Genomic DNA, 500,358 nt, shown 5'->3' on the forward strand with positions numbered 1-500,358 from the left:
CAGATGCGACAATGACTCGCCGACGTGGTGCAATAGAGGACAACCTGGTTCACATAAAAACGGCAATTTCGATTACAAACAGTTCTTGACAGGACATAAGTTCAAAGTTTTCAGGAATTACAGTAACTAAATTATCCCCAAGCTTGAACTGACAAGTTGATATATTGTTTATCACCAAATTGGCAATTTGAGCACAAGAATTTCTTTGCGGTTATTTGGAAAATGAACCTGCAGCAACAATGTGCTCAATTGTGAGAAATTGGCAAAGCGTAAATGATTTCTCTCGAGCATTTTTGTCAGCCTACAGGCCACCCAAGATCGAGCAAAACATAGCATTATAATGTTACGGAACTTTGAACAGACTGACTTCTCTAGTGCAGCAAAATACTTTGAAGACATGGTACGCAGGAATCAGAACTTGTCAAACCCATACCGCCCGTCAGAGTTAATTCGCCTTTCTTTAACAAAGTTACCTACACATTTGAGACATTTCATTTTGGGCGGCAGATGTAGAAATGATTCAGAAGCACTTCAAACATTACTTCAGGAGTTGGAACTGGACACTGACATCGGTGTAACGAAAAAAACACAGTAACAATCATAACAGAAACTATGAGACGCAAGACGCTTTTTTACCACGTGATAACAAAAAACTATAGGAATTCGCATAACAAACACAATCACAGAAACAATTACTCACTGGATAACCGACATCGTCCGTATGACAAACAGTCATCGCAGTTGAATAATGATTATTTTGATAAAAGTAATTTCCGGAGCTCTGACTATGTCATTAACAGGTATCACACGAATTACGTTAATTATAACAGGTGTAACCCTAACATCTTAACAAATTAATCATAGATACTACTCTAACTCTGATGGTAATATGCAAATTCTCATGGGCACAATTCAGGTAGATCAAATTCACAAAACACCTGGCACAGAAACAGTTATGCAAATAGCAGCCAACACCATCAAAACCAACACAGTCACAGTATTCAACATCATAATCACAGTGCCAAAATTCTGGAAGGGCAAGCCTAGCGTGACAGATCACTAAATTCAATAGATAATCAACGACGAGGAAGCAATACAGGGCGAAACTGAAACGATTCGAACACACAGAGCAAGGGACTTTATCACATTTCGCCTATCAAAGCAAGTATAGAATAATTATATTTGCTAAAGATGGCAGAACTACATGTCACCTATTTCGAAAATATTTTGCGTTGTAGCGCACAGCAATAGTTAGCGATTAACAATGCTATTGCACCGCATGCTAGAGCGACTGCCGTCACACCGCAGGCAACTTTTCACAAGAAACGAACTTCATTTATCGAACAACAAATGGTTCAAATGGCTCTGAGCGCTATGGGACTTAACATCTATGGTCATCAGTCCCCTAGAACTTAGAACTACTTAAACCTAACCAACCTAAGGACAGCACACAACACCCAGTCATCACGAGGCAGAGAAAATCCCTGACCCCGCCGGGAATCGAACCCGGGCGCGGGAAGCGAGAACGCTACCACACGACCACGAGCTGCGGACTATCGAACAACAAACTGAGCGATTTATTGCCACGACGCGTACGCTAAACAAATTGCTTCGGCTTCGAAATTTCATCTGGTATCCGAAAAAGGACAATTAATTTCTAATAAAATGAACATTGATAGTATTTTTTTAACCAGTTCTCAGAGGATAAAGGGTATCAGCAATAATTTGTTCACTTGAGAAATATTTTTGGTTGTACGCAGAGATGATAATACAGAGACATGTAACATTTTCTATCACTTTTGATGAGCTATGCAAGCTGCTATGATGGTGACTATTGTCTGGAAAGAAGAGTAACAGCTATTTCGATAACTTTTTCAGGATCTAGTTCATACAGAAACACGTACAGTAGGGTGGTTCCATGGTTTTCAGGCCAAGGGTGGGAGCATTACCGAAAAAGTTAAGTTTGTGAATTGTTCGCGTGCCGCTGTGGTTAAATTACACCATGCATGGAAAAATGGCACTATCCAATACCAGCTCTGAGACCACGGGTCGTAGATGACAGGGGGGAACGACGGCTGCAGAGATGTGTACTGGGGAATGGACTCGGAAATATTGAGGGCCGATCGCTCAGATGAACCAAGGGGGCTACCAGCAGTGTCTCCTCAACGACCGATCAGTGAACGTTGCTGCGTGTGGGCCTCTGCAGCGGACGCCTGGTTCACGTACCCGTGCTGATTGCTGTTAATCGGCGAGGAAGGATGGAATTTGCACACCAATACCAAAACTGCATGTTCACTGAGAGGCGACAGGTGGCCTTTTCAAATGAATCATATTTTTATGCTCCATCGGACAGAAAGAAAACATCCTGCAGCAATCGTGGGAAGGCTTTTGGTCGTAGAAGGGAGCGTTATGCTCTGAGGAACGTTTTCGTGGGATTTCCTGGGTGATCTCGTCATTCTGAAAGGCACAATGGATGGACACGTGTACTCATCTATTCTTAAGAAGCAAGTCCACTTCTGCATGCAGTTTGTTTTTCCTTGGTACGATGGCATCTACCAGCAGGACAATACAATGTGTCACACAGCTCGCAGTTTACATTGATGGTTCGACGAGCACCAGGACGAGTTTTCCGTATTCCCCGGCCACCAAACTCCCTGAATTTCAATCCAATCGACAATCTGTGGCTCCACCTACCTCGATAGGGCCCTTCACCCAGTTGATCCTCAACCGGAAAAGCCAGGGTAGCTTGCCGCAGCACTAGAGTCTGCATGGCTCCACATCTCTGTCGGTACCATCTAGAAACGCATTGACTCTCTTCCTGCACGTCTCACAGAGGTGGTTGTTTAGACTTTTGACAGTTGGCTACACTGATGTGACTGGACAGTATAGTACAATAGGAATAAAATGATTACATTAGGAGTTGAGTGGGAGATAAAACGGATTCGAAATTTAGTGGACAGAGCTGCCACCCGGACTGAATTTCGACGACAGACACAGGTACGTCATTCCATGGTGCCAGAGTTCTTCGTTGAGGTAGGTCAAGACAGCACCTGCAGCATGTGGTCTTGCGTTATGGAAAGATAACTTCACAAAGACTTCGAAGAAACGGCACAGCCACCGGCCTTAACAAATCAGAAATATGATGGCTGCTGTCCAAATTACCGTCTATGCCAATCAGAAGTGATCCTGATTTGGTACTCATGTCAAGAGGGCACTTTCTTGGCCCATATGACGATGACGAATGCGTTCTAGGAATGTTCAGTCACCTCGTGGCCTCTGCACTCAATTACGATCGGGACTACCCTTGGTCACCGTTCTGCACGACAGAAAAGCTATGCTAGATAGTTGGGTGGCACCGAGAGGTGGCGCCAAGTGCCTGTTAGGCGTATTCTGAAGTTGCGGTTTCCAGGAATTAATTGCTGAAGCCGTAATTGGGCCTTACTCCTCAAATGCCAACTTAAGCTGTAGCAACTGCCTAGTCAGCATGGAAGTCAACAAGATCCTGCCGTACCTTTCCCATGAAACGTGAAAAAATTTTCTACACCTCAGCAGTACATCTGATCGCCCAATCCTGAGTATTACCTTCCTTCTGTATGTGTATGCTTCGTCAACCAATAGTAAAATACCGCTCAAACTTGGCGCTAACGAAGTAAATTGTGTATGTAGATTTGACCCCATAAAATGCAAACATTTCCAGCGTTCCCCTCTAATTTCTTTGACGCACATTTACATTCGTCGCATTGGTTACAAGCTTCCTACCGCCCTTCCAAGAGAGTTTGGGTTTAGCATAGAGAACTTGGTATTCTCGTCTTCTCTTTCTTGGGCGTCGTTCTGCGCCGACAGTGGAGTTTACCTAGAGCTTGAGGGGCTACTTTCATATGTCAGATCCTTAATCTAAGCGGCTCACATTTATCTGGTGCTTTGTGCACTTGGCTGAAGACTTCTTTGGCTTTTTCCTCTTGTTTGACAATGCGAGTTGTGTAGATCAAAACTCTGATTTGTTCTTCTTTCGTTCTTCCTAAGACATCATTTAAAATCGCACATTAATAGCCTTAATTTTCCGTGTTTTTGTTTCCCAAGAGTAACATTAGAGAAAGATCCAACGTGGTTTTTAAATCTGTATAAAATGCAGTAATTGTGAAATCGACTTCCATATATGAAACCTGCCCCTTCCTGCAGATTCTCCCATAACTGGGCGAGCTCATTAAAAGATATAATCAAGAACTTACCAAGGTGTTGTTTCAATTTGACGATGTTTCCCTTGTGCACAGCCGCCAAGTTATCAATGGAATGTTGCATAGTATGCAAAGCTGCTTATTCTCGTGACGAATGGGCAGCTTTAGAAAAAATTATTTTAAGGCTCAGTCCGCTAACGATGAGAGTAGTTTCACCTTTCAATTTCAGTCCACAGTGTGTAGTCATTAGACTGTCCATTACATTCAAAACGTTTTGTAATTCTTCCGCTCTTTCAGTGCGAACAGGAATGTCATCAGATTATCTTATCATCATCGTCTTTTCACCCTGAAATGTAATTTCACTTCTCGTCCTTTCTTTTATTTCCGTCACTGCTTCTTCGGTGCAGACATTCAAGAGCTTCTTCGACCTGCAATTTCAACAATAGGGAAGAAAGACTACTTCTCTGTCTTACACCCTTCTTATTCCCAACACTTCTCAGTGTTCCATTCCTTTGCTCTTTCTTGATACTTGTCGTATTATACAGGGTGTTTCACGTAAAGCGTGTGTCTCCGTAACGTACAATATAATAGGTAACAGGAATATTTACTGAGATTGGTCCACTTAAGAAACGTCACTCTTTGTGTACGGTAATGAACACAGTTTACTGAGATATTTTCCAAAGATTTACAGCAACGAGATACAATTTTTGTTTAAATATAACGTTAAGATATTGTATCACGTAGCTGATGTATTCAAACAAGCTGTATACAAATCAATTTAAATCACATTTCTGTCATGTTTAGTTTGGTAGCTACAAACCTTCATACTGTTAGGGGAGGATGCAAGACGCTTACATAATTCTTGGCTGTGTGCAGATCTATGTTCTGGTAATGAAATATTGATTTAAGTGAGGCGTTAAAATGTGTGCACATATTCCTGAACACAAATGGGGTGAGCCTTCTAAATGACTTGCCGATTACCTCGATGCGCCGTATGAAGTGATTTGGGGGTTGTGCGTTCAGTGACGTAAAAACTATTCTTTATATATCATCACCAAAAAAATTCTGGTGTTAAACTGGGTGACTGTATGTCATTCCTGAGGTCCACAGCCGGCCGAAGTGGCCGTGCGGTTAAAGGCGCTGCAGTCTGGTACCGCAAGACCGCTACGGTCGCAGGTTCGAATCCTGCCGCGGGCATGGATGTTTGTGATGTCCTTAGGTTGGTTAGGTTTAACTAGTTCTAAGTTCTAGGGGACTAATAACCTCAGCAGTTAAGTCCCATAGTGCTCAGAGCTATTTTTGAGGTCCACAGCGGCCAACCATATTCTGAACTGCCGAGTATACTGCCTTATAAGACGACGTTCGGCGGTCTAACCGTACATGACATCCAACAGCGAATGGAGAAACTTGTCGCCCCACCACACCGCCGTCGGCACATCCCGTCCGCGGGTCGTTTAGAATCGCACTCCTTTGTGTGTTGAGGAACATGGGCGCACACTTGAGCATCTCACTTACGTCAACATTCCGCCAGCAAAACATCCATCCGCACACAGACAAGTATTATAGACGTGAACATTAATAAAACCGACAAACTGCAGGATCGGATTCCTGACTTGAAAGAAAGGAAAAAAAGGTCCTATGAATACATGACCGGAAATGGACACAACAAATCGTTCGGAACATAGTACAGTGGTGCATCCCATCCACTTCACAACAGATCTCCCTGGGATGCAATGCACGCGCTCGCACGTCGCATCATGGATTGTCGCACTCTGTCGCACGTTCCGGCCTGCGTCCACATAGCGTCACAGGCATAGAACCTGGTCCTTCAAATCTGTTGCAAGCACAGTTCGCCGTATTCTGCACATTCGTCTGTCTGGAAGAACTAATGATCACACATCACACAAACGCTCAAAAGCGCTTGAAATGTTGTGTGATGTGTTGATGTCTGTTTGGGTTCTTGTTTTGTTACAGCCGAGCTGGCTCTCGACCTTTTCCACTTTCTTGTCGGTACACAAACACTATCTTGGCTTATTCCCTAATGAATACCCGACAATCCGCTGCTTACAGTACGCTGCGTCAATCGCACAGCCTGCAACACACCAGGAACACCCTGCACGTGGTAGGGAAACTTTCATTTGCCAGCGCCATCTACCTTGACAACGATGCGATTCCGCACACATGTTCATAGGACCTTTTTCCCTACATTTCCAATCAGGAATCTGTCCTTGCGATTTATTGGTTTTATTAATGTCCACCCTGTAAACGGTGTGTTGCAGCCAGCGTTTATAGTTCTCAAACTAAATGTGACAGAAATGCGACTTAAATTGATTTGTACGCAGCTGCTTTTAAAATTAACTGCTGTTTTCGAAACTATGTCTCATTACTACAACTCTCTGAAGAAAAGCTGAATAAACAGCAGACCTCAACCCAACAACCCACCTTCCGTCGCCTCTTCGTATCGTCTCATCTGCCTCACCTCCGTCTTCAGAAAGGTCTTCGAATCCATCCTCTCCCGTCGTATCCATCAGCATCTTAATCAACACCACCTCCTCCCCCCTTACCAGTGTGGCTTCCAACCCTCCTTCTCCGCCGAAGACCAATCCCTTAACCTCGTCCATCTTCTCCCCCTACAGCTTAACTCCCGTCGCTCCGCATTTTTGTTTCCCTCGACCTCCAAAATGCCTATGACCGCGTGTGGCATCCCAGTCTCCTCTTTAAATTCCAAACCTAGGCCCTGATTATAAAATTTTGTCCGTCTGGTCGCTTCCTGCCTCTCACGCCATCCTTCCTATGTTACACTCCACAAAACCAACTCCCATATCTATCATCCCACTGCTGGCGTCCCCCAGGGCTTAGTCCTCTCCCTTCTACTCTGTCTCGTGTACACCGCCGATATGCCCAAGCTACCCCTCACCTTCTCCAATATGTTGATGACAGCACCTTCCTGGCTCTCTATCCTATCCTCCAACAGTCCCAACGCACCCTCCAAACCCACCATGACCAGCTCACCACTTAGTGTAACCAGTGGTTTCTTTGTCTCAACCCCTCCAAAACCCAGGCAATCATCATAGGCCGCACCACCTGCTCCTTCCGTTTCCATGATTTCTACCTCACCATTTATGGCCATCCCATCCAGCTCACCCCCACCTTGAGGCACCTTGGCCTCACCCTTGACCATCACCTCACCTGGACCCCTCACTTCCTGACCATCAAGCAGAAAGCCCATTCCAGCCTCTGCCTCCTGAAACTAATGTCTGGCTGGACATGGGCATTGCAACGTTCCACCATCCTCCACACTTACAAATCCCTCATCTGTCCTATCCTCTGTTATGCCAGCATTGAATGGCTCTCCACACCCACCAACTTTTACAAGCCCCTCCAATCCTCGAACACCATGCAATCTGCCTTGCCTTCCATATCCACCTTCCTTCCCCCACACGGCTCCTGTATGACCTCATTGCGTTCCCCCAGCTCCTCCTTTTCCTCCAACATCTCTGCATCCTTTACACTGCCCACAGGCTTGATTTTCCCCCCTCCCCACCCCCTGGTTTTCTCCATCCTCTCCACCCCTCGCACACTGCTGTGCCTCTATCGCTGTATCCTTCCCTCTCTCCACCTGCACACCCTCCACCTCCTTCATCAGGGCGATTTTCAGCACCTCCCCCTCCCAGATGTTGAACTTCGCTGTGACATCTACCATTCCTTCCAACTGTAACCAGGCATTGTCCCCACCCCAGGGCCCCTTTTTCCTCTCCCCTCTTTCTCCCAGAGCGTTTCCTCCTTCCCTCTCTGAGTCCCTGCATCCCCTCCTCGACTGCTTCCCTCCCACGTTCTCCCCTTCTGCTAAGGGTAAAAATAACGAAGTAGGGGGAGTAGGTAAAACTACTCAATTTGTTCTTATTCATGGACCTACTTTATTTTGTGGTGCGAAGTTAAATTTTTCTTTAATGAAAGTTTCTTCTTCTTCCAGTTTGGGTAACGGATGGATTACAGTTGCTTTCGTTGCTTGTAACAATGCAGGGAGAGCCGGTTTGGAATCCTTTGAAACTCGGGAAATCTTAGCTTACCGTACTATACCTGTTTCTGAGATTATTATTGCTAGTGAGGGTTCCTACCTTTTACCGCACGGGAGTTTGTCTTTGTCTTGTCGTAGACGTTGTAAGATAAATTCCGATTCTAGTATTCACTTATGGGTGAAGGCCAGTGGTCCTTCTTCTTTGGAAGATTGTCGCATTGTGGGTGATCGTACTTTATATAATCATTGAAAGCAGTTCTCAAAATCGGCCCTTTTAAGGGCCACAAATACTACACATTGATCTTGCCAAAAGCCGAGAAGCGATTCTTCTTGGTGTTTTAGCTCTCTGGGGCACTCTGGGATGCTCTCTGGGGCACTCTGGGATGTTCTCTGGGCTGCTCAATAGATGTCGAGCACAGTCTCTGATTGGTTTTCTTCTTTTTGGCGCGCAGTTCAAACTACGTTGGCGTGCCCCTCACCCATGTCCCCCTCATCTCCTCCCCCCCTACCTTCTTCCCTTTATCCCCCTTCTCCTCCCCTCCCTCCCTTCTTCCCCCCTCCCCCCTCTCCACCCCTCTCTACCTTTTTACCTCCTCCCTATTCTGTATGTCCCTGGTAGATCCTCTCTGTTAGCTCATTGTCATCAATGTATTACATCAGTGTTGTGTATGGTGCTGTTCTCCTGTGGGTCAAGAGCTGTGGTTTTAATTTTGTGCTGGCCTTGTACATAGCGTTATTGTCAGTTATTGCTATGTGCTACGCCGTCCGTCGATAATTTTATGATCCAGTGTGTGGTTTTGTTTTGGGTGCGCTAATTTTTTACGGTTTCTATCTCCATTTTACAGTCGCCCCCCTTTTCGGCCGTTCTCTTCCATGATGTTCCCCATTTTTTATATCGATGTCCGCCATATTCTCTCCTTTAAATGTTTTCCATTGTATGATTAATGTCTTCCGGCTGAAGAGGAGCGCATATGCTGCTGCCCTCCCGCCCCAGATGGGGCATTGAAATACAATAAAGGAAAAAAAACAGCAGAAAGCGTAATGTTTCTTATGCGAACCTGTCTCAGTAACTATTCCTTATTCCTGTCACCTATTATTTTGTAATTTACAGAGGAATGCACTTTATCTGAAACACGCTGCATATTACCCGTCTTTGCATATATCGAGAGCAAAAATAACCACCTGCCCCCATTTCCTGTACGAAGGAATATCGGGAAGCGAAGTACGATAATTCTATTACTAAAGAGATTAATAGGTTTAAATGGTTCAAATGGCTCTAAGCACTATCGGACTTAACATGAGGCCATCAGTCCCCTAGATTTAGAACTACTTAAACCTAACTAACGTAAGGACGTCACACACATCCATGCCCGAGGCAGGACTCGAACCTGCGACCGAACCAGCAGCGCGGTTCCGAACTGAAGTGCCTAGTACCGCTCGGTCACAGTGGCCGGCGATTAATAGGTAACAAAACAAAAAATCTGAAGTGAACTCCAATCTTTTGCCTACTTTCCTGTATAGTCACCTACGTTTCAACAGACTTCTCCTATCGAAGTATCAGTTTCAATATGCCCTGTTTGTAGAAGTCCATTTGGTTGGAGTATAGGCATATGCGGACGGCATAAATTTCTTGATGGGACCAAACATATGAAAATCCGTCGGTGTAAGGTCCAGACTGTACGGTGGATGCTGGAGCATCTTCCACAAAAATCTGGAGATAACCTTACGAACAGGAGCAGCAACATGTGAGCGAGCGTTGTCTTGAAGAAGTTTGATATCGTTAGCATTAACGTTGTGGCATTTGTCACGAAGAACTCGATACAACTTAATCAAAGTTTTAATGTAGGCTGCAGCATTCACAGTGGTCCCGTGTTCAGCAAAGTACACAAATAACACATCATGCATATCCCAGAACACTGCCAAAAGCATTTTACTAGCAGACATAGCCTCTTAGAAGTTTTTTAATCCTGTGGAACCAGAATGTTCCCACACTCCACAGAGGCCTGCTTGGCCTCGGGCGTGTAGCGGTACGCCCACGACTCATCACTAGTGACAGTTTCTTTCACAAATCCTTGATCTTCTGCCGTGTAACGGGTTAATTGAGCCAAGCCTGTCATAATTCGCTGACCCTTGTGGTAGTGTGTCACGTTCTTAGGTACACAGCTAGCACCAACTGTACGAAATTCCAGAGTGTTATGAACAATATTGTACACAGCGCAATAGGAAATGTTGAACTGCTGCGATAAAGTTCGCAGTTGCACACGCCAATCGTTCAAAATTGCTGCCTCAATGGTTCCGCCATTCTGCAGTGTTGTAGCTGTTACCGGCCGGCCGGATTGTAGTGAGTCACTGAGCCCCTCTTGGAAGAATGCACATCACCTGGAGTTGTTGCTACGATGCAAACATTCGTCCACAGACATGGAAGGCATGCCCCTGTGAATTTCCCTCGCTTTATGCCCTTTGGCTAACAAATATCGAACTACACTTCACCGCTCTTCAGAAGTTGGCGACAGTAACATGCGCGCCATTTTTTTTTTTTTTTTTTTTTTTTTTTTTTTTTTGAGGGGTTCAGTCTTCTCTCCCAACAGCTATAATTAAAAAAAGTCCTCTGTACTGTTTATGTTTTCTTTGCTAAATTTCGATTCCCCGCGAAGGGGGCGGGCTGGCAGCAGCGTAGTATGCCGCTCTTCAGCCTATAGACTTTGTTTGAAAAAGGTGAAGATAATATATAATAAAAACAGGCGATAAAATCGGAGACGCAAATGGGAACATGTCGAAAAAAAAATTGTGGAACTTAAAACATAGAACAAAGGGATGATGATGCTAATAAAATACATATGAAGCAGACAGGTAAAATAATAGACAGACAATTCAAAAACACGGCGACAGTTTGGTTTCTGTTCGCAAAAGACACAAAATTCACACCCAGCGACAGCATGGTTCCTGTTCGCAACACTTGGAAAGGCGAAACAACACTGAACAGTCACTGGAACACTGCACTAAAAGGTTGGCAAATACGACATACCACAGCCGAGAGCAGGTGGGGGGAAACTGGACAGATGATGTACTGGAAACGTCGAACTATATCATCGTAAATTTTCAACATTCCAGCTGCGGTACCATAGGAGAAAAAAAATATTGTGCACTACTTTCCGATCCTCCCTTATCATGTTAGTTAGAAATAGTGTCTCAGACTGCAATTAAATAGTGGAAGCCGGGAAAGCATTTCCGAAATTTTCGAATGGTGCGACGAACAAGCAGAGAAGTAAAATTGCGTGTCGTGGCAAACACAGGCGACATCTTTGGCCGTTGCCGCTCCGTGTTATGCGAGAGAGTGCGTCCGCGGCTGCAGCCCGCAGCAGGGGGGCGGTTTGCGCGGAATTCTCGCTGGGTGCGCCGCAGCTGCTAATTAACTAATTGCGTAAGACAAAGTCGGTACGCCGCAAGAACTCCCGCCAGGCCACCGCCCTCCCCCACGGCCGCCGAAGTTGGTCCACTCGCCCCGCCCCGCCTTGCCTTGCCGACTCTTTGCTGAAGCTGCTCCCTGAACTTCGTTTAGTAGGCACTCCCGCAGCGATTCGTAATTTTGCGGGGGACCGGCGTTTTCTCTCCGCTCTCAGCACGAACAAAGGTTAACACAGAACAGACACTCTGCGGCTCCAGAATTCCGTAACACGGCAAACAACCTTTTTGAAGAGCGTTTACATCACCGAGAGATGCCTTACACTCTCGGTGCGTTACCCGAGATATTTTAGCACGATGCGAGGCGAGAGTATCGTTTTGTTTTCCTGAAGCTTTCCTTCACAAACCGTCAGCTACAGGATATTTTACGGCACGGAAATACAAGGCCATACAATACGTTTCTAGAGAATGAAGTCAGTGAAACACAAGATATAAAAGGGCAGTGGATTGGCAGAGCTGTCATTTATACTTATTTGAACCATGTTAAAATGTTTCCGACGTCATTATGGTGGTCACAACTGGAATTAACCCACTTTTAACGCAAAATGGTAGCTGGAGCTAGACCCATGGGACATTTCATTTCGGAGACCGTTGGGGAATTCAATATTCGGAGACCCACAGAGTCAACAGTGTGCCGAAAATACCAAATTTCAGGCATTATCTCTCACCACGGAAAACGCAGTCGCCGACGGTCTCCTAACGACCGTGAGCAGCGACGTTTGCGTAGTGTTGTCAGTGCTAACTGACAAGAAATACTGCCTGAAGTACCTGCATAAATCAATGGGAACACACGACGGTCATATCCGTTCGGACAGTGCGGCAAAATTGGCGTCAGTGGGCTACGGCAGCAACCACTGACCCCAGTGCTTTTGCTAACAGCACGACACCGCCTGCAATGTCTTCCTTGGCTCTTGGCCATATCGGTTGGACCCTAGACCACTAGAAAGCGTTGGTCAGGTCAGTCCCTATTTTAGTTAGTAAGAGCTGATGGTAGGGTTCGAATGTGGTGTAGATCCCACGAAGCCACGGACCGAAGTTGTCAACTATGCAAGCTGGTGCTGGGTCCATAATGGTGTGGGCTTTGTTTACGTGGAATGAACTGTGTTCTCTGATCCAACTGAACCAATTATTGGCTGAAAATGGTCATTTCGGCTACTTGAAGACCATTTGCAGCCATTCATGGACTTCATATTCCCAAAAAAACGATGGAATTTTTATGGATGACATTGCACCAAGTCACCAGGCCACAATTGTTGGCGATTTGTTTCAAGAACATTCTGGACAGTTTGAGCTAATGGTTGGGCGCCTCAGGTAGCCCGACATGAATCCCAATGATCATTTATGGAACATAATAGAGAGTTCAGTTAGCACACAAAATCCTACACCGGCGAGACTTTCTCAATTACGGACGGCTACAGAGGCAGTTTGGTTCAATATTTCTGCATGGGACTTGCAACGACTTGTCGAGTCCATGCCATGTCGCGTTACTCCACTACGCCGGGAAAAAGGAGGTCCAACGCTATATTGTCCCATGACTTTTGTCACCTCATCGTAAGCTGCATTTCTTTACCTATTCTCTTTGAGACCACAGTGGCTGCTGAACACCAAGGTTAGAAAATCTCTCCCCTGTGGATGCGTCATGTGTTGTCATGGTGGTTGGTGTCGTCGTCTCCAGTCCCAAAACTATCCGATACAGCTGTCCGTGCTGTTCTACCATGTCCATGTAGGGGGAGGATGAACAAAAATATGGAAACATAAAAAACGCAGAACATTACCATGCGTAATACTTTCAAAACAGCTTCCAGTCGTCTCTGAATGGAGAAATTCAGGTCCTGTATGGTTTTCAGGGTACTCGTATACCGTTCTTCCTGAGAAATTGTCACACGTTCCAGCAACGATGATGGGTGACCAAACAGTCTTCTCTCCAAATTAGACCACAAACGCTGAATAACACTGAGATGTCGTGAATGTGGTGGCGAGGGAAGGTGCGACAATTCATCCTCGTGCCACAAAATCAGTCCTGGCCGGTGCGTACTCCCGGCCCTGTCGTCTGGGAAAACAGCATCACCACAGGAGAAGAAAGAGTCTATCAAAGGATGGAGATGATTAACCAAAACTGTCAAGTAATCCTTGATAGTAATAGGACCTTGGAGACTGCCCACGGGATCCATAGAATATCCTGATATGGCTGCCCATATCATCACTACCCCCTCCTGGGACATAAACTCTGCCAGAAGCTTATAAATTACTAGTACCAGTAAAAGTTCAAATATACCATTTTATAAGAATTTATGAAGTCTAAAAAGTAATAGATGATATATGTAGCAATCACTAACGAGGCACAAGTGCCGCCCATGAATTGCTATTTCCGCCAACGGAAGCAAATGCAAGTACACAGGAAATTCAGATAATGTGTAAAGCCACAATCTTGGAATTCTATACACCAGTTCCATCAATACTATATGGTAACCATCTCAGATCGCCTTATCGAAATTTCTTAACTCCCAAATATCAGTTTAAGTAAAGCACCATCCTAAACACAGTCATGTAAAAATCAATGCAACATCACTGCTAATGGTGCAATAGCAAATGTGCTGCCTTACATAACTTGTTTTCTTTTATTTTTTTATACGTCACATTTTTTCCTCCAGGAATCCAAGAAATCTCTTACAGAAATAGTTGTAACTATTTAACAAACCACAACTTGTGGTTGTACGTATGACAATTGAAAACATTAATGAAATTTGAAGTCATAGAGATTAGTGAATAGTGGGAAGGGAATAGGTCTAGAAATGACACACTTAAAATAACGTACATAAGATCTTCTATGCTTCCATAACCATAAAACTGTTTTCTATGAATAATAAGCATTGTAAGATTCCATATCGCAATTAATGAAGAGGGGGTGAAGAGGTAAACAAGATAAATCTTGATATATTGAAAAATCCTTTAAAGCTTTAATCTTGTAACTACAAACGTTTTATAAAATGACAACTTTACATAGAACAACGAGAGAGTAATGTGGAACAGCTAAAGTAGTAATGTGGTGGAGAGTTTTCAATATGTACCATACAGCGTCAAGCTCTGAGTAACAGCTCATGAACACACTATCGCCCTGTGACCAATACGAGTGAATGACGCTGCATATATAGTGAACAATTAGACTTTTCTCATCATGTGCAAAAAAACAAAAAGAATACAGCGTAGCGGCGAACTGTAGTGCGTCGTCGTCTGCCGAGCCCCTAGGATGGCGGCAAAACTGTAAGTGCTCCGTAAATAAACTGAAAAACCAGAGCTTGGTGAAATCAATTTGTTCGTTCAGTTTTCTTTTTTTTTTCTTTATTGTTATTTCATTTCCCCCCCTTCCTCACCCCGCCCCATATGGGCAGCGTAGGGGCTGTCAGCGGATACAATTTGCCGCTCTTCAGCCACAAGAGAGGAAAATTAAAAAAAAAAATAATATAAAACCTGGGCATGGCGTTTGACAGAAACAAACGTTTTGTACAATAAAAAGACAGATCGTCAGCTGACTAACGTAAAATATACAGGGATGATTCGGATATTAATTAAAACAAATATAGAAACAGTTAATTTAATATTCCTAAAGAAAATGTAATGGTACCTTTCCGAAACAACCACACTTTAGGCGAAAATCGAATTAATCTCAAAATCCCGCATAACGCCCCTAAGGGGCTGCTACTAAATACGCTTACGGAATGGAGATTTTTCAGAGTAAAACAAAATTTTAGTCAGAAGTAATAAACGAACAAAGAGATTTCATTGATTGGCGATTTCACCAAGAACTACACAAACGTCATTCGTTCGTATTGGTCATAGGCCGACAGAATATTCATAAACTGTTACTAATCGCTTGACGTTCTCTTTGTTACATGGACCACCTTACAGCAGACTGTAAAAATCTACTTACCTGTCAACACTGCAAAGCCTCCCATTTTCTTAAACAGTGCTGTTACCTAGCATCCCCTTCTACCTGCAACACCTGCAACGATTCCCGCCCCACTTACTTCGCGTAATGCAAATCTAAGTCACAACCTACGAAACCTGAGTTTACTGTCCCAATCCGTCCTGCGGATAGCCCCACTCACCCTTACAATTCCCTCTACCCAACTCCCACTGCTGAAGACATTATCAGATTCACTACAAATGTCTTCCAAAACATCCATACATTCCAACGTCCACATACCCTCCAACAAATCTCTCTTGCTGCCCGCTCCATCTTCCATCTCAACACCAAAGCTATCAACTCCCACAACCAGGTCTACTTCGTTTTCACCCGCCTCGACACCCTTGTCTAAACCTCCTCAGATCTCATCCATAAAACTTCTCTTATCACTTACAATGGCATGACAGCACTACAAAATCCTGTACCGAAACATACGCTCTCTCCCAATTAATAAACACATTTTAATCCATACTCCATCCAAAACAGCATCCACACATTTATCCTTAATGAAATGTTCCTCCAACTCTATCGCACCATCTGAATCTCTCCCTGTGGCCTCCACCACACAGATAACTCCTTTCCCCAGGGCCTTATACAGTACTCGCACCGAACACCTTATCTGTACTCTCTTTTTCCAATACCTACCGACTACCTGTGCTACATCCATATCTGACCTAATCACCCCATCCTGTATGACTTCCTCACCCACACAGATCGTGTTTTTCCACCTACATCATTCCCACAGATCTCAACATCCGTAGTAGATCCCCCACAGAACACCAGGAGTAGCATCTGTTTACTGATTCCCTATAAGGTGACATTGTTCCCATCCCACACCACACACCTCCTGAAAGCAACACCATCCTCATGTCATCCTAGCATTTGTCAGTCTCCTTGGACGCCTCATTGCAAAAGTTATCGATCCATTTGGAAGTGATAACCTACCATTGCTCCTCGCCATCTCCTCCACACAACCTTATCTCTGTGAACCGCATATGACTCTCTAACCAAGAGTTATCCAAGACTATTTCCATAGGAACTGGAATGCCTACCGCGAATCTATAGAAACCTAGATTGGGAGCCATCCCCTGTCGTTCCAGCAACCTGGTGATATCCCTCATGCGACATCCTTCCAGCAGCAGACCTTGTCAGATGCTGTATCCTCCACCCACATTTCTACAAATACCATAAATCCTCACCACCTCTCTCAACACCCACAAGCCCTACTACTTCTCTGAGAATCCTGTCGTATGTATCGATCCTTTTTGCAGATTCGCAACTGTGATACACTCACACGCCCCCAGCAAATACAGAGAAATATCAGGAATTTATTAAAAGCAAAAAATGCCGATACTGGCGCCATACATGCAGCAAACTCAATGCTACACTTCCCATTAACTCTTCTAAGTACTGGCAAGCATTCAGTGGATTCACTGACTATAACAGGATACCTCACGACCCACTTCTCCACAATGACCATCTCTTACCTGAAAACTTGAGCAAAGCTAACCACTTCCATCCTAACCACCCTGGTTCCCAGCTTCCAGTACTTGGACAACATACCACACAAATAAACCACAGTAAGTGAAGTAAAACAAGTTCTCCACAAAAAACGCAACACTTCCTCCGCTCACGACTGCATTACTTATGGACACCTTAAAGAATGCCCCCTCTCCTTTCTCCTTACTCTTGCAACCCTCCACAGACTGCTACACTCAACAATGGGAAACATCCAAACTTCTACTTTTCGTCAAACTCGAAAAACCATCTCCTATTACCTCCTCTTCACCTCAGAGTTTAGCAAGGTCTTCGAATTCTTCCTCTCGCAGTACATCCATCAACACTTGAACCAGTACCACCTTCTTCCCATTAACCACAGAGGCTTCCATCCCTATTTCTCCTCTGATGACCAGCTCCTACACCTCGCACTTCTCCTGTCCCACCAACTCAATTCCCATAAATCCGTTATTTTTGTCTTCCTCGACCTAGAAAAAGTCTACAATCATGAATGACATTCTGGTCTCCTTTCGAGACTCCATACACACTTACAGTCAACTATGTCCGCCTTATTGCTTCCTTCCTGTCTAATCACCCATATTTTTTCATTATTAATTATGCTAATGCCTGTACCTTCCACCCCATTGCAGTATGGCTCTGTCCTCTCTCTTGTCCTGCCCAAACCACCCCCTCTAGTCCACCTGCTTTAGTATGCGTTTCTTGCACTCTATACTACACTCCAGAAATCACGACGATCCCTCCAAGTCAACCTCAATCACTTTACCTCCTGGTGGAACCAATGTCTCTTTAAGATTAACCCTTCCAAAGCCCACACAATAATTGCAGGACGCACTACCCCCTTCTTCCGTTTCCATAACTTCTACCTCACCATTTATGACCGTCCCACCCTGATAACTATCACACTAAAATACGTTAGACTAACCTTCGACAGCAATTGATGTAGAAACCCCATCCACTAGCTATCCTACAGAAATTCCAAAATAGACTAAAACTACTAAAACTACTGACCGGCCGAACATGGGGACTACTCCCCACCATTGTCTTCCACACATACACATATTTGATATGCCCTACACTTTGCTATACATATGCTGCATGGGTATCTGTCCCTCTCAAGTTCTTTAAGTCCATCCAGATCCTTGGATGCCACGTTCTCTGCCTTGTTTTCGGCAACCATTTGCCTTCCCCCACAAGGATCCTTTACCAACTCATTACATTCCCATCTCTCTTCACTCACATTGAATACTCTGAACAGTTTACACTGACCGCAAACTCAGCTCCAATAATCCAATCGTTTCCCCTCTACTTTCCAGTCCTCATATGCTGCCGCACCTTTACCAACACGTTCCACCAACCATCCATTTACACAGACTCACGTGCTCTCCCAAAGAAACTTCAGTCATCTCCCCCTCCCATATCATGAACTCTGCCCCGACATTTACCCATCCCACCAGTTCAATGGCCACCCTAACTGATCCATCTCATCAGGGCTTCATCTCCTTTCCAGAGTTTTTCCCTCCTATCTTTCCTTCCACACTACCCTTTTCCCAATAACTCTTGTTGTCACCAATTCCCCCTTCTACTCCATCCTCTCTCCTGTCCTCACACCAACTTTTACACCCTCACTGCTATGCTCCAGTCCTCCATCCTTATACCATCACATTCCTACCCTCTTATCGAGCCAATCATTTCCCCTACTATAAGTGAGTCTCTGTCTCGTGGCAGGTCCTTCCAGTTCCTAGTGACAGGAAAGTGCATCTTTTAAATAACAGTGTTATGGCAACGTGTTTTAAATGTGCGCTTATTGTGTTTCATTTTACCTTTTATTATTGCTGTTGTTGTTGTTGTTGTTGTTGTTGTTGTGGTCTTCAGAACAGAGACTGGTTTGATGCAGCTCTCCATGCTGCTGTATCCTGTGCAAGCTTCTTCATCCCCAAGTAGCTACTGCAACTACACCTTTCTGAATCTGCTTAGTGTATTCGTGTCTTGGACTTCCTCTACGATTTTGACCCCCCACGCTGGCCTCCAATACTAAATTGGTGATCTCTTGAAGCCTACTAACCGATCCCTTCTTCTAGTCCAGTTGTGCCACAAATTCCTCTTCTTTTCAATTCTGCTCAATACCTCCTCATTAGTGACGTGATCTACCCATCTAATCTTCAGCATTCTTCTGTAGCACTACATTTCGAAATCCTCTATTCTCCTCTTGTCTAAACTATTTATCGTCCATGTTTCTCTTCCATACGTGGCTACTCCATACAAATACTTTCATAAAAACTTCCTGACACTTAAATCTATACTCTATGTTACCAAATTTCTCTTCTTTAGAAACGCTTTCCTTGTCATTGCTAATCTACATTATATGTCCTCTCTACTTCGACCATCATCAGTTATTTTGCTTCCCAAATAGCAAAAGACATTTACTACTTTAAGTGTCTCATTTCCTAATCTAATTCACTCAGCATCACCTGATATAATTTGACTACTTTCCATTATCCTCGTTTTGCTTTTGTTGATGTTCATCTTTTATCCTCCTTTCAAGACACCGTCCATTCCGTTCAACTGCTCTTCCAGGTCCTTTGCTGTCTCCAACAGAATTACAATCCCATTGGCAAACCTCGAAGTGTTTATTTCTTCTCCATGGATTTTAATTCCTACTCCAAATTTTTCTTTCGTTTCCTTTACTGTTTACTCAATATATAGATTGAATAACATCAGGGATAGGCTACAACCTTGTCTCACTTGCTTCCCAACCATTGTTTCCCTTTCATGCCCCTCTACTCTTATAACTGCCATATGGTTTCTGTACAAATTGTGTTCAGTAAAGAACTGAGCGACTGCTACGGTCGCAGATTCAAATCCTGCCTCGGGCATGAATGTGCGTGATGTCCTTAGGTTAGATATCCTGCCTCGGGCATGGATGTGTGTGATGTCCTTAGGTTAGCTAGGTTTAAGAAGTTCTAAGTTCTAGGTGACTGATGACCTTAGATGTTAAGTCCCATAGTGCTCAGAGCCATTTGAACCATTTGTACAAATTGTAAATAGATCTTCGCTCCCTGTATTTTACCTTCAGAATTTGAAAGCTTTCTCTATGTCTACAAATGCTAGGAACGTAGTTTTGCCTTTCCTTAATCTATCTATTACGAGAATCCGTAGGGTCAGTATTGCCTCACATGTTGCAACATTTCTATGGAATCCAAACTGATCTTCCTCGATGTCGGCATCTACCAGTTTTTCCCTTTCGTCTATATAGAATTCGAGTTAGTATTTTGCAGCCGTGACTTATTAAACTGATAGTTCGGTAACTTTTACACCTGTCAACACCTGCTTCCTTTGGGATTGGAATTATTATATTCTTCTTGAAGTCTGAGTGTATTTCACCTGTCTCATACATCTTGCTCACCAGACAGTAGAGTTTTGTCAGGGCTGACTTTCCCAAGGCTATCAGTAGTTCAACTGGAATGTTGTCTCCTCCCGTGGCCTTGTTTCGACTTGGTTCTTTCAGTGCCCTGTCAAACTCTTCAGACAGTATCATATCTCCATCTTCATCTATGTCCTCTTCCATTTCCATGATATTGCCCTCAAGTACATCGCCCTTATGTAGACTTCATCTACGTCCTCTTCCATTTCCATAATATTTCCCTCAAGTACATCGTCCTTATATAGACCCTCCATGTACCCCTTCCATCTTTCTGCTTTCCCCTCTTTGCTTAGAACTGGCTTCCATCCGAGTTCTTGGTGTTCATTCAAGTGGTTCTGTTTTTTTCTAAAGGTCTCTTTAATTTTCCTTTTTATTACTGTTTTTTAAGTGCCAGTGCAGGAAGACATCGATCGCATATTTTTTTTATTTTTCCCCTAAAATAGTTTTAAATTCAACATAACTATCCCTGCTGTTTCTTTCTTGTTCAGTATCTCTTTTAACTTCTCATTGTCAACTGGCTGAGGAGCGGGTTGCCTGTACCGCTGGTAGCCCACCCCCGGCCCATATGGGGCATGGGGAGATGAAATAACAACAAAGAAAACGCTAGACGCTACGTGGCACAGATGGAAAACTCTACACGACAGTGCTACCATAGCTCTTACACAACGCTTTCGAGTTGTTTTTTACAATGTTGTTATAAAACGTTTGCAGTTACAGAATTACAAACAGTTTTAAAGGATTTTTCGATAGGTCAGGAATAATCTTGTTTGCTCCTTCACCTTCGTCCCCTATCCCCTCGCTCCGCCCCCCCCCCCCCCTCCTTCTTTAAGGGCATCATGACATTTTACAATGCTTGTTGTCCACAGAAAACAGTCATATGGTCATAGAAGTACAGAAAATATTACGTACGTTATTTTAAGTGTGCAATTTATAAACTTACTCCATTCCCACCCTCTACTGGTATCTATAATTTTTAATTTTTATTGTTTTTTCAATTTTCATATGTGAAATTTCAGCTTATAGTTTGTTATATACACCGGTGTCCAAAATTAAGGCAGCAAACGTCTCTTCACCCGTCCTGTGTCCAACTGGTGATATAATCGTACACCCTGTCAACAGATGTCCATACGATCGTGCTCTGCACGGAAGGTAGTATTCCGGTCAATGTGAGAGCACCTATCAAACAGAGTAGTGCTTGCCTTGTAGTCCCACATCCACAGTCGCTGTGCACACTGTCACAGGCGGTGGAGTATGACACAAGAAGATGTCTACCAGGCTCTCTGTGGTGGAGGGCCGTAGGAAGAACGGAAGCAGTACAGTCGCAAACTGATGTGGCAGTGACTTCAAGTGAATTGTTCTGTTGTTCGACGGATGTGGCGATAATTTATAGAGAACGAAACTGTATCCCCAAGACTAGGGCAGGGCCGACCACATGGGACCCCTATTTGGCTATTTGGCTGTAAGTGCACGACGGTAGCACCTTGGTACTGCATCCAAAGGACGTGTTGTTTCGAGGTAAATGATGTACACAAGGTTTCGGCAGACTGGCCTTTATTGTCGGAGATGTACTGTATATGTATCTCTGAAACATCTTCATGAACGGGAACCTATAGAATGGAGTCGTCAACATGCCATCTGAATGGTCAAAAAGTGGGCCAGTGTTCTTTCCACAAATGTGTCCCGATTTGGTCTAGAGAGTGATTCTGGACCGATTCGCATCTGGAGGAAACACGGAAAACGATTTCGGGACCAAAATATTTTGGGAACAAACCAATATTCAGGAGGATCCCTAACGGTGTAGGCAGGGACTGTATTGATCACTCGAACACCTCATGAAATTGCGTGGGTGAATCGGCAAGGTTCAACTGCTGTCAGGTATCGTGACGAAATTTTGGGATCTCATGTGCGGTTGTTGCGAGGCGCTGTGGGCCCAGACTTCGCATCGATGGACGATGAGGCTCGACCTCATAAGACACGGGTGGTTGATGTTCTCTTGAAAACAGAAGATATTGCACTCATGACGTGGCCTGCTCGTTCTCCCGATTTGAATCTCACAGAGCGCGAATAGGATGCACTATGGAGACGGGTTGCGTCATGCAAACATCCACCAACCACTCTGCAAGAGTTGTGAACAGCTCTACAGGAAGAATCGGCGCTATTGCCTCAGCATAAGATTGATTACATCATTCGTAGCATACACCGTCGTTGTCAGGCCTGTACAGGTGGTCACACATCATACTGAGCACATTAACCAGTTGTCAGAACGTGTGTGTAAATCCTTTAAATTGGAAATAACAAAGAATGTTTTCGTTTACCATTATGCATGTTGCAGTTGATTACGTTCCATATTCTTAACATTGTTATTGCTTCACTATCATCTGTTTATGTTGATTTCTGGCAAAATAAACGCAACCTAGCAAAATTTCCCTTTGTTGCTTTAATTGTCGACAACAGTGTAATTATACCTATTCTGCAAAAGTTTTGTTTCGTTCCGGGAGAAAAAAAATTTGATTTGGGACGTAAGTAAATGAGAACAAGTCTTGTAAGGCAGCACAAGTGCCAACGTACCATTAGCAGTAATATTGCGCTGGTTTTAACATCATTATGGTTTGCGTGGTGCTTTAGTGAAATTGATGTTTGGGGGTTAAGAAGTGTCGATAAGGCGAACTGGGATTGTGGCCATATACTATTGACGATACTTGTGTATGGGGTTCCAGTATTGTGGCTTCTCAAGTTGTCTGAATTTCCCGTATACATGCATTTGCTCCCATTGGTCGAACACATGGGCGCCACCTGTGCCTCTTAAGTGAATTCTATATATCTCCGTAAATTCTTATAAAATGGTATCTATGAATTTTTTACTGATGCTAGTGAGTTATACGCTGTAAGCTGTAAAAAAATAAAAATAAAAAACAATACATTGTTTGTAGACTGGTTCTAGGTTATTGTTTTCGATCATTCAAAAGCCTTGCTACACGCTGCAACGAAACACCTTTTGTAAAGCACTGTAAAGTGTTTCTGATGAAATTATTTTATACCATGTAACGATGGAAGCTGAGTTGTAAGCAAATGTAGCGTGTACTACGTATACAGAGCCGTCAAGAGGTTTAGTCCATTTGTCTTATAACTTTTTCCTTGGTATCAGTTTGCACTTGTCCCGTGACTGAGAATGTTGACGAGGTACAACGTATCTAACAAAAAATTTTATCTGATTTTCATACCACTGGTAAGCTAGAAAGATATATTCTACTCATTATACTATGTCTCCAATGAATGGTGAAATGTAACATATTTTTATATCATCTAATACGAGTTTTGTGTTGTATTTTACGGCATTTGAAAATGATGGAAGGTCGAAACGCGTAAAGCGATTTTGGGAATAATAAAAATTATGTACGGCACGTAACAAGGGACAAATAATGCACAGGAAACATGTCGGACTTACAATTAAGAGCAATTTAAATTGGGAAGAACCCATAAAAAATTTTCTGGGGAAGGGGAACCGAAGACTGCGTCTTATTGGCAGAAGGCTTAGAAGATGCAAAGATTTACTAAAAACACTGCCTAAACTACCCGTGTCCGTCCTCTTGTGGAGTACTGCTGCCCAGTGTGGGATCCTTACCAGATATGATTAATGGAGTACATAGAGAAATCCCAGAGAAGATCGGCACGTTTTATATCACCGAGAGATAGGGGGAAAGTGTCACGGACATGATACAGGATTTGAGGTGGAAATCATTCAAACAGAGGCGTTTATCGTTGCGGCCGGAGCTTCACACGATTTTTCAATCACCAATTTTCTCCTCCAAATGCGAAAATACTTTATTGAAACCGAGGTATATAGGGAGAAACTATCGTCACAATAAAATAAGAGAAATCAGAGCTCGCTCGGAAAGATATAGGTGTTCGTTTTTTTCGCACGCTGTTCGAGAGTGTAGCCACAGAGAACTTGTGTGAAGATGATTCCACGAACCCTCTGCCAGGCACTTAAGTGTGATTTACGGAGTAGCCATGTAGATATAGATATAGGTGTAGATGTAAATTTAACTGTAGAGAAAGGTTTGTACAACATGTTTACCTTATTTGTTGAATGATTCAGTGAATACTATCAGCCGATTTGTTGCTATGGCCAAGGCGTGGGCCACATTTAAACATCAGTAATGTACCAAACAAACCAGCGAGTGGCAGACTGTGACCCGCATCAAGAAAGACGTCGTCGATTTGATATGCCGAAAAGATTATGGTTAATATTTTGTGGGATTCGAATAGCCTTCTTATCGATATTTTCTTTTCAAAGGTAATAAAATTATCTAAAGAACTCTATGCAATTCTTCTCGAGTAGCTGAATTGAATGAAAGTAACAACTCCTCCACGCGTAAAAATATTATACACTAACGGAAATAAATCGCAACATCAAGAAGGAGTTGTACGACATAAACGAAAGTTGCTAGACGTGTTTCTACATCTGTTCGAATTTCGCACCATTCGCATAAGTATGCAAATCCGGTTTCCTTTAAGTACACACTGATGTGAGCGTTAGTTGCCTTAGACACTGGACGTGGTGAGTTGGCGTTAGTCAAGAATGCCTTTAAGGTGACAAAAAAGCCATTATCAAGACCTCATTGGGTTAGTACTTCCAGCTGCGATTCTGCACCCAACCTGTCTGCTGCTAGACACACTGGACCTACACCTGGAGTTATGGTCTGGGGTGCCACTTCGTATGACGGCAGGTGCACTCTCGTGGTTATCCCACGCACAGCGTACGTCAGTCTGGTGATTCGATCAGTTGTGCTGCCATTAATGAACAGCATTCCCCAGAGTTTTTCCCAACAGAATAACGCCCGCCCACATGTCGCTATTGTAACCCAACATGCTCTACGGAGTGTCGACATATTGCCTTGACCTGATACATCACCAAATCTGCCTCCAATCGAACACATATTGGACATCACCGGAAGACAACTCCACCGTCAACCACAAACAGTATTTCCCGTCCCTGTATTGACCGACAAAGTGCAACAGGCATGGAACTCCATCCAACAAACTGACATCTGATCCCTGAACAGCACAATGCATGCACGTCTACATGCTTGCATTCGACATTCTGGCTGTTACACCGGTTATGAATGTACGAGTATTTACCATTTTCAGTGGCTTATCTGAAGTTTATCTCTTGGCAATGTAAACCATTTAAATATGCTAGCTAGACAAATGTATTTGAACAACTTCATTACTCTGCATTAATTATTTTTCCGGTAGTGTATCAGTGGGAAAACTGAGAGTATTTGTAGATAAATCCTTCTACATTGCTTGCTAGATTTCTTCACTTATTACACCAGTTTTGGCTGCTGCAATCATGAGGTATCAAAAACCTTAGAAATAGCAAAACGGAGTTCAGCGTCAGTATTAAAAGTTGTGCCTAAATCCCCAAGCTTCACGACCGGCTGCGACTTAAAGCATGCTTCATAGAACCAGGTGACATGAATCCATTAATCCATCATCCAGTTTTGATAATTTTGTGCCCAATGCAAGCGTAATTAACGTTGTTGTCAGGACTACATGGGAACATACAGTGGCCTTTCATTGCGGATCCCTGTGTTCACCAACGTATGACGAATGCTGTGCTCCGACAACGGTGTGCCTGCAAGAGCGTTGTACTCTGTCATCATATCTGCCAAAGGTGCCTACCCGATTTTACAGAATAGGTAAGCCTCCGACTCCCACTTCCTACGATAATGCGTGAATGTCCAAAACCTTGTCTCCTGTTCGTGGTTACACCGTCCTTTAACAATATTTCATATATGAATCAGGCGCTGGATCATAATAATCTGCACTTTTTCAATGCTTGCATCAGTGGGTTTCCTCATTTGCTGCCCGTATCGTCTCTAGAATGATTCCCCATTCGTCCACACTCGCCTTACATCCTTTTCTTATTGCTTAACGTGCCTGTGTAGCCACCAAGTGGTATTCACATTCTCGCTGGACAGTGGTCATAATGTGTAAGTTAGTTTTCGCCCTTGATCAGGTTTTCGGCCAGCATTGAACATTTTTTGAGCAGGCTGTGCGACGTTGTACAGGGGGTGCATGTGGGAGAACAGTGTCCACTAAAGCCAGAGAGATATGTGGTCGGCCCGACTCGGTTAATGCCAGGAATCAATTCCGATTAAGAACAAGAATAAGTTGTCTCAGTTAATATAGATGCTTTAGCTATTTGTCGTAAGAATGAACTGTGCTGGGAAAATGAACCAGTAATGGCAATGAACTGTTACGTGAAGATAGATACGATATTCAGCGTTAACTCAGTGTCAAGAATAATATTTAAAAACAATGGTAATATCACTAATTTAGCAGTAACACTCACAACAGAATACATGCAGAGAAACTGAGACGGCATAGAATTTCTGTTTTAAGCTTGGCCTATACTAACACTATCAATGCTTACTGTTGGTATAAATGCCAGAGTCGTAGTGGAATTAAGCTGACATAAGCTTCAAACGATATTGTCGTTTTTGTGGTCTTCAGTTCGAAGATTGATTCGGTGCAGCTCTCCATCCTAGTTTCTCCTGTGCAAGACGCTTCATTACTATATTACTATTGCAACCAACATACACTTGAACCTTCTTACAGTATTCATTTCTTGGTCACCAAGAACATTTTTTACATCCTATACTTGCTTTCATTTCCAAAATAGCGATTCCTTAACACTTCAATTTAGTTGTGTCCTATCATCCGGTTCATTCTTTTACTTAGTTAACCCATAAATTCCTGTCCTCCCTAATTACTTTTTGTCGTATCTCCTTTAGCTGTCCCATCTATCCATGTAATCTTCATCATTCTGTTGTAACACGACATTTCAAAATGTTCTACTCTCTTTCTGTCTGAAGTCCTTATCGTCCACGATTCACTTCCGTACGAAGCTACACTCCAGACAAACGCTTCCAGAAATGACTTCCTAGAAGTCAAATTTGTTTCGGAGGTTAAGAAATTTCTCTTGTTCAGAAATGCTACATCTGTAGATCCAAGACTACTCTTCAATTTTACAATTAAGTGCCTGACAGGGAGTTCATCGAACAACCGTCAACCTATTTCTCTACGCTTCCACTCTCATACGACGGGAGGAAAAAACGAACACTTAAATTTTATTATGATGACCACTTTTTGCTATGTAGATGGCCCTCAAAAAATATTTTCGCATTCGGAGGAAGAGTTTGGTAACTCAAATCACTTCTGTTTTACATGATGATTTTCCGTCAGTTACTGCAGACTGTGACGTTACTGACAGGAAATCGCGAATCCAGCCGTCCAACTGAGGCAATACTCCACACCCATGCAATTTGTTTACAAGTCATTTGTGAGGAACGGTGTGGAAAGCCTTCTGGAAAACTACAAATATGGAATCAGATTTAGATCTCATATCTATAGCACTAATCACTTCGTCTGAGTAAACAAATGGTTCAAATGGCTCTGAGCACTATGGGACTTGACAGCTGAGGTCATCAGTCCCCCAGAACTTAGAACTACTTAAACCTAACTAACCTAAGGACATCACACACATCCATGCCCCAGGCAGGATTCGAACCTGCGACGTAGCGGTCGCGCGGTTCCAGACTGTAGCGCCTAGAACCGCTTTCCACTCCGGCCGGCTATGGGGTAACTACTTCCAGTCACGCGAAGAATGTTGGACCATCAATACACAAAAAATTATGATAATCTTTTTTTCGTTCAATCTCAATTCTCTCAACAACTTTCCGTGGGCGATATAAGAAAGCATTCATTACAATGTCGGACGAAGTTTTATGCCTACTACCGACTTTAAATATGTATTGTCACCAACATATCGAGGGTAGATAAAAATCACCGCCAACTATAATTGTGTGAGTGGGGTCCTATTACAAATGAGACTAGTTTTCTTTGAAGCGTTCAGCAACTGCGTCATGTGAATCCGAGGTCAGTAAAAGGAACCAGTTATTAATGTATTCACAGAAACTGTCTTCTTCAGTTTCACTAGAAGGTAAATTACTTGCAACAGTAGTGATAGAATCGCTATCAATTGCATTTACAGTCCAAATACCAATAAGCATTTACTACTGTTAGTGAGTCATTTGCTAAACTAAATCTTCAGCACAACATGACTTGATTGGACTACACTCCATTACCTTTGTTTCACTTTTCTTACTGTTTATTCATCTTATAACTTCTTTTCAAGAAACTGTACCTCCCATACTAATTATCTTCGACGTCTTTTATGGAATTACAGAGTCTTCCGGAAAACTAAAACTTTTTATTTTTCTACCTTAACTTAATTCGCTACACAGATTTCTTCTTGATTTCCTTTACTGCCAGCTCACTGTACTGGTTGCCTAACGTCAGGGACAGGTTACAGCTCTCTCTCACTGACTTCTCAACTTGAATAAGTGGCGGTTATTCAAAAGATTCAGCCGTTGGTGGAGTGGTAACGTCGGTGCATTTTTGTAATCATCAAGTAAACACCGAAGGCTGCACCTCGAGTCTGTCAGCCAGCCAGGGTGGGTTGGCTGTAGGGTAGAGCGCCGCAGGACCCTGCCGGACAGCAGGCATGCCGCCGCTAATCGACTACCTGTGTCCGTGTCACTCAGCGTGCGCTGCGGGCTGGCCCAACACGCAGGCGCTCTGCTATCGACACGGCCTCCCGAGTGCTTGGCGGACAGGCACTTTTCATAATGTCCCCCCTTTCCCTCGTGTCCTGCAACCTGTCACAGTGCACTACTTCAATATATGTCAACATCAGTAGACGCCGCAAACGTACGACAAAATGCAATCCTTTCCTGTTTTCCAAAACATTAGTATCAGTGGCCGAAAAGACATAATTGGTATAAATCGAAGGAGACCCATTGCTGCACAACACTGAAAAAGAAAACGGCGCGAAATCATTGACTCTGCGCTAAACCATCCTTCAGCACCAACATGTAAACGTTGATTGTCTAACAACACTCTTCACTTTGGATTTTCGCGCTACTAATAATACCCCTCAGCTATTCGATCTCATGTCAGAAGGACAACACATATTTTAAGGAAGATATCGTGCAAAGAGAAAACTCAATTCGTAGGAAGGTAATATGTTCGTAAGCAAGGTGAACTCTAACTCCACCGACAAAACTTCGAAGTTTTCTCAGAGGTATTTACGAAGTAATCTGGTAAGAGGGATCCGTGGTCCTCGGTGGCAGATTACTGACTAATAATGAAATAGTGATTTATTTGGTTTGTTAACGCATTTACCTTTGCTCCTGTGAAAACAGCGAAAAATACTGTAGTATGCAACCGTGAAAAAGTACGACGTAAAATACGGTATATGAAACACGTACCCTTTTATCAGAGTTTGTTCAGTCTGTTCTTCCAGTGGACATTACAGTAACAATAAATATTGAATTATTCCCCTATAAGCAGTGTTCCTAAATTTGATTATCACGCTCACAGAGACGTATCATCGGCTGTTTTATAGATTCATCAACATCTGGAGTGTGGCGCAAGTTTTTGTGTGTGGGACGATCCTAGAAACCAGGTCTATGTATTCAAATGGTTCAAATGGCTCTGAGCACTATGGGACTTAACTTCTGAGGTCATCAGTCCCCTAGAACTCAGAACTACTTAAACGTAACTAAACTAAGGACATCACACACATCCATGCCCGAGGCAGGATTCGAACCTGCGACCGTAGCGGGCGTGCGGTTCCAGACTGGAGCGCCTAGAACCGCTCGGCCTCCCCGGCCGGTGATCTATGTGTGTATCGACTCCAGTTTCGAACAATAGGCTCTTTATGTGCCATCAGAAGCCCAAGTCCCCAGCTGTCATATCTGGCCTCGACCAAGCCACTACACGTCAATGTAGTTCCTAAAATTGACTCCAAAGTGCCCTGGCACCCTGCCATGTTGAAACCACATAATTTGACAAATTCTCAGCGGCAGATCTTCTAGGAATTGCGGGAGGACGTCTTGAACGAATGTTTTGTACAGAACTTCTTCCAGTATTTACATATAACACATGCACAGCAAAGTTGTATCTGTAGAGTCAGCGGCTGTAAAGCCCATTCCTTATCAACAACGTTTGTTGTTTTAACTGGTACTGTGCATAGTGTGTGTACATATGGAAAAAATACAAAACAGTGATTCACGTAGAATCTTTTTGAAACATATACATACGAGTCAAATAAAAACCTTAAATATTTTTTAAATATTATTTATTGTGCAGAAGTGTTACAAAGCTGTATCACTTTTCAACATAATCTCCCTCACGCTCAGTGCAAGTCCTCCACTGCTTACAAAGTGCATAAATTCCTTTAGAAAAAAATTCTTTTGGTAGTCCTCGCAATCACTCATGCACCACGTGGGGTACCTCTTCATCAGAACGGTACTTCTTTCCTCCCATTGCGTCTTTGAGGGATCCAAACATATTGAAATCACTTGGGGCAAGGTCTGGTGAGTATGGTGGATGAGGAATACTCTCAAAATACAGGTGTGTGATTGTTGCAACTGCTGTACGGGCAGTGTGGGCCTCGCATTGTCATGTTGTAAAAGGACACCTGCTGACTGCAATCCACGTCGCTTTGATTTGTTTGCAGGCCGCAGAGGATTTTTTAGGAGATCTGTGTATGATGCACTGGTGACAGTGGTCCCTCTAGGCATGTAATGCTCCAAAATGACGCCTTTTTCGTCCCAAAAGAGAGTCAGCATAACCTTCCCTGCTGATGGTTCTGTTCGAAACTTCTTTGGTCTTGGTAATAAGGAATGGCGCCACTCTTTGCTCGCTCTCTTCGTTTCCGGTTGGTGGAAGTGAACTCAGGGTTCGTCCCCAGTAACGATTCTTGCAAGGAAGCCATCACCTTCTCCTTCAAAGCACCGAATAAGTTCTTCACAAGCATCAACACGTCGTTCCCTCATTTCAGGAGTCAGCTGCTGTGGCACACATCATGCAGACACTTTGTGAAACTGGAGCACATCATGCACAGTGTAGTGTGATGACCCATGACTAACCTGTAAACATGTTGCAATGTCATTCAGTGTCACTCGGCGATTTTCCCTCACTATGGCTTCAACAGCTGCAATGTTCTTTGGAGTCACAACTCGTTGTGCCTGACCTGGACGAGGAGCATCTTCCACTGAAGTCACACCATTTGCAAACTTCCTACTCCATTCGTAGACTTGCTGCTGTGACAAACATACATCACCGCACTGAACCTTCATTCGCCGATGAATTTCAATAGGTTTCACACCTTCACTACGCAAAAACTGAATAACAGAACGATGTTCTTCCCTGGTGCAAGTCGTAAGTGGGGCGGTCATCTTTATACTAATACTACGACGGTATGTGTGCATATGCACTATGCTGCCACCTACAGGCCATTCTGCACGCTGTTTGTAGCACGCTTACCAACTTACAGTATAACAGAGCAAAATTTCGATTTGTTATTACAAATTTAAGGTTTTTATTTGACTCACCCTCGTGTTTATTCATAATAATCACTGTGAAATTATAAAAAAAAAGATTTTTTTTTTTTTTGCTAAAAGAAGTTCTTCTTCACTTCCCTGTTATTTATTCCTTGCCGTCCGATGTGGCCGAGCGGTTCTAGGCACTTTAGTTTGGAACCGCGCGGCTGCTACAGCCGCAGGTTCGAATCCTGCCTCGGGCAAGGACGTGTGTGATGTCCTTAGGTTAGTTAGATTTAAGTAGTTCTAAGTTCTAGGGGACTCAGGACCTCAGATGTTAAGTCCCTTAGTGCTCAGAGCCATATTTATTCCTTTCTACATCGTTATTTCGTTTATGGTCGTTAAAAAGGTTCTCTGTGGATTCTCTCGCATGTTGGACCACTCAAGTCACAAAGGGGAATTATGGACGTTCAGTCGCCGTATTTTTTTGTTGTATCAATATCCAGAACATACACATGAATAAAAAATACACTATTATTAGTTAGACTACTTGCTATGCGAATCGGTCGCTGGGGACAGTGTGTAAGCAGGCTTGGTCACGTTGGCACTGAGTGTTGCTGGAATGTTAATTACGTTGCACTTTCATTATCAGTAGGTATTGGGTTCAGGTCTTGCTGCGGCACACAGCTTTAATCTTACAGAAAGATCCATAACAGCTCACTCTACCCTACAGACTACAAAGATACAATATGGAAGATTATCCTATCGAATATTTTGCGCTGAATATGTTAGAAACGTTTTTGCTCGATATCGGTAACAGGAAGTTCTGCCGTCTGCAGATGCCTCTTGAGGTCACTTAACTGATAAGTTTAGTTCATTTTTCGCCGCTGAATATGGTGTCAATAAATCATGCTCATAGTCTGCATTTGCATAGGTTATCTAGTTTGATTGATTTCATGGAAGCTAGCGTCAACTTCTCAGGCTTATAGAAATCACGAACTGATTGACTATTGTAGCACCACCGTTACGCTTATTTTCGATTAGCTACTAATACACCAGTAATTTAGCAAAAGCCAATCTTGCACAATAATCACTGAATCAATATTTACTCCATAACTGAACACCTTATAAACTGTGAACAAGTATAATATAAAGACAAACAGGAAGAAAAGATGAACACACATTGAGTTAAGATCAATGTGGCCTCAGTAAAACTGAAGACAACTGTGAAGAATTTTGAATCAGATTTTAAACAAAGAAGTAAAATCATTTTACCTCCATCGCATTTCTAGTAATTGCGGAAGCCTTCCAAAAAAAGAGAAGTAATACATGCAAAATAGTGAGAAGCTTATATTTACTATAAGCAAGTGGAAATAATAAAAGTTCAAGTTGGTTTTAAGACTTATTTTAGCTTACCACCGTTGTTCATGACGAAGAAAGCTACAAACTAAGAGAAATGATCCACAAAGGGAACAGATGACAACTCTAAGACACGCAGGTGATACACCCCTCCTCGTCGAAGGTAAGGAAGGCTTGGAAAACCTTCGTTATAATTAGCATCTCTGATGTTCATATTTACTTCCGTGAGAAGTAAATTTCAGTGAATTTCAGTTCACTTTATATTAGTGTTCTGTAGCTTTCCCTCGGTCCCCTTTCAATAAATTATTTATATTATTATATATTACATTTATTTTGTATCATTAATGTAATATATATACTCATGATAAACACACACAAAGCCCGCCAGGTTAGCCGAGGGCGCTAATGCGCTGCTTCCTGGACTCGGGAAGGAGCGCCCACCCCGGATCGAATCCACCTGGTGGATTAACGACGAGAGCCGGTGTGACAGCGAGCCTGGATGTGGTTTTTAGGCGGTTTTCCACATCCCACTAGGTGAATACTGGGCAGGTTCCCATGTATCGCCTCAGTTACACGATTTGCAGACATTCGAAAACGTTCACACTCTTTCATGGTTTACACTAGACGCATACAACTTGGGTACACTTATTCCAATCCCGGGGGGGGGGGGGGGGGGGCACACCACTTTCATTTAAAAACAGCTGAAAGCCAATAACTCAAAGCTCAACCAAAATCAGAAATTTAAAAGGCAAAGCCTTATCTGACACTAACATCGCCAAATCCATAGTAACAGGGCTGAACCCGAGTTCGAGTGGGACAAATGCCCAAGGAAATGATGATGATGAAACACACACAAATCCGAGGAAGTCTTGTCACAAAAAATGGAATTATAATCACAAAAAAAGAGTAACTGGCCTTGAGGGGTCGTTTAACACTAATAAATAGGCAGTGTCATTGCAACAATGCTTACTCCAATAGCATCGATGGAATCGTAATGGCATTTGCTCGTGGTGCAAATAGCGCATCTGCATCTTAATCACGGTCGAAGTTTCCACGGGCATTCTATCATGAAATCTCTTGGGTAAGGTCGATTGAGTGTAAGTACGGTTGCTTACAAAGTGATGGAAGCCAACTAATGTTCATTAGGATAGAGGAAATTTCCGCAGTACTGCCAATAACAAAGTGAACCCGTCCGAGAGCTGCAAGGAAGAGGCTGGAACAGCGTCTTTACATAGATTTGTAAAATCAGAAGCACCACAGTAGTGTGTCTCCTCCAACTGAGAAAAGTTCCTACAGCCAACTTGACTGAGCATAGTAATACAGACGGTTCTGAGACGCCCTGCTAAAACCACAGGACAGGACAGGTAGTTTAAATTGTGGAAAGGGGCCAAAATAAGCGGCTGTCAGTTACACTCAAACATACAACCTTTTATTTGATCGAACATTACAACAGCCAAGAAAGATTTAAAAAAACACACACACAGGTTTAGTTTAGGAACTTAATAAGCGGCAGAATGTGCCATACAATGTCATGCCTTAAGGGCAACACCACTTTCATTTAAAAACAGCTGAAAGCCAATAACTCAAAGCTCAACCAAAATCAGAAATTTAAAAGGCAAAGCCTTATCTTAAAACAGTTCCCTAATTAGGCTGAAGGCCCAAAGAATCTGACAATTTAAGAGCAAAACAACTTAAATTCAAAATCGACTGAAGGCCCAACACTTAATTCTCAATAACATTAATTTGAAAAAATGCCAAAGGCCTTACGTAAAACAGTTCTTAAATTAGGCTGAAGGCCCAAACCATCTGACGCCTTAAGGGCAAAACAACCTTACTCTAAAAATCGGCTAGAAGCCATATAAGTACAAACAACAAGAACAAACAAGAAAAGGCAGTACACCCAAGAGCGCTCAGAAGTTCCGAGGGTCGGCCTTGAATTCAAGCCCTAACGCTCGCTTAGGTGAGACAGGCAGTCGGGCCAACCATTGTCGATCCGACGATAACCCAACCGACAGACAGACAACGTACCCACCGACAAGATAACCTCCGCTTCACCCGACCAGCACACAACACGGAGTTCAATGGGACGACATAGAAGGTATTGGCGCTCACAACCAATTATACATTGAGCTGTCAAACTACACACCATGCTGGACAGCAACAACACGATGAGGAAAATACACTGCCTGAATTTACCTCAACGGCCAGGGCAGGTGACTGGAACGTTAAAGGCCACAAGGCACAAGATTCCGCTGGTGTACTTCAGTTCAAATAACCAAGTATAGTTCAACCCCGCCATAGGATGGCTAAAATTTGCCAACTTGAAAACACACGTTGTTGCTTACTGGAATATCCCAACAGCCGACAACGAACACAGTCGTGACTTGCTGGTAGATTAAGTCAAAACTCAACTTTCATGTCCAGGATCCGTGAGCCACGAACCTCGTAGCAATGGGAACAGCACCACACACTCCAACTCCACATAGAGGCTGCCAGCGGATCCGGCCAAACCACGCAGCACGGAGATTTCCTCGCTACTCCACGTCAACTGACCAACTTCCCAGACCCGGAAACCGTGAAAGGACCAAATATACGTCGGACGATGAGACGACCAACCGAATGACCAACCAACGGTCGGACAGTTCATGTGTGTCGCCAATGGTCGGCGAGCACTGACTACCGGCTCCTCATCAGCGCTCCGTTCCCGACTTCACTGCTGCTGCGTCCCGGCTGCACTCCTGACTGCGTCCCGAACTGACTACCAGATACACGACGACCTGGAAATACTATCGGTCGCTCCAGAGATAGTACGACAGTGTACTTATCGATACACGCTGTTGCTACCACACATGGGCAAGTAAAGCAGGAAGTTAGTGACGCCAGTAAATGGAATCAGAAAACGAGACGGCAGTACTGTAATAGAAGATAGCAAACAATAAATGGCATGAACACGAACCACGCACGGCTCAGATTCCTCGTGGCACTCAGGCTGGTGACCTTGTTGTGACGCCAGTTCTCCGAACTAGGGTGGAATAGCGCCCTTAGCTGCAGTTTAATGTTGTAAGTAATGGACCCGTTCTTCTACAGATTTTCGCCATTTTGTAAATTTTCTGATTTAAGTGACCGGTGAACATGAAAGTTGTTCTGTCCCCACTATTCGCTAGACCTTTACTTAAGCGAGTTTCATTTGGTCAAGAGAAAATAAATTTTAATGCATAAATTGACAGATTAATTTCATTGACTTCTTAATTAATCGATTTATAGGCTCACGGCTACTGTTACTGATTTTGTAATTATGTGAGCAATTCTAATTTGCCACTGTAAACATGATTTGATTTAATTCGACGCTCTTTCTTTGTAACAAGGCTGGACTATACCGCTGCTGAGGCTTCCAGCATATTAGCTTGTTTGTCCGCTTTTTGAACGAAACACATCACTCATTGCGCATATCAGGGATCCGACAGTTTGTTGGTAGGTTCTTGGAGGTACGTGGCGTTAGATGTCTATCTATAGGTCATGACATCATTGTCGTGGAAGAAATCAAGCATGAAGGGTTGCAGGTGGTTCGCAGCTGTCAGTGTGTCTTCGTTTGCTACTACAAGTCTCATGCAAGCACAGGAGAATGTCTCCCGTAGCATAATACTGCTCCCAACAGCCTGCGTCCGTGACGTGCAGCACGTTTCGATCCGCCGTGCACCTCGATTACGGCGTTTGTGGAGACGAACATTGACGTAGTGCAGCAAAAATGTGATTCGCCAGAAAAGCCCACACGTTCCCATTGACCGACGGTCGAATCCTGATGGTGAGTGGCCACTCCAGTCTTAACTGACAATACCATTGGGTCAACATATGAACATGTAGGGGTGACTTGCTGCGGAGCTCTATGTCCAACCATGTACGATGAACAGTGTGCTCCGCAACACCTGTGTGTGTACCAGCATTGTGGTCTTTCGGCAGAGATGCCACAGATTCTACTTTATAGAGCTTACTTACTTACTCATGCAGAGATAAAAGATGCCATCAGGCAATCGAACGTCTAGTGGCATAAAAAGAAAAGTGAGGAAGGTGGTTGGGTGCGGTTGCTAAATTCACTAAAGATGTATAGCGTCGAGTTTATGGCGAATTGCTTGCAAACAAGTAGAGAATGGAATATTTATTATGCATCAGGATCACAAGTACAGCTTCCTAACTCCACGTTCTGTGAAGACACGTGGACGTCCAGCCACTTAGCGCCTAGTGGTAGTTTCACTGTTCTACTTATTAGTGTAGATGCTCACGACCGTAGCACTTGAACTTTCGACCAGCTTCGCCGTTTTCGAGATACTCGTTCACGAGGTCTGCGTAACAACAATTTGCCCTTTGAGAAAGTCGCTTATCTCACTGGATTTTCCCATTTGCAACCCATGCCATCACCAGGATCATCCCCCTTCCCTCTCTGCTACGCTTACACACATTTCATAGCGCATCACTCGCCAGCAACGTCACCAGGAGGCAATTTAACCTCGCGATGAGCAGTGGTGATTACGTTTTGCCTTATCATTGTATAACTGACTAGATAAATCAGTTGAAGGATCGGAGGAAGCAAGAGCAAACCAGCTCCAATAGGACCATTCTCAACATAGCACTGCAGCGTTAAAATCAACCTTCGAGTTGAGAAAAACATACTTACTTGCTTATACAGAGGTAAAAGATGCCATCAGGCAATCGAACGTCTAGTGGCGTAAAAAGAAATGTGAGGAAGGTGCTAGGGTGCGGTTGCTAAATTCAATAAAGACGTATAGGTCGAGTTTATGGCGAATTGCTTGCAAACAAGTAGAGAATGGAATATTTATTATGCATCAGGTTATTAAGTACAGACTTTTATAGTGATTACCGACTTTAATCTTGAGATCCTCAACGACAGCAGTAGTACTTTTGGGTAGTGCTGTTATTGTACAGTTTGCTCTGTCAAACACATAGTGAGCCAGACACTTTGCTTATCCATCAGACGTTCTACTGTTGTAGAGAAAGATGTGCAAATGTTTTTCAAATGCGCCTAAACAGTAAATAAACAAAATATCTGTACTCGAGATCGTCGAGGATAATACACTCTCTTCCGTCCGATTAGGCCTCGAAAGGTTCAACGGTACCTAAGGATCGCCGTACCATTCTCGGCCCACAGGCGTCACTGGATGCTGATAACGAGGGGTATGTATTCAACACAGTGCTCTCCCAGTAGCTGTCAGTTTTAGTGACCGTAGCCGCTGCTTTTCGTTCAAGCAGCTCCTCGATTGGCCTCAGAAGGGCTGAGTGCAAAGGGTAATACACTGGCACTTAAAACTACAATACCAGGAAGGATAGCAAATAACGAACTTCTAATTCTGGTGTGTGTACAGCGTAAGTTGACTGAGTTGCCTGCGTAAAGGATAGTAAACGTTTATCACTTTGAAATCAATCACGCTGCTAGTATTACTTCAGCTTCCAATAGACGAAATATTTGTTGAAGCAGAGATGCCCTGGCAGTGTCGAGATATCTGAATCAGGAAAGTCTGTGAGAATCAGATCGAGCGTTTGATACATCCGTTTCTCCAGTGAGGTTAGTTAGGGAATGTGACGTCAAATTCCGTTACTAGAAAAGCAGGTAGACGTCTGCGTGTGAGTGGTCACTTCCCTGCTGAGCGTGCGACGCAGAAGACTTGTTACGAGTGTGGCTGATGGACGACGCTGCTGGTTGTGGAATTGGCAACAAATGCCATCACTGTTATTTAACATGGTTTGAAGGGCCTTCGATCTACTTCTCATTTAATATAAGTAAGTGATTGCCGAGATTTTTGAAAATAAAACACTTACTGTCTGTTGTGTTGCCAGAAGAGCCAACACCGTGTTACGAGAGGAGGCCGAAATGCACGCGTTTTAGCTCACGCAGCCTGGCGTGAGGAAGGAAGAACTATACTGACGTGAGGTCTGGAACATGACAAGGAATTAGAATTCAGAAAGCAAACGTAACTAGTTAGATACTTAACTTTAATGCATTAATGCTGAACGTCGCTCTTGACGGAATATGATTCACAATATTGTCTGTTCAGAATACATTCTTGAAGTTATTACTTATAGGAACTGAATATGGCGCCTTTCTAGGTCGTAGCAAATGACGTAGCTGAAGGCTATGCTAAACTGTCGTCTCTGCAAATGAGAGTGTATGTAGACAGTGAACCATCGCTAGAAAAGTCGGCTGTACAACTGGGGCGAGTGCTAGGGAGTCACTCTAGACTAGACCTGCCATGTGGCGGCGCTCGGTCTGCTATCACTGATAGTGGCGACACGCGGGTCCGACGTATACTAACGGACCGCGGCCGATTTAAAGGCTACCACCTAGCAAGTGTGGTGTCTGGCGGTGACACCACACTGTCACTATAGACTCGGATAAACCACTTTATAAAAAATGCGTGTATCTGTGTTGCACATATGTATAAGAACTGGCGAAACGCCGCGAGTCCACATGCAGTGGCGCTACATTAGTAGCGTGTGGCTCAATTGAGAATTTGTGTCTGACGGGAAGTATACTAGAGTAGCCTGTGTAGCTAGGATAACCACTATACCTGAATGGCGCACTGGTCAGAGCATCTACCTAGTAAGCAGGAGAGCTGAATTCGAATCCCCGTGTGGCGCAAATTTTCAATTTTCCCTATTAATTTAAATCAATGCCCCCTCGCAGCCAATGCCTGTAATTCCAAAAAGGTTCAAATGTGTGTGAAATCTTATGGGACTTAACTTCAAAATGGTTCAAATGGCTCTGAGCACTATGGGACTCAACTGCCGAGGTCATTAGTCCCCTAGAACTTAGAACTAGTTAAACCTAACTAACCTAAGGACATCACAAACATCCATGCCCGAGGCAGGATTCGAACCTGCGACCGTAGCGGTCTTGCGGTTCCAGACTGCAGCGCCTTTAACCGCACGGCCACTTCGGCCGGCATGGGACTTAACTGCTAGGGTCATCAGTCCCTAAGCTTACACACTACTTAACCTAAATTATCCTAAGGACAAACACACACACCCATGCCCGAGGGAGGACTCGAACCTCCGCCGGGACCAGCCGCAGAGTCCATGACTGCAGCGCCCTTGACCGCTCGGCTGTCTGTAATTCCTTTGTGTCTAAATACTGTACGTTTCATGCCCTTAGTATCTTCTTTAATCATCTGTGTTAATTGTGCTCAGTATCAGTCAAAATGAAAGCTCTACTTTGAACGTATTATGGTCGCAGAATATCGATTAGTTGGGTTTCGTGGGTCCTAAAGTTCAATATTATCATGTATAATGGCCAGTTGGTAATTTTACTTGAGTTTTAGCCTATGTGAACGTCATTGCCTCACATATTCCTTCGTTAAAGATTATTACGTTCTCTCCCGAGGTGTTTTCTCAGTCCATTTTGCAATCGTAATTAATGTATTAGTTCGAGACACTTGAACTTACTGTAATAAGCGGTCATGCATTGCACACCCTTAGTATTTACTTTCATTGTCTGAAATTGAAACTCTCCAGTGCTTTTCATAATGTGACTTAACACACTGATATGTACCAGACGTTTAGTGGTTTCTGTAGCACAGGACAATAACTGTTTTTCGTGTCCTTTATCCCACTGCTCCCGAAGCTTGTAAATACTCGCATTTGCGATAGCTAATTTTATGCATGCTGCGAGTGGAAGTATTGTTGTGGACCAAGTGGACCAAACAAGAGGCACACAACAAACAAGGTGAGGGCTTGCCACCACACGGACGCGGACACTCGCCTGACGTGTCTCTGTGCCGTGCGGCAGCCTCCAGCTGGTCCTCACAAACCTGGACCTTTCCCTGCTGCTGCGACACTTCCTTCAACACGTCATGTGCGTCAGCTGATTGTATGAATAGCAGCCAACAAGGAGTGCTGTCAAACGACGACTACCTTGCTACCGCCTTGCGCTGATGGGCTCAGAAATCCTTCCGCCAAAACGTGCCAAAAAACGATACACTGCGGACGCTGAACGGTTACGAACAAGCAGTAAGACAGTTCAGTTCACTTCCTGCGGCCCAATCAGTATAGCACTCCAAAGACTACCTTCCAACTTAGCAGTCACTATTTCTGAAGAACTAGGATCATTAACAGAGTATCTGCCCACAGCTATCAGTTAGAGCGACAATGTCATAGACTGCCAAGAGACAGCAATGTTATTTAGATTTCATTTTGTTGGGTTTAGGACATCAGATGCCATGCATCAAACTGTATGAAAGTTAAGTACAATTTTTAATATACTCCTAATTAATGTGATTTATTATTTCGTATTGTATTGCCACATTTCTGTTGTAGTGCCACCTTATGAAAAAAGTGTAAATTTGCAATCGTACAGTCGGCCATCTGTAAGTAACTAAAGAAGGGAAACTCTTTTCTACTATCATTGATGTTTGCACTGAATTAATAGTATCATTTAGTTACTTCATTCACAACAAATACGAATGTGTTTGGTTTTCATAGTACAAGCTAAATTGGCGGCTGTAACACTACACGAGATGCAGGGCAGATAAAGAATATCTGCGGAGCATAATAACAGGCCAACAAGAAAAGTTTTCAGTTTGAGGGCATAATTCTCTCAGTGTATTTTCGTTAAAGCTCTTTTTCAAGGAATAATTTCAGCGTAATCGGATAACGCCGAGTTTAAATCAGATTTAGCATCTAAATTATATGAATTTAAATTATTTTCCTGCGAGATTCAAATTTAATTTCAGTATATTTCAGAGCAATAACTTAGAAGCATTATCCTAGATACAAGTTTCAGCTGGCCACATGCGTTTATTTAAATTCAATATGCGAGCAGAGCAAAGCTATGTCGCTGTAACTTTCAACAGTATATAGCAGGAAGCAGGATGATTTAATTTATATGCGGTTTGGGAACATACAGTGTGCCAAATTTCAGAATTGCTACCTATGGGAGAAACAATGGCCATAAGCCAGCCGGGCATCAAGTAGAACTACGCTCGCATGACAAACACTGCTTCAGCGCTGCGCTGGAGTTTCAGTTGTAGAAACCGGCCAAACGAGAGCGTGCCAGTCTTTCAGCTACCTAGGAACAGTTTTTCAGTGGGCGAGAACGTTTTGGTTAGAGTGTAACTTTTTCCCTTTTTTTCATTTTCTCTGACTATAAAATGTAACAAGTGTAAAGACTGAGGCACTCGAATAATAACGGAAAATGCATTATCAGACAGACACTACATTAATAGTTCATAGAACTCATGATCAGCACGATTGCATAGGTAAACAGTTGTCTGTGGTGTGCAAAATGTTCTACAACGCAAAGACTTTCAGGCTGTCAAGAGTGAGCTAATGTGCAAGTACCTTTGCCTGACAAACATCCATCAAAAAACCATCACAACGATCAGTATACTAATAGTCGAAGAATAATAAATAGCCTCTAAAGTAACATAGATACTGAGTAACATAAAGACTCTAGACAAAATATGTAATCACCCAGTAATCACTGAAATTCTGTTATCACATGAGTCACAGACAATAATTAATTTACTGTTCATTCAATTTCTAGTCCATTACATACATTCTACCAATAACAACACACCACTGCAATGTGGCTTTTCTAATTTTCTATACAATGAACGTTAACTGTGCCATTGGAATTTGCAGTACCGATCTCCATCTTACTCACACTTGACTTTTGCGCTGTAATAACACATCAAGAAAATGTTGCAAGGGTAAGTCAGGAAATCGGTTGTTAACTTTGTCGTTCTACTAAGCAGCACTAATATTAGTTTTGTGCACGCTTGTGTATTGTCACAATGCCAATCTAGTCCACTAATTGCATCATGAAAGCATCGTAGCGACAGAACATGTCTCCCTGAGCACATTGATTTACTGTTATATGCACTTACTTTCAGTCCACATTTCATACACTATGTGATCAAAAATACCCCGACAGCACTAAAAACAACGTTTTTCATATTAGGTGCATTGTGCTGCTAGCTACTGCCAGGTACTCCATATCAGCGACCTCAGTAGTCATTAGACATCGTGAGAAAGCAGAATGGGGCACTCCGTGGAACTCACGGACTTCGAACGTGGTCAGGTGATTGGAGTCGCTTGTCTCATACGTCTGTACGTGTGATTTCCACATTCCTAAACACCCTAGGTTCACTGTTTCCGATGTGATAGTGAAGTGGAAACGTGAAGGGATACGAACAGCACAAAAGCGTACAGGCCGACCTCGTCTGTTGATTGAGAGAGACCGCCGACATTTGAAGAGGGTCGTAATTTGTAAGAGGCAGACATCTATCCACACCATTACACAGGAATTCCAAACTACATCAGGATCCACTGCAAGTAGTATGGCAGTTAGACGGGATGTGAGAAAACTTGGATTTCATGGTCGAGCGGCTGCTCATAAGCCACATATTTTTATTTATTTATTTATTGTTCCGTGGGACCAAATTAAGGAGAAGTCTCCATGGTCATGGAACGAGTCAATACATGAAATTATAACACGATATTAGAAACAGATAAAATTAAATATGAAAAAACATATTCAGGTGACAAGTAGTAAGTTTAAATAAAGAAAATCAACAATGTAACACTGGAATTTGCTTAATTTTTTAGCTCTTCCAGGAGCTCCTCGACAGAATAGAAGGAGTGAGCCATGAGGAAAATCTTCAGTTTAGACTTGAGGAGTTTGGGCTACTGCTAAGATTTTTGAGTTCTTGTGGTAGCTTATTGAAAATGGATGCATCAGAATACTGCACTCCTTTCTGTGCAAGAGTCAAGGAAGTGCATTCCATATGCAGATTGGATTTCTGCCTAGTATTAACTGAGTGAAAGCTGCTAACTCTTGGGAATAGGCTAATATTGCTAACAGCAAACGACATTAAAGAAAATATATACTGTGAGGGCAATGTCAGAATTACCAGACTACTGAATAGGGGTCGACAAGAGGTTCTCGAACTTACACCGCATATAGCACGAACAGCCCGTTTTTGAGCCAAAAATACCCTTTTTGAATCAGAATAATTACCCCAAAAAATAATACCATATGACATAAGCGTATGAAAATATGCGAAGTAGACTACTTTTGGTGTTGAAGTGTCACTTATTTCAGAGACTGTTCTAATTGTAAATAAAGCAGCATTTAGTTTCTGAACAAGATCTTGGACATGGGCTTTTCACAACAGCTTACTATCTATCCGAACGCCTAGGAACTTGAACTGTTTCGTCTCGCTTATAATACGCCCGTTCTGTCTGATCAAAATATCGGTTCTTGTTGAATTGTGAGTTAGAAACTGTAAAAACTGAGTCTTACTGTGATTTAGCATCAAATTATTTTCCACAAGCCACGAACTTATTTCATGAACTACATTATTTGAAACTGTTTCAATATTACACACAAGATCCTTCACTACCAAGCTGGTGTCATCAGCAAACAGAAATATTTTTGAATCACCTGTAATACTAGAAGGCATATCATTTATATAAATAAGAAACAGCAGTGGCCCCAGCACCAACCCTTGGGGAACCCCCCACTTAACAGTGCCCCATTGGGACTGAACATCACTACCACTCTCAATATTGCGGAGAATTACCTTCTGCTTTCTGTTCTTAAAGTAAGAGGCGAACCAATTGTAAGCTACTCCCCTTACTCCATAATGGTCCAACTTCTGCAGTAATATTTTGTGGTCAACACAGTCACAAGCCTTCGTTAAATCAAAGAAAACACCTAGCTTTCGCAACCTTTTTTTTTAATCCGTCCAGAACCTCACAGATAGAAGAGAATATAGCATTTTCAGTTGTTAAACCATTTCTAAAACCAAACTGAACATTTGACAGCAAATTATGTGAATTTAAATGCTCCAGTAACCTTGTATATACAACCTTCTCGATAACTTTAGCAAACACCGATGGCACAGAAATAGGTCTAAAATTGTCAGCATCATCAATGTCTCCATTTTTATAAAGTGGCTTCACTACCGAGTACTTTAATCAGTCAGGAAACCGACCACTCCTAAGTGAAAAGTTACAGATATGGCTAAGTACTGGGCTAACATACATAGAACAATACTTCAGTATTCTGCTAGATACCCCGTCATATCCATGAGAGTTCTTGGTCTTTAGTGATTTAATTATTAACTCATTCTCCCTCTTGTCAGTATCATGGAGGAGCATTTCAGATAACAGTCTCTAAGAGCGCTATATGATTCCCTGTTGGGACTAGGTTTCTATTTAGCTCACCTGCTGTATTCAGAAAGTGATTATTAAATACTGTACATATATGCGACTTATCAGTAACACGGACATTCCCACTAAACACTGATTCTATATCCTCGACCTGTCTCTGCAGACCAGCCACTTCCTTTACGACTGACCATATGGTTTTAATTTTATCCTGAGACTTAGCTATTCTATCTGCATACCACATACTTTTTGCCTTCCTAATAACATTTTTAAGCACCTTACAATACTGTTTGTAATGGGCTACTGCATTCAGATTTTGACTGTTTCTAACGTTTTGATATAATTGCCACTTTGTTCTACAAGATATTCTTATCCCTCTAGTCAGCCATCTAGGCTGCCTGTTTGTGCCAGTGCCCTGTTTTGAACGTTCTAACGGAAAGCAACTTTCAAAGAGCACGAGAAAAGTCTTGAGAAAAGCATTATATTTATCGTCTACTGTATCAGCGCTATAAACATCTTGCCACTCTTGTTCCTTGATAAGGTTTACAAAGGTCTCTACAGCAACTGGAGCAGCTTTCCTAAACAACTGATGACTATATTTAACACGTGTTGCAGCACAAAAATCTTTTAGAGTTAAAATTTGTGCACCATGATCTGAAAGGCCATTCACCTTTTTGCCAACAGAATGCCCTTCTAGTAATGGGGAATGAACAAAAATGTTGTCTGTGGTTGTTCTACCGTTCCCTTGCACTCTCATTGGAAAGAATACGGTTTGCATAAGATTATATGAATTAAGGAGGTCTACCAGCATCATCTTCCTTGCACAATCACTTATACAATTAATATTGAAGTCACCACATATAACAAACTTTTTGTATTTCCTATAAAGTAAACCAAGAACCTCCTCTAGCTTTCCCAAAAATGTTGTGAAATCGGAGTCTGGGGATCTATAAATAACAACAGTTAGAAGCTTAGCTCCATTAAATTTAACCACACCTGCACAACATTCAAACACCTTTTCTGTGCAGTACTTTGAAACATCAATTGACCCAAATGGGATGCCGTTTTTCACATACATGGCTACTCCCCCACACCACAAAGAGCTCCTCGAAAAGCTGTCAGCCAACCTGTATCCTGGTAAAGGAAGCCTCTGAATTATCTCCTTATTTAAGAAGTGTTCAGATATACCAATAATTTCAGAGTCTCGGAACTAACTTTATATCTAATACCTTGTATATTTTGATGAAATATACTAATTCCCTCATTACTCGGATACCTAAGCTTTAAGCCATTAAATGCCAAACGATGCCTCGCTTGGTGTAAGGAGCGTAAACATTAGACGATTGAACAGTGGAGAAACGTCCTGTGGAGTGACGAATCACGGTACACAATGTGGCGATCCGATGGCAGGGTGTGGGTATGGCGAATGCCTGGTGAACGTCATCTGCCAGCGGTGTAGTGCTAACAGTAAAATTCGGAGGCGGTGGTGTTAAGGTGTTGTCGTGTTTTCCATAGAGAGGGCTTGCACCCCTTATTGTTTTGCGTGGCACTATCACAATACAGGCCTACATTGATGTTTTAATCACATTCTTTCTTTGCCACTGTTGAAGAGCAATTCGAGGATGGAAATTGCATTTTTCAAAACGATCCAGCACCTGTTCCTAATGCACGGTCTGTGGCGGAGTGGTTACACGACAATAACATCCCTGCAATGGCCAGGCCTGCACAGAGTCCTGACCTGAATCCTGTAAGACAGCTTTGGGTTGTATTGGAACGCCGACTTCATGCCAGGTCTTACCGACCGACATCGATACCTCTCCTCAGTGCAGCACTTCGTGAAGAATGGGCTGCCATTCCCCAAGAAACCTACAAGCACCTAATTGAACGTGTGCCTGCGAGAGTGGAAGCTGTCATGAAGGCTAAGAGTGGGCCGACACCATATTGAATTCCAGCATTACCGATGGAGGGTGTCACAAACTTGTAAGTCATTTTCAGCCAGGTGACCGGATACTTTGGATCACATAGCTTCTGTTTCGTGTCTGGTCGTGAATTTGTTAAGTAATCGGAAACTTTGCTTTGAACTATCCAATGGTTTTACCTTCCTATATATGTAACAGTAACTGCTCTTTTTTATGGCACAGGAAAGCTGAAACACGCCTGTATTCGTGCATATTTTCTAAAATGACTGATATCCACGTTCCGTTAACGCACGGTTTTTTAATCAAGCTTTGAGTGAGCAAGGCTGTTGATATAAAATCATTTAAATGTTTTTGCAATCGTCTCAGATTGTTCAACTAAAGCATAACTGGCCAATATTTAACTTCTGCCGAAGTGTAATATACATCATATACATCTCCTTCCGCAGAAATTAAATACTTCCTTCCTGTAAGGTTTTATTTCTGATATCTACCCGCCTAGCCTTCATTTTCTTCAAGAACTTCTGACAACTTCTATTCGATCACAATACATATTTAGAAGCCCACATCAATTGATAGTCACACCCTTAGTACGACTCCGTAACAAGATGTACAGTGCAGTCTCTTTCCTTGACACGTTGTCTTCGCAAAGTCCTATTAAGCATTAAAATGTGCGTTTCACTCTGTAAGTCTCCTATAACCTGAACTGAAGTGTCCGCCATGTTTTTCCCAAAGTTTAGGATGTTCATACTTGTTTACATACGAGTCACGATGAGAGTGAAGATGTCTAATTAAATATACTGAAGAATTCGTCGTAAATGTCTGTGGCTGTTCACCTGTGAACTGCAATAACTATTGGAAAAATGGTTTTCGCATGTTTACATTTCCTAGCGACCCTGAATGAAGAAAAAGATGGGCCATAGACTGCCGGAGAGACAACTGGAAACCTCCCGTCGCTCAGTTGTGCACTTTAAATATATGTTAATAAAAGTAGTTACAAACATGAAACCAGTCGTATGCAATTGCGTTTCTTCCCAGTCCAAAACTATAATGAAGCAGTTCGTCTCAAAATTTTTCGTTTCCTGAAATATTTCAGCTGTTGTAAAAGTGGAAAGGAATATTTTTGCTGTATTTATACGTCTCATCATAAACTTACATACACGAACTGCATAACACTTAACCCAATGTCTTATTTAGGCACAGTAGAACGAATGATAATTCAGATATTATTGTAGCGGATTGGTCACTGTGAGGGAACCTAAACTTCAAAGAATAAAGTTCTCACCACAACTCAACAAGCAACAAACCTATCATGAAGTAAATAAAATGAATATTGGTTAAATGATAGATGAAAGTATTAGTAAAAATTCGTTCCACTGTAAGATGAAACTATACTTTCCCCCCACCTCTGTACAATAAAATTGCGATATTTCTTAAAGTACTTCTGTCTGAATAAAAAATAAACACCCTATTTACACATGGCTATATACAGGCAAAACTAATAAACAGCCACAGGTTTTTACTGCATAAGACGCCTATTTGAAGACAGTGTTACCAAGTTTTTAACTTATTACATTTAATATTTACAAACTATCACGCAAATTCCGGGCCTACGTTTCTATAGCCGTGTAAATTACATTTCAATTTTTCTATTATATGAAAAGGGCATTCTAAATATCTGTATAAACATTAATTCCTGTTTGGTTCACTTCATACATGCAATATCAAATATTTTAAAAGAAATAATATAAAAAGTTGCTTGAATAGGTTAACCACCCAAAAGGTAAGCACTACTGAACCAACCGAGCGAGGTGGCGCAGTGGTTAGACACTGGACTCGCATTCGGGAGGACGACAGTTCAATCCCGCGTCCGGCCATCCTGATTTAGGTTTTCCGTGATTTCCCTAAATCACTCCAGGCAAGTGCCGGGATGGTTCCTCTGAAAGGGCACGGCCGACGTCCTTCCCATCCTTCCCTAATCCGATGAGACCGATGACCACGCTGTCTGGTCTCCTCCCCCAAAAACAACCAACCAACTACTGAACCCTCCGAGATGGGGAAAAATGGTGGACGATTCAGCCTGTTATATAGAAGATCTAGCACCCTCATTTTACGCCACGTTGCCTTCGCACAGAACAGTACTGTATCCTGCCAAAAAAGTTTCAGTCTTTATTTAGCGAATTATACTTCAGCTGCCTTGACAACTGCATCTATGAACAAATCACTAGTAAATTTAGATAAATTAAACGCTCCACAAAAGCCACCTCTCTCAACTTATAATTAAATTTAAATAATTCTTGGTTAATTAATGAGATTTCAGAAACTAATTTACAGCATGAATTTACAAAACACATTACATAAAATCAGCGTAACTAAATATCGTACACATCTCTTTGGAAGGAATAAATATAATTCGTTGCGAGTAATGACGCACACTGGCTCCTGGCGGAGGCTAGATCTAAACAGATTCGCAGATGCACTGTTCTGCTTGTGGGTATGGCATGCGTGTGCCACTTTTTCATTCATGCAGCTCACATTCGCATACATACACGACTGAGGATGACATTGCCCTAGATATAGAAGGCGCGGTTATTTCTTTACATTCGCAAGTCCCACACCATTCTTTGACACGTAGCGAGGGCAACAGTCCAATAGACTCGGCATCGATGTAGGTCAGGAAAGTAGCACAACATGCGGCCTTGCATTATCTTGTTGGAATAAAAGCTTATGGAGGCTCCGACGGTATGACACAGCCACTGGTCTCGACATATCAGAAATGCAAAGGCTGTTGTCAAAATTTCCCTCTAAGCGAACCAGAAATTAAGCTGTGTACCCAATGACACCTCAGACCATCACACCAAGTGCTGGTCCAATATGATGACGTCGCATGCAATCTAGCAACGTTGGTTCAATTCGGATCCTAAACACATGGATATGTCCGTCGTGATGCCGTACTCACAGCCAGGCCTCGTGTGAAAAGACACCTTTATGTCACACGTGTGCACAGTGTTGTCATTGGACGCCCCATTGTTGGCGCGCCTCCCTCTCCTGCTACGGAAAACAAAAGCCGCTAAAACGGTTGTCGTGCCGACAGTCCGTGACGCTCCAGAAGTCGACACACGGTTCATGTTATAATCTGTATTCGTGAAATAACCCCAAGAAATGTGAGTTGGGGCTACGATTGAGCACTGCTGAGCGAACAATATGTCTCTCCTCTCGGGCACTAGTATGGGGTCGTAAGGATCCTGTATTGTGTTGAAGATTCCACTCCTCAACAGTCGTGGTATCCCCATCATCGTGAGCAGCAACATCACAGTGCAGCAGCCCACAATCTCGATGGGCCACGGTCCTGTTACTGTCGAATTCCGATACGTCCGGATAGAAGTTATTTCTTACAAATAATCAACATTCAAAAGCGATTCCTGAATGAGAAATGCGATGCTTAATCTTTTATGATAAATCAAATGTAGATTTACTGCGTGCGGTTTCGCTAAAATGCTGGCCACCTGCATATCCAAGCACTCTGTACAGATCTTCGTATTTGTTGCGTGCCATCTTGATACGTGTCGCAGTTTTAAGAGCCAGCAGTGTACAATTATTTATTTTTTAAAGAGGAAACCGGAAAGCTCTTTTCTGTAACCAAGAACAAGTTACGGTATTTACTAGCCACTGATACAACAACTTCACTGCATCCAAATATCAGAGGAAAAATTAAAAACAACAAGGAAATAAACGACGTAGTAGGAACTGTGCACGAAGTTAAAGGTATCCACATGGCACAGATGACTTTAAACTTTCAGTTTTGGTGAACCTGTGGCACTCTGCAATATGGATCGCCATGAGAAGACTACCTACGGTGGACATATCCTAACTGTCTTCGGTTATGTTGTCATATGAACTATTATAGCACATTTACCTGTACAGTTACTGTATTGAAGAACTTGGAATTTGGCCTCAAAGAACCTGTCCCAGCATCTCAAGTCTGGGGCAGTAGGCCAGAATTCTACACTGTTATGAATAGCCCGACAGGTCTGAGCTGGATCGTGACGTCATAGAGCCAGTGACGTTGTCAATATTCCAAGTCGAGGACTTTAGCTGCTAGTCGACCCCTTCTGCTATTCCTTCTGTATATGTAGTAGTTTAAGAATAAATATGCGCCTCTACCATGTAACAGTAAGCGTACAGTTGTGATGAACCGGAGCGACTTGTAATCTGCAATACGGATCCCTATGGAAAGGCTCACTCTATGACGGTCAAATCTAATTGCTCGGCGATGATTTATGTCTGTGGGAAAACAAAGATAGCATTCCTGGCTTATGGGCAGTGTTAAAGACGTAGTCTCCTGTGGTATGATGTTTGTTTTTCGTTTTGAACGTGCTGGGATCTAGCACTGGTGACTGTTTTCGTGTTGAAATGTCATGGATAAGAAGGCAACAGACTAATACCCACGCAAGACGTTACTGTTTCGTCACATACGAGTACGTTTCCCATCGCTGACGGTCATTTCTAGGGGATGATGTGAACATAGCACAATTTCGAGCTGTAATTGGATATGAATTTCGTAAACAGTTGCTGCTACCACATTCGGGAACCTGTAAATGGGTTGTGTTACACAGAATCAGTGTTGTTTTTGGTGTTCAAGATATTACATCTATATCTACATCTACATTTATACTCCGCAAGCCACCCAACGGTGTGTGGCGGAGGGCACTTTACGTGCCACTGTCATTACCACCCTTTCCTGTTCCAGTCGCGTATGGTTCGCGGGAAGAACGACTGCCGGTAAGCCTCCGTGCGCGCTCGAATCTCTCTAATTTTACATTCGTGATCTCCTCGGGAGGTATAGATAGGGGGAAGCAATATATTCGATACCTCATCCAGAAACGCACCCTCTCGACACCTGGACAGCAAGCTACACCGCGATGCAGAGCGCCTCTCTTGCAGAGTCTGCCACTTGAGTTTACTAAACATCTCCGCAACGCTATCACGCTTTCCAAATATCCAAATAACCCTGTGACGAATCGCGCCGCTCTTCTTTGGATCTTCTCTATCTCCTCTGTCAACCCGGTCTGGTACGGATACCACACTGATGAGCAATACTCAAGTATAGGTCGAACGAGTTTTTTGTAAGCCACCTCCTTTTTTGATGCACTACAATTTCTACGGACTCTCCCAATGAATCTCAACCTGGTACCCGCCTTACCAACAATTAATTTTATATGATCATTCCACTTCAAATCGTTCCGCACGCATACTCCCAGATATTTTATAGAAGTAACTGCTACCAGTGTTTGTTCCGCTATCAGATAATCATACAATAAAGGATCCTTATTTCTATGCATTCCCAATACATTACATTTGTGTATGTTAAGGGTCAGTTGCCACTTGCTGCACCAAGTGCCTATCCGCTGCAGATCTTCCTGCATTTCGCTGCAATTTTCTAATGCTGCAACTTCTCTGTATCCTACAGCATCATTCGAGAAAAGCCGCATGGAACTGCCGATACTATCTACTAGGTCATTTACATATATTGTAAAAAGCAATGGCCCCATAACACTCCCTTGTGGCACGCCAGAAGTTACTTTAACGTCTGTAGACGTCTCTCCATTGCGAACAACATGTTGTATTCTGTTTGCTAAAAACTCTTCAATCTAGCCACACAGCTGGTCTGATATTCCGTAGGCTCTTACTTTGTTTATCAGGCGACAGTGCGGAACTGTATCGAATGCCTTCCAGAAGTCAAGGAAAATGGTATCTACCTGGGAGCCTGTATCTAATATTTTCTGGGTCTCATGAACAAATAAAGCGAGTTGGGTCTCACACGATCACTGTTTCCGGAATCCATGTTGATTCCTACAGAGTAGATTCTGGGTTTCCAGAAATTACATGACACGCGAGCAAAAAACATGTTCTAAAATTCTACAACAGATCGATGTCAGAGATATAGGTCTATAGTTTTGCGCATCTGCTCGACGACCCTTCTTGAAGACTGGGACTACCTATGCTCTTTTCCAATCATTTAGAACCTTCCGTTCCTATAATGATTTGCTGTACACGGCTGTTAGAAGGGGGGCAAGTTCTTTCGCGTACTCTGTGTAGAATCTAGTTGGTATCCCGTCAGGTCCAGTGGACTTCCCTCTGTTGAGTGAAATCAGTTGCTTTTCTATTCCTTGGACATTTATTTCGATGTCAGCCATTTTTTCGTTTGTGCGAGGATTGAGAGAAGGAACTGCAGTGCGGTCTTCCTCTGTGAAACAGCTTTGGAAGAACGTGTTTAGTATTTCAGCTTTACGCGTGTCATCCTCTGTTTCGATGCCATTGTCATCCCAGAGTGTCTGGATATGCTGTTTCGAGCCACTTACAGATTTAACGTAAGACCAGAACTTCCTAGGATTTTCTGTCAAGTCGGTACATAGAATTTTACTTTCGAATTCACTGAACTCTTCACGCATAGCCCTCCTTACGCTTTGACATCGTTTAGCTTCTGTTTGTCTGAGAGGTTTTGGCTGCCTTTAAACTTGCAGTGAAGCTCTCTTTGCTTTCGCAGTAGCCGGCCGGAGTGGCCGTGCGGTTCTAGGCGCTGCAGTCCGGAACCGCGGGACTGCTACGGTCGTAGGTTCGAATCCTGCCTCGGGCATGAATGTGTGTGATGTCCTTAGGTTAGTTAGGTTTAATTAGTTCTAAGTTCGAGGCGACTGATGACCTCAGAAGTTAAGTCGCATAGTGCTCAGAGCCATTTGAACCTTTCGCAGTAGTTTCCTAACTTTGTTGTTGAACCATGGTGGGTTTTTCCCGTCCGTCACAGTTTCACTCGGCACGTACCTGTCTAAAACGCATTTTACGAATGTCTTGAACTTTTTCCATAAACGCTTAACATTGTCAGTGCCGGAACAGAAATTTTCATTTTGATCTCTTAGGTAGTCTGAAATCTGCCTTCTGTTACTCTTGCTAAAGAGATAAACCTTCCTCCTTTCTTTATATTCCTATTTACTTCCATATTCAGGGATGCTGCAACAGCCTTATGATCACTGATTCCCTGTTCTGCGCTTAGAGAGTCGAAAAGTTCGGGTCTGTTTGTTATCAGTAGATCCAAGATGTTATCTCCACGAGTCGGTTCTCTGTTTAATTGCTCGAGGTAATTTTCGGATAGTGCACTCAGTATAATATCACTCGATGCTCTGTCCCTACTACCCGTCCTAAACTTCTGAGTGTCCCAGTCTATATCTGGTAAATTGAAATCTCCACCTAAGACTATAACATGCTGACAAAATTTATGTGAAATGTATTCCAGATTTTCTCTCAGTTGTTCTGCCACTAACGCTGCTGAGTCGGGAGGTCAGTAAAAGGAGCCAATTATTAACCTAGCTCGGTTGTTGAGTGTAACCTTCACCCATAATAATTCACAGGAACTATCCACTTCTACTTCACTACAGGATAAACTACTACTAACTACGACAATCACGCCACCACCGGTTTCATGCAATCTATTCTTTCTGAACACCGCCTGTGCCTTTGTAAACATTTCGGCAGAATTTATCTCTGGCTTCAGCCAGCTTTCAGTGCGTATAACGATTTCAGCTTCGGTGCTTTCTATCAGCGCTTGAAGTTCCGGTATTTTACCAACGCAGCTTCGACAGTTTACAATTACAATACCGATTGCTGCTTGGTCCCCGCATGTCCTGACTTTGCTCCGCACCCTTTGAGGCTGTTGCCCTTTCTGTACTTGCCCGAGGCTGTCTAACCTAAAAAACCGCCCAGTCCACGCCACACAACCCCTGCTACCCGTGTAGCCGCCTGCTGCGTGTAGTGGACTCCTGACCTATCCAGCGGAACCCGAAACCCCACGACCCTATGGCGCAAGTCGAGGAATCTGCAGCCCACACGGTCGCAGAACCGTCTCAGCCTCTGATTCAGACCCTCCACTCGGGTCTGTACCAAAGATCCGCAGTCAGTCCTGTCGACGATGCTGCAGATGGTGAGCTCTGCTTTCATCCCGCTAGCGAGACTGGCAGTCTTCACCAAATCAGATAGCCGCCGGAAGCCAGAGAGGATTTCCTCCGATCCATAGCGACACACATCATTGGTGCCGACATGACCGACCACCTGCAGATGGGTGCACCCTGTACCCTTCATGGCATCCGGAAAGACCCTTTCCACATCTGGAATGACTCCCCCCGGTATGCACACGGAGTGCACATTGGTTTTCTTCCCCGAAATGAAAGACTACCGTAATACGGATGGCTGAAAGAGTAGTTTAAAAGCAGTGATAGAAATATGGTCAGACAGCACATTTTAAAAAACACGTGAAGAACACTAGAAACACTGGAACAACTCCAAAACAGACAAAGACCATTACAAACGGAGCACTGCACACTTTCACTAAACTTGAAACGACCTCACTGGTATAGTATACGAGAGGAAAGGTAGGTACAGACAGAGAGAGAAGAGGGATGGGGAAGGGAACACAGGGCAAGTAAGAGGTGTGAATCACAATGAGATAGGGATGGCTGTTGGGGGAGAGGGAGAGACGGATAGGTGGAAATCGGATCTGTGAATTTGAAAGGGAAAAGGGGGTGAGGAGTGACTGGGATGGAGAAAAGTAGGTGTGGGAGTGGAGAGAGGAAGGGGAGGTAGCCTCTGGAGGGGGGTGGAGAGGGTATGGTTGTTTCAGAGTTGGGAGGAAGGGTATATTTCTGGGCAGAGTTCATGGTATGCGAGAGGGAGAAGAAATTTCTTTGTGAGAGGATGTGGATGGTATGCTGGTGGAGCATTGGTAGGATGTGTAGCTAGACGTGTGACAGCACCCTAGGATTAGAGAGGAGAGGGGACACAATAAGATTGATGGAGTGCAGCCATTGTGCATTAATCATATTGCACACTATGGGGTAGATAAATCTTCCTCACTTCATTCCCGTTAGCTGCTCGCATTCTAAAGGCATAGCATTCATACTCCTTTCACCAGATGGAGCTAGAAACCTGTGCTGTGTCACTAGGCGATGCTACAGTCATCTACTGCCAATTGGTGCTGCACATTGTTTGAGTTGGCAATTCAGTTTTTCATCCTGAAATGTGATGCATGAGTATGGTGTAGATCATTACTCTCATAGAAAATATCATACTTTCCTGTCATATGTATTTGTCACATTTTTATGGGTGCAGTTCGAGTTGTGAATAAGTATAAGCGTTTTCACACCCAAATGTTGTTGCTACAGACCTGCTACAGATACGTTCACATGACTGATGGCTCTCTGATGTTGGTTACGTTAATGTCAGTAAATAGCCGCAATCCCTCCCACCCAAAATTACTTTGTGGTGGATTTTTTTCCACTACAGAGTCTGCACACAAGTGTCTGCAGTGCTTCTCATCCTACCACACTCGCTGTTGAGTAGACTTAGCTGGAGCAATGCTCTAGTGCTTCTCAACCCCATCATTCCTCTCATTCCTGTTGCTGCTACCCGTTACCTGTCACCTGGGTTAAAGTACAAGTGTTTCCATGTTTTCTATCATTTCCACTAGAGACTCCCCATGTCTTATGCAGCACAGCGAACCCTGCTACCCAACCTTCTGGCGTCGGTAGTGATGAACGGTGACATAGTTCTTAGCAGCTGTGGGTGGACTTCTTGATCACAGATACATGCAGTAAGAGGACTTCTACCAGGCCCAGTATTTGCTTGTTGTACAAAGATGAATTCTTACTATCCTACACCCTGCAGCTGCTTTAAACATAGCACATGCAGCGTTAAAACTAGGACAACGGTTTTTGTTGTAGCGAGAACCTCCATTTCACTTGAGATAGTTGAAACATCAGTATGCGTCTGAAGTGTCTGTGCACGGAACTGTCACCAGTGCGACTCCAGGGCGAGTTAGAAGAAATGGAGTTAGGAGGAGCATTTGCAGGAACTTTGTAAGGAACCATACCACATCTGAGCGACGGCTTTTCGCTCCTGGTGTGGTGCGAAAGATACAAAGTGGGAAGAACCAAATTTAAAATTAGGATAAGCATTAACCACACACTTCTGAGGGAAAACATGTCAGCAGACGAGCTTGAATCTGCACACAAAATTCTGGAATCATAGAGCCTGTCCCACATCCTAAGTCCTGGATTTCCTCCCCCAGTATTCCAAGTTGGTCATCTTGCACTGGCGTAATGTATTCTGACTCATAGCAAGGCTGCAACAGTATTCTAAATCTTGGGTTGTGATATACTTAGAATGCACTGGAATTCCAGATCGGCCATCTTGTGTCGGCCATATTTTATCCAGGTCAGCAATCTTGCACCACCATCTCATATTCTAAGATCATAGCAAGACTGCATCAGTAATCCAAGTCTCAGATTCCCTGACCCAGTATTCCTAGTCAACCAGCATGACAATGCACCATTTTTAATTTCCCACCTTTTTACACTTATGAGAAGAGCCCTACCTTCACATTAACGCAATTGGGCAATTTTTTTAAATTTCTCATCAAAATTTTGAATTTCTAGCCAAAAGCCAAAATATTAATTCCCGCCTTTTTGTACACTGTAAAAGACGCCTTTGTGAGATAGGGGTGGAGGTGGGGACATCCCATAACACCATTGATGACGTCAGCATGCCAAAAAATCATGCCAGAACTTTCCTTACATATCTATTCAGATGAGATACGACTCCTGCGGTTTGCACCAACTCAAGCATTGAAAACACTTCTGAGCACTTTCAAACCTGGTACTCTGCAGTTGGGAAATCCTCTGCTGTACTCTCTACAAGCAGACGCGTTTGGATCACAAAACATGTACATAAACACCAGATCATCTCACTCATCATTTGAAAATACATGCAGCATACTTAAACGATACAGTGGAACTAGCCAATAACACACATTCACAATCATGTCTGAAAAATTCTGTTATGTAAATTCATATACATCTTTGCAACTTGACCATCATAACAGTGACAATGGATAAGTGAATCTGTTGGAGCTGGAGTAAAAACACGTGACACCAAGAGGGAATTATCCAAATGGGAAAAATATAGGTAGATGTGATGTATATGTACAGACAACAAATGATTATGATGTCAGAAAAATTGGATGATTTACTCAGTAAAAAGATTTTCACTAGTTGGGCAAGTCAGTAACGCATTGGTCCACTTCTGACCATTATGCAAGCAGTTTTTCGCCTTGGCATTCGTTGACACAATTGTCAGATGTTCTGCTCAGAGATGTTGTGCCAGATTTTGTCATACTGGTGCGTTAGATCATCAAACTCCAGAGATGGTTGGAGGTCCTTAACCAAAATGCTTCAAATGTTTTCAGTTGGGCAGATATCCGGCTACTTTGCCGGCCAATGTAGGATTTGGCAAGCAAGGAGATAAGCAGCAGAAACTCTCGCAGTGTGTAGAAGGGCATTATATTGGTCAAATGTGAGCCCAGGATAGCTTCCCATTGTAAGTAGGCTGTTTAAGTTTTCTTATTGGTAACGCCAACTAGCGCTCTGTATGAAAATCACTGGCTGTGCTGTGTGCAGTCTGTGGCTAGTTTGCATTGTTGTCTGCCATTGTAGTGTTGGGCTTTTGGCTGTTAACAGCACGTAGCGTTGGGCAGTTGGAGGTGAGCCACCAGCAGTGGTGGATGTGAGGAAGTGAGATGGCGGATTTTTGAGAGCGGATGATCTGGACATGTGTCCATCAGAAACAGTATATTTGTAAGAATGGATATCATGAACTGCTATATATATTATGACTTTTGAACACTATTAAGGTAAATACATTGTTTGTTCTCTATCAAAATCTTTCATTTGCTAACTATGCCTATCAGTTGTTAGTGCCTTCAGTAGTTTGAATCTTTTATTTTGCTGGCAGTAATGGCGCTCGCTGTATTGCAGTAGTTCGAGTAACGAAGATTTTTGTGAGGTAAGTGATTTGTGAAACGTATAGGGTAATGTTAGTCAGGGCCATTGTTTTGTAGGGATTATTGAAAGTCAGATTGCGTTGCGCTAAAAATATTGTGTGTCAGTTTAGTGTTGATCAGAATAAGTAAAGAGAGTAATGTCTGAGTACGTTCAGTTTTGCTCACCTGTTTGAAAATCAAATAATGTAAGAGGTTTATCAGCACAGTAATTTATTAATTTTTCTAAGGGGTCGTTTCATATGTCGACCCTTAGCCGAGGATGCCTCACTGCAATCTTCTGATTTTTTCTTGTAGTTTGTGTAATTGGTGTAGCTTTTGTTTATTGCTAGCGCGTAATTGTAGAGAGAATCTCCTTTGTAGATGCAGTCATTCATTGTCGTACAGTAAAACAGTTGTGGCATGCATGTATATTTGCACCAAGTATTTTGCAGCTGCGCTTGCACTTAACTAGATATTATTTTCAGTGCTATGTTAATGTGTTCTCTTATTTTTGCTCTTCAAATTGTGCTTTTCTGTGTTATCGTGTGAAATATTGTGACAATAATGGCGTGTGCATAACGTAACACTAGGCTCCAAAGTAAACTGAGAAATAATAGTGACGACGAGCCTAGCTTATCAGCACCGCTGTGTAATGAATTAACAGACATTCAAAGTAGTAATTTGGTAATTGTGCATAGGGAAATGGAGTGGGCGGCAAATAATGGTGTAGACAGTGAAACAAGTAGTGAACAGGGAAGCATTATCGATCGATCGGTCGGCAACAGCTCGCCTCAGGAATCCGAAATGACAGAAAACAATATTGCAAATACTGTAGACTCAGGTTTTGGGTCCTCACCGTTTTCTCAAATGAGTCAAGACACATTTTCTGCTTGTCAAAATGTGAATGTTGCCGGTGAAAATGCACTGCCAAAAAGAGTAGAGAAACAGATTCCAGACACTAATACATTATTATTGCAATTAATGCAACAAATGGAACAAAATCAGAGACAAACACAGCAAAAGCTTCAAAAGTTAGATACAATGGAACAAAATCAGAGACAAATACAGCAAAAGCTTCAAAAGTTAGACACAATGGAACAAAATCAGAGACAAACACAGCAAAAGCTTCGAAAGTTAGACACAATGGAACAAAATCTTCGGAAGTTAGACACCACACTTGAACAAACACGTGAAGATTTAACTACGGAGTTACATAACATTGAATCGAAATGTCAAAAAGTCTGTAATGACGTAAAAACACAAATTTGTGAGCATTTTCAACCTATTTTTTCGCGCCATGAAAATGCGTTACAGAATCACGAAGCAGCCATTAAAGAACTGTAAACTATTGTTCATGAAAATCATGAGACCTTGCAAGCTAAAACTGACTCAGTTGCATCTACCGATTCAGTTACGCAACTTGCAAAAACCCAGGAAAACTTAAAGGATACAGTAGATACTCTGAAAATTGGTTCAGAAAGACACATGGAGGAAATTAGTTCATTATCAGAGAAAGTAGTTGAACTTTCGGATCAGCTAAATAATTTATCTACGAAGGTAGATGATAACCTGAATGACACAAAACCGGTAGTCTTTAATGACACAGAAGAGTGTGAACAAATTAGGAAATTCAAACAAAATCAGAATCAAATTAATACGCAACACCAAAGAGAAATCCGGGAAGTACAAGATCAGCTGACACAGGTAATACAAGAATTATGTATTTCAGAGGACACTCGCGCTCCAATACGGGAAGAGGGACATAGAAATACAGAACAGCCACAAAATAATAACACAGCGAATTTCGGAAATTATGAAAGAAATTGGCAAGGTGCACCGAATTTTGAAATGGAACTGCCGAAACGACATAACAATGACCGACATGCGACTCGCCGACACGATGATTTTGACTCTAAGCTGTTCATTACTATACGTAAATTCAAAACATTTAAGAATTCTGGCAACGACATTCATCGACAGGCGTGGCTCCATCAATTCTCTCATTGTTTTCGTCCCAACTGGTCATTGGAGCACAGGTTAGAATTTATGTGTGGCTATTTAGAGAATGGGACAACTGCCTTGCCGCAGTGGATACACCGGTTCCCGTCACATCACCGAAGTTAAGCGCTGTCGGGCGTGGCCGGCGCTTGGATGGGTGACCATCCAGTCGCCATGCACTGTTGCCATTTTTCGGGGTGCACTTTGCCTCGTGATGCCAATTGAGGAGCTACTCGACTGAATAGTAGCGGCTCCGGTCAAAGAAAACCATCACAACGACCGGGAGAGCAGTGTGCTGGCCACACGCCCCTCCTATCCGCATCCTCATCTGAGGATGACACGGCGGTCGGATGGTCCCGATGGGCCACTTGTGGCCTGAAGATGGAGTGGTGGATTTAGAGAATGAACCAGCTGTAAGAATGCGATCGCTCATTCACGATTGACACAGTGAAGGAGGATTTTATCATGCCTTCTTCTCAGCATATTGGTCTCAAGCTACACAAGACCGAGTAAAACATAGCATCATAATGATGAAATATTTCGAACAATCTGAATTTTCCAGTCTTGTGAAATATTTTGAAGACATGTTGCACAAGAATCAGTACCTGTCAAACCCATACAGCCCCTCAGAACTCATCCGCATTTGCTTAATCAAATTGCCTGAACATTTGCGACACATTATTTTGGCAGGTCGTTGCAAAGACGACATTGAAGCTTTTCAGGGACTCTTACAAGTATTGGAAATCGACACTGACAATCGCGGGATGCGAAAACAGAAACACAACAATTGCAGGTCACGTCCGTCACAATTCTGCGATGAAAGAAATAATAACTGGACACGACAAGGCTATTCTCACAACACAAATCATGACCAAAACAGACACCACCCACATGACAACCGTTGGCAGAATAATAGTTACAGAGAAAGATCGCACTTCCATATTAGTGAAAGTGACGGAGACAACCATAGAAACAGACAATATGGGACCAAAACAGTTATTATCAAGGGAGACAGCATAACTTCAGACGCAATAGTTCAGCGCGGAGTTACGATTCAGGGAGAAATTCTCCACCCCGTGACTGACAAGAACTGAACTACCGAATCTACCGACATGACGACAGATGATATAATCGTAACGACAGACCTGAATTTCATCAGAACTGGCGGGATTCAAACAGGGCAGGGCCCTCTCCACAAGGTGAATTTGTAGAAGTTAGATCTCCAAATCCCAATAACGACGCACTCCAACAAAGAGACAGACAATGACTCGCACCGCAGGCAGCCGCGTGCGCCGGCTAACTCAGAGAAAAATAACATAGACGCTAACCTTGAGAAAAATTCCAGTATTCTTCACCGACGTATACCACATGGTAATTGCGTTCAAGTTGAAACTCTGAGTACTATGAAGAGTAAAAGATTGCACCACATTTCACATGTAAAACCGTTTATTGAGAGATAATCTGCTTTTTAACTTAGTCTTTGCTATAAAATTTTTCACTTTACATTACTAGTATGCTTTGTCAGACTTAGAATCTGTTAACACGCAACAATGTTTGAAGTTAAATATCCAGTCAAGAACCAAGAGAACTTATTTAAACAGAAATTACGAATGCATTGTTATAGTGAACAGAGGACACGGTGTTATTGTGTGTGTACATTCTTGATTGTTAGTTGCACGATTACGTAACGACTATCAGGCTTACATACTTATAACATATACTGTTAATGAGATTTTAATGCAACATTTTGGTTCACTTGAAAAGACATTCTTTATTTGAAGTACTTTCTGTGAGATTAAAGATGACTTAGTATTTGGTTTCTTTGACAGCTACACGATTATATCACGACGCTACTAATGTGTGACACAATTTACATTGTTGCTTTTGCGGTGTATCTGTTTTATATCTGCACAGTTTTTCTGTATTATTCTGGAAAGTAAAACATGTTTTAGTAGTAACTTTTGTGGTATAGCTACAATGAGACAGCCTTTTCCGTAGCACAACAATACGTTACATTATAGTACTTTCTTGATAACAGTAATGTACATAATAACTACGATATCTATACACAAAGCATTCCACTTTCATTTATGATGAGGTAAGTACATTGACTTCAGAGAACTTTGCTTACAGAGGACGCTAACTATGACACTTCCACAGAATTATCTTACAGCAAGACGCACATTTAGCGCTACAGGACACGCATTTGAGTGATTAATTTTGTACTTGAACCATTTATTTTTCAAGTTTTTTGAGTTACAAAGAAAGTTTTCCGTGATACATTTCATTCCATTGCTGTAATCTGTAACACCTGAGGGTATAATTACATTAATCCTCAGGGAGGTACACGCTTACTTTGTGTACCATGTGTCTGGCAAGCACAAGGAGCCCTAGCTAATATGGTATTAGCTTATACAACTTTACATATCGGTACCATATTTCTCTAACACATAAGTTACACAGCTATCTGATCATTTAACTGAGAGATAAACTTTTTTTTACTACGTCAGTGACAGATGTTTACGTAATTACATAGTTGAATAACTTCACACTTATGACTTAGTGAACTGTTCATACTTTTTCTGAACCATTGTGATATTATGAGAGCTTTGAATGATGTATTTGGTATGGGATCATAATTTTTAAAGTACGTTTGGGGTAGATGACACTACTGAAATGAGCAGAGAATTTTCTTTAAGTTTTGAAATTATTGGAGGAAGCTACGACGTTTTTGAGATTTGACTGAGGTGTCATGATGTTATTATTACGACGACGATGTGTGTTTTGCTGTTGAGGTATGTTTATGATCAATAAGCTGATGCTATATGAGGAATTTGATTGTGCTGTATATTTATTATGATGAAATATTGAAGAAGTGTCGACGAATATGTATATGAATAATGAGTAGTGGTTAGGGACTCTGATTTGTGAAAAAGGATATTGGAAACCAAGAATTGTACTTTAAGAGTTATGAAATGTGTGTATATGCGTGAATGTATCACAATGCCGGTGAAAATTTTTTGGACACTGTTATATTTATAGGATTTTGTTTCTACACATTTGTAACGCAAATTCTCGACCTGTGAAATTTTTATATGTGACTGTCACTGTAGCGGAAACTGCTGTCGTAAATATTTCGGTAAGAAAGGTAAGTGACAGTGACGTAATGCATTGCGAGCGGCTAGGTGTGCCAGCCGCCTTGAGAAAAAGCCATTAGGTGGAGAAGAAAGAGGCCATTAACATCGCTATTGACATTCCTCCGTAGAAAGCATCGCAAATATGACACACTATTACTTGGAAACATATGATTATACTGTGGAGCACGTACTTTGTGCTACTTACTGAAATGCTTATGAATTGATGGGAAATATTCTTACATCTGCACACCTGATTATGACAAGTGTCTTTCTACGAGAATTGAGAGAATTTCTACTAACTTATGAAATGCCACATGACTATTGAATGATATTTTTATGCTTTGTACACAGTTGGTTATTTCATTTGCTATCTGTTTTCCAGCTGTGTTTCAGCATTGGTTTTATAAAATAAAATTAAATGCATTTGCTAATGTGAACACTTTCTGTCAACAGATCTATTAAATAATAATTTTATGATCCACATTCTTCGAAAAAGGAGCACTTGGAAAGGAAAGAACAATAAGAAGGGACTAATAACAGTAAATGCATACATAATTTTCTTTTCAAGTACTTGGTAATTTTTTGGTAGAATAACTCGTTGTGGTGCACCACTTTAGTTACAAAAACATTAAAATGTGCATAGACATTTCCCTTATATGCATTTTTGTCTTTAGTGTTCTATTTTTTCTGCTTCGGCTTTGTCGTATTTAGGGATAAGTTATTGCATTTGCTGCTGCTGTTTGCCAGGCATAGTGCTACTGAATTTCACTTTGTATTACTCTGTTAAGCCAGTTTTACTACTGATTTATTTTTCTTATTTGGTGCACATTGCCTTATATTAGTTGTAATGTTGCATTTGCTCTACGAATTTAGATTTACTGCTGCTAGCTTTGCCAATTTGCATTTTGTGTCATTGCTGTTTGTGTTAATTGTTTTGTGCTGCTGCAGTGCCTCGTCCGTTAGTATATATATCCGAGCTCAGTAGATTTAAGTTAGCTTAAGATGGGGCAGGCTATATAAGAGAACGAGTTGTGATGAATTGGAACAAATGCATTGAGATGCTATAAGAAAATGGTTTGGCCAAAAAAGTAGTGTACAGTGGAGAAAAACTATTTTTGAAAGAGTATGTGAACAGAATACAGGAAACATGCTTGGATAGGATATTTTTGGTGGAAACAAATCCTGAAATAAGACGAAAGATCTATGGAATGAAGTTTTGGGTTGGACTGCAGTACCAAATGTTACACTGAAAACAAACCCTGTCCTTTCCTCCCGTGTTATTCTGCTATGTGTTTGTGTACTCTTGTGTATTTGTGTTTTTCCTGTCTTTATGTCTTTAGTTAATAAGATTTATGTTGTAGAATTTTTCTAGTACTAAGCTAGATTCACTATGATGAGGAATACTGTTATCCTCAAATATAATTTGCATTAATAATATGTTATTTTCTTTGTAAAGATGTTTATAGACATTATTAATTCTGTTCTGTTTCAATGCTCATGTGTGAAATTAATGTTTCGAAAACTATTCTCTTTATTTTATATATTTACTTATGCCATAATTCTTGTAACTGATGTATATGTTTATTTCTATTCTTTTGTAAAGCCTGTATTACTACAAATGTTATCTGTATTATTATGTTTTTTATGATGTTTTCTGTATCTTTGTTATTGTATTCTCATGTTATAAAATTGTACTGGACACCAGTTCATCAAATCAAGTAACTTGTACACATACATTTCACTGCACACATTTCTGTTGGTCGTAGTATATGCACAATATGTGAAAGAAAGGGACTGTTAGTGTTTGCACGTGTGTTGATAATTCAGCAAGGGACTGATTAACAGCATTGCTGGTTCTAAGGATAATTCCAAAAACTTTGTGAGTGCAGAAGTGGTGGTTTATGGACCTGCTATATTGTCCCCTAAACTCCTCGATGGTGATTGTGCACCGGCACAGTCGCAACAGATGGCTGCTGGCCGTCTCTACAAGGACTACAGTGGGTCTGTATCTTTGATGGCCCACCAATACCATTATTTTTACAAGGACTGCAGTGGGTCTGCACCTCTGGTGGCCAACCAATACCGTAATCTTTACCAGGACTACAGTGGGTCTACTCTGTGATAACCTACCTTCCAATGTTCTTCAAAACTTCGACTGACTCTGCTGTGGGTTTGCTTTGTTGTCGCCCATTACCTGTCTGCATGTCAAGAGTCAGCACTGTCTTTCCGTTGGAAGGACAACACTACTTCTTCAACACTGCATGGAAATCCACTACTTCCGTGTGCATTTTCTTTTACTGCTCAGACTTTGAGAAAAACACTGCTATTTTACTGTGATGAACGACCAGGACTGTCTTTATGGACTGTGAGAAAATTGTAGCTTTTGACCAACATTGTACCAATAAGTGTGTGCATTTGATTTCTTTGTTATTGTAATTATGAAAATTTTTTTCAAATCTGTATTGGCCACTGCCCAAAACAATTTGTAAAATTTTTTGTGGGAGCGTGGAGGCTATGTAAGTAGGCTGTTTAGGTTTTCTTATTGGTAACGCCAACTAGCGCTCTGTATGAAAATCACTGGCTGTGCTGTGTGCAGTCTGTGGCTAGTTTGCATTGTTGTCTGCCATTGTAGTGTTGGGCAGCTGGATGTTAACAGCGCGTAGCATTGGGCAGTTGGAGGTGAGCCGCCAGCAGTGGTGGATGTGGGGAAGTGAGATGGCGGATTTTTGAGAGCCGATGATCTGGACGTGTGTCCATCAGAAACAGTACATTTGTAAGAATGGATGTCATGAACTGCTATATATATTATGACTTTTGAACACTATTAAGGTAAATACATTGTTTGTTCTCTATCAAAATCTTTCATTTGCTAACTATGCCTATCAGTTGTTAGTGCCTTCAGTAGTTTGAATCTTTTATTTTGCTGGCAGTAATGGCGCTCGCTGTATTGCAGTAGTTCGAGTAACGAAGATTTTTGTGAGGTAAGTGATTTGTGAAACGTATAGGTTAATGTTAGTCAGGGCCATTATTTTGTAGGGATTTTTGAAAGTCAGATTGCGTTGCCCTAAAAAAATTGTGTATCAGTTTAGTGTTGATCGGCAACGGCCTGCCGCAGTGGTAACACCGGTTCCCGTGAGATCGCCGAAGTTAAGCGCTGTCGGGCGTGGTCGGCACTTGGATGGGTGACCATCCAGCCGCCATGCGCTGTTGTCATTTTTCGGGGTGCACTCAGCCTCGTGATGCCAAGTGAGGAGCTACTCGACCGAATAGTAGCGGCTCCAATCAAAGAAAACCATTATAACGACCGGGAGAGCGGTGTGCTGACCACACGCCCCTCCTATCCGTATCCTCGTCTGAGGATGACACGGCGGTCGGATGGTCCCGATGGGCCACTTGTGGCCTGAAGACGGAGTGCTTAGTGTTGATCAGAATAAGTAAAGAGAGTAATGTCTGAGTACGTTCAGCTTTGCTCAGCTGTTTGAAAATCAAATAATGTAAGAGGTTTATCAGCACAGTAATTTATTAATTTTTCTAAGGGGACGTTTCACCATGAAGGGCAAGAAAACGGGAAATAGAATATCGTCGACGTACTATTATGCTGTAAGGGTGCCGTGGATGACAGCCAAAGGGATCCTCCTATCAAAAGAAATGGCACTCAGTACCATCACTTGTGGTTCTCGGGCAAAAGTCAGGTGTCCGGGGGGTCCCGAGACATGTCTTCAATAGTTATCGAGGCTCAATTGGAAGTGGGACTTATCACTGAACACAATTCGACAATCATTGAAATTCCATGCAGAAGACGTGTCTGGAGACGCCCTGCACAGTGGTAGGATACCAACTGGACGGTCGCCTACAATATGGCCAGACAACCAGAAGTGACCTCATGGGTGCCGTTTCTTTGCAGATCAAGACCCCTTTGGTTGTCATCTGCAGCAGTCTCACTGCACAGTGGAACGTCGACAATATTCTACGTCGCACTTTGTTGTCTTTCATGGCAAACCTCCTAGGCTTACATTTCAGCAGGATAATGTCCATCTGCATGCGACAAGAGTTTCTGCCCTTGCCTTCGTGCTTGCTAAACCTACCTTGCCCAGAAAGGTAGATGGACCTATCCCAAACTGAGAACATTTGAAGCAATATGGACAGGGCCAAACAACAGGCTCATGATTTTTGAAGATGCAGGGCACCAATTGGACAGAATTTGGTACAGTATCTTTGAGAAGAACGTCCAGGAACTGTGCTAGTCAGTACCAAGGCCAACAACTGCTTGCATAAGGGCGAGAGGTGGACCAACGTGTTACTGACATATTCTATTCGTGAAGTTCTTTCTCTTGAATAAATCATCCAATTTTTCTGAACTTGCAATCATTCGTTTATCTGTACATGGATACCTGTGCATCAAATTGACCTGTTTCTGTCCGATTCGGATAATTCCGTGGTGGTGCCTGGTTCTCTCTCTCTCTCTCTCTCTCTCTCTCTCTCTCTCTCTCTCTCTCTTTTCTCAGCGTATGACGACGATCTTAGCCTCGAGGCGTTTTCGTCCATCGGTGGCAAAAATGTTATACTGTAAAGTCAGAAACATGGCTATTCCGTGAACGTGACATAAGCGGTGCTATTGTCAGCGAAGCGTTATTCTCGGCGGGCGATAAAAGGGGCGGGACTGGTAAGGACGCTGCAGACGGTGCACGCACGGCTGAGGGAGGCCGTCCTGCGATAAAGCGGCTGAGTTTCAGGCCGGGCTATCAGGGCGTGGCTGTGCCGTGGACTTGGCAGCGGGCGCCATTAGCCGGGATGAGGCGGTGGCCGCACTTCAAAGCGGGCCGCTGCTGCTGCTGCTGCTGCTGCTGCCTTCTGCGCCGCTCAGACCCGCTCCTGCTTCTGGTCGCTCCTATGTCTTGCGTTTTTCATCACATCAATCTTCGTGACCACAGCGCTAGTGAAAAACGACTAATTGCCTCTCTCTTAAAATTCGTACATGTTACTTACACCCATATTTGGCGCAATAGGAATCGCAGCTTGCATACATTCGCTGTTATTGTTGTGTTCTTCGATGAGGAGACTGGTTTGATACAGCTCTCTGCGTTGTCCTATCCTGTACCAACAACTCCATCCCTTCGTAACAACTGAACTACTTAAACCTACACCCAGTTGAAATTTCTTTTTTTATGTTCATGCTCTTGTCTGACTATTCATTGATGCCACGGGATGTATTCTATCAGTTGCTCCCATTTTTTAGCCAACTTGTGCATTCTCATCAGTTATTTGACTGACCCATCTAAGCTTTAGCTTTCCTCTATAGTACCACATTTCTAAATCTTACATTCGCTTACCTCAACTATTTAGCGTGAAATTTAAGTTCTCAGCACAAAGTTCCTGTTGTCCAGTCGGCTGTAGCAGTGCTCCTCTGGCGCATGCCTTTGGCCAGAGAGTGTGCTCAGTGGCTTTTATGTTGCAGCTAGCGCTCCGCCGAGGTGAGCTAGAGCGGCTTGAGACCATGGCTGTCAGGCAGCTGCTGTACTCGTGTAACAAGTATCGTCTCCTAGATGCCAGCACTTCGATCGCGGTGAAGTGCTCGGGAAGCCTGCATCGCGAGTGGTGTGGCTGAGCAGGGGCGGCGGCCGAAGCTGCGGAAGCGGGCTGAAAGTACGGGTGAGGGCAGCGGAGCGGGAGGTGTGACGACGTCTACGACAGCCTCCGCTGCAAGCCATGTTGCTAGCAGCTGAGAACTCAGGGGCTGGCGCCACTCCTCATATAGGACGTTGAGCCCACTCGTTTTAAATGGCGTCACAGACCGAGGCGCGGCCACAGTTGGAACTACAGGGATTTGCTCGCTGTAACGCCACGTAGCGCTCTGTATGAAAATCACTGGCTGTGCTGTGTGCAGTCTGTGGCTAGTTTGCATTGTTGTCTGCCATTGTAGTGTTGGGCAGCTGGATGTTAACAGGGCGTAGCGTTGCGCAGTTGGAGGTGAGCCGCCAGCAGTGGTGGATATGGGGAGAGAGATGGCAGAATTTTGAGAGCGGATGATCTGGACGTGTGTCCATCAGAAACAGTATATTTGTAAGAATGGATGTCATGAACTGCTATATATATTATGACTTTTGAACACTTTTAAGGTAAATACATTGTTTGTTCTCTATCAAAATCTTTCATTTGCTAACTATGCCTATCAGTAGTTAGTGCCTTCAGTAATTTGAATCTTTTATTTAGCTGGCACTGTTGGTGCTCGCTGTATTGCAGTAGTTTGAGTAACGAAGATTTTTGTGAGGTAAGCGATTTGTGAAACGTTTAGGTTAATTTAGTCAGGGCCATTCTCTTGTAGGGATTATTGAAAGTTAGATTGCGTTGCGCTAAAAAAAAATTGTGTGTCAGTTTAAGTACAGTCATGTATAATTTTTCTAAGGGGACGTTTCACACTCTGCAGCGGAGTGTGCGCTGATATGAAACTTCCTGGCAGATTAAAACTGTGTGCCGGACCGAGACTCGAACTCGGGACCTCTGCCTTTCGCGGGCAAGTGCTCTAACAACTGAGAAACCCAATCACGACTCACTCCCCGTCCTCACAGCATTAATTCCGCCACTACCTCGTCTCATACCTTCCAAACTTCACAGAACCCCTCCTGCTAAACTTGCAGAAGTAGCACTCCTGGAAGAAAGGATATAGGGGAGACATGGCTTTGCCACAGCCTGGGGGATGTTTCCACACATTCCAAGTAAAGGTGTGAGGACGGTGCGTCTGTCGTGCTTGGGTAGCTCAGTTGGTAGAACACTTGCTAACGAGAGGCAAAGGTCCCGAGTTCGAGTCTCGGTCTGGCGCACAGTTTTAATCTGCCAGTAAGTTTCAATGCGAGGACGGGTTGAGCAGTGTTGACACAACAGGCCTCGAGGACGGTCGGTACCTTTCTAGGTACCTGCGACCTTAGCAGCCGCGCAGTTCCGGTCTGAAGCACCGAGAACCACTCGGCCACAGCGGCCGGCCACAGTACAGTGAACAGTGTGATATCACAGATGGATAGTACTTGATGGCGTATCAAGGTTTGTAATGGAATGGCAAGTTTCTGTTAGACGCCGATAGTAGTCGCGTGCGATCTGGTGGATCCAATGCTGTGTGTCCACTGAGCCACACCTCCAGCAGCTCTGCACTAGTAGCGGCCTCTGCCGCTGCAATGTAGGACGGCCGGCAGCAGTCGCTGAGCACTCATGCACTTGGAGGTACTGCGCTACGACACCTTCATTCGTGCTTCGCTCTTGTTGACTCTGACACAGCTGGATTCTGTGTCTTTTATTTTGAGTCTTCATTCGCTTGGAGAAATGCAAGTTAAGCAATTTTCTGTTTACTTTATTAATTTGTTCACTGGTCATTTCTGTTGCTGCCCAGCTGCCCTATGATCACAGCTGCACCACTCTGTAGACCACCTCTCCTTACCAGAGTAAGCATTGTGCTTCGAGTACTTTCATTACGCATGCAACGCCATTGCAAAACGCCACTGCCATCTCGCTTGCAAAGTAGCACATTCAAAATACGTTATCTGCGTCTTAATTTGCTAATGTTGTTAGTTTTGGTGGCGACTATAATATTCCTGTAATCTCGAGCCAACCCGTTCTGCCTTTTGTATTGTATTGTATTGTATGTTAACTGGGGACCTGAAAAAGGCGGAGAGACTCCGTCCCAGCCTCAGCCGCAGTGGTTCACAACCCCACGACGATTACCGCAGTCCACTTCACCCCTCCGCCGGCCCACACCGAACTACTCTTTCGGAGTTATTGTGCGTTTCGGCCCCCTGTGGCCCCCTGTGCCCCCCCCCCCCCAAGGAACGTGTCACACCAGACGAATGTAACGGGCGCTGATGACCTCGATGTTGAGCGCCCATAAACCCCAATACACACACACACACACACGAATGTAACCCCTATGTTTGCGTGGTAGAGTAACGGTGGTGTACGCGTACGTGGAGAACTTGTTTGCGCAGCAATCGCCAATATAGTGTAGCTGAGGCGGAATAAGGGGAACCAGCCCACATTCGCCGAGGCAGATGGAAAACCGCCTAAAAGCCATCCACAGACTGGCCGGCTCACCGGACCTCTACAGCGCTTCCACCTTTCTGCTTTCCCTTCTTTGATTAGAACTGGTCTTCCATCTGAGCCCTTGATATTCATACAAGTGGCTCTCTTTTCTCCAAAGGTCTCTTTAATTTTCCTGTAGGCAGTATCTATCTTACCCCTAGTGAGATAAGCCTCCACATCTTTACATTTGTCCTCTGGCCATGCCTGCTTAGCCATTTTGCACTTCCTGTCGATCTCATTTTTGAGACGTTTGTCTTCCTTTTTGCCTGCTTCATTTACTGCATTTTTATATTTTCTCCTTTCATCAAGTAAATTCAATATCTCTTCTGTTACCCAAGGTTTTCTACTAGCCCTCGTCTTTTTACCTATTTGATCCTCTGCTGCCTTCACTATTTCATCCCTCAAAGCTACCCATTCTTCTTCTACTGTATTTCCTTCCCCCATTCCTCTGAATTGTTCCCTTATGGTCTCCCTGAAACTCTGTACAACCTCTGGTTCTTTCAAAAATGGTTCAAATGGCTCTGAGCAGTATAGGACTTAACATCTGTGGTCATCAGTCTCCTAGAACTCAGAACTACTTTAACCTAACTAACCCAAGGACATCACACACATCCATGCCCGAGGCAGGATTCTAACCTGCGACTGTAGCAGTCGCGCGGTTCCCGACTGAGCGCCTAGAACCGCTATACCACAGCGGCCGGCTCTGGTTCTTTCAGTGTATCCAGGTCCCATATCCTTAAATGCACACCTTTTTGCAGTTTCTTCAGTTTTAATCTACAGTTCATAACCAATAGATTGTGGTCAGAGTCCACATCTGCACCTGGAAATGTCTTACAATTTAAAACCTGGTTCCTAAATCTCTGTCTTACCATTATATAACCTATCTGATACCTTTTAGTATCTCCAGGGTTATTCCATGTATACAACCTTCTCTCATGATTCTTGAACCAAGTGTTAGCTATGATTAAGTTACGCTATGCACAAAATTCTACCAGGCGGCCTCCTCTTTCATTTCTTACCCCCAATCCATATTCACCTACTATGTTTCCTTCTCTCCCTTTTCCTACTTTCGAATTCCAGTCACCCATGACTATTAAATTTTCGTCTCCCTTCACTACCTGAATAATTTCTTTTATCTCGTCATACATTTCATCAATTTCTTCATCATCTGCAGAGCTAGTTGGCATATAAACTTGTACTACTGTAGTAGGCGTGGGCTTCGTGTCTATCTTGGCCACTATAATGCGTTCACTATGCTATTTGTAGTAGCGTACCCGTACGGAACTTCACTAATTCCCACTATATCTAACTTTAACCTATCCATTTCCCGTTTTAAATTTTCCAACCTACCTGCCCGATTAAGGGATCTGACATTCCACGCTCCGATCCGTACAACGCCAGTTTTCTTTCTCCTGATAACGACGTCCTCTTGAGTAGTCCCCGCCCGGAGATCCGAATGGGGGACTATTTTACCTCCAGAATATTTTACCCAAGAGGACACCATCATTATTTCACCATACAGTAAAGCTGCATGCCCTCGGGAAAAATTACGGCTGTAGTTTCCCCTTGTTTTCAGCCGTTCGCAGTACCAGAACAGCAAGGCCATTTTGGTTAGTATTACAAGGCCAGATCAGTCATTCATCTAGACTGTTGCCCCTGCAACTACTGAAAAGGCTGCTGCCCCTCTTCAGGAACCACATGTTTGTCTGGCCTTTCAACAGATACCCCTCCGTTGTGGTTGCACCTACGGTACGACTATCTGTAGCGCCGAGGCACGCAAGCCTCCCCATCAGCGGCAAGGTCCATGGTTCCGTATGACTAGTAAAATGCTAAAATGAATCGGCTAAATTTTGGTTTACAGCATAAAACACACAAATCTAAAGGTTGAAAATTCAATTAAATGCTTAGGGATTACAATTACGAATAATTTAAACTGCAACGATCACATGGATAATATTGTGTGGAAAGCAAACCAAAGACTGCGATTTGTTGGTAGAACATTTAGAAAATGCAACAGGTCTACTAAAGAGACTATTTACACCATGCTTTTCCGCCCTCTTCTGGAGTATTATTGTCGAGTGTGAGATCCACAGTAAATAGGATTGCTCGAAAAAGTTCAAAGAAGGGCAGCTTTTTTGTATTATCGCGAAACTTGGAAGAGACTGCCTCGGATCTGATACGCGAATTGAAGCGGCAATCATCAAGACAAAGGCGTTTTTCATTCGCCAACTTTCCCCTCAGAGTGTGAAAATACTTTGTTGGCGTCCAGCTACATAGGGAGGAATGATCATCATAATAAAATAAGAGAAATTAGATATCGTACAAAAAGGTTAAAGTGTTCGTGTTTACCGCGGCTGTTCGAGAGTGGAAAGGTAGAGAAATAGCTTGAAGGCGGTTCCATGAACCCTCTGTCAGGCACATAATTGTGAATTGCAGAGGAATCACGTAGATGTGGATGCTTCACAAGCAGTGGAGGTGGTTTATGTTCCGCATTTATAACTTTTTCATAAGTGAATGTGTAAGCCAGACTTCTATTTTTGACTTTTCGAAGACTAAAGAACGAACTGCAGAAGCACATACCGGCAAGACAACTGTACAGAGAATTGCAAACAAAAGTGTCGGAGCTATAGAAAGCTCAGGAACATTTGTTTTCGTGTAATCTGGAAAGCACTGAAATCGCAAGAAACCTGTAACACAAACAGATAGTTCTGACAATGATACTTTAAAGAGCGGCGTGTTTGAAATGTATATAAGAACGGAATACCTGACATCGCAAAAACTCGTTACAATTATGCCTGGGCAAATTGACTTCGAAGGTTGGCGTCTTCAATGAAAAGAATTTTAAAACACATTGGTTTCACATATGTTAAGAAGAGAGATTTTTAATTAAAAAAAAAACGACACAGACGCAGCACGAGCCACGTTCCTTGTAAAGACCCGCGATACGAGTGGAGAAGGTGGTTTAGAGGGTATTGCCTTGATGAAACATGGGTGAATTAGAATCATTCCACGAAAACCTGCTGGGAAATGAGTGATAGTACTGGCAGTTATAAATTTCCCACAGGAAAAGGTCCTCGGATATTTATTCTGCATGCTGGCTCTTCTTCTGATTTGGTTCCTGAGAGTAAACTTATTTTTAGGTACAAGGAAAATAGTAGTGAGTACCATTCGGAAATGAACGTTGTTACTTTCAAGTAGTGCTTCACTGAATAGTTCTTGCCATACCTTGCTTTGAAGTCGGTTATTGTAATTATTCAGCTGTTACAGAGAAAAGACGAAGTATGAGCATTAGGAAAAGGAATATTGCTCTCTGGCTGAAAAATAAAAATATCCCGGACAAAATAACTAGACTATGCTGAACTCCTACAGCTTGTTAATTTACAAAAGTCACGCGACAGAATATACAATTTTGACTTTCTTCAGTGTTTATCCACATACCATTGTCAGTATAATCCAATAGAGTTAATTTTGGCAGAGGTTAAAAGCTACATCTACATATATACTCCGCTAGTCACCAAGCGGTGTGTGGCGGAGGGCACAATTCGCTCCAAAGTCATATCCCCCCCCCCTCCCCCCCATCCCTCTGTTCCACTCGCGGACCGCACGAGAGAAAAACGACCTCAGTACGAGCTCTTATTTCCCTTATCTTTGAATGGTGATCATTGCGTGATTTGAAAGTTGTTGGTAATAATATATGCTCTACATCCTCGGCGAAGATCGGATTTCCGAATTTAGCGAGCAGCCCCTTCCGTTTAGTGCGTCGTCTATCTGCAAGTGTGTCCCACTTCAAACTTTCTATGAGATTTGTAACGCTCTCGCGATGGCTAAATGTACCAGTCACGAATCTCGCCGCTCTTCTTTGGACGGTCTCAATCTCTTGAATCAGATCCAACTGCTAAGGGTCCCATACAGACGAACAATACTCTAAGACTCGACGAACTAACGTATTGTAAGCAATTTCCTTCCTTGAAGGACTGCATCGCCTCAGGATTCTAGCAATAAATCGCAATCTAGAGTTCGCCTTGCCCGTTATTTGTGTAATATGATCATTCCATTTGAGATACTTGACTGATGTTACCGCTTCCGAAGACTGGGCATTTATTTTGTACTCGTACATTAATGGGGATTTTCGCCTTGTTATACGCAGTAGGTTACAATTACTAATATTGAGAGATAGCTGCCAGTAATGAGACCACGCATTTATTTTCTGCAAATCTTCATTGATATGTTCACAACTTTCATGTGATACTACTTTCCTGTAGACTACAGCATCATCAGCAAACAGTCTAATGGAAACAAATTAAACCGTGTGCACCTAATGGAAATTTGGGAAAAGCAATTGTCACCAAAGTTGATTTGTCGGTAAAGAGGGAGGAAAGGGTTACACCTAAATGAAAGGAAAAATGCAAATGAAATTAGAGGAAATTAATTTTGAAAAAGGGTAAAATTAATAAAGAAAGTCGTTACGTTAACGATTAACTGGCGTTAATTAGATATTTGAGATTTGGGGAAAATTACGGTCGCCAGTCCTATGGACAATTACTATATAAACAGAAAATGAAAGATTAATGCACATATAATTAGCACTAAAAGCGTGGCAACTGAAGGTTGACACGTGTTGTGTGAAAACTGAATGTTTGTCAGAAGTAATGAATTTCGCTACACTCTGACTTAATTTAGCAAAAGAATTAATAAAACCGGAAAATTGAAAGTTAATTTAGTGACTGAAACTAATAATGAACTTTGTTTCTGAAGCACTACGAAATTCAATAAAATAAGGTTAGTCTTGGGCTACCTCAACAATCATTTCAAAAGCTACTTTAATCTACGCAATTTAGAAATAAGAGATTTAACTTTGAACTTGAATTAAATGATTCTGAACAATTAACAATAGCAAAATTTAGTACGTACCAAGCTGAGCTGCAGTCACAGGTAAGCTAAAATATGGTAACAAAACTCGCACTCTTAATTTGTGCTTGTATAAACTAAATATTGTAGCCGGCTATGAATGCCTTAACTGAACTTTGAAATTAAAGCAGTGAAATCGAATGATGCTGGCGTTTGAAATTCAACGACACTCGGGTTCATTCCGGAAAAGGGAGGGACCCTGCTTGGTAATGCAATTGGGACAATGAGCAACAAAGGTTCATGCTACGTTGCTGTAATTTAGTGAGAAAAATTTAACAGTTTGAAAAGCTGAGGTCTGCCATACAGTTCTAAAACTTTACGTGCTTATAGTCTTCCTTGTTGGCTGATTGAAGGTTTGAAGTCGTCGATCGAGTAGGTGGCGACAGTCACTCATTGTCGGCCGTCGCTGTTGCAGAAGCTGGATGTTGGCGCGCCTTCTTCTCGACACGGTCACCAGGCGAAACAGGCTCTTGATGTGCGCCAGCTAATGCTTCCCGTTCGCGCCACCGTGTCAGAAACTATCATAGCAAGCCGAGCGCAATTACATGCTGCCAAACCCCGAAAGCGCGGCAACTCGCGGGAGCGTCACACAACACACCTGCTCCACCGCCCTACTCCAGCCAGACTCCCTCTGCCCCCACTCCATGCGGCAGACTTAACACCATCAAAGATCCTAAACACCTTGGTTCTCCACACGACCTATCGATGTATTCCTTCGACAGCATAGTTTTCCCTAGGGAAGACCCAGCGTAAAAATACAAATAGTATTTACAAAACAGACCAATTATACATCGATATAAATGCATAAATATATATATACAAATAGTAAAACAATTATAATACATAAAGACACAGAAATGTCATATCTTCAGGGAACAAAATAAGGAAAAAAAGTTATAGTACAATAGATGGAAATAGGAGGATATGCATTTCCGGCGTTACAACCTCACATCCTAAAGTTACAATCTGTTGGTTCGGACATAGACTCCGATAGCAGCTGGAAGTACCACGTCGTCTTTGAATGAAACAAAGTAAAGTAATAATCTTTTTTGGTTTTAAACACTCAAGGTTTAAACATGTTTTTGTCAACACATCAATTGCATACATTGTACTCGAGAACTTCCTAGCTTTTATTGATTAGGAATATACAGCCTATGAAGTGTTCAAACAATAATGTTCAACACATTGGACAAGGAGAAGCAAGCTTTTTTCAGCGTGTTGTATGCACTAATTCCTCGCGAGAATACAGCCGGATAAATTCGCCAAAAACTCCAATTTTTCGAAAAGGCATGAATTGGAAAATGCCTTAAAATGAAAGGGAGGTTCACCTGTCAAGGCATAGGTGGTTTCCGACGTTATCGATCAGCATTCCGTCAATTTATTCACCGAAAATGGTTAATCGTTTGCTTGTTCAATGGATCATAAATGCGCTCTACCACAGTAATGTCTAACGAATTATTTTAAACTCATAACGCCTGTTGACAACGAAAAATATGATAACATACTGACAATTTTTACGATAGCCTTTTGCATTAGTTTTTTTCTACCAGTAATTATTTTTTACACATAGTGATTTACATTGAGCTGCAGTGAAATACATCCAGATATGCGCATTACATACGTATAAAAAGTTATATGGTATAGAAGCAGTTGTCAAACAAATATAATGATTTCGGTTTGGGTTTGAAATTTATTTTATTGTGTATAATATTTTTAATCATAGTAAAGTTCAAATCGCAATAAATGTCAATTATTACAACCATTTTCGATGGTCTTGTCGTTAGACAATCGTCGTTTTGAGAAAAATTTTACCTGACGTCTTTACAACGCTGCGCTAGCTTTTCTCGCCTTCTGAAGTCACACAGACAATTGCCGTGGAGCAGCGGACGCGACCTTAAGACTCACAAGTAAGATTTCTCTCATGTAGACGAATGATCGAAATCGGTTTTACAATGTATTATACTCACTCATAAATTTGGGCGTATAATACGATGTACCGAAGGCAAATGAACCTGATTGTTGTCCGTAGCGACACAGTTCGGCAACACGAACTTTGTTCGCCCGCTCTCTACCGCCACGCATGCGCAGACCTTACCCCTTCCACGCTTCCCTACTGTCCCGCCTCTTTGCTCAGAAGCGCCGTCCTACGTGACGCGGGCTGTAGCAAGAGTGGCGTTCAACTATAATATGTGTTCTGGTACAGAGGACAGTATCTTTCAGGAGATGTTATCATTTCTTCATTGCCATCCAAATCACTGTCAAACTCCAATTCTTCATGTATAAACTTTTTGTAGCTGGGATTCACAGTCATAAAAAATTTATTGAAGGACATCATCTTCACGCCAGTGACTGTTAAAGTTTTTATTACACCATATCAATTTCGGCCTTAGTGTAATAAAAACTTATAACAGTCACTGGCGTGAAGATGATGTCCATTTCTTCATGTGTTTGCCTCGAAGAAACTAGAAGTGCTTCAGAGTGTGGCAACATCCTTCGTGCTGAAGGCAAGGCCAGATCAATTCGTTTCTTTGATTTCTTGTTTGTAAATCCCAGAACACATGTAACCCAAAACTAATAAACTAAAATGTGGTATTTTGGTTCTCTCCTTAGCCAAGATATGGCAAATAACACAGCGTTTTCTTTTCATTTCCACCAGTTATTTAAATTACAACAATAAGTTGCACAACACACATGTGGCGCCCTTTCTTTATCCTGATCTCCAATGGCTATTCCAAAATAATGTTTGAAAGACTTCTTTTGTAAAGGGTGAAATCCTCTTTCTATTCTCCACAAATGTGAATTACCCACAATTTTCCAGGAGTACACTGACAGCAGCACCGATAAAGTATTTTCAAGAAATTTCAAAAATTATTCGGTATACTCTTTTATTGACATTACGTAAACAAATTCGTCTTTACTTCCTTCCTCCTTACTAACCTACTTACTTACTTGTTATTTTTTGTGTTCAAACAAAATCAAAGGTAATCACGTCAAATGCAGTGACACTTGAGGGTTCCCGACATGGTCTATGAGATTAGGTCTGATGAAATTCGTGTTTATGGCGCTACACAATCGAGATGGGAGTACCAACATATGAATGCTAAAATAGTTGTTATAAACAAAGAAGTTAATATTGCCAACTATTATTTACAAAATTTTACTTTATTTACCGGAAATAATGGCTTCCTTATTACATACGTGTTAAACTACTGGAAAATTATGCCCTATAGCGTAATTCTGATTTCAGATCGCATTTCATTAAGAATTCTTATAGAGTCACGCAATTTTATTCAAGAAATAGAAGCCTTATAGAACAGTGTAATCGCTGAGAGTTAAATTGAATGTATCCCCTGCTATATTTGGTGAAGAGGGAGTTAAATTGAATTTATCCCCTGCTATATTTGGTGAAGAGGGAGTTAAATTGAATTTATCCCCTGCTATATTTGGTGAAGAGCGGAGAGCACTGCGTTCTCTTATTAACAGATGTAATCAAAACTGTGCTATTACAACTTAATTACATATATAAAGTAACGAGTCTTATAATAGATTTATATTTCAGTCTGAGTGAAGACTGATTTTGTTTTAGAGCTTGAAAATTCTTAAAGTCCAGCTAGCTGCTGACGAGGTGAAAGAAGAGGTCCATAACGTTCTAAACACAACGGGGGCGCGCTGGTATGACACGGGCATACAAAAACTGCCACAGTGTCTACAAAAATGCATCGACAGAAATTGTGATTATGTCGAAAAATAACTAAATGTTCAAGCTGTAAACTTATGTGAACCATTGTAGAAATAAATAGGTCTACGTACTTATAAAAAAATAGGAGACCTTACTTTTGGTATTACCCTCGTAATTGCATCCTGCATCGCAGGATTAGAATGTGAAACTCATTTTCGGCTCATGATGGAGTGCTAAGACTGTATTCTGTCTCTGTCACATGATGCCTCCTCACTTTCGGCTCTGTTAAGGTAGTCAAATGCCTCGTCACTTACGAAGCATCTTAAGATAGCCAAATAGCAGCACAGAGGAACTGTAAATATCAGGTTAATACCACGTATCACCTGATAAGTTCGGCACTATAGGTGATTTTATTACGATGGCCAACTTTCCCTGTGTAGGTGGGAGATTGAAATTTCGTTAAGAAATCTCGCCACAACGAAAAAATGCCTGATTACCGCTCCAACTTGAGAATCATATCCGAGACACTCTCTCCCTCACTTCCACCTGCCCGGTGGCACGTCATTGACACCAAATTGATTGACCAATTAATTAAATTGATAAAGAGAGGCCCTTTGCATGGTGAATAAGCGTTTTTCTTCCTGCAGCCAGATTACATTCGCCACGTTACTCAAATTAGAATCTATGAAGGAAAGGCGATGTTCTTTTCGAGGAACACTGTTGAGAAAATATGGAGAACCGACATTTGGATCTGACTGCAAAAGGAATCTACTGCCACCAAAAAATACTTTGCGTAAGGGCCACGAAGATAAGATACGAGGAATTAGCGCTCTTATGTAGGCGTATAGGTAATCTTTCTCCCTCGCTTTATTTGCCATTAGAACAGGAAACTAAATTACTAGTAGCGATACGGAGTACCATCCGCCGCGCAACGACGGTGATTTGCGAAGTATGCTTGTAAATTTAGATGTAAATTTAGTCTACCTATTCACTTGTCAGTCCATCATATAAAGATACACAAAACTCATGGGAGAACGTTGTCTCTTATTTATGGACAGAACAAAGGATAGAATTTCTGCTGCTGATTATCTCTCAGTAAAAACCTTCGTATTAGCCTCTAGTTTTCTCATTACCGTCACTTCGCGAGACGTATGTGAGAGCCTGTAATACGTTTGGCCACAACACTTAGAAGAAGCGATATAGAGTGAAGCTCTGAATTCCCCTTTTGTCAGAGTATTGCTTACCCGGCGTATTCTCATGAATCTTCCAGTCTTTGATATACAGCTTCTGAATCCAACTGGTTCTGGCGAATAAGAGATGTGCCCCGCCAAGTCACAGTCCCCTGCTAATTCTCGCGAAATCCCATCACCATCTGACAGCTGCGTACCGTTCAAATGGTTCAAATGGCTCTGAGCACTATGGGACTCAACTTCTGAGGTCAGTAGTCCCCTAGAACTTAGAACTAATTAAACCTAACTAACCTAAGGACATCACACACATCCATGCCCGAGGCAGGATTCGAACCTGCGACCGTAGCGGTCTCGCGGTACCAAGCTGCAGCGCCTAGAACCGCACGGCCACTTCGGCCAGCTGCGTTCCGTTAGTTAGAAGGCTATCTAGTCCCCAGCTCATCACTGACTAGGTAGACAGCTATCATAACGAGAAAAATAGCACAACACATTATTCTCCCTGCAGTCATACTGACGTGGCTGCCCTGAACTTCCTATTTATGTCGTTCGTATGGTAGTTATATAGCCGTGTTACCATCTTTCCGTGAATATTTTTATACTTCCTTGAAAAGATTGTCTTTCAGTTCAGCATAGCCCCTAATTTTCTCAATGCAATCACTTCACGAGACGTATGTGAGAAGAAGCTCACAACGATTAGTGGAAGCAATAAAGAGATCACCTCTCACCTTCCGTTTTGTGAGAGTGTTGTTTACCTCCATACTCGCGCGAATCTCTGTCTTCGATGTATAGTGGTATACACCCCAGTCAATTCAACGATCTCTGCTAATTTTCTCGAAATCCTATCACGCAACGACAGTACTGTTCCGCCAGTTAGAAGGCTGTGTAGCAGTCTACCCGTCACTCGCTCTGTAGAGAGTTGTCACAACGAGAAAAAATAACACAGTAATGTTCAGGGAGAAATTCGCCACAGTGCGGATGCTCGTGTCCAGATAGTTTTTACGACTGGTAGTGCTTATAGTGATTTGTAGTCAGTGACGCAACAGAACAGTAGCAGGTCTCGTCGGCTATTTTAGATTCAATAGTTACATTTATCTACAATCAGTTCCAACGCCCACCCAACCTCAGCCTTCAGCAAATCGCTGTAGCTTACGAGACAGGAGCGTACATCTAAATATGTATTCAGCAAAACATTGCAGGGTGTGCATTATTTGGTGGCAGTATTATCGACTTCTTCGTTCCTTTTTCCAGTCACATGCGAAATGATCGTAAACATGAATCTCGTCTATGATCACTACGAAAGATGTAGATTTTTTAATGACCAAGGAAGGCTTACTGCTGCGCCTGCACTATACTAGGGCTGCACAAAGAAAATTGGATACATCTGAAAATCGTTGATATCGAATGGCTGTCAACTGATATGTCCCTGTACGTCTCCTAATCTCCTTTATCGAGAATCATTTACACTGCTGCAACAGCCTCGCACCTCCATGCACAACTCAGAGCTACAGCAAGAGTAGGGAAAAGAGTCGAGTTTTAATCGTAGCATTGTTCATTTTTCCCCCATGCACTCCTAGAAAGCGGACCGACCAAGACACCGTATTCCGACTAGAACAGAATATATTCACATGGTAGTACGCATATGCGTAGTGTACTTATATGTTTAGATGCAAACCCAATTCCTACACGCTTATCTGACCATCGTACGTAAAGAGCCTGTTAACCAAGTATGTGCCAGACCAAATAAGTGTCGAAGTTTCCCCCAGCAATAGCAGTCATATTAGTTCCGCTTGTGTTGCTTTTAATATATATGTTGTTGCGTTCTGTTCTGTACGTCAAGTGGTGTGCTTTAGTTGTGTGTACGTGTGCACTTCATTAAACTGTATGACTTGTAGGCTCATATACGTACAGCTACACATCAAATGACGCCACTCACGCTAAAGTGACTATACGACTTGTCACAGGCGAATTACCCAGTCTTTTTTTACGGAAATATTATCTCAAGCTTTAATGCCCGCAATATGAAACAAGTAAAGAGCGATGTGAAGCATAGTACTAGCTCGTCTGTTAACAAAACATCTCATGTTCTTTTTGCACTGCAATTTCATTGAAATTAATACTGCTTTAATGTCATGGGTTCACGCAGAGAAATATTATTGTGTGGCGTATTTATCACTGATCATTTCGGTGTAAGTTCATTTCTGAGAATTTACGTAGCTGAGATATAAAATAGCGGCTACGTGGCAACCACAGGAATTTAATAAGTACTATTAATCTTGTAAAATAAATGAAATGGCACTAAAGTTAAATAATATGATTAAAATGCAAACTCTGTAAGTTATTTCCTCGGCTCTGTGTCGTTTACCGTTTAATATTGACAATATTAAAACAAGATGTTGCGGTCGTGCAAATGGCCGACAACAATCATTCACAGGCTCACGCTGCATTGCACGTTCTGTTATTCTGAAAACATTAGTCATTAGTTTTCTGACTTGTAGGAATGCTCAAGATACTTAAATAGAGGTTTTAAGAGCAAGTAAAAACATATATTTAACCAAAATGCAACGTAAGTACACTTAGCCCTACATCTAAATCTACATACCTACTCCGAAATCCACCATACGGTGCGTGGCGGAGGGTATCTCGTACCACAACTAGCATCTTCTCTCCCTGTTCCACTCCCAAACAGAACGAGGGAAAAATGACTGCCTACATGCCTCTGTATGAGCCCTAAAATGTCTCTTATGTGTGTTCTCATCCAACATCAAGGCCAGGATAGGTAATTACATATAGTCATTGGACTGTTCCACAGATATTAATATTTTTAACATAGAACAAAGAATAATATGCATAATAAATCGCTATTGCTTTTAAATACAATTACTTTAAATGATAAACGTTTTTCGTGTACATTTTTACGTTCGTCCTTCAAGAATGATAAAAGCTTTCATTCACTGCACTGTTCGTAATTCTTTATGAATAAATATCTTTCTCCTTAGGGCAACCAGTACACTCTTACACATCGATCCGAATCGTTGTGTCAGTCTTCAGGTGACATGTCGACAGGAACTGCGGCCACCCGTCTCCCACACTGCCACTTCCCAGTGGGTGGATTACACTACCTTAAAAATCCATGCAAATGAATTTCAGCCCGACACTTTTCCGCTTTAGCTCACCGAACTGTCAGTCCTCAGTGTTTGGTTTGCTTCCCTTAAGATTCCAAAATATCCATTCTTCTTCAGCTCTCTCCACATGCTTACCGCTAGGCATTTTACTGCAGTTAACGCTTCCGATCACAGTGTATATGGGATTTCTAGTCCTATTAACGTGAAATAGATTTTGTTACGTTCAGGTCAACTACCAAGTACGCTACAGGTCTTCCCGCCCACTTGCAGAAAACTCCATCTCCTAAGAACGTCCCATATCTTAAACAAATACACTGCAAAAGGGTGTACAGTGCATGGTGCACGGTGCATCGCACCAGTGTTATCGATTACCCTCCTATTCTGATCTACATGCTGATCGAGTAAAACATTGCCTATATACTTCCATAGATAACGTAATCCACCCCTATGTTGCAAGGAGAAATACACCGTCTTTCCTAGTCACTTTTTCTCCCGTCACTTACTCGAATGGAATATACCAACCTATACGATCCTAGCAGCATCCAAACGATGCTTTTGCTTCGAAGATCAGTCACGTAACACGAACAGATGTGGCCTCACGGGATTGGTAGATAGTAAGTATGCAGTGTTGAGCTGTCAAATCGATATTACTGTTCACCAGTATGTACCATTTACCACAAACAGGTCTATGCGTGTTAATATCAGGATATCAGCTGACAGTGACCACACACCCTCCCTGTAGAAGAATGTATTAACAGCAGTTGTGTTACATGTTCGCTTCAGTTATGAGATAGTAACACACCAGTTTTATTTCTTTATTTATTTACTTATTTCATATTCTACGCTTTCCTGTAGAACATTATACTAAAAGTGAAAGTATTGTTGTCGCCTAAAAGCGCAGCTCCATTATTCCACCGCAAAACTAGTTCATTTCCCTAAGGTTCATTTCGAAGGAGCGCAGTTACATCGCTCGTGAGTTGTTCGAAACAAACAATAGCAGAACATGTCAAAAGTTCGCAGTGCGCTCGGCTGAAACGGCAATTGCAAAGTAACAGGTTATACATAAATGAGAGAATATATTCGTTATTATAGATAACGTCGTTGACAAAATAATATTGGTAACATTTTTTCCTGAAATCAGGAAGCACAGAGCAATGTATTGCGAATACATAGAAAGAAGGATCCTTTATTGTATGATTATATGATAGCGGAACAAACACTGGTAGCAGTTACTTCTGTAAAATATCTGGGAGTATGCGTGCGGAACCATTTGAAGTGGAATGATCATATAAAATTAATTGTTGGTAAGGCGGGTACCAGGTTGAGATTCATTGGGAGAGTGCTTAGAAAATGTAGTCCATCAACAAAGGAGGTGGCTTACAAAACACTCGTTCGACCTATACTTGAGTATTGCTCATCAGTGTGGGATCCGTACCAGATCGGTCTGACGGAGGAGATAGAGAAGATCCAAAGAAGAGCGGCGCGTTTCGTCACAGGGTTATTTGGTAACCGTGATAGCGTTACGGAGATGTTTAATAAACTCAAGTGGCAGACTCTGCAAGAGAGGCGCTCTGCATCGCGGTGTAGCTTGCTCGCCAGGTTTCGAGAGGGTGCGTTTCTGGATGAGATATCGAATATATTGCTTCCCCCTACTTATACCTCCCGAGGAGATCACGAATATAAAATTAGAGAGATTAGAGCGCGCACGGAGGCTTTCAGACAGTCGTTCTTCCCGCGAACCATACGCGACTGGAACAGGATAGGCAGGTAATGACAGTGGCACGTAAAGTGCCCTCCGCCACACACCGTTGGGTGGCTTGCGGAGTATCAATGTAGATGTAGATGTAGATGTAGGTGTAGAAAAAAAAAACATATAGTCGCCGTCTTTTCATTTAATTTTTTCTTTCATTTTCAGTTTCGGTTTGTATCCGCAGCAACAAAGAAGAGAAACACAAGATACCTCCGCACTCCACATAGTAGGTGGCAACAGTTGCACACTATGTGATCAAAAGTATCCGGACACCGCAAAAAAACATGCGTTTTTCATTTTAGGTCCATTGTGCTGCCACCTGATGACAGGTACTTCACATCAGCGACATTGACTTTTTAAGCACCTTCTTGCTTCCCACTGTTTAAGGGCATTTGGGGGATGGCGATTGCTTCTTTCAACACGATCGAGCACCTGTTCACAATGCACGGGCTGTGGCGGAATGGTTACATGACAACAACATTCCTGTAATGGACTGGCCTGACACAGTTCTGACCTGATTCCTATAGAACACCTTTGGGATGTTTTGGAACGCCGACTTGGTGCCAAGCCTCACCGACCGACATCGATACCTCTCCTCACTTCAGCACTCCGTGAAGAATGGGCTGCCGTTACCCAAGAAACCTTCCAGCACCTGATTGAACGTATGCCTGCGAGAGTGGAAGCTGTCATCAAGGCTAAGGGTGCGTCAACACCGTATTAAATTCCAGCATTACTGATGGAGGGGGCCAAGAACTTGTAAGTCATTTTCAGCCAGGTGTCCGGATACTTCTGATCGCATAGTAATTTCTCGAGAATGGAAAGAGTTATGGCTCTTCTTCCAACGATGAAAGCAATGTCGATATGTTAGATACATTTCGTATGCAGTAATTATTTGAGTAAAACGCACCAGACGGAAATTGGGCAGCGACTACATTTTCCATTGCAAACTTTTCAAAACCGGCGCGACGTTGCACTTTACTTTGAAGTATCACAAAAACTGTGGGACATTACGAAAAAAAGACACGTTCACGATCAAGCTGCAACTTGTGGCAATACGATGTGGAAGAATAACATTTTTCTACCGAATAGTTTACTTAGAATCGAATGAGAAAGACTGACTAGCAGAGAACACACGAATCCTGACCACCAGAAGAACGGCTTGCCACCCCTTTGTAGTAGTAGGATCATGCTCGATAGCTACTCAGCAAATGATTTGAGAGAGCAATTGAGCGAAATGGATAGTACCTTGAAGAGAGGTTAAGTGATGAATAACAACTAAAATAAAACTGGAGTACAGTAATATGTGGAATTAAATCAGGCAATGCTGAGGGGATTGGATTAGTAAATGAGATATTTAAAGCAGGAAATGAGTTTTGCTATAAGTGAGGAAAAATAACTGATGATGGCCGAACTAGAGGGGACGTAAAATAAGGACTAGCTTGAAAGCATACCACGTCTTGTAAAGCTTTAACTGAAACTTCAAATGAAGTTTTTAACAAGTTTCAGCCTGATTTATATTCCAATTTTTCAAATATACGACCCTAGATAATGCAGCCTGACTAAGGAAATTACTTTCTGACATGCTAGAAACTTTGCAAGCACTGCTCGGATCTTTTGTAAAGTATTTCTAACGAGCACAGATTGAATACGCACAAGTTACATAAACAAAGACCAAACGTCTAATAAACTTTGCTTTAGAGGCTCAGTTCGTGCAGGGAAAATGTACTTGCCATCCTCTTGTAGTTTAAAAATTACTAAACGGTGTGCTTTGGTGTATCTGTAAACTATCAAACTACTGCTCAAACCGCATCTCGGGAACAGCAGCATGGCGCTCTTGCCTCTTCGCTGAGTTTTGTATATTGCCATAATAATGTCGGTATTACATTATCAAATTTCTTTGACAAAGTTCGTTTATCAAATATATTTGACGTAGTACAATAGGGAACTGTCGTCAAATGTTGCATTTCGTCAAATTTATTTGATCAAATCTAGCGCCTCGCCTTCGATTGGACCAAAGAAAGCGATCTTGTTCCGTTTACTGCAAGTGGCTGGCATGTATGAACACAATGAGAAATGGTTGTGTATATAGAGTCGAGAAGCACTTTCAAAACGAAAAGGAGGTCTATTTCGTAGCTTATTGTGGCTCCACAAATACGGAGAGGCATTTTGTAATCTGGTATTAATTTTTTTTTCCCTTGTTTAGGTATGGAGGTGGAAACCCAGTCTTTCCCTTCACAGATAATTAGAATAGTATGCACTGACAGATTTGTATTACAAGTCAAACCAGGAAAGATGTGAGGAACGTTCATTGCAGCCACTGGTGCTTATTTGTTCATCGGATAGGGAATTAAAGAACTTTTATTGTTGGTCAAGGACAGAAAATGAGGACAATACGATTCACTGATGATGCAGCAGTGGTGGCTGAAAATGAATAGAAATGGAGTTTTGTGCTAAGTAAATTGGAAAATGTGGAAGCTGTAGGTTAAGATATGCACATAAAGAGGACTAAATGTTGCAGCCGGAAAAGAGAAATTTGACAGCTGCACGCAAAGCACAGAAGCAAGGACAAAGCCAGAAGATCTTTTACAAGAATAAATAGCAGCCAATGTCCAAGAACGTCGTGTCTAGCTTTGAATGTACTGAAATGAGTTTGAAATCGTAAAGAAATTCGCGAAACGTACTGCAATCCTTGTAAAACATCACAAAGCATTTGGCAAGCGCGCGGATATACTCATAATCAATTCCTTTTGAACTTAAATACATTAGGTAATAATTCATCTCTCATGTTAAAGAATTTTCTATGATACGATTACGAATCAACTACAGTAAACTTTATATAGTACGCTGCACTCAGACTTTATTATTATACAGGTATGTAATCTAACATGAAGAAGTATATTAGTTTAATTGCATTTCGTATTCTTATTGAAAAACCACTGCCTCATTTAATTAATAGAAACAATGAAACTGACAGCACTAAAAATAACAATTTGTCAATTTATTTCATGCGATTCTTCTGTTACTACATGCCAGCCACCCTGAAGCAACTATGACGAAATATTGCAAGACACTGTATCATCCCTTTTTGTGCCGCGTCACGAATATTTGTCAAAGAAATATGATGAATATTTGATCAAATTTCTTTGTCGAAGGAATTCGATAGTAGAATACAAGCCTAAGGCATGCACACAAATGTTAGATGATTTCCGGTTAGGGCAACACTTAACGAGCAATGTACAGCACAATGAAGACTCTGATAGACACAAACTACCGGATCCTTCTTTATCTGACACAAACTACAGGATCCTTCTTTATCGGCTAGAAATGTGAAGAAATCAAATTACATTGTGACGTAAATCATGAAGGGACTACTAGGCATAAGCTCACTGTCTAGGTTCCACAGCAGATTACCAGTTCAGGAACAATGAGTCTTGAGAAGACCAGCATTCAGAAGTGGGGCCTTTGGCAGATGGAAGACAAAGGAATAGGTTCCCTTTAGCTGCTGTTGAGTATCTTCCATAATAGCCTTTTGGAGTTGCATTTCTGCGTCATGTAGATCCAGAGGCCGGACTCCACTTGATGGAGCCGCTAGGCTCCGACAAGAAATGGAGCCGTTGGGCATGACTGGCACGAACTGCCTGCTAGTCGTCTAGCAGCACCTCAAATATACTGTTGGCAGAAGGACATCCGTGCAGTGATCAGTGAGAATGTGATTTGTGGAGGCAACATAGTCCCTGCTATTAAAGCGCACTGTCAACGATACGTGTGTTGCTGGCGGCGCGTCTGGTACCTCTGATAGCGCCTGATACGGGTTGGCTTGTCAACAAGCAGGCTTATGTTGATGGTTATAAAGCTTAGCACATGGTGTGCGCGCTGGCCAGTGTTTGAAAGACTTAGCACATATAGTTAGTGTCTCTGGTAACCGACGTCTGTGGTAGTGGAGTATGACTGCCTGCTGGTCATGGATGTTGTGCCAGTAGTTGTAATAGCAGGCATCAAGCCAGTAGTATATTCCTCCCCTCTTAAGGAGAGTATGGCGAAGCCATCTTGGTATTAGCCATAGAGGCACAGTCCGACATGGGCCAGCTGGTGTTGTGGTGAATTTCCCAACATAGAGACCATCTGTACGCAGGGAGTCCAGCTGATGGTCCATAGAGGCAGTCCAGGTAACCAGTTGCAGCTGTTTGTAGAGGTGTGAGAGTACCCATCGCTAATGGTGCCGCCATCAGATAGAAGAATCAGAAGAGGCCGGCCCTGAACATGCTGTGTTATCTTACAAATGCCTCTCACAATGAGGAGCGAGGGCCAGCATCTGCTGGAAAAGGCGAGTGGGTCTACACATTCTAGCAGTTTGATAACGCTGTTAGCCCAGTGGGCAGTCAGCAGGGCATCAGTGGCTGATGGGAAGCAGGCTCAACCAACGACTGTAAACCAAGACATGACGATGCCGATGGGATGCAGAAGTGTTGGCAGGGCCCTGACAGCCGAAGGCTGACAAGACTCATCCAACAGGAGCCAAAGGCTATGCATCGAGACCAACAGGCCATCAGCCAGGGGAGGACACTGGCCAGATTGGCCACAGGGGCAGAAGAGCCTTCCATTGTGTGCCTAGGACGCTGGAGGAGAGAGTAGAAGGCAAAGCACTGGAGAGAGTGATGAAACTAACACAGTGTTGCATAGAACCGAGACATGAGGAGGACACAAAATGCTGTGCCGCACTCGCGAGGAAGTCTGACCATGGCTGCATCTTCTTGACAACATTGTGATACTGCGGGCAGTATTACAGTGGGCGTCGGGAGCAGATGGGAGACAGTGTCCAGATGGGACATGGTACCAATCCAGTCTGGCTGCTTTGTAGCCAGATGAGTGCAATGGGAAAGCCTGTCTCATTCTCGTCGCTAAAGGTGCGAATAAGACATTACTAGCACAATAAGTAAAGAGTGAAGTTCTACATAATGCAGATTATGACTGACACAAACCAAAGGAACCTTCTGATCTGCTAGAAATATGAAGAAGTCAAAGAACAATAAGACTTAAGTCATGACGATACTGCTAAGAATAGTTTCACCAGCTAAGTTTCACAGAAGAATACCTGTGCTGTGACACTGAATTTTGAGAAGAAGATGTGCATGTAGCTAATGGGAGACAGGGCTTGACCAACACAGCCAGCTGTGTTAAAGGCTCCAAGGGTGATGACTCGTGGCTCGGTGTGACTGTTGTTGAGCATCTTCCACAGTGGCTGATGAAGCGACATTGTGGCACATTATAGAACGAAGACTGAGCTTGACTGGACAGAATTGGTGAACATGGACAAGAGACGGAGCATCTTAAATATACACTCCTGGAAATGGAAAAAAGAACACATTGACACCGGTGTGTCAGACCCACCATACTTGCTCCGGACACTGCGAGAGGGCTGTACAAGCAATGATCACACGCACGGCACAGCGGACACACCAGGAACCGCGGTGTTGGCCGTCGAATGGCGCTAGCTGCGCAGCATTTGTGCACCGCCGCCGTCAGTGTCAGCCAGTTTGCCGTGGCTTACGGAGCTCCATCGCAGTCTTTAACACTGGTAGCATGCCGCGACAGCGTGGACGTGAACCGTATGTGCAGTTGACGGACTTTGAGCGAGGGCGTATAGTGGGCATGCGGGAGGCCGGGTGGACGTACCGCCGAATTGCTCAACACGTGGGGCGTGAGGTCTCCACAGTACATCGATGTTGTCGCCAGCGGTCGGCGGAAGGTGCACGTGCCCGTCGACCTGGGACCGGACCGCAGCGACGCATGGATGCACGCCAAGACCGTAGGATCCTACGCAGTGCCGTAGGGGACCGCACCGCCACTTCCCAGCAAATTAGGGACACTGTTGCTCCTGGGGTATCGGCGAGGACCATTCGCAACCGTCTCCATGAAGCTGGGCTACGGTCCCACACACCGTTAGGCCGTCTTCCGCTCACGCCCCAACATCGTGCAGCCCGCCTCCAGTGGTGTCGCGACAGGCGTGAATGGAGGGACGAATGGAGATGTGTCGTCTTCAGCGATGAGAGTCGCTTCTGCCTTGGTGCCAATGATGGTCGTATGCGTGTTTGGCGCCGTGCAGGTGAGCGCCACAATCAGGACTGCATACGACCGAGGCACACAGGGCCAACACCCGGCATCATGGTGTGGGGAGCGATCTCCTACACTGGCCGTACACCACTGGTGATCGTCGAGGGGACACTGAATAGTGCACGGTACATCCAAACCGTCATCGAACCCATCGTTCTACCATTCCTAGACCGGCAAGGGAACTTGCTGTTCCAACAGGACAATGCACGTCCGCATGTATCCCGTGCCACCCAACGTGCTCTAGAAGGTGTAAGTCAACTACCCTGGCCAGCAAGATCTCCGGATCTGTCCCCCATTGAGCATGTTTGGGACTGGATGAAGCGTCGTCTCACGCGGTCTGCACGTCCAGCACGAACGCTGGTCCAACTGAGGCGCCAGGTGGAAATGGCATGGCAAGCCGTTCCACAGGACTACATCCAGCATCTCTACGATCGTCTCCATGGGAGAATAGCAGCCTGCATTGCTGCGAAAGGTGGATATACACTGTACTAGCGCCGACATTGTGCATGCTCTGTTGCCTGTGTCTATGTGCCTGTGGCTCTGTCAGTGTGATCATGTGATGTATCTGACCCCAGGAATGTGTCAATAAAGTTTCCCCTTCCTGGGACAATGAATTCACGGTGTTCTTATTTCAATTTCCAGGAGTGTACTCCAGGAGAAATATATCTGCGTGGCGATCAGTGAGCATGTGACTCGGAAATACAACATAGTTCCCACAACTGCAGCATTGCTGTCTTCGATGTGCACCGTGCTGGTGTTGAAGCTGGTGCCTCTGGGGGTACCTACTACAGGATGGTTTGTCAACGGGTGTGCTTATGTTGACGAACTCAAAGTACAGTGTGACGTCGGTCATGACGGTACTGCTAAACATAGGTTCACCAGCTAAGTTCCAGAGAACAACACCAAAATTGGCAGTAACACGGTGCGTGCGTTGGCCAGTGTTTGAATGGCCAAGTGTTTATACTGCCTCCAGTAACAAATACTGGAGCACTGAAGCATAACTACGCACTGGTCATGGCTGTTGTACCCACTGTTATGATAGCAGGTGAATGGTGGTATCCTATACTGAGAAATGATACGAAAGATAGGTGGCACGCAAAAAAACGAGACTATGTTCCATAAGGTTACCTTGTTTCAACGTGGAACACAGGAGTTTCTCTACTGCAATAAGCATGAGTACGAAAATGTGAAAAGGAAATGTTACGATGTTCGAATTAATTTCACAAAAACGATAGTCCAACGTGCGCAATATAAATCACCAGTGCAAGTACCACCCAGTTCTGATATCGTCTCCAGCTGGAGCTCTCGGGCCCAGGCTCCCGGTCGGCGCCGGCCAGTCGCTTAAATAGGTTTCTGAATACACTGGTGTCCAAAATTAAAACGACAAACCGCTGTTTCCCCATCCTGTGTCTAATTCGCGATATGATTATATAAACTGTCAAGAGATGTCCGTACGATCATTTTCTGCACGGAAAATGGCATTTCGGTCAACGAAAAACCACTCCAACGATGAGGTCAGGGCACCTATCAAACTGATATCGTTTGCCGGGTACCCCCACATCCACAGTCGCTGTATACAGAGTCACAGAATGTGCAGTATGATACGAGAAGACGTCTACCAGACTCTCTCTGATGGAGGGCCATAAGAAGATTGGAAGCAGGACAGTCACAAAGTCATGTGGTTCAAATGGCTCTGAGCACTATGGGACTTAACATCTGTGGTCTTCAGTCCCCTAGAATTTAGAACTACTTAAACCTAACTGACCTAAGGACATCACACACATCCATGCCCGAGGCAGGATTCGAACCTGCGACCGCAGCAGTCGCGCGGTTCCGGACTGAGCGCCTAGAACCGCTAGACCACCGCGGCCGGCCAAAGTCATGTGGTTCGATGGCTTAACGTATATCGTTCTGTTGTTTCTCGTGTGTGGCGACAGTTTATAGAGACCGAAACTGTATCCGGAAGACAAGGGCAGGGCCAACCACGAGTGACATCACAAAGAGGGGACCGTTATTTGGCTGTGAGGGAACAATGGTACCGCCTTAGTACTGCGCAGCAACTGGCATCTGACCTCGCAACATCCACTGGAAGTGTTGAATCGAGGCAAACTGTTTAGAGAGGCCTTTATTGTCGGAGACCTCCTGTATGTGTGCCTCTGACGCGTCTCCAAAGAAGGGGACGTCTAGAGGATAGTCGCCAACATGCCACCTGGACAGTCTAACAGTAGGCCAATGTTGTCTTCACAGATGAGTCGCGATTTGGTCTGGAGAATGATTCTCCACGGAATCTAAAGGGAATGTGGAAAATTATTTCGGGACCCGAACGTTGTGGAAAGAGACCGATACCGAGGAGGATCTCTAATGGCGTGGGCATGGATTATGTTGACCACTCGAACATCTCTTCATGATATTGTTCAGGTGAATCGGAAAGGTATAATTTCTGTCAGGTAGCGTTGCGAAGCCTTGGGACCTCATGTATGGATTTTGCGAGTGCTGACTTCATATTGATGGACAGTAATGTCCGACCTCAGAGAGCACGAGTGCTTGATGTATTTTTGGAAAATGAGGATATTGCATGCATGAGGTGCCTTGCTCGCTCTCCCGATTTGAATCCCATTCAGCTTATCTGGGATGCACTAGGGAGACGGGTTGCATCACGTCAACATCCAACAACACTTGCGAGCAGCTCCGCAGTAAGAATAGGAGTTATTGCCTCAGCATGACATTGATGATGTTATTCACAGTATGCTCCGTCGTTGTCAGGCCTGTACTGCTGCCAGATGTGGACACACCCCATCAACCAGTTCCCAGAAGGTGTGTGCAAATCTGTTGAGTTGAAAAAGCGACGAACATCTTCGTCTACTGTTATGCATGTTGCAGTTGTTTACGTACTGTGTTCTTTACGTTGTTTATACTTTGCAATGACCTTTTTGTACCGTTTTGTGGCAAAATAAACGCAACCTTGGCAAATTTCCGTTTGTTCCTTTAATTCTGGATACCAATGTATATCAGAATAACTGTTATGATTTAATTTGTTTTCTTTCTCAAGCAGTAAATGTGACCGTTTGGCGGCGAACATGAGCCTAGCGCCGTAGCGCGGCATTGGAACAGACACAGGTAAACGTCACTGCAAAATAAACTATCCCTACATACACATCTTTCCTGTCTCTGTCACAAACAAGCCCATCCATTCTACCCTTCTGCTCGTGACAGCTCCCCCATCCGAAATCATATTCCTTCTTACTTCCCTTCTTATAACGATGGTTTTCGGTCAATGAAAGTTATATCATTCTAAAATCCCTTGTTTTCCTAACATCAGCTCTTATACATACTTTGTGCTAGGCCTACATGCCAGCAATCCGTTCAAACCGTATTTAGCTTCCACTCTCACAACTAAACCACTTCCAGTGAAGAAGTTTTATGGTAAGCAGATTTATATACTTCATTTATTTATCCCTTTTTTCCTCAGCACTTTGATAAGAGCCAGAAAGTTTCTTTCCCTCTTGTTTCATAACATCTAAGTGTAAGCTTAATTTCAATGATATTCAAAACATGTTAATATATATATTTTTTCTTCTGTAATGTTAAAAACTATTACTGTTGTAATACGTGGTTAATTGTACCGCAGTCAGCCGGCTATTACTTATTAAATTACAACAAAGAAAATTGGGAACGCAGCACTTGCTTCGGTTGGAGGAAAATGAGATAGGGACCGATGACCGTAGCAGTCTGGTCCCTTTAATCCCAGAAACCAACCAAAAATGAGAATGAAAACCAGTCTTGTTGTCCAGGGAGCCATCCTAACCATCCAGTGAATTGTTATGGAGAAACTACGAGAAAACAAGTCAGAATTACCGAAGATGAGCTGAACCGTGATTCCCCCAACGCCAACACACGCAATGTGATCTTACGATTTTATCTTGACACAGTGGAGCACGTACGAGAAAAGAAATCATATCAGCTGCCTACAGAATTGAAAGGATGCTATGAGCAGCCACTTGCGACCAATTTTTTGAAAAGTACTGGTTCGAAAACTTGAAGAAATACCTATGTCATGTAACTGAATTAAGAAATATAATAGCAATAAACTTTTAAAACTTCGACAACTCCTAACTGGTTGTTGTTGTGGCCTTCAGTCGGAAGACTAGTTTGATTCGAGGTGCATTCAAGTTCTAAGGCCTCCGATTTTTTTTCTAATTAACTACTCACCCGAAATCGATGAAACTGGCGTTACTTCTCGACGTAATCGCCCTGCAGACGTACACATTTTTCACAACGCTGACGCCATGATTCCATGGCAGCGGCGAAGGCTTCTTTAGGAGTCTGTTTTGACCACTGGAAAATCGCTGAGGCAATAGCAGCACGGCTGGTGAATGTACGGCCACGGAGAGTGTCTTTCATTGTTGGAAAAAGCCAAAAGTCACTAGGAGTCAGGTCAGGTGAGTAGGGAGCATGAGGAATCACTTCAAAGTTGTTATCACGAAGAAACTGTTGCGTAACGTTAGCACGCTGTGCGGGTGCGTTGTCTTGGTGAAACAGCACACGCTCAGTCCTTCCCGGACGTTTTTGTTGCAGTGCAGGAAGGAATTTGTTCTTCAAAACATTTTCGTAGGATGCACCTGTTACCGTAGTGTCCTTTGGAACGCAATGGGTAAGGATTACGCCCTCGCTGTCCCAGAACATGGACACCATCATTTTTTCAGCACTGGTGGTTACCCGAAATTTTTTTGGTGGCGGTGAATGTGTGTGCTTCCATTGAGCTGCCTGGCGCTTTGTTTCTGGATTGAAAAATGGCATCCACGTCCCATCCATTGTCACAACCGACGAAAAGAAAGTCCCATTCATGCTGTCGTTGCGCGTCAACATTGCTTGGCAACATGCCACACGGGCAGCCATGTGGTCGTCCGTCAGCATTCGTGGCACCCACCTGGATGACACTTTTCGCATTTTCAGGTCGTCATGCAGGATTGTGTGCACAGAACCCACAGAAATGCCAACTCTGGAGGCGATCTGTTCAACAGTCATTCGGCGATCCCCTAAAATAATTCTCTCCACTTTCTCGATCATGTCGTCAGACCGGCTTGTGTGAGCCCGAGGTTGTTTCGGTTTGTTGTCACACGATGTTCTGCCTTCATTAAACTGTCGCACCCACGAACGCACTTTCGACACATCCATAACTCCATCACCACATGTCTCCTTCAACTGTCGATGAATTTCAATTGGTTTCACACCACGCAAATTCAGGAAACGAATGATTGCACGCTGTTCAAGTAAGGAAAACGTCGCCATTTTAAGTATTTAAAACAGTTCTCATTCTCGCCGCTGGCGGTAAAATTCCATCTGCCGTACAGTGCTGCCATTCTGCGACGTATGGACAATGAACGCGGCCTCATTTTGAAACAACGCGCATGTTTCTATCTCTTTCCACTCCGGAGAAAAAAAATCGGAGGCCTTAGAACTTGAATGCACCTGGTACAACTCTCAGTGCTGCTCTGTCCTCTCTTCATCTCCGAATAATTACCGCAACCTACAGTCTTCTGAATCTGTTTACTGCATTCATCTCTTGGTCTTCCTCTACGATTTTTACTCCCCTCCCCCCTCCCCCCAGACGTTCCTCCAATACTAAATTTGTAATCCCTTGATGTCTCAGAATGAGTCCTATCAGCCGATTTCTTCATTTAATCAAGTTATTCCACAAGTTTCTTGTCTCCCCATTTCTACTCAGTAGTTCTTCATTAGTTACATGATCTACCAACCTAATTTTCAGCAGTCTTCTGTAGCACCACATTTAAAAAGCCTCTATTCTCTTCTTGTCTAAACTGCTCATCGTCCATATTTCACTTCCATGCATGGCTACATTCCAGACAAACACCTTCAGGAAAGACTTTCTAACACTTAACTGTATATTCGATGTTAAGAAATTTCTCTTCTTCAGAAATGCTTTTCTCCCTATTGCCAATCTACATTTTATATTATCTACACTACGGCCATTATCAGTTATTTTGCTGCCCAAACAGTAAAACTCATCAACTACTTTCAGAATCTCGCTTGCTAATCTGATTCCCTCAGCAACACCTGATTTAATTAGCCTACATTCAATTATCCTTGTCGAATTCCTTTGCTGTGTCTCAATGAGCTACAAGGTCACTGGCAAATCTCGAAGTTTTTCTCTCTTCTTCCAGGACTACGAAAAATTTATCTTTTTTTTCCTTTACTGCTTGTTCAATATACAGGTTGATATCATCGGGGATAGGCTACAACCTTCCCTCCCTTCCTTCTCAACCACTGCTCCCCTTCATGCCACTCGACCCTTACAAATGCTGTCTGGTTTCTGTGCAAGTTGTAAATAGCCTTTCGCTCCCTGTATTTTACGCTTGCTAACTACAGAATTATACAGAGATTATTCCAGTCAACACTGTCAAAAGCTTTCTCAAAGTCTACAAATGCTATACATGTAGGTTTGTCTTATCTTAACCTGTCTGAGCTGTGGCGCTCGTTAATGGTGCGCCAGTCTCTTGGATGTCCATTATCGATCCTTCGATGTTTCTTATCTTTGCTTGCCATGTTGTTTTCCGCTTTCGCGGGGCGAGTGGCAGTTGACGCTTGCTCGGGCGACCTGTTGAGACGCTGCGAGGTACGAGGTGAGAAGAAACAACGTCTATGTGGAGTTGGTTGTGCGTGGTCTGCCGGTTCAGCATGGAGGATATGTGTTAGCTGCCTGTCTGTCTGCTCTCCTGATTTTGCTCGCCGTGCCTTGCGACCGCCTAGCTTGGGTTGCTACCTGGTGTATCCTACACGAGACATACCGGACGCCCACCAGAAGTTAACCAGCCTTGTGTTTCTTTTAAAGAAAAGGAGCAAATGTATAAGACTTTTGTAACCAATTTTCGTGGCCTCTTAAGTGTGGCCTTAGCGTTTACACTGCCTTAGGGGAGAGCTAATTCTTTTAAATTTAAATAGTTGGGGTTCCCTGTCCTTTATAATCTTTTGGGGGTTTTGTTTGAATTTTCTCTTTGGGGTTCCTTCCTTGTGCTTGGTTAAATGATTACTTGTATAGCGGGATGTGACTCCTGGTTAAAACTCGGAGAAGGTGTTTGATGTTACTGCCGCCTCCGGCATTTGTCTTTTCAATTAAGTGTTGCCATCCCTTCGAGCGACCTGGTATCACTCCTCGTTAATTAATGCTGGTTTATGTGTACTTAATTTTGAATGGGCCATTTGAATTAATATTTTGAAGCGCAGTGTAGCACTAAGGCAACCTCATTGTATACCACCTTGTGCCCCAGTCTAGTACCTTAATTTTCAGTGGCACGAGTTAGCTCCACTACCGGTTTTACTGATGTGCTCCCTTCAAAATCTTGTATAAGTTTGTCCCGTGTGTGTCTGGGAACACAGAGATGAACTTTAGTGTGAATTCAGTGCTAGTCAGTTAATGGAATCTTCGTTTTGGCTTGGCTTCCACTGAAGAGTTTGAGTGGAGCGTAGTGTGTTTGATTTGTTATTCATTTAATTACTGTAAGTTTGTTTATTTAATGGGGAGCAAGACATTTAAAGACTGTTGGTATTAACTCCCCTAGTTGCTGGGTGTTGCTAATTCGTTCCAAATGGCCTACTACTTATTCAATGGCAAGGCTGTTGAATAGTTGGTTACTGTGAGTACAAATTCACGCTATTTATTTGTTGCCGAAATTGTTAAAGTGTCTGTTCGTGATTCAGTCACTAGCTACGTGTTTGAGCTAAATTGATATAAACCTTACAGTGCCTCCTTAAAATTTGTTGCCAGCAGAAACCCTTAAGAGAACTAAGTTTTGTCACTGCTTATGTTAACCTTTACTGGGAGCAATATTTCATGTAGTTAAATTTTATCTTAAAATGTGTATTTCTCTGGTGTAATAAACGAGTGATAAAAGAAAAAAGCAAAGGGGCCTGGTCCTTCCTATTGTGTCTGGTTTGTAACACGTATCACTATCTTCTAAGATAATTTATTGGGTTTGTATTGCCTCACGTGTTCCTACATTTCTCCGGAATACAGAATGATCTTCCCCGAGGTAGGCTTCTACCAATTTTTCCATTCTTCTGCAAAGAATTTGTGTTAGAATTTTGTGACCATGACTAATTAAATTTTTAGACCTGTCAGCAACTACTTTCTATGTAACTGAAATTACAAGGCATAAAATATAAGTGTCGAGAAATCTGTGGCTATGCGAGTGTATAGATGGACGGATTGCTGTTCATTTCAGTCTAACTTTTGAACTTAAGTTCAAGAAAGTCAATCTTCCTGGGTCGTTTACCCCTTAGTGGATGTTCTTTCGCTCTGTGGTTTGCCGGTTGTACCTGTGGATTCAAGAGCCATGTCGGAAGTGTTATTGACAGTAGGTACAGTCAGCCTGTCCGTGTGTGGTTTTTCCTGGCTGGAGTGCGTTTTGTAGTCAGTCAGGCTGCAAGCCAGTCCACGTGGGTTCTCCCTCAGGAGAACAACGAAACAATAATAAACACAGAGTGTCAACGTACGCAAAAATTCGGCACTACAATACAGTCATAAAATCAACAATCTTTACGCAAGCGAAATATTGATACTTAACAGAAAACACGAACTTAAAGGAATCAAAAAAAAGAAAATTCGTTATGAAAATTTTAAGAGCAAGGCATACCCAAGATGGTTACAGGCTACAATAAATCAAAACAACAAAAGTTTTCAAACATCGAAATCGACATTAAGAAAAGGCGAATGAAATTCTTTGGTCATCTCAACAGACTAACAGAAAAGCCATTGACAAAACGAATAATAGAAAATCTAACATCACTTAAGAACTTAATAACTGGCTGAACGAAATTCGAAAAGATCTCAAAAAAGCAAACATAAGACAATGTAGAGAAATGGTAAGTTACGTAAGAGCACCCAAAACAAAAACAGTACAGTCTACGGCAATTACAAGTCGAATCTAGAGAAAAGTTGATTGAGTTGTTTGCTTAATATCTTCCAAAAATTAGGAGAATTCGATGGTAATAAAATATCCTGATAAATCCTGGAATGACACAGTAATTTTAAGACTCTTCCTTTCCTTGCTGTCTTACCCTCCGAACGTTAGTTGAAAAATTCAGAATTCAATTGTATACGAGGACTATTCGGAAAATAAGTTGTGACCGTCGCGAAATGGAAACCACTCTGAAAATCAAAACTGTTTTATCTGCAGTAGTTAGCTACACCCTCCACCTACTTCTCTACTTAGTCGCCACTCCTACTTAGACATTTTTCGTAGGGTTGTACCAACTTTCCAACACCCTCGTCACAGAAGGCACCCGCCTGTGCTTTCCGCCAATACTCTACGCTGGTCTACAGCTCGTAGTCCGTGCCAAACTGTTGTCTTCAAAGGCAGTGGTTCATGCGAACGGGGATGAAACTCAGGTGCAACCTGTTACTAGCTGTAGTTGGTGATCACACGCTTCCCATCGGAAATGCTGCAAAAGCGCCTTCTTTCCCCCTGCAGAGTGCGGACGAGAAACGTCGTGAAGAAGGAACCGCGTAGCAGTTGTGTTATGTGGGCTGCATGACATCAGGTGAAATCTCTCACCAGGCCCTCGTACTTGGCGGGAGACGCTATTTCCTATGCATCTTTACGTCCTCACTGTGCACTCAGAGCCGGCCGGAGTGGCCGTGCGGTTCTAGGCGCTACAGTCTGGAACCGAGCGACCGCTACGGTCACAGGTTAGAATCCTGCCTCGGGCTTGGATGTGTGTGATGTCCTTAGGTTAGTTAGGTTTAAGGAGTTCTAAGTTCTAGGCGACTAATGACCTCAGAAGTTAAGTCGCATAGTGCTCAGAGCCATTTGAACCATTTTTTTGTGCACTCAGAAAAGGAAAGATCGACGTAATACGATCAACGGGTATACTAGAGACACTGCCCAACACACATGCGCAGAACTTCATTGGATTTTCACAGTGGTTTCCATTTCGCGAGCGATCGCAACTTCCTTTCCGAATAGCCCTCGTATTATTATGCTCCAGCCAACTTAGGCAGACAAAATTTTTGTATCATGGGAATTTGAAATAAGTGATAATGGAAGCAAGACTAAAGAAAAATCAAGACACGTTCGTAGGATTTTTGGACCTGAAAAAGGCGTTCGACAATGTAAAATGGTGCAAGATTTTCGAAATTCTGAGAAAAATAGGGGTAGGCTATGGGGAGATACGGGTAATATGCAGTATATAGGTACAAGATCCAAGAGAGAATAATAATAGAGGACGACCAAGAACGAAGCACTCGGATCAAAAAGGGTGTGAGACAGGGATGTGGGTAGTCTTTCGTCCATACTGTTCAATCTATATGTCGAAGAAGCAATGTTGGAAATAAAAGAGTGAGTCAGGAATGGGATTAAAATTCCAGGTGAAAGGATATCAATGATAGGATTCGCTGGTGACATTGTTATCCTGAGTGAAAGTGATGAAGAATTACATGATCTCCTGAATGAAATTAACAGTCTAATGAGGACAGAATATGGACTGAATGTAAATAAAAGAAAGACGAAAGTCATGAGAAGTAGCAGATATGAGAACAGAGAGAAAACATCAGGATCGATGATCACGAAGTAGATGAAGTTAAGGAACTCTGCTACCTAGACAACAGAATAACCAAAGACGGACAGAGCAAGGATGACATCGAAAGCCGACTTCCACTGGCAAAAAGGGCATTCCTGACCAAGAGAAGTCTACTAGTATCAAACATAGGCCGTCATTTGAGGAAAATATTTCAGAGAACGTTCGTTTGGAGCACAGAATTATTTGGTAGTGAAACGTGGAGTGTGGGAAGACCGGAACTGAAGAGAATAGAAGGATTTGAGATGTGGTGCTACAGACGAATGTTGAAAATTAGGTGGACTGATAAGGTAAGTAATGAGCAGGTTCCACGCACAATCGGGGTGGAAAGGAATATGTGGAAAACACTGAAAAGGAGAAGAGACAGGATGATAGGGCATCTGTTACGACATCAGGGAATGACTTACACGGTACTAGAAGGAGCTGTAGGGGACAAAGACTGTAGAGGAAGATAGAGATTGGAATATATCTAGCAAATAACTGACGACGTAGGTTGCAATTGCTCCTCTGAGATGAAGAGCTGGACAAGGGAGAGTAATTCGTAGCGGGCTGAATCAAAACAGTCAGAAGACTAATGACAAGATTAGCACCACGGACGCAGTGTCTCCTATCCTCGGCAGTAAGTATTCTTCATGGTGACGGTCCTGTACTCTGAACAGTAGGTCAGGCACGCTGTCCGTCCGTGTCTCTGACCACTGGCATGTGCCATATGTGATGTGAGGATGAATACTTAACAACAATTACGCTGTGAGACTGGGTTGGGTGCCAACCGACAGTGGTGGGTCGTGACGCAACAGCGATGGGCCTTTCTCCGCGGAATACCCGAGCCTGCGTTGGCGTGCCGCAACTTCAGGCATGCGGCGAAAGCGAAACAGTTGCATTAAAACCGGACATAAATTTTTACTCGGAGGAAATGAGGGGAGCGATAGGGATCGATGTGGGTTGGGGTGGCAGGTGGGGGCCGCACCTGCAGCGCAGAAAAACGGGTCCCCGATACGGCGTACGGCGCCCAGCTCTGAGCTACGGGCGGCCGCTTCTCCCGTAATGAGGCTGCCCTGCTCGCCAAAACACGCTCACTGCATTAAGATTGCCCAGTATCAGGTCACCGACCACGACGATGGTCCATTACAAAATACATTGTATGTTGTAACTGTTAGACTAATCAACAACTCATATATGATAATAAACGCTTTGGATAGTGCTACTGCCACATTAGTTCAAATAGAACCAATGTGCTACTGCAGCTGGTACAGAAGTATTATAACGTTTTACAAAATTTGTGTCTAAACAACTTCCTTTTACAAGTGTAGACGGAAAAACCAGTAACAATCCTTTCCTAATATTAAACAACCATTCAGTGTAATGCCGTATGTTATCCAGGTACTTTTACGGTAACGACGTCAAGTTTGTATGATGAGGAAACTGTATTTGTCAAAGATGCTCGAGATGACAAAAGGCATGGAATAGTGATATCCAGATATACAGATGGCGGCAGCATCGCGTACAGAAGGTATAAAAGAGCAGTGCATCGGTGGAATTGTCATTTGTACTTAGGTAATTAATGTGAAAAACACGATGCCACAATACCACCATGGCTCCAGTATATTACGAAATTTTTTTATAAAACTGATCTAAAGATAGTCATTATAGACCGAATCCGGTAGTCTGATGACAAAAATTTGTGACGATAGAAGTAAAGGAAATGTATTTATGTGAAAAAGTTTCCGACTTGGTTATGGCCGCACGACGGTAACAAACTTTGAACGCGGAATGGCTGTTGCAGCTAGGCACATGGGACATTCCGTTGCGGAAATCGTTATGGAATTCAATATTCCGAGATCCACAGTGCGAAAGCGTGTCGAGAATATCAAATTTCAGGCGTTACCTTTCACCGCGGACAATGCAGTGACCAATGGCCTTCACTTAACGACCGAAAGCAGCGGCGTTTGCATAACGTTGTCAGTGGTCAGTGCTAACAGACAAAAAGACTGCACGAAATAACCGCAGAAATCAATGTGGGACGTACGACGAACTTATCCTTTAGGACGGTGTAGCGACATTGGGCTATGGCAGCAGACGATCGACCCGATGGCCTTTGCTAATAGCACGACATTGTCTGCAGCGCCATTCCTGGGCTCGTGACCATATCGCTTGGATGATAGACGACTGGGAAACAGTGACCTGATCAGATGAGTCGCGATTTCAGTTGGTAAGAGCTGATGGTAGGGTACGAGTCTGGAGCAGAAAACAAGAAACCATGGAACCAAGCTGTCAACAAGGCACTGTGGAAGCTATAATGACTCATAATGTTGTTGGCTGTGTTTAAATGCTGTGGACTGGGTCCTCTGATCCAACAAAACAGATCATTGACTGAAAATGGTTATGTTCGGCCGCTTGGAGACCACTGCTAGTCGTTCATGGACATCATGTTCCCAAACAATGATGGAATTCTTATGGATGACACGGATGACAAGGCGACGTGCCACCGGGCCACAATTGTTCGAAATTGGTTGGAAGAACATTCTGGACAACTGGTTTCGCCCCCTAGATCGCCGGTCATGAATCCTATCACATATTTGTACGACACGGTAAAGAGGTCATTTCGCGCACAAAATCCTGCATTGGCAACATCTTCGCAGTTATGTACGGCTATAGAGGCAGAATGGCTCAGTATTTCTGCAGGGACTGCCACCGATTTGTTGAGTCCATGACACGTAGAGGTGCCGCTTTACAGCGGGCAAAAGGAGGTCCGATATGATAACAGGAGGTATCCCATGACTTTTGTCACCTCGGCGTATGTTGTAATAGTTACAGTAATGAACAACACACATATGGTAACTAAAGGCTTCGGATAGTGTTACTGGTACATTAGTTCAAATCGAAACAGTATGCCAAGCAGAAGAGTTATAACGCTTTCGAAACTTGTGACGAAACAACTTCCCTTACAAGTGTAGTAACTGTGTTACGGAATAATCAGTAACATTCCTTTCCTAATATCAAACTACCATCCCGTGTAATTCTATACGTTATCCAAGTATTTTTATAGCAACCAGGTCAAATTTGTATGGTAAGGAAACTTTATTTGTCGAAGATATAAACTACAAAAATATCATAGGCCAAAAGATTGTAAGTACTCGAGCCGTAAGATAGAATATTTCACAAATGAACTGTTTGAGATTTATATCCACAGGAATTTTATTACGTGTACCCTAATTATAATCCGCTTGTAAAGCTTCAAAAAAATAACGCAAAACCTTTTTAAATGAATTAAACTTTCTTTGAATATATATTGACTGTTTAAAAATGTTAATAGTTACCTTTTCTAAAGGGAGCTCCCTCCTCAAAAAGGTCTTATGCTGGATTTTAAAAGTTTCTCCGAAATATTTCTTCTGTGGATGCCAATAATTAATGTACGGTAAATATAGAGATAAAGAAATGTAACTAACTGGGGGCAGTCGGTGCAAAGGATTTTTTTAATCTACAGCTCGTGCTTGTGCTGTTGAGTACTATAGTTTGGCCTGAGCCATCGTTAACAGAAAACTCGAATAGTGATCGACAGTGTACGACAGCATTTCACAAATCACTTGTATACCACATTATCGATATGAATATTTGTGATGGCTAGCCACTGTCATGTAAATCAGATGGTTCCTTCCGTGGTGCCGACATCAGTATGTATGCTGCATTGATTGATTTGACGTGTTCTTTATGAGATTTAGAATTAACCGTTTGCTAATGTGCAACGTTATGTCCATCACAAAAGAAATTAGAAGTCATAATTTTTCAGCTATTTCAGACACTTGATAACGCGTCTGATGTTATTCCACCGCGGGCTAACATTTCCATGTGACTCTAACTGAGTGAACAATTGTTTCAGCTTCTATACTTCTTGAGAATTCGTTTGCCTTCTTTTAATAAATCTTGGTGTGCAGCTAACATAGAGCACACGGAAATTATTGATAATATTCGCGTGGTCATTTCAATGAGAAGCCATTGCGAAGTACATGAAGAAACATTCTAAGTTCGGTTATTTAATTTGATTTCCTCTTGTACTTGTCTGCATTTTATATGTTCATTCAGGATTCATTAATTGGCTGACAACGGCAGAGGGAACACGCAGTTAACAGTTTTCGGAGCTCCAGCAAATTCTAGCACGGTCTACAATTACGAGAAAGGGTATCAACTTTCAAAAATGACGCATTAACAACTCTATGCCCAAAAATATTACACAAACATAATTACAGCTGTAACATAATGTTCACTGTGACCACATAGAACAGAAACTGTTTCTGAAACGCCGTATTTTCTTTGGAACTCAGTTGTAGAACATATCCTTAGTTACCAAACTAAAACTTCCATTCGTCGTGAGACAATCTTTCCTCTCTCTCACAGCTGTGTGCTGTGCGATGGTGCTTTCTGACCACAGCTGGTCAACTTGCGACACACCATCTCTTTATTGAAAGCATCAGACACCTTAACCACACTGAGTTTCACCTGCAGTGACTCATGTTCGAGTAACTATCCCTCACACAGTTTCAAAATGTTCACTAATCAAATTATGGTTGTTACTTTTCCAAATAATCACTATCCGATTTCCAGGCAGATTGAGAGTCAACAACGAACATTTTTTTATTCAAACGTAATACAAGTCTTCTGTTAGCTTTCTCAAAAACATTCTCACTGCTTCTGCGACCAGTTCGTTCAGCCTAGAAATTTCTTTTACTTTGATAACAAATGAAATACAGCTCTGTACAAGAATTTGGACAGTGTTGTGCACTAGCCAATGCTTTCAACCAGAAAGCCTGTGAAAATTCTCGAGTACAGTAAATAAAAATTCATTGTATTATATCTTGACTTTTGTTTTAATGGCATAACGGCGACTGTTTGACAGCTCAGAATAGACACCAGCACTGACAGTGTCTCCTGAGAGCAAAATCGGACGATAAATGAGTCGGTCCCAGAAATGTTTCTTTGAAGCGTAATGTTTCCTTTGATGGTGAACATGTGTGTCTAAAACCAATCATCAGTTCTCGTATGCCTCGTGAACTACCCCAGTTTAAGTGCTGATCACGGTGTAGTTCAGAGAAGAGTTGGCTGTTTTGCTGACCGCAGTGCACTCATTACTGTGAAATCCCATGGTGATTGCAGTAAACTGTGCCGCCACGTGCTTATAGGCTCAAAGAAAAACAGTCAAGTTCTTACGATACTGAAGCTTCGAATATTCATTAAATAAAAAAAAAAAAAAAAAAACAGAAAAATCACTTCCAGACATGCTATAGGAAACCTAAAGACAGCGTTGAACAGGCAATCAAGAGATAAATTCACTAAAACTGTTATTAACGAAGTTATTAACATTTATACTGAAAACTGTTTATAAAATTAATAACTGAAGATTTAGTCACAGAACCTATGCTTAACATGGGACAGAGATTGTTGATGTTTGCTAAAGAGTGAACATGGTTTTATTGTTGTTGAACAATACACAAATTGTTATAAATAATTTGCTGATTAATTCCTTAAATTATACGAAAGCTAACATTTCTGTACATACACACACAAGATTAGCTTCGGCATGAGCGATTTGTCGCGCTATCCAAATTTGTTTATTTTACTAAGAATTTACTTATTTTACTAAGAATTTACTAAGTTAATGTTTGTGTCATGATCATACGAGTAACGTAGTACTGGAGCAGCAAGCCGGATATTAACTTAATTAGTTTTCCACATTTCCGTTCATGGTGCACAAAGTTTAAATAAAAGTTGATCATTCAGCAGCAATATTTACCATTCAGTAATGCAATATCAGACCGAAAACTAACTAAAAATATATCTAATGTATGTCTGAAAAATGTAGGAGTTGCAAAATGTATAATCGTAATAATGGTGGTCTAGTTGCTCTATTTAAACTAGTACTGGGTTACAGGAGCAAATTGTTAAAGGAGCAGCAGGTGGTGGGCGGTGCAGAGGAGGGGGTCGTGGTTTTTTTGTGTTTGTGGCTTGGTTTGTATCTTTTTTTGGGTAATGTTTGTGCAGCCAATGAGCCACATGGGCTTACATTTTGTTTGAGACCTTCAGTTACTGCATTTTACACCAACTCACAAGTTAGGAACATACCGATGAGTGACAGTATAGCTACCAGTGACTGAACTTTTGCCAAGATGAATTTGTTGTTGAATAAAGCCTTGAGTAAGCTACTGAACTTAAGGAATTTAATTCAGTTTAAGTGATTTGGTGCAAAGCTCATAGCCTTTGGTACACATTTCGTTATTGCCTGTGAACTCCCTTTTGCTCTGCTAAGTCAAACATGATTTCTTACTGGGTTACTATCTTGAAATAAATGTAACGTTTCCTGCCCTTATTACGAACCTTCAGCTTGCAATTTTTTTTAATAATTCAAATGGTCAGGATGAAAAGAGTACTGAAATTAAATATTGCTCTTTACAGGCTTAGTTCATTACAAACCCAACACGTGAATTCCCAGAATCAGTATACACATCAAATTCCAAAAAACAAACACAAAACAAAATACATTGTGACAGATCTTGTTGGTGGCTGACAAAGTTATTAAAGGGAAAGGGGTCAAACTAAAACGATGTTTCCCTCAAGGTAATAGTAACAACGGTTTCTGACTATATGCGAGATACTGACCGAGAACGTGAACCGTTAGCTGAACGTTAATACGACGTAGGTTGATTGAAATACTGCAGGTCAGATGGACACGTTGGACACGTTGCAGTGAAGACTAAGTCCTCAGACAACGATAGCTAATAAACCTGGGCTGCAGATATGCTCGCCACTGAACTGCCGAACGGGTGATGTGGAGACTGCTCGTAGGTGCACAACTGCAAACGCCATGGCCGCCATACCCTCGCGCCGAGATGTGCAGAGAATTAAGGCAGGAGCGCCGGAAAAGCCAAGACTGTCCTCCGTGGCGGCTCTTCGCCAGTATGCTGAGCACACAGCGTACCTCAGACAAACTGCCCAGACCGTCCTCTATGGTGGACATCCACAGAATGCCACGAAAATCTCTCATCTCTTCCCTCCTCAACACCAAATCCTAGTGGAGTCGCCAAAAATTGTCCACTCCAATGGGCAAGCAGCTCGAGCAAATTGTGCCAATGGCACACTTACAATACCGCGCCAGAACTCCCACCTAGACACAGTATAGCAGTACTCTTACAATGAGAAGGTTTGTCGCCAAAATCTATGCTCTCCCTCGCTAAACTCTGCGCCAGAGGGACGCATGTGCATCCCACGCCTGCGATGGACAATGCTCTCCTTCGCAGAGCAATCATAAAGCTCGGCGCCTGTCTGTCGGTCACAGGCGCGAGGTGCACAATATGCCTCCAGAAAGCAGGCCACTGCCCGTTGTCCTGCTGAAGACTGGGCCGCCCTTGTGGGCAGACTTTATGGCGGGAGACACTCACAAGCAAAGTGATCATACTTTTGTAGAAGCCTAGATGCTTACCTGGTAGAGGCTACAGGTTTCTTTGGCTTCTACCTGCCTGGCCACGTCTGCATGCCGCTCTCGTTGACACAGAAAAAATGTTGTGCCATAACTGTTATTGCTAGCGGCAAACAAACTCTGTCATTCCCTGTCATATCTACAATTATTCGTCCTGATGACTCACTATGTAGCTGAGATGGTTAAAGTGCGTCTGCAGGACTACATAATTAGAAAAGTGGCGAAAGATGGTGTGTGAGGTTATCATTCGGAGTAGTTTTGTGTCTCATGTCGACAGATTGATAGCGAACATTAATTCGATGGTTCAACACTACATCATTTTCCTAACGAATCATACCTTTGATATCTAGTTTACTTTATTAATTCATTCATTAACTTGTAGTGTTAAAAAATTTCGGTAATTTCTTTTTGTTGAGGCTCATGTTAGATCAATGCTCCTACAAGGGCCTAAATCAACAATGCATGACCAAACCCTCATTTTACAGATCAGCCATATGCAAATTAAAAGTGGTGTATCCTCACTCTGGTGGTTAGGTAGTAACAAATTGATATTGACTGGTGATTAATTTCTCATCGTTTGATGTTACCGAGACCCCAGTAGCATTGCAACAATTCCCCTGGTTCACGACATCCTCCATTGTTTCGTGGAGTATTTCCTCTGTATTTCTTCTGTACTATCCACTGTAGTTCAATCCTCTTTGGCAGTAATTCGTTCGGAATCTGCTGTTTTCACCTACAGGCTCATCTCCTTGTCAAGCGTTTTTCTTGAGACTCTTTTCTTGTCTATTGGCTCTAACATAAGTTAACTTTAGACAGATTTTTGATTTCACTAGGATCATATTTTAAGAGATGCAATTTATTTGTTCTGGTATCCAGATGGCCTGTAACAGTGGTAAGTAACTGTTGTGAAAGTGGAAACGCCCACAAATGATGGACCAAATGAATTCCGACTGAAAGGAAGTGTAAAACAGGTTACCAAAAATGTCTAATAAGGATTGTGTAAGATTCTGGGCGTATAGCTGCTCTCAGCCTGCCAAACAAAGTGGAAATGTGAAATCAAGCGCCAGGACGTCACATCGACGTCAAAGGGAAAAATACTAGCCCGTGGATCATGACAGTACATGTCTGTATGACTTGTTCATGAATTAAATGATTTTAAAGTAAAGTTGTTCTGTGACTGATATTTGCACTGAGGTGTCAGAAGTCATGTGATTGGGGGTGCGCAGATGGGGTGTATTTTTCCTTCTTTTCCTGCTGTTGTTTATTTTGTAAGATTTGTGGTGGCTCGTATACCAGCACTAGCGGGAAGTTGCGTCCCTGGCCGATATACCGGGGCAATATTTTGCCGACCCCAGTACGCCGCCAGATGAAAGTAGTATTATCTTTATCCTCTCTTCTCAGAGTAGTATTTTGGTGGTCCGGATCATTTCGTGCCACCTCCCTGTCGATCCAACTGCGGTGAAGATTCCTGGAATGCTTCGGCAAGTTCTCTCTACTACGCTACTAAATAAATAGCCACACTTCTCACAAACAGGGATATATTTTGCCCAACATTTTCACTATTACCTTTTACAACACAACTAACAATTGCTATGGTAATACCACCCTCCTGAGTACATTCAAACGTCCGTACATGCTTAGTGTAGAACCTGAGAGAAAAATCCAGAAAAACAACTACCGCTCTTCAGTTGTTCATTACGCCCTTGTTGGTGTGTTATTTACCCCATGGTTCTCGGATTCAGGCACTTCCTGCACCATGGCACAAATGACTTCCGGACGACCAGTGGCTGTGATACCATTCTTACTGGTCCCTTTCTCGCCGGCTCCACCACTGGTCCACATTCACTGCATACAAAAAAGGCAAACACACAGTTTCCCTTTCCCACTACATTTATCCTTATTCAATTTACTCACGAGCATCTCTTGTCGACAGCTTTCCAATAGTAAAATGGTTCAAATGGCTCTGATTACTATGGGACTTAACTTCTGAGGTCATCAGTCCCCTAGAACTTAGAACTACTTAAACCTAACTAACCTAAGGACATCACACACATCCATGCCCGAGGCAGGATTCGAACCTGCGATCGTAGCGGTCGCGCGGTTCCAGACTGTAGCGCCGAGAACCGCTCAGCCACACCGGCCGGCTTTCCAATAGTATCTTGGGATGTTTACAAATAACCCGAAACACCAAAGGCAGTAACGCGTACACAAGGAATAAAACGGCAGTGCATTGGTGGAGCTGTCATTTGTACTCATCTACTTTATGTGAAAGAGGAAACGACTGGATTTCAGTTGATAAGAGCTGATGGTAGGGTGTAGTAGTGTGGCTCAGACGCGAGAAAGCCATTGATCCATGTCGTCAACAAGGCACTGTGCTAGCTGATGGTGGCTCCATAATGATTTGGGCTGTGTCTACATGCATTCAATCCTGGTTACGTTCGGCTACTTAAAGGCCGTTTTCAGCCATTCATAGGCTTCATGTTCCCAAACAAGGACGGAATTTTGTGGGTGACTATGCGCCATGTCACCGGGCTGCAATTGTTCGCGAGTGGTTTGAAGAACGTGCTGGGAAATTCGAGCGAATGATTTAGCCACGCAGATCGTCCGACATGAAACACATCGAAAATTTATGGGACATAATCGAAAGGGCAGTTCGTGTTCAAAATCCTGCACCGACAATACCTTCGCAATTATGGACGCCTATCAAGGCAGCATTGCTCAGTATTTTTGCAGGGGACTTCCAACGACTCGTTAGTCCATGACTTGACGAGTTGCTGCACTACACCGAGTTTACTTACATAACATCTATCGCTTTCCTTCGTGGTGAATTTTGCTTTTTTTATCTTAGACCGTAAAATAATAAACAGAAGAGTGTAGAGGCCGTGAGGGTTGGACAGAGTGCGTAGCTCTGCGTGCTGAATTTCTGGAGGATAGAACTTGCTCCTCGCACGTGGAAGACTCAGTCGATTGCCTTTGGGTTCCGACGCCAACGACCGGATGCAGAGGCAGGTGTGGCGCCCTATTTGCAGCGGCCAGCCGACCGCGTCGTACACCTGCCGCCAGGGAATTTCCAGTCAGGATCTGGTTGGATTCTTACCTCCGCAAACAGTGCTCATTATTTTTAGAGTTCGTTAAGTTAACTGAAGCAATTTACGATACAATTCCTTAACTCTAACGTAGACATTTCGTTCTGACTTGATTAGAAAGTGTCATTGTACGTTTCGTCGACCATTCAGGTAGCAGTAATAAATGGAATGAAGGAAAGGCGATAGACACATGTGATTGTTAAAAGTTGGTTATCTCAGAATGCAAACAATAATACAGACATGTGTGTTACTATTACTGCTACGCTATTCTCTCCGCCACTGACGAAATAAAGTGTCGGTACGTAAGCAATATATTAAATTCCGACTTCTTCGATCCGATCATTTGAATAAAAGTTTACTCTCTAAGAAAAGGCTTGGAACTACAATGAAGCTCTTGAAGGCACATTTGCAGGATGGGCGTGGATATATAGCAAAAACGTAAATATAAATTCAGAATATAAATAAAGAATAACACAAGATATTAATTTGTGTATGCGGTTGTATCGATTGTGGCATGCAACCGCTGAAACATTAGAATAATTACGCAGTTCGGTTGTCTTGCCGAGAAGACGGCACTTTTTTCTTCTGGAAGCCGTCCTGACCGGACGCATATCTGCCATCGCAACAGATAATTATTTGGAACACCGCCATTATTACATATATTGAGACGCAATCTCACTAGACATACTCATAGTTGCACACAGCGACAGAATTAATGTAATTGTCTAAGTTGTTTAATTTAGTATAATATTTTGTGAATACACTGCTATTATTTAATCTTGTGTTTCATTTATGTTGCAAGCTATTGTTCCAATTAAATGGCGCCTTGGCAAAGCTAAAAGTTCCCTGTTACAAATCATATCAATGGCCCAGTACGAACCAAAGCTCTGAAATTATTCAAACTACGAGGTCTGATATTTTCAGAAAAATCACGGTCAATTTACAATGAACGGACCTTACGCAAAAAGCCATTGTCAGACGTTCAAAGTTTGTATAAAATCATCACATAGTATTATCATTAATTATTATTAGACTAATGACCTCAGCAGTTGAGTCCCATAGTGCTCAGAGCCATTTGAACCATTTGAATTATTATTATTTGCTTGTTATTCGATATACTGAAACTAGACAGGAAAAGCCACGATAAAATCAAAAGCTGTTCTTCGCCGGCTGCTGGTATTTCATTCAACAGAGGTCAACTGTAAACTCGGAAGCCGAGCTTTATTTAATAGTGTGACATATCGAGAGAGAGAGAGAGAGAGAGAGAGAGAGAGAGAGAGAGAGACATAAGTATTTATAAGAGCTACATCGATGCGAACCATGGTGTTGTTGAGAGAATGCAGGTTGCCAGAAAAGACGGTAGGGAGGAAGATTAGTGTTTAATGTCCCGTCGGCAACGAGGTCATTAGGGACAGAGCACAAATTTGGAGGAAGGATAGCGAAGGAAACTGTCAGTGACCTTTCAAAGGAATCATCCAGGCATTTGCTTTAAGCTATTTAAGGCACTGAGAGAAAAACTCAATCAGGATGGTCGAACGTGGATTTGAACCGTCATCCTTCCGCATGCGAGTCCAGTGTGCTAACCATTGATCTACGTAACTCGGTTCCAGAAAAGATGTGATGTTCGAGAAGGACTACGAAAAAATATTTGGGCAAGTCAGATTATATATTTTCAGAACGTACCGAAGAGTCTATTCACATTTGGATTGTTCGCATAAGGGGGAAAAATTTATATTTTCTCATCTATACAAGACGGAAAAACAGCATGAGAAAATCAGTATTGCACGAAGGTCTACAACTTGACTGAGGAGAAGTATTTATACAAACCGTGTAACTAATTTCCCGTAACAGACTTTGCGAACAGGTTCGTTACATCAAAACAAGAAACAAAATGTCTAGTAACCATAGGCTGTAAAACGCATACCTGAAGAGCTATGAACACTTGTCGTCTTCTACTGCAACTTCTTTGCTTTCCATATTTTGGGAGGAGAGAGTATGGACCAAAATAAAAAAAAGTCTTGTAAACAAGGGCTCTAAAGAGCATGCCTTAAGAGCTATGAGCACTTATTCAATACAAGAGAGGTGTCTCACCGTATCAAGGATGAACAAGTATTTTAACTCTTAAAGTATACATTTTACACCCCATGTGTACTAGAAGTTGTGGCTTCGTTGGCTTTCCCGGCGTAATAAGTCTAGAAAGTCTCTTCGGGTTTGCTAACGGATCCTAAAATCAACTCGATTCGATATTTTGGTGATCCAACTGGTTGCCATCTTCAGGAGAACGCTGCTTCTGCCGATGAATACCGCTGAGAACTGACGCCAGGCTGCAAATCGACGTCCTATATAGGCCACCGTACCGTACACGGCGCATACGCAGCCCATCACGGTTGCTGCCCTCCAAGGCTGGGCAGGAGGCGCCGCGCCTTACAAGAAGTTCTTTTCTTGTTTTGGTGTAGCGAACCTGTTTCCGAAGTCTGTAAAGGAAATTTAGTTACTTCCTGTACAGGCATTGACGTTCGTCAATATTATACCCTAGAACGAACATTATATCGATCTTGTGGGTTATAACTGGATTGAGGGTCTCTTCGTAGGAAGTATGTATATGTAGTTTAAGTGTGCCCCAGGGAAGTATGTTGGACGCTTCTTCTTTACATTGTTTTATTGATGAGCTGACTGATAATATTAATAACCTCAGACCATAGCAGATAATGCAGTTATCTGTTAGGAAATACATATTAGCGAAAAGCTGCATAAACCTTCAGACAGAACTCGATAAAACATAAAATTATGCGAAGATTGACAATTTGTTGTAAACGTTCAGAAATGCAAAATCACGCATATCAAATAACTGCATTATCACTGAACCAGAGTTGGAATCAGTCAATTCGTACAAATACTTTGGCGTTGTATTTTGTGGGGATATGAAATGGCAGTATCACATAAGCTCAATTGTAGATGAAACAGGTAGCTTATCGGTTCACATGTAGCATACTGGAGAAATGTAATTTGTCTAGAAAGCAGATAGCTTACGAAACACTCTTGCATCTCTTCATGGAACATTGCTCACATGTGTAGGACTCATATCAAATAGGACCAACAAGGAATATTGAACGTATAAGGACTGCGTGAATGCTCACAGGTTAGTTTGAGTTATGGGTCTGCGCTATGGAAAAGCTAAGAAGCTAACTGGCTGAAACGTGAAAATAGAAATATCTGCAAAAGCCAACGTACACAGCTTCAGTGTCCAGTATTAAATGGGGAATTTAGGAGTATACTACTGACCAAGAAGTTGAGTTTAAATTAATTACAGGGTGTTGCACAACGGTTTGAATAACGAGCGCTAAAATAGGATACAGTGATGGCGGCGCCATCTATAATAGTGAGAAATGTGAAGTTTTATCCCATATATCATGTCGTACTGGTCGAAGCAACACAGTGCGTTCGCGGTGAAGTGCTGTTTTCTTTACGGTGAATCTGAAGCGCGCCTGTGACGTGCCTTTCGAAACTATCTCGAGATTCAGCGGCGATATCCAGTTCCTTCCCCTGAAATAATGTTAAATTAGGTAAGAAACTTCAGCGTAACTGCCAGTGCATCGAACCGAAAGTCAACCGGCCCAGGGAAAACCGTTCGAAATCCCGAGAACGAATATGTGGGCTCCCCTGATTTAACCGTGTCAGACTTTTACCTATGAGGCTATTTGAAGGCGAGAATCTACACCGACCGTCCGAAAAACTTGCAACAGTTAACAGGTCGAATTCACGATGACATTTCGAGAATTCGTCCAGCAGTTACGAAAGATGTGTTCAAAATCTGGATGAAACGCCTCCAGTATTGTGTAGCCGCGAATGGTCTTCATTTGTCCGATGTAGTATTTCAAAGCAAATTTGAATAAATGTTGTACCTTATATAAAATGTTCAACTTTGTTTCACGATTAGTTTGGGTGTCGTTGAAATCTGAAGTCGTCAAAACACTGTGATACACCCTGAACAACGAGCACAAAGGCTTTTAAGGAACGGGAAGAAATCCTTATAGTGGCTCAGTAGGCAGTACCTGCGCCCTGACACGCACTTCACAGTCGTTTGCGGAGTGTGAATACAGATGTAGACGTACGTGAGATAGATGACAAGATGTCAGTGATAAGGATAAAATTTTTTTATATAGCTATGGCTGAGAATTCGGTATGGTATGTAGCTGTGTGTGCTGCAACCAGTGCCTTTATTTTGTGTTCATCATAAAAATAAACGTGATGTAAACATTACACTATGTATTCTTCCACGTTTGCTGGAATCTCATTGGATTTAGTTTCACGTGGAGCGGAAGCCAAGCTCTCTCGAGTACAGTAAAGTACGAAAAAACGTTAAATGCTGTGCGTTGAGCGCACATCGACTTAGCGATAACACGGAACAACAGCTTTACCGCCGCATTTAACTTGGACAGCACTGGGCAACGAGTTGGTTCCAACTAGCCTAAAGTGATGTGCGCTGTTGCAGTTAAGATGTGAAAAGAGACGAGCATAGAATGTTATTTAATTTGTAAACAGAATGAAATAATACACGACAAAACTCCGGCAATATCCTTCTTAGGGGACCAGACCGAGAACAGAACCTGCTCTTGTTTCTAACACAGCACTGTAATTAAAAAACAAGAATAATACAGACATTTTCTGCATGAGTTATGTGTGACGTAAAATCATATTGCAGGGATTTCACCGTGTAGTGAAATATTGAAGCAACTAAAAGTATTAGTTGCAGTCAGTCATCTGGTAATGTCTGGACTACTTCCATATCCGAATCGGAGGAATAAATTTCGGTAGTGGACTGATACCTGTTACGTTGATAAGGAGGCGACCAACAACAGAATACACGAAGCCACCCAAGCACCACATTTTCCCCTCTTCTTTTATGACAAGATGTTCTGCATTCCGCAAGCGTTCGGCTGTGACGTGTAACGAAGCGTCGTGTATCAATTCCAGTGCGTCTGGAAGCTGAAATGTGTTGTTATTTCCGGCGACCAATCCCTTAACTTGGATCCAGATCAATTCTACTGGGTACAGATTGCAATGGCGTGCTCGATGCTATGAAAATTGTTTACCATGTTTCTAAGACGCTTGCTACTTTGGCTCGTATGAGACCACATCTCTGCTGCAATACAGTGGACAGTTCAAACAAAGAGTATTTCGATTTTCAGTTTGCTCCTTTGATATTAGTGGAACTATGCAGGTCATCTCACCTGAACTTTTACTCTGCCAATATCTATGGAACCACAATAGATACTGAAAAATGGCTTTCAAGGGTATGAATTTATGGCGGTGGCTCATCAGAGTAAATATTATGAGACATTCTAAACAGTGTGCAAGTATTGGTTTCAACACGAACTTAAATGGACACCCTATATTATTCCATATGAAATCAATAACATGAGAAATCACAATAATATTGGCGTGGGTTGCATCGCAATACGTCAACTACATCCCGAGGAACTGGAACGCAAGGTTGACGCGTGAAATAAAAGAAACGCGCCGCTGGTGCACTTCCCGCGATGCAAACGTGACCTGCACGTTACTCGTAATCGCGATGTGATTGACGTACGTATTCTTACTTTCACTGTTATAACGAGGGCCGAAAGTCATAAGAGAGATTCCGGCCACAAACATTGATAAGTACATAGCGGAGGCCCTCGTGCGCACAGAGTACGGGACAGTACCAGCCGGTGTGCCGGCCGTTGTGACCGAGCGGTTCTAGGCGCTTCAGTTCGGAGCCGCACTGCCGCTACGGTCTCAGGTTCGAGTCCTGCCTCGGGCATGGATGTGTGTGCAGTCCTTAGGTTAGTTAGGTTTTTAAGTAGTTCTGAGACTAGGGGACTGATGACCTCAGATGTTAAGTCCCGTAATGCTCGGATCCATTTGAACCATTTTTGACCCAGTCGATGTACGCCACCCCGTTACACCACCCAGGTCAACCATTCGCCTCTGCAGTTGCTCATTACGAAGCAGGTTGTTCTTTGTGGAAGTACGTTGATACTAACAGACCTGTCCATCCGTTCTAAGCATTTGACTTGGAATTCGCAACTGAGCGAATGGTTGACGTGATATTACTGTACGAAGAATTTCACCAAAATGGGACACGTACGGCACAAGTGCACGCCCTGCGGTACCCTAGTAGAGGTCATAGGACGCGCCTATGTTCATGAATATTGCTAGAAGGTTTCGCGCGAAAGGGCGATTGTCTCGACGAATGCGAATCCGCAGCAGAGGTGTAACGTAACACATTAAGCGGCAGACGTACCTGTTCTGGCGGCCGTTGCATTAAACCCTCACCCAAGTATTCGCGAAATGGAGAGACAGATGGGAATCCCTCGAACAACTGTGATGCGTCTTCTGAACAGGCATGGATACTACCCACATCACGTGGCGATACATCAAGGCCTCCATGGCAAAGACGTTGAAAATCGCCTGGAATACTGTCAGTGGATTTTGCGGCAAGGCTATCACTTATGCATGGGGTACTGTTTACTAATGAGGCCACGTTTACAAACCAGGGGAACGTCAACTTACTCAATATGCACTACTGGTCACCACGAAATCCACACTGGATTCGACGGGTTGAACATCAGTGTCAGTGGAGTATCAGCGTGTGGTGCGCTTTTGTAAGACACCACATCATTGCTGGCACTCTTAATAGGCAACAGATAGTACGAGCGCTTCCTGATACGTACCTTATCTGGACTGATGGAAGACCTACCCCTTCATTTGCGTCAAATAATGTGGCATCAGCATGATTGATGCCCTGCGCATAGTGCCATGGGGGCACAACAGGCACCAAACCAACAATTCTCTCATCGATAGATTGGACGGGACAGTTCCATTGGTTCAAATGGCTCAAATGGCTCTGAGCATTATGGGACTTAACATCTGAGGTCATCAGTCCCCTAGAACTTGGAACTACTTAAACCTAACTAACCTAAGGACATCACACACATCCATGCCCGAGGCAGGATTCGAATCTGCGACCGTAGCGGTCGCGCGGTTCCAGACTGAAGCGCCTTTAACCGCGTGGCCACACAGGCCGGCGACAGTTCCATTCAGAGATTTCCAGCATAGTAGCCGGTCCTCAACCCATGGACTTTTTTCTCTGTGGAAATGTGAAAGATGTGGTGTATCAGCAGGCCCCAACAACAATGCCCAACATGAAAGCGCGTATTACCGCTGCATGCGCTGAAAATAATACCACAAACACTAACAGCCGTGAGTGGATTTGTGATGGAGGGAACGCCCCGTAAATTATTTGAACATTCAGTTCGCCGGGAAAAGCGCTCTCTTCGAACATAAGTTGTAGCGTTTCCGCTGTGAGATACGTGACTGCAGACCGGCGTACATTTTGTGTATTGCGGAGAAGACAGTTGTTTGTTTTGTTGGTACTACTGTACGTTTATGTATGCATTGCACCATCTGCTACGGTTCAGTTGTGTCGCAGTAATTAAAAATGTTTAGTGACATGTCCCGTACGTGGCACCTACCGTCTTGTAGTTGATGTACAACTACGTACAAATATCATGCATCCCTCTCTACAACCCTTTGAAAGACATTAATTTTGTTTACTCCGGCCGGCGGTTGTCGGTATTTCGTTACTGCTATGTCCATTGTAGTACTGCCGAAAAGTTCAATAAAGCACCTACGAGTACACCGTGTCCTTGATTTCCTAGTGGGTGACTGGCCATCCGTATGTTTTCCAGGCCACGTACTAACAGTGTACATAGCAGTATGTAAGTACAGCTTTTGTCACATCATAGTACGTCAATCACATCGCGATTACGAGCAACGTGCGGGTTACGTTTGCATCGCGGGAAGTGCAATAGCGGCGCGTTTCGTTCATTTCACGCGTCAACTTCGCGTTCCAATTTCTCGGAATGTAATAGACGTATTACGATGCAACCAACGCCATTAATATTGTGATTCGTCATGTTTTTGACTGCGTATGGAATAATATGGAGTGTTCATTAAAAAAACACAATTTGTGTTGATAATAATATTTGTATTCAGTTCAGAATGTCTCATACTTTCGTGAGCCCCAGCAGTACATTCATACCCGTGAAAGCCGTTTGTCAATATATATCGTTGGTCCAGACATATTGGCGGTGAAAAGTTTAGGTCGGATACTCTGTAAATAGTAGGTGTTAAACTTTAGCTGGAGAAGTTATTTCTGAAGTTCTCCAATTGTGAAACTTTATTTTATAATGACGTTACTTGACAGCTCTCAATAGAAATGTCAAGTAACGTAGTTACGGCGTCATTATTCGACAACTTCAGAAACAGCTGCTCCACCTAACTTTAACACCTACTATATATAGCTGCTCTAACATCAAAGAAGCAAACTTATACAGTAGTGACAGCAACTAAGACAGCGATATCATGTGGATGTAGCCTGAAGAGGCAATAACGACGAAATAGGCCTGTTGTAATAAAAATATAATAGAACACAGCAGCGTCGTGGTCTCATAGTATAATATACAATAACCTTATACGAAATGTAGGACGCAGCGGGCCCAGATGAGTACAGTTTAGCTGTATGTCAATTGGCATATATTTGATGGATTCCTATATTCAAATTATGGAGGTATTCGAATTAAAGGAAAAAAATGGCTACTTGTTGGTTCGAACCAGTGACGCACAGAACTTCCGATTAGCATTCCCTGTCGCTGCCAGAGCCACACATTTAATTAACGAAAATTCGTTCAGATTATAAAAATACTAAAGTTCCTCGGTAAACTTAAAGCTGATTTTTCTATAAATTTATGAAAAACATTGAAAACAACGTGTTTACCGCCATTTTGAACCGTATTTCAGGTGCTTGTTTTACTAAAAACAAGAAGCAGCGTAAAGCATTTTCACATACGTATTAACAGCGTGTCAATGAGACCACAACTACTCAGCGTTTACAGAAACTGCGACAGTACGAAATTTTTGAAATAAAAACTACGCAACTGTAGTATGACCAAGAAAAACGTTTATGGCTGTTAACACACTATAATATCGTAGAGTTTCATTTACATAGAAGCAAGATATCTAATACATAAGTAGGACCTACTTCCAAGAGCGTAACACCAGTGTACGTGTGCTACGGCTGCTGACCAATCATCGCGTTTATGTTTGTTAACGTGAGGTTTATTCTTATGACGAGAGAAGTATAAATGTCATTGCATGGGATCAAAGCGCTTCTGGTTGCCGAGAAACTACATACCAATCGTGCCCCGGTGGACGATGTATCTTGCGAGGCCGAGAAGCAGCAATACTCATTGTTCTTCGATGAAGACATGTACATTCCTCGCTACTTGCAGTTAAGGATTCTCCTACTGATATTGAGCATGTAGTTAGTTGTACCTGGAACACAGCAGTACCTTGTATTCCACAACCACTCCTGCTGCAGCGCATGTTGATCAGATTTCCTCAGGTACGTAGAATATGAGAGCGCATGTATCGAATAGCATCCCAGGTCATACTTTACATTCACCTACGAATTTAGCTCAACAACAGTAACATTACGATTACAGTCAGCGCAGGAACACCTGCAGCCTTTTCTATAGGGCAGGCTGAAACTAGACTCGTCCATAAACACTTTTACAACTACTCAGAGCATTAGTGGAGGCGCTCAATGTGCGCGTTATTGTCTTGAGGTGTTTGTAGATTTGGACAGAGGAGAAGATGTGATGGCCTGTGTGAAATACCAAGACAGCCAGACACCCTTGTCGTTGACGACACGATAGCTGTTTTCTGTCGAGGTCACTTTTTGGAAATTTGTGGTAACGATTATGGGACCAAACTGCTGAGGTCATCGGTCCCTAGGCTTACGCACTACTTAACCTAACTTAAACTAACTTACGCTAGGGACAACACACACACACATGCGCGAGGGAGGACTGGAACCTCCGACGGAGGCTGTCGAGGTCACTATGTGTTATTTCGAACCTCCATGGGGTCCCCTTCTATAGACTAGTGCATTATTATGACGGCATTCCTGTAGGTCAAAAACATCACGGTGTGGCCATTTCCAGTACGTAACACTGGACGGTGAATATTCGACACAAACGAAAGTAAAATTGGGAGTGCTCTAAGGAAATCTAACAGAACGTCTAACTTTGTAAATATACATCAGCGACTCTTCAGATAGGATTAGCAGCACTGTCTTGTCAATATGAACAGTTGTAATACAGAGGCATTAGCGGAGTGTGCTCTTGCGTTTTGCTGCACAAAATGACCATAGATCTTCCCGCATGCAACTACGCACATTTTTGGTAAGCCGCCAAAGATGCATGATGATGGGTACTTTGCACCATTGATGGTCATATCCCTTCTCGTTCCACTCATAAATGGAACAAGGGAAAAATGGCGGTGTATATAATTCCGTACGAGCCCAGATTTTTCTAAATTTCACGATCATTACGCGAGAAGAATGTTGCCGGCAACAGAGTCGTTCTGTATTCTGTCTCAAATTCCGGTTCTCAAAACTTTCTCGAAATTACTTCCATGTCTCGTTTAATGCGAACTGATTGGGACCCAAAATACTCGGGCAGTACTGAGGAATGGATCATACAAGTGTAAACCACGCTGTCTCCTTTATAGACGAGCTACACTTTCCTAAATTTGTCCCAGTTATCCAAAATCGACCGTTCACTTTCCCCACAAGCAGCACTGCGTGCTCCTTTCGTTTCACGTCATTTCGTAACGCAGGTATTTAACCAACGTGACTGTTCCAAGCAGCACAGCACTAATAATACTGTATCGGAGCATAACATGATTGCTATAGTTAGTTAATAGTTCTCTGAGGACAACAGATTGCTTTATATTGTTCACATACCTATCAGAAATGTAGCTCACAGGATCTGTGGTGAAGGGCCAAAGTAGAGTTAGTCCTAGAATTTTTGTCTGTGACTTCTTTACCTCTTGCCAGGTGTGTTAAATTGTAAATCCCCCTATAACTTGAAGTAACTCAGTTCGAAGGTCGAAGGAAAACAATAGCCTACCACCTTCAAGGCCAGTAAAACACTTCCATGATCAAACCAACCTTCAGGTTGATGACAGCTTTACTTCACAACCCGTCAGAAGTTCTGGTTTGGCTTGGAAAGATCGGTCCAGTAATTCATGTTGTGTTGATTGCAATCCATATTTGTAGTTTCATACCTTATAGAGAATGTTTATGTGACTGATGAGGATTTTCAGAACTCCAGCGTCGATCTTCGTGCTAGTTCACGCACTCCGATAAATGTAGCCTTGCTGCCTCAAAAACAAATAGGGTTTCAAGAACCACATCTCCACCATGCACACTGCACTAGCTTGTTTGAATGCGGATGTCGAGCAACCATATCTGAAATAGTCAATCGATGCAGTGCCGTTGGCTCAAGTGGCTCTGAGCACTATGCGACTTAACTTCTGAGGTCATCAGTCGCCGAGAACTTAGAACTAATTAAACCTAACTAACCTAAGGACATCACACACATCCATGCCCAAGGCAGGATTCGAACCTGCGTCCGTAGCGGTCGCTCGGTTCCAGAAAGTAACGTCTAGAACCGCACAGCCACTCCGGCCGCAGTGCCGTTACTTTGTAAGCTTTCAATATGAATTTGGCCCAGTTCTGTGAGTAGTCTTGGCAAAAACTGATGCGCCACACTGTCTAAACAACGGGCTAGAGCAGCTTGCATGCGGAGGTATACTGTGTCTACAAAGAGATTCCCTACTCTTTCTACACAACTACTTCACAAGGAGCAACCAATACAGTTTCACAAGCTATATCAGCCATTCAGCGGGGCGCGTTTAAACCAGTAGCAGTGCAGCTCTCATCCACGCCCACAAAGCGCGTTAACTCTGTGTGAATTAAAAAAATTAGTAACTAATATACCTATCGCAACAAAGTACACTAACACACTCTGTGTGCACTCCTTCGGTACAAGGGAAACGCATTTTGGGGGTACCTGTACGGTAGCTGTAGCGTTCTTCGGAGAAAAGCCAATTCCCCAAATGGTTCAAATGGCTCTGAGCACTATGGGACTTAACATCTGAGGTCATCAGTCCCCTAGAACATAGAACTACTTAAACCTAACTAACCTAAGGACATCACACACATCCATGCCCGAGGCAGGATTCGAACCTGCGACAGTAGCGGTCACACGGTTCCAGACTGAAGCGCCTAGAACCGCACGGCCACACCGGCCGGCGCCAATTCCCCCACCACGGACACTGCTTGCTCTTCGATTTACTGGCAGACTGTACTGGTCCCAGCATAACGCTGGAGGTAGCGCCTACGCTGCATTATGCTGTGAACAGCGTAAGCACCCACTGTTTTATGCGTAGTCCCCTAGCCATTCTTGCTATCGATTTCAGCCTCTCATCACACACATCACATTTGTCAGAGAAATTATTGCTTTCTTACGGAAAAAGGAAATGAGCGTATGGCATTGTTGGCCGGGAGGCCCCTGTTCGGGGAAGTTCGGCCACCAAGCGAAAGTCTTACTTCATTCGACGCCACATTGGGCGACGTAAGCGCCGGAGATGAGAATGAAATGATGTTGAGGACAACACAGCACCCAGTCCATGAGCAGAGAAAATCTCGAACCCGGCCGGGAATCGAAACCGGGCCCGCTTGCATGGGAGGAGAGCCCGTTACCAACCAGCTAAGCAGACGGGCACCTTATTACGTAAAAATGAGGGAAAACGATCAGTACAGTCTGTTCTATAGTATTAGGCCAATGCATAAGTTCGTAGTCTTTTTCCGTAAGTATAATAAACACAACAGACAGCAATAATGTATTCTCTTTCACTATTTACAAGTCTGCCAACTCCGGGGGAAGTTTTCGATTCCGCGAATGTAAAAGTCAAGTGGTTCTGAGGCGAAGAACTCTTCAAACCACGTTCGGAGCGCCTTTTTATCCAGAAAGGAAATTACTTGGTGGTTGCTCGATAGAGAGCGGAAAAGATGAAAAGCTGACGTCGCAATATCAAGTGAATAGTGTGGGTGCGGAATGAGTTCTTAACTTAACTCCTGTGTAGTGTTTTTTGTCAATCTAGCAGAATGAAGGCCGGCGTTATCGAGGAGTAACATCGTTGCATGCAGTCTTGTTGGTCGTTGCTCTTGGAGTGCGTCTGCATGACGTATCAGTTGTTGATAGCCGCGCGGGGTAGCCTGCGGTTTGAGGCGTGTTACCACGGTTCGTGCGGCTCCCCACGTCGGAGGTTCGAGTCCTCCCTCGGGCATGGGTGAGTTTCTTGTCTTTAGCGTAAGTTAGTTTAATTAGTGCTTAAGCTTAGGGACCGATGACCTCAGCAGTTTGGTCCCATAGTCCTTCCCACAAACTTCTAATTTTTCTGCCGGCCGAAGTGGCCGTGCGGTTAAAGGCGCTGCAGTCTGGAACCGCAAGACCGCTACGGTCGCAGGTTCGAATCCTGCCTCGGGCATGGATGTTTGTGATGTCCTTAGGTTAGTTAGGTTTAACTAGTTCTAAGTTCTAGGGGACTAATGACCTCAGCAGTTGAGTCCCATAGTGCTCAGAGCCATTTAAACCATTTTTCTAATTTTTCTAAACAATAAATTTCAGCAGTGATGGATACACCTCTGGGAAGCAATTCCTAGTACGCCACACCGACGCTGTTCCACCAGATGAGCGCAGGTCTTTGCACGGGGAGTTGTTGCTTTGTTTGGGCTCAAAAATGGTTCAAATGGCTCTGAGCACTATGGGACTTAACTTCTGAGGTCATCAGTCCCCTAGAACTTAGAACTACTTAAACCTAACTAACCTAAGGACAGCACACACATCCATGCCTGAGGCAGGACTCGAACCTGCGACCGTAGCGGTCGCGCGGTTCCAGACTGTAGCGCCTAGAACCGCTCGGCCACTTCGGCCGGCGTTTGGGCTCAACCATTCCTTTCTTGTTCTTAAGTTAGCATAAAGACACCATTTTTGTCACCAATAACGACCCAGGACAGGAATGGTCGGTGTTGCTCACGAGCAAGCAGAGATGCACATATGGCCACCCACTCGTTTTTGTGATTCTGACTTAGAGCATGTGGTACCCATACATCCAATCCTTGAACATTCCCCATTGCATGCATATGTCACAAGATGTTGGAATGATCACATTTCATCACATGAGCCAGTTTTCCAGTACACTGAAGTGGATCATTGTGGAGTAATGCGTTTAAACGATCTTCATCAAACTGCGAAGGTCTTCCTGAACGTGAACAGTCACTAATTTTCGAAATGAGCCTCATTACACGAGAAAATCATTTCTTGGCGTCCTTTATCCAGTGGTATTATCCCCACACATGACGAAAATGTTTCTGCCTCCCCTACTGTCACCTTTTTATCGAGCTTAACCAGAAGAATATGTCGGAAATGTTCCGATTTCTCCACTAGGCATTCCATTTTCTAACTTCCACAGCTCCACTCACTATTTCCAAATGAAATAAACGACAACACATAAACTCAAATAGTATCAGTCAACTACAAAATAATGACAGTCGACAAATAAACTCATAGCAAGAGGAATACCAACATGCAAAACGAGAGCACTACGAACTTCTACACCAGCCTAATACACTGTGGCGAGAAAAGTCATGGGGTACCTACAGACATCGTATCGGACCTCCTTTTGCTTGGGGTAGTGCAGCAACTCGTCAAGTCATGGGCTAACGAGTCGTTGGACGTCCCCTGCAAAAGTACTGAGCAATGCTGCCTCGATAGGCGTCCATAATGGCGAAGGTATTGTCGGTGCAGGATTTTGAACACGCAGACAAATTAACAGTATCAGAATGATATTTAACCGTCGAGAAAGATTCAGAACAGATTCTCAGGTCCACAGCACGCCGACAGCAGCTACTGTAGCCGCCAACAAAAGGTAACAACGTGCGCCACACCAGAATGTGATATTCAATTACCACTCACAACTTCGGTCGTCTCGTCTCTCCTATATTTCCCGTACACTCGACCATGCCCTGTAGTTAAACATATTCACGACTGTCGAGCTTAATTGAAGCAGAAATGCGAGAGATCCGATTTAAGGATAAGAACTCCACAACAGGCTACAGCAGTCCACTCATCCCACCGCCGCCCCACACCGAACCCAGGGTTATTGTGTGGTGTGCGGTTCGGTGGACCCTCCCCCCCCCCCCCCCCCTCCCCTCCTGATGAACACTTCACAGCAGACGAGTGTAACCCCAATGTTTGCGTGGTAAATTATGGTGAAGGTGTACGCGTACGTGGAGAAATTGTTTGCGGAGCAATCACCGAATAATGTAACTGAGGCAAAATAAGGGGAACCAGCCCGCATTCGCCGAGGCAGAAGGAAAATCGCCTTAAAAACCATCCGCAGACTGTCCGGTTCACTGGACCTCGACACTAACCCGGAAAACAGTGCGTTAGATCGCACGGCTAACCGGGCGGGACTAACGATCAGTTTATTATTAAAGAATTCTTGAGTTAGGAACAGATATTAATAGTTTGGGAACACCCAGCACATAAATGTTTTATCATCCTGTATGTACTGCATTGAGTAAGCAGTAGTGGAACCAAATAGACAATAGAAAAAGGAATTAAACTTCACGCTGAAGAAACAAAAAATTAAGCGTTTCAGTGTAAGGGAAAATAGGTTGTAAGATGAAAATTAACAGAAGTAAAATAAGAGTAACGCAGTGCGGTTGAATTTCATCAGGCGAAGCTGAGGGAATTACATTCGGAAACGTAAGAGTTTTGGTGTTTGGACAGGAAAATAATCGACGATAGAAGTGTAGACGATATACGAAGGGCGTTTAGTAAATAATCCAGCATTTTTTTTAAAGGAGTTTTGTTTCAATCAGGATTCCAATACACCATATTATTCTGACTACAAACCCCTATTTTTCAAAATAATCTCCGTTCAAAGTGACTGACTTACGCAATCTCACTGATATGCCCTCACTGTCCACTCCACTGATCGACGTCGGAGCCAACGTCTTACTGCATCAATAGCCCTTCCATAATCGACGTACTGCTTCCCGCAGGGTGCGTACTTCATTGGGCCAGACAGATGGAAGCAAGGTGCGAGGTCCAGGCTGTAGGGTGGATGACGAAGAACAGTCGACTGAAACTTTGGGAGCTCCTCTCGGTTGAGCAGACTTGTGTGAGGCCTTCCGTTGTCATGGAGAAGGAGAAGTTCACTTGCATTTTAGTGGCAACGAACATTCTGAAGTCGTTTCTTTAATTTCCTGAGGGTAGCACAGTACACTTCAGAGTTGATCGTTGCACCACGAGAGAGGACATCAAACAGAACAACCCCTTTAGAGTCCCAGAAGACCGCTACCATGACTTTACCGGTTGAGGATCCTGCTTTGAATTTTTGCTTAGGAGGAGAGGTGGTGTGGCGCCACTCCATAAATTGCCGTTTTGTTTCCGGTTCGAAGTGATGAACCCGTGTTTCATCGCCTGTGACGACGTTCGACAAAAAATTATCAGGATCAGCCTCGTAACACGTAAGCATTCCCGCACAGATGGTTGTTCGTTGCTCTTTATGGTCCGATGTTAGGTGGCGAGGAACCCAGCAGTCCCACACCTTTGAGTACCACAACTGGTGGCACTACCGACAGTGACGTCCAGTTGAACAGTAGGGTGTTTGTCATCCGTCGAACATCACGAATGAAGAGTCTCCTGAAAGTCACAGCTGTATGCGGCGGGGCCGGCACGCGGAACATCGGACAGCTTTGCGCGACCTTGTTTCGATAATGACAGACGCCTTGCCCAACGACTAAACGCGATTATAGTAGACCGAGGTGCTCTGGTTTTCCGTCAAAAGAAACTCAATGACAGCTCTCTGTTTTGAACGTACCTCCATTACAGTCACTACACCCTCCAGCCATTTTAAGGCTACGTATAGCGCCGCCACCTATCGCTGCGTTATGAAACTACAGGGGCTGAAGCGGGGACATTCCACGATGTCCCACAACAAATCCCGCATTCTTAAACTTAAATTGGCGGAGAGAGAAAGTGTATTGCATTACTTGTTGAACGCCCCTCGCGAAACGCCGGCTGTCAACTACCATAATTTTTTTTTTTTAAAGGGGAATTTCTTATCGAATTTAAATATGTTAGTCGGACTTCTCTGAAAGTATTTATCTGAGTCACAGCGTACATGGAAGTGAAACCTGGAGGACAAACAGCACTGACAGCAAGAGAGTAGACATATGGTGTTACAAGAGAACAGCAATGATTTGATGGTCGAGTTTGCTTACCAATAGTCAAAGTTGGTGGTGGATCAGTGATGATTTGTGCAACCATATCGTTGTATTCCTTGAGCACCATGGCTACCTTGAAAGATAGCATTACTGCCATGGATCATGTGGTCTTTTTGGCTGATCAGGTCCATCCCACGGTACAATGTTTGTTCCCCAGTTGTGATGCTGTGTTCCAAAACGAACGGACCTGTTCACACGCCTCGCATCGTCCAGGACTGGTTTTCCGACCACGAGTAAAGTGCCGCATCACCCTTGGTAACAATATCTCAATATTATTGAGCCTCTGTGATCTACTTCGCACAGAACAATTTGCGGTCGTGATCCACCTCCGCCGGTCGCGGTGGCCGAGCGGTTCTAGGCGCTTCAGTCCGGAACCGTGCGACTGCTACGGTCGCAGGTTTGAATCCTGCCTCGGGCATGGATATGTGTGATGTCCTTAGGTTAGTTAGGGTTAAGTAGTTCTAAGTTTTAGGGGACTGATGACCTTAGATGTTAAGTCCTATAGTGCGCAGAGCCATTTGAACCATTTGATCCACCTCCCTCATCGTTACCTGGACTTGGCAAAATTTTTCAGGAGGAATGGTATAAGGTTCTCTCGAAAGCCATGCAGGACCTTTGTTTATTCATTGCGAAACGACAGGAAGCTGTTTTGTATGCCGAAGGTTTTGCCGTACTGGGTATGCTAAAGTGTTGAAGTTTTGGCGTTTCCATATATTTGCCCATCTCCTGTATGTGACAAGAGCATGTGCCGGTAAACTTAACATTGTATCTAAAGTGAGCGCCTGTAAATCATGACTACAGAGAAAAAAAGTGCGTCTCATAAAAACAGCTTAAAACCCTTCAGATTCCTTTACGTTCCGGCGGCTTGTTTCAAGTATGGACAAATGCGAGCTAATACCTGTGACTGGGACAAATAATCCGGTAATTTTGCGTTACATCATTAGTGGTATGCTGTTGACTCGTAGAAGCTAGAATAAACAGAAACTGGTGGATTACCGTGTGTATACTGCGAACTTAAATGTTGGTGAATTTAGAGGAATGCTGCTAGTTGTCTGACAGGCCTCTCCGGTTAATATGAGAATGTTGCAGATAAGCTAAGGAAATCACATGGACAATTTCGAAGGAAAATGATTACGTTTTCGGGAAACGCAATTGGGCAAGTTAAAAAGGAGAAGAAACATTCCAGACATTAAAACGTTTCTACTGCCTCCATCACATAACTCACAGTACGACCAAAGTAACAAGATAAGGCGAATTCGATCGAATATGAAGACATTAAGACAGTCTTTCATTCCGCGCTCCACGTTCGAGTGGAAGCCCAAGTGGACGGTAAAAAGTATGGTACGAAATATCGACTGCAGTGCTTTATACAGTGGCGTTGATACTGGACTGAAATGAACTTCTTTCCGATAGCGCAGTTCGTTCGCGCCCTACGTTAGGCAAACCGATGCAATCTCGTTGGCTGAATCATGATTTTGGAGTGAAAGCAGAGGCATCGCAACAAAACAGCCTCATCATCGTGCTTACTTATCTGCAGGGGACGACCACCACGCCCCTGAGGCACGTCGGCCACACACAAAAGGCAGTAGGGTGGGGCGTTCAAAGCTCGGCCAGCCACTATGGCCATGTGCTTGACACAATGAGATTTACCGATGGCCTCCTCAAGCGTTACAAAACTATCCTCTCCCCAGTGCGAAGCTTTTCTCTTACACACACACACACACACACACACACACACACACACACACACACACAGCCCAACAGGCCGCCAACGCAAAAATGGAAAAATATGATGGCCCTGAAATGAACGGACATCGCATAGCGATACGTGACGGTCGTGTCTCCACGCACTTATATTTCAACATCATCGTTTTCCTCAGAGCAGTACTGCTGAGCTATAAACCAAAACCGTCATTCCGTGAGCCGGCCGAAGTGGCCGTGCGGTTAAAGGCGCTGCAGTCTGGAACCGCAAGACCGCTACGGTCGCAGGTTCGAATCCTGCCTAGGGCATGGATGTTTGTGATGTCCTTAGGTTAGTTAGGTTCAACTAGTTCTAAGTTCTAGGGGACTAATGACCTCAACAGTTGAGTCCCATAGTGCTCAGAGCCATTTTTGAACGTCATTCCGTGATGGGGCAAAGCATCTGATAGCTGTCGTAACTGACAATTTAATTTTAGTGACTAATTATGTAATGTTTCATTCTATATTGTTTCTGATGACGCATTCACAGTGCTGCAGTTTCTCTTCTCCAACAGCAAATAGCCTGCCTGACAAAAAAAGTGATGCTCCCAGAAGACGTGGTCGAATTCCAATTTTAAACACGTACACACAATTTGCAGGTGTGTAAATGATTATAGAGTTGCAATTCTCTGTGACAGGTAAGACGGCCACTAGGGTTCATTAATGTTGTTTGTGTTTAGTGTTGTTATCAGCCCTGGAAGGCTACATAAGGGGCATGAACAGTGTCAGATGTTGAGTGATCCCATCGAAGAAAACACACACTCGTGTGAGGAAGTGTTAACAGCACAGCCCGTGGCAAACGCTGACTACGCTACTGGTTGTAGCGTCAGCAGATTCAAGACTAGAATTAGAAACAAAGGCCACAAACTCCTTGAAAGTATTAACAACTGTTGTATAAATAATATACTGTCTATAGCTGAAACTTCCCCTTTGAACAATTATACATGACTGTACTTAAACTGACACACAATATTTTGTTAGCGCAACGCAATCTGACTTTCAAAATTCCCTACAAAAGAATGGCCCTGACTAACATTAAACTATACCTTTCACAAATCACTTACCTCACAAAAATCTTCGCTGTTCAAGCTACTGCAATACAGCAAGCGCCACTACTGCCAGCTAAATAAAAGATTCAAACTATGGAAGGCACTAACTACTGATAGGGATAGTTAGCAAATGAAAGATATTAATAGAGAACAAACAATGTATTTACCTTGATATCATCATATATAAATATAGCAGTTCATGACAAATTTCAAAACTCCGCCATCTCTCTCCCCACATCCACCACTGCTGGCGGCTCACCTCCAACTGCTCAACGCTACGCGCTGTTCACATCCAGCTGCCGCTGCCCAACACTACAATGGCAGACAACAATTCAAACTAGACACCGACTGCACACAGCACAGCCAGTGATTTTCATACAGAGGTGGCGTTACCAATAAAAAAACCTAAACAGCCTACTTACATAGCAACTAGCAAAAATGTGTTCTTGTGATTAAAGGGGACTCTTAAAAGGAAGCGTATAATAAAACTAAACAGTATCTCAGTTAAGAACAGGGAAGTAACTAGATATATTGGAATACGCCTGGAGAATAAATTAAACTTCATTGAACACGAAAGAGTAATAATCGACAAAGCGATGCCAATAATGCAAAAATTAGCTAGACTAAGTACGACGCAATTTAGGCTCTCACTACAGACTATGCGGATCTATCACATGGCACTCTTTGAGTCAACAGTTTGTCCTGCTGCGAGCACCTGGGCTCACCACCGCAGACTGACCACATATAAAAACATTGTAAGACGCGGCCAAAGGAGTGTGCCCATCAGAATATCCGGAGCTTTTAGAACAACATCCATAGAGGCACTGTGTGTGGTCATTGGTGTGTGCCTCGTTGATATCAATGTCCGTCGCCGAGCAGCGACGTACTGGTTAAAGAAAGGTAGACCAGACAAAATGCAAGACATAATTGAATGCAACATAACAGACCAAAAACAGCTTAATACTTAATATATGGCGGTCTGAGACACGGCAGGAGGAATGGAACCAGACAGACAAGGGACGACGTGTCCGCTCCCTTGTCCCTAAATACAAGTATGCATAAGACTAAAACACAGGGTGTTTATAAATTATTATCGGGGTTTTAACGCTTTATAATATTTATTAAATTAAACTTACAGTTATAAATGATATGTCAAATGAAAGCAACTCAAACAATTGTGTTTGGCACCAGTGCGCATGCGCAGCGTGCAGTGTTTCCGCCGCAATTCGCTAGACAGCGGTAGTAGCGAAGCCTGTGACTAGTGAACAGAAAGCGTTCTGTGTTTTGCAGTTTGCAAAGACCGAATATGTAGTTACTGTGCAACGTGCATTCCGGCTGAAGTTCGGTTGTGATCCTCCAAGTGATAATAACATTCGTAGATGGTATCATCAATTTGAAGATACCGGCTGCCTTTGTAAAGAGAAGAGCACAGGACGACCAAGAGTTAAGGCCGGTTCCCACTAGAGCGCGGCAGCGCGGCGTGCGGCAACGGCAGCGGCAAGCGTTTTCCGCGTTGACGCGGCGGCTCGCGGAATTGGCGTTCCCACCTGGAAGCGGCAGACGCTAGCGGTAGCCAATGACGGACAGCCACTGAGGTACGGGCTGGGACCCACCGAAACGACCGGTGTGTTTGAATAACGATATCTTACACCTACATGAAGGAAAGACGAAGTTGGGTGAAGACATACCAATTTTTCATTTTCTGTACAATGTACTCTTTCACATATTTCATTATTCATGTTTTCTCATCTCAACATAAACAGATGTCATGACTACCGTTCATGATTGTTCACTATCCCCTAACACATTGAAACAATGTACGATAAAAGAGATTATTCAGATAGTTAAGCGAGACAAAAATTTAAAATGTGATACGGTAGCAGGTACACGAAAACAGTAAGAACACAAAGGCTAGGTGGAAGGGATGAAAGTGGAAGCCACCTGATAGAATTTTCCACAGAGCATAATGTAATCATCGCCAGCACCTTGCTTAAGAATCACGAAAGAATAATATAAATTTGGAACAGAGTTTTCGAAACCAGATTTTAAATTGTAAGGTATTTCCTGGTGCAGACGCAAACCTGACTGAAGACTGTCAATAGCAAAAAAAGCGTTCTGAAAAAGAAAATTTGTTCACATCGAATATAAATTCTAATGGTTGGATACTATTTTACAAAGGTATTTGTGTGGAGTGCAGCCTTGTTTGTAAGTGAAATGTGGACGATAAACAGTTCTGTCAAGAAGACAATGGACGCTTTCAAAACGTGGTGATCAATAAGAATGCTGAAGATTAGATACGAGGATCGTGTGACTAAAGAAGAAGTACGGAATTAAATAGAGGAGGAAGAGGAAATTACGGCACAACCTTGACAACAATAGGGGTTAGTTGGCAGGACGTACTATGGGGCGTCAAAGAGTGAGGACAAAGGGGTTGGGTGATAGTATTCTGATAATAATCATCTGTTGAAATGCTATTGTACTATTTTATCTATTACTGTAAGCAGTGAATTTACTCTTCCGTGCACTCCTCCACAAAACATTTAAACCAAAACTGAAATCAGCTGAACACCAAATCTTTCAACCACTGTCTGACAACTACTGGATTTACTTTCAACTTTCTATAATTATCACTGGCTAGCCACACATACATACAGATATAAAGAGAACAAAAATAAACAAACATTAGTTTTCAGCATATAATTCTGCAGATTGGCAACATGTACATAAACAAACCAGACAGGAAGGGACATGAGGTGAACACACTGTAGTTACGACTTCAAATCAGAGTTTTCGGTAAAACGTCTATAGCTAGTGACAGAAGAAAAAAGAGCGAACATGAAAATGTGCTTATGTTCCATAATCTAAGTTTTAGTTCAACCTCCAGCATGTGACCAGGTGAGGCGAAACGTATATGTCCGCCAAAAACTCGATTCACTGTAAGTAATCACTCATTCACGTAAAAAAAGATGTGAACTGTTTTATAATCTGCAAGTATCACATATCAAAACAAAACTGAATCATTCTAGATTCCACCGAAGATGCCTTAAAGTAAAAGGCGAAACGCGCTTGAATCAATAAAGTTCACTGGATAAAGAAAAAAAAGTTTGTTACTTACCAAAGGAAATAATCAATAGCTGTAGATATTTAGTAAATTACATTTTATGACATACCAGCAAATTATTTTCGGTTTAACTTCTCATTCCACATGCTACTAAATGCTGTTTAAAACAATTCATCTATCCCTTCTGAAAAACTGTAGTTACTTTCATATCTCGGTAGATAAACAGATTTAGGATATTTATCATGCGACGAAATACATGACTTTTCACAAGTTATCGTTTGCAAAAAAACACGTTTCGATTTCTTGAACCGTTTACGAAATTTGCGGTTGATACAACCACACGGTTTACGACGAGCAGGACGAAGTACCGGTCGCGCCGCGAGCAACCCGCTCGCGGTCACGGCACAGCCCGTCCGCCGACATATCATTCAATATCTCGAGAACGGTGATAGCTATCGATCTGATCTCACCTTTAAAAACAATTTCGATATGTTGACTAAATTTCATACGCAATAATGTATTACCTAAAATGAACTGTACGCAAAGTCCACGCAATGCGTTTTTACCTCTGCACACTCATTCAAATTTCGTGTAAAGGTTTACGTAAATGCGATACAGCAAGTAACCACGACGAATAACGAAAAGAAATTCGATCCTTTATCGAGAGAAGATATCAGGCTGTAACATGACCAAGAATCAAATTTTTCTACCGAATAGTTTCCTTGGAATCGGATGATAAGTATTTCATAGCTGCCGCCGCGGCCGCGCCAGCGGTTCGGCGAAAGTTCGTGTGGCCCGGGGTTCCGTACCTGACGTCACGCTCAGCGCGTTCTGTGATTGGCGGCGCGCACCTGGAGCGCGTCACGCGGCAGCGGAAGCGGTTCGACATGGTCAAACCGCGACGCAGAGCCCGCCGCGCCTTGCCGCTGACGCCATTTCCATGGCAACCACGCCGCTGACGCGCGGTTTTGACGCGCGGCAGCCCTAGTGGGAACCGGCCTTTAGTGAAGAGACTGTTGAGCGAGTGAGAGAGTCGTTCACTCGTAGCCAAAGAAATCAGTCCAGAAGGCTAGACGTGAATTACGAGTTCCCGTGTCGACTGTTTGACAAGTTTTAAGAAAACGCATCCAACTACATCCTTACCGTTTACAGTTATTACATGCGCTAAAGCTGGCAAACCATGGATTACGTACCAACCATGGATTACGTACCAACTTCGCCAACGAAATGTTGTTTCATGACGATGAAGATTTTCTGGATAATGTTGTCTTCAGTGATGAATCGACCTTTCACTTTAGTGGACATGTTAACACTCACAATGTGCGCACCTGGGGCTCACAAAATCCTCATGAGGTGGTACAAATGCAACGAGACACACTTATCAACGTTTGGGAAGAACTCGGCTATAGACTTGATGTGTGTCATGTGGCAAATGGTGCTCACATCGAACTTTTATAAGGTTCTTGGTAAAACTGAGTTGCTCTTTCATTTTATATATCATTTATAACTGAAAGTTTAATATAATAAATATTATAAAGCATTAAAACCCCAATATTCATTTATAAACACCCTGTTCATTGATCCCACAAGACGAGTAGCCTATTTCCGGACGTGACATGGTCCAAATGCTGCTCATCTCCAACGTGTAGGTCTGAAACAAACTGACACTTGTGAATATGGCACCGCTTAACATGTAGTTCTCCACAGCAACACATCTAAGACCGAATGTAGAATTGCAAGACCTAGGATAATCCATACAAGGCAAAAAAATGTGTTATAACAGAACCTAACAATAGAACAAACAAAATAGTAGAAAAACTGTGTAATAACATTAGATTAGGATCCATTCTTAACACAATTAATGATGCAAAACTTTTATGTAAAGCGAAATATATCAACTGTAAAAGCAAATACTTGTAAATCTTTTCCATCGACGACAGGCTCGAAGTTTTCCCGAGCCTTCTCACTGAAACAGCTACGATTTCTCTTTAATCGTTACTTATTTATATTTCCCAATCTTTGTATTTTATTTTATAGCCTGTATTTATATTAACAATGAACTAAAAAGAGATTATAATTGTTAGCACACTGTCACGTCGCAAATGTACTAGTAGAATGGTATTAGTAATTATACTGTCCACAAACTGTTATGTATATAGTAGGCTAACTGTAGCAAATAAATAAATAAATATCAGCACCTGATAGAGTTTGAAACAACCGTCACTGTGGACCTCCATTTGGCCGGCTGATCCAGTTGTGCATTATCAAGTTTTGTGGGGCACCCGAATGTGACAATGAACTAATGTTGTATTACTTGGGAACGTGATAGAATACATACTCGTCATCAAGGTTCCAGTCGACGATGTCTAACCAGCACAAAGGAGAATCGCCGCATTGTGCACCGTACACATGGTAAGCACTTCACACCAGGTAATGGGCATTCTGTGTCACCCTACAGTGTTGGTCGCATAGTACGAACAGCTGGAGCAGGCGAACTTGATACTTACTGCCCACGTGTATGCTGCCATTGAAGTGGTGTCCGGACTGGGAGTCATAAACTGCTGATGAAAGACGTGGCATTGTGTTCAGTCACGAATTTCGGTGTAGTGATACTCTGGATTATAATCAATAGCAGGTGTCAGCGGTCTGGGGAGGAGTGTCATTCTTCCAATGTTTTGAAGAGGCACACCAGTGCTATTTTTGGAAAGAAGGGGGGGGGGGGATCTGATATAACTTCGTGTCATAGCTGGTAGTGGGCAGTGATTGAGTGAACTCTGGCTGCCGACCGGTGTCACAGACGTCTTGCATCCTCATATGTTACCTCTCACGCGATCATTTTTCAACAGGATAACGCTCGTCCACACATAACACCTGTCTCTATGAACTGGCTGTGTGAAGTGGAGGTACATCACTGACCAGTAAGATCTCCGATCTATCTCCGATAGAGCGTTTGTTCAAATGTTCAAACGTGTGTGAAATCTTATGGGACTTAACTGCTACGGTCAGCAGTCCCTAAGCTTACACACTGCTTAACATAAATTATGCTAAGGACAAACACACACACCCATGCCCAAGGGAGGACTCGAACCTCCGCCGGGACCAGCCGCACAGGCCATGACTGCTGCGCCGTAGACCGCTCTGCTAATCCCGCGCGGCAGAGCATTTGTCACCAGATCGGACGTCAGCTTTATCCCAGTGCCAACACTCAGTATAGCAAAGACTAGTTAAACAGTTGTGGTCCACTTTGCCTCAGGATAAGATACAACGGCTTTATGCCACCCTTCCCAGGCGAATGAGAGCATGCATTCGAAACAGAGGGGGTGCAATGTCATATTGGTATGTGGCCTCGTACTGCCTCATATTTATAAATTTGACTCGATTTTGTAATGATTCAAATAACGTCAAATACCCTCACAAGCCGTAAAGTTTCATTCGTTTCCTCTGATACAGTCCCGGAAGTGCTCCAACAAAAACCTAGCAAACTCTCACCGTCGGCCCCTTCGCTAAGCAGCCGTGCTTTACTGTGGAGTTGGTGTTGGGTGGTGCTGTGTTATAAGCCCCCTGCCGAAATATTCCGCGCCGCAGCACACGGCGCATTTGGCGGGACCTGGGGCGGGCCACGTGCCGCGGCAGGGTGCGTGCTGGTGGCGGAATGAGCCCGCCGGGTTTAGCGCGCTCCTCCCCCCGCCCCCGCCCACGCCCCCGCCCACGCCTGCTCGCGCAGTCACGCACGTGCGGCGCGCCCCGCGCTCGGCGCCCAGCTTCCGGCCGCGGCCAGAATAGCCGCCGACTCACAAATTGTGGCCGCACCCCCCAGCCATTCACCACCTGAACCCCTCGCCGCCGTGCGGGGGATAAAGTGGCCACGTGCGCGCCCTGTTTGCTTTGGGAATGGCTGTCCCTCAGCGGAGAGCCGCTTTATTTGCACTTCCTCCCCATTCACCAGCGCGGCTGGCGACATATTCAGCTAGGTAAGCGAACAAGTGACCTCTGACAAGGTTGCACAGGTTCTTCGAGACATTAGTCTTAATGCTTCGCAATGAATGCGAATTACCGATATGTGCTCGCTAATGACGAAGCAGATTTCATGTGGAGGTGCCTGTGTCAACACACTCTGTTCCTTGCACATTAAGACAACATACACTTGACATACAGATGAAAGTATACTGACGTTTGTAATCGCATAGCAGGTATGTCAAAAATGGCTCTGAGCACTATGCGACTTAACTTCTCAGGTCATCAGTCGCCTAGAACTTAGAACGAATTAAACCTAACTAACCTAAGGACATCACACACATCCATGCCCGAGGCAGGATTCGAACCTGCGACCGTAGCAGTCGCTCGGTTCGAGACTGTAGCGCCTAGAACCACACGACCACTCCGGTCGGCTAGCAGGTATGTCGTCGACAGAATATGCAAATGTGTCCATCCATAATAGGCATGGTAAAGACCGACAGATTAAAACCAGCAGCGGTATTTTAGTTCAGGGTAAACGGTATTTTTGGTATTTGTTTGCTCTCCATTATAACAGGGTCATATTATTTTACTAATAAGCAAGTGAAAAAGAGGGAAACAACAATTAGCCATAGCAAGAGTGCCAAAATTTTTCGTTTTTAAATAAACCATTTTTAAAAAGGAATAATTTTTATTCGTAAAATTTGCATTGGTTGAAAGTACTGCGTTATTATGGAAAACGAGAAAAGCGGTCAGTGCTATTTTTTAACATTGCCGATACAGACGAGCAACAAAGACGTGGCATAATAACTGATACAGCATTGCTGAGACAGTGACGTTCCTGCAGCCGTGCGTCGTGGTTTAAAGTACGAGTGTACGTGCAGTGGACGAGAGTTGTCCCCGTTTGGTTCAAATGGCTCTGAGCACTATGGGACTTAACATCTTAGGTCATCAGTCCCCTAGACTTAGAACTGCTTAAACCTAACTAACCAAAGGACATCACACACATCCATGCCCGAGGCAGGATTCGAACCTGCGACCGTAGCAGCAGCGCGGTTCTGGACTGACGCGACTAGAACCGCTCGGTCACAGGGGCCGGCTTCAGTTTTCATCCTTTAGCACCGACCAATCGTAATTTTCAAATAGTGGTATGATTCCCGATTACTACTGAGCAAACTTTCAAAATTTGAAATCAGCAGAAGAATCAGAAATTAATGTTTTTTTCTGAATTTTCAGATACTGAAGTCTTAGGACACACTCTTTCCCCAAACTTCTCACAGCTTGTAGTGTTTACGATAATCGTGTGAAACATTGATCTTTTTCGGTGAGCTACGCCAGGCAAGTATTAGTATGCGTAGCATTAAACAGCGGGAAATCTTGAGTGGAATAATGGTCAATATTATGAGAAGAATAGACTGCTACTCGCCGTATAGCGGAGATGTCGAGTGGCAGAGAAGTACAATAAAAACACTACCAAACACGTAAGCTTTCGGCCAGAAGGCCTTCTTCTGAAATAGATAACATGCTCGCACACATTCAAGCAAACTCAGGTGGCACACACACGAGCATTGTCTCTGGCTTTTAGTGCCAGTGATAGTAACCGTGGGTAGCGGTGGCGTTCACCATCGGGGCCGGCCGGAGTGGCCGAGCGGTTCTAGGCGCTACAGTCTGGAACCGCGCGACCGCTACGGTCGCAGGTTCGAATCCTGCCTCGGGCATGCATGTGTGTGATGTGATGTTCTTAGCTTAGTTAGGTTTAAGTAGTTCTAAGTTCTAGGGGACTGATGACCTCAGAAGTTAAGTCCCATTTTGCTCAGAGCCATTTTTTTTATTTTTTTTTTTTTTTCACCGTCCGGCCTGGTATGTTGAGCCGGCAACCTTGTTTATGTCCCACTGTGGATGGCCCATGCAGTGTCCAGGACAATGGCCCCATCTGTAGGGAGAAGGGGGCAGCTACTGTCTTCATGGTAGGACAGCCTCAGTGGCGATGCGGCAGTATCAAGATGGCCATCTAGGAGGCAGCACAACTGGTAGCACCTGGCGAGAGCAGAGGACTGGGCGAGGTGGAGCAGCAAATCTTGGAGCAAGGAAGTGAGGCAGTCTAGTGAATTTGCAGTCGGGGCTGCCGGTGGCTTGCTATCAACACGGGACATCGTTCTGGTATGGAGCAATGGACAGTGCTTGGCTTCATAAATCCCGGAAATTCAGCACGGTCTGTAGTCTTGTATTCTTAGCTGTTGTGTGGTTTCAGATACAACAATTAAAGGAAAGTGTTACAGTACTGATCAGTGCTGTGTTGTACTACAGACTAGTGTGTCTCGGTTGACCAAATAGAATGGCCAAGAGTTCACAATTTTTTTTATTACAGGAAGGCCGCTAGAGGGGCTAGTGTATTAAAGTGAAGAATATTTTACCTCGTTGTTGCTATGTTCAGTGAACTTTTTATCTCTCCTTGTTGCTAACATTAATTGTTCTGTTGTTCTCATTTATTGTGCCCGACAGAGGGTAATTTCGAGCAGCGCGGGATTAGCCGAGCGGTCTTGGGCGCTGCAGTCATGGACTGTGCGGCTGGTCCCGGCGGAGGTTCGAGTCCTCCCTCGGGCCTGGGTGTGTGTGTGTGTGTGTGTGTGTGTTTGTCCTTAGGATAATTTAGGTTAAGTAGTGTGTAAGCCCGGGGACTGATGACCTTAGCAGTTAAGTCTCATAAGATTTCACACACATTTGAACATTTGGTAATTTCGACTGGTACTTTCTATTGATGATTCTCGCTTTCTTGTTAGTTGCTTGTTAATATTAGGGCTTCGGCTTTTAGTTGGATATATTTTAGGTTTTTGTCTTATAGACTAACATTGACTATCGTGTGTTTCCTTGTTCTCCTTCTACTGTTGCGTTATTAAATGGTTCAAATGGTTCTGAGCACTATGGGACTCAACATCTGAGGTCATCAGTCTCATAGACTTAGAACTTCTTAAACCTAAGGACATCACACACATCCATGCCGGAGGCAGGATTCGAACCTGCGACCGTAGCAGCAGCGCGGTTCCGGACTGGAGCGCCTAGAACCGCTCGGCTACCGCGGCCGGCTGTTGCGTTATTATTTTTGGTGTAATTGGTATACTGTGCACTGAATATCTTGCCTGTGTCATCTTGCATATGCGCTGTTAGTGGTTGAAATAACATTAAGAATTTACATTCACACAACCCACAGACACTGTCCACTAACACTGTTTCCTGCTTCACGACTCATTTCTGCAGGGAATGGAAACAATCTGGGGAGGGAGGGTAGCCTTAGAAAAACCGTCAAAAAGTTTGAAAAGCCCCAAGTAAGAGCCATTCTGCCCACCACTCTTCTCGAAGTAATTGTAATCACACTTGTTTGTTTCACTTCTCTGGGAGGTTTGCATGAACGAGTTTCAATCGGTGATGAAATAGTAAGACTCTCACACTTAGCATATAAAACACAAAGTTAATGCCTTAAAGGACGCATCTTAATGGCGTTAGCCTCCAACTGAAATGCCTCATGGTCAGCAAAACGAACGGCTGGAGCGATAAAATTTAGTTCCATAGGGGCGCGGGGAGAGGTGCGTTCTCTCTGTCGCACCATATCCTCCAAGGTCGCTCTCTGTCGCCAACGTTCATGTTCAGCTAGTGTAAAAAGCGTGCACCCCTGCAGGTGGTAGCCGATGTGAACCACAAAACTCGTATGAAAATCACACGTAATGAATTTTGCTGACCAAATCCAGGACAAGATAGTGTGACGCATCACAAAAACGCCGCTCTAGACTCAGATTGTAACAGTTGCCTAACGTGATAAAGTCTACCAGATCAATCACACATTACTGTGGCCAATAACAGCATTCCAATAGTTGCATCATCAACGACTATCCCTTTATTGTACGACACAGATGCCATTGTTGCGAACATATACATTTGCTGTCAATGAGTCACAGGACAAAGAGATTACCAGGCCGTAGGAGCGGTGTTACTGGAAGATCGGTTCATGCAAAAGACTCGTCTGGATGTCTTTTTCTTCTACTTCATGAATTCGAAACAAAGTCCGTTTCTATCGCCCACATACTCCGGGCAATGCGTGAGGCATGGCGAAGGGATCATTTTATCTATAGGCCCAAATCCGTCACCTATGCTCCTATACTTGTGAAACTGTTTTGATAAGAGTCACTTTCATCCGCGAGGTAAGCCTGCAGGCATCTGATTACACGCAGGCTTCCGATCCTGCAACCGAATCATAGAAAATATAAAGCAACAGTTCCCGCTTAAGTTATTAACTAGTTCATAGCGATGTCCTCAGCATTTGGGAAAAGGAGAGCCTCAGACAGTAGTTCAGAAGAACTAAATCCAGACGATGGTCCACAAAAAAAACTTCGTTTTCCTTTCACAAACCTCGCCAAGTCTGTTCTTTCAGCTGGCTACTTATTAGCTGTATAGCCTTACATCAAATCACAACACTCGCATAGGAAAAGGTGATTACCATTTCAATCTAACTCTCCGAACTTTGACAATGTCGTTATGGATCATAACTTTTTTGTTCCTTTTTTCTCGTTTTGGTTTATCAGTTATCAAACTGAATTGAGGCAACACGCGACTTTTTCCCCTCCTGCATCAACCACTTCATCTCAGAGTAGCACTTGCAACAATGAATGAAACAATAAGAACATATTTTTCAAGGTGGTGTGCAACACTAGTAAGGATTTCAAAATAAGTCATAGTTCACCAAATGCGCTTCGAGTATTCTCTCCTTGGTATACAGGATAACTCAGCCTTCAGTCCTTAGGCTGGTTGCAAAAAGAATTATTTATTATCAGTTATTATCAGCTCTTGGTGGTGAGCTACACTTTTTTTTTCATTTTTCTGAAAGATTAAGACTCACGAAACTAAGAACATAACTATGAAACCAAAAGTATAAGCATAATTAAAGCAGTCTGCTCGAAAATTCACCTCTTTGCACAGCAACGAAATCAAAACTTGCTGTTACGATAACTTTCAGTACCGTATTGCTCCACCCCATGCGCTCTTAAATCTCTGGATTCTTCTTGACACGTAGTCCACAAGGTTCAAATGGCTCTGAGCACTATGGGACTCAACTGCTGAGGTCATTAGTCCCCTAGAACTTAGAACTAGTTAAACCTAACTAACCTAAGGACATCACAAACATCCATGCCCGAGGCAGGGTTCGAACCTGCGACCGTAGCGGTCTTGCGGTTCCAGACTGCAGCGAGTCCGCAAGGTAGTTGGAAAGTTGCGGATGAAAGATGTCTCTGTACTGGATACCATTCCCACTACGTCCATCCACACTGTGATGAAGTTTCCCGCGGCGACAAAGCCGCAAGTTGCAGCTGGTCTCAAGCGTGCTAACTGAGGCCCACGTCAACAGATTCCTCCCTCCAGGAGGAAGCTGTTCACGAAGTGAATGTGGTGTGCTCTTTTGTTATTGTCTTGAGAGACAAGTCCGTCTGCGAAGGAAAATTTTCTCTCGATACTACATTTACCCTCAAACGATCCCTGATAGCTACAAGAGACGTCCTTCATCCCTATGTAATACCACGGAAAACTTGCATAACCCTCGTCCCTCCTGAACCCGTCTGATTGGATGCATGTAATCTGCATCTGTACCTAACGGCCTCCAAACTCTTCCACGACCATCACTATGGGTCAAAAAAATCTGTCCTTGTCGAGGAAGAAGACGTCACAATTTTGCATACACAGGATAGAATGGAAAATTGGATCTAATTCAACAGTTAGCCATCACGATGCATAGCGGAAAGAAAAAAAATACATTAAATGAACACATTAGAGGAGATTCAAACAATATTTTTAAAAAAGATTTGCAGATCTGTTAAGATATCAAGTTTTAATTAGCTACTTTAATTATACTACTAATGTTGGTACTCTGTGCATAGAAGGATTCGAACTACATGGCGTCTTCGTGGGGACGTGGATTATTTTTGAATGGTGGTCGGAGTGTTCATGGTTTCTTCATTGGCTCAGTCGTGCTACATATGTTTTTGTGACCGTAAGTTCCTTTTCCTGGAGGTATATGGATCGTACATGCGAACAGCTGTTTCTGTGACACTGCCTATATAGACAGACAGCAAGCACCGGTTCCATTCATTCGAGTTTCCTTTACCGTCTGGATGAATGATGTGAAGCACATTTTAGGAGCCCACGAATAGAAGGGAAGCGACCGCGAATTGTTAATATTTTTATCTTTGACTCTTTTATTAGATTCTTGTAGAACAATTAGTCGGTGAGGACTTGCGCCTTTGGAACGCAGTAATTTTATTGTTTTTTCAATGTGCAAAGTTGTTGAGCATACATTTGAACAGTGATTTTATCAACCACGACCTCATACCCAACACCGATAAAATCCAAAACTGAACGATATTCCCCGAACTGTCAGTGTGGTTCGGGTACAACGTATACTCAGAAATTTTAGTATGGATTGGAGTGCTCAGGCAGATATCATTTTAGGTTCTGACTGAAGTTACTTTTATTAGCTACTATGTGAGAAACCCGGCATTTTTCGGGTATTCATTCTGCCAGTTTTGTATTATAAGCGGAAAAAAATTACTTGTGTTTGTGGTGTAATATCGAAAAAGAAATTCATTGCTAAGTGTTCGCGGAACACCTTGGAAATTATGAAATAGTTGTACAAAGAAATAAGTATAAGTGCAGCTGCTTCGCGTGTCTATAACGCGATTTTGTAAACGTTTCTCTGGCAACCCGTCTTCATAGCTCTACAGACAATTACTGTTTTCGCCTGCAGCCGTTGGCGCTTCGCATCTGAAAGCTGTATAAAGCGCTGCGAGATATCAGGGATTTTATTTAAGTTAACTCGACTATAGGATTGTCATAATAGTAAAGAATAAATGAATTAGAACTTAGTGCGGGATGCGATAGTTTTTCACCTATCTGAGTATTTATCACGCCATATCTCCTAATGTATGTGCCATACAACGATATAATTTTGTAAAATTGGTTCAAATGGCTCTAAGCACTTTGGGACTTAACAGCTGAGGTCATCAGTCCCCTAAACCTAGAACTACTTAAACCTAACGAAGCTAAGGACATCACATACATCCATGCCCGAGGCAGGATTCGAACCTGTGACCGCAGCAGCTGCGTGGTTCCGGACTGAAGTGCCTAGAAACGCTCGGCCACCGCGGCCGCCTATAATTTTGTAAACACATTCAGTGGCATATGTGGATACAGTCTGCAAAATGTTTTGAGAATAGAGTTAGTAGCACAGAAGTTCTATGTACTGACTTGGCAGAAAATCCAAAGAAATTTTGCTCTTATGTCAAAGCGGTAGGTGGATCAAAACAAAACGTCCAGACACTCTGTGACCAAAATGGTACTGAAACAGAAGATGACAGACTAAAGGCCGAAATACTAAATGTCTTTTTCCAACGCTGTTTCACATAGGAAGACTGCACTGTAGTTCCTTCTCTAGATTGTCGCACAGATGACAGAATGGTAGATATCGAAATAGAAGACAGAGGGATAGAGATACAATTAAAATCGCACAAAAGAGGAAAGGCCGCTGGACCTGATGGGATACCAGTTCGATTTTACACAGAGTACGTGAAGGAACTTGCCCCTCCCCCCCCCCCCCCCTTCTTGCAACGGTGTACCGTAGGTCTCTGGAAGAGCGTAGCGTTCCAAAGGATTGGAAAAGGGCACAGGTCATCCCCGTTTTCAAGAAGGGACGTCGAACAGAAGAGCAGAACTATAGACCTATATCTCTAACGTCGATCAGTTGTAGAATTTTGGAACACGTATTATGTTCGAGTATAATGACTTTTCTGGAAACTAGAAATCTACTCTGTAGGAATCAACATGGGTTTCGGAAATAGACGATCGAGTGAAACCCAGCTCGCGCTATTCGTCCACGGGACTCAGAGGGCCATAGACACGGGTTCCCAGGTAGATGCCGTGTTTCTCGACTTCTGCAAGGCGTTCGATACAGTTCCCCACAGTCGTTTAATGAACAAAGTAAGAGCATATGGACTATCAGATCAATTTTGTGACTGGATTGAAGAGTTCCTAGATAACAGAACGCAGCATGTCATTCTCAATGGAGAGAAGTCTTCCGAAGTAAGAGTGATTTCAGGTGTGCCGCAGGGGAGTGTCGTAGGACCGTTGCTATTCACAATATACATAAATGACCTTGTGGATGACATCGGAAGTTCACTGAGGCTTTTTGCGGATGATGCTGTGGTATATCGAGAGGATGTAACAATGGAAAATTGTACTGAAATGCAGGTGGATCTGCAGCGAATTGACGCATGGTGCAGGAAATGTCAATTGAATCTCAATGTAGACAAGTGTAATGTGCTGCGAATACATAGAAAGAAAGATCCCACATCATTTGGCTACAATATAGCAGGTCAGCAACTGGAAGCAGTTGATTCCATAAATTATCTGGGAATACGGATTAGGAGAATTTAAAATGGAATGATCATATAAAGTTGATCGTCGGTACAGCAGATGCCAGATTGAGATTCATTGGAAGAATCCTAAGGAAATGTAATCCGAAAACAAAGGAAGTAGGTTACAGTACGCTACCTTCAACTTTTGTAGTCCTGTCTTCCTCAGTTGCGTGTAATATTACGGTATATTGATAAATTTTACTTATGGACCGTCTGACAGCAACTGAATAAAACACAATTTTAGTGCCATACGCGTTTCGCCTTTATTTTCTGCAAGGCATCATCAGTGGCAGGTTGCGTGGACAATTTCTTACATATTACGCTCCTGTTACATTTTTGGTGTTGTTCAGTGCATAGTGCTGTGGAATGTGGAAAAAACCGCAAATTGGCGTTCATAAGAAGAAGAACAATACCAAAAATTTAACAGGAGCGTAATATGTAAGAAATTGTCCACGCAACCTGCCACTGATGATGCCTTGCAGAAAATAAAGGCGAAACGCGTATGGCACTAAAATTGTGTTTTATTCAGTTGCTGTCAGACGGTCCATAAGTAAAAATTATCAATATACCGTAATACAGTACGCTAATTCGCACACTGCTTGAATACCGCTCAGCAGTGTGGGATCCGTACCAGATTGGGTTGATAGAGGAGATAGAGAAGATCCAACGGAGAGCAGCGCACTTCGTTACAGGATCATTTAGCAATTACGAAAGCGTTACGGAGATGATAGATAAACTCCAGTGGAAGACTCTGCAGGAGCGACGCTCTGTAGCTCGGTACGGGCTTTTGTTGAAGTTTCGAGAACATACCTTCACCGAGGAGTCAAGCAGTATATTGCTCCCTTCTACGTATATCTCGCGAAGAGACCATGGGGATAAAATCAGAGAGATTAGAGCTTACACAGAGGCATACCGACAATCCTTCTTTCCACGAACAATACGAGACTGGAATAGAAGGGAGAACCGATAGAGGTACTCAAGGTACCCTCCGCCACACACCGTCAGGTGGCTTGAGGAGTATGGATGTAGATGTAGATGTAGAAGTAATAAATTTAATGATGCGATCATTTTTCACGCATGTTAGTGTCTATGAAGTCATATCTGCTAAACTGTGATAGGTGGTTCGTTCCACAACAGCGATCGTTGCCTCGGTCCAGTGGTTTAGGAGGACGTGTGGAACACACAAGCGCGCGAGCACACACACACACACACACACACACACACACACACACACACACATACACACACAAGCGTGCGCGTGCGCAGGCGTGCTTGCGTGCACGCGAGCAGAATCAATAGATTCTCCATCCTATTAGGCATTAAGTTAAAGATTTTTATGAACATCTGCACTCTAAGGCTGAATAGGTGGATAGTCTAGTACATTGCTCCATCTGGTATTATCTTTAAGAACGTTATTGTTTCGAACTGTGATTCGTTGTTGACAACGAATTTGAAAAGGAAATACCAGTACTTAAGAAACACTAAACAGCATTTCAGGAGGTACGTGACTGCCAGGCGCCACATGTTTTATCAACTTACAAGGAAGTAGCGCGACGAGAAGAATAGTACGGTCCAGGCTGCACGGAAGGAAGAACTGAATGAAAGCAGAAAGTTGGAGCGAGATGAAAGACTGGTTTTGTCTTTGTGTCTCTCGGTATCCGTTTCTTCAGAGAGGTAGAATCATTTGCTCGCCGAAGGAAATGCGACGCGATTGTCTTAGGTTGTGGAGACAAGAGGATTCAGACGCTCCAGGATCCCCTGGCGCCGCGTGTGGACGGGAGGCCTTTGATCCCGTATCGCCTCACCGGATCCGAGCACTTAGCGGGAGAGCATCTCGCGGGCAGCCATTGTCAGCCGTGCGCCATTCTTCGGGCGGCCGGATCCTCCCGAGGCTGCAGCGCCAGAGCCGGAGCCGATCCCTGGAAGCCGGAAGAGGGCAGCCGACAAAAGCAGCTGGCCGCCGCGCCGGAAATTGGTATCCAGGAGGGCAGCTGCGGACGTCTTGGTGGCCGGAAGCGGAAGGCTCGCTCTGAGCACCTGCGCGCCACCGCTGCCGATACCGAACTCCTCCCCCCCCCCCCCCCCCACCACCACCGCCTCAAGACGGCGCGTCTGCGTAACAGCGACAGCTAGCTCAGCTCTCTTGATTCGTTTGCGGACGCGGCTGAAAGTCTTGCTCGACGTAAGGCTTACGGCATGGTGTCTTTTATTTCTACACTGCCTGTGAAGAAAAAGGTGAAGCACCGAAGACATGAGCCCATGTCAGCGTAACTTCGTGCATTCACACCAGTATGTACACAATTGGATTTGCAATTCTCTGTGACAGAGCGGCGACCAGACCTATATGGTATTTCTCACGTTTAGTGTTGTTACTAACCCTGATAGAGTATAAAACGACGTAAGAAGCACCAGATGTAGAGTAACCACTGTGAAAGACGTGGAGATGCCGCTTCCTTATGTGAGACAGCGTTATTAGCGCTTGACGGAGTTTGAAGGGGCCTCATTTCGGGTCTCCATTTGGGCGACTGGTCGAATTATGCAGTGCTCAGTTTTCTGGGGCTTTCAGATGTGACAGTGGCCCGATGTTGGAGTGTAGACGTACCCGTCGTCAAAGTTTCGGTCGACTACTTCTAGTCACCGCAAGGGAAGATCGCCAAAATGTTCACTATGCACATCGTAACCCCTTTACATCTGCACTCATGACTGTGGAACAGTAACTGACTTTTTTTTACATCTGCAATTACCTACTGGTCTATTGACTAGGTAACAGAAACAGACCACTAGGGTTCACTTAAAACAATCTTTATTAAAGACTATAATTTAATGATTAGCATTTCTTCTACGTTTCCCTTTACATGTACGAACCCGCCACTTAACAAGCTGAGGCGTAGCGCCGTATACCGATCCTGCTTTGGAGGCGGTTAAGTGGAAGATGTGTCTCAGAGCTGTATAGTGACAGATAACAGATCGTGACGCGAGACTGGACGCGCACGTAGTTTATGTATCAGCCGATAGAGGACAGTATTGGATAGGGGACTGTGATTTAGTTTCGATTGTGCCCATTAGAGTGCACTAAAGTAATAGAATGTTTTTCACAAACTGTTCTAGTATTTTCATAAGTGTTATTATGTCTTTTTGTGTATGTAAAATGTTATAAATGTGGTTTAGGAGTATGATTGATGCGTGAGTGTAGTTTAAGGTTAATATGAAGATAAATGTTTAACGAATTATGTAGTGGGATTTAGTGTGGGAACATTTCGCAGAAGTACGGATGTGGACAAAGGGGATTTTTGTAGAATAGATTTGTAAAGTAAGTTTATGGCAAAGGGAAAGTTAATTCAGGTATAAAAAACAATAGTAAATAAATTTATGCATAAACAAAACTTCAGCATATTAGATAACTAGGTCGGTAAAAAGTGCGGTCGTTAGGTTTATTATTTTGCGATTGGTTATTGATGAAAAGCGCGGACTGACGCGGGAGAATGTTGTTTTGCTGTTGAGTAAATTGACCAATGGTAAGGTAATATTCTTCGAGCGCCTTTCTCTGCTGGTAGAGAAGACTTGGAGTATTCTAGAGAGGAGTCGGAGCCTAGCCATGAGACAGTTCGGACGTGTGTAGTAGTAGTTCCGATGGAAATGATAAGTTGCCGGATCTAGCAGTGTTTCATACATCGTAAGTGTTGTAAAGTGACGGCATAATTATTCCGATGGGTGTGTAGAAATTTCGGAATTTCTAAGTGAATTTTGTGACAAGAAAAGACATAAATTCCGCGTGGAGTATTGAGCAGGTCGGTGGCTAAAAACCGTGACAGTGTTAGGTACCGACAGACTTAATATTTTGCGAGCAAAAACAATCAGTATTTTTGTAGCTATTGCGTTTTCGGGAACTGCAACACCATAAACTTGCTAACCTGAGTGAAAGGGATTGTGAGTGACTGTGTTAAGACTAGCACGGGCTTGGCAGTGATACTTGTTCGCCTAAGTTTCAGAATATATTAATTACGGACAAAATTTCCAACCTTTCATTTCTTATGAAAACTTTCTCCCAAAAATTAGATTAGTGACTTTAATTGCAGCCTGGTTCACGTCGAAGTACAGTAGGTTTCGCTCGGCTTCCCTGCTGATGATCTGCTGAGACAATGGTCGCAGGTAGGTGCAGGTTCGTCGTAAAGGTTCGGAAGGGTGCCAGTACACGTCCCCACCGCGAGGAAGTGGGCAGCACTCCACTATCCGCTCAACCACTGCTTACTACACATCAACAAATGTTTACCAATATATAATTACCAGCTGCTGGTGTTCACCAGTCTGAATACCAACACCTGAGCACCATTACCAATCTGATGGAAGACTGGGAGGTAAGCCATCATCATGAACCTTTTCAGTCGACTCCCCTAAACCTTTGATTGCACTGGGTAGGGAAGTCTTCAAGCTCTTTCAGTCCTGTCCTCCTCCATCTTCCCTATCACAATAGGTTTTTTACCAAACCTATGAGTGACCGGCTAGGCCATAAGCCGACCTGATCATGGGAGGCAGATTCACAATTTGTTTGATTTTGTGTTACTGCAGTGGTTACTTCACATGCCTACTAAACAGGAGATCCCGCATTCTAATCCCGGGCCGCTTATAACATTATTTGTTATGGTTTATTGAAATTTTTATAATGTTTTTGCATTAAACTTTTGCCTATTGTTACTATTTTTCTGTGTGTGTAAATTGTGCTATCCTGGAGTTTGAAGTTCTTTGTACTGTATGTGAGTAATGTATGTAAAATACTATGTAAATTGTTTATTACGTTAAATAACTTCCTGGTGACATTTTGTATTTAAAAATATTTGTGTGTATAAATTGTTCATGTTGTTGTAAATGTGACAATTTAAGAAATGGTCACGCTTAGGAATAATGTAAGAAATACTTGTCATGTAAAAGCAAGTGTGCTTTGTTTGAAACGAAAGTGGCTCTGGGGAGTGGAAAAGGTGGCAAGGGTGAACTGGCGCGATACCTAGAGCAAGCGCGGGAAGTAAGTCACACGATCTGTAGGCAGCAGCGATTGAGGCAACACCTTTGTCGTGCAGGAGGACCTTTGCCTGCAAATTTGCACAAAAATGACTCGAATGAAGACTGCAAACTTCTTACGGCATAGCTGCGAGTTCTTGGGCTACTGTATGTAAAACTGAACGACGCCAAGAAGAGAAATTGAGCCCATACAGCAAGATATTAGAGGTTGTTCTGTGTATAGTGTAGCCGTCATAATTGTTCACCACACCCAGGTCTACAGCCAACAGATAAGTTTTTTTTTAATTTTTGCTTTTCTACAGCGTGAACCATTAATTTAAACTGTGTTTTAATAACCATTTTTGAACTTTAAAGAAACTGGTTCACCCTGTTATTTCATCCCTATCATACACCTATATAGGGTTCCTTCCTGGTGTTTGATTAATCTAAGTATTCCGTTTTACAGACTAATGAAGTGCCAAGTTAATATAAAGAGGCACCATCTAAATTGTTTTTGTGTTTTCTGAACTATTGCTAAGTGTTATAGTAAAAGTTCGCTTATGTAAAATTCAATCAGAGTATAGAGTTACGAGAATCTATGAAATGACTATACAGAGTTAGTTCAAAGAATAATAGCTTCTGAAAGTAAATTCCAGTAAGAAAGAGGTTTTCTTGAAGTGAAATGTTCAGTATACAAAGTGTGCGCTTTAGTATGTAAGTATTTTAGTATTTAAGTTTGTTGATTATGGAAAGTGCTTTTCTAAAGGTCCCCCCTGGCCAAATTTTTTTAGCTTCCTTGAAGTTATCTACTGGGCTTTTTCTCTTTTAAAAACATAATTTATAAGGGCGTAGTCCAACATTGTTTAAGTGAAGTAATATTTATTTGAGGAACCAAATTAAACAGTATCAAGAAAGTAGGCAAAATTCATACTTCTGCTTTTCCAATACTTCATTGTTTCATTGTCTGGGTAGGCTGTCGACCATTAGTACATGTTTTAAACCACTAAATGAACCTGGAGTTGAGTTGTCTTAGCTACGGTATAATATTATTCATACTGCGTTTCTATCTAACCGCCGGATAAGATCATAGGAAAGTAAGTGAATAACCTGACTTTCTTGTCCGAAAGAATAAACGCAACACATTCATACTATCAAGAAGTATTTAGTAAACTTCTTGAGTGGCTACGACTTGCTTTGATGTTGAGGAATCCCTGCAAAACTTTGTATCACCCCACACCATTTGTCGAAGGCTAGCAGCAGTAGGGTAGGAGAATGCCGTCATATCCATAAGCTCTCTTTAACACCACAACCGGTTGCGTTTGGAGTGGTGCCATGTCTGGGAACTGGGAAGTATGAACGGCTGATCAATGGTGCCGCATTGCTATACTACGCCGGATGACCATCGTCGGCAGTAAGGCGGCGACTTGGGGTGAGGTCCCATTCTTCAAATATTTTGGCGCGGTGCAGTTGTGTTACCCCTGCCGCCATTGTGTAAGGAGCCTTCCGATATTTACGTCATGCCTGGTAATGTTTCAGGGAACTGTGACGGCACAATAACTTTCGGACATCCTGCGTCCTCAAGTATTAACTCTCGTGTGACAGTATCGTTGTACCATTTTTGAACAGGGCAGCGCTTTTCCAGTTATGGCACAAGTGTCTGTCAACTTTCTGCATGATATTGAGATACTCTCACAGCCAGAGAGATCCCTAGATCTGTCAGCGACAGCGCATATGTAGAACCAGTTCAGGTGTCGAGTCCATTTCTGTTTCGGTAGCCAGGACACCAAGAACTAGCTATACTAGTTAGGGGCGAGCTAGCCTCAGGAGTGGGTAGAACGGCTTCAGAACGCCCTTCCCGCCTGCATGCATGCAGGCATCAGTACATGCAACCAAGTCAGAGGGGGTGCAACATCACACTGATAAGTGAGTTCGTACTGCCACACTGTTTGTAAATGTGACTAGATTCCGTAGTCACCAAAGTAACACCACATCCTCTCTCAAACCGTAAAGTTTCATTTCGTTTCCTCCGCCTTTTCTGGATGCTTCATTTTTTTGTCAGTATATAGCGTTATTCACACGTCCACTTCCAGGAAATTAAACCATGGTGATTCATTAACACGACTGACGTTATCGTGATGAAAACTTAAGACAAATGCTGGTCTGAAAATCTGGGTCTAGTGAAGCAGGGGATACAACCCGTCGGCTTTGAACAATGACGTCACAAGTCGCCAGAGAGCATGTATTACAAAGATGAAAGAGCTGAGGAGAATGTTGAGAAACAAAGGAATGCGAGAGAGATAAACTTTATTTCACATATGTAAGGGCCAGTAGTATTTTCACGTTAACGATATCGCGTGTTTGTATCTTAGTATTTCTCCGCAAAATACAATGGAAAGAAATGAATGAAATTACTAGCAAAGAATACATCACGTTACATGTATGTCAGTTGTATCTCGAAAGTCTTTCGAACTGTATTGCTTAAGTGCAGTACGGGATACAAGTTCAGCGTAGTCGATTTCTTAGTTTCAACTAGCATTGCTGTCCTGTTGTTCACTTGAACTATGTATCCTCTGCTTCACTAAACCGCAAATGAAACACCCGATGCAAATTAAAAGCTCATTCGAAGTGTGTTGCTTAAGTACAGTCCGGTATACGAGTTTGTCGTAAGGCGATTTCTTCGTTTTCACTAGCATTACTGTCCTGTTCTTCACCTGAACGATGTATCCACCGCTTCAGTAAACCCTAAGTGGAACACGGGATACAAATTGTAGATGTGCTGTTTATTTCGTCTCCGCTATTACTAGCATAAAGTAGTATCAGTTTATTCTATCTCGTGAGATTTTTTTTTTTAAAAAAAGCCAAAAAACACTTATCAGCTACTGAAGCATCTGTATCTTCTAATGGTTGCGGGAGTTCCGACTCTATCACGAGATAGAATAAACTGATCCTACTTACAAATAGGTGGAAATACACGTATGTTACATTTGCAACCTGTTTCATTTTATATGTTATGATTGTTTATTTAACCTTTGTGTTTCACTTGTCTTTTGCTGATATGTTTTAGTTTAGTTTTTTTATTGATTGCTTAATAAAGTAGGATCAGTTTATTCTATCTCGTGAGATTTTTTTTAAAAAAGCCAAAAAACACTTATCAGCTACTGAAGCATCTGTATCTTAGGATCAGTTTATTCTATCTCGTGAGATTTTTTCTTTAAAAAGCCAAAAAAACACTTATCAGCTACTGAAGCATCTGTATCTAACATCAAGCGATCGCTTTTAGATTCACATTCAATTATTTTAATGATAGCGCTTATTAGAACACAGAACTGCTTTATTATCTATGCCTCGAAGTGAAGACATTACTATCTATGACTAAGGAATGACGTCATTGTTCAAAGCCGACGGGTTGTATCCCCTGTTACTTTAGACCCCAAATGCTGGTCTGAAAATCTTACCTCTACAGCATCTCTATACCATTTCCACGACACTGCCTGCAGCTGTAAGAAGTTCTAGACACTGGATGTTCAATCAACGTAGCTGAGAAATTCTTGACGTAGAAACTCGTTGCCTCAGCTGTCACGCACATCGACAGTCGGCGCCATAGAAACTGTGTAACAACTGCTAGTCATTCATCTCTGCCATAATTGTAGAATAAGAATATTTACAAACTGAGTATTCGTAGTCTTTAGCATATATGACTCCACACTCGCTGCAAATGTCTTGAGGGTAGTCGTTGTCCTGCGTAGGCTGATTTTATTTTTGAAATAGACATTTTATTTCACGGTTTTGCGCTATTATCTAATTTCACCTCCATGGACATGCTCAGGCTATCCCCATCACAGTAGAAACCTGTAGTCACGTACCTTAAACACATTAGTGTGGAGGAAGCTTCCTCCAATGGTATACCTAATAAAGCTTACTTATGAAGGTGATGGTAATGGACACAGCTTTCACAGATGTGAATTCCATATGTAAAATGATAAAACGCAACCTTATGCATGCCTTCGTCGCTGTGCAAACGTAAATTAAATTAAAACCCGCAATTCACATTTGAACAAAATTTCACATGACATGCTATGTTGCATCCAAAGCTACGTGACTCATTACGACGTATGGTTTGTCCGTAAGTGCCTTACATATTTTTAAATTCGTTACATCGTTAGTACAGACAGATTTCGTTCAAAAGCGTCATGGGTTTTGTGCACGATATTCAAAGTCTTCTTAATTATTTGCCATCCACATCAGAAATGAATTTGGTATAAACTTTGAAGGTATAAACGCAAAGATGTTTTGCTCGCTTGTGACAAGTTCCACTGCACAGATATCGATTTTTTTTTTAAACAAAGATAATCACCGTTGTATACTGCACAGTACCCTATTGTTGAGTGTCTGTTTTAATAAAGTATCCTGCTGCGTCAGCGAAAAGTCTTGCTACTAAGTCAGAAAGAAAGTAAACCGATAAAAACATTGAATTTTGACCTATACTTTTTCATGAAAGAAATTCTTCCGTTTCTTTGTAGCAGTCTTTTTAAACTCCATTCACCCCTATGGAAAGTAAAATGTTCATCACGCATAATCATTCATTACATCATTGACACTAATTCTGTAGTTTAATATTGTGACTACTTTAAAATAAGCCCAATGGTATGGAAATTTGTACAATCCGAATGTCATGGCTTAAACTAACGATAAAAATCTTAATAGCAAGTGAACATTTGTATACACTCAACGGATCAATTGGCAACACACTACCATATTACCGAATTTATCCAGCATTTGTCTCGAAAACATATGAACATGCCGTCACATAAATTGGCCCTGCGATATTGCATCTTAATTGTACTGTGTCATACGTAGTGCCTCTTACTATGAGATAACCATTAATAGACTTTTATGGTACTTACCCGTACAACGCAATTTTTCCTCCGCCGTTATATTTTTATCTGGATGCGAAGCAGCAGCAATAACTCACGGATGTCGTTACTGGCCGATACATGTGTAAAACTAAGCAAGTACGTGTAATATTGAAATTACGCTCTTAGCACAAAATGTAAACAAACTGCGTTTTGGGTAATTCACGTAATCGTAGTTTGATGTTGGCGATAAGCATTCCATAGATATTTCTGTTCTATGCTCCTAACAACAAAATAGAAATATCTCTGAAGTGAACCACAGTCTAACAGCAGTCTCTGGTGGGAAAGGTGTTACCGTTTGACAGCTGGAGAGACAATAGCGCTCCAAACGGTGAGAAAGAAGAATGTCACAGGCGTCATAAGGAAAATGTTTGTTGTCTGCTTAATTAACGGAATAGTTGTTATATTTTGCATTCCTTGCGTTAATAAGTTACCAAGACATATGAATTATAGTGAAATCACACAGATTCAATGACATAAGCTACAACCCATTCATGCAGAAATACTTTCGAATACCTCACTATTTGCAGCTTATTCCGCTGAAAGTAAGAGAATATATATATATATACTCCTGGAAATGGAAAAAAGAACACATTGACACCGGTGTGTCAGACCCACCATACTTGCTCCGGACACTGCGAGAGGGCTGTACAAGCAATGATCACACGCACGGCACAGCGGACACACCAGGAACCGCGGTGTTGGCTGTCGAATGGCGCTAGCTGCGCAGCATTTGTGCACCGCCGCCGTCAGTGTCAGCCAGTTTGCCGTGGCATACGGAGCTCCATCGCAGTCTTTAACACTGGTAGCATGCCGCGACAGCGTGGACGTGAACCGTATGTGCAGTTGACGGACTTTGAGCGAGGGCGTATAGTGGGCACCCGGGAGGCCGGGTGGACGTACCGCCGAATTGCTCAACACGTGGGGCGTGAGGTCTCCACAGTACATCGATGTTGTCGCCAGTGGTCGGCGGAAGGTGCACGTGCCCGTCGACCTGGGACCGGACCGCAGCGACGCACGGATGCACGCCAAGACCGTAGGATCCTACGCAGTGCCGTAGGGGACCGCACCGCCACTTCCCAGCAAATTAGGGACACTGTTGCTCCTGGGGTATCGGCGAGGACAATTCGCAACCGTCTCCATGAAGCTGGGCTACGGTCCCGCACACCGTTAGGCCGTCTTCCGCTCACGCCCCAACATCGTGCAGCCCGCCTCCAGTGGTGTCGCGACAGGCGTGAATGGAGGGACGAATGGAGACGTGTCGTCTTCAGCGATGAGAGTCGCTTCTGCCTTGGTGCCAATGATGGTCGTATGCGTGTTTGGCGCCGTGCAGGTGAGCGGCACAATCAGGACTGCATACGACCGAGGCACACAGGGCCAACACCCGGCATCATGGTGTGGGGAGCGATCTCCTACACTGGCCGTACACCACTGGTGATCGTCGAGGGGACACTGAATAGTCCACGGTACATCCAAACCGTCATCGAACCCATCGTTCTACCATTCCTAGACCGGCAAGGGAACTTGCTGTTCCAACAGGACAATGCACGTTCGCATGTATCCCGTGCCACCCAACGTGCTCTAGAAGGTGTAAGTCAACTACCCTGGCCAGCAAGATCTCCGGATCTGTCCCCCATTGAGCATGTTTGGGACTGGATGAAGCGTCGTCACACGCAGTCTGCACGTCCAGCACGAACGCTGGTCCAACTGAGGCGCCAGGTGGAAATGGCATGGCAAGCCGTTCCACGGGACTACATCCAGCATCTCTACGATCGTCTCCATGGGAGAATAGCAGCCTGCATTGCTGCGAAAGGTGTATATACAATGTACTAGTGCCGACATTGTGCATGCTCTGTTGCCTGTGTCTATGTGCCTGTGGTTCTGTCAGTGTGATCATGTGATGTATCTGACCCCAGGAATGTGTCAATAAAGTTTCCCCTTCCTGGGACAATGAATTCAAGGTGTTCTTATTTCAATTTCCAGGAGTGTATATATATATATATATATATGTGTGTGTGTGTGTGTGTGTGTGTGTGTGTGTGTGTGTGTTCTGCTCGTTGCTCTCTGTTGTCATTATAAATGTAATTACCTTTACTTCAAAAGCGAATTTGCTGAGGATTCTTGCCGTCTGTGGGTCTGATTTAGCACAGCGCTGGGAAACGGTTTTATTGCTTTTGACTGTTTTTTCTCATGTCTGTGTGATTTACCCTTAAGCTAAAGTTGTGGTGGCTTATTTGATATGTTAAATAAGGTAGCTGTTACACTCCATATAGGTTTTCTATGTCCCACATTTACTGATTTGGCTGGAAGTGTAGTCAACAAAGCTCTGCTTTGTTGGATAGATGTACGACGTCGTTATGTAAAAGGCGAGGTATTATTGTGCTTACAATCAATTTTTTGTTATGAAAGGAAATCGACATTATTAGCGAAACGTCTGAACGTTACAAGTGAATCGTAAATATCCTGTCCTGTAATGCACCGTTTCGAATCTCCCAGGGTCCTTAAGAAACTAAATAGTCACAAATGAGGTGTAATTTTTTAGTTACTGTGGATTTTTTGGCACTACATATACTCCCTATTGTAAAAAAACATGTTAAAAATTAATATGAACTTTAGTACTCGTACTCATCCGATGTTGTACTCAGAAGTATCGCTTGCTGGCCGCTTGGAGCGCTGCTATCGCTGGGGTTAACAAAAACGAGACAGAGTGTCGCGACTGTTATGTTGCAGGGTGAGTGAACATTGCGTTTTGTGCATGTTGTTAACATTAAGCTGAATCTGTCACGTGCTCTCGGGAAGATGCTGTTTGTAGGCGGCCAATGCACATTGACCGTCATGTCACGTCAAAACATTTCACAAGGCATAGCAGCATTCACACGGGTCGTAAACAGACCATCACGTCATGTCACGGCAACGTCAAGGTTTCGCGGGGAGAAAGTTCTGACGGTATCGTCGTCTGCTAACACTGAAACTTAACCTGTATTCGCCGCACTCACTCGTGTTGGAGCACTAAGTTCTGTGCCTTTGTAATCTTTATTTTGTTATTATGCTTTGTTTTCGTGTCAAACTGCAAATGTCTCATGACAGCCTGGATATTTTTCCGTTGAGTGTTTTTATACAAGTTAGATTACCTATCTGAAAGCGAAAAATTATTTAGGTTTCAAATAACAGACAGAGTTGACACCCACAATGTATATAAATAAGAACAAAAGTTGACTAAGCAATTTCCATTAAATATCGTTTTAAGTGAAAAGGTCAGCTTTAATGAAGGAGAAAAATGCAGTTGTTTATGAGATTATTACTTATTTAAGAAAAAATGTATATATATATTTATTTCCCCTCGCAAATGTCGATGTTTTGAAATGTTGTTTCACTTCTCTGCATTTTACTAAACAAAACTGATCAAGAGCACACGTTACGAAGTTTGCTTCGACCATTAATAACTGTTGCCGTTCTTAGTTCCTCAATTCTCATACTATACTCCGATATTTTGTATCACAGATGGTGACTCATAACCACATTTTCGTCGTTCGGTACCGGGCTAAGCGGATTGACGGACAGTGTTAATAACACACTTCGATATAACGGTGCCGTGACGTGATACGCGTTCATTTTGGTCACCAAAGATAAAAGCATAGTTTACTCCAGGTATCAAATGCAAATTGTTATGGTGTCTACGAAACGCCTATATCAAATCCAGAGATCCTACGAAGAGAATCTGTCTGTACTAGCGATACGGCGACATGCATAGAATGCTTTACGGACAAACGTACGTCTTCCTGAAACCACATGACGAGAGTAGTATTGCATACATGGAAGTAAAAAAAGAAGGGAGGTGGAATTACGTTACAAAGTTGAAGCCGATGTCTCCATCTTAACTGGACCAAAATATTAGGTTGACACTTCCCCGTGACGTCACTCTATGTCGTATTACTAAAGCAAGCACGCATTCAGTAACAGAAAAACGTTCGAAACTACCTCCCTAACACTATGTTGTTCGTGTACGTACTATCGCTTTTAGTATTTAAAACAGTCGCTGTGCGCCAACGATGCAAATAATAAACATAAAGCACTCGTAAACAGCAGTCTGCTATTGTTTTGGACTACTTAAAATGGCGGCAGGCCCCGCCCACTCTGGCTTCAATAAAACGTACAGCGTGCCTACGGTGAGACCGTCTTTTTTTACCTCCATGATTGTATGTAGACAACAGAAAATCAGTTCTGCACATCTGAATGCTCTCTGGAATCAACATTACAATCTGTACAAGTTTTCAACATTAAGTTTAAATGCGAACATTTTAGGTTAGCCTCCATCGTGACTGTTGTTGACATTGAATGAAATAGCAAGTTTACTGTTACCAGTCACTGTTTATTTATCTCACGACGCGTTTCGAAGGATTAAACCTTCATCATCAGGTGGATTTACATTTCTTAGTATGACATATGTGTGTGTTGTGTTACGATTTTTGGAGGAACTTGTGGCACTCTGTTGTGGAGAAACAAAACACTATTTCAGAACATGGTTTTGGTTTCTTTCCTACTAAAATCTAAACGTATATCTAACCGTAAAAATAAAATAAGTAAGATAGAATACCTCCAGTGGTCACAAGTTCCTTTCCCTGTCGTAACACATCACATGTATACTGTCATATTTTGTAAACGAAGATGGCGTCTGGAAACTATTAGGTGCAATGAGCCTATAGAAAAAGAGAACCGTTATCACAAAGGACAAGGAATATGCTTTATAACAGTATTACGAAATAAGTTTTAAAGAATTTCGGAGATTTTTTTTTTTTTTTTTTTTTTGAGGTGTTGAATACATGCGTTGGAATAAATATTTGAGATGGTATATAAAAACTCACACACACACCTTAATATTTACCACCACTGGTGCAAGCGGTATTCGTAAATTGAAAGGCGCACACACACCGCTTTGTAAGGACCCGAGCTTATTCGTCCTGTGTTGATTGATTGCCCTTGCTACAGGGGTGATTGTGAATTGTAACTTCTTGTGAAACCTGTCCATCAGTCTTGCTACTAACCAAGCGTTTAAAGCTGTAATTGAACAGTATTGCATTATTCTTTCATAGCTTTTAAATTACTTAAATAATTCTAATTGCTTGTAACCATAAGTCAAGATTTTTGAAATAATTTCTTTAATTTCAATTAATGGTTGGTTCAGAGTGCTTTGTTCAAGCCATGTTTTCAGAAACATAGTGCCCGATTTCCTTTGTGGAGACCTCTGGAAAATAAAATTTATTTTTCACAGTTACCCGTTCCACAATGAAATTAAGAGTGAGACAAAAGAATTGATATTCGCTTAGGAGCTGAATTTGCATTTCATTTTTGTAGATTTAATACACCACGTTTTATTTTTCTAGTCGGTTGCTAATGGTTCTAATGGCTCTCAGCGCTATGGGACCTAGCATCTGAGGTCATCAGTCCACTAAGCTTAGAACTACTTACACCTAACTAACTTAAGGACGACACACACATCCATGCCCGAGGCAGGATTCGAACCTGCGACCGTAGCGAACACGCGGTTCCAGACTAAAGCGCCTAGAACCGCTCGGCCACTCCGGCCGGCAGTCACACATCGGTTGCTCTACGTTTCGCCACATCCTCTGAAGCTTACACTGGTAATGTCATATACACCACCTGTCAGTGAATCTTGTAACCTTTTTGTTTAAATTTTGTGTTTTTTAATTTATTTGTGACGTATTTTTCAGGTTAAGATGAATAACAAGTCATGAATTTAGTCAAATAAATGTTGCGAACGTGCTACATCTGCTTTACGTCAGTGTCATGTAATACTGATTTTCTTTTACACTTGGGCTATAGCCGCATATATGTTGGTGAATTTATAACAAATCTCAAATTGCGGACATTAGAACTGATACTCGTATATTCACCTTCCTAAAAACAATGGGAAATAATGCGTCATACTACGCTTATTATATAGCAAAGGTCATATAATTGTAGACGCTTACTGCTTAGTTAAGATACTTTATACGTCTTGGTTTTACAATTTTTGTCAATCTTTAAACTGCTTTGTGTGGTACATTTATCTTCGTGCCCTAGGTATCGATATAATGTAACAGTAGCTGCATCAATTGGATCACATTGGATGGTTAGGAGATGCGATATATCATGATCGCAGACAATAAGAATATAATGTGCGTATCATTGTTATTACCATTGTAGCGACTGTAAGACACAACTAATGCCAACGGAATCACTTTTCAATACAATATGTTTCTGCATCACGACACTACCCTATAACAGGCTTTGGCCAATGACTGTTCAAGGACTTTGGAATTTATTGACATCCATAGTACAGCAGAGTAATTTATGCCGAACGTCAAAGTTCCATCAAATACTCTTGCACGTAGCATTAGCGCTTGCAGTGTTTAATAACTATGGGCTTTTCCATGCCTACAGTAATTCTCGTAGAATCAGGAGAAACCGAAGTGTAAAAGTCCGACACAGCGGCTTTACAGGCTGTGTCCAGTATAAATTACACACTTTTGCTGACTATCACAGCTAGTTTAAATGCTCGGTACATTTAATTCAAACTTGCTGCTGGAAGTCTTTGTTGGTTTTGTTCACCATTTACCCCACATGCATTATCAGTACTGTACTGGCCCATTCCATTCTCAACAAAAATCTTGGTATTCGTTGTCATACGTTTATGCATCCAGTACACTGTTTCGGGACGTATCGTTATTTTCTTTCTTCAGTTAGTTGATTTACATATATTATTTGTGTTTTACAACGTCACTGTATTCCCAGTTAAAGAGTGAAAGCTTTTTCTTCATTACAAAATGGAAAAAAGAACGTCAACAACAGAAAGCCTGCAGCAAAATGATCGTCTTTCAAAACTGCCTTTGATAAATTTTGGTGAATAAACAGTTACAGTTTGTCTGAAGCTTTCAGTAACTACTCGGCAATAGCGCGCTGAAGGACGCTGTTAATCAATTGTCCCGAAAAAAACCTGAGGGGTAACATTTTATGAGATCAGAAACGCAGAAATTGCAAATTAACTGCTGATACTTCCTATTTTATTTATTCGAGTCAGAAACAAATTCAGTACTTAGTGATTACTATTAAAGACAAAAGAGAGAAAGGATTATTAAGCTACACTAATGTTGCCCAAAATCTGCAACTTTAATTGCTCTCGGAGCTGCGAACAGATCTTTGCAAGACGTATAGCACAGTTTATAGACCAGGAGGTGTTCAATGGTGTGTTCTTGTCCGCAGTCACAGTTGACGGTATCCACAGAGAAGGATTGTTTCTAGACTGCATCTTCCAACTCCAGATCGAAGGCGTTTGATTGACTTCCACACAATGTAAGTAGGCTGTTTCGGTTTTCTTATTGGCAACGTTACGTAGCGCTCAATATGAAAATCACTGGCTGTGCTGTGTGCAGTCTGTGGCTGCTTTGCATTGTTGTAATACTCGCCATTGTAGTGTTAGGCAGCTGGCTGTGAACAGCGCGTAGCGTTGCGCAGTTGGAGGTGAGACGCCAGCAGTGGTGGATGTGGGGAGAGAGATGGCGGAGTTTTGAAATTTGTCATGAACTGCTATATTTATATATGATGACATCAAGGTAAATACATTGTTTGTTCTCTATTAATATCTTTCATTTGCTAACAATCCCTATCAGTAGTTAGTGCCTTCAGTAGTTTGAATCTTTTACTTAGCTGGCAGTAGTGGCGCTCGCTGTATTGCAGTAGCTTGAGCAGCGAAGATTTTTGTGAGGTAAGTGATTTGTGAAAGGTATAGTTTAATGTTAGTCAGGGCCATTCTTTTGTAGGGAATTTTGAAAGTCAGATTGCGTTGCGCTAACAAAATATTGTGTGTCAGGTTAAGCACAGTCATGTATAATTGATCAAAGGGGACGTTTCAACAATTCAGAAAGAAGTGGCCAGTCCGGGCTATTCTCAAGTCAAGAAATCAGTTGTTTTCTTGCTGTAGCTGCTGTTCTTCGCACCACTGAAGTGGTCTTGATAAAGCTGTTCTTGCATCTCAACCTTGGGGCCGCTGGAAAGTGCCTAAGTAATGGGGGTTTTTCGGATAGACCTATTAGTTCTCTCCTCATTGGCAGCTATTTCATGGAGGATGTCTGGTGGCGCTATACCTATGATCTAGTAGAGTTTTATGGGGGCGTAGTTTTTGAGATCCTGTATTAACTCTACACGTTTCGTTTAGTGCCTTGTCAACTTTGTTTTCGTGGGTAGATTTGTACTGGGCACGCATACCACAGATTCAAGTGAAAGGAGCTAGACAGAAGCTATTTATGTAATCCAAAAAGAACGTGATTCAGTGAATGCAAGAACTGTAAAACAAACATTAGGACAGTATCTATAAACGACGAGAATTGTTAAAAAACGATGGCTACTCTAAAAGTGAAAGGAAATTCATTATAGCACTTTAAGAGTGCACCATCTTATTCACAATTTAATTGACTGCTGAGTGTATTCTAACGACAGCGCTGAAGCATACGATATTAAATGTATGTAAGAAGTAGCAAATACTTACCGAAAAACACCTGCACTGCACCAAGATAAACGGTCAACAAGAAATGAAAAATACCGCCTGCACATCTGCCACAAAAAAGTTGTCGAGGTGCAGTAATTATGGATTCTCGTTTGCTTTATGAAGAGCATAAACCCTGTTCAGTGTGAAGTAACGTCTTCCATCTTCTACATATTTATTCGCGTACATTTTTAGTTGCAGAGAAAGTAAAGCCTTTTTCTTTGAGGAACGAAATTTAAAAATAATTGCTACTAGTTGTCAACAATATTAGTGTCACCTTACATTCAAAATACAAAAAAGAATCCGTTTTTCTCGAAGTGACGTAGACCCATGTGATGCAGCGCGCCTAATGCAACACAGTCCACAACCCCGCACTGCACCCAGGTATTGGGGTTTTCATATAGGCCAGGCTGAAATTCCCAACGCTACGCAACCAATCCACATAAAGTCCTCTTTAATACTGCAGTCATCCGATTAAATGTGCACGGTGGGCTATAATTGATTGGTGTTACGTTTATCGCCTTTGTTTCTAAATTCTACTTTTGAAAATGTATTAAACAGGCAACATTGTTAAACTTCAATAGGTAACGCACTTATGTAACTGCTTTATGCAGGTAGTTAGTGTTTTCTCTGCTTTTCAGACAGTTCTTTTCGTATGATGAAATTGAAGCAGGAGGAATACAGTTTCTCGGGGTTTATTCTTCGATAAAATTTTCTCGCATTATTGTTGCATCAGGTATGAGTGAAAGCTCATGCCTTTGGCGTTTCCGTCCGTAGTCGTCTTCACAGGATGACTATGGTAACAGATTCCAAGAAAGGCGAGAAGTTTGAATAACGGTCTGCATGAAGATCGCGGGCTGATGACGTAGATAGTGAAGACTCATATTTTCTGAGCTAAAAGTACTCTTTGGCAATTTTCATAACTGCCGCAAAACATGGAACTATTAAGGATAACGGATTGAAGGTAATCAAATTAAAGAATCTCTCACGACACAAGTAAGACGCCTTTAATATTTAAAAATATTATTTTTAGAGTAAGGCATAGCGCTGTTCCCAAACAACTGAGAGACAACAGTAGTTAAGGAGCGAGGAATAGGGCTATTGAGCTAAGATTTACTTGGAAAGGTAACAGACTTACGGAACTGGGCTCAGAGAGGTTTTCTAACTAAGGTATTTTGTGAATTAAGGAACCCTAGCATCTCGTTTATTTTTAAGAATGGAATGTAAAGCAAAAGAGCACAGTTGAACAATTGCAAAGCATTTTAGAGAAGGGAGGAATCACATATAGCCATACTTATTTGTCCCCCTGTGAAGTAATCCATATATTTGTGTGTGTGTGTGTGTGTGTGTGTATGTGTGTGTGTGTGTGTGTGTGTGTGTGTGTGTGTGTTCCACATCTCCTCCTAAACCAAACTTGGCACGTCAGGCCGTAATAAATAATGAGATGCACAAAAAACTGCCGTATCATGCGCGACGTTTAAATTTATTACTTTTTTGTTGCTAACTGTATTCGCAACACATTTTGCAGCCAGTACCTACGTACGCCGCTGAATGTACCCACATAAATATATCATTGTCCGACACATGGTTCAAGAGATATGACTTCACAAACACGGAGATGCGTGTAAAAATGCCGAGTTACGTATGAAGTTTCAGTACATTCTTTATTAATTGCCAAGACCTCCTACAAGCGATTCAACCGACACCTGGCAGCGTTTTTGGCAGCTTTCAACTACGATCCGCGAATGACTGTAGGAGAGAGCGGTAGCCGTCTATGGAGCTATGAAGAACCGTTGCCGCACAGATGTTTACAAAATCGCGTTGTAGACACGCAAAGCAGCTACACCCAGCGTACAGAAACTGTCCGCGATACGCAACATTACGCTAGAACCACAGTTCACTGTACTTTTTTTTTTTTTTGTTTCTAACATAAAACTGACAAAATGAATACCTGGGCGATGCCGGGTTTGTGAGCAATTATTGTAATAAATGTTGTTGGACAGTGACAAAGTCGACACACTCTCGATGGTCATAAGTGCAAAGTCACCACTGGAAATAACATAAATTATTAGTCGAGTTCTTGCAGGAATATCGATGAAAAATAACTTTGATTATAAATGAACAGTTAGTAGGAAAAGCAATTTTGGAAAGTAACACCGAATTATCATTTCCGGTAACTAACATTATGAACCGAGTATTAATCATATAAGTCACTGAAGGCGAAAGGTAACGGGCATACTTTATTCAGGCTGATTTAGAATAGAAATTGATCTGTTATAATGTTGAACGATTATATAGCTAAATAACAATCAATAATTACACAATTAAAGTAAGACTAGTTTGAAGTTCATACATTAGTCAGCTGACGGTAAGGATATGTCGCGTCAGGAAATTTCCAATTGCACTCATTACCTGTAATCTGCTACACAATGTATGTCCAGTACGTTTGACAAGTTGTATTATACATTGCGAAACGTGCTTGTTATGCGACTACATTACGCGGCTACAAAAACTGTATTTTTCTCTTTCCATGTAATGGCTGATCGCTTGAAGGACGTGTGACACCTTTGAAGACGGTCTGTGCCCACGAATATCTTGTCACAAGTTGTAACCAGCGAAAATCCATCATCTCTCAGAGCAATCATCACTACTTTCCTGTGAGATTTTTTATCGTAATTTTTGTAACTAGAGATTAAATGGAATTGTTTTGAATGGTGTTCAAATGGTTCAAATGGCTCTGAGCACTATAGGACTTAACTTCTGAGGTCATCAGTCCCCTAGAACTTAGAACTACTTAAACCTAACTAACCTAAGGACATCACACACATCCACGCCCGAGGCAGGATTCTAACCTGCGACCGTAGCGGTCGCGCGGTTCCAGACTGTAGCGCCTAGAACCGCTCGGCCACTCAGGCCGCCTTGAATGGTGTCAAGTTTATCAGATTTCCTTGTTCATTCTAACGTACAAAGCTCATAATACAAATAAATGCTTATGAAGACAGTGAGAGTACCCAGTTTTGCCCAGGTACATGTTTACTCCAGTCTTCTACTAGCCCATGTCCTCCTCTCCCCTCTCTGTCCATCACTTCCTCCCTCCTCTCTCTGTCCTCCTCTTTCTGCCTATTCCTGTCCATCACCTCCTTCTCCTTTCTCTGCCCATCCCCTCCTCCCCTTCTCTGTCTATTTCCTCCCCGCCTCCTCAGTCCATTTGCTCCTCCGCTTATCTCTGTCCATCTCATACCGCCCTCTATCTATCCCCATCCTCCCCACATCACTGTCCACCTCCTCACCCCCCCCCCCTCCACAAATCTCTGTCTATCTTTTCCTGCCCTTTTCTCCGTCCATCCCCTTCTCTCCCTCTCTCTGTCTTTATCCTCCTCCTCCTCTCTCTGACCATCTTCCCCTCTCACTCCCTGTCTATCTCCTCATCCGTCGATCTCCTCCTCTCATGTGTCAATCTCTACCTCTCCCCTCTCTTATCTTCTCCTCATCCTCGTTTCTCTGTCCACCTCTTTCAACCTCCTCTTTCTGCATATCTCCTCCCCATCTGCCTGTCCATCTTCTCCTCCATCTCCTCCTCTGCCTTTCTCTGTCCATATCCCCCTGCCCATCGTCTTCTCCTCATCTCTCTGTCCTTCTCCTCCTCCCCCTCTCTCTGATCATCTCCTCCCTTCTCTTCCTGTCCATCTCCTCCGTCTCCCCTCTCTGTTCATCTCCATCTCCCCCACTCTTCACTGTCCATTGCCATTGTCCATCAGTACCAGCCAAATAGTATGTAACATATGCACCATGTTCGACTGAAACCGATCCAGGAGTTTAGTAGCTTTTACCTGCGGCTTCCCCATGCGCCCACATGACACAAATATTTTACAAATATTTAACATATGTCACATATATTTGCATACATATTTCACCTGTAGCTCTAGTGAATTTCGCTCTGCAGTTTCGTTTTCGCAGAGCTCAGCGTTGACGACGCCTTGTCTGCTGAACTATGTGTCATACAATGATATAATTTTGCAGGCACAGTCAGTGGTACATGTGAATACGGTCTGCAGAATTTGTCAGCAATAGAGTTAGAAGTAAACAACTAATAAATTAAAGTGTCATGCCTAATGCGGTAGTTTACTGAATAAGTGTAGTAAGCGATAATCTTTTTTTCCTTTCATCATTTTGTGAGTATGTCAGTGAGAAAAAGTTTCGTAAAGGTTTGAAATTGTGTATAAAGCTTGTTGCAAGTTACCAGATGCTCTCATTCTGAAATACTTGATAGATGGAGCCTGAGCAGTTGGACGTCGAGGGCTTCACTTCTTTTTCTCCCAATACGTTAGATAGGTAGGGGATTCTTACCCCAAACAGCGCTTCTTTCCTGGCAGTAAGTGATATCCGTGGCAAGTTAGTTTCAAATGGATACATTAGTTTAGGTGGGGATGTGTAACATAAATACATACATTTTTATAATATGTACGGATGTAAAGGAAATAGAAAGTAGTTGTTCTCTATTTGCATAATTATATTACGTCTCGTGGAGGAGATGGAAATTAATTTTTATTGGAAGAGTACAACATAATTTTTATTATAGGATGGAACCTGAAGAGATCTTATTATGAGTCGTACGACAAAAGATAGGTACTAAGCTTACCACGAGTGTCACCCTGCTTTTCAGATCCTGCTATCTCTGCCTCCTCACAACGGAGAAAGCCAAACCTGCAAATTAATGGACAAGAAAGAAAGACAACTGAGTTCTTCAGCTTCTTAAGAGCAACACGGTATTTACTTGTGCGCAGGGTGTACGGTACCTTGTTCCAGAGGCTGCCGACAGCTACAGAAAAAGAATTTGCGAATTTTTATGTTTTTAAATGAATTATGCCAACTGAAGATGGGTGGAAGTCCGAAACGTGTTTTATCAAAAACAAAGTTACATTAAAAGTGGCTGGTGTTGTATTTGCCGACGTAACTTCATCCACAGTCACGGAGCTCAGCCACCATTAACAATGGAAAAATTACTGAACTATATAATCAGATTTCATTGACTGACACACAGAAATATTCTGGCCATATCGTTGTAATAATTTCAAGTAATCGTCTTATAATAACAGGTTCAAATGGCTCTGAGCACTATGGGACTTAACAGCTGTGGTCATCAGTCCCCTAGAACTTAGAACTACTTAAACCTAACTAACCTAAGGACATCACACACATCCATGCCCGAGGCAGGATTCGAACCTGCGACCGTAGCTGTCGCGCGGTTCCGGACTGCGCGCTTAGAACCGCGAGACCACCGCGGCCGGCTAATAACAGGATATACAGAAAAACTATAAACGAAAATTACGCCTAGAGTAAGCTGGAAATGAAAATATTTATAAACATCTATGACAAAATAGAATGACTGTGAATACGCTGTGACCAAGACTTTCATACTGTGCGTATGGAAACGAGGAAGTACCTGCTACAACATTACCCATTTCTGCAAGTATTCTTGTCAGTTACAGTTCAGTCCCTGTTAATAATGGGTAAAATTCGACGGTAATTTATACATGGAACATTTACAAACTGCTTTCACGAAAATAGATGAATCACAAGAATCTTTTTTTTTTTTCAGCGTAAAATACAGCCTGCAAATTACACACACCCAAAGAAGAGAGACTTTAAACGCTAAATAAATGGAACACTGCACAACAGACCTAGGGGCAATACATGTACTAAGTTGCGCTGAGTGTTTCCTCTGAACAAATATGTCTGGTCAGAGGCACAGTATCAGTCGCTGAAGAAAGAGTTCCTAACAGCTGTTGTGTGACTTAATTGTTTAATTATTAGAAGATTTAATTAACGCTACTGATTATGATATAGTGTCATTATATTAGATGAAAATAAACCGAAAATCGGCTTAAGTCAAGTTCTTAATACGCATATGAGTACTCAGATTTCATGGAGTTCCCCAATATTACGAGAAAAGCAAACTATGTATGAATAAGAGAACTACGATCAGCGAATCAAGAAAAGAAAAACTTATCTTTAGGGAATTATTTTCAACTGTTATCGAAAAGCCTAGTCAGTTCTGACATAAATCTCATTGAGGCTGAAATGGCATTATAAGTTCTTTACTAAAAAGTTCTGTAACGATTCTTACCGTTACACATGAATATCTGTCTACAAGATTATTAAAATTTGGCAGTTGCAGACAACAGACACACGATCCGTCAAATGAATCGTAACAATAGGAAATAGGTCCATTCACACTATCCTTCGCACACACGCGCGCTAAATAGATTAATTGGAAGGGCGTAGATTAATCTTGTGATCTTAATTTATGTGTGCGTTCCATGTGCCATCTGTCACAGCCGACAACAGTCGGGAATATGTTTCTCTGGATTTACTTTAAATTCTGATGAATGTATTCATACGACACAAAGTCTAATAAATTACTATGCGCTGACAGCAGGGAAGTCACAGCGGGGTCACGCCGAGGTGCTCGGCTGTAGCGATGGGAAGACGAGGTGCCTCGTTTCGTACGCACCGAGAGCCTCTTGGGCGTCGATTTCCAAGGGCAGCACATGCTCGCAAGTGAGAAAGCTTCCACGCGGCGTACCCCTAATTAATTACGTCACCATCACTTGGCAGGAACCGTCACAATTCCGGCTCCTTCCTACTGCTTTCTGATTGGTTGTTGCTGCCTGGATATATTTCGCCACTAAGTTTCGATTTTTTTTCAGTTATCTCTATTCCTACTCCTCTATAGGTTGCGGACTATAAACCGTCGCAAAAAGAAGCCATCTAAAATTACAAAATATTATTGTGTAGTGAAAGATAGTCTTCCAGAGATAAACGTGACAGCTCCTCTCATGATGCAGTTTAGGCCAACTAGTCACGTACACGTAAAGCACAGCACGTTCAAAACATGGTTCAAATGGCTCTGAGCACTATGGGACTCAACATCTGAGGTCATTAGTCCCCTAGAACTGAGAACTACCTAAACCTAACTAACCTAAGGACATCACACACATCCATGCCCGAGGCAGGATTCGAACCTGCGACCGTAGCGGTCGCGCCGTTCCAGACTGAAGCGCCTAGAACCGCTCGGCCGCAGTCGCCGGCACAGCACGTTCAATGAGAGGATCTTTTCTTTATCTTCTCCGGTGAAAGCAAATGCTTGGAAGAACTGGGTGGACCACCATATTGCTATACGGTTCCTTAATCGACACAAGGAAAACTCAGAAGATATAATCGCAAATAATTAAGAATACTGTTAAAATGCTTTATTTCAGTGCAATAACCGTTCCGGGCATTCCACATCCACACCCAACGGTGTGTGAAGGAGGGCACTTTACGTGCCACTGTCATTATCTCCCTTTCCTGTTCCACTCGCGTATGGTTCGCGGGAAGAACGACTGCCGGAAAGCCTCCGTGCGCGCTCGAGTCTCTCTAATTTTACATTCGTGATCTCCTCGGGAGGTATAAGCAGGCGGAAGCAATATATTCGATACCTCACCCAGAAACGCACCCTCTCGAAACCTGGACAGCAAGTTACACCGCGATGCAGAGCCCCTCTCTTGAAGAGTCTGCCACTTGAGTTTGCTAAACATCTCCGTAACGCTATCACGCCTACCAAATAACCCTGTGACGAAACGCGCCACTCTTCTTTGGATCTTCTCTATCTCCTCTGTCAACCCGACTTGGTACGGATCCCACACTGATGAGCAATACTCAAGTATAGGCCGAACGAATGTTTTGTAAGCCACCTCCTTTGTAGATGGACTACATTTTCTAACGACTCTCCCAATGGATCTCAACCTGGCACCCGCCTTACCAACAATTAATTTTATATGATGATTCCACTTTAAATCGTTCCGTACGCATACTCCCAGATATTTTACAGATGTAACTGCTACCAGTGTTTGCTCCGTTAACGTATAATCATACAATAAAGGATCCTTCTTTCTATGTATTCACAATGCATTACGTTTGTCTATGTTAAGTGAGTGCGGGTAAGCTACTACAAACAGTATAGTGAACGCATTATTGTGGCCAAGATAGATACGAAGCCCACGCCTACGACAGTAGTACAAGTTTATATGCAACTAGCTCTGCAGATGATGAAGAAATTGATGAAATGTATGATGAGATAAAAGAAATTATTCAGGTAGTGAAGGGAGATGAAAATTTAATAGTCATGGGTGACTGGAATTCGAGAGTAGGAAAAGGGAGAGAAGGAAACATAGTAGGTGAATATGGATTTGGGGAAACAAATGAAAGAGGAAGCCGTCTGGTAGAATTTTGCACAGAGCATAACTTAATCATAGCTAATACTTGGTTCAAGAATCATAAAAGAAGGTTGTACACATGTAAGAATCTTGGAAATACTAGAAGGTATCAGATAGATTATATAATGGTCAGACAGAGATTTAGGAACCAGGTATTAAACTGTAAGACATTTCCAGGGGCAGATGTGGACTCTGACCACAATCTGTTGGTTATGAACTGTAGATTAAAACTGAAGAAACTGCAAAAAGGTGGGAATTTAAGGAGATGGGACCTTGATAAACTGAAGGGACTAGAGGTTGTAGAGAGTTTCAGGGAGAGCATAAGGGAACAATTGACTGGAATGGGGGAAAGAAATACAGTAGAAGAAGAATGGGTAGCTTTGAGGGATGAAGTAGTGAAGGTAGCAGAGGCTCAAATAGGTAAAAAGACGAGGGCTAGTAGAAATCCTTGGGTAACAGATGAAATATTGAATTTAATTGATGAAAGGAGAAAATATAAAAATGCAGCAAATGAAGCAGGAAAAAAGGAATACAAACGTCTCAAAAATGAGATCGACAGGAAGTGCAAAATGGCTAAGCAGGGATGGCTAGAGGACAAATGTAAGGATGTAGAGAATTATCTCACGAGGGGTAAGATAGATACTGCCTACAGGAAAATTAAAGAGACCTTTGGAGAAAAGAGAACCACTTGTATGAATATCAAGAGTTCAGATGGAAACCCAGTTCTAAGCAAAGAAGGGAAATCAGAAAGGTGGAAGGAGTGTATAGAGGGTCTATACAAGGGCGACGTACTTAAGGACAATATTCTGGAAATGGAAGAGAATGTAGATGAAGACGAAATGGGAGATACAATACTGCACGAAGAGTTTGACAGAGCACTGAAAGACCTAAGTCGAAACAAGGCCCCGGGAGTAGATAGCATTCCATTAGAACTACTGACGGCCTTGGGAGAGCCAGTCCTGAAAAAACTCTACCATCTGGTGAGCAGGATGTACGAGACAGGCGAAATACCCTCAGACTTCAAGAAGAATATAATAATTCCAACCCCAAAGAAAGCAGGTGTTGACAGATGTGAAAATTACCGAACTATCAGTTTAATAAGCCACAGCTGTAAAATACTAACGCGAATTCTTTACAGACGAATGGAAAAACTAGTAGAAGCCGACCTTGGGGAAGATCAGTTTGGATTCCGTAGAAATATTGGAACACGTGAGGCAATACTGACCTTACGACTTATCTTAGAAGAAAGATTAAGGAAAGACAAACCTACGTTTCTAGCATTTGTAGACTTAGAGAAAGCTTTTGACAATGTTGACTGGAATACTCTCTTTCAAATTCTAAAGGCATCAGGGGTAAAATACAGGGAGCGAAAGGCTGTTTACAATTTGTACAGAAACCAGATGGCAGTTACAAGAGTCGAGGGACATGAGAGGGAAGCAGCGGTTGGGAAGATAGTGAGACAGGGTTGTAGCCTGTCCCCGATGTTGTTCAATCTGTATATTGAGCAAGCAGTAAAGGAAACAAAAGAAAAATTCGGAGTAGTTATTAAAATCCATGGAGACGAAATAAAAACTTTGAGGTTCACCGATGACATTGTAATTCTGTCAGAGACAGCAAAGGACTTCGAAGAGCAGTTGAATGGAATGGACAGTGTCTTGAAAGGAGGATATAAAATGAACATCAACAAAAGCAAAACGAGGATAATTGAATGTAGTCGAATTAAGTCGGGTGATGCTGAGGGAATTAGATTAGGAAATGAGACCCTTAAAGTAGTAAAGGAGTTTTGCTATTTGGGGAGCAAAATAACTGACGATGGTCGAAGTAGAGAGGATATAAAATGTAGACTGGCAATGGCAAGGAAAGCGTTTCTGAAGAAGAGAAATGTGTTAATATCGAGTATAGATTTAAGTGCCAGGAAGTCATTTCTGAAAGTATTTGTATGGAGTGTAGCCATGTATGGAAGTGAAACATGGACGATAAATAGTTTGGACAAGAAGAGAATAGAAGCTTTCGAAATGTGGTGCTACAGAAGAATGCTGAAGATTAGATGGGTAGATCACGTAACTAATGAGGAGGTATTGAATGGAGTTGGGGAGAAGAGCAGTTTGTGGCACAACTTGACAAGAAGAAGGGACCGGTTGGTAGGACATGTTCTGAGGCATCAAGCGATCACAAATTTAGCATTGGAGGGCAGCGTGGAGGGCAAAAATCGTATAGGGAGACCAAGAGATGAATACACTTAGCAGATTCAGATGGATGTAGGCTGCACTAAGTACTGGGAGATGAAGAAGCTTGCACAGGATAGAGTAGCATGGAGAACTGCATCAAACCAGTCTCAGGACTGAAGACCACAACAACAACAACAACAACATGTTAAGGGTCAGTTGCCACTCCCTGCACCAAGTGCCTATCCCTGCAGATCTTCCTGCATTTCGCTGCAATTTTCTAATGCTGCAACTTCTCTGTATACTACAGCATCATCCGCGAAAAGCCGCATGGAACTTCCGACACTATCTACTAGGTCATTTATATATATTGTGAAAAGCAATTGTCCCAAAACACTCCCCTGCGGTACGCCAGAGGTTACTTTAACGTCTGTAGACCTTTCTCCATTGAGAACAACATGCTGTGTTCTGTTTGCTAAAAACTATTCAATCCAGCCACACAGCCGGTCTGATATTCCGTAGGCTCTTAATTTGTTTACCAGACGACAGTGCGGAACTGTATCGAATGCCTTCCGGAAGTTAAGGAAAATGGCATCTACCTGGGAGCCTGTATCTAACATTTTCTGGGTCTCATGAACAAATAAAGCGAGTTGGGTCTCACACGATCACTGTTTCCGAAATCCATGTTGATTCCTACAGAGTAGATTCTGGGTTTCCAGAAATGAGATGACACGCGAGCAAAAAACATGATCTAAAATTCTACAACAGATCGATGTCAGAGATATAGGCCTATAGTTTTGCGCATCTGCTCGACGACCCTTTCTGAAAACTGGGACTATCTGCGTTCTTTTCCAATCATTCGGAACCTTCCGTTCCTCTAGAGACTTGCGGTACACGGCTGTTAGAAGGGGGGCACGTTCTTTCGCGTACTCTGTGTAGAATCGATTTGGTATCCCGTTACGTCCAGTGGACTTTCGTCTGTTGAGTAATTTCAGTTGCTTTTCTATTCCTTGGACACTTATTTCGATGTCAGCCATTTTTTCGTTTGTGCGAGGATTTAGAGAAGGTACTGCAGTGCGGTCTTCCTCTGTGAAACAGCTTTGAAAAAAGGTGTTTAGTATTTCAGCTTTACGCGTGTCATCCTCTGTTTCAATGCCATCATCATCCCAGAGTGTCTGTATATGCTGTTTCTATCCACTTAATGATTTAACGTAAGACCAGAACTTCCTAGGATATTCTGTCAAGTCGGTACATAGAATTTTACGTTAGAATTCACTGAACGCTTCACGCATAGCCCTCCTTACGCTAACTCTGACATCGTTTAGCTTCTGTTTGTCTCTGAGGTTTTGGCTGCGTTTAAACTTGTAGTGAAGCTGTCTTTGCTTTCGCAGTAGTTTCCTAACTTTGTTGTTGAACCACGGTGGGTTTTTCCCGTCCCTCACAGCTTTACTTCGCACGTACCTCTCTAAAACCTATTTTACGATTGCCTTGAACTTTTTCCCTAAACACTCAACATTGTCAGTGTCGGAACAGAAATTTTCCTTTTGATCTGTTAGGTAGTCTGAAATCTGCCTCCTGTTGCTCTTGCTAAACAGATAAACCTTCCTCCCTTTTTTTATATTCCTATTTACTTCCATATTCAGGGATGCTGCAACGGCCTTATGATCACTGATTCCCTGTTCTGCGCTTACAGAGTCGAAACGTTCGGATCTGTTTGTTATCAGCAGGTCCAAGATGTTACCTTCACGAGTCGGTTCTCTGTTTAATTGCTCGAGGTAATTTTCGGATAGTGCACTCAGTATAATGTCACTCGATTCTCTGTCCCTACCGCCCGTCCTAAACATCTGAGTGTCCCAGTCTGTATCTGGTAAATTTAAATCTCCACCTAAGGCTATAACATGCTGAGGAAATTTATGTGAAATGTATTCCAGATTTTCTCGCAGTTGTTCTGCCACTAATGCTGCTGAGCCGGGAGGTCGGTAAAAGGAGCCAATTATTAACCTAGCTCAGTTGTTGAGTATAACCTCCACCCATAATAATTCACAGGAAGTACACTTCTATTTCACTACAGGATAAACTACTATTAACAGCGACAAACACGCCACCACTGGTTGCATGCAATCTATCCTTTCTAAACACCGTCCGTACCTTTGTAAAAATTTTGGCAGAATTTATCTCTGGCTTCAACCAGCTTTCCGTACCTACAACGATTTCAGCTTCGGTGCTTTCTATCAGCACTTGAAGTTCCGGTACTTTACCAACGCAGCATCGACAGTTTACAATTACAATACCGATTGCTGCTTGGTCCCCGCATGTCCTGACTTTGCCCCGCACCCTTTGAGGCTGTTGCTCTTTCTGTGCTTGCCCGAGGCCATCTAACCTAAAAAACCGCCCTGCCCACGCCACACAGCCCCTGCTACCCGTGTAGCCGACTGATGGGTGTAGTGGACTCTTGACCTATCCAGCGGAACCCGAAACCCCAACACCGTATGGAGCAAGTCGAGGAATCTGCAGCCCACACGGTCACAGAACCGCCTCAGCCTCTGATTCAGACCCTCCAATCGGCTCTGTATCTCAGGTCCGCAGTCAGTCCTGTTGACGATGCTGTAGATGGTGAGCTCTGCTTTCATCCCGCTAGCGAGACTGGCATTCTTCACCAAATCAGATAGCCGCCGGAAGCCAGAGAAGATTTCCTCCGATCCATAGCGACACACATCATTGGTACCAAAATGAGCGACCACCTGCAGATGAGGTGCCTCCTGTACCCTTCATGGCATCTGGAAGGACGCATTTATGTTCATCTTCATATGGCTAACGTACCCGGTTACATTGATGTTTTAACCAACAGCATGTTATACTTTGTTATGATATTAAAAACTCGCTAATGTGGCTGCATTTATTTAGATATAAACATTAGTACGTTTTCCAACCGAAACAGTAATACTTTTACACACTTTGGGTACATGTTCGTTACACTAAGGGAAGAAAAATGTCGTTAATGAAAGTTGACGTTTCCAGGTGCAATCCAACTTCATATATACATGGATCCTTTTAACTCATCGTATCATGGTTCCAACATTTGGTACTGTGTATCGTCTTCTTGCGGAGACAGAATCTGTGCAGGGCCGACTATTGCCTAAGAAAGGCCAGATGTTGGTCGTGCGTCTAGTCCGGGAGGGCACTTTCTAAGGGACCTCATGTATCCGTATCAATGCGTCCAGGCCTTACCCCTGTCCATCTCATACCACTGGAGAACTTTTGCCTACTGTTTGTTCCACAAACCGCCAACCTGTTGTTCACAGACGAGGCAAAGTTTGGAAGAGATGGGACAACAAACTTCCACAACCAACATGTATAGACCGATAGGGGTCCTCATGTTACAGTAGAGGCTAGATATCAGCATCAGTTTAAGATTCATGTGTGGGCTGGGATTGTAGGTGACCGTCTCCCAAAACGTCTTACATCTTACAGGTTCTGCCTACAGGGAATTATTCAGGACGGCCTCCAAGACCTACTAGAAAAAGTGCTCTCGCAGATAAGGGGAAACATGTGGTTTATGCATAATGGGGGCCCAGCACATTTCAGTCTCCGTGCTCTAGATGCACTGTCTGTTATCTCCCACCACAGATGGATAATCTTTACCCTTATTATCTCTGGGAACACTTTAGACAATTGGTCTATGCAGCAGGCCACTGGGATCGTGAAACACTTCACTGACGTGTTATGTAGCCTGCAAAAACCATTCTACACCGTCGAGGACGATTTGAAATAGTACGATAGTGCATGATTCGACTAGCGCACCTGCGTTTACAGGCAAAACGAGGGCATTTCAAGCATTTATTATGTGCTTGTGTGTTGTGAGCTCCGATCACCTAAATTGTAAACTTTCATTAATAACCCGAAAGCTAATGATTTTCGGTGTGGTGTGCTGACCACATGCCCTCCACATCCGCATCCAGTGACGCCTATGGACTGAGGATAACACGGCGGCCGGTCGGTACCATTGGGCGTTCATGGCCTGCTCGGGAGGAGTTTACTTTCAGTTTTTAATGATTTTCGGACGTATTTTTATATGAATTACTTTCCATATTTTGGTGTTATAGGACCTGTCCCCAAAGTTTGTAAAGGTGTTTTTGGAACAACCTATATAAAGTGGTAATGAATATTCAAATATTACTATGCAGTGCAGAAGCGAACGACAGCTGTTGATGAAAAAATTCATGTAATCGAAAGCGCTAGCCATCTGAAGATGGCAATGAGAAAAGGCATTTTGAAACTATTTGTGACTGACTGAGTTGTCCACCAACCATCATTCGGAGCCGCGGAATTCCAGCGCGGATAAAACAATGTAATTAAGAATGCGTTTTGCAAACATATATCTTCGACCCTCTAACACCTAGAACTCGGTATCTGTCGCTCTGCAAGCTACGCTATGCATTTTAACTTAGCAAATAAAGTCAAACTGTCCTCAGTCCAAAGGTTGGTTTGAACAGCTCGGCGCTTTAAAAAGAGGAGTCATCTTGCTTCGCTCCGGCTTTTAAACTTCAGTTATAGAGGACTCATAGTTTAACTTGGAGTCCTAACGACCATGCGGCTTGGTGTCACATTACCAGATCGTTGCCAGAGGTGAAACAAGCGACACGCGAGAGAGAAAAAATCCAAGATTATCTGGAGATGAAATCCCGGACCTCTGGATTAATAGTATGGCTGTTAGGCACTGAACTAACGAGCTACATCATACGAACGTGGATACACTATGTGATGTCGACTGAATTCAGTGGATGTTTCTTTGAAAGCACTTGAAAGATTTTATTAAAGCAAAGTAATTATACACCATATGAAGAAAAAAGTGAAACACCCAGAAGACTTGGTTCGATGTCAATGTAACTTCTTACACATACACGCAATTAGAGTTGCAATTCTGAGTGATAATCAAAACAGCTATCAGAATACATTAGTAGTGTTCGTATTTAGCCTAGTTACTAATGTTAGTGGGGCATATAAGGGGCCTGAAAAGCATCAGCTGTTTAGTGCTCATAGAGAAGGATGCGCGCCGGCCGTTGTGGCCGAGCGGTTCTCGGCGCTTCAGTCAGGTACCGCACTGCTGCTACGGTTGCAGGTCGAATCTTGCCTCGGGCATGGATGTGTATGATGTCCCTAGGCTGGTTAGGTTTAAGTAGTTCTAAGTCTAAGGGACTGATGACCTCAGATGTTAAGTCCCATAGTGCTTAGAGCCATTTTAACCATTCTTTTGAAGGACGCCCATATGACACGTAGTAGTGTGAGATAGCGTTGTCAGCACCTGACAGAAACCGAGCGAGGTGGCGCGGTGGATACCACATTGAACTCGCATTCGGGAGGACAACCGTTCAAAACCGAGTCCGGCCATCCTGATTTAGGTTTCCCGTGATTTCCCTAGAACACATCAGGAAAATTCATGGATAATTCCTCTGAAAAGGTACGGCTGACTTCCTTCCCTGATCCGATGGGACAGATGACCTCGCTGTTTGGTTCCCTTCCCCGAATCAACCAAGCAAGCAACCTGAGAGAATTTGAAAGGAGCTTCATTCTAGGTCTCTACTTGACCAGCTGTCAGAATCAGGCAATACAGATTTGTAGGGCATTCGGATGCGGCAGAGATCCGATGTTGGAGTGCGTGGGTACGTGAGGGCAATCATACTCGTCGTCAAGTTTCCCGCCGACCACGTCCGACCAACACAAGGGAGGATCGCCCTACCGAGCAACAAGCACACCGTAATTCCTTTAAATCTACGTCTCCCATCCGAAAACAAGTACTGAACTTGATGCAACATTTTGTCATCCTGCAACGTTTGTCGGAGCCTAGCAGCAGCCGGACTACGGAATTACTGCCCCACGCGTAGGCTGCTGTATAGTACCATGACACAAACGGTTCCGTTAGGCGCGGTACCTTGACCGGAAAGCACAGACGGCTGACGAATGGCGTCATAATGTTTTCAGCGAGGTCCTACGGTTCTTGCACTACCTGGAATAACCATTGTCGCCGAGTACGTGAGCGACCTGGGGAGGGGTCCCATTCTTCCAATGTTTTGGAGAAGCGCGGCAGTGCTACTTCTTGGGTTATGGTGCGGGGAGCCATCAGGTATGATTTCAGTTCACGGCTGGTAGTGGTCGAGGGCACACTGATGGAACAGCGGCCAATCGCCGACATACTGCGTCCTCACTTACCACCTCTCACACGACAGTATCGTGGTGCTATTGTTCAACACATGACACATGCCTCTCTGTCTGTGAGATGTTGAGGTTCTCCCGGGCCAACAAGATCCCCGTACCTGTCTTCTCAATCCGTGAAGTTTCATTTCGTTTCCTCCTCCTCATGTGAGTGCCTCATCGTTTTTGTCAGACCGTATAAGACTCTATGTATCAAGCAGTAATTCTTTTCAGTGTAGAATGGTTCGTCGCCTATTTCTTTATCACAGATATTTGCAGGACACAGAACTTTTGAAGGTCTGGTGATAATTCTTCATAAATATGTGCCGTCTCGAGCAAGAATAGATTCCACCCTTTTGAGACTATACAAACCCATCTGATACGTTTCTCTACATCCAGAAGGCACAATGATGGCCACAGCGACACGCTGAAAAGCAATACGTGCAATAACCTGTGACTACAACACCACGCGGAAGATGACTACGTGTGACACTTCTGCTGCCCAAAAGCTAAGATGCCATTTTCTGGGTGGTGTTGTAATCACAGTTCAGATGTATACAGTATATACGAGATATATCTAAAGATGTGGCTGGAAGTCCTGAAATAGATAATGCAGTAAACAAATTAAAGACCGTTCTTACAAACAGAGTCTACTTTATTTGGAATTTCAGCACCCCTTCTTTTATTAATCCATTTTACACGTACCGGCATTAGCCGTCAGAAGACTCTGTGTATAAAAAATGGATACATATTTTATAGAAATGTTTGGAAGCAATTAAGGCTAGCATATAGCACACAGAAGGTATATCAAATAATTACAGCATTAATTAATAATTTTCGTAGAGAAATTTCACGACTGTAATAGAGAAGTCATCCGATGACACGGTTCATGCAGTACTGAATGATTTAAGAAAAGTTAGATCAATATTCGAAATTCAAGAGTTTGTTTGGCGTAATTTTAATTCTAGTTAAGTAATTGATTTTAGGGTGAATTAACTATAAATCACAACAGGTAGTTGTAGGAAACCATAGAAAATAGTAATACCAAACACTGGTCTATATCAAGAAACTGAATTATGCCCAATTCCAGAAAATGATTAGATTTCAACAGTTAAGTATAACTGATTTGAATATTTAGTAAGAACTACTAAAGTTAGGGACAAACAGTCATCATCAGTGGAAACAGCATGGAAAATTCCCTTGAAATGAGTGGGTAACATGTGAAAAGGCCAATTTAAAGAATGACTGCTGAAGTCGAACAATAAATGCAAACACTGCGTCGGAGGTGTCAGTGGATGCAGCCTTGAAACCTGAAACACTACGGAGGCAATAGCTTTAACTGTCGCAGTATGAAATGAAATGATCGCATAGCATTGTTGGCCGGGATGTCCCAGTGCAAGTCTTATTTCATTCGGCGTCACATTGGGCGACTTTCGGCCGATGATGAGGATGAAATGATGTCGAGGACAACACAACACTCAGACCACGGGCGGAGAAAATCTCCAACCCGGCTGGAAATCGAACCCGGGCCCAGTGCATGGGAAGCAAGCACGTTACCACCCAGCTAAGCAGACGGACACTTTCGCAGTATCAGGGAGGGAGTACTTTATGTTCACCTTTTGAAAGTATTGTGATCTAGTCTGGTTAATTATATTTTAAAATTTCGAAAAAATGCTTTTGTTTTTAATGAAGCCTTCTACCAGATCCCATAAATGTTTTAAATGTTTTAGGCAAACTTAGCCTGTATGTTTCATTGAATTTTCTTATGTTGAGAAATTAGAAGGAGCTATCTGCTTTACGTGGTAACATTTCAATCGCCGAGATCGCATACATTGTAACAAAAAAATTTTAAGGCCAGAAGATGACAGGTACATCTATAATTTTTTGAAGCGTTTTATTTTGTTTTTATTCGAAAGTCAGTGGTTAAGCCAATGTTAAAAATTTTTGTAATAAAACAATCACAACCTCCTGATGATTTTTGTTTATTTATTTACTGGTAAACGGTTTCGACCACTGTTCTGGTCATCATCAGACCGCTTACTCCATGTTGCTGAAATTGATGAGGAGCAAGCACCACTCTAGGAGGCATATAACCAATGCTTCCTAGAGTGGTGCCTTCTCCTCTCCAGCTTTAGCAAAACTCCCATAGAGTAAGCGGTCTGATGATGACCAGAACAGTGGTCGAAACCGGTCACCAGTACATAAATAAACATCTTCATGCGGTCGAAACGTTTTCATTATTAAAAAATTTAACAGCAATATCTGTCAAAAGCGATTGCCAAAAATAAAGACGAACTTCTGATAACTTGGCTACTGAAAGTTGTCAACCTAAATTTATGTCTCAGTTATACCAAGGCGTGCTAAAAAGTAATTCCTTCGAATTTGTTATGTGAAATCTCTTCAAGCTGTTTAAATAAAACTTAAATTAAACAGATGTTATTGCCACTCTACATCTTTATTCTTCACGTCTACATATTTGCAGCCCTCTACCGCTAGAGGGCTCCGAATTGTAGCGTATAACATCGCGATGTGTAACGTAAGTAGCTACAGTATGTCGGTGCGTGAGAAACAACTTGCTATAATCGAGTTTCGAATTAGAAGAGTTCGTCCACATATGGAACACCCTTTCCATCAGCATCGCACTACCAAACCACACATGAGCCCTGCGACTTCTAGAACAACCCGACGCCTTGGATTCACTGTCATCGCTCATCCTCCATAGAGTCCCGACTTGGCCCCACTCGAATTTCATCTGTTTGCAAAACTTAAAGAACACCTTCGAGGGCTTCACTTTGATAGCGATGAAGCGGCTGCAGCGGAGGTGACTCTGTGGCTCTGTCAACAAAGTCAGACATTCTATTGTGGCGGTATCCACAAACTCGTCTCTCGTTGGGAGAAATGTGTCCGTCGCTAGGGTGACTGTGTTGAAAAACCCATTTTGTAGTCTTGAAGAAAAAAGTTGTAGATTGTTAATAAAGTTTGTTTTATTTAAAAAGCCTTAAGTGTTTTTGCATAAAAATTCTGAAGCTTTACTCTTCACCACTCCTCGTAGATATGACTTTTCAGAATAAATGTCATATTCAATACCTTCACGTCCAGGCCCCTACTTATACGTCAGTATCACTCTAAAAAGTGAAAGTCAACAATAATCAACGAAATTACTGTCTTTAAAATATTTTGTTGTCGTCGCCAAGGTCCCTTCCTCTCTCCCTTTCGACAGAACACTTTGCTGAAAGTGCATTGGTATTCCTAAAAGTGTGCTAAAGGATATATTGAAGTTCTGGACATCAGTATCTGTTTAAAAAGCCTTTCGTTATTGTACGTCAACAACAGAGGCCTAATGTAGATTATAAGAGGTAATTTTCGTCTTCATTTTCCTGTGTTTGGGCGGTAGAGGTAAGTGATTTGGAGGCACAGTGGGCCATGGTTATTTAGGTACTGAGGCCGCAAAGTGAGGGACGGTGCGTGCACCAGGGTACTGTACGTGCTTGAGCATTGTACTGCAAAATGATGGTCAGGTCCTGCAGGAAGTGTCATTACTTCTGTCTCCATGCCGTTCATTTTTGGAACACAACCTACGACCAACTTAGAGACAGAAGTGATGACACTTTCTGCAGGACAATGCTCAAGCACGTAAAGTGCAAGCTGTGACTGATTCGTTTGACAGATATGGCTTCTAAGTGCTATACCACCTACTGCACCCCCCCCCACCCCCCACCCCCCACCTGACGTAAGCCCTCGTGAGTTCAACTCGATTTCTAAACTGAAGGAAACACTTCACGGCATTCGCTTCAGAACTGCTACAAATTCGGCGGGCAGTAGACCGCGCCGCTCGAACTGTCAACACAACTGGTACTGCTAACAGTATCCTACGACTTCCACATCGCTGGAAACGGGTTATACGCAATGCTGTTGACTACTTTGAAAGGTCAGTAAAACTTTAAAACAGGTATCTATTTTGTACGAGCTGTAAATAAATATTTGCCACTATTAAAGTTCCAACCCTCGTAAAATGGGACACAATGTTCTGAGAGCACTTCCTTTCAGCTCTAACGATTTCGCTCCTCTCAGAACATTGTGTCACATTCTATCTGCTACGAAGTTTTGAATCCACTCACAGAATGGGTTAGATAATCGATAGTCTCGAATTTTGTTCAGACCGGATCTGTACCAAATGCATTCCTACATCAACCTGAGATTCTTTATCTACGGACATCTAGATTTCACTGACAAACAAAGCGGTCTATGTCCACAAGATCCCAGTTTTCAGGTCATAATAGTGAACATAAAATGAGTCCCACAATTTCCCTACAGACCGATACGATGATTTCTACCTGGGTTTACACATACCTGTCGAAAGAATCAAAATGACTCGAGCTTTTTCCCCCTCGCCTTTAACTCTGCGTTGCTCCATTGACCTACGATGAACTGCCCCTAGAAAGGAAGAAGGTTCTTTACCATAATCTTCTTCGTAATGTTGTGTACCACCAACATAGATACGTGAGTAGAAATTTAGTAGAAAAGCAGAAAGCGTACTCATTAGTTTTGAAGCTTAGTATTACGAGGCCATGCTGAAAAGTAATGCCTCCGAAATTTTTTATTCTGTTTTCAACGTCGATTGAGGTCATGCATATTATCGGTCGACGTTTCCGTTTCGCTGACGCAAGGTGCAACACTCTGCCGCTAGAGGACTCCTAATTGTAGCCGGCCGGTGTGTAACGTTAGCATGTCGGTGCGTGAGCAATAGCGCGCTGTAATCGAGTTTCTAAATGGAAGAGTTCGTCCGCACATGGGGCACCCTCTCGTTCAACATGACAGATCCATACCACACACGAGCCCTGCGACATCCGCAGCATTCCGACACCTTGGGTTCACTGTCATCCATCACCCTCCATACAGTCCCGACTTGGTCCCCATCCGATTTTCATCTGTTTCCAAAAATTAAGAAACATATTCGATCACTTCATTTTAATAGTGATGAAGCGGTTCAAGGAGAGGTGATGTTGTGGCTGTGTCAACCAAGTCAAAGATTCTGTAGGGACGGAATCAACAAACCGGTCTCTCATTGGGAAAAACGTGTTTGTCGCCCGGGTGGCCATTTTGAGAAATAAACATGTAGAGATGAATCGATATTGAGTGTTAATAACATCTGTTTTATTTAAATGGCTTTACGAGTTCCCATATTAAACATTCGGTGGCATTGCTTTTCACTACACCCTTGTACATAGAAATTTTCAATGGATGCTGTAATAACACTGAAAGTAAAATAAATGAGTTAGGTCTATGTAAACTAATTGGGTGACTATGGGGATGACCTTTCTCAGGACTGGAAGCTAGCAACATAGACCCGATAAAGATGAGGAAGGTGCCTGTACTATTTCCGGGTCGTAATGAACCCGAGCTTGCCTGGTCTGCAAATGAAAACAACTGCGGGTAGGTTACCCATCATCGTCTGCCAGTTACATTATCTCTTAGCAATTCATCGTAATTCAGCAGCGATGTGTTTCGATCTTCAATTTATTCACACTGTTCGGGTTCCAAAGGACAGAAGTATAAAACCCAGGACGTGAAGGAAACACGTCCTTCTTATAGAATGTATGTCAGTGTACAACAAAAGTTAAAATTTGGAAATTATCAAAAGGAGACAATGCAAGAAAACCTGGAAAATGAGTTGTTACAGCTCGGCTGCATACAGAGTATCAATAATTAAAGATCTAGTTTCAAAACGCTGTAGAAAGAGAATGATTGCTCAGAAAGACCTCAGATTTTAACAGCATATTACTGAAGCACGGTGAAACATCACGGAACAAAGAAAATTAATGAAAATTTCACCAATAGATGGCGCTCTTAGTGTCAGAATACGCAGACCAACCCCAGAGCCCAAAGTTACATGGATGAAGATCACGTTATCTGGACGGCCAAGCTGTAGGAAAACGACGGCTGATAACACTAGCATTTCAAAAATGCCTCTGCCGCAGCCGCTCCACTCACTCTACAAGGTCCGGATGAGCGCCGTCTTGCGTGAAAATGACCCCAACCACACATCAGCGCTGTTGAAGGATTGGTGCGAAAAAGACTCCCATAGTGTTTGTCGGCGACGGTACAGGTAACAGGACCCGCAGGACTCATCTCCTCAAAAATACGGCCCTACGATAAATGATGCTGCTTACACGCGCCACACAGTTACCTTTGCACAAAGAAGTGATATCGATGTATGTGCGTGCGGATTTTCCGTTGCTCACATTCTGCACTTCTGCGTATCGACATATCCTTGAAGATGGAATTGGGGTTCATTTGCGCACAGAATGTTCCTTGACCATTCATTTCCACTTCCGCGCGGGCGAAACACTCCATATCGAATGTTTGCCATGCCCACATGTCAACAGGAAGCAACTCCTGAACATGGGTGATTTTGTGTGGATAGTAATGCAGAATGTTTCGTAGGATATCAAGCCCCATGCTCGCAGGCACGTCCAACGTTCGGGCAATTCCCGGTGGCTTTATGTTTGCAGACCACCGCTCGACCGCTCCTGGAATGTTGTGGTCACGTCTCCGATAGACCTCGGCTCAACTGCTTTCCTCCTCCTGCTGCATTGCACTTCAAAAGAACCTGTCTTTCAGAATTTTCTAATCATTTTCTCGGGACTTTTAGCAGACATCGGACCAATGAATTTTTTTAATACCCTTGAGTGTCAGGAACTTCTGCAGGGCTACTGGAGCACTGCCACCTTTCTTGTAAAAGAGCTTTACCAGCAGCGTGCGATCCTTAATGGAGACAGTCGTGTTTGGCGTTTCGGAAGCAAACCGAGAAACAGCCAAGTGCCGCGCGTCTGTTGGTAAGCATATTCTCACACTTATAGCGCCATCTTTCGTTCATAGTTTCGTTAATTTTATTCCATGTCGTTTTCTCCTGAGACAATGATATGCTGTTCAAATTTGACGTCATTCTGAGTAGTGGTTCTCTTTCTACAGCGTTTTGAGACTGGAACTAAATTATCGTCACTGTGTATGTTTACAGGACAAAATGTTACTCACCAAAAGAATAAGCACACTTGTCGCTTTGGAGCGCTGTAGATGGTGCACAACTGTTACCAGGTGGTCACTGCTTCCGTAAGTCATGGCAATGAAGTGATGTGTACGTGCCAGTCGCTCGTATGGAATCACTGTAGTAAGATGTGTCGGCTTGGAGACGTGACAGAATAGCAGAAACTAACTATGGTGTTTGCATGCGTCCATGGCCAAAATGGTTCAAATGGCTCTGAGCACCATGGGACTTAACATCTAAGGTCATCAGTCCCCTAGAACTTAGAACTACTTAAACCTAACTAACCTAAGGACATTACACACATCCATGCCCGAGGCAGGATTCGAACCTGCAACCGTAGCGGTCGCGCGGTTCCAGACTGAAGTTGCACGATTAGTCTGGATATCAACACGGACTTCCCAGTGTGACTACAAGGAAACGGTGTCCCTCTCGCAGCGATGTAACACGCATCAGGACCATCGGTCGACAACGACCGGTCATAAGTGTCACGCCTTGTCAACGACAACCAGAATTTCGAAATTTGTGGTAAGGTTCTACGGGATCAAACTGCTGAAGTTATCAGTCCCTAGGATTACACACTAATTAAACTAACTTAAACTAACTTACGCTTAGGACAACACTTGCAACCATGCCCGAGGGAAGACTCGAACCTCCGAGCCGCGCGAACCGTGACAAGGCGCCCAAGACCTCACGGCTACCCCGCGCGGGTGCGACAACCTGTTTCAGGCTCGAAAGCAAGTGCTGTTGTCAGTGAATACATGTCCGTCACGACCAGTTTCCGAGTGAACACTGAGAACGGAATTGCATGGGATTGACATATGAAGTCGGCAAACGCGCAAAAGGCAAGTTCTCGCAGCTACACATGAAGCTGCACATCCTCAGTGGATCAAAGAAACACACAGACCGGACAATAGCTCCTGGAAGAGTGTGCTACGGTCCGAGCAGTCTCTTCTCAAAAGACGCAAGGCGGCGAGTGCAATATGTGCCGCGTTATTCGGAAAGAAAGAACAGATTTCAGTTGTTCATTACAGACAAACTATAAAAGTTCGAAAAATACTACGCATGCCACTAGATAGAGGAAGCACACAGCTGCATTCTTCATCTACATCAACATCATACTGTGCAAGGACCTAATGGTGTGAGGTGGAGGGTACTTTCGGCACCAGTACCTGATCCCTCCAACCCTGTTCCACTAGCGAATAGTGCGTGAGAAGAATGATTGTTGGTAAGCTTCTGTATTGGCTCTAATTTCTCGAATTTTCTCCTCGTGGCCAGTATGCGAGATGTATGTGGGGGGAAGTAATATGCTGTCCGACTCCCCCTGAAAAGTGCTGTCCCGAAATTTCAGTAGTAAAACCGAGCGAGGTGGCGCAGTAGTTAGCACACTGGACTCGCATTTGGGAGGACGACGGTTCAACCCCTCGGTCGGCCATCCTCATTTAGGTTTTCCATGACTTGCCTAATCACTCCAAGCAAATGCCGGGATGGTTCCATTGAAAGGGTACGGCCGACTTCCTTCCCCATCTTTTCCTAATCCGATGAGACCGATGACCTCGCTGTTTGGTCTCCCCCAAACAACCCTTCAATATTAAATCTCTCCGTGATGCGTAACGCCTCGCTTGTAACGTCTGCCAGTGGAGTTTGCTTAGCATATCTGTAACGCTCTCTCGCCAGCTAAACGACCCCGTGGCGAAACGCGCCGCTCTTCGTTGGATCTTCTCTATCTCCTCTATCAGTCGTACCTGATACGAGTGCCATATACATGAACAACACTCAATAATCTGCCGAACAAGCGCATTATTATCCACTTCTTTCGCGGATGAGTTACATTTCCTTAAGATTCTTCCGATTAACCTGAGTCCGGCATCTGCTTCCCCCACTATCTGTTTTATGTCGTCATTCAACTTAAGGTCGATCTGGATAGTTACGTCTAGATATTTTACGGCAAACGCTATCTTGAGCTGTTTGTCATCAATAGCGTAGCTATACAGCAGTGGATTTCTTTTTCTATTTATGCGCAATATGTTACATTTATTTACGTTCAGATTCAACTGACAGAGACTGCACCACACATCAATTCTTGGTATAGACAACTGCATCATTTGCGAATTGCCTGAAAGAGCTTCCGACGCTCTCTTCTAGATCATTTATATATATTGTAAACAGCAACGGTCCTATCACACTTCCCTGTGGTACTCCGGATATTACCTTTACCCTGTCGATTTTGTCCCGTTAAGAGCGACGTGTTGAGTTCTATCTGCAAGAAAGTCTTGAATCCAATCCCAGGTCTGCTCCGATACTCCGTAATTTCTTATTTTCTTCATTAAACTACAATGCGGTACGGTGTCAAATGCCTGACTGAAATTAAGGAACACGGCATCAACCTGAGCGCCGTTGTCCACTGCGATGTGGACCTCATGGAGGAACAGAGCGAGCTGAGTTCCGCAGGATCTCTGTTTGCGGAACCTATGTTGACTTTTTTAGAAGAGATATCCATTTTCCAAAAGCGTCATAATTCTTGAGCATATAACATGTTCCATAACTCTACAGCAGATTGACGTCAATAATATAGGTCTATAACTGTGTTAATCTGTCTTACGGCCTTTCTTAAAAATAGGAATGACCTGCGCTTTTTTTCAGTCGTTAGGTACCTTTCGTTGCTCAAGCGATCTACGATAAATTACTGCTAGAAGGGGAGCAAGTTCTTGCGCATAATCTTTATAGAATGTTGCAGGTATGTCATCTGGTCCTGACGTCTTTCCACTACTAAGCGATTGTAGCTACTTTTCAGTTCCGTGATCTGTTATCTCAATATCTGCCATTTCGACGTTCGTACAACTATTGAAAGGAGGGACAGTGATCTTCCGCGGTGAAACAACTTCGGAAGACCGAATTCAGTATTTCGGGCTTCTCTCTGTTATCTTTCGTTTCGGTGCCGGTGTGGTCGCTGAGAGAATGAACAGATAATTTTGCCCCCACTTACTGATTTTACATATGATCAAACTCTCTTAGAGTTTTTACTCAGGTCCGCTGACAACGTATTATTTTCAAAATCATTGAACGCTTCTCTCATTGCTCTCCTTACGCTCATTTTCGCTTCGTTCAGTACTTGTCTGTCAGCTAGGTTTTTACTTCTCTTGAATCTGAGATGAAGTGCTCTTTGCTTACGTAGCGCTTTTCTAACACGGCTATTAAACCATGGTGGATCTTTCCCAACCCTTAAACATACTTGTCTAGGGCATACTGAACGATGCCTTTGAATTTTTTTCATTTTTTCTCCACGTCCTCATCCTCATCACCGAATATTTGATGCTGACTGCTGAGCTATTCTGAAATTTGTATCCTTGTCTCACTTGCTGAGCAAATATATCTTACTACCTCTCTTAATATTCCTCGTAGGACCCGTCGTCATAGACACTGTCACAGCCTTATGATCACTGATACCTTCCTGTGTGTTAATTAATTCGATAAATTCAGGTCTATTTGTTGCCAGGGGGTCTAAGACGTTACTCTCACGAGTTGGTTCTTTAACTATCTACTCGAGGTAATTTTCGGACAAGACATCCAGAACAAGCAACATGGCATGGTCCTTTGCAGCAACATGGCGACTAAGACATATACATCAATTTTACTGCTCAGATTGTCTCCTAAACCATTTTGTGTGTTGAAATTTGCGCGAAGCCATCCATGTTAAAGTGCAACATGTATTCCGCCGTGGATACAGCAAGAAGGCGCCTCTGCACACGCAGATTTATGACTGGGACACAAAATTCTTGGAACCTGGTTGCATATGCAAGGGAAAGAGCATTGGCCGGCCACGCCCATATGATGAATACGTCGAGCATATCCGAGATGTGTTCATATGGTGTCCACGGAAGTCCACAAGACGGTCAGGGCAGGAACTTCAAGTTCCTCAAACAACCGTTTCGTGTCAGCTGCCGAGAATTCATCTGGGTTGTATGGCCATGGTCCATGGAACTCTTCTATTCCTGACGTTCCGTCCAAAGCTACGTTGGACATCTTCGAAAGTGCTCCTGGTTGTGCTGAGTCTTGCCGACTGAGTCAGGGATAGAAGAGTTTCATGAACCAGTCAGGGACAGAAGAGTTTCATGAACCACGGCCTTACAACCCGGAAGAATTCTCGGCAGCCGAAACATCCGGTCGTGAAAGCCTTCATTGTATGAACGGTTTGGTGTGTTCTGAAACGACGCCCGCAAATGAAACTTTACATGTTGTAGTTATTGCAGCAATTGCGTCGCGGCGACCACAAGAGATGGTTCAAATTTTGCATTTGAGTTCTCCCACATGTGGCAGAGGACGCTTTCTCCGAATGACGTATCTTCTCGGGCGAATCGACGTTTCATTTATGGGGTAAACTAAACTGCAATAATGTAAGTTTTTGGGAATCACAAAACCCTGGCCGGCCGCGGTGGTCTAGCGATTCTAGGCGCGCAGTCCGGAACCGCGCGACTGCTACGGTCGCAGGTTCGAATCCTGCCTCGGCCATGGATGTGTGTGATGTCCTTAGGTTAGTTAGGTTTAAGTAGTTCTAAGTTCTATGGGACTGATGACCACAGATGTTAAGTCCCATAGTGCTCAGAGCCAATTGAACCATTTGAACAAAACCCTGCGTCGTCGCCGAACATGACAGAGATTCACCTTAAACGGAATGCATTTTGTGCCGTTTCTGTTTAGAAAGTTTATGAACCTTCCTTTTTTGTGGAGGAAACTGTGACAGAAATTTCATACCTGGACATGCTGCAAGACTGGTTGTTTCCTCAATTTCAAGAATATTCCAATGATTATTTTTATTCACGACGGCTCCCGCCTCACTTTCCCCTTCAGATGCGCCGTTATCTTAACAACACCATCCCATAACGTAGGATGGACGATATGATTTTGTTCCTTGCTTTCATCCTCCCAGGTCACTAGGCCTTACACCTTGCGATTTCTTTTTCCGAGGGGGTACATAAAAGACATGGTCTTCGTCCTAACCATGGCAGCTACTCTTCAAGAACTGAGAAACCGAATTGTTGAAGCTGACGATTCAGTAAACAGAGATCTGTTATTCGTTTGTGAAATGAAATGGATTACCGTTGTGACGTTTCTCGAGCAACGCATGGTGCTCATGTTGAGTGTGTTGGTTGGTTGGTTATTTCGGGGGAGGAGACCAGACAGCGAGGTCATCGGTCTGTTGAGTGTGTGGTATGGTGTCTGTACGAATATAAAACTTTGCGCTACTCTCTATTCAATGGCTTGCAAAATGTGTTTCTATCTTCATGGTTTGTTTGTAATAAACAATTGAAATCTGTTCTTCCTTTTTCTTGTTCTTCTTTCCTCTACACCTCCATGATGATGATGATAAAGCTGTATCCACTAACGTCTTCTGTCCGCAGCTCGTGATCTAGTGGCTAGCGTTGCTACCTCTGAATCACGGGGTCCTGAGTTCGACTCCCGGCCGGGTTGAGGATTTTTCTCTGCCCGGGCGCTGGGTGTTTGTGTTGTCCTCATTATTCCATCATTCGTGAAAGTGTCTAGACTGGATTGTGTACAGATTGGGATTTGCACTGGCGTTGATGACCCCGCAGTTGAACGCCCCACAAACCAAACACCATTATCACTAACGTCATCCAAGATTACAGCAGCCGTGTTTGCAGGACGGTACGCATACTTTCCATGTTTGACAAACACTCAGGTAACCTATCGCGTCTCGGCAGGTTTACTAAATTACCCTATCTTAATCAAAAAAATGGTTCAAATGGCTCTGAGCACTATGGGACTTAACATCTATGGTCATCAGTCCCCTAGAACTTAGAACTACTTAAACCTAACTAACCTAAGGACATCACACAACACCCAGTCATCACGAGGCAGAGAAAATTCCTGACCCCGCTGGGAATCGAACCCGGGAACCCGGGTGTGGGAAGCGAGAACGCTACCGCACGACCACGAGCTGCGGACCCATATCTTAATCCTACAGAAAAGTCTACGACTATTTAGAGCAGCAGGTTAAACCAATCAGAATACCCAAAATCTGGAATTTACTCTGAATCAAACCATAAATGTGCAGCAGCGTTAAACGGTATCACCTTATGTGTCTCCTTTTTTAGACTGGCGTAGTTAATTAGAACAAAAGGAAACACAGTGATAAATACCTCGAGCCACGCTGCTGGTGACGACAAGAGAGACGTTGCCCTTATGTGGTCTTTCTCGCATATATGGCTACGGTTGTTGATGGCTAACTACATGTTTTTACGTCATATTCGTTTTTTACTACCCAAAGCACACAGAAAAACGCTATCTGCAACTTAGTCACTTTTTTTAACTGGAACTCAGTACCGTAGATAAAAATCTGTAACGAGAGGCAGCGGCGCCCAAGCTAAGGTATCATAAGTGTATCATTCCCGGCATTGCGAAGAAACAGATGTTTTACAGGTGTGTGGAAGAGATAGACGGATGGAAGAAATATCTTACTTAAGTGGTATTGTACTTTCTGCAGGTCAAGTAGAGTCTGTAGAAATAATGCAGCCTACTTATTATAAACAAAAATAATGCGTTTTGTGAAATCGCTCATTGATTCTATATGTGCTGCGTCTTGGAGCCACGGAATGGCTGTTTTCTTTCTTACGTGTAACATTCTACTAGTTGTTCTTTGTCCCTATGGCTTCTTTACGTTGATCGCGTAGTTAGAAAATGACTGTGTGTGTAGCAACTATTACACGAACCTTTGTTGAAACAGATAATTTGAAGGTTGTCGTCAACATTTGTATGTTGGAAGAAAATTTTTCTTCACGGGAGGGACACACTTCTTCGTCGCTACTACAAATTAATACTCGGATATTTCACAATGAATGTGTATCGGAGTGGTCGCTGCTAGCACTATTCCTATCGTTTTCTCAGGTAACATTACTCAGTAGAAACACAATAAATAAAATTTATCCCTTCCAAAAATGATCTTGAAACTCTTTGGAAATACAGTAACAAATGGTTCAAATGGCTCTGAGCACTATGGGACTCAACTGCTGAGGTCATTAGTCCCCTAGAACTGAGAACTATTTAAACCTAACTAATCTAAGGACATCACAAACATCCATGCCCGAGGCAGGATTCGAACCTGCGACCGTAGCGGTCTTGCGGTTCCAGACTGCAGCGCCTTTAACCGCACGGCCACTGCGGCCGGCAACCATCCGAGAGGGTGTAACATCGATAAGCTACACCTCGCCAGGAACTCTTTCTTTCCAACTGAACAACTTAGCTTCGTATCTTATGGTTATGTTATCGAAAGGAATAATAGGGTGGAACTAAACCTTCATAGAAAGTGCAGTATTTATGAACGTTATATCTGGGCATGATTATCTAGAAAGCTGAAATTAATCGTTTACAAATCCTTGTGCTTCAAATGTTTGCGCCACATTTTTCGTTTTTCATTTCTCTCCGTATGTCACTATGTTTACAACACAGAGGCGGGGATCCGTTCGCTCCTCTTCGTAGTTTGCCAGACAGCCGCGGAGATGGTGCCACCTATCGGCAGCAGCCTCGAAGCTGCCGTTTAACACACCATGAGCACTTAGCAGAAAGTGGCTAAGTTAGAGTTCAGCATAAGAGTTCATGTATCAAGAACAGTCAGTGCACAAAATACAGGACACAGTGCGCAACCGTAAGTTTCCAGTTACAGCAAAGTGACGTAGATGAATTTATGGCAACGATTACGCTTGTGGTAGCAAGGACAATGAAAGGAAAAAGACGAACTGAGAAGGGAGTGGGACGGGTTGTAGCCTTTCTGCCCATCCACAATGCAATCAAGCAGTAAGGGAAAGCAAGGACATATACAGAAGAGGAAATAAAGTTTATCTACAGGTAATAACAAATTTCACATTTCCTGTAATTGTTTCGGAGAGAGCAGAGGACTTGCAAGAGCAATTCACTGAAATGGATAGCGAATTGAAGAGGTAGAAAGTGAAATAAATTTTATCGAGATAAAGTAACAAATTTAAGACTTGCTATAATTGTTTCGGAGAGGGTAGCAGACTTGGAAGAGCAATTGAGTGGAATGGATAGCGACTTGAATAGAGGCTATAAGATGACGTTCAGAGAAAGTAAAAAGAGGGGAACGGAATTTAATCGAATGAAATCAGATGATGCTGAGGGAATTAAATGAGATACTAAAAGTTTTTTCGGAAAAAAACTGATGATAGTAAGGGTAGGGTGAAAATGAAAAGCAGACTGGCGATAGCAAGTAAACCTTTTCTGAAAACAATGTGTGATTTTTTTAAAATTTGGCATAAATAAGTCCAGATTCTAATTCTGACATAAAGAGTTTGAAAAAGGATCTGGAGTGTTCCAGGTACGATTTTTGCTATTAGGAACGTGCTTTATCCGAGATGCTCAGAAAGAATGTGAAATTCGAAGACAGATAAAAAAATCGCAAGTACTGCGAAGAAATTAAAGAAAACACAGAAATACAGTATGTGGTAATGCTCACATTACTCTGCAAATAGCTTAGATCATTTTTCATAGTGTGGAGGGATATCGACAGAAAGATATCCGCCACAAATGGATCATATACACGTTTAAAAAGACTATGAGTGACAGAATCAGAGTAATTCCATTTTCTTGTAAGTAAATGCTTGGGACTGGAAGGCGAAGACTATCTTAATTGTACCTGAATGTGCAAACTTCTTCTACGCACAAAACAACACGTATGAAAAATATGCTCTTTACAAACAGATCTTAGCTATGGGTAATTTGATCTTAAAGTTTTTCAATATAAATTATCAGTGTCAACCTGTTGCAGATTAACGGTTTCTGCATTGAGAGACTTTCACGTGAATAATGTATTTTTTCGTCTTATGAGAGCTTGAGTAGAAATTGTTCATCGAACTTTGAGTCGGTCAGGAAACTGCGTCATTTACCGTTTGTATTCTTACAACAAGGTTCACAAGACGAGCGGTCGAATTGGCAAACGTTTCATATGCAGACAGAGTATGACTTTTCGTTTGCCGGACTCACTGTCTGGAAGTTCTGTAAAGTCAGAGCGTGTGAATGCTGCTGATCGCTGCTACTATGATTCAGCTCAACAGTCTATTGACCATTTCACTTCAGTCTAGACTGCTTGGTGTCCTTCCGACAATTTAGGTGCGAGAAAAGGGCAAATGTAAATACAATGAAATAACGAATGATACTAATCGGCATGTTTTCCATTACTCCGATTAGTACCATACGTTATTTTATGGTATTTACATTTGTCATAAATGGGAAATTCGATTCAGATCATTATCTCTCTAAGATTAAAATAAAATTTCTTCCATTTAAAACAAAAAGGGCGACCAAGAAAGTGATCAGATACAACGCAACTACGGCCAACATTACAAAATAAAATGTAGAAAAATTTAGAGAAGAAATTGAGACAAGTAAGGAAGGTGATTGACGTGAATCCCAGATGCAAATAACTCAAGCTGCAGAGAAAACTTTCTAATTGGCCAAGAATCAAAAGAAGACATGGTGTGGAGAAGCACTAATACAAAGAGCTCTAAAATGGAGAAAATGGAGATGTTCGAAAAAAGAGGAAGACCCTGAACAATTCAGACAAAAAAAACATTAAAAATAATTCGGAACATCAAAATAAACTTTGAAAATTCTCCGCTTATTGAAATAGAAGAAAATTTCACCAAAAATAATACTAGAAATTTTTACCAAACTTTTAAACACATACTTAAATGATATGAGGCACCAAATATTTGTTTCAACGATGGAAATGACAAAATGGGATTAAATAACAAAGAAAGTTGTGAAATTTTAGCGAATTTTTTTGAAAAGCTGTTAAACTGTCCAGTTCCAACAGATAAATTAGAATTTCCAGTGACACTCCAAAATCTAGAGGAAGATTTCCCACCAACAGAGTTAGAAATTCATGAAGCTATCAGAACACTCAAAAACAATAAAGCAAGTGGTGAAGACTCCATTACAGTAGAATTTTTGAAGTGGTCAGAATCAAAAATCATAAAGGATATACAGCTGCTTTTTGAGGACATTTGGAAAACTGAAAAGACTCCAGTTGAATGGAAAACAGCATTAATCCACCCGCTACATAAAAATGGAGACAAACAAAATGTCAGTAATTACAGAGGAGCGTCAATTCTGCCAGTGGCATACAAAATATTATCAAAAATTTTCTTGAACAGAGTGGTAGATACTTTAGACAAACAACTGGGAGAATATCAGGGTAGTTTTGGGAAGGCAAGATCCTGTGCAAAACAAATTTTTAATATAAAGTCAATAACTCGTCATAGAATGTTAACCAGCAAACCAATAATAGTGTCATTTATTGATTTCAAGAAAGCTTTTGATTGTATAGACAGAGAAACAATAGATAAGGTCATTAGAGAATTTGGTGTTAAGTTAGAATTAGCTTAATATAATTCGTGAAATACTAACAGGTGCAATATCTAAGTCAAATTTATGGGAGAAGTATCTCAACCATTTGAAATTAAAATCCGGTGTTGGTCTAGGTGATGGTTTATCACCTTTACTGTTTAACTGTGTTGTATAAAAAATTGTAGGGATCTGGAATTTGCAGCTAAAAAGCCACAAAATTGAACCAATAACTCTGGGAAGGAAAACAAATGCAATTAAAGTAAACTGCTTGGCTTTTGCAGATGATTTTGCAGTGCTTTCAGAAAACTTAACAGAAGCAGTTATTTAAATAAACCTCTGGAAAAAATAGCAAACAGAACTGGTCTCAAAATTTCAGAGGAAAAAACAATATTCATGACAAATATAGAAGAATAGAAACACAAATAGGTAAAATAGAACGAGAAAATAAAGTTAATTATCTTGGAGAAACTGTACAACAGAATGGACTAGAAAAATCTGCAATAGATGTAAGAATTAACAAAATGAGGGGACTGATGACCATAGATGTTAAGTCCCATAGTGCTCAGAGCCATTTAAGCCAATTAACAAAATGGAAAGAGCATATGGTTTAACCAAATATTTACAACAAGAAATTTACTGTATATCTAGAAAAAAACCAAAACACTACACAACAGTGGTACGACCAGAATGTTTATATGGATCTGAATGCCTAACGATGAACTATAAGATGGACAAACTAGAGGGACTGGAAAGAAGGATTATTAGAAAAATAATGGGTGCAGTAAAAACTGCAGGTGGTTGGAAAATAAGAAGTAATTAGGACATCTACAAAAATATAGAGAAAATATCTGAAATAATTTCCAAACGAAGATTAAACTTTTTCGGACACCTCTACCGAATAGATAGAAATATACTAACAAAACAAATACTCCTAAATTTCTGGAAGAAGAAATCGACAATAGCATGGTTTACAAAAGTAAGGAAAGATCTAGAAAGGAACATCAAAGAATCAGAAACAGCAGAAAGAAATTGTTTTAAAAATAAAATACTAAATTCGAAAGGCTTTCAAAGCAGAAGAAATAAAATATAGTGAACAACATGGACAGAAGAAAGGACGAGACTTCATGGGTAGAAAATGAGTGAATACTGGAAAAATAGGAAACAACAACAAAGGAAGAAGAGGAACTGAAGTTGTTAACGTGATCCTAGATGGTCAATACGACTGGGAAAAAAAGTACGGCTGCTCATTTCGAAGTTTCTACTAAAATGGCAGAATTTTCTCTACACAGATGACCATCTTCTCAACGAGTCTACATATGCATATACATTTAGCAAGCCACCTTACGGTGAACGGTCGAGGGTATTTTCGGTAACACTATTCCTCCCTTTCCTGTTTCTCTCGCGGAAGGCGTGAGGAGAAAACGCGAAATTTGTTTGAAATCTTATTTCTCAGATTTTTCCCGTCGTGGGCAGTACTTGACACGCTTGCAGGAGGAGACAGCATTTTACCTAGCTTTCCTTGGAACTTTCACTCTCGGCATTTCAATAGTAAACAGTTCCGCGGTACACAACGACTTACTTGTGGCGTATCCTGCTGGAGTCTGATGTGTGTCTCCATAACACTCTCTGCATCCTCTATTAATCTTGTCTAATTAGGATACCCCACTAACAATTAATATTTCACAATCAGTCGAACGACGGACTTGTACTCCACTTCTTCGTGGCTAAATTACATTTATTGAGTATTCTTACAATATCTGGCTTTCCCCAAGAAAGTGTTATAGGTCCTCTGCTATTCCTAATCTATATAAATGATTTAGCAGACAATCTGAGATGCAATCTTACATTGTTTGGAGATGAAGCTGTCATTTATACACTCTGGTAAAGTCATTAGAAGATCTAAAGCGACAGAAAAATGACTTAGATAAGATATTTGTATGGTGCAAAAAGTGGAAATTGACTGTAAGCAAAAGAAGGTCTGAGGTCAACCGCTGGAGTACTAAAACGAATCCGTTAAATTTAGGCTACACGACGAGTCAGACAATTCAATTCAACTAAATTCCTTGGGATTACAATTACTTACAACATAAATTTGGACGATCACATAGATAATGTTGTGGAGAAGACGGGACAAAGAGTACTTTCTATTAGCAGAACATTCAGAAGAGGCAACAAGTTTACTAAAGAGACTGCCCAAGCTTCTTTCGTTCGTTCTCTGCTAGAGTGCTGCTGTGCGGTATGAGATCGATAGCAGATAGGAGAGACAGGGTGGATGGAAAAAGTTCAAAGAAGGGCAGCTCGATTCGTATTATCGCGAAAGAGGAGAGAGAAAGACACGGAGTAGGGGTGGCAATAATTAAAACAGACTTTTTCGTTGCGGACAGATCCTTTCACGATATTTCAGTCTCCAATTTTCTCTTCCGAATGCGAGACTCTTTTGTTGACATCACCTGGGGAGAAATGATCATCGTAATAAAATAAATCAGATCTAGCACGGAAAGATTTAAGCGTTCGTTTTTCCCTCGCGTTATTGGAGAGTGGAACGTAGAGAAATAGTGTGAAAGTGGTTCGATGAACCATCTCCCAAGCCCTTAAATGTGAACTGCAGAGTTTTCATGTTGATGTAGACATCGATGTCGGTTTGCGGTGTGTGTGCGAAATTCCAAGGTGTTGAATGTGGTAGAAGAGAAAGGGAAAACTAATAAATTGGAAGATGGTAGACGAATACGGAAGTCAGGACGGAGAGCGCGGCGTTCGAGAAATTGGATGGCGTGGTAGAAATTTGGTAGAGCGGAAATTTAGACTACATTAGCATGTGAGGGTTTAGGTTGGATGAATAGCTTTGTGGCTGCGGAGTACAGAGGAGAGATGCATTACCGATGTTCAGGAAGACAATAGTTTTAGTCTACTGTAGGATTTTTGTAGGATTTCCGTCGTTTTAGACTGTGATACTTAACTGGATAGAACGGTTGTAAACAGTGAGCTAGAACTCATGGAAGCTTAACCTGCTCATGAATTGTCCTATACCATAATATGCGTGTACTTCATTTTGTAAAACAGTCTTATTAATTCGAAATGTTGACGTACATACGAGTATTTTAGTGAAATGGGTAAACTATGCTATCATCAACAAAAATTCATACAAAATTGGTATTTTGAACGGTTGGGGATGGATAACTGAATTCAAAAGAGTCGTCATTTTCTTGAATACTATCTTCTTGAAAGGCGTTCTAAAACTGCAACTCGATATTGTATTGTATTTTATGTTCTGCGAGAAAACACTTATTTCTGACCGATGTATGCACCGTTTTTAAAAAGGAATTCAACACATACTGCCCACTTATTTGTTAGTATGGGTGAGATGTGTGTCCACAACTTCACTTCGGAAAAGAAATAGCAGTCATAGGAGCACCATAAGTGCAAACGCGATTTTTCATATCGGACTTGTTATGATCGTTCTTTCAGAATTCTTTTTATTGATTCCGTTGCAGAAATACTAAAATTATAGATTTTTACTGCGCAAATAGTTTAATGAATAATACGAGGCATATCAGATATTAAGTTTACTGACAGAAAGAAGTAAGCATTGGACGGAAGCGACTGAGGCGGACGGAAGAGGCGTACGAAGGACCTTCAGGTAAACGAATTGCAGGCTCGCTGCAAATGTATGACCCAGATAGAGGCAACTGGGAGCAAAGCTATTAAGCTCCCAAACCCACTCGGTGCCTCTTCTCTACGGTCCCACTGCGCTTGTTTGCCGGTGTTCAGACGCACGACCTCCTCGAAGTATAAATAAAAGTCGACATACTACCTTTCGTAATTCAAGCAGAGTATCTCAATTTATGGTGTTTTCCGGAAAACAGACTTCTACGGCGCCCTGCTGGCGCCGTTCCAGCCAGCGACGAGACTTTCTTGCGCGGAAAACGACGAAGCGGCAATAAACCAGCTTAACAGTCTGCACAAGCCGCTTCCGGCTTTCTACCAAACACAACTGTATTATCGGTTCCATTGCACATTTCACAATATCCACTCGTCCGTCACAATATCAAAACAGTAATGACCTTTCTTTATTTTGATGCGATTTTGTGGCGCTTTTTTAATGGTATTCTTACGTATGTAATATCTCTTTATATTCTACTAATTATCCATGAGCACATAATTACTCTTTGTTATATTAACTCTGGTGCGTGTTGAGGGGAACTCTAGAATCTTCTCCGTGCCGATAGCCGCATTGGATAATTGTAATTTTGCTATCGAGATTACTGGAAGAAAGAGATTGGAAATAAATTGTATGCTAATCAAGGGAATATATACTCAGCATTTACATCAAAGGTGTGTAAGGAAATTCATTATATATGTATTCTCTAATTGGAAATTTGCAAGGAGGTGTCGTTTCGTTGGTAATCAGAAGGGAACTTCCGTTGAATTGGAAACGAACCTGCAATGATTAGATCCAAGAGCTCCATTATTTGATCGGATAATTAAACTCTATCAAAGCAAACTTTCCGCTTGATCTGAGGTTTCCCGACTGACTACGCAACGCAAGAAAACTAAGACATTTTATTTACACAGGATTGCAGATCGCTCCGAATCATCGAGACTGCAGACAAGGAGAGTCATCGTCCGATTCTGATTAAACAAGTAAAGCTTAATTATAACTTTCTTGAGCGACTGTGATGACTGTGATATGGCTGCTTACGAATGAGATCATTAATAAAATACTAATAACTAACTTTCCTCCTCACCAGCAACCTGTATAAACGCAATATTAATTAAAATTATACGTATATTTTACACTAAACTAACTGCAGTGCAAATACAGCTATGAATAACAATCAAGCCGTAATAGCTGCTCCAGCTTTTAAATTAATGGCAGTTGGTTACATCTACTTATAATTATACAGATCTGCTAGAGCATTATTACCACTTACCTAATAGCCGATATGTCCCCCTTCGGCAAGGATAACAGCGGCGACGCGTCGTGGCATGGAGGCAATGAGGCCTTGGTAGGTCGCTGGAGAGAGCCGACACCACATCTGCACACACAAGTCACCTATTCCCGTAAATTCTAGGGAGAGGCCAATGGGCTCTGACGCCACGTTCAGACACATCCCACATGTCTTGGACTGAGTTCAGATCTGGCCAGTTGGGAGGCCAGCACATCAATTGTAACTCACCACTGTGTTACTCGAACCACTTCAACACGCTCCTGGCCTTGTGACATGGCGCGTTATCTTGCTGAAAATGCCACTGCCGTAGGGAGACATGATCGTCATGAAGGGGTATACGTGGTCTGCAATCAGTGTACGATACACCTTGGCCATCATGGAGCCGTTCCCAGCTTGTCTCCATCCCACACTACAGGTGTCAAGGAGTTGTTCCCTGGAAGACGACGGATTCGCTCTCTCCCGTCGGCATGATGAAGGTATCGGGATTCATCAGACCATGTAACACTCTGCCACTGTGCCAACGTCCAATGCCGATGGTCACCCGCCTATTTCAGTAATACACTACTGGCCAATACAATTGCTACACCAAGAAGAAATGCAAATGATAAACGGGTATTCATTGGACAAATATAATATACTAGAACTGACACGTGATTTCATTTTCACGCAATTTGGGTGCATAGATCCTGAGAAAACAGTACCCAGAACAACCACCTCTGGCCGTAATAACGGCCTTGATACACCTCGGCATTGAGTCAAACAGAACTTGGATGGCGTGTACAGGTACAGCTGCCCATGCAGCTTCAACACGATGCCACAGTTCATGAAGAGTAGTGACGGTGTATTGTGACGAGCCAGTTGATCGGCCACCATTGACCAGACGTTCTCAATTTGTGAGAGATCTGGAGAATGTGCTGACCAGAGGAGCAGTCGAACATTTTCTGTATCCAGAAAGGCCAGTACAGGACCTACGACATGCGGTCGTGGATTAGCCTGCTGAAATGTAGGGTTTCGCAGGGATCGAATGAAGGGTAGAGCCACGGGTGGTAACACATGTGAAATGAAACGTCCACTGTTCAAAGTGCCGCCAATGGGAACAACAGGTGACCGAGACGTGTAACCAATGGCACCCCGTACCATCACGCCAGGTGATACGTCAGTATGGCGATGACGAATACACGCTTCCAATGTGTGTTCACCGCGATGTCGCCAAACACGGATACGACCATGCTGTCAACAGAACCTGGATTCATCCGAAAAAAATGGCGTTTTGCCATTCGTGCACCCAGGTTCGTCGTTGAGTACACCATCGCAGACGCTCCTGTCTGTGATTCAGCGTCAAGGGTAACCGCAGCCGTGGTCTCCGAGCTGATAGTCCATGCTGCTGCAAACGTCGTCAAACTGTTCGTGCAGATGGTTTTTGTCTTGCAAACGTCCCCATCTGTTGACTCAGGGATTGAGACGTGGCTGCTCGATCCGTTACAGCCATGCGGATAAGATACCTGTCATCTCGACTGCTAGTGGTACGAGGCCGTTGGGATCCAGCACGGCGTTCCGTATTACCCTCCTGAACCCACCGATTCCATATTCTGCTAACAGTCATTGGATCTCGACCAACGCGAGCAGCAATGTCGCGACACGATAAACCGCAATCGCGATAGGCTACAATCCGACCTTTATCAAAGTCGGAAACGTGATGGTATGCATTTCTCGTCCTTACACGAGACATCACAACAACGTTTCACCAGTCAACGCCGGTCAACTGCTGCTTGTGTATGAGAAATCGGTTGGAAACTTTCCTCATGTCAGCAGGTTGTAGGTGTCGCCACCGGCACCAACCTTGTATGAATCCTCTGAATAGCTTATCATTTGCGTATCACACCATCTTCTTGCTGTCGGTTAAATTTCGCGTCTATAGCACGTCATCTTCGTGGTGTAGCAATTTTAATGGCTAGTAGTGTAGTTGCCAATGTTAACTTTGGCACATGTTTGGGTCGTCGGCTGCGGAGGCTTATCGTTACGAGTGTTCGGTGCACTGTGCATTCAGATACACGTGTACCCTGCCTAACAATAAAGTCTGATGTTAGTTCCGCCACAGTTCACCGTCTGACTTGTTTACCAATTTGCCGAGCCTACGACGTCCGACATCTCTAATGAGGGGTGGCCGCCCAACCCCACGACGTCAGAACGTGGTTTCGCCAGTTGTTGAAGACACTCGCGACAGGGCTGCTCGAGCACCCGACAAGTTGGTAGGAGTTTCCGAAAAATCAAAACTCACATAGATTGCGCGCCATTCCCATTTTACACACAGTCAGCACGCTCAATGGTACTAAATGCACTGTGTTTGTGTCTGACTAGCACTTATCCCTCGCCAGGTGACGCTGCTGTTGACTGGACGGGTTTATATCGAAAGTAGGTTGGTGGTCATAATCTTATGGCTGATCAGTGTATAAATGCGAATTACTGGGAAATGAAGTGTGCACTTTGTGTTCCAGCATATAGTAATGTTCTTCCACTATTCATTGGCCGCTTGAGCCCGAGACGAATGACTGAATGCTCTTACGCCTCCGCGTGAACTGGTAATTATCTAATTTTACCAGCACAATCTCCACAGGATACACTATCAGTCAAAATTTTTCGATCACCCATCACAGCTATGGATTTGTGGCTACAACAGGGATTTATTCTTGAATATTCTATCATATCCCCATAATAGAACAAGTATAAACATGTAAATAAGACCGCCTCTTTAGTATATTTTACCGGTTGTTCGGATACACGAGCGCTGATGAGTATCCACAACAACGCTGACGTATCTTTACCTAAGACGGTTCCATTCGAGAAAGCCTCATTCCTTCTGCCTTCTGTAGCAATCAGTTAGCATTTGTTTACAGTACATTGTGTGCATCCAGCAGTGTGTTTGTACAGCTCATCGGGTTCATAGCATTTACCTCCTGACGGGGCGGAAGCAGGAGACTGGAATTGAAAAACGTGCTGTAATTATAGTTCTGCATCTGCAAGGCTAGTCTAGTGAGACAATAGCAACAAAAGTTGCAGAGGTTCAAGCAAACTAGTACCAGTGCAAGCGTTTCGCGGTCTGTTAGACCGAGTAGCATTATATAGGGATGATTACTTCATATGTGTACAGAATAAACGACAGGGGACTCCTGCTGCACCCGAAATTCGAGAGGAAGTAAACAGCGTGCCAGCAGCTCCAATCTCTATCTCAGTAGTCAACGCCGTCTACGTGAACAAGGGGTGGATAGAGACCAAAACCATTATTACGCAAACAAAATAACGTGAAACGATTGTAGTAGGCACAGCAATATAAAAACTAGAGCGTGCAGCAGTAGTTCAAGGTGTTATTCACGGACGAAACTAAGTTTGAAGTATTTGAAAGTCATCATCGATTATTTGTTCGTCGACTTCGTGGGAAGCGTATGAAGAGTGTGTCTGACGCCAACGGCGGAACATGGTAGAGGGTCGGTCTGGTGTGGGGATGTTTCGCAGGTGATAAAGTCGGAGATATACTGAGTACTGATTGAATATTACAGAAAGAAGGATATAACAGGATACTGTTCAACAGTGCAGTTCCATCTGGTAAGAGACTTGTTAGTCGCGGGTTTGTTCTGCAGCAAGACAATGATCCCAAACATGCATGTACATTGTGCAGAGGGTATGTCAATAGAACAGAGAAATGTTGGGAACTGAAGAATATGATCCGATTGGTGATTGGTAGTGTACATATGTAGGTGGCTTAGAAAATTAATAGTTTCTGCCCTGAACGACAGTTTCTGAATTTTCCTAAGTAGTTTTTTCTCAGATGTATTGTATCTTCCTTCGCGTATCTGTGAATTTAGATTCTTCATTGTTTCTGTTACATTCCGTCACCAGTCAAACAAGCATTTTCAAGGCCGTTCTTTGTCCATGCTCGACGTTATCTCGACCCAGTGTAGGTCCCATAAGCTTGGGCAACTCGAACTATTAATAGTTCAATCGACCACTGCCCTTCATATGATCTTATTGTTGAAACCTAAATATCTCACCCTTACATTTAAAAGTGGTCAACATTATCCACCTAAAATAGCGACATAGTATCAGTTAAAGGAATACTCAGAAGGCTGAATCAGGAAAACGCAAATTACGTAAAAATTCTGGTGCAATGAATGCCTTTGTTCACTGTAGTCGAGTTACACTGTCTGTGACTAGGCATGTAGAGAGGAAGATCAAGACCACAAGAGTTTATCTTAATGGGATCACACAGTGCCAGCCGAAATTAAGTCCAATTACGTCCGCCTAAACAGCCTATAGCCTACGTAATAGATACGCCTGTTTGTTGTACGTAATAGAAGAGGTTGCAGACTGAATATCGTTGGACTGGGCTGCTTCTTCCAAGACCAGCCGATGCCGTCTGATTTATGCTACATGATACGACGTCTGAAAAGAGGGTATGTCGCTTTGTTGTGGTGCTACTCGTGCCAATAACTGGTTGATGAAGGCGCCAATCGTATTTTATGATTCGACTATCAGTCGAATTTCCTTTCTTACCAGAAAATTGGCTTTATTTTCAGTTATGATTCTAGACTGCAATTCTAGAAGTGTAAGTGATCGATGTTCTCAGTGAGCTGTACAAACTTATCTTCCACGTTGCTGTCGGAGTATGAGACGGTTACAGTGTCCCCCCCCTCCTCCTCCTCCCCCTCCGCGTCACCCTCCCTGACTCTACACATAGTGGCAGAATCGTCACAATTCGTACAGGTTTCTATGTCGATCTCAAGAAATTCTTGTTGTAGTGTTTAGTCCCCTCGGAGGGTGTGGTTGCGCATGCAGCATGATCCTGCTTGGTGGGCTGGTATTGTGCTGTTAGTTTTGTATTAGACGGACCCTCCATGTTCCGTAGCTGTCCGCCGTTCTCCCGCTCTACGGTGCATGGTGCTGCAGCCTTTGCAGATGTGGTCGCGTGCCGGATTGCAGGGTGGGGTCTGGTGGAGGTGACCTCTGTCGACAATTTTGGTGCTGCCTCGAATGTTGCTCCTCATAATTTATTACATACAGGCGGAAACCTTGGCCTCTGCGTATAGTTGTTGGCTCCCAGGTCGGATGTCTTCAATAGGATAGCGCCCACATAAGGACACCTGCCTGTTATCGAATGCCCGCTGGAGGCTTGGAGTAATGCTGGAGTTCGGGGTATAGCAACGTTAAGAGACCTCTAGCTTGTCACTTACGAAGTAATACGGCCAGACTTTCCTCTGTTATGAGCGTCGACCTGTCAGTACTAAAAAGATGTTCATAAATTTTGAGCTGTTGTAGAAATGTAGGACATGTTTTATGTCCAAGAATAATGTAGTTTTTGGAGAACGAAAATTTTCTCTATAAAAATCAACATGTTTTCTGCAAAGAGAGCTCTTGTGAAACTCAGCTCACCCTGTTCCTCCATGAGATCAATAGCGCTGTACGCAACGGCGCTCAGGTGGACGGTGTGTTCCTTGGCTTCAGCAAAGCATTTAAAACCGTACCGCACTGCTATTTAGTAGAAAAAATGCAAGCTTACCGAGTATCGGACCAGATTTGCGACTGGGTTCAAGACTTCCTTGCAGATAAAATTCAACCCATCGCTCTTAACGGAACAAAATCGACAGATGTAAAGGTAACTTGCAGATTGCCCTGAGGAAGTTTGACGGGGTCATTATAGTTTACAGTGATCTAGTAGAAAGTGTCGGAAGCTCCTTAAGACTGGTCTTAAATCACACGGTTGTGCCGGCCACGGTGGCCGAGCGGTTCTAGGCGCTTCAGTTCGGAACCGCGCGCCTGCTACAGTCGCAGGTTCGAATCCTGCCTCGGGCATGGATGTGTGTGATGTCCTTATGTTAGTTAGGTTTAAGTAGATCTAAGTTCTAGGGGACTGATGAACTCAGATGTTAAGTCCCATAGTGCTCAGGGCCATTTGAAGCATTTTTTTGACACGGTTGTCTATAAGAAAGCAGCAGCGCTTGAAGACGGTACCGATTTGCAAAATGACTTTCAGAGGATTGACGACTGGTGAATTTTCTGGCAGTCCACCCTGAACGTAAGTAAATGTAACATATTGCACGCATATAGGAAAAGAAATCCACTATTGTACAACTGATAAATTGCTCGAAACAGTATCTACCGTAAAATATCTAGGAGTAACTATCCGGAGTGACCTTAAGTGAAAATACCACATAAAATAAATGGTAGGAAAGGCAGATGCCAGACGCAGATCCATAGGAAGAATCTTAAGGTTCAAATGGCTCTGAGGGACTTAGCATCTGAGGTCATCAGTTCCCTAGAACTCAGAACTACTTAAACCTAACTAACCTAAGGACATCACACACATCCACGGCCGAGGCAGGATTCGAACCTGCCACCGTAGCAGTCACGCGGTTCCGGACTGGAGCGCCTAGAACCGCTCGGCCACCACGGCCGGCGAATCTTAAGGAAATGTAATTCATTCACTAAAAAAGTGGCTTAAAACGCTTGTGTTCGATCGATTCTTAAGTATTGTTCATCAGTCTGGGACTTTTACCAGGTCGGACTGGTAGAAGAGATAGAGGAGATCCCACAAAGAGCGACACGTTTCGTCATGATTCGTTTAGTCGGCGCGACAGTGTCACAGCGATGATCAACAAACTCCAGTGGAATACTTTACAAGAGAGGCGTTGTGCATCATGGAGTGGTCTTCTAGAGAGTATTTTCCGGGAAGAGTCTTACAACATATTACTTCCTCCCACATAAATATCGCGAAATGTCCACGACTGAAAAATTCGAGAAATTAGAGCTAAGAGAGGGGCTTCCATTCTTGTCACGTACCATTCGCCAGAGGAACAGAGAATGGAGGATTAGTTAGTGGTACCAGAAGCACGTTCCACCGCCACCGTTTGCTGGCTTGCGGAGTATGATCTAAATGTAGATTGTAGGAATACCATATCTGGAGACAGTCTTGATGATAGCTTTTATTTTCTGTTTAAATGTACGCATCTTACATTCCGTTTCTCTATTGGATTGTGAACGGAATGGCTCTGTGAGATGTTGTTTCTACTATGATCACAAACCACTTATTCGATATAGTTGCGTTTGGATAGCTTGTAGCAGCAAAAACTGTTGTGGCAGCCCTCAGTGCGACCGTAATTGGAGAACACATTGTCCTCACGTACGAAGACTTGGAATGTGCAGCAGCTACTCAGTGACGTCTTTTTCCCCGATGTTTTTGTATAATATAAGCGAATACCTTCCCATGGTCCTGATAATGGTGACGTGGAGAACACCCTGTTTAGTGAGATCTGTCGCTGAGAGCACTCCATGCATGACTGCTAAGGGCTCAGTACCTCTGTCAATAACTGGCCAGTACAGATGTCACACCTGTATTTTTATCCGGACTGTTATTCAATATCCATTATAAAGTTTTGGGGGTGTTGTAGGACTACCGAAAATTACGATTTCTTGTTTGTTAAATTCCGGGTCTGCACCTGCAGAGAGTCATGACAGATTGTCAACATTCGTATGGTGGCCTATTGGCTTGTAAATTATGTCACGTCCACATTCCGAAAGAATAATGCCAATCCCTGCAATATTTCCGTTGTCGTGTCTTACCCAAGGCTAACGTAGCAAGCAATTGTAGTCGGTTACTAGCTGGAGATTTACACCACACGGTGAAGTGTGGAATTTCTGGACTGTACAGATGACGGCTAACGCTTCGTTTTCTGTTTAAGCACCAATTAATTTCTTTGAGCTGAATTCTGTGGAATGTTCTGATTCATTGGTTTGTTCGTGGTGCAGTATTAGCTCCATACTGTGAAGCATCTGCAGATAGGATTAATGATTTTCCCTGGTAGAAAGGTACTAGGTATGGCACCAATTGGAGCGCTTGCTTTGAAATCTGATGTGCTTTGTTGCATTATGTAAATTACATGAATGCTGCTCCTTTTTTGTAAGGGTAAACCTGTCTCTGTTCGTCGTTACATGAGGTCTGCCTGGTCTTGGTTCAGCTGCGGTTGCTCCTATGCCTTTAGAGTCTGCAATCAGATCATCAATGATCGATTTGGGCAGCTATTGGAGCATTGAAATGCCCCTGATGGTTTTGTTACTAAGGAAGCATCGAACGACAAGACCACGTTCGAAATCATTGAGTTCTCTTATCCATTCTGGCGTTACAGCTTGTCTACTGACAACAGAATACTCCCCACCATATTTTATGGTGATGGGTCCATCTTTTAAGACACCTAGTGTTTCGCGTTAGATAGGGATGTCAGGATACCTTTTATCAGATAGTGCGCTGTTTATACAAGCTGGTCAGAAACAGTCTGAGAAGCTGTTGCAGGGTAGTTTGTGCTGAGAAATAATTTTTAAGAAAACAAATTGATACTTTGCGCCGCTTCCGAGATAATTACCATTGGAATTAGTCAATTACGCCGTTGCCTGCGCAATATTAAGCGGCCCGTCAGAGACGGTGTCGCTAAACGTGTTCTTAGTTTGGTTTCCTAAATCCGCGCAGGAGAGGAATACAAAAATTGCACATGAGACCGTAGTAAGGATCGATCTCGAGTGAAAGGCTGAGCAGTCTCATGTGCTATTAACTAAGCTATGATAACAACTGACACTAATTTTATTCAATGGCCACTTGAATTTCTTCGCCCAACGGCCGGATTGGCTAAATTCAAATGATAATTAACTCAGAAACGGCGCAACGTATCGAAATTTTCTCAGCAAAACCTACGTTACAATACTCTTACAAGCTTTTCAGGCTGTTTCTGAACACCTGTATCCCACCAAATCACCTACAAATGCAATTATATATTTTTCCACCTACAATGAAGAGCTAAAGAAACTAGTACACCTCCCTAATATCGTGTACAGCTCCCGCGAGCACGCAGGAGTGCCGCAACACGACGTGGCATGGACTCGACTAATGTCTGAAGTAGTGCTGGAGGGAACTGACACAATGAATCCTGCAGGGCTGTCTATAAATCCGTACAAGAGGATGGAGCACGTTGCAAGGCATCCCAGATATGCCCAGTAATGTTCATGTCTGGGAAGTTTGGTGACCAGCGGAAGTGTTAAAACACAGAAGAGCGTTCCTGGAGCCACTTTGTATCAATTCTTGACCTGTGGGATGTCGCATTGTCCTCCTGGAATTGCTCAAGTCCGTGGGAATTCACAATGGACATGAACAGACGCAGGTGTTCAGACAAGATGCCTACGTACGTGTAACCTGTCAGCGTCGTATCTAGACGTATCAGGGGTCCCATATCACCCCAACTTCACAGGCCTCACGCCATTACAGGGCCTTCACCGGCTTGAAAAGCGTTCTGCTGACATACAGTGTCCATGGATTCATGAGGTTGTCTCCATACCCGTACACGTCCACCTGGTCCATACAATTTGAAACGACACTCGTACGACCAGGCAACGTGTTTCCAGTCATCAACAGTCCAATATCAGTGTGGAGGGGAGCAAGTGAGGCGTAAAGCTTTTTGTCGTGCAGTCATCAAGGATATATGATTGAGCCTTCGACTCCGAAAACCTATATCGATGATGTTTCGTTAAATGATTCGCACGCTGACACTTGCTGATGGCCCAGAACTGAAATCTGCTGCAATCTCCGGAAGGATTGCATTTCTGTCATGTTGAACGATTCTCTTCAGTCTTCGTTGGTCCAGTTCTTGCAAGATCTTTTTCCGGCCAGAGATTTGATGTTTTACCGGATTCCTGATATTCACGGTACACTCGTGAAATGGTTGTCCGGAAAAATCGCCACTTCATCGCTACCTCGGAGATGCTGTGTCTCATCGCTCGTGCGCCTACTATATCACCACGTTCAAATTCATATAAATCTTGACAACCTACCATTGCAGCAGCAGTAACCGATCTAAAAACTGCGCCAGGCACTTGTTGCCTTGTATGGGTGTTGCCGACCGCAGCGCCGTTTTCTGCCTGTTTACATACCTCTGTACCTGAATACGCATGTCTATACCAGTTTCTTTGGCACTTCAGTGTGTAACTTATACGTAACCAACAAATAAAATTTCTTAATTTGCGCCGGCCGAAGTGGCCGTGCGGTTAAAGGCGCTGCAGTCTGGAACCGCAAGACCGCAACGGTCGCAGGTTCGAATCCTGCCTCGGGCATGGATGTTTGTGATGTCCTTAGGTTAGTTAGGTTTAACTAGTTCTAAGTTCTAGGGGACTAATGACCTCAGCAGTTGAGTCCCATAGTGCTCAGAGCCATTTGAACCATTTTTTTCTTAATTTGCAATTTCATTGGCCGGAAGTGTATATTAGGAGAGAATTTGCAACTCCGATGAAGTCGGTCTGTTCTCTATGTATTGCAAACATAGCTAGTTACCAGTACTCTAGGAGAAGCGGTGTTCGTAAAAATGAAGCTTTACGGTTATGTCTCGCCGACGTCACCGCCATTAGAGACCGTCAGCGAGTGGCTGTGAGCGAACACAGTAATGTCTTGATATAAACCCGGGTGGAACGCTGGTAGCTTACCTGCAGTGTGAGAAAGAGAGAAAAGGAAAGAATGAAAACGTCTGGAGGAGGGGGGATGTCTTTAGTCTTATCGTGGCGGCGTCCAGTTAAAAGGCTCTGTAAAGCTAGCTGGAGCTTTAGTGCGGCGCAATGGACCGGCGGTGTGCGCGCGCGGTCAAGCGCAGCCCGGCGGCGCAGCTGCTGCCCTTGACGGTGGCGCTTCTGCTGGCGACGGCTCCTGCCGCCGCGGACCCCGGAGACAAGAGCCAGGCCAGTAAGTAGCGGGCGGCGGCAGAGGCGGGGAGCCGCGCTATAGCGGGGAGCACGCGAGAAGGCGGCAGCGCGCCGCGCTCTGCACTTGGACAGACACACACTTTGCGGCGACGCCACTGCGTTCTCTCCACGCGCCTCACGCCAGTGATATGTACATTCCGCTTGTAACCTGATCACGCTTACCTGTTAGCCGAACAGACAAGCCACCGCGCGTCATCAGCAGAACGGGTAGGCTGCTTTCCTCCCATCGATGATAACCTCTGTAAGATCCAAACAGGCTAAGGGAATCTTGGTTCAAATGGCTCTGTGCACTATGGGACTGAGGTCATCAGTCCCCTAGAACTTAGAACTATTAAACCTAACTAATCTAAGGACATCACACACATCCATGCAGGATTCGAACCTGCAATCGTAGCTCTCACGCGATTCCAAACTGAAGCGCCTAGAACAGCTCGGCCACAACGGCCGGCCAAGGGAATTTTGCTTGGCTACCCGTCTTTCACGATGCTGCAGTAGCTAGCAGTTTAGTCTGCACGCTATGAGTAGGATTCGGACGTTTATGAACCGATAGCTTAGGCCCAATATAATATATAAATTCATTTTGTGTCATTGTAACCCAGGAAACTATGAATTTTACTTGTCCTTTTTTTCCTCTTCAGCGAATTTTGGACTTATTTATTTGCTTCGATACGAACTGTTTTCTCTGCAGCTTGACCCTTTTTCGACTAGTACTGCCTATTCTCAGTTCGAACACAACTTCAGGTCACCTTTGACACATGTTTTCTACAGTAGCCGGAACCACCTGTAAAAGTCGAGGTCCTTTGCACTTAATAACCTGAAGATATCTATTACGCTGTAGCGCCAACTAAACTAAAGCTTTGGAAGCCTAGTTTCGTTAACCTTAGTATGTTTCAGCCAAATATGAATCCAGTAATACTTTTGCCAGAATGTGTATTCCAGATTTGCTGATTTCATTTTAAATGGCCAAAAACTGCATTCTAAATTCCCAAAATACCTTTTAGCAAACACGAAGTTCATTCTTCATATTATGTTAGTCTAAAAAGTACACGTCTGAAGCCGCGCGGGATTGCCGCGTGGTGTACGGCGCCTTGCCTAGGTTCGCGCGACTTCCCCCCGTCGGAGGTTCAGGGCCTCCCTCTGACATGTGTGTGTGTGTGTGTGTGTGTGTGTGTGTGTGTGTGTGTGTGTGTGTGTTGTTCTTAACGTAAATTAGTTTAAGTAGTGTGTAAGTCTAGGGACCGATGACATCAGCAGTTTGGTCTCTTAGGAATACACACACATATGAACATTTTGAACATGTCTGAAAGAAGAACCTTTTCTTCGATATTGAACTTTCTTTGCATTACGTTGCATGCTACCAGAATGTAGAGTCTAATATACACTGAGCCATATATTTTTCCTATTTCAATCAATGTTTGCCATAAATTTAGAAAGCCTATATACAGGGTGGTCCAATGATCGTGACCGGTCCAAATATCTCACGAAATAAGTCTCAAACGAAAAAACTACAAAGAACGAAACTTGCCTAGCTTGAAGAGGGAAACCAGATGGCCCACTAGATGGCGCTGCCATAGGTCAAACGGATATCAACTGCGTTTTTTTTAAATAGTTACCCCCATTTTTTACATATTCGTGTAGTACGTGAAGAAATATGAATGTTTTAGTTGGACCACTATTAATAGTCACAAACGTATGCCTCACAATTTTAGACGAACAGTTGGTAAAAGGTAGGTTTTTTAAATTAAAATACAGAACGTAGATACTTTTGAACATTTTATTTCGATTGTTCCAATGTGATACATGTACCTTTGAGAACTTATCATTTCTGAGAACGCATGCTGTTACAGCGTGATTACCTGTAAATATCACATTAATGCAACAATAGCTCAAAATGATGTCCGTCAACCTCAATGCATTTGGCAATACGTTTAACGACATTCCTCTCAACAGCGAGTAGTTCGCCTTCGGTAATGTTCGCACATGCATCGACAATGCGTTGACGCATGTTGTCGGGCGTTGTCGGTGGATCACGATAGCAAATATCCTTCAACTCTCTCCCCAGAAAGAAATCTGGGTACGTCAGATCGGTGAACGTGCGGGCCATGGTATAGTGCTTCGACGACCAATCCACCTGTCATCAAATATACTATTCAATACCGCTTCAACCGCACGCGAGCTGTGTGCCGGACATCCATCATGTTGGAAGTACATCGCCATTCTGTCATGCAGTGAAACATCTTGTTGTAACGTCGCTAGAACATTACGTAGGAAATCAGCATACATTGCACCATTTAGATTGCCATCGATAAAATGGGAGCCAATTATCCTTCCTCCCATAATGCCGCACCATACATCAACCCGCCAAGGTCGCTGATGTTCCACTTGTCACAGGCATCGTGCATTTTATGCCGGTTTACGTCACCGCTGTTGGTGAATGACGTTTCGTCTCTAAATAGAACGCGTGCAAAAAAATCTGTCATCGTCCCGTAATTTCTCTTGTGCCCAATGACAGAACTGTACACGACGTTCAAAGTCGCCGCCATGCAATTCCTGGTGCATGGAAATATGGTACGGGTGCAATCGATATTGATGTAGCATTCTCAACACCGACGTTTTTGTGATTCCCGATTCTCGCGCAGTTGGTCTGCTACTGATGTGCGGGTTAGCTGCGACAGCAGCTAAAACACCTACTTGGCCACCATCATTTGTTGCAGGTCGTGATTAACGTTTCACGTGTGGCTGAACACTTCCTGTTTCCTTAAATAACGTAACTATCCCGCGGACGGTCCGGACACTTGGATGATGTCGTCCAGGTTACCGAGCACCTTACATAGCACACGCCCGTTGGGCATTTTGATCACAATAGCCATACATCAACACGATGTCGACCTTTTCCGCAATTGGTAAACGTTCCATTTTAACACGGGTAATGTATCACGAAGCAAATACCGTCCACACTGGCGGAATTTTACGTGATACCATGTAATATACGTTTGTGACTATTACAGCGCCATCTATCACAAAGAGAAAAAGGTGGTCCAACTAAAACATTCATATTTCTTTACGTACTACACGAATATGTAATAAAAATGGGGATTTCCTTTAAAAAAAAAAACGCAGTTGACATCCGATTGACCTATGGCAGCGCCATCTAGCGGGCCAACCATAGCGCCATTTGGTTTCCCCCTTCAAGCTAGACGAGTTTCGTTCTTTGTAGTTTTTTTCGGTTGATGCTTATTTCGTGAAATATTTGGCTCGGTCACTATCAGTGGACCACCCTCTGTATACATTCCGCTTTTAACCTGCCCACGCTTACCTGTTAGCCGTGCAGACAAGCTACCGCACGTTAACAGCAGAACGGGTAGGCTGCTTTTCTCCCATCGATGCTAAGCTCTGTAAGAGCCAAATAGGCTAAGGGAATCTTGCTTGGCTATCCGTCTTTCAAGGTGATACGATGGGTAGCAGTTTAGTCTGCACGCTATGAGTAGGATTCGGACGTTTTTGAACAGAGAGATTAGGCCCAATACACTATATATATACACTTTGTGTCATTGTAACCCAGGAAACTGTGAATTTTAGTTGTCTTTTCTTTCCTTTCGGACTTATTTATTTGCTTCGATATGAACTGTTTTCTCTGCAGCTTGATCCTTTTTCGACTAGTACTGCCTATTCTCAGTTCGAACCATCTTCAGGCCACCTCCAACACATGTTTTCTACAGTAAGCGGAACCATCTCCAAAAGTCGAGATCCTTTGCACTTAATAACCTGAAAATATCTATTACTCTGTAACGGAAACAAAACTAAAGCTTTGGAAGCCTAGTTTCATTAACCTTAGTATGTTTCAGCCTAATATGAATCCAGTTACATTAATTTTAATTTTTGCCAGAATGTGTACTGCAGATTTGCTAATTTCATTCTAAACAGCCAAAAACTGCATTCTAAATTCCCAAAATGCCTTTTAGCAAACACGAAGTTCATTCTTCATATTATGATAATCTAAAAACTACATGTCTGAAGCCGCTCGGGGTAGCCGCGTGGTCTAAGACGCCTTGCCAAGGCTCGCGCGACTTCCCCCCGTCGTGTGTGTGTGTGTGTGTGTGTGTGTGTGTGTGTGTGTGAGAGAGAGAGAGAGAGAGAGAGAGAGAGAGAGAGAGAGAGAGAGAGAGAGAGATCTTCTTCGCATAAGTTAGTTTAAGTAGTGCGAGTAGTGTATAAGTCTAGGGACCGATGACATCGGCAGTTTGGTCCCTTAGGAATTCACACACATTTGAACATTTTGAACATATCTGAAAGAAGAAATTTTTCTTCAATATTAAACTTTCTTTGCACTACGTTTCATGCTACCAGAGTGTAGAGTCTACTATACACCGAGCCAAATATTTTTCCTATTTCAATCAAATTTTGCCATAAATTTAGAAAGCCTATACAATTTCACGTAGGAGAAGGTGTAATTAGATGAATGACGAACACTAACCTCACTTAACGAAGGTTTATTCAGCACTTGCACATGCAAGAGCGTGGAGCGAACTGTCTCCGGCAAGAACACATACGGTATATACACAGCTACAGAACAGTCCAGTACAATGATTCTTGCCATTTGTGAATACTTCTAGAATGTACTTACCCAATATAGAAATTAAAATTTCACAGCTCAGGTGAGGTTTTTTTTAACGCTCTATCCATGTTTTTTTTTTTTTTTTTTTTTTTAACATGAATAAAGTAAATGACAATTATAGTCACGGGCGGGAGTGAAAATGAAGATATCATCTGCATCACAATCCCTGCAGCACGCGGTGTCCCATCATAAATCTGGCAGAAAGTCATATAATCTTGACCATTTTTGCCATTGTGGGCGGCATGTATTTCTCCTGCGTCGACCATTCGAAGGACCATTATCTGAGGCGGTTTCGGTGTTTACCATCGTTGTGTGTGTGTGTGTGTGTGTGTGTGTGTGTGTGTGTGTGTGTGTTTTGTTTTTCTTTTCACGTTAACATAATCCAGTCATAACTGGCGCCAACAGGTAGGGGCCAGTTTTCTTCTCAGTGTGCTATAGGCCAATATAACTAAACCGCGCAGTACTGTCTCTAGTCGTTCTGCTGCAGGAGTCTTCTCAGTTCAAATGGTTCAAAATGGCTCTGAGCACTATGGGACTTAACATCTGTGGTCATCAGTCCCCTAGAACTTAGAACTACTTAAACCTAACTAACCTAAGGCCATCACACACATCCATGCCCGAGGCAGGATTCGAACCTGCGACCGTAGCGGTCACGCGGTTCGAGACTGAAGCGCCTTTAACCGCACGGCCACACCGGCCGGCCTCTTCTCAGTTCTGGGACACCCCAGCTGTCGGGCGGATTGTCAAAAACTCTTTCTAAAAATTGGAAAAGTAAGTCCTGTATTACGTATGACTCCGTATGAGCTCGTGTTGTTCTTGTAAATACATCCAATAATCCATCACGGACTTAATATCGTACGAATACAAATATTTCGTCACGACTCCAGCGATCCAGCTGACCGCATACGTCTTTTTTTTTGGGGGGGGGGGGAAGGTCTTGTCCGATATAAGAAGGACATCCTATGTGATTTCTGCGTATTTAGTGCGCCGAAGGAAGGCCAGTATTCGACGCGTCAGCATCCAGACGTCCCTCGCTGCGCCACACACTAAACCATGTTCTTCCGTTGCTAACAGTCCACAGTTTGTGCAAAGAGGAGAATCGACCATATGAATTGTATGTAACCGACTCCTGGTCACAAGTTTACGGTTTATAAGAATATACCACATCGATCTCGCTGCTTTTGACAGTAATGGAGTATGCACTGCACGTCAAATGTGGTTCCACGTTCTCGACGGGTACTTGAATCCCATTATGTTGCGGCCATGGTGGTCCATCAAGCACCTATAGATCTCCCGAGTCGTGGGTATTCCCGTCGAAGGTACTTTCAGACGAACATAACTGTAATCAACAAGAAATGAGGCAATGTGTGCAAGAGAAGGCGAAATATTGCCCACCGCAATAGGGGGTTCGTACGAAGGCAGAACAAGTACTTCTATCAGAGCTGACGTTATGGTATGCTTTCGTTGTTGCCAATTTTGTTTCATCGCTTGCATGTAAAGCGCCAGAGCTTTGTTTCGCACGTTTGTGAGGTTGAGGCCACCGTTCTGGAACTGTAGCGTTAACGTGTCATATTTGATCTTAAATAACATCCCAGTACTAACATAGTAACCAAAGGCAGCCATGGGGCGGTCTGCAATACCCTTCGGTATTGGTAGGATCTGCGCTGAACGGGGCAGTCGAGACGCTATGTGAACGTTAGTGTATGCCACACGTTGGATCATGTCGAAGGTTCTCAGTGAGTTGTTGCGTATCGTCAGACGAACATTCTGCAGAAGCCGTCGAGAACTCGCCGCCGCTGACCGCCGTAGTGAACGGGTAAATGTGATCCCCAGACATCTCAGCGATTCCACCGTCTGAAACGGTCCCGGTACGTCTTCCAGGCCCCGTCCAATGTGCACAATTTTGGATTTCGTCATGTTAACGACACTGCCTGCCGCCGTCCCGTAAGAGTCTAGATGTTCAACAGCCTGACGCACTTCACGTCCTGATCTGACAAGAAGGATCAGGTCGTCCGCATACACGCGACAAACGAAAGAGTTCTCATTAAGCGCTTTCTCAGTAAGTGAACGCCTCATAACACACATCAGCGGCTCAAGCGCTATCGCAAACAGCATCATGGAGAGTGGGCACCCTTGTCGGACTGAGCTGTTAATAGGAATCGAGCCCGCTACCCGACCGTTTACAATCACCTTCGATGTAGCTCCTCGTATTAGCCTCATAACGTTGGAGATGAAAACAGGTGGAATCGCCATTCGGCTCATGACTGACGCCAAGAAGTCATGGTTTATCCTGTCGAACGCACGATCGAAGTCCACAGATATCATCGCTGCTCGCATTTTACACGTTTCCGCAAGGGCGATAACGTCACGGTATTCACTTAACGCCGAGGAGATGTTGCTTCGCACCCCTAGGCAAGCCTGATCAGGGGATATTGTCCTGGATATCGCCAGCTTGAGGCGCTATTAGTCGTGCAAAGATTTTATAGTCGGTGTTTAGCATAGTGAGAGGCCGATATTGATTAACACTGCGACTCCCCACCATCTTCGGGATGGGAAGAAGAAAGCCCGTTACAAAATCCGACGGTAGGCGCATGTCCGGACGCATCGCCTCATTGTACATCGACATCAACTGTGTCCTCATCATGTCCACGAATTCTCGATAAAACTCTAGCGTAATCCCATCTGGCCCTGGTGATTTATGGGCCGCTCCTTTTGTGAGTGCCACCTTTATATCGTCTTCTGTGAGTGGCTCCATAAGCGCTGCCTTATCCGTCTCCGTCAGTATCGTTTGCAGATGTTGCAGTATCTCTTCCCCCACCCGACGGTCCGTCGGTGTACCGGCATAGAGGTAGCGGAAATGCTTTAAAAATTCATTTGCAATGTCCTGTTGTGTTGTCAGTTGACGGCCATCTAAACCGTGGAGCACTGTTACCAATGCCCGGCGGTAACGTTTATGTTCCCGCGACACATGGTGCATCTAGGTACGTTCCCCAGTGATGGTGTCAAGACATCTTGCCCGTATTGGGATGCCACCCAGTCGTCGTCGCGTGATCGATAGGATTTGTGCCCCGACACGATGAACTTCCGCATGATGTTCTGCAGATGGCACCTGGAAGGACAGCTCACGAAGCATGGTGTAATAATAATCAGGAGTGTCTCTTTGCCATCTCGTCTTATCCCGACCATACTGTATTAGAGCTCTTGTTATTGCCGGCTTAGTACACTCGAGCCACCATTGAGGCACGGAGGTATATGTTGGTAGACGGCGTTGACATGTGGCCCATACCTCCTCGACTCTCTGACGACATTCGGGGTCCGCCAAAAGTGACGAATTGAGCTTCCATGTCCCGCGGCTTCTCCACACACTTTGCCTATGGAGTAATATGGTACAAATGTAAGCCATATGATCAGTAAATGCCGCAGGCCATCGTTCCGCGTCGACCACCTGATCCTGTAGGCCAACCGAAGCATATATTCGATCGAGTGTGTTCGCCGAGTGACTGGTAAAAAAAGTATATCCTTCATGGTTCCTATGAATCATGTCGCAGGTGTCGCTTAACTCCAAATCCCGGCATAGCACATCCAATTCCCGACAGGTATTGCAATGTGGAGTCTGGTCCTTTTGGGCTAAAACACAATTGAAGTCACCACCTATAATGAAATGATCGAATCTGCCGGTAAATAAGGGCACAATCTCTTCCGAATAATATCCCGCACACGCCCGTCTGTTGTCTGTGCCGGAAGGGGTATAAATATTGAGAATGCGAATTCCATTAACAGTTATCGCCAGTCCTCGTGCCGAAGGTAGATAAGCCAGGTCGCGAACCGGAATCCCGTCCCGGACCAATATCGCCGTTCCACTATCGTTGTTCGAATGCGGCAAGGTGTAGGAGATGTAGCCATGTACTTCCTGGAACTCAGGAATGTAAATTTCCTGCACCATCAGTATATCCACATCCGATGCGTATATCATGTCCCTAAACAACTGCTGTTTCACGGGCGATCTAATGGTATTTACATTCACTGTCCCTATTCTGTATGCCTGGGGTCGAGTAGCTGTCATCTCCACATGATGTTAAAATGACAAATGTTTACCGTATCGATAGTCCCTTTGCACTTTCGCAGAGGATCGCCCGACGAACGTGTCCCTGCGGCATTAGGTTTCTTGAGATGCGGACGGATGCAAGTCCCCACCAATAGAATGGTCCGCATCTGTGATTTCGTCGTCCTGCTCATACCAGCTGATATTATTGGGGTGCTCCAAATTTTCCTTTGTGGCATTGATGTGTGACATCTGTTGTTCTTTCGCAGCTTTAGACTCCACCGCAGAAGGGGTAGCAGGCCCCTGAGCGGATGCGTCGTCTGAACGACATGACATCTTTTCACTGTCCGAATTCATATGGTCTGCGACATCCGAAGCTTGTGGTTACAAGTCAGACAGGTCCATAGTGTTAGACTCATCCGGGCCCCCGAGAAGAGAAGGGAGCGTCTCCGCAGAGTTTAGTCGGCGCTTCTTGCGGCGCTTTGGCGAGCGTTGTTTGCGGGCCCTAACCTCGGCCTCTGGTGTTGACGAATCTTGCATCTCCTGCGTTCTCGCCGCCGCCACAACGCCCTGGGGCCGTTCCACTTCTGCTTCCATGCCTATTGTGCTGCTGTCATCCTCTTTTTGCACCACCTGTAGCGTCTGAGATTGGAGGTTGGTCGGAGCCATTCCTTCTTCAGTGGGGTCCGAAGGCGCCTCAATCAACTGCGGCGTCGGTTCGATGGTGCGCTCCGACCTCGGCGTCACCTCCCCTCGAAGCGCCGTCACGTAAGTCATCGGCAGTGACGTTGGTGTTGTCAGATTCTGGAAGTCTCCACTGGGGAGTTGCACGAGTCTCCTCTGCATACACGCAGATCGAAGATGTCCTTCACCTCCACACCCGGGGTTGTCCATCATAGATGACAATAGCTCTACAGCCGCCGATGTTTTTGTATGATGGCACATGTTTCGTAAGGGCAATTCGCACCTGTCGGACACCATTGAGCACTGGATAAGTGCTAATACTTGCCCAACGTTCGGCCGTATGACTAATAACTCTGCCATATGGCTGGAGTGATTCAGTGACCAATGATTCGGGTACCTCGAAAGACAGCTCGAACACTCGAATCGTACGCACGCCCAGCCCCGAATGAGCGACTAAAACTTCGCCAATATGACCATCGGAGTGTCGGAACTGGAATCCTCGTTTGGCGGCTTCGATGATCCTATCGAATGCTGCGTCGTCAATCATCTTTACGTAAAGAGTGCTGCTCACGATTGATAAATGAATTCCAACAATCTCCGTGTAATTAAGATGCACTTCGTCCCTCAAGAAACGTTCGATTTCGAAAGCCATCGGTCTTGCATACTCGTTACAGAACGTGAACTGTATCGTGGTTTTTCGGAAATTGTGTGCCATTGCGTTCGATTCAAACAGTAACACGCGCGAGTGATGACGGTGTAAACACTGCTTCTTCCGCGAACGTCCGCAGCCGGGACGCAAACAAGTTCGAGCTACTCCGCGGCTAAAGGCGGACTCTTTTTTGAACTCACAACCCTCCATGCGACAGTTTAGTATCATAACCACTACACTACGTCGACTGTGCTACTCAATTTCTTCTGCGACATTGTTCCCTCCATTCTCGGTGTTACGTTATCCGAGTCCGGAAACGAGTCATCCGTCCTGCATACTCCGACTCCCGATGACGGATGTTCGCCCTGGCGGTGATCCTCTTATAACTTACCTTGCTGCTACGTTCTTCGTCACCTTTCCTCTTGTTGCATATCGCTGGAGCTTCGAATTTATACTGGATTGCAGCAACCTTATAGGGCTTCATTCAAAGGACGTGGATCGTATATCTAATCTTTCGTCGTCTTGTGTCGGGGTCGAAATCTTCAACTTCATAAGTAACATCATACAACTGTCTTACAACCTTATAAGTTCCAAAGTAGCACCTGAGGAGCTTCTCAGAGACACCAACCTTTCGAACAGGAGTGAAGATCCAGACGAGATCACCAGGCTAGTAGACAACAGGGCGATGGCTCGCGAAATACTTTCGGCGATCGTTTTCTTGAGCCTGCAGCGTGCGGAGTCGAGCTAACTGCCTAGCTTCCTCAGCTCTGGATAACACCTGGCCGATGTAGTCGTCGCCCACGTCAAAAGCATGTAACGGAAACACAGTGTCCATCGTCGTCGTCGTCTCACGACCATGCACCAGGGAAAATGGCGTAAATCCTGTGGTGTCTTGTTTGGCAGTGTTGTAGGCAAACGTCACGAAAGGTAGCACATCATCCCAGTTGCTCTGCTCAACATTGACGAACAACATTGTCGGCCGAGGTCTTATTAAGGCCTTCAGTAAGCCCGTTAGTTTGTGGATGGTAGGCAGTCGTCATTTGATGAGTAATGTTGCACCGACGGTTTATCTCTGTCACAAGATTCGATTGAAAAACTTTCCCTCGATCCGTAATTAACGACCTTGAGGCACCGTGTTTTAATACAGTGTCTTCTACGATGAATTTGGCTACCTCGAATGCTTCAGCTGTTTTCACGGCTTTTTAATAGCATAGCGTGTCAGATAATCAGTGCAAACAATAATCCATCTATTGCCACTAGCAGACGTTGGAAATCGTCCGAGCCGACTGGGGTGGCCGAGCGGTTCTAGGCGCTACAGTCTGGAACCGCGCGACCGCTACGGTCGCAGGCTCGAATCCTGCCTCGGACATGGATGTGTGTGATGTCCTTAGGTACGTTAGGTTTCAGTAGTTTTAAGTTCTAGGGGACTGATGACCTCAGAAGTTAAGTCCCATACTGCTCAGAGCCATTTTTTTAAAACCTCCGAGGAGGTCAATCCCAACACGCTGGAAAGGCATTTCGGCTGCTGGAATTGGTATGAGTCAGCCCGGTGGTTACTGAAGAACTGCCTTTCTCCGCTGGCACTCTTAACAGTGCGACACATAGTGAAGGACACTCCTAAATAAACCTGACCAGAAAAAACTCTTGCGGATTCTATCGTATGTCTAAATAAATCCTAAATTTCTGGCCTCAGGTGTGTCATGGAATTTCTGTAGAACATCTAAGCGCGTGTGCTTAGGAATCACAATGGATCACAGTTTTTCTTGAAAAGTAATCCATTAACTACCTAAAATTGTCCTTTCACATCCTCTGACCGATTTAAGACAAGCATAATTTGTGATATCTTGGCGTCCTTCTTCTGCTCAGTAGAGAGATCCTGAAGTGCAGCGAGACAGTCACTATCTTCATCAAAGTCTTGATGGTCTTGCACAGGGTTTCTTGAGAGACAGTCGGCATCTCGGTGTTTTCTCCACTTTTGTACACTATGGTAATGTCAAACTCTTGAAGACGTAGTGGACACCTGGAAAGTCGTCCTGTTGGATCCTTAAGATCTGTCAACCAACAAAGTGAATGATGGTCTGTAACAACTGTGAATGGCCTTCCCTGGAGATACTGTCGAAATTTGCACATGGCCCAAATCACTGGACGTTGGATCCCTCTTGCAGTATGGTGTGGCCTTGGGCTCTTTAAACTGACGCCACTGTTCTACCTCATTGATGTGCATAATTGTGGGAAGCAGTTGGCCCAGGTTCAGATCATCATTTGATGTGTTCGGCTTGCGACTGGACATGCAATACACAAAATTGATGGCACAACTTTATTTGATAAACAGAACGTGAAGCTAAACTTAGTGCTGGAGACAGGATACTATAACATAAGAGCACAGATTTTCAGAATAGGAACACATTTCAATATAATTCTTTTGGATGTAGAACCACCTCACAACCCCGTAAAACTGCCAACGTTTTGCTTGATAGTGCACACAGCCTCAATCACTGTGTCTAGCTGCAAATGTAGCCGATATATCGATAGTTTTATGAAACCATGACGTGGTCCACATCCAAAATGATTATAAAGGATGTTGCACCATTTAATTAAAGTACGGCATCCATGTGGTGGAGCTGCATGCATGGTAGTAGTGGGATAAAGCGGGCATGGCCTCCCTCTGCGTTGTTGCCATATTTATTCAAGATGGCGTATCCAAGCTGCAGCCAAAGATGTGACAACATTGCAGTGACCTTATGGTGTGAAGCTAAAATTTTGGAAGGAATATACGTCAGTTGAGCTACCTCCACTAAACGAACTACAGCTCCCTCTCCCCCTCCCCATCCTCTCCCCTCCCACCAGGAAATTGATGGGAAAAGGACTCAGTCTGTGCTGGGCTGCCGCATAGGATAGACATAACTCTTAATTTTCTATGCATTGTTAATTTAAACAGTTTGAGTTGACATAGACAAAAGCTCCATCCAGTGCGTTCACCTTGAGGTCCGAAGTCCAACTGACTACCAGAGGGCGCTGTTGGCCCTCCTCCCCTACCCTCCCTTGACAGGGGGGAAAAAATGGCGGGAAATTCGCTCAGTCTGTGTCTAGCTGCTGGACTGGGAGGACGGACGTGATTGTTTATTGTGTGTACTATGAGTTCAATGAATGAGATTTCTGTGCTGGAGGAGGAGTTTAACGGGTGTAAAAACTCTAATCATGCAGCTGAGTACTGTGTACATAGCCACCTGCACAATGTTTGGAAAGCAATGATATTTGGTGAAGACTAATACGCTTCATCAAATTATGAAGATGCAGCAAGGTGCGACTAAGTTACACGTCGCAACTCTGCGAGTGATGCGACTGTGTCCCGAAGTCCAAGAGGAAAGACGTTCATCCCAAATTCTCCGCATCTGTTGGAAGAAAAGTCACACGCCAGGCTCACAGCACCGCGACGCGGTAGCCACAGGGTGCGTCACGTGCTTCGTGTCACGTTGGAAATATCCGCAGCCGTCCTCCTTCCCATCCCTGGCGCACGGATACCCTTTGTCTTTGACCACGAACTGCTTCGGGAGTTATTACATCTGGTGTGCAAGCAATGTGCGGAATATTGTCACATACATAGATTGAAGATGTCACAGGAACTAAATGTAACACTGTACAAAGTGAGTGAGAGAGCTTTGAAAATGATGCAAGAATACTTTAACAATTTTCGATGTAATTACTCGTTTTATCCTTGAGACACTTCGCGCACTTTTGTGGGAAATACCCTTGTCTTTGAGCATAGGCTGCTTCACAAGGTACTAAATACAACTGAATATGTCTCTAAATACACTTTAAAAAAGATCGCTACACTGTAGTCAGCTTCAGTTTTGCGATGTACATCGATACACTCGAACACTGACTCTTAAAAGATGGCGCCACATTTGTGAAACGGTTCCTGAAACACTTCACACACTTTTGTGGGAAATAAATCCCGAAACCAAAAATACTGCAATATGTGATTTTACACGCCAAAACGACGATATTTGGAAGTCGAAATAAATATCGCTATAATTTTAAACAAAACGCTCACCATTTTTCGAGTCTTAACTGTTTGTTTGAAGGCACTGCTAGAGAGAGAGAAAAAATTCTGAGTCCTGCAGCTGCAGTGGTGTTTATCACTTTTTTGAAACGGTGAGTGGGCTTAGTTTATATTTCTGCTGGAGTCAGGGATGTCTTTTTCCTGCCGGCCGCTGTGGCCGAGCGGTTCTAGTCGCTTCAGTCCGGAACCGCGCTGCTGCTACCGTCGCAGGTTCGAATCCAGCCTCGGGCATGAATGTGTGTGATGTCCTTAGTAGTTCTAAGTCTAGGGTACCGATGACCTCCGATGTTAAGTCCCACAGTGCTTAGAGCCATTTGAACCATTTTTTGTCATTTCCCTCACTTCTCGAAGCACACACTAGCGTCACGAGATCAGTCGGTCATCCACCGTGGCGGTCACGAGTTAAATGCCCACGATACACGCTGCCCTAACGCGCGATCAGAGGGCGCTCAGGAGACCACTGTCACCCTCCGATCTCGTATACAAAGGCTGTGCTAGCTCCCCTCGGCCCAAAGGCATTACTGTTTCTGGCCACGACCTACTTGCTTGCTTGCTGCCATGCCTTCTACAGCCATCTTCAGGCTCTGGGATTTCAAGAATATATGTATTTTCCCATGGTTTGCCAGAATTTCATACCACTTATGCAATAGTTCTCGATATCAAGCACATAACAGTATGCTACCGCACGTTATAATTCCGAATATAAAGAGAGGAAATTATATTTTTAGAAACCTGAAACTTTAGCGAGATGCAACGAAGTGGAACTTGCTGCAAACCACTGAGTAACTAGAGACTAATCTTGTCTGTGAAGATCTTTACATGAAAACTCGAAAACAGAAGAAACTAATAGTTCCACTCGTATTTTTTTTAACGAATACCGATATCAATGATATAACAGATTCGAAATCATCATTCTAGTTTACAAAGTCAACTAAGGTGTTTCTCATGTCTAGCAAACCACCAAACGTCTCTTCCACCTGTCTTTTACCATCTAGATGCACACAACACACATTACAACCGATGTTGTTCCAACCAAATAAAGATGGGAAATGTGCAGAAGCAGTCAACTAGTCAGTCTACACGCGAGGGAATTACTGTCTAGTGCAAACACACATACACATTCATGTGTGTGAGATCTTATGGGACTTAACTGCTAAGGTCATCAGTCCCTAAGCTTACACATTACTTAACCTAAATTATCGTAAGGACAATCCCACACACCCATGCCAGACGGAGGACTCGAACCTCCGCCGGGACCAGCCGCACAGTCCATGACTGCAGCGCCTAGACCACTCGGCTAATCCCGCACGGCACACATACATATTGAACCTCCTCAAATGACAAAGGCTGCCCAACACATACTAGGTATTAGTTCGCTATTCACCCATGTAGGGGGCGTGACGGTTACATCAGCTACATTCATGTCTCCCAGTCGGCCTCCCCAATTCGGATGGCTCCTACTGTAAGCCAGAAATATCAATCGTTCCGACCACAGGCAGCCGCCACTACACGCCCCGCACGCCAGGCAGAATCGTCCTATGAAATCAGAAAATATGTAGAATTCTTATGACTGGACTTTTTTTTCATTTAAAAACAGATCTTTCATTCCCCTTACGGCTATCACAATGTTCCACGTGAAATCCATATGTTCCTTACGACAGGACAAAGCCGTTTTCTTTGCACATGTCGGAACATTGTCTTTATCCGCCTGCTGATCATGGTGAATCTATCACACATCCCCTACTAAGTATAACACTGCGTGCTGTCAACACTAGTAACAGTCCAATTCCGAGACGAGGGCGTAATCTTCGACAGTTGCAGTACACGAGGTCGGCATCCGGCGTGAACTGAACTTTGCGCCTGGCTCCAGCCCCTAAATAGCTGTCCCCAACCAATCAGATTTCGTCGTAGTGATACTTCCTGCACGGCATGGCTCGAGCTCCCCCTGCAGGAAGTAGTGCTCGGAATGTCTGTTTCCATTCTCTTCTGTGTAAATAGCCGGTGTTTACCACGGTGCTTTTGGCTACGCCTTTGGGCATAGACAACCTCATCCTCTACGGTGTTATATGGGTTGCCGGACCTCAGGGGTTACCCTGACTCTGGTGTAACACTTCGCCAATAAATTAATGCTGGCCACACCAAACAATATAAAGCAAAAATCTGCGATGGATGGACATGTCTCATTTGTTTTTCTTGTGAGTGGTACGAGTGTGTCTTAGGAATAAAGATGTAATCATCTTATAACCGGCCAACTATTAAAAAATGCAGGCGCAATATGTATGTTACTGTTTCCCTCCATAAAAGTGGTGTTGGTTCTACCGGCACACACAAGTATCGCTAACGATACCCATGTTGAAAACTATACAAGTTCTATAAATCGTGGCTTCGAACCTCAAAGATACATCAACCACTTGTGCTCTGTGAAGTAGAGCATTATCGTCCATCAATACGAAGTCTGGGCCCACAGCACCTAGCAACAAACGCACATGAGGTCCCAAGATCTCATCACGATATCTGACAGCAGTTTAACCTTGCTGATTCACCCGTACTGTTTCAAGAAGAGATCTTCGAGTCGTAAACATAATACCTGTACACACCATTAGGGACCCACCTCGATACTGGTTTTTTCTACAATGTTTGGATCCAAGGATGACCATGTGAGACATCAGAAAAAAGTACCGACATCTGGCTGTAAAAGCAAGTCGGTACCTCCTTAGTACTGGGCGGCTACTGGCGAAGGCTTCGGCAAAGTGACCTTTACTGTTCTGCTGTAAGCGTACCTCCGTCGCGTCTCTACAGAAGGAAACGTTTAGAGTGGAGTCGTCTATATGCCACCTGGACCGTCGAACTGTGAGCCAATGTTCCTTTAGCAGATGAGTCCCAATTTCGTCCGGAGAGTGATTCTCGACGGATTCTCATCTGGAGGGAACGTGGAATACGGTATCCAGAGCGCAATAAAATTATGAATTATTCTTGCAAAACTTAGTGCTGATTTCCTGTCCAGAAAACACTCATCAGAGATACTGCATCTAGCAGGCGTTCTGTCGTGCAACTGACAGAGCATTCGACTGCAGTAAACCGTCACATGTTCGAATCCTAGAAGTGTCATATATTTTTAACAGTTTTACACGAAATCCGAAAACAGTATTAGCAAGAACTGATTGTGGGAAGTATTACACGAGTAGCTTCACATTAGCCTTATTCTGAGAATTGCACAACAGAGAATAAATGCATTTACCTTCAGAAAAAACAGTTAACTCATTTGGAAAGCATTGCTAGAAGTAAAGATATCACCATTCGCCCACAGTACAACGAGATGTAGGACGATGAGGTTATACAGAGAGACATAAAGGATGTACAACGTGCAGGTGACACATACCCTAGGGCTGTGATGTTTGTAAGTATAAACTAACGTTAGCGTCATCTTTCAGTAAGATGACGAAACTGCGCAAGTTTAAACATTAAGGATTCTAGCTAGACAGTATGAAGATAAAAACATTGTTTGTAATAAAGTAAACAGTGTATGGTCACATTGACTAGAAAATATTTTCTTGAACGTGACGTGTGTGAACATCGATTGCAAATGAAAGCGCATGTAAACAGCAAGGAAAAAACAATAATATTCCGTTTCCAGTCGGTGTGGTGAAGTTTTGTAATCGTGATTTAGTTTTCATATGAAAGGACAGTCAAGCCGTTTTACAAACAAGCTCAAATGTTCCTTCAGATTAGATTCGAATTAGCGACAAATGGCTCTGAGCACTATGGGACTTAACATCTGTGGTCATCAGTCCCCTAGAACTTAGAACTACTTAAACCTAACTAACCTAAGGACATCACACACATCCATGCTCGAGGCAGGATTCGAACCTGCGCCTGTAGCGCTCGCGCGGTTCCAGGCTGTAGCGCCTAAAACCGCTCGGCCACTCCGGCCGGCTCGAATTAACGATATATGGACATCGTCTTATAAAATTCGACGGTTTACCGCTCTAACAACTGAGCTACCGAATAGTTGAGGGTGTAGTTGGTAATACTACAATTTTCACTAGGAATTTAATTTCGTTGACTGACGCTATCCTTCGTTGTAACAGTGGGAGAGCATATCTCGGAGGCAGGTTAATGTCAGCTTGACAGTCCAACACATTTTAGTTAAGTTAGTGAACTTGTGCGTCGAAGTGGTGCCAATTTGCCGGTATAGTGCAACCGCATTTAGCGCGACTTCTCATTCTCTGGAACACTCGAAAACACCTTTTCGGAGTTTTTGTGGATGTATTTTTACGGTATGGTACTACACATCATTTGTAACCCAGTTTTCGCAACGTAAATTCCAAAACTAGAGATCACTGTGAATTAGCACAACGACAGCAGGGGCAGCGAGTTAGCCAGTGACGTTACAGGCATCACATGACTCCAATGGAGCGTTTTAGCGGGCATTCGAAATATCTGTATTTCATTTCCTTTTTTACAAAAGAATACTGGAATTCAAGAGGAAAAATAGCACGTTAGGAGCATAAAATGACTTAATTAATCATTGAAGATAATTTACAGAAAACTATAAAATACCCTATTGTGGTCGTGTGCCTTCACATTCAGTTGTTCACTCAGGTTGCCATAGTATCGGAGATAAATCAAGAGAATAATCTGATAATACTCGCTAGAATTGATCATGTTAACTGTGTTGAGCAGTATGAGAAAGGAATCACTAGGTGTAGCGTGTGTAAAGGAAATGCATCATGCTTCCACTCTATGCTACTTCGCAACAGCTACGAAAGTGTTTCCGTCGGAGAAGGCGCTGCGTGGCGATACGCGCCGCGCACCCGCCAGTGAAACTTCCGTCATCTTCGGCAACTTACGCCAAGCTTTATCAAGTTTATACACCCCTTTCTTTCTCTCTCTCTCTCTCTCTCTCTCGCTCTCTGTCGCAGTACAGATGCATTAACACCGCATCATTCAGCCATGCACCTACATTTTGTTTGCCAGTACGAGTTGTGGAGGTCCAGACTCCATAGAACTTCTGCAGCAATTCTTCGAGATTTTCAGGTCGGGTTCTAACTGGTATCAGAATTTTGTTGATATCCCGAGCATCTAAAACCAACCTCAGATTCCCATTTGCTTTATCTATCGCCAACAACGGACTACAATATTCAGAACCAGAAGGCTCAATAGTATCCCATTCTAGTATCTTTCTGATTTCCTTCTGGACACCTTCTCTCTTCGACCCAGGTATAGAGTAATTAACCTACAAAAATTCTTATGGAGATAGACCCTAATGTTATATTCAAACCCTTTTATTACTACTGGTTTTTTATCAATATGGATCTGAACTTCCTTAATAATGAAGATAAATCCTGCCTTTGAATTTCCGTGAGATATTCGGATTCAGATACCTTATCGTTAATAATACTTTCACTGACTTCACTTATCTGATCCTAACAATTACCATCACATCCTTGCAGTACAATGTCATTATTCATACATTTTATGTTAAAGCTATTGCAGAATGTTCCATGAATATCAAATCTTTTCATAAATTTTAATTCGACAAATGTATCAATTATTTCCAATTTACACGTCCCTTTCTTAATATCTAGGTTTGCACTGATTTCGTAGAAAATCCCATCCCCATATACATGGTACTGAAAGTTTCTCCCCAACCAAGAAGCCGCACATTAGTCGATCATCTTGGATCATAATCTCTACCTGTACCTGTATCCTAACACGTTGTGCCTTTGCACTAAAAGCCCCTGAGATCGTGCAACCCGACACCGGTAAAGTCCGCGTCGTCTTACATCGACAAATCTGTTTGTAAAAACTGTAACTCATGACATTTACTGAAGAGCTTGTATCTATTAATATCTGCACAGGAAGTGTGTCAATTTTTACCTCCACTGTGGCTAGTAAGGTTTCTCTATTTACCTTCGGACAATGTCTCTCCTCTAATAGTTCTTCTCTAATATCGTTCTCATTATTATATCGGAGCATACACGCATTACACGATTTGCCTTCCTGCTTCTCTTCTCCTGTCAACCGAGGAAGGCCTAAGCTGACTGGATCTAGTTTACCTCTCTAGTTTAAGTCGTAATCTTGGGTTCATCGTGTACTTCAACAACCCTCACAGTATGTTGACCGTTACCTGAAGTACCTGGATTATTAAAGCTTTTTCTGTCGGGTAATGGTATCGAATTATTAGCACTATTAATATTAGTTCTGAAATTATTATTACTATTATCGCTATGTGGTTCTTCCCATCGTACATATTGATTTCGCGTCCAAGATGAACTTGGTGCAGAAATATTGTCTGCTCTATTAAAATTATGCGATTGGTTTTCTACAAATCTACGCTTCCTATTCTGGACATTGTACGATGTATTATTACCATTCCTATTCCCATAATTATTATCAGAACCGTAATATTGGTTATTACCAAAATTTGGATTATTATTCCCAAAAGAATACCTGTTCACCTGCCCAGAATTAGAATTTTGCCTTCTATTGTTATTATTGTTACCATTTAGATTGCCATTTTCACGAGCAAAGTTGTTATTGTTGTAGTTGTGGTTGTTACCATTACTACCATCTGCATTGAATTGATAATAATTACTGTTATTATTCTGGTGTCTAGCATCTTCTAATAACATATCTACTTCATCTACCATAGACAAAAAGTAATCAAGATCGTCATCTGGCACCGTTACTAGTCGTTCTCGAATGTAAATCGGCAATCTAGATCTTAAAATCCTTATTACTTCCCTATGTGAAATAGGATTATACCAAAATTTTTGTCTTATTTATGTATTTTCCAAAATAGTTCCTAAGAGTACCCTTTTTTTGAATTGAACATTTGGGATTATAAACCTCGTTTCGTAATCTTTCTTGTTTGCTATACGACCAGAATTTTGCTAGAAAAAGTCTCTCAAATTCTTGACGTGAACTGCATCGTTCGCTTACGTCATTAGCCCATATCGCCGCTTCTCCTAGCATTTTAGACACAATAAATTGTATTTTATCTTTTTCTGTCCAACCTTGAGGAAATATTCGCTTAAAACTATTGATGAGTACCTTAGGGTGTATTTGAACACTATTTTTCTCGATTGAGAATGTAGGGAATTGTCTACTCTTAAAAATACTGGTTTCAATTCTCAAGATCGACAAATATCCCTGCTGCATTCTTGGTTCCGAATCCCAGCCAGCCATTTCGTCGTTTTCATACCATTCCCTGCCAAATTTTACCCGTTTCTTTGGTCTAGAATTAAAATCATGGTTTGCGTCACGCCGCTATCCAATCTGTCCATCCCTTCGATAAGAAATTCATTACTAGAAATTTTAGAAACTGATTTTAATTGTTGTTTTGAAACTTCCTCCAACGCTTTTTCCTTTATTATCTTAAATTCTTAATTATACCCATTAATAATTTCCTGACATGACCGTTGAATATCATTTCCAATATCAGTGGCCTGATTAGGAATTTTGGAGGATTTGTCTTCGAACCATTGGGATAGTTTCTCCTCAGTACCCTTCGATTGTTCCTCTAAATAATTATCAACGGCTCCTTTAGTATTAAGTTCTAACTTTTTCATTCTATCAGTCAAGTTATTAACATTATTTAAGATCTCATCTTGATTACATTCTAAATGCGTAACTATAATACTTAAGGTATCGTACTTTTCAATAATCTCTTGTACGTCATCTTGAACCTTTTCAAATCTTTTCTTAAAATGTGATACTACATTGTCTAATTTATCGAATAACTTTTTATTTTCTTTTAAAATATTTCCCTCTAATTTAGCAAAACGTTCTGCTTCTTTAGCAGAACGTTCTGCTTCTTTTGCTGCAATGTTTTCTTCCAATTTAGCAGCAATGTTTTCTTCCAACTTAGCAAAACGTTCTGCTTCTTTAGCAGAACGTTCTGCTTCTTTTGCTGCAATGTTTTCTTCCAGTTTAGCAGCAATGTTTTCTTCCAACTTAGCAAAACGTTGTGCTTCTTTTGCAGAACGCTCTGCTTCTTTTAATCTACTATCTTTTGCCAATTCTTTTTATATTGTGCGAGAATATTAATTAACATATTAGCATCCATAGTATTGGTATCACTAGATCGAGATGCACTCCCCTAACACAGTACCCGTATTCTGCGCTTCCACCAAGTTCACATTAACATCGGTAGTTGTCTCCATATTCTGAGCAATATTTGAATCACTAAAGTTTACTTGTGATTCAACAGGATCTAATACCTCTACCACATTTCTCTGTGCATCAGGTTTCCCTAAGTGTAAATCTTCCATATCACCCATTCTATTTCTACGTCTCCTAGCCATTTATAAAATCAATATTAATCGTCACACGCTTTTTTAAAAAATATACTTCACTCTCTACACTACAGCACTACTACAAAAGTTGACACAAAGAAACAATCCCTATCAAGATTTCCTTGGATAAAATAACAATAAAATACCTGAGGTCGATTCTTTTGCTTAGTAATAGCAGTAATAGACTCTCGTAGAGACGAGCAGTGTGGCACAGCAGTCGGCTGTACTCTCGTGGTTCCGTAGATCAGCTGCGCTGTCGCCTATTGGTCACGCTGTATCGTCCTCTGCGTTGCCGGCTGTCTCGCTCAGCAGTTGGAAAGACCCGCGTTTCTCGCACTCAACAGCGACCTGTGAAACAAACTGCCTACGACGTCCTTTTTCCTAATATGCGAACCTCAATACCCGTAGCGGCTTCAGATCTTGCCCTACCAATCTTCTGTTCGAGCCCCGCGTTGTAGCGCGCCAAATACGTGTATCAGCCATTTTTCTGTTTTAACTTTTTCGTCTAATAGGTGAAAGTTTGATTTTATTTTTTAAGCATTGACTGTCATTGAAGGGTTTTACTTTTATTTAATATTGTCCCGGCTAAGTATCAGTTTGATTACTTTTAAAACCCAATGTTAAACGTGGGTCACTACACGTATATTCTTCCCAACTCTGAGAGAAAAAATCTTTAGTAGCTTTACTACCAATGTTTACAGACGACGATACTTTAACCTTTCGTTCAATTGTTTTAGTTACGAATCGCTAGTTTCTTCTTGGCATAGATCACGTAACCTTATCGTTTATTAATCTAAGTTAAATTAGTGTTCAAACTTGTATTATGCTTCAAATTAACAACGTCAGTTTATTCACAAGAATTATTAATAAATAGGTTCACTCATACGATCTCATTCAAAGATGTTCTTTAATTAGATGTCTAAGTAGGATTCCCACTAGCATCAGAGATGTTAGATTATATCCTGTCACTTTCGGTAAATAAGTTATTTCTATTTAATATCCGCAAACTGTCGTTAACTATGATCACTAGTCGCGTGAAGTTAAAGTTTCCCACTATCACAATTCGCAGTCCGAATCCGGTTAAAACTCTCAATCAGTAAAGCGTTTAAATATTCACACGAATTGACATTAAAACCAAAGAGATTACTATTCACCTTCCCGTTTTTCTAATCTGATAAATATCCAAATTAAAGTCTTGAATTGACAATCCTCAAAACAATCTCGTCACGATCTATTCTTGATCCCCGTTTAATAAAGTCCCAATTGTTGTTCTCTAAAGCTGTACGTCCTAAATAACTTCCGAACTAGAACAGACTACAGACTGGAGTATCGTAATTGCAACGTATCGCTATTTATACTTTAACAAACACTATCTTTGGTGTCCCAGACCAATGTTCTATGACTATAATATTGATTTTCTTACGTATTGGAATGACTAATATTTTAATATTTTCTAATGTTTTTCCCTCTTCCCATGTTTCTAAAATTTATAATTAAATTTTCCTTTTCTTTTCTTTTGCATTCTATACTAGATATTTCCCTCTATTTGTTTTTTTATTTGTTTTTCTTAATTACTACTTGTGGAGGGACATGGGTCATTTTGTGAATTGATATTTTAAGGACATGGGAGCTAATTTGGGAGCTATTTTTGTTTTTTCATCACCGAGAGGCGCTGTAGGTGTTACAGTGGCCAAACCATTCGCTCGAATTGTCCACAATGTTCTTCAAACCAGCCACGAGTAAGTGTGGGCCGATGACATGGCGCATTGTCATCCACAAAAATTTCATCGTCGTTTGCCAATACGAAATCCATGAATAGCCGCACGTAACCATTTCCAGTCAATGAGGACCCATACCTTCCACGAAAACACAGCGCACGCCTCTATGGAGCCACCTCCGTGGGGTCTGCGCTACACTCGAACTAGACAGATTTCTGTAGATACGGAGTTCACTACTGTGTTGCTGCATCTTCGTTAATAAAGATAAGTACCGACTTTTATTTAATCAGAGTGTTTGGGTTTTCATCTTTCTGTTCACTGTTCCAGCGGACCGGTCGGCCCGCTATTAAAAGTGTGGCGGTGACTTCGTAAGCCGTTTCTACAGCGAATTGCTTGTCGCTACGAACGCCGCCACAAAAGATACAACGAGAGTAGAACTCGTTATTAACAGGGAAGTAGGGCAGTGAGTGAGATAATGTGAACAATTCAGAAATACCATCTTTCTTATCACAACTGGCAGCAAATCAATGACAAAAACAATAGTTGCGGTGTACAAGCCGATGTCAAAAGCAGTAAATGAAGGGGCAGAGAAAAATGTTAGGATACTGAACGGGTAATACAGTGTGTAAAGGGAGATGAAAGTCTAGTAATCATGGGTGACTGGAATACTGTGGTAGGGGAGGGAATCTACATCTACATGGATACTCTGCAAAATACATTTAAGTGCATGGCAGAGGGTTCACCGAACCACCTTCACAATAATTCTCTATTATTTCACTCTCGTACAGCGCGCGGAAAAAACAAAAGCCTATATATTTCCGTGCGAGCTCTGATTTCCCTTATTTTATTCTGGTGATCGTTTCTCCCGATGTAGGTCGGCGTCAGCAAAATATTTTCTCATTCGGAGGAGAAAGCTGGTGATTGAAATTTCATGACAAGATTCCGCCGCAACGAAAACCGTCTTTGTTTTAATTATGTCCACCCCAAATCCTGTATCATTTCAGTAACACTATCTCCCCTATTTCACGATAATACAAGAAGTTCTGCCCTTCTTTGACCTTCTCGACGTACTCCATGAATTCTATCTAGTAAGGACACCCCACCTTGCAGCAGTATTCAAAAAGAGGACGGACAAGCGTCTCTGTAGCAGATCTGTTATATTTTCTAATTTTCCTGCCAATAAAACGCAGTCCTTGGTTAGCCTCCCCCACAACATTATCTATGTGCTCCTTCCAATTTAAGTTGTTCGCAATTACAATTCCTAGGTGCTTAGTTGTATTTACAGCCTTTAGGTTTGACTGATTTATAGCGTAAGCGAAATTTAACGGATTCCTCTTAGCACTCATGTGGATGACCTCACATATTTCGTTATTTAGGGTCAATTACCAATTTTTGCACCATACAGATATTTTTTCTAAATTGTTTTGCAATTTGTTTTGATCTTTTGATGACTTTACTAGTCGATAAACGACAGTGCCATCTGCAAACAACCTAAGACGACTGCTCAGATGGTCTCCTAAATCTTTTATATAGATAAGGGACAGTAAAGGGCCTATAACACCGACTTGGGGAAAGCCAGAAATCACTTCTGTTTTACTCGATGACTTTCCGTTAGTTACTACGAACTGTGACCTCTCTGACAGTAAATCACAAATCCAGTCACATAACTGAGACGATATTCCAGAAGCAAGCAATTTCACTACAAGCGGCTTGTGTGGTACAGTGTCAAGTCTTCTGGAAATCTAAAAATACGGAGTCAATTTGGAAATCCATTGTCAACAGCACTTAGAGTGAGTAAAGAGCTAGTTATGTTTCACAAGAACGCTGTTTTCTAAATCCATGTTGACTGTGTGTGAATAGACCGTTCTTTTCCGAGGCAATTCATAATATTCGAACACAATATCGACGATGATGATGTAGGACTGTAATTTAGCGGATTACTCCCACTACCTTTCTTGAATACTGGTGTGACCTGTGCAACTTCCCAGTTTTTGGAAACGTATGTATCGTCGAGTCGTCGAGCGACTGGTTGTATATGATTGATAAGTATGGAGCTATTATATCAGCAAACTCTGAAAGGGGCATAAGTGGTGTACAGTTCCGATCGGAAGACTTGCTTTTGTTAAGTGATTTAAGTTGCTTCACTACTCAGAGAATTTCTACTTCTACGTTAGTCATGTTGGCGATTGTTCTTTGATTCAGTTTCTGGAATATTTACTTTGTCTTCTTTGGTAAAGGAATTTCGGAAAGCTGTGTTTAGTAACTCTGCTTTGGCAGCACTGTCGTCGTTAGTGATAGCTATCACGAAGAGAAGGACTTGATTGTGTCTTGCCACTAGCATACTTCACACAGTGCGCGCAAAATGCCATGGACACTAGATCACTAGATGCGCAGTTGGCTGGGGAAGGGTGGGGAGAGTGGCAGGGTGGGGGGGGGGGGGGGGCTGAGAGCGCTGTAGGGGAAATACTGAATGCTGAAGAGGAAAGTGCCGTTCTAAACTGAAGCCTACAGTCACATTTTTTGTAAATATTAAGTGAGGCCCCTCCACGCCTCGATTTGCATGGTAACCATTCATAAAGATATGCTGTCACCTGTGCTTTCTAAAAAGAATTCCGCCGAAAATGCAGAGATTTAGGCTTGATAACCATTTGTAACTTTCAGAGAAGCGTCGTGAGTGGCGAATTTTGAGTAAAACCTACAAATTTCTCTAGTTCCCATATGAAAATTTGCTTCTTGTGCCAAAAACACCGCGGAGTTTACACTGTCTCACCACACTAATATGTTGTGCAGACTCAATTGCGACAGAATTCTGAAGTTCTGGTTTACTAAGTTTATTAAATGAGGAGCTAAGGAAAAGTAAAGTCAGTAGCTTATAAAAAAGCACATCCTTGGTACAAAAAAATGGGTAATGGCTTCACATATGTTGTTCCAAAACACAGCATTTCTCGTTTCACCAGCTATCGATGGCCCTTAAAAATTACATTTTTTCACCGAAAAAGTCAGTAGTTATTGGGATAACACGGTAGATAGTGAAGTTGTACACACTAACGATATGGTAAAATACTCTCCTCATCTGCCAAAATCTCATTTCGATATCCCAAACTGTTTATGAAATGGTGTGGATCAATTTTCCTGGGATTGGTGACAGATAGAGACCTCCACCCGAGCCTAAATAAAATTCCAATATACAAGGTAAATTTCATATGCAGCAACATATTATGTAATACGCACCAACCGCAAAATCATAGCGACCTCTATGTTTCATTGCTCCCTTTTCCGAATTTCGCGCAGCGTTTTACTTTCACGTAAATATCACAATAACTGTGACCATTAACGAAATGATGGGCACATCATCACGAACCTAACATATAAAGCTATAAGTAAAGCAAAAATTATTTTTTTTACCTAACAGTTTCTGTAAAACCGTTTGAGAAAGACTGCAGAGTGCACTCCTCGGTCCTGCCATGTGACTAGTCGAAAGATGGTAAATACTTACCGGCCTCCCCTTCTGAACAAACGAATGAACTCGCCCAACGCTTTGGACGAAAACTAGTTACTGCGCATCAGCCACCATATCCTGCACGAGCTATACGACCAGAATCTCTTTGGATTTTCTGCCAGGTTTCGAGACAAAGTTTTGTTGTGGAAACTATTATAACCATCTCGCGCTGAAGTCCGTGCTAAATTTCGAGCTTCTGTAAAAGATCGCCATTCTTGGAGATTTTGCGTCCATATAAATTTGGCATGTTTTTTTCGTTGTTTCTGCAACAGTGTTCTGAGCTGTTTTGTACACCAAGGAGAATCAGTTAATTTATTTGGTATAAATCTCCCAAATGCTGCCGATACTATTTTTCTGAATTCAAGCCACACCTCTACAATTACGCTGTTAATTTGGAAGGAGTGGAGACTGTCTTTCAGGAAGGCATCAAGGAAATTTTTATTTGATATGCTTTTTTGAATAGGTATATATTTCGTTTATTGTTGGAGGATTTGGGGGTTACAATATTCAGTTTCGCTACGACAACCCCAGTTCATTGATCCCTGTATCCATTTTGATGCTTGTTATTAGCTCATGATTATTTTTGTTGATAGGTCAACTGTGTTTTCACAACCATTCACAACTATTCACTTGGCTCATGAACTGTTCGAAATAATTTTCAGAATAAAGAAAAGGAGAACATGGAAATAAGTTTATCGTTAAACCTAACATCAATACAGGTAACCACGAAGTATATGACGTGAAGGAATTCCGTTATCTAGAAAGGAGAGGAAAAAGGCAAACTGAGTTCTGGAATAAATTTCAGCTAATAATGTCCAATACAATGTTCAGAAGTCAAAAGTGGGAGATGCATACTTGGAAAAGGCCTGGAGATACAGGAAGATTTCATTGGATTACATGAACGGCAGGCAGAGATTCTGAAATCAGATTGTAAAGTGTACTTGCATATTTAAATAATAATTTAATCACATTGAAAAGTAGACTAAATTTTAAGAGAGTTGTCCAGAAGAATCAACGTTAAAGAAATAAGAAACTGAACGTGAGGAGCGATGACATGTGTCTGAAACTCTATAAGGCTGCAGATATTGTGATAACGGATATGAAAGTAAACAGTTTTGCTGAAGAAGAAAAACTGTCGACAATGTAATATGGTGCAAGGTTTTTTTAAAGTCTGAGAGAATTATACAAGCTATAGTAAAGACGGGTAATATGCAGTATGTACATGAATCAAGAGAGACCAATGAGAATGGAAGACCAAGAAGTGCTCGCATTAAAAAGGGATACTCTTCCGCCCCTACTTTTCAGTCCATATAACGTGAAGCAATGATGTAAATAAAGGATTCAACAGTGGGTTTTAAATTAAAGGTGAGAGGAAGTCTTCGATAAGATTCCCTGATGACATTTCTGTCCTTAGTGAAACTGATGAACAATTATGGGACCTGTTGAATGGAATGAAGAGTCTAATGAGCACTTTCTTAATTTCAGGAAAAAGTTTCTGAGAATATACGTTTGGAGAACAGCGCCATATGGAAATGAATCTCGCAGTGTGAGAAATACAGAAAAGAACTGTATCGATGCATGAGAGATGTAGTAATGCAAAGAGACGTTGAAAATTAGGTGGACTGATAAGAAATGACTAATTTTTCTTCAGAATCAGCGAGGAAAGGAACATATATCAGAACACTGACAACAAGAAACGATGATGATACATGTGTGAAGACATTAGCGAATAACTTCCATGGTACTAGAGAGAGCTTTAGAAGATAAAAACTGTAGCGGAAGAAAATGATTAGAATACATCCAACAAATAATTGAGAACACAGGCTGCACATTCTATTCTGAGATGAAGAGGATGGCACACAAGACTAATAAAAAAAGGAAAACGGAAAATAAATACTGCCTTCCGCGTTTGCATGCCGTTGATCATTTCAAATTCGTCCAACTCTCAGGGTCAGTTCCTCACACCAAAGTCAAGCAGGTGCTCTGAACTTCTATCTGCTCCCTTACTATGTTTGACAAGACTCTGGTAGTTTTTGGCCGCTACTGCTGAAGGTTTTTACTCACAATTTTAATTGCATCTGGTATTCAAGCAAGGACCCAATATATTTTGATTACTAGTCAAAACCGCTACCACTATACCATGATCTATGGTGTAAGTAGACTGTTTAGGTTTTCTTATTGGTAACGCCACGTAGCGCTCTGTATGAAAATCACTGGCTGTGCTGTGTGCAGTCTGTGGCTAGATTGCATTGTTGTCTGCCATTGTGTTGGACAGCTGGATGTTAACAGCGCATAGCGTTGGGCAGTTGGAGGTGAGCCGCCAGCAGTGGTGGATGTGGGGAGAGAAATGGCGGAGTTTTGAAATTTGTAAGACTGGATGTCATGAACTGCTATATATATTATGACTTTTGGACAATATTAAGGTAAATACATTGTCTTTTCTCGATCAAAATCTATCATTTGCTAACTATGTTTATCAGTAGTTAGTGCCTTCAGTAGTTTGAATCTTTTATATAGCTGCCAGTAGTGGCGCACACTGTATTGCAGTAGCCTGAGTAACGAAGATTTTTGTGAGGTAAGTGATTTGTGAAAGGTATAGTTTAATGTTAGCCAGAGCCATTCTTTTGTAGAGATTACTGAAAGTCAAATTGCGTTGCGCAAAAAAAAATATTGTGTTTCAGTTTAAGCACAGTCTTGTATAATTGTTCAAAGGGGACGTTCCAATGGGTAAAAATGTTGCAGAAATAAAAGTTATCACCAATTGTTTGACCAATTTCTGCGTATTGCTCATTCAGTGTAGGTGCCTTACGATGACGGATTCCTGCGTTACTAGAAAAGTTGGAACATATTTCTTCTTCCCATATACGGCTTGTGAAATTAACACGATTAGAAAATAAGTGAAATTAGATCTCATAAAGAAGTTTGCCGACAGCCGTTCTTCCCACTTTTCATTCTCGATTGGAACAGGGAAGGGTATAGGTAAATAATAGTACTTTTCCCTGCAGCTTCGCCCACGTACACTTCCTACACATATACTGTACACATTTCCTCCTCCTCCTCTCTCTCTATCCATCTCCTCCTTCCCTCTCCTTTCTCTCTGTTCATCTGCTCCTCCCTTCTCTCTCTTCTCTCTCTCTCCATCACCTTCTCCCCCTTTATCTGCCGCTTACTGTCCTCCCCTTCTCTGCCCATCTCCTCTTCCCCCTTTATCTCTCTCTCTCTCTCTCTCTCTCTCTCTCTCTCTGTTGTTGATCTCAGTCACCTATCTCTCTGTCCATCTCCCCCTCCACCATCTCTCCATGGCATCCTCCCCCCTCTCAGTGTCCCTTACCTTTGTCCCTCTCGTCCTTCCTCTATCTATGACAACCACATCTTCACCTCTCCGCAGCAATCTCCTTCTCCCTACTTTCGCTTTTTATCCAACTGCCCCCTCCCCCCTCTGTCTCTCTCAGTCCGTCAATTCCTGGCCCAGTATTTCTGTCCACCCACTTCCCCCTTGTCCCTACCTGTCTCCTCCTACCACCCCTCTCCCTACCCACCTCCTCCTCCCCACTTCCCCCTATTGACCTAAAAATCTTCTCTTGCCTCTTCTCACTATCCATTTCCTCCTCCCCCTCTCTATGTCCAACTCTTCCCGCCTGCTCCCTCTGTCCATCCCCCTTGTATCCAACTCAGCTATCCCCAAGCTATGCCCTGCAGAAGAGATCAATAAAGCAGGATAATGCTACTCCTCCGACATGCCTGATGCACAGTGCAGCCTACACGTCATGGGCATGAAATCTGTGTTTTGACAACGATATACAGGCTGCCATGCAAAGCAGCTCGATAAAGCAGACCAATACTATTGCAAGACAACACATCTGTCATGGAGGGCAGCATACAATGAGGGCTGGGAAACCGTTTCTTGCCCCTGGCCTGTACACTCATCTGTAAATCTGGTCTAAAAGGCAGGCCAATTTTATTCCCACAAAATGTGCCTGTCATGCAGGGAAACATATGTGGCAGAACTAGGCGTTTATAAACCCCAGTGCTGATACGAAGTTTGCTGTTTGTGTGCCAAATTTGGCTGAAGTCGAGCCAGGGCTTTGGGAGGAGATCCCAGACACATATACATACAATCAGAGTTTATATTTATTTGGTCTGTTATGTAGACTCTAGAATAGGTTGTACTTTTTATGGATATAAAGCAATGCATGTATTGATTTACAGTTCATTTTATAGTTATCATGTCATAAAACTATTTTCAGAATTATATGAAAACTCTGAAAACTTTACTAAATGACCTATCGGAAATGTACTAAATTAATAATAGTTATTGATTTTAAGAAGAGAAAATAAAGAAGAGAGGAAAGACTGACACTACAGAGTGCCCTGCCACCAAATGACGTTGGTATCTAACGTTCACTCTGCCACACAATGTAAGGTGGTTTGCCAAGTGAGGATACAGATGAAGATAGTGGAAGTGCATATGGTGCTTCCCTTCTGCTTGGGAGTAGAAGGAACGCTGTTAACTACTTCAACCATAAGTACTGCACTTTGAGTTACAGCTGCTCTAGACTTCGTATTCAGGGGACATCACGTCCATCTGCAGGAGGCTGTTGTGCTGTATAATTAAAACTCCCATCCCTACAAGTATGCACGGTACATGGCTGGCCAGCGTGGCCTCCACTTCTCAGGCCTGTAGAGCCGTTGGTTTGCATTGGGAAGGCCAAATACAATCCTTCAGTCTGCACCAAGGACTCTTCCAGGCTTCCGCTCAACCCCATCAGTGAAGGTCTGCGAATGCAACCGTAATCAGTTCCTCCCCTCTTCGTACATTTCACAAGCAAAACGACCAGACACCTTCTGAGTGAGAAGTAAGACTGAAGGCATAGCACTCCACCATTCTTATGGACCGGCGAATTGCACCCACACTGTACGGCTTCAGAGAGTATCCCCTGGAGAAATGGCATTCAGGTGGCAGAGAGTTGGCTGGTCTGCACCCTCTCTACAACTTACATAATTGGTAAAGAACTCTGGTCGTAAGCATTTGGTCACGTCAACGCGAAGATTATGTAGCTGTCTTCGAGAAACTTCTGAAGAAAATATTCGTACTCTGTCTAGACCGAAATTGCTGACATGACTGAGTAAGACCTATGTCAGGCATATGACGGTAGCTTCTTTGGCGATAAGGTTGCAGATGGATAACGTAGATGTAAGAATATTTTCCATGTCCATCTCAGTGCAGTGTTCAGCTATCACTCATTTGTCAGGTGGTAACAGGCAGGTCTGTGTTGGTGTTCCACGTATAGTTTTTGAATGGTCCGTCTAGACTGCCAGCCTGTGGACGTCCATAGTCTCCAGTATCTTATACACACTTGCTTTACGAAGCACCAGATCATTTTTTACAAAACCGAGTAGAAGTGCTGTTTTTCATACTGGGTGAAAAATTAGTTTCACTTATTTTGTTTAGGTTCACACCGATTTTGAAGAAAACACTCTCAATTTATAGCTTGAAGACGACCTCCACCTCTGAGAAATAGAACGTTTGCTTTCAGCTTTTACTGAAACGCCTTACACAATTTTTTAATTCAAAATGTCTTACTATCAGATTTAGTTTTTCCAATATGCGAACATTCAAATGCGCTTCTTTGCTTTTAAGGCATTTGGATAAGCTAACTGCGTATTTGAATAAGAATTTACAAGTGATACAGAATCTGGCCTGTGCAACGGAATTCACTGGATTAGAGTACATGACATATTGTGGTGTGTCAGTGTCTCTGTTTTGGCCCTAAGTTTTGCACTCACCTCTTTAGATTATTGCCGTTTTCCAAGTGGTTTACAGCAATTCGCAGTAGCGGCTAAATCTTATTGTTACTAAGAATGAATTTAATAAAAAGACGTTTGCTTGGGTCCTGTTAACTACTAAATAATTTGTAAAAAGGGATTTCATCAATTAAGTCTATTTATAAACTTCATAAATAATAGTTTGAGAAGTAGTAATAATGGCGAAATGCCTGACAGTGACCTTATAAGTATCAATAATGGCTGAGTGCCAGATTAACAAATTATTTCAATTTCAAAGTTTCATTAACATTTAATAACCACAGCATATTTATAAATTAGATGTGGAGAATAATTATTATTATTTGGAGGATAAGGAGGCTTCCTTAATTGACAAGCAAAACATGGAATCGTTGCAAATCACCACACTAACCCTGCAATTGCGCTACGCTCGCGAATTTTACCGTGAATTCCATCTTCAAGCGTAGTTAAGCCACTTAAATTTCTCCTCGCCATATAAATGAAATCAGGCCTCGAGTGTGATAAGATCTGCCACCACCGACGTGAGGGGAGCGTGACACGTCTTCTGTCTCCGGGCTCTCGACCAACACTTGTGAAATTTTACTCTCGCAGACAGACCTCGTCTCAAAACAATGGTTAGAATCGCGCTCCCATGTTTCGCCCTCAGATTGTTACTATCGATATCAGAGTGCTTATTTATTTCCATACAGAATCGCCGAATCTTACACAATACAAAGAATAGCCTCAACTTGGCTATATTGTTTTCTATACTCAATGTAATATTTAATCAGTGTAATGGAGAGTTCTGACACACTCCTTACAGCAGAACCCAGCAGTACTGAATGCAGGCCAGAGTGCAAAGCGGGAAGTAGCCATTCTCGTTGTGAACAACAAGTACCGTGAGTGAATGGAACAAATTTCTTTCCAAACAAGCTTCACATCGCATACTGTCGACATCTGTGCAGCCGCGCAGGATTAGCCGAGCGGTCTGAGGCGCTGCAGTCATGGACTGTGCGGCTGGTCCCGGCGGAGGTTCGAGTCCTCCCTCGGGCATGGATGTGTGTGTTTGTCCTTAGGTTAATTTAGGTTAAGTAGTGTGTAAGCTTAGGGACTGATGACCTTAGCAGTTAAGTCCCATAAGATTTCACACACATTTGAACATCTGTGCTGTTGTCAAATACTTTCAATGCAATACAGGTACGAAGGTAAATCTGGCAAGAAGCCAAACGAAATGCAAGAACTCTGTACCGAGCTTCCGGAGACTATGTGCGGCTGGTCCCGGCGGAGGTTCGAGTCCTCCCTCGGGCATGGGCGTGCGTGTTTGTTCTTAGGATAATTTAGGTTAAGTAGTGCGTAAGCTTAGGGACCGAAGACCTTAGCAGTTTAAGTCCCATAAGATTTCACACACACATTTCACTTCCGGAGACTGTAGGCCTCTCATGCCAAAATACTCAGAAAGTATCCCTGATCAATCGCTAAATGTTTGTCTGTGCAGTTCTGGTTCGCCCTGAATAGGGACTTGTGGCGTCATGATCTTCCGAGATATCGGTTTCAATATTGTACAAAAAAAAAAAAAAATAGTTTGCTGATAATCTCATCTGCGAAATGTAAATGTCTCGGAAGGGCTGGTGTCAGTAGCACCAAAAGTCTTCAAGATGCAAAACTATAGGCTGAATTTAATACCAAGAAGCAAGGGTATTCGAAGGAAGGTTCTAGCTGAAGAGGGAGAACCAGAAGAAGATCCTGATTATTCTGCAGAATGCTTATACAAAATCAGTTATTTGTGAATTTCCGTAATAAATTATTTGAATCGCATTTTCTAGCATTTGACATTGTCATTGTTACACGGTGCGTTGTTTTTAATATGTATGTTGTATTCCATTCTGTACGTCAAGTGGTGTGCTCTGTGTGTACATCTGCAGTTCATTAAACTGTTCGATTTATAGGCACATGCGCGTGTAGTTACACATCAAATGACGCCACACGCACTGAAGTACAACACAACTTGTCATCGCATTCGGGAGGACGACGGTTCAAAACAGCGTTCGGCCATCCTGATTTAGGTTTTCCGTGATTTCTCTAAATCGCTTCGGGCAAATGCCAGGATGGTTCCTTTGAAAGAGCACGGCCGACTTCCCCATTCTTCCTTAATCCGATGGGACCGATGACCTCGCTGTTTGGGCCCTACCCCTGACCAACTAAACAACAACTTATCGAGGGCAAATTACACTGTCTTTTTTATGGAAATATTATTTGAAGCTTTAATGTGCGCCATATAAAACACGTAAAGAGCGGTGTGAAGCATCATCCTAGCTCGTATGGTAACAAAGTATCTCAGGTTCCTTTTGCTTTGCAATTTCATTGAAATTAATACTGCTTTAATGTCATGGATTCTCATAGAGAAATGTTACTGCGTGGCATGTTTATCACTAAACATTTCGGTGTAAGTTAATTTCTGTGAATTTACGTAACTGAGATAAAAGATAGTCGTTATGCGGCAACCACAAGAATTTAATGAAAACTGCTATTAATCTTTGCGAATAAATTAAAATAACACTGAAGTTAAATAATATAATTAAAATTCAAAGTTTGTAAGTCATTTCTGCAGCTCTGTGGTGCTTAATATTGACAATATTCAAATAAAAACTTGCGGCCGTGCAAATGGCTGACAACAGTCAATCGTAGGCTTGTGCTGTACTGCACTTTCTGATGCTCTGAAAAAATAAGTTATTAGTTGCCTAACACATAGGGATGCCAAAGACACATAAATAAAGGTTTTAAGAGCCAATGAACGAATACATTTTACTAAAATGCAGCGTAAGTACCCATACAATGTCTCTCACACCTATCCTCATCAAGATCAAGGCAAGAGTAAGTAATTCCATAAAATCATTCCACTATTTCACCGTTATTAATAATTTAAACATGAATAATATTGTTTTAAATACAATTACGTTGAATGATACATGTTTTTTCTGTACGTTTTTACATACATCTTTCTAGAATCATAAAAGTCGTAATTCTTTGCGCTGTTCGAAATTCCATATGAATAAATACTGTTCTCCCAAGGGCAACCAGTACAATGGCCCCCTGGGATTATTGTCCCACATACTCAAGTCGTTTTTCCACTAGTACTGGTACTGCACTCTCACAATTGATCGCCTTGTTCGCACTGTCCGCCTCGATAGCTGAGTGGTTGCCGGCACGGTAGCTCAGCGGAAAAAAAAAACCTGTGTGAATGGATCAAGCGTCATGGGACGTCCACGTCAAACAAATAGAACGAACAATAACGTACAAAATGAGATTTAAAACATAAATAAATAAAAATGGTCAGCGCGACGGAATGCTTCGAGTATGCTGAGGGGCCCGGGTTTGATTCCCAGCTGGGTCGGAGATTTTCTGCACTCAGGGACTGGGTGTTGTGTTGTCTTCATCATCATCATCTCATCCTCATCGACACGCAAGTCGCCGAAGTGACATAAACTCGAAAGACTTACACCAGGTGGCCGGTCTACCCAACGGGAGACCCTAGCCACATGACATTTCATTATTCATCTTGTTCACACTTGTGAAAGAAACGGTTTACATTAGTTTCAGTTCGTTATTACACTTTGTGTCATCTCCTTTTCAGATCGTTCATGATTAGTTAGGATGATTACATATATTTAATTTTCAAAGTTTTTGAAAGTTTTTAAATACGAGATAACATTGGATATTACTGTTTACACACATTCTATGCATAGTTATTTGGGTTTACATGGGCACTATATTCTTGACTTTTGGCCCCCTCATACATCACAATTATCGAAAACAGTCTGGCAAATTTACATTATCCGGAAAGATATTGACTAACTGCCCTTCGGGTTACAGGCTACGGGAAAATCCGGATACTACTAAATACCCTCCTCGGAGTCTCCAGACTGTGAATGACTGAACTTAACATAATAATTTCAAAGTCCTTTACAGCACACATTATTTCAATCACTTAGAGTGCAGTAAGAAATGAAAATTATTTCGTTATTGGTTGCGAAATTTACAAAAACATATTTGTAGTATAAAGAACATTACAACCTTCGTTTGCAAGATTGCCCAAGATTGCGATTTTTATGTCAAAAGCATGAATGAATTCAAAAGTCATTGCCAAAAAGGGTTTGGTGAACAGTTGTCACTAATAATGTTTGCGGAAGTACGAAGTTTTTACAATCTTAGTTCGTGAATACGTAAATAATTCTTCGTTGGTTGCGTTGGTGGCGTCATTGTGAATGAGGTGCATTGGAACAGAAGTCTATGGTTCGGCTGGCCTTTGTGATCGAGAGGTTCTAGGCGCTTCAGTCAGGAACCGCGCTGCTGCTACGGCCGAAGGTTCGAATCCTGCCTCGGGCATGGATGTGTGTGATGTCCTTAGGTTAGTTAGGTTTAAGTAGTTCTAAGTCTAGGGGACTGATGACCTCCATTAGTGCTTAGAGCCATTTGAACCATTTGAACCATCCATGGTTCGACGTGTGGTTGTCCGACGCGGTGCGACGGTCCGAGGCCAGGAACACACCCCTCGGCAGGCAGCTGTTGGGGCCGTCTCCGCCCCGAGAGGCGATCAGCCGGTGTCGTTCCGCACGCCCAATTTGTTGCCGTAATGGTTGAAGCGAGTACATGAAATAGCATAGAATACAGGATTAATATCTTATCAGCAATGGCGGTTTAACCGTAAAGAAGTTTTGTTAGTCGGCATTCATTCCACAGTTATTCTTGTCTGTCGATAAATGTTGTCGTATGTAATAAAAATGGTTCATATGGCTCTGAGCACTATGTGACTTAACTTCTGAAGTCATAAGTGCCTAGAACTTGGAACTAATTAAACCTAACTAACCTAAGGATACCGCACACATCCATGCCCGAGGCAGGATTCGAACCTGCGACCGTAGCGGTCGCTCGGCTCCAGACCGTAGCGCCTAGAACCGCACGGCCACTCATACCGGCTTGTATCTAATATGAAGATTTATTTCAGTCCAAGTTTCGTACACGTTTGGGTCGTAGGAACTCTCTGTTTTCAAGAACCTACACAAAGCATCACTTTTTATTTTGGCACAACAGTTCTAACGTCCCGCATCGTCTGTAGACACTGCGGTGAGCATTCGTAACAGACTTGCCGGGTTGTAGTGCTTTTAGTTTTTCATGGTTGGTGCACCTGACGTCGCAGCGTTCATATGCGTTACTTTTAAGTGACACCGTCCGCCTCGCGAGTAAACACAGCTGGTTTCCATCCGCGCGAAACAATTGGAGTCTCTTTTTCGTAACACACAATTCTAGAGGATAGACTTGTGAGGTAAAGCATACTTAACTGAGTAATTGAACTCACTGATAGTTATATCAGTCACTTGATTTATATGATTACTTAGTTTTTGTCTGTCACACACGCATTATCAAACGAATAGAGCGTTCTTGCACTTAAAGCACAATTTATATTCACAAATTCAAACTTAGAATGTGTTTCACATCATTCAGTCCGTACATTGTACATGATGAGAAAGAAGCACTATAAGCATATAAATTCCTGCAGTTCATGAGCATATATACAAAATGTCACATTTTATCATTTACAATGCTTTGAGCTTTCGTTACTTAGGATTTCATCAAGAGTAACGTGGCATCTTTGCACTCCCAAAACTTGACCATTAGGTCACTCTGGACTAATTCATGTGGTTTCACATTCATTGGTACTGATTCACTCGGCAAAATACTGTCACATGCAGGACACGGTTGCATCCTGCCGAGCTTCTGTACAACGTGCAGAAAACTCTCGCGCGTGAATGATCAGTAAAGAACATTCACATAAAGTGTACAATTGTCCACAATCAGGACAAGTGTCATCTCGGTTGACACACAATTATAAGCAAACTGAAAATCTGTAAGTCGAAAACATAAAGGCAAAAAGTGCCCCTGGAGCATGCGATAGTTGCTAACTGAGGGCTCATTTTGACTTGAAATTGTTAATACGGTTCCCTTGGCGTTGGCACTCCTACATCACAAACAATGAAATGTCTGTGGCTTGAGTTACTATCTCAAAGTCAAACAAAACAATACACACATATAACTACACAAATATAGAAGAAACTTCTGACATGATATTTCCCGTGTCCTGTGAGATAGTGGGAAAAGCAGACAGCAGACTCAGATTCATCGGAAGAATGTTAAGAAGATGTAAATCATCCGCGAAAGAAGTGGCTTATAAGGCGCTTGTTCGCCCGATTCTTGAGTATTGTTGATCTGTTTGGGACCCTTATCAGGTAGGACTGATCGAGGAGAAAGAAGATCCAACAAAGAGCGGCGCGTTACGTCTCGGGATCGTTTAGCTGGCGAGAGAGCATTACGGAGATGCTAAACAAACTCCACTGGTAGAAGTTACAAGAGAGACGTTGAGCATTACGGAGAGATTTACTATTGAAATTTCGGGACGGCACTTTTCTGGAGGAGTAGGACAACATATTACTTCCCACTATATACATTTCGCGTATTGATCACGAGGAGAAAATTCGAGAAATTAGTGCCAATACAGAGGTTTACCGACAATCATTCTTCCCACGCGCTGTTCGCGAGTGGAACAGGGTTGGAGACATCAAATAGTGGTACCGAAAGTACCCTCCGCCACACACCAGTAGGTGCCTTCTGGAGTATTATGTAGATGTATATGTAGATACCAATTAATAAAACACAGAAATCATGCTTAATCTAGTGTTTAATGAGTAAAAATATTGTTTTTTCTGTCATACGTCATGCCGCGTGGGATTAGCCGAGCGGTCTAGGACGCTGCAGTCATGGACTGTGGGGCTGGTCCCGGCGGAGGTTCGAGTCCTCCCTAGGGCATGGGTGTGTGTGTTTGTCCTTAGGATAATTTAGGTTAAGTAGTGTGTAAGCTTAGGGACTGATGGCCTTAGCAGTTAAGTCCCATAAGATTTCACACACATTTTTTTGTCATACGTCACGTCATTTTAATGTTCACTTATTCTGCAATAATGAAAGGTTTCAAATCACGGTGCGAGTATAATACTTTCACCGTTAAAGCTCTTTGATTTGCAAGAAGGGAGCAATATCCAAGTGGTATCTGTACAATCAACTAAGGCCCTGTGGCAATTGCCAATTTTTATTGACTCTTTTTAGACAAGAGTCTTTTGGGTGAGGCCTCAGCAAGACAAGACTGCCCTCTCGGTACTCATGAACAGCCCTCTGTTCTTTTTTATGTTGCCGACTTCTGATTTGCGCCTCTTTGCCTGACAGTATGGAAGCTTCCTCCACGTTTTCCGGTCGTCTTCACACAGGAACGATTACCTTGTTTCCATCCGGCGCGTCAAGCACAAGGCGACTGCGACCAGCGAGCTGCTGTAAGTGGATAAGGAGGTCTCTAATGTCTCTCACTTTATCATCCATTGTTTCTCTTTGGATACAACCCGTTTCTTGCTCCAAGGAACAGAGTAGATAGCTCGGCAATGTGTCTCATGCGGTTCAACTTGCATGTCATAAACGTATTCTTTTATTGTGCCTGGTTTCTCCGAGAATATAGCTGCATAATGTTTTAGCAATTGTGTGAGTTGTGTTGCTGACTTTCGTCAAGTCCTTTTTTATCACGTCTATTTCATTCTCGCCGTTCCTGCATATACGTGGGTAGTCTTCCCTCGTGTACTTGCAGGAGATGTGCAATAACTTTGGCCTGTCATGAGTAACCTTAAATCGGTAACAACATTGTTCGTGCAGGGCGGTTGTCTTTATCATTGCCAGTTCTACATTCTGCCATCATTCCTTAGTGAACAGACAATCCGAGAAAGGTCTCTTCCTGCATCCCTCTGTCTCAAAACTTTCCATCCCAGTGAACCGCGAAATTATTTACAGCTACGAATGAGCATTTAATCCCTTCGCTTTCCACTTGTATAACGGCCTGCACCTGGTTCTGAATTCGTAGCATACGTATACATACGGCTCCCACAATTTTGCAGTTCTGCGCCGGCAGTGACGGTAACTTACGTACCTGGTTTATGCACCTGAGTAACTCACAACCCATCACGGATACAGTTGCACCAGTGTCGATAACGATATTCACGGGCATTCCATGAATAGTTGTCCGAGCCGCAGCTTGCACCAATTCCGTGTTCCGCTACCCACATTTGCGTGTATCAGCGCACCGTTCCTCCTTCAGGTCCCAGCCCCACGTTGCACCTGAGCACGGATAAATTTATTTGAGGATCACCCGCCCCTCTTTTTGCCCCAACGACCACATGCGGAGAGCTCACATGGGTCGTGTGGAGTTTGACGCTAGTGACGTGCTGAGCTTGGTTTCCTCAACAATCCTAACGCTATGACATTACTGCTGCATGTGCGGCGGCATCTAGTTTTGTGGCGGTATCCACTGTTGTTGCTGGTTAGGAGGTGGCATTGGTATTACATTATCTATGGGATGGTTTCTGTCCCGTGGTGGATCCGATTGCCAGTTTACTGGACCTGTTGTTTGTCCAGGGTCATTCATCTCAAGCATGCTTTTAGGCTTGAATGGGGCTATAACCATCCTCATTCCACCTTTTTCTGTTAATATTACCGTTTACATTGCGAAACTGATTACCTTTCGTTCGGTTGTTACGAAGGTTGTTATACACTACTGGGCATTAAAATTGCTACACCACGAACATGACGTGCTACAGACGCGAAATTTAACCGACAGGAAGAAGATGTGATATGCAAATGATTAGCTTTCCAGAGCATTCACACAAGGTTGGCGCCGGTGGCGACACCTACAACGTGCTGACATGAGGAAAGTTTCCAACCGATGTCTCATACACAAACAACAGTGACCGGCGTTGCCTGGTGAAACGTTGTTGTGATGCCTCGTGTAAGGAGGAGGAATGCGTACCATCACGTTTCCGACTTCGATAAAGGTCGGATTGTAGCCTATCGCGATTGCGGTTTATCGTATCGCGACATTGCTGCTCGCGTTGGTCGAGATCCAATGACTGTTAGCAGAATATGGAATCGGTGGGTTCAGGAGGGTAATGCGGAATGCCGTGCTGGATCCCAACGGCCTCGTATCACTAGCAGTCGAAATGACAGGCACCTTATCCGCATGGCTGTAAAGGATCGTGCAGCCACGTCTCGATCCCTGAGTCAACAGATGGGGACGTTTTCAAGACAACAACCATCTGCACGAACAGTTCGACGACGTTTGCAGCAGTATGGACTATCAGCTCGGAGACGAATGGCAAAACGTCATTTTTTCCGATGGTTCAAATGGTTCAAATGGCTCTGAGCACTATGGGACTTAACATCTGTCGTCATCAGTCCCCTAGAACTTAGAACTACTTAAACCTAACTAACCTAAGGACATCACACACATCCATGCCCGAGGCAGGATTCGAACCTGCGACCGTAGCAGTCGCGCGGTTCCGGACTGAGCGCCTTAACTGCGAGACCACCGCGGCCGGCATTTTTTCGGATGAATCCAGGTTCTGTTTACAGCATCATGATGGTCGCATCCGTGTATGGCGACATCGCGGTGAACGCACATTGGAAGCGTGTATTCGCCATACTGGCGTATCACCCGGTGTGATGGTATGGGGTGCCGTTGGTTACACGTCTCGGTCACCTCTTGTTCGCATTGACGGCACTTTGAACAGCTGACGTTACATTTCCGATGTGTTACGACCCGTGGCTCTACCCTTCATTCGATCCCTGCGAAACCCTACACTTCAGCAGGATAATGCACGACCGCATTTTGCAGGTCCTGTACGGACCTTTCTGGATACAGAAGGTGTTCGACTGCCACCCTGGCCAGCACATTCTCCAGATCTCTCACCAATCGAAAACGTCTGGTCAATGGCGGCCGAGCAACTGCCTCGTCACAATACGCCAGTCACTACTCTTGATGAACTGTGGTATCGTGTTGAAGCTGCATGGGCAGCTGTACCTGTACACGCCATCCAAGCTCTGTTTGATTCAATGCCCAGGCGTTATTACGGCTAGAGGTGGTTGTTCTGGGTACTGATTTCTCAGGATCTATGCACCTAAACTGCGTGAAAATGAAATCACATGTCAGTTCTAATATAATATATTTGTCCAATGAATACCTGTTTACCATCTGCATTTATTCTTGGTGTAGCAATTTTAATGGCCAGTTAGGCTGATTTACATGTCCGTTATGTTAATTACTGTTATTCAATGTACAGTAATCATTATCTCTCTTCCGACCATTCTTATGTGGACCATTGCCATTCTGGTTTTTATTTTTATTGTAGTTGTTGTGACCACTGTCCACTGCTTCACTCTGCTTTGCATCCACTTAAATGTGTTCGAACGAGTCACCCGTGGCCATAAATAATTTCAGGTCCGAGTGTGGAGCGCGGAATAGTTTCCCGTGTATAGCGATAGGTAAACTACCTTTTAAAATTCTTAATGTGTCGCACGAAGACGTGGTCTCATTCCAGTATTGCGTTTTCTTCAGGTACTTTTCAACGTACTTGCGCAGGTCTCCCTGCGTTTGGTCGTACGGCTCAGGCATATGAACTTGTTTTCTTCAGCGTTCTTGAGCACCCTTCGACCAGAAGCGACCCAAGAATTCCTTCTCAAATTCAAAAAATGTGTGGTAGCTATCAGCGATCTCTATCGCCCTCAGAGCTGCATCGCCAGTTATAAATGAGATCACGAACTGTATCTCCTGTCTTTCAGTTCATGACGTAGGGAATAAGTATCACGGGATACAAAGTTTTCTTCTACGAGAAAATTTGGAACTCTCGGTGGTTTATTAATGATTCCTCGTGTTTCATACGTGCCAATGTTGGCACCGCAGCTCCAGCATCCACCGCGCCAAGAATGCCTTTTCCGCTGCACGGGCTGCACCTAACAGCAGCACTGCGAAACTTCTTGGCAGATTAAAACTGTGTGCCCGACCGAGACTCGAACTCGGGACCTTTTCCTTTCGCGGGCAAGTGCTCTACCAACTGAGCTACCCAAGCATGACTCACGCCCCTGTAAAGTTTGGAAGGCAGGAGACGAGGTACTGGCAGAAGTAAAGCTGTGAGGACGGGGCGTGAGTCGTGCTTCGGTAGCTCAGTTCGTAGAGCACTTGCCCGCGAAAGGAAAAGGTCCCGAGTTCGAGTCTCGGTCCGGCACACAGTTTTAATCTGCCAGGAAGTTTCATATCAGCGCACACTCCGCTGCAGAGTGAAAATCTCATTCTGGAAGCAGCATTGCGATTCAAATTCTCGCAACGCGTAGCATTGATTGGACTATTTCCATACTGATCATTCGTATGTGAGGTCTCAGTTTGTCGATACGGACTGCCATTGTTCTCACGCTCTGCTCCAGGCTTAAGCTGCGGCACTTAATACCCATCCTGTGGCAGTCGTGTACTATGTTCGTTTTCCTCGCAACTCACTGCAATATTCATACCATGCAGAGTCGCGGCTACTTCGGGTTCAGTTTTTCTATATAAGCTGATAGAAAAATCGTCTACAGTCGTCGTAATTTTTTAAAATCTGGTCTTCAAGCGCTTGATGGGCTTCGCCTAGGTCTCGTGAGTCTAGTTCGCCCACTCTGTTAGGCAAATCTTTGTTTAGCGTAACAAGTTCTTCGACCTGGGTGCGCATTTTGTTTATTTCATCTATAATGTGGTCAACGATCCTCTTATCTCTGGCACTGAGGACCTTATTGAGCTGTTCTGCTAACCTCGTGTCTCTTTCGGTTTCTCTTAGCCTCTCTTTTCCTCCGCGTTCCTTCTCTTTAGCTTGTTCCTTCTCCTCATGTTTTAGCTCCTTATCAGCTAGCATTTCTTTTACGGAATGGATTAACGTAGAGAGGCAGTTATTTCCTACAACCGTAGGTGGTATCACATTTTCTGCCGTACTGCGTGTTCGGTGTTGACCTTGGCATCAGGTTATCTGGCGCCTGTATGGTGGTTCTAACGTCTCCACATTAGAACCAGACATTAAATTCCCTAATTCAGACTCTTCGTTTTCCAAAGCTTGGAATTCAGGGCTAATATTATCTATATCAGTATACGGTAACTCTTTGATATTCTCAGGCATCTCTAACTCTCTAAAATTGTCACCTTCTGCTTTATTCTTTCTCTTTGGCCAACCCATCTTTGATGACTAAGTACAAAGTACGCAATAAATATATACAAATATAACACACAAAACACAAAAAATAGTATGACACTGAAAATGCTGCAATAAACTCAATAAAATATCTTTGCCCCCTTACTAAACATAATCTCTAATTATCTATTAAAACAAATCTGTGAATAAAGCTATCTCCCAAGGCAATGAAGTATGCGCAGCAACAAGGAATACTTTTAGAAAAAAATGTACAAACACAGATCACGTATTGCATGCCCCCAAGTCACTAGTTGCATGCTTCCTTGAAGCTTTGTGGGAATACAACCGTTTCCTTACCTTGAACGTTCTGTCATATTGTACATTTTTCAGAATCTGGATTAGCAATGCCTCCTCTCTTTTATAGAATCCTTGGCAATCAGTATCTATCTCGTTGTAGTCGACGTGGTACGTGAAAGAAAATACAATATGTATTACAATAAAGTACAAATATTGTATAACCTAACCACAGAAGTATTTCTGGCCACGCGGCAGGACGCCAGTGTGTTGTTTGTAGTGCGTTTGTTGTTGTGTTCCGTTCTGTAGGTCGTGGGGTGTGCTTTAGTTGTGTACACATAATTCATTAAACTGTAAGATTTGTAGACGCATATACGTATAGTTACAAATCATATGACGCCACATAAACTAAATTGACAACACATCGCGGGCAAATTGCACAGTCTTTTTCTTTATGGAGATATTATTTGAAGCTTTAATGCCCGCAATATGAAACACGTAAAGAGCGGTGTGAAACACTGTACTGTCTCGTATGTTACCAAAATATCTCAGGTTATTTTTGCATTGCAATTTTATAGAAATTATTACTGCTATAATACCATGGGTTCGCATAGAGAAACATTATTGTGTGGCATGTTTATCACTAATCATTTCGGAATAAGTTAATTTCTGAGATAAAAGATAACCGTTGCGCGCCAACCACAAACGTTTATTGAAAACTGCTATTAATCTTTGCGAATAAATTAAAATGACACTGAAGTTAACTACTATCATTAAAATGCAAACTTTGTAAGTTATTTCTGCAGCTCTGTGACGCTTTATATTGGCAAGGTTCAAATAAAACCTAGCAGCCGTGAAAATTACCGACAACAATCAATCATAAGCTCGCGCTGCATTGCGCTTTTTGACACTCTGAAAAAATAAGTATTAGTTTCCCAACATGCAGGAATGCTAAAGATACAAAAATAAAGGTTTTAAGAGCAAATGAACACGTACATTTAACCAAAATGCAACGTAAGTTCGCTTACTTACAATATCTTTCACGTCTGTCCGCATCTAAGATGAAGACCAGGGTTAGTAATTACATAAATTCATTCGACTGTTTTACATATATTAATATTTTTGACATAGAACAAAAAATTATATACACAATAAATCGGTATTGTTTTTAAATAAAATTACGTTTGATGATAAATGTTTTTCTGTACGTTTTACGTACGTCTTTCAAGAATCATAAAAGTCTTCATTCGTTGCACTGTTCGTAATTCCATATGAATAAATATTGTTGTGCCAAGGGCAGCCAATACAACAACGTCACATTAATGTGACTACCGCCTATGTTCGATGTCAAGGTGTAACTCAAACTGACACACGGCAGGTGGCAGCAGTAGCAGAGGACGGTATATAAAGCGTGTCGGGGGCAGGCGGTAAACAACGCAGTCGTTGTTCAAAAATGGATCTGAGCACTATGGGACTCAACTGCTGTGGTTATCAGTCCCCTAGAACTTAGAACTACTTAAACCTAACTAACCTAAGGACATCACACACATCCATGCCCGAGGCAGGATTCGAACCTGCGACCGTAGCAGTCGCACGGTTCCGGACTGCGCGCCTAGAACCGCGAGACCACCGCGACCGGCGCAGTCGCTGTAATGCGAAAACGGTGCGATTTATCTCAAAAATGGTTCAAATGGCTCTGAGCACTATGCGACTTAACTTCTAAGGTCATCAGTCTCCTAGAACTTAGAACTACTTAAACCTAACTAACCTAATGACATGACACATATCCATGCCCGAGGCAGGATTCGAACCTGCGACCGTAGCGGCCGCGCGGTTCCAGACTGTAGCGCCTTTAACCGCTTGGCCGCCACGGCCGGCGCGATTTATCTGACGTTCAAAACGGCGTGATAATTGGGTTTCGGAACAAGCATGGAAGCACTTTGAAAACGGCTAAGTTCACGTACCGCTATGGTTAAAGTATACGTTGCATGGCTAATTGGTGCTATCCAAAACCTGCACCGAAACAACCGTGGTGCACCACGAACCATAAATGACAGAGGTGAACAATGGCGGCGGAGATGTGTATCGGCGAATAGACGTACAACTGTTGAACAACTGGCGGCTGAAATGAACCAAGGAGCTACCAACAGTGTCTCCTTAACGACTGTTCAGTGAACGTTATTACATACGGATCTCCGCGGCAGGCACCTAGTTCGTGTACCAAAGCTTTGCTGTTCATTGGCGTATTTGCACGCTAATATAGAAACTGGATGTCCACTGAGTGCGACAGGTGACCTTTTCCGATGAATCACGTTTCGTGCTCCATTGGACAGATGGCCGTTGGCGTGTTCAGCGTGAAATATCTGAAAGAAAACAACCTGCAACAAGGAGGAAGTCTGGGTAATATTTTCGTTGCACTTCCTGGGTGGTCTCGTCATTATGGAAGGCACTACGGATCAATACAAGTATGCAGATATCCTTGGGGACCAATTCCACCCCCTCATATAGTTTGTTTCTGCTCAGCACGATGGCGTCTGGTAGCAGCACAACGCAATGCGCCACACAGGTCCCAGTGCACGAGTTTACCGTATTCCCCTGACTATCGGATTCGGGTTTAAACCCAATGGAGAGTCTGTGGGCTCACCTAGATCGGGCTGTTCGCACCATGAATCGTCAACTGAGGAATCTGGCCGAGCTGGCCAGGGCATTGGAGTCGCCATAGCTCCACATCCCTGTCACTACCTTTCAGAACGACTCCCTTCCTGCACATCTCGCAAAAGGTGCTTATCAGGCTTTTGACAGGTGGTCACAGTAATCTGACTCGACAATATATATGTACTTTTATCTCACATTCACGTAACCCAGTGACACTCATATTTTCAAAAAACGCTATAAAACAGTTAAAAGGTGCCATAGAACTAGAATCGTGACATTAACTGACTTATTCTTTCCATCAAAGAGAATTATGAGAATTTTTCCCAATTAAAACCAGTTTAATGGTTCAATATTAATAAATATTTAACAACGAAGATAAAAACATTAATTATATTTCAACGAGATAACAATGTATGCTGAAAACAACTGTCAAAATGTCGAAAGTCAAGGTGCAACAGACCCACAGCTAAAGACACATAAATGTGATGAATTTAACATTTTCTGAGTCCCCTTAAGGGTTCTTGCTGAAATACTTGAGATGCGATAACAGGACCTCGGGATGCTTCTCCTGATTTTTAAACCAAGGCCGTAGTTAGGATTTATTTTAAAGCAAGCGGCGATTTCTAAAACAAATCCGTAGCTTAAAATGAATTGTTATTGCAAACTCTTTTACAAAAAAAAAAAGAAAAAGAAGAAAAAGGAAGAAAAATTCGCAAAAATCAACAAATGTCAGAACCAACACTTAATAAACCTGGAGCCTTCTAAGAAGCAGAGCACATTTCACCAACCTCAGAACCCACATAAATAATGCTGCCCATATACTGGTCTACCAACAGGCACGCACGACCGGAACACAGGCGGCCCCCACAAGGCATTCACTAAACATGCAGCCAGTCACGCCCGCAAACGGGGCTCTCCATAGTAGCAGAATACAAGTTTCTTAAACAGAGAAAATAATAAACAGAACAGAAAGACTTTGCAAGAAACACTTAAAAAAACGTGAAGCAAGGTTGTGCCTTGTGCCGTACACGAGTGAAAAGTGCTGCACAACTTATTTTACTCATGGCAAACACCTTACACTTTAAAAAGATAACCGTTAACTAAAAACAACATTTATTCGGTGTACCGATAAGAAGGGCTGCATAGTTACACTAGCAAACTACAATTACTTGCCATTTTAAAAATATGTACTGACTTGGCAGAAAATCCTAAGAAATTTTGGTCTTATGTCAAAGCGGTAGTTGGATCAAAACGAAGTGTCCAGACACTTTGTGACCAAAATGGTACTGAAACAGAGGATGACAGACTAAAGGCCGAAATACAAAATGTCTTTTTCCACAGCCATTTCACAGAGAAAGATTGCACTGTAGTTCGCTCTCTACATTGTCGTACATACGACAAAATGGCAGATATCGAAATAGACGACAGAGTGATACAGAAACAATTAAAATCGCTCAAAAGAGGAAAGGCCGCTGGACCTGATGGGATACCAGTTCGATTTTACACAGAGTACGGGAAGAAACTTGCCCCCCTTCTTGCAGCGGTGTACCGTAGGTCTCTGGAAGAGCGTAGCGTTCCAAAGGATTGAAAAAGGACACAGGTCATCCCAGTTTTCAAGAAGGGACGTCGAACAGATGCGCAGAACTATAGACCTATATCTCTAACGTCTATCAGTTGTAGAATTTTGGAACACGTATTATGATCGGGTATAATGACTTTTCTGGAGACTAGAAATCTACTCTGTAGGAATCAGCATGGGTTTCGAAAAAGACGGTCGTGTGAAACCCAGCTCGCACTATTTGTCCACGAGACTCAGAGGGCCGTAGACACGGGTTCACAGGTAGATGCCGTGTTTCTTGACTTCCTCAAGGCGTCCGATACAGTTCCCTTAAGTCGTTTAATGAACAAAGTAAGAGCATATGGACTATCAGACCTATTGTGTGATTGGATTGAAGAGTTTCTAGATAACAGAACGCAGCATGTCATTCTCAATGGAGAGAAGTCTTCAGAAGTAAGAGTGATTTCAGGTGTGCCGCAGGGGAGTGTCGCAGGACCGTTGCTATTCACAATATACGTAAATGACCTTGTGGATGACGTCGGAAGTTCACTGAGGCTTTTTGCGGATGATGCTGTGGTATATCGAGAGGTTATAACAATGGAAAATTGTACTGAAATGCAGGAGGATCTGCAGCGAATTGACGCATGGCGCAGGGAATGGCAACTGAATCTCAATGTAGACAAGTGTAATGTGCTGCGAATACATAGAAAGAAAGATCCCTTATCATTTAGCTACAGTATAGCAGGTTAGCAACTGGAAGCAGTTAGTGCCATAAATTATCTGGGAGTACGCATTAGGAGTGATTTAAAATGGAATGATCATATAAAGTTGATCGTCGGTAAAGCAGATGCCAGACTGAGATTCATTGGAAGAGTCCTAAGGAAATGCAATCCGAAAACAAAGGAAGTAGGTTACAGTACGCTTGTTCACCCGCTGCTTGAATACTGCTCAGCAGTGTGGGATCCGTACCAGAGAGGGTTGATACTCAAAAAAGTAGGAATAGACCATAAAGATAGAAAAATGATATGGAACCTGTACAAAAACGAGACAGCAGTTATCCGTGGACGGACAAAACAAGAAGAGGTGCAGATACGGAAAGGTGTCCGGCAAGGTTGCGCACTATCCCCTGTTATCTTTAACGTATACATTGAAGAGGCGCTGAAAAAAGTAAGGGAAAATTCACAGACAGGTGTAGTAATTCATGGCCAACGAATAGATATGATAAGATATGCCGATGATATAGCTGTCCTGGCTGAAAGTGAAGAAGATCTTGTAGTCCTACTGAATAGAATGGATAAAGTTATGGGTGAAGAATATAATATGAGAATTAATAAAGCAAAAACAAAAGTAATGGCATGCGACAAAGAAGATCAAGTGAAAGTCCAAGTTCATGTAGGCAATGAACTGCTTGAACAAGTTGATAAATTTACTTATCTGGGCAGTATTATTGCCAGGGATGGAAGGAGCAAGGCAGAAGTGAAAAGTAGAATAGCTCAAGCAAAGGCTGCTTTTAACAAGAAGAAAAACATATTAACATCTAAGAGCATCAGCCTTGAAACCAGGAAAAGATTTTTTAAATCATATGTGTGGAGTGTGGCATGCTATGGGTGTGAAACATGGACTCTCGGGACAGAGGAACAGCAGAAGCTAAATTCTTTTGAAATGTGGTGCTATAGACGCATGCTCAAAATAAAATGGATCGACAAGGTCACCAACGAAGTGGTTCTGGAAAGAGCAGGTGAGAAGAGAAGCTTCTGGAGTTTCATTGTTAAAAGAAGAGTGCAATTTACAGGTCATCTATTAAGACATAAAGGACTCGTGAACACAATCATAGAGGGATATGTCGAGGGAAAAAGACCAAGAGGAAGACCACGACTGAGGTACATGGATCAAATCGTGAAAGATGTGGGATGTGACACCTATAAAGAAATGAAGAGAAAAGCTGAAAGACGCACAGAATGGAGACAAGCTGCCATTGTAGCTGTTGCAAACCAATCCTTGGATTGACCACTACAGAAGAGAGAAGAAAGAGCACCACACTACTATAACGTTTCAAACTCTTTTTTTTTTCTTTAATTTCACAGGTGTGGTTCCATAACAAAATTCAGGAGCAAATCTCCAAGGTCATGGAAAGTATCAGCAACTGAAATCACTATTACAACAAGCAAACAACACAGAGTAAAAAAAAGTCAACCGATCATGTTTGCACCAGCAACCCAACTGACCTAAAAGGTGTATTGCAGACAGTTGAAGCAAACCTTGGACTTGGTGCATTCTTTTCGTGAGAAGACCAACTTAGAACCTTCTTTCCGTTACGACTAAAAATAAAAGCCTTTGTACACTATGTGATCAAAAGTATCCGGACACCTGGCTGAAAATGACTTACAAGTTCGTGGTGCCCTCCATCGGTAACGCTGGAATTCAGTATGGTATTGGCCCACCCTTAACCTCATGACAGCTTCCACTCTCGCAGGCATACGTTCAATCAGCTGCTGGAAGGTTTCTTGGGGAATGGCAGCCCATTCTTCACGGAGTGCTGCACTGAGGAGAGGTATCGATGTCGGTCGGTGAGGCCTGACACGAAATCGGCGTTCCAAAACATCCCAAAGGTGTTCTATAGGATTCAGGTCAGGACTCTCTGCAGCCCAGTCCATTACAGGGACGTTATTGTCGTGTAACCACTCCGCCACAGGTCGTGCATTATGAACAGGTGCTCGATCGTGTTGAAAGATGCAATCGCCATTTTTGCTCTTCAACAGTGCGAAGCAAGAAAGTTCTTAAAACATCAATGTAGGCCTGTGCTGTGATAGTGCAACGCAAAACAAAAATGGGAGCAAGCCCCCTCCATAAAGCACAAGATCACAACATAACATCACCGCCTCCGAATTTTACTGTTGGCACTACACACGCTGTCAGATGCCGTTCACCGGGCATTCGCCCTACCCATACCGTGCCATCGGATAGCCACGTTGTGTACCGTGATTCGTCACTCCGCACAACGTTTTTCCACTGTTCAGTCGTCCAATGTTCACGCTCCTTACACCAAGCGAGGCGTCGTCTGGCATTTACCAGCGTGATGTTTGGTTTATGAACAACCGCTCGACCACGAAATTCAAGTTTCCTCATCTCACGCCTAATTGTCATAGTACTTACTGTGGATACTGATGCAGTTTGGAATTCCTGTATGATGGTCTGGATACATGTCTGTGTATTACACACTACGACTCTCGTCAACTGTCGGCGGTCTCTGTCAGTCAAGGGACGAGGTGGGCCTGTACGCTTTTGTGCTGTACGTGTCCCTTCACGTTTCCACTTCACTATCTCGCGTACAGACGTATGACCCAAGTAACACCCTATAACGTGACATCCTTCGAAGTCCGTGAGTTCCGAGGAGTGTGCCATTCTGCTTTCTCACGATGTCTAATGACTACTGAGGTCGCTGATTTTAACTACCTTGTAGAACCGATGGATGGCCATCAGAATATACCAAACTCATTTTCTAGATAAATGCACTTACCCCGCTTTTTCCGTGGGGTCTTCACATGTAATCAGTAATCAGCTACTATGATTTCGAGGAGTTCGGACAAATGGTAGAAAGATGCTCACCGTATTCAATACTGACGTGTGTATAGATAAGCGCACCAGTTGAACAGGCAGCTTCACACAGGCTCGATCGCACTAAGGGGGACCACTATCAGCGACAACATTCGTGCGATTTTTTTGTCACACCTTCCCCATAAGTGGGACAGCAAGCTGATCTTCACAAATCCCTCTGTACCAGCATCCGCCTTCCCGTGGCCTTCCGTTCGCCGGAGTCCTCATTCGTAGTAGCATTCCCCGCTGCACGCATGCACTGGCTCTTTACTTTACTCACTCACGCCCGAGACGACCTCCCGCCCCGCAACCAGGAACTCGACGTCGCGTAAAGACTAATCCGGGCGCTAGTATCGATACGGAGGAGTCAATACGACACTCATGCTCATAAATTAAGGATAACTGCAGAATGTGGTGCCACACAACGTGGCACTACACAAAACTGGCGCTAATAGCATAGGCAACTTAGGGAAAACACATGACTCAGATCTGTACGTCCACGGTATTGGTGATAAGTTGAGAAAACCGTCCCGAAACACATTAGCTACAAAACGCCACTGTTTCCTGCGCATGTACCCCGACATCAGTATGGAATATGATCACCATGCACACGTACACAGGCCGCACAACGCGTTGGCATACTCTGGATCAGGTGGTCGAGCAGCTGCTGGGATACAGCGTCCCATTCTTGCACCAGTGCCTGTCGGAGCTCCTGAAGTGTCCTAGGGGCTTGAAGACGTGCAGCGATACGTCAACCGACAGAGCCCCAGACGTGCTCGATGTGGTTTAGGTCTGTAGAACAGGCAGGCCACTCCATTTGCCTGATATCTTCTGTTTCAAGGTACTCCTCCACGATGGCTGTTCAGTGGGGCCATGCATTATCATCCATCAGGAGGAAGTTGAGACCCACTGCAGCCATGAAAAGCCGGACATATTGGTGCAAAATGACATCCCGATACACCTGACCTGTTACAGTTCCTCTGTCAAAGACATGCAGGGGTGTACATGCACCAATCAAAATCTCACACCACATCATCAAATTACGACCTCCATACAGGTCACTTTCAAGGACATTAAAGGGTTGGTATCTGGTTTCTGGTTCACGCCAGATGAAAACGCAGCGAGACTCACTGTTCGGACTATATCTGGACTCGTCCGTGAACATAACCTGGGACTACTCTTCCAATGACCATGTACTGTGTTCTTGACACCAGGCTTTACGGGCTCTCCTGTGACGAGGGGTCAGTAGAATGCACCTTGTAAGTCTCCGGGCGAATAAACTATGTCTATTCAGTCGTCTGTAGACTGTGTGTCTGAAGACAACTGTTCCAGTGGCTGCGGTAAGGTCCCGACCAAGGCTACCTGCAGTACTCCGTGGCCGTCTGCAGACACCGATGGCGAGATATTGGTCTTCTTGTGGTGTTGTACACTGTGGACGTCCCGTACTGTAGCGCCTGGACACGTTTCCTGTCTGCTGGAATCGTTGCCATACTCTTGAGATAAAACATTGTGGCACACGGAGGGCCCATGCTACGACCTGCTGTATTTGACCAGCCTCCAGTATTCTACCCCTCATAACGTCATCAATAAGTGTTCTTCGAGCCATTTTCAATACACAGTCACCATTAGCAGGTCTGGAAACGTCTGCACACTTACTCGCTACACCGTCCTCTGACATGCACCAACACACCTCTGCGTGTGTGGACTGCTGCCAGCGCCAACGTGCGACGGCCGCAGGTCAAATGCACCGCTTGGTCATACCCCGAGGTGATTTAAACCCGCAAACCACGCACCAGAGCGTTGTTTCACCATGTTTCAGAATTATCCTTAATTTATGAGCATGAGTGTAGTCATTTTCATACCAAGAGTGTAGCACACTTCATGGAAATTTGATGTTTGTTGGACGCTGCCGACATAGCGTTATAAATTTAATATCCAGCAGTCTCCAAAATACTCTGCTGCCCGCTGAGTGTGTTGTGATTATAGTGTACCTTATTCTGTCATATTTTCGACAGCCTGCCCCCCAATTTATTGGCTGTGCCCAGTTTGCAGACAGGAGTGTGAGTCTTGCGGCTCGTGTTGCAGAGTGCAAGGAGTACGCGAGGGCGGTCTTCGTGGAGTCGGAGGCCCCGGTGCTTCTGCCGCGCGCCCTGCCCACCAGGGAAAGCGTCTGCGGCATCGTGGGGGTGCCGCTGATCGTGGGCGGCGTCAAGACGGGGCCCCGAGAGTTCCCGCACATGGTCAGTAACGCAGGTCAGCGCCACCGCGCAGTCGATCGGAGCCTTACACTGAGGTGACAAAAGCCAATGGATACCTACTAATATCGTGTCGCACCTCTTTTTGCCCAATGTAGCGCACTAACTTCACGTCACATAGACTCAACAAGTCGTTGGAAGTCCCTGCAGAAATACTGAGCCATGCTGCCTCTACAGTCGTCAATAACTGCGAAACCGTGGCCGGTGCAGCATGTCGTGTACGGACTGACCTCTCGATTATGTTCCATAAATATTCGATGACATTCATGCCGACCGATCTGGATGCCCAGATCATTTTCTCGAATTATCCAGAATGTTCCTCAATCAAATCGCGAACAACTGTGGTCTAGTGACATGTTTGGGAACATTAAGTCCATGAACGGCTGCAAATGGTCTCCAAGTAGCCAGTCATAACCAAGATATAGTCCATTCCATGCAGACACATTCTGTACCATTATGGAGCCACCACAAGCTTGCATTGTGTCTTATTGACGACTTATTTGCATGGCTTCGTGGCGACTGCGCCACACTCGAACCCTGCTATCCACTCTTACCGACGGAAATTGGGATTCATCTGACTTGGCCACGGTTTTTCATTCGTCTAGGGTCCAACCGATATGGTCACGAGCCCAGGGAAAGCGCAGCAGGGTATGTCGTGCTGTTAGCAAAGGCACTCGCGTCGATCGTCTGCTACCACAGCCCATGAACGCCAAATTTCGCCGTACTGTTCTATCAGAAACGTCCCACATTGATTTCTGCGGTTGTTTCACACAGTGTTGCGTATTTGTTAGCTCTGATAACTTTACGCAAACACCGCTGCTTTCGGTCGTTAAGTGAAGGCTGTCTGCCGCTGCGTTGTCCGTGGTGAGAGGTAATGGCTGAAATTTGGTATTCTCGGCACACTCTTCACACTGTAGATCTCAAAATATTGAATTCCCTAAAGATATTCGAAATGGGATGTCGCATGCATGTAGCTCCAACTACCATCCCGAGTTCAAAGTCCAATAATTCCCATCGTGCTGCCATAATCACGTCGGAAACTCTTTCACATGAATCACCTGGAGTACAGATGACACATCCGTCAATACACTGCAGGTTTATATCTTGTGTACGCTATACTACCACAATCTGTATATCTGCACAACGGTATCCCATGTCTCTTTGTCACCTTTGTGCGTACTCTCCGTCGTGTAAATGGTTTTGTGATACGTGTACCTAATGCTCCGCAGTTAATGAAAACAAGGTATCCGTTCCGAAGAAAAATCTTTAAGGAAAGAATAGAGATACTTTATAACCCGATCGTTATGGCATTGTTAAGCACAACAACGATCGAAATATAAAATGATTGTAAGTTATTGATACTCTGCAGCTATCAATGTTGTTGTGGTCTTCAGCCCTGAGACTGGTTTGATGTAGCTCTCCATGCTACTCTACCCTGTGCAAGTTTCTTCATCTCCCAGTTAGCAATAATTTTACGTTATTATGTGGTTGAATAAATTTAGAATGCAGAATAATTACGGTCGCCAATTCAAAAATGAATAAAAGTTAAATTTGGTTAATGATTGACGTGACTTTGAAAACGTGTAATAACGAAGAGTGAATAACAATACAACAACTGAACAAAATGCATTTGTGCAAGTTTAGGTATTAAAAGCACTTGTAACATGAACAAAATGATGTTAGTTTGGAATAAACTGACATTATTTATAGTTACGAATTCCATTGGTTGGTAATGACCAGCAATACTTTATGGCAACTGTACTGGTTTATAGAACTCACGGTTGAGCTGTATGTTTGAAAATTTGAAAAACATGACCAAAACTAATAACTCTTCCTTAATGGTTACTTCTCCAATTAAGGTCGTAAATGGTTTTATTTGTAGCAAGAACCATTTGGCAATGCCAGTGTTACGAGGACATAAGTACTTGAAGGCATATGTAAAACACAGCACAAAATTACTTTGGCTGCAATAGCGTCAACATAGAGTTTTGTCACTGAAATATAAATTGCTTTTAAATTACTTTTGGTTTGACTGATTGTCCGCGGTAGTAGAGCAACACTGCATGAAGAACTACAATTACTACTGCATCATATTTATCTGAACGAAAGTTAACTGCAAATTAATAGGACTTTTCTTCTTTTAATTGTTTGTTTCACTTGCGACTTTTTCGGCAGTTTCGGCGGAACGATAGGACCATTTTGAAGGTTAATGACTTGGATCAATTTGTTTCACTCACTAAATGTATGATTTGACTAAACAACATTGAAATGTTAAAAACAATTAACTACTGTGGTGCCAAACCTTGTACACGACTACAAAGCAATCAGCTTGGCCTTACTTTACAACGTGTTGCTTGTGGTCTGCCGCAAAGATTTTTTCGGTATCCATTATTCAACAGGGTCTTCTTACATAGCGAGCAGCTTGAATACTTCGGGCCACACAGTAATCTTCTTCAATTACCAGATCTTCTTACAAACAGCTACTGTGCTCATACACGCGTTCGCTCACTTATATATTTTTCTTTGCCACATATTATAAAACCAACTCCAGAACGATCTCCGTTTCGCATTAGCGCCCCAATACTTCACGTTCGTATCATACCACAGGTAATTCGCAACTTCCCACTTTTCGTCCACCACTACTACAGTGCGCTCTGGCGCCAACGATGTTATTTTTACTTTAAAAGATATTCTATGGGCTCGACCAGTATGAATTTCACTGACATTACCAGAGCGCTTGTTTGAAATCTTTGACATAATTATTTCGTACTAGTTCTTCTAGCATCATATTACAGTTTCATAGACACTAATTATTGACAAAATCCATAACTACACAAAGTTACAAAAATTGTTTAAAATATTAGAATCAAGTGACTGTGAAATACGTGAGCACTGTGCCGTAGTATTACGAGTTCTGGTGTTATTGCGTTTAGGTCTTCAGCAGTGCAATAAGATGTGTCAAATGTTTTCAGTAAAGTTCCGGGTATCTATAAAACTCTTCACAACTTTAGATTTTAACAACAGCTGGTTTCCAATATGTGACAACACACGCGGATGATCCCAAGCATTATGTCCGCTGCCCACGACGACATTTATTGTCACTTGGATGTGTTGTGGGCATTTATTATGTTTACTTATTCTTCATAATTACAGTCTATTATCTGAAAAGCTAAAAGTAGCCCATACAACTCACATTTCCTTGGATAGTAATAAATCATGTATTAGCTAGTACTTAATTTTTAAAGCACTACAACTAATTGTTGTTGTTGTGGTCTTCAGTCCAGAGACTGGTTTGATGCAGCTTTCCATACTACTTTATCCTGTGCAAGCTTCTTCATCTCCCAGTACTACTGCAACCGCCGGCCGGGGTGGCCGAGCGGTTCTAGGCGCTACAGTCTGGAATCGCGCGACCACTACGTTCGCAGGTTTGAATCCTGCCTCGGGCTTGGATGTGTGTGATGTCCTTAGGTTAGTTAGGTTTAAGTAGTTATAAGTTCTAGGGGACTGATGACCTCAGAAGTTAAGTCCCATAGTGCTCAGAGCCAATGTTGAACCACTGCAACCCACATCCTTCTGAATCTGCTCGGTGTATTCATCTCTTGGTCTCCCTCTACGATTTTTACCCTCCGCGCTTCCCTCCATCACTAAACTGGTGATCCCTTGATTCCGCACAACGTGTCCTACTAACCGATCGCTTCTTCTAGTCAAGTTAAGCCACAAATTCCTCTTCTCCCTGATTCTATTCAGTACCTCCTCATTAGTTATGTGATCTACCCATCTAATCGTCAGCATTCTTCCGTGGCACCACATTTCGAAACCTTCTATTCTCTTCTTGTCTAAACTATTAATCGTCCATGCTCTACATCCATACATGGCTACACTCCGTACAAATACCTTTAGAAAAGACTTCCTGACACTTAAATCTATATTCGATGTTAACAAATTTCTCTTCTTCAGAAACGCTTTTCTTGCCATTGGTAGTCTACATTTTATATCCTCTCTATTATGATAACAGAATCTTCCATCGGTTCTTGGTATAACAAGATAATAATAAATGAAAAGCACCAGTTTGCTTTTGTTCTACAACATTAGTTTTATTGCTAACCGGTTTTCGGCTTACAAGGCCATGTCTGAAGATGGCCTTGTAAGCCGAAAACCGGTTAGCAATAAAAGTAATATTGTAGAACAAAATCAAAATGGTGCTTTTCATTTATTATATCCCCTCTACTTCGACCAACATCAGTTATTTTGCTCCCCAAATAGCAGAACTCATCTACTACTTTAAGTGTCTTATTTCCTAATCTAATTCCCTCAGCATCTCCTGATTTAGTTCATTCTATCACCCTCGTTTTCCTTTTGTTGATGTTCATCTTATATCCTCCTTTCAAGACACTGTCCGTTCCGTTCAACTACTCTTCCAAGTCCTTTGCTGTCTCCGACAGAATTACAAGTCACCGGCAAACGTCAAAGTTTTTATTTCTTCTCCATGGATTTTAATTCCTACTCCAAATTTTTCTTTTGTGTCCTTTACTTCTTGCTCAATACACATATTGAATAACATCGGGGATAAGCTACAACCCTGTCTTACTCCCTTCCCAACCACTGCTTCCCTTTCACGCCCATCGACTCTTATAACTGCCAAATGGTCTTGTACAAATTGTAAATAGCCTTTCGCTCCCTGTATTTGATCCCTGCCACCTTCAGCATTTGAAAGAGAGTATTGCAGGTAACTTTGCCAAAAGCTTTCTCTAAGTCTACAAATGGTAGAAACGTAGGTTTGCCTTTCCTTAACCTATATTCTAAGGTACGTCGTAGGGTCAGTATTGTCTCACGTGTTCCAACATTTCTACGGATTCCGAACTGATCTTCCCGAAGGTCGGGCTTCTACCAGTTTTTCCATTCGTCTGTAAAGAATTCGTGTAAGTATTTTGCATCCGTGACTTATTACACTGATAGTTCGGTAATTTTCACACCTGTCAACGCCTACGTTCTTTGGGTACATTTAATTATACTGCTAAAAAATTACAATAAAACCCTTAAGCAGTTAACGAAATACTAATACTACTTTAAGCGCTACACAATTAGTTCTCTGTTCATTTATTTTGTGGCATTTAACTTGTATATGGTTGTTTCTGTTACTGGATCCGGCCTCATACTACCCCAGTCAGCAGCCAATATCTGCTGGATCCCTTGGGCGTCGGGCACACGTCAGCAGCGTTTCCACTATAACCAGCAATTCCGTGTATCACTGTTGCGTCTTTAAGTCCACACTTTCATGAGCACTTGCACCAACGCATTGTAGATTCTTGGGACACTGTTTCATTCGGTGGTCGCCGACCTCAGTTACCTTCTCTCCATCTGTAGAGTATATTGTCTAGCCTGGCCTGCAGCATGCTGACTTATTGGTGAATGCCTCGTGAAGTCTTCCTTGTCCTTCCTGGACATTGCGGCTGCAGTATCGTCCATAATGCGCCTGGCCGACTCGATCCTTAAAGCTGCTTTGAGATCCAACATCCTTAATATCTGACGTCCATTACCTGCCGCGTCTTCATAGCACGTGCAGTGCCACAATGTGTGTTCTGGTGTCCCCGCACTGCCGCAGGACAGCTATCATTCATCCGTCTCCTGATTTTCTACAAATATGTGCATACGGCCCATGGCCAGTCAGGTAGTGTACAAATCCACTCTAAGGGTCAAGAAGTCTCATTTTTAACCTCTCTCTGATATTAAGGAGAACTTCGTATGTTCTCCTGCTTGTGCCGAAAGTGACCCATTCATTTTGCCACAGTTGTAAAATACAATCGTTTGTTACCTTTTCGAACTGGTCTCAGTTCTAAGCACCCTTCGTATTTCCATTTGATTGTCTTTCTTTAACCAGTAAAAGGATCCAATTTTCCTGATTTCCAAGTCCAGAGGGCGTATTCCTAGAATTACTAGCAAAGTATCATACAGGGCAATGCAGTAGGCGTCAGTTTATAGTGGCAGTAGCGCTTCTCGCTTGTCTCTTCACACTAATGAGGCTGGCTTCACCAGCTGCAATCTATGAGCCCAAACCCCCGCACCATATCCTACCACTGATGCTAATGTAGAATGGTTCTGTATTCTTACTGTTTTCAAGGGAAGCCGAAATTGCCTATTTGCAACAGGTATAATTTTATTCATCATGTTTGTATCTTTTCTGCCTGCTTCCTCTATAAGATGTGCAAAGTCATGACGTTCGTCCAGTAATACCTCTAGATATCTCGTTATTGCGCTTCTCCTAATCGTTACATCATTTAGTTTTGTTTTGGAGTTTCTTAGAAGGTCCTCTTTCAGCAGAAGATACGTTGGTCTGTGAGGTGATAGTGGCAATTTAACACTTCTTCTCCAGCCCTCACCCGGCTGGTGTGGCCGAGCGGTTCTATGCGCTTCAGTCTGGAACCGCGTGACCGCTACGGTCACAGGTTCGAACCTGCCTCGGGCATGGATGTGCGTGATGTCCTTAGGTTAGTTTGGTTTAGACGAGGTGTTGAAGAAATGCGGTAGGTATAAATTCCATTATTGCGAAATGCAATACCAAACTGTTTGGATAAAACTGCACTAAGAGACACATTTGATTTTGCTGCTCGAATCAAATTGGCTCTGAGCACTATGGGTCTTAACATCTGAGATCATCAGTCCCCTAGAACTTAGAACTACTTAAACCTAACTAACCTAAGGACATTACACACATTCATGCCCGAGGCAGGATTCGAACCTGCGACCGTAGCGGTCTCGCTGTTCCAGATTGAAGCGCCTAGAACCGCTCGGTCACAACGGCTGGCACTGCTCGAATCGATAAGAGATTTTTACTAGGACGAGGAATGTATGTGTGTTTCTTTATTGCTTTTTTCAATTCGCGAGAAGCATATTTCCAGTTCTTACACAAGCTACACTGACCAGCAAGAGCATTATGACCACCAACCTGGTATCGATGTAAACCCGTCCAAGTGACAGCAGCGTCACGTGGCGAGGAATGGCTGCTGGTCAGACACACGCACGATGCCTGTAGTATGAGCAAGCCTGCTGTCTGTGTGTAGAATGGGGAAGGCACGCCATCTATCTGAGTTTGACCGAGGGCAAATTGTGATGGTTCGCAGGATCGGGATGAGCAAAATGGTTCAAATGGCTCTGAGCACTGTGCGACTTAACAGCTGAGGTCACCAGTCCCCTGAAACTTAGAACTACTTAAACCTAACTAACCTAAGGACATCACACACATCCATGCCCGAAGCAGGATTCGAACCTGCGAGCGTAGCGGTCGCGCGGTTCCAGACTGAAGCGCCTAGAACCGCTCGGTCACAATGGCCGGCCCGGCATGACCATTTCGGAAACAGCACAACTTCCCGGGTGTTCGAGTGGTGCTGTGGTGAGTGCCTTCAATACGTGATGAAACCACGTCCAGACGTCGTAGGGTTGGGGGGGGGGGGGGCACCCCTCATTACAGATGTCGGACGTCGTAAGCTGGGCAGGCTGGTAAAGCAGGACAAGCGCGAACTGTGGCGTAACTAACATCAGACTTTAACGCTATGCAGAGTAGAGGTGTGCCTGAACACATAATGCACTGAACAGTCCTAAAGACGGGCCTCCGCAGCCGACTACGCATGCATCTGCCAACGTTAGCTCCACGACATCGGCAACTACGACTAAAGAAGGCACGTGACCATCGGCACTGGGCGCTAGCGCAGTGGTTGAGCGTTGCATGGCCTGATGAACCCCGATACTTTCTTCATCAGGGGGAGCGCGAATCCGTCATCTATCAGGGGAAAGCTCCTTAACACCTGTACTGCAGGACGGAGACAAGTTGGCGATGGCTCCTTTATGCTCTGGAAAACATTCATGTGATGAGTGGCGCTTGTGCAAGGCACCTTGAGGGACAAGGAGCATCGTACACTGGTTGCAGATCATGTCCACTCCTTCATGACGATAATATTTTCCAGCGGCAGTGTCATTTTTCAACAAGATTATCCGCAATGTCACAAGGCCAGGAGCGCGATGGAGTGTTTCGAAGTACCGCAGGGAAGCGTGATAGGACCTTTATTGTTTACAATATACATAAATGACTTAGTTGACAACATCGGTAGCTCCGTGAGGCTATTTGCAGATGACACGGTTGTCTACAAGAAAGTAGCAACATCAGAAGACTCGTACGTACTCCAGGAGGACCTGCAGAGGATTAATGCATGGTGCGACAGCTGGCAGCTTTCCCTAAACGTAGATAAATGTAATATAATGCGCATACATAGGGGCAGAAATCCATTCCAGTACGATTATGCCATAGGTGGTAAATCATTGGAAGCGGTAACGACCGTAAAATACTTAGGAGTTACTATCCGGAGCGATCTGAAGTGGAATGATCACATAAAACAAATAGTGGGAAAAGCAGGCGCCAGGTTGAGATTCATAGGAAGAATTCTAAGAAAATGTGACTCATCGACGAAAGAAGTAGCTTACAAAACGCTTGTTCGTCCGATTCTTGAGTATTGCTCATCAGTATGGGACCCTTACCAGGTTGGATTAGTAGAAGAGATAGACATGATCCAGCGAAAAGCAGCGCGATTCGTCATGGGGACATTTAGTCAGCGCGAGAGCGTTACGGAGATGCTGAACAAGCTCCAGTGGCGGACACTTCAAGAAAGGCGTTACGCAATACGGAGAGGTTTATTATCGAAATTACGAGAGAGCACATTCCGGGAAGAGATGGGCAACATATTACTACCGCCCACATATATCTCGCGTAATGATCACAACGAAAAGATCCGAGAAATTAGAGCAAATACGGAGACTTACAAGCAGTCGTTCTTCCCACGCACAATTCGTGAATGGAACAGGGAAGGGGGGATCAGATAGTGGTACAATCAGTACCCTCCGCCACACACCGTAAGGTGGCTCGCGGAGTATAGATGTAGATGTAGATGTAGAATACAGTCGCGAGTTCCAATTCATGTGCTGGCCCCTTAACCCGCCAGATCTGATCCCGATGGAAAATATCTGGGATGTGATTGAACGGAGCGTCAGAGCTAATAAACCTCAGTTCCCTCCCCCCCCCCCCCCCCCCCGGCCGTCCTTGCTCCCCAGAATTTACGGGAATCATGTGCCTTGCGTGTGCAGCTGTGGGGCCAGCGATCTATCAAGGCACCATTGCTTTCATGGCACGCTTCGCCGCTGCCATCTGTGCCAAAGGTGGACATACCGCTGTTAGGTAGATGGCCATAATGTTCTGGCTGATCAATGTATTCTATCGTTTCTCCGAGACTCTAGAGCAGAATGTGCGGATATATTACTCGGCTTTATCTCTTCTCAAGTATATGTTCAATTACACATGCAAACATCCTAGTTTTTGAGAAAATGTTTAACACTGTTAATATAAATGTTTCAAATAACAATGAAAAAGTTTGTTATTTAATAAAACTTTGTTGTAAACAGTACGACAACGAGGACGGAAAACCTTTTAGTCAATAAATCAGTGAAAAAGATGCTCCTTTTATCTACACTTTCAGTACATATTAATGGCATAAACTTACAGAGAACTAGACTTCATTCACTTTGAATTTACACTCCTGGAAATGGAAAAAAGAACACATTGACACCGGTGTGTCAGACCCACCATACTTGCTCCGGACACTGCGAGAGGGCTGTACAAGCAATGAACACACGCACGGCACAGCGGACACACCAGGAACCGCGGTGTTGGCCGTCGAATGGCGCTAGCTGCGCAGCATTTGTGCACCGCCGCCGTCAGTGTCAGCCAGTTTGCCGTGGCATACGGAGCTCCATCGCAGTCTTTAACACTGGTAGCATGCCGCGACAGCGTGGACGTGAACCGTATGTGCAGTTGACGGACTTTGAGCGAGGGCGTATAGTGGGCATGCGGGAGGCCGGGTGGACGTACCGCCGAATTGCTCAACACGTGGGGCGTGAGGTCTCCACAGTACATCGATGTTGTCGCCAGTGGTCGGCGGAAGGTGCACGTGCCCGTCGACCTGGGACCGGACCGCAGCGACGCACGGATGCACGCCAAGACCGTAGGATCCTACGCAGTGCCGTAGGGGACCGCACCGCCACTTCCCAGCAAATTAGGGACACTGTTGCTCCTGGGGTATCGGCGAGGACCATTCGCAACCGTCTCCATGAAGCTGGGCTACGGTCCCGCACACCGTTAGGCCGTCTTCCGCTCACGCCCCAACATCGTGCAGCCCGCCTCCAGTGGTGTCGCGACAGGCGTGAATGGACGGACGAATGGAGACGTGTCGTCTTCAGCGATGAGAGTCGCTTCTGCCTTGGTGCCAATGATGGTCGTATGCGTGTTTGGCGCCGTGCAGGTGAGCGCCACAATCAGGACTGCATACGACCGAGGCACACAGGGCCAACACCCGGCATCATGGTGTGGGGAGCGATCTCCTACACTGGCCGTACACCACTGGTGATCGTCGAGGGGACACTGAATAGTGCACGGTACACCCAAACCGTCATCGAACCCATCGTTCTACCATTCCTAGACGGGCAAGGGAACTTGCTGTTCCAACAGGACAATGCACGTCCGCATGTATCCCGTGCCACCCAACGTGCTCTAGAAGGTGTAAGTCAACTACCCTGGCCAGCAAGATCTCCGGATCTGTCCCCCATTGAGCATGTTTGGGACTGGATGAAGCGTCGTCTCACGCGGTCTGCACGTCCAGCACGAACGCTGGTCCAACTGAGGCGCCAGGTGGAAATGGCATGGCAAGCCGTTCCACAGGACTACATCCAGCATCTCTACGATCGTCTCCATGGGAGAATAGCAGCCTGCATTGCTGCGAAAGGTGGATATACACTGTACTAGTGCCGACATTGTGCATGCTCTGTTGCTTGTGTCTATGTGCCTGTGGTTCTGTCAGTGTCATCATGTGATGTATCTGACCCCAGGAATGTGTCAATAAAGTTTCCCGTTCCTGGGACAATGAATTCACGGTGTTCTTATTTCAATTTCCAGGAGTGTATATGCAAGCTTATTCGCCGACAAGCTTTCTGTCCAGAATAGTGATAGTCATACATGAGTAATTTTGCGAGTTTCCGATAAACAAAAGTTGTATCTTTTATCTTTATCTGGAAGCTATGTTCTTACTGCAAAGGAACTACAGGCGGTTTTAGGAGCTAAGATTGCTCCTATGGAACAGAGTACGGAATTGTGGTCTATTGTAGATCCTTAACGACCGTTCAGAAATGGAATGCGCCGTTAACAGCGAATAAAGCGTCCTGAATGAGTCGTAAAAGTCATCGGCAAGGAGCAGGAGTCCGCCAGATAAGACAAACGGCCAGCGAACGGTCCGTTAAGAGCGTTCCGGTAGCCATCAAAGAGCAGGCGCAGTCGTACAATGCCGTAAGCTGCGCTGCCGTGTCACGTCACCCAAGTGAAATAGCCCTTGCTTTCCGGTGACGAATCAAATATTATGTCTGCTAATTACTGATCCTAAATTACAACACGGACACCACAATCGCTTTCTCCGTCCATGTAAGCGGGTATTTATCTAATCATCATTTTGCTCTTTGTCATATCCCCAACAACATGCATACTACAATGGTAGTATGAGCTTCAACAATTTCACTCTGACCTGGAGAAGTAGAGAGCATAGCGCAGAAGGAGGAGCCGCGACACAGAAAGTGTGCCAAAAGTGTGTCAATCCGCACACCAAGACGTCTACACAGTGAGCCACGAAGCGTGTACTTTCTAGACAGTTTCCAGCACCTTCTTACGCCAATACTGACCTGGTTTTCTGTCTCCTCCCTGCGCTAGTCACCTCTCCTACTCTGGTTCAATTATCAAGAGCTCCATTTTTCCCTCATGAAAAGTTACTGCAAAATATACAACCGTGGCCCACGTAAAACTTTAATGTTGGAGCCTATCCTCCTTCAAAATTAGATATCAGAGAAAATGCCACAAAGTTTTGTGTCTTATGTCCATATTTTGCTTCTGACAGAAGCACACATCTACTTCCTAAAAGCAAAAAGTTGTGACATCACTTGGCACAAAGACGAACCAGGCGTTTCATAATCGGTATGTTAGATTGCTTTGTTGGTGACGGCATATAACACACCGTTCTTTGATGCATGTGACCTACAGGGATTGGACAGAAATACGGAAACATCGATCAGAAATGCGTCTTGGACATAAATGACGACGCTAGCCGAACCTGCAGGTTGTGTTGTCGTACGAGGGGCGTTTGAAAAGTCCGTGCAAAGTCCTAGAGATGGCACCACCGGCGCGCATCGAGGTCATGTTTAATTAGTAGCATCTTTGGAATGACCCCACACAAAGTTTCAAACATATTGGTCTATTTCTTTGTGTTTGGCATTCGTGTGAATCAAGGAAGTCGAGTGATTGTCAAAAATTGGATGAGAAAGAATTTCGTGTGGTGATTAAACATTACTTTCTGAAAGGTAAAACGCCTCGGGAGACTAAAGTGAAGGTTGATAAACATTGCGGTGACTCTGCACCTTCGATTCGAACAGTTTATAAGTGGTTTCAAAATTTTCGGAGTGGCCATATGGACACAACTGATGTTGAACGTTCTGGACGCCCTGTGGAGATTACGACTCCAGAAATCATTGATAAAATCCATGACATGGTGATGGATGACAGAAGAGTTAAGGTGCGTGAGATTGATAGTGCTGTGGGCATCTCGAATGAATGGGTACATAATATTTTACATAAACATTTGGACACGAGAAAGCTATCCGCAAGATGGGTTCCGTGACTGCTCACGCTTAACCAAAAACGGAATCGTGTGAAGTGTTGCAAGGATGGTTTGCAGCTGTTCAGGAAGAATCCGAGGGACTTTAAGCGTCGTTTCGTCACTGTGGATAAAACATGGACACTTTAATATACTCTTGAGACCAAACAAGAATCTAAACAATGGGTTACCAAGGGAGAATCTGCACCAAAAAAGGCGAAGACCCTTCCTTTGGCTGGAAAGGTTATGGCAACTGTCTTTTGGGATTCACAACGGATAATCCTCAACAACTATCTGGAAAAGGGTAAAACTGTTACAGGTGCATATTATTCACCGTTATTGGACCGTTTGAAAACCGAACTACAAAAAAAAACGCCAGCGAGTGGTCTGCAAAAAAAAGTCCTTTTCCATCACGACAATGCACCATCACACACCTCAGCAGTTGTGGTCGGAGAAACAGGATTCCAACTCGTTTCAAATTCCCCCTGTTCTCCAGAAGTGGTTTCCTTGGAGTACTATTTGTTCCCCAATTTGAAGAAATGGCTAGCGGGACAAAGATTTTATTCAAACGAGGAGGTGATTGCAGCAACTAATAGCTATTTTGCAGACTTGGACAATTCCTATTATTCGGAAGGGATCAACAATTAGAACAGCTTTGGACGAAGTGTAAGTCTGAGAGGAGACTATGCCGAAAAATAAAAAAGGTTTACCCCAAACACGCAAGTAGTTTTTATTTTTGGACTGACTTTTCAAACGCCCCTCGTGTTTGACCACGAGCTGAGCTTGTACAGTGTCCTCAGCACACTGTAAGAGTCAGTCATGATCAGGTCAGTCTTCTGTATAATTGTGAGTGCATTATGTCGGAGTTAAGTGAATTCGAACGTGGAAAAATCATTTGGTGCCCGTATGGTGGTTTCTTCCGTAACCAAGGTAATGTTTGGTGCGGGGGGCGTTACCCACTAGAAGGAGCATACCTGAAACATTCGTGCAAAGTGATAAGAGCGGAAAAAAATTCTATGACGGTTATTTGGTGTATTATATTACTTCTAGATAACAATAGACATTTAAATTTACAGGTTTGTTTTTGATGAGATAGACAAAGAAATAATCAATAAAGGTTCATTATTAGATTGAATTCTAAAGCGCAGCAAAAACACAACAAGAATTTTAAAAAATACAATAAACATAAGAATCTAGAAGAGAATTACGATACATTAGTGGGACTGAAACACATTAATGAAATTAAATTGGAAATTTATCGCAGCACTGCCAAATGCAGACTATTGAAGAGAACAGGTAGAACGAATATGTATGAATGTACAGCACTAGTAGACGCAGTCTATGTATGTACACTGAAGAGCCAAGGAAACTGGTACACCTGCCTAACATCGTATAGGGGCCCCGCGGGCACACAGAAGTGCCGCAATATGACGTGCCATGGACTCGACTAATGTCTGAAGCAGTGCTGGAGGGAACTGACACCATGAATGCTGCTGGGCTGCTCATAAACCCGTAACAGTACTGAGGTACATTTCGATGATAATTGAAAAGGAACTCTTAGGCGCGCATGGGAAAAGTTCACACAAACATACATGATTCACACACACAAGCAGAGAGATAAAAAGAATTTTACCCATCACAATAAGTCAAAGTTTGAGAGGTTAGTCCCTATCGCTGTGATTGAATTATTGTGAATAAAGAATACTATGGAACACTTTCGACAAAGAAATTTATCAACATCACCTTGCACATGAAACTAAGGTACGCTGGAATGAAACACCCCCAAATTCCGTGAACAATCATGAACAAAGCAACATTACTAACACCCATGAAACCTTCAAGAACGCATAGGTAAACCATATAGACACAAGTACCAGTAAAATATCCCGCAGAATTAAGAAGAAAACTTGTTTAAGATGGTACTGAAATTACACACGGTGAAATCACCACCACGTGGCATGAAAAAAACTACACAATCTTAAAACTGAAACGAAATGAAAAGTAAAAGAAATAAAACGCAAACATACGACAATTACACCACGTGTTCTGCTTACACATAACGACGACCGGAAAAACTTATTACATACAGAAAAAAATAGCCGCGACTACACTTTCAAAAATCTAAGAATTCGACTACCGAAGTCTCAAATGAACTAGCAGATCATTGGAACAGCTACACACTGCCACACATTAACACACTCACCGCGGCAAGTCGTTCTTAACAGTACCGTCTTCACTCACCAGAGGTCCAGTCCCGAGAGCCGAAAGCATGTTCTCCGGCAAGGAACTTCTCCCAAGTAATTGGAAGAGACCAGAGAGATCCTTTCCGCCACCAAATTAAATATAGTCGAATGACTACCGAAAGGGCACAAATCTCTTTGCCTTGTCTGAGAAGCTACGTTGACTACACTGTCGCAGACAACCAGGTGCTGCACTGCCACCATGTATATGGCAAATTCAACATACACACTCGCTCACTCATTCATACAGATGATAAAAAGGGAAAGGAAATTTGGGAGCACAAAATTTAGGTACATAGCATTAGAAGCTTACTGAAAGAAACTGATACTTTAATGTAATTATGTACCACGGAATAGGGAGAAACATGAAGTACAGAGCTAAATTATAAATAACTGAGCGGACAAGTTAAATAGTATGAAACGAATCAAACAGAGACTTTCCAAATTCTCATCCCCCATATGCCTGCTTCCTCTTCCATACGTGATGTTACAAATCAAATCTTGATGTGGTCCTCCCAGAGCGCTGATAATGCGTCCGCAAACTGATCCAGGGCCGGCCAGAGTGGCCGAGCGGTTCTAGGCGCTACAGTCTGGAACCGCGCGACCGCTATGGTCACAGGTTCGAATCCTATCTCTGGCATGGATGTTTGTGATGTCCTTAGGTTAATTACGTTTAAGTAGTTCTAGGGGACTGATGACCTCAGAAGTTAAGACCCATAGTGCTCAGAGCCATTTGAACCATTTTTTAAACTGATCCAGGAAGTTACTTGGATGGCTTTTCCAATTCGGTCTAAGCTTCCGAAAACTGACAATGTTGACAACACTTCTTCTCTCTGTATTCCCATGAGATTATTCTCAGCTATGTCACCAACAGGAATTCAACTGGAATTCAACAGTAGGAAAAGGGAAGAGAGGGAAACGTAATAGGTGAACATGGATTAGGGCTAAGAAATGAAAGAGGAAGCCGCCTGGTAGAATTTTGCACAGAGGACAACTTAATCATAGCGAACACTTGGTTCAAGGATCATGAAAGAAGGTTGTATACATGGAAGAACCCTGGAGGTACTAGAAGGTTTCAGATAGATTATATAATGGTAAGACAGATATTTAGGAACCAGGTTTTAAATTATAAGACATTTCCAGGGGCAGATGTGGACTCTGACCACAATCTATTGGTTATGAACTGTAGATTAAAACTGAAGAAACTGCAAAAAGGAGGGAATTTAATGACATGGGACCTGGATAAATTGAAAGAACCAGAGGTTGTAGAGAGTTTCAGGGAGAGCGTAAGGGAACAATTGACGGGAATGGGGGAAATAAATACAGTAGAAGAAGAATGGGTAGCTTTGAGGGATGAAACAGTGAAGGCAGCAGACGATCAAGTAGGTAAAAAGACGAGGGCTAGTAGAAATCCTTGGGTAACAGAAGAGATAGTGAATTTAATTGATGAAAGGAGAGAATACAAAAATGCAGTAAATGAAGCAAGCAAAAAGGAATACAAACGTCTCAAAAATGAGATCGACAGGAAGTGCATAATGGCTAAGCAGGGTTGGCTAAAGGACAAATGTAAGGATGTAGAGGCTTATGTCACGAGGGGTAAGGTAGATACTGCCTACAGGAAAATTAAAGAGACCTTTGGAGAAAAGAGAACCGCTTGCATGAATATCAAGAGCTCAGATGGAAACCCAGTTCTAAGCAACGAGGGGAAAGCAGAAAGGTGGAAGGAATATATAGAGGGTTATACAAGGGCGATGTACTTGAGGACAATATAATGGAAATGGAAGAGGATGTAGATGAAGATGAAATGGGAGATATGATATTGCGTGTAGAGATTGACAGAGCACTGAAAGACTTAAGTCGAAACAAGGCCCTGGGAATAGACAACATTCCATCAGAACTACTGACGGCCTTGGGAGAGCCATTCCTGACAAAACTCTACCATCTGGTGAGCAAGCTGTATGCGACAGGCTAAATTCCCTCAGACTTCAAGAAGAATATAATAATTCCAATCCCAAAGAAAGCAGGTGTTGACAGATGTGAAAATTACCGAACTATCAGTTTAATAAGTCACAGCTGCAAAATACTGACGCGAATTCTTTACAGGCGAATGGAAAACTGGTAGAAGCCGACCTCGGGGAAGATCAGTTTGGATTCCGTAGAAATGTTGGAACACGTGAGGCAATACTGACCCTACGACTTATCTTAGAAGGAAGATTAAGGAAAGGCAAACCTAAGTTTCTAGCATTTGTGGACTTAGAGAAAGCTTTTGACATTGTTGGCTGGAATACTCTCTTTTAAATTCTGAAGGTGGCAGGGGTAAAATACAGAGAGCGAAAGGCTATTTACAATTTGTATAGAAGTCAGATGGCACTTATAAGAGTCGAGGGACACGAAAGGGAAGCTGTGGTTGGGAAGGCAGTGAGACAGGGTTGTAGCCTCTCCCCGATGCTATTCAATCTGTATATTGAGCAAGCAGTAGAAGAAACAAAAGAAAAGTTCGGAGTTGACATTAAAATCCATGGAGTATAAATAAAAACTTTGAGGTTCGCCTACAGCTTCAACATTCCCACATCAACACATACAGCATCAACACGCTCCAAGCATACTTTCTATTCTGAATCAAGATGCGAGATATCTTCGCCTAGATTCTCCGTTTGTTCTGCATTAGGAGCAATCTGTCCTGACACGTCCGTCCTTACAGTATTTGTGTGTTTTCCAACCACCTTATATCGTTGGCCTCAGTTTTCACTGTACTGATTAACATTTACTGAAACTGTACTTACTTCGTTTTCGAGTGCTTCATCTGCCTTCTGGATCTCTCACTTGAGTTTTTTTGTGACTTTATCCGGCTCCTCATCTCGTTTTTGAATCCTGTCACCAGCCTTTTGAAGCTCTGCCGTGAGTTCTTCACGAAGTTTCTGGACCTCTTTTATGAAATTTTCTGAGCTTCGTTGTTTTGTTTGATACTCTCGTCAAGTTTCCTGGCAGAGTTTTTCTGACCTTTTTCGTTCTTTTTTCTGGACCTGCTCATTAGATATAAAAATTGTACAAGTCTCTTTCTAAACGCATTTTCTTTGTTCGACAGTGTTATAGTCTGCAGGCAAATTCATATTCGAATTTTCCACATCACGTATCGTAGTAGTGTCCCCCATGCTGTAATCATGTGGTACCCAATTGTCAGTCACCTCAGTCTTGTAATTAAACAATGTTGGAAAACCGGAACCGTCTGGTATCTCATCGTCTACTACTTTCGTCTTTACGTTCCAGAGAATTATCTCCTCAGTTTCATACAGAAACGATATTACTGTTTCAGAATACTTGCCCCTCATCGTCATCCATTTCTGTCTTTACTCTCCCTAAATCTACCTTTTCAGTTTCACTGCTAGCCCTCCATAGCTATCGTACATTACACTAATTTCATTCACGGAACCTATCCCTGACATATAAACAATAATACAAATCAAGACCAATCCACACTGACAATGAACTGAACATCACAATACACTTTGGAATCAATTATATACGAGGTGAACAATAATAAATCCAACAAACTGCAGGGACAACTGACTATAAATGGAGGGAAAAAGGTTTTGTGGACATACCCGTATGTCCCGAAATGCATCGTTGCTCTTGCAGATGGTGCTGATGAATGAAAGTTCCTCTTACCACATGTCGTGTGTTCCTTGTATGTTGTACACTTGTGACTAACGAATCGTACAGTGAGCAGCAGAATATTCCAGTATTCATGTAGGAACAAGGCGAGATGGTGTTTGTGTACGGTCAAGCAGTGGAAACGGTCGAGAGGCAGCACCCCTATACCAAAACAAGTACTCTCGCAGACACCAACTATATCGCACAATATTTCAAACCCGTGTGATCATGGGGCCTTGGAGACAGACTAACGTGCAGGGAGGGGCTGGGCTGAAGAATCAGGGGCTGCCTCTCGACCATTTCCATCTGCTTGGCCGTACACAAACACCGATTTCGGCTTGTTCCCGACACAAATACCGGACCGTTCTGCTGCTTACAGTTTGATGTGTCAATCGTACAGCTTGCAACACACAAGCAACTAACGGCATGTGGTCAGAGAAAATTCCATTCGTCAGCGCCATCTACTGTGGCAACGACGCATTTCTGGACACGTTCATAGGACCTTGTGCCCCACATTTCCAGTCTGGAATCTGACCCTGCAGTTTGCGGTTTTATTAATGTTCACCACGTATGACAATACTGTATGCCCTAGCAGCAGTCTTTAAAATTTGCTTATTAAGCAAAGCTGTTTTACACGAATTTACATTCAGGTCTAGTAGGGAATAACCAAAGCCCTTAATTAATTTCGACATGCAAGATGATACAATGCAATTATTAATTGCCTGCCCATTATTATTGATGTTACGAGTGCACTACTACTGTTAATTTTTTTACGTAAGTATTGCAATATTTACGACTCCTAAATCTGTTATCGTTGGCTGCGTGTTATTGTAATGTCAGCTCTACTGCTGCTCCATGTGGTGTGGACTGTCTGGGGAGAAATGTAACTCGCCATGCTCAGTTATCTTGATAACAGCTCTCCCGCTGCGCCGCGGAGTGGACCATAGTTGAACTGCTACAATCTTCAGATCTCTGTCTCCAGCTTCCATCCTTGGTGGAAAGATGACACGTGGCGTGATGCTCTATTGTCTTCATATCGTATCTTCTGTGGTGCCACGGTGTATGATTGCCAACTACTCCGATCGTCATTTGTTCTTCTGCCATGAAAGTAAAGTTGGTACAGTCCTATTGCCATCTCTTTGACGTCAAGATCTTTGCATAGCACTGCCCTGATATTTTTTCTAAAGTTATCACTGAGCGCTCAAGTTTGTTGTCAATCAACATACAAAGTTCTCGTAATGTTACACCCGCTTGTCCCACTCACCTGCACCGTTCAGTTCTCGTTGACTTCATTCATCGTAGCACTGTACCGCAACGAAGTTAGAATGTAGTTACAATAAACAGAAAACTACAGACGGCATCAATGAGCTGCTACACTAACGATTCACGTAATACGAGGATGATAGAACTTGATGCTATTATTAACTTGCGAACTTCACAGGATTACAGTGTTCACTCACTGAATCATAGTATCCTGAGATCACATTTACATTCATTCACTGCAATCCACCAAAGCATCGTTTGTGGTAATGTAATTAATTCAGTCTTTCTGTTGATACAGGGTGGGAGATGCACGTTGGCATTAACTCGTATTTCTAGCGATTCCATTCAACTTTAGACATTTTGCGAACAACCATTACCGTTAATGATGTGATGTGATGCGTGGTCGTGTGAATACACATCACTGAGCACATGTTTTATCACAGAATGCTTTGGCGTAATGTTTTGGATCATAAACAAAGTGCGAAAGTTTTTTTTTCTGTGTATAGAATCAGCTAAATGCCATCCAACGAAGTTGCAGATGTGCATTTAGAAAAAAGGTTAACAAAAAAAGCACAGAAAATATGCAGCAAACAGCGACAATAATTCTTAAAAACACGCCACAACTTACAATAATAAGATTTAAAGAACCTACTGATGACGGTAATATTTGTCGTCGAAACAAGTTTGGGGAAAAATAAGCAAACAAATAACGAGGTGTTTTGCATCAAGACGGATTCACAATTCCGATATTGTTGTTTCACTGGATTGCTTTTAACCAAATTTTGTACACATACTACTAATTGTCTGGAAATAAGTACTCTGAAGACGGGAGCCACCTGGCTCCTCTAGGGGTGGAAGAGAGGGAGAAAATGTTTCGTAATACCTGATATCTAGGCAGAAGAGGGACAGAAAGTAAAGTTAAGAGGAAATGGACACTGAGAGGGAGAGGAGAAGATGGACTGAGAGAGTGGGCAGAAAATGGACAGATAGAGAGATAGAGGGAGGAGGAGAACATGTACAGAAAGAGGGGCAAGGAAGGGATGATCAAAAGTAGGGGGAGGATGAAATGTACAGACGGTGGTGATATACATACACAGTGAATCACCCAAAACTTGCACCGCGAATATTGTGGAAATGGATTGGTAGCCAGAGGCTCGTTTTGTCAGTCAATCAACAGATTGTATTAATACTTACAAAGTGTATTTTTCGTGCAAACATACGCTTTTTTTAAATGCAATAGTGCCCATTGACATTAAAAAAACTAAAAGTAGTGTAAATTAGAATGTCAGTGGTGTCTGTTTGCAGGATTGAAGTGCGAGTCGTTTAAGAGTTATCGAATTTTGAGAATTCCCACATCAATACTTGTACGATACCTGTGGCAGCACACACTAAAGAACAACACATGTCATACGCTAGTTATGTGGGTTCTGGTCGTTAACGGGACAACTGACCATCACAGGTTGATATATGTGACTGTAGGATTTCCCGGCGTAAACTATTGATGAAGGTTTCTCGGGTCTCCAGCCGGGTGGTAGCATTGATATCTCGCGACGTTTCGGCTGGAGACCCGAGAAACCTTCATCAATCACAGATTGAGTTCAAAATGCCCGCCACAAGGGGCAATACACCCTCGCTGTCTGGTACTGAACCACTGCTGCACACGTACCAGCATTTCAGCGGAGATGTAATTGATATTGTTGTTGTCTTCAGTCCTGAGACTGGTTTGATGCAGCTCTCCATGCTACTCTGTCCTGTGCGAGCTTCTTCATCTCCCAGTACTTACTGCAACCTATATCCTTCTGAATCTGCTTAGTGCATTCATCTCTTGGTCTCCCTCTACGATTTTTACTCTCCACGCTGCCCTCCAATGCTACATTTGTGATCCCTTGATGCCTCAAAACGTGTCCTACCAACCGGTCCCTTCTTCTTGTCAAGTTGTGCCACAAACTCCTCTTCTCCCCAATTCTATTCAATACCTCCTCATTAGTTATGTGATCTACCCATCTAATCTTCAGCATTCTTCTGTAGCACCACATTTCGAAAGCTTCTATTCTCTTCTTGTCCAAACTATTTATCGTCCATGTTTCGGAGATGTAATAGCAGGCTGCAATAACACGTCGTTGCATATCATTGGGCTGGTTGTTATGTCTTTTAGGCAGCGTCTTTCAACCTTCCCCACAGAAAAAAGTCAACAGGCGTCAAATCCAGGGAATGGGCCGGTCAAGGTACAGGTCCGCTGTGTCCAAGTCAACTATTTGGAAATAGTTCATGAAGATACTGTAGTACTTCGTGCACTATGCACTGGACAGTCATCATGTTGGTACCATAGGTTCCCCCTAGTCTGCAGAGGAACGTCTTCTAGCATCCGTGGAAGACAGTCTCTCAGGAGGCTGCGACACTTGTACGCATTCAGTGTTCCGTGTATGAAAAACGGACCCATGAGCTGAGCTTCACTATCTCATACCTCACGTTCACACTCCATGGACGCTGACGTTCCAGTTGATGAAGCCAACGGAGATTTTCAACAGGCCAGTAGTGCATGTTTCGGCAGTTTACCTGGTCTTAATTGGAAAATGTGCCTTCATCACGAAACAAGGTAGATCATACATCTGGAGTATCCTGTCTTAAGGCTCATGTACAGCAATAAAAACGATTCCTTTGATGGAAAGAGATGTTATAGGGATGGATTCTATGTCGGTGGAGAATGCACAGGGCACTTGCCTGACTCATGCCAGTCCCTCGTGCGACAGCGTGGGTAGCAAACGTGCCAATCAGCAACAACATTAATTCCCCCTTTTCTGTCGTCATTTGTTTCCTTCTGTTACGTTATCTTGGTGTTACACTACCACTTTTACTTAAGTGGTTCAAGAGGTTGATAAATAATTGCAGAGATGGTTGACGGCTATTGGGATATCTTGCCGCGTACTCCGTACAAGGATGAACCGCATTTCTCCTACACCCTCCGCACATCATGAACATGTCGGATTTTTCTGCATTAGTAAATTCCAGCGTCTGCTCGCGACCTGCTGCTTGGACTGTTACACACTAACTGACTAGCAAGTCGCATGTGACTCAAGGAACACAAAAGCTCAACGAAAGCAAACATTGTAGCGTTGTACCTAGCAACTATGCAGGCTGAATGGCACAGACATACGTCAGTGTGGAAACTTTTGAAAATACGGTATCTCTTAAACGCCTCGCACTATATACCTACAAAGAACACCACAGACATTCTAATTTACCCTATTTTTAGTTTGTTGATGTCAACCCCGGCGTTCTTCCATGTAAAAAAGTGTACGTTTGCACAAAAAATACACTTTCAAAGTATTGTTGCAATCTGTTGATTGGCTAACAATACAAATCCCTGACTATCAATCCAGTCCGTGGAAACTGGGCATCAATAGTACTTTTTCAAGTTTTATTCTTGGCCATTTCACTCTCGAATAGCATCTGGGGTCAAATGAACACCTAAACTGTTCCGTGCGAAGTCTGATTTGATTAGGATCGCCATTTTTCCCTATATAGGTGAGAATCAACAAAATATTCCAGCTTCGAGCAGAAAAAAGGTGTGGTGTCACCGCCAGACACCACACTTGCTAGGTGGTAGCCTTTAAATCGGCCGCGGTCCGTTAGTATACGTCGGACCCGCGTGTCGCCACTATCAGTGATTGCAGACCGAGCGCCGCCACTCGGCAGGTCTAGTCTAGAGAAACTCCCTAGCACTCGCCCCAGTTGTACAGCCGACTTTGCTAGCGATGGTTCACTGTCTACATACGCTCTCATTTACCGAGACGACAGTTTAGCATAGCCTTCAGCTACGTCATTTGCTACGACCTAGCAAGGCGCCATATTCAGTTACTATTCTGAACAGATAATATTGTAAATCATGTGCCGTGAAGGCCGACGTTCATCTTTACTGGATTAAAGTTAAGTAACAAACTAATTTCGTCCGCATTCTGAATTCTAATTCCTTGTCATGTTCCAGACCTCACGTCAATATAGTTCTTCCCTCCTCACGCCAGTCTGCGTGAGCTAAAACGCGTGCATTTCGGCCTCCTTTCGTAACACGGTGTTAGCTCTTCTGCCAACACAACAAAAGGTGATTGAAATTTCGTGAAAATATATCACCACAACGATAACCGACGATGTTCTAGTGATTGCCACACCATCTCGCCTGTCATTCTGTAAGGTTCTCTCAATCCATTCCGCAATAATACAAAACGAACTGCCCTTCTTCGATTTTCTCCGTCAATCTTATCAGCTAAACACCCCATATAGTGTAGCAATGCTCCAGAAGAGGAATGAGAAATGCAATGTAAGCAGTCTGTTTAGTAAATTCGTTGCATCCTGTGATTGTTCCTCCAAAATACGCAGACTTCGGCTCGCCTTCCCCACAATATTTCTTTGTGTAATGGTTACAACTTAAGTTATTATCTCTAAGTATTTAGTTGAATCGACAGCCTTTAAAATTGTGTGATTTATCGTGTAACGAAAATTTAACGGGTTTTGTTTAGTATTCGTTGGAGGACCTTACATTTTTATTGTATCGGTCAACTGCCACTTTTCAGTCATTTCAGATACATCATCTAAATCATTTAGCAATTCATTTTGGTTTTTTTATTACTTCTCTAGACGGTAAACGACATTATCATTCACGAATAATGCAGTCGCTGAAAGTTTAATTCAGTTTAGGGAGGTGATCAATGGTTTCCGCTCCTTCTCCAGTATCTTACTGGAATACCTCTGGGTAAAAAAGAATAACTTTTTGAAAACAGCTAGAATCCACAAATTTCGCACATAGTCGAAATATCTACTCACTTCCTGCTTACCTTTGACCCACGTATTCCTGGTGTGGTCATTGGCATAGGCTTTGGGGTCAAATATCATCTTCATGTTGTGTTCCCAAAATCTGTGTTTCATTGTGTGAAATTTCTACCACATAAAGCCAAACAAATAGCCTAGTTTAATGTGCATACAGAAAGTGCGTAATTTCACTTATGATACAGTCAGACTGTAAAACCTAAGCATCGGACAAGATATCAGCCACCACCCTTAAAAAGGCATAGTAATTGCTTTGAAAAAGAAAATACAACAACACACACTTTCTGAACAGCGGAAAGTCTGTATAACATTATGCACACAACATCTCCACCACTACCCTGATTTCCACTCATATATAAAATAAGTACATAAAAAATAAGACAGAGTATTATAAAAAATCATGTAGTAGGTTATCTCAGCAGAAGCCCCAGCGCCACCTTCGGCGTCTCCAGAATTACCAAAATCATCGTCTTGAGATTAGGAGCTTAGAGCATCGGCCACTACGTTATCGGAGCCTCTTATGTGTTTGACGGGGAAGTAGAAAGCTGAAATATGGGCGGCCCAACAGGCAATGCTACCTGTTCTACGCGGTCGATCAAGAATCCAGCTTAAAGCCTCATTATCCGCTTGGGGGAAAATCTCTACGCTCGAGGTAGAACTTGAATTTTTCTGGTGCTCTGGTGCGAAGAGGGCTGCCAACGCTGCTAATTCATAGACTGAATATTTTGTCCCGGCAGGAGATAAAGACCCGGAGGTATACGCTACAGGGTCCGCAGCTCGTGGTTGTGCGGTAGCGTTGTCGCTTCCCACGCTTGGGTTCCCGGGTTCGATTCCCGGCGGCGTCAGGGATTTTCTCTGCCTTGTGATGACTGGGTATTGTGTGATGTCCATAGGTTAGTTCGGTTTAAGTAGTTCTAAGTTCTAGGGGACTGATGACCATAGATGTTAAGTCCTATAGTGCTCAGAGCCATTTGAACCATTTGTTTACGCTACAGGGCCCCGCCTTGTTCTAGCAGCAAAACTGCCACGACGCCTGAGTTAGGGGCATCGGTCTGGGCTATGAATGCCAATCAAAATCCTGGATAGCCAGAACTTGGGGCGTTACTTGAAGCGGATTTCAGTGCATAAAATTCCACCTGCTGGCTTTCAGTCCAGTAAAACACCTCGGCTCTCTTACGTAAGAAGTTCAAAACTGCGGAAAGGTGAGCAAATTTATTTACGAACTTCCTAAAAAAGTTCACCTACGCCACTGACCGACACTCAATGCCCCAGGAAGAAGATTTCCTCACAGGCCAGATTAACCTTAGACGGCTTTACCGTGAAACCAGCACTACGCTAATGCGCCACTACTTGGCGGCTATGCTCGACATGCCCAGAAAATGTGCCACTCTTTATTGCAATGCCTTTTAGATAATTAGAAATAAATTTATATTTCAAACCCCCAAAAAAGAATCCAAGTGCCTCGAAAGCACAGCCTCCCCGGTAGATAAACCAAATCGAACCCGATTGAATTCAGATAAGTTCCAATCATTGCTAAAGATGGTATAAGGCTTTGAATCCTCAGCCAAGGGAATTTTGTGATAAGCTTGGTTGAGGTCTAGAATGGTAAAGTACTGCACCCCGACAAATCGAGTGAAGCAGTTGTGGAGATCGGGCAAGGGGACCGATTCTAAAAGGACCTTTTGATTTAGGGCCCTATAATCCACAGTTGTTCTATACCCCGTACGACTATCCTTGGGAACCGCGGACAACGACGATGCGTAAGGCAAGGTCGATGCTCACGTCGCATAACATCTGCTCTAGCAACTGGCGGAGGATCTTCATTTCCGGCGACGACAGCCGATAAGGGGCACGGTACAGCAGAACCTTATCTGACAGGTTAATCTGATAATTTATTTTCACCCACGTTATCAGTCAAAACATCTGGAAACTCCGTCGACACCTGGAATAATAGATGCGTCTGTTCGTGTCGGAAATGACCAAGTTCATATTCGGTAGAGTCACTGGACACTTTATACACGCCTTGAGCATCACTACGTTCATACTATTTATACCACTTATCTGGCCTGAATTTCAAATAAATTGGTTACCGGCATAACCTAAAACCATGAATAAAATCAGAGACCAGCAACAGTTTTACAATTAATCACTTAGACGCGAATAATCCCACTGGACATGACAAGCCCTCATTTTTACAATGGGTTTGTACTTAGCCAATTAATGGTAATAACAGACCGTTGATGGGTTGACAATCCTGGTTCATAGGTTGTAATGAATAAAACCGGCATATGTCACGATTCCTCAAATACCAGGTATGCTCGAGAATGAAGGCGCGGCTCCCAGAATCCAATAAAGTAAAAATAGGTTCTCGGTTGTCAGCACGTAACATCTTCAACTTATTTCAATCTCGCGATAATACTACAGATCAACGCCACTCCGCTTTCCCTTGGCATCAGCTACCCGATAACTTCTTTTGTCCTAAACGGTAATCACGTTCAGTATGTCCAGACACACCGCAGCGGAAACAAGTCCTCTGTCCGAGGAAGCACTCTCTTCAGGTTTACTCGCATCTTGTGTCAAAAAATGGTTCAAATGGCTCTGAGCACTATGAGACCTAACATCTGAGGTCATCAGTCCCCTAGACTTACAACTACTTAAACCTAACTAACATCACACACATCCACGGCCGAGCCAGGATTCGAACCTGCGACCGTAGCAGCAGCGCGGTTCCGGACTGAAGCGCCTACAACCACTCGGCCACAGCGGCCGGCTATCGTGTGTCACGCGCTTAACCGTATCCAAGGTATCCTTATGATCACGTCTTTCATCAGCAAAACTGTTGCTTTCTATGAGGGCGGTTTCCTTGTCCAAATCAGCGAGGTTATAGATTTCTTGGAAAATAATCCTGTAGAATCCCTTCTAAGATGTTACTTACAACCGCGCCATTAGTGACCTGAACGTTCAGAGCCACACTGGCCATTCGAATTTGTTACATTTACACTAGCAACGCCTCATTATGCCTCTGCACATGAAAGAAATGCTGGCAAATTAAGTATTTCCTCACTCTACCTGATAGTTCCTCCTGTGCAATCCTTTCTCGTAAATCTCCCAGTGTGCCACAATCGTACAAGATGGTATTATTTATACTGCTCATAAAACCACGACACAGGTGTATAAAATATGAGAAATTATTGAATGCTCGATCTTCAGATCATCCGTTTGGTTTTTCAAGGTAACAGAAAACCACAAAAATCTGACCATGCCTTGAAAATTCTCGATTCAAAGAATAATAGCACCGCGAAAGACTGGCAAAACTGGGTTGGGTAACTTAGCAAAGTGGTGCTCTATACGCTCAAAACACGCTCTCTCAGACCACTGTTAATTTCACCCGTATTTTCGTGAGGGAGAAAGCCAATGTGCACTCCGTGTGCATACCGGGGGGAGTCATCTAAGATGTGGAAAGTGTCCTTCCGGACGCCATGAAGGGTACAGGGTGCAGGTGGTGGCTCATGTCGGCACTAATGACGTGTGTCGCTACGGATCAGAAGAGATTCTCTCTGGTTTCCGGTGGCTATCTGAGTTGGTGAAAATTGCCAGTCTTGCTAGAGAGATGAAGGCAGAGCTCACCATCTGCAGCATCGTCGACAGGACCGATTTCGGACCTTTGGTACAGAGCCGATTGGAGGGTATGAATCAGAGGCTCAGACGGTTCTGCGACCGCGTAGGCTGCAGATTCCTCGACTTGCGCCATAGGGTGGTGGGGTTTTGTGTTCAGCTAAGTAGGTCATGTGTCCCCTACACACAGGAGGCGGCTACACGGGTAGCAGGGGCTGTGTGGCGTGGGCTGGGCGGTTTTTTAGGTTAGACAGTCTCGGAAAAGATCAAAAAGGGCTCCATTCTCTAAGGGTACAGGGCAAAGAAACGACAAGAATCGACCAAGCAACAGTCGGTATTGTAGTTGTAAATTGTCGTAGCTGTGTTGGAAAAGTACCAGAGCTTCAAGCGCTGATAGAAAGCACTGAAGCTGAAATCGTTATAGGAACAGAAAGCTGGCTAAAGCCGGAGATAAATTCTGCCGAAATTTTTACAGAGGCGCAAACCGTGTTCAGAAAGGATAGATTAAATAATGTAGGTGATGATGTGTGTGTGTCTGTTGCTAGTAGTTTATCTTGCAGTTAAGTTGAAATAGATAGTTCCTGCGAATTACTATGGGTAGAGGTTATACTCAACAGCCGTACCAAAATAATAACAGGCTACTTCTACCGACCCCCTGACTCAGATGATATAATAGCTGAACGGTTCAGAGAAAACTTGAATCTCATTACAAATAAGTAGCCCACTCATACACTTATAATTGGTGGAGACTTCAATCTACCCTCGTTTTGTTGGCGAAAATACATGTTCAAAGCCGGTGGTAGACAGAAAACAATTTTCCGAAATTGTACTAAATGCTTTCTCTGAGAATTCCTTGGAACAATTAGTTCATGAGCCCACACGAATTGTAAATGGTTGCGAAAACACACTTGACCTCTTAGCCACAAATAATCCTGATCTAATAGAGAGTTTAATGAAATTTGCCAATTTAAATGGAATTCCATTAAAGAATAAAAGTAAATAATCAGTTACCTTTTTTAAATTTTTTGCTTTTAGTTAATTTGCCTTTCTTTCTTTCTGTACGTACGAACGAACTTTGTTGTAGAACCTCTCATTTACGTGTAGTAATAAAAAATTCATTTACACGGAACTAAGTACATTTAAAATTACGTGAACTCATATTAACTAATTAAAAATATTTAGTTGAGAATTAAATCCTTTACATAATTCGGCCTTGGCACACATTTTCTAAATGCAGTGGTTTTTTTTTTTAAATATTTACTGAATTCTTTCCCGGCGTTAGCTATGGAACACAAGACTGTCTCTATTAGTAGAAAACGGTTAAATATTGCCAAGCCGACGTTTAATTATCACTGATAAAACACACATCCCTATACATTTAAGTTATTTGAAAGAACCAAAATTGTTAAATTTCAACATTAACCATCCGCCTATGAATGCACAAATGTGAACTAATTTAAAATCCGTAAGTCTCAGGATCGCTGTAAAAGAAGAACATTTTCTTAATTCACTGCTAATTTTTATCTGTTCCCGATTTACGGGTTTGGTTAATTTTTCTTAGCGGAACAATTTTTTAAATGTGCCGCCGCTGCAAATCGTTCGGTCGCGGCACAGCCCAGCAACACCGCTAAAAATGCTAAAAATTCTTTGAAGAAATATTATAGATGACATGGGCAAGCTAATTTACATTAATAATACACACTTTTGATAAATTATAATATATTTAAACCACAACAAATATTCAACTCACATTAGTTTGTAATTTCTCCTCTAATGGCGGCTAAATCTAGCTACAGACAAAAGACGTCTACCCATTCATAAAATGCTTCGTCACAGCTTGCTCTCGCTTTCAGCTCTACAGGGAGACGACCAAAGAATACTCAGTACGTGGTGCTTTTATACTACTGCTGACTATTAACATCTCTTTGTAATCATATAACATTATTTTCGTCTGTGGCTGAATTTTACATTTTTGTTATCGCAGATATTGACACATTTCGCAATTATATTATGAATATAGAAATATTACCATCCTAAATACAGAAAGAATATTACTACAGAAAATATTACAATAATAATGAATGTCCTTTACACAAAATTCAATAATATTTTTTGTTAAATAATTACAGTATTTACAAATTGCTTTATAGCGGCGTATATGGTACAATTAAATTTTAGTTTATTAATAGTGTGAGTTTGCCAGGGAACGTTACATTGCCCCCTGGCAGCATTTGGCAAAGAGTTTCTATACTTTGACACAATGGTGCCAGTAACGTTCTTTACAATTCTGTATTTTTTTTATGGAATGGCTCTTTTAATTAGTCCCAGGGTTATATATGTTCATGGCTCCCCCATTTGGGCGAAGGCAGACAGGAAACCTGGGCAAAACTGTGCCGGAGCCCAGCCATCCCAGTTGGTTCATGATTAATCTTGTCTCTTTAACAGTCATTCTTTTGAATTGATATAGCAGTTTGTCATCAATGGTTACATAATATCACAGTCACATACAGTTCAACGAAAGTTTTTGTGTGTGATTAATAACTCGTTATTATCAATTTTTGCGATGTTCTGCAAGGTCACTTGTCCTAGGATACATCACTTAGTTTTTTGAAATCACTTAGCACAACGTCACTTTTCATAATGTTCCCACTACCTACGTGTTACAAATCCATCTCCTACACTTGTTAGTGTTCATTTTCTCTCGTCTATTAACGGGTATACATGATAAGTGTTCAATGTTTATCAAAAATGGAGTTCATTGACATGTTATGCAGTTTGTGTAAATATTTTGGAATATGTCAATAATGCTGTGGTTGGTGAGCGGTGCGGAGTGATTGTTGAGCGGCGCTCGGCGCGGCGCGTTGGCTCCGTGTAGGTCACCGCCCCCGGTGTTGACAGCTACGGCGCGGAGAGGCGTGTGGCTGTCTGGTCTGCTACGGGCTGCTGCGGCCGCTGCATGGCTGAAGTAGCCGGATGCGCGTTGTATATCAGCTCGCCCATGTGACATCTTCTTGTAGTGCTCCAGCAAACATGCAACAAGTTCACAAACAGTGTACTATCCTTATGGGCATTTTTCCTGCTGTGGGAAAGAACGCACACAGTTATTGGCAGTTATTATTCAGTAAGCCTTCACTAGTCTGGTTTGCACAATGTTTCGTTGTCATAGTAACACGTTTTATGGGCACACAATATTTTTTCACCATGTCATGACTTGTCATTAGTCACACGCATGTTTTCACCTTAGGACAAAATGTATCTCTGTAGTCAATGCGCTTTCCTAGCGTCCCTTGACACACAAAGAGTTATAGTTTGACACTAACTTGGTCCACCGTCCGTTATCGGCTCACTGTTCGTGTCGTGCTAGTTCCTTGTTCACTTGCACACACGGCGATGACACAGTTTCTTATTGTTTGTTCAAAACAACTTCGTGACGTATTGCTACAGGTTTAACAGCCACTGTCTGTCTCTGCCACACAATACTGCACTTTGGTTTTTTTTTTTTTATTTACAATGTCCGTTGTGCGATTTTTATAACAGCACATTCGTAACTTCTTTGTTCGCTCTTTACCAAGGTGTGTGATATTTGAGTACATGGTAACAAATATTAAAACTTCGTATTAGTTTGCCCAAAAATCATCTATATTTATGTTCGAGTAGATTTTTTTTGTGCATTCGACCCGGATTTAGGCATATTGTTCAATAACTCCTTTGAAATTGTGTCTCACTTTACTTGCAAGGTCCTACGTAAGTACAGTGTAGTCTCTGTAGGCTAAAATTGACTTGGACTGTATCAGGCTAGCTCTTTTTTACTGATTGAATCTGCACATGCTTCAATTGAAGCTTCTTTGTGCGTAACTTTGCGTTACTTAAATTTGCAATAAGTTTGCCTCCCATGGTGCCCTCGGGTCACTACTGGGTGCATTATTCTCTTTGATAACACTGGTTTGAGAATAAAGTTCTCGGGGTCTCATATTATTGATATTATTCTGGGTTCGAATCTGTCAATCTGACAGCTACACATACATACATATATGTATATATGTATATAATAGAAAAGATTGTACCAAGAAATATTTCAAGTTTGACACACATATAGAATATTATGCAGTACACAAACTAATCACTACTAAAATGTTCCTCCTGACTGATCTCTGTCACAATTCAACACTATAAATAATTGCACTAATCAGGTTATCTGTGCAGACATTTAGAGCATGTTTAAGCTAACACTAATTAAAAGAAGACATAACACAAATATTCATAAATAAAACAGAAAATCAATCATATTCTTATAACTAAATACTTCTACACTAGTACATTATCTCTACAGATCACACATCATTAATGTTCATTCCTTTTCAAAATAATGGTGTACCTTTTTTACACATAACACATAGGACTATTAGTCATTTACTGTAGGAATATTTTTACATCCTTACGCGGTTACAGTCCCCGTACTCTTCCTGAGTGGGGATCTGCTAAGAGATAGCTACTATTTCCTTCTTGGACTAAGGAATGCAGTATGAGGCTCGACAGTAGGTTTTGTGAGGCTTCACCTCGATATTGTATTGATACCTCTTAACGATTCCTGGTCGTCCTGAAAATACATCTGCATAATTATATAATAACTGTACATCCTACTGTTGCATTGAATTCAAATTTTCGGACTGTGATACTTTGTTCACAAGTGCGTCCACATTTGCTTTTAATTGATCACTTTGTACGTCTGGATAATAGAGATTTTGTCCTAAACAATGATTGTCTAAATGTAGTATCCACTGATTCCTACATTTTATGTTAATAGCATTACAATTAGGCACAGGTACCTCTTCAGATCTGAGCATGGACAATTCTATCCTCCTACCCGCGTTCATCAAACTTAATTTTCCCCGAGAAAGGTCGACTATTGCGTCCCTTTCTCTCAAAAAATCTACCCCCAAAATGCAGGCTACCTTTAAACCCTTTACTACCAGGAATGAGCACGCTATGGCTTCTCCCCCTATAAACATCTCTACCCGCACTTGGAGTTTAATTATTTGTCGCTGTGCACTGATGGCTCCAGAGACTTTACAATTGTTCACAGGAAAAGTCAGCATACGCTTTTCTTTCCCCAGTACTCTGAACAAGTCCATACTCATGACACTGACAGTAGCACCTGTATCTACGATTGCTTGCACATCAATATTGTTAATTTTGATCTCTATTATCGCTTGTACTTTGTCTTTGTGCTCCTTTATGCAAGTGGATGGTTCAGTTATTAATTCATGTCCCATCTGTACCCCGTCATTATACCTAAGGATACAGATTCCCGATGTTTTGTTCTGTGTCGGGCTGCTCTCACTCCAAACCTCAGCCGACGATGGAGAGCGTATCTCGGCTGAATCTAGTTTGTTGGATTATTGCTGGTGGATGGGTGTGGCTGCTCTGTGTCACTGACCTCCACTATGTGTAAGTTGTGTTGTGTCGGCCGCCACGGTTGCGCAATTGGCGCATTTGGTGGCGGTCGGTTATTGTCATATCCTTCACTGTTTTGCCGGTCCGGACTGGGCCTCTGGTTCTGTGGCCAAGTTCGGTTTGCATCATTATAAGTATTAGTGTTCCATGGCCCCCTGGCATTTTTCCATCTACTATTGCTTGGTGGGCCTGTTTCATATCGGTCATCAGACCTCCTTTTCCGGTCATTATTCACCGGCGGACTATTGCCGTTCCGGTCTCTACCTCTATTCCAGTTTTGTACATAATCTTGTCTCCTATTGTTACCTCCGCCGTTTCCATTATTTGGTGGAGGCGTGTTATTTCGACCATTTCTGTAACCGTTTCCGTTACTTCCAGCCTGTTCAGAGGCTGCCTTAACATCCTCCTGAATCAGGTCAATTGTGTCCAGAACAGACAAGAAATGTTCTATGTCGTTCTTCGGTACGTGTATAAGTTTTTCCTTTACGTGTATCGGCAAGTGTGATTTCAAAAGTCTGATCAAGACCCGGGATGAAATCTGCTCGTCCCAGTAACGGGTCTTATTAATGTACTTCTCAAAATATTTTCGCAAATTGCCTAATCGTGGAGAATACGGCTCTGGATTATGTACCTCTTTCCGTAATCTCTCCTGAATACATGTTGACCAATATTTGGCCAAGAATGCCTTTTCAAATTGCTCATATGTCTCGCAACTGTCAGCTGCTTCGGTTGCCCATAATGCAGCATCTCCTTGTATGTAAGACATAACGAACTGTATTTTCTGTGTATGACTCCAAACGCTAGGCAAAATGTTTCTAAATCCCTTGATAAACACTACAGGGTGAACAGATTTCTTCTCCGTTGTAAAGATCTGAAACTGTCGGTTTCTAATCAGGCTTTCTTCAATCACTATTTTGGAGTGACATTTATTTGTTTCGCTAACATTGGTTGCCTGTTCTGTCTCGCAGTCGCAATTTTTTACTGCTGTATTTATATGCCTATCATTGTTGGACCTGGCTGGCGTGACACACGCCTGTGTGTCGCCGTGCAGCAAGCTGGTTTCCAGCTCTGCAAGACGACAGTTGACATTCCGCTGCCACAGCGGAATGTCAGTGTGTACCGCCTTTTTAGGTCCTGCACTTCCGCATTGGAGCCTACGTCTTTGGCTTCAATCGCGGCGTGCACTTTCTCATCTATTTTTTTTTATAAATTCGTTTTCAATTTTGTGCACTTGTTCGGACATTTTGTGCTCAATTACTTGACTTGTGTCAATTTCTAATTGTTCCATCCTGTTAGCCAGTACACTAATTTCACCCACGATACTGGCGTTAACCACCTGGATATTATCTACTCTGTCGCTCAGTTCTTGCACCGCTTTGGGTATGGTTTCGTAGTTTTGTCTCAAACTAACAATCTCACTTTGCATAGTTTCCAAAGATTGCATTAACTGCAAGTCTCTCTCATTCAAGCGTTGATCACGCTCTGCTTGTTTAGCATCACGTTCTCTATCGCGTTCTGCTTGTTTAGCATCACGTTCTTTATCGCGTTCTGCTTGTTTACGTACAAATTCAGCTTGGAAATTGAGCATGCGCTCGAACATAACTCTTAATGATTGCACTTCTGACACCTCACCACTCTCTGGTCTGTGTCTAGTGCTTGTGGGTGGCACAGTATTTCTACTATCAACTGAATCACTGGCTGGCAGTGGCAACATTTCTTGCCCTTCTGCCCCCAGATTCTCACATGGTACTTCCTGAATTGCGCTACTAACATTACTTTGTGCCCCACTTTCTAACTCGGTATCACTACTTGCTAACTGTTGTTCATTATCCATGTTGATATCTTTCTGACTACGCAATCTAACCATAGTCAACAAAAGAAACAAAATCTGAACTAAATATCCTAACACTCAGGCTTCACTGACATAATCACACAAGAAATGGTCATTTGTTGAAACACACTTATTATATACTACAATGACTAACTACTCAAATGTCCTGTTATTTTTTAAAAAAACACTAACAACTAGCACACCACTAATGATCCGAGAACACTGCACTGAGACTACTTTACTACCCACAGGACAACTACACTGTAGCTTTACCTTTTGGTGATCTATCTTGGGTGCAGCTGCCCCCTGGTATTGTGGTAGGCAATTAATTTTTCGATATAATGAGCTCTCTTCTTCAGCTTGCCTCTGGGTATATAGTGTACTCATGCAAAAAATCATATAGAGGTATTACCACACAATATTGGTTAGGCAATACATACAATACATGAAAAAAAAATTATTGGTTGTTCTCCAACAAAGTTCGACTACAATAATTCCCTAGTTATCTCATGGGTATTTTGTGGCCACTGCATATTCGGGCCCCACGTTGGGCGCCAATTTAATGAAATTTGCCAATATAAATGGAATTTCATTAAACAACAAAAGTAAATAATCAGTTACCTTTTTAAAATTTTTTGCTTTTAGTTAATTTGCCTTTCTTTCTTTCTGTACGTACGAACGAACTTTGTTGTAGAACCTCTCATTTACGTGTAGTAATAAAAAATTCATTTACACGGAACTAAGTACATTTATAATTACGTGAACTCATATTAACTGATTAAGAATATTTAGTTGTGAATTAAATCCTTTACATAATTCGGCCTTGGCACACATTTTCTAAATGCAGTGGTTTTTTTTAAAATATTTATTGAATTCTTTCCCGGCGTTAGCTATGGAACACAAGACTGTCTCTATTAGTAGAAAACGGTTAAATATTGCCAAGCCGACGTTTAATTATCACTGATAAAACACACATCCCTATACATTTAAGTTATTTGAAAGAACCAAAATTGTTAAATTTCAACATTAACCATCCGCCTATGAATGCACAAATGTGAACTAATTTAAAATCCGTAAGTCTCAGGATCGCTGTAAAAGAAGAACATTTTCTTAATTCACTGCTAATTTTTATCTGTTCCCGATTTACGGGTTTCGTTAATTTTTCTTAGCGGAACAATTTTTTAAATGTGCCGCCGCTGCAAATCGTTCGGTCGCGGCACAGCCCAGCAACACCGCTAAAAATGCTGAAAATTCTTTTAAGAAATATTATAGATGACATGGGCAAGCTAATTTACATTAATAATACACACTTTTGATAAATTATAATATATTTAAACCACAACAAATATTCAACTCACACTAGTTTGTAATTTCTCCTCTAATGGCGGCTAAATCTAGCTACAGACAAAAGACGTCTACCCATTCATAAAATGCTTCGTCACAGCTTGCTCTCGCTTTCAGCTCTACAGGGAGACGACCAAAGAATACTCAGTACGTGGTGCTTTTATACTACTGCTGACTATTAACATCTCTTTGTAATCATATAACATTATTTTCGTCTGTGGCTGAATTTTACATTTTTGTTATCGCAGATATTGACACATTTCGCAATTATATTATGAATATAGAAATATTACCATCCTAAATACAGAAAGAATATTACTACAGAAAATATTACAATAATAATGAATGTCCTTTACACAAAATTCAATAATATTTTTTGTTAAATAATTACAGTATTTACAAATTGCTTTATAGCGGCGTATATGGTACAATTAAATTTTAGTTTATTAATAGTGTGAGTTTGCCACGGAACGTTACAAGAGCGTCATGACGGATACAGGGATTAGTGAACAAAAGGTCATTGTAGTGAGACTCAAAACCATACCAACCAAAACCACTAAAAATAAACGCAAAATATATCTATTTAAAACAGCAGATACAAATTCGCTTGATGCCTTCCTAAGAGAGAGTCTTCATTCCTTCCAACCTAATTATGTAAGTGTAGATCAGATATGGCTCAAATTCAAAGATACAGTATCGACAGCAATAGATAGATTTATACCACGTAAGTTAATAAGAGACGTAACTGATCCACCATGGTACACAAAACACGTCAGAACACTGTTGCAGAAGCAACGAAAAAAGCATGCCAAATTCAGAAGAACACAAAATTCCCAAGACTGGCTAAGTTTCACGGAAGCTCGAAATTTAGTAGGGACGTCAATGTGATATGCTTTTAATAGTTTCCACAAAGAAACATTGTCTCAAAATATGGTAGAAATCCCAAAGAGGTTCTGGTCGTATGTAAAGTACACCAGTGGCAAAAAACAGTCAATACCGTCTCTTTGCGATAGCGATAGAAATGTTACAGATGATGGTGCCACTAAAGAGGAGTTACTAAATACAGTTTTCCGTGATTCCTTCACGAAAGAAGACGAAGTAAATATTCCAGAATTCGAAACCAAAACAGGTGTTAGCATGAGTGACATAAAAGTAGATATCTTAGGTGTTGTAAAACAGCTCAAATCGCTTAAGAAAGGCAAGTCTTCTGGTCCAGATGGTATACCAATCGGGTTCCTTTCAGAGTATGCAGACACAATAGCGTCTTTCTTAGCAATCATATACAACCGCTCACTTGACGAAAGGTCTGTTCCTAAAGACTGGAAAGTAGCACAGGTCACACCAATATTCAAGAAAGGAAATAGGAGAAACCCATTGAATTACAGACCCATATCACTGACCTCAGTTTGCAGTAGGATTTTGGAGCGTATACTGTACTCGAACATTATGAATCACCTTCAATAAAATGACTTATTGATACATAACCAACACATATTCAGAAAATATCGTTCTTGTGCAACACAGCTAGCTCTTTATTCCCATGAAGTAATGAGTGCTGTCGACAAGGGATCTCAGATCGATTCCATATTCCTAGATTTCCAGAAGGCTTTTGATAACGTTCCTCACAAGCGACTGTTAATCAAATTGCGTGCGTATGGAGTATCGCCTCAGTTGTGTGACTGGATTCGTGATTTCCTCTCAGAGAGGTCACAGTTCGTAGTGATAGACGGTAAATCATCGAGTAAAACAGAAGTGATATCTGGCGTTCCACAAGGTAGTGTCATAGGCCCTCTGCTGTTCCTGATTTACATAAATGATCTAGGTGATAATTTGAGCAGTCCCCTTAGTTTGTTTGCAGATGATGCTATACTTTACCGTCTAGTAAAATCATCAGACGATCAATACCAATTAAAAAAATGATCTAGAGAGAATTTCTGTATGGTGAGAATGGTGGCAATTAGCACTAAACAAAGAAAAGTGCGAGGTCATCCACATGGGTACTAAAAGAAATCCGATAAATTTTGGGTATATGATAAATCGCACAAATCTAAGGGCTGTCAATTCGACTAAATACCTAGGAATTAGAATTACGAGCAACTTAAATTGGAAAGACCACATATATAATACTGTGGGGAAGGCGAATCAAAGACTACGCTTTGCTGGCAGGACACTTAGAATATGCGACAAACCCACTAAAGCGACAGCCTACATTACACTTGTCCGTCCTCTGCTGAGATATTGCTTCAAGGTTGTAACCTCCCCCTCACTTATCGACCTTAATGACAGTGAAAAATTAAACCGCGTGTACCTAATGGAAATTTGGGAAAAAGCAATCGCCACCGAAGTTAATCTGTCGGTAAAGAGGGAGGGAAGGGTTACATCTAAATGAAAGGAAAAATGCAAATGAAACTGGTGGAAATTAATTTTGAAAAGGGGTAAAGTTAATGAAGAAAGTAAATGTGCGGCCGTTACGTTAACAATTAACTAGCGGTAATTAGATATTTGAGATTTGGGGGAAATTACGGTCGCCAGTCCTAAGGACAATTACTATAGTAACTGAAAAAGAAAGGTAATTACACATATAATTAGCGCTAGAAGCGTGGCAACTGAAGGTTGACCCGTGTAGTGTGAAAACTGAAAGTTTGTCAGAAGTAATAACTTTCGCTGCACTCTGACTTAATTTAGCAAAATAATTATAAAACCGGAAAACTGAAAGTTAATTTAGTGACTGAAATTAATAAGAAGCTTTCTTTCTTAAGCACATCGAAATTCAGTAAAATACGGTTAGCCTTGGACTACCTCAACAATCATTTCAAAAGCTACTTGAATCTACGCAATTTAGAAATAAGAGATTTAACTTCGAACTTGAATTAAATGATTCTGAACAATTAACAATAGTAAAATTTAGTACGTACCAAGCTGAGCTGCAGTCACAGGTAAGCTAAAATACGGTAACAAAACTCGCACTCTTAATTTGTGCTTGCGTTATCTAAATATTGTAGCCAACTATGAATACTTAAAGTGAACTTTGAAATTAAAGCAGTGAAATGGAATTATGCTGGCGTTTGAATTTCAACGACACTCGGGTTCATTTCGGAAAAGGAAGGGACCCTGCTTGGCAATGCAATTGGGACAATGAGCAACAAAGGTTCATGCTACGTTGCTGTAATTTTGTGATTTGAACAGTTTGAAAAGCTGAGGTCTGCCATACAGTTCTGAAACTTTACATGCTTCCAGTCTTCCTTGTTGGTTGATTGAAGGTTTGAAGCCGTCGATCGAGGAGGTGGCGACAGTCGCTCATTGTCGGCCGTCGCTGTTGCAGAAGCTGGATGTTGGCGCGCCTTCTTCTCGACACGGTCACCAGACGAAACGGGCTCTTGATGTGCGCCAGCTAATGCTTCCCGTCCGCGACACTATGTCAGAAACTATCATCGCAAGTCGAGCGCAATTACATGCTGCCAAACCCCGAAAGCGCGGCTACTCGCGGGAGCTTCACACCACACACCTGCTCCACTCGTTACTCCAGCCAGACTCCCTCTGCCCGCGCTCCACGCGGCAGAGTTAACACTACCAAAGATCCTACACCCTTTGATTCTTCACACGACCTATCGATGTAATCGTTCGATAGCAGTTTTCCCTAGGCAAGACCCAGCGTAAAAATACAAATAATATTTACGAAACAAACCAATTATACATCGACATAAATGCGTATATATATATATATATATATATATATATATATATATATATATATATATATATATACAAATAGTAAAACAATTACAATATGTAAAGACACAGAAATGTCATATATTCAGGTAACAAAATTAAGGAAAAAAATTATAGTACAATAGATGGAAATAGGAGGATATGCATTTCCGGCGTTACAAGGTGTGGGATTCTTACCAGGTACGTATAACGTAGGACATCGAAAAACTGCAAAGAAGGGCAGCCCGTTTCGTGTTATCGCGCAATAGGGGTGAAAGTGTTACTGATATGATACGCGAGTTGGGGTGGCAGTCAGTGAAACAAAGGCGGTCTTCTTTGCGGTGAGATCTATTTACGAAATTTCAGTCACCAACTTTCTCTTCCGAATGCGAAAATATTTTGTTGACACCCACCTACGTAGGGAGAAATGGTCATCATAATAAAATAAGAGAAATCAGAGCTCGAACAGAAAGATTTAGGAATTCTTTTTTCCCACGCGCCATTCGAGAGTGGAATGGTAGGTAAGTGGTTCGATGAGGACTCTGACAGGCACTTAAGTGTGAATTGCAGAGTAACCATGTAGATGTAGACAGACCTTCTCCTTATCACCAAATGAACTGGTGCCCCACTCTAACGTATTCAACTTCATTTGTAATTCCATTAGTCTATTTCGCAATTCATTAATCGTGGCAGCGTGTCCCTGACTAGAATTAACTACTTTCTGCTCTTAAATTCAGTTATGCCAATGGCTCACTTGCTGTTGTACTCGATATATCTGCACAAGGGACGGACTACTACATTCCAGGAACTGAATGTATTTTCCCCTATGCTCAAGAAAGACGCGGCACAAACAGATAGTGCGGCGCTCACCTGACCAAAGCTGCCCGCAGCAACTCACAGCGAACGCCACTACCCTGCATAACCGTGCATACGGCACAGTGACTCTTCCCTATCTCGACTGGCCACGAATCTGGAGTACGTACTGCAACTGCTTCTTTTTAAACATGTTATCCCCAGGACACGTCTTGGTTCCATAGCATGCAAGCCTACACCTATAACATAGAGAGTAAAAAAAAAAAAAAAAAGTTGAAATGGCTTTGAGCACTATGGGACTTAACTTCTGAGGTCATCAGTCCCCTCGAACTTAGAACTACTTAAACCTAACTAACCTAAGGACATCACACACATCCATGCCCGAGGCAGGATTGGAACCTGCGACCGTAGCGGTCGCGCAGTTCCGGACTGTAGCGCCTAGAACCGCTCGGCCACCTCGGTCGGCAATAAAAAATAAATAAATAAATAAATAAAAGGCTCTACCTACAATTATTACAAGAACTCTTCTTTGTTCAATTTAAAAAAAGAAATCACCAGTCTTGCTTAACCGAAATTGTTAATTTGCCCAGCTCGCAGAGAAGCACACACACTGTCACCATTGAAATGACCATTGAGCTACGTGCTTTTGGAGTGGTAGGGCTGGTCCATCAAATAAACATCATTCACACAATAACAATCTTATTCAAATCAATCAGCACTGCGCTCATTAAGTAGCAAGATACAAATGGTTAGCCAAAAGTTCACAATGTGATTATAAATGGCAGCAGATTGCCAGTTAATTGCCTTTCACAATCAATAGAGGGCCCAAACTGGGCACCAGTTCACAGTACTGGAGGGGCAGTTCTACAGGACGGTAGCCAGATAACGAAATCACTGGTATTTCTAACACATACAAATGGGATGCATTTTTACAAACGCACAATTACCACTTACCAAAAGCGGGTATTTTTCCGAAGTTTCACGGGATTACACACTGCTTTGTCACACCAATAAATATATTGTAAATAACGTTTCACAATGCTAAAAAATATTTTAAACCCCACAAATAAGAATAAGTTAACCCTCCTCTACTACGGTAGGTCGTATGCGACCCAGTTCACAGTTATATTTCGCGCCACGGCTAACCTAGAGGGCGCTCCATGCTGTCGCCCAAGGGCACCTCCTCGTCAGTCGTGGGGAAGCCGTCGATCCCACCACATCGATAAAGCACGTACACTTGTTCACTTACCCCCCTTTTGGTCGGATCTGACCCAACAGTAGTATATGTGTGATCTGAAACCACCGTAGACGAGGAAGATTATCACCATATTGCTTGTATCTACGCCAATAGCTGTTAACTCTTGAATAATAAACCAGCAACAACAAGGCCGGGAAAACCTGGAACCAGAATAGTACATCTAGGCTGAAACATCGAAGAAACAGTGATGATGACGGAAATCCAATCGAACAGAATGAAGCAAGAGGTACAGCTTCGACTACGACATGTTACAATAAACATACAACAAAAATCTTAAAACCAGTCGCACTGACTGAGCAAGTTCTGACCAACTCTATCATTCAGATCTGTTCTTCCCATACACTCTGGTACTCAAACGGATAAACGGCCAGCTTAAACCTAGATCAAATAATATTAAATCTGCCTCATGACACCAGTTCCAAATTAACGGGCAGCTGTTCTCAAGTCTGTTGGCGCTAGTGACAAATTTCAAATAAGAAACCGACTGCAGAACAATAAGGCGTGAAGTTCTAGCAAGTAGCACTGAACCAGACATGACTGCACTTTGAAATCGGCTCCAAGGCGCAAGCCCACAGCAACAGGAAATGCTCTGAAATGTGCGCAACAAGTTCAGTATCTTTTTGGTTGAACAGCAGCTGCTCCAAGTGGAAACTGGAAGACCAGTCTTCCTTTGCTTCCTTTGCTTGCGCGCGCCGTGACACGACGATTCCTTCACACACTGAGCAGCCACCTACTTTGCCTCCTGTCCGCATGCCCGCGTAGGCAACACCAGGGTCATGCACGTGTCCACACGTTGCTCTGAAGGTGCCCACTCTCTTCTTGACAGCCAAACAGACTTCTCTCCGTGATCCTGTTATCCCATAAAAGTCTCGTAAGTCAGCGCGCGCGCACCCTCTCTGGTGCCACGCACGAATGTACTGCTCGGTAAAAGTAAAAGAGCATAATCACTTGCATTGCAGATAAGAGCCGGCGTGGCTCAATCACGTTATAAAATTTCAAATTCTTTTGCTCCAAGCAGTAAATACACTGAAGCACCAAAGAAACTGGTATAGGCATGCATATTCAAATAAAGAGATATGTAAACTGGCAGAATACAGCGCTGAGGTCGGCAATGCTTATATAAGCAACAACTGTTCCTACAATGGCAGGTTATCAAAATTTAAGTGGGTTTGAGCGTGGTGTTATGGTCGGCGCATGAGCGATGGGACACAGCGTCTCCGACGTAGCGATGAAGTGGGGATTTTCCCGCACGACCATTCGCGAGTATACCGTGAACACCAGGAATCTGGTAAAACATCAAATCTCCGACATCGCTGAGGCCGGAAAAAGGACTTGCAAGAACGGGACCAACGACGACTGAAGAGAATCGTTCATCGTGACAAAAGTGCAGCCCTTCCGCAAATTGCTGCATATTACAGTGCTGAGCTAGCAACAAGTGTCAGCGTGCGAACCATTCAACGAAACCATCGATATGGGCTTTCGGAACCAAAGGACAATTGGTGTACCCTTGATGACTATACGACACAAAGCTTTACGCCTCGGCTGGGCCCGTCAACATCGACATTGGACTGTTGATGACTCAAAACATGTTGCCTGGTCGGTCGAGTCTCGTTTCAGATTGTATCGAGCGGATGGATGTGCACGGGTATGGAGACAACCTTATGAATCCATGGAACCTGCTTGTCAGCATGGGACTGTTCAAGCTGGTGGAGGCCATGTAATGGTGTGCGGCATGTGCAGTTGGAGTGATATGGGACTCCTGATACGTCTTGACACGATTCTGACGGATGACACGTACGTAAGCATACTGCCTGCTCTCCTGCATCCATTTGACTTTGACAATTCCAGCAGGACTGTGCAACACCCCACACGTCCTGAATTGCTATAGAGTGGCTCCAGGAACACTCTTGTGAGTTTAAACATTTCCGCTGGCCACCGAACTATCCAGACATGAACATTATTGAGCATATCTGGAATGCCTTGCAACGTGCTGCTCAGAAGAGATCCCCTCCCCTTGGTATTCTTACGGATTTAAGGAGAGCCCTGCAGGATTCATGGTGTCAGTACCCTCCAGCACTATTTCAGACATTAGTCAAGTACATGTCATGTTGTGTTGTGGCACTCTGCGTCCTTGCGAGGGCCCTGCACTATATTAAGTAGGTGTACCAGTTTCTTTGGTTCTTCGATGTACATTATAATAATTACAGAGATGCAGACACCATTAGTTACCAGGATGGTCGTCTTTAACCCAGGGAGGTGAGGGCCGGACAATGGTTTGCATAGTACCAGTAATACAGTGGTCGTAGACTCTGTACTCAGTAAGACACCCTTTCAGTGGTGGTAGGTGAAGACTCGTCAGTGTGCGTTAGGTGGCACAGGTTACCTCAGCATAGCACAAAAAGGCGTGTTTGGCCACGGCTGCCTGTGGATTCTGGGCAGGAGCGCTGGCTCACTGAATGACAGCGGCTGGTGGCGGCGTTGTAGACGTCAGTTGTAGACGTCAGCCTGACGTCAGGAGTCGGCAAGGAGCAGGTGCCTGTGTTGGACCGCCGGCTCCTCCTCTGGCTTGTCGGGGGTGTGGCGTGATGGCGTGCAGGCCCCGAACCCTAGACACTTTGCGACACCCAGAGACCAGATGAAGTCACACTGAAGGATGCTCCGGGTCGAGTCCCAGAATCATCAGGTCTGGCAACGGGTTCTAGACGAACAAATAACAGATAGAGGTGACGTAGACGAAGTCCCACACTGGACCGACGACTGGCATGAAGTTGGTCTCGGGGTTGTTGGTATCGGGGTCAAGATTCTTCAGTCGTCTGAGCAATAGGTATTGACAGTGGTTTTGCCCACCTTCGCTTGGACAGGACCCAGCCTTCGGCCACACAGGAAACTAAGGAAGACAACATGAGGAAATTTAGCTCGCCACTGTTGCAGCACCACCCTAGTTCAGCTATATTCCAACCATGGCAACAAGATTTCGCAGGCAGATAGATTTCCTTCCCCGCCACGTGTTGTGAAATCTGCACGGAGGGGTTTTACTGAGCAACATAACGGTATTAGCATAAAACATGAGGGGGCGCTGAAAAGTAATGCTTCTGAATTTTTTATGTAAAAACAAACGTTATTAATATTTATTCTTCATGTCTACATATTTGCAGTTCTCTGCCATAGGAGGGCTCCGAATTGTAGTGTGTAACATCGCGGTGTGTAACGTAATTACGACGGTGCGTGAGAAACAGCGTGCTGTAATCGAGTTCGACCACACTTGGGGCACCCTCTCCTTCAGCATGACACTGCCAGACTACACACGAATCCTGCCACATTTGCAGCAGTCCGACGCCTTCGGTTCTCTGTCATCGATCGTCCTCCGTACAGTGCCGACTTGGTCCTGTCCGATTTTCATCCGTTTCCGAAACTTATGGAACACTTTCTAACATTTCACTTTGATAGTGATTAAGCGGTGCAAGCAAAGGCGAGGTTGCGGCTCCGTCTACAAATTCAAATATTCTACAGTGACGATATCAACGAACTGTTATCACGTTGGGAGAAATGTTTTCGTCAGCAGGGTGACTATATTGGGAAACAAATTGTAGGCCCTTGTAATAACTGAAAGAACAACCAGTCTGTCTTTCTGAACATCAATACAGCAATAATGTGTGGCGCTCGTGGGCATTTAAAAATGAGTCTGTACTAAACATGCCGAGCAGGATTAGCCGAGCGGTCTAGGGCGCTGCAGTCATGGACTGTGCGGCTGGTCCCGGCGGAGGTTCGAGTCCTCCCTCGGGCATGGGTGTGTGTGTGTTTGTCCTTAGGATAATTTAGGTTAAGTATAGGAAATGAGGCACTTAAAGTAGTAAAGGAGTTTTGCTATTTGGGGAGCAAAATAACTGATGATGGTTGAAGTAGAGAGGATATAAAATGTAGGCTGGCAATGGCAAGGAAAGCGTTTCTGAAGAAGAGAAATTTGTTAACATCCAGTATTGATTTAAGTGTCAGGAAGTCATTTCTGAAAGTATTCGTATGGAGTGTAGCCATGTATGGAAGTGAAACATGGACGATAAATAGTTTGGACAAGAAGAGAATAGAAGCTTTCGAAATGTGGTGCTACAGAAGAATGCTGAAGATTAGATGGGTGGATCACATAACTAATGAGGAAGTATTGAATAGGATTGGGGAGAAGAGAAGTTTGTGGCACATCTTGACCAGAAGAAGGGATCGGTTGGTAGGACATGTTCTGAGGCATCAAGGGATCACCAATTTAGTATTGGAGGGCAGCGTGGAGGGTAAAAATCGTAGAGGGAGACCAAGAGATGAATACATTAAGCAGATTCTGAAGGATGTAGGTTGCAGTAGGTACTGAGAGATGAAAAAGCTTGCACAGGATAGAGTAGCATAGAGAGCTGCATCAAACCAGTCTCAGGACTGAAGACCACAACAACAACAACAACATAGTGTGTAAGCTTAGGGACTGATGACCTTAGCAGATAAGTTTTCACACACATTTGAACATTTTGTACTAAACATGATCAATCCAAATTAAATAAATGTTCTGAAAACAATTACGTTTACACTTTAGAAGTTATTTTTTCTCATATTCATTCAATTTTTCTGGTTCGGTTCACTTATTACACAATGGAATGCCGACATTCCCCTGTTTTTCAGGAACATCGTTCATGGAATGACGAAAGGCGCTCATATAACATTAGGTGCGAAAGGAAGAATGACTTCTCGTTACCTTTTTAGTAGATTAGTGTTGCAGATCGCTCGCCGTGTCAGTGGAGTGTGTCATACAAAAGAACGGACATCTTCAAGGTTAGTTGCGCATTGGCAAAAGAAGTAAATTTAAGGCAATAGACCATGTTTCATCACCTGTGACGATGTTCGACAAAAAAATTGTCACTATCAGCCTTGTAACACGTAGCATTTTCGCACAGTTGGTCGGTCCTACGTTGCTCTTTACGGTCTTTTGTTAGTAGGCAATGCAACCAGCACGCACACACCTTTGAATACCCCAACTGGTGGGCGAGTGTGTCAGCACTACCAACAGAGACGTCCACCTGTGCAGTGAGGCGCTTGACCGCCATCCGTCGATCACCTCGAATGAGAGTGTCATCACGTTCCAACACCGTAGAAGACACAGCTGCCCGCATCTCGTGGTCGTGCGGTAGCGTTCTTGCTTCCCACGCCCGGGTTTCCGGGTTCGATTCCCGGCGGGGTCAGGGATTTTCTCTGCCTCGTGATGGCTGGGTGTTGTGTGCTGTCCTTAGGTTAGTTAGGTTTAAGTAGTTCTAAGTTCTAGGGGACTGATGACCATCGATGTTAAGTCCCATAGTGCTCAGAGCCATTTGAACCATTTGAAGACACAGCTGCGTGGCCGGCCGGCACGAGGCAGATCGGACAGGTTTGCGCGACCTTGTTGCAATGATGACAGATGCCTCGTCCAGTGACTCACCGTTCTGTTATTCACTTCCAGGTCTTTGTAGACATTCTGCAAGCACCTATGGATATCTGCGATGCTCTGGTTTTCCTCCAAAAGAAACTCAGTGACAGCTCTCTATTTGGAAGGCAAGATGCCATTTTGAAGGTCAAGTATAGTGTCGCCACCTATCAGAACTTCATGAAACTATAGGGGCCAAAGCGAAAATATTCCACGATGTTCCACAACAGATTCTGCATTTTTTCCACTGAAATTGGCCAAGAAGAAAAGTGTTGCATTTTTGTTGAACACCCCTCGTACTCTTTTATACGATAATAATTACAATTATTTATTTAGACCGATAAGACTCTTTGACTTACATTACTGTCGACACAAACCTTTTGTATCGATGTATTTACCTAAATCCTTGTTTGCTCAGCCTCTACCTATCGATATATTTTTCAACAAATATCCGCCACAGTCTCCGAAATAAATACACTGCCGTTTCGTCCTAAGTTATTTATGGGGAACAGAGAAAAAAAACAGCAGAACAGGGATTTGAGTTGATTCTTCTATCTTTCACTCCCTCCTCGTAAGAACTGGACGGGCTGACACAGAACTTTGTTCTGTTCAGCTAGATACCCCAACGCTCTGGGAGCTGATGGACAAGACTTCCAGTTCCGGGATGGGCTCCATTAACCAAGGAAACCTCCTGAAAAACGTGGCAGGAAAACTTGCGGGATTACAACTATCTTATTTGCTTCACGGCCACAGTTGACCATTGCCCGAGTCAAAAATTAAAATTCTGTGTATCTGAGTCAATGAAATGTGTCCTCATTTAAACAATGGATCATTCGTTAAGAATTCTCATACTAATGAGAGAAATCGTAAATATCTTAATAAAAATTGTTACAATTGTTGTTTTAATGATTAGTAGTATTTATGGCATTGTAGTTATCGAGAATAGTCTTGGACCTTCTTAGAAAACAAAAAGAATCTGCCCTTTAATAGATGAATAACAAGAAAGTGTATAACGTTCGTGAAAATTTTAGGCTTCGCATGGCATGAGAGTACGCATTTTCCTTTGATTTGTTCATGAGCGAAATTTATTCAGTTGTTTGCAATATAGAATAAATATGTTCCTAATTGTGAATCAGAACGACAGATAATATCACGTAATTTTTGCTTCATATAAACTGTAAGTAGGCTGTTTATGTTTTCTCTATGTAAGTAGGCTGTTTAGGTTTTTTATTGGTAACGCCACCTCTGTATGACAATCACTGGCTGTGCTGTGGGCAGTCTGTGTCTGCTTTGCATTGTTGTAATACTCGCCATTGTAGTGTTAGGCAGCTGGCTGTGAACAGCGCGTAGCGTTGCGCAGTTGGAGGTGAGCCGCCAGCAGTGGTGGATGTGGGGAGAGAGATGGCGGTTTGTAATTTGTCATGAACTGATATATATATTATGACTTGTGATGATATCAAGGTAAATACATTGTTCGTTCTCTATTAATATCTTTCATTTGCTAACTATCCCTATCAGTAGTTAGTGCCTTCCATAGTTTGAATCTTTTATTTAGCTGGCAGTAGTGGCGCTCGCTGTATTGCAGTAGCTTGAGCAGCGAAGATTTTTGTGAGGTAAGTGATTTGTGAAAGGTATAGTTTAATGTTAGTCAGGGCCATTCTTTTGTGGGGAATTTTGAAAGTCAGATAGCGTTGCGCTAAAAATATTGTGTGTCAGGTTAAGCACAGTCCTGTATAAATTGTTCAAAGGGGAAGTTTCATATGTCGACCCTTAGCCTAGGATACCTCACTGGAATCTTCTGATTTTTCTTGTAGTTTGTGTATTTAGTGTAGCTTTTGTTTATTGCTAGCGCGTAATTATAGAGAGAATTTCCTTTGTAGTTGTAGTTTTTCATTGTTGTACAGTAAAACAGTTGTGGCATGCATGTAGATTTGCACTAAGTATTTCGCAGCTGCGCTTGCAATTAACTAGATATTATTTTCAGTGCTATGTCAATGTGTTCTCTTATTTTTGATCTTCAAATTGTGTTTTTCTGTGTTGTCGTGTGAAATACTGTGACAATTATGGCGTGTGAAAAACGTAATACTAGGCTCCAAAGTAAACTGAGAAATGACAGTGAAAATGAAAGCAGTGTGTTAGCGCCACCGAGTAATGAAGTAACTGATGTTCAAAGTAGTCATTTGGTAACTGTTCATAGGGAAATGGAGCAGGCGGCAAACAATGGCGTGGACAGTGAAACAATTAGTGAAGAGGGACGCATTATCGATCGATCGGTCGGCAACAGCTCGCCTCAGGAATCCGAAATGACAGGACACAATTTTGCAAATACTGTAGATTCAGGTTTTGCGTCCTCACCGTTTTCTCAAATAAGTCAAGACACATTTTCTGCTTGTCAAAATGTGAATGTTGCCGGTGCAAATGCACTGCCGAAAAGCGTAGAGAAACAGATTCCAGACACTAATACATTATTATTGCAATTAATGCAACAAATGGAACAAAATCAGAGACAAACACAGCAAAAGCTTGAAAAGTTAGACACAATGGAACAACACCAGAGACAAACACAGCAACAGTTAGACACAGTGGAACAAAATCTCAAAAAGTTAGACACAGTGCAACAAAATCTCAAAAAGTTAGACTCATTGGAACAAACTCTCGAACAAACACGTGAGGATTTAACTGCTGAGTTACATAACATTGAATCGAAATGTCAAAAAGTCTGTAATGACGTAAAAAACTCAAATTTGTGAGCATTTTCAACCTATTTTTTCGCGTCATGAAAAAGCATTACAGAATCACGAAGCAGCCATAAAAGAACTGCAAACTATTGTTCATGAAAATCACAACACCTTGCAAGCTAAAATTGATGCAGTTGCATCTACCGATTCGGTTACGCAACTTGCAAAAAGTCAAGAAAACTTAAAAGACACAGTAGATACGATTTCAACACAAATGGACACTCTGAAACTTGGTTCAGAAAAACACACTGAGGAAATGTGTTCACTATCGGAGAAAGTAGCCGAACTTTCGGATCAGGTCACTAACTTATCTACAAAGGTAGATGATGATCTGAATGACACAAGACCTGTAGCCTTCACTGACACTGAAGAGTGCGAACAAATTAGGAAATTCAAACAAAATCAGAATCAGATTAATACACAACACCAAAGAGAAATCCGGGAAGTACAAGATCAGCTGACACAGGTAATACAAGAATTACGTATTTCAGAGGATACTCGCGCCCCAATACGGGAAGAGGGACTTAGAAATACGGAACAACCACAAAATAATAACACAGGGCATTTCGGAAGTTATGAAAGAAATTGGCAATGTGCACCGAATTTTGAGATGGAACGGCCGACACGACCTAACAATGACCGATATGCGACTCGCCGACATGATGATTTTGACTATAAGCTGTTCATTACTACCCGTAAATTCAAAACATTTAAGAATTCTGGCAACGACATTCATCCACAAGCATGGCTCCATCAATTCTCTCATTGTTTTCCTCCCAACTGGTCATTGGAGCACAGATTAGAATTTATGTGTGGCTACTTGGAGAATGAACCAGCTGTAAGAATGCGATCGGTAATTCACGATTGCCACAGTGAAGGAGAATTTTACCATGCCTTCCTCTCAGCATATTGGTCTCAAGCCACACAAGACCGTGTAAAACATAGCATCATAATGATGAAACGTTTCGAACAATCTGAATTTTCCAGTCTTATGAAATATTTTGAAGACATGTTGCATAAGAATCAGTACCTTTCAAACCCATACAGCCCCTCAGAACTCATCCGCATTTGCTTAATCAAACTGCCTGAACATTTACGACATATTATTTTGGCAGGACGTTGCAAAGACGACATTGAAGCATTTCAGGGACTCTTACAAGAATTAGAAATTGACACTGACAATCGCGGAACGCGAAACCAGGAATACAGCAATTACAGGTCACATCCGTCGCAATTCCGCGATGAAAGAAGTAATAACTTTACACGACAAGGCTATTCTCACAACACAAATCGTGACCAAAACAGACACCACCCGTATGACAACCGTTGGCAGAGTAGTAATAACTACAGGGAAAGATCACCTCTCCGTGGTAATGACTATCACAGAGACAATAAGATAAACAGACAATACGGGAACCAAAATAAATACTATCAAGGGAGACAGAATAACTTTAGACGCAACGGACCAGCGCGCAGTTACGATTCAGGGAGAAATTCTCCACCATGTGACCGACAAGAAAGAAACTATGGAATCTACCGACATGACGACAGACGATATGATCGTAACGACAGACCTGAATTGCATCAGAACTGGCGGGATTCAAACAGAGCAGGGCCCTCTCGTCACGGTGAATTTGTAGAAGTTAGGTCTCCAAATCCCAATAACGACGCGCGCCAACAAAGAGACAATAGGCAATGACTCATACCGCAGGCAGCCACAAAACGCACGTATGAAACTAACGACGCAGCTGCCGTAGCTAGTAATTACGTAAAAATGGAAGACATTAGGGACATCTTACTCCAGGAACACGACGTAAAACTTAACAACATTGCATATCCTGTGATTCACATTACTGTAAATGACGTAAAATTTACGGCAGTACTTGACTCTGGCAGTCCCATCTCAGTAATTAGTGAAACAGCCTTTAGCAAATGCAACAAATCGAACGATTGCCCCACACTTCCGTTACGTAAGATTAAATTACAAGGTGCAATCTTTGGAAAAGGTGTAGATGTACGCCAACAAACCAACTTAGAATTCTTTTGTCAAAGCCACAGCTTCTCTACGAACTTTCTTATTGTTCCATTATTGTCGACGGAAATTATATTGGGAGTAGACTTTTTGAATGAATTCAAAGCAATCTTAAACTTTCACGATGCTGAAATAACTTTAGAGAAAGAAGGTAAGTCAATAGCTTTGAAATTTGAAGACTGGCTCTCAAACCATGATGAGGAAATTAATCGGCTTTACGTTCTGTTAGACAACAGTTCGGAATTTTCTACGGAACTAGACACTAACAATCACTCTGCAAGAACTGACAGGGATGACATCGATGGCATATTTGAAATTAATGAGTTAATTCAGAATAAAATTCAAACAATTGAGAATTGTAATGACACTGATAGGCAGGACCTTTTTGAGATTTTACAAGCACATTCCACAGTTTTTACTCATAAAACAGGAACAATCAAGGGATTTCAATACCAATTTCGTGTTCGTGAGCATACTAAATTTTGTGTTAGACCATACGTAATTCCGGCGCATTATAGGGACCGTGTTAGAACAGAAATACAATCTATGCTTAATGAGGGCATTATTGAGCCTGCAGTAAGCTCATACAACAATCCATTACATGTTGTTGAGAAGAAAAATGGATCGATCAGGCTTGTCTTAGATTCGAGACAAATCAATACGATCATTATTCCTGAAACCGACAGGCCGCAAACGTTGGAAGAACTTCTTCAAAATTTTAATGGTGTAAAAGTGTTGTCTTCCATTGATCTCCGATCCAGCTTTTATCAGATCGAACTTCATCCAGAATGTAGAAAATACACAGCTTTCCTTTGTTTCGGCGTTTGTTATCAGTTTCGGAAACTTCCCTTTGGTTTGAACATTTCTTCAGCAGCATTCATTCGCGGGCTAAATTCGATATTACCTGAGTTCTTAAAACGTCACATCACCTTATATGTGGACGATATTCTAATAGCAGAAGCTTCATGGGAACTACATAATCGCATCCTCAACAGTTTGTTACGTATTTTTGCAGAATCTGGAATTACAGTTAACTTGGAAAAGTCTGAATTCGGTAGGACAAAGGTGAAGTTTTTGGGACATATTATTTCTTCTGAAGGCATTCAGCCGGATCCTGAAAAGTTAGAAGCAATCAGAGCCATTCCAGTTCCATCCACAAAAAGACAAGTCCGCAGTTTTCTAGGTCTCGTAAATTTTTACCGTCGTTTTCTGAATATGCAAATTCTTGTTACACCAAAACTTTGTTCTCTCACTGGAAAAAATACTATTTGGAACTGGGACGAACAAGCACAGTTGGAATTCAATTCTTTGAAAGAAGCGTTACTTCACGCGCCAATCTTAGCTCATCCAGATCTGTCACAAGATTTCTGCCTTAGCACGGATTCTTCTAAAGTCGGTCTTGGTGCCCATTTATTTCAAGAAGCCATAGAAAATGACACTACCATTCAGAAAACCATTGCTTTTGCTAGCCGAGTGCTAACAAAATCTGAAAAAAATTATTCCGTTACTGAATTAGAAGCTTTAGCTATCGTTTGGGCATTTAACAAATTCCGTTTCTTTCTTTCTGGTAAGCACGTAAAAGTGTACAGTGATCATCGTGCATTACAATTTCTTATGTCTTCAAAATTAAATCATGACAGGTTAAAACGTTGGGCACTGTTTCTGCAAGAATTCCGCTTCACAATAGTCTACATTCCCGGCAAGGAGAACATTGTTGCGGACGCACTGTCACGCGCACCGGCTGGGCTTGAGAAAAGTACCACAGAAGGCAACCTCGAGAAAAATTTCAGTATTCTTTACATTCAGAAAGTCGCCTTTGAAAACTTCATCACCACATCTTTAAAGGACATTGCTCATGAACAAGATAAAGATCCGATTTGGAAAGACATCAAGAGCAAATGGCATGAAAAGACACACACACAGATTCGGCATTATTATCTGGTTAGAAACAACATACTGTTCAAAAGCTGCACTGTTGATGACAAGCTATGGGTACTTTGCATTCCTGACGATTTTGTTAATAAGCTCATTTGGTACATTCATTTCAGCTACGCACATTTTGGCCCACGAAAATGTTATCATATTCTTCGAACGACTTGTTATTTTAACAATATGGAAAAAAGAATTCGAAGAGTCTTGTCTATTTGTAAACTTTGTCAAAAGGCGAAACCATCTACTGTCTCACATCGTGCTCCGTTGTTTCCTATTATTCCTTCTAAATTAAAAGAATTTGCGGCTGTTGATCTCTTGGGACCGCTTGTCAGAACATCTAATGGATTTTCGTACGTTCTAGTCGCTGTTGAACTTACTTCAAAATTTGTTTCTTTCACACCGTTACGTAAAGCCACTGGACAGTCTGTATCCAACGCCTTTGTTAAAAATTTCTTACGTGAAGTTGGACACGTTAGCAAAGTCATTTCAGATAACGGACCGCAATTCAGATCTGCTGTTTGGTCACGCATGCTTCGCAACCATAAAATCAAACCTGTTTTTATTTCATTGTACTCACCACATTGTAACCCGTCTGAACGGATTATGAAAGAAATCAATAAGCTTTGCAGACTTTATTGTCACAGAAAGCATCAGCATTGGGACAGATATTTACACTTATTTCAAAATGTGCTGAATGAAATGCCTCATGATTCCACTGCTTTACCACCGACTCTTGTACTAAAGAATGAAGAACCACCGAACAGAATCAGAGAGCTTGTACCTTTCCCAAATACACGTAAACTTCGACACAAAGACATAATTGATTTGGCTCTTAAAAATATAAAATCTGCAGCAGACAAAAGGAGAAAACTACACGGTAAAGCAAATGCAAAGAAATTGTATATTGGTCAGAAAGTTCTCATTAAAGCTCATTCATTGTCACATAAGAAGAAACACTTGAGTCACAAATTCTTTCTAGTTTACAATGGACCTTACAGAATCCGACGTATACCACATGATAATTGCGTTGAAGTTGAAACTCTGCGTACTAGGAAGAGTAAAGGTTTACACCACATTTCTCATGTAAAACCATTTATTGACAGATAATCTGCCTTTTAACTTTGTCTTTGCCATAAAACGTTTCACTTCACGTTACTAGTATGCTTTAGAAACTGTTACCATGCAACAATGTTTGAAGTTCAATATCCAGCCAAGAACCAAGAGAAATTATTTAAACAGAAATTACGAAGGCATTGTTATTGCGAACGGACGACACAGTGTAATTGTGTGTGTACATTCTTGCTTGTTAGTTGTACGATTAGAACATTTACCAGTACTGCTAATGAGATTTTAATGCAACATTTTGGTTTACTTGAAAATACATTCCGGATTTAAAGTACTTTCTGTGAGATACCAGATGAGACAATAGTTAGTTTATGTGACAGCTACACGATTTTTATCACGACGCTACTAATGAGTGACGATTTACAATGTTACTTTTGCGGTGTATCTGTTTTATATCTGCACAGTTTTCTGAATTCTTCTAGGAAGAAAAACATGTTTTAGTAGTAACTTTTGTGGTATAGCAACAATGAGACAGCCTTTTCCGTGGCATAACAATACGTTACAGCACAGTACTTTCATCATCACAACAATAAGCGTAATAACTATGATATCTATACGCAAAGCATTTCACTTTTGTTTATCATGAGGTAAGTACATTGACTTCTGCAGAACTTAGCTTTCGGAGGACGATAACTACGACACTTCCACAGAGATTATGTTACAAGACGCACAGTTTAGCGCTACAGTACACGTATTTGAGTGATCAATTTTATACTTAAAACATTTATTTTTAAAGATTTTTGAATTACAAAGAAAGTTTTCCGTGATACATTTCATTCCATTGCTGTAATCTGTAACACCTGAGGGTATAATTACATTAATCCTCAGGGGGGTACACGCTTACTTTGTGTACCATGTGTGTGGCAACCACAAGGAACCCTAGCTAATATGGTATTTGCTTATACAACTTTACACTTCGGTACCATATTTCTCTAACACAGAATTACACAGCTATCTGATTATTTGACAGAGAAACAAACATTCTTTTTACTACATCAGTGACAGATGTTTACGCATTTACAGAGTTGGATTACTTCACAGTTATGAAATTGTATTTTGTCTGTGCATTGTAAACTGTTCATATTTTTTCGGAACCATTGTGATACTATGAGAGCTTTGAATGATGTATTTGGTAAGGGAGCATGATTTTAAAGTACGTTTGAGGCAGATGACACTTTTGACATGAGCAGAGAATTTTTTAGGGTTTGAAATTATTGCAGAAAGCTACGACGTTTTTGAGATTTGACTGAGGTGTAATGATGTTATTTTTACGACGACGATGTGCACTATGCTGTTGAGGTATGTTTATGGTCACTAAGCTGATGTTATATGAGGAATCTGATTATGCTATGTAGTTATTATGTGTTGATGAATACGAATATGTATATGTGTAATAAGGTAAGGAATAATGAGTAGTGATTAGGGACTCTGATTTGTGGAAAAGGTTGTTGGAAACCAAGAATCGTACTTTAAGAGTTATGAAATGTGTGACTGTATCACAATGCTGACGAATATTTTTTTTGGACACTTATATTTATAGGATTTTGTTTCTACAGATTTGCAGCGCTAATTCTTGACCTGTGAATTATGTGAGACTGTTACCGTAGCGGAAGCTGGTGTCGTAAATATTTCCGTAAGAAAGTTAAGTGACCACCTGCACATAATGCGTCGCGGGCACCCACCTGGGCGACAGCCGCCCGAAAAAAAAAAAAAAGGCCATTAGCCTTTCCGGAAGCACAGGTAGAAAAAAAAAAAAAGGGAAGGCCATTATCCTCGGTATTGACATTTCCTTGTTGAAAGTATAATGTGGAGCTCGTAATTTATGATATTTACTGAAATGCCTAATGAAATGACGAGAAATATTCGTACATCTGCACACCTGATTACGACAAGCATCTTTCTACGAGAGTTGAGAGAATTTCTACTAACTTATGAAATGTCACATGACTATTGAATGATATTTTTATGCTTTGGTTTGCGTAATTGCTTATTTCATTTGATACCTGTTTTTCAGCTGTGTTGCAGCATTGCTTTTATAAAATGAAATGCATTTGCTAATGTGAACACTTTCTGTCAACAGATCTATTAAATAATTATTTTATGATCCACATTCTTTAAAAAAAAAAAAGGAGCACTTGGAAAGAAAGAACAATAAGAAGGAACTAGTAACTGCATTCATAATTTTCTTTTCAAGTAATTGGTAACTTTTTGGTAGAATAACTTCTTGTGGTGCACCACTTTAATTACTTAGACATTAAGATGTGATTATACATTTCCCTTATCTGCATTGTTGTTTTTACTGTAATATCTTTTTTGCTTGAGCTATGTCATGTTTTGATATAAGTTATTACATTTGCTGCTGCTAGCTTTGCCAATCTGTATTTCTTGTCATTGCTGCTTATATTAATTGTTTTATGTGCTGCTGCATTGCCTCGTCCCTTAGTTTAGCATCTGAGCTCAGTAGATTTAAGTTAGCTTAAGAGGGGGTAGACTATATGAGAAACTGACTATGGAGAATAGGTAAAGAATGCGTTGCGAAGTTATATAAAAAGGATTTGGGCCCAAATGAGTATTGTACAATCAGAAATAATTATTTTGAAAGAAATATGAACAGAATACAGAAAGCATGCTTGGATAAGATTTTTTTGGTGGAAGCAAAGGTTGAAATAAGACGAAAGATCTATAGAATGAAGTTTTGGGATGGACTGCAGTACCAAATGTTACACTGAAAACGAACCCTGTCCTTTCCTATTGGTGTTATCCCACTATGTGTGTGTGTACCCTTGTGTATTTGTTTTCTTCCTGTCTCTGTGCAGTTTCATAGAATTTTTTCTTCTATTAATATTAAGCTACATTCACTATGATGAGGAATACTGTTATCCTCAAATATAATTGGCATTCATAATATGTTATTTACCTTATAAATATGCTTACACATTATTTATTCTGTTTAAATGCTCATGTGTGAAGTTGATGTTTCAGCAATTATTCGGATCTTCTATGTATGTACTCATGTCATAATTCCTGTAACACTGATGTATATGTCTATATCTATTCTTTTGTAAAGCCTGTACTACAAATGTTATCTGTATTGTTATGTTCTTTAATGATGTATTTTGCACCTTTGTTATTGTATTCTTCTGTTATAAAATTGTAATTGTCACCAGTTCATGATATTATTAACTTGTAAGTTACATTTCACTGCACACGTTTCTGTTGGTCACAGTATATGGACAATATGTGAGAAGTAGGGACTGATAGTGTTTGCACGTGTGTTGGTAATTCAGCAAGGGACTGGATAACAGCATTGCTGGTTCTAAGGACAATTCCAAAAACTTTGTGAGTGCACAAGTGGTGGTTTATGGACTTGCTATATTCTCCGCAAGACTCTTCGAGGGTGATTGTGCACCTGCACAGTCGCAACAGATGGCTGCTGGCCGTCTCTACAAGGACTCCAGTGGGTCTGCACCTCTGGTGGCCCACCAATACCATTATCTCTACAAGGATTACAGTGGGTCTGCATCTATAATGACCTACCAACGCCATTATTTCTACAAGGACTGCAGTGGGTCTGCACCTCTGGTGGCCCACCAATACCACAATCTCTACCAGGACTCCAGTGGGTCTGCTCTGTGATGACCTACCTACCAATACTCTTCAAAACTTCGAATGACTCTGCTGTGGGTTTGCTCCATTGTGGCCCATTACCTGTCTGCATGTCGAGTCAGCACTGTCTTTCCATTGGAAGGACAACACTACTTCTTCAAGACTGCATGGAAATCCACTACTTCCGTGTGCATTTTCTTTTACTAATGAGACTTTGTAAAAAAAAAAAAAAAAAAAAAAACCTGTGATTACCGTAATGAACAATGTGGACTGTCTTTATGGACTGTGAGAAATTTTAGCTTTTGACCAACATAATATTAATAAGTGTGTGCATTTTATATCTTTGTTACTGTAATTGTGAAAAATTTTTGTCAAATCTGTATTGGCCAGTGCCCAACACCATTTGTAAAAATTTTTGTGGGGAGCATGGGGGCTATGTAAGTAGGCTGTTTATGTTTTCTCTATGTAAGTAGGCTGTTTAGGTTTTTTATTGGTAACGCCACCTCTGTATGACAATCACTGGCTGTGCTGTGGGCAGTCTGTGTCTGCTTTGCATTGTTGTAATACTCGCCATTGTAGTGTTAGGCAGCTGGCTGTGAACAGCGCGTAGCGTTGCGCAGTTGGAGGTGAGCCGCCAGCAGTGGTGGATGTGGGGAGAGAGATGGCGGTTTGTAATTTGTCATGAACTGATATATATATTATGACTTGTGATGATATCAAGGTAAATACATTGTTCGTTCTCTATTAATATCTTTCATTTGCTAACTATCCCTATCAGTAGTTAGTGCCTTCCATAGTTTGAATCTTTTATTTAGCTGGCAGTAGTGGCGCTCGCTGTATTGCAGTAGCTTGAGCAGCGAAGATTTTTGTGAGGTAAGTGATTTGTGAAAGGTATAGTTTAATGTTAGTCAGGGCCATTCTTTTGTGGGGAATTTTGAAAGTCAGATAGCGTTGCGCTAAAAATATTGTGTGTCAGGTTAAGCACAGTCCTGTATAAATTGTTCAAAGGGGAAGTTTCAAACAACCCACGAGCTAATGTCACAACCAGCGAACGTTGCTGTACGCTGCTTAATCTTATGAATGACTTCGAGAGCATCAAATGGTTCACCTTGGTGTAAATGATAAAGAATTGTTGACAGCATTAGAAAGCGCGGACAACCGCATCAGGCTTGCTCTCAGCGGGAGACATTTTCAAAACACGCTCAGGTTCAAAATGGCTCTGAGCACTATGAGACTTAACATCCTAGAACCTAGAACTACTTAAACCTAACTAACCTAGGGACATCACACACATCCATGCCCGAGGCAGCAATCGAACCTGCGACCGTAGCGGTCGCGCGGTTCCAGACTGTAGGGCCTAGAACCTCTCGGCCACTCCGGCCGGCAAACACGCTCAGGTATCCGCTGTTTCGTCCTGCACATCGGGTAGGCATGTTTCCGCTCGGATTGAACAACACTTGAGGGAACCTACCAACTACCCGTCACCTTCAGTGGCGGTTAAGCATCGTACGTAACTAATTTCTGACGCAGTTTGTTATTGCGTGGGACCTGTATAGCTAAGTATGGCCAACAGTGACGTCAATGTTACGTATCTTCTGTGGTGTACCCGATGGTTGTAGTAAGCTACCATCGGAGTAAAGTAAGTGGCCATAAGAGAAAATATCGACCATAGAAGCAAACTGCACGAGATCATTCAGGTTAGGAAAAATAACACTAAGTTACACATTCAACAGAGCGCAGACAAAGGAAAATATATCTTATTTTCTGGAACTGGATTATTTTTTAATATGTTAGTTCGTCCTAAGAGCACGTTGCCCATTTTTTTACGTATTGTTGAAGTGGTAGACTTGTTCTTCTTCCAAAATACAGCTAAAACGTAACAAGTAAGGATGGTAGCGGCTTTGTGAGGATAGCGGGAAGGATTTAACAAGAACTACATCTTTCTCTAAGGCTGCAGTATTTCAGCGTTTGCGTGACGCAGAGGAAGAAGAAAATACGTTCTCGCATGAGAGGAAAGGGAAGAAATTCTACGGGGCACTCGTAAACTGCTTGATCTTATTTGAAAAGTCAGGTGATTTGCGAGACTAAATCAAAGTTTTCCATTCATGGGTGTGGGGACTCACTGGATTAATTCTCGTGACTGTCACACAATTCAGTGTTTGACAACAACCTATTATTTCACACTACCATCTAATCTCATTAATTTGAAAAATCCGGATAGTCATTACCGGAACGTACTGCAAAATTACTCGGCAGATTGAGACTAAATCCTAATTGTTGTGCTTGGAAAAGCTGTCAGAGTTGGTGGTTGCATCTACACTAACACGAATCTGCATTATGCCGTCATATTCGACGCCGCAATTAATCTAGCTCGCCGTTTTCGCTACGGAACTTAAACGAACCAGGTAGCATTCGCCGTTGATTAAGACAGAAGAAACTGAGACGGTCATACCATTCTTAGTTGTCTACTTACAATTATTATACGCAACGAAAGTCTATATTAATACTCCACAGTATTGGCAGAAATCTACATGTCATTTGATTATCTCAAAATTTATTGTCCTACACACCTACGACAAGGACATATGGTTCATAGATTGCAGTACGACTGCAAGTAAAGAATCTTAAAATGTGACATTCCGATTTGCAAAGTATCTTATTATCAGATCGTGTGTGTTTAAATCATGTAAACAAGACGCACCAACTCCAGTAACACATTTATCAATTCACTAATATATACAGAAAATCACTCTCACAAGGGAACCTCCCCATCGCATCCCCCTCAGATTTAGTTATAAGTTGGCCCAGTGGATAGGCCTTGAAAAACTGAACACACATCAATCGAGAAAACAGGAAGAAGTTGTGTGGAACTATGAAAAAAAAAAGCAAAATATACTAACTGAGTAGTCCATGCGCAAGATAGGCAACATCAAGGAGTGTCTGAGCTTAGGAGCGCCGTGGTCCCATGGTTTCCCGCCGGCACGGTAGCTCAGCGTGTTCAGTCAGAGGGTTAGCAGCCCTCTGTAATAAAAAAACTGAGTTAATCGATCAACAACGAACTTAAACGGATGTCTTACGACGTCCGCCCCGAGCAGATGCAACTAACAAAAGCGAACAAAATGAGACTTAAAAAAAAATGGTTAGTGTGAGCAGCTACGGAACGAGAGGTCCTTGGTTCAAGTCTTCCCTCGAATGAAAGGTTTAATTTTTTATTTTCAGACAATTATTATCTGTCCGTCCGTCCGTCCGTCCGGTGCGAGGTAAATGCGCCGTAGTATGGGGACGCTACACCTAAATGGTTCAAATGGCTCTGAGCACTATGGGACTTAACTGCTGAGGTCATTAGTCCCCTAGAACTTAGAACTAGTTAAACCTAACTAACCTAAGGACATCACAAACATCCATGCCCGAGGCAGGATTCGAACCTGCGACCGTAGCGGTCTTGCGGTTCCAGACTGCAGCGCCTTTAACCGCACGGCCACTTCGGCCGGCACGCTACACCTAAACAAACATCGAAACACACGATATCTCACGTATTTAATGCACTCTCGTCCAAAGTAGCGAACAGCCAACTGCCAGCCAGGGAACCTCGTTAGCAGGAATACTCTCTTCCGTGCGCTGCAGTCGACTGACGTCGTGTGTTTCGATGTTTGTTTAGGTGTAGCGTTCCCATACTACGGCGCAGTTACCTCGCATCGGACGGACGGACAGACAGATAATAATTGTCTGAAAATAAAAAATTAAACATTTCACTCAAGGGAAGACTTGAACCAGGGATCTCTCGTTCTGCAGCTGCTCACACTAACCACGGGACCACGGCGCTCCTGAGCTCACACACTCCTTGATGTTGCCTATCTTGCGCATCGACTACTCAGTTTGTATATTTTGGTTCTTTTTTTCATAGTTCCACACAACTTCATTCTGTTTTCTCGATTGATCTGTGTTCAGTTTTTCAAGGCCAACTTATAACTAAATCTGAGTGGGGTGCGATGGGGAGGTTCCCTTGTCAGAAACTTACATTTGGCGGCTGCAGTGGCCGAGCGGTTCTAGGCGCTTCATTCTGGAACCGCGCAACCGCTACGGTCGCAGGTTCTAATCCTCAGATGTTAAGTCCCATAGTGCTCAGAGCCATATGAACCAAACTTACATTTTAAGCTCGGATACTGTTCGAAAAAGGAAATTAATCACTCCAAACAATTTCAGTAATCGACTGCTATATATATCTTCCCACCTGTACATCTCTCTGTCGTTATAAGACTTTTTTTCACTTCCCGCGTCGAACACAGTTTTCCTCTATTAAATATGGAATCAGTTCCGTGACACTTTATTACACAAAATTACCAGTAGATCTAGACAGCGAGATTTCAGTGCCAGGATATTCATCTGACACACTATTGAAACTTAAAATTCCGAAGCAGAGTTTTGCTATTCCTGATGGATGAGAGTCTGGGTGTTAATGAAAGTCAGTATATTATGGTTTCCATAGATTTCTCCAGCAGGAAAATTTAACAATTCAGTACTGAAAATGTTACTCAGCTGAAGCCAGTAACCATAAATTAATCTATTCCAAAGATCTCTTCACCATTACTTCAAAACGGTCTCAGATCCAAGCTACTGCCACTCGTATTCACTGTTTAGTTCTTCAATAAATTCAGTGCCTTTCTTGATTATACAGTCTTTCTGGCAGTATTAACTTCTATTAACCACATTTCACCAGTCTAAAGATGAAATTTCGCTACTGCCGCTCAGGTTATTATTTCTCGTCGCACTTTTTTCTCGCAAGAAAATCATACTGCTCCGACTAATTTTCTTAAAATATCACTTTTCGATGCATACATATGCAGAAATGGCAAATATAAGGTAAACATTAATAAGTAGCAAATTATGTTTCTACCTACAGCATGACTAAAATAAAAATATTCACGTGAGATTCCAACGGCTCTCCCTCCCTGCCATCGCCACTGCATCTTTCCATCCGGAACCGGACAGGTCCTGGAGAAATAAGATACTCGAGATGCAGCGGAACCCACTTTCAGCTTGAGCCATTCTACGTTATATTTTCTATGGTTTGCTCAATCCACGACACAAGAATGACAAGACGATTCATCCTCCTCCCCTGTTCATGTAAGATAACGTCCCATCTGTAATGATCTCGATCCCAGAGAACATAGAAATAACCTACCCTCATTCCCCCTGCACATTCTCAGTAACGAGGAAGGAGAAATCAGGCCGACAGACGGTCCATGAATTGAGTACACATACTAACAGCGTTTCCGTGTTTTATCGTTCCTGAAATGTTCTTAAAGTAAAGCGTACCTGAAAACATGTTTAGATCCAGAACACGTTTGACCTGTGTGGCCAGCATAGTCGACAAAATAGATCGGCTTTCACTAGGCATGCCCTGCTCCTCAATAGTTACAGCAAGGGGAGGCTGGCAAAGCTTATACGTAACAGTGTAATGTGTGGTGAGATCACTCATGGGTGTCAGAGCTGTATCTTTTTTCGATTGAAGTCAGGTGACGGTACTCTTGCTTCAAGGAAGTCCCTCTAACAAATGAATCACCTTCAGAGGAGGTCAGGTATCCAAGTAGTGTAGGAATTAGCATTTTTCATCAAAATATAAGAGGTATTAGAGATAAAGTTAGTCAACTGCTTATAGATGTTGACTCCGACATTATTGGTATATCCGGGCACTACTTAAATAACTTAAAAATCCTTTACCAGGATACAGATTAGCTGGCTGTTTGTCAAGCAGTTCTTTGCGGAGTGGGCGAGTCACCATGTAGGCCTACCTAAAAACAGTATTCCATTTGAGCCCGTAGACGTATCACGGCACTGCACTGAACAGTTATTTGAATGTTGAACAGGGACAGTTCAGTTTAGTGAAACTAACTTCTAATTGTTGTTGTTTATAGGTCCCCTAACTCTGACTTCAGAGCACTTCTGCTCAAGCTAGAGAGGGTTCTTGGTTCACTTTATAGAAAGTACTAAAAATTAGTTACATGTGACTTTAATATTAATTTTGTACGTGATTGTGTAAGAAAAAGGATGATGGAAGATTCGTAACTTCTTATGATATGATGCAGACTGTGTTTTTCCAACCAGGGTGCAGGGAAACAATAGTACAACCATAGTGTTTTTCAGTACGAGTAAATGGGTGAATGGCCTTGCAGATTATGACGTAAAAATTTTAACACTGAAAGGGTTTTGACCTCAAACAAATGTTATATAATTGCAAACTATGTAGAGAAGCTAATCCAAGGCAATAGAGAGTTTCTTAAACCTCGTTAAGGAACAAGAGTGGCAGGATGTTTATAGTACCTATAACATAAATGACAGAATTATAATACTTTCCTTAACATATTTTTCATGTTCTTTGAATGTTGCTTTACATTAGAACCTTATAAGCGGGCTACTAGCAGTAAAAGGTAGTCTGGGTGGATGACTAGTCGGATATGGGTATCATGTAGAACAAATTGGGAATCCTGGGAGTCTTTCAAAATGTAGGAAGTAGTCACAGTCGAGCTGCAGTAGCCCATTATAAACAGTGTTGTAAGTTATTTAAAAATATTATTAGGAAGGCAAAGAGTGTGTGGTACGCAAATAGAACAGGTAATTCACAGGATAAAATTAAAACCATATGGTCAGTCGTGAAGGAAGTGTTTGGTCAGCAGCAAAAGGTCGACGATATAAAGTCAGTTCACAGTAAAAATATTTGTGTTACAGATAAGTCAGATATATGTACAGTAGATAACAGTCACTTTCTGTGCATTGCTAGTGAATTAAGTAAAAATCTAGTTTCTGCAGGGAATCATATAACTCTCTTGGAAAATACCTTTCCGAGACAGATGTCTGAAATACTCCTCTGTGACACTGACAAGGGGGAGACTGAGTAAATAATTAAATCACTGAAGGCTAAGGACTCTCGTGGATGTGATGGAGTAACTAGCAGAATAATGAAGTATTGTGCTGCACTTGTTAGCCCTGTACTTAGCCATATTTGCAAATTTCCTTCAATAATGGTCAGTTTCCTGAACAGTTAACGTACTCACTTGTAAAGTCGCTTTATAAAAAGGGAGAAAGGGATAATGTGGAAATTTTTAAACCCATTTCTATGCCACCAGTGTTTGCTAAAGTCATTGAAAAGGCTGTGTATGTAAGGATAATTGATCATACTATTTCACATTATTTTTCTGTCAAATGTACCAAATGACCAATATAGAGCAAAACGATTTTTCCAAAAAAAAAAAAAAAAAAAGACGGTAGAGCACTTGCCCGCGAAAGGCAAAGGTACCGAGTTCGAGTCTCGGTCCAGACACAGTTTTAATCTGCCAGGGAGTTTCAGTTTCAATTCTTCTTGTTGGTTTAGTAATGCAGAATGTAATTACTTCAACATTTATTGATAAAATATTTACTGGTGCTAAGTGAAGATTTTTAGAGATTACAAAAAAAAGCTAAATTTTTAGAATTTAGTGAGTTTCGGTAGTTTAGTTACATAAATCTTTCACGGTTCATTTTTTAGGCGTATCACTATGATTTAAAAAATGATTTTTCCAAATATTATAGTTCTATCATTGAAAATTTAGGAACTTATGCACCATTTAAATGATTTTCTGCGTTCAGACTTAGTACCAGAAAGCCAAAGACCCAGAAATTATCCATTGTAAAATTTGTATATGGCTAAGGAGATGTATTCACTGACAATGATGTCAATTAGCTTTCATCTTTAATTTTCTAGAGTGGTTAGCAAATAATTTTGTAGCTACATACTTTGCATCATTCTGTGCTAGAGTAAGGTTAAACTGTGAATACTGGATGGTAATTTTGTTTATAGTGTGACTTTTCTAAACGGTATTATTATTTTCAGACTAGACACATAATAAAGGAAATTAATGTTCAGGCTCTTTCTGGTGAGTCTATTTTTGTACATGAGATTCGAATACGGTTGTTACATTTAAAACAAGTTTCTGTACAAGTATGTTATTCATTACTCACTGTGACATTAACAAATGGAAGCATGCAAATTAAGTTAACTTTCTGAAATTGTCATCATCAAAATCAACCATCACAGAAGGAAAGAAATGTTTCTGAATTTAAGAACTTAGAAAGATGTATAATGTATGATTTACAATAAATTCAAGTTCTTGTCAACTTTAACAAACAGGAATTTGAAACAATCAGTTTTACTTATCTCCTTTTCACCAAACTCTACTGTTATTGGTGACTGTACGGTACATCCTGCATAATGCACAATTTAATGGGAAGTTGTTTTTTTTAAGTAATATCGCATCATTTATTTACATCAAGAATCAAACATGGTGGGACACTATTAGCATGTCATATAATTTGAAAGAGGGCTCTTAAATGTCATTTCATCAGTAATAAACAATCTGCGACAGTAATGCATAACGTAGTGTACAGTGGGTGATGTTCTCTGTTGTAGGCGGTGATAGGCTACGGAGATGAGGAGGAGATTGACTGGATGTGCGGCGGCTCCCTCATCAGCGAGACGTATATCTTGACTGCTGCTCACTGCCTCAACAGCCATGAGAAGTGAGTACCTTGCTGTTCTCGACAAAAACTCAGTGGAGGGGTGGTTGTCCAATGACGTCTCGCTTCCTTTCAATGAGTTTTCCAACTTGTGCATATTTCATGTGGATTACTGTGATGGGTATCTTAGCAGTGTGTGTCCACCAATACAGTAAGCTGTATCTGAGAAGGAACCAAATGGATCGTGTCAGCAGAACAGACAAAAATGAAACACATTTCAGGCCCCACGTACCAAATTACTATCATCTAAGGACAAAAATTTTTATACAGAAGAAATACACTCTTAGCAAACTCCCAAAATATTCCATTGTTCTCCCAGCAATGAATGCCATATGAAGGTGCATTGGGAATATATACGTTTTGTTACGAATCAGTATCATCTGAAGGAAAGGAAATGGTTGAAATCCAATGCCAGCCTTCCATATCTTCGTCTAAACAATAAGTGTCTACCAATATCGACGTGATGTCCGATCCTTCGAAAAAAGAGATGTGGAATATAATAAGGAAAAAAATCAGTTAAAGCTTAACCTGCGCTGCTGTAACAAAGGGCAAACGCTGTGAATACTTAAGAAATATTTCAGACAATACATGTTAGAAGAAAATACAAAATACAAATACACTGACGGAAAAAAATCGCAACACAAAGAAGGAGTTGCGTGACACAAACGAAAGTTGATGGCGTGTTTCTGCATCTGACAAATGATGTCTACTCGAATTTTGCCCCAGTCGCGTAAGAGTAATGCTACTAGTGCCACTATGAGGATGCAAATAGGCTTTGCTTTAAATACACTTTGTAACGGTCGTGAGCGTTAGTTATCTTTAAGACTGGACGTGGTGAGTTGATGTTAGTAAAGAATCCCTTTAAGGTGACACAGAGGCCATTATCAGCACCTCACTGAGTTTGTATGAGGCCGTCTAATGGGGCTATGAGAAACTCGATGTTCCTTCTGCGTTACTGCGTAGCCACTGCGCATGATTGCTGGCAGCTGTGGTCACGAGTATGTACTGTCGCAAGAAGACCGGCCTCCAGACGGCTAAGAGGCATTGCCGAGAGGGAAGACCATAGTGTTCGGCGTATGGCTCTGGTGCATCGTACTGCATCTGCAGCAGCAATTTGAGCACCAGTTGGCACCACAGTGACACAACGAACTGTTGCAAATCAGTTCCTTCAAGGACAGCTCCGAGCCAGACGCCCTGTAGCGTGCATTCCACTGACCCCAAACAACGGCTATTTGCGATTTCTGTGGTGTTGAGCGAGAACTCACTGGAAGGTAGGGTAGAGGTCTATTCTGTTTTCCGATGAAAGCTGGTTCTGCCTCGGTGCCAGTGACAGCCGTATGTTACTTGGGAGAAGGCCAGTGGAGGGCCTGCAGTCAACCTGTCTGCGGCCTAGACACATTGGAACTACATATGAAGTTACGATCTGGGGTGCGATTTCGTATGACAGCAGGAGCACTCTCGTGGTTATCCCACGTAGACTGACTGCAGATTTGTTCGACAGTCTGGTGGCTGGACCTGTTGTGCTGCCATTCGTGAACAGCATACCAGGGAATGTTTTCCAACAGGATAACGCTCGGCCACATACCGCTGTTATAGCCCAACACGCTCTACATAGTGTCGACATGCTGCCACGGCCTACGCGATCACCAGATGTGACTCCAGTGAAGCACGTACAGGACATCATCGGATGACAACCCCAGCGTCGTCTACAAACAGCACTAACTGTCCCTATATTAACCAACCAAGTGGAACAGGCATGGAGCTCCATCCCCCAAACTGACACCCGGCACCTGTACTACACAACGCATGCACGTTTTCATGCTTACATTCAACATTATGGCTGTTACACCAGTTATTAATGTACCATCACATCACATTCGCAATCATTTATCTCGCGCTGACATTAACCTTTGATCTTGCAATTTTTATCAGTTAAATATATTACCTAGACAAATGTATTCCCGTACTTTCTTTACTCTAAATTAATGATTTTTTGGTTTTGTGATTTCTTTTCCGTCAGTTTAATTAGACTATGAAACATGTACCAGGGAGGTATTTTGACTTACTTGACTTAATTTCTTTGGCCCCTATGGGGGCATAAGGCATCCAGGAGAGCTCGCCATCCGTCTCTGTCTTTGGACAATTGCCTCAATTCTGCCCAGGTCTTGCCAACTCTGTTTGCTTCCCCTTCCACTGTACTGTTCCATGTGCCCCTAGGTCTTACTCTCTTCCTTGTTCCCTGGGGATTCCATTCCAATGCTTTTTTCTCGATGGTTCCATCAGGTTTTCTCAAGGTGTGCCCCAACCAACCCCACTTTCTCTCTCGTATCTGGTCTTCTATAGGTATCTGGTTTGTTATTCGCCAGAGCTCAGAGAGGTATGTACAGGTGAAAAAAAGTAGAAATTCTCCTGAAAGAAATCATCCCTACAAACAGCGAGTTTCAATGTAGAAGGTCAAGGTGGAACGTTCTACGTTCTGTGTTCGTCTCTGTCGCGTTGCTGGGACTTCAGAAGATGCCTGGCCGCCAGAGGAGATGCAGAAATAGGGTCGCGCTTGACTGTCTTGGCTATCTGTGGGGAAGTAACCTGCTGGCAGCAATGGGCAGGAGGAGGTTCACATTTACAGAGGACGTGCGAGCGTTCTCTTGAGCCGAACATAGCTGAAAGGTAGTGCCTGCCTTGTGGAGTATTACTGGCGCTATTAGGTCGGCTGGAGTCTGTCACCTACTGGGTTGCTAAGGCAAGTGAGCCTGCTCATGGAATTGTTGCGTTCACATACTGTGGATTATAAGCTGAGGCGTTTTTGCAACAGGCAGTAATTTTATTCTGATCCTATATGTTAAGCGCTGCATCCTGGTTACTTTCTGGCCTGTTTAATCCTTGTGTCGTTCCTCCCGTCAGATGCTGTGATCCAAAGGTGCTTGGCTTATGTTTTGATACTTGTCTGTGTCTAATCGTTTTCCTGGATATGGGTTAGCGATTTGTGACGAATGTGTCTCGCCGCGTTTCTGAGGAGCGTGGCCGGCTTGTGTACACAAGACGCATTCTGTAGACTACCTGCCCATATTTGTTCTATATCATGCATTCTATCATACTTTAATGTGTCTTGCTTGTTATTAAAGTAGTGTCCCAGCTAGCTAGTTAGTTAAGGTTACTTGTAAGCTACCTGCCTCACATATTACCTAGAACCCTGTATTTTTACGAATATAGTGTTTATTCTACGCTCATCAGCCTTTAATTGATTGATGGTTTTGACATGTCATTAGAATAGTACTTAACGCTCAGTGCTTGCCCAATTGGCTTAATTCATTGGATTTCTGTATTTTATTAAAATACTGTTTAACTATTTCAGTGCTTGTCAAACTTATTTTATTTATTGGTTTTACATTTAACGAGAATAGTCTTTAATTCTACCTGTATGTGTGTGTTACAGAACAGATTAGCCATTATTGAATGCTTTATTTATCAAGGACTTTATTGTATGATTTGGTCGATCCAGTGACATACACGAAAAGATTTTGCGAAACATTTATCTATTTGGTAAGACAGCTGGCCAGCTGATTACATCAGATCTGTATTACAAGTCAGTTGCTACTCTAGAATCTAGCCGCCTGTGTGACAATTATGTTGTCACCTGTTTATTTACGGTTGCTGCTCACCGGCTTAGCTGATCCCGTCTTCTGCGCATTTGGTCAGCTATTGCAGCTGTTCATTTTCCTGTAACGTTTGAAATAAAGCGTTTGGCTTGATTTTTTTTGTTTCATATCTCGATTGTAGATGATTTACTGCAACTGATTTCTTCTAAATCCTGTTGCAGTAAATCTAAGCTACACCATCTAGAGGTGGTCTTTAATATAAGTTCAATCTGATGTTTTGCTCTGCCATTGCGCTGTAAAGCTTTCTGTGTTTAAGATCCTCCAAAATAGTTACCAATTTCTGTATGTCCTGAAGCACATTCACCAACTGTAAACGTGTTACATGACCGCCGTCTGTTAATTCTGTTACCATGTATTTGTCGTAAATTCTATTAACGTCCCTTGTCGTGTAATTCTGTCCACTTAAGTTTGGCGGTGTTACATGTGTACTGGTCTTTATAGCGCAGGTATCATCTCCCTTAATGAAAATTGTGTGTACAATTGTATTACATAAGATGATTTTGACGTGCTAGATATTTACGATTGTGCCTCAAACTGTCTGTGCTGTAGTTAATAATAATTATCTTATTTGTCTTGACCTCTAGCTCATCGTTAACCACTCGTGCTGCAACTGCTTGAAATTTTAAATTATTCTTGTATTGCAGGAAGATCCTTATCGTTGGGCCCTATGCGATTTGCGCAGTTGCTAAGCATCATTTTTTGATTGGTCTTGACCTGTAACTCTTCGTTAATCACTTGCGCAGCAGCTACTTAAAACTTTAAATTATTTCGACTTCGCCGTGACCTGCTTAGTATTGAATTTTTTGATATTTTCGTCTTGGCTTTCTAATGCGGGGTAATCTTTGTTGTCTTATAATTATTATCTTATTCCCATGCATGTCAAGGGTTGTAAAAATTTTAATTCTTGGTCAGTAAATTCCTGTTCTAGTAAACTTTATTTTGTGATCGCAGTACCTTGCCACTTCCCAACCAGCCTCCTACCGCTTCACAATGCACGTAATCCATTGTTTTTCCAACCAGTAGATTCCATCTATAAAATGTGATTCTCAGTCGTCTGCTAAATGCTTACCTACTCATCGGACGCAAAACATTTGACAACTTAAAAAGTGTTTAAATACAGTAACAGGTGGAATTAAGAGGGGCCTAAATCTGGCGAATGTCATGGTAACCTGCAATTCTGGTAACTCAGCTTCTTCGATGCTCTCACACCACTGACGTGTAGCGCTACAAATCTGTGAGAAGGTGCAGTGTAAAACGACTGTAGCTGTTGGTAGCTGGTAACTGAGAGATGTCGCCAGTTCAGTTACAGCAAACAAGTTGTTGCACTACTTGGAGACGGGTCAAGCCACCAGACGCGGAGATCACATAGAGTTCCCAGCAGCAGACACGAGTTTTTGTCTCTGCCGCAATACCGGCGTCCTGTACCAGGTCGTCCCTTCACACACATAGTGCCAGAGCGCAGAGGGCCTTAGCAGCAGCCAGACTCCTGCGCTGGGGGCTGTGGGCTGCGGCCTGTGCACAGCAACCGCCTTGGATGACTGCAGTGGCCGCGCCTACACCCTGCACGCAGTGACTGCCTGGGCGGGGTTACTCATCGCAGAATTGGCTACCTTTGCCAGATTCCTTTTCTCCTTAGTGAGCCACTGACACCTGGTATTTGTGGCTCTGGCACCATAGTAGCGTGCAGTCGTCGAGCGCAGGAGTCAGCAAACTTGGGCGCGCCTGAGTTGCAGGCAGCTGGATGGTAGCTTGCTGTCAGCTGACAGCCACTTGCACTCTTCCCACGGAGTGGGACGTTGGTCGCCTCTACACATCAACACAGCCGCTTCTATCTGCGACTTCACTGGTCTGCTTCCCCACTCAGACCTCCGCGGTCTGCGGTCCCAGCACTGCAGCCACCACATCACCCGAGAGTATATACAATGAAGCCCCAAAGAAACTGATATAAGCAACCGTACTCAAATACAAATAGTGTAAACAGGCAGAATACGGCGCTGCGGTCGGCAACGCCTGTATAAGACAATAAGTGCGTGGCGTAGTTGTTAGATGGGTGACTGCTACAGTAGAAGCTTACCAAGTTTTGAATGAGTTTGAACGTCATGTTACAGCCAGCGCACGAGCGATGGGACAAAGTATCTCCGAGTTAGCGATGAAGTGGGGATTTTCTAGTACGACCACTTCACGAGTTTACTGTGAATATCAGGAATCCGGCAAAACATAAAATATCCGACATCGCTGCGGCCGTAATAAGAACCTGCAAGAACGGGACCAACGCCGATTGAAGAGAATCGTTCAACGTGACAGAAGTGCAACCCTGTCGCAAATTGCTGCAGATTTCAATGCTGGGCTATCAACAAGTGTTAGAGTGCGGACCATTCAATGAAATATCGTCGATATGGGCTTACGGAGACGAAGCCCCACTCGTTTACTCATGATGACTGCACGACATACAACTATACTCTTCGCCTGGGCCCGTCAACACCGACATTGGACTGTTCATAAATCGTTTCAAATTGTATCGAGCGGTTGGACGTGCACGGGTATGGAGACAACTTCATGAATTGATGGACCTTGCATGTCAGCAGGGGACTGTTCAAGCTGGTGGAGGTTGTGTAATGGTCTGGGAAATGTGCAGTTGGAGTGATATGGGACCCCTGATACGTCTAGATACGCCTCTGACAGGTGACACGTACGTAAGCATCCTGTCTGGTCACCTGCGTCCATTCATGTTCATTGTGCATTCAGAAAGATTTAGGCAATTCCAGCAGGACAATGTGACACCCCACATGTCCAGAATCGCTAAAGAGTGGTTCCAGGAACACTCGTCTGAGCTTAAACACATCCGCTGTCCACCAAACTCCCCAAACGTGAACATTATTCAGCATATCTGGGATGTCTTGCAACGTGCTATTCAGAAGAGATCTCCACTCCCTCATATTCTTTTGGATTTATGGGCAGCCCTGCAGGGTTCATGGTGTCAGTTACCTCCAGTACTACTTCAGACATTGGTCGAGTCCATGCCACGTCGTGTTGCGGCACTATTGCGTGCTCGCGGGGGCCTTACAAGGTAGTCAGGTGTATCAGCTTCTTCGGCTCTTCAGTGTAATTGGCGTCAGAAATGGCGGTGACGTCGCCAGTGGGTAGCAGATCGTGTCTCGTTCATTCAGTATGACGTCTGGAATACGGCCTGCAGTGTCAATTCGAGGATGAGTGAGAGAACTATTGCTTATTCTTGATTGTGTGATAGAAATGGGGTCTAGTAGGTAGTGTCGCCTTAACTTAAGAGCTACTTTGTTTAGGACAGTGGAACCAGCAAATGTGTCTGTGTTTCGGGGCAAAAGCAAGAAGCAGTATTTGCAGCCTGTTACATGTTGTAGCATAATGTGCTTGTCCGCTCTGTCCTGTGCGCTGAGCCAGTATCTGTAATTTGCTTACGTGCCACCGTTGAGACCAAGTTTCGAGGAAGTGTAGAGAATTTGAATGATTAATGATAAAGCGTAAAGCGTGATTTTTTTTTCTTTTTTCTGTTTAGGAATTGTGGTGTATTTATGTAGTGCCTTTTGTATGTTAATGAAAGGTAAAGGTGTTTCAGCGGCAGAGCCAGAGACGCAGGGCTTTTCGTAGTCAGAGTTAATGCCTTTGTTAACAGAAAAGGCAGCAGAGCTGTCGGCAGGAAACACAGGACAGTAAGAGCAAACGGCGGTCAAGTATGAGCAGATAGGATTGCCCCAGTTACGAGGTCATGAGCTAGATCAGGCTGCCGCCAAATGCCTTTTATGGAAGGTCGTTTGAGGGTGTGGTGTCGTTCATGGAGAACCTGACGATATCGGCCGGTATTAGTTGCTTGTCAGATAGACAGTTGTTGTGGGTGGCAAAATTACGTCTAGTAGAAGAGGCAGAAACTTTTTTGAGATGCACAAGAGCACTGAGAAAAGCAGAGACGTTCGAGCAGTTAAAGCAGGGAGTTCTACTTAGGTACAGGAAGCAGAACAGAGCAAGATTATTTTGGGAGCGATAGAGGATATTGCCGACAGAATAAGGAAAGTGAATGTACTCACGTATGAGCTGGGACAGAATGACGAAGCAAATAGAGCTGCAGGAAACCGAGCAAAGGGCGCTCACCACTTTTCCGGGAGGCTTACCACCGGATAAATCAAGAGGGGTGGCCACAGGTGCTCCTAAGCATCTCCATTCTGCTGGTAGGTTGGCAATGGAATGTGAGGAAATCGATACATCAACAGGTGTACGTGATGAGCGTAGGGTATTCTCCATAGAAGTGAGGTTTAGCGGATGTGGGCATACGGCGCATGTGCAGAGGCAGTGCTAGTGGAGTAAAGGCAACATGTATCACCAACGGAGTTATCATCATAACAGTAACAGAAGTGAACAGGGAGGAAGTAAGCAGCCATTGAACACAAGAGAGAACCCGAATTCCACCGAAAGACGTCCCCATTAGACTTAGATGCTATGAGTACGTAAGCAGAGGCAGAATGTGCAATAGTACACATTGTATGTATTGTATGTAAAAGCTTTTATTGGACAAAGGGGCACATGTGTCAGTAGCCAGTAGGAATTAGTGGGTCAGCATCAATGGAAAGCACCACGCTACGGGTTGTGTGAGGTAAGCGATAATGATGTAAGACCATTGGGATCAGTGGATATTGATTTTCAAGTAGGAGCAGCTCGGTTTAAGCAGTGTGTGAAAGTAGTGCTTTATGTAAACAATGGTTACAACATGATACGAGTGTTGAACTTTTTGCGTCAACGTCATGCTAAAAGTGACCTTTGGAGACATGTGGTGGAATTTAGTGGGAATACATTCCAGCTTCAAGAAGCCATCGCCAATGTAGACCTATTGCGCAAAGTACGTCTATTTTGTTGGGCAATCCAAGTAAACTACATACAAATACACTAAGACTTGAATCAGATGACTGTGCGCCAGGTAACACCAGAAGATTTCTTTGACTTACCAGTCGATTTTTTTCCAGTCATCAGTCTTTTGAATGGTTTGATGCAGCCCTCCACGAATTACTCTCCTGTGTCTACCTCTCACAAGGGGAAGGCCTCAGACATGGCCAACCGATTCGGCTCAAATTTGGCAGGTCGCTTGTGTACAACTTAAAACCAAGTAATAAAAGATATTTTGGGTCAACACCCCCGCGTTTTCGAGAAAATCGCCCCGAAAGGTTACGACGAGCAATCGACTCAAAATTGGAGGGATCGATAGATAATTGTAAATAGAGCATTTTTCATCATCAGGTATGGGTCCGCAAAGGCATACTTTTCCAGAAATCGAGGTAAGAAACTTTTACAACTGCCGTTCTGTAACCACATGGTAAATGCTTCTCGTCGACAGCACCGATATCGCCGGCACGGTAGCTCAGCGTGTTTGGTCAGAGGGTTAGCTGCCCTCTGCAATAAAAAAAAACTCAGTTAATCGATCAACAACGAGCTCAAACGGATGTCTTACGACGTCCGCCCCGAGCAGATGCAACGAACGAAAGCGAAAAAATGAGATTAATAAAAAAAGATAGCGCAACGGTCAAGGTAAGTGCTGGGAATTGGAGAACCCGCGCTCGAATCTCGAAGAAACCTAGCAGATGTTCTTCTATTCGTTTGTATTTTTCCATATCTCAATTGATTGGGATAGGAGGGTTAATAAGGTAAGTAAATCAATAAGGAATGATAATAATAAGGTAGGCAAAATAAATTTCTCAAATCTCTTGAGATAGTCAACAACTAAAATGTTACTCCAGGTCACTTTACAAAGGCTGTTACAGTCACTGTTAGGTGTCCTCACTTTTCTTCGAACAACTAGATGGATGGGACTTGTCATATAAACATTCGAAACAAATAAACTCACGGCACCAAGAACATCTAATGAATGCAATCTTTCGACAGCTACACTGCTTCCGAAGAGTCGGCGAAAAGCGTTTACCATCTGGGTACAGATTCGGCAGTTGTAAAAGTTTCTTTCCTCGATTTCTGGAAAAGTTTGCGTTTGCGGACCCCATACCTGATATTTAAAATTGCTCTATTTACAATTATCTATCGAGCCCTCCAATTTTGAGTCGATTGGTCGTCATAACCTTTAGGGGTCATTTCCTCAAAATTGCGGGGCTATTGACCCAAAATATCTTAGAGTCCTTCGTTTTATGTTGTACACAAGCGACCTGCCAGATTTGAGCCAAATCCGTTGGCGGTGTCTGACGCCTTCCCCTTGTCAGTGTAGCACTTGCAACCTACGTCCCCATTTATTTGCTGGATGTATTCCGATCTCTGTCTTGACCCCACAGTTTTCACCCTTACAGTTCCCTCTAGTACCATGGAAATTATTCAGTGATGTCTTAACAGATGTTCTACCACCCCGTCCACCTTCTCGTCAGTGTTTTCCATATATTTCTTTGCTCACCGATTCTGCAGGGAACTACCTTCCTTACCTTATCAGTCCACCAAATTTTCAGCCTTCTTCTGTAGAAGTTTTCAGAAATTACCATAACCAGTCGCCTTTTTAAATATATGTATTTCCGTTAATACATCTATTTAAAAAGAAGACTGGTTGTGGTAATTTCTGGAAACCTTTTCATATTACAGTCGCAGTGTTCCACATCCACAATGGGTAGAATTTTTATTCTTCTCTAGCTCCACATCTCAAATGTTTCAATTCTCTTCTATTCCACTTTTTCCACAGTCCATGTTTCAATACTACATAATGCTCTGCTCCAAACGTAAATTCTCAGAAATATGCTTCTTGGTAATTTCTGGAAACCTTTTCATATTACAGTCGCGGTGTTCCACATCCATAATGGGTAGAATTTTTATTCTTCTCTAGCTCCATATCTCAAATGTTTCAATTCTCTTCTATTCCACTTTTCCCACAGTCCATGTTTCAATACTACATAATGCTCTGCTCCAAACGTAAATTCTCAGAAATATGCTTCTGAAATTAAGGCCTATGTTTGATATTAGTAACTTATCTTGGCCAGAAGTCGTCGTAACTGCCGTCTGCTTCACATCTGCCGTGCAGCGAGCTACCTTAATTTATGTACTAACTGTATTTTTCTTACTTGTCACTTCTTCTTCCGTGTGTATTTGCTTTTAGGAAGCTTTAATTGTCGGGTGCTATTAATAGTGTTCCATATATTTCGTGTTTGCTTTGAATACAGTCAGAGAGAGTCCCTTTAGTCAGCCATAGAGCCAGTAGAGTCAGTGTCGTCGTAACTGCCGTCTGCTTCACGTCTGCTGTGCAGCGAGCTACCTTAATTTAAGTATTAACTGTATTTTTCTTACTTGTCACTTCTTCTTCCGTGTGTATTTGCTTTTAGGAAGCTTTAATTGTCGGGTGCTATTAATAGTGTTCCATAGATTTCGTGTTTGTTTTGAATACAGTCAGAGAGAGTCCCTTTAGTCAGCCATAGTGCCAGTAGTGCTAGTGTTTGTTTTCAATACAGTCCAGAGACAGGTAGTGCTATTTTCATTGTTTTCTACAAGAAGTGACTAGCAACAACAGTTTAGTTAATAAACAGCCACCTTTAGTGAATTAGCAGTCTAGTTAAAGGTTGATTAACTCTCTTCAGTAAATTGATTCCTTAGAATGGATAGGATGTGTGACTGCTGTGTACGGACGCAGGAGGAGTTGACCACTGTTCGCGAACAGCTGAGCGTGTTGATGGCCGCGGTCAGCCGTCTTCAGGCTGCTGCCTCGGAGTGTAGCGGCAGTGGGGAGTCTGGTGCGTCGCAAGGTACACCCCAGGTGTTACATGCTTCACCCACTGTCCCTGCTGTCGAGACATCTTCGCGTGTACTGGGCGCGGTTGGGCCACCCTCTCCCCAAGGGGAGTGGCGGGTTCAGCGGCGTTCGCGGCGCACGAGGCGGAGGGTCAATGTGGAGGCTGGCCGTGTGGCATCGCCCGCTCTGCCTGTGAGTGGACATGTGGCTGCTCCTTCAGCAAGGTCCGAGCAGGCACACGGGGGGAGGGGTTTATTAGTTATTGGGAGCTCCAACGTTAGGCGGGTGATGGAGCCCCTTAGGGAAATAGCGGGAAGGTCGGGGAAGAAGGCCAGTGTTCACCCTGTCTGCTTGCCAGGGGGGTCTCATCTGAGATGTGGCGGAGGCTCTCCCGGCGGCGATAGAGAGCACTGGGTGCACCCGACTGCAAATTGTTGCTCATGTCGGCACCAATGACTCCTGCCGTCTGGGTTCAGAGGTCATCCTCAGTTCGTACAGGCGGTTGGCAGAATTGGTGAAGGCGGAAAGCCTCGCTCGCGGGCTGAAATCAGAGCTAACTATTTGTAGTATCGTTCCCAGAACCGATCGCGGTCCTCTGGTTTGGAGCCGAGTGGAAGGCTCAGACGATTCTGCGGAGATCTGGGGTGCAAATTTCTCGACCTCCGCTATCGGGTGGAGAAATGTAGGGTCCCCCTGAATAGGTCAGGCGTGCACTACACGCCGGAAGCGGCTACAAGGGTAGCGGAGTACGTGTGGAGTGCACATGGGGGTTTTTTAGGTTAGAGAATCCCCTCCCTAGGCCCGACAAGACGCCTCCTGAGACGCAGCAAGGTAGGAGTAGGCAAAATGCAACAGGGAATAACAATATTAATGTGCTAATAGTAAACTGCAGGAGCGTCTATAGAAAGGTCCCAGAACTGCTCTCATTAATAAGCGGTCACAACGCCCATATAGTACTAGGGACAGAAAGTTGGCTGAAACCAGATGCAAATAGTAATGAAATCCTAAACTCAGATTGGAATGTATACCGCAGAGACAGGCTGGACAGTGAAGGGGGAGACATGTTTATAGCGATAAGAAGTGCAATAGTATCGAAGGAAATTGACGGAGATCCGAAATGTGAAATGATTTGGGTGAAGGTCACGGTTAAAGCAGGCTCAGACATGGTAATTGGATGTCTCTATAGGCCCCCTGGCTCAGCAGCTGTTGTGGCTGAGCACCTGAAGGATAATTTGGAAAATATTTCGAGTAGATTTCCCCACCATGTTATAGTTCTGGGTGGAGATTTTAATTTGCCGGATATAGACTGGGAGACTCAAACGTTCATAACGGGTGGCAGGGACAAAGAATCCAGTGAAATTTTTTAAAGTGCTTTATCTGAAAACTACCTTGAGCAGTTAAACAGAGAATCGACTCGTGGCGATAACATATTAGACCTTCTGGTGACAAACAGACCCGAACTATTTGAAAAAGTTAACGCAGAACAGGGAATCAGCGATCATAAAGCGGTTACGGCATCGATGATTTCAGCCGTAAATAGAAATATTAAAAAGGGTAGGAAGATTTTTCTGTTTAGAAAAAGTGACAAAAAGCAGATTTCAGAGTACCTGTTGGCTCAACACAAAAGTTTTGTCTCAAGTACAGATAGTGTTGAGGATCAGTGGCCAAAGTTCAAAACCGTCGTACATAATGCGTTAGATGAGTATGTGCCAAGAAAGATCGTAAGAGATGGAAAAGAGCCACCGTGGTACAACAACCGAGTTAGAAAACTGCTACGGAAGCAAAGGGAACTTCACAGCAAACATAAACATAGCCAAAGCCTTGCAGACAAACAAAAATTACGCGAAGCGAAATGTAGTGTGAGGAGGGCTATGCGAGAGGCGTTCAATGAATTCGAAAGTAAAGTTCTATGTACTGACTTGGCAGAAAATCCTAAGAAATTTTGGTCTTATGTCAAAGCGGTAGGTGGATCAAAACAAAATGTCCAGACACTCTGTGACCAAAATGGTACTGAAACAGAGGATGACAGACTAAAGGCCGAAATACTAAATGTCTTTTTCCAAAGTTGTTTCACAGAGGAAGATTGCACTGTAGTTCCTTCTCTAGATTGTCGCACAGATGACAAAATGGTAGATATCGAAATAGACGACAGGGGGATAGTGAAACAATTAAAATCGCTCAAAAGAGGAAAGGCCTCTGGACCTGATGGGATACCAGTTCAATTTTACACAGAGTACGCGAAGGAAGTTGCCCCCCTTCTTGCAGCGATGTACCGTAGGTCTCTAGAAGAGCGTAGCGTTCCAAAGGATTGGAAAAGGGCACAGGTCATCCCCGTTTTCAAGAAGGGACGTCGAGCAGATATGCAGAACTATAGACCTATATCTCTAACGTCAATCAGTTGTAGAATTTTGGAACACGTATTGTGTTCGAGTATAATAACTTTTCTGGAGACTAGAAATCTACTCTGTAGGAATCAGCATGGTTTTCGAAAAAGACGGTCATGTGAAACCCAGCTAGCGCTATTCGTCCACGAGACTCAGAGGGCCATAGATACGGGTTCACAGGTAGATGCCGTGTTTCTTGACTTCCGCAAGGCGTTCGATACAGTTCCCCACAGTCGTTTAATGAACAAAGTAAGAGTATATGGACTATCAGACCAATTGTGTGATTGGATTGAGGAGTTCCTAGATAACAGGACGCAGCATGTCATTCTCAATGGAGAGAAGTCTTCCGAAGTAAGAGTGATTTCAGGTGTGCCGCAGGGGAGTCTCATAGGACCGTTGCTATTCACAATATACATAAATGACCTTGTGGATGACATCGGAAGTTCACTGAGGCTTTTTGCGGATGATGCTGTGGTGTATCGAGAGGTTGTAACAATGGAAAATTGTACTGAAATGCAGGAGGATCTGCAGCGAATTGACGCCTGGTGCAGGGAATGGCAACTGAATCTCAATGTAGACAAGTGTAATGTGCTGGGAATACACAGAAAGATAGATCCTTTATCATTTAGCTACAAAATAGCAGGTCAGCAACTGGATGCAGTTAATACCATAAATTATCTGGGAGTACGCATTAGGAGTGATTTAAAATGGAATGATCATATAATGTTGATCGTCGGTAAAGCAGATGCCAGACTGAGATTCATTGGAAGAATCCTATGGAAATGCAATCCGAAAACAAAGGAAGTAGGTTACAGTACGCTTGTTCGCCCACTGCTTGAATACTGCTCAGCAGTGTGGGATCCGTACCAGGTATGGTTGATAGAAGATATAGAGAAGATCCAACGGAGAGCAGCGCGCTTCGTTACAGGATCATTTAGTAATCGCGAAAGCATTACGGAGATGATAGATAAACTCCAGTGGAAGACTCTGCAGGAGAGACGCTCAGTAGCTCGGTACGGGCTTTTGTCAAAGTTTCGAGAACATACCTTCACCGAAGAGTCAAGCAGTATATTGCTCCCTCCTACGTGTATCTCGCGAAGAGACCATGAGTATAAAATCAGAGAGATTAGAGCCCACACAGAGGCATACCGACAATCCTTCTTTCCACGAACAATACGAGAATGGAAGGGAGAACCGATAGAGGTACTCAAGGTACCCTCCGCCACACACCGTCAGGTGGCTTGCGGAGTATGGATGTAGATGTGCCCTTTTTGCCAGTTCTGGTCTGCTTTTTATGTCTTCCTTGCTCCGTCCATAATGGATTATTTTGCTGCCTAGGTAGGCGGCTACTTCGTGACCGTCAATCCTGATGTTAAGTTTCTCGCTGTTCTCATTTCTGCTACTTCTCATTACTTTCGTCTTTCTTCGATTTACTTTCAAATCATAATCTGTTCTCATTAAAATGTTCATTCCAGTCAACAACCCTGTAATTCTTCTTCACTTTCACTCAGGGTAGCAATGTTACAGCGACTCTATAATCCCTCTCTTGAACCTTTCTTTTATTCTCGTCATTACTTCTTCGATTCAGTGGGAGCTAAAGTCTTCATATTTTTCTTACAGTATTTTAAATCCCAACATTTTGGTCTGTTCCTCCATTTTATTGTTCCCACTGTCAACCGCAATGTCAGAACAGCCTCTCTAGTCTGCCTCTCCTAAATCTAAACTGATTGTCATCTAACAAATCCTCAAATTTCTTTTCCATTCTTCCGCATATCATTGTCAGCAGCTTGATTGCATGAATTGTTAAGCTGATCGTGCGATAATTCTCGCACTTGTCTGCTCTGGATATCTTCGGAATTGTGTGACTGATGTTTCTCCGAAAATGTGATGGCGTATTGCCAGTCTCTTACATGCTACACACCAAAGTTAATAGTTGTTCTGTTGCCACTTTACCCAATGATTTCATAAATTTACGATGGAATGTCACCTGTCCCATCCCATCTGGTTTAACTGCTCTTAAGTTGTCTAAAGCTCTTTTAAATTTTGATTCTGATACTGGATCCCCTATCTCTGCCCTGTCGACTCCTGTTCCTTTTTCTATAACGTCATCGGACAAGTCCTCCTCGTCTATCTATCCGCTCTCTCCTCTGCATTTAGCAGTGGAACTCCCATTGCACCCTTAATGCTACCTCCTTTGCTTTTAATTTCACCGAAAGTTGTTTGGACTTTTCTATATATGCTGAGTCAGACCTTCAGACAATCATTTCTTTTTCGATTTCTTCACATTTCTCATACAGTCATTTAGCAGTGGGTTACCTGCGCTTCCTACTTAGTTCGTTCTTGAGTTACTTGTATTTCTGTATTCCTGAATTTCCCTGCACATTTTTGTACGTTCATCTTTCGTCGATCACCTGAAGTATTTATTCTGGTATCCAATAGTTCCTTCGCAGTTACCTTCCTTGTGCCTACATTTTTCTTTCCAACTTCTGCGACTGTCCTTTTTAGAGATGTCCGTTCCTCTTCATTTGAACTGCCTAATGAGCTGTTGAATATCATTGTATCCATAGCCTCAAAGAACTTCTGTACCCCATTTCTATGTGCATTGATTCTTCCTGACTATATTCTTGAAATTCAGCTTACTCTCCATCATTATTAAATTGTGATGTGAGTCTATAGCTGGTCTTGAATACCCCTTACAATCCAGTATCTGATTTCGGAACCTCTACCTTACCATGATGTAATCTAACTGGAATCTTCCCATATTTCCCGACCTTTTCAAGTATACCTCCTCCTCATGTGATTCTTGAACAGAGCATTCGCTATTACTGATTTATATAGTGACATTCATTGCGCAACTCAATAAGTCTTTCTCCTCTCTCTTTCCTACTACCAAGCCCACATTCTCCTGTAACAACTTCTTCCACTTCCTACAACCGCATTCTGTTCCCGAGTGACTAATAGATTTTCGTCTTCCTTTACGTACTGATTTACCTGTTCAGCATCCTCATATACCTTCTCTGCCTCTTCATCCTCTGCTTGCCACGACAGTGTTTAGACATGAGCTGTTGTCGGTGTTGGTTTGCTGTCGATTCTGATGAAAACAGCCCTATCAGGGAACTCTTCACATAACTCACTCTCTGCGCTTCATTCCTATTCGTAACGAATCCTACTCCCGCTATACCGTTTTCTGATGCTGTTGATATTATCGTATACTCTCCTGACCCTAAGTCCTACTTTTCTTCCCATTTAACTTCACTGACCCGTACCACATCTAGACTGAGCCTCTGCGTTTCCCATTTCAGGCTTTCTAATTTCTCTCCCACGTTCAAACTGCTAACATTCCATGCCCCGAATCGTAGAACATTACCGTTTCGTTGGTTATTCACGCTTTTTTCATGGTCACCTCTCTCCTGACAGTCTTCTCCGAGAGATCCGAATGGAGGACTAGTCCGCAATCTTTTGCCAATGCAGAGTACATCACGACACTTTTGAATTACGTGTTACCTCTCTGGTGGAGGAACATTATGCGTCTCTAGTACAGTGGTTTCCTTTGCCTTATCCACTCCCATACCGTTGATCATTGCTGATTCTTCCGCCTTTTAGCGGGACTTCCCCATCCCAAGAGCACGAGAGTGCCTTGGACCTCTGTTGGCTCCTCCACCTTCTTTGACGTTGTCAGAACAGTGATGACTTATTATGCCGGAAGTCTTCGGCTGCCATTGCTGATGATTTTTATTCAAAATTTAAGCTGTGTTAGGGCTCGAAACCGACACCGAGGATGTTTTGATTTCTATTCAGAGACGCCAACCCTAGACTATGGGTGAATATCTTGTGCATAATAGGGCCATTGAAAAGGAAAGATGTGTTGGATTTAGCAAGTTGTTTGGTTAAAAGGAGCGTTGTACAACTGTGGGAGAAAGATGTCGTACGATAGAAACCATGAATTTATATACGTTTTGCACCAAAAAATTATGTTGATGAAGGGGGTGTTAACAGCGGATTTGGAGATTCAGGAAGAAGAGGACTTAGGCAGAGAGGGTGTAAGCTGGTGGCAGCGAGGGGCCGCCACTAAGGCTGCATTATATGAAAAGGTGGGCCATCTAAAGGGCATAGAGAAGTGCGGATGCAGCATTTGTTGTTAGAGTTTGAAGATTTGTGTTTTCCTTGGTGTCCATGGCCAGCAGCAACCCTTACACAAGGCAGAATTCCGACGGAATATAAGGCACTGGTGTGCTGGAAACCATATGGTTACCTCGGTATTTACAATCTATTCTGGCGGAGTTTATCAATGAACAAATGTCTTGTGGGGTAATAGAGGAAAGCAATAGTCCATGGCTGGAGGAAGCAGGAATTATGGTTGTATCTACGAAGTCTACGAATGGTTCTAAGAAGTATAGGTTCTGCTGCGATTACCATCAACTTAACAGTAAGTCAGTAACATGCGCACCCCATACCCAATATCACGGAGACCATCGATAAATTTGGGCAGTCTCAGTAACTCTCTACCATGGACCTGAGAAGTGGATACCAGGATACCATCAATTGGAAGTGGTTCCGGAGAACTGACCAAACACAGATTTCTCATTCTCTGGGGCCATTATTAGTAAAAGGGGATGAAGTTCACGTTAAAGAATGACCCTGTGTTTCAGCGACGGATGGATTATTGACGAGGTTGAATCCTTACCAGTGTCTAGTATATATGTATAATACAGCTGCATTCTCGAAGGACATGGAGGAAAGTGATGGATGGGTGGGAGAAGTATTTATGAGATTATGAGCTGAACATTTGATGTTAAGTATGGAAAAATATCATTTTACCTTGGAGAAAGTAGGTTACTTAGGGCATGTGATTGGCAAAAATGGGGTGAGAACTAACCCAACACTGGTGCAAACAGTACGAGATTTTACAATTCAGAAGTCAAGTAAGTAACTATTGTCATTCTTGGGACTCCCAAACTATTATAGGAAGTTCGTTAGAGGGTTCGTTAATATAGACTTCCACAACTGTTGGAAAAGGGTGCAAAATTCATGAGGACAGAGGAATGTCAGAATGTGTTCGAAAAATTGAAAAAAGTTTTAACGTCAGTTCCAATTTTGATTTTTCCAGATTTCCAAAAGTAATTTATATTGTCATGCAATGCATCTAAGCACGCTTTTGGGTATGTTCTCAGTCAAGAGGTCAAAGGACAGGAGCAGCAACTTAACAGTCCTTAAAAAGCTATTCGACCACAGACCACAGACAAAGAAATGCTCAGCCTCATATAGAATCACATATTTTCGGTGTTACCTTTACGAGAAGAAATTAAAAGTGTTTACTGGCGATGCCGTATTGAAATGGTTATTAGGGTTGAAAGACCCATTCAATGGACTAACTAGATGGGTGTTACGTTTCGGTGAGTTTGGCTGTAAAGTCGTACACAAACCAGAAAAGAAACATGCCTTAGGCATAAAGGTAGCAATAATACAAATACTGGGTCATGACCTTGCTGAAAGGTAAGCAGCACAGCAAGTTGACAGCAAGCGCAAGCTATAAAAGATTCAACCATAGTTTACCATGTGTGACGGTCTGCTGTGTAAGGCAACTAGGTTAGGGCCATGAGCAGTGGTGTGGACTAAGTTGAAGGAAGTAGTTCTGAGAGAGGCACATGATCACAAGTCTGCTATTGGAGGGTTCAGAGCAAGAAACCAAACGGTGGCTGAGAGATATTTGTGGAGAGGAAAGAAAGAAAATGTGGGAAATTGTGTGAGTGCATACAGGATGGTGACTTGAGTGATAAACGAATACCATTACATAGACTGCCAAAGGCTTCAAAGCCATTTGAAATGATTGGCGAAGATGTTTTCAGACCGTCCAACCGACGTCCAACAGGGAACCGTTTTGTTTTGACAATAATAGATCTCATGAATGCATGGTTTCGCGGCGATATGTACTAATAAAATTCTCTCGAGCTTCCGTTCGCCCCAAGAGCTTCAAAATCCAGGGCCTTTGGGCCGAGTACTCCTCGCCCATTGTCAAGTGCTGACGGTTTTTTTGTTGCTGTTGTCGTCCTTATATACCGGCGTTGCATTCTGGTGTCCGCTCCGCCACCATATAAGGTAAAGTTTTCAATGTGCGCCCAGGGCGACCACTTCAACCTTTCTATGCCGGGTTCCAAGCCATGCTTAGCTGTAGGCAGCCGTCTTTATTGAGGGTGTTGATACAAACTTTTATCTCGACAGCCTTTTTAATTACACTAACCCAGAAACTACTAGTCCCTGTAATAACCGACGTCTCTTTGAATGCAGTGCGATGCACATTTTGAACAGCAAGCTCTTCCATCGCTGATTTTCCAGGGTCCCGAAGGTGAAGGCTTCTCTTGTGTTCTACACAGCACTGTTCAATAGTACGCACAGTCTCTATGACATAAAACTATCCACACCTACACGATATTTTATATACGTCTGTCGTTATGAGCCCTACATCATCTTTCAAAAGCCCCATAAGGAGTTGAATTTTTATTGTAGCCCCAAAGACAGAATCGATTTTATGCCTCTGTATGCTTCTGTAGGTAACGGTTAATCTTTCAGTTACTGAGCCTTGAGATGGATGTAAAAAGGTGTATGAATTGTTGGACCATATCAACAATATCCATAACAAAATCAAGTTCACGATGGAGGTAGAGATCAATGGTGCCTACTTTTCCTTGAGGTAGCCGTAAAGCAAATGGGTGTCTCAGCTGCAGTGTTTACCAGAAACCCTAACAAGTGGACCAATATCTGCACGCTAACAACTATCACCATCCGTTGCAGTTACATTCTGTTCTGAGGAACTTGGTGCATTGAACGGAAACTCTTTCAGACACTGAAAACCTGCTGAAGGAACTCAGCCACTTACTGAAAGTATTCAACAAAAATAGCATTAAGAATGTAAGGGGCATTCTGGATAAAATTGGATCTTGAAAGACCTTGATATGCCATAAAGTTAGTGCGAATTGCATTCAGGGGCAAACACGGTTGCTTCATGACTTTGACCTACAGCTATGCTAACTGCCTATGACACCTCGGGGTTGATTTATGATACTGGGGATAATCTCTCCTTCTGAAGAAATACCCTGCCCCTCCCGCCTCCTCCTCCTCCTCCTCCCCAACACCTCTCCCCTCTCCTCGCTGATACAAGCACACTTTTTATGTCAAATTAATTGACTAATTAATTAAATCGATCAACAATCAACACCTCCCCCTCTGGAAAACCCCCTATCTCTCCCCTCCCATACCCCTGTTTAGAGATGTCAGTAAACCCGTCCAAAGACGTAAACAACCATATGCATAAGCAGCGCCAATTAAACGGAAGGGTTCCAACAGCCGATCAGCTCCAGTCATTCCACCAGGAAGGAGGTACACGGCTCGTGTTGCCTAAGCGGTCAATACCGCGATTCGATCGCGCCGCATTGTTACTTTGTACCAGGAAGAGATCTCAACAGCCGGCCAGAGTGGCCGAGCGGTTCTAGGCACTACAGTCTGGAACCGCGCGACCGCTACGGTAGCAGGCTCGAATCCTGCCTCGGGCATGGATGTGTGTGATGTCCTTAGGTTAGTTAAGTTTAAGTAGTTTTAAGTTATAGGGGACTGATGACCTCAGTAGTTAAGTCCCATAGTGCTCAAAGCCATTTGAACCATTTTGAACCAAGATCTCAACAATGGAAGTGTCCAGGCATCTCGGAGTGAGCCAAAGCGATATTGTTCGGACATGGAGGAGATACAGAGAGACAGGAGCTGTAGATGACGTGCCTCTCTCAGGCCGCCCAAGATCTACTACTGCTGTGGATGACAGCCACCCACGGATTATGGCTCGGAGGAACCCTGACAGCAACGCCACCATGTTGAATAATGCTTTTCGTGCAGCCACAGGACGTGCGCAATAGGCTGCATGATGCGCAACTTCATTCCCGACGTCCATAGCGAGGTTCATCTTTGCAACCACGACACCACGCAGTGCGGTACAGTTGGCCTCAACAACATTCCGAATTGACCACTCAGGATTGGCATCACGTTATCTTCACAAATGAGTATTGCATATGCCTTCGACCAGGCAATCGTCGGAGACATGTTTGGAGGTAACCCGGTCAGGCTGAACGCCTCAGACACACTGTACAGCGAATGCAGCAAGTTTGAGGTTCCCTGCTGTTTTGGGGTGGTATTCTACATCTACATTTATACTCCGCAAGCCACCCAACGGTGTGTGGCGGAGGGCACTTTACGTGCCACTGTCATTACCTCCCTTTCCTGTTCCAGTCGCGTATGGTTCGCGGGGAGAACGACTGCCGGAAAGCCTTCGTGCGCGCTCGAATCTCTCTAATTTTACATTCGTGATCTCCTCGAGAGGCATAAGTAGGGGGAAGCAATATATTCGATATCTCATCCAGAAACACACCCTCTCGAGACCTGGCGAGCAAGCTACACCGCGATGCAGAGCGCCTCTCTTGCAGAGTCTGCCACTTGAGTTTGCTAAACATCTCGTAACGCTATCACACTTACCAAATAATCATGTGACGAAACGCGTCGCTTTTCTTTGGATCTTCTCTATCTCCTCTGTCAACCCGACCTGGTACGGATCCCACACTGATGAGCAATACTCAAGTATTGGTCGAACGAGTGTTTTGCAAGCCACCTCCTTTGTTGATGGACTTCATTTTCTAAGCACTCTCCCAATGAATCTCAACCTGGCACCCGCCTTACTAACAATTAATTTTATATGATCATTCCACTTCAAATCGTTCCGTACGCATACTCCCAGATATTTTACAGAAGTAACTGCTACCAGTGTTTGTTCCGCTATCATATAATCATACAATAAACGATCCTTCTTTCTATGTATTCGCAATACATTACATTTGTCTATGTTAAGGGTCAGTTGCCACTCCCTGCACCAAGTGCCTATCCGCTGCAGATGTGGGGCCGACGTACGCCGCTGGTGGTCATGGAAGGCGCCGTAACGGCTGAACGGCTGTACGATACGTGAATGCCTTCCTCCGACCGATAGTGCAACCATCTCGGCGAGGCATTCGTCTTCATCGGCGACAATTTGAGCTTCCATCGGCCACATTTTGTGAATGACTTCCTTCAGGATAACGCCATCGCTCGAATAGGGTAGTCAGAATGATCTGCAGATATGAACCCTATCGAACATGCCTGGGATAGATGGAAAGGGGCTATTTATGGACGACGTGACCCACCAACCACTCTGACGGATCTACGCCGAATCGCCGTTGAGGAGTGGGACCAAGAGTGCCTTGATGATCTAGTGGATAGTACGCTACGACCAATACAGGAATTCAACAATGCAAGAGGACGTGCTACTGGACATTAGAGGTACCACCTCTGAAGCTATCGCTGCATGGTGATACAATATGCAATGTGTGGTTTTCATGAGCAGTAAATAGAGAGGAAATATTTACGATGATCTCTATTCAAATTTTCTGTATAGGTTCCGGAACCCTCGGAACCGAGGTGATGCAAAACTATTTTTATATGTGTATTTAGCTCTATGTTCTGTTTGTAGAGGAAATTATTCGATTTATATAATGTTTGCGTTTGATACTCAGACACTTAAAACATGTTTTTATTACGAAGAAGGATAATTATAAGGTGGTGGTGAGTGTTTCACGCACTTGTAAACAATTAATTTGATAGGGTAATGCAAATGGACTATTTACCTCTATTTTTGATATCGAAATCGTGTCAACTACCCCTTTATCAACAACAATAGCCAGCGGGAACATAGTATTCTGAGGAGAGATGAAAACTGCCGTCTGTTTGTTTGGAGACATTGGTTCACACACACAAAAAGGAATCAGCTTCTTCAGAGAGATAGAGACACGAAGTGGGTCTGGAATTTCCTGCTCAACGGAATGCTTTGTTTGGGGCTGCGAGATCAAAGGAGGCTGATATCTAGGCTGTGGTCGGTTGCATTTAGTATTATGATTTGTAATTAGTACACTGGGCGGTTTTTGACCTCTGTGGCGGCGCCCGGACAATAGACACACACGCGGGAAACCCCAAACGGTGACTGCTATACGGCACTTCATTTCATTTCTCAGTGCTTACAGTTAATACATCACGGGAAGTGGGCATGAGGGGGTGAAGACCTGAGCTCTATACAAGTGTTTGAGCTCTGTCTCCCACAAAGTGATGAAATATAGAATATACATCAATATATTATTGACATTGATTTGAACTTCGTGTCATAGGATCTACATCTACATCCATACTCCTCAAGCCACCTGACGGTGTGCGGCGGAGGTTACTTTGAGTACCTCTATCGGTTCTCCCTTCTATTCGAGTCTCGTGTTGTTCGTGGAAAGGAAGATTGTCGGTATGACTCTGCGTGGGCTTTAATTTCTCTGATTTTATCCTCATGGTCTCTTTGCGAGGTATACGTAGGAGGGAGCATTACACTGCTTGACTCCTCGGTGAAGGTATGTTCTCGAAACTTCAACAAAAGCCCATACCTAGATACTGAGCGTCTCTCTTGCAGAGTCTTCCACTGGAGTTTATCTGTCATCTCCGTAAGGCTTTCGCGATTACTAAATGACCCTGCAACGAAGCGCGCTGCTCTCCGTTGGATCTTCTCTATCTCTTCTATCAACCCTATCTGGTAAGGATCCCACACCGGTGAGCAGTATTCAAGCAGTGGGCGAACAGGTGTACTGTAACCCACTTCCTTCGTTTTTGGGTTGCATTTCCTTAGGATTCTTCCAATGAATCTCAGTCTGGCATGTGATTTACCGACGATTAATTTTATATGGTCATTCCATTTTAAATCACTCCTAATGCCTACTCCCGATTAATTTATGGAATTAACTGCTTCCAGTTGCTGACCTGCTATATTGTAGCTAAATGATAAAATACCTTTCTTTCTATGTATTCGCAGCGCATTACACTTGTCTGCATTGATATTCAATTTCCATTCCCTGCACCATGCGTCAATACTACAGCATCATCCCCAAAAAGCCTCAGTGAACTTCCGATTTTATCCACAAGGTCATTTTTATATACTGTGAATAGCAACGGTCCTACGACACTCTCCTGCGGCGCACCTGAAATCACTCTTACTTCGGAAGACTTCTCTCCATTGAGAATGACATGCTGCGTTCTGTTACCTAGGAACTCTTCAATCCAATCACACAATTGGTCTGATAGTCCATATGCTCTTACTCTGTTAGTAAACGACTGTGGGGAACTGTATCAAACGCCTTGCGGATGTCAAGAAACACGGCATCTACGTGAGAACCCGTGTCTATGGCCCTCTGAGTCTCGTGGATGAATAACGCGAGCTGGGTTTCACACGATCGTCTTTTTCGAAACCCATGCTGACTCCTACAGAGTAGATTTCTAGTCTCCAGAAAAGTCATTATACTCGAACATAATATGTGTTCCAAAATTCTACAACTGATCGACATTAGAAATATACGTCTATAGTTCTGCACATCTGTTCGACGTCCCTTCTTAAAAACATGGGTAACCTGAGCCCTTTTCCAATCTTTTGGAATGCTACGCTCTTCTAGAGACCTACGGTACACCGCTGCAAGAAGGGAGGCAAGTTCCTTCGTGTACTCTGTGTAAAATTGAACTGGTATCCCATCGGGTCCAGCGGCCTTTCCTCTTTTGAGAGATTTTAATTGTTTTTCTATTCCTCTGTTGTCTATTTCGATATCTACCATTTTGTCATCTGTGCGACCATCTAGAGAAGGAACCACAGTGCAGTCTTCCTCTGTGAAACAGCTTTTGAAAAAGACATTTAGTATTTCGGCCTTTAGTCTGTCATCTGTTTCAGCACCATTTTGGTCACAGAGTGTCTGGACATTTTGTTTTGATCTACCTACCGCTTTGACATAAGACCAAAATTTCTTAGGATTTTCTGCCAAGTCAGTACATAGAACTTTACTTTCCAATTCATTGAACGCCTCTCGCATAGCCCTCCTCACACTACATTTCGCTTCGCGTAATTTTTGTTTGTCTGCAAGGCTTTGGCTATGTTTATGTTTGCTATGAAGTTCCCTTTGCTTCCGTAGCAGTTTTCTAACTCCGTTGCTGTACCACGGTGGCTCTTTTCCCATCTCTTACGATCTTGCTTGGCACATACTCACCTAATGCATATTGTACGAAGGATTTGAACTTTGTCACTGATCCTCAACACTATCTGTACTTGAGACAAAACTTTTGTGTTGAGCCGTCAAGTACTCTGAAATCTGCTTTTTATCACTTTTGCTAAACAGAAAAATCTTCCTACCTTTTTTAATATTTCTATTTACAGCTAAAATCATCGATGCAGTAACCGCTTTATGATCGCTGATTCCCTGTTCTGCGTTAACTGTTTCAAATAGTTCGTGTCTCTTTGTCACCAGAATGTCTAATATATTATCGCCACAAGTCGGTTCTCTGTTTAACTGCTCAAAGTAGTTCTCAGATAGTGCACTTTAAAAAATTTCACTGGATTCTTTGTCCCTGCCACCCGTTATAAACGTTTGAGTCTCCCAGTCTATATCTGTTAAATCAAAATCTCCACCCAGAACTATAACATGGTCGGGGAATCTACTCGAAATATTTTCCAAATTTTCCTTCAGGTGCTCTGCCACAACAGCTGCTGAGCCAGGGGGCCTATAGAGACATCCAATTACCATGTTTGAGCCTGATTTAACCGTGACGTTGACCCAAACTATTTCACATTTCGGATCTCCGTCCATTTCCTTCGATACTATTGCACTTTTTATCGCTATAAACACGCCTCCCCCTTCACTGTCCAGCCTGTCCCAGCGGTATACATTCCAACATGAGTTTAGAACTTCATTACTGTTTACATCTGGTTTCAGCCAACTTTCCGTTCCTAATACCATGTGGGCACTGTGATCGTTTATTAATGAGAGCAGTTCTGGGACCTTCCTATAGACGCTCCTGCAGTTCCACCCCGCGAGCGAGGCTTTCCGCCTTCACCAACTCCGCCAGCCGCCTGTATGAACTGAGGATGACCTCTGAACCCAGACGGCAGGAGTCATTGGTGCCGACATGAGCAACAATTTGCAGTCGGGTGCACCCAGTGCTCTCTATCGCCGCCGGCAGGGCCTCCTCCACATCTCGGATGAGACCCCCCGGCAAGCAGACAGAGTGAACACTGGTCTTCTTCCCCGACCTTTCCGCTATTTCCCTAAGGGGCTCCATCACCCGCCTAACATTGGAGCTCCCAATAACTAATAAACCCCTCCCCCCCGTGTGCCTGCTCGGACCTTGCTGAAGGGGCGGCCACATGTCCACTCACAGGCAGGTGCCACACGGCCAGCCTCCACATTTACCCTCCGCCTCGTGCGCCGCGAACGCCGCTGAACCCGCCACTCCCCTTGGGGAGAGGGTGGCCCAACCGCGCCCGGTACCCGCAACGATGTCTCGACAACAGGGGCAGTAGGTGAAGCATGTAACACCTGGGGTGTACCATGCGACGCACCAGGCTCCCCACTGCCGCTACATTCCGAGGCAGCAGCCTGAAGACGGCTGACCGCGGCCATCAGCACGTTCAGCTGTTCGCAAACAGTGGCCAACTTCTGTGTCCGTACGCAAGAGTCACACATTCTATCCATCCTAAGAAATCAACAATTTAGTGTAGAGAGTTAATCAACTTTTTACTAGACTGCTAATTCACTAAAGGCGGCTGATAGCTGACTAAACTGTGGGTACTAGACACTTCTTATTGGAAATAAAACAAGCATTACCTGTCTCTGGACTGTATTCAAAATAAACACGAAATCTATGGAACACTATTACTAGTACTCGAAAATTAAAGATTCCTAAAAGAAAAACATATGGAAAAAGAAGTGACAAGTAAGAAAAACTTAGTTAATACTTAAATTTACGTAGCTTGCTGCACAGCAGATGTGAAGCACAGGGCAGTTACGTCTCCAGCACAGACTGAGTCTTTTTCTAGGAGCTGTATTGGGAGCGAGGTGTGGGGTGAGACATCCTCCGTTGGCAGCACTGTGTATCAGTTCAGTCAGTCCCTACGTGTCAAGGTGAGCACACACACAAAAATTTTCCAACAAGACAACACCTCCAATCTGCAAAAGTGGAATTACGTAATTAGGATATGTAGTTGCTGGATGTGAGATTTTTGCCATAAATAAAGACATTCAACCCGTGAAAACTGAATTTTGTAAATAAACAGTATATCCTCCGTTTCGTAACTAACACTGATTTGAATTTCCTGTCGTAACATCCGTCCTCTCCAGCACAGTCTGAGTTCTTTCCCCGCCAATTTCCAGGTAGTGGAGGGGAAGTGGAGAGAGGGTGTGAGAGAGGAGGGCTGGGGGATTTCCCAGAGGAGGAAGTGTTGATTAATTGATCAGTTTAATTAATTAGCCAATTAATTTGATATCAAAAGTGTCAGTTGCATTGTCAGGGGGAGGAGATAGGGGTTGGGTAGGAGGAGAGGGAGGTGGAAGGGGGGAGGGGTTCTCAAAAGGACAATTTATCCCACGGGGGTCGTAAATAAACCATCATGGGGTTATACATCAACTAACATAATAACTTAAGGTCACAAATCAATCAATATTTTGGAGACACATGCTAGCATTAGTCCTAACGGCGTTTCGACGAGAGTTATCAGGTAAGACTTCAAGCCGCCTCTGATAGTGATTCACAGAACTCAGACGACACAGCAGTACGTCTCAGAGGCCCTGTATCCTAATGTGCTATGCCTGGCAGTGGCAGAGTGCTGCTCTTCAGCAGCAAGCATTTATAAAATGTACAAGCACAGTGAAAGTTCAGCCCCACTTCTCTTGACCAGAGTCGAGGTATTTAAGTGCAATGCTCTTTATAAAAAAAAAAATGTTTCAAAATACCAGAGGAGAGGGACCAATGCTGCTTCTTTTCTCTGAATACTTAATACAAGTGATGTCTGAGTTTGGCCACTGCGCACAGTGAAACAACACGCTTACGTGTGCAGCACTTTGTATTTGTTATTAGTGGGTCGGCTAAGCATGGAAAAGTTATAAGACAATGTAAAGTATCTTGCAACCTATTCCAAGGTCGAGATTAACAGGTATTTATTTTCTCTGGTGACTGCCAAAATCACAATAAAAATTAACAGACAACAAAGTTTTCTAAAACTCAGATCAAATTACAGATTGAAGCTAACGCTGTGGGGAGGAATCAGTGTGGAAACTGTATGGAGTAAGTGCAGCAAGCTACGCTTATCTGGGCATCTCGCGAAGTCAGAGTTGATAACACAACACAATGACACAGATTATAACAAAAACAAGCAAGACTTGTTGGGCAGCAAATAGCTAGCTGCGCTGATTGTGGATCACATAAGAAAATAGGACACTTACGATACTCATACATGTCCACAAAATACACAGACCGTGCACCCATCAGCACCAAATGATGGTCGAGAGACGAGTGACCCTCGTGGAGGGCGGAGATCGAATGATCACGGAATATATATCGCCCTCCACAACTCCGTACCTTCACAAAAACTCTATATGGAGGGGAAGACTCAATGCTGTTGCTAATATGCCGGACAGGAAGATAGCTTACTTCATGAGAAAATGGGGAACGCCACGGAAGCTTCCCGCTCTTGGCGTACAAAAAGCACCTTTACGAGTAAGTTCTTGGTAGTGGGATGGAGAAATGTTTCACTGATTTGTCGGCTTCTTCGCGCCAAGCGCGGTGGCGGAGCGACTCAATTCAATTGCGTAACACCAAATTTTGGAGCGAAAGCAACGACCCTTCCGACGCGACTCAGGCAGGCTCTGAGTGCCACGTCTTTTGATACTAAAATGTAGACTTTCACGGCCGGAAATATTATGTCCATTATAATTATCCGGGCTGTTATGCCGTGGTCGGTTGACGAATTCTGTGTCGATTCCCAACGTTTCGTCTCCGACTGCGGGAGACATCTTCAAGGGGGTCCGTAGCTCAATGGAAGGTCCATCACACCCACTGGCTCGCTACTGACTGAGCTGACAGTAGCGAGCCAGTGGGTGTGTTGGACCTTCCATTGAGCTACGGACCCCCTTGAAGATGTCTCCCGCAGTCGGAGACGAAACGTTGAGAATCGACATAGAATTCGTCAACCGACCACGGCATAACAGCCCGGATAATTATAATGGACACGTCTTTTGATGTCCAAACAGAACAGACAAAAATGGCGTGCTCATTTATTCTATAAGGATGGAAATGGCGACACGGCGCCTTCTGTTCAGGGGCAGGGGATGTGCTTGGTCTGCCAACAAAAGCACGAAACTGGCCGCAGCATTACTTCCGCGAAAACTGCGCAGCTGCCAGGGGACATTAGTCCTTCCTAATGAGATTCACAGCCGACAAAGAGGTCCTAGAAACCACCCTGGGTAACACGTTCCCAGTGAGAAAAATCGAAACTTTTACTCCCAGTAAATGTGCCCAGTACAGTCTATGTAAAATTAATCACGAAATGGTGACAAAAATGAATTAATATCGCGCAGATATATGTCAGAATAAAATAATTACAAGGGCACCTGACCGTTGAAGATTTTAAGTAAAATATTGATATATTTTAAAATGCAGAAAATTTGCAGTAATGTTTATAGGATATGGAAGACTGTACTTTACCGGACTGAGTTACAGAAAATGAGTGAGGAGCGTTGTTGCATCGAGTTTTGGAAGAAATATGTGATGGAAAAGTTGAGGAGGAGGACCTCAGACGAAGATTTTTGAAAGGGAAGGAAGGAAGTGGGATGAACAGCAATCCTGGCAAGGAAAGGTAGAGGGTCATTCTGTTAAAGCTCCAGGGATGAGAGGATCTGTGGGCATGATTCGCTGTTAGGTAGACTTCGTTGCGACAGGATGTGCAGAGTGTGTAGGTGGAAGGGTTAGGGAGGGAAGGGGGAGGTGAAAATGTATTGGTACAAGCCTGTCAGGGTACGAGAATTGATAATCAAGGATGAAAGGATAAGATGCTCGGTCTCAAGTTGGCGATAGGTGTTTTGTGTGGGATGGTAGCTAGGTAAAATTGATATTTGTATAGGATCGTAGTCGGAAAGGGTAGACGGATAGTGTGGAGACAGTGGTAACATTGTCGTGGAACTGAAATTCAGGCGACTTTCAGATAAGAGCAGATTGGTTGGACTAAGGCTTTGTAGGTGTGGAGTGTGGTAGAAAGGTAAAATCTCCATATTCGGCCTTCTAGTAGTTACAATCTAGGATTAGTTCGAGATGTTTTAGAACATACTAAACTAGGTAGGATAGTTGTAAATGGGAGCGGAAGGTGGTTCGTCCTATAGTTAAGATATTGCCCAGACTACGAAAGGTCAGATCTTGAGGAGCCACCGATTGCAGCAGTTAAGTAAAATGGTTCAGATGGAGCTGAAGGGATCGTTGGGTTTTCAGGAGGGTGTGGTATAGTGCTAGGAATGCGCGCGTTGGAAAGGTTAAACATAAAATGGGTGTTTCAAGCACATAAATTACGTGGTGTATTTGATGGCTGTTATCGACCCTACAAGTATAAACTACGTGAGGGACTTGTAGTAGTTGCTGCTTTCTGAACCGTTGCAGGGGCCCGGCGCGCTGGGCGCGACTGGGGGACGTGAACCTGGAGGGCAAGAACCGGGACGCGAACCCGCAGCAGGTGGCGGTGGCGGAGCGCGTGGCGCACCCGGGCTACAGGCCGCCCAGCCGCTACGACGACGTGGCGCTGCTGCGCCTCGACCACCCCGTCCACTTCGACGCGTACACGCGGCCCGCCTGCCTCCACGTGCAGCCCGACCTGCCCGCCGCCGTCGGCGTCGCCACCGGCTTCGGCAAGATCGACTTCGGTGAGCGCCGCGACCACCAAGCTAGTGTCCAGAATAAACATCAAACTCCTGAAGCGCAACACAAGCTTATACTTCTTACGTAAATGTGTAACCATCCTCGTCTGCACAACCGATGAATAACGTTTCTACAGGGTGGTCCATTGATCGTGACCGGGCCAAATATCTCACGAAATAACCGTCAAATGAAAAAACTACAAAGAACGAAACTTGTCTAGCTTGAAGGGGGAAACCAGATGGCGCTATGGTTGGCCCGCTAGATGGCTTGTGTTTTATTTAGCAAAAAGGAGTAGCGGTTTATCATTCTGAAATGAATGCCAGACACTATCAAGAGTCGTTTAGTAGCGTTCTCGAAAAATTACCAAGCAGATCTGCGTTTGTTTTCGACAGGCTCCATATTACACGATGATAAATCCAGTATCATGAACTCTATCTACGAAATTGAGAAAGGATTATATTATTGAATGGATGTAAAGTAATAATGTAGAACTTCTATCTAATGCCACATCATATGAGGAATTCACTAAAGCTGGCCTGCTAGAACACATGCGACTGCACTTCAGGGCGCAGGAATACCTTTTGGAAAGTATATTACGATCAGTGGACAAGAAAATAAAACTTCTGTGGTTTCCTGCAAATTAAACGCCATTGAAATTATATGGGCATTTGTCGAGAACATAGACTTTGCAAAAGCGTTTCTGAATATTCCCCACAGTTTCTTTCTTTGCAGTGAGAAATTCAATGACGGCACGTTGCTTGTAACATACATCACCTACAGACGCCACTTTGAAACTGTCCTACAGGTAGGCTATCAGTCGGAAGTGACGGAAACTTGGCACGCTCATTCAGGAGACTTCAAACAATACATAGGTAACGCTTCGCATTTGCAGCATTGTTTTCGCCTGAGAAAAAAAAATGCGGTGCATTACTTTCTGGGCAACCCTCGTACGAAAGGCGTCATTAAAAGCTGATCAGAGAAACATTGTATTTTCATACCTGTGTTCGCAGTATGTAATTGAAAGTCTTTTGCGGAACACCCTCTGCAATTTCCCGATACCGTACCACGCAGACTACTTTTAGCTAGTAAAAACAAAGAAGCCTCGACCCAGAATCGCACCCTCGCCCCCCTGCATGCTAACCCAAAACGCTATCCACTGCACCACCTACACAGCACTACTCCCCTGTTCTGACGGAGGTAGTTACCATACACGTGATTACAGGGTTGCCAGATTGCCAATCTTTAACATCCATTTACTACACGAAATACGCGAAGGTCGAAATTTTGTGAGAGACATTGTTGTACTGTCAGTAAGTGAGGAATCGTGCTGCGAAATGCGAGTGACCAAATTACTCTCCACCCTGTATAGTGCACGCGTGACTATACTGTGTCAACACTGTTGTATCGCAAATCAAAATGGAGCAACACTTCTAAATTAAGTGTTCGAAAGGTCTCCAGAAAGTTCTGAAGAAGAGAAAATTACGTGCCAAGTTTGTCATGCACACCACAAAAACGACACGTGAACACCTTCCGCTACTTGACTGAAATGCAAGAAGAGAACAGTTCTTTTCTGGAAAAAAATCATCACGGGTGACGAGACTTGGCATTTCCAACACGAAACTTCCACAAAACGACGAAGTGTGGAAATTCACAGTGGAGGTCAACGTTTTGACCGCACAGGCGACTTTTGTGCCACTGTGAAACACGAATTGAACAACATCCCAAAGAAGTACTTTTCTGGCAGTTTCACGCAGTTGTATGACAAGTGTGGGAAGACTACATAGAACAGCTGAAGTGTTAAAACCACCATCTATACCTATCTCATTTTCGTTAACTCATTCTTGAAACTTTTTGGACTCACAGGCTTCTTTATAGGACTTTGAGTTTTGACTCGAAATATTTCTTGTAAGAATAAAGGACACAATTTTTTAAAGAACCTGTATTTCTCGTGTACAGTTTCCAGCTGGGGTTCCATGAAGAGAGATTCCCTGTGGTGCAATGCAACTTTTACGTCCAGCTGCCAAAATGATATTTGATGTTTCACTGAAACATCATACGAGGTGCTCTGGCCCTAGATGGTGTATGTAGCCGTACATGCTGATTGTTTTCCTTAGTGCATGCTGTAAGGGCATTCACCTGAGAAGCTGCACGGTTCGATAATGTGCAATATCAAGTGACAGTGTTCCACGTGACACTCCACCCAGAACCATTCTGCAACATCAGTCTGTAATATGTGCTTCAGGGGTGTCCGTAGATGGTTGGGTATTTATTCTCACGTTATGTTAGGCATGGTGATGGTTCCGGTAATTACCCGTTTTATTGTTCATTATTAAGATGAACATCAACAAAAGCAAAACGAAGATAATGGAATGCAGTCGAATTAAATCGGGTGATGTTACGGGAATTAGATTAGGAAATGAGACACTTAAAGTAGTAAATGAGTTTTGCTACTTGGGGAGCAAAATAACGGATGATGGTTGATGTAGAGAGGATATAAAATGTAGACTGCCAATGGCAAGGAAAGCGTTTCTAAAGAAGAGAAATTTGTTAACATCGAGTATAGATTTAAGTGTCAGGAAGTCGTTTCTGAAAGTATCTGTATGGAGTGTAGCCATGTATGGAAGTGAAACGTGGACGATAAATAGTTTGGACAAGAAGAGAATAGAAGCTTTCGAAATGTGGTGCTACAGAAGAATGCTGAAGATTAGACGGATAGATCACATAACAACTAATGAGGAGGTATTGAATAGGATTGGGGAGATGGGAAATTTGTGACACACCTTGACTAGAAGAAGGGATCGATTGGTAGGGAATATTCTGAGGCATCAAGGGTATTGGAGGGCAGCGTGCAGGGTAAAAATCGCAGAGGGAGACCAAGAGATGAATACACTAAACAGATTCAGAAGGATGTAGGTTGCAGTAGGTACTGGGAGATGAAGCTTGCACAGGATAGAGTAGCATGGAGAGCTGCATCAAACCAGTCTCTGGACTGACGACCACAACATCAACAACATGGAGAGTGGGACGGAGGGAGGGGGGGGGGGGGGGTAACAAACGCCATGAGCATTCCGTTACCAAGTGATTGTGAGAGTTGTATCAGGTTACATGGTTGAGTTTGGAGTACTGGGTTGTTTACGATTGAGGGTGATTGCGCCAAAGTTCATCACAAGTCTTCCGATTTGATGCCAATTACGAACCATCGATGTCCTTCGAGTGAGCTAGGCGCCATGTCTGGGAACCTGACCATCTCGACCAGCGCGGTTGTCGGTAGCAACGACGGCGTGCGCACCATAGCTGCTGGGAGTACAACATCAACGGAAAGTGGAAGCTCTGAAACAGATCTGCATAATCAGAGTGATCTCATTGCAACTAACACCACCGGCTGACAATTTTTAAAACAACCACGCAAAAGTATTTAAAAGCACCCCATCAAAAAACATTCTAAACTTGAAATAAATACCTGAAGAATCTTTCAATAAAAACTTCAAAATTTCTGGCCTCGTAAGAAAGCAAACGCGAAGGCATCGCGTACTACGATAAAGAACCACATTGACAACACAACAGTCACATATGTAACAAGTACTCACAAAAAATAGCTACATACGTAAGACATTTCCACGTACCCACTTAGTACTAAAATTCATTACACATTAGTAGACAGTAGCAGCTGCTCACTAAGCTATCTCTAACTACTTAAGCTAGATAGCTCACTGTTTAGGTCACTTACGATAAATGCCTACTGGCATAGTTATAATACGATAATACTCAAGTACCAGGTTCTGTCCCCTTACGGTAATCGCCGCTAGTCCTAGCTTGATACATATTTTCGGTTTATAGCGGGGACTTGACCACATTATAACAAAACAGGCACTAGCCTGACCAGAACTAACATTATAACATAAGCATACGGCGGTATTCTTCGTAGTAATCAACGCTCTACCGTAATTTACGACTAACAGATTTAGAACCACTATCGCTGTATGATATGGCTGTTCGAGCTCAGGATAGCCTCTGAGGACAGCGGACAACCTCGGAAACGAACACGTCTGCTGTGCCTAAGACGCAGTGCAAGAGAACAACACAATAAGACACGCACCAGTGCGTACAATAAACAGAATTAACCAGAGTACTGAAAGTTCACTTAGCACAAGCAACATGGATGACGTTCCTTTGTACTGACCAACATACAACGGCAAAACGCATTTCAAACTGATCGTCACTTGGCGACGACTTAAATAAATACGCGGCCGTTGTGTCCCATTCACAGTTAAAACCAAACACGACGATAATACTGAAGACAAATACAGGCCAGCGCAAGGCGACAACATAACTAAATGTACACACCTTCGTCGAATAAACATAAAATCAATAAGATTAAACGTAACACAACCAACGAAATTCGTTTTCTCTCAGACACAGCTTCCGCCATCCACCTGTACGTGAGGCACTAAGCCATGTAACAGTTGAGGGAACAACTCAACGACAGCTCCACTTCCTGAAGCATCCTGTCTAGTATACAACTAGTGCAGATTTTATTGCAGGTCACTGAACTGGCTATATGAATGGTGCAATCGCTGCTGTATACAAGCAGTACAGAATTACAATCAAAGTGTCCAAGCTGAAAAGATGTTTACGCAGTGCAGAAGGTCTAAAACATCGGTCAATAACGATTGTTGTTGTTGTAGTCTTCAGTCCAGAGACTGGTTTGATGCAGCTCTCTATGCTACTCTATCCTGTGCAAGCTTCTTCATCTCCCAGTACTTACTCCAACCTACATCCTTCTGAATCTGCTTAGTGTATTCATCTCTTGGTCTCCCTCTACGACTTTTACCCTCCACGCTGACCTCCACTACTAAAGTGTTGATCCCTTGATACCTCAGAACATGTCCTACCAACCGATCACTCCTTCTAGTCAAGTTGTGCCACAAACTTCTCTTCTCCCGAATCCTATTCAATACCTCCTCATTAGTTATATGATCTACCCATCTAATCTTCAGCATTCTTCTGTAGCACCACATTTCGAAAATGTCTATTCTCTTCTTGTCCAGACTGTTTATTGCCCATGTTTCACTTCCATACATGGCTACACTCCATACAAAAACTTTCAGAAACGACTTCCTTACACTTAAACCTATAATCGCTGTTAACAAATTTCTCTTCTTCAGAAACGCTTTCCTTGCCATTACCAGTCTATCCTCTCTACTTCGACCATCATCAGTTACTTTGCTCCCCAAATAGCAAAACTCCTTTACTACTTTAAGTGTCTCATTTCCTAATCTAATTCCCTCAGCATCACCCGATTTAATTCGGCTACATTTCATTATCGTCGTTTTGCTTTCGTTTATGTTCATCTTATATCCTCCTTCCAAGAAACTATCAATTCCGTACAACTGCTCTTCAAGGTCCTCTGCTGTCTCTGACAGAATTACAATGTCATCGGCGAACTTCAAAGTTTTTATTTCTTCTCCATGGATTTTAATTCCTACTCCGAATTTTTATTTTGTTTCCTGTACTGCTTGCTCAATATACAAATTGAATAACATCTGGGATAGGCTACCGCTCTGTCTCATTTCCTTCCCAACCACTGCTTCCCTTTCATGCCCCTTGACTCTCATAACTGCCATCTGGTTTCTGTACAAATTGTAAATAGCCCTTCGCTCCTTGTATTTCGTGTTCCAACATTTCTACGGAATCCAAACTGATGTTCCCCGTGGTCGGCTTCTACCAGTTTTGCCATTCGTCTCGAAAGAATTCGCGTTAGTATTTTGCAGCCGTGGCTTATTAAACGCCGGCCAGAGTGGCCGTGCGGTTCTAGGCGCTACAGTCTGGAACCGCGAGACCGCTACGGTCACAGCTTCGAATCCTGCCTCCGGCATGGATGTGTGTAATGTTCTTAGGTTAGTTAGGTTTAAGTAGTTCTAAGTTCTAGGGGACTGATGACCTCAGAAGTTGAGTCCCATAGTGCTCAGAGCCATTTGAACCATTTTGAACTTATTAAACTGATAGTTCGGTAACTTTCACATCTGTCAACATCTGCCTTCTTTGGGATTGGAATTATTATATTCTTCTTGAAGTCTGAGGGTATTTCATCTGTCGCATACATCTGCTCACCAGATGGTAGAGTTTTATCAGGGCTGGCTCTCCCAAGGCTGTCAGTAGTTCTAATGGAATGTTGTCTACTCCCGGGGCGTTGTTTCGACTCAGGTCTTTCAGTGCCCTGTCAAATTCTTCACGCAGTACCGTATCTCCCATTTCATCTTCACCTACATCTTCTTGTATTTCCATAATATTGTTATCAATTACATCGCCCTTGTATAGACGCTGTATATACTTCTTCCACCTTTCTGCTTTCCCTTCTTTGCTTAGAACTGGGTTTCCATCTGAGCTCTTGATATTCTTGCAAGTGGTTCTCTTTTCTCCAAAGGTCTCTTTAATTTTCCTGTAGGCAGTATCTATCTTACCCCTCGTGAGATAAGCCTCTAGATTCTTACATTTGTCCTCTAGCCGTCGCTGCTTAGCCATTTTGCACTTCCTGTGGATCACATTTTTGAGACGTTTGTAGTCCTTTTTGCCTGCTTCATTTACTGCATTTTTATATTTTCTCCTTTTATCAATTAAATTCAGTATCTCTTCTGTTACCCAAGGATTTCTACTAGCTCTCGTATTTTTACCTACTTGATCCTCTGCTGCCTTCACTATTTCATCCCTCAAAGCTATCCATTCTTTTTCTACTGTATTTCTTTCCCTCATTCCTGTCAATCGTTCCCTTAAGCTGTCCCTGAAAGTCTCTACAACCTCCGGTTTAGTCAGTTTATCCAGGTCCCATCTTTTTGCTGTTTCTTCAGTTTTAATCTACAGTTCATAACCAATAGATTGTAGTCAGAGACCACATCTGCCCCTGGAAATGTCTTAGAATTCAAAATCTGGTTCCTATTTCTCTGGCTTATATAATCTATCTGAAACCTGTCAGCATCTCCAGGCTTCTTCCATGTATACAACCTTCTTTTATGATTCTTGAACCAACAGTTAGCTATGATTAAGATATGCTCTGTGCAAAATTGTACCAGACGGCTTCCTCTTTCATTTCTTATTCCCTATCCATATTGACCGACTACGTTTCCTTCTCTCCCTTTTCCTACTCTTGAATTCCAGTCACCCATGACTATTAAATTTTCGTCTCCCTTCGCTATCTGAATAATTTCTTTTATCTCATCATACATTTCATCAATCTCTTCGTCATCTGCAGAGCTAGTTGGCATATAAACTTGTACTACTGTGGTAGGCGTGGGCTTCGTGTCTATCTTGTCCACAATAATGCGTTCACTATGCCTATTGTAGTAGCTTACCCGCACTCCTATTTTTTATTCATTTTTAAACCTACTCCAGCATTACCCCTATTTGACTTTATATTTATAACACTGTATTCACCTGACCAGAAGTCTTGTTCCTCCTGCCACCGAACTTCACTTATTCCCACTATATCTAACTTTAACCGACCCATTTCCCTTTTTAAATTTTCTAATATACCTGCCCGGTTAAGGGATCTGACATTCCACGCTCCGATTCGTAGAATGCCAGTTTTCTTTCTCCTGATAACGACGTCCTCTTGAGTAGTCCCCGCCCGAAGATCCGAATGGGGGACTATTTTAATTCAGGGATATTTTACCCAAGAGAACGCCATCATCATTTAATCATACAGTAAAGCTGCATGCCCTCGGGAAAAATTACGGCTGTAGTTTCCCCTTGCTTTCAGCCGTTCGCAGTACCACAACAGCAAAGCCGTTTTGGTTAGTGTTACAGGGCCAGATCAGTCAATCATCCATACTGTTGCTCCTGCAACTACTGAAAAGGCTGTTGCCCCTCTTCAGGAACCACACGTTTGTCTGGCCTCTCAACAGATACCCCTCCGTTGTGGTTGCACCTACTGTACTGCTATCCGTATCGCTGAGGCACGCAAGCCTCCCCGCCAACGGCAAGGTTCATAGTTCATGGGGGGGGGGGGGGGTGGTAAATAACTATCGAGGCCCAAACCTCTAGCCGTTTCGCACGCCCAGCGAACTTCACTGTCCATTAGCAACCACACATCACTGAGGAAGCCACGGAATGCGAGCCAAACAAATTTCTCCAGACGTGGTGTCTAAACACACCTGGAACACACACGATCACTGGTGGACATAAAACTGTTACGTTAATAACCTAACCTGCACGCGGTTCGCATACGAAACAACACATATGTCCCCAATCACCAAACACACGAAAGTGCGGAAACATTGCCATGGAGCTAAAACTAATTTCCAGATACGTAGGGCATGACGCGCCAGGATCAGATCACACACACTAAACTCACTGCGAAATCACACATGCCGTACCTAAAGTAAGAAATACCTTATTACTGCTGTTAGAATGTAAGACATCAGCCTATATTCAATCGATTCACCAGTTACTAAAGAAATCATCGAACAATTGAGGAAAATCCTCCAGTCACTTCCGTTACATACGAGAACAGTAAACAGAATGCAATTACTTGGCTATCCATGAAAGTGAGACCGAACCTGTCACAACACCCTCTACATAAGCAACTGCATGTTTCAGCAATGCAACAAGAAAGACCCATCACACAACGGCTAGACGCGGCCCATACTGCCGATTACTTGCGTACGGCACTACTCGCTGTTACGAGCGAGAAGACCTAGTCTCTGGCCGCTGCACTAATCAGATCGCGAAATCAGCCGCCAGAGATAGCAGCACCGCACACGGTATGTGGCTGGACTTCGGAATCGTGGAAGGGCTAAACCGTTCGGCACACAGTATCCCGAGTACATAACATTTTCATAGGGAGGATCAGAAGCACAAACAGTGGCCCAACGTGGCGCTTACCCTGTTGTCGACAGTTATCAAGGTAGACCACAAGAGGAGCTTGTGACGTGGGACACTGGCTACGCTGGAAATTACTGTCCACCTCTCTCTGCACTGAAAGTATCATGCAGCTACCTTCTTGGTTGCACACCACTACGGAATAAAACGTTCACCCCAAAACCTTGTAATGCATACGCGACCATCATGTTATCCTATGTTTACGATGCCCACAATTAAACCTGTGTCGTCTAGAAGGCCGCAGTAGTTTTTTTGCGCGGCGCTCTGTCTACAATGAAAGAAATTTTAACGGTAAACAACAACAGCTCTCACCGTTGTGGAGCCACCACCAACTTCCACAGTGCCTTCTTGACAACTTAGGTCCATGGCTTCGTGGGGTCTGCTTCGCACTCGAATCCTACCATCAGCTCTTACAAACTGAAGCCGTGACTCATCTGACCAGGCCACGGTTTTCCAGACGTCTAGGGTCCAACGGATATGTGCACGAGCCCAGGACAGGTGCTGCAGGAAATGTCGTGCTGTTAGCGAAGGCACTTGCATCGGTGCCTGCTGCCATAGCCCGTTAACGCTAAATTCTGCTTCACTGTCCAAACAGATATGTTCGTCGTACGTTCCATATTGATTCCTGCGTTTATTTCACGAAGTGTTTCTTGTTTGTTAGGACTGACAACTCTATGCAAACGCCGATGCTCTCTGTCGTTCAGTGAAGACGATCGGCCACTGCATTGTTCATGGTGAGAGGTAATAGCTGAAATCTGATATTCGCGACACACTCTTGACACTGTGGATCTCAAAATACTGAATTCCCTAACGACTTCCGAAATGAAATGTCGCATTCGTCAGGCTCCAGCCACTATTCGCGTTCAAAGTCTGTTATTAATCGTCGTGCGACCACAATTACGTCGGAAACCTTTTCACTTGTATCACCTGAGTACCAATGACTGCTCCGCCTATGCACTGCCCTTCTATACTTTGAGTGTGCTATATCACCACCATCTATATATGTTCATATAGCTGTCCCCTGACTTTTGTCACCTCATTATACAATGCCATCGGCAAACCTCAAAGTATTTTATGCTCCTCCCTGAACCTTAATTATATTTTCGAATATCTTCTTCGTTTCCTTTACTGCTTGCTCAGTGTATAAACTGAGTATCATTGGGGATAGGGTACAACTTTGGCTCACTCCCTTCTTAAATACCGTAATGCTTCCGTTTCGTGTTCTTCCACCCTTGTCACTGTACTTTCATGCCTGCACAAGCTATAGATAACTTTCGCTCCCTTCATTTTACCCTTGCTACCTTTAGAACTACATCGTCCGCCCCGGTAGCTGAGTGGTCAGCGTGACAGACTGTCAATCCTACGTTTATAGGGTTTGTAGACTCAGAGAAAACTTTTGACAATGTTGACAGGAATACTCTCATTGAAATTCTCAAGGTGGCAGGGGGTAAAATACAGGCGAACGGTCTACCCGACGGGATGCCCTAGCCACACGACATTTCCATTTCCAGAACTAGATCGGGAGCAGACAACATTCCGTTAGAGCTACTGACAGCCTTGGGAGAGCCAGCTATGACAAAACTCTTCCATCCGTCGCGCAAGATGTGTGAGACTGGCGAAATTTACGCAGACTTCATGAGGAATATAGTAATTCCAGTTCCAAAGGAAGTAGGTGCTGACAGGTGCGAAAATTGCCGAACTATCAGTTTAATAAGTCATGTTTGCAAAATACCAACACGAAACCTCTACAGAAGAGTGAAAAAACTGATAGAAGCTGACCGCGGGAAGGTCAGTTTAGATTCCGTAGAAATGTAGGAACACGCGAGGCAATACTAACCCTAGGACTTCTCATAGAAGATAGGTTAAGGAAAGGAAAACTTCGTTTATAGGGTTTGTAGACTCAGAGAAAACTTTTGACAATGTTGACAGGAATACTCTCATTGAAATTCTCAAGGTGGCAGGGGGTAAAATACAGGGAGCGAAAGGCTATTAACAATTTGTATTGAAACCAGATGGCAGTACAAGAGTCGAGGGGCACGAAAGGGAAGTAGTGGTTCAGAAGCGACTGAGACAGGGTTGCACCCTATCCCAGATGTTATTCAATCTGTATATTGAGCAAGCAGTTTGGGAAACAAAATAAAAATTTGGAGTACGAATCAGAATCCATGGAGAAGAAATAAAAGCTTTGAGGTTCGCCGATGACATTGTAATTCTGTCAGAGACAGCAAAGGACTTGGAAGAGCAGTTGAACGGGACGAACAGTGTCCTGAAAGGAGGATATAAGATTAATATCAACAAAAGTAAAACGAGGATAGAATGAATTAAATCAGGAAATGCTGAGGGAATTAGATTGAGATATGAAACACTTAAAGTAATAAATGAATTTTGCTATTTGGGCAGCAAAATAATTGATAATGGTCGAAGTAGGGAGGGTATAAAATGTAGACTGGCAATGGCAAGAAAAGCGTTTGTGAAGAAGAGAAATTTAATAACATCGAGTATAGATTTAAGTGTAAGGATGTCCTTTCTGAAAGTATTTGTATAGAGTGTAGCCATATATGGAAGTGAAACATGGACGATAGACAACAAGAGAATAGTATCTTTTGAGATACGGTGCTACAGAAGAATGCTGAAGATTAGATGAGTGGATGACGTAACTAATGAGGAGGTACTGAAAAGAAATTTGTGGTACATCCTAACTAGAGGAAGGTATCGGTTGGTAGGACACATTATGAGGCATCAAGGGATGATCAATTTAGTGCTGGAGGGAAGCGTGGGGTAAAAACCATAGAGGGAGAACAAGAGATGAATACAGTAATCAGATTCAGAAGGATGTAGTTACTCGTAGATGAAGAGTCTTGCATAGGATAAAGTAGCGTGGAGAGCTGCGTCAAACCAGTCAAACCAGTCTTTAGACTGAAGATCATAACAACAGCAACCCTTTAGAATTTGAAGGAATGTATTCCAGCGATCTTTGGCGAGAGCTTTCTCTAAATCTACAAATGCTATAAACGTAGATTTGCCTTTCTTCAGCCTATCTTCTAAGATACGTTGTCGAATCATTATTCCCTCTCGTATTCCTACATTCATCCGGAACCCAAAATGATCTTCCCCGAGGTCGTCTTCTGCCAGTTTTTCCATTCGTCTGCAAATAATTCATGTCAGCATTTTGCAACCATGATTTAGTAAACTTTTAGTTGTGTAATATTTACAACCGTCAGAAGCAGTCTTGTTTAGAAACGGAATTATTACAATCTTCAATCCTGTTTTTCATTTGTCTCAGTAGGTGGAAAAGTTTTGTCACGGGTGGCTCTACATGGCATTTCGATAATTTAACGCAATTTGTTTCGTCTTAGGTCTTTTAGTGCTCCGTCAAATTGCTCTCGAAATACCACGTCACCCATGCTTGTTCTTTTACTTCCCCATTCTTTTCTATAATATTGTCCCTCGTATAGCGCTTTTATATATTACTTCCAGCTCTAAGATTCGCCTTCCTTGCTTAGTACTTGCTTGGATCTTACCTCCTGATATTCATACAGCTGCATCTCCCTTCTCCAAAGGTCTCTTTAATTTTCCTATAGGCAGCGTCTATATTTCGCCAGGTCATGTTTGCCACTAAAGCCCTGCATTTGTCATCTAGCCATTTCTGCTCAGTCATTTTGCAGTTTCTGATCGCTTTGTTTTTTTGCCAATGATTTCTACTAGGTCTTGTCTTTTCACCTATTTGATCCACTGCTGCCCTCTATTTTATCTCTAGAAACTGCATACTCGTCTTCTATTGTATTCAGTTCTCCTGTTTCAGTTAATTGTTGTCTAAAGCTTCCTTTGAGCCTCTCAGCAAACTCTGGTTCTTTCAACTTATTCAGGAATTATCTCCTTAACTGCTTATTTTTCTGCTATTTTTGTAGTTCTATTGCTTCTCCATTACCCTCATCTTGCTAGGTGCTTTTCATATTGTGAACCATTCAAAATGTTGCATCCTCCGCATATCTGAGAACACGTGTGGGCCAATATTAAAGAGGAAGAGCATTTAATTAAAGGAAAATCCTCGAGGAGCTAAGAAAATAACTTAGTGTGATCAACATAAAGACAGTCTCTTCGAAAATATCCAAATCTGCGCATCTGTGAAATCAGAATCTGCTACTGGGGAACGTTCCAATAACTACAACGGTTTCACTTTCGATAGAACACATTTTCGTTTGTCACGTCAACAAGAGCAGGAAATCGTTTTACGACGTGCTCTTGGCTTCATACAGCCGTTTAGGAGCGCCGTTAACGGCGACGTTCGATGTTAGCGTTTTATGTTATCACGTCTTCACGGTGCGCCGCAAGCTCTCACATTCATATCGGCATGTGAGATGTGAGGAGGGGTGGACGGGAGCAGAGGGGGGGGGGGGGGAGGCGGGAAGAAGCAGCTGGTCCCGAGATAATCTCCGTAAGCCAATCATCGTCATTTATCCACAATTCACATACGCAATAGTTCATATGGAGTACGTGGAGTGATTACGTTTACAAATCATTATCTCAAGCTGTTCTGAGACACCATGTTAATATGTGGTGTAGCCTCCACAGGCAGCAATGTTGACGCTGATCCTACCATCCAGTTGATCGTACACATTGTGAATACTGTCCTGGGATATTTTACGCCACGCCTGATTGACATTTGCACGTAGTATTTTAAGAGTTGTTGGTTGACAAGTTGCACGAGTCACTCCTCGTCCGATCATATCCCAAATGTGCTCGATTGGAAACAAGTCCGAAGTTCGTAGTGGGCAGCGAAATGCTGCACTTCTTGGCAGAGCACATTGAGTTCCACGGGCAGTGTGTGAGAGTGCATTATCCCGTTGTAGCGACACATTGCCTTCCTGTTGTAAGAACGACAAAAGAACGGTTCTAACAACAATCCGCATGCACCGAGCGCTGGTTAGCGTACCCTACTAAAATACCAACGATGAACTAGAGTTGTTGCTTATCGTACCCCAGACCATAAAGCCTGGGTGGGGCCATTGTATCTTGCATTAATGCATTCTGCGAGACAGCGCTCACCAGGTCTACGTCGTATGCACAAACGAGCGCCACTTACCCGCAGGCAAAATCTGCTTTTATCGCTGAAAACTCTATCTGTTGGCGAACGACGTTGAAAGCATTATCAGTAAATCTACTATTCCCAAGGTGGCATAGGCCGTCATCGAATCAAAATCACATCATCTTTTCAGGTGAACTATTTTTTTTCCGGCAGTGTAGTTCAGCTGACAGGGGGATGCCATTTCACCTATTTTATTTAACCTTGTCCTAGAGAAGATCGATAGAGAATTTTCCAAAACCAGTCCACAAGGGATCCAGCTACAGGATGTGAACATTGCAAGACTTGCCTATGCAGATGATGTAGCACTCATAAGTAGTTCCAAAAGAGAATTGATCAGAATGATGCAAAATTACTACAAAATTGCTGAGAAGACAGGATTACATATTAATGAAGAGAAGACAGAATACCTGCCCATAAGTAAGAAAACCAGAAAAGATGCACCTCTGACTGTAGATGGATTCAATTTCAAGACCGTTGACCACTTCAAGTACCTCGAAGTGTTTTTCGTAATAACAAGAGAACAGACATAGAAATAGATGCCCGTTTATCAACAGCAAACAAGACACTTTTTAGTTTCATCTAAATTCTAAGAAAAATATCACTTAGCAGTAACTTCAAAATCCGCTTATATCAATCGTCCATTATACCTGTGATGTTATATGGATGTGAAACATTAATAGCCGGCCGAAGTAGCCGTGCGGTTCTAGGCGCTGCAGTCTGGAACCGCGAGACCGCTACGGTCGCGGGTTCGAATCCTGCCTCGGGCATGGATGTGTGTGATGTCCTTAGGTTAGTTAGGTTTAACTAGTTCTAAGTTCTAGGGGACTAATGACCTCAGAAGTTGAGTCCCATAGTGCTCAGAGCAATTTGAACCATTTTTGAAACATTAATATTTAGAAACAAAGATGAGGAAAAACTTAATATTCTAAAGAAAAGTACTAAGGAAAATTTTTGGACCTGTATACGACGAAAATAACATGGAATGGAGAATAAAAAGAAATGAAGAATTAAGAGGGCTGTACAAACACCGTAACATCGTCGAAGTGCTCAAGAGGAGAAGGTTGAATTGGGCAGGCCATATAGCAAGAATGACAGAATAGACTACCTAAATGGCATTCAGCAGAACAATAGATGGAACGAGAGGAAGAGGGAGACCCAGAATCAGATGGCGACATAACATTCGGGAGGACACAACTAGGATGAAGAGCAACAGCAACTGGACAAACAGCGCATTGGACAGGCAGAAGTGGAAGAGACTCATAGACCAGGCGTATGGTCGATAAGGCCCTTGCCACATGTAAAGTAAAGTAAAAAAGTAAGTGTAGTTCAGCTGTTTAGAAATATCGTTTTATTTCCAAGAATATACAGATTCTTTAAATAAATAACAGCCAACACGATGATAGGTTATGGGTGTCCATTGGAGTTGACGATTACATTTAGGCTTACAGGGTTTTGTCGGCCTTCCTAATAGCGTTCTTCAGATATGAGAAACATTATTCTTAAACATTCATTCGATGATTTCGTGTCCTGAAGGATGAGTTGGCTTGCGAAACTTAAACATACTGAGTATCAGATCTCAAGATACGCTAAAACTGAAACCTTCGTTTTCTTTATTAAGTATTTTAACGTCCTTATTTCGACAAGTTAGTTATTATCACAGAAAATGGAGTCTGCTTCACTTGATATTTTCTTTAAGACAAACAGAGAAAATTTTATTGTGTCAAAGAAAATATTAAGTTTGCAACTAAAAAGGCATTTACAGCCTCCACGACAAAATGCTGTAACTTCTGTGTCACGCTAGAAGTTTTTCTTTTCTTTGCCAAGTGACGAAGTGTTCCATCGGCGAAGGATAAATTGCAGTTCTGTATTGTTTCACCATTACACGGAGCATTTAGAAACTCGCCAGTAACTTGAGCGTTTACATCTGTGATCAACACATTCCGTCTTGCCATATCACGAGAACAGTAAACAGTTTTACGACGTGCTTTTGGTTTTATACAGACGTTTACTACCGTTGTTAATTTGCTTCCTGAACCAACACTAGCGCTGGCATTTACACGTTATTGCAAGGCGAAGAGTAAAAAATGTGGCATCCCCAAAATCTCTAACCATGGAAATATATTGCGTTAACAAAATGAGATGTAGCGCTCATAGCCGCACTAATTCAATTTGACTATGTCTTTATCTTGATCTCCAATATTTAGTTAATTTCCCGACGCGTTTCAGGCACCGACCATTTTGAAAATGCAAACGGACTATTTCCCCCTATTTTTGATATCGAAATTGTGTTACCTAACTATATCGATATTGTCGGTTTAAACCGTGTTTGGACTTTTGGTTTGTACCAGATAACAATGATGAGATAATTGGTATGAATCTATTTCATGTCCTTTTGAAGATGACCAGTGGCCGAAACGTGTCAAGAAATTAATCTGTGGTCCAGACAAACATATCATTAAATTATAAGAGAATAGGTTCTTTCACGACACTCTAATCCAGCATTCTCAAAGTGTGTGTGGTTGTGGGAGGGGGGGGGGTGAGTGTGCACAGGGGGGGAGGGGAGGTGGGAGCCTGGGAGGGCGGCACAGATTAGTAGAGGGGGCGCCGGCCTTCATTGAAATATTTGCATTTTATATTATGTATCTTCGGTGAATAAATACTGCTAGCGTTAGATTCTCATTTCCAGGAGCCAAGTTAGGAAGCTCCCCCATTGTTAATTTGCTGTCTTATTTATCAAGAACTGACCAGTAGATCCTGTCAGTTGGAAAGCTGAGAAACTGTCGCCAGTCACCCCCAGGGTTAGCTACTTATTAAGCATTTAACAACCACCAATGACAGAAAACCACTTGACAATGTAACCGCCATTTCCTGTAAACACTGACTACAATAATAGGCTGTTAATCACAGCCATTGTGAATGTCCATTAGTTTTCAGCCGAGGCTTCCGAAGTGAATTCGGAGGTAGTAAGTTGAGTTCTAGTGCCTCTTCAGTGGAAGTAGTTAACCGAATTTAAAATAAAGCGATACAAGTTCCGCCATTCTCATTACTAATTAGTAGTTTGTAGTGGCAAAGTAAAATATTCGAATTTATTCAAAGTACGTTCTTCTTGCGCATCTTCTTCTGTTCTTATCAACACCGTTATTTATAAACGCTAAAACCAAAATGTTTAATATAAAGCTGATTATCTGCCGTTAGGCTTTAACAGCATTCTTATGACTAATGAGGAAGATCACAATGTGGTTTTGTTTTTAGCCAAGAGTATAAAATCAAAGAGAGTCTTCCAGACAGAACATCCAGATCATGTGATTAAACCCTTCGAATCTTTTTATCATCCTGAGCTAATTAAAAGGGAACGTCAGATTCCTCAAAAAGCAGATATCAGTTGCTAAGAAAGCCCTGAGAGCATTCAAGATGAATCCCGTTTAATTGCGAAATCCAAAACACCATGCATTATTGGCGGGAATTTACTTCTTCCCACAGCCGTCAAAACTCATGGAGAAATGTTTGGAGAGTGTCTGAAGTCGATACCACCGTCAGATGGTACCGTGGTCAGCGTATTGATGAATAGCCTCTGACATGAAAAATGAAATACACGTGTTAGAGAAACTGAATGATCTTAACGTATGACTTCAAGGACGAAAGAGTATCGCCATCTTTCTAGAGGAGGAAGTTATTGTCTTTAAGGGTAGACTTGCGCTTTCAAACATACAAATGGAGAAGGGTAACTACGAGTTGTCATTTCCTCTGGATGATTTCTTGAACGAAAATGAGTTGGATGTACACAAAACTAGTAGAATGCGCGCAGTACATCTCGAAAACCTTCTTCAACAATCGGAGGCTAAATTTCCAGAACCTTCATCTGATTATTAATGGATCCACAACTCGTCCGATATTATCACAACAGACCAGTAATCAGGTTCTTGTCAACGGTAAACATGAGGAGCTAACAGAACTCTCAAATGATAGAACATTATGAAATGAATTTAAATAGGAGTCTCTTGAAAATCTGTGGGTGCAGATTCGGCAAGATTATCCCTAGTGCCATTAATCAAAAGAAATATCAGTCTCGACTGCAGCTGAAATGGGATCTGCGAGTTGCTGTTTCAGAGATACAAGCAAGACTGGACCCACTTTATTCACAAATTCAAGCACACACGTCATACTACATTTGCAAATGTAAATTTGAATTTTGAAACATCTGCATTTTTACTTTTGTTTATTTCATTTTTGGATGATCAGTTTAAACATAATATTTTTTAAATTGGGATTTAAGTGTTGACTATAGATGTATCATCATTCTTAGGCGTGATATTTCATATATTAGAACATCTAAATGAATTAGATGCAATGTAGATAGAAAAAGCTAAATTTCAACAAACTAACTAATACATAAAATAGATATGTAGTGATATACACACATTTAGTCAATTCCGACAACTACACACAGTCAAGATTATGTATAAATTAGCTGTAATTGTTAAATTTCACCTCTTTTGACTAGTATAAAAACTAGCTCTGTTGTGTTTGGAGAACAGTCTCTAATTATTATTAATATTATTATTGTTGTAGCTGATTGTTACAAAAATTAGAAAGAAGAAAATAGATGCTGTGCGCTGTTTTTGTGCCAAGTATGAGAAGTGCAAAATAATTTATTTTTCAGAAGGGGGTGCAATGTAAAAAGTTTGAGAGCTCCTGCTCTAAGCAACAATTGTTTTGTTTCTGTGTTTCATTTGGGTGAAAGACTGCTATGCTTTGCACCACTAACTATTCTTTTGCTGTGAAAGAGAGGTAGAAAGGAAGATTAGGGTTTAATGCCTCTCCACAAACAGGTCATTACAGGCGGTGTGTAAGACAGACTAGGCGAAGGACAATGAAAGAAATCAGCTCTTCAAGAAAATCAAAAAGAATTCGGCGATCCAGGAAAAAAAAATTATTTCTGTTTGACCGACCAGGACTTTGTAATCCAACCCCTCCTTCCTGATTCCATCTATTGTCCACATTAGCCTTTCATGAAGATTTGAGAGGAGCGAAGATTACAATAAACTTACTAGTTTACTTAGCTTTTCATGCAGAGTTGGCTGCAGTTCTTCTTGTCTAGGGGTCTGATACTTGAAGCTGAAGATGTGACTTTTAGGTCCTCACAGTTGGATTGATCTAAATAAATTTCAAGATTGTCGTAAGCATGCCTCTCATGTCATAAAGCGTATTTTTGCATTTTGTGCGAACAATGTAATTTTGGGTTTGTTTATGTGAAAAATCAAAAGGCTGTATGATATACTAAAATGTGAGAAAACAGATTTACGTGAAAACAAATATTTTGCAACAACAATCTTCAAATTTACTTAGATCAATCCAGTCGTGAGGACCTAAAATGTGACATTTTCAGCTTCAAGACTCAGACCTCTAGACAAGAAGGACTGCAGCCAACTCTGCATGAAAAGCTAAGTAAACTAGAAAGTTTATTGTAATCTTCGCTCTTCTCAAATCTTCATAAAAGACTAATGTGGACAATAGATGGGATTAGGAAGGAGGGGGGAGGTTACAACTTTGAAGCCTTGTCCTCGCTTGCGACAGCTTTAGCCAGTGTGCCGCCTCGCTCCATTCAACTTCTATTGTTCTGCAGCAGAGCGGCGTGTTGTACCATCATAGGGTACACCGTACATCCGACCTCCTTTAATGTTACGGAGTATGTATCGGTGTAAACGAAAATGAAATGTGTTGGATGTCGTGTATCCGTTGGAACCTGCTGGTTTATCAGGAGATTAAATCGGCGTATGGAAGATAAGCAGTCATTTTTGGGTCTCAGTCTCTTCCACAGGTGGCGCTGATGTTGCCCACAATGTCTGCACGCTTCGTTTATATTTTGGGGACCTATTACGAACGTCATCCCTTTGAGAACGCTGACATTCATGGCAACGCTATCCATTCGCTGATATTGTGCGAACTATATGGAGCAGTATCCTCAGCGCAACATTTCTTTGTGAGAACGGTGTCTTGTGGTGTGGATGCGTTCCGTAGCCTATGTACAGGCCTGCATTCCATTAACGAATACATCGAGGACAGATAACTGGTACACTATTTCAGGTATAATAGAGAATTTTATGCTTGGCAAATATAACAGGTTTTTTTCCGTCCCACATGTCCACAGAAAAAATGTGTCGTCCTCGTGTCAATAGATACACGACGATACGAATGTAGAGAATTTTTGTATCTTTACTTCAAAATTCTCCATGTATAGGTTCGCCACGACAGTGATAAAAGGCTACCGATCACCGCGACATCGTTGCACGTCGGTAAATGGTGAATGAATCTTACAGACTTCCGCTGATGCAAGCTCATAAACTTTCTATGACTCTGTTGTCGTAAAACAAGGGACGAAAATAGGTTCAGTTTGATTGAGGACCGACTCCGAAGTGTGGTAACTGAGAACAGATACTGACTTATCTTTTAGAATACGGCACAGAAAATCAAGCATGCTTGTGGAGGCTGGTGTCCCTCCATTGCGGATCCAGCGGCTACGTCTACTGGCCTCTTATGCTGCACATGTTTGTAGCTTGCCGGAGCATCCAAATTGCCGTCTCTTGTTCCCCAACTCGGTTGTCCATCTTCCAAGACGGCGGCCCCGGTCAGGGTGTACGATCGCAGTTCGCGTCCGGGCTCTTCTCTCTGGGCTTGAGTTTTTCCCTATTCCACCTCTTTTCCGGGCCTCTCTACGTATACCCCCCTGGTGTGTACCAGTCCAAGACTTCGGCTCGATTTGGCACATGGCCCGAAGGACTCAGTCCCTCATGAGGTCCTCCGCTGCCGCTTTCTTTCAATCCTTGCCGCGTTTCAAGGCTCTGACGTCTATACCGACGGTTCGATGGTCGAGTGGGTGGTACTATTACTCTAGGGGATCATTCTGAACAATGCTCATTGCCGTCTGGCGCCAGTGTTTACACTCCCGAGCTGGTAGCCATCTCTCGCGCCCTAGAGTACATCCGCTCCTACTCAGGTGAGTCCTACGTTATCTGTAGCGACTCCCTGAGCGGTTGTAAGTAGGCTGTTTAGGTTTTTATGCTGGTAACGCCACGTAGAGCTCTGTATGAAAATCACTGGCTGTGCTGTGTGCAGTCTGTGGCTGGTTGGCATTGTTAAAATATCGCTATTCTAGTGTTAGGCAGATGGATGTGAACAGCGCGTAGCGTTGCGCAGTTGGAGGTGAGCCGCCAGCAGTGGTGGATGTGGGGAGAGAGATGGCAGAATTTTGAGAGCGGACGATCTGGACGTGTGTCCATCAGAAAGAGTAAATTTGTAATACTGTATATCATGAACGGATATATATATATATATATATATATATATATATATATATACACATAAGATTACTTTTGAATATTATTAAGGTAAATATATTGTTTGTTCCCTATCAAAATCTTTCATTTCCTAACTATGCCTATCAGTAGTTAGTGCCTTCAGTAGTTAGAATCTTTTATTTAGCTGGCGGTATTGGTGCTCGCTGTATTGCAGTAGTTTGAGTAGCGAAGATTTTTGTGAGGTAAGTGGTTCATGAAAGATATAGGTTATTGTTAGTCAGGGCCATTCTTTTGTAGGGATTATTGAAAGTCAGACTGCGTTGCGCTAAAAAATATTGTGTGTCAGTTTAAGTGTTGATCAGAATAAGTAAAGAGAGAAATGTCTGAGTACGTTCAGTTCTGTTCAGCTGTTTGAAAATCAAATAACGTAGAGGTTTATCAGCACAGTAATTCAGTAACTCTTCTAAGGGGACGTTTCACGGTTTACGAGTTATCGACCAGTGTTTCCTCGCTATCGTTTAGTAATGGCTCCATACTCTTGCCCGTTGTGGCCACTCCGTGGTCTTTGTGTGGATGCCGGGTCACGTCGGCATCCCGAGTAATGAACGGGTTGACACGCTGGCCAAACAGGCTGTCAGTGCCCCGGACTTGGCGATTGGCCTTTCGGAGTGTGATCTCAGGTCAGTTTTGCGGCAGAAAGTACTTGGTGTCTGGGTGATGAATGGCGCACCCTGCCTTCACCCAACAAACTTCGCGTCGTCAAGGAGACTGCCGGTGTGTGGCGCTCCTCCTTGCGGGCCCCTCGCAAGGACTCTGTTGTACTCTACCGGCTGCGCATTCGCCACACATGGATGACGCACAGTTATTTATTGCGCCGCGAGGACACACCTCTATGTCTTTGCGGGTCAACATTGACGGTGGTCCACATTTTGTTGGACTGTCCGCCTTTAACTGCCCTCAGGCAGACGTTTGCGCTACCTGATTCGCTCCCTGCACTTCTAATAGATTACTCTGCCATGGCAGGCTTAGTTTTGAATTTTATTCGTGCAGGGGGCTTTTATCGCTCGATCTGAGGGCTTGCCTCTTTTCCGTGTTGCGTCTGGCCTTTGACCTACGGTTTTAGATTGAGGTTTTTATTGTGTCTCTTGGTGGTTGGCTTTTCCTTTTTTTTTTCTTTTTTTTTTGTTTCCGTGGTCGGTCAATCACTGTAACCCCCTGTGTGCTTTTAATTCCTGTTTTCTGGTCTTTGTCTATGTCTTTCTTGTTCTGTGTCGTCCCTTGTCATCTCCGTTGTTTGTTTTAATTCTTCGTGGGCGTTTCATGATCGTGGAAAAAGGGACCAATGGCCCTTGTAGTCTGGTCCCTTCAATCCCACAAACCAACCAACCAACCAAAATTAAGCAGAAAGTTGGACCGGTAAGTCACTTACGATGCAGTCCGATTACGAAGTGTAACAGGTAAAAAAAAAAAAACCCTCTCTATTCTAAAAGCACCCAACCGTTTGTTCACAAAACTGTTGTGGTGGCAGTTTGAAACGCGTCTGCTATTCATCTCGACTCGTGCCATTGGTATATTAACATAAAGCTACCCTGCCTCATCTAAAGAGACATACAAATAAATATACTGATATAGATGGAGCACTGATTTGCATAGCTGTTTGCTCTAGCTCTCTCGTTTGTGGCGGGCTATCTGATGCTTGCTGCGAGAACTCACTTCGAACTCGGCGTGGTGTGGGCCTCAGTTACTCTAGTGTCGCGCTTTGGTTCGGTTTGGCCACGCGGTTGTCGCTTCTGACTGAAAACAGAATTTAGTTCATTGCAGACAGACCTGAGTCGTGTGCCCATTTGGAGCGGAATATCCATACATTCTATTACTATCCATAGTCACACCAGATACTTCAGCCTCCTCTCATTCAGAAACAAGTCAGTTCGATTCTTTGACATTATGTTGCGTATCCTGTAAACTGATATCTTTCTTTGATACTAGCTTGAATCATAGATTTTAATTAACTAGCTTCAATGTACGTCTGCATATTCTCTAAAAGTAGTGGTTATTAGCAGATACGGTGTCTAGGTGTCTGTTTTTCCGAGCCTTATTTTGTTCATCCCGCAACCACACATTCGTGTTAACTCATAGCGTTAAACAGGCCACACTACGATTCCGGGTGCTGTTTAATTGACCGCCCCCACAATTATCTTGCTGGGAAAAGTTGCCTAAATTGTACCAGCTTTGAGATTTTTATCTATTTTGTCTTAAATGGTAAGTCAAAAAATATATAAACAAGTCCATTCTCAACTGCAGGATGTTGTACTTCGTATCTGTTTTAAAGAATGGAAATTCTGAGAAAAATGAACAAATTCCAGTTAACTTTCTAAACATCTACAAATGACAAATTAGGAATCTGGTTTTCTAATTTGTCCCAATGAGTGCATAAATTGTACCATTCTTGAGCTAGAAGATACGTATTAGTCCAAGTTTGAAGAAATACTACATATTTTAGTTCTTACATCACTATTTGCAGTCACTGCTATATAACTTTTCACTTCTTTCGCAACCCCTACACACTTTCCATGAATGTCTTGCATCTGATAATTTTTTCCATTCCATCTTTCTCGCACAACTCGCAATAACATTTCACTGTTTAGTAAGTTTTCTTCTTGCCTTACCGCAGAGTTTCGAAAAGACTTCCTTTTCACAGGTGAAGCTGTTTTTATAGATTTTTCCTCCTTTCCATAACGCCTTTCTGTTTCGATACTGAATTGCAAATTAATTGATTGATTAATAGTGGCCGAGCGGTTCTAGGCGCAGCAGTCTGGAACCGCGAGACCGTTACGGTCGCAGGTTCGAATCCTGCCTCGGGCATGGATGTGTGTGATGTTCTTAGGTTAGTTAAGTTTAAGAAGTTCTAAGTTCTAGGGGACTGATGACCTCAGAAGTTAAGTCCCATAGTGCTCAGAGCCATTTGAACCATTTTCTTTTGATTGATTAATAACTTAGGGTAAAGAATGCATTAGAAAATTCACCTCAACCTTTCTAAACACTGTGTTGCACTGCTAATGCTAAACGCATTTTCAAGGCTCACTGTACGACTAAGTTTCTTAATTTCTAACTAAGTTTCTTAATTTCTACCTGTACAACATCGGAAGCTTACAGGGTTAATATAGACGACGTCGTCCTTCCTATGTATAGGTTTCCTACAAATGTATCACAACTACTACAGATTCACGACTAACTAATAAGCAAGGTCTTTTTTCATGCATATTCTTGAATACAATGTATTAATGTCCCACAGTATTTGTAGAAGATTAATAAGTTGTATTCAAGTTCTACATATGCCTACGTTCCTCCAAGAACCGACGGAACATTGCATAAATACCATATATATTCTCCTCGGCACTGCGCAAAGTATCAAACGAAAACTACAAGACTGTCTTCCGACGATCTGTTCCTCAATACGCAGAACTCATAGCTGACAAAACGGCGCCAAGAAGCTCGTAGCTCGCGCTGACCTCACTTAATGTCTATTAGTACAAGAGGTACGAATTTCATAGCAGTGGTGCAAATTAGTAGCCGTATCGATACAGGCAATCTCCCCTACATTCCACGACGCCACGAGTATTAATTCATATTTCGTAATTTCTCAGCGGTTTTAGACAAGGTATCATACAGCAGACTGATGCTAAATGCAGCTTCGCAACCAGCACACACGTCGTATAGTTCGTTTTGTGTTCTGAGATTAGTGCTTTTACTTTTAAGTAAGGCTCAGAGTTGTTTCACATTAGACAAACTGCACAAAGATGTGCACGACATGGATGATCTCTTATAAGGCGATGTCAGTTTTGTTTTTCTTTGTTTTTTTTTCTTTTTGCGATACTAACTAAGCATTTCTTTCTGTGACTTAAGAGTCTGTTTTCCGTTGGGCTTTCGAAAGTTAACTGTCGTCACCACATAAATGATAGTCAGATGCTTCTTTACCAGGACTTGCCGGGAAAAATGTAAACTGTTACAAATAGTTCAATTTTTTGATCATAGGATGGCCTGATTATGATATTCAGTACCGAAACCAGTACACAATAGGCAAAATAAAAGTACGACTGTAGACTAAAGCAAATATTTTTTTTTTGATTGTGTTGTTCCAACCGACAGAAAGTCAGGAATATATCGCTTCTGACACTTCTGACAGTTTTTCCTCTGTTAGGCAGCACAGTCATAACATGATTTCAGACTGAAATCACATCGATTTGACTGTACGTTCACTTATTTCACACTACGATGTTTTCGGCTTTATAGCCATTATCAAGTGCAAAGGTGTAAAAAGCCATTAAATATCCACGTGTCTGAATAACATGTCTTCCAAATATTACAATACGTACGTGGTCTTATATACCAGTTGTCACATTATATTATATGTGTGCGAATTAAAAATATTTTGATATGGCTCGTGCCTGCCAAAAGACTGTCAAAGAGGCATAAATAATTGTTTTAAACAATACGTAAGGATAACCTGCTGTCATTTATCGCAAGTGCACTTGTGCAAGAATGCTGTCTTATTTATGTAGCAGTTATAATTTATACGAGGGTTGGAACTTTAATAGTGGCAACTATTTATTTAGAGATCGTACAAAATAGATACGTGTTTCAAAGGTTTACTGACCTTCAAAGTAGTCAACAGCATTGTGTATAACCCGTTGCCAGCGATGTGAAAGGCTTAGTATACTCTCAGCAGTGCCAGTTGTGTTGACAGTTCGAGCGGCGCGGTCTATTGCCTGACGAATTTGTAGCAGTTCTCAAGCGAATGCCGTAAAGAGTTTTCTTCAGTTTAGAAATCGAGTTGAACTCACGAGGGCTAGATTCATGGGAGTGCAGAGGATGCTATAGCACTTGGCTCATCAGTCGAATCAGTAACAGCTTGCACTGTACGTGCTTGAGTATTGTCCTGCAAAATGATGGTCAGGTCCTGCAGAAAGTGTCTCACTTCTGTCTCTAAGCTTTTCGTAGGCTGTGATCCAAAAGTGAACAGCATAGAGAAAGAAATGGTGACACTTTCTGCAGGACCTGACCATCATTTTGCAGGACAATGCTCAAGCACGTACAGTCCAAGCTATTACTGATTTCTTTGACTGGTGAAGCTGCTAAGTGCTATACCACCTACTGCACTCCCCTGACTTAAGCCTCGCAAGTTCAACTGGATTTCTAAACTGAAGGAATCACTTCACGGCATTCGCTTCAGAACTGCTACAAATTCGTCGGGCAATAGACAGCGCCGTTAACACAACTGGCACTGCTAAGAGTATGCTAAGCCTTTCACATCGCTGGCAACGGGTTATGCAAAATGCTGGTGACTACTTTGAAGGTCAGTAAAACTTTGAAACACGTATCTATTTTGTACGAGCTCTAAATAAATAGTTCCCACTATTAAAGTTCCAACCCTCGTATTTACCGGGCGAGATGTCGCAACACTGGACACGCAATCGGGAGGACAACGCTTCAAACCCGCATTCGGCTACCCCGATTTAGGTTTTCCATGATCCGGCTATCCCGATTTAGGTTTTCCGTGATTTCCGTAAATCGCTTCAGGCAAATGCCGGGATGGTTCCTTTGTAGCGGCACGTCCGACTTCCTTCTCCATCCGTCCCTAACCCGACGGGACTGACGACTTCGCTGTTTGGTCCCCTCTCCCAGATTAATCAACCAACTTATATTTATTGTAAATGATCTTAGTTTAACCGAATGTTTATGACACTTCTTTACCTAAATAATGTTGTAACATCTTAATTTAATCCTAGAAGTGGACAAATTGAATAAAATCATGTCTGTAGGGCCCAAGAACGACGTATTGTTGGTGGCGATAGTCTTCAGCTAGTGGAGGATCAAATAGCAAGGAACACTCCGGGAGTCAAGTAGAGACTGGGACTTTCCGAATGCAGAGCTCAAGGAGCGATTCGGAACACTTTGCGGCGAGTTTTGGAAGAACTTAAACCTGTCTAGAGTAACGTGAGTGATTCAGTTGTATAGGGTGAACGGCCGCTATATTGCGTTAACTTTTGAAGGCACTTGATATTTTGAGAGGTCTGAATATGCTCCAGAGTAGGTCTCTAACTTATGCCGCTTGACTTACGGAACTGAGGATAGACAGAATATGATTTATTATTCTTCGTATTGCGTGTGTTAATTTATAATCATCCTGTTGAGCTCTGAACTGTTTCGACCTGATGAATATGTAATCACGAAATGGACTTAGTTTTCGAAAGTCTTTGATGACTATTTAGTTTGGGGATTTTGCTACCATTCTCGCATCGCTCTCAACGTAACTTTACTTTAAGGGTATTTTCTATCTGCATTTTAAATGGATATCGTAGGTCCACTTCCCGTTTCTTTGAGACGTGCTTTCTTAAATAAACATTATTCAAAATAATTCTCTGTCGTCTACAGCAATTACAGACGTAACGATAGAACTCTTTTAAGTAAATTATTCATTTAACTTTATTTTGTATTTCTGTATATTTTTTAAATCGCAGTTCTAACCAACGCATGGACTGTTTCCCAGCATGATCACATCTGCAGGTTATTATTTGCAATAAATTAGCTGCGGGGCATGAAAGCAGATGTGCGCGGGTCGACCGTATGACTGCATCGAGCTATTCGTTTTGATCAGAGCTGCGCATAGACCAAGTACCTAAAGTACAAGTAACCGCAGGTAAAGACTCATCTAGTCTGCTCGTATCGTATGCCGTTTGGAAGAGCAATTACACATGCAGTAATCGTTAGGTACCGGCGCAGGTGGAAAGACCAGTCAAATAAAATTTCTGACTCTCTTCATTACTTTCCTCTTTCCTTAGATTACTCTCGATACCGTGTGTTTACCGCACTGTTCATTCCATTCAACATGTCCTGTAATTCTTCCTCACTTCTGCTGAGTGTAGCAACATCATCAGCGTAATTTATAATCGATATCCTTACAGCCTGAATTTTAATCCCACTTCTGAACCTTCCCTTTGTTTCGGTCACTGCTTCTTCGATGTACAAGTTAACAGGAAGAAAGGCTGCATCTCTTGCCTTTCGTGACTTTTAATCGGAGCATTTCTCTCTTGGTATTCCACTCTTCTTTTTCCCTATTTTCCCTCGTACTTATTGTACATCATTTGTAATTCCGTATAGTTTATGCCTATTTTTCTGAGGTTCAGAGATCTTGTAGCATTTCGTGTTATTGAACACTGTTTCTAAGTCGACAAATCTATTAAGGTGTCTTGATTTTTCTAAAGTCTTCCCTCTATTATCAAGCACAACGTCAGAAGAGCTTCTCTGATGCCTTCAACATTTCTAAAACCAGACTAATCGTCCTCTAACAGATCCATAATTTTCTTTTTCATTCTTCTTTTCCTCTTCTTGCAAGGCACCCCGCGAACCATGGATGAAGAACAACAGCCACATTCCTAGATTTCCGGAAAGTGTTTGACGAGGATCCGAACATACGAAGCCGGCCGGTGTGGCCGTGCGGTTCTAGGCGCTTCAGTCTGGAACCGCGTGACCGCTACGGTCGCAGGTTCGAATCCTGCCTCGGGCTTGGTTGTGTGTGATGTCCTTAGGTTAGTTAGGTTTAGGTAGTTCTAAGTTCTAGGGGACTGATGACCACAGATGTTAAGTCCCATAGTGCTCAGAGCCATTTGAACCATTTGAACGATCATCATCATCATCATTTAAGACTGATTAGCCTTTCAGCGTTCAGTCTGGAGCATAGCCCCCTTATAAAATTCCTCCATGATCCCCTATTCAGTGCTAACATTGGTGCCTCATCTGATGTTAAACCTATAACTTCAAAATATTTCTTAACCGAATCCAGGTACTTTCTCCTTGGTCTGCCCCGACTCCTCCTACCCTCTACTGCTGAACCCATGAGTCTCTTGGGTAACCTTGCTTCTCCCATGCGTGTAACATGACCCCACCATCTAAGCCTGTTCGCCCTGACTGCTACATCTATAGAGTTCATTCCCAGTTTTTCTTTGATTTCCTCATTGTGGACACCCTCTTGCCATTGTTCCCATCTACTAGTACCTGCAATCATCCTAGCTACTCTCATATCCGTAACCTCAACCTTGTTGATAAGGTAACCTGAATCCACCCAGCTTTCGCTCCCATACAACAAAGTTGGTCGGAAGATTGAACGGTGCACAGATAACTTAGTCTTGGTACTGACTTCCTTCTCGCAGAAGAGAGTAGATCGTAGCTGAGCGCTCACTGCATTAGCTTTGCTACACCTCGCTTCCAATTCTTTCACTATGTTGCCATTCTGTAAGAATATGCATCCTAAGTACTTGAAACCCTCCACCTGTTCTAACTTTGTTCCTCCTATTTGGCATTCAATCTGTTTATATTTCTTTCCCACTGACATTACTTTCGTTTTGAAGATGCTAATCTTCATATCATAGTCCTTACATTTCTGATCTAGCTCTGAAATATTACTTTGCAAACTTTCAATCGAATCTGCCATTACAACTAAGTCATCCGCATATCCAAGACTGCTTATTTTGTGTTCACATATCTTGATCTCACCCAGCCAGTCTATTGTTTTCAACATATGATGCATAAATCATATGAACAACAGTGGAGACAGGTTGCAGCCTTGTCTTACCCCTGAAACTACTCTGAACCATGAACTCAATTTACCGTCAACTCCAACTGCTGCCTGACTATCCATGTAAAGACCTTTAATTGCTTGCAAAAGTTTGCCTCCTGTTCCATAATCTCGTAGAACAGACAATAACTTCCTCCTACGAAATAAGATTCTCAGATACGTGAGTGCGTCGAAGATTTTTTAAGCAATAGAACCCGAAAGGTTCCCTGCACGGTGAATGTGCACCAGAGACAAGGATATCCTCCGAAATATCTTTCGGAAGTGTTACAGCACCCTTCGTATCCACTTTATACATAAATTATCTGACGGATAGGGTCATCGAAATATTATAACACATGTGTTGTCTTCTATACTAGTCGTCACCTTATAGGAACTGAGCGCCAATTATAAACTGGTATTACAGCTGACATTACGACCAACAAACACGTTTTAACGCACCGTACTGTGCTGGTAACGGCCAATAGAATCCTATAGCGGGCTCTAACCATGTCAAAATATTTTTAATTCGCATACAGATCCTATAATGCGACGATTGGATTGAAATATATGATCACATACGTGTTGTAAATTTCGAAGACGAGATGCTATTCAGACGTGGATATTGAATGGCTTCTTTCACCTTTGCACTTGATAATAGCTATAAAGCCGAAAACAACGTAGTGTGAAATAAATGCACTTATAGCCGAATTGAGACGATTTCAGGGAAAAAAGTGCCTAACAAAGGAAAAATCATTAATTGAAGACAAAGTCTGTAAATGAGTCCGCAAACAATTTCGGCACTTTATTTTCCCAAATACACTTTATTTTCCCCAATACACTTTATTACCTGTTTCGGCATACTGCCATCCTCAGATCTGTTACAAAGATAAATATTGTGTAAGCGACAGGTTCAATAAGTTAACGCTAAATCTAAAAAGTCTTAGTGATACATAAAATGTGAAATTATAAATGTTTGTCACGTATATCAGCCATACATACGATTAAAATATTCTGATGTAAATCATCGTCACGTTAAACATGTGAGTACATGGTACGTGCTAGTAATACTCAGATTGCGTCTGGTATTTACACAAGAGACTAATGCCAGCAGAGGAGAGTTACTGCTGAATGAACAGAATGAGCTCAATCTAAATGCTTCTTTTGATACATTCAGAGCCCTACTAGTTTGAGTAGCGCAGAGCACCCTAGCGGATGACGTGCGCCGGCCGCCGACGACGATGAGACTGGGCCTTCCTCCGTGGGCTCCACCACAGGAAAACAAGGATACTACGACATGTCACAATCGAGACCATTCGCTGGATGTAATATCGACTATAGATTTTGTGACTTCTAGCGTATAGTTACTATTTCATTAATTGTACTACAATTACGTTTATCGTAACTGATCTGTTAGATTGGAAGATATTTTAGATATTTTATTTTATAGTTACACTTTTTATACTAGCTTATACAGGTTGTATGTTTCACCTATTAAGGCTAGTGGCTATATTATATTAGTATTTGTGCTTTTTATGGCATTCTAAGTATGAATCTAATTTCACATCAGTTACGTTTTATTGTCAGACGCTCTTTTTGCTATGGGAAGTAATTTAAAAAAATAAAAAAATTAAAATTAAAATAAGAAAAGTTTTAACTAATGACTGTGCATGCCGCAATTTAATCATCACATTGGCGACACTGGTTTAATGGGCACTGTAGCTAAAGTGCTCTCTGCTGGCAATAGTCTCTTGTATAAATACCAGACGCAATCTGGGTATTACCTGCACGTATCATGTACTCACATGTTTAACTCGACGATGATTTACATCAGAATATTTTAATCGTATGGATGGCTGTTATACGTGGCCATACACATTTTATAATTTTACAATTTATGTATCACTACGTTTCTAGCATTTGTAGACTTAGAGAAAGGTTTTGACAATGTTGACTGGAATACTTTCTTTCAAATTCTGAAGGTGGCAGGAGTAAAATACAGGGAGCGAAAGGCTATTTACAATTTGTACAGAAACCAGATGACAGTTATAAGAGTCGAGGGGCATGAAAGAGAAGCAGTGGTTGGGAAGGGAGTGAGACAGGGTTATAGCCTCTCCCCGATGTTATTCAATCTGTATATTGAGCAAACAGTAAAGGAAACAAAAGAAAAATTCGGAGTAGGTATTAAAATCCATGGAGAAGAAATAAAAAATTTGAGGTTCGCCGATGACATTGTAATTCTGTCAGAGACAGCAAAGGACTTGGAAGAGCAGTTGAATGGAATGGACAGTGTCTTGAAAGGAGGATACAAGATGAACATCAACAAAATCAAAACGAGGATAATGGAATGTAGTCGAATTAAATCGGGTGATGGTGAGGGAATTAGATTAGGAAATGAAGCACTTAAAGTAGTAAAGGAGTTTTGCTATTTGGGGAGCAAAATAACTGATAATGGTCGAAGTGGAGAGGATATAAAATGTAGACTGGCAATGGCAAGGAAAGCGTTTCTGAAGAAGAGAAATTTGTTAACATCGAATATAGATTTAAGTGTCAGGAAGTCGTTTCTGAAAGTATTTGTATGGAGTGTAGCCATGTATGGAAGTGAAACATGGACGATACATAGTTTGGACAAGAAGAGAATAGAAGCTTTTGAAATGTGGTGCTACAGAAGAATGCTGAAGATAAGGTGGGTAGATCACGTAACTAATGAGGAGGTATTGAATAGGATTGGGGAGAAGAGAAGTTTGTGGCACAACTTGACTAGAAGAAGGGATCGGTTGGTAGGACATGTCCTGAGGCATCAAGGGATCACAAATTTAGCATTGGAGGGCAGCGTGGAGGGTAAAAATCGTAGAGGGAGACCAAGAGATGAATACACTAAGCAGATTCAGAAGGATGTAGGTTGAAGTAGGTACTGGGAGATGAAGGAGCTTGCACAGGATAGAGTAGCATGGAGAGCTGCATCAAACCAGTCTCAGGACTGAAGACCACAACAACAACAACATGTATCACTAAGATTTGTTAGATATAGCGTTAACTTATTGAACTTGTTGCTTACACAATACTTATCGTTGTAATAGATCTGACAATGGCAGTATGCAGAAACCGGTAATAAAGTATGAGAAATCTGTGTGATTACGACGGACTTGTGAAAATAAAGGAAACATCGTCAGAAGTGTTAGGCTTGAGATATTCTGGACTTATTCACGGTTAGAACAGCGACCAAAACAATCAGAAAAAAAATTTGGTTTAGACTATAGACGTACTTCTATTTTGCCTACTTCGTACTGGTTTCGGTACTGAGTATCATAATCAGGCCATCCTATGGTCAAAAAATTGAACTGTTTGTAACTTTTTACATTTTTTTCCGGCAAGTTCTGGTAAAGAAACATCTGGCCATCATTTATGTAGTGACGACAGTTAACTTTCGCAGGCTCAACGGAAAACACTCTTAAGACTCAGAAAGAAACGATTAGTTAGTACGGCAAAAAATGGGATACGTGAACTACGAGATGCACAGATTACGAACTCCTAGTATATCTGATGAGAGATCATCCATGCAGTGCACATCTTTGAGCAGTCTGTCTAATGTGAAAAAACTCTGAACATTACTTCAATGCAAAAGCACTAATCTCAGAACACAAAACGAGCTTTTATACGAGCATTTGGTGAGAGCTTATGTGAAGCGTGTGCTGGTAGGGAGGCTGCATTTAGCATCAGTCTACTGTATGAGTATTTGTCTAAAACCGCTGAGCCGCGCGGGATTAGCCGAGCGGTCTCAGGCGCTGCAGTCATGGTCTGTGCGGCTGGTCCCGGCGGAGGTTCAAGTCCTCCCTAGCGCATGGGTGTGTGTGTTCGTCCTTAGGATAATTTAGGTTAAGTAGTGTGTAAGCTTAGGGACTGATGACCTTAGCAGTTAAGTCCCATAAGATTCCACACACATTTTTTTTTAAAACCGCTGAGAAATTATAAAATACGAAACATACTCGTGGCGTTGTGGAATGTAGGGGAGAGTTGCCTGTATCGATACGGCTACTAATTTGTACCACTGCTATGAAATTCGTACCTCTTGTACTAATAGACATTAAGTGAGGTCAGCGCGAGCTACGTGCTTCTTGGCGCCGTTTTGTCAGCTATGAGATCTGCGTGTTGAGGAACAGATCGTCGGAAGACAGTCTTGTAGTTTTCGTTTGATACTTTGCGAAGGGCCGAGGAGAATATACATGGTATTTATGCAATACTCCGTCGGTTCTTGGAGGAACGTAGGCATATGTAGAACTTGAATACAACTTATTAATCTTCTACAAATACTGTGGGACATTAATATACAGTATTCAAGAATATACATGAAAAAAGACCTTGCTTATCAGTTAGTCGTGAATCTATAGCAGTTGTGATTCATTTGTAGGAAACCTATACATATGAAGGACGACGTCGTCTATAACATAACCCTGTAAGCGTCCGATATTGTACAGGTAGAATTTAAGAAAATTGGTCGTACAGTGAGCCTTAAAAATGCGTTTAGCATTAGCAGTGCAACACAGTGTTTAGAAAGGATGTGGTGAATTTTCTAATGCATTCTTTATCCTAATTAAACAATTAATTTGAGTTACAGTGTCTCAACAGAAAGGCGTTATGGAAAATGGGGTGCAGATGAATGCCATTAGGCTGTAACACTATATCTAAAGGGCATCATGGGATAAATAAGTATGCACGTATCTAAAATGTACCTAAGCCAACAATTAAGAGGTACGCTGAAAAAGAAAAGAAAATGCAAACTGGGGTATAAAACATTTGACCACGGAGAAAGTTATTTTCCAACAAAGTTGAAAATGAAGTGAAAGAGCATATTCTTCTATAGAAAGACATGTTGTTCCGCTTATGCACGTCGGACGTAATACACTTGCCTTCGACATTCCATAAACAAAATATCTGCCCCATAATTTCAATGCAGAAAAAGTCATGGAAAGTAAAAAATTTGGCTAGAGGTGTCTATCCAAGGAATATCACCAACTCTGAGGTAAAGTTAGTTTGAAAATCCAATCCAAATTTTAAGGCCTAACAAAAGAGCCTTTGAGCTGATGAGCAGACTATGCAAATAAGTTAACCGAAGCAAAGGAGAAAAAAATCTATAAAAACAGCTTTACCTGTGAAAGGAAGTGTTTCCGAAACTCTGCGGGTAAAGCACCAAAAAGAGTCATTAAATAGTAGAATGTTATTGCGAGTTGTGCGACGATAATCAAATGAAAAATTCGTCAGATACGAGAAATTTATGGAAAGTGTGTTGGGGGTTGCGAAAGAAGTGAAAAAGTTACATAGAAATGGCTGCAAATAGTGATGTAAGAACTAAAATATGTAGTATTTCTTTAAACTTGGGCTAGTACGTATATTCAAGCTCAGAGACAAAGTTTATAAGGACGGTACAAGTTATGCACTCAGAGGGACAAATTGGAAAACCAGTTTTCTAATTTGTGCCACTTGCAAATGTTTAGAAAATTAAAGGGACTGTGTTTATTTTCTCAGAATTTCCTTTCTTTAAATCAGATACCTTGCAGTTGAGAATGAAATTGTTTAAATATTTTTGACTTACTGTTTAGGACATAATAAATAAAATTTCAAAGAAAATGCAATTTAGGCTACTCTTCCCAACAAGATAATTGCGGGGGCAGAAAATTAAACAGCGCGTGGAATCGTAGTATGTCCTGTTGCAGACTATAAGCTAACATGAACGTGTGCTTGTGGGACAAACAAAATAATTCTCGGAAGGACAGACACCTAGAAGCTGTATTTGCTAACAACCACTACTTTTTGAGAATAAGTAGACCATTAATGCAGACGATAATATTTGCAACGCGTTGCTTAGGTCAGTAGCATTTTTACGATCTAGTCAACAGATTTGCAGCAACATGTAGTGTAAGAGCAAGCGACAACCGCGTGGCACAACAAAAACAAGGAACGACATAAGAGTAACTGTGATTCACACCATGCCGTGCTCCAAGTGAATTCTCGAGGCCCGCCACGAACCAAAGAGATATCCCACACGTACTGCTACCTGCTAGAGCAAGTATATTTAAGTGAATGTCTCTTTGGATGAGACAGGATGGCTTTATGTCAATGTACCAATGAAAGGAGTCGAGATGAATGGCAGCGCATTTCAAACTGCCAGCAGAACAGTTTTGTGACTAAGTGAAATCGCTTGTGTGCAGATGCCTTTACTTGCAGAGTTGAGAGTTCGATTAATGAGGCAGTTGGGAGTAAAGTGCTTAGAGTCAAGGCTCACATGTAAGAAATAAAAAATAAAATAAAACGAAAAATGTTGTTTTGGTAAGTGTTTTTCTGTTTTTTTTTATTTTCTGTTACCTGTTAAGCTTATTCATCGGAGCGCAACGTAGGTGACTTACTGGCCCAACCATCTGCTTCATTTTATGAACCAAATTCTAAAAGATAGGTCAGTAACTGTTGTCAATTACCACACGCTCAGAGTCGGTCCCTAGTCAAACTGAACCTACTTTCGTCTCTTGTTTTACGACAACAGACTCGTAGTAAATTTACGAGCTTGGATCAACAGAATCTTAGCAATAGAATGTAAGACTCATCCACCGTTCGCCGACGTGTAACCACGTCATGGTGATCGGTAGCCGTTTATCATTGCTTTGCCGAACCTATACAAGGAGCGTCTTGAAGTAGAGATACTATTGACACGAGGACGACAAGTTTTTCTGTGGACACGTAGAACGAAAAACGACACCTATTATACACTCCTGGAAATTGAAATAAGAACACCGTGAATTCATTGTCCCAGGAAGGGGAAAATTTATTGACACATTCCTGGGGTCAGATACATCACATGATCACACTGACAGAACCACAGGCACATAGACACAGGCAACAGAGCATGCACAACGTCGGCACTAGTACAGTGTATATCCACCTTTCGCAGCAATGCAGGCAGCTATTCTCCCATGGAGACGATCGTAGAGATGCTGGATGTAGTCCTGTGGAACGGCTTGCCATGCCATTTCCACCTGGCGCCTCAGTTGGACCAGCGTTCGTGCTGGACGTGCAGACCGCGTGAGACGACGCTTCATCCAGTCTCAAACATGCTCAATGGGGGACAGATCCGGAGATCTTGCTGGCCAGGGTAGTTGACTTACACCTTCTAGAGCACGTTGGGTGGCACGGGATACATGCGGACGTGCATTGTCCTGTTGGAACAGCAAGTTCCCTTGCCGGTCTAGGAATGGTAGAACGATGGGTTCGATGACGGTTTGGATGTACCGTGCACTATTCAGTGTCCCCTCGACGATCACCAGTGGTGTACGGTCAGTGTAGGAGATCGCTCCCCACACCATGATGCCGGGTGTTGGCCCTGTGTGCCTCGGTCGTATGCAGTCCTGATTGTGGCGCTCACCTGCACGGCGCCAAACACGCATACGACCATCATTGGCACCAAGGCAGAAGCGACTCTCATCGCTGAAGACGACACGTCTCCATTCGTCCCTCCATTCACGCCTGTCGCGACACCACTGGAGGCGGGCTGCACGATGTTGGGGCGTGAGCGGAAGACGGCCTAACGGTGTGCGGGACCGTAGCCCAGCCTCATGGAGACGGTTGCGAATGGTCCTCGCCGATACCCCAGGAGCAACAGTGTCCCTAATTTGCTGGGAAGTGGCGGTGCGGTCCCCTACGGCACTGCGTAGGATCCTACGGTCTTGGCGTGCATCCGTGCGTCGCTGCGGTCCGGTCCCAGGTCGACGGGCACGTGCACCTTCCGCCGACCACTGGCGACAACATCGATGTACTGTGGAGACCTCACGCCCCACGTGTTGAGCAATTCGGCGGTACGTCCACCCGGCCTTCCGCATGCCCACTATACGCCCTCGCTCAAAGTCCGTCAACTGCAAATACGGTTCACGTCCACGCTGTCGCGGCATGCTACCAGTGTTAAAGACTGCGATGGAGCTGCGTATGCCACGGCAAACTGGCTGACACTGACGGCGGCGGTGCACAAATGCTGCGCAGCTAGCGCCATTCGACGGCCAACACCGCGGTTCCTGGTGTGTCCGCTGTGCCGTGCGTGTGATCATTACTTGTACAGCCCTCTCGCAGTGTCCGGAGCAAGTATGGTGGGTCTGACACACCGGTGTCAATATGTTCTTTTTTCCATTTCCAGGAGTGTATTTGTCAAGTATAAAATCTCAATTAAACCTGGAATGGTGGACCAGCTATCTGTTCTCGAGGTATTAGTTAAAAAGATAGAGGCCTGGTTGAGCTGTGGACATCACCATCGTCCAAGATGACACTAGCCGTATCATTGGGCTTCGAGCAAACGTTCGCGTTTTGAGGCACTCATGTAGCCTCGTGCATCTCGACTGACCTGCTAAATATTTCGATCTTAATCGCATAGAAAATGTCCGGACTTATTTTTGGAACACTGAGTGAAGCGCAGCAGTCAGAATTCCCCAATTCGATAGCTCTACGGTACCTAATCCTCAATGGCAAACCTGACAAATGCTGTGGCCAATTTCGCTGAATTGAGGTCATTATCAGGGCTATACTTAGTGTTATAAGGTATCAGCGTGATGTCTCTTAGATGTAATTTCTTTTTCGGCGTGCTTAGCTTCGTAGTGGTAGAAAGCGTAATTGATTTTCTTTCTTTTGTTTCTGTAGGACCTGTGTGGAGCAGGTAGTAATAATTATGACAAGAATATTTTTATACTCAAATAAACTGTCGGAACAAAAAAGTGAATTACCCAAAAGGGGAGGCAAGAACTGACTGAAACTTGACAGGTTGCGAGCGTACGTGGTGTTGTTGCAGTGATTATAAAATCGAGTCAAACTTACAAAGTGCTTGGCAGTATGAGCCCACGTATCAGTAGAAAGTTGCACGTCCATTTGGTCTAGATGCATTCACACATTCGGTTGCTTCAAAAATGGTTTAAATGGCTCTGAGCACTATGGGGCTTAACTTCTGAGGTCATCAGTCCCCTATAACTTAGAACTACTTAAACCTAACCAACCTATGGACAGTACACACACATCCATGCCCGAGGCAGGATTCGAACCTGTGATCGTAGCGGCCGCGCGGTTCCAGACTGTAGTGCCTAGAACCGCTCGGCCACCGCGGCCGGCTATTCGGTTGGAAATCGTGTCATAAAGCCATCGTATGCTCTCCAAGGGCAAGATGAGTGATCACTGTTCCAACTGCTCCTTGACATCCTTGGTACCGTCACTGGATCGGATTGACGTCCGAGATTATCCCAATCGTGTTTATCGGAGACAGATCTGGGAATCTTGCTAGCCACAGGAGCAACTGAACATCACGCATACCGTTCATGGAAAGACGTGCCATGTATAGGCGAGCATTGTCATTTTGAAAAATGGCAACACGATACTGTCGCATTAGAGGTAACACAAGAGGACGCAGCATATCCGTGACGTACCATTGTGCTATCAGGGTTCCCTCAGTCACTACCAGCCATCCCTCTTCAAGCATCGGATTTTCTAGATCTCTCCCCTTGTCTCCACCAAACTTGCCGACGATAGTCGTCCGGCATAGTGCAGAACCGCGATTGACTGCTGAACGGAATGCCACGCCATTCACCAGCAGCCAGTGCTTCCCAGTGACGGCACCGCTACATACGCAGCCAGTTGTGTTCTGCTGCTAACTGTAGCCTACGCGTGCGATGGTTATTCCCTTGTCTGGCTCCTGCTGGTCTCTGACTATGATGCGGGAAGACACAGAATATTGCCGGAGCACCGTTTCTTTTTCTCGGATGGTACTCGCAGATGTGAAGGAGTTACAATGTGCTTGATGTACAATATGGCGATCCCCAATTGTGGTGGTCAGACGTGGTCCAGTGGAACCTTGACGCCGACTACACCAGCACACACGTTCCCATGCCATTCAACGTTGGTCCATTTTCCCATCTGAAAGCCACACAAATCAGTGGGGCATCTGTGAGACCCCTCTCAAACGCGCGTCAGGTGCTCACATAGCTGTCTCACACGAACACGTGGTATCTTCGTGTTCTTCACAGTGATCGTCAACATCTGACCCAGTTCACCTACCTGGCCTAGTAAGAAGACTAAACCTGAAAGACGCTAATGCACTCTGCTGACCGGTCACACTGACACAGAACATTACAATTCTAGTCATTTATATAGACGTCCGTAGTGTGGACTTGTACAAAGTTGTGCATTTTCAACTTCTCGCGGCATAATAAATAATCCATTAAATTTCGGACATGCAGCCGCGCAAATAAAATGTCCTCCACTGATATTTCGGCCGCGTATCGTTCGGCCATCCTCAGATTGAGTCACAGGACTGAAGACAAGATGCCAAGCGCGGCCTCATATGCTACACCGTGGCGGTACTGTGCATGCGGGTCACAGATGCCGGTCGGCGGCAGAGACAAACGCTTACACATGCGGCGCTTGTGGCGAAGGCGTACAGACATTCGATTCGCTTATCGATGTATGACCGCCGGCGGTGACACGATGACGACTTCTCTGCAGTTTAATTACTCCAAGAGCCGGATTCCATGCTCTGTCCAAATTAAAACCATTATCTCTATTTATTAAATTGTTAGCTAATCTAATTTCTATAGCTTCCTTGAAGACAGATTCCCAAAAAGAAGAGGTAGATGTTAAAATCTTCACATCACTGTAATTCATGGAATGACCTGTATCAGTACAATGTTCGGCCACAGCTGACTTGTCTGGCTGTAATAAGCGTATGTATCTTCAATGATCCACACACCTCTCATGAACGATGCCTGTTATTTGCCCTATGTACGACTTCTCACAATTTCCGCAAGGAATCTGATACACACCCGCTTTACGAAGCTGTAATCGTCCTTCACAGAGCCGAGTAAAGCTGCTATCTTCGCGGGAGGGGGGGGGGGGGGGGGGCGGGAGATCACCTTAACACAGTGTTTCTCAAGAACACGGACTATCTTCGAGGAAAGAGCACCCACACAGGGCAGAAACGGACTAGATCTGAAGGAATTGCTATCTTCTTCCCCATCACATACCCGCTTTTTAGGTTTTGCATCGAATGCTCTACGAATTTGCTGCGGAGAAAATCCGTTCGATTTAAAAATGCTCTTGAGGTATGTGAGCTCTTCTTGCAAATTGTCTTTATCGGATACACAGTGCGCCCGATGCACTAAGGTCTTAAGAATACCTATGGTCTGTGAAGGGTGATGGCAGCTACTGGCATGAAGATATAGATTTGTGTGCGTTGGTTTCCGATATACGGCATGTCCTAATGTGCCATCCGGACGATACGCGGCCGAAATATCAGTCAAGGAAATTTTATTTGCGCGGCTCCATGTCCGAAATTTAATTGATTGTACAAAGTTACTTTGACATCCGACCACGTTTCCAGGTACTTCACGTTCTTTTCTCAGGAGGTGTATAAGGGTTACATAGCCATTGTAGCTATCAGGATAAGAAGCTGTATTTGAGAAGAAGCAGTAAATAATAACAATTAAAACAAAAAATTACTTACCACGAACAACCAAGATTTTCGTAAGTGGAACCTACTTCAGATGTTAGTACGCGCTACGGCAAAAAAAGTAAGACTTTCAAAGTCATGCTTTGAGCACTAATCATTTCCTTGGTGTTTCCTGCAGCCAGCAAGACGACGAGTAAAGACCTGCTAAAGGTGCGGCTGCCGTTCATCTCGTACGCCGACTGCGAGGCCGCCTTCAGCGCGGACAGGGGCAGCCGCAAGCTGCGGGACGGCATCCGCGGGGACTCCATGCTGTGCGCGGGCGACATGAAGGGTGGCAAGGACACCTGCCAGGTGCGTCAACATAGCGGGCCTGGGGCGAAGGCGGCATACCTGCCCCTAAGTGCATCTCACAATTCTTCCTCCCCACATAGGGGTATTTTGCCCTAAAAGCTGGCCAAAAGTCCACTCTTCAAATCAGAGTAATTCCCGGAATGCATAACTTCCTACAATAAATAGTCTGAGAGATGAGGCACTGCTGAGGCAGTGTGATGTTTGCTTATTGTGCACTGATACACGGCAGAGCTAGTCAATCCGAAGCTTCACTACTGGTCTGAAATCACGTGGTTTGTGTCTGCTTTAAAGTGTGTTTTTATTTGAAGTGAGGTGGAAAGCAATATGGATCCCTAAGATTCGGGTATGTACCGTTATCTGGAATTAATGTTTTCATTCAAATAATTCACTACTTCTGTTAGTATTCATTATTTTTCTTATACTTCATGGTGTTTCCACGCATATTTGTTAATACAGTGTGATTGAAAAGTCATTCCTCTATTGTAAATTTAAAAAAAGTACCTGCTGAATACTTCAGTTTGCTTTTGTACGAGTGTTTTGCATTAAGAAGTTGTCAGCTATAAAAAAATGTCATCTCCTGAATGAATGAATTCTGAAAGCATTTTTCTTTATCCTGGGTCCTTAGGAAGTTAAAATTATGACAAGGAGAGGCCACTATGATCTTCTGAAGTGGTGTACAGGAAAAGAGCTTGGAAAAAGATTGGACTTCATATAAAATTATGTACTATGAGATCCAACCATCCATTATGAAGAAAAGAAAGGTTTTAAACATAAATTGTCTTATATAAAGTCACAATTAAGGAAAAGATGGCTCGCTTCACACAAAGTTGGAAGAACCTTCTTAAAAATAACAATGATTGACTGCAAAGTACCATTAAAACTCCATGTTTCTTACTCGAGTTGGTAGGCCGTCAAAGTCGTTCGCAGAATTAAGCGAACAGAGCAAAAGGCTCAAGACACAGCTATTGAGAAACAATTTTGGTGCCATAGGATTAACATATGCCAGTCAAATGAAGCTCAGAGGGTCTGGAAATGTTCACGGTTCCAACGTGGTTAAATATACTACTTGATCTCCTACACGAGGAGCTAAATTCAGGCAAGCATTAGATCGGAGTCGTAGAGACTTACAAGCAAATAAGCGACTTTCACGTATTCAAACGTCGTCAGTTTTTGTGGAACCGTGCTGACACGGGAACAATACGAAATAATCCGAGCAGCTAATAAGAAGGTCTGTTTCTTTTACAATGTCTTTTAAGAGGCTAAAAGGCAGTGCTACCTTATGACTGAATCACATCACGTGACTGCCACATGTGCGGAGCTTCAACTGCAGGCCTTGCTTAATCATACATGTGAGCGATTGTTATATTTGGAAGAGGTTTTAAATTACCTTCCAAATGATGACGTAAATGCATTCGAACTTATGTATAAATGGGGTTGTAATGGTACATAGAAAATTCTATTGAAACAAAAATTTCTAAACAAACATGATTCTAATGGAAACATATGTCATTGATTTTACTGACTCATCAACTTGTAGTTGTACTAATATAGACCTAATTGTTTGGAAAAATCCTACACCATCGTCTCCTCACTATTGCAGACCAATAAGAATTAGATTTATTTATGAAATGGCTGATATTTCTAATGAAGAAACTGGTTATATCAACAGACAAATTGATGCTTACAAGGAAAAAAATTCCAAGGCCATAAATTCCATAAAACACGCATTGCTGATGGCTGTGGAAGATGCAAAGGTCTACATTGCAGTAACAGAAGCTCCATCGATAATTAGATGCTACATTTGCAAAGCTGCCTCCAAAGACTTCAATGACTTGTCAAAAACCAAATGCGGAAGCTCTTCAGTTCAACGTGTCTATATTCCATGCCCGAATCAGATTTTTTGAATTTTCGTTGCATTTTTCCAATAAAATAGACATCAAGAAGTGTAAAATCCAATCAAAAGAGAAAAAGAAAGTTCTTCAAGACAGAAACTAGTCACATAGAAATGTTTATAAATCGATTGGGATTAATTGTAGATGTTCCCAAGCAAGCCTATGGAAACAGCAACGATGGAAATTGGAAATACCAATAGAAGATTTGTTGCAGACTCTGAAACATCAGTAAAAACAACAGTTGCAGATCTTCAACTCATCTATAGATTCAGGGCTATTCCCGAAGCTGTTTCCATTAGACATACGACATACATAGACAAAATTTTCTGCTTATACTTCTGAAACAGCAAGACTGTGTGTTGATTTAATCCATGGCACCCTGCGTCTCCCACGGTGCACAAGATTTCGGGGCATGGCCCAATTGTCATTGAACATGCCCTCTCACCCCTGGGCAGTTTATCAGAAGAAGCAGCCGAGGTCCGCAGTAAGAACTTTCGTCTGGACTTCTGAGACATAATAATCAGGCTGCTACTGACATGTGATCTACTAACAACAGGTGTGAGACCGAAACCAAAGAAAACAATGAAACCTTTCTTAAAAGAAACATTACATTTACTGCTCTCAAGCGAAGGATGGATTAGGCAGGTTCCTCAAGCTGAAAATGATGATGAAGAGCAGCCCCCAATGGAAACTGACTACTCGGATGAACAACACTGCGAACCATAATCCAAATAATGGATGTATTGTAGCTAAGAAACAAAGGATCTAACAAAAATACCATAATTTTCTTTTATTTCGGCCAACTTTTGCATGAAATACCCATACGTGCTCTGCGTCAAATATAATATTTATTTACAGGGTGTAACTTTATATGTCGACAAGCCTTCGAGGCCTTGAAGAGATTTTGTTGCAGTACAAACTCAAGATCGCAATCAAGATTCGGCAGTGACATCATACTTAGCTAAAGAGTATTGAAGTAACAGAGAAAGCGCCTGTCACTTGGCCGACACTTCAGCAGGAACGAGAGTTGCAACGGAGTGTACGCAGTTGCCAATCAAGTGACTCGTGAGCCTATTGTGAGCGCATTATTCCCAAGTGTGTGCGTTACTCTCGGGCATCTCGTTAGCGAACAACGCGAGCTACCTGCTGTCGGTTTTGCAGCAGTTGTGTGCAGGAATGTTGAACGTTATGTGCACTGAAAATTAAGGTAAGATATAATGTGGTTCTCCACAAAATCGGCGAGGAAAGGAACGTGTGCAAAGCGTTGGGAAGAAGAATGTTGTTGTTGTGGTCTTCAGTCCTGAGACTGGTTTGATGCAGCTCTCCATGCTACCCTATTCTGCGCAAGCTTCTTCATCTCCCAGTACTTACTGCAACCCACGTCCTTCTGAATCTGCTTAGTGTATTCATCTCTTGGTCTCCCTCTATGATTTTTACCCTCCACGCTGCCCTCCAATGCTAAATTTGTGATCCCTTGATGCCTCAGAACATGTCCTACCAACCGATCCCTTCTTTTAGTCAAGCTGTGCTACAAGTTTCTCTTCTTCCCAATTCTACCAATTCTATTCAATACTTCCTAATTAGTTATGTGATCTACCCATCTAATCTTCAGAATTCTTCTGTAGCACCACATTTCGAAAGCTTCTTTTCTCTTCTTATCCAAACTATTTATCGTCCATGTTTCACTTCCATACAAGGCTACACTCCATACAAATACTTTCAGAAACGACTTCCTGACACTTAAATCTATACTCGATGTTAACAAATTTCTCTTCTTCAGAAACGCTTTCCTTGCCATTGCCGTCTACATTTTATATCTTCTCTACTTCGACCATTATCAGTTATTTTGCTCCCCAAATAGCAAAACTCCTTTACTACTTTAAGTGTCTCATTTCCCAATCTAATTCCCTCAGCATCACCCGACTTAATTCGACTACATTCCATTATCCTCGTTTTGCTTTTGTTGATATTCATCTTATATCCTCCTTTCAAGACACTGTCCATTCCGTTCAACTGCTCTTCCAAGTCCTTTGCTGCCTATGATAGAATTACAATGTCATCGGCGAACCTCAAAGTTTTTATTTCTTCTCCATGGATTTTAATACCTACTCCGAATTTTTATTTTGTTTCCTTTACTGCTTGCTCAATATACAGATTGAACAACATCGGGGAGAGGCTGCAACCCTCTCTCACTCCCTTCCCAACCACTGCTTCCCTTTCATGCCCCTCGATTCATATAACTGCCATCTGGTCTCTGTACAAATTGTAAATAGCCTATCCCTCCCTGTATTTTACCCCTGCCACCTTTAGAATTTGAAAGAGAGTATTCCAGTCAACATTGTCAAAAGCTTTCTCTAAGTCCACAAATTCTAGAAACGCAGGTTTGCCTTTCCTTAACCTTTCTTCTAAGATAAGTCGTAAGGTCAGTATTGCCTCACGTGTTCCAGTGTTTCTACGGAATCCAAACTGATCTTCCCCGAGGATAGCTTCTACCAGTTTTTCCATTCGTCTGTAAAGAATTCGAGTTAGTAATTTGCAGTTGTGGCTTATTAAACTGATAGTATGGTAATTTTCACATCTGTCAACACCTGCTTTCTTTGGGATTGGAATTATTATATTCTTCTTGAAGTCTGAGCGTATTTCGCCTGTCTCATACATCTTGCTCACCAGATGGTAGAGTTTTGTCAGGACTGGCTCTCCCAAGGCCGTCAGTAGTTCTAATGGAATGTTGTCTACTTCCGGGGCCTTGTTTCGACTCAGGTCTTTCAGTGCTCTGTCAAACTCTTCACGCAGTATCGTATCTCCCATTTCATCTTCATCTACATTCTCATCCATTTCTATAATATTGTCCTCAAGTACATCGCCCTTGTATAGACCCTCTATATACTCCTTCCACCTTTCTGCTTTCCCTCCTCTGCTTAGAACTGGGTTTCCATCTGAGCTCTTGATATTTATACAAGTGGCTCTCTTTTCTCCAAAGGTCTCTTTAATTTTCCTGTAGGCAGTGTCTATCTTACCCCTAGTGAGATAAGCCTCTACATCCTTACATTTGTCCTCTAGCCATCCCTGCTTAGCCATTTTGCACTTCCTGTCGATCTCTTTTTTAGACGTTTGTATTCCTTTTCGCCTGCTTCATTTACTGCATTTTTATATTTTCTCCTTTCGTCAATTAAGTTCAATATTTCTTCTGTTACCCAAGGATTTCTACTAGCCCTCGTCTTTTTACCTACTTGATCCTCTGCTGTCTTCACTACTTCATCCCTCAGAACTACCCATTCTTCTTCTACTGTATTTCATTCCCCCATTCCTGTCAATTGTTCCCTCATGCTCCCCATGAAACTCTGTACAACCTCTGGTTCTTTCAGTTTATCCAGGTCCCATCTTCTTAAATTCCCACCTTTTTGCAGTTTCTTTAGTTTTAATCTACAGTTCATAACCAATAGATTGTGGTCAGAGTCCACATCTGCCCCTGGAAATGTCTTACAATTTAAAACCTGGTTCCTAAATCTCTGTCTTACCATTATATAACCTATCTGATACCTTCTAGTATATCCAGGATTCTTCCATGTATAGAACCTTCTTTCATGATTCTTGAACCAAGTGTTTGCTATGATTAAGTTATGCTCTGTGCAAAACTCTACCAGGCAGCTTCCTCTTTCATTTCTTACCCCCAATCCATATTCACCTACTATGTTTCCTTCTCTCCCTTTTCCTACTCTCGAATTCCAGTCACCCATGACTATTAAATTTTCGTCTCCCTTCACTATCTGAATAATTTCTTTTATCTCGTCATACATTTCTTCAATTTCTTCATCATCTGCAGAGCTAGTTGGCATATATACTTGTACTACTGTAGTAAGCGTGGGCTTCGTGTCTATCTTGGCCACAAAAATGCGTTCACTATGCTGTTTGTAGTAGCTTTCCCGCATTTCTATTTTCCTATTCATTATTAAACCTACTCCTGCATTACCCCTACTTGATTTTGTGTTTATAACTCTGTATTCACCTTACCAAAAGTCTTGTTCCTCCTGCCACCGAACTTCACTAATTCCCACTATATCTAACTTTAACCTATCCATTTCCCTTTCTAAATTTTCTAATCTACCTGTCTGGTTAAGGGATCTGACATTCCACGCTCCGATCTGTAGAACGCCAGTTTTCTTTTTCCTGATAACGGCGTCCTCTTGAGTAGTCCCCGCCCGGAGATCCGAATGGGGGACTATTTTACCTCCGGAATATTTTACCCAGAAGGACGCCATCATCATTTATCCATACAGTAAAGCTGCATGCCCTCGGGAAAAATTATGGCCGTAGTTTCCCCTTGCTTTCAGCCGTTCGCAGTACCAGCACAGCAAGGCCGTTTTGGTTAATGTTACACGGCCAGATCAGACAATCATCCAGACTGTTGCCCCTGCAACTACTGAAAAGGCTGCTGCCCCTCTTTAGGAACCACACGTTTGTCTGGCCTCTCAACAGATACCCCTCCGTTGTGGTTGCACCTACGGTAAGGCCATCTGTATCGCTAAGGCACGCAAGCCTCCCCACCAACGGCAAGGTCCATGGTTCATGGGGAAGAAGAAAGAACAGTAAATTGTCCACCCGATACGAATGCGTAAGTTGTAAACAAAGACAAGTTCGTTATGAGCGGAGCACTGGATAGAGACCACGAACAGTAACTAGAAAGTCAAGATCCAGAGCAGGATCGGTGAACGTATAGAAGCTAGGCGTCATTTGTAGTTTCACATGCGGTGTACTGTACAAGACTGGCCTCCGGCTAGTCGTCTACCAGTGAGATTCTGTTCGCCGAGCCCGAGTAACCCAGCGGTGTCTGGTGGCACCCAATTGTAGATAACTGCAGTGCCTTCAGTCCGCTATCGGTAATATCCGCTGGCGGCGATATTAAACCCTTCTCCCCGCAAAATAAACATGCAGGGCTGACTGTCCTGGCCAATGCCGGTTCCAGGAGAGGGCAGCACTCTCCAGCACGACATCTAGGTGCATCAGCTGAGGCCCATTACCGATAGAAGCTTCGTCAAGGACTGTGTGGGCGGCGAAGGCGGCAGCGCCCCGTGCCATGAGATGGTTTTGATGCCACCGGGGAGAGGGAAGGATGGGAGGGAACGAGGTGCACGAGAAAGACAGGCTGTGGCTCTTACGGCAGAGCACGTGACACTGCATTTCTTACGAGCGCCAGAAATCGTCTACGACTGGGAGCGAGTAACTATTTCATATGAGTTTAATAATTGTTGACTGCGCTTTAAATGTATGTACGAGGGCTATCCACAAAGTACATTACGTTTTGGAATTAAAAATAAATAACGTATTGGAAATTTTTTTTATTATATACAGATGAAAGCCACATTTAAATACTACTTTTCTACATAGTTGCCATTTAAATTAAGGCACTTATCGTAGCGATGGACGAGCTTGGAAATTCCTTCGTCGTAAAATTCGGCTGCCTGCGCCTTCAACCACGTGGTTACCTCTTCTTGAAGCTGTGCGTCGTCATCAAAACGCTGCATAAGCAACCACTTCTTCATTGCTGGGAATAAGTGGAAGTCGCTCGGTGCCAGGTCGGGACTATACGGCGGATGAGCAAACAACTCCCACTTAAAAGATTCGACAACTTCAAGAGTGGCACTTGCCGTGTGGGTCCGGGCGTTGTCGTGAATCAGCAAGATCTTTGAGCCCAACTTTCCCCTGCTCTTGTTTTGTATTGCTCTTCTGAGGTTGTGCAGAGTTTTGAAATACCTTTGAGAGTTTATTGTAGTGCCTCTTTCCAGGAAATCCACAAAAATCACACCTTTTCTGTCCCAAAAGAGGTAACCACGTGGTTGAAGGCACAGGCGGCCGAATTTTACGACGAAGGAATTTCCAAGCTCCTCCATCACTATGATAAGTGCCTTAATTTAAATGGCAACTATGTAGAAAAGTAGTATTTAAGTGTGGCTTTCATCTGTATATAATAAAAAATTCCAGTACTTTGTTTATTTTTAATTCCAAAACGTAATGTACTTTGTGGATAGCCCTCGTAATTTCTCGATAGCACACAACAAAACTGAGACCTATAATTATGTATTTATTTCCCATAGGCCCTGCACGGAGCCGAGCTTTCGCAAAGTGTGGCGGACAAGCTGACTAGTGTGACGTCATAAGTTCGTTGCAGGGCCTGTATATCTCGTTGGCCTCAGGAGGGAAGAAGCAGTTTTTCTTCTACAGGTTCCCAAACCTTGACCCCCTTAGCCAATAACAGACACCCTGCATGCAGACAAGCCTGTAAGCAGGATAGGGAGGCTGCATGGGATGCCAGAGGTCTGACAGGGTGTGATACCTACACCCATGCAGGATTTCGACCGAATTGACCCTGTTAACAGAGGTGGACCTATGCGTTGTGAGGAAACTATGGAAGGCATCATTGGTCAACGATGACAACAAGGCAGTAAGGTCTTCCTCAACTAGTTGCCATCAGCTGCTCATCTTCTTTGTTGGAGAAGCGGCGGTCAGACGGTTAATGCCTTTACAGCAATAGGAGGCCTGGAAGTGAATCGATATAAATTGGTGCCAGTTGTCCGACAGCAGGCTGCGGTGTGCCCCCTCGATGGCGAATATCCTCTCAAGGGCACATATGGTGGCAGGGGTGGTAGAGTACAGCATGTGGGTCACATATGGGAAGGTGGAGACGGTGTCCACGACCAGCAGCCAAATAGCTTCCTAAAGAGAACGTCTGGTTGAGGGAGCAGTCACAGCACGAGTGGCACGCGCGATAATTCTGAGTATAATGCCGGGCCAACAGATGCTCTGCTGGGTCAATGCCTTCATATGCGATTAGCCACAATGCGATGCGATTCATGAAGGAGCAAGGAGCTCTGGGCTGCGGCGGAGGGGAGGGGGGGGGGGGAGGGGGGAGGAGCAATGACGACTCAGAATTCAGAGTCCTCTGTAACCAACTTTAAGACACCCTGCGTGGCACTGATCTGTTAGAGCAGTGCGAAATAATTTTGTAAAGCCAGGTATGCCTGGTGGAAAACATGTTCTGAACACCATCTCTGGCCTACTGACTAAACCTTCTTCACGACTGGGTAGCTCACACACCGTTAGCGAGAATTCATCTCTGATAGTTTCTAGGTGTTGATTCAGAGCAAAACGAACAGTTTCCTGGACATCGGATTCTGCGTCAGGGCCAAGAGGGTGGCTGGGGTACAACTTCTGAGTGAATGGGTTGGATGGTGGAGCAAACATTTATTTCGTAGTGTTGCCCACTGTGAACAATCCAAGCACTGCAGAATTTGCTTTGTCTTGTCTGGGGCTAAGAACGGTGCTGCCGGCCGTGGTGGCCGAGCGGTTCTAAGCGCTACAGTCTGGAACCGCGCGACCGCTACGGTCGCAGGTTCGAATCCTGCCTCGGGTATGGATGTCTGTGATGTCCTTAGGTTAGTTAGGTTTAAGTAGCTCTAAGTTCTAGGGGACTGATGACCTAAGAAGTTAGGTCCCATAGTGCTCAGAGCCATTTGAAGAACGGTGCTCAAACAAGGGAATCAAGGGTTTGTGGTAAGTCAGCAGGTGAAATTCTCTGTCATACCGATACATTTGAAATTTCTTGATCCCTTAAATGGTATCTAAAGCCTCCCTCTCAATTTGGGAATATGTGAGATGCACAGCATTTAACGTTTTGGAGGGGACGGCAACTGAACATAAGACTCGTTCGGCAACCAGTGGGACGAAACGGGCGAAATGCCTCACTGTGATGCGTTTGTCACCAGTGCCATTGGCAGGCCCAACGTATGTGGTATTAGACATGGTGCCTCCCTGAGAGCATCGTTAAGCCGCTGTAAAGCCTGTTGACAGGTGGCGGCCCAAACAAAATAGATGGCCTTCTTGCGGAGCTGATTTGGAGGGTTTGCGATCTGTGCCACGAGGGGTGACTGATTAAGAGTACTGGGGTCGGCAAGTTTATAATCTCACTACAACGTTCAAACGTGAGCGTGATACCCTTGTCACACAAAGTGTGGCCCTACTATTTGATGCTGGGGGAAAGAAACTGCGCTTCTCCTACTAAGAACGTAAACCATTGTACTGGTGCCGTTGAGATTCTTGTGGTATTCCGCCGGCATACTTCATATCAATAATATTGTCCAAATAATTGACACAATGTGGAATACCTTGAACGAACTGTTTTAAATACTTTTTTTGAAAATTGGTGAGTGCACTCAAAACCACAAAAAGTAAGTTATTGTACCTGCATAAGCTGAATAGCGTATTTAAAACCAACGGCTGATATGAAGCATCATAAAGCCATAGCGGAAGATAGGAGTTCTTTAAATTTATCCTCGAATAACAGAGGCCCCGGTCAGTTTAGTCAACAACTCCTCTGAGTGGGATAATGGATAAAGGTCATTGTTAGACTGGGATTTAATAGTGGCCAGCCCGATTAACATTGTAAAACAGGTCATCCGAAGTTGAGAAGAGTGCAGAATAATGGTCTTGCTTAAGTCCTTCACGAGGCACAGGTGATTCGGATGCCTGTGAACGCGGGTGAGATTTAGAGGCAGAATAGAGGATAATGAGTCGGAATCATCACGTGACCGCCGCCTTCGATCATGACTTAAAACCTGGGAAAACTGAATGTTATTTGTAAAAGTACGCTATGTTGCTGAAGCAACCTCGAAAGATTTAGGTATTCGAAGCACTTCACCAAGACTAGAATCGCACTTGACCAAAGCAGTGAGATGCAAGTCATACAGTCATATCTCGAATCAATGATTCGGCAAACGAAACTTTAAAATTCTGGCACATGAAATTGCACTTGCGTGCGAGACTCTTAAAGTCAGCAGCCCAAGCTGCGTACGACTGTCGATGTTGTTTACGGTACTGATTACAATGGAGACTAGCCACAAAAATGTGCGTCTGTTGACTACAGTACTCGGTAAACAGAGCACAGAAATAAGTGAAAGACAGTTCACAAGGGTCCGAGGGTGGTTGCAGTTTCTACACCACTTGATTGAAACAACTACTAGGAGAAATAAAGCTATCCACTAGGAATGTCATAAACTAAACAGTACAGTTCAAAGCGGCGGAGGCAGACTTCTCAACCCTCAGAAGACTCGTTGAAGGCAGCAAACGGCGGTGCGGTGGGAAAGTAGCCGTGACCACTCACTGACATGGTTGCTGCTGCCGAGACCGAGCTGCAGGAGAACGGCCTGCTGTTCTTTGTGCTTTTGCTCTTGAGCCATTGAGAAATTGTTGCTGATAAAGTTCCGTAAATTTGAGGTCAATAACACTGGCACTGGTTGCGAACATGTCGCCGAAAACACGAAAGGATGATTCCTCATCGCGATCAAAGTGTCCGTACGAGATACGATGGCGTAAGCCATAAAAAAAAAAGCCAAGTTCGTTGTGAGTCGACCGCTGAGTAAGAACGACCGTCACCAAGTTAGCACCCAGTGGCGCAGGGCTCGAATACGCATGTAAGCTAGGCATGATTTGGAGTATATTTTATGTGACGTACAGTACAGCCTGAGCCACGGCGACTCGCCTAAAACCGAGGTTCTATCGGCCAGGAACATGTGACTCGGATGTCGCTCATTTGGTGGCGCCTGACTGCGGTTAACTACACTGGGTCTTTCCTTTAATCCTACTTGATCATTGTTCTATCTGATCATTGCCTCTTTGCCTCAAAGCGCCTCGCGGATTAACGATTAGAACTGGTGAGCCGGCCAGCCTTTCTACATCTACATCCATACTCCGCAAGCCACCTGACGGTGTGTGGCGGAGGGTACCTTGAGTACCTCTATCGGTTCTCCCTTCTACTCCAGTCTCGTATTGTTCGTGTAAAGAAAGATTTTCGGTATGCCTCTGTGTGGACTCTAATCTCTCTGATTTTATCCTCATGGTCTCTTCGTGAGACATGCGTAGGAGGGAGCAATATACTGCTTGACTCCTCGGTGAAGGTATGCTCTCGAAAATTCAACAGAAGCCCGTACCGAGCTACTGAGCGTCTCTCTTGCAGTCTTCCACTGGTGTGTATCTATCATCTCCGTAACGCTTTCGCGATTACTAAATTATCCTGTAACGAAGCGCGCTGCTCTTCGTTGGATCTTCTCTATCTCTTTCATCAAACCTATCTCGTACGGATCCCACACTGGTGAGCAGTATTCAAGCAGTGGGCGAACAAGTGTACTGTAACCTACTTCCTTTGTGTTCGGGTTGCATTTCCTTAGGATTCTTCCAATGAATCTCAGTCTGGCATCTGATTTACCGACGATCAACTTTATATGATCCATCCATTTTAAATCAGTCCTAATGCATACTCCCAGACAATTTATGGAATTAACTGCTTCCAGTTGCTGAGCTGCTGTATTGTAACTAAATGATAATGGATCTTCCTTTCTATTTATTCGCAGCACATTACACTTGTCTACATTCAGATTCAATTGCCATTCCCTGCATCATGCGTCAATTCGTTGCGGATCCTCCTGTTTCAGTACAATTTTCCATTGTTACAACCTCTCGATATTCTACAGCATCATCCGAAATGTGAAATAATTTGGGTGAACATCACGGTTAAAGCAGGCTAAAACACGATAATTAGATGTCTCTATGGCCCCCTGGCTCAGCAGCTGTTGTGGCAGAACACCTGAAGGAAAATTTGGAAAATATTTCAAGTAGATTTCCCGACCATGTTACAGTTTTGGGTGGAGATTTTAATTTACCAGATACAGACTGGATGACTCAAACGTTTATAACGGGTGGCAGGGACAAAGAATCCAGTGAAATTTTTTTAAGTGCATTATCTGAAAACTATGTACGGATGATGTACATGTTTATGTGGCTTTAGGCGGTTTTCCACATCCCAGCAGGTACATGCTGGGCTGATACCCATGTCCCGCCTCAGTTAAGCATCTCTTACACAATAAAACCGTGTACCTCCATCCTGGTGGAATGATTGGAACTGATCAGCTGTCGGACCCCCTCCGTCTAATAGGCGCTGCTCATGCATGGTTGTTTACATCTTTGGGCGGGTTGAGTGACATATCTGAACAGACAAAGGGACTGTGTCTGTGATACAATATCCTCAGTGAACGTCTGTCTTCAGGAGTCCTGGGAACCGGGGTGGTGCAAAGCGCTCGTATCAACGGAGATATTGAAGCAAGGACTTTTTTAAATAGAACTGTGTACTTCTTATTTCTGCGTTCTGTAGCCGTTGAGGAGACAATTACAGTGATAAAGCGTTTGTTAATGTTGACGTTGAAATCTATCGTTAAAATGTTCGAAAAATGTCCTAGAATGTAAGAGCACCGTGGCCGGAAACGGCATTTGCGGTACAAACATTGCCAAGCAGGCTTCGCGGACCAAGCTGCGTAGTTGTACACCGAAGGTAGTCCTGCGCGATGATAATAAAACTTTGTTCCCTTGAACCACCTTACGACCTAGATGCACGTTCACCTACGAATGTTGTATACGAATATACGACATAGGCTAGAATTGTAGCGTATCACAAGGGGCTTAGGAAAACTATTTCGTATTTGGGTATCCTCCTAGTTTTGCGTGAGATGAAACAGGGACATCAACTGTTCATTCTTAGAAAATAAAGTGGTCTCATACGCTGCAAAAAACACATACTGTATTAAATATCCAAATGTTAGAAGGGAAATTTGGCCTATCTTTTCCGTAAGTGTCTATGTGCATCTTAGAAGTAAAATAAATGCTATCGGACGACTGTCTGTGCCTATACTGCTCTAAATTGTACCACATGGGACACAATCGTTGAATTAAAAATTTTATTAAAAACGCTTCGGTGACCACCTGTACACCGAAAACTAAATACATTTCTTAACACAACGTCGTTTCGCGCTGAACGTAAGCGCGTAATGACACCGTTACCAGCTACGTGCAACACACAATGTCGACTTATTTGACATTGGAATGCAACTTCGTACACACGTGAGAGAAATAAACAATTTAGCCAACAATGATATAACGAACTGTGTCTTCAAAACATAACTTTATCCTTTATTTAAGCATGTGTTCACACTGTTGACCATGGTCTGAAAGGCATAACTGCAATCGCCGTTCAAAAGAACGACGAACAGGTATAATTAGAGTGGATGGTATGGTAGAGCATGGACTGGCGATTCAACGACACATATCGTCTGGCGTAGTTGAGGCTTCGTCATAGACTGCAGCTTTAAGTGCTCCTCAAAGAAATAAATCAAGACGAGTCAAATCGGGGGACCTCGTAGGCTATTTGACAACAGAATTTCGTCCTGTCAAACGTCAGGAAAGTTCTCGTTCCGTATTTGCGTTGCAACACGCGGCGAGTGAGCTGGACAACAGTGGTGTTGGAGCCACACACACTGTCGAATATTCAATGGTACTTCTTCTAGAAGAACCGGCAGAATGTTCGTCAGAAAGTAGGCGTACGAATGTCCATTTACAACGCCTGTGTTGAAGAAAGGTACCACAATGTAATTTCCTGTGATGATGCACCATACGTTTACGTTCCATAGCCGTTGATGTTGCATCTGACGAAGCCAGTGTGGATTTTCGGCTGCCCAGCAGTGCATCTTATGTAAATTTACGTTAGGGTGGCTAGTAAATGTTGCTTCATCGGTAAAGAGCACACCTTGGAAAAATGTAGGATCGTTTTTCAGTTGCAAAAGCAAACCAATAAAATTCTGTACGACATTCGAAATCACAGTCGTCGAGTGCCAGATGTGACAAATGATTGAGATGGAAATTCTGTCGATGCAGGATGCAAATGACAATCGTCTGGCTGATTCCACATTCATTGGCAATATGCCTCTTGCCATTGTGCGGATTCATTAGCGTTGTAGCCAGAATAGCTTCTTCGTGTTCTCTGCTAATGGCAGTCTTTCTTGATCTCTTTTTGACGTTCATGCAACATCACCGTGCGAGAGTCTTAATACACTACTGGCCATTAAAATTACTACACCAAGAAGAAATGCAGTTGATAAACGGGTAGTCATTGGACAAATATATTATATTAGAACTGACATGTGATTACATTTTCACGCTGTTTGGGTGCATAGATCCTGAGAAATCAGTACCCAAAACAACCACCTCTGGCCGTAATAACGGCCTTGATAGCCAGGGCATTGAGTCAAACAGAGCTCGGATGGCGTGTACTGGTACAGCTACCCATGCAGCTTCAACACGATACCACAGTTCATCAAGAGTAGTGACTGGCGTATTGTGACGAGCCAGTTGCTCGGCCACCACTGACCAGACGTTCTCAGTTGGTGAGAGATCTGGAGAATGTGCTGGCCAGGGCAGCAGTCGAACGCCTTCTGTATCCAGAGAGGCCCGTACATGACCTGCAACATGCGGTCGTGCATTATCCTGCTGAAATGTAGTGTTTCGCAGGGATCGAGCCACGCGTCGTAACACATCTGAAATGTAACGTCCACTGTTCAAAGTGCCGCCAATGCGAACAAGAGGTGACCGAGACGTGTAAACAATGGCACCCCATACCATCACGCCGAGTGATACGCCAGTATGGCGATGACGAATACACGCTTCCAATTTGCGTTCACCGCGATGTCGCCAAACACGGATGCGACCATCATGATGCTGTAAACAGAACCTGGACTCATCCGAAAAAATGATGTTTTGCCATTCGTGCACCCAGGTTCGTCGTTGAGTACACCATCGCAGGCGCTCCTGTCTGTGATGCAGCCTCAAGGGTAACCGCAGCCATGGTCTCCGAGCTGATAGTCCATACTGCTGCAAACGTCGTCGAACTGTTCGTGCAGATGGTTGTTGTCTGTTGACTCAGGGGTCGAGACGTGGCTGAACGATCCGTTACAGCCTTGCGGAAAGATACCTGTCATCTCGACTGGTAGTGATACGAGGTGGTTGGGATCCAGCACGGCGTTCCGTTTTACCCTCCTAAACCCACCGACTCCATGTTCTGCTAACAGTCATTGGATCTCGACCAACGCGAGCAGCAATGTCATGATACGATAAACCGCAATCGCGATAGGCTACAATCCAACCTTTATCGAAGTCGGAAACGTGATGGTACGCATTTATCCTCCTTACACGAGGCACCACAACATCATTTCACCAGGCAACGCCGGTCAACTGCTGTTTGTGTATGAGAAATCGGTTGGAAACATTCCTCATGTCAACACGTTGTAGCTATCGCCACCGGCACCATCTTTGTGTGATTGCTCTGAAAAGGTAATCATTTGCATATCACAGTATTTTCTTCCTGTCGGTTAAATTTCGCGTCTGTAGCACGTCATCTTCGTGGTGTAGCAATTTTAATGGCCAGCAGTGTAATTCGTGCGACTGTCTGGCGCGTGAGACACTGGGTATAGATAGCCCTATATCGCTGTACTGTTTTTGCGGTATTTTCTTTTACATTCACTATATAAAAGTCGTGGATCCAACTTCTCCTCAATGGTGCACATGTCTGCACGCAACGAATGTTGGAGCAGAAATGTGTGGCCGGTAGTGCAGACAAGAAAACAGGCAAATGTGTTGATATTCTGAAACAGCGTAACACAAAAGCTCTGCTTGGCGTTGTTTGCACCGCTAATGCCTGTTCCGGCCGCCGTGCTCTCAAATTCTAGGACATTTCTCGAATTATTTTGCAACGGATTTCAACGTCAACATTAACAAACGCTATTTCACTGTATTTGTCTTGTCAAGAGCTATTGAATGCATTTATAAAAAGTATACGGTTCCATTTTTTAAAAAAACGCACCTACTTCAATACCTCCGTTGATACTTGCACTAAAAACATTAACCAAACAAAAACATTTGTGCCTCTCGATGCTCTTACATTTGCCGAAGTTTTTATGAATATACTTTCGGTATGTCGTATGATTTTGGGCTCTACGTGTATTACTCTTACAGCTTCTATAACTGTTTTTCTACCTCAGTGGCAATTTCGACGACTCCTACCATTTAGCACTCTATAAAATATGTCTTCCACAAAGACGCCTTCCTCGTCTTCTAACATCGATCTGAAACACTTCCTATCTTACTGACAGACCACAAGTAAAGGTGGATCAAGAATCGAACTTAGAGCCTTCTGCGGGGAAATTCGTTTGCATATCGAATGAGGCATATCCTCATGATCCGTACGCGAGAGGTAACAGTTGCACGATCTTCTTCGAATACAGGTTCTCTCAATTTCCTCGACAAGGTTTCACTATAACTGCGCTGTCTTTCTTACAAGGATTATGATTTAGGTAGCCCGAACTTTCCTCTTACTCTTTCGCATTGGCTTTATCGTCCTGTTATGGCCAAGCAACGCGTCTCCGAATTCCTGCTATCTCTGTTCCCATGCATGCTTGGAAGGTACTCCAAAAACTAGAAAAATACTGTAGAAATAGTGCTACTAGCGTGTTCTTTTCAGTTCCTATTACAGATGTAATGCACATTCGCAGAAGGCTTTCAACAAATCTACGTCTTCCCTTCCACCTCTCTAAGTGATCGCTCACTTCACGTCGCCTCCCAGTATTACCCTTTTACATTTCTTACGATACGGCGTGTTCACCATGTACACCAATAATCTTGAATCCGATGCTATCGGACTTTTTCTGCGTGATAGGTATTACCCTATTTTATCTACAGCTATTTATCATAGGGTGCTCCGGATTCCATGAAGAGCACAGGGTGCAATAAAGTTCTGGTGGTGGTTCACGTCGGCACTAATAATGTGTGTCGCTTTGGATCGGAAACGATTCTCTCTGGGTGCAGGGGGCTGTATGAACTGGTAAAGACTGCTAGTCTTGCTTGCGGGATGAAAGCGGAGATCACCATCTGTACCATCGTCAATTGCAGACCTTAGCTACTGAGCCGAGTAGAGGGTCTGAATCAGAGGCTCAGACGCTTCTGCTACCCTGTGGACTTCAACTTACGCAATAGGGCGGTTGGGTTCTTCGGGTTCCACTTAGGGTCCATTACACGCTGGAGGCGTCTCTACGGGTAGGAGTGGGGAGGCGGAACCGTGGACAGTTTTTGGGTAAAGAGCCTCTCGGGAAAGTACATAGCGGGCTTCAGTGTCAAACAGTGGAGGGTAAACACAGGACGAGGCTGTACCTAGGAACAATAGGTATTACAGCTGTAAATGATTCTGTGTTGGGAAAGAATAGTTCCAACTACTAATAGAAAGCACTGAGGCGCAAATCATCATAAGTATTGAAAGCTGACTAAAGCCGGAGATAATTCAACAGAAATTTCTACAAAGGTCCTCATGGTGTTCTGAAAGGATGAAATAAATACAATTGGTGGTGAAGTGTTTATTGCTGTCAGAAGTAGTTTACCTTGTAGTGACACTGAAGTAAATAGTTCCTGTGAGTTAGTATGTGTAGGGATTATACTTGATAACCGGAAAAAATTAATAATTGGTTTCTTTTAGCGACCCCCTACTCTGATAATACAGTTACTGAACGGCTCAAAGAAAACACGAGTCTCGTTTCCAGTGGGTACCGCATTCATGCAATTATAATTGATGGTGACTTCAAACTACCCTCGATACATTGGCAAAAATATATTTTTAAAGCCGGTGGTAGGGATAAAATATCGTCCGAAATCGTACTAAATTCTTCCTCAGAAAATTAGCTCAGGAGCCCACTCGAAGTGTAAATGGTTACGAAAACATGCTCAACCTCTTAGCAACAAATAATCCTGAGGAAATAGAGAGCATCTGACAGATACAGTTTAGTGACCATAAGATCGTTGCAGCGAGGCTGAATATCGCAACATCCAAATCCACGAAAAATAAACGCAAATTATGTCTATTTAACAAGGCAGTAAGAAATTTACTTGACACCTTCTAACAGACATTCTCCACTCCTTCCAAACTAACTACGTAAGCGTAGACTATATGTGGCTTAAATGCAAAGGTACAGTACCGACGGTAATTGAGTTACTTATACCAAATAAATTATTAATAAGAGATGGAACTGATCCCACGTGGTGTACAAAACAAGTAGGAATACTGTTGCAGAAACAGCCCGCCAAGTTTAAAAGAACCCAAATTCGCCAAGATGTTTTACTGAAGCTCGAAATGTAGAGCGGGCTTCTATGCGAGATTCCTTTAATAGTTTTCTCAATGAAGCTCTGCGTTCAAGTCTGGCAGAAAGTCCAAAGAGATTCTGGCCGTACGTAAATTACGAAAGCGTGATAGCAAAGGTAATGTTACCGACGACAGTGCCACTAAAGCGGAGTTACTAACACGGTTTCCCGGAATTTGTCACCAAAGAACACGAAGTAAATATTCCAGCTACATGAAGTAGATAAAGTAGATTTCCCCAGTGCATGAAAGCCGTTTAAATCACATAATAAAGAAAAATCTCCCGGTCCATATAGCATACCAATAAGGTTCTTTTCGGAGTCTGCTGATATAATGACTCCTAATCATTTACACACGTTCGCTCGGCGGAAGATCTACATTTAAAGACTGGGATGTTGCACTGGTCAACCCAATACTCAACAGGAGAATAGGAGTACACTTAGTTCCAAATCCATATCACTGACGTCTCTGACATCGATCTGTTATAGAAATTTAGAACATGTTATTTGCTCGCGTATCATTTCATTTCTGGAAACCCAGAATCTACTCTGTAGGAATCAACATGGATTCCGGAAACAGCGATCGTGTGAGACCCAACTCGCTTTATTTGTTCATGAGACCCAGAAAATGTTAGATAAGGCTCCAGGTAGATGCCATTTTCCTTGACTTCCGGAAGGCGTTCGATACAGTTCCGCACTGTCACCAGATAAACAAAGTAAGAGCCTACGGAATATCAGACCAGCTGTGTGGCTGGATTGAAGAGTTTTTAGCAAACAGAACACAGCATGTTGTTCTTAATGGAGAGACGTCTACAGACGTTAAATTAACCTCTGGCGTGCCACAGGGGAGTGTTATGGGGGCATTGCTTTTCACAATATATATAAATGACCTAGTAGGTAGTGTCGGAAGTTCCATGTGGTTTTTCGCTGATGATGCTGTAGTATACAGGGAGGTTGCAGTATTAGAGAATTGCAGCGAAATGCAGGAAGATCTGCAGCGGATAGGCACTTGGTGCAGGGAGTGGCAACTGACCCTTAACATAGACAAATGTAATGTACTGCGAATACATAGAAAGAAGAATCCTTTATTGTATGATTATATGACAGCGGAACAAACACTGGTAGCAGTTACTTCTGTAAAATATCTGAGAGAATGCGTACGGAACGATCTGAAGAGGAATGATCATATAAAATTAACTGCTGGTAAGGCGAGTGCCAGGTTGAGATTCATTGGGAAAGTCCTTAGAAAATGTAGTCCATCAACAAAGGAGGTGGCTTACAAAACACTCCTTCGACCTATACTTGAGTATTGCTCATCCGTACCAGATCGGGTTGACGGAGGAGATAGAGAAGATCCAAAGAAGAGCGGCGCGTTTCGTCACAGGGTTATTTGGTAAGCGTGATAGCGTTACGGAGATGTTTAGCAAACTCAAGGTGGAGACTCTGCAAGAGAGGCGTTCTGCATCGCGCTGTAGCTTGCTGTCCAGGTTTCGAGAGGGTGCGTTTCTGGATGAGGTATCGAATATATTGCTTCCCCCTACTTATACCTCCCGAGGAGATCACGAATGTAAAATTAGAGAGATTCGAGAGCGCACGGAAGCTTTCCGGCAGTCGTTCTTCCCGCGATCCATACGCGACTGGAACAGGAAAGGCAGGTATTGACAGTGGTACGTAAAGTGCCCTCCGCCACTCACCGTTGGGTGGCTTGAGGAGTATAAATGTAGATGTAGATGTAGACGTCGATTTGCAGCAGGACTTTGGAACATATACTGTGTCTGAACAGTACCACGAAGAATTCGCTCTTTTGACAGATAGTCGGAACGGATTCAGAAAAAAACGTTCTTTTGAAATACAACTATATCTTTATTCGCATAAAGTAATGAGTGCTTTGGAGAGGAGTTATCAAACTGGTACCAAATTTCTACATTTCTAGAAGATTTTGACATCCTTCTTCACAGGCGACTTGTAATCAAATTGCGTGCCTATGGAGTATCGTCTCAATTACGCAGCTGGATTCGTCGTTACCTGTCAGAAAGGTCCGTGGTGACTGACGAATATTCATCGACTAAAACAGAAATGTTATCTGGCGTTCCCCAAGAAAGTACTATGGTCTTTTGCTGTTCCTAATCTACATAAACGATTTAGGAGACAATATGAGCAGCCCTCTTAGATTTCTTGCAAATGATGCCGCCATTTTCCGTATGGGAAAGTCATCACAAGATCAAAACCATTTGCAAAATGGTTTATCCTTGTGAAACTATCGTAAGACTGTCTCATGAAACAGTACTGAGAATGTTACGCATCAGTTTTCAAACGCGTGATACATTTACTACGTCATCCCATTACCAAGTACCGTAACAGAAGGAAATAAACCAATACATCACAGTACTACCCATACTGACAACAATGTAAATATTTATAACGTTGTGTACTATAATATACCTATGCTATACTATGCTATAATCGCGTTATCCCACTGTGATAAATATATCATACATTCGAATGGTTCAAATGGCTCTAAGCACTATGGGACTAACCTAAGTACATCACACACATCCATGCCCGAGGCAAGATTCGAACCTGCGACCGTAGCAGCAGCGCGGTTCCGGACTGAAGTGCCTAGAACCACTCGGCCACAGCGGCCGGCATACATTCGACAACTGGTGCGTAACAGTCTTAGTACTGCACAACTGATTTAGACAAGATAGTGTGAAGAACGGCAATTGATTCTAAATTATGAAAAGTGTCAGGTCGTCCATATGAGCAGGTCTACTAAAAGTAATCCTTCAAATTTCGGTTACACGATGAACCATACAAATCTAAAGGATATCAGTTCAACTGAATAGCTAGAAATAACAGTTACGAACAACTTAAACTGGAACGATCACACAGATAACACTGTGGGCAAAATGAACCAAACACTGTATTTTATTGCCAGAACACTTAGAAGATGCAGGAGGTACACTAAAGAGACCGTCTACACTAGGCTTATCCATCGTCTTCTGGAGTGTTGTTGCGCGTTATGGGATCAGGATTGACGGGGGACATTGAAGAAGTTCAAAGAAGGTTCAAATGGCTCTGAGCACTATGGGACTTAACATCTGTGGTCATCAGTCCCCTAGAACTTAGAACTACTTAAACCTAACTAACCTAAGGACATCACACACATCCATGCCCGAGGCAGGATTCGAACCTGCGGCCGTAGCGGTCGCGCGGTTCCTGACTTCAAAGAAGGTCAGCTCCGTTTGTAGTATAGCGAAACAGGTGTAAGAGTGGTTGCGATACGCGAGCTGAAGTGGCAGTTATTACAAAAAAAAAAATTTTTCGTTGGGGTGAGATCTTTTCACGAAGTTTCGATTACCAAATTTCTCTTCCGAATGTGTAAATATTTTTTTAGTGTCCATCTACATAGGGAGAAATGAGTCTCGTGATAAAATAAGAGAAATCACAGCTCGTATGGAAAGACGTATGTGTTCATTCTCCCCCCCCCCCCCCCCCTCTCTAGATGGTTCGATGAATCCTCTGCCAGGCACTTAAGTGGAACTGTAGAATAGTCATGTAGATTCAGATGCAGGTACCAAACAGAAATTTTGTCCAAGCCATTCTGCAGTTCCTTACGAACTTCCAACGACGATACTTCCCTGTACACAACAGCATCAACAGCGAACAATCTTAGTGTTGCTGATCCTGTCAAATAAATCCTTTATGCGCAGTGAGAACATTAGAAGACCTGTTACATTTTTGAATTGAGTTTTTCGAAAACTATGACGGATCTTACATTCCGTTAATAGCAGAATTAGCTACGAAAGTTACAGCAACAAAATCACATAAAATTGCGGCATTCAATCACAATTCGTTTGTACAATGTGGTTTGAAAGATTAATAATAATAATAATATGAATAATAATGGTAAAAGACAAAATTAAAACTATTGTGTGTCATACACACTTATTTTCTTCCACAACGTGTTGCGAACGCTTACACCCTCATCTTCATGTAGGTCAGTGAATTGCATTAGAATTCCGTTTGCTACATCTTGCTTGTTGTCTGTCGTAACCTTCATTTCACTACAAATAAAGTATCGTGATATGGCACTGAAGTTATAAATTTTAACGATAAAAATGCAATGCGAGGTATTCCGGCAAAAGCAACGTGAGTGCTATAAGAACAGATTGCCATCATTAAACAACAAACAAACACAAACGAACAATATAGTGCATTTTAACTGCAAAGCTGGAAATTCTCTTTCATTTACTAAGCACTGTATATCTGCATCTGTACAATCTCTGACTTTTTGCGTCGTTACTTCATGTAAGTGTACCACCTAATGATGAAAATGTATATTTATTACGAGTCTTGTGTTTATTGTTTCTGGAAATTCTTACAAGTACATTATTGTCGTTAAAATTTAAAATGTCAGTGCCACATTATTGTAAATAGTGACAAATTATATCCTGCTTGTAGTTAAATGAAAGTTACAACAGACAACTGTCTACAATCAGCAAATAATGTAATGTAATCCACCGGTCCACCTGAAGATAAGGGTATGACCCCTCGAAACGCATTGTGGAAGAAAATATAAGTGACTGACACGCATAATCGTTTTAATTTATCTTTTATGACATTAACAGCCGCAGCTTCAAAACCATGTTTCAATATGGGCGACGTAAGGCGACCAAGAATAATAGGTTCACTTGTGGTTTGTGCAGCCTACTACTACTTAATGTAAAATGTACGAACTACACGGTAAATTGAAAAAATGGTAAGTCTCCTTCGCTGCCGCCATTGGTTCTGATCTTGGATTGTACATAGTCCAGAACTAACGGCTAGTGGGTAACATTCTACTACTGTTCCCACTTGTATGCCGATCTGCAGGCGTCGCTCAGGCTCTGAAGGTCTACAGCGTTACTACTGCATTACACACAGAAGATACTGTCTAGGTACTGTCATTATAACAGCGGAAAATTTTACATCATCATCTGATCTGATCGCAATGGGTGCTGTCTTATTCCTGGCTACATCATGAAAGTAGCCTAATGTATCAACAGTTCTAGATAATGCCAGTTACCTAAACAGCAGTTTGCATTTACATCGAGCTTACCTCATTATCTGCAAACGCAGCTAGCCAAAGTGGTATGTATACTGGTGTGCAAAACTTAGGGACAAAAGTAACTTTCGCATGATGTCTCACTTACCAGTAACAAAGCTCGACGAAACTTGGACCATACATACAAATAACTACTGCAGTGTAAAGGGTGGTCCATTGATCGTGACCAACCACATTTATCACGAAATAAGCGTCATACGAAAAAACTACAAAGAACGAAACTTGTCTAGCTTGAAGGGGGAAACCAGATAGCGATATGGTTGGCCCGCTAGATGTCGCTCCCATAGGTGTTGCCATGGTGCTTCGACGACCAATCCACCTGTCATGAAATATGCTATTCAATACCGCTTCAACCGCACGCGAGCTATGTGCCGGACATCCATCATGTTGAAAGTACATCGCCATTCTGTCATGCAGTGAAACATCTTGTAGTAACATCGGTAGAACATTACGTAGGAAATTAGCATACATTGCTCCATTTAGATTGCAATCGATAAAATGGGGGTCAATTATCCTTCCTCCCATAATGCCGCACCATACATTAACCCGCCAAGGTCGCTCATGCTCCACTTGTCGCAGCCATCGTGGATTTTCCGTTGCCCGATAGTGCATATTATGCCGGTTTACGTTACCGCTGTTGGTGAATGACGCTTCGTCGCTAAATAGAACGCGTGCAAAAATCTGTCATTGTTCCGTAATTTCTCCAGTGCCCAATGGCAGAACTGTACACGACGTTCAAAGTCCTCGTCACGCAATTCCTCTTGCATAGAAATATGGTACGGGTGCAACCGATGTTGATGTAGCATTCTCAACACCGACGTTTTTGATATTCCCGATTCTCGCGCAATTTGTCTGCTACTTATGTGCGGATTAGTCGCGACAGCAGCTAAAACACCTACTTGGGCATCATCATTTGTTGCAGGTCGTAGTTGACGTTTCACATGTGGCTGAACACTTCCTGTTTCCTTAAATAACGTAACTATCTGGCGAACGGCCCAGACACTTGGATGATGTCGTCCAGGATACCGAGCAGCATACATAGCACACGCCCGTTGGACATTTTGATCACAATATCCATACATCAACACGATATCGACCTTATCCGCAATTGGTAAACGGTCCATTTTAACACGAGTAATGTGTCACGAAGCAAATACCGTCCGCACTGGCGGAATGTTACGTGATACCACGTACTTACACGTTTGTGACTATTACAGCACCATCTATCACAAAGCGAAAAAGGTGGTCCAAATAAAACATTCATATTTCTTTACGAACTACACGAACGTGTAACAAAAAAATAGGGGTTCCTATTAAAAAAATGCAATTGATATCCGTTTGACCTATGGCAGCGCCATCTAGCGGGCCAACAATAGCGCCATCTGGTTTCCCCCTTCAAGCTAGACGAGTTTCGTTCTTTGTAGTTTTTTCGTTTGACGTTTATTTCGTGAGATATTTGGTCCGGTCACTATTAATGGACCATCCTGTATACTGCGGAAGGTAACTGAAAAAAATATGCAATGAGACAAACGGAAGTGACCCTTTTATTCAAGGGTAACAATTACACTGAAGTCATCGCCATTTATGAAGGTCTCCTGGACTTTGCAAAAGGCAGAACACGCTTCTTATTAGGGTGTGAGATCACAGTGGACGACACTGCACGCCCTGCAAGTGCTCGCATGCTGGCCACAAGGTTGGTAAGGACTTGTTGTGGTAAGGCGTTCCAGTTCTCCAGCAGCGCGGTTGACAAGTGCTGGAAGGCCGTTGATGCGTGTGGGCGCGCTGCAATACGACAGCCAAACGCTTCCCACACGTGCTCGATGGGATTCAAATAGGGGAAACGGACAGGCCAGCCCATTCACCTAAAATGCTCTCGTTGCAAGGAATCCTCCGTCTGCACCGTTCGATGCTGTCGCACTTTCTCATCCACAAAAATGAAGTGACTTACAAGGGGATTGAGTACAGCATCAAAGTGACGTTCATCGGCGACTGTACCGTGTTCAAAGCTTTGGAAGTCAGTACACCCATGCAACATTATGCCTCCCCACACCATAACACCTAGATTACCAAAACGATCATTTTCGACAACATTCCTGGGTGCATTGCGTTTTCTCTCCTCTCGGCGTATGAGGCTACGTCGAGAATCACTAGTTCCACTGAATCTTCTCTCAACCGGGAAGAGCACGCGACCCAATTTCTCGACGGTCCAGTCCCTATTCTCTTCGCAACCAGTGTCGCCAATGTGTCTGTGCCAATGGAACGCAAATTGTTGGTCGTTGGGCAAAGAGACCAGTCCCACGCAGTCGCCGCGCCACTGCGGAGTGTGAGATTAGATTAGTACTTGTTCCATAGATCATGAATAAGACACTTCGTAATGATGTAGAGCGTCTCAGGTCAATAAAAGGTGTCTATACAAGATATTACATTACACAAAATATTACATGACACTTAATTTTTTTAAATGCTATACAGCTATCTGTCAGACTTTTGATGCTATTAGGTAAGTGACCAAAGACTTTTGTGGCAGCATAATTTACCCCCTTCTGAGCCAAAGTTAGATTTAACCTTGAGTAGTGAAGATTATCCTTTCTCCTAGTGTCGTAGCCATATACACTGCTATTACTTTTGAATTCGTTCGGATTGTTAATAACGAATTTCATAAGTGAATATATATATTGAGGCTACAGTGAAGATATCTAGCTCTTTAAATAAGTGTCTGCAGGATGATCTTGGATCAGCTCCAGCAATTATTCTGATTACACGCATTTGTGCAGTGAACACTCTTTTACTCAATGATGAGTTACCCCAGAATATAATGCCATACGAAAGCAGAGAATGAATATAGGCGTGGTAAGCTAATTTACTGAGATGTATATCGCCAAAATTTGCAATGACCCTAATAGCATAGGTAGCTGAACTCAAACGTTTCAGCAGATCTTCAGTGTGTTTTCTCCAGTTCAACCCCTCATCAATGCATACACCTAAAAATTTTGAATATTCTACCTTAGCTACCGATTTCTGATCGAAGTCTATATTTATTAATGGTGTCATTCCATTTACTGTGTGGAATCGTATATACTGTGTTTTGTCAAAGTTTAATGAGAGCCCATTTGCAGAGAACCACTTAATGATTTTCTGAAAAACATCGTTTACAACTTCACCAGTTAATTCTTGTCTGTTGGGTGTGATAGCAATATTTGTATCATCGGCAAAAAGTACCAGCTTTGCATCTTCGTAAATATAGAATGGCAAGTCATTAATATACACTCCTGGAAATGGAAAAAAGAACACATTGACACCGGTGTGTCAGACCCACCATACTTGCTCCGGACACTGCGAGAGGGCTGTACAAGCAATGATCACACGCACGGCACAGCGGACACACCAGGAACCGCGGTGTTGGCCGTCGAATGGCGCTAGCTGCGCAGCATTTGTGCACCGCCGCCGTCAGTGTCAGCCAGTTTGCCGTGGCATACGGAGCTCCATCGCAGTCTTTAACACTGGTAGCGTGCCGCGACAGCGTGGACGTGAACCGTATGTGCAGTTGACGGACTTTGAGCGAGGGCGTATAGTGGGCATGCGGGAGGCCGGGTGGACGTACCGCCGAATTGCTCAACACGTGGGGCGTGAGGTCTCCACAGTACATCGATGTTGTCGCCAGTGGTCGGCGGAAGGTGCACGTGCCCGTCGACCTGGGACCGGACCGCAGCGACGCACGGATGCACGCCAAGACCGTAGGATCCTACGCAGTGCCGTAGGGGACCGCACCGCCACTTCCCAGCAAATTAGGGACACTGTTGCTCCTGGGGTATCGGCGAGGACCATTCGCAACCGTCTCCATGACGCTGGGCTACGGTCCCGCACACCGTTAGGCCGTCTTCCGCTCACGCCCCAACATCGTGCAGCCCGCCTCCAGTGGTGTCGCGACAGGCGTGAATGGAGGGACGAATGGAGACGTGTCGTCTTCAGCGATGAGAGTCGCTTCTGCCTTGGTGCCAATGATGGTCATATGCGTGTTTGGCGCCGTGCAGGTGAGCGCCACAATCAGGACTGCATACGACCGAGGCACACAGGGCCAACACCCGGCATCATGGTGTGGGGAGCGATCTCCTACACTGGCCGTACACCACTGGTGATCGTCGAGGGGACACTGAATAGCGCACGGTACATCCAAACCGTCATCGAACCCATCGTTCTACCATTTCTAGACCGGCAAGGGAACCTGCTGTTCCAACAGGACAATGCACGTCCGCATGTATCCCGTGCCACCCAACGTGCTCTAGAAGGTGTACGTCAACTACCCTGGCCAGCAAGATCTCCGGATCTGTCCCCCATTGAGCATGTGTGGGACTGGATGAAGCGTCGTCTCACGCGGTCTGCACGTCCAGCACGAACGCTGGTCCAACTGAGGCGCCAGGTGGAAATGGCATGGCAAGCCGTTCCACAGGACTACATCCAGCATCTCTACGATCGTCTCCATGGGAGAATAGCAGCCTGCATTGCTGCGAAAGGTGGATATACACTGTACTAGTGCCGACATTGTGCATGCTCTGTTGCCTGTGTCTATGTGCCTGTGGTTCTGTCAGTGTGATCATGTGATGTATCTGACCCCAGGAATGTGTCAATAAAGTTTCCCCTTCTTGGGACAATGAATTCACGGTGTTCTTATTTCAATTTCCAGGAGTGTATATTAAGAACAGCAGAGGACCCAAGATCGAACCTTGGGGCACCCCATTCTTGATTGTAACCTAGTTTGAGAAATCACCAGTTTTTGCATATTAAGTGAACTGCTTATTTCAACTTTCTGCACTATTCCAGTTAGGTATTATTTAAACCATTTGAGCTCTGTCTCATTCATACCACAGCACTTGAGCTTATCTAGAAGTATTCCATGATTTACAGAATCAAAAACCTTTGATAGATCACAAAAAATCCCAACGGGTGACTTCCAGTTACTCAGAGCATTTAATATTTCATTAGTGAAAGTATATATAGCATTTTCCCTTGAAAAACCTTTCTGGAAACAAAACTGACATTTTGTTAAAATTTCATTTTTACGAAGGTGTGAAACTACTCCACAATACATTACTTTTTCAATAGTTTTGGATAAGGCAGTCAGAAGAGAGACTGAGCGATAGTTGTTGACATCAGACGTATCCCCCTTTTTATGCAGTGGTTTAACAATGGCATACTTCAGTCTATCTGGGAAAACAGCCTGCTTCAGAGAGCTAGTACATATGTGGCTAAGAATCCCACTTATCTCTTGGGAACAAGCTTCTATTATCCTGCTGGTAATGCCATCAATTCCATGTGAGCTTTTATTCTTGAGAGAGTTTATTATCTTCCTAATTTCAGAAGGAGAGGTGGGTGGAATTTGAATTGTATCAAATTGTGTGGGTAAGGCCTCTTCCGTTAACTGCCTTGTTTCTTCTAATGAACATTTAGATCCTATTTTCTCTACAACATTTAAAAAATGATTATTCATGGGATGTTTTCGACTTCCGGCTTGTTGCTTGTCAAGTTTCCATTCGCTCTGATGGTAATGCCGTCATCCTGTACTCTTGGTTGCCCTGTGAGATTGCTGCCTTGCAAATCATGTCAGATGTTGTTACAATTGCTGTTTAACTTACGTCCTTTCTTTCCCGTTGCTCAATATAGCAATCATCTGCAGATGTAGAGCCGGCCGGGGTGGCCGAGCGGTTCTAGGCGCTACAGTCTGGAACTGCGCGACCGCTACGATCGCAGGTTCGAATCCTGCCTCGGGCATGGATGTGTGTGATGTCCTTAGGTTAGTTAGTTTAAGTAGTTCTACGTTCTAGAGGACTGATGACGCCAGAAGTTAAGTCGCATAGTGCTCAGAGACATTTGAACCATTTTGCAGCTGTAGTTGACCGTGCTCGACCACCTTCTCCCCTTCGGGCATCTGTGCCTGTAGTTCGGAACAACGCAGTACCAAGCTCCTGTGACGCAGTCGTTACACTTCGTGTCCTTCCAGTTTCCCAGTGATCTTCTCCGTGTGAAGTCATCCACATATTGCCTACAGGGCATGTTGTAACTGCTCGGTGGTTGACGCACACTGTCTTTTCCCGTTCCTTGCACGACCTCGGGCTGTGGCGCCAGCCCACACTTGGCGATACAGTCAGGCTGAACTCACGCCATATGCAGGACTTGGAGACATCTGGCAACATGTTCCCTAGTTCGATTCATTTCCAACGAGTAGTTAACACGTTATGTTGTTTTATCCTTCTTGACCTTAAGTTTCGTAGAGCAGTGTATAACACCAACCTAATGTTGCTAGTTACGAGTTCGACCGGCACCTGTTTCCCATTTTAGACTTACTGCTGATTTCTCTTCCTCCCGTGTTACAGGGCGACTCTGGCGGGCCGCTGCAGGTGCCGCTGCACGAGCCCTACTGCATGTACGGCCTGGTGGGCGTGACGTCATTCGGCAAGTTCTGCGGCTTCGAGAACTCGCCGGCCGTCTACTCGCGCGTCTCGCACTACGTGCCCTGGATAGAGTCCATCGTCTGGCCCTGAGCGCCGGCCGAGGCGCGCGCCACGGTGCAGGATTCCATCGTGACTTCTCTGAAAGTCACATCGACGTACGTCAGAAGTAGCGTCGACTCTTTGTTTCTCAACTACAGTACATGACTAGCATAGCAGCGCATTATAACTACCATTAAATGGCGTAGCATATTGTGCTAAACGAGGAATATAACTAGTTGTTTTAATGTAAACAATGTTGTCCTTTGAGCAAGAGTGTAGTGTAATGAAATAAATATCAAGAAATGTAGCTAAGGCTTTAATTCTAGTACAGATTATATTTCTACAGTAACGCAGCTTAATGAATCATTTTCCGATGTATTTTCTCTGTTGAAACCAATAAATCCTGCAAAAATGTCACTTCCTTCGTTTTTATTACGTTAATTTTCGCACTTATTACAATTTAGGATGGTTAGATATTGTCTCCTTCAATAGCATCAACTTACATCAAGGCGCTAGTAATTCTCATTAACTGAATTGAATTTTTGGATACCGAAAGTGCCATTTGTGGGGGTGGCCACTTCCATAATTTCTACTCATGAGAAATCGTCGAAATTTTTATCAAATATTCTTAAGATGACGATCTTGGTGAACCTTGAAATATTTTTCGATCTCATAATTCGTTATGGAGATCCAGAGGTTCAAAGTTACCCTGCTTATGCAAGTAAGATATGCACGTAATATCGGCTCTGAAGGGCAAATGTAGTTTTAACAGAACTAGTGAGCACATGGCAGGGACTCTGGGGCCACACAAAGGGTTCTCAGGCCACCAAACTATGTTTTACTCGCCATTTTTTCGCCCATAAAACTTTATGACGAGCCGCCTCTGTGCAATCCGCGCTTCACACCTGTTTCGAACTGAAAATAACTCGATGGTACCACCTGACGGTGAAAGCACCATGCAAGAAATTATTTTGTTATGCAGAATTCGTTGTATTTTCAAATTATTTTGTCATGCAAAATTCGTTGTATTTTCACTGCCCGCGCCATTCAATAACAACTGATTCTTAGCAGTATCTTCATCGAATTAAAATAACTTGTTACAGTCCTCATGTGCTAAAAGTTGGAATCTCTTCCTTTGCCTTTCACATCACTACCCCAGCAACTCACTCAACATTTTGTTCTTAAATGTTTCTTTCGATCTACTTATAAGATTTCCAAAAATTATCCTGTTGAAGTCTATAAAACATAAGTAATTGCTCACAGAATGTAGCGATTGCACGGGCTGAACCATTACATTTATATTAAACCCGAAATCTCCAATCGATTAGTCGTACTTTAACTGTATCTTCCTGCCTGGAAACTCCATCATCTTTAATGCATATAACTGAAATGATGTTGTACTGGAAACATTAAAAGCTTCAAAAGATCATAGGTACACATTTTAAACTAGAGATACGTAAGGTGAGGGATGCACGCCGTCAACATCACCCTGCTGTGTTTCATCGTTATCTACACAAAAGATGGGCAGTGGTTTTCGGCCGCCGTCAGGGTCATGAATTAAGCAAATTAGCCTTCTACTCTACAATACTCATCATGCCGAAGCATTTTTTTAAAATCGTCGCTCTTTCCACTGGTCCAATGCTTTCTTCATCTTTTCCTACCTTATTTTAATCTTCTCATCCTTGTACAAATCTTAAATTTTACATCCTCTAGTCACATATGTTTTGTGCATTCCATTGTTTTTGTGCCCCTGCTATCCCCCCCTCCCCCCCCCCCCCTATAGCTCCTTCTAGAGCCAATTAACTAGTGTCGGATGCCTCAGCAGATGTTCCACTAACCTGTCTCTTGATCTGGTAAGGACCTCCCATTGACTCCATTCCTCACCTATTCTTTGTACTAATTCTCCACTTCCTGCTTTATCTGTCCTTTGCCCTTTCAACATTATTCGACAGCATCATATTTCAAATGCTTCCCATTTCTTGTTTTCCGATCTTCCAATAGTCCAGATCGCCTTCCATGAGACACTGTGTCCCAAACCAATGCACTCAGTATCTCCTTCTTCAGGATATGTGATAAAGATATGCACATATAAAGAAGCCATATTCCGAGATCCACAGTGTCGAAAGTGTGCCGAGAGTACCACATGTCATCCATTACTACTCACCACGGACAATGCAGTGGCCGACAGCCTTCACTTAACGACCGAGAGCAGCGGCGTTTGCGTTGAGTTGTCAGTGCTAACAGACAAGCAACAATGCGTAAAATAACGGCCGAAAGCAATGTGGGACGTACGACGAATTTGAAAGCCATTATGCTTCATGTTGCCAAACACTGACAGAATTTTTGTGGATGGCAATGAGCCGTGTCAACGTGCCACAGTTGTTCGCGACTGGTTTGATGAACATTTTGGACAATTCGAGCGAGTGATTTGGCCATCCAGATCACCCGGCGTGAATCCCATCGAACATTTATGGGATATAATCGAGAGGTCAGTTTGTGCTCAAAATCTTGCACCAGCAACACTTGCGCATTTGTGGACAGCTACAGACGCAACATGACTCGAATCTTCTACAGGGGACTTGCAACGACTTGCTGAGTCCATCACACGTCGAGTTGCTGCACTGTGCAAGGCAGGAGGTCCGAAACGGTATTAGTTGGTATCCCATGACTTTTATCACCTCAGTAGGATACTGTTCTTGTTTGCTTCTGTCAAGACTTGGTTTGTGAGGTCTTGCATTACTTTCTCTCTCCAAAAATTGTAGGACAGTTAACAAGTTGTACTCGGATAAATGGGTATGTAGGAGGGTTAGTTTTAATTGACACCTTAGAAAATAAAGCTACAAAATAAATTATTTATTTGTTTGCAGGTCCATTTTTATACAGTCCTAGTATACACTAAAATCCACAGGTCATAGTGAGGTAGACATCGCCGTACCCCTGTACCAAAGAAAAATGGTACAATCCATTGATAAAGTGCGTTATTTTGTTTAGAACAGAGATACAGCGGTATGATACGGTACACATATAAACAACAAATAAGTTTGCATTAAATAACGTTAAAACAGAATTGATTCCCATCTAACGCAAGTTCACTTTACTCTACTTTCCATAAAAATGCACGTTTTTAGCCTACACCTACTTCATACCAAGAAATGAAGTGTTTGATTTGAAAAGACAACAAATTTTGCATAGCAAAATAATTTCTTGCATGGTGCTTATACCGTCAGGTGGTACCATCGAGTTATTTTCAGTTCGAAACAGGTGTGAAGCGCGGATTGCACAGAGGCAGCTCGTCATAAAGTTTTATGGGCGAAAAAATGGCGACTAATACATAGTTTGGTGACCTGAGAACCCTTTCTTTGTATGGCCCCAGAGTCCTCGCCATGTGCTCACTAGGTCAGTTAAAACTACATTTGCCCCTCAGAGCCGATATTACGTGCATATCTTACTTACATAAGTAGGGTAACTTTGAAGCTCTGGATCTCCATAACGGATTATGAGATCGAAAAATGTTTCAAGGCTCACCAAGATCGTTATTTTAAGAGTATTTGATAAAAATTTCGACGATTTCCCATGAGTAGAAATTATAGAAGTGGCGACTCCCACAAATAGCACTTTCGGTGTCCAAAAATCTTGGCTTTCGGGGCTTTCTCGAGAACAAATGTTTCTCTTATAAGCTGTCTAAGGCACTTCCCAGACCACACCCAATGTAAAAGAGCCAACCGACTCACTCTAGGATAGGTACAGAATGGTCGTTTTTCCTATAGGTATGCAAATAGTCTCTAGGCCAAGGACTGTCCGAAACACTTGACCCCTTATCTCTGTGATCAATAGAACACGAGATATGACCCTCCCCAGAAAAACGGCGTTTTTGCGCGTTACTTTTTGGAACATATTGGTATCGTACACTGTTGTGTTCTGTTCTGTCTAACCACAGAAACAATTTATGCATCATTCTTTACCGCCGAAAAACATCTCTAGAGCTTGTGCGTCTGCGACCACGCGTCCAGTGGTGTGGGCCGGGAGTTTAAAAGGACGGACTCGAATAGTATAGCTTCAGTCTCTCGGCTCATTTGGACAATGACCGGAAGGTACAAGGCCGAAATATCTGAATTTTTAAGAATTGTTCGTAGGGTTGTATATTTCAAAGTAATACCGGTTGGTGGTGCATGCTGTCTCTGCAGTAGATCTAATACATCTTTGTGTTGACGATAGTGCCGGGTAGTGCTCGAAACCTGAATCAATATCTGAGAATACTCGCGTCTGATGAATACATCGAATAATATGTGATATGTGGTACCTTATCTGCTCTTTAAAGCATCTGTATTTGGTTCCTCGTTAGTTGGTGCAATGTTTCCTGCCACTGTGACGTAGTAATCAACAGTTTGGTGGCCAGCAATTTTAATGTGTCATCATCGCCGCCACAGTTATTTTCAGGTGACGCAATTTCACTTGGACACTTCTTCCGTTCGTTTCTTCTTTAGTAAAGTTCGAAACTACTTTTGCTTCATTCTTAGAGCGTTGCTTTATAACATAAAATATCGTTCTTGGATTGTTTGGAGGATTTTACATGCTGATGGTAACAGGTTTCAACTTAACTGTCACCTGTCCACTGATTTAGGTAGTGCCCTCTCTTGCTACTAATGGAACTGAAGTCCCATGCTTCTTGACAGAGCGTAGGGGAACGGTGCGGGAGACCCGCACCGCCGTACTAGGAAAGGTTCTGATGGAGGTGGCTTGCCGTTGCTTTTCTCCGACCGTAATGATGAAGACGACACAACAACACCCAGTCATCTCAGGGTAGGTGAAAACCCCTGACCCCGCCGGGAATCGAACCTGGGACTCCGTGCTCGGGAAGCGAGAACGCTACCGCGAGACCACGAGTTGCGGACCTCCCTACTAATAGATAATTTAATCATAGGAGTTGTCATTGTCTTATCCTTTTTTCTTTTTAGCTTTTAGGCGAAAACAAGACTCAAGGAACTGTAGGAAAATGTTTAATTAAGTAAAAATGAAATTTTGCTTCTATCGGGTATGTAATGGGTGTAAGTGCAGATATTTTTGTTGCTGACTGGGGATAGTGTACTGAACAACATTCCATCAGTATTTACTTGATTTGCAGACTAATAATTACAGGTATTAAGAACGGAATGTTTTTAGGTTTGCTACCGCCTCCAAATACACGTGGCAAAAGCAAGTCATTAATGTTTATTTTTCCCTGGACGGCAAGTCAGGTGTTGAAGTGTGGACGCAAAACGGTTACTCTATACTGACAGGTGTAGTCCACTTGTTAGTGCAGTTATGACCGTGCAGAAAATATCAAATCATAAAGTTTGTGACGTCTTTGTGGGAAGGCAGTTTCACGCAGAGAGAAACAACCAACACGTTGATGTGTGCTCATGACGACAGAAGGATACCATCATAATGGTGACTACGCAAAGTGCCACATGAAAGCTCAGATTTATTATAAGAGTAACACAGTACCAACGCAGTTGCAAAGAGCGCCTGAAAGGCAAGATTGAGAAATACTGAAGCTACCAAGAGCGCTGACCAAGTGGGGAAACCAGGAGGTATGATTTCATTGCTGTACTAAAGCACATGAGTGCACCCGACATAAAAGCTACTTCTATCCTGGTGAATTTTTATTAAGTTGCAGCAGTCCTGTCGAGTGGGGAGGCTTATGTCAGTCGACCATCTGCTCGCCAAGTATTGCCTTCGAACTCCTTTGTCATACCAAATTCTACTGGAAGGACTTACCAGCTGTGAGTTGCAGTGCCTGCTACTGAGCCGAGACTGATGGAGTGCTGTGACTGTCACCATCCAGCTGGCGTTCTGGAAGCCTGGCCAGCAAGGCTTCGGAGCAGACCGACACCCATCATAGTGAGGACGAACCCCTGCTGCCGCTCACCCCAGTTCCTGCGGCGGATACCGATGCTGGTAGCCTCTCTGTCTCCTAAACGCAGGCCGGTGGTATGCATTCCAAGCAGGGACGGAGGGTACCTCTCCTGGGCGTTGATTTCGACGTCAGTGAGAACGTTCTGGGGATCAGTTAGCAGAGGTGCGAACCACTGCCCTGTGCTGGCTGTGTTGGCGGCGCTACCGTATCGTCTTCCGCCCATGATGAAGCAGCTTGCTGTGTGAGCCAATGCTGCTCCTTCGAGACTGCGAGACTTGCAATGTGTCAGCATTCACTGGCCTGAAGTGCACTTCACCAGTGCGCGTAAGCTGCCAGCGTCATTCGCAAGACAACTGTGCACTTTTCACTAATAAATATATAACAAACAGTAATGTTTTCTTAACGCTTTCGAGACTGTGACACATCCTTTCCACCACATCCTCACCACCACATCCCACACGGCACGATCCTGACAATTATAGAGACCACGGACCGGACTTCTATGTCTGGAACCACACCTGCGCGGCCTTTGCGTCATCAGCCAAAGTTGTCTGTTTGGCTCCTCTTCCACGTACCACAATCAACTGGCAGAAAACTGATTTGCAAAACTCAGCAGACAGCAATAATATGATTTCAGATCACATAGTTGCTAATAACAGTGAGCTTAATTTAGATGCAGTAAAGCAGGATGATGTCACATCCCTTCCAGACAGTCAGAGTAAAATTAATATCAGCACTCAGGAATCAGACACGCTTCAAAATCCACTTAACAACTTTTTTGCAAGTTTGAACATTTCTTTCTCTAAGGATAGTCAGAACTCGAGACTAAATTTGCGAATTCAACTCCGTTGGAAACCAAACCACTCAAACGATGCAAAATTTTTCAGACTCTATAGTCATACAACCGGTGCGTCACTCAACAAACATTATAGTGACCTGGGTATTCTACTTCATTAATCAAATCTGGCCAAAAGGTACTAACAAAACAACAAAAAGAAAACGCAAAAGTACTTGAAAGTAATTTAGCCAATAAAATTTAAACAGAAATTCGGCATGTAACTTTTAGGATCGAGGAAACTGCAGCAGCACACACACAATTAGAACGTTTTTTGCAAAGAGAGTCTGAGGTAGCCGAAAGGCTTAAAGCAATCACTGACACATACCGCCAAGACAAAACTTTAATTATTGCTAAGATGAAAACGGTAGTTCCTAGCGCAGTCGTAACCAAATCACAAAAGAAGTCACGCACATATTCAGAACAGATATGACAAATAGACACAAAAATGATCGACGCCAGAACGAAGGAACATTGCGAGACACTGGAAGCTCAGGTATATGATCTTTCAAGTAACTCAGTTACAGTTAAATGCAGATACCAGTCAGATGGAACCCAAACGGTACACTTTAGAGAAATAGAGAAATACCTATCATTAGAAAATTCTAAACAAAGACAGATGGCACTTAACAGACAGCACAAGCAAGGACTGAACAAAATTCACGCTCATCTTGCAGAAATCGGAAAAAGATTAATTTCTCAGGATTGTATTCACAATTGCACAGAAAACTATTACAAGGCAAAATGGAAAATACTCAACAGCAATATTTAAGTTAACCCTGGAGAGGAAGATATGAACATTCTCGTACTTACTGCAATAGAGAAAGGACAGCTTTGACTACAAACACTTTTTATCAGCAAGGAAATTTAAAGTTTTTCGAAACGGAGCAAACGATTTACACCCTTTAAACTGTGTCCAGATATTTAATTTTTCATTACCACCTACTTGACCAGTCACGCACAAATTAGAGTGTATTTGCAGTGTTTTGGAAGGAGAAGAAGCGATGCAAATGAGACTGATTGCACTACAATGATTTTCAGTTGAAGACTTTCAGAGCGCATTCCTAGTAGCATACTGGTCTGAGGCAAAAGGGCGAGATGTCGTGGACAAACTTCCTTATTTACCAAGCTTTGAAAACTCGCAATCTGAAACACTCACACAATTTTTTGAACACATGGTACAGCAAACCAACATTTGTTAGAACCTTACCATCCATCAGCATTAACCCAATTTTGCACTTCGAAACTTCCAAAATCATTACACATTTCGTTGCTGACATGCCACCAGAAAGATAATATTCACGTATTTCTAGACGTTTTACAATTACTAGACATTGAGCAGTCACACACCCAACATAGTAATAACAATTTTTCACTGCAAAAGCCACAATTATCAGGACAGAAACAACAGAGGTCAGTCAGACGACAGACGTAACCATTCTGGTAACGACAGACTATACGAAACCAGAATTATAATAACGAAAACTTTAATAGAGCACAACTTTCATTGCAACAAGCAACAGACATTCAACGCAGGAGAAAACAGGAACCGTATCTCACATCAACAGTCATTGTCACACACACACACACACGCGATAATAAATCAGGAAACAATTACGTACAGAGGAACAACAATTTACACCAGCACAGACAACGACCATACCATCAGAATTCACACAACAGACAACATTATCAGATCCAAAGTAACAGTTATGGGAACAGGAATAGCGAAAACTGGAGAAGAGGAAACATTAATAACCAACAAAATATTTCTTTAAACGAACCAGTCTGCCGTTTCCATCCACAGCAGCATTTTACGAATAATCCGGATCAACAAAGAAGAGTACAGATAGTTGAAGTTTCATCACCCAACATACAGAGACGCAACAGCGGAGGTTGATGGTAACTACACTCATGCTCATAAATTAAGGATAATGCTGATACATGGTGAAACAACGCTCTGGTGGGCAGTTTGCGGGTTTAAATCACCTCTGGGTATGACCATGTGGTGCATTTGACCTGCGGTCGTCGCACGGTGGCGCTGGCAGCAGTCCACGCACGCAGAGGTGTGTTGGTGCATGTCAGAGTACGGTGCAGCGAGTAAGTGTGTAGACGTTTTCAGACGTGCTAATGGTGACTGTGCGTTGAAAATGGCTCAAAGAACACATATTGATGACGTTATGAGGGGCAGAATACTAGAACGACAGGAGGCTGGTCAAACACAGCAGGTCGTAGCACAGGCCCTCCGTGTGCAACGAAGTGTGATCTCAAGACTATGCCAACGATTCCAGCAGACAGGAAACGGGTCCAGGCGTGACAGTACGGGACGTCCACAGTGTACAACACCACAAGAAGACCGATGTCTCACCATCAGCGCCCGCAGACGGCCACGGAGTACTGCTGGTAGCCTTGCTCGGGACCTTACCGCAGCCACTGGAACAGTTGTCTTCAGACACACAGTCTACAGACGACTGAACAGACATGGTTTGTTCCCCAGGAGACGTGCAAGGTGCATTCCACTGGCCCCAGGTCACAGGAGAGCCCGTTAAGCCTGGTGTCAAGAACACAGCATATGGTCATTGGAACAGTGGTCCCATGTTATGTTCACGGACGAGTTCAGGTATAGTCTGAACAGTGATTCTCGCTGGGTTTCCATCTGGCATAAACAAGGAACCAGATACCAACCCTTTAATGTCCTTGAAAGGGACTTGTATGGAGGTCGTGGTTTGATTGTGTGGGGTGGGATTATGATTGGTGCACGTACACCCCTGCATGTCTTTGACAGAGGAACTGTTACAGGTCGGGACGTCATTTTGCACCAGTATGTCCGCCTTTTCAGGGGTGCAGTGGATCCCACCTTCCTCCTGATGGATGATAACGCACGGTCCCACCGAGCTGCCATCGTGGAGGAGTACCTTGAAACAGGAGATATCAGGCCAATGGAGTGGCCTGCCTGTTCTCCAGACCTAAACCCCATCGAGCATGTCTGGGATGCTCTCCGTCGACGTATCGGTGCACGTCTTCAGGCCCCTAGGTCACTTCAGGAGCTCCGACAGGCACTGGTGCAAGAATGGGAGCCTATACCCCAACAGCTGCTCGATCACCTGATTCAGAGTATGACAACCCGTTATGCGGCTTGTGTACATGTGCATGGTGGTCATGTCCCATATTTATGTCGGGGTACATGCGCAGGAAACAGTGGCGTTTTGTAGCACATGTGTTTTGGGACGATTTTCTCAACTTATCACCAATACCGTGGACTTACAGATCTGTGGCGTGTATGTTCCCTATGTGCCTACGCTATTAGCGCCAGTTTCGTGTAGTGCCACGTTGTGTGGCACCACATTCTGCAATTACCCTTAATTTATGAGCATGAGTGTAGAAGTGTAAGCGCTCGGTGAGACAACTCAGCATAATATTCAGACAACGTTACTGAAAATACAATCTCTTTAGAAGATAGAAGATTCGCTATTACCAGAGAAAGAAGAATCGCAGATACACATTTACTGCCCAATCACCAGTATACAAGTAGGAAACCAACTTTAAATGCAGTTTTAGACTTAGGCTCTATCGTCACAGTTATCAGCGATTCAGCATTCAACAAATGAAATTCAGACGAATCTTTTCCTACTTTACGCTTACATAAAATTAAAATAAAAGGTACTGTTGCTGGAAAACGAGCTGATGTCAAATCACAAACACATCTGGAATTCATGGTACAAAGCCACACTTTATTCGCAATCTTCCTGATTACATCTCTGCTTGCAACAGAAGCAACACTGGATATCGATTTTCTGAACAAACACAACGCAGTATTGGATTTCAACAGTTCTTGCATATCGCTATACAAAACAATGCTAGCTCAGATTTCATTAAACATTGAACAAAGCTTATAGAGAGAAGAACGGGATATCAATAGACTACATTTCTTAACTTCAAACAAAAACATTGATTGGTACACGACACAATTAAATAATAAAGACTTTTCTCACGCAAATTAAGATAACGTATCGTCAGCAAACATTTTAGAAGTAATACACACTAAAGCAGACAGTTGCAAATCTACAGCTGACGACAACAAACAACAATTACAGCTGATTTCCTCAAAGGCATGCTCATGTTTTTGACGACATTCCGGAATCCATTAGAGGGTTTCTTTACGAATTTCAAGTGAAACCACACAATATTTTTGTAGCAAGACTTAACAATATTCCATTCATTTATAGAGAGAAAGCAAAAGAGGAGACTGATTCTACGCTTCGGCAAAACATCATTGAAACAGCGGCTTACAACAGTCCATTACACATCATTTCAAAGAAAGACGGATCTCTCAGACTTGTTATGGATTCGAGGTAAATAAATGAGAGCATTGTACCAGAATCAGACAGACCACAAACCTTAGACGAATTGTTACATAAATTTCATGCTGTTACCGTATTTTTCACTCTCGATTTGAAATCCAGTTTTTGGCAAACTGAACAGCATCCAAATTGTTGCAAAGACACAGCGCTTCTTTGCTTTAAAATTTGTTACCAATTTTGCAAACTCTCTTTTGGCTTGAATATTTTGTTCAGTAGCATATCAGTGGATTAAACTGCATTGCACCCGAAGAATTAAAGAACAGAATCACTATATACGTCGTTGACGTACTCATTGCAGAGAAAACATGGCACCAATACAAAAGCACTTTAAGCTCACTGTTAGAATTTTTTTCAAAAAATGGGATTACTGTCAATCTGAATAAATCGGTATTTGGAAAGTCTTCAATTAAATTTTTAGGACATATGATTTCAGCTTCTGGTATTAAACCTGATTCAGAGACCATTCGAGATATTGTTACCTCAATAACTAAACGCCAAGTGAGAAGTATTTTTGACCTCACGAATTTCTTTTGTTGTTTCATTCATTACAAAGTTCTTGACACTCCATGGTTACGTTACCTTAGTGGTAAAAATACGAACTGGCGCCGGGACGAACAGGCTCAGAAAGAATTGGCGCTTCAAAACAGCCTTTGCAAGATGTACCGTTACTTTCACATACTGACTTTTCTAGCGACATTTGTTTAGGTACTGACAATTCAAAGACGGCAACTGGCGTGTATCTACTCCAAGAGATTGAGGAAAATGGGGCTATTGCTAAAAAAAGTATCACATTTGCAAGTCCAGTGTTATCACAGTCTGAACGTAATTATTCCATCACTGAGCTCGAGGGATTGGCAGTAATTTGGGCTTTCGCTAAATTTCGACATTTCTCATTTAGAAGACACACTAAAGTTTACATAGGCCACAGAGCCTTACAATATCTCAAGACAGCCAAACTTTCTCGTGGTCGATTAATATGATGGGCAATGTATTTACAAGAATTTAACTTTACGACTGTATACATTTCTGGTGTAGAAAATGTTGTAGAAGATGCTTTATCACGATCTCTTAGAGGAACACAAACTGACTCATCTACAAATTTTTTATCAATCTAATTTCAGCATACTGGGACCGATGACTTAAGCAGTCTGGTCCCATAAGACCTTACCACTTATCAGCGTACTGTGCATGTAACAAGCAGCCTTCGAAAATTACGTTTCATCAGCATTAAGTGACATTGCAAGGGAACAAGACAAAGATCGAATTGTAAAAACATTAAGCAATAGTAGCGTGACAAAACCAACTCTTCACTTAGACTCTTTTGCCTAGTAAGAAACAACATTCTTTTCAAACTTCTGAAACCTGACAGTACTATATAGCTTCTTTGAATTTCTGAAGATTTAGTTCACAACTTACGAGGTACATTCATCTAAGTAACACACACTACGGAGCACGATAATGTTTTTACATACTTAGACAAATTTCTTACTTTTTCACCATGGTGAAACGGGTTCGACGAGTTCTAGCGAAACGTAAATTATGTCAAAAGATTAAAACGTCAACTACTTCATACGTAGCTCAGTTATACCCTATCATTCCTGTTAAACTGCGTCATTTAGCAGCCGTTGGCCTGTATGGACCTGATACGACTACGAAACAAGGTTATCCGCATATTTTTGTAGATGTTGAGCTTACTTCCAAAAAAATGGCTCTGAGCACTATGCGACTTAACTTCTAAGGTCATCAGTCACCTAGAACTTAGAACTACTTAAACCTAACTAACCTAAGGACATCACACACATCCATGCCCGAGGCAGGATTCGAACCTGCGACCGTAGCGGTCGCTCGGCTCCAGACTGTAGCGCCTAGAACCGCACGGCCATTCCGGCCGGCGCTTACTTCCAAATCCGTTTCGTTCACACCACTGAAGACAGCAGCTGTCAACACGGTCTCAGCGGCATTTGTTAAGAACTTTTTAGGAGGTGTGGGTTATGTTGACAAAGTTATCTCTGACAATGGACGACAATTTAGATCAAGTTTTTGGATACGCACATTGAACGATAGGAAGATTGGGCTAATTTTTATATCCCGCTATCATGCCTCACCTAGTCCAGCTGAAATGTGACAAGTATATCAACATTTTTCAGGATATCGTAAATTCTTTACGAAACGATTCAACGTTACTTTCTCCTCATTTAGTTCTCAAAAACAAGCTGCCACTAGACAGGATTACAGGAATTGTACCAGTTCCTAAACCATAATGCTTACGACATCACCAAATATTAGACATTGCACTAGCAAACATCAAGAAAGCAGTAGAGAAGAGAAAACGACTTCAAAAAACACAAAAAGCCTTGGTTCGTTCACACCGAGTATCACGCAAGGGTAAACACACCTTCAGCTAATTCTGTTTAACTCACAACGGTTCTTATCGGATTCATTGCATTTGTCATCCCAACGCTTTTGAGGTCGAATCTGTACGGACTAAACATGGCCTTGGCATACACCACATAGCCAATGTCGAAAAGATTCACGAATAATGTCTACTTTTACACTTTTTATACTGCCCTCACACATTGATGGAGAATGAATGCAGCCAGCAAGAAAATTTTTCTATGGCAGTTTTTAACATAAGAGTATTTTTCTATGGCATTCTGGAACATCCACACATATGTAAAATTAAAACAAATTTCTATTTCAGGCTGTATACATGTTTTATACCATTCATCTCTTAAGATGTTAAGAGGAAGCCTTAGAGAGTAGATTTTGATTTTTTGATGATGCAAAGTCAACAATTTCTTGTATTTCTGCCTCAGATGCACGTCTTCACGCAATTTACTTCACTGTTGCAGATTATATTTCACACATTATGCGTCTTGCAATTTATTTTTGTAGATATAACCTGGAGAACAAAATAAAATGGAATGAAGATGAAACAAATGATGAACACATAAAAAAATGGTTTCACAGGTACGGGAGCAAACTAATAATTTTTGTTACAGGCAGACAGTGTTATACAGTGGAACTGACAGGCAATGGTAAGCGAGATTGGACTTTTGTGAAGATCAGGTAATATTTCTTTGAAGGAGTTGTTAAAATGTTGGCAGAATTCGCTATTTTCTGCTGGGTCGAATTATGGCAAAGGCAAAATTTCTGAGCAAAGTCGTGAAACGCTTTAGATACATTTATATCGATTCTAAGATGAATGATGACGTATTGGAGGAATTTTAGTAGTGGCTATGACATGATGTTATGGAGATTTCATTTTGATACAGTTAAGCGACTTTATGTGATATGTTTTCAAGCGATATATTGATGATGTGTAGGAAGATGCGAATATAGTTAGGGAACTTGTGATTTGCTTACTACGCACACTTCACAATTTTTCAGATTTAGTAACTATTTCACCTGAGAAAGGGATGTCGTATGCATTAAGAAAGGCGCTTGTTGATAAGGTTGTGAAGAGGATGCTACGTTTGATTTAACATGATGTTCCAAACAATTTTTTTTTCCTGTAGATAACTGTTTGTTTACTCTGATTAAGAGAGATTCTGCTTGTGTTCATGTTCCCAATTTTACAGTTGTTTTTCTCACCAGGTCAATACCACTTGTTTCTTACGATTTCTGCTTATTCCATGACATTTAGCAGTAATCATTGTACACCAACTCTTTATTGTTTACTCTCAGCCTGTCATACATTTGGAGTACATTAAGCAGATACTCCTTAGATAAGATTTATTTGTCAGTACATACGCAGATTAGATATCCTTGTGGCCACAAATTTTACTTACGTTATGTTTCACAGACTGACGGCTGACTCTCTAATAACATATTTCTTTCAACAGGAACAATTGTTGTGTTCAAAGTTTACGAAGTCCTACGTTAAAACTTTATGTAAGTTTACAGATAGCTTAAATTGCCAATATGCAAAACTTTTTATAAATAACAACAAGCATATTATTTTTACTAAGATAATTTTCAGCAAGGTTCACCGTTCATGAAGGTGATACCAAGTAAACGCCAGACATATGCAATAAAGGTAGATTTGCATGCTATAACACCGCAAGTTGGTCTGGATTAGTGCAGGTACAGACTTACTGAAGAAATTATTATTTGTTGTAGACCCACTTTAAAAGGAACAAGGAATTGGACAAGTTACACTGCTTTGCTCGCAGAAGTATAGTACACATCAGTAAAACAGATGGAGATTTTATGGTTCCAATTGATAATTTTGGCACGGACAAGGTGACTCTGCCAAAGCGTTTACTGATTGATAGTTTAGATGTCTTAGAGGAAGATGATACATATAAGTCAAGTGAGTAATGCATCTGCATTACATGAGGAACCGAAACATGGAGAAAAAATAGGAAAGCAAAGGAAGCCTTGTTACCGCAGTTTATGGATTTATTTAATCAAAGTGGTGTGTTACTAGTGACACCAGTCACATAGCACAGGATCTCACTGAGGAATGCTCCAGTATTTAGGAAATTATAAAGGATCCCGATATGTATACAACCACTGGTGGAAGAATTTATTGACCAACAGTTAGCTGATAGAATTATTGAACATAGTGAAAGCTCAAAGGGATCACCAGACACCTTGATTTTAAAAATGTCATTTGATACCACAAAGGAATACAGATTTCGCTGTGATTACCGAAACCTCAATGCAAGATCTATCACCAGTGCATATCCCATACCAGAGACTTTGGACGGTATGGGTCATTGCAAATATTTTTCGACAGTGGATTTGAAAAGTGGATATCATCAGCTGGAAGTAGCGTTATTGGACTGGTTGGAGATTACTTTTACCAACCCCTTGGGTAGTTACCAATATCGTTGAATGCCATTTGGTGTCAAGGATGCGCCAGGTACTCTTCAATAACTATTGGATAGGGTTCTTAGCGGCTTAAGGCCAAATAATGCATGGTCTATCTGGATGACATCATAGTGTTTCCGAGGGACATGAAAGAACAGGTATGGCGACTGGATAAGGCGTTTAAGAGACGAGAAAAGCACATCTAATGCTGAGTATTGTTGAATGTCACTTGGTAGTGACAGAAGTAATGTATCTCGAGTACCTGATCAGTCAGGTGCAAAAACTGATCCGTGGTTAGTGCTGGTAGTTCAGAACTTCTCACCACTACAAATTGCTAGGCAATTGCAGTCTTTTTGGGTCTCTATAATCATTAACGAAAATTCCTAACGAACTCTGCCATGCTTTCCAAGCCTTTGAACAATTTGTTAAAGGAAGAAGCAAGATTTGAGTAGTCTTCCGAATATCCAACAGCATTTGATAGTTTGAAAGAGGCGCTGATTTAGTAACCCATTTTAGTACTTCCCAATTTCTAAATGGAGCTCATTTTGTCCTGGAGTGCTAGTAATGAGGTGGTCAGGTGCGTTCCCAGCCAGAGAATCGACGACAAGGAACGTTGAGTAGTATGTGTGTCCAGACAAGTGAAGAAAAGAGAACTAAATTACTTCTACACCGAGGACGAGCTGCTAGCAGTTATCTTTAGCATTTCTTACTTCTGCAGTTAGTTTTATGGCAAAAACTTTAAAATAGTGGCAGATCATGCTGAGTTAAACTGATTGTCATGATTAAAACACGGTACCAGTAGGTTGACAAGGTGAGTGCTAAGGTTGAGTGAATTTTATTATGAAGTGGTTCACAAACTGAGTAAAAAGCGTACTAATTCTGATAGTTTAAGCAGGAAAACTGCAGTTCTTCAGGCAATGGGCAAGAGCACTGCAGAGTGGCAAAGGGCCCAGAAAGCTCATGCTGACTGTAAACCACTCAAGTCACAGCCATGGTTCCTGATGCGTGGCAGCTTACTGTGGAGAATGACATAGTGCAGACTATATGTAATGGTATCTGCATTGGTCTGGGACAAAGTTTTAAAACAAGCACATGATGATATGTTTGCAGGCCATGGTAGCTGTAGAGCAACTGACTGAAGAATGACTGAAAAATTTGGAGGAGGACTAGGAAACCCGATGTTGATTAATATGTTAGGAAATGCGTACCTAGTGAGCAATGAGCTGATCTTAGTCACCGACTGTTTCCACTGCAATGACTACCAAAAGCGTCAAAACCATTCTTAATTATAGGACTGGACATTTTAGAATCTTTTACTAGGACACCATGAGGTATCGGTACATGTTGATCATAAAAGACCATTCCTTACGGTTCATAGTGATGATATCAATTCCTGTCCAGCATGCAATCACAGCAGCCCAATCTATGACAAATAATTGGTTGCTCACATTGGGCCTTCCAGAAAGAGTAATCAGTGCAATAATTTTATGTCTCATATGGTGAAACAGTTGTTTCGATTTCTTTGCTTTCGCAAGCTGAGGACAAGCCCTTTCCACTTTCAAATCAATAGGAGAATAAAGATAGTTCATTGTACGGTTTCTAAGATGTTAAGTTGTTATGTGAATACTAATCACGACTTCTCCGATGTGTACCTTAATTACTCAACTGCTGAATACAGTTTCAAAGTCCACCCAGCAAATGGCACTTCGCCATATGAGGATATATAGGAAGGTGCCTTTATCTTTCGAAATAATAAGATCGAAGCTTGGAACAGAGGCTGAAACGGTAAAAAGTGTTTGCGAAAAGGTTGTGAGGCGTTTGGTAAAAAGCGAAACGCTCAAACACGAAAGCTTTGAAATGTCAGGAGCTGATAGAACAATGCGTGAGGAAGTTGCCACAATACAGGACTGGTCAATGCGTTTTCGTAATGAATCCATACACACCTGAGAGCAAAACAAAAAAAAATTCCTAACCTGATGCCATGAACTTTACCAAGTGGTGGAAATAACATCGTCTATTTACGTTAAAATACCGATGCCAACGAAAACTTCTATTATTCACGCAGGGCCTGCTAAGCTATTTGAGGGAACTGTGGATGATCAGCCAGTAATGAGCAAAGTGCACACAGGATACCTCAAGCGCTTCGACCACATCGATAACAAGGGTTATGACTGACTTTTAGATTTTTTTTTTTTTTTGTTGTGTCTCACACAAATTTTTTTGTGTAGTTTAGTAATGGGTAATACGAATTTTTTTTTTGTACTGTGTATCATGGCATTTAAGGGGTTTGTTTTCTTTCCCAGTCTTTTTGATAAGAGAGAACGAAGGTTACTGTTGTTGTATGTTCAGGTTGTGTTGTTCAAAGTATATAGCCTCACTTTAGGAGGAGGGAGGAGAAGTGGTAAAGGTTCCTTCTTCACAGGTACAAATCAGGGAAGTATCGGTAATTTCGGACAAAAGGAAAGCTTCGCTCTAATGTCACTGGAAGAGCTGTGGGGGTGACAGCGGGAAAGTATTACGATCTGGCCGGCCGGTGTGGCCGTGCGGTTCTAAGCGCTTCAGTTTGGAACCGCGTGGCCGCTACGGTCGCAGGTTCGAATCCTGCCTCGGGCATGGATGTGTGTGATGTCCTTAGGTTAGTTAGGTTTAAGTAGTTCTACGTTCTAGGGGACTGATGACTTCAGAAGTTAAGTCCCATAGTGCTCAGAGCCATTTGAACCATTTCTATTACGATCTGCCTGAGTAGAATGAAAGACTGGCGCACATGGACGCGAACTACAACTGTTCATGGGCAAAACCGAAGCAACCCGCGTCCTCATTTCTAAACAGTAGGTACACGATGGTTCTTCTCAATTTTTTCACGGAAAATAGTTATCATAAATTGCTACGAAAATGGGAAACCGAAGGGTATGACCGGAATGGAATTGCAGGACAGTAGAATACCGATAAAAGGCACGATTTGTGGCACAGAGGGCCCGACATTCCTTCTCTTAACTACTGTTACCTGCACTTAAACGGACACAACCTATGTTTTACTGTCTGGAGAAACAGCCAGACGTGCTGCCCAACCTAAATCTTTCCTTAATATAACCTTGAATCTGGACATCCTACGCTCACTAGATGAACTTGTATCGACACAAAAAGGACTAATCAGAGCAGAGCAAATGCTCCAGCATGTGCAAGGATAACGTGTTACACCAAGTCACATCTGAACGACTGTGAGTGTTACTTACATCTTCCACTGCTGCAGTAGTTCTGATTGCGTTTTGTGTAATCCACTTTCGCTTCAAACGAAAGTCTGTATGCCACGCAGAGCCACCTGTACATCAATACGCACAGATTGCTTAATTAATAGAGCTAAAAATTAATAAGTGATTATTTAATGAACCGGTAGGTAAACTTATAAATGTAAGATTGTGCTAGCATGTAAGTAATCACTTCGATATAGGTCAAGATGATTAATCCAATGGTCTAAGCACAGAATGTAATGTTCTAAGATTAAGAGTCAATACGAGAGTCATGTGATTCAGCTCTGTAAGAGCACGCGCAGCATAAACACTAACATTGTCCTGTTGCATTACTACTCAGTTGCAGTAGTCCTTTCGGGAGGGGAGGGTGCATTCTACTCGCCTAGGCGCCTTTGTACTTACACATAGCACAGTGTAAAATTAATGATGTCAACTACGCATGACGCGATTTTTACACAGATAATCCAAGCAGAAAAATTCTAGGCTATTTTTTTAAAAGGAGGAGGAGAATAGTATTCCAGGCAGACATTAAAAACTGTGAAGATTCTTCCCTGGCAACCCCTGAAGCAGCGCAGAGCGAGTCAATGACCGGAGCGATGCCAGCAAGAGCGAAATACTACAGTACTAAAACAGAAACTACTGTGACACTATGAAATGGCCGAACGCTCAAGTAAGCAAATGTTGCACAACGACATCCTAGCAACAGAAGGATACCGTCATAATGGTGACTATGCAATCTCAAGAAACCCCAGATCTATCGTAACAGTAACTACTCAGTTACTAATGCAGCAAAAAAAAGTGTCTGAAAGGCGAAGTTGAGAAACTGTGAAGCGACCAAGAGCGCTAACCAAACGGGAAAATCAGGACGCATGATGTCACTGCTGCCTCACTACCAGAGCACACGAGCACGCTCAGCATAGATGCTAATATTGTCCTGCTAGATCACTAATATATCATATCCCAGTACCTACTGCAACCTACATCCTTCTGAATCTGCTTAGTGTATTCATCTCTTGATCTTCCCCTACGATTTTACCCTCCACGCTGCCCTCGAATACTAAATTGGTGATCCCTTTACAAAAATGTTCAAATGTGTGTGAAATCTTATGGGACTTAACTGCTAAGGTCATCAGCCCCTAAGCTTACACACTACTTAACCTAAATTATCCTAAGGACAAACACACACCCATGCCCGAGGGAGGACTCGAACCTCCGCAGGGACCAGCCGCACAGTCCATGACTGCAGCGCCCGAGACCGCTCAGCTAATCCCGCGCGACGGTGATCCCTTGATGCCTCAGAAGATGTCCTACCAACCGATCCCTTCTTTTAGTCAAGCTGTGCTACAAGTTTCTCTTCTCCTCAATTCTACCAATTCTATTCAATACCTCCTAATTAGTTATGTGATCTATCCATCTAATCTTCAGCATTCTTCTGTAGCACAACATTTGTAAAGCTTCTATTCTATTCTATTCTTGTCCAAACTAGTTATCGTCCTTGTTTCACTTCCATACAGGGCTACACATCATACAAATACTTTCAGAAACGACTTCCTGACACTTAAATCTATACTCGATGTTAACAAATTTCTCTTCTTCAGAAACGCTTTCCTTGTCATTGCCAGTCTACATTTTATATCCTCTCTACTTCGACTATCATCAGTTATTTTGCTCCCCAAATAGCGAAACTCCTTTACTACTTTAAGTGTCTCGTTTCTTAATCTTATTCCCTCAGCATCGCCCGACTTAATTCGACTACATTTCATTATCCTCGCTTTGATTTTGTTGATGTTCATCTTATATCCTCCTTTCAAGACACTGTCCATTCCGTTCAACTGCCATTCCGAGTCCTTTGCTGTCTCTGACAGAATTACAATGTCATCGGCGAACCTCAACGTTTTTATTTCTTCTCCATGGATTTTAATACCTACTCCAAATTTTTTCTTTTGTTTTCTTATTGTTTGCTCAATATACAAATTGAATAACATCAGGGACAGGCTACAACCCTGTCTCACTCCCTTCCCAACCACTGCTTCCCTTTCATGCCCCTCGACTCTTACAACTGCCATCTGGTTTCTATACAAATTGTAAATAGCCTTTCGCTCCTTGTATTTTACCCCTGCCACCTTCACAATTTGAAAGAGAGTATTTCAGTCAACATTGTCAAAAGCTTTCTCTATGTCCACAAATGCTAGAAACTAGGTTTGCTTTCCTTAATCTATCTTCTAAGATAAGTCGTAGGGTCAGTATTCCCTCACGTGTTCCAATATATCTACGGAATTCAAAGTGATCTTCTGCGAGGTCAGCTTCTACCAGTTTTTCCATTCGTCTGTAAAGAATTCGCATTAGTACTTTGCAGCCGTGACTTATTAAACTGATAGTTCGGTAATTTTCACATCTGTCAACACCTGCTTTCCTTGGGATAGGAATTATTGTATTCTTGTTGAACTCTGAGGGTATTTCGCCTGTCTCATACATCTTGCTCACCAGATGATAGAGTTTTGTCAGGGCTGGCTCTGCCAAGGCTGTCAGAAGTTCTAATGGAATGTTGTCTTCTCCCGGGGCCTTGTTTCGACTTAGGTCTTGCAGTGCTCTGTAAAACTCTTCACGCAGTATCGTATCTTGTACTTACATAGAGCACCAAATCCTATTAGAGGGACGTTGCCACTGTGAGCCCCAGGACATACTTCCGAGCCGAGCTGTGACTGTCCGAGCCGAGCTGTGACTGTCATACTACATCTGCTCTTCTGGAGGCTTCACCAGCAAGTCCTAGGAGCAGACTGTCAGCCATCATCATTAAGATGAACCACTGCTACCACTCGCCTTTCCTGCAGGAAACACTGATGCTCCCAGCCTCTCTCCTAACGGAAAGCAGTGGCATTCCTCTGCACGGTTACAAGTAGTACAAGCGGGGCTGGAAGACGTCTCTCCTTGGTGTTGATCTTCGATGTTAGCAAGAGGTCTCTGAAGATGAATTAGCAGCGCTGCAGGCCAGCGCCCCACGCTGGTTGTGTTGGCGGCGCGGCCGGAGTCGTCGTACGCCAATGACGTAGCAGCCTGCAACTCCGAGACAACGAGGCGTGCACTCGCCGGTACCTGCTGGTGTGGCGTGCACTCCACCAGCGCGCCTTTGCTGTCGACGTCTCGGGGAACACCACTGCGTACTTCTGATTAATAAATAAACTGACAGTAATGTTTTCTTAATCCTTTCGAGTGTCTGAAAGGTCCTCACCACCTCATCCCTCACGGCACAGTCCTGACGACTGTAGGGGCCACAAACCGGCTCTCCATATATGGATGAATTGACATTGCCTTTCTCTGAGTTTGGTTAACGAAAACGACTTCCCATCCAAGCCAGACGTATCAGAGTCTCTCGAATAATGTCCGCGCTCTTAAACGCCAACTTTCCAAACACCAGCTGTGAAATAAAAAGATTTGGATGGTCTGATACCAATTTTCATTCATCTATTACAGTACCTACCGTGTTCTTATTAACTAATGTCGTTTAATTTGTATGTACAGCATTCGAACTTCAACCGCACAATCATCAGTTAAATTCCGATAAAAATTTTCTATATGATTCTACGAATAAAGTTTCTTCTGGCGAGAATTAGTAGTATTAATCACCTGCTGATCTTTTGATACAAACTTCAAATTCTAAACTCATGATAGTATTTCACAGACCGTTAAAGTAATTAGCCTTAACTTTATAAACAAAGAGTGCGTTTTGACGCTTTTGCAGTGGTGTTGTATAATTCTTTAGTTAAATCATTGAAAGATATAGTGTTGCAGGTCACTAAGTTTACTCGATGTCATACAAAAATGTAAACCACGTATAAATCTTACAAATGGGTGCCCGTGATGAAAAAGGTAATTTGGTTCAGAAAAATCACTACATTGTTTCGGTGAATTTTCATCCATTTCTCAAAACTAGCTAATACAACGGATCAAATATGAATATCTGTTTAACAATGAAAATATCTAATCAAAACAATGTTTAGAGTTTTCAATCAGCTGAAATAACTACGCACTGTGTCTATTCGGAATGATAATGACAAATGGTTCAAATGGCTCTGAGCACTATGCGACTTAACTTCTGAGGTCATCAGTCGCCTAGAACTTAGAACTAATTAAACCTAACTAACCTAAGGACATCACACACACCCATGCCCGAGGTAGGATTCGAACCTGCGACCGTAGCGGTCGCTCGTTTCCAGAAGTTAGTAGGAATATAAAAAAAGGGAGGAAGGTTTATCTGTTTAGCAAGAGTAATAGAAGGCAGATTTCAGACTACCTAACAGATCAAAAAGAAAATTTCTGTTCCGACACTGACAATGTTGAGTGTTTATGGAAAAAGTTCAAGGCAATCGTAAAATGCGTTTTAGACAGGTACGTGTCGAGTAAAACTGTGAGGGACGGGAAAAACCCACCGTGGTACAACAACAAAGTTAGGAAACTACTGCGAAAGCAAAGAGAGCTTCACTCTAAGTTTAAACGCAGCTAAAACCTCTCAGACAAACAGAAGCTAAACGATGTCAAAGGTAGCGTAAGGAGGGCTATGCGTGAAGCGTTCAGTGAATTCGAAAGTAAAATTCTATGTACCGATTTGACAGAAAATCCTAGGAAGTTCTGGTCTTACCTTAAATCAGTAAGTGGCTCGAAACAGCATATCCAGACACTCCGGGATGATGATGGGATTGAAACAGAGGATGACACGCGTAAAGCTGAAATACTAAACACCTTTTTCCAAAGCTGTTTCACAGAGGAAGACCGCACTGCAGTTCCTTCTCTAAATCCTCGCACAAACGAAAAAATGTCTGACATCGAAATAAGTGTCCAAGGAATAGAAAAGCAACTGGAATCACTCAACAGAGGAAAGTCCACTGGACCTGACGGGATACCAATTCGATTCTACACAGAGTACGCGAAAGAACTTGCCCCCCTTCTAACAGCCGTGTACCGCAAGTCCCTAGAGGAACGGAAGGTTCCAAATGATTGGAAAAGAGCACAGGTAGTCCCAGTCTTCAAGAAGGGTCGTCGAGCAGCTGCGCAAAACTATAGACCTATATCTCTGACGTCGATCTGTTGTAGAATTTTAGAACATGTTTTTAGCTCGAGTATCATGTCGTTTTTGGAAACCCAGAATCTACTATGTAGGACTCAACATGGATTCCGGAAACAGCGATCGTGTGAGACCCAACTCGCTTTATTTGTTCATGAGACCCAGAAAATATTAGATACAGGCTCCCAGATACATGCTATGTTTCTTGACTTCCGGAAGGCGTTCGATACAGTTCCGCACTGTCGCCTGATAAACAAAGTAAGAGCCTACGGAATATCAGACCAGCTGTGTGGCTGGATTGAAGAGTTTTTAGCAAACAGAACACAGCATGTTGATATCAACGGAGAGACGTCTACAGACGTTAAAGTAACCTCTGGCGTGCCACAGGGGAGTGTTATGGGACCATTGCTTTTCACAATATATATAAATGACCTAGTAGATAGTGTCGGAAGTCCCATGCGGCTTTTCGCGGATGATGCTGTAGTATACAGAGAAGTTGCAGCATTAGAAAATTGTAGCGAAATGCAGGAAGATCTGCAGCGGATAGGCACTTGGTGCAGGGAGTGGCAACTAACCATTAACATAGACAAATGTAATGTATTGCGAATACATAGAAAGAAGGATCCTTTATTGTATGATTATATGATAGCGGAACAAACAGTGGTAGCAGTTACTTCTCTAAAATATCAGGGAGTATGCGTGCGGAACGATTTGAAGTGGAATGATCATATAAAATTAATTGTTGGTAAGGCGGGTACCAGGTTGAGATTCATTGGGAGAGTCCTTAGAAAATGTAGTCCATCAACAAAGGAGGTGGCTTACGAAACACTCGTTCGACCTATACTTGAGTATTGCTCATCAGTGTGGGATCCGTACCAGATCGGGTTGACGGAGGAGATAGAGAAGATCCAAAGAAGAGCGCCGCGTTTCGTCACAGGGTTATTTGGTAACCGTGATAGCGTTACGGAGATGTTTAACAAACTCAAGTGGCAGACTCTGCAAGAGAGGCGCTCTGCATCGCGGTGTAGCTTGCTCGCCAGGTTTCGAGAGGGTGCGTTTCTGGATGAGGTATCGAATATATAGCTTCCCCCTACTTACACTTCCCGAGGAGATCACGAATGTAAAATTAGAGAGATTAGAGCGCGCACGGAGGCTTTCAGACAGTCGTTCTTCCCGCGAACCATACGCGACTAGAACAGGAAAGGGAGGTATTGACAGTGGCACGGGAAGTGCCCTTCGCCACACACCGTTGGGTGGCTTGCGGAGTACAAATGTAGATGTAGATGTAGACTGTAGCGCCTAGAACCGCACGGCCACTCCGGCCGGCTGATAATGACAGCAAACTGGCTTTTTAATTGGTATTTACTGTATTTTATTTATACGGTTACTTTCATGAGGTAGATTAGGGCCTTCACAGTACCTCTTATATCGCTCCAGAAAGCTTACATTTCACGATGTACAGACTGTTACATAGCTGCTAATGGCAATTCATGGGATTATATAACTGCGTTATATTGTGATACTGCAATGCGTAAAGAAATTGCAACTATAAGGAGAGAATAAACGTAAATTGGATGGAGAATGAGCCGCAACGGCTAGTTGCGTCTATGACTTTGGTAAATGAATTATGAGAGATTATAGTCGGCTATGTACAGGAAGTCACTGGAGATTAAAGAAAGGCACAATCTTATTTCAAGTAATAATTAATTAAAAATATAGCGAGGACAGTTGTGTAACTTTCAAGAATTTTCTATATAGGACAACTCTTTATACACATATTTGCTACGAGAAAGGAGGAAGAGGCTGTAATTTACAGTGTTTCAGAGTCGAGTGTGTCGCGGGTTATAATTGACGGAGGAAAGCTAGACGACAGATGCAAGACACAGATAAAAAATAGGATACAAAGACGACTGCCTAGTTATATGAAAAGATCAACGTTCATTCTGGCGCACCGAAACAGTATTTTCTATTTAGTTTCTGGATTCTCCTGGTTTTACATTAAAATCTCATGAGTTGTAAGGCTGATATCAGGAATCTCGATGGCCGTATGATATACTTCTCTCAAATTCGCACATTGCTTTCCCTTTATTAGACGCTGTTAGTACACGTGTAAGGTGTGAGATATAAACATACACTTTCCACTTTTTTGTGAAAGGACGTATTAATGTAGGCATCTGAAATCGTTCCATAGCTAGTTACTACTTTGAGTCAGGCTGATAAGGACAGTTTAGGCGCTGAAAATGTTTTGAACGTTTCATAGAAAAGTTTTGAATGGTTTATTGATCCGTAAGTGCTCAATTATTTAACACTTCTCTATTTATTCAAACGTCTCCGGAAGTTTAAATACTGCATCAACGTCGTTCTGTGAATCTGCGAACGAAACTCTTCGTGATATATATACTGCCACCCAATCCGTTTCGTAATATGATGCGTGTAACGTACGTCTGGCTTCCTTGAAGAGCAATGTCACGTTCAACATGAGTGCAACGCACCAAAGCAGTATTCATTTGAGATACCTTGGCGTTTCAAAAACGTTGACGTCAGTGCGTCGCTGACATGTTGTTGACACGTTGCTACCGCACGACATTCGCGTGATGCCTCAGCATGATACCGGCTTCGGAGTGCCCGCTTTTGTACCCTGTTGTTTGTGCTTCCTCCTGCCAATCGCTCCGTCTGTCGTGATCGCTGTTGGCCGTGAAGCCGTGCCTTCCTCAGCAGTACAATAATTCTATCGTCCACCACACGATCAGTACTCATTTCATGGCTGCCATATACAGATTAAAATTAATGGAAAAGTTAACTATAAAGTCTGGTACTGTCTTAGCATTAGCGTATTTGATTCGTCTATGTACAGTCGAGGACATAATGCGCGAAATCCCCCAGCTTTTAGTTATGCAGGACTGCAAAGCATTACTTTCTGTTAAACAGCACAACAGGCAAGGAAACTCAGTTCACTTGTGTTTCTATTCTTCCTTGTAGAAAATAATGCGTGCGATGTCAACAGGACCTAAGTTAGGCGTTAACAGGCGTTGACCATAAACAGTTTACCAAAAGGTCATTTTTTACGGCATCAAAGGTGAACAGAAAACAGCCGTCTATGAGCATCACAGCGAGTAATAATAACAATTAATAACCAGGGGCGGTGGCAAGGGGGGCTAGGGGGCTATAGCCCCCCCCCCCCCAATGGAGTATCATATTACACTGGATAACATTACTTCAGAAATCAGCGAATATATTACTTCAACACATCCAAACATTTTTTATAATTATGTAGCAACATAGGTCGAAATGTATTTCAAACACATTTTAACAAAATAATAATAGCGGGAAATTGCTTACTATCTAAACCAATAAATATCATTTAACTTAAAATGGGCGTCTTATTATTTATTAATATACACTGGATGTATAGTAATGTACGAGTACCACGTACAATAATCAAGAAAGCTAAATATGCCGGGCCGGCCGGAGTGGCAGAGCGGTTCTAGGCGCTACAGTCTGGAACCGCGCGACCGCTACGGTAGCAGGTTCGAATCCTGCCTCGGGTATGGATGTGTGTGATGTCCTTAGGTTAGTTAGGTTTAAGTAGTTCTAAGTTCTAGGGTACTGATGACCTCAGCAGTTTAATCCCATAGTGCTCAGAGCCATTTGAACCATAAATATGCAGGGTATGCCTAACAACAAATTGCTGACCCCAGACAAAAACTTCGAAATCGCCGGACATCCGGGGCAAATCGTATTATATTCGCGGGCACACACATTCTGTAGACATGTTTTTACCCTGAACTCCAAAACAGTTACCAAAAACTACTTTAGGCAACATCAAATTTTACCAATTAGTCGGTGGAGGACCCCAACTCTCCTCTCCTCTTGTTAAGCGATACTCCATTCCCTCAAACCCCCCCTGCCCCCGCCATTAGCCCCCGCCCCCGTTGACCGATTCGAGAGATATTAACATTTTTCTTGCCGCGCGCAGTGGCATCGTGGTTTGAGGCGTCATGTCACGGATCGCGCGGCCTCTTCCGCCGGATGTTCGAGTCTTCCCTCGGGCATAGGTGCGTGTGTTGCTCTTAACATAAGTTACTTTAAGTAGTGCGTAAGTCTAAGGACCGATGACCTCAGCAGTTTGGTCCCTTAGGAATTCACACAAATTTGAACATTTCCTTAACAATTTTCATCGTGAATCGTAGTTTTTACAAGACAGAATACGGACTTCGCAGACGGATTTTCTAACTGCTTAGATATTTTATTTCCTCACATTTTAAACTCTTCGTGACTGATATATTTTTCTCTACATCCGTGTTATCGCAGTTTCAGTACTATACAGCACCAAGTCTGAAGATGTCATAGTTTATACATATTACTCGAACTTTCCTGATTTATTAATGACGAAACAGCGGCGAATTCCGTGAATTAAACGACTGAAGGCAAACTACTGATAGCAGTTAGGGCTGCAAAGTTTGTGTCACTCTCATCATAATAAGACAGAGGAGACAGACATTCGTGTGTCTCTAAGCTACCGGTAATATCTTTAAAAAAGCATGAGGTGAGTTCCCTAAGCATTATTAATATGATTATATGTGTATATAAGAACCGAGTTATGTCTAAAGGTTATCCTCGTACTTGTACCGAGATCCAGCTTAATTTCTCATTGATGCTCGTGATCGTCAAACATTTAACTGCAGCCAAATCTGCAAGCCAGCTCAAACCTATCCTTCATGAGGATGAGGACACTTCTAAAACTCACAGTCGGGCTGGCTGGCATAATTGTACCCAACGACCTGTGCTCTGTCCGAGATGGCTTTCGCCTATCCATTCCGACAGACCTGAAACCTAAGCCATCGGCCACAGCAGCGTGGGTTCGTCGCCATTACGGTTTTCAATTTTCAGACTGTTGCAACACATTCTGACGTCCGAAGACAATTTTTCTATCGAATCCTACTTGCCACAAAAGAATCAATTAACTAACACGTGCTGCTCTGGGCCAGTATTAACAGCACTTGTTCGTTGGCAGAACAAGCAAGAAGGATCCTGCTTTCCTCCTCCTGTTACGAATCACTAGAGGTCACCAACCAAAACGGCCTTGCTGTGCTGGTACTGCGAACGGCTGAAAGCAAGAGGAAACTACAGCCGTAATTTTTCCTAAGGGCATGCAGCTTTATTGTATGGTTAAATGATGATGGCGTCCTCTTGGGTAAAATATTCCGGAGGTAAAATAGTCCCCCATTCGGACCTCCGGGCGGGGACTACTCAGGAGGACGTCGTTATCAGGAGAAAGAAAACTGGCATTCTACGGATTGGAGAGTGGAATGTCAGATCCCATAATCGGGAAGGTAGGTTAGAAAATTTAAAAAGGGAAATGGATAGGTTGAAGTTAGATATAGTGGGAATTAGTCAAGTTCGGTGGCAGGAGGAACAAGACTTTTGGTCAGGTGAATATAGGGTTATAAATACAAAATCAAATAGCAGTAATGCAGGAGTAAGTTTAATAATGAATAAAAATATAGGAATGCGGGTAAGCTACTACCAACAGCATAGTGAACGCATTATTGTGACCAAGATAGACACGAAGCCCATGCCTACTACAGTAGTACAAGTTTATATGCCAACTAGCTCTGCAGATGATGAAGAAATTGATGAAATGTGTGATGAGATAAATGAAATCATTCACGTAGTGAAGGGAGACGAAAATTTAATAGTCATGGGTAAATGGAATTCGAGAGCAGGAAAAGGGAGAGAAGGAAACATAGTAGGTGAATATGGATTGGGGGTAAGAAATGAAAGAGGAAGCCGCCTGGTAGAGTTTTGCACAGAGCATAAATTAATCATAGCTAACACTTGGTTCAAGAATCATGAAAGAAGGTTGTATACATGGAAGAACCCTGGAGATACTAAAAGGTATCAGATAGATTATATAATGGTAAGACAGAGATTTAGGAAGCAGGTTTTAACTTGTAAGACATTTCCAGGGGCAGATGGGGACTCTGACCACAATCTATTGGTTATGAACTGTAGATTAAAACTGAAGAAACTGCAAAAAGTTGGCAATTTAAGGAGATGGGACCTGGATAAACTGAAAGAACCATAGGTTGTACAAAGTTTCAGGGAGAGCATAAGGGAACAATTGACAGGAATGGGGGAAAGAAATACAGTAGAAGAAGAATGGGTAGCTCTGAGGGATGAAGTAGTGAAGGCAGTAGAGGATCAAGTAGGTAAAAAGATGAGGGCTAGTAGAAATCCTTGGGTAACAGAAGAGATATTGAATTTAATTGATGAAAGGAGAAAATATAAAAATGCAGTAACTGAAGCAGGCAAAAAGGAATACAAACGTCTCAAAATCAAAAATGAGATCGACATGAAGTGCAAAACGGCTAAGCAGGGATGGCTAGAGTGTGCACGTAATACAGAAACGAACATTGTACTCGTAATTTCTGAAATAAGAGAGGCACATTAAGACCGCTTCTTGTTTATAATTTTAATACATTAATAATCACAACCGACCCCTTCCCCACCCCAAGTGGAGTACCAATTGCCTCACTCTATCTTCTTGAATAACTTTACAAATTTTCACAATAATGTCTGGCATGCGAACATATTCGCGCTCTTTTTAACAAGGAACTCACCTCTCATTCCCACAAGTTCCTTAACTGTAACTCGTATACACCCACTAGTCCATCACTGTGAGTCGCTCACACCCATCAATTCCCTCTTGCCATTATCTCTCACTCCTTCATCCCAACCCATCGCCATTATCTCTTTGTGTCCCTCTAACTGCCACTGTGTCCTTTCTCACAGCCACAGCCTCCTCCGTTCTCTCCTACTACTACTGTCTACCGTCTCCTCTCACCATCAGTGCCACCCTCTTGTTCTCTCTTACTGCTACTATCCCGTTCATGCCTTCCCACTTCTGCTGCCTCTTCTCTCTCTCTCTCTCTCTTCCTCGTTCTCATTGTCATGGGTTCTGGTTCTCATTACTAATGGCTTTCACCCACTTCCACATCCACTGTCTCCTTACCTCTTTTCCTAGCACTGCTGTGTCGCTGACAACTATGTTCCACTACCACTTTGTTCTCTCCTTCTCTCACACTGGCACTGTCTCCTCCGCTCTTTCTACATCATAACCAATCTCTATTATCTTCCAGAATTTATAACTTTTCCGTTACTTTCCTATTACCACTGTCTTCTTCCCGCTCAGCACATAATAGCGCGAGTATATTCGCGTGTCAAAATTTTTGGGAAAATGTTTAAAGTGGGCAAGAATGGGGCGGCTGGTACCCAAATTTTCAGTCAGAGTCTTTTGAACAGGAGCATATTCGCCTTTATAAGAGAATTCCTCCGCTGGTTCTCTTCTTTTTTCTGGTATAGCAGGACATATCACTCGTATGAAAAGAACTTCATGGGTCAGTAAAATGTTGACGTTGCCAGAGTGTAATTTTCGACCTGCAAGGAGTGTGCTCTGATATGAAACATCCTGGCAGATTAAAACTGTGTGCCGGACAGAGTCTCGAACTCAGGACCATTGCGGGCAAGGGCTCAGTTATTGACAGTTTTCTTATGTGAAATTGAAATAACACAAAACTAATTTGAAACCTCAGACCAGATCTCACGTGCACAGAACTTTTGAATATGCTTTAGTATTACACATTGGCTTCCCAGAACACTTATGATGATAACGGAGACACTTTATAGCACATTTCTCTGTGCTACGTCACTTTATAAACTACATTTTAGCCTCAGACCTGATTTTACGACGTCTATTAGGTGAAGAAGTAGGGTAACTTTGAACGTCTGTGTCTCGGAAACGGATAAAGTTATCAAGAAAATTTTCGATATTGTTCGAGATCGGGATCTTAGGAATACTCTGTAAGAAAAGTTCAGCTTTTTGCTATGCATAGCTGACTTGAAATCCGCATCACGGGTTTGGTAGCCAAAAACCATGTTCTGAGGTGCTTCACGATAACAGATAAAGAGTTAGAAAATAGGAAGATGAAACTTTTAGACAAATGCCTAAAGAATTTACTGTTAAAATTTGAGCCGACGGAGAAAAAAAGGTGAAATACACTTTTTTAGGGTTTTCTCATGAACCGACCATGAACTAAACGGTGCTTTCATAAGCCCTTTAAGGCGAACCGTAGACCACATATAATCCAAAGAGAACCAACTGATTTGCTCCACTTGCCTAACCTGGAGAATGTGTGTAATATTCAAATATTGACCCTGTACCATAGGAGAGTTACAGTAAGACGATCCTTCTGTTGGCTATGCAAATGGTCCTCAGCCCAAGGACTATCCAAAACACGTGCTGTCGCAGGACTACAGGTCTGATTTCTGTTTTACGTCTACTCTTTCTTGTATCAATAATCATGATTTAAATCGAAATAATTACAAATTTAACAACAGATTCTGTGATTTATTTACATTCTCATGGCGCTGATTAACACATATTTAAAGACATGACTACTTACGTCGCATTGTATACATTTCGTATTCTGCTGATAACTTTAAGTATCAGCTCTCATTCATATCCTGCCTTCAGCAGGTACGTTAGTCGATGAGAGACCCAACTGCAATCAGCATAATTTTTCTGAACTACAATCAGCAGAAACCATTTTCTGTTCTTTGCTTGCTCTACATGTTAGAAAGTAAATGACTGTGTAGATTCAGAGACTGCTTGCTGTTTATCATACACTGGTCTGTATACTTAAGAACGTGCTAGATAAAGGAACATGACATATTCACTACTCCGTGGAAATGAATAAAAGTGTATGCGCATGTTGCCGTAGGTTTCTCAGTCGTGCACGTGAAGTTGGACGTCACATGGCGTGACGCACTGTGAATACAGCACCAAATGGGATTGCCCTCGCATTGCGAGGCAGCTGAAGGAACGGGAAAAGGCAGTTTGTGTCAACCAGCTAGCAGTTACGGTGCTCTGTGATGGTGCTTATTACATCATTGATCAGAGACAATATATGGATGGCTTCACACGACACGGAGAAGAATACTCAGCAAACTGGAAGAAAGACGAAGTGTGGCGAGTGTATCTGAGGAGTTTGGTCCTGTTCACATCATTTCTTCACTTGAATGAGAAGTATTCCGAGCCACAGACACTGCTGCCCCAAAAAGAGGAGGTGGTTGACCACGGCCACCTACTGAAGCGGATGACCCCTGCAAGCAATGGGTACTATTGCAACCACAATTAACAAGATTATAAGCTGGCAGTCTCACCATCCCCAGTGATACGTCAACTGGATGGTGGTCTGTTCGACCGACGACCGTTGACACCGGCACATCGACGGCGCCGTTTGCGATGGTGCCAAGAACATGGGGACTGGGCCACCGAGAAGTGGGGTCGCGAGTTCTCCTCTGATAAGAGCGGATTCAGTGCACAGGCTAATAACACTAGACTGGTTTTGGAAGATAAAGGGGGGAAAATGAAGAAGACCGACGCCCAAAGATACTGAGATGGGAATTCGAGAAAGCAATTCAGGAACTCTGGAGAAAGAAACATCGGGCTGTGACAGGATACTTCCTCAGCCAATGAAAGTCTTAGATCCAAATTCAGTAGCCAGACTGAGTGAGGTAGTAAACAGAATGTATGACACATGAATTTGGCGTCAGTATTTACTTCTGACCGTTTTAGTATCGTTGCCTAAAAAGTACAACGCAAAAGAATGCAAAGACTGTAGGACAATTAGTTCTATCAGTCATGTTAGAAAGGCAATAATAAAAGTAATCCTAACGAGAACTGAAAAAAAAAATTGAGGAGAATACTCGTGAAGACCATTTCGGCTTCAGAAAGGCTAAAGGTGCAAGAGATGGGGATAACTGGAGAAAGAATTATCGAAATGAACAGGGAGGTGTATATTTGTTTCATTGACTGGATGAAGGGTTCCGAAATAGTCATACAGAGTTACTGCTGAAAATTTTAATAGATGTCGATCTAGACTCGAAAGATACAAGGTTAGTAAAGGATATGTATACAAAACAAAAAGTGACAGTTGGAGTAGGGAATGAGGAGACAGAAGAGTTGAGCGTAGGAAGGGGAGTACGACAAGGAATGTCACTGTCACCGAAACTATTCAACATATATGGAGAAGAACTGGCAGGAGAAAGGATAAAGACTGTGAAATGTTCGGATGATCAAGTAATGCTGGTGGAATCGGAAGACAAGCTGTAGAAGGTGTTGAAGAGTATTGCAAGAAGGGACAAGGAATATGGAATGAAGATAAATACAGGAAAGACAAAAGTGATGAGAATAATGGAGAGGGTACTCCAGTTACCATATTCCTAGATGGAAAGCGATAGAACAAGTAAATACTTTCTATGCATGGGAAGTTTAATGACATGGAACGGAAGTTTACACAAGAAATGAGAAGGAGAATATCTATGGGAAAAAGAGCATTTGAAAAGGTGAAGCAGTTACTTACATCTAGAAGATTCAATCTAGCTGAGGAAAAGATCTGCTAAATGTTATGTATGGAGCGTAGTGTCATACAGCAGTGACCCAAGGACCGTTACAAAGAAAAAAGAAAAAATTTAGAAAATTTTGAAATGTGACTATGGAGAAGAATGCTTCCGGTGAAATGGACTGACAGACTTACGAATGAAAAGTAATGCAGGAAACAGGGGAAGAAAGAAGATTACTGAAAGCGACCAGAAAGAGCAAAAAAACGCAGCTGGACGTATATCGCGTAGGAATTCTCTGCAACAACGAATTATAGAGGTTGGTTCAAATGGCTCTGAGTACTATGGGACTTAACTTCTGAGGTCATCAGTCCCCTAGAACTTAGAACTACTTAAACCTAACTAACCTAAGGACATCACACACACCCATGCCCGAGGCAGGATTCGAACCTGCGACCGTAGCAGTCGCTTGGTTCCGGACTGAAGCGCCTAGAACCGCGCGGCCACCGCGGCCGGCAGTTATAGAGGGAAACGAGGAAGTAATGACAGGAAGAGGTAGGAAGAGAACTGGAATGATGGATGACATCAAAAGAAGAGAAACATACAAAGAGACGAAGGAAGATGCTCTGAACTGGACACGGTGGAGAGCCTCCAGTTGAAATCTGTAATAAGACAGATACAGTAAATAAGAAGAAGTGTCTACTAGGGACGCATGTGAATTGATTATACTTCGGTACCATTGCGTCTCCTAGCTTGTTACGGTAATTAACAAACAATGGAGCTTTGCATTTCTGCATAAAGACGCAAAATGCGATGGAAATAATGAATTTTGTCCCCGACGGTACACTTCGAAGCACAGCTTCACTTACACGGATTCATTTGACTGTCGAACAACTTGCAATGCATGTCAACCACACAGAAATGTATGACTGTGTTAGGATATGGTGCATTTTTAATTGAAATTTACAAATTTATGGTAGGGCAGATAAAAAATTACGGAAGAATACACGAAGATTTTGTTAAAACTTGATCATGTAACACTAAAATTTGTTGATATCTATTGCACATGATATCGCAATGAAATACCTTCGAAATGATATTTCACTTGTGTATGTTCATTTACAGTTGTCTAAGACGACACTATAAGTTCCAAAGAACGTCACAAGTTGATTGGATATTGTAGTTGTTCAAAAATGATAAACACATTAAATGCTAGACAAGCAGAGATAGGTTTCAAACAAATTTTATTCAAATATTCTGTGTGAAAGAATATATCGCCTGTTTAACTTAATTTTGTCTGTCGTTATCAGTTTTGCTGACGTTACTGTATTACTTTCATAATAATAAAAGAAAAAAAAACCGAATTCAGTCTCAAACCTTGATTTCTATTTCAATATATGATGCATTTTGAGGCTTGGGAGCTCATCTTCAGGTTCTTGATCAGTCTACATCTTTTTTTTTTTTTTAATTGAGGTTACTACTGGTCCTGTTAAGAGTGCATAGGTGTATTACAAGATGGCACGTTGTGACTACAAATTTTAAAATACTAATCAAAAACTAAAAAATTGCTTTCCAGCAGTTGTCACATAGTTTTTAAGCACAGTATGAGCAGATATATTTACATACATGTACACACCTTTCGTTTCACAGCACGTTCGTAAATAAAATTCAGGCAAGTCACGAAATATCCAAATGTAAAGGTATTGCATTTCCATACATACAAAGATGTTGCTATCTCTGAGACATCACAAAATGTTACATTATTATTTATAGATAAAAGTCACCTGCAAAAAAAATTATTTGTGTAGATAACAGATATTAACTTACGTTTTAAAATTGTTGTAACAATTAAAGTAACAAGAATTTAATGAATACGCCAAGGAAGTTGGAGGTAATGCAACACAGCAGGAAAAGGACTATAATAAGTAGAAAAGAAACAGATAAATAATTTGGTCCACTTGAAATGGTGGAGGGCTATGATGTGGGAGTGGTAAAGTGCTGAACATTAAGAAAATGGTTCAAAATAACACTATTAAAATATTTATTTACCACACAGTCCAAATTCAACATCAACAAAAATAAGTAATACTTACGAGTGCTGTTCCATAAAGAATGATCATAATATTTTTATGGTCATAATTTCTGGCACTAAAATTTAATCTTATTATATTCTGTTAGCTTAATTTGCAACAAAGGCACCGTAGTAGTTTCATTGTTGGGACACCTGGTCCCCGCCTGGGAGAGGCAGGCAAGGTCAGACATGTTCAGTAATGCCTACCGCTGTGATGGAGGTAACACGAGGAACAATATGGGCTTTGAAATTCTGCTTTCGTCTCAACAAATATTCAGCTGAGGCCTATACAATGTTACAGGAGGCCTGTGGAGAGTCTGCTCTTCCCTACAGCACAGCTCGAAGGTGGCTTAAAACGTTTAAAGAGGAGAGACAATCAATTTCAAAGGAATGTGGACCCGGTGCTCCAGTTACTACTCTTACGGAAGCAAACATCGACACGGCTGCTGTCATTGTGAGAGAGGATCGACGAATTACCTTAAGATCGATTTCTGAAATACTGAACATTACATTGGGTGCCACCCACACGTTGTTGACAGAAAAACTACACGTGACATGTGTTGGTGAGCGATGGGTTCCAAGACTGTTGATTCCCGAACAAAAGAACATTCACGTGCAGGTCTGCATGCAGTTAAAGTTGATGTTAGAGGAAGCTCCGGAGTTTCTTTCAAATGTAATCACTGCTGTTGAAACTTGGCTACATGATTTTGATCCTGAGAGCAAACGGCAAAGCTCAATGTGGAAATCTCCTTCATCACCAACCTCTAAAAAAGCAAAAGTGGTTGTTTCCGCTGGAAAAGTTGTGGTCATCTCATTCTCTGATATTCATGGAATGGTTCATCAGCATGTTGTACCTGCATACACATCAGTAACTAGACAATATTACAGGCATCTCCTGAAAAACTGCAAGTCCATATCAGGCGCAAATGACCACGTTTCCATGAAGCAGCCTGAATGCTGCACCACGATAATGTGGCCGCATATTCCCAATGTTGTTGCTAAATATGTTCGATGAACCATCTGCCAGGCACTAAAATGTGATTTGCAGAGTATCCATGTAGATGTAGATGTAAATGTAGGTGTAGAATATCTTGCAAACATCAACGTAAAGTGCATCCCTCACCCTCCCTATAGTCCGTATTTAGCCCCATGTGACTTTTTCTATTCCCTAACATGAAGAAACGCCTTCGTGGGAGGCAGTTTTGAAGGACCTCTCAAAAAATGGTTTCCAGCATATATCTGAAGACTGGCAGAAACGCTGGGACCAGTGCATCGCATTCATGGTAGACTGCTTTGAAAAGGACCATCAAAATTATGAGGATGAGTAAAGGTGTGTTGTCAAAAAAAATTATGATCATTCCTTATTGAACAGCCCTCGTATTTACTACAGATGCCAAATTTATGCTCACGGTAATAACCCAAATAAAAAAATTAAATTACAGTTTATGTAATAACACAGAGAATTCTATTTTCTATTTTTTTATTTATTTTCAATCAAATACAAACAAACCCTTTCAACTCTAAAAACGTTAGAAAATCAACCCAGAGGAACTTACTACGTCTGACAATAGTTTTGGCTACCAAGAAAACCGTGTTGCAAATACCACAATAGGCGTACACTTTAAACATTTAAAAAACTTTCAAAATAGCAGTTTATGCAACTTGTATACAAGCTTTAAAATAAGAAAGTGAGCGTTAGCAAATAGACAGGCATAAGTAATTATTCACGAGAGCAACCAAGGACAAACCCAAGTAAACAGAAGGGCTGAACACATGGATTAACCAGTGTATGCTAACTGACTTGAGCAAGGCCCATGCCCCGAAGTTTGCTCCATAGAATTTTAAAGTGGCGTTTACCAAATTTTCATAATTTTAAAATACGTTACATATCTACCTAGTGCTGTGAATGTAAGTGGTAGTGGAGTATAGCACGACACACAGCCCAGAATATAAATGTACTGTGTAACACTTCGCTGCCCTATCGGTGAACAATAGTGTTCTAGCGGAGCTACAGGGTGCTCATCTACATCTACGTGATTGCTCTGCTATTCACAATAAAGTGCCTGGCAGAGGATCCAATGAACTACTTTCAAGCTGTGTCTCTACCGTTCCACTCTCGAACGGCGCGAGGGCACTTAAATTTTTTATCGTGATGACCGTTCCTCCCTATGTAGATGGGTGACAACAGAATGTTTTCGCAATCGGAGGAGAAAACTAGTGTGAAATTTCATGAGTAGTTCCCTTCTCAACGAAAAACGCCGTCGCTTTAATGATTGCTACTCCAATTCACATATCATGTATGTGGCACTATCTCTCCTAATTCGTGATAATACAAAACGAGCTGCCCTTCTTTGAACTTTTTCGATGTCATCCGTCAGTCCCACCTGAAGCGGATCCCACACCGCACAGCAATACTCCAGAATAGGGCGTACAAGTATGGTGTAAGCAGTCTCTTTAGTAGACTGATCTGGGTGTCGGCTGCAAAGGGAAAGTTACGCAGAGATGCGGATGTAGAAGCCGCCGGCTGTCAATCAGTGCCCATGCAACAGCGTGCCGTCTCGCTTGGAGATTCACAAAACAGGTCGACACGTCGACACTGCACCTACCGCCTATGCATTTAAGCACCGCCGATTCCATCATGTGGTGAGATTAACTGGTTAATCTCTCCCAACATGTCTAGTGAGTGAGTTGTGTCTAACTGAGCGTGATCGCATCCCTTTGGACTACACTGCGACCGCAGTTTTTCCTGTTGTGTACAGGATGGACCGCTTAAAAGCATTCGACGAAATTTGAACGTGATCCGAAGCAGCAAAGGGTGCTTTTGCTTCTTAAGCCCTCCTGTTCCACGCCTTGCTGTGGAGTGATCATGGAGGGGTGCGACATTGACACACGCATGGTTACAACGAGAAACGGTCTCTTTAATACCTGCCAGTTCGGCAATGTCCCCAGTGCACCCGCCCACATGCTTTCACAGAGAAAACCTGCGAAGTAGTCCTACGCGCCAACAAGCAGGCAACTGGCATCGCAGGGGTACCACGTGTTTGTTACACATTATCGTCTTTTTAACAATTTTATTTACTATATTTCTGGAGCAAATTGTGGGGCGATTCCATCCTATTTGCATACTATTTTCTGTAATACATTTTTGCACCCAATGTGGAGCAATATCATTTCATTTAATTGGCATAATACTGCCCTATTTACTAAAACTGTTAGTTGCATTCGATTGAGTAAACTGCTGTCATACTTATTTTTCCAATAGTGTGTCACTAAAGGAAATTCATTCAAAACTGGTAGAGGTTTATAACAAGTCTAAGATTTTATTTTTTTGAGAGACGAACGACGTCTGAATTTGTAAATAGAAGCACTTCTCTTGAAGACTTGAGGTATATCCCCAAAATGTGAGCACAGATACGCACCTCGAATACTGCTCAATATGGTACGGGACGGTAACTGATAAACGATATGTAGAACAGTTAACATCATACGTACATCATAGGCGACGTTACGGTACATGTTACATACATATTTGTAGACAGTCAATCGTCTACTACATTTTATGCACGATGTGTACACTCTGAAGGCCTTTTCGCTACGTCTGAACACAGATAAATGATATACAGGGTGCTTATAAATGAATATCGGGGTTTTAGCGCTTTGTAATACTTATTACATCAAACTTACAGTTATAAGTGATATGTCAAATGAAAGAGCAACTCAAACAGTTTTACCAAGAACCTTATAAATGTTCAGTGTGAGCACCATTCGTCACACGGCACACATTAAGTCTATAGCCGAGTTCTTGGTTTGGTGAACCTACTGTAACTGGCACTTCCTACCTTGATACTCTAGAGCAATGGCTCTTCCCTCAGTTGGAAGAAGATGAAACAGAGAACGTCACTTTCCAGCCACCTCACTGTCATAGCGAAGTACGCGACTGGTTGAACTTCACTGTACCCAAGCGCTGGATAGGCCGCAAGGGGCCCAATGACAGGGCTTGCTTTGTATGGCCTCCACGTTCACCCGACCTAATACCATGAGATTTTTTCCTTTGGGGCTTCATCAAGGATCGTGTGTGCGTGCCACCGCAACCAGCAGACCTCCCTGAATTAAGAAACCGGATTGAAGCAGCTGTTGCTACAATCACTGAAGACACACTTATCAACGCTTGGGAAGAACTCGGCTATAGACTTGATGTGTGCCGTGTGACATTTATAAGGTTCTTGGTAAAACTGTTTGAGTTGCTCTTTCATCTGACACATCATTTATAAACGGAAGTTTAATATAATAAATATTATAAAGCGTTAAAACACCGATATTCATTTATAAACGGAAGTTTAATATAATAAATATTATAAAGCGTTAAAACACCGATATTCATTTATAAGCACCCTGTATATACTTCGTTCAGTCCTAGTACGAAGCGCTGTAATTAATCGCTTATGTTGTGCTGAACAACAACGGAACGATCGCATCGCCCGCCAGAACCATAAAACACAGTTTCGTGAGTTTTTCCATCAACTGCGACATACAGAACCATTCGTGAACAAACGCGTCGCCTAACCACCGCCTACCGTGACGCACACTGACTTAACAGTAACAAATGTGATCTTTAAGTCCAATTATGGCGAAAACCCCGCCCTTCGGGTCGGGTAATCTGGTAATGTCTTTCGTACAACTTCAGAGATAATTTGTCTTGGTCCACGTCACCTGAGACGAAACTAAATGTAATTATGTGGTAGCCGTAATTCACGAGCGAATAGTTACTGTAGTACAAGACATTCTAGCTCCCCCGCCAAGCATTAAAAACACACTTCTAGCAAGATTGCACTTGTAACGAGCTTGTCGCAGTCAGATGCTAAGCATCTTGAAAATTGCTCCGCAGTAAAGAACTCGCTGACCGCACACCATCTCAGCTACGTAGTACGCTCGCAGACAACGCAATTATCGACGATATTTTGCGGAATATATGGCTGTCGCGCTTGCCTGCGCACGCACAGAAAATGTACATTACTGGCCATTAAAATTGCTACACCACGAACATGACGTGCTACAGACGCGAAATTTAACCGACAGGAAGAAGATGCTGTGATATGCAAATGATTAGCTTTTCAGAGCATTCACACAAGGTTGGAGCCGGTGGCGACACCTACAACGTGCTGACATGAGGAAAGTTTCCAACCGATTTCTCATACACAAACAGCAGTTGACCGGCGTTGCCTGGTGGAACGTTGTTGTGATGTCTCGTGTAAGGAAGAGAAATGCGTACCATCACGTTTCCTACTGTGATAAAGGCCGGATTGTAGCCTTACGCGATTTCGGTTTATCGTATCGCGACATTGCTGCTCGCGTTGGTCGAGATCCAATTACTGTTAGCAGCATATGGAATCGGTGGGTTCAGGAGGGTAATACGGAACGCCGTGCTGGGTCCCAACGGCCTCGTATCACTAGCAATCGAGATGACAGGCATCTTATCCGCATGGCTGTAACGGATCGTGGAGCCACGTCTAGATCCCTGAGGCAACAAATGGGGACGTTTGCAAGACAACAACCATCTGCACGAACAGTTCGACGACGTTTGCAGCAGCGTGGACTATCAGCTCGGAGACCATGGCTGCGGATACCCTTGACGCTGCCTGACAGATAGGAGAGCCTGCAATGGTGTACTCAATGGTTCAAATGATTCAAATGGCTCTGAGCACTATGCGACTTAACTTCTGAGGTCATCAGTCGCTTAGAACTTAGAACTAATTAAACCTAACTAACCTAAGGACATCACACACATCCATGCCCGAGGCAGGATTCGAACCTGTGACCGTAGCAGTCACGCGGTTCCAGACTGAAGCGCCTAGCACAGCACGGCCACACCGGCCGGCTGTACTCAATGACGAACCTGGATGCACGAATGGCAAAACCTCATTTTTTCGGATGAATCCAGGATCTGTTCTGCTCTGTTTACAGACATGATGGACGCGTCCGTGTTTGGCGACATCGAGGTGAACGCACATTGGAAGCGTGTATTCGTCATCGCCATACTGGCGTATGACCCTGCGTGATGGTATGGGGTGCCATTGGTTACACGCATCGGTCATCTTTTGTTCGCATTGACGGCACTTTGCACAGTGGACGTTACATTAACATCTTCAACTTTTGTGGTCCTGTCCTCCTCAGTTGCGCGTAATTCTACGGTATATTGAAAAATTTCACTTATGGACCGTCTGACAGCAACTGAATAAAACACAATTTTAGTGCCATACGCGTTTCGCCTTTATTTTCTGCAAGGCATCATCAGTGGCCTGGAATATGTACATATGTTAGCTATTTTATTTACATTTTTGTCACTGTGCCTATAGGTTATAAACAGTTCTGGTGGTTGGTATTTCCTATTAAGTAGTAATGTTTTGAACTGTACTTACAGGTTGCGTAGAGAGTTTCTTACATATTACGCTCCTGTTGCATTTTTGGTGTTGTTCTTCTTCCTATGAGCGCCAATTTGCTGTTTTTCCACATTCCACAGCGCTATGCACTGAACGTTTGTTTTTATGCAATGTTTTGGTTTCTGTTGCCGACTGTCAAATGTTTTTTCCAAAGATCGGATATTACTGCCAAACTTACGAGTGTAACTATTGAAGTATCTGTGGTCTGTTCGTGTATGCATTTGTGTGTGCGTTTGTGTGTGTGTGAGTGTTTTTTGGTATTAATTTAATTTAATTTTATTTATTGTATTTATTTATTTTTGTTTTTGTCCTGTGTATGTGTGTGTGTGTGTTTTGGTGTGATATATACTTTTTTGTGCTGTGTGTGTGTGTCTGTCTGTATTTTGGTGTTACGCTTTTTTTTTTTTTTTGGGGGGGGGGCGGGGTCTGTGTATGTGTGTGTGTGTCTGTCTGTATTTTGGTGTTTTTTATATATATATATATATATATATATATATATATATATATATATATATATATATATATATATAAGTTATCATTTCCTTTATGAAGTGTAGTAGGGAGCCTGTGCTGATGTGTGTTTGTTCATGTATCACATGTTTGTTTTCTGCTATGGCTTTCTGGATGTGGAAGTTTTCTTGCATTTGTATAAGATGTTTGTCATGGTTGCTTATTCTCATTATTTTCATTTCTTGTTCCATGTTTGTAGGATGATGGTTGTAGTGTTTTAAATGCTCTGCAAATGTGGAATGGTTTGTTTCATACTTCCAACATCTGATACGTTCTTTGTATCTTGTTTCAAAATTCCTGCATGTCATGCCTATGTATACTGCATGACAACTTTGACATTCAAGTTTATATATTCGTGATTGTTGGAATTTGTCCCTCTTGGTAGCTGGCTGGCTTAGGTGTGATCGAAGGGTTTGCCCAGGCTTATATGCTATTTTGAAGCCCTGTCTCTTTAGGATGTTTGCAACTCTGTGTGTTAGTTTATGTGTGTAGGTCATGGTGTACCATCTGGTTCTTTTCTGTGTGGTGTTGTCATTGTGTGTGTTTGTTGAGTGTGTTTGTAAGTTTTCAGCTTGTGAGTTCTTTTGTATTGTGGAAATGTTGTGTTTGTTTTTTATTTGTGTTTTTATTTTTTGATTGAGCCTGTGTACCACATGTGTGTCATACCCGTTGTTCCTAGCTATTTGTATGATCGTGTTCATTTCTTGTTCATAGTTTCTCTTGCTGAGTGGGATTCTGTTTAATCTATGTAACATGTGTCTTAGTGCTGCAAGTTTCTGGCTTTGGGGGTGGTTGGATGTGGAATGTATTATTGTGTCCGTGGCTGTTGGTTTTCTAAAGATGTTAAATGTATGTTTTCCATTTTCTTTTTTAATTGTAATGTCAAGAAAATTTATTTGATTTTCTTTTTCTTTTTCAAGTGTGAATTTTATGTTCTTATGAGCTTTGTTTAATTCTGAATGGAGTTCATCTATTTTTTCACTTTGTTCGTCTAGCAGACAAATAATGTCATCCACGTATCTGTACCAATATATGATTTTGAAACTTTCATTTGTGGTTATCTTATCAAATATCTGATTTTCAAGGCGACTGATGAAAATGTTTGCTAGTGTTCCTGATATTGGGGATCCCATGGGCAGTCCATCAGTTTGTAGATAATATTCTTCCTCAAACTGAAAGTAGTTTTGTTCAGTTGTCAGTCTGAGCATATCTGTTATTTCTTTTATTGCGTCTGTGGTGAGGTTGCTGTGGGATGAGAGATTTTGTTCTATGATTTCTATTGTTTCTGTGATAGGGATGGAGGTATACATATTTTCTATATCGAATGAAATCAGTGATGCTGTGTGTGGTACCTGTATGTTCTGTATGTTTTCTATTAGGTTTCCTGTGTTTATCACTGTTCTGTTGTTTTCTACTTTATAGTGTTTTGTAACTAACTTTTGGAGGTGTTTGGCTATGCGGTATGTTGGGGCTTTCTTGAAGTTGATAACAGGTCTCATTGGCATTCCGTCTTTATGTACTTTCGGTTGACTGCGGAGTGTTGGTGCTTGTGGGTTTTTCTGTGTTAAGTAGTATTTCTGTTTGTCTGTGAGTGTGTGTTCAATGTTTTTCAGTGTTCGTTTCACATTTGCCTGGAATCGTGTAGTTGGATCTGACTTCAGTTTTTGTATTGCGCTGGTGTTTATGTATTCCTTGGTTTTTGTCATTTGCAGAACGATATTGGTTACTACATGAAATTAAGATGCTCTATTCGAAAAAACAGCACCTAAACATGATGCTCTATGAGACTCATCTAGAATTGGCAAAAAACGTAGGAAACGCCGCAGTTTTCATGGCACTAGTAGAAAAAAACTGAGCACAGCACATACATAGCATTGAAACATTTACAAAACAAACATAAACACAAGATAATGAAACTAACAGTAAAAAAGACGCAAAAATACATTTACATTTTAAATGTGAAACCACATGAACACCAACACACATTCCATCCACGCTTAGTTAACCTAACAGAGACAGAACTACACGAAAACGAAAAAATGCTCTTGGAAAAAGGTTTGAAACACTGCACCAATAGCAAAGTCAACAATCAATACATAGAAAATCTCATAGTAGAAACCGAACACATCCTTACACGTGAAGAACAACAAAATAATTGTGAAATAAACATAGGACTGACAAGAGAACTAGTAAAAAAAGAAATAAAAGGCATAATAAAACAAACACAGCAGACACACAATAAGAACAACCAAACAGAAGCAGCTACTATGAAAAGGTTAAAACAAAAGTTAACAAACAACAACATATTAATAACAAGAGCAGACAAGGGAAATGTAACAGTACTCATGGATAAAGAGCAATACATCACAAAAACCAAGGAATACATAAACACCAACGCAATACAAAAACTGAAGTCAGATCCAACTACACGATTCCAGGCAAATGTGAAACGAACACTGAAAAACATTGAACACACACTCACAGACAAACAGAAATACTACTTAACACAGAAAAACCCACAAGCACCAACACTCCGCAGTCAACCGAAAGTACATAAAGACGGAATGCCAATGAGACCTGTTATCAACTTCAAGAAAGCCCCAACATACCGCATAGCCAAACACCTCCAAAAGTTAGTTACAAAACACTATAAAGTAGAAAACAACAGAACAGTGATAAACACAGGAAACCTAATAGAAAACATACAGAACATACAGGTACCACACACAGCATCACTGATTTCATTCGATATAGAAAATATGTATACCTCCATCCCTATCACAGAAACAATAGAAATCATAGAACAAAATCTCTCATCCCACAGCAACCTCACCACAGACGCAATAAAAGAAATAACAGATATGCTCAGACTGACAACTGAACAAAACTACTTTCAGTTTGAGGAAGAATATTATCTACAAACTGATGGACTGCCCATGGGATCCCCAATATCAGGAACACTAGCAAACATTTTCATCAGTCACCTTGAAAATCAGATATTTGATAAGATAACCACAAATGAAAGTTTCAAAATCATATATTGGTACAGATACGTGGATGACATTATTTGTCTGCTAGACGAACAAAGTGAAAAAATAGATGAACTCCATTCAGAATTAAACAAAGCTCATAAAAACATAAAATTCACACTTGAAAAAGAAAAAGAAAATCAAATAAATTTTCTTGACATTACAATTAAAAAAGAAAATGGAAAACATACATTTAACATCTTTAGAAAACCAACAGCCACGGACACAATAATACATTCCACATCCAACCACCCCCAAAGCCAGAAACTTGCAGCACTAAGACACATGTTACATAGATTAAACAGAATCCCACTCAGCAAGAGAAACTATGAACAAGAAATGAACACGATCATATAAATAGCTAGGAACAACGGGTATGACACACATGTGGTACACAGGCTCAATCAAAAAATAAAAACACAAATAAAAAACAAACACAACATTTCCACAATACAAAAGAACTCACAAGCTGAAAACTTACAAACACACTCAACAAACACACACAATGACAACACCACACAGAAAAGAACCAGATGGCACACCATGACCTACACACATAAACTAACACACAGAGTTGCAAACATCCTAAAGAGACAGGGCTTCAAAATAGCATATAAGCCTGGGCAAACCCTTCGATCACACCTAAGCCAGCCAGCTACCAAGAGGGACAAATTCCAACAATCACGAATATATAAACTTGAATGTCAAAGTTGTCATGCAGTATACATAGGCATGACATGCAGGAATTTTGAAACAAGATACAAAGAACATATCAGATGTTGGAAGTATGAAACAAACCATTCCACATTTGCAGAGCATTTAAAACACTACAACCATCATCCTACAAACATGGAACAAGAAATGAAAATAATGAGAATAAGCAACCATGACAAACATCTTATACAAATGCAAGAAAACTTCCACATCCAGAAAGCCATAGCAGAAAACAAACATGTGATAAATGAACAAACACACATCAGCACAGGCTCCCTACTACACTTCATAAAGGAAATGATAACTTAAATATATATATATATATATATATATATATATATATATATATATATATATATATATATATATAAAAAACACCAAAATACAGACAGACACACACACACATAAACAGACACCGCCCACCCCCCTAAAAAAAAAAAAAAAAAAAAAAAGCGTAACACCAAAATACAGACAGACACACACACACAGCACAAAAAAGTATATATCACACCAAAACACACACACACACATACACAGGACAAAAACAAAAATAAATAAATACAATAAAATTAAATTAAATTAAATTAATACCAAAAAACACTCACACACACACAAACGCACACACAAATGCATACACGAACAGACCACAGATACTTCAATAGTTACACTCGTAAGTTTGGCAGTAATATCCGATCTTTGGAAAAAACATTTGACAGTCGGCAACAGAAACCAAAACATTGCATAAAAACAAACGTTCAGTGCATAGTGCTGTGGAATGTGGAAAAACAGCAAATTGGCGCTCATAGGAAGAAGAACAACACCAAAAATGCAACAGGAGCGTAATATGTAAGAAACTCTCTACGCAACCTGTAAGTACAGTTCAAAACATTACTACTTAATAGGAAATACCAACCACCAGAACTGTTTATAACCTATAGGCACAGTGACAAAAATGTAAATAAAATAGCTAACATATGTACATATTCCAGGCCACTGATGATGCCTTGCAGAAAATAAAGGCGAAACGCATATGGCACTAAAATTGTGTTTTATTCAGTTGCTGTCAGCCGGTCCATAAGTGAAATTTATCAATATACCGTAGTAGACGTTACATTAATTCACATGTGTTACGACCCGTGGCTCTACCCCTCATTCGATCCTTGCGAAACCCTACATTTCAGCAAGATAACGAACGACCGCATGGGGTAGGTCCTGTACGGGCCTTTCTGCATACAGAAAATGTTCGACTGCTGCCCTGGCTAGCACATTCTCCAGATCTCTCACCAATTGTAAACGTCTGGTCAATGGTAGCCGAGCAACTGGCTCGTCACAATACGCCAGTCACTACTCTTGATGAACTGTGGTATCGTGTTGAAGCTGCACGGGCAGCTGTACCTGTACAAGCCATCCAAGCTCTGTTTGACTCAATCCCCAGACTTGTCAAAGCCGTTATTACGGCCAGAGGTGGTTGTTCTGGGTACTGATTTCTCAGGATCTGTGCACCCAAATTGCGTGAAAATGTAATCACATGTCAGTTCTAGTATAATATATTTGTCCAACGAATACCCGTTTATCATCGGCTTTTCTTCTTGGTGTAGCAATTTTAATGGCCAGTAGTGTAGTTTGTGCTGACGACCGCGGCTCTCTCGCTCAAACTACCGACACAATACTCGAGATGTATCCATCGACGGACGTGGCAGCCTTCTCCGCCAGAACAGAGACTGATCTGGAAACACAAGTAACTGAACTACCCGAGCAAGTCACAGCCCTACAGATGCGGCACTCCACAGGTGCTTCGTGACGGCGACACTTTTCCAGCATAACACAGGTTTGCGCACCAGGGAGAGTATCTGCGGTATCACAAAAAAACTTGAGTTGCAGTCTGACAGCGTCTGCGACCCCGTGACGGGGGAAACGCTGCCGGTAATCAGTAGCGATATCAAACCTGACAGCGGTTGACTGTTGATAAGAGAGCACTCTACCAGGCTACAATGCCTCATTGATAACTGGGTGCTAATTTCTCACTTTACCCTTATTCTAGTCTTACACGTCGGAACACCGATGGCAGTCACCTGTTTACTACGAATGGGTCTTCCATCAACACTTACGGCTACATTAACTTACGTCTAAACTTCAGTCCAGGACGTGAATTCTTATAGAGATTCGTTGTTCCCAGCGGATTTCTTGTCGTTTTACAGCCTCCTCCCAGATCTTCGTAGTCGACACTTGGTTGCCTCTACAACACAGTTGTCTAGTCAGTCATGAGCACCTATGCCATGCCAACCATGCTGGCATCAAAGCGTTGCAGTGATTTACCAAAGAACAAATTGCTTCTCCAGTTCCTCTAAGTCACCAGTCCATCGCCTTCTCCAACATCACTAAAATATTCAACAGTACTTCATACTGTCACCGTGCCAGGACTGCCAGTTCATGTATGGCCTCTTCGTCTGCATGCAGAAAAACTAAAGACCGCAACGCAAGAGCTCTCTTTCAGGCCAGTACATGGGATCTGTCCCCTTCACATAGTAGCAGGAGCTCACACCCCATATTGCCCCTATGAATAATGATGGGTGACGCCTTTGTGGCGTCAACTTGACGCCAGAAGGATACCTGATCATTATCCTGTGCCACATATCGAAGAGTCTGCTACGCACATCATGGTAAAACGTGTTATCCACGATCAACCTCGTCTCTGTTTTTTGTCATATATGAATTGAACCGGAAGACCCAAAACCGCTCTTTGCACTCCATTCACCTTTTATGAATTTTTGTGAAGGCATTCGGACTGTGCAGTGCCTTACAGACCTTCCAGCACGTCATGGATGAAGTTGGTTGGTTGTTTTGGGGAAGGAGACCAGACAGCGAGGTCATCGGTCTCATCGGATTAGGGAAGGACGGGGAAGGAAGTCGGCCGTGCCCTTTGAAAGGAACCATCCCGGCATTTGCCTGGAGCGACTTAGGGAAATCACGGAAAACCTAAATCAGGATGCCCGGACGCGGGATTGAACCGTCGTCCTCCCGAATGCGAGTCCAGTGTCTAACCACTGCGCCACCTCGCTCGGTCATGGATGAAGTAATTAGAGACTTGGAGCTTTGTTATATCTGCAGTGATCACCTACTTTTAATGTCATCCAGCGAGGCAGAGCACCTAACACAACTACAGCAATTGTTCACTTGACTTCAAGAACATTGTTTAGTGATTATCCCATAAAAATGTGTGTTCAGAGCGACGGAAGTAAAATTCTTAGTGTACCTTGCTAGTTCACGAGGAATCCTGACACCACAAGACAGAGTGCAAGCTGCTTCTGAGTTTCCCCAGCTCACTGCAGTGTGGGATAACTCAATTTCTGGGGCTTGACAAACTTTTATAGGCGTTTTGCGCGCAATCATGTATTGTTGGCAGCACCTCTCAGTGAAATGCTAAAAGGTTCGCCTAAACTTGGTGACACACTAGAGTGGACTGATGAAAAGAAAGCATCTTTGAGCAGAGTGAAAGCTGCTATTGCAGAGGCTGCATTGTTAACTCATCCTCTTCATGATGCACCTCTGGCAGTTACGGCTGATGCATAATCAACTACAACTGGATCTGTGTTACAATAACAAGTGCCATATTACTGGCAACCTCTAACTTTCTTCAAGAAAAAAACTATCACCTTCACAAACAAGTTGCTCACTCTACGACTGCGAACTCTACGTGGCATATACTTAAATCAAGAAGTGTAAGCACATGCCAGAAGGTCGATCTTTTACACTTACCGCAGACCGTAAGGCATTTGTGTTCACTTTCCATCTGAAGCTAGATATGGGATCACTGCGGCAATTACAGCATCTGGGCTTCATTGAGCAACTAACCAAGGGTATTGACTATGTTGATGGTGAGAAAAATGAATCAGCAGATCCAATATCTCGCATCGGCAGTGTCGCACGGGAACTTTACTTAATAGCACTTGCCAACGTCCAGAAAGGAGACAGTGAAATTAACTCATGCATTGAAACGTCGTCAGGATTTCAGCTCTGACGTATTCGAATACCGAACTCTAACGTAACACTACATGGCGACTTATAAACGCCACAAGGGAAACTGCACTGTACCGCAGATTTTCACAAACAAGCAATTTCATCTTTCCACATACTCTCTCATTCAGCAGTAAGAGTTACTGTACGACCTGTGAAGAAGGCAATTGTTTGGCCAGACACAGAGAGAGTTTGCAAAGCATTTGTTCACCAGTACAGTGCTTGTCAACGCAACTAAATAACTCAGCACCTTACAGCTTACATAATTCTTAAGGCATGCACACCAGAGCCCAAGTTTACTGGATTTTTTTTCTTTTTTTTTGTGAATGGTACCACCTGTGAAAATACGGAAAGCAAAGAGCTGGCAGTGAAAGAGATTTGTTCCTAAGTATCGAAGGTGAACAACTGCTCATAGCTCTTGAGCTATACATTTTAGAGGCATTGCTTACTGGACTTTTTTGCTACGAATGATCGTTCCTGTCATATCCCTGAATATTGACCATTCCTCCTTAGACACCCTGCAGATGCTCCTTGCACCCACGATTACGCGTTGTAGTTAATAGCTTATGATGTGTTGAGCAAATAAATTCTCAGCCACATAGCTCTCCCGTTTTGGGCCGTGTACCTACTCTCAAGCGGGAGTTTACCAAAGTAGCTCGTGTTTCTTACCTGTCTATACATGAGGATATTCCTGTACCCAGTAAAGACATGCTTCGCTCCCATCACCCACCTCTGCAACGTGCAAAATCTTTCGTGGATAACGGAGCCTACGGTCGCAGGTTCGAATCCTGCCTCGGGCATGGGTGTGTGTGATGTCCTTAGGTTAGTTAGGTTTAAGTAGTTCCAAGTTCTAGGGGACTTATGACCTAAGATGTTGAGTCCCATAGTGCTCAGAGCCATTTTTTTTTATAACGGAGCAACAACAGCAGACAGATGTACAGAAATATCGCAGAACAACGCTACGCCAGAAGAGCTGAGATGCCCTGCATCTTGACCAGATCACCAGGGTTTGAAGAGCATCGCAGGGTCTGCTCTGCGCTCAATGGAATGACAGATAGTGAAAGATGTGCTGACTCTGTTTAGAAATGGGGATTTGTGGTGTCACCGCCAGACACCACACTTGCTAGGTGGTAGCTTTTAAATCGGCCGCGGTCCGCTAGTATACGTCGGACCCGCGTGTCGCCACTGTCAGTAATTGCAGACCGAGCGCCGCCACACGGCAGGTCTAGAGAGACTTATTAGTACTCGCCCCAGTTGTACAGCCGACTTTGCTAGGAAAGGTTCACTGAGAATTACGCTCTCATTTGCCGAGACAATAGTTAGTATAGCCTTCAGCTAAGTCAATTGCTACGACCTACCAAGGCGCCATTTATCCTTTGCTATGTATCTAATGAAGCATGTACTATAACAAGACCAATGTTCACCAATTGTGGATTAAAGTTAAGTATTCCAGCAGCTACGTACTTTTCTTTATAGCATTCATTACGTATCCTGTTTCAGACCTCACGCCAGCCTGCGTGAGTTTAAGCGCGTGCCTTTCGGTTACCCGTCACTGTGGATTGGCTGTCTTGCCAGTCCACAACAGAATTAAGCTGTGATTGTGGTGCGGAACGACAAACCGTTCAGCCCATCCACATCATACATACGTACCCAAATCCATCGCTGCGCGAGGTAGCCGCGCGGTCTAGGGCGCCTTGCCACAGTTCGCACGGCTCCCCCCGTTAGAGGTTCGACTCCTACCTCGGGAATGGGTGTGCGCTGTCCTTAGCGTAAGTTAGTTTTAGTCAGATTAAGCAGTGTGTAAGCCTCGGAACCGATGACCTCAACAGTTTGGTCCCACAGGAATTTACAACAAATTTCCAATTTTCCAAATCCATACTTTCATGGCGATCCAGAGGATTTCCTGTTAGCAGCTAAGGCATCAGCTGTATATATTAAGCAGTTCAACATAAACCTGTGATATCTGTGCTTTGTAAATATTGTAAATTCAATCTGTTTATAATCATAACTTTCTTTCCTGTGTGTTAAATGTGTGCGTATGTATTGTTGAAGAGACGCTGTTTCCTTGTGTGGCGTGATACGCTAAATAAATAACAATAATGTGCGACTTGAATAAAGTTAATATAACTTTTAAAAAAACACTGAATATGTAAAATAGCTAAGAAAGGACGCAGGTAATGGATGTGCCTACTCTGTGCTGACTTACTGTGCAGAATTGCGTATTCTGGCTAAATACCTTTAACTGCAAAATTTTTTGTTGTTTGTAACGTTAAAACTATTTAGCGTATCATAGCATGGCGCTCGCATGTTACAATATAAGAAAGTACATTTCGTTTACCACCTCGTTTGAGTTCGTAGCTCTCCAGGTTCTCATAAACTAATGTACTAAGGAAATCAGCGCAAATGACAGTCATTGGTATAGCTGTAAGTATTGTAGTTTTTGGGGTATAAAAACGATGTAATTTGTGATGGACTCGTCACATCAACGCACCCGGTTTGGTAACTCAGGAACTAACGTAGCGTTAGTGGATCGCGTGACAGTAAATATCTTAAGATTTTCACGTACAAAGGGCGTTCAAAAAGTTTTGCACAGTCGTCTCTAATTCTTTTATTTGTTACAGGAGGAGAATGAATTTTTTTGTAAACATACTTGGAACATTTAGCTATAAGTTGATATATAAAAGTATTTTCTTTTATTTACGGGTGAGCCATAATGGACCGTGAAGTAAATGTCAGGTTGAGACAACGGTCGGTGATGCACTTCCTCTTCAAGACCGGCAATGACTGGCCACATTGATCCACAGGAAGTTGCTGCCAGTTTAAGGGAAGGATACAGTGGATCGCAGCAGTATCCAGCGGAGGTTGCAGAGATTTAAAGAAGGTGATTTATCTCTACCGGACAATCCACGATGAGTCAGATCATCGACGGCAGTGAGTGATGATAATAAGAAGACCATTGATAAAATCATCCAATATAACAGATGTGTGACGACATGACAGCTTCCTGAAATTACTCGTTTGTCACTGGGCAGTGTGGTATCACTGGTACAGTCACAAGGGTACAGAAAAATCAGTGCACGTTGGATGCCCTTATGACACAGGAGAAAAATCAGGAAAATGGGTTGGAAAATTGTTCCTCATCCTCCCTACAGTTCGGACTT

General features: G+C 42.7%; 1 protein-coding gene across 1 annotated transcript; it reads left to right on the top strand.

Moving 5' to 3' along the window:
• The first annotated feature begins 217,948 nt into the window (after positions 1-217,948).
• LOC126436618 (serine protease snake-like) lies at positions 217,949-446,199 on the top strand. Its single transcript, XM_050090471.1, has 6 exons — positions 217,949-218,072; positions 273,701-273,855; positions 341,907-342,016; positions 373,339-373,598; positions 415,096-415,268; positions 445,685-446,199. The coding sequence occupies exons 1-6, from the start codon at positions 217,949-217,951 to the stop codon at positions 445,850-445,852; spliced, it is 990 nt and encodes a 329-aa protein (XP_049946428.1). The 3' UTR covers positions 445,853-446,199.
• The last annotated feature ends 54,159 nt before the right edge of the window (positions 446,200-500,358 follow it).

Source organism: Schistocerca serialis, chromosome 1 (assembly GCF_023864345.2).
Source record: "Schistocerca serialis cubense isolate TAMUIC-IGC-003099 chromosome 1, iqSchSeri2.2, whole genome shotgun sequence".
Taxonomy (NCBI): domain Eukaryota; kingdom Metazoa; phylum Arthropoda; class Insecta; order Orthoptera; family Acrididae; genus Schistocerca; species Schistocerca serialis.

Coding starts and splice junctions, on each gene's coding strand:
- LOC126436618 (XM_050090471.1), top strand. CDS start 217,949: ATGGACCGGCGGTGTGCGCGCGCGGTCAAGCGCAGCCCGGCGGCGCAG. Junction 218,073..273,700: donor CGGAGACAAGAGCCAGGCCA/GTAAGTAGCGGG, acceptor CTCGTGTTGCAG/AGTGCAAGGAGTACGCGAGG. Junction 342,017..373,338: donor TGCCTCAACAGCCATGAGAA/GTGAGTACCTTG, acceptor GAACCGTTGCAG/GGGCCCGGCGCGCTGGGCGC.